This window comes from Schistocerca nitens, chromosome 11, assembly GCF_023898315.1.
Source record: "Schistocerca nitens isolate TAMUIC-IGC-003100 chromosome 11, iqSchNite1.1, whole genome shotgun sequence".
Classification (NCBI taxonomy): domain Eukaryota; kingdom Metazoa; phylum Arthropoda; class Insecta; order Orthoptera; family Acrididae; genus Schistocerca; species Schistocerca nitens.
The window spans coordinates 161,061,651-161,638,366 of NC_064624.1; the positions used below are offsets into that span (position 1 = coordinate 161,061,651).

The 576,716-nt window shown below is 44.7% G+C and overlaps 1 protein-coding gene and 2 pseudogenes across 1 annotated transcript; 1 reads left to right on the forward strand and 2 right to left on the reverse strand.

The window, feature by feature from the left end:
- Positions 1–30,001: 30,001 nt before the first annotated feature.
- On the reverse strand, positions 30,002–290,310 carry LOC126212741 (high affinity cGMP-specific 3',5'-cyclic phosphodiesterase 9A-like; the record flags this gene model as incomplete). Its single annotated transcript, XM_049940150.1, has 15 exons — positions 290,283–290,310; positions 289,510–289,659; positions 238,671–238,719; positions 203,071–203,198; positions 186,575–186,689; positions 168,140–168,377; positions 148,254–148,376; positions 144,112–144,375; positions 135,239–135,328; positions 130,378–130,539; positions 107,355–107,633; positions 67,073–67,291; positions 51,798–52,021; positions 43,994–44,167; positions 30,002–30,095 (listed from the first exon to the last, which is right to left on the reverse strand). Coding segments are annotated over exons 1-15 (2,337 nt in total), but the record flags the coding sequence as incomplete, so codon positions are not given.
- Positions 290,311–328,945: 38,635 nt separating this feature from the next.
- LOC126214047 (5S ribosomal RNA) lies at positions 328,946–329,063 on the reverse strand (annotated as a pseudogene).
- Positions 329,064–554,006: 224,943 nt separating this feature from the next.
- Positions 554,007–554,124, forward strand: LOC126214034 (5S ribosomal RNA; annotated as a pseudogene).
- The last annotated feature ends 22,592 nt before the right edge of the window (positions 554,125–576,716 follow it).

Consider the following 576,716-nt stretch of genomic DNA (forward strand, 5'->3'; position numbering starts at 1 on the left):
AAAGCAGGTGACTTCGCTTTGAGAGTGGTGGTACAGTCCAAAATAGAAGAGGTTTCTGATATTTCCAACAGAGTATCAGATGCATTTTCTGTGTAGAACCCTTAGGGCTCGATTGCTTCAATTCTGCTAGACCATCTCGTAGCTCTTAAGGCTTTTAGCTTTAGCTGTGGTAAATGTTTGCAAATGATTGACCACCTAATTGTTAACGATGAATAGAAGATATAAATTTCTTGAATAACGTCGAAGAAATTGATGGCCCGGGGAGAAATATTTGCTGCATCACTCACCACTAAGTTTAAGCTAAGAGCTGAGCATGGGACGTAAAATGTACGCTTATTGATATCCAAATGGTTCAAATGGCTCTGAGCACTATGGGACTTATCATCTGAGGTCATCAGTCCCCTAGAACTTAGAACTACTTAAACCTAACTAACCTAAGGACATCACACACATCCATGCCCGAAGCAGGATTCGAACCTGCGACCGTAGCAATCACGCGGTTCCGGACTGAAGTGCCTAGAACCGCACGGCCACCCCGGCCAGCTGATATCCAAAATTATTTTCTGCAGTCCATTGTGTTTTCCACGCATGTTAGAACCATTATCATAACCTTGTATGTGCAAATTTCGAATGTCCAGATGCAATTCAGAAAATAAATTCAAGACGAAATTTAACAAACAACTCGCCAGTTGAACTGATAATCGGACAGAAACTAATGAAATGATCACATACCTCTACTTTCTTGTCTGTGTGATTTAGATAAACGTCCCTAAATAGTACTGTTATATGTTCTGTATGGCTTGTATCTGGTGTGGAGTGTAATAGAACAATATTTAGATTCTTTTACTTTCTTCAAAATATGTTTTTTTATCATTTCTCCCAGTAAATCAATAATTTCATCTTGAATGTTATTTCCTAAATAGTGGGCCATATCCATGCGACTTGAGTGAGATTTTGATTCAGTTCTGCGAATACGTTCCTGCATAACTGAATCAGAAAATACCAGCATCTCTACTGCTTTTAAGAAATTTCCAGTATCGTGTTCATGTATCTTTTTGGAAGAACAGCAAAAAGCCAGACATTTTCGTGACAAAAACTTAATACCAGCAATAATCCTTTCTAGCACATAACACCTATCCTTTTTTTTCCTTCTCTGTTAGTCTCAGTTGCATCTGATTTACAGTATTCTTTGTTTGTAACATGTTATTTACTTGTACCCATGACGCCACATTTTCATTGTGGTAATCACTTGTTTCATGTCTTTTCATAGTCAATGATAAATGCTGTCGATTTGAAAATCCATTCATATCAGAAAGACTACTTACACTTTTGCCAAACATTTAATATCACAAACGATACAGTGAATCCTTTGATAAAGAGAAAAGAAGGCTGTCTCTTTTCACTTTTTAACTGTTACAAAGATTTCTGTAATAGCAAGTGTCTGCAAACTTTCTTCCCTCGTCATTAATGGGATAAGTATGATTACGTAGTTGAACAGGACCACATTTAACTAAAATATTAACAAGACCACTATTAATATTAAGAGGCCACAGCCCTGGCTCTTCGCTAATCGTCAGACTCCCACAAACTGCCGCTGTACTGCTTGAAGATTTTTTATCAGCAACATCACATGTGTCAATGCTTTCATTGAGACCACCAGTGGCAAGAGGAGAGCAACATGTCATCTCTTGCTTCCATAGTTTCAGATCCAGACGTCGAGCACATGGCAGAAGCAAGAGTTTCCTGGCCGTCGTTTAGAGATTTGGTCAAAAATTTCATAATAGAACCTGAGAGTTTCTCTTTTTGCCTTTCCATCTCTCGTTTCTGATTACGAAACTAAGCCCCAGAAGGTTTTTTTCCTTTCTGTGGTTCCTGAAACAATTTTTGAGAGAAACTAATGAAATGGTTTGTTGGTACTTGGTTGAACAAATTAATAAATAAATGAAATGCTCACTCTTACTATAATATTTTATTTTGTGTTACTATAGGCATTTAGAAGCGTCTATATATTTCCTTCGACTTCTGACACTCCAGTTGTTTTCCCGGCGTATATGTGAGTATGGAATTCAGAAGTGATCGATAACCTTCCGCAGTGTCTCTTAATGTTTACGAAGGATTTATTAATTTAGTTTACAATTGGAGTGAAATAAACTATCTGAATACAACCCTCGTACTTTCATTCCAATTGATCCGTAGTGAAGAGGTCCTCCAGGATGTAGAACATGACAAATATTTACAACTCAAACAAATAAGCTAATGTACCATTACACAAGTCCCAAGTGGAATGATTGTCATTTTTTAATGATTGCTATATGGAAGAATGATTTTACAAATACTAAGGTACTGAATTTAAAATAAAAAAGTCTTTTTATTTATTTATAAGGTAATAAACGTGTAATATATCTACTATAATACTTATTTAGAATGAACACATTACTGCACTGAAATGGTGCAGAAGTTAGATTGTACACACACAAACACACACACACACACACACACACACACACACACACACACACACACTTATTTACAATGAACACATTACTGCACTGAAATTGTTCAGAAGTTATATTGTACTTATGGTTCTACTGAGAAATTCATCAATGGACTAGAAGGAGTTGGCCACCAATAAATCCTTTAGGCTTCTCTTAAACTGAATTTCATTGGTTTTTAAGCTTTTTATGGCTGCTGGCAAGTTATTGAAAATGTGTGTTCCTGAATAATGCACACCATTTTGTACAAGACTAAGTGACTTTAAATCCTTGTGAAGATTATTCTCATTTCTAGTATTGATCGCATGAATTGCGCTGTTGGTTTGAAAAAAAAAAAAGATATATTTTTAATGACAGATTTCATTAATGAATAAATATATTGGGAAGCAGTAGTTAGTATCCCTAGTTCCCTAAACAGGCTTCTGCAGGATGTTCTTGAGTTTACACCATATATAACTCTTACTGCACGTTTTTGTGGAATGAAAGTAAGCATAGTATGCCAGCCTTTTCATTTTTATATCCCCTATGTCTGACACAATTCGCACTGCAAACAGAGATTTGTTAAGACGCTTCAGCAGTTCTGTCATTTGCTCCTCCCAGTTGAATTTATTATCAAGCTGTAATCCCTAGAATTTAACACTGTCCACTTCTTCTATCTGCTTGTCATCGTATGTTAGTCGTATACTCGTGGGACATCCCTTTCAAGTTCTGAACTGCATGTAGTGTGTTTTATCAAAGTTTAGTGACAAAGATTTGGCTAGGAGCCAGTGATTAATGTCCACCAATATTTTATTAGCTGAATTTTCTAAAACTACTCTTCATGTGCTATTTATTGTAATGTTTGTAACATCGGCAAACAAAACGAACTTGGCTTCTGGTAATGTTACTGATGAAAGGTCACTGATGTACACAAGAAAAAGTAAGGACCCTAAAATGGAACCTTGTGGGACCCCACATGTAATTAGTTCCCAGTAGGGTGATGCCTGATAGCTTGATACATGTCTCTTTCATAATAACGCCCTTTGTTTCCTGCCAGAGATATAAGATTTGAACCATTTTGCAGCATTTCCTGATATGATATAACATTCTAATTTACTTACAAGTGTACTGTGATTCACACAGTCAAATGCCTTTGACAGATCACAAAATATACCACTTGCCTGCAAGTTTTTGTCTAATGAATTAAGCACATTTTCACTGTAAGTGTAGGTAGCCTTCTCAATATCAGAACCCTTTAGAAATCCGAAGTGTGACTTTGACAGTATGTTATTTGGGATAAGATGGTTATAAAGCCGATTGTACATTACTCTTTCTAAAATTTTTGAGGATGCTTGCAAAAGGGAAATTGGATGGAAATTTGATGCCATTTCTTTAGCTCCCTTCTTAAACAGTGGCTTAACTTCAGCATATTTCAACCATTCAGGAAATATTCCACTGATAAACGACTGGTTACACAGATAGCTTAATATGTTACTTAACTCAGAATCACATTCTTTAATTAACTTTGTTGATATTCCATCAAACCCACTGGATGTTTTTAATTTTAAAGGTTTTATGATGGACGCTATTTCTGCTGGGGTAGTGAGGGTCAAATTCATATTATGGAAGTTACTTGAAATGTCTGGTCTGCGGTATTCCGTAGCAACATCTACAGAGCCTGACAACAAGAGTGTGAAACAACACTCATCCGACCGAATGACATTCTCCCGGGGCTCCACAGTGCAGATTTTATTGCTTTGGCACCAAGTTTTCCTGTCACAGGCATATGGTTCACTGATGAACGGTTTTGAAATTCCACCTCACCCTGCAATTCCCAGCTTATGGAGCACCATTAGTGTTGTTTTGGTGCTCAAGGGGTTCGCGAGTGTGATATTTACTTCTGCTAGAACTTTCGCAGCTGTCATCCTCTTATCTTTCATCAGACTCCTCTTCAATGACAATCTGTCACGATCATTCACCACACAATTCCGCCCGCGTTGTGACTCAGCAGATGACGTCTTTCCGCTTTCCCTCTATGCAGTATATGTCTTCCACGCGATTCCTCTTGAAACACCAAACACTTCGCTTACCTCGGTCACAGAAGGATCCAATATATGAGCCCTAACAATTTTCCCACTCCCGAATTGCTCTGACCTAGTTCACTCACAACCACACAGATCATCGGTCGGACCTTCACCCGGAAGTATCGGTGCCAATAGAGACTCTCTCTGTGTGTTGTAATCAAGTCATGAAAATCACAGCTTTTTCTAAACTAATTTTTAATGTTAGTCAAAAGCACTGGGAGGTAAGAGGAAACTCGGAATATTTTTAAAAGGGAGCTTGGAATATTTGCTGATACAATAAGCTCATTCCTCACTTTTCCAGAAGAAGTGCACAAGTGATTGAAGTTGCATGGCTTCAGACGTAAGTAGAGTTTTAAGTACAACAGCAGCATTGGAGCCGGTCTAATTATTAGTATTTATAAGCTATGCATTTCACAGTTCAGAGAAAGTAAAGAAATAGGATGAAAGAACAGGAGACACTCCCCACTCTCGATTGATGACGATTTATTTATATTTCGCCTGTACAAGTCTTCTTAGGAAAATACACATTTTCAGTTATGGACACTTATTTCTACTTATATTTGTTTCCAGTTTTGTACCTACACTTTTACACTTCCGTCATTCACGTCATGATATCCCTAGTTATTCAAAAAAGACTTGTATATTCAACTGAATTTTGTTTTTTAATACCTCTGTAGGCCTAATTTTACAGAATCAAGCAAAGGAATGTAACACAGACTACTTCATAGACATTTCAATACACTGCTGTTACTCTTTTGTAATTTTTTTCCTCTTGTGGAAGTGTACATTCTATATTGTTATACAAATAATATCACACTGACTCTATATATTATATTACAAAACTTAAAGCCAAGGTAACTGAATATTCCTTATCTATATTTACTTTCAATGTACACAATAAATGCATGTGATGTATTAACAATAAACTGATACATCATCTACCGGTACTAAACATTTAATTTCAGCACTGAACTTGACATTCGACAAAGTTAACTTAAACTCTTGATGATGTGACCGTCACTTGACCAAATTAAGAAGTACACTTCATATATTACACATATGTACAGTATTAAAATACCATATGACGATTTTGCAGGCGAAGTTTTGAGAAGTTGTCTGAAGAGTTTATGCAGAGAAGAGTTTAAGATCAAGGCACAGAGGTGGGATAGGATGAGATACATCATGAGCAGTTTCCTGACACAATGACTTGTCGAGCTTTTCTCAAACTTCAGTCACTTTACAGAAAATTTTCACCTGCAGATAAAGCTCGGTCTAGATCATTTGTTATTATTATTACTTCCAGATGTTATAACTGAAGAGAAGAACCATTAGAATGAGAATACGTGATCTACACTATCTTCATAAAATTATAATCAGTTTAATGAACGCAGTTCAGTGGTTTAAAGCACATGTGTGACTGTATAACAAGATAAACTGTAGTCAAAAAATGATAAAATTTCAGGTATTGTCTTTCTCTGTCTTTCCAGTTACAATAATACCAATTAATTATGAGGTACTGTAAAAATGTACATGTTGATAAGTGAACTTTCTTTTGCATGCTGTGTCAAGATACTGTTCATAATGAAACATATGAAATTTAGAAGTACTTATTCCTTTTACAAAGAATATAAAAACTTGTTCTCTTCTTCCACTTTTGATTCAGGTAGAAATATTTATGATAATTCAGAGAAAAATAACTGTAGTTTTGCCCTATTAAAAATACTAGTTTTCACAAAGGATAAACAATTTATAAGAGGTCAATAGATGTTGCATAAAAATCCAGGGAAAGTTAATGAAGTTTTACCCTGTCGAAATATAGTAGTTCTCACAAGTGATATACAGTTCATACACAAAAACAAGATGTCTGTAGTCACTCATTTCCGCTATCTCATAATCTTTCTGTAACTGCAAGTTTATCTCATTAGAACTGAGAATTTACAGAGATCAAAGGAGCCCACTCTATTGTATGTAAATAAACGCTGTCGGGTTTTCTGTGTCTTCCTATCTTCAGTGTTGAGAAATTAACGAACAGTACTGTCATTAATTTTCTAATTATTCATTTAAGCGATGATCTGGAAAGTGCTGTTTGACTTACATTTATTAGCAGATCCCACACTGTAGAGATGGAGAAAAGACCACAAGGAAAGAGTGTAAAGTATGCCAAGGACTTTCTTTGTGTGTCGATTCTTAATTAAGAACATATTTACTACAAAACCAAAAATACATGCTACTATTTCTCACTCCTCTGTGTATAAAATGTAAGTTTTGTAAATTTTACCAAATAAATTTATTTTTAATGCTTTTGTTAAAAAAGAATATTGTTATTTTGCTTAAACACTATCAGCACAAAAAAATTTCCTAGACAGTGAAGCTTTAACCAAGATCAATGGGTAGTGCTGAAAACTTCATAATGTATACGGCCAGCTGAGTCATCAGAAATGCACTGTGTTGAAAAATTCACAATTTTTAGAGGCTGTGTTCTTGTCAAGTTCACCTTGATAGAAGTTGATGTGACGGCCATCATTGGCAAATGTAATTTCTTCACTTACCTCAGGACCGTCCTGAATCTAACAGATGTACAGCTGTAGAAGGAATCACTGGAATTTCTTTTTATTTAACTTGTGAGTGATGTAAAGTAAAACAGAAATCCTTGTAGCCTTTTTCAACTATGTTGTTAACTGATACTGCTGTTGTTTTGATGGAATTTGATAGGTTCCGTCTGAAGGAGAACAGACACTGTGAGACCACATTTCTGATATGATAATTTCTTAATTACGGCTCAGTGGCAAATTGTAACCAAATTCTGTAACACATTACGATAATACAGGGTATTTAAAAGTCTTTGTGTCACTGAATTCATGAGCCATGGGATGATGAGACTTCACCATTCACAAAACTAGCAAGGTCTACTAACCAGGTGTGCTAAGTATGCATACTACTTACCCCAGTAAATTAATGAAGTAATTTTCAACAAGATTTTAACAAAAAAACTTTAAGAACGAATGTCTGTAAATGGAGATAGATATTTTAGAAGGTCTGCCTACACCCTTTCACACAGAGCAGCATGTGTGTGTGTGTGTGTGTGTGTGTGAGAGAGAGAGAGAGAGAGAGAGAGAAATGTACTAAAATTCAAAAGCTAGATGGCCAAAAATATTGAAAGGCTATGCTGCCAGACTCAGCTATTGCTGTGGCTAGAGCATTAAGTGGGAACCTCATAAGGTCTGTAAGTGCAAATATTTTTTTTGATAACCGAGGACACTGTACTGAACATTGCATCAGTATTTAGTTCATTTACCTATTAGGAGTGGGATGTTTTTTCAGTTTGTTAGTACCTCCAGGGACATGTAGCACAAGCAAGCTTGCCATTAATGCTTACCTATCCCTGGCCAGCACACCAGATTTTGAAGTGTGGATGCAAGGACGCGAAACGACAAGTCTATACTGACACTGACAGGTGTACTCCACCCAGCAGTGTAGCTTTGGTCATGCAGAAAATATCAAGTAGTTAAATTATTTGTTGTGTTTGTGGGAAGACTGTTAGGTGCATGGATAAAGCAGCTTACATACTCAAATCGGTACATATTAAGTTACCAATGACCACAATATCTGCATTTATACCGCAACACCCTACATATACAGGGTGTTAGGGATATAGGTACAAATATTGTGACAGATAATATCTTGACATGTACCCACTTTAGCGTGTTAGTTGTCTTTCACTGCATATATTGGAGCAATTAGGACCATGAGGAAACATTAGGTTGTAAAGTATTTGATGAGTTTGCCAGGAAGACCAATATATGCACTGAATGACAACTACACACACACGCACACACACACACACACACACACACACAGATATCTATATATATAGATAATAGAGGGAAACATTCCACGTGGGAAAAATATATCTAAAAACAAAGATGATGAAACTTACCAAACGAAAGCGTTGGTACGTTGATAGAAACAATAACAAACACAAGTTTCAAGCTTTCAAAACCCACGGTTGCTTCATCAGGAAAGAGGGAAGGAGAGGGAAAGATGAAAGGATGTGGGTTTTAAGGGAGAGGGTAAGGAGTCATTCCAATCCCGGGAGTGGAAAGACTTACCTTAGGGGGACAAAAGGACAGGTATACACTCGCACACACACACACACACATATCCATCCACACATACACATACACAGACACAGTCAGACATATGTAAAGACAAAGAGGTTGGGCAGAGATGTCAGTCGAGGCAGAAGTACAGACGCAAAGATGTTGTCGAATGACAGGTGAGGTATGAGCGGCGGCAACTTGAAATTAGCAGAGATTGAGGCCTGATGGGTAACGGGAAGAGAGGATATATTGAAGGGCAAGTTCCCATCTCCGGAGTTCTGATAGGTGGTGTTAGTGGGAAGCATCCAGATAACCCGGACAGTGTAACACTGTGCCGAGATGTGCTGGCTGTGCACCAAGGCATGTTTAGCCACAGGGTGATCCTCATTACCAACGAATACTGTCTGCCTGTGTCCATTCATGCGAATGGACAGTTTGTTGCTGGTCATTCCCACTTGGAAGGCTTCACAGTGTAGGCAGGTCTGTTGGTAAATCACGTGGGTGCTTTCACACGTGGATCTGCCTTTGATCGTGTACACCTTCCGGGCTACAGGACTGGAGTAGGTGGTGGTGGGAGGGTGCATGGGACAGGTTTTACACCAGGGGCAGTTACAAGGGTAGGAGCCAGAGGGTAGAGAAGGTGGTTTGGGGATTTCATGGGGATGAACCGAGAGGTTACGAACTTTAGGTGGACGGCGGAAAGACACTCTTGGTGGAGTGGGGAGGATATCATGAAGGATGGATCTCATTTCGGGGCAGGATTTGAGGAAGTCATATCCCTGCTGGAGAGCCACATTCAGAGTCTGATCCAGTCCTGGGAAGTATCCTGTCACAAGTGGGGCACTTTTGGGGTTCTTCTGTGAGAGGTTCTGGGTTTGAGGGGATGAGGAAGTGGCTCTGGTTATTTGCTTCTGTACCAGGTCGGGAGGGTAGTTGCGGGATGCGAAAGCTGTTTTCAGGTTGTTGGTGTAATGGTTCAGGGATTCCGGACTGGAGCAGATTCGTTTGCCACGAAGGCCTAGGCTGTAGGAAAGGGACCGTTTGATATGGAATGGGTGGCAGCTGTCATAATGGAGGTACTGTTGCTTGTTGGTGGGTTTGATGTGGATGGATGTGTGAAGCTGGACATTTGACAGATGGAGGTCAACATCAAGGAAAGTAGCATGGGATTTGGAGAAGGACCAGGTGAATCTGATGGAACCAAAGGAGTTGAGGTTGGAGAGGAAATTCTGTTCTTCTTCACTGTGAGTCCAGATCATGAAGATGTCATCAATAAATCTGTACCAAACTTTGGGTTGGGAGGCCTGGGTAACCAAGAAGGCTTCCTCTAAGCGACCCATGAATAGGTTGGTGTACGAGGGGGCCATCCTGGTACCCATGGCTGTTCCCTTTAATTGTTGGTATGTCTGGCCTTCAAAATTGAAGAAGTTGTGAGTCAGGATGAAGCTGGCCAAGGTAATGAGGAAAGAGGTTTTAGGTAGAGTGGCATGTGATCGGCGTGAAAGGAAGTGCTCCATCGCAGTGAGGCCCTGGACGTGCGGGATTCATCAAAGACACCAACCACTTTCTCGAACGCCTGTAATCCTTACCCAGTCTGTTACCCCCGGAAACCATCCTTGTAACCATTGATGCCACTTCCCTATACACAAATATCCCGCACGTCCAGGGCCTTGCTGCAGTGGAGCACTTCCTTTCACGCTGATCACCTGCCACCCTACCTAAAACCTCTTTCCTCATCACCTTAGCCAGCTTCATCCTGACTCACAATTTCTTCACTTTTGAAGGCCAGACATACCAACAATTAAAGGGAACAGCCATGGGTACCAGGATGGCCCCCTCGTACACCAACCTATTAATGGGTCGCTTAGAGGAAGCCTTCTTGGTTACCCAAGCCTGCCAACACAAAGTTTGGTACAGATTTATTGATGACATCTTCATGATCTGGACTCACAGTGAAGAAGAACTCCAGAATTTCCTCTCCAACCTCAACTCCTTTGGTTCCATCAGATTCACCTGGTCCTACTCCAAATCCCATGCCACTTTCCTTGACATTGACCTCCATCTGTCCAATGGCCAGCTTCACACATCCGTCCACATCAAACCCACCAACAAGCAACAGTACCTCCATTATGACAGCTGCCACCCATTCCATATCAAACGGTCCCTCCCCTACAGCCTAGGCCTTCGTGGCAAACGAATCTGCTCCAGTCCGGAATCCCTGAACCATTACACCAACAACCTGAAAACAGCTTTCGCATCCCGCAACTACCCTCCCGACCTAGTACAGAAGCAAATAACCAGAGCCACTTCCTCATCCCCTCAAACCCAGAACCTCTCACAGAAGAACCACAAAAGTGCCCCACTTGTGACCGGATACTTCCCGGGACTGGATCAGACTCTGAATGTGGCTCTCCAGCAGGGATACGACTTCCTCAAGTCCTGCCCCGAAATGAGATCCATCCTTCATGATATCCTCCCCACTCCACCGAGAGTGTCTTTCTGCCGTCCACCTAGCCTTCATAACTTCTTAGTTCATCCCTATGAAATCCCCAAACCACCTTCCCTACCCTCTGGTTCCTACCCTTGTAACCGCCCCTGGTGTAAAACCTGTCCCATGCACTCTCCCACCACCACCTACTCCAGTCCTGTAATCCGGAAGTTGTACACGATCAAAGGCAGAGCCACGTGTGAAAGCACCCACGTGAGTTACCAACTGACCTGCCTACACTGTGACGCTTTCTATGTGGGAATGACCAGCAACAAACTGTCCATTCGCATGAATGGACACAGGCAGACAGTGTTTGTTTGTAATGAGGATCACCCTGTGGCTAAACATGCCTTGGTGCACGGCCAGCACATCTTGGCACAGTGTTACACCATCAGGGTTATCTGGATACTTCCCACAAACACCAACCTATCCGAACTCCGGAGATGGGAACTTGCCCTTCAATATATCCTCTCTTCCCGTTACCCACCAGGCCTCAATCTCCACTAATTTCAAGTTGCCGCCACTCATACCTCACCTGCCATTCAACAACATCTTTGCCTCTGCACTTCCGCCTCGACTGACATCTCTGCCCAAACTCTTTGTCTTTAAATATGTCTGCTTGTGTCTGTGTATGTGTGGATGGATGGGTGTGTGTGTGCGAGTGTGTACCTGTCCTTTTTTCCCCCTAGGGTGGGTCTTTCCGCTCCCTGGATTGGGGTGGCTCCTTGCCCTCTCCCTTGGGGCCCACATCCTTTCGTCTTTCCCTCTCCCTCCCTCTTTCCTGGCGGGGCGGCCGGGGGTTGCGAGGGCTCGGAGTTTTGTGTGTGTGTTTGTGTGTTTCTTATTGTGCCTATCTGCCAGCGCTTTCCTGTTTGGTAGGTCGTGGAATCTCTGTTTTTAATATATATATATATATATATATATATATATATATATATATATATATATATATATATATATACACACATAAAGCACAGATGATGTGACTTGCCGAACGAAAGTGCTGGCAGGTCGATGGACACACAAACAAACACAGGCATAGCGCGGAGTTCGGGCTTTCGCGGCAAACTGTTGCCTCGTCGGGAGGGTGGGACGGGGGGATGTTGGTTTTGGGTTGGAGGGTGGGGGGTCGTTCCAGTCCCAGGAGCGGTGGGACTTGCCTTGGGGGGGGGGGGGGGGGAAAGGGACACATATCCATCCACACGTGCGCGGACGCAGGCAGACATTTGTAAAGGCCTTTACAAGTGTCTGCTTGTGTCTGTTTGTGTGCGGATGGATATGTGTGTGTGTGTGCGCGAGTGTGTGCCTGTTCTTTTTTCCCCCTAAGGTAAGTCTATCCGCTCCTGGGATTGGAATGACTCCTTACCCTCTCCCTTAAAACCCACATCCTTTCGTCTTTCCCTCTCCTTCCCTCTTTCCTGATGAGGCAACAGTTTGTTGCGAAAGCTTGAAATTTTGTGTGTGTGTTTGTGTGTTTCTTATTGTGCCTATCTACAAGCGCTTTCCCGTTTGGTAAGTCATGGAATCTCTGTTTTTAATATATTTTTCTCATGTGGAATGTTTCTTTCTATTTTATTTGTATATATATTTGGCGTGAGGACCCCACTTAGTGATGTTTACACTGCAGTAACTGGTTATGGCCGCCTAACATTTCAGTTTTTCTGGTCATCTAGCCTTTCAGTTTTAGACATTTCCTTGATATCTCTTGGAAAAGTTTTAAAACCAACATTAATAAGTGTTATATCCCTGTACCCATCTCATCAAGACCATTTGATGTGAAACCATATCTGCTTCAATATCTCTGATGCTTGCAAGAATTATAAGAATTAAACATGCACAAAACTCTGTATCCCAAAACGAGAAGAAAACACTATTCATCTGAACAAATAAAGCTATATATAAGAAATGTAAACAGAGTGGCATGTTTTTAAAGACCAAATGAAATGAAGCATCACACTGTCTTGACACTTTGGCAGTAGTCTATAAAACTGTCCTGTGTGCACACGTGCCCTACAATATTCCATTTGTTATTGACAGCACACAAGTGGCACTTTGTACATCTTGGAAACACAGAAAAGTGCTTTGATCCCTTGCAAACGTCTCAACATCTGATGAAGATAAACATAAAATTCTGCACTGCAATAACAGGGTGAACTAAGAGAGAAAAATAGATTTTCCACAAGTACAATGTACAGTAACTCTTATAATAGTAGATAGACTTCATAGCAAGTGTTCATGTTTCTGTTTAAATTCTCTGTCCATGGCCAAGGAAAGTCACAATATGTTCACACTGATTCACAGACACACATACTGTATATATTGTCAGTGTTTCTATTTCAACTTCCGCACACACATAATAAATACTGTAATCACAGATGTACTTAGTTCCACACTTACACAAATCATTTGTTTCTCAGGTTACACTGTTTATAATTAATAATAGTATGTAGTGCAGGAAGGCATCAGCATCATGCCCACATTTGCAACAGTCTCTTGCATGAACAATAAAACTGTAAAAGTAAGACTAGAATTGAATCTCTGCTCTGTATGTTACTATCTTTTGATGTCACTAGTATATATTCACAATGAACTGAAAATAAAAATTCAATATAGGTAACAATCTGTATAAGATTATGCTACATAGATTTATCCAATTTTTGTCTCTTGTCCTATGTGTTCTGTAATATTATGAGTCATACAAGGTATATAAAAATGCCACATCTTAAAGATATGCTTACAACTAATGTTTATAATTATGGAGAGATTTCTATGAGGTGAGCCATGTATGTACCAGATGTGATCTTACAGCTCGCGAGGTAGTTATATCTTTCACGGAGTAAATATTTATTTCTATAAAAAACGAATTTTTTTTCAACACACACCATTTAGAAGTAACCTTGTACCATGAAAGAATTAAATTCACAGTGAATCATCAAAAATCATTTGAAAAGATAATTGTGGTTTAAAATGCCGAAAATGTTCATTACTGAAAGACATGGCTCTATATTACAGTACATTGTTCTAAACTGGCTGAAGTAGGACGCATGCTCAGAGGCTAACAGGAGTAATTTCACATGTTTTATTGGTCCAATTTGTGTGATTGTTTCATTACTGTGTCGGTAGATGGGTCTGAAAAGTATATGTGTGGTGGTAGCTATATTGGACACTTATAGTCTGCTTTCGGCTGTGAAAAGGATTTGGTCGTTTGTTACTATTGGTAGTTATTTATTTTACATAAAAATGCATTGGAGACTTTATATTAGATTTGTGTATGAGAATGGAATAAAGTGTAGCAAAGTTTTAGAAATGTTAAAGAAATCATAGAATAATTTTTAGTATTGTAATGTGTTTTCATGGTGGATAGAAATTATTAACTCACATTATATAGATCTGTATATTAAAGAAAAGAATGACTTATAATATTCAGCTTGTAGTAATATTTACAAATTAATTTCTGAGGTGAACATAAAATGACTCATTCCACATTGTTATGACTTATCATGCAAATTATCAAAGGAACATAAAATTAGCAATATTAAAGGAGCATTGAATGACATTTACGGATACGTGATTGGAGGTATGACCGCAGGGAAACTGTGTTTACATCAGTCCATCACTGCATTTGTCTCCAAGCTTATGTGAAAAACAGACATAAAGGGTCCATGTCCTAGAGCAGTAATGAAATTGAGAATGAGAAGTATAAACATAAAGTTCTTTTTACAGACTGCTATGTCAAATTTGTGCAACATCGCAAAGAAGGCAAGTTCAAGGGAAGAATTCAGCTCTGAACTCGTGTTACTTACAGACCCACGTATGTTGTCAGTAAACAGGATGGTGTGTGAGATCCCACACCTTCTTGCCAAATCATATTTCTGTTTAGCCAACACTTCTCACGACTTTTTGCTTTTTCTCTGCCTTGTTAGTTCAGTGAACACAGTAGTAAAATGTTTACAGATGTTGCCCAATGTTTTGTCCACCATTGTATTGTTCTTTCTGGCACTGAATAAGGCAGGTTTTAAATGAATTTTAAAATACTGGTCTCTTTTTTAAAAACATTTTTCAAAGTTTACTGTTTATATAATCTAGAGATAGCCAAAGAACAATTAACCTAGGCAGCTGAGGCACAGTCTAATGAATACCTGCCAATAGTAAGGTTTATTGCAGTCAGGTATTTCATTGTCTGAGATGGTTTCCAATTTTCAGTCATTTTCAAAGATGTGCATAATTATTCTTAGCCTAATGCTGTGTCAGATTTTGCCGATGGTCACCATGCGTGTATGACTGTTTATATGTGTGTAGTGCAGAAACACTTACTTTCTAGTCTAATAACATGGTGTTCTATCCCATTTCATATCTATTCCTTTATTATTAACACAATGAATGCAATCTTATGTCAATGTTTCTTGTTGACCTGATATGTAAAACAATACTACCAGGAGATATACACATAAATATCCTCAAGCCAAAAATAATTACTCGGCTTACTGAAAATGGCTGATGAGAGTAACTGATTCAGCTGCTCAGATGTTTTATGTGAGTATTTCAGTGTAATAAATTTTACTGTTAAATGAAATACACTACCGCCCCCCCCCCCTCCCTGCTCACGGGAGTGATGTTGCAAGTGTGAACAGAAAATACATTTCAAGGCGAAATAGTGACAGACCACAAATAACGTGTTCATAAATTCCTTAGATGAGGGACAAAGTGCAAGTAAACAGATTTTGATGCTTGCACAGCGTTTCTTTTCTTGGAAAACATTCATACTTTTCCTGTACATCTGCCATGCACCTCACAGTGGTTTGCAGTTTGTCGATGTAGTTGTAGCTGTAGATGTAATGGAGACTCATCTTTTAGTGATGAAAATCCATTTTAAAACTGTTCATCCATTACAACAGTATGGTGTCTGTGAGTAATGCTATGACATAATAAAAACTTACAGTATTAATGGGAAACATTGCACAGAAATCAAACACACTAGTGGGGGAAGCATAATCAGTTATGGATCTGAGCACCAAAATGTCAAACATGGTATGCTTCCATACTTGGTCAACTACTATTTATTCTCTCCATACATAGTTTCCCAGATGATATAAATCAGATAAGAATGCTGATGACGAAAAAACTTTCTACAAGCTCAAACAAAGGTAGAGCTTAAAAAGGAAGCAGTCCTGAATATTGGAAATGCAAGGAGGTATCTACAACAAAACAATCTTTCTATCAATCCATCTAAAACAATATATGTACTGTATCAAACCAAAGAGTCAAATTTGTGACATAAAAATTAAAATAAACAAAGAGGAAACTAAAGAAGTAAGAAGCACAATAATTTCAGGAACTATATTATATAAGCAGTCGGCCCTGAAAAATCTAAAAAATTATGGATGGTAGTTCTCAGAATAATGCAACACTGTCATAATCAGTTCATATACAGGGAAATGCACACTCTGGCTACTCAAACAGAATATTTTTAATACAGAAAAGATTTGTGAGGTTTTTAGCACAAATACCACCCAAACAGCCCAATAGACAAGCTTTTATACAGTCAACTGTATATCAGAATATTAAGGCAGCGAGAGAAAGTGATTATTACCTTCTCAATAAAGAGATACATGACCATACCAGAGGAGGAAAGGAAAATTATTATACAAGACAGTGAAACCTCAAACTGACAATGAGTGCTCTGATTGAAATGAGCAAAATGTCTCTTCATAAGGTGCCTGACCCAGTTAAGAAAAAAAAAAGGAATTTAAATGTTAAAAATGTGTCTCATAGACAATTGTGTATATAATATGACTGAGAATTTAAAAATACAACTATCTGTCACATGTTACACAGTAATATAAAATGTATTGTAACATTTTGTGTATCTGTAAAATATGATACTGTTCCTTTTTCGTACATTTATTGAATATACATTATAATTAAGCCTTGATGTGATGTAAAATAGTAAATGCTGCTAGAATGCATGTGTTACATTTGTCTGAATATAAAATTATGCAATGCACCCTATACTCTTAGCTGAAAATTATCAGTTAATCTCCCAGGCAAAGAACAAATAAATAAATTGGCAATAACAGAATTTGTGTGTAATTGTGCCTGTGAGGAAACGATTAAAAAAAAGCTGTATCAATTATTATTCTCCATGATCACAAACGCATCCTTCCTTCCATTCTGTGTGCTATGTGGTCTTAAAATTTTGTGTGGTTGTGGAAATGAACAAAGAATTTTTAAAAAAAATTCTATTTTGCTGTTAAAAATGTGTGAAAGACCTTTTTATGCTTCATAATAATGGACTTCTCTTTCGATGTAATTATAGATGAATAAATATCTGGGTTCAGAAAGTGAGGCTTATTATCATTCATTAGTTCTGGAGTGATCTGACCATCCTATGAATTGTGCCATGCACGTTTTGATTTATATAGTACTAATAATAGTATTGCAAAAAGAAAAAAAATGAACTGAATGTTGTAGAGTGCTAATAATCAAGCAGTCCACTGAATTGTATCATATGAGAAAGTATGTCAATAACACTATACACTGATTTCTATTAGAGAATCATTTACTATGAACACATCAAAATTAACATTTTTTATCCAGGTTGCCTTCCGCCCCCAGTAATTCATTTCAGTTACCAACCCTTCAAAGAATGGTTCATGTTGTTACCTGTGTGATCATTACACATTACACAAAAGTTACAATGGAACTCTGCTTTCAGTACTTGTTGTCACATTGTGCTATTTTATGAAAACTCTTGGTGCATTATATTATATGTTTGTACATGCTTGATAACTGCAATAGTACAGCAGAATCCACAGAAGACAAGTCACAAAGATAATTCAATCAACATTCCACAGCACATCAGTTCACTGAAGCAGAGGAAGATAACTTTCAGGGCCAATTAAAGATTGATAAAAGGGTAAGGGAAGAAGCCACAAAGCTGGGTTCAAGTGAACACACCTCAGGATTTCTGTGTACAGACGTTTCACATTTAGTGGAAGAATTTCGTGACTGTAAGGTCACTACATACCTCACCTCATGAAATTTTTTTTTTCACAGTTTCAAATAATTGACAGTCATTTCAACAGAAACTATGACACGAAGATATTCCAAAGCTACAGAAATATTTCATCACAAAAATAATTGGTACAAAGGTATTACAATGCCATCATCATACTATATGGCACATCAGCATATAGCATTCAAACATTGCTTCACATCCTTCTGCAAGAGTAATTGAGGGAATTTCATACAAACATTTGACATATATTTATTTATATGTATATATCTTTGTATATATTTTAAAGTTGTCCAGCAACTTTGTTACAGCAATTTTTCCACCTTAAAAGATTTGGTACTCCTGGAGGAGGTAATATATTTATAAATTACTGCTGTCATAACAATCATTTATAGCACTTATTACTAGTCATTTCTCTCTCTCTCTCTCTCTCTCTCTCTCTCTCTCTCTCACTCTCACAAACACAGTCAGCATTAACATTCTTCCAAGCTCACAAATATCCTTCTACACAATAAGATCATTTCATCTTCATATAATTTCTTTCATATATAGTACTTTACTTCTTTATTATATTCCACTTTAAAAGATTTCCAACACATACTGTCATATATACACTACATGTACTACTGCAATAATTAACAAAAACACTGTATGGGGTATGTTAAAAAAAGACTGCCTGCAGATGAAATCGCAATAGTCACAACCCGCAGAAATAAATGTCACTTGTGCAATGAACATGTGTTTGAGTTAATCAAAGCAAAAACCAGTGATAAAGCATGGTAATCTGCAAGGAGCTTCAGTGACTCAAAATGAAAAATATAATTTTATACTTTATTTTACTGTCTCCATTGCAAATTTATTTTTATTATATGGTTAATTTCAGTCAATATGTCAGTACTAACAGTATTCATATATGGATACAACAGGTCACTTACACAATTACATAGACCTGATAGTGACCAAATATTGATCAAAAGTAACCATATGATAAAAAAATTTGCAGCTGAGATAGTACCACAGAGGATGTCTTTTAAGTTCCAACACAGTTGCAGAATCTGTCGTGATAAATATGTCAGCAATGGTTCTAAATGGAATAGCTGATTTTGATTAATAACTTCCGAAAATTTTTCATTACTGAAGAGCATACAGTTCCACCTGCAGCATTTTCAAAATAACATTCGTATATGTAATCTAGGAATAAATAATATTACATTCTCACAGAGTGACAGCTGAAAGATGACTACATGTGAGGGGGATCAATATCACTGCTACATGATGTGACACAGCTGAATTGAACTGAATAGGGTGTGAGACTACAAGTAATTCAATCTGTTAGTGCTTGATAGAAAGATGTATCGACTTGAAGGAAAAGCTTGTGTGTGTAGAACTGACACACTATTTTGCCAGAATCTCCCCACAGAACAAGCTAATAAAACTATTCTGTGCTGTCTTTCACTGCCTCCTTCTAAATTAGATGCATTTAAAACTAGTGGGTGTGACACTGAAGAAATCCACTCTTGAGAAATTGGTAACAGCTCTTTCTTTAATTTTGTTTACTAATTCTCCTTTCTAGCCCAACATTAAGTGGTCAGCTAATAAAGCAGGTGAATTTTTTTCCTCAAATCTATTTTGATGTGTAAAAGGACACAGTTAACCTCTTCAGAATGAGTGGGCTAAACTGTCAGTGGGTGCTACTCTTTCACACTTCACCTTACTTCTAACTGGCCAATCAAACTAGCTCTCATCAGTGCATGCTATGGCACAGAAACTGCTTAGCAGATGTCAAGTACTATTAGATTAGATTTCTGTCAGTGTCACAGACAATCTTTAAACGCAACAGTAAAATGCAAAAGATGATTCCTCTACAGGAAGCACATACACTGCTGAACACATATGAACAAATTTGGCTTGTAGTTATATCTATTTCAGACATACAACAATAAAAGTTTTCAAACTCATATTTTCTACTTTGTACACAATTAATAAACTAGAGTTTTATCAGTAATTCACAATGATTTCTAAAGATAACACTTTACTTACATTGGCATTTTGTGACCTTAATATATACATACATACTGTATATTCATACACATTCTTTGTATTTACCTCATGGCAGCCACTGTGACTAGAAGGGGAAAAAAGAACATATGCTTCATACAATAAGTTGCTTATTTTCTAAGTGTGAATGGTAAAACAATTGATGAAAAAAACAACAAAAATATGTTCTCTTTAGGTAACAAGATTTTATACTTTAAAAATAAGTAGTATGCAATAGCACAGTTCATATTCACTGCAATCATGGAGAATTATCAGTTCGAAAGATAATTTTTATACTATCCATAGTGAAGGTATGTTCCTTGTCACAAAATTTGCAGAAAATTTACTTCACATTTTCTAAGAAACAGAAGTCAAGATGTCTGTGTCTTGCCTAATTGTAACTTTAACTTAACGACTTTGGAAGTCACAATGTTTTTTATCCTGTCGTCATTTACAATCTCAAAAGCTGACACTGTCAGGGGAATCCAACTCACCACACACAAAATTTCCTCACGATATCTGAATGCCTTAAATATTATCTGGAAGAATATTTTATTTTGACCAAAATAGTTTTCTTTAGCACTCCCGATACACGCTTGCATATCTAAATTGCATCAGCAATAGTAGTTTATCAACAGATTCTACTATGTTGAAAGTATTCACAGAGCAAAATCCAGTAACATGCTACCATTATTGTTGGAATTAAATCACATTTCTTTCTTTTTCTTTTGGGACCTGTACACATCTGTTTCATGAGAGTGTCATTTTCAAATGGGTGTCACTTCTGTTAAGCAAATGTGGAAAATGTGTATTCCTCACCTACAATTTCATTTCCTTTACCTAATGAGATTATGTGATAATTGCCTTACTCAGTGACACAAAAAGTGCCATCCTTCTCTTCTGTACACAAGAAATGCTAATGATATGCTGTGAAAATTAATCATATATGGTGTCCAAAAAGGCAAATTATTAAAGATTAAATTGTTGCAGTATACTGCTCATTGTACTTTATTATAATCCAAGTTATTTAACTGGAAAAACTGAGTTCAATTGTTTTTCACTTGCCCACATGGAAACAAAAGCAGATAAAAGCAAATTTGCATGATTTGACTAATAAAGTTGTTGGTGCCAGGAAACTGGTATTCTATGTTTGCATTAATAGATCCCAAAATATTTAGATTTATCTCATTTTCAAATGTGCTGCAATAGAGCCATCCAACACAGATTCTGTGCTCTGTGTGAAAATAAGTCATACATTGTTGGGAAAAACAGACAAGGGCAATGCTATCAAAGGACCAATGACCACTGTCAAGCAATGCCCAGAAACCGTGTACTCTCAAAGAAATTTCCCTTCAGTTCTGGTCAAGGCTGTAATTTACCAACAATTATTTGCTGTCTCTACTTTGATGGATTGCCTAAACAGTTTGAGTCTCAATGAGTCTGAATGAGATCACAACACACAGAACCAACAGAAGTATTGCGAGAATGGTTATAGATACCAGCTAATTGTACAACCAAAGAATATGTAATGATGCTATGTACTTCTGAGTCATTTAATTTGTTCATTGTCAGTTAAAACTGATTGTTCCCTCAAGGCACAACTGCATACGCCACTCTCCTGTGGGTCTTATAAATCTAACCAGGTCCTGGATATCTCACTAATAGATGGATGCACATTTGAAAGGAGTCTCATGCTTCACCAGGGGCTGAGCATATCAAAGCACACAAGCAGAGACACAAATGCTATCTTCTAGGTCAAGGAATGGCACTGATGATCACATAGTTTACCTCCATAAAAGATTAAAAACTTAGAAAGAGGACTAGAAACTCCCTCATGAAGAAAAGACAGTAAGTAGGACTATTCAAGAGTTTGAAAAAAAATCAAACAAGAGAAAAAGATTAGAGCAGGATAAGAGAGGAATCAATTTCTTTTCCATTCTTCTTCTTGAGTATTGGGCTGAATGTCCCACTTAATCCCCAAGTAGCCCATTTCTTGCATCCTTTCTTTCCTTTTCCTGAATGGAGGAGCTTGCCAAAGCTACTTTTTGTGTCACTTATTCAACCACATATGTACTCTTGCCTTGTGAATTTCCTCTACATTTTCATATGGAAATATTGTTTCTAATATCCTCCTTTATAATACAAGAGAGACAATAAATTATGTAAAATTATACATAAATATGTATCAACATCAACAGGTTGTAAGGGCCAGGTAAGCTGCCTTGTGACCACTGGAATGTTGTAGTACTGAAATTCAGCTGACACACTTCTCTGTGTTTAGCAGCATTTCCTGATTATAGACATGCACACAGAAGGAAAGTTAACTAACATCAGACACAGATAAACCAATGGTGAGGAAAATATTAAGAAAAATTATGAAAGACAATTGTGCCAGCACCCTTCTGCACAGTTGACAAATAAATAACAAACAATTCAGTATAGTTACCAAAACAGACAACACTTCTCAAAATAGCTGCAGTATAATTTCACCATTGAGAAAGACTAACTGAAAAATTATTCATTACTCTAAACAATACTCAGTCTCTCATTAGCAATGTACCTTGTTTGAAAATTCTTTATTCAAGTAACACAAATTTGGCAGCAGAAATCTTTGAAGTAAATTAAATGAAAGAAAAAGATTATAACAGTAGTTATTCATGAACACTAAAAATAAGAAGGAGAAGTACATTTACATTTTCAGTGGTCTATGGAGAGGTGTTTAGCAATGGGGAACAAGTTTGGGTTGGGGAAGAATGGCTAAAGGAATTGACAGCATCTTTTGGAAAGGGCACAGTGCAGAATTTGTTGTAATTGAATTTTAGAAAACAATAACCCCTGAGGGATGGCCAATTCGTATGGTAACTGATGTGGTGAGGCAAATGAAAGAGCAACCACCAACCAGAAAGATACATTTATTTGTCTGGGATCCATTAAGTGCAGTAACATAGTTTTCATTCTCACATTGTGGTTGAGGGAGAGGTGGGGACAACCAGTTGAAATTCATTTTGGTAGAACAGTTATTTTCTATTGTGTGTGCAATACCTGACCTTCAGTCATATGTAAAAAAAATTACTGAATCTTTCATTAACTTTTCTCAAAATTTGGAATCCAATGGAATTTGGCTCCTCAGGTCCATGTAATGTGCCCATAAATGAGGGCTCATCCAAATTACTCAAGAATAAATATTTATAAGTCCTTACATTTATGGCTAATTCAGCCAGAGATGTAATCCACTAAACTGTGACGAGTTGATTCCATCTCTTGCTTTGACACTATTTCCATTGTCTCTTGTGGCAAGGAAACCAAATACATTTTCTCTTTCCTGGACAATATTTATAATTTATAATTTATGTATGTTCTCTGAGTATAATTGGCATCAATGAAACGAATATTTATTTCAGTGAACTATCTGCACGCGTCAAAAATAGGGACTCACCCTACTTGCTGATGAACAAATATTTGTAAGTCATTATGTTTCCAGCAAATTCAGCCAGACATGCAATCCATGGAACTATAAAGCATTGTATGAGTAGTCTGCAGCAACTTTCGGTATACAGCTGTTTCATCTCTCTTCTGCAATGAGAAGAAACAAAGTTATTTTCTTCCCGAAAAATGCAATCAATTTACAGATCTTATTTTTGAGCACGGAACAACTTGTGATGTAATTGACTTAGTGAAAGCAATACTTCTTTCATGCAATTTGTGATAGCCATGTCCATCCAATTAGCAAAAGAGCAATATTTAAAAGCCATTATGTTTCCAGCTAATGCAGCCAGGAGTACAGTCCAGTAAACTGTTAACTGTGCTATGAACAGTTGCTTGCATCTCTTGATTTGACCCTGTTTTCACTGTTTCATGTAGTGGGAAGAATATATTTAATTTAGAGATCTTGCATTTGTTTTAATTTTTGAATACTGTGTGAAAGTAATATGACCTTTCTGGGAATTTGAGGTAGACATGTCCGTTAGAGAACTGTCTTTGATGTACATGCCCACGGGGGAGATTTGGGAAACTGTCTGACTGGAGAGATGAAACGCCAGACACACTTTCTGGAGTAGAACGGAACAAAATCTCACAAGTATTCTGTCAACGGCACTGACACGAGTGCGGGTTTCCTGCTCCGGTTCGGCTGAGGAGGCCAGGCATTCGCACGGGGTCGCGTACACTACAGGGCACCGAGATTCGCAGAGCATCCTACGTAGCTCGCTACTTGGCCTGTGGGTAGCAGCAGCAGCAGAGGGACGTCAGTTCGCCTCCGGAGCCGCCACCCCCGGGGGCAGAGCACTCCGGTGAAGGTGAGAGGGGCAGCGGCGGGTCCCCCAGTCAGTCCGACCCCGCTGCCCCCGGCCCACCCCCAGCCACAGTGTTGGCACGCTGTGGGGGCTGGTGGTGTCTCACGGGCCGACTGCCCAGTGTGGAGGTGACCGCAGAGATCCACCCGCCACCCGGCGACGTCGCCTCCTTCTGCTGGCGCACCGGCGACGCCGTGGATGACGCCGACACGGGCGGTGACCTCTTCCCTGCCCCAGGCGGTGCGCTGCCCACGGATGCGTGAAGGCGGTGGTGGTGGACACTGTTGCTGCTGACACTGCCGATCAGTGCCTTCCACCTACAACAACACGTAACATACGCCTGTGACCAAAACTGGGCACTCACATCTATGTGAAATGCAGGTCTGTGTAGAGAGAGAGAGAGTGAGACAGAGAGAATGTGAGGGAGGAGAGAGGAAGAGAGAGAGAGAGAGAGAGGGAGGGAGAGAGGGAGGGAGAGAGAGGGAGAGAGGGGGGGGGAGAGAGAGAGAGAGAGAGAGAATGTGAGGGAGGAGAGAGGAAGAGAGAGAGAGAGAGAGAGAGAGAGAGAGAGAGAGACAGAGAGAATGTGAGGGAGGAGAGAGGAAGAGAGAGAGAGAGAGAGAGAGAGAGAGCGAGAGAGGGAGAGAGAGGGAGAGAGAGGGAGAGAGAGAGAGAGAGAGAGAGAGAGAGGGAGAGAGAGAGAGGGAGAGAAAGGGAGAGAGAGAGGGAGAGAAAGGGAGGGGGGGATAGAGAGAGAGAGAGAGAGAGAGAGAGAGAGAGAGAGAGAGAGAGAGAGAGAGAGTGAGGGAGGAGAGAGGAAGAGAGAGAGAGAGAGAGAGAGAGAGAGAGAGAGAGAGAGAGAGAGAGACAGGGAGGGAGAGAAAGGGAGAGAGAGAGAGGGGTGGGGGAGGGGGAGAGAACAAACATATTCAGTGAACTACTGATATTCCTTGTATTGGTGTTTCAATTAATTGAGCATGGAATGAAGGCTTTCACAGCAGGTGTTGTCATCACTTGACACTTCTGGGCTGAGATGCCATGGTCCATACATAAAACTCTCCCCTGACATTTCGCCTTCGACTACGGAAGGCATCCTCCGAGGACAATCGACAGCCTTCACAAGGCGAAACGTCAGGGGAGAGTCTTATGTATGGGTCATGGCATCTCAGCCTGGAAGTGTTAAGTGATGTCAATTAATTGATATTAATTAAAATATCACTTTCAGATGAGATCACACCTGCAACATGGTATTTCGACACTACACGTCGATGGTGAATTTCAACTGCTTCAGAAAGCTTTTCAAAGAAAGAGTTAAAAATAGGTTGAGTAGCACTCTCATATCAGTCTCTGATGGGTTAGTTCATCAAAGGTACGAGTAACCACTGTGAAACCTGTTGATGATGAAATCCCATACTCCGTAACAGAGCATAGGAGACGACGCGGGAGACCCCCACCACCGTACTAGGCGAGGTCCTAGTGGAGGTGGTTAGCCATTGCCTTCCTCTGACCGTAATGGGGATGAATGATGATGATGAAGACGACACAACAACATCCAGTCATCTCGAGGCAGGTGAAAAGCCCCAACCCCACCGGGAATCGAATCCGGGACCCCGCGCTCGGGAAGCGAAAGCGGTACCGCGAGACCGCAAGCTGCAGACTGTGAAACCTATTATGTCACTGCAATTAAGAGACTGTTATGAGTGTCAATAATTTTTCAAAAGGACAGGAAATACGAAAACTTGAATCGCACAAAGTAAGCTGATAAACGAAAGACAGGTAAAATATTTGTCTAAAAAGAGATTGATAAATCCAAGAAAATTAATGTTGTAGCCAAAAGGACCAACTATGTTACATGCAAACCAACTTTTAAACTAAACTCCGCCATGAAGGCCCAATGGTACCGACCGGCCGCCATGTCATCCACCGTTCACAGGCGTCATTGGATGCAGATATGGAGGGGCACGAGGTCAGCACACTGCTCTCCTGGCTGTATATCAGTTTACAAGTCCAAAAACCAACTTTTACTACGCGAAAGTTTAGACTACGATGGTTCCTTCTGAAGCAGTCACATAGTAGCATGTCAAATGCTTCGTTAGCTGCAGAATGTTGGCTTGCACTCAACGAGTACTTGCCAGAGATAAGCTGATTGTGAGAAGTGGTTGGGAAGGAAGTGGTGGGGAGTCTGTGGCCGAGGAGTAAGTGGTTGGTTGGTTGGTTTTGGAGGAGGAGACCAGACAGCGAGGTCATCGGTCTCATACGGATTTGGGAAGGACGGGGATGGAAGTCGGCCGTGCCCTTCCAAAGGAACCATCCCGGCATTTGCCTGGAGCGATTTAGGGAAATCACGGAAAACCTAAATCAGGATGGCCGGACGCGGGATTGAACCGTCGTCCTTCCGAATGCGAGTCCAGTGTGCTAGCCACTCCGCCACCTCGCTCGGGAGTAAGTGGTGAGAAGTGGTTGCCATGGACTGGGCTAGGCTACAGCATAATCAGAGAGATATGATCGTGGGCAGCTGGCTGCAATAGTGCCAACTTTCTACTGCAACTACAACAATAGGCATTCACAGAGTTGTGACAACACTGATGTGCCATCGTGGAGAGGTATATGAAGTCGCATTACATGATCCACTGAGGTGGATGCACGAAGCTGCTGGGTGGGGGCCAACAACATCTGCCAGCGAACTTCTCTCGCTGACTGTGCTGTGGGCTTTATACAGGGTGAAAAGTATTTAAACCGACAAACTCTGGGAGGTTGTAGGGGACATAAAAACAAATATTTTTCCCTCATGTCATCTTTTTCTATGAGGAGTATTTAAACCGGTAGAGGAAGATTTCTCTGGCGGCAAATTAATTAAACCAACAAATACTTTTCCATTTTTTTATGACCAAGAGACAACACGTTAACACAACCCAATTTCAATTACTGTTGATTTTCAAAACTGACACGTAAACAACGGTTACACTGTCGGATCACGTTCTGTCTGACTCGGGCAAAAACCCCAGGAGTATCCTGAATTGTTTCTACTGCTGCTGCTGTCCGGGCAAGCAGATCCTCTTCTGATGCAACAGGAGTTGCGTAAACAAGGTTGCGCATCTCACCCCACACAAAAAAGTCCAAAGGGACATATCTGGGGATCGAGCACGCCGTGGTACAGGACCACCTCTGCCAATCCACGTTTCTGGGAGCCGTCGGTCCAGGAATCGACGCACACGACGACTGAAATGTGCCAGCGCCCCGTCAAGCTGGAACCACATGCGTTGTCTTGTAGGGACTGGTACGTTTTCCAGCAATTTTGGCAATGCTCTGCCGAGAAAATTCCAATAGTGCCTGCCATTTAATGGCCTAGGTAGCAGATACGACCCAATTAAACAGTCCCCAACAACACCGGCCCACACATTAACGAAGAACCTCACTTGATGAGCGCTAGTAACTGTGACATGTGGGTTACCCTCACTCCAAACATGCGAATTGTGCGTGTTGGAGACTCCATCACACCGGAACGTTGCTTCCTCGGTAAACAACACAGAGGATGGAAATGTAGGATGAATTTCACACTGTTCCAGGTACCACTGCGAAAACTGTGCTCTGGGTGGATAATCAACTGGTTCCAGGTTGTGGACACGGTGTAAGTGAAATGCGTGTTAAAATTGCTCTCAAAGGACTGTTCTTACATTCGTCTGATTCGTCCCCACGTTACGTGCAATTGCACAAGTGCTGATTGAAGGATCCCGTTTCACATGCTGCAAGACAGCTTCCTCAAATTTCAGCATTGTTTAAGTGTGGCGGCGTCCCTGTCCAGGTAATCTGCTAAATGACCCGGTCTCACAGAGATGTTGGAACACAGCAGCAAAGGTCGTACGATGTGGGATATGGCGATTAGGATATTGTAGTTGATAAACCCACTGTGCAGCTCATCCTTTGTGGTGCGCTATGTAGTACATGTACATCTACATGATTACTCTGCAATTCACATTTAAGTGCTTGGCAGAGGGTTCATCGAATAACAATCGTACTATCTCTCTACCATTCCACTGTCGAACAGCGCGTGGGAAAAACGAACACCTAAACCTTTCTGTTCGAGCTCTGATTTCTCTTATTTTATTTTGATGATCATTCCTACCTATGTAGGTTGGGCTCAACAAAATATTTTTGCATTAGGAAGAGATAGTTGGTGACTGAAATTTCGTAAATAGATCTCTCCGCGACGAAAAACGTCTTTGCTTTAATGACTTCCATCCCAACTCGCGTATCATATCTGCCACACTCTCTCCCTTATTACGTGATAATACAAAATGAGCTGCCCTTTTTTGCACCCTTTCGATGTCCTCCGTCAATCCCACCTGGTAAGGATCCCACACCGCGCAGCAATATTCTAACAGAGGATGAACGAGTGCAGTGTAAGCTGTCTCTTTAGTGGACTTGTTGCATCTTCTAAGTGTCCTGCCAATGAAACGCAACCTTTGGCTCGCCTTCCCCACAATATTATCTATGTGGTCTTTCCAAGTGAAGTTGTTCGTAATTTTAACAAAAAATGGTTCAAATGGCTCTGAGCACTATGGGACTCAACTGCTGAGGTCATTAGTCCCCTAGAACTTAGAACTAGTTAAACCTAACTAACCTAAGGACATCACACACATCCATGCCTGAGGCAGGATTCGAACCTGCGACCGTATCGGTCCCGCGGTTCCAGACTGCAGCGCCAGAACCGCGCGGCCACTTCGGCCGGCTAATTTTAACACCCAGGTACTTAGTTGAATTGACAGCTTTGAGAATTGTACTATTTAATGTGTAATCGAATTCCAACGGATTTCTTTTCGAACTCGTGTGGATCACCTCACACTTTTCGTTATTTAGCGTCAACTGCCACCTGCCACACCATACAGCAATCTTTTCTAAATCGCTTTGCAACTGATACTAGTCTTCGGATGACCTTACCAGACGGTAAATTACAGCATCATCTGCGAACAACCTAAGAGAACTGCTCAGATTGTCACCCAGGTCATTTATATAGATGAGGAACAGCAGAGGTCCAAGGACGCTTCCCTGGGGAACACCTGATATCACTTCAGTTTTACTCGATGATTTGCCGTCTATTACTACCAACCCTATCAGTGTACTCACTCCAGGTGTACAATGCACTACTACACTGGTGGACAGCAGTTGCCTACAACTGGAAGAGCGTAATACGCCCTCTAACAACTAAAGAACGTAATACGGCCTCTAACAACTGAAGAGCGTAATACGGCCTCCACTGGTTTAAATAATCCCCGTAGGAAAAAAATAACATTAGGGGAAAATATTTGTTTTGATGTCCCCTACAACCTCTCAGAGTTTGTCGGTTTAAATACTTTTCACCCCGTATATGTGCTGTAACCTAAAGCCGATGACTCACCCACGGGGGCGGCGTGCCTTGGGCAGTGTGGTGGCCTTGCCGTCGGGGGCAGAGGACGGCTCCGGGGTGGTGGCGCCACCCCCACTGACGCTGACGGGGCTCCCACTGACGGTGCTGCGGCGGCGGGCACCCGGCTGCCTGGTGGGCGTAGCCTCGCGGCTGCTGGGGCTGCTGCGGTCGCTGCCACTGCTGCCAAATGCGAAGCTCCGCAGCCTGCAAGACGCGCGAGAGGGGGTGTGAAATATGTACTATGTCTACTGGGTGAACATTAGTAAAACCGACAAACTGCAGGGAGGATTCCTGACTGTAAATGGAAGAAAACAGTCATATGAACCTGTGTCCGGAAATGCATTGTTGCCACGGTAGATGGTGCTGTTGATGAATAAAAGTTCCATGCCTGTAGCACACAGATGTCTGTTATGCAGATTGATGATGCTAGTTCTGGTAAAGGTTGTTTTGTTGGTAAAGAGGACTGATGACAGAAACCCCATAACTGTGATGGTCTGATGCAAATACAACCGACAAAATCCTTCCCATAGAGGGAAATCAGCTACTGATAATCCTTGCACTTGTATGTGATACGCACAGCAGCGGTCGTCAGTTAGGGTACACACAATCGTACTTTGGCTAATATGATGCCTGTTGCTTGTTCACACAGTCTGCCATTTTTCTGCACGTTCATCTGCGTGAGAGGGTCCATGATTACACATATCCCCAAAAAGGGTGGAAATGTTATGTGATGTGGCCAGTGGCTGTGAGGGGACTTGTTTTCTAATAGCTGTGCTGCATCTCACAGTTTCCATCTGCCTGTTGTTTACAAACACGATCTCGGCTTGTTCCCCAATTGACTACCGAACTATTCTGTTGTTTACAGTATGCTGTGTGAGTCACACAGTCTGCAACACACAAGGAACACATGGCACATGATAAGACGAAGTTTCATTCCTAAGCCCCATCTATTGTGGCAATCGTGCATTTCTAGACACATGTTCATAGTACATTTCTTTCTCGATTTCCAGTCAGGACTCTGTCCATATATATGTACCAACAATTAAAGGGAACAGCCATGAGTACCAGGATGGCCCCCCCCGTACGCCAATCTATTTATGGGTCGCTTAGAGGAAGCCTTCTTGGTTACCCAGGCCTCCCAACCCAAAGTTTGGTACAGATTTATTGATGACATCTTCATGATCTGGACACATAGTGAAGAAGAACTCCAGAATTTCCTCTCCAACCTCAACTCCTTTGGTTCCATCAGATTCACCTGGTCCTACACCAAATCCCATGCCACTTTCCTTGACGTTGACCTCCATCTGTCCAATGGCCAGCTTCACACATCCGTCCACATCAAACCCACCAACAAGCAACAGTACCTCCATTATGACAGCTGCCACCCATTCCTTAAAAACGGTCCCTTCCCTACACCCTTTTGTGGCAAACGAATCTGCTCCAGTCCGGAATCCCTGAACCATTACACCAACAACCTGAAGACAGCTTTCGCATCCCGCAACTACCCTCCCAACCTAGTACAGAAGCAAATAACTAGAGCCACTTCCTCATCCCCTCAAACCTAGAACCTCCCACAGAAGAACCCCAAAAGTGCCCCACTTGTGACAGGATACTTTCCGGGACTGGATCAGACTCTGAATGTGACTCTCCAGCAGGGATACGACTTCCTCAAATCCTGCCCTGAAATGAGATCCATCCTTCATGAAATCCTCCCCACTCCACCAAGAGTGTCTTTCCGCCGTCCACCTAACCTTCGTAACCTCTTAGTTCATCCCTATGAAATCCCCAAACCACCTTCCCTACCCTTGTAACCGCCCCCGGTGTAAAACCTGTCCCGTGCACCCTCCCACCACCACCTACTCCAGTTCTGTAACCCGGAAGGTGTACACGATCAAAGGCAGATCCACGTGTGAAAGCACCCACGTGATTTACCAACAGACCTGCCTACACTGTGAAGCCTTCCAAGTGGGAATGACCAGCAACAAACTGTCCATTCGCATGAATGGACACAGGCAGACAGTGTTCGTTGGTAATGAGGATCACCCTGTGGCTAAACATGCCTTGGTGCACCGCCAGCACATCTCGGCACAGTGTTACACTGTCCGGGTTATCTGGATACTTCCCACTAACACTGACCTATCCGAACTCCGGAGATGGGAACTTGCCCTTCAATATATCCTCTCTTCCCTTTACCCACCAGTCCTCAATCTCCGCTAATTTCAAGTTGCCGCCGCTCATACCTCACCTGTCATTCGACAACATCTTTGCGTCTGTACTTCTGCCTCGACTGACATCTCTGCCCAACCTCTTTGTCTTTACATATGTCTGCCTGTGTCTGTATATGTGTGGATGGATATGTATGTGTGTGCGAGTGTATACCTGTCCTTTTTTCCCCCTAAGGTAAGTCTTTCCGCTCCCGGGACTGGAATGACTCCTTACCCTCTCCCTAAAAACCCACATCCTTTCGTCTTTCCCTCTCCTACCCTCTTTCCTGATGAAGCAACCGTGGGTTGCGAAAGCTTGTAATTTGTGTGTATATATATATACAGGGTGAATATAATAGAGGAAACATTCCACGTGGGAAAAATATATCTAAAAACAAAGATGATGTGACTTACCAAACGAAAGCGCTGGCACGTCGATAGACACACAAACAAACACAAACATACACACTAAATTCTAGCTTTCGCAACCAACGGTTGCTTCGTCAGGAAAGAGGGAAGGAGAGGAAAAGACGAAAGGATGTGGGTTTTAAGGGAGAGGGTAAGGAGTCACTCTAATCCCGGGAGCGGAAAGACTTACCTTAGGGGGAAAAAAGGACGGGTATACACTCGCGCACACACACACACACATATACATCCACACATACAGACACAAGCAGACATATTGAAAGGCAAAGAGTTTGGGGAGAGATGTCAGTCGCGGTGGAAGTGCAGAGGCAAAGATGTTGTTGAAAGACAGGTGAGGTATGAGCGGCGGCAAATTGAAATTAGCGGAGATTGAGGACTGGTGGATAACGGGAAGAGAGGATATATTGAAGAGCAAGTTCCCATCTCCGGAGTTCGGATAGGTCAGTGTTAGTGGGAAGTATGCAGATAACCCGGACGGTGTAACACTGTGCCAAGATGTGCTGGCCGTGCACCAAGGCATGTTTAGCCACAGAGTGATCCTCATTACCAACAAACACTGTCTGCCTGTGTCCATTCATGCGAATGGACAGTTTGTTGCTGGTCATTCCCACTTGGAAGGCTTCACAGTGTAGGCAGGTCTGTTGGTAAATCACGTGCGTGCTTTCACACGTGGATCTGCCTTTGATCGTGTACACCTTCCGGGTTACAGAACTGGAGTAGGTGGTGGTGGGAGGGTGCACGGGACAGGTTTTACACCGGGGGCGGTTACAAGGGTAGGGAAGGTGGTTTGGTGATTTCATAGGGATGAACTAAGGGGTTACGAAGGTTAGGTGGACGGCGGAAAGACACTCTTGGTGGAGTGGGGAGGATTTCGTGAAGGATGGATCTCATTTCAGGGCAGGATTTGAGGAAGTCGTATCCCTGCTGGAGAGCCACATTCAGAGTCTGATCCAGTCCCGGAAAGTATCCTGTCACAAGTGGGGCACTTTTGTGGTTCTTCTGTGGGAGGTTCTGTGTTTGAGAGAATGAGAAAGTGGCTCTGGTTATTTGCTTCTGTAGCAGGTCGGGAGGGTAGTTGCGGGATGCGAAAGCTGTTGTCAGGTTGTTGGTGTAATGGTTCAGGGATTCCGGACTGGAGCAGATTCGTTTGCCACGAAGACCTAGGCTGTAGGGAAGGGACCGTTTGATGTGGAATGGGTGGCAGCTGTCATAATGGAGGTACTGTTGCTTGTTGGTGGGTTTGATGTGGACGGACGTGTGAAGCTGGCCATTGGACAGGTGGAGGTTAACGTCAAGGAAAGTGGCATGGGATTTGGAGTAGGACCAGGTGAATCTGATGGAACCAAAGGAGTTGAGGTTGGAGAGGAAATTCTGGAGTTCTTCTTCACTGTGAGTCCAGATCATGAAGATGTCATCAATAAATCTGTACCAAACTCTGTGTTGGGAGGCCTGGGTAACCAAGAAGGCTTCCTCTAAGCGACCCATGAATAGGTTGGCGTACGAGGGGGCCATCCTGGTAGCCATGGCTGTTCCCTTTAATTGTTGGTATGTCTGGCCTTCAAAAGTGAAGAAGTTGTGGGTCAGGATGAAGCTGGCTAAGGTAATGAGGAAAGACGTTTTAGGTAGGGTGGCAGGTGATCGGCGTGAAAGGAAGTGCTCCAGGCCCTGGACGTGCGGGATATTTGTGTATAAGGAAGTGGCATCAATGGTTACAAGGATGGTTTCCGGGGGTAACAGATTGGGTAAGGATTCCAGGCGTTCGAGAAAGTGGTTAGTGTCTTTGATGAAGGATGGGTTGAAGGTGTTGATCTACGTAGGCAGAGATACGTTCTGTGGGGGCTTGGTAACCAGCTACAATGGGGCGGCCGGGATGATTGGGTTTGTGAATTTTAGGAAGAAGGTAGAAGGTGGGGGTGCGGGGTGTCGGTGGTGTCAGGAGGTTGATGGAGTCAGGTGAAAGGTTTTGTAAGGGGGCCTAAGGTTCTGAGGATTCCTTGAAGCTCCACCTGGACATCAGGAATGGGATTACCTTGGCAAACTTTGTATGTGATGTTGTCTGAAAGCTGACGCAGTCCCTCAGCCACATACTCCAGACGATCAAGTACCACGGTCGTGGAACCCTTGTCCACCGGAAGAATGACAATGGATCGGTCAGCGTTCAGACCACGGATAGCCTGGGCTTCAGCAGTGGTGATGTTGGGAGTAGGATTAAGGTTTTTTAAGAAGGACTGAGAGTAAGGTTTGGAGAGGGTGATTTTGAGGAAGAGGAGGTGGGTCCCGCTGTGACGGTGGATGGAACTGTTCCAGGCAGGGTTCAATTTGGATAGTGTCTTGGGGAGTTGAATCATTAGGAGTAGGATTAGGATCATTTTTCTTCATGGCAAAGTGATATTTCCAGCAGAGAGTACGAGTATAGGACAGTAAATCTTTGATGAGGGCTGTTTGGTTGAATCTGGGAGTGGGGCTGAAGGTGAGGCCTTTGGATAGGACAGAGGTTTCGGATTGGTAGAGAGGTTTGGAGGAAAGGTTAACTACTGAATTAGGGTGTTGTGGTTCCAGATTGTGTTGAAAGGAATTTTGAGGTTTTGGAGGGAGTGGAGCTGGAAGTGGGAGATTGAGTAGATGGGAGAGACTGGGTTTGTGTGCAATGAGAGGAGGTTGAGGTTTGCTGGAAAGGTTGTGAAGGGTGAGTGAGTTGCCTTTCCGGAGGTGGGAAACCAGGAGATTGGATAGTTTTTTGAGGTGAAGGGTGGCATGCTGTTCTAATTTGCGGTTGGCCTGTAAGAGGATGCTCTGAACAGCCGGTGTGGATGTGGGAGAGGAAAGATTGAGGACTTTTATAAAGGATAGGAGGTGACGGGTGTGTTCATTGGCTGAGTTGATGTGTAGGTGAAGGATCAGGTGGGTGAGGGCAATGGATTGTTCAGTTTGGAACTGGTATAGGGACCGATGGAAAGAAGGGTTGCAGCCAGAGATGGGAACTTTAAGTGTGAGGCCTTTGGGGGTAGTGCCAAATGTCAGACAAGCCTGAGAAAATAAAATATGGGAGTGTAATCTGGCTAGGGCGAAGGCATGTTTGCGGAGGGAATGTAAATAAAACTTAATGGGGTCGTTGTGGGGGTGTTGTGAGGGTGACATGGTATTAGAAGGTGGAAAGTGTAACATGAGGCTGAAATTAAAATGAAAATAAAAATATATGAGGAGAGATAAAGGTGAACTAGAAAGTAAATGGAGATCTGTTGTTAAAAAGGCGAAAAACTGTTGGTTAAAGCTGGGCTATGTTGATCCTGTGGTGAACTTGGGTTGGTAGACAACGATGTGCACAAAGGTTAGGTGGTAGTGTTGCCGCCAAAACACGTTAAAGGATGGAGAAATTCGGGAAATTTCGAAAAAACTGCGTGTAAATGTATTAATAGGAGTGGTTTTGTGGTGGCAGATTATGAAACTGAGGCTAACAATTGTCTGGCGAAGAAATAATGACGTTAAAACCTGTGGGAAGCGGCTAAAAATTATCAGTGATGTGGGAAAAACGGAAATGGTCATGGGTCGCTTAGTGGAAGCCTTCTTGGTTACCCAGGCCTGCCAACCCAAAGTTTGGTACAGATTTATTGATGACATCTTCATGATCTGGACTCACAGAGAAGAAGAATTCCAGAATTTCAACCTCAACTCCTTTGGTTCCATCAGATTCACCTGGTCCTACTCCAAATCCCATGCCACTTTCCTTGACGTTAACCTCCACCTGTCCAATGGCCAGCTTCACACGTCCGTCCACATCAAACCCACCAACAAGCAACAGTACCTAGGCCTTCGTGGCAAACGAATCTGCTCCAGTCCGGAATCCCTGAACCATTACACCAACAACCTGAAAACAGCTTTCGCATCCCACAACTACCCTCCCCACCTAGTACAGAAGCAAATAACCAGAGCCACTTCCTCATCCTCTCAAACCTAGAACCTCTCACAGAAGAACCCCAAAAGTGCCCCACTTGTGACAGGATACTTTCCGGGACTGGATCAGACTCTGAATGTGGCTCTCCAGCAGGAATACGGCTTCCTCGAATCCTGCCCTGAAATGAGATCCATCCTTCATGAAATCCTCCCCACTCCACCAAGAGTGTCTTTCCGCCGTCCACCTAACCTTCATAACCTCTCGGTTCATCCCCATGATATCCCCAAACCACCTTCCCTACCCTCTGGCTCCTACCCTTGTAACTGCCCCTGGTGTAAAACCTGTCCCATGCACCCTCCCACCACAACCTACTCCAATTCTGTAGCCCGGAAGGTGTACACGATCAAAGGCAGAGCCACGTGTGAAAGCACCCACGTGATTTACCAACTGTCCTGCCTACACTGTGACGCATTCTATTTGGGAATGACCAGCAACAAACTGTCCATTCGCATGAACGAACACAGGCAGACAGTGTTTGTTGGTAATGAGGATCACCCTGTGGCTAAACATGCCTTGGTGCACGGCCAGCACATCTTGGCACAGTGTTACACCGTCCGGGTTATCTGGATACTTCCCACTAACACCAACATATCCGAACTCCGGAGATGGGAACTTGCCCTTCAATATATCCTCTCTTCCCGTTACCCGCCAGGCCTCAACCTCCGCTAATTTCAAGTTGCCGCCACTCATACCTCACCTGCCATTCAACCACATCTTTGCCTCTGCACTTCCGCCTCGACTGACATCTCTGCCCAACCTCTATGTCTTTACATATGTCTGCCTGTGTCTGTATATGTGTGGATGGATATGTGTGTGTGTGCGAGTGTATATCTGTCCTTTTTTTCCCCTAAGGTAAGTCTTTCCGCTCCCAGGATTGGAATGACTCCTTACCCTCTCCCTTAAAACCCACATCCTTTCGTCTTTCCCTCTCTTTCCCTCTTTCCTGACGAAGTAACCGGTGGTTGCGAAAGCTAGAATTTAGTGTGTATATTTGTGTTTGTTTGTGTGTCTATCGACGTGCCAGCGCTTTCATTTGGTAAGTCACATCATCTTTCTTTTTAGATATACACTCCTGGAAGTTGAAATAAGAACACCGTGAATTCATTGTCCCAGGAAGGGACACATTCCTGGGGTCAGATACATCACATGATCACATTGACAGAACCACAGGCACATAGACACAGGCAACAGAGCATGCACAATGTCGGCACTAGTACAGTGTATATCCACATTTCGCAGCAATGCAGGCTGCTATTCTCCCATGGAGACGATCGTATGCCGGCCGCGGTGGTCTCGCGGTTCTAGGCGCGCAGTCCGGAACCGTGGGACTGCTATGGTCGCAGGTTCGAATCCTGCCTCGGGCATGGATGTGTGTGATGTCCTTAGGTTAGTTAGGTTTAAGTAGTTCTAAGTTCTAGGGGACTGATAACCACAGCAGTTGAGTCCCATAGTGCTCAGAGCCATTTGATCATTTGAGCCATTTTTGACGATCGTAGAGATGCTGGATGTAGTCCTGTGGAACGGCTTGCCATGCCATTTCCACCTGGCGCCTCAGTTGGACCAGCGTTCGTGCTGGACGTGCAGACCGCGTGAGACGACGCTTCATCCAGTCCCAAACATGCTCAATGGGGGACAGATCCGGAGATCTTGCTGGCCAGGGTAGTTGACTTACACCTTCTAGAGCACGTTGGGTGGCACGGGATACATGCGGACGTGCATTGTCCTGTTGGAACAGCAAGTTCCCTTGCCGGTCTAGGAATGGTAGAACGATGGGTTCGATGACGGTTTGGATGTACCGTGCACTATTCAGTGTCCCCTCGACGAGCACCAGTGGTGTACGGCCAGTGTAGGAGATCGCTCCCCACACCATGATGCCGGGTGTTGGCCCTGTGTGCCTCGGTCGTATGCAGTCCTGATTGTGGCGCTCACCTGCTCGGCGCCAAACACGCATACGACCATCATTGGCACGAAGGCAGAAGCGACTCTCATCGCTGAAGACGACACATCTCCATTCGTCCCTCCATTCACGCCTGTCGCGACACCACTGGAGGCGGGCTGCACGATGTTGGGGCGTGAGCGGAAGACGGCCTAACGGTGTGCGGGACTGTAGCCCAGCTTCATGGAGACGGTTGCGAATGGTCCTCGCCGATACCCCAGGAGCAACAGTGTCCCTAATTTGCTGGGAAGTGGCGGTGCGGTCCCCTACGGCACTGCGTAGGATCCTACGGTCTTGGCGTGCATCCGTGCGTCGCTGCGGTCCGGTCCCAGGTCGACGGGCACGTGCACCTTCCGCCGACCACTGGCGACAACATCGATGTACTGTGGAGACCTCACGCCCCACGTGTTGAGCAATTCGGCGGTACGTCCACCCGGCCTCCCGCATGCCCACTATACGCCCTCGCTCAAAGTCCGTCAACTGCACATACGGTTCACGTCCACGCTGTCGCGGCATGCTACCAGTGTTAAAGACTGCGATGGAGCTCCGTATGCCACGGCAAACTGGCTGACACTGACGGCGGCGGTGCACAAATGCTGCGCAGCTAGCGCCATTCGACGGCCAACACCGCGGTTCCTGGTGTGTCCGCTGTGCCATGCGTGTGATCATTGCTTGTACAGCCCTCTCGCAGTGTCCGGAGCAAGTATGGTGGGTCTGACACACCGGTGTCAATGTGTTCTTTTTTCCATTTCCAGGAGTGTATATACAGGGTGAGTCGCATAAGACATAACACACCATTTATTTCAGGGGCGATTCCATGTATGAGCATGCGGTTTTCGGTGAACCATAGTGGACTATGGGGCACATACGTTGGTACATGCACAATAACGTTTATATTCTCCAAGATAATGAGGCAAGTACATGTTTTTTAAATGGGGCACTATACATTTTTTACCATCATTCGAACGCTCTGGAAAAGACGCGTATTGTGATTCAAACTTTGCTTAAAAGAGGGCTGATGAGGATTTACCTAGGTAACGTAGGTCGTGCATGCTGCATAGAGCACTGCAACTCGGCCTGCGGGTCGCGCGAGGCGTGTTTACAGTCTGCAGCCGCTGCCGACCGCCTCGACCTTTAACCGTACAATATTTCCCAGCGTCTTTTAAGTGAAGTTGAATCACAATAGCAACATGCGTTACATCACTATACACATTCGAATGATGGTAAAAAAAGTAAAGCGTCCCATTTAAAAAAACATGTACTTGCCTCATTATCTCGGTCAATATAGACGTTGTGATTATTGTGCATGTACCAAAGTATGTGCCCCATATTCGGCTATGTTGTATTGTTTTTATATCTAAGAAGGTTTGTTTCACAAGATATTAGTATGTTTGTTTGTCCCTGTAAAGCGATGTTGATCAGTCCATTTTGTCATATCTGTATGGTGAGTTTGGTTAAATCATTATACACACATCACTATAAAATAAGTTGCACTCAGAAATAAATGGTATACTGCAATCATTGTTGGTAGGCAGGTAGATGGTACCACACATGTGCCATGATTACACTTACAATTATGAAGGATCAACACATATTGTGCAAAACAGCCACAAAATGTACATGTTAGTATGCTGCCAGACCACCTCGGTTGTGAACACAAGCATCGACATATCACGGCATGGTATTGTACAGGACTCGGATATAGTTCTGTGATGCTTCATCCCATGCTGCTCACAACTGAGTACATAGATACCGCAGATTGGTGGGTGGAATGCTGACAGTCTGCTCCATGGCACCCCACACATTCTCAATTGTGAAGAGATAAGGCGATGGTGCTGGCCATGGCAGAGTATCGACAGCTGCCGGGTAGTAGGTGACAGCAGTATGCGGGCTGCCTTGTTGAAATAGGGGATGGGTGTGGGCGTTGATTAATAGCAGTACCGTACAGCTGTCACAGAACCTGTTTGAAACACCAAAGGTGAATGAGCACCAAGACTGTTGACCCCACAAAATCACACAAGGTTGTGGGACGTGTGGGGGAGACCAGGAATCATTCTTCGTGGTGCTCTCCACAACCCCTCCTGACATGGACCCAGTGGTTGTTGCCTTCAAGGCAGAAGTGCGACTCATCTGAAAGATGACCCACCGCAATCTGTGGGCCTCCACGTTTATTGTTGCTGACACGGGTGGGTCCAGTTTCAGAGTGAAAATCTCCTTCTGGAAACATCCCCCAGGCTGTGGCTAAGCCATGTCTCTGCAATATCCTATCTTTCAGGAGTGCTAGTTCTGCAAGTTTCGCAGGAGAGCTTCTGTAAAGTTTGGAAGGTAGGAGACGAGGTACTGGCAGAAGTAAAGCTGTGAGGACGAGGCGTGAGTCGTGCTTGTGTAGCTCAGTTGGTAGAGCACTTGCCCGCGAAAGGCAAAGGTCCCGAGTTTGAGTCTCGGTCCGGCACACAGTTTTAATCTGCCAGGAAGTTTCATATCAGCGCACACTCCGCTGCAGAGTGAAAATCTCATTCTGGAAACATCCCCCAGGCTGCGGCTAAGCCATGTCTCCGCAATATCCTTTCTTTCAGGAGTGCTAGTTCTGCAAGGTTCGCAGGAGAGCTTCTGTAAAGTTTGGAAGGTAGGAGATGAGGTACTGGCAGAAGTAAAGCTGTGAGGACGAGGCGTGAGTCGTGCTTGGGTAGCTCAGTTGGTAGAGCACTTGCCCGCGAAAGGCAAAGGTCCCGAGTTCGAGTCTCGGTCCGGCACACAGTTTTACTCTGCCAGGAAGTTTCATATCAGCGCACACTCCGCTGCAGAGTGAAAATCTCATTCTGGAATGCTACTGGTTTGCATATCAAAGTGAATTCGGTGCTTCTTTCATGTCGCCTTAATGGTGTCACAATTTCACTTTCTAGAAGTGCACCTTTTTTGTCACATATTGTAGAATACAATATGTAGATAAATTTACAATGTAATTCAACAGTCTAGAAATTGTAATTATGCATTAGTGTAAGCTTTGCAGTGTAACTAAAATAGTCTTGTATGTTTATATACAGGAAACATGAATTCTACAAAAAACTTATTACTCCTAAAAAAAATTACTTTTATATTTTCTACATATTTGCAAACTGTATTGTATTTGAAGTTACTGATTGTATTTCATGTCTGTGAAATTGTTTCGAAAAGTAATTTAAAAAATGGCTTTTTTACATGAATAATTCATACATCAGTTTGTATGTAAAAGAATCGACATGTCATTGCAGCATCTTTGAGTTACCATGTAAGTTGTTGTATTGCTGGTCACTTGGCTCTGACATGTCGAGTTGAAAAAGTTGTCAAGTCGTGGCGCAAAGAACCGGTCAGTTTGTATATGTTCAAGGACTGTAAATTATGATGGCTTGAGGAAATGAAATTTATAATGTTTATTAAAAATTAATGTGAAGACAAAGTTATCAGCAATATCTACACTATTTTGTCATGCATATTCCAAAATTAAAACCTGAATTCCTCTCACAAGAACAAGAAGTGTACCACCTGACAGAGTGCCAACAAATAATTCATCAATCTGCAGATGAGTTCTAAAAGTTGCATACAAACAATTAACTTAGTTTTTCTACCTAAAATTTTCCCATTCTGATATACATCTTTTATGGAAACATAAAAATAGCAAAATTTTACAAAGTGTGTTAGGTTTTAACACTATAGATATTGCAGTCAGTGGATCAAGGAGACAGACAGAGATCTATACTTCTACAATTCTTGTTGTTTGAATGCAGTTATGTTACCTCAATTGCTTGCATCATTTTAGTGATATGACTACCTTGCCATTCTGCAATTATGTTACCTCAACCGCTTCCATCATTTTAGTTTAGATTAGAGAGATTAGATTAGATTAGTACTTGTTCCATAGATCATGAATATGACACTTCGTAATGATGTGGATCATGTCAGGTTAATAAAAGGTGTCTATACAAGATATTACATTAGACAATTTTTTTTGAGGTTGAGAAATTACCCACTTACTATATGCCATTAAGAAATTCTTTTAATTTCCTTTTAAATGCTATATGGCCATCTGTCAGACTTTTGATGCTATTAGGTAAGTGACCAAAGACTTTTGTGGCAGCATAATTTACCCCCTTCTGAGCCAAAGTTAGATTTAACCTTGAGTAGTGAAGATCATCCTTTCCCCTAGTGTTGTAGCCATGTACACTGCTATTACTTTTGAATTCATTCGGATTGTTACTAACAAATTTCATAAGTGAATATACATATATATTGTGAGGCTGCAGTAAAGATTTCTAGCTCTTTAAATAAGTGTCTGCAGGATGATCTTGGATGAGCTCCAGCAATTATTCTCATTACACGCTTTTGTGCAATGAACACTCTTTTACTGAATGATGAGTTACCCCAGAATATGATGCCATACAAAAGCAGGGAATGAAAATAGTCTTGGTAAGCTAATTTACTCAGATGTATATTGCCAAAATTTGCAATGACCCTAATAGCATAAGTAGCTGAACTCAGACGTTTCAGCAGATCCTCAGTGTGTTTCTTCCAGTTCAACCCCTCATCAACGCATACACGTAGAAATTTTGAATATTCTACCTTAGCTACCAATTTCTGATCGAAGTCTATATTTATTAATGGGGTCATTCCATTTACTGTGTGAAACTGTATATACTGTGTTTTGTCAAAGTTTAATGAGAGCCCATTTGCAGAGAACCACTTAATGATTTTCTGAAAAACATCATTAACAATTTCACCAGTTAATTCTTGTCTGTCGGGTGTGATAGCTATACCTGTATCATCGGCAAAAAGTACCAGCTTTGCATCTTCGTGAATATAGAATGGCAAGTCATTAATATATATTAAGAACAGCAGAGGACCCAAGACCGAACCTTGCAGCACCCCATTCTGGATTATTCCCCAGTTTGAGAAATCACCAGTTTTTTGCATATTAGGTGAACTGTTTATTTCAACTTTCTGCACTCTTCCAGTTAGGTATGATTTAAACCATTTGAGCACTGTCCCATTCATACCACAGTACTTGAGCTTATCTAGAACTATTCCATGATTTACACAATCAAAAGCCTTTGATAGATCACAAAAAATCCCAACGGGTGGCTTCCAGTTACTCAGAGCATTTAATATTTCATTAGTGAAAGTATATATAGCATTTTCCGTTGAAAAACCCTTCTGGAAACCAAACTGACATTTTGTTAAAACTTTATTTTTACAAAGGTGAGAAGCTACTCTACAATACATTACGTTTTCAAGAATTTTGGATAAGGCAGTCAGAAGAGAGATTGGGCTACCAACCATGCCATTCTTTTACAGTCACTGCCGATTGGATGAGGAAGGTGTTGCTCCGTGGCGATCTCCGAATGGAAGGATGCTAGGTGGCGTCAGAAAACGTGGGCAAGCAATATGGATGCACACGGGTGATGACTGCATTGGACGGAGGTCGATGTCGGATGGATGAAGAGTCATTCCTGGGGTGGAGGTACTGTTTGCTCTTACCTTTCCCCAGAAGTCAGGTAACTGGAGGTGACTCAGTGCTGAGCGTAGAGCAGGTCAGAGACGAATCACTCACCTGGCCAGTATGGAGGGCTTGGCGTGCCCTTGCGCCCTGTCAGAGGGTGTGCCTTGAGTGCTAGCAGCAGCCGAGTAGTCGGTGACAGTCTGGGTTGCGGGTGCCGGAGGGTTCTCCTCGGCCTCGTCCGGTGGCAGCGGGCCCTGGCGGCGGCTGTCTAGCGAGGACCGGCCACTGGAAAATGAGACGGAAGGCTACCTCACCCACTTATGGACCACCTGGACGAGGATGTTTGCCAAGTCACAGTAGTGGAGACTCTCTGCATTGGTATCATCTTTACTTCTCACAGTTTCCTTTCTAGCAGATTACTGTTTCATGCAGACACTAGTAATTTGTTACATGGGGTGGATAATAATCTGAAAATCAGGTAACATAGACCAAACAGAACTGGAACAAAACGTAGTTTCTTACCTTTTCACCCTCAAATACGAAACTTTTATAGAAAGAAGTAGCAGAACAATTCATTAACAACAATCTTGTCAATTTCATACAAGTAGGAGATAAATATTTCAAAACAATTTTATAGAAACATGAAATTGTTATTCTAACATCACACAAACTACATTGTTTCCTTTGATAAAAAATGATGGAATCCCCAATAGGCTGTGTGGGTGAACATCTCGGGGAGGCAGTGGTGTAATATTAATAGCGATTTGCTCCTCTGGGAGCCCTCAAAACTGCAGTATGTAGTGTGAATGCCACTGTCAAATAGTATTTTACAACAGGTTACACGGAAGTACTGTACAACCTGATACATACATTTACAATTTATCTTTTCAATTTTTGCTTTGTCTTTCGTTTTGCATAGATAATTCTCAATTTTTATTATTTTAAAGAGTATTTCCCTTCATTCAAACCTAGAAACTGGCTAAACTAATAATGTCTGATAAAATGCATGGGGCAGACAAGCCTTTCCATCAAATAAATTTCAATTTCAGTATAAATTGTAACAATAATTTACAAGGCAAAATTAAATGGATATTGCAGTCAGTGTTAAATAATTGAAATATGTGGGTGACTGTTAAAGTGCAATATTAATGAAATAATTTATAAAATTTGGGGAAATAAAAAATATCAGTTGTTAAAAAAAGTAGAAGCTAAATGTCCTAAAATACTGTAAATAATTTATATTTGTTGTGAAATAGCACAGGCAATTGTATTTAATCTAAACAACAATATACAGGGTGATTCAAAAAGAATACCACAACTTTAGGAATTTAAAACTATGCAACGACAAAAGGCAGAGCTAAGCACTATCTGTCGGCGAATTAAGGGAGCTATAAAGTTTCATTTAGTTGTACATTTGTTCGCTTGAGGCGCTGTTGACTAGCGTCAGCGTCAGTTGATGCTAAGATGGCGGCCGCTCAACAGAAAGCTTTTTGTGTTATTGAGTACGGCAGAAGTGAATCGACGACAGTTGTTCGGCGTGCATTTCGAACGAAGTATGGTGTTAGACCTCCTGATAGGTGGTGTATTAAACGTTGGTATAAACAGTTTACAGAGAATGGGTGTTTGTGCAAAGGGAAAAGTTCTGGACGGCCGAGAACGAGTGATGAAAATGTAGCACGCATCCAGCAAGCATTTGTTCGCAGCCCAGAAAAATCGACTCGCAGAGCTAGCAGAGAGCTGCAAATTCCACAATCAACTGTATGGAGAGTCCTACGAAAAAGGTTAGGCAGTTATCTGTCCGTAACTACCTGAACGTCAACTACCCGAGGCGATGGATCGGCCGCCAGGCAGCCCGTGACAGAGCACTTCATCACTGGCCTCCAAGAAGCCCTGATCTTACCCCCTGCGATTTTTTCTTATGGGGGTATGTTAAGGATATGGTGTTTCGGCCACCTCTCCCAGCCACCATTGATGATTTGAAACGAGAAATAACAGCAGCTATCCAAACTGTTACGCCTGATATGCTACAGAGAGTGTGGAACGAGTTGGAGTATCGGGTTGATATTGCTCGTGTGTCTGGAGGGGGCCATATTGAACATCTCTGAACTTGTTTTTGAGTGAAAAAAAACCTTTTTAAATACTCTTTGTAATGATGTATAACAGAAGGTTATATTATGTTTCTTTCATTAAATACACATTTTTAAAGTTGTGGTATTCTTTTTGAATCACCCTGTATCATAATAGGCTGATCATTAGATATTTATAAATAGCTACATGTAGGCCACTGAGTAATTGTAGTTTTAATTGTCATCCATGTCTGAGTCTGTGTATTGACTGGCGCTGTTACTACCGTAGGGACAGTGTCCTAACGTTATCTTGTGTCTGAAAAAAATAAAAGAATAGTTGGAGGCAAAGTGTGTCACGTTATAATGAAATGAGAACCCAGATCCTATTAATGCTGCTGCAAAGGTAAGTGTAAATTATGAACATACAATCTGCCCCGATAGCTGAATGGCCAGCATCACGGACTGCCATCCTAAGAGGCTTGGGTTTGATTCCCGGCTGGGTGGAGGATTTTCTCCACTCAGGGACTGGGTGTTGTGTTGGTCTCATCATCATTTCATACCCATCCGGCGTGCAGGTCGCTCAATGTGGCGTCGAATGTAATAAGACCTGCACCAAGGCAACCCGACCTGCCCTGTAAGGGGCCTCTCGGGCAATGACGCCAAACACTCATTTCATTTCCATGAACATACACTACTGGCCATTAAAATTGCTACACCACAAAGATGACGTGCTACAGACGCGATATTTAACCGACAGGAAGAAGATGCTGTGATATGCAAACGATTAGCTTTTCAGAGCATTCACACAAGGTTGGCGCCGGTGGTGACACCTACAACGTGCTGACATGAGGAAAGTTTCTAACCGATTTCTCATACACAAACAGCAGTTGACCGGCGTTGCCTGGTGAAAAGTTGTTGTGATGCCTCGTGTAAGGAGGAGAAGTGTGTACCATCACGTTTTCGACTTTGATAAAGGTCGGATTGTAGCCTATCGCGATTGCGGTTTATCGTATCGGGACATTGCTGCTCGCGTTGGTCGAGACCCAATGAGTGTTAGCAGAATATGGAATCAGTGGGTTCAGAAGAGTAGTACGGAATGCTGTGCTGGATCCCAACGGCCTCGTATCACTAGCAGTCAAGATGACAGGCATCTTATCCGCACGGCTGTAACGGATCGTGCAGCCACGTCTCGATTCCTGAGTCAGCAGATGGGGACATTTACAAGACAACAACCATCTGCATGAACAGTTCGATGACGTTTGCAGCAGCATGGACTATCAGCTCGGAGACCACGGTTACCCTTGCCGCTGCATCACAGACAGGAGCACCTGCAATGGTGTACTCAACAACGAACCTGGGTGCACGAATGGCAAAACGTCATGTTTTTGGATGAATCCAGGTTCTGTTTACAGCATCATGATGGTCACATCCATGTTTGGTGACATCGCAGTGAACGCACATTGGAAGCGTGTATTCGTCATCGCCATACTGGCGTATCACCCGGTGTGATGGTATGGGGTGCCATTGGTTACATGTCTCAGTCACCTCTTGTTCGCATTGACGGCACTTTGAACAGTGCACGTAACATTTGAGATGTGTTACGACCCATGACTCTACCCTTCATTCGATCCTTGCGAAACCCTACATTTCAGCAGGATAATGCACGAACGAGTGTTTCAGGTCCTGTACGGGCTTTTCTGGATACAAAAAAATGTTCAACTGCTGCCCTGGATAGTACATTCTCCAGATCTCTCACCAATTGAAAACGTCTGGTCAACGGTGGCCGAGCAACTGGCTCGTCACAATATGCCAGTCACTACTCTTGACGAACTGTGGTATCGTGTTGAAGGTGCATGGGCAGCTGTACCTGTACACGCCATCCGAGCTCTGTTTGTCTCAATGCCCAGGCGTATCAAGGCCGTTATTACGGCCAGAGGTGGTTGTTCTGGGTACTGATTTCTCAGGATCTATGCACCCAAATTGCGTGAAAATGGAATCACATGTCAGTTCTAGTATAATATATTTGTCCAATGAATACCCATTTATGATCTGCATTTCTTTTTGGTGTAGCAATTTTAATGGCCAGTAGTGTATAAATTTTCATTATTCATTTAACAATGTCGACTTCATCGCTGGTATATGGTGATGCTGCCAATTAAATCATCAGCTGAAAATACCGAAGTTTTCTAAAGTCTGGATTAAGTGGCTAAATTACAAGTAAAACGTTAAGGAATAGACTCTACAGAGTGTTGTAATCATTCTGGAGTGATTACGATCCACACATCTCGCAGTACTACCCACAATTCTTCTTGCGTAACCAGTGCTTGGTTACTGGTTGGACATGGGTATTGACAGCATTCCACGAATGCTCGACTGTGGTAAGACTAAAGGAACTGGAGGGGCCAAGCTGAGGCTGTGAAATCACTGGGGTGTCTATCAAGCCGGCTGTGCAGCTGAACAGCAGTGATGTGGGACATTGTCATATCGAAACACAGCATACCCATCAGGCTAATCCAGTGCCAGTATTCCATAGTGCTCAGAGCCTCAATGCAGTGCCAGAAAGGGGTGAAGATGGACACAAGAGGGTCCACACAATGCACACCTGTCATTGGTCCCATCTGTCATTATTCCCTGCAACTGGACAATAGGGCCAAATCTGCATCATGGGAACACAGCCCAATTGTAACAGAGCAATTGTAACAGATCCACCTCCTGTCTAGACAGAACCTCGTCAACACGTGCGATCCACAGTTTTGTGGGACAGATGCTTCTTTCGCATCTGTCCATCATCCTCAAACAACTGAAGCGACGCTTCATTGGACCCTGCTACACAGTGCCACTGTTCCATGGTCCAATGATGATGTTTTCAGGCCTGTAGCAGTATGATGATCTCTGTGTTGAGGCGTCAACAGAGAGACACAAGTCGGTCACTGGCTACCGAAGTGCATGTGATGCTCTTGTCTCCATAGACTCCTGGCAGAATCAGGTTCCTGACACTACGTATCCAAATGAGTGTCCGTCTGAATCGCAGCAGACCATGAATCGCACCGTATGACTCTGAGTAGGCGACAAGACGTCCATTCACCAAAGTACCCAGATAGGAGAGTACCAGCAAAGAGAGCAGTACAGAGTCTGCATAAAAATTGGCGTACCTACAGGTCTGTGCAAAATGAAAAAGTCAATAAATTCATTTAGAAGCTATTCCAGACATTCACTGTAGAATTATTCGGAGCGCAAAGAAGTCTACACAGAAATTGGCCCACCAGAACAGGAACATGAGAGTAGGATGATTTGCCAGTAGATATTAAAAAGTCTTAATTTGAAGGCATATCATGTGACGGTTTTGCAGCACTTACAGGAGGATGAATGTCAGAAACGTGAAGATTACTGCACATGGCTTTTGAATAACATCAACGATGTTTTGTTAGACCCTTTCCATTACATCATGACTGATGACGTTTCGTCTTTCTAGTCATGTAAATTCATAGATCACGAGATACTGGGCAACGGAGAACCATAACACTGTGTGTCAGCAACACCTCCATCATGACAAAATTGCGTTTGGCTAGGCATAACAGGAAAATGCACCATTCGGCCGATATTTTTTGACACTGCCCTCAACGCGTTTGCTTATATGGTAATTTTGGATACATTTTGTGCTCAGCTCACTGAATATGAAAGACAATACTGCTTCTTCCAGCAAGATGGGGCAACATACCTCCTGTCTAAAGTATCCCTGGAACGAGTCTATGGTGTCTTCACTCAGGAACGAACTATCAGCTAACATTTATGGCCACCGTATTTGCTGAATCTAACAACATATGATGTTTTCCTGTAGAGACTCTTGAAAAGCAAGGTCTGTGAAACAAATCCACACACAATACAGAAACCGAAAGACAACATTAGCCACGAGGTTGCCTCCACTGATATCCAAACTTCATTCGATGTGTATCTGCGTATGCCTCGACGTGTACAGCTGTGTACTCATGTTGCAGGGGATCACATTCAATGTCTTCTAGAAATGAGTTTTTCGGTGCATTTTTCATTGCAAATGACGGGTAAATCCACTTCAGGCCTTTCTTTTGTAATTTCACTGCATTTTCTTTGTACACTACTGGCCATTAAAATTCCTACACCAAGAAGAAATGCAGATGATAAACGGGTATCCCTTGGACAAATATATTATACTAGAACTCACATATGATTACATTTTCACGCAATTTGGGTGCATAGATCCTGAGAAATCAGTACCCAAACAACCACCTCTGGCCCTAATAACGGCCTTGATACGCCATGGGCATTGAGTCAAACAGAGCTTGGATGGCGTGTACAGGTACAGCTGCCCATGCAGCTTCAACACGATACCACAGTTCATGAAGAGTAGTGACTGGCGTATTGTGACGAGCCAGTTGCTCGGCCACTATTGACCAGACGTTTTCAATTGGTGAGAGGTCTGAAGAATGTGCTGGCCACGGCAGCAGTCGAACATTTACTGTATCCAGAAAGGTCTGTACAGGACCTGCAACATGCGGTCGTGCATTATCCTGCTGCAATGTAGGGTTTCGCAGGCATCGAATGAAGGGTAGAGCCACGGGTCGTAACACATTTGAAATGTAACGTCCACTGTTCAAAGTGCCGTCAATGCGAACAAGAGGTGACCGAGACGTGTAGCCAATGGCACCCCGTACCATCACGCCGGATGATACGCCAGTATGCCAATGACGAATACACGCTTGCAATGTGCATTCTCCCCGATGTCGCCAAACATGGATGCGACCATCATGTTGCTGTGAACAGAACCTGGATTCATCCGAAAAAATGACGTTTTGCCATTTGTTCACCCAGGTTCGACGTCGAGTACACCATTGCAGGCGCTCCTGTCTGTGATGCAGCGTCATGGGTAACTGCAGCCACGGTCTCCGAGCTGATAGTCCGTGCTGCTGCAAACGTCATTGAACTGTTCGTGCAGATGGTTGTTATCTTGCAAATGTCCCCATCTGTTGACTCAGGGATCGAGACGTGGCTGCACGATCCGTTACAGCCATGCGGATAAGATGCCTGTCATATCGACAGCTAGTGATACGAGGCCGTTGGGATCCAGCACAGCGTTCCATATTACCCTCCTGAACCCACCGATTCCATTTTCTGCTAACAGTCATAGGATCTCGACCAATGCGAGGAACAATGCTGCGATACAATGAACCGCAATCGCGACAGGCTACAATCCGACCTTTATCAAAGTCGGAAACGTGATGGTACGCATTTCTCCTCCTTACACGAGGCATCACAACAACGTTTCACCAGGCAATGCTGGTCAACTGCGGTTTGTGTATGAGAAATCGGTTGGAAACTTTCCTCATGTCAGCATGTTGTAGGTGTCGCCACCGGCGCCATCCTTGTGTGAATGCTCTGAAAAGCTAATCATTTGCATATCACAGCATCTTCTTCCTGCAGGTTAAGTTTCGTGTCCGTAGCGCGTCATCTTCGTGGTGCTGCAATTTTAATGGCCAGTAATGTACTTCCACAGGCTAGTTTTATGTATGCCACCCAGTACTAACAGCTACGAAAGCGTACCCCGACTAGCTTTCCGCAACACCCTTCCTGCGGTGTGATGGACATGAGCAGTGGAGTGTCAGCAGGGCCCTGGTACACCTGAGTCTTCCTACCTGTGACTCCTTGGAGTGCCACCTGCAGTGCAGTGAACCTCGCCATCACTGGAGTTGTCGATGCTACATACTGCTGTCTGTCTGTAGAGCCCCATCCCGACACTGCAGAACTCACCCTCAGGCCTGGTGGACGCGGGCAGTGGGTTGTCAACAGTGGCCCCTGGTCCTTCTGAGTCTTCGTACCTGTGACTCCCTGGTGCGCCGCCCCCATTGCAGAGCTCTCCGCCCCCACTGGAGGCAGGCGACGCCACGCTGCGCTTGCGGCCCCCGTAGTACCCCACACTGCCAAACTCGCCCTCGCGGCTGCCTTTGCGACTGCCGGGGATGCTCTTCCTGCCGGTTGTTGACGTCACTGGGCCCTCAGAAGTTGCGATTTTGAATTTCAGTGTCTTCTCGCTGACCTCCACCTGCAACGGATACAAGTACACTGACTAAAATTCCTCATAAGTGGTGACTAAATACATTTATTTATTTATATAATAGAGGGAAACATTCCACGTGGGAAAAATATATCTAAAAACAAAGATGATGTGACTTACCATACGAAAGTGCTGGCAGGTCGATAGACACACAAACATACACACAAAATTCAAGCTTTCGCAACAAACGGTTGCTTCGTCAGGAAAGAGGGAAGGAGAGGGAAAGATGAAAGGATGTGGGTTTTAAGGGAGAGGGTAAGGAGTCATTCCAATCCCTGGAGCGGAAAGACTTACCTTAGGGGGAAAAAAAGGACAGGTATACATTCGCACACACACCCATATCCAACCGCACATACACAGACACAAGCAGACATTTCTAAAGGATTTAGAAAAGGAACATTCAGATATACCGCTGAGCATATGTGCAAATCGGATGACATGTGTCCAAAACTGAACCACACACAGGGCAAAGCCATTTGCAAGCATGAGGTCCCACGCTGAACAAGCAAGCAGACGAAGAGGGGCCTTTACAAATGTCTGCTTGTGTCTGTGTATGTGCGGTTGGATATGTGTGTGTGTGCGAGTGTATACCCGTCCTTTTTTCCCCCTAAGGTAAGTCTTTCCGCTCCAGGGATTGGAATGACTCGTTACCCTCTCCCTTAAAACCCACATCCTTTCGTCTTTCCCTCTCCTTCCCTCTTTCCTGACGAAGCAACCGTGGGTTGCGAAAGCTTGAATTTTGTGTGTATGTTTGTGTTTGTTTGTGTGTGTATCGACCTGCCAGCGCTTTCGTTTGGTAAGTCACATCATCTTTGTTTTTAGATACATTTATTTATTTACTTGTTTCTTTACTTGTGTCAGAAGACTACCTTTACACTACACAGTTATAAACAGCATAGAGATAAAAAAACTTCCTGGCAGATTAAAACTGTGTTCCGGACCGAGACTCGAACTCGGGACCTTTGCCTTTCGCGGGCATGTGCTCTACCAACTGAGCTACCCAAGTACGACTCACGCCGCGTCCTCACAGCTTTACTCCTACCTTCCAAACTTTACAGAAGCTCCCATTCTGGAAACACCCCCTGGCTGTGGCTACGCTATGCAATATCCTTTCTTTCAGGAGTGCTGGTTCTGCTAGGTTCGCAGGAGAGCTTCTGTAAAGTTTGGAAGGTAGGGGACGAGGTACTGGCAGAAGCTGTGAGGACGGGGCGTGAGTCGTACTTGGGTAGCTCAGTTGGTGGAGCACTTGCCCGCGAAAGGCAAAGGTCCCGAGTTCGAGTCTCGGCCTGGCGCACAGTTTTAATCTGCCAGGAAGTTTCATATCAGCGCACACTCCGCTGCAGAGTGAAAATCTCATTCAGCATAGAGATATTTAGAAAAGAAACATTCAGATATATCACTGGCAAGATGCGCAAATCGGATGACATGTGTGCAAAACTGAACCACACACAGGGCAAAGCCATTTGCAAGCGTGAGGTCCCACGCAGAACAAGAGAGCAGATGAAGAGGGGACTGCCAAAGATATTGCATAGTTCACAGTAAATGATAACAGCCAAACAGTTGCAGGATAAAGATTTATTAAAATCCTTGACCACGGTTTCGGTATATCTAAATATACCTTCATCAGAAGTAAAATACACCGAAATCACATCCTGCAGTGGAGATAGATAAAACACTTGTGCCAAAGGGGTCGTCAGTAGTTAAAACATCATCTCCATTTGTACAACATAATTATGGACAGAGGTCTATCTCATTTAAAATCCTGAAAACAGTTCGCAGGGGAGGTACTGATGCTATGCTGTGTTCGCATCGACCGTCTGTCCATAATTATGTTGTACAAATGGAGATGATGTTTTAACTACTGACGACCCCTTTGGCACAAGTGTTTTATCTATCTCCACTGCAGGATATGATTTTAGTGTATATTACTTCTCATGAAGTTATATTTAGATATACCGAAACAGTGGTCAAGGATTATAATAAATCTTTATCCTGCAACTGTTTGGCTGTTATCATTTACCGTGAAGAATTTCAACACTTGCTCTTTCAGCCATGTTTAAAATCTTGTTCCATAGTTTCTTATTCTCCATACACACTCACATTTGCTATCCTGTGATGCCAAATTTTCAGTCCGGAACCACAGGGCTGCTACGATCGCAGGTTCAAATCCTGCCTCGGGCACGGATGTGTGTGATGTCCTTAGGTTAGTTAGGTTTAAGTAGTTCTAAGTCTTTGCGACTGATGACCTCAAATGTTAAGCCCCATAGTGCTTACAAGGGAACCTCCCCATCGCACCCCCCCTCAGATTTAGTTATAAGTTGGCACAGTGGATAGACCTTGAAAAACTGAATACAGATCAATCGAGAAAACAGGAAGAAGTTTTGTGGAATTATAAAAAAAATAAGCAAAATATACAAACTGAGTAGTCCATGCGCAAGGTAGGCAATATCAAGGATAATGAGATGTCAGGAGCGCCGTGGTCCCGTGGTTGGCGTGAGCAGCTGCGGAACGAGAGGTCCTTGGTTCGAGTCTTCCATCGAGTGAAAATTTTTATTTTCAGACAATTATCAAAGTTCAGGCACTCACACATAATCAACTTCGCTCTCCAAAATTCCAGGACATGTTCAGATTTCCTTGGACATATACAGGATTTGACGGTCTACACACGGAAAAATTTGAAAACATTAAAAACATACACTCGTGGAAATGGAAAAAAGAACACATTGACACCGGTGTGTCAGACCCACCATACTTGCTCCGGACACTGCGAGAGGGCTGTACAAGCAATGATCACACGCACGGCACAGCGGACACACCAGGAACCGCGGTGTTGGCCGTCGAATGGCGCTAGCTGCGCAGCATTTGTGCACCGCCGCCGTCAGTGTCAGCCAGTTTGCCGTGGCATACGGAGCTCCATCGCAGTCTTTAACACTGGTAGCATGCCGCGACAGCGTGGACGTGAACCGTATGTGCAGTTGACGGACTCTGTGCGAGGGCGTATAGTGGGCATGCGGGAGGCCGGGTGGACGTACCGCCGAATTGCTCAACACGTGGGGCGTGAGGTCTCCACAGTACATCGATGTTGTCGCCAGTGGTCGGCGGAAGGTGCACGTGTCCGCCGACCTGGGACCGGACCGCAGCGACGCACGGATGCACGCCAAGACCGTAGGATCCTACGCAGTGCCGTAGGGGACCGCACCGCCACTTCCCAGCAAATTAGGGACACTGTTGCTCCTGGGGTATCGGCGAGGACCATTCGCAACCGTCTCCATGAAGCTGGGCTACGGTCCCGCACACCGTTAGGCCGTCTTCCGCTCACGCCCCAACATCGTGCAGCCCGCCTCCAGTGGTGTCGCGACAGGCGTGAATGGAGGGACGAATGGAGACGTGTCGTCTTCAGCGATGAGAGTCGCTTCTGCCTTGGTGCCAATGATGGTCGTATGCGTGTTTGGCGCCGTGCAGGTGAGCGCCACAATCAGGACTGCATACGACCGAGGCACACAGGGCCAACACCCGCCATCATGGTGTGGGGAGCGATCTCCTACACTGGCCGTACACCACTGGTGATCGTCGAGGGGACACTGAATAGTGCACGGTACATCCAAACCGTCATCGAACCCATCGTTCTACCATTCCTAGACCGGCAAGGGAACTTGCTGTTCCAACAGGACAATGCACGTCCGCATGTATCCTGTGCCACCCAACGTGCTCTAGAAGGTGTAAGTCAACTACCCTGGCCAGCAAGATCTCCGGATCTGTCCCCCATTGAGCATGTTTGGGACTGGATGAAGCGTCGTCTCACGCGGTCTGCACGTCCAGCACGAACGCTGGTCCAACTGAGGCGCCAGGTGGAAATGGCATGGCAAGCCGTTCCACAGGACTACATCCAGCATCTCTACGATCGTCTCCATGGGAGAATAGCAGCCTGCATTGCTGCGAAAGGTGGATATACACTGTACTAGTGCCGACATTGTGCATGCTCTGTTGCTTGTGTCTATGTGCCTGTGGTTCTGTCAGTGTGATCATGTGATGTATCTGACCCCAGGAATGTGTCAATGAAGTTTCCCCTTCCTGGGACAATGAATTCACGGTGTTCTTATTTCAATTTCCAGGAGTGTATGTTTTCAGAGAGCACAGAGGAAACTGTGCGACTGTGAAACTGTTGCATTCATTTGTTGCAGTTTATGTGACACACTCTTATGTTTTCATAACTTTTTTGGGAGTGATTATCACATCCACAAGAAAACCTAAATCGGGCAAGGTAGAAGAATCTTTTTACCCATTCGCCAAGTGTGCAAGTTAGGTGGGTCGAGAACATATTTCTGTCATGTGACGCACATGCCGTCACCAGTGTCGTATGGAATATACACTCCTGGAAATTGAAATAAGAACACCGTGAATTCATTGTCCCAGGAAGGGGAAACTTTATTGACACATTCCTGGGGTCAGATACATCACATGATCACACTGACAGAACCACAGGCACATAGACACAGGCAACAGAGCATGCACAATGTCGGCACTAGTACAGTGTATATCCACCTTACGCAGCAATGCAGGCTGCTATTCTCCCATGGAGACGATCGTAGAGATGCTGGATGTAGTCCTGTGGAACGGCTTGCCGTGCCATTTCCACCTGGCGCCTCAGTTGGACCAGCGTTCGTGCTGGACGTGCAGACCGCGTGAGACGACGCTTCATCCAGTCCCGAACATGCTCAATGGGGGACAGATCCGGAGATCTTGCTGGCCAGGGTAGTTGACTTACACCTTCTAGAGCACGTTGGGTGGCACGGGATACATGCGGACGTGCATTGTCCTGTTGGAACAGCAAGTTCCCTTGCCGGTCTAGGAATGGTAGAACGATGGGTTCGATGACGGTTTGGATGTACCGTGCACTATTCAGTGTCCCCTCGACGATCACCAGTGGTGTACGGCCAGTGTAGGAGATCGCTCCCCACACCATGATGCCGGGTGTTGGCCCTGTGTGCCTCGGTCGTATGCAGTCCTGATTGTGGCGCTCACCTGCACGGCGCCAAACATGCATACGACCATCATTGGCACCAAGGCAGAAGCGACTCTTATCGCTGAAGACGACACGTCTCCATTCGTCCCTCCATTCACGCCTGTCGCGACACCACTGGAGGCGGGCTGCACGATGTCGGGCGTGAGCGGAAGACGGCCTAACGGTGTGCGGGACCGTAGCCCAGCTTCATCGAGACGGTTGCGAATGGTCCTCGCCGATACCCCAGGAGCAACAGTGTCCCTAATTTGCTGGGAAGTGGCGGTGCGATCCCCTACAGCACTGCGTAGGATCCTACGGTCTTGGCGTGCATCCGTGCGTCGCTGCGGTCCGGTCCCAGGTCGACGGGCACGTGCACCTTCCGCCGACCACTGGCGACAACATCGATGTACTGTGGAGACCTCACGCCCCACGTGTTGAGCAATTCGGCGGTACGTCCACCCGGCCTCCCGCATGCCCACTATACGCCCTCGCTCAAAGTCCGTCAACTGCACATACGGTTCACGTCCACGCAGTCGCGGCATGCTACCAGTGTTAAAGACTGCGATGGAGCTCCGTATGCCACGGCAAACTGGCTGACACTGACGGCGGCGGTGTACAAATGCTGTGCAGCTAGCGCCATTCGACGGCCAACACCGCGGTTCCTGGTGTGTCCGCTGTGCCGTGCGTGTGATCATTGCTTGTACAGCCCTCTCGCAGTGTCCGGAGCAAGTATGGTGGGTCTGACACACCGGTGTCAATGTGTTCTTTTTTCCATTTCCAGGAGTGTATAAGACGTGTTTTACTGGATCAAATGTTTTCGGTTCCCATTGGAGAGGCACGTCCATTCGTCTACTAATCGCACGGTTTTGCGGTGCGGTCGCAAAACACAGACACTAAACTTGTTACAGTGAACAAAGACGTCAATGAACGAACGGACAGATCATAACTTTGCGAAAATAAAGAAAGTAAACTTTTCGCTCGAGGGAAGACTTGAACCAAGGACCTCTCGCTCCGTAGCTGCTCACGCTGACCACGGGACCACGGCGCTCGTGTGCTTACAGCCTACTATATATTGCTTATGTTGCCGATGGACTACTCAGTTTGTATATTTTGCTTATTTTTTTCATTGTTCCACAAAACTTCTTCCTGTTTTCTCGATTGATCTGTGTTCAGTTTTTCAAGGCCTATCCACTGTGCCAAATTATAACTAAATCTGAGGGGGGTGCGACGGGGAGGTTCCCTTGTTAGAGGCATTTGAACCGTTTGATGCCAAACCCCAGCGTTTAAGGGAGGACTTCAGCCAGCCAACACCAGTCTTTCACCAGTCTTTGTGACCAGCTGGAAGATGTTTTAGCACTTCCATTCAACCTTGTGTGGATTTCCATCGAAAAATTCTTGCATTGCCTATAAGGAACTTCAAAGATTCTGCTTTTCAAAGGAAACTTTTTCTTCATTTGAGCCTAGGCTGAGCATGGTCACAGAGTAGGTGATCTTCAACTTCCTCAGCCTTCTCTCGTTCATGATTGGCGGAAATTTCTCAATGAATATCTGGATGCATGATACTGGCAAGACAATAAATCTTCTGAACAGTGGTAGGTTTTAAGTGTCCTGTAAGCAGCGAAGAAGCTACATACACAGTAGGGTCCAAAATTTTGGCATGAGATGAGTTATATCAAACATGGAAGACATAGTGTGATGCAGAACAGGGCAGTGACAAAGCAGCAATTCTAAGAACTTGGGGCTTAGTTCCTCAGTTTATGCCCGTTGACTTTCTCAATATGTTGTTTGAAGTATTGGCCTTCTGCATGACACTGGAACATGTCACAATATATGAAGAGATGGGTAAAATGAAGTTTCTTTAATCGTTTAGATATGCAATGATTTATTTATTTACAGGTTTGTGTAAACTTCTCCATATTCTTATGTTAGACCTGGAATAATGCATTTCACACTTCTACAAAGTATAAAAATTGCTGAGAAATTCTGCCTCAATCAAGACATCACCACAACGTGTTTCAGCACGTTCTGTGCTATGTTCAGTGTGTTTTTTTTATTATTCTTTATTAAGCTTATTATGTAACTTTAATATCTTATGGACGCTATGTGAATTTTGACGTAACACTAATTACATGTCCAAGGAGTGATTATTAGGCATTGAAAATCACATTATTTTACATACACCTGGAGACACTTGTCGCAGACTGGAGGTATTATTTAGGACTGCGCTAACTGGAAATTGTTCAGAATATGATTACATTAATAAATACAGGTTGTCCAAGCAGGAATGGTCAATACTCAGGGATATGACAGGAATTATCATTCGAAGCACAATAGTCTAGTAAAAATGGGCTGTAAAATGCATACCTTGTTGTTGTTGTTGTTGTTGTTGTTGTTGTGGTCTTCAGTCCTGGGACTGGTTTGATGCAGCTCCCCATGCTACTCTATCCTGTGCAAGCTTCTTCATCTCCCAGTACCTACTGCAGCCTACATCCTTCTGAATCTGCTTGGTGTATTCATCTCTTGGTCTCCCTCTACGGTTTTTACCCTCCACGCTGCCCTCCAATACTAAATTGGTGATACCTCGATGCCTCAGAACATGTCCTACCAACCGATCCCTTCTTCTAGTCAAGTTGTGCCACAAACTCCTCCCCAATTCTATTCAATACCTTCTCATTAGTTGTGTGATCTACCCATCTAATCTTCAGCATTCTTCTGTAGCACCACATTTCGAAAGCTTCTTTTCTCTTATTGTCCAAACTATTTATTGTCCATGTTTCACTTCCATACATGGCTACACTCCATACAAATACTTTCAGAAACGACTTCCTGACACTTAAAACTATACTCCATGTTAACAAATTTCTCTTCTTCAGAAACGCTTTCCTTGCCATTGCCAGTCTACATTTTATATCCTCTCTACTTCCACCATCATCAGTTATTTTACTCCCTACATAGCAAAACTCCTTTACTACTTTAAGTGTCTCATTTCCAAATCTAATTCCCTCAGCATCACCTGATTTAATTCGGCTACATTCCATTATCCTCGTTTTGCTTTTGTTGATGTTCATCTTATATCCTCCTTTCAAGACACTGTCCATTCCGTTCAACTGCTCTTCCAAGTCCTTTGCTGTCTCTGACAGAATTACAATGTCATCGGCGAATCTTAAAGTTTTTATTTCTTCTCCATGGATTTTAATACCTACTCCGAATTTTTCTGTTGTTTCCTTTACTGCTTGCTCAATATACAGATTGAATAACATCGGGGAGAGGCTACAACCCTGTCTCACTCCTTTCCCAACCACTGCTTCCCTTTCGTGACCCTCGACTCTTATAACTGCCATATGGTTTCTGTGCAAATTGCAAATAGCCTTTAGCTCCCTGTATTTTACCCCTGCCACCTACAGATCTTGAAAGATAGTATTCCAGTCAACATGGTCAAAAGCTTTCTCTAAGTCTACAAATGCTAGAAATGTAGGTTTGCCTTTCCTTAATCTTTCTTCTAAGATAAGTCGTAGGGTCAGTATTGCCTCACGTGTTCCAACATTTCTACGGAATCCAAACTGATCTTCCCTGAGGTCAGCTTCGACCAGTTTTTCGATTCGTCTGTAAAGAAATCGCGTTAGTATTTTGTGGCCCTGACTTATTAAACTGATAGTTCAGTAATTTTCACATCTGTCAACGCCTGCTTTCTTTGGGATTGGAATTATTATATTCTTCTTGAAGTCTGAGGATATTTCGCCTGTCTCATACATCTTGTTCACCAGATGGTAGAGTTTTGTCAGGACTGGCTCTCCCAAGGCTGTCAATAGTTCTAATGGAATGTTGTCTACTCCCTGGGCCTTGTTTCGACTCAGATCTTTCAGTGCTCTGTCAAACTCTTCACGCAGTATCTTATCTCCCATTTCATATTCATCTACATCCTCTTCCCTTTCTATAACACTGCCCTCAAGTATATTGCCCTTGTATAGTCCCTCTATATACTCCTTCCATCTTTCTGCTTTCCCTTCTTTGCTTACCTTACATACCTTAAGAGTTATGAATGCTTCTCCACTTTTGATACAGTGAGACAGATTTCTTCTACTGCCAGCTATTTGCTTTCCATATCTTTAAGAGGAGGTAGTATGGACTGTAACAAGATAAAAAGTCCAGTGAACGTGGTCTCAAGAGGAGATATGAGCACTTCATCATCTTTGCTGCTGTGAATCATACTTTCTACTGGACAAGTGCTCACAGCTGTTAGGTATGCCTTTTAGAGACCACATTTACTAGACATTTTGGTTGCAAATCGTCATACCTGTCACAACCCTGAATACTGACCATTTCTACTGGGACACTCTGTGTGGTAAAAGGAGATCTTGGACATCTATACACACTTTTTATGCAATTATGTAGGTGTGAATTGATTCTTACTGATTTTTGGTACAACTTTAATGTATTTATAAATAAAAAGCACAAAATTGTGGATGTTCTATAGTATTAAATTATTTAGTTTACCAGGTTTTGGTTTACAACACTGTCATCAGACTGCAAGCCAAAAGCGGTTTACTAAATAAATTAGTTATTATTACTGTTATTAATTTGTCCATAGTACATGATTAAACGTCTCCTCAAAAACAAATATGACTGTAAAATAACATTTTCTACGAATAGTAACTTGCAAAGAAATCTTATTAATGATTTGAAACTAATGCACTCTTCTTTACAAAACTCATGTGTCTACAGTATTAGCTGTGACACATGCCAAGTCTATTATATATTATGAAGAGGATGAACAATTGCAGTTAGAGATAAAAAAACATTACTTAGCAAAAGTGTACAGCTATATAAACTCATCCTTTGCTGATCACCTATTATTTAAACGCCACAAGCATAAAGAAATTCATGGCATCAGCATTCTACATACAGAGAAGAAAGACTTCAGACTTGATATCCTTAAAAAAATTAGAAACTGTCAAACACCTTCTTTTAATGGCGGTTCCATTCTGAATGAACAGTTGCAGTTATGTGATAAAAATATCATCAGTGGTATAAAGCCCCTACTTAAAAATTCCAAAATTAAATCTTCTTTTTCCTCAGAATAGACTCTAAAATATCATCTTCTTCTCTCTCTTTTCATTTATTACATTATAATTGTTTTCATACAAAATGTATCGAATCATTGCTGTTGCATTATTCTATGTAAATATCTATTTGCATAGTACTGACTATTAACTTGTGAGATGAACAGTTATATGCTATTTAAAATATTTTTGTTAATGTAAGCAGCTGATTTTTTTGATTGTCAGTAGATGTAGGGACTTGTTTCGACTACATAATTTCCTCCTGTGAGGCTCAGAGTCTAATGCCAACTCCAATGCTTGTTTGCTGTTACAGCCGTTACGGTGTATAGTGTGCTATGCCATGTAGCTGTAATTTTAGTGACAATTACCAATTTTATGTTAGTTGTAATGTCTCTAGTTTTTATATGTTTTATATATTATCTTCTCATGAAGTACTTTATGCGATGAAAGCATTTTTCTGGTAAATCTGTTCATCTATTACTAAATGCGAGTATAGTGTTTCATAAATTTATTCGGTAAAATAATCATCCATTCTTGCTTTTCCTCTGTGTCAATGGTTTTGTAATCTTTTTAGGTGATTGTTTGGATTTTCTAATGAAGTCACTCATAATCAGTGTCAAAAGCAGGTTAAAGTAAAATCATATTGCGAGCGGTTGGTTGTATTACAAAATTCGCATAATTATTCCTACTACTGCTACTACTACTACTAGTACTACTACTACTACTACTGTTAAGTCGTTGGAGATACAGTCCATCTATGCAACCAAATAAAAATATGTTTGTTTTTATGATGTATGCATTTTGCTTTCTTTTATTTATGAATAATGCTTAGTGGTATGTGATAAATATTTATTGTATGAATATAATAATCATGTTGTATAATGTTTACAGATATACAGGGTGATTCAAAAAGAATACCACAACTTTAAAAATGTGTATTTAATGAAAGAAACATAATATAACCTTCTGTTATACATCATTACAAAGAGTATTTAAAAAGGTTTTTTTTCACTCAAAAACAAGTTCAGAGATGTTCAATATGGCCCCCTCCAGACACTCGAGCAATATCAACCCGATACTCCAACTTGTTCCACACTCTCTGTAGCATATCAGGCGTAACAGTTTGGATAGCTGCTGTTATTTCTCGTTTCAAATCGTCAATGGTGGCTGGGAGAGGTGGCCGAAACACCATATCCTTAACATACCCCCATAAGAAAAAATCGCAGGGGGTAAGATCAGGGCTTCTTGGAGGCCAGTGATGAAGTGCTCTGTCACGGGCTGCCTGGCGGCCGATCCATCGCCTCGGGTAGTTGACGTTCAGGTTTAATAACTAACGTTTTTCGTAGGACTCTCCATACAGTTGATTGTGGAATTTGCAGCTCTCTGCTAGCTCTGCGAGTCGATTTTCCTGGGCTGCGAACAAATCCTTGCTGGATGCGTGCTACATTTTCATCAGTCGTTCTCGGCCGTCCAGAACTTTTCCCTTTGCACAAACACCCATTCTCTGTAAACTGTTTATACCAACGTTTAATACACCACCTATCAGAAGGTTTAACACCATACTTCGTTCGAAATGCACGCTGAACAACTGTCGTCGATTCACTTCTGCCGTACTCAATAACACAAAAATCTTTCTGTTGAGCGGTCGCCATCTTAGCATCAACTGACGCTGACGCCTAGTCAACAGCGCCTCGAGCGAACAAATGTACAACTAAATGAAACTTTATAGCTCCCTTAATTCGCCGACAGATAGTGCTTAGCTCTGCCTTTTGTCGTTGCAGAGTTTTAAATTCCTAAAGTTGTGGTATTCTTTTTGAATCACCCTGTATTATAACAGGGAGCGTCACTAACTATTGCCACCAAGAACAGCTCCAAAAGTATGATGGTAACTGAAAAGTTTGTTGGGCAAATGTTGCTTGGGACAATCGGGGCCATAAATATGACGTTGCTTTTTGTCGCTAGGTGGGGTCACGTCAGAGGTATGATGGTCAACTTTCTTTTTTAAATGGTACTTATTAGCTGATAGCGGCTATCGAGGCAAATCCAATGATGTGTAACAGTAAGGTCTTTGAATGTGACAAAGGTGGCATGAACGTCCGTTTACAGAAGGTGTTGGAAGTGACGACCATTGGTATCATGGATTGAGTGGTATTCTTTATCATTGCAGCAGTTATTGAAGCATATGCTCTGACAGTTCTACCTCGTGTATCGTGCAAATAGTAAATATTCGCCGAATATGGTGTATCCATGTGACGTGCGATTGACATGTAAACACCACTCGACGGTTTGGTTCAAATGGCTCTGAGCACTATGGGACTCAACTGCTGTGGTCATAAGTCCCCTAGAACTTAGAACTACTTAAACCTAACTAACCTAAGGACAGCACACAACACCCAGCCATCACGAGGCAGAGAAAATCCCTGACCCCGCCGGGAATCGAACCCGGGAACCCGGGCGTGGGAAGCGAGAACGCTACCGCACGACCACGAGATGCGGGCTCGACGGTTTCGCAATACAACACTAATAGGGACAGTAAGGGTAGTATCGTTGAATCAAGTGAATGTGAATGATGTATTCCTTCAACAAGAAGTTGATATGCGTCTCATTTACAGAAAATGCCAACGACATTCTGTAAGAGCTAGAGACTTATACGCTGAAAGATATCCTCAACGCACTCATCCTATATGTCATACATTCAAATATGTGTATTATAAAGTGAGAACAACTGGACCTTTAACGCATAGGAAACATACCCGACAAAGGAAAGTTACTAACGAGGAAACGGAAATTGGTACTGTTGCCACTGTGGTTCGAGATCCTTGTGTTAGTTCGTGCCAGATCGCAAGGAAATCTGGCATGGGCCAGAGTAGTGTTGTTCGTGTTCTGCTTCTCCATAAATATCATGCTTACCACAACAGTGTCCACGAAGAATTAACTGGTACGGATTGCATGCGTCGCATTGAATTCTGCCGATGGGCTCAACTTCAGATTCAGAGGGATAACACGTTTATTAATTTGATTTTATCTACTGATAAGGCTACATTCACTGCGCTGCGACAACTCGAATACCGTGCTCGGTGAATGTATGGTGTGGCACTGGAGCACAGAATTACAAGCTCCTATTTCATCGAATGAAATATTAATAGTAGGAAGTACACCTCATTCCTGCAAGAAAGATTAGGTCTGTTACTGCAAGAAAGATTAGGTCTGATATTGGAAGAAATACATTTAGGAACAACGAAGAGAATGTGGTATCAACACGATGGGTGTCTGGCACATTTTTCGCTGACGGCTAGAAATATGTTACAGAGACAATTCCTAAATCGTTGGATTGGATGCGGAGGAGATGTGTTGCGGCCGGCTCGTTCTCCAGACTTGACGCCTCTGGATTTTTTCTTGTGGGGATTCATAAAAGACATTGTTTATAAAGACGTCCGAACTACACCTGAAGATATGTGAGAGATAATTGTCAGTTTTCTGTCATTCTCCCATCGTCACATAAGACAGAACTTTTCGGGGTAAGATTGAACTACTGTTTGGTTCTATTTACAATTTTTTGCGATCTTGTTATGAAATACGTGTTACACTGGCACTGTATCCCATTGGCAAATGTGAACCATGATGGCATATTTTTAGCCTCTGTGAGCATACTGCACCTTTAAACTTCATTTCCACTGTGTATTTCGTTAGAAAGGTGTGGCGATCATCTGTATTTACTGTTTATTTAGGTTTTACATGTCAGTAACATCAAAGACGTTGCGTACAGCAACTTAAGGGGCTCCAGAACGCCCTATACTTGCAATGTTAAAATAACGCTTATAAATTACATCTTTCCTCACAAAGTATTTGAGGCAGGAAGTTGAACTTATTACAGATTATTTATTGGAATATGGGCTACAACTTAACACAGGGATTTTACAAAATTTTAGTTCAGTTATTAAAGATGATTTTTTTTTCAATTGTAATGAAAATTCACAACATTTTTTTGCAATTTTTTATTTGTATATTCAAAAATATACAGTTTTTTGGAAAAAGGCTGTGTTAAATTATGCTGAAGGTACTGTGTAACATTTACTGAAAGTTTGAAACAAATATGTTTGGAAGATCCTTAGAAAATAGGTAATTAGTAAGAGAAAATAAAAGTTTTTGGAATCGAGCGACAAAGATTGGATTAACTTTTTAGTGCATTCCAGGTGCATAGGATGGATTATCTTCATCCTCTGCAAACTCCTCCTCCTGTTTACTCTTGCTTGTATTTCTAGACTCTTTACAGCCCTGTCTGCAGCCCGAAGGCGTTCCTTGTCTAAAGCAAGCATCGCTCGTACCATGTTAGAACCTATCTTCATTCCCATATTTCTAAATACCTTGCACCTTTGGCTTTCCAACATTTCTCCTTTTCTTAAAAGCCTTCAGAGGATTTCTAATAACTTTACTTTTACTCATTATTATACTTCAACAAAACAGAGACTCAAGAAACAGAATTAATTACGAATATTTTCGAGATAACGACAGAGTAAATAAACATGAAACAATCGACAATCACACCAGCGATATATATATTGAACCATCACAGGTTAGCCACAACACATACTTTGTCTCACATCACTAAAATGTACCTGATGAACACGGACGTTAATAATAACACCATTTGACAGCAGTTTAACAGCGCCACAGTGGGTCACGCCCATGTAGAACACATTTCAAAAAAAATTTAAAAATAGTTGTAGTCTTCGGAATTGAATAAATTATATATCTATTAAAAGGTAATAGTCTGCAGATTCAGAAAACGCAAAAAAGTAAAAATTGAACTTTTCATGATTTTGAGCCTTTCCGGAGCCCCTTAAACACTGCTCAAAGCACCACAGCACTCCCTGACTGGACTGCTGGTGCAGAGGAAGGCATGAGAGGGAAATGGATGACAGACTGATAAACTTGGCAGTCACTCACCGCGCGCCTGCGCCACGCTGACTGACTGACCTCTGTGATGGCCTCCTCCTCTTCGTCCTCGTCGTCCTCCACCTCCTCCTCCTCGTCGGAGCGCGCGACGTCGTTCTCGACCGCCGGCTCCTCCTCCGCGACATCCGGCATGGCGTCAGCTGCGGCCTGGCTGTCCGGCCCTGCCGGAGCTGAGCCGTCCACGGCCGCCTCTGCTGCTGGTGGGGCCTCCTCATCTGTCGATCGCGACCGCGACTTGGACTGCAACACCAGGCAGACGAGTTACCATCTCTCTGCGACGTGCAGCCCGGTAATGAGCTGACACTGTAAACTGGAGCACGACATTCTAAATTCTCAGGAAAACAGGTAGCAAATGCGTTACATATATCTTGTTGTGGTCTTCAGTTCTGAGACTGGTTTGATGCAGCTCTGCATGCTACTCTATCCTGTGCAAGCTTCTTCATCTCCCAGTACCTACTGCAACCCACATCCTTCAGTATCTACCTAGTGTATTCATCTCATGGTCTCCGTCTACGATCTTTACCCTCCACGCTGCAATCCAATACTAAATTGGTGATCCCTTGCTGCCTCAAAATATGTCCTACCAACCGATCCCTTCTTCTAGTCAAGTTGTGCCACAAACTTCTCTTCTCCCCAATCCTATTCAATACCTCCTCATTAGTTACGTGATCTACCCACCTTATCTTCAGCATTCTTCTGTAGCACCACATCTCGAAAGCTTCTATTCTCTTCTTGTCCAAACTACTTATCGTCCATGTTTCACTTCCATACATGGCTACACTCCATACAAATACTTTCACAAACGACTTCCTGACACTTAAATCTATACTCGATGTTAACAAATTTCTCCAGAAACGCTTTCCTTGCCATTGTCAGTCTACATTTTATACCTTCTCTAATTCGACCATCAACACTTATTTTGCTCCCCAAATAGCAAAACTCCTTTACTACTTTAACTGTCTCATTTCCTAATCTAATTCCCTCAGCATCACCCGAGTTAAATCCACTACATTCCACTATCCTCGTTTTGCTTTTGTTAATGTTCATCATATATCCTCCTTTCATGACACTGTCCATTCCGTTCAACTGGTCTTCCAAGTCCTTTGCTGTCTCTGACAGAATTACAATGCCACCGGCAAACCTTAAAGTTTTTATTTCTTCTCCATGGATTTTAATACCTACTCCGAGTTTTTCTTTTGTTTACTTTACTGCTTGCTCAATATACAGATTGAATAACGTCGGGGAGAGGCTACAACCCTGTCTCACTCCATTCCCAACCACTGCTTCCCTTTCATGTCCCTCGACTCTTGTAACTGCCATCTGGTTTCTGTACAAATTGTAATTAGCCTTTCGCTCCTTGTATTTTACCCCTGCCACCTTCAGAAAGCTTTTGACAACGTTGACTGGAATACTCTCTTTCAAAATAGTTCAAATGGCTCTGAGCACTGTGGCACTTAACATCTGAGGTCATCAGTCCCCTAGAACTTAGAACTACTTAAAACTAACTAACCTAAGGACATCACACATATCCACGCTCGAGGGAGGATTCGAAGCTACGACCATAGCGATCGCGCGGTTCCAGACTGAAGCGCCTAGAACCGCTCGGCCACCCCGGCCGGCATACTCTCTTTCAAATTCTGAAGTATATATATATACATATATAGGTTGAACATTAGTAAAAGCGACGAAGTGCAGGGACTGATTGCTCCTGGAAATGGGGGAAAAACATGTATATACACTATCGGATCAAAAGTATCTGGACACCCCCCAAAACATACGTTTTTCATATTAGGTGCGTTGTGCTTCCACCTACTGCCAGGTACTCCATATCAGCGACCTCAATAGTCATTATACATCGTGACTCAGCAGAATGGGGCGCTCTGCAGAATGGAGATGGGCAAAACTGTTCTTTTCAGAGATCGGATCCGAACTGTTCACTCCCTGAAATGAACTAGGTCTTTTTCATGAATCACCACTCATTCACAATAGAAAATAAATGGAAGGCACATTGCCCTTTAAACTTGGTTTATTCCAGTACTATACCCGTATTTTGATCTTATTTGATCCTATTTTGAAGTAACACAGATAATGAGTAAGAATTTTGTATTGTTTATTGAAATTTCCACGATATGACAAAGTTTTTGATTATCGATTTATTTTGCACTATCGTGGTTTTTTGGATGATCGGGAAATGTTGTAACTTGAGATTTACATTAACAATGTATTTGGCTATAATGTATTAAAATTTCATTAACCTCGTACAAATACATCCCAAGCCATATATTTTTAAAGTGAACATTTCCTTCCGAAGACGCCCAAAATCGCAAAATCCGTACTACAATTAGAAAAAAAATATAAATTTGACTGTAAGACCAAAGTGCTGCATATAGCCTTATGCAGAATAAAACAAGGAAAATATTGGTGTATCACATTTTGCGATACGTTTATTGGTTCGCTCGTAATTAAAGTGTAAATTCGAGTGTCCATAATAAAAAATCCTATAGTAAGAGGAGTCGTCAGGAACGTCATCTGATCAGTTTAAACAAATAAAATAAAAACAAATGATGTATACATAACATAATTATGTAATATACATATTGGTATTACTACGAAGAACAATGTCCAGTAGAGACGAACTCCGATGCAGAGGCGCCGAGTCGAGCAGGTCGAGCCGCGAGCTGTATTACTGCGTGAGCGAAGACCGCAGAGACCAGAGTGACACCTGAGTTGCTTTGCTCAACGCTCTGGCTAGAGTCGAGAACGGTGGGGTGAGCGTTGAGCGGGCGAGTTCCGAGGGTGGGGGGAGCGGTGAACGGCCACCAGCCACCCGCTCCGAGACAAATCGTCCGTTCTCTTGCGAGCAGGTTGTTGCAAGTAGTTCTTATGTTCTCCGCTAGGAGGCTCTCTGTCCTGTTGCTCGCATCAACAGCCCAGAGGGCAGGACGTGCGACTGAAACGATCGCCGACGGAGTGCGATGCTAAGTTAAGCTGCGCCAGAGACTGCACGCGGCAGAGGAAGCACAGAGACGGCACGGCATATGTGAAACACAAAATCCAATGGGGCACTGCACAATGCAGGCAGCCAAGGCAGAAGCAGGGCAGAGGCCGGCGCCGGCTGTGTTGTGTGGCGTGCAGTGTGCTCTGACCAGCAGAGGCCCCGCTGATCTGCTCCGACTCTCTCTCTCTCTCTCTCTATCTCTCTCTGCTGTGGGAGACGTTTGGAGCTACCGTTCTTTTTTTCTGAATCACTGATTGTTCACTCCTTTGAAAGATTCAACTCTGTAAAACAGTTCAGGAGCGGATCCCCCACCTCTACTGCAGAACTCACGGACTTCAAACGTGGTCTGGTGATTGTCACTTGTGTCATACATCTGTACGTGAGATTTCCACACTCCTAACATTCCTAGGTCCACTGTTACCAATGTGACAGTGAAGTGGAAACGTGAAGGGACACGTACAGCACAAAAGCGCACAGACTGACCTCGTCTGTTGACTGACAGAGACCGCCGACAGTTGAAGAGGGTCGTAATGTGTAACAGGTAGACATCTATTCAGATCATCACACAGGAATTCCAAACTGCATCAGGATCCACTGCAAGTACTAAGACAGTTAGGTGGGAGGTGAGAAAACTTGGATTTCATGGTCGAGCGGCTGCTGATAAGCCACACACCACGCCGGTAAATGCCAAAGAAGCCTCGCTTGGTGTAAGAAGCGTAAACAATGGACGATTGAGCATTGAAAAAATGTTGTGTGGAGTGACGAATCACGGTACACAATGTGGCGATCCGTTGGCAGGGTGTGGCTATGACGAATACCTGGTGAACGTCATCTGCCAGCGTGTGTAGTGAAGCAGTAAAATTCGAAGGCAGTGGTGTTATGGTGTGGTCGTGCTTTTCATGGAGGGGGCTTGCATTTTGCTGTGGCACTATCACAGCATAGGCTGACATAGATGTTTTAAGCACCTTCTTCCTCCCCACTGTTGAAGAGCAATCCGGAGATAGCGATTGCACCTTTCAACACGACCGAGCACCTGTTCATAATGCACGGCCTGTGGCGGAGTGAATACACTACAATAACATCCCTGTAATGGACTGGCCTGCACAGAGAACTGACCTGAATCCTATAGAACACTTTTGGGGTGTTTCGGAACGCCGACTTCGTGCCAGGCCTCACCGACCGACACCGATACCTCTCCTCAGTGCAGCACTCCGTGAAGAATGGGCTGCCATTCCTCAAGAAACCTTCCAGCACCTGACTGAACGTATGCCTGCGAGACTGGAAACTGTCATCAAGGCTAAGGGTGGGCCAATACCACACTGAAATCCAGCATTACCGATGGAGGGCGCCACGAACTTTCAAGTCATTTCCGGCGCCACGAACTTGCAAGTCATTTCCAGCCAGGTGTCCGCATACTTTTGATCAGATAGTGTATGTATAAGGAAAACAACGGCGGTCCTGCCACACTTCCGTGGGCCACTCCCGGCGATATCCTTGTGTCTGGCGAACTCTCACCACAGAGGACAATATACTGGGTTCTGTTATTTATGAAGTCTTCCACCCACTCACATATCTGTCAACCTATTTCATATGCTCGTACCTTCGTTAAGAGCCTGCAGTTGGGGCGTGTCACATGCTTTCTGGAAATCTAGAACTATGAATGCCTTCATCCGTATTTCACAGTATATCACGTAAGAAAACGGCAAGCTTAGTTTCCCACGAGCGATGCTTTCTAAAACCATGCTGATTCGTGGACGTAAGCTTCTCAGTCTCAATAAAATTTATTATGTTCGAACTGAGAATATGTCCGAGCATTCTGTGATATTGGTCTCTAACTTGGCGGATCCGTTCTGTTACCCTTCTTACATACTAGTGTCACCTGCGCTTTTCTCCTAAACAATCGTGGAAACTATTTCAAACTGAATGCCTGATTTTTATTGGAAGAAGCCGCGACGGGAAAATTGCTAGTTTATTGTGAACCATATTTTAGGGAAAAATGAAGGAAAAGTAATATATACAGAACATAATAGCCCAAATGATATATTTGAATCAGTTTAAAAAACTATCAGCGCACACTCCGCTGCAGAGTGAAAATCTCATTCTGGAGTTTAAAAACAGCAAATTCCTATGACCTAGGTATTCTAGTACATTAAAATCGCAAAACTGAGTAAATTTGAATATATTTTGTAATAAATATTTACTTATCATCATTCCTTTGCCTTTTTTAAAAAAAACTACAATATTAGTGAATTAGTGAACTCTCTTCATAGAAATATGCCTCTTGATGCCTGCACTGACTAAATTTATTATTATACCAACACCAGACTGTAAGTGATTGTCACACGACCTTCGATTGTTACGCGTCAGCTTCCTGCTTTCAAACTTCCAACAGCAAAACCAAGCAAATTCGTATCTACTGCGCTCCTTCAACACTCACAGTCGTACGAACACAACACCTTAAAACTTTGAATAATGTCGTTTAGTGAATAGTAGAAATGGATTTGGTTTACTGGGACGTTAGTAAATGCTGCAAACCATTAATTCTTACAGCGCAACAGCTTTTAGTATGTGTAATTGGTGAAGCTTGCATATACAGGGTGTTACAAAAAGGTACGGCCAAACTTTCAGGAAACATTCCTCACACTCAAAGAAAGAAAATACACTCCTGGAAATTGAAATAAGAACACCGTGAATTCATTGTCCCAGGAAGGGGAAACTTTATTGACACATTCCTGGGGTCAGATACATCACATGATCACACTGACAGAACCACAGGCACATAGACACAGGCAACAGAGCATGCACAATGTCTGCACTAGTACAGTGTATATCCACCTTTCGCAGCAATGCAGGCTGCTATTCTCCCATGGAGACGATCCTAGAGATGCTGGATGTAGTCCTGTGGAACGGCTTGCCATGCTATTTCCACCTGGCGCCTCAGTTGGACCAGCGTTCGTGCTGGACGTGCAGACCGCGTGAGACGACGCTTCATCCAGTCCCAAACATGCTCAATGGGGGACAGATCCGGAGATCTTGCTGGCCAGGGTAGTTGACTTACACCTTCTACAGCACGTTGGGTGGCACGGGATACATGCGGACGTGCATTGTCCTGTTGGAACAGCAAGTTCCCTTGCCGGTCTAGGAATGGTAGAACGATGGGTTCGATGACGGTTTGGATGTACCGTGCACTATTCTGTGTCCCCTCGACGATCACCAGTGGTGTATGGCCAGTGTAGGAGATCGCTCCCCACACCATGATGCCGGGTGTTGGCCCTGTGTGCCTCGGTCGTATGCAGTCCTGATTGTGGCGCTCACCTGCACGGCGCCAAACACGCATACGACCATCATTGGCACCAAGGCAGAAGCGACTCTCATCGCTGAAGACGACACGTCTCCATTCGTCCCTCCATTCACGCCTGTCGCGACACCACTGGAGGCGGGCTGCACGATGTTGGGGCGTGAGCGGAAGACGGCCTAACGGTGTGCGGGACCGTAGCCCAGCTTCATGGAGACGGTTGCGAATGGTCCTCGCCGATACCCCAGGAGCAACAGTGTCCCTAATTTGCTGGGAAGTGGCGGTGCGGTCCCCTACGTCACTGTGTAGGATCCTACGGTCTTGGCGTGCATCCGTGCGTCGCTGCGGTCCGGTCCCAGGTCGACGGGCACGTGCACCTTCCGCCGACCACTGGCGACAACATCGATGTACTGTTGAGACCTCACGCCCCACGTGTTGAGCAATTCGGCGGTACGTCCACCCGGCCTCCCGCATGCCCACTATACGCCCTCGCTCAAAGTCCGTCAACTGCACATACGGTTCACGTCCACGCTGTCGCGGCATGCTACCAGTGTTAAAGACTGCGATGGAGCTCCGTATGCCACGGCAAACTGGCTGACACTGACGGCGGCGGTGCACAAATGCTGCGCAGCTAGCGCCATTCGACGGCCAACACCGCGGTTCCTGGTGTGTCCGCTGTGCCGTGCGTGTGATCATTGCTTGTACAGCCCTCTCGCAGTGTCCGGAGCAAGTATGGTGGGTCTGACACACCGGTGTCAATGTGTTCTTTTTTCCATTTCCAGGAGTGTATGTTATGTGGACATGTGTCCGGAAACGCTTACTTTCCATGTTAGAGCTCATTTTATCACTTCTCTTCAAATCACATTAATCATGGAATGGAAACAGTAACAGAACATACCAGCGTGACTTCAAACACCTTGTTACAAGAAATGTTCAAAATGTCCTCCGTTAGCGAGGATACCGCATCCACCCCCCGTCGTACGGAATCCCTGATGCGCTGATGCAGCCCTGGAGGCGTATTGTATCACAGCCGTCCACAATACGAGCACGAAGAGTCTCTACATTTGGTACCGGGGTTGCGTAGACAAGAGCTTTCAAATGCCCCCATAAATGAAAGTCAAGAGGGTTGGGATCAGGAGAGCGTGGAGGCCACGGAATTGGTCCGCCTCTACCAATCCATCGGTCACCGAATCTGTTGTTGAGAAGCGTACGAACACTTCGACTGAAACGTGCAGGAGCTCCATCGTACTTGTAAAGGGACATGTTCTAGCAGCACAGGTAGAGTATCCCGTATGAAACCATGATAACGTGCTCCATTGAGTGTAGGTGGAAGAACATGGGGCCCAATCAAGACATCACCAACAATGCCTGCCCAAACGTTCACAGAAAATCTGTGTTGATGACGTGATTGCACAATTGCGTGCGGATTTTCGTCAGCCCACACATGTTGATTGTGAAAATTTACAATTTGATCACGTTGGAAGGAAGCCTCGTACGTAAAGAGAACATTTGCACTGAAATGAGGATTGACACATTGTCGGATGAACCATTCGCAGAAGTGTACCCGTGGAGGCCAATCAGCTGCTGATAGTGCCTGCACACGCTGTACACGGTACGGAAACAACTGGTTCTCCCGTAGCACTCTCCATACAGTGACGTGGTCAACGTTACCTTGTACAGCAGCAACTGCTCTGACGCTGACATTAGGGTTATCGTCAACTGCACGAAGAATTGCCTCGTCCATTGCAGGTGTCTTCGTCATTCTAGGTCTTTCCCAGTCGCGAGTCATAGGCTGGAATGTTCCGTGCTCCATAAGACGCCGATCAATTGCTTCGAACGTCTTCCTTCGTTCTGGAAATCTGTCTCGATACAAAGGTATCGCGCCACGGCTATTGCCCCGTGCTAATCCATACATCAAATGGTCATCTGCCAACTCCGCATTTGTAAACATTGCACTGACTGCAAAACCACGTTCGTGATGAACACTAACCTGTTGATGCTACGTACTGATGTGCTTGATGCCAGTACTGTAGAGCAATGAGTCGCATGTCAACACAAGCACCGAAGTCAACATTACCTTCCTTCAATTGGACCAACTGGTGGTGAATCGAGGAAGTACAGTACATACTGACGAAACTAAAATGAGCTCTAACATGGAAATTAAGCGTTTCCGGACACATGTCCACATAACATATTTTCTTTATTTGTGTGTGAGGAATGTTTCCTGGAAGTTTGGACGTACCTTCTTGTAACACCCTGTATTTACGCAATTGTATCATTACTTGTCAACTAAGACGCAAAACATTGAAATCGCTTTAAAAAATAAACTTGGGGGAGGGGTGTGGGGGGGGGGGGGGGGAGAGACATCCCCTTGTCCTCTCCCGGCAGTGATGCCTTGGCTGAACATTAAAGAACAAGAAGAATCTTAATAATACAGCGAGTCGCGACTCAGGGACAGGATCCTTACACCAGAAGAGTAAAAACAAAGTCCAGTAAACATGGGTTTAGAGCTTAAGAGCTACTAGCACTTACTCATCTTCGATACTATGAAATACTGTAGATATCACTACTGCAAGGACTTCGCTTTCCATATTCTGTGAGAATGTAGTACAGACCAAAACAAGAAAAACAATGACTAGTTAAAAAGGATTAAAAAATGCATATTTTACGATCTACGATCATTTGTTCAGCAGAAGAAATGTGTTTTACACTAGCGAAGATAAACAAGTGCCCATACCTCTTACGATATGCATTTTAGACCCCACGTTTACTGGTCTTTTTTTCGTGTTTTGGTGTAAGGTAAAGCTTGTAGGTTCTTTTTCTTTTCGGAGGTGCGGGGGAAGGGGGAGGGGGGGGGGGACACGCCCTGTAGATTTGACAATACCAGCATTCGAAACGATATTGTAAATAAAGATGTACAGGGTGATCAAAAAGTCAGTATAAATTTGAAAACTTAATAAACCACGGAATAATGTAGATAGAGAGGTACAAATTGACACACATGCTTGGAATGACATGGGGTTTTATTAGAACCAAAGAAAAACAAAGTTCACAAAATGTCCGACAGATGGCGCGTGAAAGATCTCTTGCGCGCGTCGTTTGGTGATGATCGTGTGCTCAGCCGCCACTTTCGTCATGCTTGGCCTCCCAGGTCCCCAGACCTCAGTCCGTGCGATTATTGCCTTTGAGGTTACCTGAAGTCGCAAATGCATCGTGATCGGCCGACATCTCTAGGGATGCTCAAAGACAATATCCGACGCCAATGCCTCACCATAACTCCGGACATGCTTTACAGTGCTGTTCACAACATTATTCCTCGACTACACCTATTGTTGAGGAATGATGGTGAACATATTGAGCATTTCCTGTAAAGAACATCATCATTGCTTTGTCTTACTTTTTATGCTAATTATTGCTATTCTGATCAGATGAAGCGCCGTCTCTCGGACATTTTTGGAAATTTTGTATTTTCTTGGTTCTAATAAAACCCCATGTCATTCCAAGCATGTGTGTCAATTTGTACCTCTCTATCTACATTATTCCGTGATTTATTCAGTTTTCAAATTTATACTGACTTTGGATACCGTAGAAATGTTGGAACACATGAGACAATACTAACCTTACGACTTATCTTAGAAGAAAGATTAAGAAAAGGCAAACCTACGTTTCTAGCATTTGTAGACTTAGAGAAAGCTTTTGACAATGTTAACTGGAATACTCTCTTTCAAATTCTGAAGGTGGCAGGGGTCAAATACAAGGAGCGAAAGGCTATTTACAATTTGTACAGAAACCAGATGGCAGTTATAAGAGTCGAGGGGCAAGAAAGGGAAGCAGTGGTTGGGAAAGGAGTGAGACAGGGTTGTAGCCTCTCCCCGATGTTATTCAATCTGTATATTGAGCAAGCAGTAAAGGAAACAAAAGAAAAATTCGGAGTAGGTATTAAAATCCATGGAGAAGAAGTAAAAACTTTGAGGTTCGCCGATGACATTGTAATTCTGTCAGAGACAGCAAAGGACTTGGAAAAGCAGTTGAACGGAATGGACAGTGTCTTGAAAGGAGGATATAAGATGAACATCAACAAAAGCAAAACGAGGATAATGGAATGTAGTCAAATTAAATCGGGTGATGCTGAGGGGATTAGATTAGGAAATGAGACACTTAAAGTAGTAAAGGAGTTTTGCTATTTAGGGAGCAAAATAACTGATGATGGTCGAAGTAGAGAGGATATAAAATGTAGACTGGCAATGGCGAGGAAATCGTTTCTGAAGAAGAGAAATCTGTTAACATCGAGTATAGATTTAAGTGTCAGGAAGTCGTTTCTGAAAGTATTTGTATGGAGTGTAGCCATGTATGGAAGTGAAACATGGACGATAAATAGTTTGGACAATAAGAGAATAGAAGCTTTCGAGATGTGGTGCTACAGAAGAATGCTGAAGATAAGGTGGGTAGATCACGTAACTAATGAGGAGGTGTTGAATAGAATTGGGGAGAAGAGAAGTTTGTGGCACAACTTGACTAGAAGAAGGGATCGGTTGGTAGGACATGTTTTGAGGCATCAAGGGATGACAAATTTAGCATTGGAGGGCAGCGTGGAGGGTAAAAATCGTAGAGGGAGACCAAGAGATCAATACACTAAGCAGATTCAAAAGGATGTAGGTTGCAGTAGGTACTGGGAGACGAAGAAGCTTGCACAGGATAGAGTAGCATGGAGAGCTGCATCAAACCAGTCTCAGGACTGAAGACCACAACAACAACAACAACAACAACAACAACGGACTTTTCGATCACCCGGTATATTAAGTGATGGCAACGGTCATGTCGACAGCAGACGGTGTTATTTATTTATTTACTTTTTTACACGTCTACTTCTGTTGGACAATATTGAGGAGCGAATCTCCAAGGTCATGGAACGTGTCCGTAAATGAAATTACGACAGAAAAGTAATAATATATAAAATAAAATGTTTATGAATACTAAAAAAATATATAAGTTTATATAAACGCAGTCAACAATGTAACTCAGGAATTAGCTTAATTTTCAAGGAACTCCTCGGCAGAATAGAAAGAATGACCCACGAGGAAACTCTTCGGTTTAGATTTGATAGCGCGTGGATTAAATGGTTCAAATGGCTCTGAGCACTATGGGACTTAACATCTGAGGTCATCAGTCCCCTAGAACTTAGAACTACTTAAACCTAACTAACCTACGGACAGCACACACATCCATGCCCGAGGCAGGATTCGAACCTGCGACCGTAGCGGTCGCGTGGTACCGGACTGAAGCGCCTAGAACCGCTCGGCCACACAGGCCGGCAGCGCGTGGATTACTGTAGAGGCCAGCTGCATCGTAGTTGTTAACTTTGCCACACACCGTGATTCAGCAGTCGGCTGGGCGTTGGAAACTCGCTGACTTGACAGGACACAGCTTTTCTCGACCACCAGGTGTCACAAATCTACAAGATCTTAACACAAAAATATAAGAAAACTATATAAACAACTTAGTGTTTGTCCTTAGGATACTTTAGGTTAAGTAGTGTGTAAGCTTAGGGACTAATGACCTTAGCAGTTAAGTCCCATAAGATTTCACACACATTTGAACAGTTTTTTGATTTTTATGTGCTAGAAAAATGAAGAGACTAAGTTGTTTATATAGTTTTCTTATATTTTTGTGTTAAGATCTTGTAGATATGTGACACCTGGTGGTCGAGAAAAGCTGTGTCCTGTCAAGTCAGCGAGTTTCCAACGCACAGCCGACTGCTGAAAAGCGGTGTGTGGCAGAGTTAACAACTACGACGCAGCTGGCCACTACAAACGTTTGCCGGTGACTGCTGAGAAGAACTTATTGTTAAATAGAGAATTAGCGGGATCATCGTTCGCAGGGAACTGTTCTTGGCTTGTTGTTGTAGAATTTCAGTATTAAAGGGGGTATTACACGAAGATCCGCCGCGAATGGTAGTGATCTAGCGTGACGACCATCTACCGGTAGAACGGGCGAAACTACAAAATAGAGGCGGCAAAAAATAACGTAACTGATAGAAATAACCGGTTACTGAGAAGTAACGGTTATTGCGATAACCGTTCCTCTGATACTGGCAGTTATTTCAATAACTGTCTAGTGTCAACAGTGCCATCTTTTGACCGAAGACCGTACTACGCTTTCGCGTCAACTCATCGGAGATTTGGCTACGAAGGGAGAGGGACAGACCATTTGGAAGGCGTTCTATAGGCCATGTGAATAACTGTGAGTCTCCGCGCCATCTGTTGATAAGAAGTGTGTACTATTTCGTGGGCCTTTGTTACTTTTAGCACAAACACTTAAATAAAGTTAATGTCCGAGCGGTGGCTGATAGGAGTTGCAGTACAGGCATTGACAAGTACGGTCGTTCCCTTGAGCCAGCGCCTTATATGTCAATTTCGCTTGGACGGGTGGTATAAAGAGAGGTACCATGAGGAATTCGAGAGACTATGGAAATAACTGTCAGACTTTCTGTTGCAGCTGCGACGATAATATTTCTAATAGCGACCGATAACCTACATACATATAATATGAAACACTAATAATCGTTCTAACATCAACTAAAATGTACCCGAAGTCAATTAGCTAAGGTTATGACACGATTCATACGACATTCAGCCATTTCACACTACTCGCAGTTATACTGATAACTAAACTGATGGATACCAACTATGTCGTTATTTAACTGTAACCCCGTCGTAGTATTCGGTATTCGGTGGCGAAAAATAACTTGACAGTTATTGATAACAGTTGAAAATAACGGTTATCAAAGAATAACTGGAACTGTGATAACGGTTAATCCAGAATAACCGTTTGGCCCACCTCTACTACAAAAATTAGCAGACACATTATCCGTGCGCCACGATAGAGAACGGTCCGCGCATGCGCATTAGGCAGCGATAATTCGTGCATGCTCAGAAAGAGGTGCCGCAGTGCTTTCTGTTAGGTGGCTAGTCGCTAATTTCAGATATTCGTATTGCGGATCATCTGCATTTTTCAGTAAACAGGTTTTCATAAATGCAGAAAAAACAGGTTTTTTTTGCCAGTAGACTTCCTTTTGTACTAGCTGTTTGTGAAAGCATTTTTTTCTGTTGATTGTGTCGTATTCGAGAAATGGAATGGAGCAAAGAAGCGTTAAGCGTCTTAATTCAGGCATAAAACGAGGAAAGGTGGGTGTATGACCCGCAAGACCCGCTTTCTCATAATAAGGAACGTCGGCAACCTTTTATTTGTGAATAATATGCATATAATGTTACGCGGTGACATTCGATTTGTATCGTATTGCCTTAGCTTACGAAAAATCATGCTTATTTGATTGCATCTCTTGCTTTATTTCAGCATGCCAGGAAAGAGAAATGGGCAGCGAAAGGCGAGAAAGTCCGTGCAGTTTTGCTCAGTGCGACGGACAAGGACTGCAAGATTCTGTTCCAAACTAGAAAAAAATGACCTTAAAGTGAATATATTCCTCTGCCTTCCTTCCTTCTTTTCAGGCAGGGTCGAACCCAACAACGTCTGGCTTTTCGTTTTCGTGGTCGTTCTGCCCTAATACGTAGATTTACTGTCACTGCCAGCGCAGTAGCTCCAAAAATAAGTGGGTCCTCCATGTGCAAAATGCAGTACAAATGTAAATTTAGACATAAATACATCTGTGTAACCAAGTGTCATAATATAAAACTAACTGTTGAGTCTAATATTCACAACAGCGGTGACCTAAATAACAACAATTACTTAACAAAAAATGATAAGAAAACAATTAATTATTAATAAGGAACCTTGAGCTCGCAAAATAATTCGAACGAATGACGTTCCAATATATCATACGACCCCCCTGGTGTTTCCCCCGACAGAATGAACGACTCTACAAGAGACCAGACAATTCTAGTTGCATTCCGTGCATTATTACGGTCTACTACGCTTGCCCGTGTAGATGTAATATGCCGACGTGAACCAGTCTGTAGTTACAGATATACACGCCTGGGGCGGTGGTGCATAGATAGGTCCACGGTTTAGGCGCATCGTATAATAGGGACTTTAGTATCCGAGTATTGTTCGAGTAGTGAGCCCCGAGGGAGATAATATCAAGAGTGTGATAAGATCGGCTCACTATATGTGCCGAGTAAAACTGTGAGGGACGGGAAAAACCCACCGTGGTTCAACAACAAAGTTAGGAAACCACTGCGAAAGCAAAGAGAGCTTCACTCCAAGTTTAAACGCAGCCAAAACCTCTCAGACAAACAGAAGCTAAACGATGTCAAAGTTAGCGTAAGGAGGCCTATGCGTGAAGGGTTCAGTGAATTCGAAAGTAAAATTCTATGTACCGATTTGACAGAAAATCCTAGGAAGTTCTGGTCTTACGTTAAATCAGTAAGTGGCTCGAAACAGCATATCCAGACACTCCGGGATGATGATGGCATTGAAACAGAGGATGACACGCGAAAATCTGAAATACTAAACACCTTTTTCCAAAGCTGTTTCACAGAGGAAGACCGCACTGCAGTTCCTTCTCTAAATGCTCGCACAAACGAAAAAATGGCTGACATCGAAATAAGTGTCCAAGGAATAGAAAAGCAACTGGAATCACTCAACAGAGGAAAGTCCACTGGACCTGACGGGATACCAATTCGATTCTACAGAGAGTACGCGAAAGAACTTGCCCCCCTTCTAACAGCCGTGTACCGCAAGTCTCTAGAGGAACGGAAGGTTCCAAATGATTGGAAAAGAGCACAGGTAGTTCCAGTCTTCAAGAAGGGTCGTCGAGCAGATGCGCAAAACTATAAACCTATATCTCTGACGTCGATCTGTTGTAGAATTTTAGAACATGTTTTTTGCTCGCGTATCATGTCGTTTTTTGGAAACCCAGAGTCCGCCACTCGTGGTCGTGCGGTAGCGTCCTTGCTTCCCGCACCCGGGTTCCCGGGTTCGATTCCTGGCGGGGTCAGGGATTTTCTCTGCCTCGTGATGACTGGGTGTTGTGTGATGTCCTTAGGTTAGTTAGGTTTAAGTAGTTCTAAGTTCTACGGGACTGATGACCATAGATGATAAGTCCCATAGCGCTCAGAGCCATTTTTGGAAACCCAGAATCTACTCTGTAGGAATCAACATGGATTCCGGAAACAGCGATCGTGTGAGACCCAACTCGCTTTATTTGTTCATGAGACCCAGAAAATATTAGATACAGGCTCCCAGGTAGATGCTATTTTTCTTGACTTCCGGAAGGCGTTCGATACAGTTCCGCACTGTCGCCTGATAAACAAAGTAAGAGCCTACGGAATATCAGACCAGCTGTGTGGCTGGATTGAAGAGTTTTTACCAAACAGAGCACAGCATGTTGTTATCAATGGAGAGGCGTCTACAGACTTTAAAGTAACCTCTGGCGTGCCACAGGGGAGTGTTATGGAACCATTGCTTTTCACAATATATATAAATGACCTAGTAGATAGTGTCGGAAGTTCAATGCGGCTTTTCGCGGACGATGCTGTAGTATACAGAGAAGTTGCAGCATTAGAGAATTGTAGCGAAATGCAGGAAGAGTTGCAGCGGATAGGCACTTGGTGCAGGGAGTGGCAACTGACCCTTAACACAGACAAATGTAATGTATTGCGAATACATAGAAAGAAGGATCGTTTATTGTATGATTATATGATAGCGGAACAAACACTGGTAGCAGTTACTTCTGTAAAATATCTGGGAGTATGCGTGCGGAACGATTTGAAGTGGAATGATCACATAAAATTAATTGTTGGTACGGCGGGTACCACGTTGAGATTCATTGGGAGAGTCCTTAGAAAATGTAGTACATCAACAAAGGAGGTGGCTTACAAAACACTCGTTCGACCTATACTTGAGTATTGCTCGTCAGTGTCGGATCCGTACGAGGTCGGGTTGACAGAGGAGATAGAGAACATCCAAAGAAGAGCGGCGCGTTACGTCACAGGGTTATTTGGTAAGCGTGATAGCGTTACGGAGATGTTTAGCAAACTCGAGTGGCAGACTCTGCAAGAGAGGCGCTCTGCATCGCGGTGTAGCTTGCTGTCCAGGTTTCGAGAGGGTGCGTTTCTGGACGAGGTATCGAATATATTGCTTCCCCCTACTTATACCTCCCGAGGAGATCACGAATGTAAAATTAGAGAGATTAGAGCGCGCACGGAGGCTTTCAGACAGTCGTTCTTCCCGTAAACCATACGCGACTGGAACAGAAAAGGGAGGTAATGACAGTGGCACGTAAAGTGCCCTCCGCCACACACCGTTGGGTGGCTTGCGGAGTATAAATGTAGATGTAGATGAAGATGTGAATTAGTCTGCAATGGGGATAGATCCCAAGTGTGTTCACAGCGGTTCTAAGTCGTTCACAAAGATATTTTGAGAAGGTTATCGACTTGTGTGAAAAATGATTATTTCACCGATTTTGGTAGTGTGTAGACTCGTCCGGAACAGGAAAAGCTACGTTTTCTTGAAGTGTGAGTTTGGTTTCTCCTATTTGTGATTAACAGTGCGTTATGCTGTTTAACAGCCACGCGATGGTAGGCGAAGCGTATTTCAATATTTTTGTGAGATTTTTCGTTGGATGGTGTACGTGAAGTGTTTACGCGAAGTCGTTTAGTTATTTTGTGATTGAGGATTAAAGCACACACTAAAGCCGGCGGCACACGGACCGTGCATCCGAACGTTGAGCGTTGAGCGTGCCGAGTTTCTGGCGTCATAGCTTGGAATAGCACGGTCGGGAGTCTTTCCGTACGCGGAGAGCAATATCGGGCATGTCAGATATTCTGAGCGATCTGGGCGTTGACCAATAAGATGGCCAAACGCCACCTACGTCACACGCACGCCGTTTCCCTTCAGTACAGAGTTGTGAGGCGCCATATTGGCATTCATTTCAAGTCTATATGTGTATATACGAGGTGTGGCTAGAAAAAAACCGGACTAGTACTGGTGAAACAATAAAACGAATGCAATAAGGCTGAAAGTCGCGTGGCCTGTCACGTGACTCTCGCTCCGCCTACTGCTCGAGTTTCATCTGCCTCCTGCACTCAGTCTGCCCGTGGCGTCTGTTTTAAGTAGTTGACGTTTTGTCTGTGCGTCGGAAAATGTTGAGTGTACAGAAAGAACAGCGTGTTAACATCAAATTTTGTTTCAAACTAGGAAAATCTGCAAGTGAAACGTTTGTAATGTTACAACAAGTGTACGGCGATGATTGTTTATCGCGAGCACAAGTGTTTGAGTGGTTAAAACGATTTAAAGATGGCCGCGAAGACACCAGTGATGACACTCGCACTGGCAGACCATTGTCAGCAAAAACTGATGCAAACATTGAAAAAATCGGTAAACTTGTTCGACAAGATCGCCGTTTAACAATCAGAGCAGTGTCTGAGTTAACAGGAGTTGACAAGGAAAGTGTTAGGCAGATTCTTCATGAAAGTTTCAACATGAACAAAGTGTGTTCAAAAATGGTTCCAAAGTGTCTCACAATTGAACAGAAGGAACGCCGAAGAATGATTTGTTCTGACATCCTGGAAAACATTGAAAGTGATCCCACCTTCTTACAAAATGTTATTACTTGCGATGAATCGTGGTTTTTTACTTATGATCCCGAAACGAAACGCCAATCGATGCATTGGAAAACTCCTGGTTCTCCACGACAAAAAAAAGCACGAATGTCAAAATCGAAATTCAAGGCAATGATGATTGTTTTTTTGACATCAAAGGGATTGTGCACATTGATTGGGTACCAGAGGGACAAACAGTGAATCAGCATTACTACATTAGCGTCCTGGCTACCCTACGTGAGCGAGTACGGAGAAAACGGAACGATTTGTGGAGAAAAAAGTCAGGGATCCTTCACCAAGACAATGCCCCAGCTCACAGTGCGTTGTCAGAGAAGACGTTTTTGGCAAAACACAACATTCCCATCTTAGATCATCCACCCTACTCACCTGATTTGGCCCCCTGTGACTTTTTTCTTTTCCCTAAAGTCAAGTCAGCTTTGAAAGGAACTAGATTTGAGACTGTTGAAGCAGTAAAAGAAAAAGCGACGGAAGTAATGTATGGACTTACCGAAAATGATCTGCAGCATTGCTATGAACAGTGGAAAATTCGTATGGAGCGGTGTAGAGACCGAGGAGGAGAGTACATTGAAGGAGATAACATGAAATTGTAAATAATTGTAAATAAATGTTTTTTCCAGCATCAGTCCGGTTTTTTTCTAGCCGCACCTCGTATATGTTGTTTCTGAGCACCAGCAAATTGAGAATCACTGGAAAACTCGTTGTTAACTGTGTGATTCGTTCCAATAAAATAATGAGAAACATCATATTCGTCGCAAAAGAATTATTCGAAATTGCGAATTATGAGAGTAGGCTATTTGAAGGCAGCGACACACGGAAGATCCACGCAAAACGCATTGTTCTTGGTACAATTTGTTATAATTAAATTTCAATTAGTAACATAATTATATGCAATTAACGTTTTTAGCAAAGTGTAACAGAATATGTTTACGGCCGAGGAGGCTAGTGTTGGTTCAGTGTAATGAGCAGCGTCCCTGTCTGATGAGGTATTCTCATTAGGGCGGTGGTTCGCGTCTAAACAGTTCCAACACTTTTTTTTTCCCAACATTTGCGTATCTATTAGGTTCTGATACTTTATTATTAGTTTAATATAAGTATATGCTATAGTATTTGATGTTATGGAAATATAAGTTCACCTTTTTTTGACTATGTTCGATTGGCTTAATCTACAGGACAGCTTGCGCTACTGGTATAAAGATATTTTGCTCCTTTTTCTTTTACGCTTCCTAATTCACATGTTACAATGAATCTGCTACTGGGTAGGAACAGTGATCAAGTAAGACTGACCTTGGGGTTTTACTAAAATGTGGGAATGATGAAATAATGTTTATCTTATGCGGAGAAGTATTCCAAATTAGTACCGCACTGTTTGTAATGGAACTTTTATAAGCCTGTGTCCTTATTGATTGGACATGGTACTTTGCTTTTCGTGGAAGATGGAGGAAATGTGCGTTTTAATAGAGCTAACGTGGGAATTTTACGCGCGCCCGTTGAGTAAACAGTGTGATTTACGATCTAGAAACATCGCTCAACTGCCGCTGGAGTGCGTTGCGATCGCGTGTACCACGCCGGGGCCCACGTACCGTGTGCACAAGTCGCATCGTTCCTGAGAGTTCAGCAGCACGTCGAACTTGGCACGCTCAACGTTAACGTTCGACAGCACGGCCCGTGTGCCGACGGCCTAAGGGACAGTACCGTTGCGTTGCATTACTGTTGTATAGTTGAACGCAAGCACGGAGGAATAGTCAACGACTAAGCGATATTTGGTTACGATTTATTGTGCGAGTTCGGCGTGAGCGTCGTAATACAGTAAATTCCGGGAATCTCGTTGGATGCACTGAGTGTGCAGTCTACATTACAGACAATGGTCGTCCTACGTCATAGTTAGTTATTGAGAAACAATCGGAAGTTTATTGAGAATATGGTAGTTTTTCCCTTTAACCCTAAACGACAAATCGAGAACATGCTAATCATCGAGTGCTGTGTTTTGAGTTTTAAATGTTAGTGGGTCGCGCAAGTCAACGCCTGAAGTGGTTGAGCTTTGTCTGATTATTTGAAGTTCATACAGCTGAACAGTGGCGGTGACACTCATGTTCTTTGATTATAGTTTCGCTTAGTGGGGTTCTAAATAGTGAAACAGCACTCATAAAATAAAACTCTGATTTGTAACTGTAAATGGTTTAGTTGCAGGAAATAAAGAAAATAGTTTTAAACTGAAAAAGTGAATCCCGACTTGTCCTTCATCCCCAAACTGTTACGAGAAAAAAATAAACAAAGGCTTATTTGAAAGCAGACTATTTTCTTGAATATATCTTTTCTGAATAAAGTAAATCCAAAGGCCAATAAAGCAAAAGACTGGAATACTGGTGAAGGAAACTTTAAAAAAATTAAAGAGAAGGAATAGTATTTTTCTGGTAATAGCTTGCAATGGAAAGAAAAATAATTAATTTTTATTTACATAGGAATAGCAAGTTTAAGTTTTATTGAAAACTGATTAATTATAAAACTTATTCCATTTAATTCTGAATTAACGAAATAGGTTATTACGATAAAATTTCAATAGAGTCAAGGATATTGTTGTAGCAAGGCGCTACTTATAAAGATTGTCGTTGATTGACAACGAGTGATAAACAATATAAAGTTATACATTTGCCTTGTGAGCGTGTTCTCCGATTTTCGTAAAAGTTTATAGCGTTCACACTGATTGAATGTATACACGATTATTCGTAGAAGCTTTGAAAGAGGAGGGACTACAAGAGGCAACGGATCTATATGGACATATCCATCAGTCTGGTACCTATGATGTTGAGAAAGTGTTTAGTTGCGTCGTCAGAGTACACAGAGTAACTTCTTGTTGCTGTTATTGGGGAAGTACGAGGGCTATTCCGAAAGTAAGGTCCGATCGGTCACGAAATGGAAACGACTATGAAATTCCGATAAAGCTTTGCACAGATGTGTTGGGTAGTGTCTCTAGTATAACCCCAGTTAGCATCACGTCGCTCTTCTCATTTCTGAGCTCGCAGTGAGTGCGTAAAGATGTCTAGAAAATAGTGTCTGCCGCCAAGTACGAGGGCCTGGTGAGAAATTTCGCCTGAAGCTATGCAGCTAACATTACATAACTGTCGTGCTGTTTCGTCTTCAAGACAATTCTCAGCCGCATTCTGCAGGGGCAATGAAGATGCTCCTGCATCGTTTTCAAATGGAAATGTGAGATTACCCACAATACAGCCCGTAATTGTCTCCCTCTGAGTTTCAGCTCAGGTCACATGAACCGCTGGTTATGAAGACAACATTTCGGCACAAGACAACGAGCCGTAGGCCAGCGTAGAGAATTGGCGGAGAGCACTGGCGGCTGCCTTCTATAGCGAGGGTATGGGAAAGTTGGTACAACGCTACGATACACGTCTAAGTCGGGTCGGCGACTATGGAGATAAGTAGCTGCAAGGTGTATCTAACTGTTGCAAATAAAACATTTTTGATTTTTACCGTGGTTTCCATTTCGCGACCTATCGGACCTTACTTTCGGAATAGCCCTCGTAAATACATCATTCCTACTCCCCGTAGACTCTCACATTTAGTATTTTCCTGGTGGTTGATACTAGCTTTGGTGGTAGTTCATCTTCCGAACCTAGTGAACCCTCGATAGGCAGATGCGATGTTGTAATTAATATAGAGATTGCTTCCTCTGACTCTATTATACCACAATAAATGTTATTGTGTCCACCCTTTCGTACGTAGTGATGTAGCAGCGTGCTGCAATGTGATTTACAGCGTGAGAAGATCAATATCAAATCTTACATGACGTCGGTGTGCGGGTACAGACGATTATTTCAAGTCACACAGATTACGTCGTTGAGTGTAGGCAAGGTCTTGTCAGGACAACTTATTGTAGTATTACGAGAATCAGCTACGTTGTCTGACGTTGTTTTCCACCTACGTGTTGCAGTGCTGTTAGAGCCCGTTCATACAATATCTCTCTTACGCGTTACCGGTACGGTACCTAAAGGGTGGTGCAGTGCAACGGCTTTCTGCACAAGAGTCAAGGAGGTGCGATCCAGATGCAGACTGGATTACTGCCTACTATTAACTGGGTGAACGCTGCTAATCCTTGGGAATAAGCGGACACTGTTAACAAGGAACGACGTTAACGAATATATATTTTTTGAGAGGAGTTCGACAAGGTGACGGACTGTCCCCAATTCTCTTTAACTTGGTTTTAGATAAAGTAGTAAAAACATGGGAAAACACATTAAAAAACAGAGGCACAAAGCGTATAAGCATGGGCCAAGGAAAGAACAAATTTGAAGTAAAATGTTTAGCCTTTGCGGATGATATGGCATTGATAACTGAAAACCGAACAGACGCAACAGTTATGCTTGATATGTTACACGAGATTGCTGAAAAGACTGGGCTAAAAATATCCTACGAAAAAACCGAGTATATAGAACACAATCATAATACAGAAAAGTTTATGAAAACAAAGTATGGAAAAATTAAAAGAGTTGATAGATTCAAATACCTGGGGGAGTGGATCCAAGCCAATGGACTGGATAACACGACAAATAAAGAAAGAATAAAAAAGTTGGAATTTGCATATAAATTAACACAAAACTACTACAATAAGAAATCAGTATCCATACAGGCAAAGATTAAACATTATAATTCAGTTATTAGGACACAAGCAACATATGGATCAGAGTGCCTAACATTGAATAAGAAAGGCGAATTAAGAGAACTAGAAAAAAGAGAGAGAAAAATATTAAGAAAAATTCTAGGTCCTGAGAAAAACAAGGAAAACAGGTGGATTAAAAGGAGAAATGAAGACCTACACAAAAATACAGAAAAGATCACAGATACAATGAGGAAGAGACGGCTAAAATTTTATGGACATTTAAAAAGAATGGAAGAAACACGGATTACAAAGAAAATTTTTAATTACGCTAGTAAGCTGAAAAACACTGTAGGATGGATAGAAGCAGTAAAGAAAGACGCCAACAAAATAGGTGTTACAGAAGAAATAATACGTGACAGGAATAACTTTAGGCTACTTATAGAAAACGCAAACTATGAAGAAGATGCGCCAAAACCTCGACCCAAGAGAGTGTGGACAGATGAGCAGAGACGAGCAGTTGGCGAGAATATGAAGAAGTACTGGGAAGAACGGAAGAAAAAGAAACACCATAAGTCTTAAGTTGTATGCGGTCCATAGCTGGCCAAATTCATAATAAAAAAAAAAATTATTGAGAGGCCCGTATTGGAATACCCAGACTAAAGAACAGGAGTCGACAAGAGACTGGCGAAGTTAAAACACTTATTGCCCGGACCGCCCGTTTCTGAGCCAAAAGAGCTACCCCAAAATATAATACCGTACGTCATAAACAAATGGAAATAAGCAAACCAGATTCGTGTCGAACTATCTCTTACTTCGTATACTGCTCCTATAGTAAAAATGGCAGCATTAAGCCCTTCAACAACATCCTGAACATTGACTTTCCACGATAACTGACTGTCTATCTGAATACTTAAAAATCTGAAATGTTCAGTCTTACTAATCATATGCTCTTTCTATGTAAGTAGAACGTTAGGTTTTGTTGAATTGTGTGTCGGGAACTTCTAAAACTGAACCTTACTGTGATTTAGCATTAGTTTATTGTCTACCCACCACTAACTTACTGTTTGAAACAGTGCCAACGTTGCACACAACATCCGATGCTTCATCAGCAAACAGTAGTATTTTAGAATCACCTGTAATACTGCAGGGTGGCACAGTTAACAGTAGCCCACCTCCCATTTAAAGACGAATGCAATATTTCGACGTCTGAAATAAGGAGATACAACAATGGACAGTTTTTTGCAACGCTTGATTGTTAGCATTCTTCTGTGTGCAGTTCAGTTAACTGACGCACCTACAGATCTGTACAAAATGTAAAACGACAAAGAATTCCTTCAATTCACACACCGAAAGTTATTGCCGACATTCATCGATATATTGTCCGCCCCCGGTAGCTGAGTGGACGGCGCGACAGAATGTCAATCCTGGGCCCGGGTTCGATTCCCGGTTGGGTCGGAGATTTTCTCCGCTCAGGGTGTTGTGTTGTCCTAATCATCATCATTTCATCCCCATCGACACGCAAGTCGCCGAAGTGGCGTCAAATCCAAAGACTTGCACCTGGCGAACGGTCTACCCGACGGGAAGCCTTAGTGACACGACATTTACATTTTTTTACCGAAGAATAACAGGGAGCGAAAGGCTATTTACAATTTGTACAGAAAGCAGATGGCAGTTATAAGAGTCGAGGGACATGAAAGGGAAGCAGTGGTTGGGAAGGGAGTAAGACAGGGTTGTAGCCTCTCCCCGATGTTATTCAATCTGTATATTGAGCAAGCAGTAAAGGAAACAAAAGAAAAGTTCCGAGTAGGTATTAAAATCCATGGAGAAGAAATAAAAACTTTGAGGTTCGCCGATGACATTGTAATTCTGTCAGAGACAGCAAAGGACTTGGAAGAGCAGCTGAATGGAATGGAGAGTGTCTTGAAAGGAAGATGAATATCAACAAAAGCAAAACGAGGATAATGGAATGTAGTCGAATTAAGTCGGGTGATGTTGAGTGTATTAGATTAGGAAATGAGACACTTAAAGTACACTCCTGGAAATTGAAATAAGAACACCGTGAATTCATTGTCCCAGGAAGGGGAAACTTTATTGACACATTCCTGGGGTCAGATACATCACATGATCACACTGACAGAACCACAGGCACATACACACAGGCAACAGAGCATGCACAATGTCGGCATTAGTACAGTGTATATCCACCTTTCGCAGCAATGCACGCTGCTATTCTCCCATGGAGACGATCGTAGAGATGCTGGATGTAGTCCTGTGGAACGGCTTGCCATGCCATTTCCACCTGGCGCCTCAGTTGGACCAGCGTTCGTGCTGGACGTGCAGACCGCGTGAGACGACGCTTCATCCAGTCCCAAACATGCTCAATGGGGGACAGATCCGGAGATCTTACTGGCCAGGGTAGTTGACTTACACCTTCTAGAGCACGTTGGGTGGCACGGGATACATGCGGACGTGCATTGTCCTGTTGGAACAGCAAGTTCCCTTGCCGGTCTAGGAATGGTAGAACGATGGGTTCGCTGACGGTTTGGATGTACCGTGCACTATTCAGTGTCCCCTCGACGATCACCAGTGGTGTACGGCCAGTGTAGGAGATCGCTCCCCACACCATGATGCCGGATGTTGGCCCTGTGTGCCTCGGTCGTATGCAGTCCTGATTGTGGCGCTCACCTGCACGGCGCCAAACACGCATACGACCATCATTGGCACCAAGGCAGAAGCGACTCTCATCGCTGAAGACGACACGTCTCCATTCGTCCCTTCATTCACGCCTGTCGCGACACCACTGGAGGCGGGCTGCACGATGTTGGGGCGTGAGCGGAAGACGGCCTAACGGTGTGCGGGACCGAAGCCCAGCTTCATGGAGACGGTTGCGAATGGTCCTCGCCGATACCCCAGGAGCAACAGTGTCCCTAATTTGCTGGGAAGTGGCGGTGCGGTCCCCTACGGCACTGCGTAGGATCCTACGGTCTTGGCGTGCATCCGTGCGTCGCTGCGGTCCGGTCCCAGGTCGACGGGCACGTGCACCTTCCGCCGACCACTGGCGACAACATCGATGTACTGTGGAGACCTCACGCCCCACGTGTTGAGCAATTCGGCGGTACGTCCACCCGGCCTCCCGCATGCCCACTATACGCCCTCGCTCAAAGTCCGTCAACTGCACATACGGTTCACGTCCACGCTGTCGCGGCATGCTACCAGTGTTAAAGACTGCGATGGAGCTCCGTATGCCACGGCAAACTGGCTGACACTGACGGCGGCGGTGCACAAATGCTGCGCAGCTAGCGCCATTCGACGGCCAACACCGCGGTTCCTGGTGTGTCCGCTGTGACGTGCGTGTGATCATTGCTTGTACAGCCCTCTCGCAGTGTCCGGAGCAAGTATGGTGGGTCTGACACACCGGTGTCAATGTGTTCTTTTTTCCATTTCCAGGAGTGTAGTAAAGGAGTTTTCCTATTTGGGGAGCAAAATAACTGATGATGGTCGAAGTAGAGAGGATATAAAATGTAGACTGGCAATGGCAAGGAAAGCGTTTCTGTAGAAGAGAAATTTGTTAACATCAAGTATAGATTTAAGTGTCAGGAAGTCGTTTCTGAAAGTATTTTAATGGAGTGTAGCCATGTATGGAAGTGAAATATGGACGGTAAATAGTTTGGACAAGAAGAGAATGGAAGCTTTCGAAATGTGGTGCTACAGAAGAACGCTGAAGATTAGATGGGTAGATCACATAACTAATCAGGAAGTATTGAATAGGATTGGGGAGAAGAGAAGTTTGTGGCACAACTTGACCAGAAGAATGGATCGGTTGGTATGACATGTTCTGAGGCATCAAGGGATCACCACTTTAGTATTGGAGGGCAGCGTGGAGGGTAAAAATCGTAGGGGGAGACCAAGAGATGAATACACTAAGCAGATTCAGAAGGATGTAGGCTGCAGTAGGTACTGGGAGATGAAGAAGCTTGCACAGGATAGAGTAGCATGGAGAGCTGCATCAAACCAGTCTCAGGACTGAAGACCACAACAACAACAACAACAATTCAGAGCTCAAAGAAGTCTACACGTAAATTGAACCATCAGCTGCATGTAAGGAGGAGGAGCTGCCAACGTATATTGAAATGCCTTAATCTGAAGCCATAGCGTGAGACGGTAATGCAGCAATTACTGGAGGATGACAGTCAAAGGTAAGTTACTGCACGTCGCTTTTGAGTAACATCAACGATGGTTTGTTGGACTCTTTCCATTAGATCATCAGTGATGAAGTACGGTTTCGTTTTTCCAGTCATGTGAATTCACAGAAAACGAAGTACTGGGCAGCGGAGAGTCCCAACGATGTGTGTCAGCAACCACTCCTTGAAGAAAGTTTCAGCGTTTGGTGCGGTGTGACAGGCACGGGCATCATTCGACCGATATTTTTTGACACTACCCTCAACACGGTTGTAATATGGAAATGTTTGGTACATTTTGTGCCTAACTCACTGAATATGAATGACAATACTGCCTCATCCAGCATGATGGGGCAACATGCTACACGTCTAAGGTATCCCTGGAACGAGTCCCTGATGTCTTCACAGAGGATCGAAATATCAGCTAACGTCTATGGCCAACACGTTCACCGGCTCTAACAACATATTTTTTCCTGTGAGGCCAATTCAAGAGCAAGGTCTGTGAAACAAATCCACACACAATACAGGAACTGACAGACAACATCAGCCGTGAAGTTGCTGCCATCGATATCCGAATTCAAGCCGGATGTATCTGTATATTAGTGAACTCTCTTCATAGAAATATCCCTCTTGATGCATGCACTGACTAAATTTACTATCAGCAATTCCACACTTGGGAACAGATTTAGTTCAAAGAGTGTGAGGAGGATTTGCTGTTGATAACGCAACATTAAATCGATTCTCTACATTAGATTTTGTATTACCATCTATTATTGCAGCTATGACAGCAGTTCATTTATTCTTTCTCCATCAAACTTAGACGTGCACAACCATGTATTGATGTCACAGGGAGATCACTTTCCGCATCCTCTATAAATGATACAGTCATTTCTGTAAGGGCCTTACCTCCAAATTTCAAGTTTTCTGGATTTCTGTGGTTCAATATATGGAATGTAGCAGGACGAGCTTACCAATGTTTAAAGAACAGAATGAAATGGATATTTTTGCATTGCTACAGTTGTAAGTAGGCTGTTTAGGTTTTTTTATTGGTAACGCCACCTCTGTATAGAAAATCACTGGCTGTGCGGTGTGCAGTCTGTGGCTGCTTTGCATTGTTGTAATACTCGCCATTGTAGTGTTAGGCAGCTGGCTGTGAACAGCGCATAGCGTTGGGCAGTTGGAGGTGAGCCGCCAGCAGTGGTGGATGTGGGGAGAGAGATGCACAGACTGCACACCGCACAGCCAGTGATTTTCTATACAGAGGTGGCGTTACCAATAAAAAAACCTAAACAGCCTACTTACACAGTTCCTAATTTTTGTAAAGTCTGTGAAAAAATAAGTTCAAATTTTGGATTAAGGTCCTTTTCTTGAGGAAGTAACTTATTCATACGGTCTAGTTATGTTATTTGTAGTATTTTACATTGTTCCTTTTTTTACTCATACATTTTCACAGCATTGTAACTCTAATCAAAGTGAATACAAAATGGTTTCAATGATTATTGTCATCTGCAGTTCTGTTACGTACAGGCTGTTTCATCAAATGGCTCTAAGCACTGTGGGACTTAACATCTGAGGTCATCAGTACCCTAGAAGTTAGAACTACTTAAACCTAACTAGCCTAAGGACATCACACACATCCACGCCCGAGGCAGGATTCGAACCTGCGACCGTAGCAGCAGCGCAGTTGCAGTCTGAAGAGCCTAGAACCACTCGGTCACAGTGGCCGGCGCTTTTTCATCAAATCATGATATATGAAGACAGTAACTGTTCTCGAAAGCACAGATTACTGCTGTTGGCCGTGCAGCTTTTCCCTGGAATAAATGATGACTAACTGAAACCCTCAGCTGCCGACAGGTGTTGTTGATATACCTCGATGTGGACAGCTGAAAATGTGTGCCCCGACCGGGACTCGAACCCGGGATCTCCTGCTTACATGGCAGACGCTCTATCCATGTGAGCCATCTGAGCCATCCTCGGTGGCTCAGATGGATAGAGCGTCTGCCATGTAAGCAGGAGATCCCGGGTTCGAGTCCCGGTCGGGGCACACATTTTCAGCTGTCCACAACGAGGTATATCAACAACACCTGTCGGCAGCTGAGAAATACCTGTATTCGTACGGATTATAATAATGTTGTTTCTTTGCATTTTGTTCCTGTTAGTAGCCACTGGTCCAGTGTAATCCTTCACAAAATCGAAAACAACAGACACAGCCGGAAATAAGAGTGTCTTGGTACTTTCAATTGTTCCCACTCAGTAGTAGGCGCAACTTTACATTTCGCAACAGCAATCCATCGATAACGACAGCTTAAGTACGGAAAAGCGAAACTAGCGCATAGAGCATTAGCTATTCGATAGCCGCCATGTGACGATAACTGCCATTGAAAGGGCATTATTCCAGAAGTAAAGCTCTTTCATACATTACGTCACTGTAACTAAGTCGCAAAAATACATTTATAGTGTTTGAAATAAAACACCTTGAATGCAGAAAGATGAACAATGATAAACCAGAACATTATGACCACGAGCTAGTATGGATATAAACCTGTCCTGCCGACAACAGTGTCATTTGTCGAGGAATCACTGCTAGTCAGACACACGTAGTATCAGTGAGATTGCTGTTCCAGTGTAGCATGGGGAAGGCACACGATCAGTCTTTGACCGAGGGCAGATTGTGACGGGCTGGAGGCTCGGAACAAGCTTTTCTGGAATGCACGACTTGTCGCGTGTTCGAGGAGCGCGGTGGTGGGTGTCTTCAACACGTGGCGAAACTAAAGGTGAAACCACGTCCAGACGTCGTGGGGTTGGGCGGCCATCCCCTCATTATGCCGGCCGCGGTGGTCGAGCGGCTCTAGGCGCTACAGTCTGGAACCGCGCGACCCCTACGGTCGCAGGTTCGAATCCTGCCTCGGGCATGGATGTGTGTGATGTCCTTAGGTTAGTTAGGTTTAAGTAGTTCTAAGTGTAGGGGACTGATGACCTCAGAAGTTGTCCCATAGTGCTCAGAGCCATTTGAACCATTTGAACCCTCATTATGGATGTCGGACATCGTAGGCTGGGCAGACTGCAAGAATAGGATTGGCGGAGAACTGTGGCGGAACTACCATCAGACTTTAATTCCGGGCAGAGTAAAAGTGTGTCAGGACACGCAGTGCACCCAACACTCCTAACGATGGGCCTCCACAGCTGGCAACCTGTACATGTACCAATGTTAACACCATGACAGTGCCAACTACGACTAAAATGGGCACGTGACAATCGGCACTGAACGATGGTGCAGTGACAGACAGTTTCACGTCTGATGACTCCTGATACCTTCTTGATAGTCCTGATGGGACAGTGCGAATCCGTCGTCTTCCAGCGGAACATCACCCTGACACCTGTACTGCAGTACAAAAACAAGCTGGCGGCGCCTCTGTTATGCGCTGGAGAACATTCACGTGGGCATACGTGTGTCCAGTGGAGCTCATGCAAGCACCATCATGGGCAAGGAGTACTGTACAACGGTTGCAGACCAAGATAATGCGCCATGTCACAATGCCAAGAGTGTAATGGATGGACTGTGCGGCTGGTCCCAGCGGAGGTTCGAGTCCTCCCTCGGGCATGGGTGTGTGTGTTTGTCCTTAGGATAATTTAGGTTAAGTAGTGTGTAAGCTTAGGGACTGATGACCTTAGCAGTTAAGTCCCATAAGATTCACACACATTTGAACATTTTTGAGTGTAATGGAATGGTTCGAGGAACACAGTGGCGAGTTGCAACTGATGTGCTGGGCCCCCAACCCGCCAGATATAATCCTGGCAGCGCGGAGTGGCCCACGGTTTAAGGCGCCATGTCATGGATTTCGCGGCCCCTCCCGCTGGAGGTTCAACTCTTCTCTCGGGCATGGGTGTGTGTTTGTTGTTCTTAGCACAAGTTACTTTAGGTTCGTTTAAGTAGTGTATAAGTCTAGGGTCCCTTAGGAATTCACACACATTTCAACATTTTATAAACCTGATCGAACACATCTTCAATGTGGCGTCAGAGCTCATCGCCCCCCTTCCCTGAATTTATGGTAATCAAGTGACTTATGTGTGCAGATGTCATGCCAACTTCCTCCAGGGACTACAAAGGCCTCATTGTTTCCATGCCATGATGCATCGTCACTGTTATCAATGCCAAAGTTGGACATATAGGCCAGGTAGGGAGGTGGTCATAATATTCTTGATGATCAGCGTTACGTATATATATGGAATATGGTACCATTGCAAACACATGATGTCAAAAATTGGAGTAAGACCCTGTGAAAAACGAATGTATTAAATATATTTTTCGCTGTACTTCATTGTAAATAAATGATATGTCCATTTCAGCTCTTTGTTTCTGTAATTTCACTGTATTTCTTACGTGGGCTACTTTTATATTCACCACCCTGTAAAAGGCGTATCATTTGTGTAAATAAGGAACAGGTGTGGCCCCAGCACTGATTCCTGGGGCACCCCCCCCCCCCCCCATTTAACAGTACCACACATAATAGCCATTCTCAGTGCTGTAGACAATGACCTTTTGCTGCATCGTTTTATTTTGTGGCTCAGGGTCATACGCGCCCATGTCAGAACCGGAGAACGCGAAAAAGAAAAGGAGTTAAAAGCGACAACATGTTAAGTCCAATCGATGGAAGGAAAAACCGCTGAAAACAGGTACTTGGAGGAAGGTCCATATAATGCACCATAGAGAAACAGAGGTCCTGATCTAAAGATTAAACGTTCTTCGCCATATTGCTACGACGGCTGAAAAGTAAAACGTGGTCGACAGCTCGACCGTCGCTCGCTAAAGCGGCTGATAACTCAGAAGGTAAACATGAATTGCAACGAAAGTGTTTGAAAAGGGGCATTGCATCAGGAAATGGCGAACCGTTAAAGGTCGAGGATGATGAGCACAAAGTCATGGGGGTGCACCACTCAACAAACGGCGATGGCTAAAACGACAGTGACCAATAAGCAACCTAGCTAAAATGATCTCACGGCAAGAGCGCCGGGAGGAGGTCGTCCAAACAACTGGGAAAGGTTTAATTTCCCGGAGCTTGCTTCCATGAAGGGACGGCCAATGGTGATGTCAAAGTGACAACACCTGACAATAGACAACAACACAGAGATCATCAGAGGGAATGAAAGAACTGGTGGGCCGAGGTACGCTACGTGATCAAAAGTATCCCACTCCCCCCCCCCCCCCCACAAAACATACTGTTTCATATTAGGTGCATTGTGCTGCCACCTACTGCCAGGTGCTCCATATCAGCGAAGTCATTAGACATCGTGAGAGAGCAGAATGGGGTGCTCCGCGGAACTGACGGACTTCGAACGTGGTCAGGTGATTGGATGACACTTCGCTAATACGTCTGTACACAAGTTTTCCACACTCCTAAACATCCCTAGCTCCACTGTTTCAGATGTGATAGTGAAGTAGAAACGTGAAGGGACACGTACAGCATAAAATCGTACAGGGCGGCCTCGTCTCTTGATTGACAGAGACCGCCGACTGTTGAAGAGTGTCGTAATGTGTAACAGGCAGACATCTATTGAGAACATCACGGATGAATTAGAAACTGCATCAGGATGCACTGCAAGTATTATGGCAGTTATGTGGGAGGTGAGAAAACGTGGATTTCATTGCCGAGCGGCTGCTCATAAGCCACACATCACGCCGATAAATGCCAAACGACACCTCGGTTGGTGTAAGGAGCGTAAACATTGGACGATTGAAAAGTGGAGAAACTTTGTGTGGAGTGACGAGTCACGGTACACAATGTGGCGATCCGATGGGAGGATATGGGTATGGCGAATGGCCAGTGAACATCATCTGTTAGCGTGTGTAGTACCAGCAGTAATATTCGGAGGTGGTGGTGTAATGGTGTAGTCATGTTTTTCATGGAGGGGGCTAGCATCCCTTGTTGTTTTACATGGAACTATCACAGCACAGGCCTACATTGGTGTTTTAAGCACTTTCTTGCTTCTCACTGTTAAAGAGAAGTTCGGGGATGGTGATTGCATGTTTCAGCACGATAGAACACCTGTTCATAATGCACGGCCTGTGGTGGAGTGGCTACGCAACAATAATATCCTTGCAATAGACTGGCCTGCACAGAGTCCTGACGTGAATCCTATAGACACGTTTGTGATTTTTTGGAACGCCTACTTCGTGCCAGGCGTCACCGACCGACGTCGATACCTCTCCTCAGTGCAGCACTCCGTGAAGAGTGGGCTGCCGATCCCCAAGAAACCTTACAGCACCTGACTGAACGTATGCCTGCGAGACTGGAAGCTGTCATCAAGGCTAAGGGTGGGCCAACACCATATTGAATTAACGATGGAGGGCGCCACGAACAAATAAGTCATTTTCAGCCAGGTGTCCCGATGCTTCTGATCACATAGTGTACCAGGACTGCAGCCTTGGCAGCAGCATCAGCAGCCTCATTTCCCATTACACGTATGTAACCAGGAACCCACGTTAACATGACAGTGGCTGCATCACGGGTGAGCAAGTGACAGATTTCTTGGACCCATTCCACTGAGAGAGTCAAAGCGGTTGATGCAATTGAAAAGCCTTTGTCGCCGGATGTACAGGGTGATTCAAAAAGAATACCACAACTTTAGGAATTTAAAACTCTGCAACGACAAAAGGCAGAGCTAAGCACTATCTGTCGGCGAATTAAGGGAGCTGTAAAGTTTCATTAAGTTGTACATTTGTTCGCTTGAGGCGCTGTTGACTAGGCGTCAGCGTCAGTTGATGCTAAGATGGCGACCGCTCAACAGAAAGCTTTTTGTGTTATTGAGTACGGCAGAAGTGAATCAACGACAGTTGTTCGGCGTGCATTTCGAACGAAGTATGGTGTTAAACCTCCTGATAGGTGGTGTATTAAACGTTGGTATAAACAGTCAACTACCCGAGGCGATGGATCGGCCGCCAGGCAGCCCGTGACAGAGCACTTCATCACTGGCCTCCAAGAAGCCCTGATCTTACCCCATGCGATTTTTTCTTACGGGGGTATGTTAAGGATATGGTGTTTCGGCCACCTCTCACAGCCACCATTGATGATTTGAAACGAGAAATAACAGCAGCTATCCAAACTGTTACGCCTGATATGCTACAGAGAGTGTGGAACGAGTTGGAGTATCGGGTTGATATTGCTCGAGTGTCTGGAGGGGGCCATATTGAACATCTCTGAACTTGTTTTTGAGTGAAAAAAAAACCTTTTTAAATACTCTTTGTAATGATGTATAACAGAAGGTTATATTATGTTTCTTTCATTAAATACACATTTTTAAAGTTGTGGTATTCTTTTTGAATCACCCTGTACTACGTGGCCTGATACAGCACTGCTCTGCTGTAGATACTGAGCCGTGTTCCAGAAGCCGATACCGAACAACGTCGGTGCCAGTGATGAAGGCACATCCGACACCATTGTCAGTCCGAGAAACATCAGTGTACATAAAGGTACTATCGCGAAATTCTGTGCAAAGGTCGTGAAACTTACGGCAATAGAGCGAGGCTGGAGTAGTGTGTGAGCCGTGTGTCGGCTCAACATATATCGAGCTGTTAAGATCGTTCTGAGTCCTTCCATTCCATCGTTAATTGATTCTTTCATATTTATCGTTATACTGCGTACGATTCTGTTGAGATTCCTCTCTGGCGGCGTGTCTGGTCTTATCGATCTTCGTTGCTCCCTGTCAGCCTTTGTGTAAGGGAATAAGATGTTTGGGGGGATGGCCGGTTGGTTGCCTAGCGGTGACGAGTCGGTCGGTCGGTTTTTAAAATCAGGAATGAGAGCATGTCGTACGAGGAGACCGCGGCGTGGCGTGGCGGTGGAGAGTTGGCTGTTGTTCCGGGAAGCCGCGTGGTCTATCCTGGCGGTGCGAGACGAGTGGGACGAGTTGACGGGAGAAGGCTGTAAGCTCTTGCTGTGAGCACCCGGGGGCCACGGCTGTGGTTCCGAGTCACTAGTTGGTGGGAGCGGCAACGGATGTCTTTAAATTTTCCGTCTGCAGGCGGGAGTGATGGACTAGAAACTCTCGCCTAACCTGAGGAGTGGTATTTCGTCGCAGTGGGTGCAGAGAAGACGAGGGCTGCGTGACTGTGCCCAGTTGGTATGCTGGCGACGTGGACGCGGTCGGATGTGAGGAACCTTTGCATCGGAGTTCACCTGCTGTTTCTCTGATAAAATGCAAGTTAAATTGCTTAAAGGTTTACACGTCAACTGAAGAATTTTGGTTTGTGCAACCAGCGCCTTTTCTGCCTTGTGGCCTCCTGCGTTCGAATTTCCTGTTCCTGTCACCGAATTCTTTACAGACAAATGGAAAAACTGGAAGAAGACGACATCGGGGAAGATCACTTTGGATTCCGTAGAAATGCTGGAACACGTGAGGCAATACAGACCCTACGACTTATCTTAGAAGAAAGATTAAGGACAGGCAAACCTACGTTTCCAGCATTTGTAGACTTAGAGAAAGCTTTTGACAATGTTCACTGGCATACTCTCTTTCAAATTCTAAAGGTGGCAGGGGTAAAATACAGAGAGCGAAAGGCTATTTACAATCTGTACAGAAAGCAGATGGCAGTTATAAGAGTCGAGGGACACGAAAGGGAAGCAGTGGTTGGGAAGGGAGTCAGACAGGGTTGTAGCCTCTCCCCGATGTTATTCAATCTGTATATTGTGCAAGCAGTAAAGGAAACAAAAGAAAAATTCGGAGTAGATATTAAAATTCATGGAGAAGAAGTAAAAACTTTGAGGTTCGCCGATGACATTGTAATTCTGTCAGAGAAAGCAAAGGACTTGGAAGAGCAGTTGAATGGAATGGACAGTGTCTTGAAAGGAGGGTATAAGATGAACATCAACAAAAGCAAAACGAGGACAATGGATTGTAGTCGAATTAAGTCGGGTGATGCTGAGGGAATTAGATTAGGAAATGAGACACTTAAAGTAGTAAAGGAGTTTTGCTATTTGGGGAGCAAAATAACTGATGATGGTCGAAGTAGATAGGATATAAAATGTAGACTGGCAATGGCAAGGAAAGCGTTTCTGAAGAAGAAAAATTTGTTAACATCGAGTATAGATTTAAGTGTCAGGAAGTCGTTTCTGAAAGTATTTGTATGGAGTGTAGCTGTGTATGGAAGTGAAACATGGACGATAAATAGTTTAGACAAGAAGAGGATAGAAGCTTTCGAAATGTGGTACTACAGAAGAATGCTGAAGATTAGATGGGTAGATCGCATAACTAATGAGGAGGTATAGAATTGGGGAGAAGAGGAGTTTGTGGCACAACTTGACTAGACGAAGGGACCGGTTGGTAGGACATGTTCTCAGGCATCAAGGGATCACAAATTTAGCATTGGAGGGCAGCGTGGAGGGTAAAAATCGTAGAGGGAGACCAAGAGATGAATACACTAAGCAGATTCAGAAGGATATAGGCTGCAGTAGGTACTGGGAGATGAAGAAGTTTGCATGGAGAGCTGCATCAAACCAGTCTCAGGACTGAAGACCACAACAACAACAACAACGTCACCGGTGTAATTATAGACAGTGATATTTTGGCTTCTTATTAGTACTGCCTGGGACGAAGTGTATTTTTGGACAGGGATTATGGTTCCTGATTCGATTCCTCCTCCTCCCCTGGCCTCGCGTGAGGTCGATGTGATTGCTGAATGTGAGGCGTTGTGGGTCTGTTAGTCTGCTTCTAGCCTGAGCATCCTTCGGGAGACAATTGTGGCCGCCCTTACACGCGGCCGGTTAATTATTTCTATTCCAGGACACTTTGGTGCCAGGACATGGTATTAAAGCTGTTAGTTATTGTAAAATGTTAAATGGTTGTATTTTACTCTGATTGTTTTTGGCCACTGTTTAAAAATGTTAAGTTTGCCTTTCATTAGTGTTTTATTTTAAATTACGTGCCTTGAAAATTGTTAGTTATCGTAAAAGGTGAATGACTGTATCTTTACTCTGATTGTTTTAATCTACTTGGCACTCTTTCAAAATGCTAGTTCTCAATAAAATGGTTCATATGGCTCTGAGCACTACGGGACTTAACATCTAAGGTCATCAGTCCCCTAGAACTTAGAACTACTTAAACCTAACTAACCTAAGGACAACACACACATCCGTGTCCGAGGCAGGATTCGAACCTGCGACCGTAGCGGTCGCGCGGCTCCACACTGTAGCGCCTAGAACCGCTCGGCCACTCCGGCCGGCATGCTAGTTCTGCCTCCCTGTTAGCGAGCCCTTGTAATTTAGTATCTTGTTGTGGCAAAATTTAAAAGAAGTGGCTCCCTACATGTTCGGTAGCGAAATTGTATACAATTGGTGTTTTTGTTTCATTACTTGGAAAGTTTTAATTTTGTTATTAAATACTTTATCGAAGTCTGTTTTAAGTAAAATGGCTTGACTATTAACGGTAAAGTAATGTTTTTAATTTCCTTACTTGGAAAATTTTGATTTGTTACCAAATGTTTTATCAAAGCCGTTTTTAAGTAAAATGGCATGGCCGTTAACTGTAAAGTAAATTGTTTTGAAAGGCACTCATGCCTGCTAGCTTTTTTGGATCTGTTCCTGGTCAAGTGGTAAAGAAATGACTTTTAATAGTTGAAGTAATCAATAAAGGAGTTGTAAATTGGAACTCGACAGTAACCAACTAATTTTGGCTCCGTTACCCAACTGGGGGTTTTCCTTGATTAATCGTAATACCCGTTTCAGTGTCCTTCGAAGCGAATGAACGCCAAGGTGAACATGGGCCGCCGCACGAAGCCAAGGTGGTGAAGGGTTCACACCTACTGGGAGAGTGGCAGGTAGTGTGAAGTTAAGCTGCTGGAGCAAGAGCTGTCTGTCATCGCCGTTTTCAAGAAGCGACGTCGAACAGATGTGCAGAACTATAGACCTATATCTCTAACGTCGATCAGTTGTAGAATTTTGGAAGACGTATTATGTTCGAGTATAATGACTTTTCTGGAGACTAGAAATCTACTCTGTAGGAATCAGCATGGGTTTCGAAAAAGACGGTCGTGTGAAACCGAGCTCGCGCTATTCGCCCACGAGACTCAGAGGGCCATAGACACGGGTTCCCAGGTAGATGCCGTGTTTCTTGACTTCCGCAAGGCGTTCGATACAGTTCCCCACAGTCGTTTAAAGAACAAAGTGAGAGCATATGGACTATCAGACCAATTGTGTGATTGGATTGAAGAGTTCCTAGATAACAGAACGCACCATGTCATTCTCAATGAAGTCTTCCGAAGTAGGAGTGATTTCAGGTGTGCCGCAGGGGAGTGTCGTAGGACCGTTGCTATTCACAATATACACTCCTGGAAATGGAAAAAAGAACACATTGACACCGGTGTGTCAGACCCACCATACTTGCTCCGGACACTGCGAGAGGGCTGTACAAGCAATGATCACACGCACGGCACAGCGGACACACCAGGAACCGCGGTGTTGGCCGTCGAATGGCGCTAGCTGCGCAGCATTTGTGCACCGCCGCCGTCAGTGTCAGCCAGTTTGCCGTGGCATACGGAGCTCCATCGCAGTCTTTAACACTGGTAGCATGCCGCGACAGCGTGGACGTGAACCGTATGTGCAGTTGACGGACTTTGAGCGAGGGCGTATAGTGGGCATGCGGGAGGCCGGGTGGACGTACCGCCGAATTGCTCAACATGTGGGGCGTGAGGTCTCCACAGTACATCGATGTTGTCGCCAGTGGTCGGCGGAAGGTGCACGTGCCCGTCGACCCGGGACCGGACCGCAGCGACGCACGGATGCACGCCAAGACCGTAGGATCCTACGCAGTGCCGTAGGGGACCGCACCGCCACTTCCCAGCAAATTAGGGACACTGTTGCTCCTGGGGTATCGGCGAGGACCATTCGCAACCGTCTCCATGAAGATGGGCTACGGTCCCGCACACCGTTAGGCCGTCTTCCGCTCACGCCCCAACATCGTGCAGCCCGCCTCCAGTGGTGTCGCGACAGGCGTGTATGGAGGGACGAATGGAGACGTGCCAATGATGGTCGTATGCGTGTTTGGCGCCGTGCAGGTGAGCGCCACAATCAAGACTGCATACGACCGAGGCACACAGGGCCAACACCCGGCATCATGGTGTGGGGAGCGATCTCCTACACTGGCCGTACACCACTGGTGATCGTCGAGGGGACACTGAATAGTGCACGGTACATCCAAACCGTCATCGAACCCATCGTTCTACCATTCCTAGACCGGCAAGGGAACTTGCTGTTCCAACAGGACAATGCACGTCCGCATGTATCCCGTGCCACCCAACGTGCTCTAGAAGGTGTAAGTCAACTACCCTGGCCAGCAAGATCTCCGGATCTGTCCCCCATTGAGCATGTTTGGGACTGGATGAAGCGTCGTCTCACGCGGTCTGCACGTCCAGCACGAACGCTGGTCCAGCTGAGGCGCCAGGTGGAAATGGCATGGCAAGCCGTTCCACAGGACTACATCCAGCATCTCTACGATCGTCTCCATGGGAGATAGCAGCCCGCATTGCTGCGAAAGGTGGATATACACTGTACTAGTGCCGACATTGTGCATGCTCTGTTGCCTGTGTCTATGTGCCTGTGGTTCTGTCAGTGTGATCATGTGATGTATCTGACCCCAGGAATGTGTCAATAAAGTTTCCCCTTCCTGGGACAATGAATTCACGGTGTTCTTATTTCAATTTCCAGGAGTGTACATAAATCACCTTGTGGATGACATCTGAAGTTCACTGAGGCTTTTGGCGGATGATGCTGTGGTATATCGAGAGGTTGTAACAATTGAAAATTGTACTGAAATGCAGGAGGATCTGCAGCGAATTGACGCATGGTGCAGGGAATGGCAACTGAATCTCAATGTAGACAAGTGTAATGTGCTGCGAATACATAGAAAGAAAGGTCCTGTACCATTTAGCTACAATATAGCAGGTCAGCAACTGGAAGCAGTTAATTCCATAAATTATCTGGGAGTACGCATTAGGAGTGATTTAAAATGGAATGATCATATAAAGTTGATCGTCGGTAAAGCAGATGCCAGACTGAGATTCATTGGAAGAATCCTAAGGAAATGCAATCCGAAAACAAAGGAAGTAGGTTACAGTACGCTTGTTCGCCCACTGCACGAATACTGCTCAGCAGTGTGGGATCCGTACCAGATAGGGTTATAGAGGAGATAGAGAAGATCCAACGGAGAGCAGCGCGCTTCGTTACAGGATCATTTAGTAATCGCGAAAGCGTTACGGAGATGATAGATAAACTCCAGTGGAAGACTCTGCAGGAGAGACGCTCAGTTGCTCGGTATGGGCTTTTGTTGAAGTTTCGAGAACATACCTTCGCCGAGGAATCAAGCAGTATATTGCTCCCTCCTACGTATATCTCGCGAAGAGACCGTGAGGATAAAATCAGAGAGATTAGAGTCCACACAGAGGCACACCGACAGTCTTTCATTCCACAAACAATACGAGTCTGAAATAGAAGGGAGAACCGATAGAGGTACTCGAGGTACCCTCCGCCACACACCGGCAGGTGGCTTGCGGAGTATGGATGTAGATGTTGTTGAGGTAGGAGATGAAGCAGTTGTGAGTTACTCCCGACAGTGCTGCACTGTGCTCTGTGTGGACAGAATGGCGCTGGTACTCACGTGGATGAGGCCGCCCATGGAGCCGAACGCCCTCCTGGAGCGCACCGACTGCCCGGAGGTGGACTTGGGGAGGCCGCCAGCCGGCGCCTCGGGGGCGGCGTCGCCCGGGTGCTGCGCGCCGCCCCCGGCGTCCACGGCGACGCTGACGCTCTTGCGGTGCGCGCGCTGCTCGTCCTTGGCCGCCTCGTTCAGCCGCCGGTAGTGGTCGAGCGCGTCGCGCACCGGCTGCACCAGCAGCGGCTGCAACACCGACGACACCTCAGACTCCTCTGAACCTACCTAAATGTGTCGCACACTTTGTGTTCAGCTTCCTACTTTCCACTTTGTGTTCCATACTTTGCCTTCCATGTATCTGTACTTTGTGCTCCATGTTCTACACTACTGGCCATTAAAATTGCTACGCCGAGAAGAAATGCAGATGATAAATGGGTATTCATTGGACAACTATATTGTACTAGAACTGACATGTGATTACATTTTCACGCAATTTGGGTGCATAGATCCTGAGAAATCAGTACCCAGAACAACCACCTTTGGCCGTAATAACGGCCTTCATACGCCTGGGCATTGAGTCAAACAGAGCTTGGATAGCGTGTACAGGTACAGCTGACCGTGCAGCTTCAACACGATACTTCATCAAGAGTAGTGACTGGCGTATTGTGACGAGCCAGTTGCTCGGCCACCATTGACCAGACGTTTTCAGTTGGTGAGAGATCTGGAGAATGTGCTGGCCAGGGCAGCAGTCGAACAGTTTCTGTATCCAGAGAGGCCCGTACAGGACCTGCAACATGCGGTCGTGCATTATCCTGCTGAAATGTAGGGTTTCGCAGGAATGGAATGGAGGGTAGAGCCACGGGTCGTAACACATCTGAAATGTAACGTCCACTGTTCAAAGTGCCGTCAATGCGAACAAGGGGTGACGTGTAACCAATGGCACCACATACCATCACGCCGGGTGATACGCCACTATGGCGATGACGAATACACGCTTCCAATGTGCGTTCACCGCGATGTCGCCAAACACGGATGCGACCATCATGATGCTGTAAACAGAACCTGGATTCATCCGAAAAAATGACGTTTTGCCTTTCGTGCAAACGGGTTCGTCGTCGAGTACACCATCCGAGGCGTAGCGCCGTATAACGATCCTGCCTTGGAGGCGGTTAAGTGGGAGATGTGTCTCAGAGCTGGATAATGACAGTTGGTGACGCGAGACTGGACGCGCACGTAGTTTATGAATCAGCCGATAGAGGACAGTATTGTATAGGGGAACTGTGATTTTAGTTTAGATTGTGCCCACTAGAGTGCACTAAAGTAATAGAATGTTATTCATAAACTGTTCTAGTATTTTCATAAAGTCTTATTATGACTTGTTATGTATATAAAATGTTATAAATGTGTTTTAGCAGTATCAATGATGCGTGAGTGTGGTTTAAGTTTAATATGAAGATAATTGTTTAACGAGTTGTGTAGTAGGATTTAGTGTGGGAATATTTCAAAGAAGTATGGATATTAACAAAGGAGATTTTTGTAGAATAGATTTGTAAAGTAAGTTTATGGTAAAGCGAAAGTTATTTTTACCTGAATTAACTTTCGCTTTACCATAAACTTACTTTACAAATCTATTCTACAAAAATCTCCTTTGTTAATATCCATACTTCTTTGAAATATTCCCACACTAAATCCTACTACACAACTCGTTAAACAATTATCTTCATATTAAACTTAAACCACACTCACGCATCATTGATACTGCTAAAACACATTTATAACATTTTATAACAATTTATAACATTATTTATAACAATAGTAAACAACTTTATGCATAAGCAAAACTTCAGCATATTAGATAATTACGTCGGTAAAAAGTGCAGTCGTTAGGTTTACTATTTTGAGATTGGTTATTGATGAAAAGCGCGGACTGACGCGGGAGAGTGTTGTTTTGCTATTGGATGTTGAGTAAACAGCGCCCTTCTCTGATGGTAGAGAAGACTTAAAAAGTATTCTAGAGAGGAGTAGGAGCCTAGCCATGAAACAGTTCCAACATGTGTAGTAGTAGTTCCGATGGAAACGATTAGCTGCCGGATGTAGCAGTGTTTCATACATCAAAAGTGTGGTAAAGTGACGGCATAATTGTTCCGATGGGCGTGTAGAAATTTCGGAATTTTTAAGTGAATTTTGTGACGAGAAAAGACATATATTCCGCGTGGCGTATTGAGCAGATCGGTGGCTAAAAACTGACTGCATTTGGTACCGACAGACTTAATATTTGGCGAGCATTCTCAATCAAAAACAATCAGTAGTTTTGTAGCTATTACGTTTTCGGGAAATGCAACACCATAAACTTGCTAACATGAGTGAAAGGGATTTTGAGTGACTGTGTTAAGACTAGCACGGGCTTGGCAGTGATACCTGTTCACTTAAGTTTCGGAATATATTAATTGAGGACAAAATTTCCAACCTTTCATTTCGTAAAAAAAACTTTATCCCGAAACGTCGATTAGTGACTTTAATTGCAGTCTGGTTCACGTCGAAGTACAGCAGGTTTCGCTCTGCTTCCCTACTGATGATCTGCTGAGACAATGTTCACAGGTAGGTGCAGGTGCGTCATAAAGGGACGGAAAGCACCGCGCCGCCGCACATCGCAGGCGCTCCTGTCTGTGATGCAGTGTCAAGGGTAACCGCAGACACGGTCTCCGAGCTGATAGTCCGTGCTGCTGCAAACGTCGTCGAACTGTTCGTGCAGATGGTTGTTGTCTTGCAAACGTCCCCATCCCTCCGCCACACATCGTTGGGTTGCTTGCGGAGTATAAATGTAGATGTAGATGTAGACTCAGGAATCGAGACGTGGCTGCACGATCCGTTACAGCCGTGCGGATAAGATGCCTGTCATCTCGACTGCTAGTGATACGAGGCCGTTGGGATCCAGCACGGCGTTCCGTATTACCCTCCTGAACCCACCGATTCCATATTCTGCTAGCAGTCATTGGATCTCGACCAACGCGAGCAGCAATGTCGCGATACGATAAACCACAGTCGCGATAGGCTACAATCCGACCTTTATCAAAGTCGGAAACGTGATGGTACGCATTTCTCCTTCTTAAACGAGGCATCCCAACAACGTTTCACTAGACAACGACGGTCAACTGCTGTTTGTGTATGAGAAATCGGTTGGAAACTTTCCTCGCCGGCTGAAGTGGCCGTGCGGTTCTAGGCGCTACAGTCTGGAGCCGCGTGACCGCTACGGTCGCAGGTTCGAATCCTGCCTTGGGTATGGATGTGTGTGATGTCTGTAGGTTAGTTAGGCTTAATTAGTTCTAAGTTCTAGGGGACTGATGACCTCAGAAGTTAAGTCCCATAGTGCTCAGAGCCATTTGAACCATTTGAATTTGAAACTTTCCTCATGTCAGCACGTTGTAGGTGTCGCAATCGGCGCCAACCTCTGACAAGCATATCATTTGGATATCACAGCATCTTCTTCCTGTCGGTTAAATTTCGCGTCTGTAGCACGTCATCTTCCTGGTGTAGCAATTTTAATGGCCAGTAGTGTATGTTCTGTGTTCTGTGTTCAGCATACCAAATTGTGTGTTTTCATTGCCTTCCATGTTCTCATTCCACATTCCGTGTTAGATGTTGTTAGTTCCATGTTGTGTTCTCCTGTTTCAACTTCCATATTCTGCATTTATGTTCTTGGTTTCACACTGTGCATCTTACATTTTGTGTTCCATGTCCTATGTTAAATGTTCTTAGTTCCATTTTCTGTGTTTCATGTTCTGTAGTCGATGTACTGCATTCCATGTTTTATGTTAAATATCCTTAGGTTCATGTCCTTAGTTCCGTGTTCTATGTTTCATTTTCTGCGTTCATTTTCTTAGTTTTTTATTCTGTGTTTCATGTCCCATGTTGGGTGTTGTACATTCTATTTAAATGACCTTGGATCCATGTTCTATGTTCAGTGCTGTGTGTTCCATGTTCTGGGTGGCACTATTTTTTGTGTTCAATGTTCGTAGATCCCTGTTATGTGTTCCTCCTCACACATGGTGTCTTCTGTATTTCATATTATGTGGTCCATGTCCTTGTTCAGCTTTCCTCTTTGCATGTTCTGTGCTCCATATTTTGTGTTACATGTCAGTGATTTGTGTCCCACTTTCCATGTTTTGCATTCCCTGTTCTGTGTTCCATGTTTGACATCTGCATATTACTTCTAAAGTCTACATCCTTTTATTTTCCTTGTACTGTGTTCTGTGACCCCTGTTACATTTCGTATGTTCCGTTTCCCACATTGCATATTTTATATTTCAAATCTGAATCCTATGTTTCATTTTCCATGTTCCATGTTCTGTATCCCATATTCTATTTCTTATGTTTCACATTTGTGTTCCATTTTCCATATTTAAATTCCCTGTTCTGTGTTTAATTCACTTTCCACGTCCCGTTTTCTGTGTTCTGGGTTCTATATTTTGTTTTTTATGAGTTATTTCTGTATATAATTTTCTATGTTCCTTTTTCTGTGTTAAACATTTGTGTTTCATGTCTCTGTTTCAAATATTTGTGTTCCCTGTTCTGTGTTGCATGCCTGCATTCTATGTTTCGCCTTCCATATTCCGTTTTTTGTGTTCTGTCTTCCATATTTTGTGTTTCATGTCTAGGTTCCATTTTCCATAGTTTGTGTTCTCTGTTTCCAGTTTCACATCTGCATTCTCTTTTTCACTTTCCATGTTCTACGTTCCATGTTCCACTTTTGCGTTTCACGTCTGCGTTCCGTGTTCTGTGTTTCATTTTCCACGTTTGTAGTCCCTGTTCTGAGTTTTGTATGTGTATCCTGTGTTAGACTTTTTGTGTTCCATGTTTTGGTTGAGTGTTCCATATTTTGTGTTTATCATCTGAGTTCTGCCTTTCATTTTCGATGTTTCTGTATGCATTCTGTATTTAGAATCCGTGCTGTGTCTTCCATATTCAATTTTTCTTGTTGCACATATGTTTTCTATGTTCCATTAATAATGATATGCGTTCTCTGTTCTGTATTTCATGACTGCATTCTGGATATCTGACTTCTGTATTTCACTTTCCATGTTCCATGTTCCGAGTTATTCTGTTGTTACTAAACAGGCAAATATAAAACTTATTACAATAGACACAATGATTATAAAATAACTTGTGTACAAAATTTCAAATCAGAAATTAACTACATTATTAATACAAACTGGTTAATGTCAAATAAAAAATGTGTTAAGAAAGCATCTTTAACTACAGCCACTCATTGGCCCATTATTATTGTCCTTGGATTTCAGGCAATTAAGTGTGGTTTGCAGAGTAGCATGCAGACGTGGATCTGCGTATCTGAACAGAGCAGAACAACTATGGAACTGATCTCGCAGAGAAGAATTAGCACGTAGTCTGCTGCTGTTTCCAGTGAACTACAAACTAAACTCAGGCACTGTAGCGTACTATCAGGAAATATTAAGTTCATCCCTTCTGTCAAATTTTCCTATTTCACAGTTTTCCCACACGTGTCATGGTGACCGTGACATCATGTATCAAGCCTTGCCTCCGCGGAATAGTTTGTTTGTTCAGTACGCGATTTGAATTCTTTGCTGTTGCTATCAACCGGGATCAATCAAAATGTTATTAATGGGGTTTGCATGCATTCATAAACAGCACTCCCGGATTTTTTCATAATGCTCTGAACCGTATGGAAAATTGGCTTTCAGCCTAAATTAACTGATAAATGAGTTCGCTGTGTATTATGCGTGCTGCCTTCAGAATTTCAAAGAGCTTACTCCAGTCAACATCGTCAAAAGGTTTCTCTGAATCTGCAAAAGCTACAAATGTATGTTATACTTCGTTAACTTCTCCTATAGGATAAGCTGTAGAGCCAGTATGGCCTAACATATTCCTACATTTCTCCGGAACCAAAATTGAATTTAAGGCTTGGTTCAAATGGCTCTGAGCACTATGGGACTTAACATCTATGGTCATCAGTCCCCTAGAACTTAGAACTACTTAAACCTAACTAACCTAAGGACATCACACACATCCATGCCCGAGGCAGGATTCGAACCTGCGACCGTAGCGGTCACGCGGTTCCAGACTGAAGCGCCTAGAACCGCCCGTTTTTCCATTCTTCAGTAAATAACTAGGAAGCATGTCTTATTAATCTGATACTTTTTTTGATGACACTGCCGTCATCTGACTGTAGTAATGGTTTTTGTTGTTGTACGATCCGTATTTCGGCCTTAGGCCATTTTCAAGTGCAAAAACATCACACGTCAAAGGACATCAGGATGGTATGGAATGGAATGCGATCCTTGGCAGAAAAGTATATATTGTCACATAAGATGCACAGTATGGAACTAAGAACATAAATGCAGAACATAAAAGTCGAAACAGGAGAAGACAACATGGAACTAACAACATCTAACACAGAATGTGGAACCAGAACATGGAAGACAACGAAAACACACAATTTGGTATGCTGAACACAGAACACAGAACACAAGGCACAGTATACAGAACATACACTACTGGCCATTAAAATTGCTACACCACGAAGATGTCATGCTACAGACGCGAAATTTAACCGACAGGCAGAAGAAGCTGTGATATGCAAATGATTAGCTTTTCAGAGCATTCACACAGCATTCGCGCCGGTGGCGACACCTGCAACGTGCTGACATCAGGAAAGTTTCCAACCTATTTCTCATACACAAACAGCAGTTGACCGGCGTTGCCTGGTCAATCGTTATTGTGATGCCTCGTATAAGAAGGAAAAATGCGGACTGTTTCCGACTTTGATAAAGGTCGGATTGTAGCCTATCGCGATTGCGGTTTATCGTATCGCGACATTTCTGCTCGCGTTGGTCGAGATCCAAAGACTGTTAGCAGAATATGGAATCGGTGGGTTCAGGAGGGTAATACGGAACGCCGTGCTGGATCCCAACGGCCTCGTATCACTAGCAGTCGAGATGACAGGCATCTTATCCGCATGGCTGTAACGGGTCGTGCAGCCACGTCTCGATCCCTGAGCCAAGGCAAGACAACAACCATCTGCACGAACAGTTCGACGACGTTTGCAGCAGCATGGACTAACAGCGCGGAAACCACGCTCTGCGGTTATCCTTGACGCTGCATCACAGACAGGAGCGCCTGCGATTGTGTACTCAACGACGAACCTGGGTGCACGAATGGCAAAACGTCATTTTTTCGGATGAATCCAGGTTCTGTTTACAGCATCATGATGGTCGCATCCTTGTTTGGCGACAACGCGGTGAACGCACATTGGAAGCGTGTATTCGTCACGGCCATACTGGCGTATCACCCGGTGTGATGGTATGGGGTGCCAATGGTTACACGTCTCGGTCACCTCTTGTTCGCATTGACGGCACTTTGAACAGTGGACGATACATTTCAGATGTGTTACGACCCGTGGCTCTACCCTTCATTCGATCCCTGCGAAACCCTACATTTCAGCAGGATAATGCACGACCACATGTTGTAGGTCCTGTACGGGCCTTTCTGGATACAGAAAATGTTCGACTGCTGCCTTGCGCCAGCACATTCTCCAGATCTCTCACCAATTGAAAACGTCTGGCCAATGGTGGCCGAGCAATTGGCTCGTCACAATACGCCAGTCACTACTCTTGATGAAGTGTGGTATCGTGTTGAAGCTGCATGGGCAGCTGCTGTACCTGTACACGCCATCCAAGCTCTGTTTGACTCGATGCCCTGCCCGCATCTCGTGGTCGTGCGGTAGCGTTCTCGCTTCCCACGCCCGGTTTCCTGGGTTCGATTCCCGGCGGGGTCAGGGATTTTCTCTGCCTCGTGATGGCTGGGTGTTGTGTGATGTCCTTAGGTTAGTTAGGTTTAAGTAGTTCTAAGTTCTAGGGGACTGATGACCATAGATGTTAAGTCCCATAGTGGTTCAAATGGCTCTGAGCACTATGCGACTTAACTTCTGAGGTCATGAGTCGCCTAGAACTTAGAACTAATTAAACCTAACTAACCTAAGGACATCACACACATCCATGCCCGAGGCAGGATTCGAACCTGCGACCGTAGCGGTCACGCGGTTCCAGACTGAAGCGCCTTTAACCGCACGGCCAGACTGGCCGGCTAAGTCCCATAGTGCTCAGAGCCATTTGAACCAATTTTTTGACTCGATGCCCAGGCGTATCAAGGCCGTTATTACGGCCAGACGTGGTTGTTCTGGGTACTGATTTCTCAGGATGTATGCACCCAAATTGCGTGAAAATGTAATCACATGTCAGTTCTAGTATAATATATTTCTCCAATGAATACCCGTTTATCATCTGCATTTCTTCTTGGTGTAGCAATTTTAATGGCCAGGTGTGTACATATATATATGGAGAACCAGAATTTTACCAACAAGCTTTCAGAGGTTGCTGGATCTGTCGTACGAGCGCAGCCACGCAACGAGCACAGAACCTCTTCATTGGTTCACTGGCGGCGCGTCAAATAACGCAGTGATATTTCAACGAGACAACCGCCCGTCGGCTTCAGGTGCTAACTGAAGTGTTACTGCAGTGATTCGTCAGTACATGCGCTGGCCTGCTAGGAAAGCGCAGGCGCCAAGGGGTGGGGCTATAACGTCACTGTAGACGACGGCGAAATCCAGTGCCCCTGCTGGAGAAACAGCCACGGTCTTAGCATGCATGACACGGGCAGAGTGTTGGCGTCCAGTTTAAGTGTTCGAACTCAGTTTAAGTGTCTGAACTCAGTTTAGGTGTCCAGACGATGCGTTAGTGCCGCCAGTGCTGGTTCTCATGTATTGCAGAGTTGAAATCCAGTGTCTGTATTAATCAGCTCGTTGCTCAAACGTATTTCGACTGTTTCTTAAATGTTAGAGTCCCAGTACGTGGAGGTAGACGAAGGGGTCTTTGTCCCCCCATATTTCGTGCTACGTCCCGTGTACAGCATCAGAAGACTTTTCTGACTTCTGACTTCTCACCCAGTCTGTTGTGTCGTCTGTGTTCAGCGCATTTATCCTTTGAAACTGCACACACTAAAACCTCGAGAACAGTCACAAGAAATGGAGAACTCCTCGAGGATGGTTTTTCCACAATATGTTGATGGCATGTCCTTCAAAATCGGCAAGCTGTTCAAGAAACATTAAAATGAAATGCATCTTCTGGCCTCCAACGCGAGTACAAACGATGTTGGGGTCTGTTAAAGACAACCCAGGGCTACACTGGGTGAACGTTAATAAAACTGGCAAAGTGCAGGAGAAAAATCCTACATGTGTCCAAAAACGCATCGCTGCCCCGTTAGATGGCGCTGACGAATGACAGTTCCTCTGACCACGTGCCATGTGTACCTTGTGTGTTGGAGGCTGTGTGGTTGACCCAGCGTACTGTAAGAACCGTCTAGTACTCATGTCAGCAACAACCCGAGATGATATCCGTGTATGGCCTAGCTGATGGAAACGGTCAGAAGGCAGCATGGCTATAGCAAAACAAGCACCCTCACAGTGACCGACCACATCACGCAATATTTCAAGCCCTTTTTGGGCGTTTGTGTGAGCTTGGGTCCTTCCAGACATATGTACGTGCAGGGAGGCGGTAGACTGTGTGTACATCAGATTTGAGGACCTGCTTCTACCCTAATACAGGCAAAAGGCTCGAGAACATGATGTAAGCCAAAGTGCGATTATATGTATCCCGCATGACAACCGGTGCTATCCGTGTCACATGCAAAAAAAGGGTCAAATCGCTCTGAGCACTATGGGACTTAACATCTATGGTTCAAAATGGTTCAAATGGCTCTGAGCACTATGGGACTCAACTGCTGAGGTCATTAGTCCCCTAGAACTTAGAAGTAGTTAAACCTAACTAACCTAAGGACATCACACAACACCCAGTCATCACGAGGCAGAGAAAATCCCTGACCCCGCCGGGAATCGAACCCGGAAACCCGGGCGTGGGAAGCGAGAACGCTACCGCACGACCACGAGCTGTCACATGCAACAAGTGCATGCATTATCACCAGCGGACTTCCCGCTACAAGAAGGATTTTGCCGATGCTTTTAGCGCCAGACCGTCACAATTACGAGATTTATCAGCCTTCTTTACCGACGAACCACTGTACTGCTTACATTACACTGCCTCAATCGCACATTCTGAAACACACAATATACACATGGCACATTGTCGGTTCGTGAGGGCCATATGACGTGGCAACGATGCATTTCCAGACACATGTTCATAGGACATTTTTTCCTCCACTTCTAGTCCCTGTATTTTTTGTTTTTTTATTAACATTCTCGCTCCGGCTGCTGGGACCGTGCGGTTCTAGGCGCTTAAGTGCGGAACCACGCGGCTGTTACGATCGCAGGCTCGAATCCTACCTCGGGCATGGATGTGCGTTAGGTTTAAGTAGTTCTAAGTCCAGGGGACTGATGACCTCAGATGCTAAGTCCCATAGTGCTTAAGCTGTCGGCACACGGACCGTGCTGTCCAACGTTAATGTGCAGCGTGCCAAGTTCAACGTGCTGCTGAACGCTCAGGAACGGTGCGACTCGAGCATACGGTATGTGCGCCCCAACGAGGTATACGCGATCGCAACGCACTCCAGCGGCAGTTTGAGGAATGTTTCTAGTTCGTAAATCGCACTGTTTGCTAAACGGGCGAGCGTGAAATTCCCACGTTAGCTCTATTAAAACGCACATTTCGTCCATCGTCCACGAAAAGGAGAGTACCATGTCCAATCAATAAGGACAGAGACATATAAAAGTTCCGTTACAAACAGTGGGGTACAAATTTGGAATACTTCTCCGCATAAGATAAACGTTATTTCATCATTCCTACATTTCAGTAAAACCCCAAGGTCAGTCTTACTTAATCACTGTTCCTACCCAGTAGCAGAATCTTCGCAACATGTGAATTACGAAGCGTAAAAGGAAAAGGAGCAAAATATCTCCATACAAGTAGCGCAAGCTGTCCTGTAGATTAAGCCAATCGAACAAAGTCACCCCTCAAAAAATGGTGAACTTATATTTACATAACATCAAAAGTATAGTTTATACTTATATTAAACTAATAATACAGTATCAGAACCTAATGGAAACGCGAATGTTAGGAAATAAAATTTAGCAGTGTCAAGATGCGAACCTCCGCCCCAACTAGCAAATCAATACAAGACAGTGAAGCTATTCATTACGCTTTTTTTTCCCTTTTAATCTCAGTTTGTTCGTTGTATCTACTCGGGGCGGACGTCGTAAGACATCCAATTAAGTTCATTGCTGGTCGATTAACTCAGTTTTTTTATTACAGAGGGTACGTAACCCTCTGACCGAACACGCTGAGCTACCGTGCCGGCATCTAAACCAACAACACATGCAATATAAGTAATCAAAACCTTATGGTAGATATGTTACTAATTGAAATTTAATTATAACAAACTGTACCAAGAACAATGCGTTTTAGTGGATCATCCGTGTGTCGCTGCCTTCAAATAGCCTAGTCTCATAATACGCAAGTTCAAATGGCTCTGAGCACTATGGGACTCAACATCTTAGGTCATAAGTCCCCTAGAACTTAGAACTACGTAAACCTAACTAACCTAAGGACATCACACACACCCATGCCCGAGGCAGGATTCGAACCTGCGACCGTAGCAGTCCCGCGGTTCCGGACTGCAGCGCCAGAACCGCACGGCCACCGCGGCCGGCAATACGCAAGTTGCAATAAGTCTTTTGCCACGAATATGATGTTTCTCGTTATTTCATTGGAACGAATCACACAGTTAACAACGGGTTTTCCAGTGATTCTGAATTTGCTGGTGCTCAGAAATAGCATATATACATATAAGCTTAAAATGAATGCCAATATGGCGCCTCACAACTCTGTACTGAAGGGAGACGGCGTGCGTGTGACGTAGGTGGCGTTGCGCCATCTCATTGGTCAACGCTGAGACGCACGCTCAGAATATCTGACATGCCAGATATTGCTCTGCACGTTCGGAAAGACTCCCGAGCAGCTACGGTCGCAGGTTCGAATCCTGCCTCGGGCATGGATGTTTGTGATGTCCTTAGGTTAGTTAGGTTTAACTAGTTCTAAGTTCTAGGGGACTAATGACCTCAGCAGTTGAGTCCCATAGTGCTCAGAGCCAGAGCCACTCCCGAGCGTGCTATTTCACGCTATGACGTCAGAAACTCGGCACGCTCAACGCTCAACGTTCGGATGCACGGTCCGTGTGCCGACGGCTTTAGAGCCATTTGAACCATTTGAACATTCTCGCTGTATACCCTTGGTCTCCTTACAGCTAGATTATCTTTAACAGAAGCCAACATCGTTTGTATTCGCGCTGGAAAGCGGAAGACACATTTCATTTGATGTTTCTTGAACAGCCTGCCGCTCTTAAACGACACAGTACCAACCTAGGGTAGGAATACCATCCTCGCGGAGTTGTTCGTTTGTTGTGGCTTTCCTCGAGATTTAGCGCATGAAGGTCGAAATGCACACATCGGCCAGACATGTCACTTTATGAAAGATAGATGTGCTGAACATAGACGACACACTGGGGCGGGTCAGTCTTCTCTTGCTCAACACTTTCTTGACTTGGGACGTAGCATTAACTATGGAGAGACGAAGATCCTTTCGTCCGCCTCCATATACTGGGACTCCATTATTTAAGAAGCAGTCGAAGTATATTCGACGACCTGATTAATGGAGACACGAGATATCAACTCAACGTAGCATGGGGACCAACTTTGGCATGTATCCGAGTCAACACACGCGGGGAATCAGACACTTAAACTGGGCGCTAACACCATGCCAACGTCGTGCATGTGGAGACCGTGGCCCGTTCCTCAGGCAGGGGGCAATGGATGTCGCTATGGTCTACGATTCGTCGATCATGACTTTATAGCACCAGCACCTCGGTCCCTGCGCTTTTCTCGCGAGCCAGCGGATATACTGGCGAGCCGTTGCAGCAAAACCTGAAGATGACGAGCAGGTGTCTCGTTGAGATATTGTGTAGCTTTCACAATGTTATTCGACGCGACGCCCGTGAACCAATGAAGCAGTTATTATCATGGGAAAGTCACAAACAGCATAACACAGAAGCCTTACAGGCGTTGCTCAAAATGTCGACGAGCGCATCACGCACCACCGGCTGTCTTACACAGTCAAGAACTCCACGAGTTTCAGCCGGCCGCAGTGGCTCAGCGGTTCTAGGAGCTTCAGTCCGGAACCGCGCTACTATTTCTGTCGCAGGTTCGAATCCTGCCTCGGGCATGGACTTGTGTGATGCCCTTAGGTTAGTTAGGTTTAAGTAGTTCTAAGTCTAGGGGACTGATGACCTCAGATGTTAAGTGCCATAGTGCTCAAAGCCATTTAAACCATTCCAGGAGTTTCGTGTACTACTTCCACTATAATCCTGGAGTCTCGTAACTTAGGCGCTTCACATGCTTGTAGTAGAAGAAGAAGAAGAAGAAGAAGAAGAGAGAAAGAAGAAGTCCATTCGTGTCGTGTCTGGTGACCGACCTGCTACAGGAACAGGATGTCTGCGAAGACAGCACTGTTGTCTGCACAAAGCGTAAAAACGCTGTAACCAGAGACTGTGGGTTTGATTTGTAAGACACTTTGTAATCCTGATATAGAAGGACTCGTTTGACGCCAAAGGTTCAACTTCACAAGGCACCACAATACGAGGAGCCGAGTCAGCTGCAGGTCGGCAGTTAGGGTAATCGCGCATAGAATATTCAGGGAATTACGACATTTACTATACTGTAGAGCTGTTCACGTGATCAGATACTGTAGTCTGATTCAAATTACTTGACAGTTGACACTTCACGCCCTGTGGCTGGTTTCCTCCAATCACAACACTCAACGTCACGCCCAATCCGTTCACTGTTGTCAAACTGCCAGAATGGTTGGTCATATTAGTGATGGGCTAAACTGCGATTTTCCGATATCAGTGATTTCTGTGAATGCTACTTTTCAGTATCTGTTATTCTTAACTGCGATTTGTCGCAGTTAAGAGTCGCAGTTAAGGAACATAGGTCGTGTATCCCTCCGCCACTGCTATTTCTGCTACTTCCGCGATTTCTGCTACTTCTGCGATTTCTGCTACTTCTGTGACTTCTGCGATTTCTGCTACTTCTGCGATTTCTGTGACTTCTGCTACTTCTGCGATTTCTGTGACTCCTGCGATTTCTGCGACTTACTACTGTATGAAAAAGTTACATCTGTCAACACGGAAAATTGCATCGCAACAAACCTGTCATTGGCAAGTATGTTTTACGTTTTTTCTTCCGTTGGCTTTAATTTTGTATTAAAGAAACAACTGTGAAAATATTAATAGTGTAATTAATATGTAAGTAGCCGTACAGTACCGTAATAGTTCGTCTTTAGAAAATGAATTCTAACATATTGTTATGTTCACAGGTACCTGAACTACATTTCAGTCACTCAGTAAAGTGATAACTCAAAATATCATTGTCAACAGATCTGAAGAAATTGCCACTGCGTCTTTAGACCGTTTTCGTCAGACGAGAGGTTAGTTTCTAAGCGTTTCGATGGACTTAATTACTTCAGTGAGATCGTTCTTGCAAATGTGATATTCATTATAGCAAATATTAGCAATCTACTCTGTCAATTATATTTCTAGTAATTAATGGCAGCAAAAATTGTTTAATAATCCTTGTGTTTTTGCAGACACAGTTCTGACTCTGATTACTGGTTGCTGTACGTATCTATCCACATCAAGGCTGTTGGGAGAGACTCGTGAAGATTCAAGACAGCTCTTAGAGGATTTGCAGTTTAAAAGTGAAACAATTGTGAAATAAGTGTGTGAATGATTAAGCTGTGTTTTATTGAAGTTGTTGTGCGATTTTAAAGGAATAATAAATGTCAAATACAGTGAGTGAATAATAAAAATCTCATTTTCCACATGTTTAAGCCGTCCTATACCCATAATTTTCCGCCACTTACTTATTGGTAAACACTTGTTGGAGAGCGACATGCCCCCCCCCCCCCCCCGCCCCCTTTCTCCACAATCTTGGTGTGACACTGACCTGTAACATATCCCGAAGTCTACAATATGCATTTTGAGGCTGTTGATATGAAAGTGAGAAGTACAGATCTTCCAGTTAAATCAGGAATAGCTTAAGTGCATTACTTGAAAGTAACACAGGAAAAGCTTACTTATGTAGGTGGTAGTAGTGTCGGCAAAAAGTTCTTGTGTGTGAAGTTGCCATGTAGAACACCAGGTGTAAAACTTTTCTCCCGAGTCTTGAACTGTATCGGAACAAAAGTGAGGCATTCATATGACTGTTTTCATTTCTCTACACTTATATAGATGTCTGAGTTCTGCTGTGTTAACATTGCAAAGTCCTGTAGGCATGTGGAGTATTAACCAAAACTGTCATATTGGAAGCAGAATCAAACACATTTGTTACGTTACTTGATATTTTCAGGAGAAAATGGCAATGTTGCTTCTTATTAATATAATACATTCAGAGTCACAGCAGTATTTGACCAACCATAACTGGTGCTGAATGTGCATGTCGTCATATAATATGAAAGGCTTATTTCAATAGTGGTACAAGTCCATTACCTCCACTTTTCTGTCTATAATGCTTCTAAAATTAGTGATCCAAACAAACATAAATAAAGGTTCATCTCTAGCAAGAAGCCATATGCTTGAATATTTCTGGTATCTCATCTGCAGATTTTTCAGCGCTCATTTAACTTTACGACTCTATATCTCAAAATTAACAAAAATGGACTTGTACCACTATTGAAATAAGCCCTTCATATGCACACACAGCACATCGATCTCGTGAGGCACAAGGCTCTCATAACGAAGTACGTACGTCGGTCAACAGATGACACTAGGAAAAGTATGTTAACTGCGCTTTTTAGTTGCTACTTGCGACTCTTAGTTGCGATTTGTCACAGAAATCGCAGATTGACTCGGTAGCGAATAGCGTAGTATGAACTTTGCTCAACAGATGGTAGTGCTAACTGCGCTTTTTAGTTGCTACTTGCGACTCTTAGTTGCGACTTGTCACGGAAATCGCAGTTAGACTCCACAGCGTACCGCAGAGATGGGCGTAGTACGAACTTTGACCCACAGATGGCACTGTTAACCGCGCTTTCTAGTTGCTACTTGCGACTCTTAGTTGCGACTTGTCACGGAAATCGCAGTTAGACTCCATAGCGTACCGCAGAGATGGACGTAGTACGAACTTTGGCCTACAGATGGCACTGTTAACCGCGCTTTTTAGTTGCTACTTGCGACTCTTAGTTGCGACTTGTCACGGAAATCGCAGTTAGACTCCATAGCGTACCGCAGAGATGGACGTAGTACGAACTTTGGCCTACAGATGGCACTGTTAACCGCGCTTTTTAGTTGCTACTTGCGACTCTTAGTTGCGACTTGTCACGGAAATCGCAGTTAGACTCCATAGCGTACCGCAGAGATGGACGTAGTACGAACTTCGGCCAACAGATGCCACTGTTAACCGCGCTTTTTAGATGCTACTTGCGACTCTTAGTTGCGACTTGTCACTGAAATCGCAGAAAGCAGTGCTAAATTCGACCAATAGATGGCTCACGTCTTTGAATGTGAAATACTACTTGCGACTGCTAACTGTGACTGAAATCGCAGTTAGATTCTGTAAAGTTGCTACTGTGATATCTGTGACTTCTCAGTCACTGCGATTTCTAACAGATACGCGATTTCCTGCCCACCACTAGGTCATATCACTTCCAGTTCCTCGACAACAAACCCCCCCCCCCACACACACACACATATATATATATATATATATATATATATATATATATATATATATATATATATATCGTGACTGGGCCAAGTATCTCACGAAACAAGCATGAAACGAAAAAACTACAAAGAACCAAACTTGTCTGACTTGAAGGGGGAAACCATATGGTGCTATGGCTGGCCCGCTAGATGGCGCTGCCAAACGGATATCAGCTGCGTTTTTTTAAACAGGAACCTCCATTTTTATTACATATTCGTGTAGTACATAAAGAAATATGAATGTTTTAGTTGGACCACTTTTTTCGCTTTGTGATAGATGGCTCTGTAATAGTCACAAACATATGGCTCACAATTTTAGACGAACAGTTGGTAACAGGTAGGTTTTTTAAATTAAAATACAGAACGTAGGTACCTTTGAACATTTTATTTCGGTTGTTCCTATGTGATACATGTACCTTTGTGAACTTATCATTTCTGAGAACGCATGCTGTTACAGCGTGATTACCTGTAAATACCACATTAATGCAATAAATGCTCAAAATGCTGTCCGTCAACCTCAATGCATTTGGCAATACGTGTAACGGCATTCCTCTCAACAGCGAGTAGTTCGCCTTCCGTAATTTTCGCACATGCATTGACAATTCGCTGACGCGTGTTGTCAGGCGTTGTCGATGGATCACGATAGCAAATATCCTTCAACTTTCCCCACAGAAAGAAATCCGGGGACATCAGATCCGGTGAACGTGCGGGCCATGGCATGGTGCTTCGACGACCAATCCACCTGTCATGAAATATGCTATTCAATACCGCTTCAACCGCACGCGAGCTATGTGCCGGACATCCATCATGTTGGAAGTACATCGCCATTCTGTCATCCAGTGAAACATATTGTAGTAACATCGGTGGAACATTACGTAGGAAATCAGCATACATTGCAGCATTTAGATTGCCATCGATAAAATGGGGGCAAATTATCCTTCCTCCCATAATGCCGCACCGTACATTAACCCGCCAGGGTCGCTGATGTTCCACTTGTCGCAACCATCGTGGATTTTCCGTTGCCCAATAGTGCATATTATGCCGGTTTACGTTACCGCTGTTGGTTGTGATCGTCGCTAAATAGAACGCGTGCAAAAAATCTGTCATCGCCCCGTAATTTCTCTTGTGCCCAGTGGCAGAAGTGTACACGACGTTCAAAGTCGTCGCCATGCAATTCCTGGTGCATAGAAATATGGTACGGGTGCAGTCGATGTTGATGTAGCATTCTCAACACCGACGTTTTTGAGATTCCCGATTCTCGCGGAATTTGTCTGCCACTGATGCGCGGATTAGCCGCTACAGCAGCTAAAACACCTACTTGGGCATCATCATTGGTTGCAAGTCGTGGTTGACGTTTCACATGTGGCTGAACACTTCCTGTTTCCTTAAATAACGTAACTATCTGGCGAACGTTTCGGACACTTGGATGATGTCGTGCAGGATACCGAGCAGCATACAGAGCACACAACAGCCGTACATCAACGCGATATCGACCTTTTCCGCAATTGGTAAACGGTCAATTTTAACACGGGTAATGTATCACGAAGCAAATACCGTCCGCACTGGCGGAATGTTACGTGATACCACGTACTTATACGTTTGTGACTATTACAGCGCCATCTATCACAAAGAGAAAAAGTTATCCAACTAAAACATTCCTATGTGTTTACATACTGCACGAATATGTAATAAAAATGGAGGTTCCTGTTTAAAAAAACGCATTTGATATCCGTTTGACCTATGGCAGCGCCATCTAGCGGGTCAACCATAGCACCATCTGATTTCCCCATTCAAGCCAGACGAGTCTCGTTCTTTGTAGTTTTTTCGTTTGATGCTTATTTCGTGAGATATTTGGCCCCGTCACTATGAATGGATCAGCTTGTATATGCTAATGAAATGCACACATTTCCTACACAGCCCTAACTAAACACTACTGGATATTTCCGCCCATGACGCGATTCAGCGTCATATAAAGATGATCATAATCACACAGATTGTCTCTCATTAGATAAGCTTTGCAGAACATTGTGTGAAACTGAGTTTTTGATGGCTGCAGTTGATCACTGCGACTGGGAGATGGCAATCAAGCATATAACAGCGCAATGGTTAGTGTAATAGCCTCCCATATTGAAGATTGTAGTTTCAAATGTTTTGAATTTTTTTTAACTTCAAAATCCAATCAAAAGAGTTTGATTGTCATTTTTATTCAGTTGACTGGTTCAAATGTAATTTGTTTTACTTCTAATTCTGTGCCATCTCTTTTTCATCATCGTATTAACTTTCTTGGTGTGGAATCTGCCTGTGTCGTCTATAATCCGCAACCAGGCGTCAGCCAGGACTGCTCATCGGTTGGTAACGCGGCAGCTCGTGTAACCAATTTGAGGACAGTTTCAGGTAACCAGTTACAGCGAGAAATTACGGTTTGCTTTTAGCACTGAAACTGAACTGTCTTGAGTTTACTCGTAGAGGTTAGCTTTAATAGCCCAAAACAAAGCTATCGTGATTTTAATTCTGCCACAGACTGCTGACCAGCGGTTTCTCAGAGTCATTACACTTCACTTAGGAGACGATTTCAAATATGGGGCTACAATACGCGTTGTCTGCCGCAGTTCAATCACTGGTCAAATTCGTTGAAGTTTGACATTTTCTGTTTTCTACTCCATAATGTACTTTGGACTTTCCTGAACATTTTGGTATGTAATACATTAAAATCAGACGATTGTGAGACCTTCAAATAATATTTTGAATGTTGGGGCGTGACTGTCAAATTTCGCACCTACACATATACCGCCACAGTTGAGCAATCTTGGGAACTACACAGTCTAGAAGGCTGTGAATTGCTTTGTTTTGTGCCCACTGCTACGTCTCAGAAGTTGGCATTACGAATAAACAAATCAGTCCTTTGTTCAAATGGTTCAAATGGCTCTGAGCACTATGGGACTCAACTGCTGAGGTCATAAGTCCCCTAGAACTTAGAACTACTTAAACCTAACTAACCTAAGGACAACACACACATCCATGCCCGAGGCAGGATTCGAACCTGCGACCGTAGCGGTCGCGCGGTTCCAGACTGTAGCGCCAGAACCGCTCGGCCACCAGCGGCCGGCTCAGTCCTTTGTTTCTGATACTAGTAGGCATTGAAAGTAGTGTGATTATCTGCTATTTTTGTAGTAAGCTAAATCCGGTTGCTTTTTATAGGTAAATAAAATGACTAAGTGTAAAAGTAACTTGAAGATACGCAAATTTGCTGCTAAGAGATATGTGAGACCTGCATTTTCTAACGAAGAACTTGAAAACACGTGTGCTAACAGTGAAGGAAACCACAATAATATTTCTGAAGTGACTACGCCCCATAGTGCATTGAAAAGGAAAGTAACTTTACAAACGGGTGACAGTGGTAAAAGTAACGATATTTGCCAGGAACGGAGGCAATCTAACCTATTTACAGAGATGTGGCAAATCCTGAGCTACTAAAGAAGTGTTTACATGGGAAGACCCACAATGTGAATGAGTCCTTCAATAATGTTTTGCGGTGCCCTGTGCCTAAAAATGTATTTCTTGGCCTTATGACTCTGAAGTTTGCAGTGTCTAACACTGTAATAATTTTTAATGGTGGGCACTATGAAATACGTAAGGTTCTGGAGAAGTTAGGGGTAAGATTTGGACAGAACGCAGCTAAAGGACTGCGGGAACTGGATGAGCTTCGTGTACGTGAAGCAGAGTTAGCTAATCAGGAAATGACAAAAGAAGCAAGAAAGAAAAGGAGGAGGCAAGCAGTGGGCTGTTGTGACACTGAAGGAGACACAGGCTATGGGCCAGGGCAGTTCTAGTGCATAAAAGACGCAGAAATGTAAGTCTGTACAAGATTTTGTAATAAAAAAGTTTTAAACCTCAATATCTCTGAACTACACTGTTTGCAATAAATGACCCATTTTCTAAAAAAGTACTGATGGTGTGAAATTATCACAGCATTCCGAGTGTGAGATTCAACGCATATGGAACTAGAATAATTAAAATATCCTGAGTTGTTCTGTTTTTATGTTCACTTATTTACAAAATTCTGTCAAAAAATTGAGTGTTTGAAAGAAAATGATAACGTGCCCAACAATACAATTTTGCAAACAATTCTAGTTCAGTGTATCTAGAAAGGTGCACTCAATAATTATGGAAAATTGTAAGAGGGTCTCTTAAATAGTTTCCAAGATAATGGGTCACAAAATTCGATAAATTAACATTGGTGGCATAGGTCATACAGTGTTCCCTTAATTGCACTTGTGAGGTGACACGTTTGTGTGACCCCTACAACCGAGCGGCAGCCGGCACCTGATGTGCCAACACCAGTGGCAAGTGATGGACATCAACTGTCAAGTAATTTTAAATGGTCTATAGTTTATAGTGTGGTGGCAACACTGAGTACACCAGGTAGAAGAGGAGAAGGACAAGGAAGAGGGACGAGGAGGTGATTAGTGATTAACATCCTGTTGACATCTCTACATCGAGGTCATTACAGACAGAGCACAAGCTCGGATTTGGGAAAGATGGAGAGCGGCCGCGCCCTTTCAACGGAACCATGTCTGCATTTGGCTTAAACTACGAGGTGCATTCAAGTTCTAAGGCCTCCGATTTTTTTTCTCCGGACTGGAAAGAGATAGAAACATGCGCATTGTTTTAAAATGAGGCCGCGTTCATTGTCAATACGTCCCAGAGATGGCAGCACCTTACGGCAGATGGAATTTTACCGCCAGCGGCGAGAATGAGAACTGTTTTAAATACTTAAAATAGCAACGTTTTCCTTACTTGAACAGCGTTTTCTGAATTTGCGTGGTGTGAAACCAATTGAAATTCATTGACAGTTGAAGGAGACATGTGGTGACGGAGTTACGGATGTGTCGAAAGTGCGTTCGTGGGTGCGACAGTTTAATGAAGGCAGAACATCGTGTGACAACAAACCGAAACAACCTCGGGCTCGCACAAGCCGGTCTGATGACACGATCGAGAAAGTGGACAGAATTGTTTTGGGGGATCGCCAAATGACTGTCGAACAGATCGCCTCCAGAGTTGGCATTTCTGTGGGTTCTGTGCACACAATCCTGCACGACGACCTGAAAATGCGAAAAGTGTCATCCTGGTGGGTGCCACGAATGCTGACGGACGGCCACACGGCTGCCCGTATGGCACGTTGCCGAGCAATGTTGACGCGCAATGACAGCACGAATGGGACTTTGTTTTCGTCGGATGTGACAATGGATGAGACGTGGATGCCATTTTTCAATCCAGAAACGAAGCGCCAGTCAGCTTAATGGAAGCACACAGATTCACCGCCACCAAAAAAATTTCGGGTAACCGCCAGTGCTGAAAAAATGATGGTGTGCATGTTCTGGGACAGCGAGGGTGTAATCCTTACCCATTGCGTTCCAAAGGGCACTACGGTAACAGGTGCATCCTACGAGGATGTTTTGAAGAACAAATTCCTTCCTGCACTGCAACAAAAACGTCCGGGAAGGGCTGCGCGTGTGCTGTTTCACCGAGACAACGCGCCCGCACATCGAGCTAACATTACGCAACAGTTTCTTCGTGATAACAACTTTGAAGTGATTCCTCGTGCTCCCTACTCACCTGACCTGGCTCCTAGTGACTTTTGAATTTTTCCAACAATGAAAGACACTCTCTGTGGCCGCACATTCACCAGCCGTGCTGCTATTGCCTCGGCGATTTTCCAGTGGTCAAAACAGACTCCTAAAGAAGCCTTCGCCGCTGCCATGGAATCGTGGCGTCAGCGTTGTGAAAAATGTTTACGTCTGCAGGGCGATTACGTCGAGAAGTAACGCCAGTTTCATCGATTTCGGGTGAGTAGATAATTAGAAAAAAAATCGGAGGCCTTAGAACTCGAATGCACCTCGTATTTAAGGAAACCACGTAAAACGTAAATGAGGACAATCAGACATGGGTTAGAACCACTGTCCTCCTGAATGTCAGTCCAGGGTGCTGACCACTGTGCCACTTTGCTCGGTCAGGATGAAGTAGAGTAGTATGGGTCTGTTCTGCACTGAATCATAAGAAATAAACACTATGGACGTATTTTGTTTGTCTGTTTAAAATCATCTCAAACTAAGCGATGACCTGCAAAGTGGGACAAACCCCGGAGCACAAGAGAAGTGTACATGAATCCATGAGGCATGTTGATTTGAGAACCTATTTGGACTTTTTTGAGATGGTGATGTGTGGTACTCACGTTGAGGGCTGGGAAGAGATCGCCCAGGGCCTCGAACAGCGGCAGCAACACGAAGCCGATGAAGCTGCACTGCGAGGACGGCTTGGTGATCTTGTCTCGGTCCATGAAGGGCGTCACTGGCAGGCCCTCCAGCTTCTCCGCATCGCTCTGCTTGAAGAACTCCTGGCGGAAGAGGAAGGAAATTAGTGTTTAACGTCCTGTCGAGTGCCCTTTTGAAGCAACCATCGCTGCATTCGCCTTAAGCAATTTGGTGTAATCAGAAGAAAGCTAAATCTTGTTGGTCAGAGGTGGGGTTTGAACCACTGTCCTACTGAATATGAGTCCAGGGTGCTAACGACTATGCTACCCTAGTTGGTAAGAACTCGTGTGATCAGGTGCCCAACGTCTATCACCATTGCAAGTGAGCACATTGTCATGTGGAATGATCAACGCAGTCATCTGGTGTACTTCATGCCGATAGGCAACCTGCCTGGTATGAAACTTCCTGGCAGATTAAAACTGTGTGCCAGACTGAGACTCGAACTCGGGACCTTTGCCTTTTGCGGGCAAGTGCTCTACCAACCGAGCTACCCAAGCACGACTCACGCCCCGTCCTCACAGCTTTACTTCCGCCAGTACCTCGTCTCCTACCTTCCAAACTTTACAGAAGCTCTCCTGCGAACCGAGATCGAGTCTCGGTCCGGCACACAGTTTTAATCTGCCAGGAAGTTTCATATCAGCGCACACTCCACTGAAGAGTGAAAATTTCATTCTAGAAACCTGCCTGGTGTTGGTACTGAGTGCAGTGTCAAAGATCTTGAACTCCACCTCCTGGTAGTTATACCTCCATTGGAATCTATTTCCAGCCATGTGTCCAATGCCCCTTTTTCCTTTCTTGTCCCCTTAGCATCCATTTCCTGCAATTTGTCCACATTTGTCAAAATTACCCTGTGTAGTGTCTACTTTAATGTTTCCTGACATAGGCAACGTGGAGATAAGCGATCTACCAATGTTAAAGGCTATGTTCTCTTATGACAAATCCTTTATTAGTCAAGATGAAAAAAATTATTTATAATTATTGGAACTAATTTTGGCTAAAACAGCTAGAAGACAACTATCGCTACATCTAATCAAGAGGCTTGTAAGAGACACATGGCTACTGACAAATTTCAGACTTGTGCTAACATCATTCATAGCTCAACATTTTTGAACTCAATGCCGTTAAGCACAAATATGTAAGTTATCGATGACAATGTGACTCCAACTGGCCTGTTGATTAGACACAGTAATGTTTATAGTATTTTTTTCCCCAGAACGTAAGATATGACAGGTGATTCGGAAGCATTTCAATGGATTGCATACCAGCATTCATAACAACAACGTTCACGTTGTTAATACTATATAGTTGAAAGCCATTTGTAGAAGTTGTACATCATTTTATTTGTAAAAGTTTTACATCATTTTATTTGTAAAAGTTGTACATCATTTTCAGTATGACCCATAGTGCATAGCCTGGTGTGAGGAAGGTCATTAGATACGTACAACAGTGTTTGTAAAATTTGATGTGAAAATGGCTAGCTGTTTCAGCAGAACTGTAAATTTATCAAGGACCATAAATAATTTTTGCAATCTTCACTAATAAAGGATTATTTATAAGGATTTGTAACTCTACTATGAAACTAGCTGCCACATTAAAAGTCTCCACCAGGATGCTAGGGTCTTTGCCATTTGTGGAGAAACATTCCACTGACTGATAAATTCTGGCAAGAGTCACAGCCCAGCCTCACTCCAGGTCCTGAGCAGAGGCTGGATAGCTCAGTCGGAAGAACATCTGCCCACGAAAGGCAACTTCCTAGGATCGAGACCACTTTGGGACATAGTTTTAACTTGCCAGTAAGTTTCATAGTTGTTTCAGCCTAGTAACTCCTATATCTTACAGGACTTATTGACTACAATTAAGCAATCAGCTACAAATCTAGTCACAAAAAAGAAGTAAAAACAATAATGTACTGTTGTTGAACTGCTACTTTCAGAAATATACTTTATGAGCATCACACCCAGGCTGAAAATCCTTCTTCTAAAACAATGGAGAAGACAAGTTCTTTTCACAGTTGGTTCTCCCAAGGATATTAATAATTCTGTGTGAATATCATCTAGTCCAGGTGTATTAGTTGGTATCGCTGTTCGATAAAAAGCAGTAATGATACAATAATATATCTGTTCTTACTGGTGACAAACATGCAGTACATACACTTGTGCACTCACGTGACGAAAGTCATGAGACAGACATGTGCACATAAACACATCGTTGTAATATCCTGTACACAAGGGCAGTGCATTGGCAAAGTTTTCATTTGTACTCGAGTGAGTCATGTGAAATGGTTTCCGATGTGATTATGGCCGCACGACGCGAATTAACACCTTTTGAACATCGAATGTTAGTTCCAGCTATATGCGTAGGACGTTCCAGTTTGTAAATTGTTAGGGAATTCAATATTCCAAGACCCACAGTGTCAAGAGTGTATCAAGAATAGCAAATTACAGGCACTGCCTCTCACCACAGACAACACCATGGCCGACGGTCTTCTCTTAACGACCGAGAGCAGCAGCGTTGTCGGTGCTAACAGACAAGCAACATTTCTGAAATAACCATGGAAACCAATGTGGTAGTACGACACACATATATGTTACGAGACTGCGAAGAAATTAGGCGTTAATGGGCTATGGCAGCAGACGACCGATGCATGTGCCTTTGCTTACAGCACGACATCGCCTGGAATGCCTCTCCTGGACTCATGAGCAAATCGATTGGGCCTTAAACGACTGGAAAACCGTTACCTAGTCAGATGTGCCCCGATTTCAGTTGGTAACAGCTGATGGCAGGGCTCGATCGTGGCACAACCCTATGAAGCAATGGACCCAAGTTGTCAAGAAAGCGCTGTGCAAGCTGGTGCTGGCTCCATAACGGTGTGGGCTGTGTTTGCATGGAATGGACTGAGTCCAACTGAAATCATTACGTTCGCCAACTTGGAGACCATTTGCAGCCATTCATGGACTTCACGTTGCCAAAAGCGATGGAATGTTTATGGGCGGATGTGCACCATGTAATCGCACCACAATTGTTGGCAACGGGTTTGAAGAACATTTTAGACAAGTTAGGGGTGTGATTCGGCTACCCATCGAACATTTATGGGACGTAATCGAGAGGTCAGTTCATGCACGACATCCTGCATCGACAACACTTCGGCAGTTATGGTGGGCTATAGAGGGAGCGTGGCTCAATATTCCTTCAGGAGACTTCCAACGAATTGTTGAGACCATGCGACGTCGAGATACTGCACTACTCCAGGCAAAAGGAGGTCCGACACGATATTAGGAGGTATCCAATGACTTTCATCACCTCAGTGTAATTCTAAGCGAATATCATCTACTCCAGGTGTCTTATTTGGACTTGCTGCTCACAAGGGAACCTCCCCATCGCACCCCCCTTAGATTTAGTTATAAGTTGGCACAGTGGATAGGCCTTGAAAAACTGAACACAGATCAATCGAGAAAACAGGAAGAAGTTTTGTGGAACTATGAAAAAAATAAGCAAAATATACAAATTGAGTAGTCGATGTATAACATAAGCGCTAACGAGCGCTGTGGTCTTGTGGTTAGCGTAAGCGACTGCGGTGCGAGAGGACGTCGGTTCAAGTCTTCCCTCGACTAAAAATTTCAACTTTTTTATGTTCTAGCAATTAACGTGTGTCAATTATCAAAGTTCAGGCACTCACACAATCAACTTCGCTCTCGAAAATTCCAGCACATGTTCAGATTTGCTTGGACATATGCAGGATTTGACGGTCTACACACGGAAAAAATTGGAAAACGTTAAAAACATATGTTTTGACAGAGCACAGGGAAAACTGGGTGACTGTGAAACTGTTGCATTCATTTGTTGCAGTTTATGTGACAAACTCTTATGTTTTCATCACTTTTTTGGGAGTGATTACCACATCCACAAGAAAAGCTAAATCGGGCAAGGTAGAAGAATCTTTTTACCCATTCGCTAAGTGTACAAGTTAGGTGGGTCGACAACATATTCCTGTCATGTGACGCACATGCCGTCACCAGTGTCGTATGGAATATATCAGACATGTTTTCCTGTGGAGGAATCGGTTGACCTATGACCTTGCGATCAAATGTTTTCGGTTCCCATTGGAGAGGAACGTACTTTCGTCCACTAAACGCACGGTTTTGCGGTGCGGTCGCAAAACACAGACACTAAACTTGTTACGGTGAACAGAGACGTCAATGAACGAACTGACAGATCATAACTTTGCGAAAATAAATGAAGTAAAATTTTCACCTGAGGGAAGACTTGAACCAAGGACCTCTAGTTTCGCAGTTGTTCACGCTAACCACTGAACCACGGCGCTCCTGAACTGACAGTATGCTTGATGTTGCTTATCTTGCACATGGACTACTCAGTTTGTATATTTTGCTTATTTTTTCCATAGTTCCACACAACTTCTTCTTGTTTTCTCGATTGATCTGTGTTCAGTTTTTCAAGGCCTATCCACTGTGCCAACTTATAACTAAATCTGAGGGGGGTGCGATGGGGAGGTTCCCTTGTCAGTAGGAAGTATAAATGCTATAGTAATACATTTGTTCACATTACTTACAAACATGCAGTATGTACACTTGTGAATCCCTAGTATCAATAATCGTCTGAAACAGTGTACAGCTGGAATTCCCCTCTCTCCAACAGTGAGCGATTGGGAAGTTTCTGTATCAACGAACAACACCACTTCTTCTGCCCACAGGTGAAGTTATGTCAAATGGGTGCAACAGAGCACCCAACACTGGCACTGCACAGAGTTGTACATCTCATCCATACCTGGAGCAGTCGGTCCAGCCACGGCTCGGCGACCTCCATGGGCCGTGCCTCGTTGGAGATGTCCGCCACCTTGATCAGCACCATGCACAGCTGCAACACCGCATGACACACACAGTTCACTCCCAGCAAAGTGACGAGTGTACAGAAAACACAATTTCACACATTATTTTCAAACTCTACGCCACTGTCCTACAAACAGTGGACACTAGGTTTCACAGGTACTATGGTACACAACAATGAGAAGTACAGTCAGTAGTGTATATCTCTCAAGAAGTAGTCAACACATTTCATCCCATTACACAACAGTTGATGTAACTGTTTCAACTGAGCACGGGAAAGATAATCAGATACATTTTTTTAAAAATAATGCACTATATTCAAGTCTGTTCAACAAAGAAATTAACTGTGAATTAAAAGACATTAATTAATAATGTAATGACCAAGATTATTGTTTATAAATCTGAGTTCTTGATGAAATTACTTTTAAAAAGACACAGCATAATTTTGTGAACTGGTTACAGAAATTTGGTGATTAATTCATTGAACATTTTGTGTTTCATATTTCGCGAAGGAAAATCGTATCAACTATTCTAACATGTTTTTTGAAGCTGTGAACAAAAAGCTTTGTGTTGTGGGGTTCATCAGCATGATCAAACTATTTACATTATGAAAATTAAGTTTTCTAAGGGATAGGCAGCATTTTTATAGAAACTTACTCTTTGGTAAATTATATAAAGGAGCAATTTGGGGAAAGTATCTTTTATCTGGACAGTTTAGGTTTAACTGCAAAACTTTGGTGTACTTTGGAAAATCAATCTGTCGGTTTTAGCAATTCATCAATTTTGGAAAGAAAGTGTAACAGCTGTATGAATATTTGCACCTGTTGAAAGAAAGGAAGAGACAGTATGAAACTCGACATTGACTGCTCCAATTACACAAAAATAACACTAGTAAATCTCTGTCTAGCATATCTATTATACATGGTTATACTCCCTAGTTTATTCAAAACCTGTTATATGTGCTATAAATCACAAACAAAGAAAAGTAATGCATTGAGCAAAATTTTAATTTCGAACCAAATTATTTTCAAATGATACTGCAGTTGAGAAGTGTTTAGGTAGTGTGAGTAGAGAACTAATGAGTGAGCAGCCTTCACACTTGACCACAATTTACTGGATACCTCTTAAGGCAGAGAACTATTCTCTAGAGTTGGAGACGGAAGGTTACACTTAAAGAGGGCCAAAAACTACCATCATACATCACTCAACTCACTCAGTTCAGTGACCTCCCTAGAATAAAGCAACCATCTACAGCACACAAGCCAAAGTCACACATTGTGCAAAGTGCAAGTCAAGCTCCTGCCATACACTATCTTCAGAGCCACTGATAGCACTGATCAGAGAGATTGTTACTGTGTGCACATAAAACTGTTTAATCACTCTTTTTCATTAAATTTGGTTTATTTATTTATTAACTTCATGCAACCATGCAAATGCCACCTATACTCCATACATAAGGGAAGATTAAACAGTGGGTGTCTCAGTTGGAAATAAAATTAGAATCTCAGTTGTTTGTGAGGCGATTGTGTTACGGCTCATATGAGAAAGAGGTGCGTATGGCAACATGTGTCAACATTTGACAGTGATAGCGATGTGGCCTATGACGTTGAGATCATACAATAGTATCGGAAATATGGAATCAATGGCACCAAGAGGGCCATGCACAATGCCACGCAGGATCTCCATGGACCCAAGTGCTAGCGCCTATTGGACAGAGATACTGTTCGTTTTGCTGTGCAAGATCATACCGCAACGTCACATATCTCGAGTCTGGATGTGGACTTCTTTGCAGAATTGACATTGTAATAATGCAGGGCTTCACAACATACGTGCTCGCGGAGCAAGCTGTGAGCAGCAAGGAGCGAGCACGGAGCAGCGCGAGCACGCTACCCCCACTACCGCACTAGAGCGGAGAGTGGGGAGAGTCACGTGGGCACACAACAGCGGCCACCTGCAGGGATATCACTCACGAATTATTACTGTGACAAATGAAACAAATAAAGGAGAATGTACACGTGCCACATAATTTTATTAGCTTAGTGCATACCTCTGCATTCGTATTAATTTGTGAACTGTTACACAATAAAAGGTGTCACTGAAGTGTGGGATTCTCGGTTATCTTGTACTTTTTGCTCTTTACAATTGTGTCTGCGTTCGGAGTAATTGTACTTGTGCATTTTAGGCGCAGTGTGCAGTTTAAATTTCGATCAGGCAATGCGTTTCTCAGGCGCGTCTTGTTACATTTCATTGCAAAGAACAGTTGTTCACAAACATACGTGGAACCGATCATTGATATTATTGTAGCCGCCAGTTTGTGCAAACGAGGAAATCTATCCTGAGGGAAGTGTCTGTAGAATTCCAAAATGTTGTTCATGTTCTGAAATTTCTCTCTGTATTCTCTGTCACACTTCAGGTCAATAATTTCTAGTTCCAGCTCAGGACGAATCTCTTCAATATTCGCTGAATATGGAGAGGAGAACAGATCAAAATCACTGTCTAGTGCTGTTGGATCTTGAAAGCGTTGATCAAATTCTTCCTTAAGGGTAACTAAACTATTTTAATAACGTTCACAGTCTTTGTGAACATCTTGCATGGATGATAATTTAGGAAAATGAGCTACATTTCCTGTTTCCAGCTGACTCACCCAAAATGTCAATTTCATTTTAAAAGCTTGTATTCGATCTATGAAATGAGTAATTAGCAGATCTTTACCTTGTAGTAAAATGTTCAAAGCATTCAGATGGCTAGTTAAATCTGCTAAGAATGCGAGATCACATTCAAACGTGCGCGCGCATTTCCCCTCCCTCCCCTCCCTCCCTACTCCGCGACCTTGCACCTGCTCGCGAGCACGTGCCTGAGCAGACGCGAGTACTCGCGCTCAAAACCGGCCAGTTGTTAAGCCCTGTAATAATGTTTGGAACACAGCAGCCTATCAGCACAACGACCTTGGTTGCATTGTTTCTAGATGCAGCAGCATAGAGGTACATGTCAACAGTGATGCAACCAATGATAATGCTTGACATATGAGTGGTACTACATCGCCTTTTCAGAAGCATTCTGATTCTGTGTATCGCTTATCGATGTGCACAGGCTCTGAGGGGAACGCATGTCGGCATTATTGCTTCCTGATTGCCAAATGCGCCCCGATCCCAGTTTCATGGATTACCATTGGCTGCACGACACAATCACCTCTGGTTTGCATAGGCGTCACATTTCTAACGAGTTCAAAGCGATGGCTGTGACCTGTCATCTGGGTGAAGTTATGTTTCAAGGAGATAATGGAAGACCTTATTTTGCCCACGCTGTCCTGAGCTATCTACACAGAGAGAGTGTTGGACCGTCGCCCTTGGCTGCACATTCTCCAGATGTCTCACCCACTGAAAGCATCTGGTCAGTGATGGCGAGAGGCTGGCTCGCCGTCAACTGTCAGCCACTATGATCAATCAACTGTGTCATAAGAGATAATGCAGCAATGAATGACATATCTGACTCTGTCAGCGAAGCTGAGTTCAACTCGAGGCATCTCTGCGTATCACTATTTATATCCCCTAATCTTCTACACACTTGTTCATTTTTTACTTCTACTATACCATACAAGCATAATAAGTAGACTCTCGTTATTTCCTATTTGCACTTTTCTTGCAGTTGTAATGGTCAGTAGTGCAGTTTGCGAGCTTCTTTCTTTCTTTTGGGCTTTGTCACATTGATCAGTGGCGCACTGAGATATTAAAAGCGACTCTTGTATATTGGTAAAACTGTCTTTGCCCCGCGTTTCTGGTACGTCGTGGCAGAACATTCTGACTGTAAGAGACTAACGTATCCTGAGCCGTTATTCTCTTCTTATGGAATTTGTAATTTCCCAAGTTTTCGGTCGAATGATTATTTTCACTGGCAAACTTAGTAATTAACTGTTCCATTGGGAAAAGGCTTACTTATACGAGGCGTGTTTGAAAAGTCCGTGCAAAGTCCGAGAGATGGCACCACTGGCGCATATCGAGGTCATGTTTAGTGAGTAGCATCTTTGGAAAGAACGCACACCAAGTTTCAGCCATATTGGTCTATTTCTTTGCGTTTGGCATTCGTGTGAATCAAGGAAGTCACGTAATTGTCAAAAAATAGACGAAAAAGGATTTCGTGTGGTGATTAAACATTACTCTATGAAAGGCAAAACGCCTCAGGAGACTAGAGAGAAGCTTTAGAAACATTACGGTGACTCTGCACCTTCGATTAGAACAGTTTATAAGTGGTTTCAAAAATTTCGGAGTGGCCATATGGGCACAAGTGATGTTGAACGTTCTGGACGCCCCGTGGAGATTATGACTCCAGAAATTATTGATAAATTCCATGATATGGTGAGATTGCTAGTGCTGTGGATATCTCGAATGAACGGGTACATAATATTTTGTATAAACATTTGGACATGAGAAAGCTATCCGCCAGATGGGTTCTGCGATTGCTCACGCTTGACCACAAACAGAATCGTGTGAATTGCAAGGATGGTTTGCAGCTGTTCAGGAAGAATACGTAGGACTTTAAGCGTCGTTTCGTCACTGTGGATGAAACATGGATACGTTACTATACTCCTGAGACCAAAGAACAATCTAAACAATGGGTTGCCAAGGGAGAATCTACACCAAAAAAGGCGAAGACCATTCCTTCGGCCGGAAAGGTTATGGTGACTGTCTTTTGGGATTCGCAAGGGATAATCCTCATCGACTATCTGGAAAAGGGTAAAACTATTACAGGTGCATATTATTGATTATTATTGGACCGTTTGAAAACCGAACTGCAAGAAAAACGCCAACGATTGGACTGCAAAAAAGTATTTTTACATCGCGACAATGCAACAGCACAAACCCCAGCAGTTGTGGTCGAAACATTAATGGAAATAGGATTCCAACTCGTTTCACATACCCCGTATTCTCCAGACTTGGCTCCCTCGGACTACTATTTGTTCCCCCATGTGTGTGATGTTCGTACCTTAGTTAGGTTTGAGTAGTTCTAAGTTCTAGGGGACTGATGACCTCAGATGTTAAGTCCCATAGTGCTCAGAGCCATTTGAACCATTTGTTCGCCAGTATGGAGAAATGGCTGGCGGGATAAAGATTTTATTCAAACGAGGAGGTGATTGCAGCAACGAATAGCTATTTTGCAAACTTGGACAATTCCTATTATTCGGAAGGGATCAACAAATTAGAACAGCGTTGGTAGAAGTGTATAAGTCTAAAAGGAGACTATGTCGAAAAATAAAAAAGGTTTACCCCAAACACGTAAATAGTTTTTTATTTTTGCACAGACTTTTCAAACGCCCCTTGTACATGCAGGTTTGTTGTATAAATTCGCTACTCGTGAGGGGTGTGTGACAAGCCACACGTGAGGCAATCGATGTTTTGTCTCATGTTGAGTTCTAAAATTTTGATCGCAGACAGCACATTTGCAGAATCGAGACACAACTATGCAGTCTGTGCACATGGAAATTTTGTAACTTATAGTAGCCAGGTTCACTCATGTTATAATAATGAATTTTCGCGCTTTTTCTGTATCCTTCATCCTTATTCTATTGGTTTTGAAGTCGAAGTATAGCTTGGGTTTTCGCAACTGCAACAAGATACCTGTTGTCAAAACCCTCAGTAGAACTCCAGTCGTGGTTCGAACGACCCAGATAAATTCTCATAAACTACTTATAGTATGTTGTGGCGTAACAAGCTAGTCACGCCACACTGAGGAGGAAGCCGAAAGGCACGCGTACACACACGCCGACTGGCGTCAAGTCTGGAACAGGATAAGTTATGACTGCTATAAAGAAAATACGTAGCTTTGGAATATACTTAACTTTTAATGCTTCCTTTGGTACATCTCTCTTGACTATACAAATGAGACTCGTAAGATACATGCACTGATACAATTGGCGCCTTGCTAGGTCGTAGCCATTAGCTGAAGGCTATTCTAACTGTCTCTCGGCAAATGAGAGCAAAGGCTTCGTCAGTATAGTCGCTAGCAACGTCGTCGTACAACTGGGGCGAGTTCTCGTACGTCTCTCGAGACCTGCCGTGTGGTGGCGCTCGGTCTGCGATCACACAGTAGCGACACGCGGGTCCGACATGTACTAATGGACCGCGGCCGAGTTAAGCTACCACCTAGCAAGTGTGGTGTCTGGCAGTGACACCACATAGTACCCCCTATCACTCGGTTTATCACTGATTTGCAGGTTTCACATGTGTGCGGTGACCACTTAATGACAGGTATCACCTATGTGGTCATCAAAATCCACCAGGGTCTGCGGGTTCCTCTCTAGACGTGTCTCCCCATTTGGAACCCACCAGATTGATGTTGGTGCAGTGCTTAAAATCAAAGCACTGTTTGAATTTCCTGAAATTCAGAAGGAAACCTGTCGTCAAATCGCCCTGCAGATATCCCTACTCATTGAGATCCAAGTAGTCCAAACCAGTTGCCATACATTGCACATAGCACCCTCTACTACTCCTTTATCAATCACTTGCATACATGTGGGTATGAGCAACGTTGTGATGGGGATCACTATTATCATCATAATCTACCAGGTCTTTGGTATCAACTTTGGGCATAGCTCGGCATTTGGTATGCACCAAAATGACATAGGCACTCTTCTCGAAGTCAAACCATACCATCATCAGGCAGAAGTTCCCAAGGAAACTAGTAGTCAAACGCCTCTGCAGATGGCACCATAAAATAAGATCCAAGTTAGCCAGAGCAGTTCTTGTATACTGTAAATAGTGTCCTCTGTCGCTCATTTTGCAACTGACTTTCAAAGTGTACATGTGTATACAGGGTGGTCCACTGATAGTGACTGGGCCAAATATCTCACGAAATAAGCGTCAAACGAAAAAACAACAAAAAACGAAACTTGTCTATCTTGAAGGGGGAAACCAGACGGATTATGGTTGGCCCTCTAAATGGCGCTGCCATAGGTCAAATGGGTATGAACTCCTTTTCTTAAAATAGGAACCCCCTATTTTTTATTGCATATTCGAGTAGTACGTAAAGAAGTATGAATGTTTTAGTTGGACCACTTTTTTCTCTTTGTGATAGATGGCGCTGTAATAGTCACAAACGTATAAGTACGTGGTATCACGCAACATTCCGCTAGTGCGGACGGTATTTGCTTCGCGATACATTACCCGTGTTAAAATGGACCGTTTACCAATTGCGGAAAAGGTCGATATCGTGTTGATGTATAGCTATTGTGATCAAAATGCCCAACGGGCGTGTGCTATGTATGCTGCTCGGTATCCTGGACGACATCATCCAAGTGTCCGGACCGTTCGTCGGATAGTTACGTTATTTCAGGAAACAGGAAGTCTTCAGCCACGTGTGAAACGTCAACCACGACCCGCAACAAATGATGATGCCCGAGTAGGTGTTTTAGCTGCTGTCGCGGCTAATCCGCACATCAGTAGCAGACAAACGGCGCGAGAATCGGGAATCTCAAAAGCGTCGGTGTTGAGAATGCTACATCAACATCGATTGCACCCGTACCATATTTCTATGCACCAAGAACTGCATGGCGACGACTTTGAACGTCGTTTACAGTTGTGCCACGGGCCACAAGAGAAATTACGGGACGAAGACAGATTTTTTGCACGGGTCCTATTTAGCGACGAAGCGTCATTCACCAACAGCGGTAACGTAAACCGGCATAATATGCACTATTGGACAACGGAAAATCCACGATGGCTGCGACAAGTGGAACATCAGCGACCTTGGCGGGTTAATGTATCGTGCGACATTATGGGAGGAAGGATAATTGGCCCCCATTTTATCGATGGCAATCTAAACGGTGCAATGTATGCTGATTTCCTACGTAATGTTCTACCGATGTTACTACAAGACGTTTCAATGCATGACAGAATGGCGATGTACTCCAACATGATGGATGACCTGGACATAGCTCGCGTGCGGTTGAAGCGGTATTGAATAGCATATTTCATGACATGTGGATTGGTCGTCGAAGCACCATACCATGGCCCGCACGTTCACCGGATCTGACGTCCCCGGATTTCTTTCTTTGGGAAAGTTGAGGGATATTTGCTATTGTCATCCACCGACAAAGCCTGACAAAATGCGTCAGCGCATTGTCAATGCATGTGCGAACATTACGGAAGGCGAACTACTCGCTGCTGAGAGGAATGTCGTTACACGTATTGCCAAATGCATTGAGGTTGACGGACATTATTTTGAACATTTATTGCATTGATGTGTTATTTACAGGTAATTACGCTGTAAGAGCATGCGTTCTCAGAAATGATAAGTTCACAAAGGTACATGTATCACATTGGAACAAGCGAAATAAATTGTTCAAACGTACCTACGTTCTGTATTTTAATTTAAAAAACCTACCTGTTACCAACTGTTCGTCTAAAATTGTGAACCATATGTTTGTGACTATTACAGCGCCATCTATAACAAAGCGAAAAAAGTGGTCCAACTAAAACATTCATATTTCTTTACGTACTACACGAATATGTAATAAAAAATGGGGGTTCCTATTTTAAAAAACGCAGTTGATATCCGTTTGACCTATGGCAGCGCCATGTAGCGGGCCATCTGGTTTCCCCCTTCATGTTAGACAAGTTTCGTGCTTTGTTGTTTTTTCGTTTGACGCTTATTTCGTGAGATATTTGGCCCGGTCACGATCAGTGGAGCACCCTGTATAGACCACGTTATGCTGAGTGTATGAAGCCCAAGTTTTTCTGACGTGGAGCACCTACACTATCTCTGTAATTTAGCAGAGCCTTGTTCCCACAGTGGTAGAGATTATTATCACTTGCCACCCACCAGGTTGACGTGAGCGCGGTCCTTGAAGTCGAAGCGCGGGGTGATCTCGCGGAACTGGTCGAGGATCTCATTGTGGCGCGCCATGTCGGTGGCGAGGATGCAGCGGATGATGCCCTCGCGGGCCCTCCGGTAGGCCTCCGCGTCCAGCGACCTGAGGATGTTGCAGTCGGGCCGCTCCAGGATCCGGAACGCCACCGAGCAGTGGTGGTTCTCCAGCGGCGAGATGTCGTTGTAGCGCAGCGCCAGCTCCGTCTTGGCGTTGATCTGCCGCCAGACACACACACATATGTACACACACAAACTCACACACACTACACCACTCTGTGTGGGCTTTCCTACATATGCTTATACAGGGTGTTTCAAAAATGACCGGTATATTTGAAACGGCAATAAAAACTAAACGAGCAGCGATAGAAATACACCGTTTGTTGCAATATGCTTGGGACAACAGTACATCTTCAGGCGGACAAACTTTCGAAATTACAGTAGTTACAATTTTCAACAACAGATGGCGCTGCAACTGATGTGAAAGATATAGAAGACAACGCAGTCTGTGGGTGCGCCATTCTGTGCGTCGTCTTTCTGCTGTAAGCGTGTGCTGTTCACAACGTGCAAGTGTGCTGTAGACAACATGGTTTATTCCTTAGAACAGAGGATTTTTCTGGTGTTGGAATTCCACCGCCTAGAACACAGTGTTGTTGCAACAAGACGAAGTTTTCAACGGAGGTTTAATGTAACCAAAGGACCGAAAAGCGATACAATAAAGGATCTGTTTGAAAAATTTCAACGGACTGCGAACGTGACGGATGAACGTGCCGGAAAGGTAGGGCGACCGCGTACGGCAACCACAGAGGGCAACGCGCAGCTAGTGCAGCAGGTGATCCGACAGCGGCCTCGGGTTTCCGTTCGCCGTGTTGCAGCTGCGGTCCAAATGACGCCAACGTCCACGTATCGTCTCGTGCGCCAGAGTTTACACCTCTATCCGTACAAAATTCAAACGCGGCAACCCCTCAGCGCCGCTACCATTGCTGCACGAGAGACATTCGCTAACGATATAGTGCACAGGATTGATGACGGCGATATGCATGTGGGCAGCATTTGGTTTACTGACGAAGCTTATTTTTACCTGGACGGCTTCGTCAATAAACAGAACTGGCGCATATGGGGAACCGAAAAGCCCCATGTTGCAGTCCCATCGTACCTGCATCCTCAAAAAGTACTGGTCTGGGCCGCCACGTCTTCCAAAGGAATCATTGGCCCATTTTTCAGATCCGAAACGATTACTGCATCACGCTATCTGGACATTCTTCGTGAATTTGTGGCGGTACAAACTGCCTTAGACGACACTGCGAACACCTCGTGGTTTATGCAAGATGGTGCCCGGCCACATCGCACGGCCGACGTCTTTAATTTCCTGAATGAGTATTTCGATGATCGTGTGATTGCTTTGGGCTATCCGAAACATACAGGAGGCGGCGTGGATTGGCCTCCCTATTCGCCAGACATGAACCCCTGTGACTTCTTTCTGTGGGGACACTTGAAAGACCAGGTGTACCGCCAGAATCCAGAAACAATTGAACAGCTGAAGCAGTACATCTCATCTGCATGTGAAGCCATTCCGCCAGACACGTTGTCAAAGGTTTCGGGTAATTTCATTCAGAGACTACGCCATATTATTGCTACGCATGGTGGATATGTGGAAAATATCGTACTATAGAGTTTCCCAGACCGCAGCGCCATCTGTTGTTGAAAATTGTAACTACTGTAATTTCGAAAGTTTGTCTGCCTGAAAATGTACTGTTGTCCCAAGCATATTGCAACAAACGGTGTATTTCTATCACTGCTCGTTTAGTTTTTATTGCCGTTTCAAATATACCGGTCATTTTTGAAACACCCTGTATATACTACACTCTAATAAGGTAAGAAATGGAAACATATCAAGTTTGGGCTGCCTGTGATTGGTATGAATATCAGTTGAAAATAATAAACACTGTCTATCCATTTCAGTGAATCTTATCTCCATTATCATGGAATTTCTATAACTTAAGGAGACACACGGGTTATAAGTGACAAAAACGTACAACACTTGTGTAATATTCCGTAACATTTATTATTTTTACAAACCGGTTTTCGGCCGTTAAGCTATAGTCACATACAAAGATAAATAACTGTGGCTGCGAAAGTTTTGTGCGATGAAAGCTTTCAAACAAGGTGCATCTAGAGACTATCTCAGTTCGTTTCCAAAAATGGCAATTGTTAATGCTTGTAATCAATTATTCAAAATGACAGTCACAATCGCATTATGTATTTTGCCACCAACCGGTTTCAACCCGCGATGGGGTCATCTTCAGGGCAATTTACACCATTTGGTCGCTCGCTGGAGTCGCCACTCTGCCTGTGCACGATTGGTAACTATACCAACCGTGCGCAGGCAGTGTGACGACTCCAGCGAGCGACCAAATGGTGTAAATTGCCCTGAAGATGACCCCATCGCAGGTTGAAACCGATTGGTGGCAAAATAAATAATGCGATTGTGACTGTCGTTTTGAATAATTGACTATAAGTAAATTAATCGCTGTTTATCTCGATACAACTATGTTGTCTAAAAAAATTGTTAATGCTTGATTTGCGGATAAAATGAGAGGGATTATTTCACTAAAAGATGATGTAAAACTTCGGTAAAATATGTGCCTCGAACTACTGAACTACACATGAAACGTTTCAACTATCGTTCCGAGAATAAAATTAAGTTGAGCAATATGTCGTAATCTTTTCTGACATGTTCCAGGGGAATTTCTGAACAAGATCGTTAGCCTTCAAAAATTTCCTGTAATTGTTCAATTTAATTTTCTTCTCAGAACAATTGTTATAACTTGTCATGTTGTTTAGTATTCAGTGTGTCACATATTTAATCCAAGCTAATAGTTTTACATCACATTTTACTGGAATAATCTCTCTTGCTTTAGTCCCAAATGAAACAACAAGTATCATGTTTGAAAACCAACTCATGTTCTCTCTAGATGCACCTAGCTTAAAACTTTGAATCCCATAAAAATTTCGCAGCAACACAGATTTATCTTTCTATGCCTCGATGGCATGCTAGCCGAAAGCCAGTTTGTAAATTATTCTTGTGGAACATTACATTAGTGATACGTGCTTCCTTTTATTCGAACTGTATCAAATATTCTACCAAGAACCGACGGAACTGTCAATTAATGCAAGACATATTCGATGTTTTCTGTGAGAAACATGAACCATTGCATGACACATGAAGACAGTTCTGAAGAGTGTTAGACCATGAACACTGTGCCACAACGCTGTCACAGTGACATTAGGTTTGTTGATGATGGACATGTTGTGTTGCTATCGCCACCTCAAAAGTTCAGTAACATGATACACATCCAATATCCAAACGCACTCACCCCATTCTTCATGTGAAGGAAAGACGTTTTTCTGTACTGAAAAATAAAGTTGCATAAGAATCAGCGCATCCTGCAAGTATGTAACTACTGACATAGCAGTATGGTATCGTTTGGTCAAAGTGTTCATAGTGTAAAACTTTTCGTTTCCGTCACTCTATTTTCATAAGCTATACGCTGAACTCAACCTTGCTGAAGTCAACCAGTGTTACAATGGTCACGTTGGCCTGGCAAAGGAATGTTTAATGTCTTCAGTCGATTTGATTAAAGCAGTTGGTGCGCTATTGTGTTACTGGAAGCCTGATTCATGTTTATCATGGTGACTAGAAGAGAGCCTGAAATGGAAAAAGAAGTGGTGGAAAATGTAGGATAATGGAAATGAGAGAGAAGCAGGTGGGGTTTGAATCTTGGTGCCGCCAAATAGCCTACTCCTCTGGAATAGCACCAAGATGGCCCCTGTGTTTAACGACCCTGTCTAATGACCGAAGCTCCATCAACGCTGTTACGTGACCTGACTTTGTGAGGCACTGGAGACAGGTCTGGCACATGGTATGGTGATCAGTAAACCCATGTCACCAACCCATCGCTCATTGGTCCTAAAATGACACCAATTTACATTCATTATCTCGACCAACAAGTTTGGTTGAGTTGTTTACTATTCACTGGCTCTAGTCGCATGCTGAGGTGAAGAGCAGAGTTTGTATGCTGCCGCTCCTACATTACCTGGTAGATGTTGTTGTAGCCCGGGTGGTCAAGGTCGTGGCAGATGCATGACGTCAGCAGCACCAACGTCTCCAGGTCGCCAAGCTTGGCAGGGAGGTCCACTGCCCACATCATGGCGTACATCTGCCAACAGCGGGAAAAGCTAATCAGTAATAGCTTATTGCTTAAAACTGTTGGATACATGAAATCAGGCTGTCACACGACACGAACCGAAATCGTATATATATGGGAAGTATTATACAATGAAACACCACTCTTGATATTTACCAAATTTTGAGAATGTTCATCACATAATTGACATTACATGATTAAACTTTCGACACATTCAGAACTAGAGGTAAGCATCAAAATCAGTTTGAGGGGTCACCCCAAACTCAACCTCCTTCCCTCTGGTATGAATACAATATTGCATTGGTTGTAGCATGGAAGCTAACAGCCCCAAATTTCCTGCTTTGCCTGAAACATACAATGTGTCACTTTGTTTGCTGGTGGATGGTATGGAAGTAGATGTCTTCTCATTGCATTGCACATTATGTCTGTGGCAGAGAAATCAGGGGGACCACGTACGTCAGTCAAGGATTCATACAGTCCTCAAGGCAGCTGCGATGTGAAATGTAGTGTTGGGTCTTGCATTATCCTGCTGAAATGTGGAATTTTGTACCATGGTCATGAAGGGTGCAATAACAGGATGTCATATACTGAGAGTATTCAGCGTCCCTTGAACAACTATTAAATGAGTCCTGTTGTGATGTCAAGTTGCTCACCATATCATGATCCAAGGAGTTGGAGCAATATGGATCTAAAGATATGGTGTTGATATGATCACCAGAGATAGAAGCGAGACTCATTGTTGAAAAACACACAATGCCACTCAATCACCCAGTTTACTCTGTAACTACACATTGCAAGTCTTTGTTACTTGTGGTGTACACAACACAAGACAACCCAAGATGTCAACTCAGCTTCCAGTAATGTGTTCCTGATGGCTTGTAATGAGACTCTGCCTGTGAGCTATGTCCAATTTTGAGCTGCTGTCATCCCTCTATTTTTCAGAGTCAGCCTAACAACCTTATGATCTACCCAAGGTGTAGTCATTCTCAGAGAATCCTTCCTTTCTCTTCTTGCCACACTGTTTTCATGGGTCCATCGGGTACATCCTGTCGCCACATGTTGTCCAGTCATTTCACTACAACCAGCTGTCTATGTGGTCCAGCGATGGAATTAAATAAATTAGCTGCCAGTGGACACTGATTTATGTCAATTTGTGCCCAGGTATCCTGGTTACTAAACAGGTGTGCTGACCACAACACTATCCAGACACTCTGGTCTCCACAACCACATGGACTACCCTAGCACACCTCCCATCAGACCAAGATACTCAATTTAAACCACACACCACTGATGCAGTCCTCCTGCTCACTAGCGTCATTGCTCCCATCATTTCGCTGATTCCCATCGTCACCAATAGGGCAGTCCATGTGGTTTTGGTAACCACCATGTCCAGATGCTGTAATGGTCGGCGCATCTGACTGTTAAGCAGGTGACTCAGGGTCGAATCCCGGTCCAACACAAATTTTCAACTTGCCCCATTGATATAAATCAAGGTCCACTGTCAACTACTTTCTTTAGTTTCTTTGTGTCTTGGTTCATAGTGGCTGCAGCATCAAAGTGGGGTCTGTTCTTTCGGAAATGTCCGAGAAAATAGACACCACATGTATGACAGAGATAAACTGAATGTGCACATCCCTCGAGCATGCTGTGTTGCCATCTACACCTGATAAGTTCCTGCAATGTTAGACAGGCCCAACAACGATCATGCACGCCAATCATTCTTCAACAAATTCACTGAATTTTTTGTGCACTGAAAATAAGCTTGCATAAGAATGAAATTTTAATGAACACATCCCACAAGCATGGCGATACTGGAGTAACAGTTTGATAGTACTCCGTCAAGGTATTAATGGTGTGAAACTTCCCACTACGGCCACTATACAAGGTTCTAATTTACCTTACCTTGGTGAATTGGTTATTTAGTCGGTGCTCTACTGGAAAACATCAACTGTAGTAGATTGTGGGGGGAGACGGCGCGAGCCATGCATAGTTTGATGGAGTGATATAGGGGGCTGAGAAGGGAATTGTCCAACATGACATGCCGAAAGCTAAACTTAAGATTTTCGTACAGGAAGAATGCACCACAAGAAATGCACTGTCAAAATTTTAGCTCGTACAGCGCAGTGCAAATATGTAATTGAATTTTCTCATTTTGAGAACAAAAAAAGAGTGGTCTGCTTTACTTGCTAAAAACATTCAAAAGTCAACATTGAATAAATATTTCTTTATTCAAAACAATCGGTTTCGACAGACTTTGCTGTTATCTTCACGTCTGTAACAAAGTGCATGTACATGGAAATATGTTTCTTAACCTGAGTTAAGACGTAATATTTGAGGTTAAAAGTAGTAGTTACAAGAAATGGAAGTGGAACTGTGCATTTACATACCTTAAAAATCTTTTTGTTATGAAATATGTTTATTTTAAGTTGGGCCTCATCCCAGGAGGTTCAACTTAAACACGTTCCACAATGAAAAGACTCTTTAAGGTATGTAAATGTACAGTTCCGTTTTCGTTTCTGTAATGATAAACTAAAACTTTTATCTCAAATATTACGTCTTAACTCAGGTTATGAGACTATTTTCATGTACATGCTCTATGTTACAGACCTGAAGATGACACAAAAGTCCGTCGAACCGGTTTATGCGATCTTGGCTTTCGAACGTTTTAAGCACGTAAATATCTTTAAAATGTTAAAATTACTAATTTTTCCCTCACTAGGAAGCTCAGTATTTTAAACATAGCTGCACAACAGCAACGGTTTCACGCAATAAAATTATAAACAGCCGACCAGTTGCAATGGATAAAGAAATTCTTTACCTAGGTTTCGACAAATATAAATTCGTCTTCTTCAGAAGGTGGCCTAAGGACAATGAACATCATAGATTACATTAGAAAAGTATGAAACTTAAGTCAAGAATAAATTTTAACACAAATTAGAGAACTCTTGCATTACAGAAATATGAGAATGACGACCGGTACTTAAAATTTTACATTAGTAAGGACTAATGTACCATCGCCGTTTTTACAAATGTCGGCGTAGATCCATTTGTCAAAATGAAATATAGCCCTAGAATTAGGGTTTGTCACGTAAATATAAATTAGTACATGGATCTTGCAGAGCTCACAACCGACTGAGTGTAATCGGCGAGCGTAGTTACTCTGAGACCAGGACAGGTGGCGCTCGTGGCGCGAACCATGTGCCAATTGGCGTACAAAGGCAATGTGTAAATTATCAGTATTAATAACGTTCTTAGATAAAGTAACAATAAAAAGAAGGAAGGCGTTTAACACTCCCGTTATAACAGTATGGGAGCCTTGGTACAATTAATGTAGTTATACATCAAAAAGGCAGGTGGCGCTTACGCCGAGAGAGTTACGCCCAGTGGCATATACAGCCAAAATATAAAAATTACATTACTATATTAGTGAAGCCCACAAACGGTATATATGTCAGAACTTTAAAATTGACAATAATGGCTCTTGTCAAGACAGAGAATTACGAACACTGGTACACAACCCAGTTAATACACATTCACAGGGAACTAAAGTTTTATAGCCAGACAAAATTACATAAGGGCCGATGTAGTGGCAAACATACATCGTGAGAAAACCACATTACATAAAGGGTAGTGAGCTTAAAGCATTGAAGGTGCATCATAGCTTCCTGGGTGGTCCATTTCCTCAGGAAGCTATCATGCACCTTACTCCATTGTTGGTAGACTGCTGTGATTAGCAGAGGATAATATATTATTGGCAATGGTCCTGGTGCAGTGGTAGTACTGGTTCGCATCAGATCACCGAAGTTAACTGCTGTCGGGCTTGGCTAGCATTTGGATGGGTGACCATCGAGGCTGCCGATTACTGTTGACGATTGGGCTGCACTGAGTCCTTCTGAGGCTAATTGAGGAGCTATTTGGCTCCAGTCATGAAGAGTAGCGCCACTGGTCATGAAAACTGACAACAGTCAGGAGAGCGGTTGCTGACCACATGCCTCTCCATACCTGCATTCAGTGATGCCTATCAACTGAGGATGACACGGCAGTCTGACAGTACCATTGGGTCTTCTCAGGCCTCTTCAGACAGAGCAGAATATACCGATGACTTAAGTCTCTGTTATCTGTATCCGTTGTGTTTATGTTATGGGAAAAAGCTACGAACTTATGCACCAATCTAAAACCCGTAGTGTTTCTCAGTAGCTAATATTTTGACACTGTTATCCTTTTTTGCTATTCTTTCTGTATAACAAATTTCAGAACAGGTTTTGACATAACCGACTCTGTGACCAAGGCCGCTAATGCACACTTGTGCAGTGGTTTTTGACTCAGGGGTAAGCTGGTTCTAATTCTAGTATTGGAAAAAATTTTCACTGCCAATATTTGGCTGGCATGGGCAGGAGAGGTGGCGATGCAAAATTGCTGATTGTAGACTTTGCGTCAATGTCCTAGTTTAAATACCAAATCTCTCCACAGTGTCTCATGAACTGAGGGTATGTGACACTGTTAATGGTGATCTGCCCTTTGATGGTGACATTAGGTTAAGCATAGCAGCTCCCTTGGTGATATTACCGAGGAATAGGCTGTGTGCTGGCATCAGGTTTCACCCTCTCCCTTCCCTCAACATCCTCATCATCATCATCATCATCATCATAACAGTTCCAGTTTCTCAGGTACTGGTAATGAGCCTCTTCCACTTCGTCCTGTCCAAGTACACCTGTTCATGCAGAACCTCATCCACTGTCCATCCTCTGGTCACTAGACCAGCCTTAATGATCAGGTTTGAGGTCTTCCTTGAGGTCTTTTCCCATGCATCTGTCTTTCCAAATTTATTTTGGCTGTTGGCTCCATTCCCATCGCATGCCCATACCATCAAAGTCTAGATGCGCCAATTCGGTCTAATAGGGATGTCTTGATTCTGACTTCTTTCCTCACCTCCTCATTCCTTAACCTGTCCATCTAGGTCTTCTGGTTGGTGGACCTAAGAAATTTCTTCTCTGATGCTTGCAGCCTTGATGATTCTCTTTTTGTGAGGGTATTCTTTTCAATGCCATAGGTCAATATCGGTATGAAAACTATTAAACACCATGTGCGGCCTGTTTTGGAATCATGTCATCCCATAAAAGTGATCTTACTTGTTGGTAGAATTCAGATCCTTTTTGCACTCTGTTGGTGATTTCATTTCCAATCAAATTATCAGTGGAGATTAGACTTCCAAGGTGAGGAATACTGTCCACACACTCCTAGTTTTACACTTGCTGGTTGCCCATCTCTGTTGACTGCCATCACCACTGTCTTGCTGATGTTGAGGTTATATTTCTGGAACTGAGATTTCCATTCATCGAGTCTGATCTGTAGTACCTCTTCAGTTTCACCCCATATTGACGTCATCAGCAAGGGCAAATGCATTCAGTTCACCTGACTTCTCCTAGACGTTATTCATTATAGTATTCATAACAGTGGTGAATAGTAGTGGGGACAGTGCACTTCCTTGCTGAACTCCACTCTTGGTCTCAAACCATGATGATCGTCCTTCCCCAATATGTACACAGCTAGTACAGTCTTTGTACAACATCTGAATTTTTGTTATTACTCCTTCAGACACATTCTTTCACCTCAGGCATTCCCAGAGCTTATCTGTTATAACACTATCATAGGCTTTTCCTATATCCAGGAATACATCAACATCATACAGCACAAACATTACACTCCACTCCACACACGCGCGCGCGCGCGCGCACATCTCACACACACACACACACACACACATATATATATATATATATATATATATATATATATATATATATATATATATACGAGGTGTGGCTAGAAAAAAACCGGACTAGTACTGGTGAAACAATAAAACGAATGCAATAAGGCTGAAAGTCGCGTGGCCTGTCACGTGACTCTCGCTCCGCCTACTGCTCGAGTTTCATCTGCCTCCTGCACTCAGTCTGCCCGTGGCGTCTGTTTTAAGTCGTTGACGTTTTGTCTGTGCGTCGGAAAATGTTGAGTGTACAGAAAGAACAGCGTGTTAACATCAAATTTTGTTTCAAACTAGGAAAATCTGCAACTGAAACGTTTGTAATGTTACAACAAGTGTACGGCGATGATTGTTTATCGCGAACACAAGTGTTTGAGTGGTTTAAACGATTTAAAGATGGCCGCGAAGACACCAGTGATGACACTCGCACTGGCAGACCATTGTCAGCAAAAACTGATGCAAACATTGAAAAAATCGGTAAACTTGTTCGACAAGATCGCTGTTTAACAATCAGAGCAGTGTCTGAGTTAACAGGAGTTGACAAGGAAAGTGTCGAACAATTTTACCGATTTTTTTCAATGTTTGCATCAGTTTTTGCTGACAATGGTCTGCCAGTGCGAGTGTCGTCACTGGTGTCTTCGCGGCCATCTTTAAATCGTTTAAACCACTCAAACACTTGTGTTCGCGATAAACAATCATCGCCGTACACTTGTTGTAACATTACAAACGTTTCACTTGCAGATTTTCCTAGTTTGAAACAAAATTTGATGTTAACACGCTGTTCTCTCTGTACACTCAACATTTTCCGACGCACAGACAAAACGTCAACTACTTAAAACAGACGCCACGGGCAGACTGAGTGCAGCAGGCAGATGAAACTCGAGCAGTAGGCGGAGCGAGAGTCACGTGACAGGCCACGCGACTTTCAGCCTTATTGCATTCGTTTTATTGTTTCACCAGTACTAGTCCGGTTTTTTTCTAGCCACACCTCGTATATATATATCAAGAAATGAGCGTCAAACGAGAAAACTACAAAGAATGAAACTCGCCTAGCTAGAAGGGGGAAACCAGATGGCGCTACAGTTGTCCCGCTACATGGCGCTGCCATAGGTCCAACGGATAACTGCGTTTTTTAAAATAGGAACCCCCGTTTTTATTACATATTCGTGTGGTACGTAAAGAAATATGAATGTTTTACTTGGACCACTTTTTTCTCTTTGTGATAGATGGCGCTGTAATAGTCACTAACATATGGCTCACAATTTTAGACGAACGGTTGGTAACAGGTAGGTTTTTTTTAAATTAAAATATAGAACGTAGGTATGTTTGAAGATTTTTATTTCGGTTGTTCCAATGTGATACATGTAGCTTTGTGAACTTATCATTTCTGAGAACGTTTGCTGTTACAGCGTGGTTACTTGTAAGTAGCACATTAATGCAATAAATGCTGCCGGCCGAAGTGGCCGTGCGGTTAAAGGCGCTGCAGTCTGGAACCGCAAGACCGCTACGGTCGCAGGTTCGAATCCTGCCTCGGGCATGGATGTTTGTGATGTCCATAGGTTAGTTAGGTTTAACTACTTCTAAGTTCTAGGGGACTAACGACCTCAGCAGTTGAGTCCCATAGTGCTCAGAGCCATTTGAACCATTTGAACCAATAAATGCTCAAAATTATGTCCGTCAACCTCAATGCATTTGGCAATACGTGTAACGACATTCCTCTCAACAGCGAGTAGTTCGCCTTCCCTAATGTTCGCACATGCATTGAAAATGCCCTGAAGCATGTTGTCGGGCGATTTCGGTGGGAAAAAAATGGTTAAAATGGCTCTGAGCACTATGGGACTTAACATCTGTGGTCATCAGTCCGCTAGAACTTAGAACTAGTTAAACCTAACTAACCTAAGGACATCACACACAGCCATGCCCGAGGCAGGATTCGAACCTGCGACCGTAGCGGTCACGCGGTTCCAGATTGAGGCGCCTAGAACCGCACGTCCACACCGGCCGGCTATGTCGGTGGATCACGACAGCAAATATGCTTCAACTTTCCCCACAGAAATAAATCCGGGGACATCAGATCCGGTGAACGTGCGGGCCACGGTATGGTGCTTCGACGACCAATCCACCTGTCATGAAATATGCTATTCAATACCGCTTCAACAGCACGCGAGCTATGTGCCGGACATCCATCATGTTGGAAGTACACTCTTTGACATAAAACTTGACCGGCGGCCGGCCGCTTCAGGGGCTAAGTCCGCGCCGATCGCGACATGGGACAAAAAAACTGGCCAACTCGCTAATTCTCTAAGTCCGGTTATCTGCACAATCTGGCAACACTGTAGACTGCGGCACTTCCTGGAGGAAAACTTGTCCCATGATAGAGAAACTCTAGGCTGATTACGCCTGTGGTCTAGCGGTAGCGTGCGTTGTTTCTGTTCATAATGTCAGTGGATCGAGAGCAGCTGGCGTAAAATATTTTTATAGCCTCTTCTGTCTGAATGCTGAAGACGTGAATGTAATGGTAGCGCAGATTCAATCTATTTCGCTTTGTGACACACCGATATCAAAATTTTATCCAGTAACGATTTTGCGGCAGATTTCCTGCAGACTGTCCTCCTCTGGACGCCGTATGCGGCAAGCTCCGGGATCCATTTGCTGGCTACTGGCAGCGGCCGTGGCGACAGCAGCGGCGCTGCACTCCCCCGTTCTTTATCGAAAGCGCCTGCTACCGCTCATCGCTTTTGATGATTTAAAACGCTTTATTATTAAATGTTGCTCCACAGAAAATTTCTACAATTTCCATTCACGCTCAAAAGCAACGGAGACTGACGCCCTGATTAGTAGGCGGGTATTATATTACATTAATCGGCAAGAGCTGAGTATGGCCCGAAATTAATTTTATAGACTGGGACGAAATTAAACCACCTCACTACATTCGATGAATTTATAAATGCTTCATACCTCGTTTCTTTTCCTTTCAAACTCAATTATTTGTGCAACTTTTGGTCAATGTTTGGATGTTTTCGTCAAGCCAGAGTGAGCGTCTGTGGTGTAAAGTGTATTACAGTTCTTGTTTCATTCCTTATGGTAAGTCTATGCGATAAACTGTGTGAATACCTTGCAATGCATGCTCTGTAGCAGTGCAGGAACACTGCACATTTGGAGTTCCATGTATGGGTTCATGAAGTATTTATTGTTGATCGGAAGTGATAGTTAAGGTCATCAGATTTAAACCAGAAAAATTTGTCGTTTTGAAGGTTTCAGAGAACGGAAAGGAATTGCTAACGCCGGTGTTAGAAAACGTCTACAGTTAAATGCTATTGCAAAAATTTAGAAGAAGGGAACTATATTAATGAACATGTGCACTTCATAAACAACCTTCTGACATGTTAGACCTATATGACGAACAAAGCTCAAATTTATATCGTTGACAGTCGGTTTGAATCTTTTCAGGGTCTATTTTACAGTGAAGCACCTTGGAATTTGCAAAGCAGAAATCCATGATATTAATTTACTAAGTCGAAATCGGACGAAGATTGATGTTTAAAGGCATTCTTCAGATTTCGCATAAGAAATTTTTACTAGCAGTTTGCAACTCCATTAATTAAAATGGAAAATAAAAGGTTGTAGTCAGCGGCTTCTACCGTGATTCGAACTGCTATGTCTTATAGTACAAGCACTGCAACGCACAAGGGAACCTCTGAGCTAACGACACACTGGCGGCCAGAGGCGGAATATAGTCATTGCCATGTTGCCTGAGCCTCAAAACGCAACCTTAAACACACGAACAGAGGAGGTGGAGATTACTGTTTTAACGTCCCGTCGACAACGATGTCATTAGAGACGGAGCACAAGCTCGGATTAGGGAAGGATGGGGAAGGAAATCGGCCGTGCCCTTCCTAGGGAACCATCCCGGCATTTGCCTGATGCGATTTAGGGAAATCATTGAAAACCTAAATCAGGATAGCCGGGCGCGGGATTGCACCGTCGTCCTCCCGAATGCACACACAAACAGGTGTTACTTATGTGAAGAACGCCGTTCTTGGAGTCCAGAAATTAAATATACTTTCTAATTGTGTCATCTTGCAGTGGATTATATCGTACGAGTCTTCGATGTGGAAACCGAATGTCAAGTGAATTTAGCGAGGTAACGCCGACCTACACCCGGAAGTAAATGCACTATCAGAGTGTTGACAAATACTTGCTACGACGCTGCCATTTCTAGGCTCTCTGACGAGGCAGCTCTTCAGCGAAATGCTTGCCGTGATTCTCCGATACGGTTCTTCAGAGTGGAGACTCGCGCGCACGTTTGGTTTTTATGCGGCGTTCTCCCCTGATGGTTTCTGACGTCGCCTTGTGGGCTAAGTATACATATGAGACATTCAATTATCATTAATCCAGAATGATACAAGTTTCAGCTTCCGGCGTGGAAGAAGGCTGTTGACGCCGACATTATATCATTTCAACGTAGGGAAAGCAAAACGGATCATTCAATGTTTCTCATTCAACATAAAGCATGTGAGATAATTTTCCGTAACGTTCATAATCATCTAAAAATACAAACGAAGTAAAAATACACCGTAAGCTTATTCGAATTGAATATAACGCTTTGCACCTCGATGTCGAATTTGTCCACTTGCAATCTTTTGCAGCATACACATAGAATGTCATGATTACCACGAGAATGAAGAAATATGTTGGTAAGGATGGAAGCAAGAAGAGACGCAGTCAACAAATATTCTATTCCTCATGGCATTCATTTCATTTGACACGTAAGAAGAGGTAAAGCGGGAATTTACTTTCGTTAACACGAAAGATATGCCGCACATATTGATAACGAGGAAGTCTGCGTCTTCATACGTTTCCTCCTTGAAATCTGTATGCTCTATTATATACTAAGTAGCCCGATCATTGTTTCAGTAATGTTACCCTCTTGTTTGACCCCGTAACGATGAACAGATTCCAAATGCATGTCTCCTTTCCTGGGTTGTTTTTTGTGTTTTATTGCTTGGAATTCCTGAAGCAGACCACTGTGCCTTCCCCCCTCGTGGGTTCGGTCTCAAAACTAAACCGCTTTGTATCCAATGGCATAATTTATTCAGACAGCATCAGCATAAGACTATCAAACAAAGCCTTCCATTTACAGTTGCAGCACTCTAACCAGCACTGACCAAAGTGTAATCCACGGTCATGGTCCTAAATTACCAGCTGTCTGCTACTGTGGCAAAGTCCGTACTACACTTTCGATTCCGCAGCACCATTTTATCTGGTAACACTGTGTAGTTGCACAGTTGTGCTACCAGGTCTGTCCTCACACTGTCAACTTTATGTATCTCACTTCTCCTGTAGCGTAGATCACGAGGAGCCGAAGTAAATGAGTGTATTCTCCATGACGTAACATTCAGTATTCCCTTCTTTCATAGCCACTCTTCATGTGCATCGATACCAAATAGGAATGCGAAAACTCTTGCGAGTGAGAGAATGACAATAACAATCGTAACAAGAACAAGCAAATAATGAATGATGTTTATTCCAACGCAGAACGAGAATGGCATTAAATATAAAAATCTGTACCTATATCTATATCCATATCTATTGATCTTTGAGTTGGCACAATGCAAATATATTCTTAGCATTTAGTTACTGAATTTAGTTCTGGATGTTTGCAGAGAAAAGGAAAAGTCGGTACTTCTCGCTAGTGTAATATAATGTGAACCAGCAACTACCCTTTCCTTAGTACACGACTCAAGCAGGTCCTCAAGTAGGTAGCAAGGCACTGCTGCATTCTGTTCCCTGACATTGCTCTGATGACGGTTAATGCAGATAGTTCCGATTATGAAATACAAAACGTATTGCAGGTTAGTTCCTAGGATAGTAACATTAAATTTGCGTTGTAGACGGCACATGAACGTGACGACTATCCATATTACTCATCAATATAAAAAGACAATATTTTGGGAATTTAGCAGGATTACTCGAATTCTGAAATTGGGTGACTGACTGCACAGGTGCTAAACGTCGTCAAGAGTATACGATGTCCTAATCGCATTAGGAATATGAAGATCGTCTTCGACAGCTCGCAACTTTCACATTGCTATCTCCACCCTACTCCAGACAGCCCTCGGTGGAGTTGCACTACGTTGCCGATGTTATGGAAGGCCTTCAAACCGACAACAGACCACATATTGAAAAATGCAAGCGAATTCTCTTGCAGCGTAAGCTTATTGTAACTAATCTAAAAATTATTGGAGAGGAACATTGTCCTATTCAAAAAAAGTAAAATGTTACACACTGTTGACGTCAAACGGACATTATCTATGTCCTGTCTTGTGTCCTACTCATCTATAATATCAAGTGTACTATGAAAATGATTATATATAATGGATGATAGGGTAATGCATTGATACCAGATGGTGGGGGCCGGCCGGTGTGGCCGTGCGGTTCTAGGCGCTTCAGTCTGGAACCGCGTGACCGCTACGGTCGCAGGTTCGAATCCTGCCTCGGGCATGGATGTGAGTGATGTCCTTAGGTTAGTTAGGTTTAAGTAGTTCTAAGTTCTAGGGGACTGATGACCTTAGAAGTTAAGTCCCATAGTGCTCAGAGCCATTTGAACCATTTGAACTATTTAACACAAAATGACATTAATAATTAAAGTTATTCACGAGCAGCTAGTTGAGAATATGTATGAACATTAAATGACACGACGAACTGAAGTAATATGACGAAGAGTTCAGCGCTCACTGGGAATAGAGCCCCACACATATCGTTGTTGACTACACACAAAGAGACGTCAGCTACCGAATTTTTCTCCACCAGCTTATAACTAGTATAAGAAAGGTTACTGGTGATAGAGTTTCTACATGTCGCCACTCCAGACTTTATTGTGGTTCAACCTACCGTCTACTTGGTAAAGAAGGAATATCATCTTTAATGTGAATTTTCAGACCACGCAGCCATTATATCTCCTTCACTTGGTGTAGCCAGGAGAGAATGGAATCTGTCTCTCCCTATCTAAAATCATTGACGGAAGTGGGAATCGAACCCAGACCATAGGTATAACAACCTACCATCCGTCCAACAGACCACGAAATTCTCTTCTCTGCGAGTCATTTTTCTATCGTAACGCAGTTGCGCCACACTGGATGAGAATTCTGACACACAGGCTCCCTGTAGTAATTTGCAGCATGTTCAGTAAATTCATTTACTTGGTTGACCGAATCACCACGAACTAGCTGCCTCGGCTACCCAGTGCATACATTCGACTATTTTGTAATCACAGAAATAAAATCACGTAACTGCCACCTACACACAACTGCCAACAGTGTAGGATGCAGAAGTTTAAATAGGAAGTGTTCCTTTCCACTTGAGCTATTCTATTGCGCTATCTGTTACTAGAAAACGTCGTTCAGTCCAAAAGAAAAGCTGTAACTGTTTGTCTCTCAGAAGTCAAGACCTGGCCATATGCATAATCTCACAGTGCTGTGGAATCCAAAAGTTCTGGAGGAATAGTTGCCGAGCTCTGGAGCTGCTGTAGCTACGTGTCAGCTTGTAGCATAGATAAGATGTCGCGAGTTCGAATACATTCAGTGCTACATTTTTTAAAACGCAATTCTGCTCTCTGCTGAAGGTATCAATCTAATGGAACTTTGAACATAATTCCCTTCACTTTTCAACCCAAAGTAGTCGCATGTGGAAAAAGGGCTAACTACTGTGACATTTTGTACTATTCAGGTTTAATAGACAGCAGGCAGCAGATGCATCTCGAAGATGTGCAGGGAGAGCGCATCGTGCCATAATATGTCAGAAAAGTATTTTCTACATTAGCCGTCGTGTGGTAGCGATATTTTATTCTTCTTCAAACTTTGTTTGACAGCTTTAACTCAGAACAAGTTTTCTACATGCATGTAATCAATAAACTGCATGTGCATTGTCAGACTGTCATAGGTAACATCAGAGAGTTCGCATATATCGTTGATGATTAATTTCTCTCTCATGTTTACTATTGTTTTAACAACACTAAAGGAAACCTTACGAAGCTTGTGCACTGTATTATAAGAAATGAAATAAAACTACCCATGATAACCTTACGACGAAAGTATCTGTACACAAGCATGCCTCTATCGACACGAATTAGTAAAATACTACTCACTTAGATTTTGATTGGGTCTGTGTTTAATTGGTATGCTGTGTCATACTCAAGAGGTATGCAAATGTGGCATTTCATAAATATAGTTACGTATTCCTAGAAACCCAGAATTCGCTTGTCAGCAGCGGAAAGAGGCCTTACCTGTTGTGCAGCATTGTAAGTTTTTCAACATTGCACTATGAGCTGAAAGCATTTTCTTGCGATTTCCTTATTGATGTTTGATCTGACTGCTTGTAGCTCTTTCACAGAAGGGATAAAAACGTTACAGTCAGTGAGACTGGAACTGCGAACCGTAACAGACGCTTTTTCACAGGTCAGCACGTTACCACAGAGCTGGCGAGGAGGTATGGGTTTTAGTTTCCTATTACGACGGCAATAGTAACTAGAACTCGTAAACCGCTATTTGAAGGTCGAGATTAGTTGCGGTTTCCACCTGCAACGACTTTCCTGGGCTGAAAACCGTAAATTTTCAATCTTTTGTTACCCTTCAAGCGATAATAACTCAGATTATGCAATGGAAATGACAGGTAAAATCAAGTGAACTTTGAGGCTTAATTCCGTGCACACCAGGAAGTAACTCGTCGATCACAGAGTTGCCAAACATACGTTGCCTTGTTGCCAAATCTCAGTTACAGTACCAGCAGGAAGAAGACGAACCGATGTGATCCTACAGCGGTCTGGGAAGTGACCATAGCTGGTGTCTCCAAGTCGCGGCTGCTACGGCCTGGAATACGTAATGCGTCTGATTCGCTTTCTGTAACTAGGTTTAGGGACTGGAGCGTAGTTACTAATAATACTCAGAACTGACTGCAAACTGAGCATCATAAATCAGTAACTCTCATTGTTGTTTTTAGATTTCTTTCGTAAGTGTACTCAAAACTAAGAAAGTCATTCACAGGCGTTTTCGTGCCTCGCCGATAGTCGAGCACAACACACAAATAAAAATAAAAAAGAATGTGTGTGTGTGTGTGTTTGTGTGTGTGTGAGAGATAGAGAGAGAGAGAGAGAGAGAGAGGTAAATAAAAAGCAATGAGAGAGAGGGTAAAAAATTGTTGTAAAGAAATTGAATCATGGTATTTAAAGAAATCTTTCATTAAAATGACACGTTCCACATCATTACGAAATGTCGTATTCATGATCTATGGAACAAGAGTTAATCTAATGTAATCTAATCTAATCTAATCACATCATATTTATGATTAGCCATGAAGAGTCATGAATTACCGAAATTTTGGCCAATACCAGTAACCAAATCTAAACTTGAAAATAAAAGACGACAATTTTTGTAATAAACCGTGACTCCTATCAAGACCCTTTCGTCCCTGTTATCTAACCACGAAAGATGTCTGATATACCTCCATTCTGAAGTAACAAAGTGTGCATGCATTTAAAGAGGAAGTGCATGATGTGAAGTTCTGTGACGGAGATACGAACCCAACACGTAATCCGATTGTTAACTAAGAAAAATCAAATGTTACGTATCGGTTTCTCTTACGAGCCGCTAGGTGTCTGAATCTAAAATAAGGATACAAACTTTTGTGCCTAAGCGACAATCGAACTGCACACCTACCGTGCATCCACGAATATAGCTTAAGTATCAGTTGCTTACTCATGAACAGTAAGATGTGTGCGTGTTTGACCAGAAATAACGACACCTGTTGCGATTGTTGGAAACACATGAACAGACATTGAAATTGCGCGTTAATTTTCACTAGCAGGTGGGTGTGCACTTGATAAAGCTAGAAATGAAATTATGAATATTTTTGTACTGGATCAGGTTTCAGACCCACATACTTACCTTTGGAGGAGACCTAGAGAAGATTGCAGTCTTGGGAAAAGGAACGAAATGACTGAACTATACTGTTCCGAGAGATTCAGATCCTCGAAAGAGGAGATACGAATTCGAATCACAGTCCAGAACCAAATTTTTAAACGTCTCTAGTTCAATCAAGTACAAGTAAAATAAGAGCCCTGTCCCTTTAAATGGCTATCGGTTCATGAAATAAAATAAAATTTTCTAATGTAAGTAAGCTTACTGGCGACTGTATTTCTGTTTACCATGACTTCCGCTGTGTCATTTCCCAACGTAAACCGACTCTGCCCAGTTGGTAATGAAGGAACGTGATGTTTAATGCGGATTCTGGATTATAACGTCTTTCTCTTGAGGTTACCAGAGGTAAAATAAATCTGTTTGTGCCTCTTAAAAGTAAATGCCTGAACCCACGCATTGCACCTGTGAGAGCTCGTTCCACCATACCATTGTGGCCACATTACCCAGCCCCAAGAGTGTGCTGTAGCGGATGATGTGCTTAGCTTACAAAATTAGTCACGGTGGAAAAAATGCGAGTCTATTAAATGGTCAAGTAGAAGCAAGCTTCTGACGCAGAGATTATGCTATTCTCATGTCAGCAGGATGTAAAGACTCTTCTAGGCATCATAGGCTGGATGTGAAGCCATTTTGATTTTTCACAAATTCAGCAAATTTCTTAGTTCGAGAAAATCCACTGTGAAGTGTGAAGTTGCCGGATATTTTCGATTATTACTGTTATTATTACCATCATTTTTTCATACCGCTGCTGTAACACAAGTGCTTGAACATCATTTAATGCCTTTTGGTCACTATAGATGTAGTTTCCCAAGAACAGGTTCTTTCCCTGTCTACGGAATCCTTTTCATGTTAATATCGAACACCAGCAATTACCCGTAGATTACTTTAAAACTAAAGTAATTGACGAAGACGTTACTTGGTAACAAAAACGCACTGCGTAGGCTTCCGGAACACGCTGTGACCCAAGGAGCCGGCTCCTTTTCTACGAACCAAAACATCCAGAAACGGGAGCTCACCATCTTTTTCTACCTCCATGTTGAAACAGATGCTTGGATGGAGGGAGTTCAGATGTTCCAGGAAAGAAGGAAGCGTTGCTGTCCCATGCGGCCATGCCACAGACGTATCATCTACATCTCTCCAAAAACATTTGGGTTTCAAAACTGCCGTCTGAAGCGCTTTGTCCTCGAAATCTTCCATAAAAAGATTTGCTACTATGGGAGACAGAGGGCTACCTATAGCAACACCGTCAGTCTGCTCAAAATACTGGTCGATAAATCAAAAGTAAGTCGAGGTAAGCACATGTTTGAAAAGGTGTAAGGCGTCCTCTTCCAGCTTAGCTCCTATGAGTTGTAATGAGTCCATCACAGGCACCCGTGTGAACAAGGAAACCACATCGAAACTCACTAGTAAGTCGGTAGATTCAAGACTCAGAAGATTTTATACGGCGACTGGGCAGCATTTTCAAGAAATACCGGATTCAATGTGTTTTCCGGCCTCCAGCACGAGTCCAATCAATGCTGGGCTCTGTTAAAGACAACCTCGGCCTGAGGAGACCAGGAATATACAAAATCCCGTGCCAATGTGGGAAATCTTATATTGGCCAGACGTGCCGTACGGTCGAAGACAGATGCAACGAACACAAACGTCACACGACGTTGGGTCAGCCAGAGAAATCTGCGGTTGCTGAACACTGCCTTGACACGGGACACGGCATCAATTATGAAGAAACCAAGATCCTCTCGCATGCTTCCACATACTGGGACTCCATCATCAAAGAGGCGCTCGAAATACGTATAAGCAGTGACCTAATAAACAGAGACACGGGGTTTCACCTGAGCAAAGCCTGCAAGCCAGCCTTGGCGGCAGTAAGGAATCGTCAGCCACAGATTAGCAACCGCACCGAGTCAACGCAGGTGGGAAGCCTTAGCGCAGATGCTTAAATCGCGCGCCAACACCTCACGCGCGCGAACTCGGTCCGTCTCTACCGCCCGCATTTTCCCGGACCGCGGCGCCTTTCCGCATACTGCGACCCGTTTCTCCAGCAGAGGGCTCTGGTATCCGACGCTGTCTACGACTGGTCTTCGATGACGTTATGCCCCGCTGGCGCCTGCGCTGTAGAGTCACCATATAAACTGGCGAGCTTCTCAGCGACGCGACCCCCTCCAGTACACCTCTTGCAATATGCTGATGACACAGCATTCCTCACCCTCGCTCCTACCCTCCAACGGTCCCAACGCCTTCTCCAGAATCACCTTGACCTTTTTGCTGTATGGTGTAACCAGTGGCTCCTGAAAATCAATCCTTCCAAGACCCAGGCAATCATCGTAGGTTGTACCACTCGCTCCTTCCGGCTCCTGGATTTCTCCTTTACTGTCTGCGCCCGTCCTGTCCGCCTCTCCCCCACTGTCACCTACCTTGGCCTCACCATTGACCGTCACCTTACCTGGGTCCCTCATCTCCGCTCCATCCAATCCAAAGCCCACAACCGCCTCCGACTCCTCAAACTCCTCTCTGGCCGGACATGGGGGTTACACCCCTCAATCCTTAATCCGTCCCATCCTCTGTTCTGCCAGTCCAGCCTGGATTTCTGCCCCCCCCCCCCAAATTCTATAAGTCCCTCCAGATCCTAGAGCGTCATGCACTCCGCCTCGCCTTCCATATACGCCTCCCGTCCCCCATGCGGATCCTCTATGATCTCATTCCTTTCCCCCATCTGTTCCTATTCCTCGAACATATCCGCATCCTCTACACCTCCCGCCATCTTGAACCCCCTCACCCCCTGGTTGCTCCTCTCCTCTCCGATCCCCGCCCCCTGCCACGTCTTCACCGTTGTGTCCCCCCTACCCTCCATCTCTACACCCTACATCTCCTTTCCCAAGGTGGCTTCCATCAACTCCCCGTCCCGGATGATGCCCTCTCTCCCTCCATTTATCCCTCCTATCAACTCTGATCCTCACTCCCCCTCCTTTCCTCTGTCCTTTTCCCGGGCTCCCTCTCCCCCCCTTCCATTCTCTTTCTTCCCTTTCTTCTCTGTGCCCCCTTCTCTCCCCCGAGTCCTTTTACATTTCCCTCTTCTGCCTCCTCTCATTCCCTCTCACGTCTGCCCTTCTCCCCCTTTATTTCGTCCTCTCCCTCCTTGGTTTCCCCCCCCATTTTCGTTTTTTTTCCCTTCCTCCGTCCTTGTTCTTCCCCCTCCTCCAGGTCCCCCCCCCCCCCCCCATCTGCCTTCGGCTCGGGAGTGTCATCCTTGTGCCGCCACTTTCGTGCAGTGTTCTACTACAGTGAGTGTTCTGCAGTGCGTGTTTTACAGTGAGCGTTCCGTGTTGTGTTTTTTGGGAAGTGTTCCGAATGGCCATCATACTGTCGCTGCGTGTGCCTTTTATCTCTTGCGAACAGAAACCAGACTGTCGCCGTGTTTTTTCATTGTGTGTGTACTATGTTATTTGTCTGATTCCTGTGTCTTTTATTAACGTCGCCAACCCCTTTTGCTTTCTGTTTTAACTTTCCGCATTTTTCCGCCATTTTACACTTGACGTCGCCATTTTATCACCTGTTTTTCTTGTTTTCTTCCGTTTTTAAAATGAAAGTCTGTAGGCTGTAGAGCAGCGTACTAAGCTGCTGCCAGCCCACCCCCTTCGGGGGGAATTGAAAATCAATAAAGGAAAAAAAAAAGCGACGCGACAGAAGCACCTGAACATGGCGGGCAGTTGTCTCGCTGAAATATTGTGCGGTTTCTACAATATTACTCGGCGTAATTCCTGGGAACCTATCAGGCAGATGCAGCGCCGGGAAAGCGTGAAATAGACGAGTTTTGTTCTTTGTAGGTTTTTCGTTTGATGCTTATTTCGTGAGATATTTGGTCCGGTCACTATGAATGGACCACCCTATGTATAATCGTAATGGAGCATGTTAGTAATAAATAAAAAAAGATATAGGTTTCGACATGTCAGATTGGTCAGTTCGCTTTTACGACACACTACATGTGGAAGGGTATGTCGTGGATCCAGTGTATGTCAGAGACTAGAGAGTGGAGCAGGACTCACCATCTGCGCGACGCAGAAGGAGTGCCGGAAGTTGTGGAAGGGCACCTCGTTGTAGTTGTTGTAGACCTCGTAGAGGAAGCGGCGCAGCACGGGCAGCTCAATGGCGAAGCGGGTGTGCAGCTCGAGGTCTGTGTACATGAGCTGCAGCAGCAGCAGCACCTCCTCGTCCTCCCACTGGCAGCCGTCGAACGTGGGCTGCCGCAGCCGCGCCCGCACCTCCGCCGACACCGACGCGTCGCTGAAGACGGCGCCGCGCCCGCGGGCAGAAACGTCAGCACAGCAACACAAAGACAGTGCGGGGCAGGTGCATTGCAGGACACGACAAAGGCAATACCAGGAAGCGTGACAAATAGTGCGTGTGCATAACAATATGAATAACACGTGGTTAAGACTTTGGACACCGACCACTTAGGAGAATATCGGGCCTAGGAAACCAGCCATTCATGCCGCGTTCGTCCCCGGTAGCCGAGCGGTCAGCGCGAAAGAATGTCAGTCGTCAGGGCCTGGGTTCCATTCCCGCCTGGATCGGAGATTTTCTCCGCCCAAGGACTGGATGTTGCCCTAATCATCATCATTTAATCCCCATCGACGCGCAAGTCGCCGAAGTGGCGTCGAATCGAAAAACTTGTACCCAGCGAATGGTCTACCCGACGGGAGGCACTAGTCACACGACATTTTATTTATGCCGCTATTTCAAGCGTTACTGGCACCTATGTAATTGATATATCTTCAAGAGTAATACATGCCGAAATGAAATGATTCCTTGGTATTGTTGGCCAGGAGGCAGTATCCAGGAATGTTCAGCTGCCGAGTGCAAGTCTTGTTTCAGTCCACACCACACTGGGCGACTCCCGTGCCGGTGATAAGGATGAAATCATAATCAGGACAGGACAACACCCAGTTCATGAGCCGAGAAAATATCCAACGCGGCCGGGAATCGAACCCTGCCCCACTGCATGGGTGGTAAGCACGTTACTACTCAGCTAAGCAGCAGGGCGGTAATACATACTAATAAAGGACGAAGCTTCCGCCGGCAGGGGTGGCCGAGCGGTTCTAGGCGCAACAGTGTGGATAGGGGTTGGGTTGTTTGGAGGAAGAGACCAAAATACGAGAACCACGGTCTCATCGGATTAGGGAAGGATGGGGAAGGGAGTCGGCCGGGCCCTTTCAAAGAAACCATCCCAGCATTTGCCTGGAGCGATTTAAGGAAATCACGGAAAACCTAAATCAGGATGGCCGGACGCGGGACTACAGTTTGGAACCGAGCGGCTGTTACGGTGGCAGGTTCGAATCCTGCCTCGGGCATGGATGTGGGTGACCTCAGAAGTGGGTGACCTCAGAAGTTAAGTCCCATAGTCCTCAGAGCCATTTAAACCATTTGACGAAGTTTCAAGATTTATTTTTCGTATCTGATTTAGGTCTTCCATAGATTACGAATTTTAAAATAATGATGGCAGGAAGTATACACCCAACTAAAAGCCTGAGGCGAGTTACTGAGCCGTTTCTTTCTCTTGATCTTCCACAATTTCTTACTCACTTAACAGGGAGAAACTATCTGTAGCACAATTACAGAACATTGAGAAACCTCACGAGAACACCCACGAAAATGAGTCAATGCCATCATTTTGGCTCAGCCATTCTGTCGAAGTAACTCCAGAAATTAGCAACAGAAGGCAGAGCCGCTCAAGGGACAGGTACCGAGACAGCAGTACTTCGCTTTCATACTAAATGAGTTCCGGTCCCCGGCACGAATCCGCCCGGCGGATTTGTGTCGAGGTCCGGTGAACCAGCCAGTCTGTGGATGGTTTATAGGCGGTTTTCCATCTGCCTCGGCGAATGCGGGCTGGTTCCCCTTATTCCGCCTCAGCTACACTATGTCGGCGATTGCTGTGCAAACAAGTTCTCCACGTACTCGTACACCACCATTACACTCGTCTGGTGTGAGACGTTCCCTAGGGGGGGTCCACCTGGTGCCGAACCCCACAATAACCCTGGGTTCGGTGTGGGGCGGCGGAGGGTTGAAGTGGACTGGGGTAGTCGTCGTGGGGTTGTGGACCACTGCGGCTGCGGTGGGTGACGGAGCCTCTCCGTCGTTTCTAGGTCTCCGGTTAGCATAACATACTAAATGAGTCTAGTTTTCAAGCTACAGGTGGCTCGTGGATCGACAAAATTGCAGCCCGACTTATACTTGGGAGAGGTCTCTTTAATACAGATTTGTGGCCTGAGCTATGCTCGGCTTTAGTCTCCAAAATGTTAGGGATGTACAAATGGTGAATGTAGTGCATGGACCTACCAGCTCTGGCTGCAACAATGGCTCTAACACAGTTTGGTACTGAGTTGAACTGAACTCAGACGACACAGTCTGGAAGGTCATTCCATGCTGCTTCAACCGTTATACTAGAGTTGCAGCAGTTGATGAGTGTTGGCATGCCATTCTCTTGGCAACTTTTGACCAGATGGGCAACATGCAGTCTTGCATGTTCAAAGATAATATCAAGGAATCCTCAAAGGTAGGGAACAGCTATCAGTATGAGCACATCAACGAGAGCTGACCGTTTCGTGTACCAATGGCTGCCCATACCAAAATACCAAATGCTGGGCCCGTGTGTTGAAGATGAATCCTACGTCTCTACTGCCACGTCGAGGGAAGCCGCTACAAATGGCCATCGTGTTAACATTCCCTGTCGATCCAGACATCATCACGTTGCTCAAGTGAATAATTGTCTTACTGCAGATGAGCCCATTTCCCAACTCAAGCTAAGTGATGTTGCTATCCGATCTAGCGCAGGCAAACGAGAAATATTTCTGCGCTCTCAGGTGCTAGTCCTGTGGGGTAGATGAGAGCCTGAAGGGCGTTGAGAATGGGCAACTTGAAAAAATTGATATCTTATTCGCATTACAGTCACAGGACCCCAACTGATGACATGGCAAAACGATCAAATGCTATCTCAGTATGCTGCACACTGTACAATTTGCGCAGATGCTGTCACACATTTCTCCTCCATAGAAGAGGCCAATTACGATCTTCTCACAAGGAAGCAACATACAAATGCGACTCCTGGATGAAAAACACTTCATTATCTTTGATTGTTTACAGAATATCTACGCCTGTCTGCTCAGCGGGGTTAAACTGTAATGCTTTTGGCTTCTTAGGCCATCGTCAGATAACTGAATACTAAACAGATAGTCCACACAAGTGAGAATTCTTTATCAAAGATATGTCATATTTTATGACTGTGTCGATACAAGACACAAGAATAACGTAATATCTAAAGAGAGACTGAACAAATAAATCTTATATTATGGTATATTTAAATATTACAGGGTGTTTCAAAAATGACCGGTATATTTGAAACGGCAATAAAAACTAAATGAGCAGCGATAGAAATACACCGTTTGTTGCAATATGCTTGGGACAACAGTACATTTTCAGGCAGACAAACTTTCGAAATTACAGTAGTTACAATTTTCAACAACAGATGGCGCTGCGGTCTGGCAAACTCTATAGTACGATATTTTCCACATATCCACCATGCGTAGCAATAATATGGCGTAGTCTCTGAATGAAATTACCCGAAACCTTTGACAACGTGTCTGGCGGAATGGCTTCACATGCAGATGAGATGTACTGCTTCAGCTGTTCAATTGTTTCTGGACTCTGGCGGTACACCTGGTCTTTCAAGTGTCCCCACAGAAAGAAGTCACAGGGGTTCATGTCTGGCGAATAGGGAGGCCAATCCACGCCGCCTCCTGTATGTTTCGGATAGCCCAAAGCAATCACACGATCATCGAAATATTCATTCAGGAAATTAAAGACGTCGGCCGTGCGATGTGGCCGGGCACCATCTTGCATAAACCACGAGGTGTTCGCAGTGTCGTTATAAGGCAGTTTGTACCCCCACAAATTCACGAAGAATGTCCAGATAGCGTGATGCAGTAATCGTTTCGGATCTGAAAAATGGGCCAATGATTCCTTTGGAAGAAATGGCGGCCCAGACCAGTACTTTTTGAGGATGCAGGGACGATGGGACTGCAACATGGGGCTTTTCGGTTCCCCATGTGCGCCAGTTCTGTTTATTGACGAAGCCGTCCAGGTAAAAATAAGCTTCGTCAGTAAACCAAATGCTGCCCACATGCATATCGCCGTCATCAATCCTGTGCACTATATCGTTAGCGAATGTCTCTCGTGCAGCAATGGTAGCGGCGCTGAGGGGTTGCCGCGTTTGAATTTTGTACAGATAGAGGTGTAAACTCTGGCGCACGACACGATACGTGGACGTTGGCGTCATTTCGACCGCAGCTGCAACACGGCGAACGGAAACCCGAGGCCGCTGTCGGATCACCTGCTGCACTAGCTGCGCGTTGCCCTCTGTGGTTGCCGTACGCGGTCGCCCTACCTTTCCAGCACGTTCATCCGTCACGTTCCCAGTCCGTTGAAATTTTTCAAACAGATCCTTTATTGTATCGCTTTTCGGTCCTTTGGTTACATTAAACCTCCGTTGAAAACTTCGTCTTGTTGCAATAACACTGTGTTCTAGGCGGTGGAATTCCAACACCAGAAAAATCCTCTGTTCTAAGGAATAAACCATGTTGTCTACAGCACACTTGCACGTTGTGAACAGCACACGCTTACAGCAGAAAGACGACGTACAGAATGGCGCACCCACAGACTGCGTTGTCTTCTATATCTTTCACATCACTTGCAGCGCCATCTGTTGTTGAAAATTGTAACTACTGTAATTTCGAAAGTTTGTCCGCCTGAAAATGTACTGTTGTCGCAAGCATATTGCAACAAACGGTGTATTTCTATCGCTGCTCGTTTAGTTTTTATTGCCGTTTCAAATATACCGGTCATTTTTGAAACACCCTGTAAAAGCATATGAATGTGTAGGCCAAAAATGTTGGAGAACTGAGAAATGACACAGGGTACTACAGTGAAAAGCCAAAGAAACTGGCATAGGCATGCGTAGGCCTATTCAAATACAGAGTTACGTAAACAGGCAGAATACTGCCGTCTGGCAACGCTTATAAAGGACAACAAGTGTCTGGCGCTGTTAGATCGGTTACTGCTGCTACAATGACAGGTTACGACGGTTTAAATGAGTTTCAGCGTGGTGTTACACTCGGCGCACGAGCGATGGGACACAGCATCTCTGAGATAGCGACGAAGTGAGGATTTTCCCTTAAGACCACTTCAGGAGTGTACCTTGAATATCAGGAATCCGATAAAACATCAAATCTCTGACATTGCTACGGCCGGAAAAAAGATCCTGCAAGAACGGGACCAACGACGACTGTAGTGAATCATTCAACGTGACAGAACCCTTCCGCCAATTGCTGCAGATTTCTATTCCGGGCCACCAACAAGTGTCAGCGTTCGAACCATTCAATGTAAACATTCTGTCTGATCACCTGCATCCATTCTTGTCCCTTGTGCATTCCGACGGCCATGGGCAATTCCAGAATGACAATGCGACACCCCACACATCCATAATTGCCACACAGTGGCTCCAGGAACACTCTTCTGATTTTAAACATTTTCGTTGGCCACCAAATTCCCCAGACATGAACATTATTGAGCATATTTGGGATGCCTTGCGACGTGCTGTTCAGGAGAGATCTCCAACCCCTCGTACTGATTTATGGACAGCCCTGCAGGATTCATGGTGTGAATTCCCTCCAGCACTACCTGAGACATTAGTCGAGTTCATGCCAGATCGTGTTGTGGCACTTCTGCGTGCTTGAGGGGCCCTACACGATATTAGGCAGCTGTACCAGTTTCCTTGGCTCTTCAGTGTATATGGACAAACTGGTGAATGTGATGAACAGACAGAAAAAAAGATGGGGAGGGAAAAAGAAGTCTATGGAATGTGAGTATGGAACGATTACAACTATTACATTATCTAATGGTGAGAGAAATATCAATTGTCAAAAACAGAAATAATGTCTGATAGGATAGCCGCAATCAGTGATTTCACGATGTTACTTATAATCCGTCTTGATTGCAAAATGTTTATTCTTATGACCGGTTTCGGTTCCTCTAGAACCATTTTCAGATCTGATATTTCGGTTACAGGAGTAAACCGTCCAAATACGACAACTTTCACATGCTGCGTCACATTTGAAAGTTGCTGTATTTGGACGTTTACCTCCTGTAACCGAAACATCAGATCTGAAGATGGTTGTAAAGGAACCGAAACCGGTCATATAAATAAACATTTTGCAATCAAGACGGATTATAAGTAACATCGTAAATATTAACTGGTTGCTGCTACTGTAGTACGGGTGAATAATGGAACTGTGTTTGGTCATTAAGGACCAGATTATTATTTTTGGATTGGTGTTTATTATTGTTGTAATCGTTCCACACACACATTTCATAGACTTCTTTCTACGTCCCCATCTCTTTTCTCTGTCTGTTCGTCACATTCACCAGTTTGTTCATATGACATAGTAGCCTGTGCTATTTTTCATTTGTGCAACATGTTTGTTCAGGGCCTATTTAGGTATTATATTAATCTTGTGTTTTGTATCGATATACACTACTGGTCATTAAAATTCCTACACCAAGAAGAAATGCAGATGATAAACGGGTATTCATTGGACAAATATATTATACTAGAACTGACATGTGATTACATTTTCACGCAATTTCGGTGCATAGATCCTGAGAAATCAGTACCCAGAACAACCAGCTCTGGCCGTAAAATGGCCATGATACGCCTGGGCATTGAGTCAAACAGAGCTGGGATGGCGTGTACAGGTACAGCTGCCCGTGCAACTTCAACACGATTCCACAGTTCATCAAGAGTAGTGACTGGCATATTGTGACGAGCCAGTTGCTCGTCCACCATTGACCAGACGTTTTCAATTGGTGAGAGATCTGGAGAATGTACAGGCCAGGGCAGCAGTCGAACATTTTCTGTATCCAGAAAGGCCCATACAGGACCTGCAACATGCGGTCGTACTTTATCCTGCTGAAATGTAGGGTTTCGCAGGGATCGAATGAAGGGTAGAGCCACGGGTCGTAAAACATCTGAAATGTAACGTCCACTGTTCAAAGCGCCGTCAATGCGAACAAGAGGTGACCGAGACGTGTAACCGATGGGACCCCATACCATCACGCCGGGTGATACGCCAGTATGGCGATGACGAATACACGGTTCCAATGTGCGTTCACCGCGATGTCGCCAAATACGGATGCGACCATCATGATGCTGTAAACAGAACCTGGATCCATTCGAAAAAATGACGTTTTGCCAATCGTGCACCCAGATTCGTCGTCGAGTACACCATCGCAGGCGCTCCTGTCTGTGATGCAGCGTCAAGGGTAACCGTAGCCACGTTCTCCGAGCTGATAGTCCGTGCTGCTGCAAACGTCGTCGAACTGTTCGTGCAGATGGTTGTTGTCTTGCAAACGTCCCCATCTGTTGACTCAGGGATCGAGACGTGGCTGCACGATCCGTTACAGCCATGCGGATAAGATGCCTGTCATCCCGACTGCTAGTGATAGGAGCCCGTTGGGATCCAGCACGGCGTTTCGTATTACCCTCCTGAACCCACCGATTCCATATTCTGCTAACATTCATTGCATCTCGACCAACGCGAGCAGCAATGTCGCGAAAAGATAATCCGCAATCGTGATAGGCTACAATCCGATCTTTATCAAAGTCGGAAACGTGATGGTAGGCATTTCTCCTCCTTACACGAGGCATCACAACAACGTTTCACCAGGCAACGCCGGTCAACTGCTGTTTGTGTATGAGAAATCGGTTGGAAACTTTCCTCCTGTGAGCACGTTGTAGGTGTCGCCACCGGCGCCAACCTTGTGTGAATGCTCTGGAAAGCTAATCATTTGCATATCACAGCATCTTCTTTCTGTCGGTTAAATTTCGCGCCTGTAGCACGTCGTGGTGTAGCAATTTTAAGTGCCAGTAGTGTAGAAATGATATGTCACATATCTTTGTACAATAAACCTTGTACAGCTATGAATTCTCGCTTAAGTTGTGTGGACTTTCTGTTTAGTATTAAATTGTCTGACGATGGTCTAAGAAGGCAGAAGCCAGTTCATAACGAACTATTGAAGAAACATTATTGTAGAACATGAAAACTGAGTATCCAAGTTATTAATATGTCTATGTTTCTCCAAGAACCAGGGGAATATTGCATAAATATTATTATAGTTTATGTGAAAACTTTGAAGCCTGCCTTTGCATAGCGACGTCGGTGCGTCGCTATACCAGCTGCCAGAATTCACTGGAGGCAGAGTTCCGCCCCCTCCCGTCCCCCGCCGCCCCACGACTTCAACCCCCCACCCCCGCAACGTCCACCAGCCCCTCTGCCCCCTCCCACTACTTCCTCAACCGCCACCCACACTCTCTCACTCGCCGCGCCGCATCACAGCACTCCAGTCTAACCCCTTTAGCGGGGTCTGGTACTTTTCCACGAAGTCGACGGCCGTGTGATTATCGACAGCCCGGCCGGTCTGCGCGCCTCCTCCTCCTCCCCCCCCCCCCCCCAGAGTTGCAGACCGAATGTGAATGAAACCCGTCCGACCCTCTCCACAGTCCAATCCCAGATCACGTAAGAAACAGATTGACCGTCCTTACGGCGGAACAGGCAACCGTAACAATAGTTTTCCCGTCGGTCAACAGATGTCGCAGGCGACGCTACAATGCTAAAATAACTGACCTGTCCATGTCGCGGAATTGGCAACGCTGTATCTTCGGTGATGTGAATGACGCTGATTTGTGTTCAGCTAGAGCATTGCGCGCGAAATGCATTCGTCACACAGCTGACTGTAGACCATGATCGGCTATGGTTTTTCCCGAGTTTTCAATGGAAGAATGTAGATTAGCTCCTGTAATTCTACAAACCAAGTTTATTTCTGCTATAGGGATACTTCTCACAATCATATGCGAAATTAAATAAATGAAAAGTAACACACAAATATTTCTCGTGAGTTACTGTTTAAATGCAGACTGTATTGCAGTCGCAAGGGTTTTACACTCGCCTTCCATGCCGTCTATTTCCTCTTTGCTATACAGCTCTTCTGACACGGATTATGGTGGTAAAAAAGATCTCCACGTGCAGGTTAACACTAGAAAGTTTTCAAAACCTCAACGTCTTTGAAATATAATCCGTTAATTTACTGACAAATTTTGCACTGAGCAGTGGGTTTCGCGTCCTGACATTACCGACATAATTATTTATTTTGCATAAAGTATGTATAGGGATTAGGTGAGTTATTACTACAAGATATTTTTCACGTTGAGACTGTAAATAAGTTTAAGAAACAGATTTTGCTTCTTTTCTAAGTATTTCTGTAAGCAATCTTAAGTATAACCACATTTTGCATTTGCTTACTATTAGATGTAAACGAATATAATTTCGTGTACGCACTTAACAACGATATCTTCGAAAAAAATATATATACACTCATGGAAATGGAAAAAAGAACACATTGACACCGGTGTGTCAGACCCACCATACTTGCTCCGGACACTGCGAGAGGGCTGTACAAGCAATGATCACACGCACGGCACAGCGGACACACCAGGAACCGCGGTGTTGGCCGTCGAATGGCGCTAGCTGCGCAGCATTTGTGCACCGCCGCCGTCAGTGTCAGCCAGTTTGCCGTGGCATACGGAGCTCCATCGCAGTCTTTAACACTGGTAGCATGCCGCGACAGCGTGGACGTGAACCGTATGTGCAGTTGACGGACTTTGAGCGAGGGCGTATAGTGGGCATGCGGGAGGCCGGGTGGACGTACCGCCGAATTGCTCAACACGTGGGGCGTGAGGTCTCTACAGTACATCGATGTTGTCGCCAGTGGTCGGCGGAAGGTGCACGTGCCCGTCGACCTGGGACCGGACCGCAGCGACGCACGGATGCACGCCAAGACCGTAGGATCCTACGCAGTGCCGTAGGGGACCGCACCGCCACTTCCCAGCAAATTAGGGACACTGTTGCTCCTGGGGTATCGGCGAGGACCATTCGCAACCGTCTCCATGAAGCTGGGCTACGGTCCCGCACACCGTTAGGCCGTCTTCCGCTCACGCCCCAACATCGTGCAGCCCGCCTCCAGTGGTGTCGCGACAGGCGTGAATGGAGGGACGAATGGAGACGTATCGTCTTCAGCGATGAGAGTCGCTTCTGCCTTGGTGCCAATGATGGTCGTATGCGTGTTTGGCGCCGTGCAGGTGAGCGCCACAATCAGGACTGCATACGACCGAGGCACACAGGGCCAACACCCGGCATCATGGTGTGGGGAGCGATCTCCTGCACTGGCCGTACACCACTGGTGATCGTCGAGGGGACACTGAATAGTGCACAGTACATCCAAACCGTCATCGAACCCATCGTTCTACCATTCCTAGACCGGCAAGGGAACTTGCTGTTCCAACAGGACAATGCACGTCCGCATGTATCCCGTGCCACCCAACGTGCTCTAGAAGGTGTAAGTCAACTACCCTGGCCAGCAAGATCTCCGGATCTGTCCCCCATTGAGCATGTTTGGGACTGGATGAAGCGTCGTCTCACGCGGTCTGCACGTCCAGCACGAACGCTGGTCCAACTGAGGCGCCAGGTGGAAATGGCATGGCAAGCCGTTCCACAGGACTACATCCAGCATCTCTACGATCGTCTCCATGGGAGAAAAGCAGCCTGCATTGCTGCGAATGGTGAATATACACTGTACTAGTGCCGACATTGTGCATGCTCTGTTGCCTGTGTCTATGTGCCTGTGGTTCTGTCAGTGTGATCATGTGATGTATCTGACCCCAGGAATGTGTCAATAAAGTTTCCCCTTCCTGGGACAATGAATTCACGGTGTTCTTATTTCAATTGCCAGGAGTGTATATTATGAAACTTTAATCGTGAGTAAAAAAAATTCTGTGATGGTAAAACATCTTTGCGGTCAGCACATCTACTATTGTCACATGCAGTACTTTTTTGCTCAGATTTAACACATTACTTCTTTCTAGTTAAACGTGGTAGAGTGATCAAGGACAGGCAGCGAAACTTATTTGTGCAGCCTAACGGAGAACCTTTATTTGGTACTTAAATACAATATGAATGAATTACATATTTTTTATAACTTCCAGTTTGGAGACACTTCTACTACACTGGTGTTTGAACATTTAAAAAAGTCCAAATTGCAGCAAAGATTTCATTAAAAAAGTATATGATATGATTCTTGTACAGGAAGGGCTGCCACGTTATATCAGAATATAAGATCGACAAAATGTAGGTAGGATCGAATGCTTAGGGCTCTTCACTAATTCTTACTCGTAACTAATTTATTGATTTACCTGAATTTAAAATCCACTCGCGTAACCTTTCTTTATCTTTGACGGGAAATCTGAACATTTTTAGTTCAGGATTTGTTCGTCTACTCCTTCCACAGTTGATATACTCGTAGGTCCTCGGTATGACGATTCGATCCACTAACACCGGTATGTCAGAAACAGCTGTACTTCACAGACGCCAAATAGTGGAAAGCTGCACGCGTTCGGCCGATGTTGCCACATATTTCACAGAACGGAGTGCCATCTAGTGGTTGATTCCAGAAGTCAGGGTCCGACGCTGTTGCCCCCTGGTGGCCGTTCCCTGACAAGGGTTGCCTGCTAGGCCAAGCGATCGGGCAATCTGTTTCTTACGTGATCTGGGGTCCAACACTCCTTACGCCCAGCGGATCCTATCCGTACCAATCGGTGCACTCACATGTTTTTCTGGCGGAACGCTCGGGGATGCGTTCCCCTATACTTTTTTGTCGACAAAGTAATTTTTTTTACAAACTTGAGAACTTGGAAGAGTTCCAAAGATTTATTTCACGGAAGTAAATTTTTTATTTCATTTTTCCGTGTTGGTAATTGCAATAAGAACGATACCAGAAATCATTTTGGTGGGAAAATCGATGTCATTGACTGTTTCAAGCATTTAGAAGCTGCGACAACCGTTCTCGACAACTGAATCGCTGGCAGCCAGTTCGACAAGCATGTAGTGCCCTCGCCCGCTAATAGTGGGCGATAGTAGGGCTAAACGGATATGCGTACGCTCAAAAGCCGCGCTGCCGATAGGTATCTCTACGGTCCTGCTACCATGATCCTTCGCGATTCATTGCCATCTTTGTTTTGTTGTTCTTTATTCATTTGCGTTTGCCGTTCCGTTCTTCTCAGTTGTGCAAGGTTTTACAGTGTGTCCTGTCTTTTGTTGCAACTTGTAAGTTAAGTTGGAGGTGAGAGATGACAACAAAACTAACAAACTATTTTACTTGTTCTCCTGCATCTAAAAAACCAAAAACTGTCAATAATTCGTGTGCGAGGGAAAAGCCAGGAAGTTCAACATCAGTGGATGACGAAAGTGGAACTGCAAACCTTTATTGTTCAGGGGTTGATGGGAATCGCATGCTTCATTTGAGGTGATGTAAACTGAAGTGTTCGATACCACATTCTCTTGTATGTTTAGGTGTTTCTCAGTATCGCCTGATTCATTTGAGCTGTTAAAGTCAACTGAAGAGTCAGATACCTTTTTTTTTTTATTTCGACATGCTGATGACATCATGGCTAAAAGTAGACGGGTGGTATCCCATGATTCAGTTACAAGTAATTTTCGCTGCATTATATCCAATGTCGGAGTACCCTCAAACTTTTTTTTAGAAAAAAAGCACTGCCTATAACCATCATCCCCCTTACCCACACAGTCATCAACATTAATTGCCGGCCGCGGTGGCCGTGCGGTTCTGGCGTTGCAGTCCGGAACCGCGGGACTGCTACGGTCGCAGGTTCGAATCCTGCCTCGGGCATGGGTGTGTGTGATGTCCTTAGGTTAGTTAGGTTTAAGTAGTTCTAAGTTCTAGGGGACTTATGACCTAAGATGTTGAGTCCCATAGTGCTCAGAGCCATTTGACCCAGCCAACATTAATTGCGTGGACTTTCTCTTTAGTATTAAGGTGTCTGACGATCGCCTAAGAAGCCGAAAGTTTATGTTTAAAAGTAACACTGTTTCTACGAGGATAGTTTGAAAAGTTATCGGAATGAAATAGAAACAAACGACTTATCTCACAAGGGGCGGCAACGACATTGGGATTACGGATTTACGTCAAACTTTGCAAACCTTAACGAGGCCATTAAAACTGCAAGTAATAATCTTCGTATATCCATAATTGTAATGGACGACTAGGGACGTCATCTAGTATAATATACCAGGTGATCATAAAGTCAGTATAAATTTGAAAACTTAATAAACCACGGAATGATATAGATAGAGAGGTAAAAATTGACACACATGCTTGGAATGACATGGGGTTTTATTAGAACCACCCCATATTGCTAGACGCGTGAGAGATCTCTTGCGCGCGTCGTTTGGTGATGATCGTGTGCTCAGCCGCCACTTTCGTCACGCTTGGCCTCCCAGGTCCCCAGACCTCAGTCCGTGCGATTATTGGCTTTGGGGTTACCTGAAGTCGCAAGTGTATCGTGATCGACCGACATCTCTGGGGATGCTGAAAGACAACATCCGACGCCAATGCACCATAACTCCGGACATGCTTTACAGTGCTGTTCACAACATTATTCCTCGACTACAGCTATTGTTGAGGAATGATGGTGGACATATTGAGCATTTCCTGTAAAGAACATCATCTTTGCTTTGTCTTACTTTGTTATGCTAATTATTGCTACTCTGATCAGATGAAGCGCCATCTGTCGGACATGTTTTGAACTTTTGTATTTTTTTGCTTCTAATAAAACCCCATGCCATTCTAAGCATGTGTATCAATTTGTACCTCTGTATCTACATTATTCCGTGATTTGTTCAGTTTTCAAATTTATACGACTTTTTGATCACCCGGTATGTTAAAAAATGTCGAAATTCCTCCAGCTGTATTAAGGCGTTTGTTTTATTGGCAACTAGTTTCGATGTTGTTCCAACATCATCTTCATGTCCATACTTGTTGACAGCAACCGTATGTGTCTTAACACTAGTAGTCAGTGGTGAGATAGGCGTGTTCCAGGTAGTATGCCTTCCGCATGGAACACTCCTATCTCACCACTGACTACTAGTGTTAGACACATACGGTTGCTGTCAACAAGCAAGGGCATGAAGATGATGTTGGAACAACATCGAAACTAGTTGCCAATAAAACCAACATCTTAATACAGCTGGAGGAATTTCGACTTTTTTTTTAACTTATGCAAGTAATAAGGTGCACTATTGTGGTAACTCTGGGAAAATCCAAAAGAAATTTTATGCGTCTGTTATGTAACTGATGTATCTGTGCAAAGGTGTTTACTGCAAGCAGCAAGAGGTAAGCGTTGGGGCACTTCAAAAAAGGTCTTTGTCGACGCGATGGTAAGAATCACGCAAACACTTACTTTTTAATCTCTTTTTTTCCATCACTGGTTACATAATTCAATTTATATGGCCTCTGAGAGTTAATACAGGGTGATTCAAAAAGAATACCACAACTTTAAAAATGTGTATTTAATGAAAGAAACATAATATAATCTTCTGTTATACATCATTACAAAAGGTATTTAAAAAGGTTTTTTTTTCACTCAAAAATAAGTTCAGAGATGTTCAATATGGCCCCCTCCAGACACTCGAGCAATATCAACCCGATACTCCAACTCGTTCCACACTCTCTGTAGCATATCAGGCGTAACAGTTTGGATAGCTGCTGTTATTTCTCGTTTCAAATCATCAATGGTAGCTGGGAGAGGTGGCCGAAACACCATATCCTTAACATACCCCATAGTGGAACCATATCGGCAGCATATTGGCGAGGCATTCGTCTTCATGGACTTCCTTCAGGATAACGACATCGCTCCATCAGAGTGGCCGGCATGTTGTCCAGATATGAACCCTATCGAACATGCCTGGGATAGATTGAAAAGGGCTGTTTAAGGACGATGTGACGCACCAACCACTCTGAGGAATCTGCGCCAAATCGCCGTTGAGGAATGGAGTAATCTGGACCGAAACTGCCTTTATGGACTTGCGGATAGTATGCCACGACGAATACAGGTATGTATCAATGGGTATTAGAGGTATCGGTGTGTACAGCAATCTGGGCCACCACCTCTGAAGGTATCGCTGTATAGTGCTACCACATGTAATGTTTTGGTTTTCATGGGCAATAAAAAGAGCGGAAACGATGTTTCTGTTGATCTCTGTTCCAGGTTCCGGAACTCACGGAACCGAGTTGATGCAAAATTTTTTGTGATGTGTGTAATTACACTGCTGGCCACCGTAAATGCAACACCAAGAAAGACAAGAGGTAGCACAACAAAATTTATTTTGTAGGTAACATGTTGACCAAGTATCAAATGATTACGTTTACAGACGTCTGTGACATGTGGTTCCTGCCAGAATCAGTAGCCAGAGTAGCCGCCATTGTTGGAGATCACCGCTGCCACACGTCTCGGCATTGAGTCAAAGAGACGTTGGATGTGTTCCTGGGGTACAGCAGCCCAAGCAGCTTCCACACGTTGCCAAAGATCATCTGGTGTGGCAGCTGGGGATGTAATCTGGGTCACTCGTTGAGCAACCGTGGACCACATGTTTTCTATCGGCGAAAGATCCGGAGAGCGAGCCGGGCAGGGAAGCAATTCAATCTGGTTATTGACGAAGAACCTTTGGACAATGCGTGCCACGTCTGGTCGCGCATTATCCTGTTGAAATATGGCTGTGGCCGAGCCCTGAAGGTAAGGAAGGACAACTGGCTCCAGCACCTCGGATATGTAGCGCCGGCTATTTAAAGTACCGGCAATGCGTACTAGAGGCGTGCGAGAGTAATATCCAATACCGCCCCATACCATAATACCCGGTGCAAGACCAGTGTGGCGGTGCATAATGCAGCTGTCCAGCATCCTCTCTCCACGGTGTCTCCACACTCGAATCCGACCATCGTGGTGCTGCAGACAGAAGCGTGCCTCGTCAGTAAAGACAACGTCATTCCATTCTGCCGTCCACATCCGTCTGTCATCACACCATTGGCGATGGAGACGTCTGTGGTTCTGCTTCAATGGTAGACGAAGCCATGGACGTCTTGCGGACAGACCACTCTGCTGTAAACGGCGTCGAATGGTACGCGCAGACACTGGATGATGCGTTACAGACGCAATGTGCTGTGCTACGGTTCGGGATGTCACTGAGCGATCCGTCACTGCCATGCGCACAATTTGCCTATCAGCACGTGCAGTGGTGCACCGAGGTGAATGCGATCGACCACGTCGGTCCATCGTACCCTCCTGCATCCAACGGTCACATATCCGCATTACAGTTGTTTGGTTTCGTCCAACACGACTAGCGATTTCTCTGTATGATAATCCACAATCTCGGTAAGCCACTATCCTTCGTCTGTCGAACTCGGATACTTGATCGAACGATGTTCGCTGTTGTCTACGAGGCATAACTGATCGTCTTGTGAAACAACCACAAGGTAAACACACGTGGCGAACGTACACTCGTCGAAATCGCCAAGTCTTAAATGGCGCTATGAGGTGGCGCCAAAGGCGCGCGTGATGTGCGTCTGCGCTGAAATTCTAATCAGTTGCATATCTCATCGCTGCAAACTCATGGTGTAAATTTCACTTGATTCGGATGCTTCCTTCAGGGTGTTGCATTTACGGTGGCCAGCAGTGTAAATAACTCTGGAAATTTCGTTCGTTCGAGATTTATGTTGTTGAGAAATGTGTAATATAAAACACTCGTATTCAGTGCGATTGCACCGCCATTTAAGTGCAGTGCATATGCAGTTTCTCTGATCCCCGCTCCCACTCAGAGAGCATGGCATGGCGGTTGGGGAAACATCCAGAAAACTGAGCACTCTGGAACTTGTCACAGGGCATAGCCCACGAGTCGAAATCTTGGGCGCCCCTATTCTATCGTTTACTATGGTTTGGTAGAATTTAAATTTCCTTTAGAGTGGCCAGTTTCCCCTACTTTCCCCTGCGTATTGCAAGACGCCCAGTGAGTGCAACACAACACTGAGCAATTGATGAAGCGGTGAGTCGTCCGGAAGGTTGAGTGGCATGCTAAATCTTGCTATGCGTCCTGAAAAGCAGATGGGAACAACACCGAACAACTCATGTACGAGACAGAGGTTCGAAAAACTTGTGTGTCACCTTGCACTGCACTGTTATGGTGAAACAATTCACTCAGGAAGCCACCTGTTGCCTAGTGGTTAGACTGGCTGGCACCTGATGAAGTGGATCCGACCCGAAAGCTCGAGTGTCATCTTTCAGCACATTACTAGTACTAGGGAGTCATATGGCGAAGCAGATCAGACATGAAGGTAGCTGCAGGGCACCTAGGGGTTAAGGGGCTCCGGAAAGGCTCAAAATCATGAAAAGTTCAATTTTTACTTTTTTGCGTTTTCTGAATCTGCAGACTATTACCTTTTAATAGATATATAATTTATTCAATTCCGAAGACTACAACTATTTTTAAATTTTTTTTCAAATGTGTTCTACATGGGCGTGACCCACTGTGGCGCTGTTAAACTGCTGTCAAATGGTGTTATTATTAACGTCCGTGTTCATCAGGTACATTTTAGTGATGTGAGATAAAGTATGTGTTGTGGCTAACCTGTGATGGTTCAATATATATCGCTGGTGTGATTGTCGATTGTTTCATGTTTATTTACTCTGTCGTTATCTCGAAAATATTCGTAATTAATTCTGTTTCTTGAGTCTCTGTTTTGTTGAAGTATAATAATGAGTAAAAGTAAGTTATTAGAAATCCTCTGAAGGCTTTTAAGAAAAGGAGAAATGTTGGAAAGCCAAAGGTATTTAGAAATATGGGAATGAAGATAGGTTCTAACATGGTACGAGCGATGCTTGCTTTAGACAAGGAACGCCTTCGGGCTGCAGACAGGGCTGTAAAGAGTCTAGAAATACAAGCAAGAGTAAACAGGAGGAGGAACAAGAGGAAGCTGGAGGAGGAGTTTGCAGAGGATGAAGATAATCCATCCTATGGACCTGGAATGCACTAAAAAGTTAATCCAATCTTTGTCGCTCGATTCCCAAAACTTTTATTTTCTCATACTAATTACATGTTTTCTAAGGATCTTGCAAACATATTTGTTTCAAACTTTCAGTAAATGTTACACAGTACCTTCTGCATAATTTAACACAGCCTTTTTCCAAAAAAACTGTATATTTTTGAATATATAAATATAAAATTGCAAAAAAATGTTGTGAATTTTCATTACAATTGAAAAAAAAATCATCTTTAATAACTGAACTAAAATTTTGGAAAATCCCTGTGTTAAGTTGTAGCCCATATTCCAATAAATAATCTTTAAAAAGTTCAACTTCCTACATCAAATACTTTGTGAGGAAAGATGTAATTTATCAGCGTTATTTTAACATTGCAAGTATAGGGCGTTCCGGAGCCTCTTAAATGATTGGCTGGCGGAGCGGCACTCACCAGATCTTGTAGAACTTCTCCCGGACTCGCCGCCTGACGGAGTCGCTCTTCCTGCGGTACTGAAGCCGGCGGCAGGCCTCGGTGGAGAGCGGCGGAGGCAGCTCCTTGTAGAAGCCTAGCAACAGACAGAAAGGCATGTGCAGCGTCAACACAGGCTGGCTACAGGGGGTGTGCAGTGGAGTTAGAGGCACGGAGCACTGGGTGTGAGACGTTGACATGGGATGGAAAGAAGGCCACATTTACTAAAACGTACAGAGACTCATGTCAAACATACTTATATACAGGGTGTTTCAAAAATGACCGGTATATTTGAAACGGCAATAAAAACTAAACGAGCAGCGATAGAAATACACCGTTTGTTGCAATATGCTTGGGACAACAGTACATTTTCAGGCGGACAAACTTTCGAAATTACAGTAGTTACAATTTTCAACAACAGATGGCGCTGCAAGTGATGTGATAGAAGACAACGCAGTCTGTGGGTGCGCCATTCTGTACGTCGTCTTTCTGCTGTAAGCGTGTGCTGTTCACAACGTGCAAGTGTGCTGTGGACAACATGGATTATTCCTTAGAACAGAGGACTTTTCTGGTGTTGGAATTCCACCGCCTAGAACACAGTGTTGTTGCAACAAGACGAAGTTTTCAACGGAGGTTTAATGTAACCAAAGGACCGAAAAGCGATACAATAAAGGATCTGTTTGAAAAATTTCAACGGACTGGGAAAGTGACGGATGAACGTGCTGGAATGGTAGGGCGACCGCGTACGGCAACCACAGAGGGCAACGCGCAGCTAGTGCAGCAGGTGATCCCACAGCGGCCTCGGGTTTCCGTTCGCCGTGTTGCAGCTGCGGTCCAAATGACGCCAACGTCCACGTATCGTGTCGTGCGCCAGAGTTTACACCTCTATCCGTACAAAATTCAAACGCGGCAACCCCTCAGCGCCGCTACCATTGCTGCACGAGAGACATTCGCTAACGATATAGTGCACAGGATTGATGACGGCGATATGCACGTGGGCAGCATTTGGTTTACTGACGAAGCTTATTTTTACCTGGACGGCTTCGTCAATAAACAGAACTGGCGCATATGGGGAACCGAAAAGCTCCATGTTGCAGTCCCATCGTCCCTGCATCCTCAAAAAGTACTGGTTTGGGCCGCCATTTCTTCCAAAGGAATCATTGGCCCATTTTTCAGATCCGAAACGATTACTGCATCACGCTATCTGGACATTCTTCGTGAATTTGTGGCGGTACAAACTGCCTTAGACGACACTGCGAACACCTCGTGGTTTATGCAAGATGGTGCCCGGCCACATCGCACGGCCGACGTCTTTAATTTCCTGAATGAATATTTCGACGATCGTGTGATTGCTTTGGGCTATCCGAAACATACAGGAGGCGGCGTGGATTGGCCTCCCTATTCGCCAGACATGAACCCCTGTGACTTCTTTCTGTGGGGACACTTGAAAGACCAGGTGTACCGCCAGAATCCAGAAACAATTGAACAGCTGAAGCAGTACATCTCATCTGCATGTGAAGCCATTCCGCCAGACACGTTGTCAAAGGTTTCGGGTAATTTCATTCAGAGACTACGCCATATTATTGCTACGCATGGTGGATATGTGGAAAATATTGTAGTATAGAGTTTCCCAGACCGCAGCGCCATCTGTTGTTGAAAATTGTAACTACTGTAATTTCGAAAGTTTGTCTGCCTGAAAATGTACTGTTGTCCCAACCATATTGCAACAAACGGTGTATTTCTATCGCTGCTCGTTTGGTTTTTATTGCCGTTTCAAATATACCGGTCATTTTTGAAACACCCTGTATATAACACAAACACATGAAACATCCTAGCTCATGATCATGGGAATCTTAATGAGTGTGCCTGAGTTTGATGTCATATGAGAAATATGATATGAGAAACACCCCAAAACATGACAGAACCACCTCTGCCCTGAATTACAGCCTCCACAGAGAGCCAGATGAACGCCGCACTGGGCTGCCGCTGCACTTGACAAACAATGGTTCAAATGGGTCTGAGCACTATGGGACTTAAGATCTTAGGTCATCAGTCCCCTAGAACTTAGAACTACTTAAACCTAACTAATCTAAGGACATCACACACATCCATGCCCGAGGCAGGATTCGAACCTGCGACCCTAGCGGTCGCGCGGTTGCAGACTGAAGCGCCTAGAATCGCTCGGCCACAGCGGCCGGCAGAATTGGAACAAATCTGTTTATTCAACTACCTGGCCTGTGATATGTGTTATGCATGTGATAATCATCTTGAATAGAAACTACTAGGTTGGTGCATAAGTTCGTAGCGTTTTTCCATATTTTTAATAAGCACAACAGATACATGTGACAGAGACTTTAATCGTGAATAACATTTTCTCCTTCCGGGGGTAACTTTTCTATTCCGCGACGTGGCATTGAGGCGAAGAATTGCCGAGCCATGTTCGGATCGCAGTTCCATCGGGTAAGCAAATTCGTCGAAGGTTGTTCCATGTTGTTGTTGTTGTTGTTGTGGTCTTCAGTGCTGAGACTGGTTTGATGCAGCTCTCCATGCTACTCTATCCTGTGCAAGCTTCTTCATCTCCCAGTACCTGCTGCAACCTACATCCTTCTGAATCTGCTTAGTGTATGCAGCTCTTGGTCTCCCCCTACGATTTTTACCCTCCACGCTGCCCTCCAATACTACATTGGTGATCCCTTGATGCCTCAGAACATGTCCTACCAACCGATCCCTTCTTCTGGTCAAGTTGTGCCACAAACTCCTCTTCTCCCCAATCCTATTCAGTACCTCCTCATTAGTTATGTGATCTACCCATCTAATCTTCAGCATTCTTCTGTAGCACCACATTTCGAAAGCTTCTATTCTCTTCTTGTCCAAACTATTTCACTTCCATACATGGCTACACTCCATACAAATACTTTCAGAAATGACTTCCTGACACTTAAATCTATACTCGATGTTAACAAATTTCTCTTCTTCAGAAACGCTTTCCTTGCCATTGCCAGTCTACATTTTATATCCTCTCTACTTCGACCATCATCACTTATTTTGCTCCCCAAATAGCAAAACTCCTTTACTACTTTAAGTGTCTCATTTCCTAATCTAATACCCTCAACATCACCCGACTTAATTCGACTACATTCCATTATCCTCGTTTTGCTTTTGTTGATGTTCATCTTATATCCTCCCTTCAAGACACCATCCATTCCGTTCAACTGCTCTTCCAAGTCCTTTGCTGTCTGACAGAATTACAATGTCATCGGCGAACCTCAAAGTTTTAATTTCTTCTCCATGGATTTTAATACCTACTCCGAATTTTTCTTTTGTTTCCTTTACTGCTTGCTCAATATACAGATTGGTTGTTCCCTCAGATATTCACCTTTTACGCTCTCTATGGTTGTTCCATAGAGAGCGTAAAAGGTGAATATCTGAGGGCACTAGTTGAGGTGAATAAAGTGAGCATGGAACGCGGGCAGGCGTCGTCTTGTCATAGCATCACTCCACGCAGTCTTCCTGATCTTTGATCTCGGACAGCGTCTGCAAGATGTCTCAGTTGTTGCCAATAAATGTCAGCAGTCACGGTTGCACCTCGGGGAAGCAATTCTTACTACAACACCCTCCCGATCCCACCAGAGGCACAAGGATCGGCGCAGGTCTTTGTATGAAGAGTTGGTGCTTTGTTTGGGCTTAACCATTCCATTCTTTTCCCTGTGTTAGCATAAAGACACTCTTCTGGCTTAGAGCATACATCCGATCTTTGAACCTTCCCCACTCCATACAGATGTCACGAGATTGTGGACTGATCACACTTCATCATATTTGCCAGTTCTCGAGAACACTGACGTGGATCATTGTGGATTAATGCGTTTAAACGAGCTTCATCGAACCCCAAAGTTCTTCCTGATGACGAAGTGTCACTAATGTCAAGACGATACTCCTTAAAACGAGAAAACCATTTTGTTGCCGTGCTCTGTCTAGTGGCATTGTCCCCTTACATGGAGCAAATGTTTCTGGCTACATCCGCTGCTGATTGTCACCCCCCTACTGATGCCAAATAGAAGAATCGGTCGGAAATGTTCCGGTTTCCCCTCGTGGCATTCCATTTTCTGGCGTCCACAGCTGCATTCACTACCTACACTACTACTAACTCCGTCTACAGGCCGCAAGCGACCCATCGGGACCATCCGACCGCCGTATCATCCTCAGGTGAGGATGCGGATAGGAGGGGCATGGGGTCAGCACACCGCTCTCCCGGTCGTTATGACGGTTTTCTTTGACCGGAGCCGCTACTATTCGGTCGAGTAGCTCCTCAATTGGCATCACGAGGCTGAGTGCACCCCGAAAAATGGCAACAGCACGTGGCGGCGGGATGGTGACCCATCCAAGCGCCGGCCACGCCCGACAGCGCTTAACTTCGGTGATCTCACGGGAACCGGTGTATCCACTGTGGCAAGGCCGTTGCCCTACCTACACTACTGGTCATTAAAATTGCCACACCACGAAGATGACGTGCTACAGACGCGAAATTTAACGGACAGGAAGAAGATGCTGCGATACGTAAATTATTAGCTTTTCAGAGCATTCACACAAGGCTGGCGCCGGTGGCGACACCTACAACGTACTGATATGAGGAAAGTTTCCAACCGATTTCTCATACAAAAACAGCAGTTGACCGGCGTTGCCTGGTGAAACGTTGTTGTGATGCCTCGTGTAAGGAGGAGAAAAGCGTAAGATCACGTTTCCGACTTTGCTAAAGGTCGGATTGTAGCCTATCGCGATTGCGGTTTATCGTATCGCGACATTGCTGCGCGCGTTGGTCGAGATCCAATGACAGTTAGCGGAATATGGAATCGGTAATATGGAACGCCGTGCTGGATCCCAACGGCCTCGTATCACTAGCAGTCGAGATGACAGGTAGCTTATCCGCACGCCTGTAACGGATCGTGCAGCCACGTCTCGATCCCTGAGTCAACAGATGGGGACGTTTGCAAGACAACAACCATCTGCACGAACAGTTAGACGACGTTTGCAGCAGCATGGACTATCAGCTCGGAGACCTTGATGCTGCATCACAGACAGGAGCGCCTGCGATGGCTGTACTCGACGATGAACCTGGGTCACGAATGGCAAAACGTCATTTTTTCGGATGAATCCAAGTTCTGTTTACAGCATCATTATGGTCGCATCCGTGTTTGGCGACATCGCGGTGAATGCACGGTGGAAGCGTGTATTCGTCATCGCCATACTGGCGTATCAACCTGCGTGATGGTATGGGGTGCCATTGGTTACACGTCTCGATCACCTCTTGTTCGCATTGACGGCGCTTTGAACATTGGACGTTACATTTCAGATATGTTACGACCCGTGGCTCTACCCTCCATTCGATCCCTGCGAAACCCTACATTTCAGCAGGATAATGCACGACCGCATGTTGTTGGTCCTGTACGGGCCTTTCTCGATACAGAAAATGTTCGACTGCTGCCCTGGCCAGCACATTCTCCAGATCTCTCACCAATTGAAAACGTCTGGTAAATGGTGGCCGAGCAACTGGCTCGTCACAATACGCCAGTCACTACTCTTGATGAACTGTGGTTTCGTGTTAAAGCTGCATGGGCAGCTGTACCTGTACACGCCATCCGAGCTCTGTTTGACTCAATGCCCAGGCGTATCAAGGCCGTTATTAGGGCCAGAGGTGGTTGTTCTGGGTACAGATTTCTCAGGATCTATGCACCGAAATTGGGTGAAAATTTAATCGCAAGTCAGTTATAGTTTAATATATTTTTCCAATGAATACTCGTTTACCATCTGCATTTCTTCTTCGTGTATCAATTTTAATGGCCAGTAGCGTACAAATGACAAAATGACAGTGTGTAAACTCAAATAGCAACAGTGAAATGCAAATAAAAACTGAATATCGATAAATAAACCCATAGCAACTGGAATATCTACATGTAAAACAAAAACGGTACGAGCTTATGCACCAAGCTAATAGAAAGGTACTCGCACGTCTTAGGTACGATTATGTCAACGCTTCTGAACAAAACCTGGAAAGAGATCGAATGCTCAAGTTCTATATAATGCTATGACTCTGTTTCCTGCTCTGTGGATCTGAAGTATGAACTATAACGACCAAACAATTGAACTGATGCTGCAGAAATGAAACTTCTAACGTCTTTAGCGGGATACAAATCAGAAGGTCATAACAGGAACGGAGAGAGAACAAAGCAGGTCCATGTTCTAGGAACCGTAGGATAGATCCAACAGTATAGAAACGAAAGACATGAATACCTACACTGCAGTCCTAAAAAAATATCCCCGCCGTCGTTCTGCTCAGTAATGTCGAGACTTGGCACTATTAAAACAGCACTGGTTGTGGTAATGACAGTTTTGTCGAATGTAGCTTAATATGTGCCACATTCAGGTTAGGTTAATTTAACTAAAAAATTAACGTTTCGCTATTTAGTGCACTTGGTCTTTCTTGAGAGACAGGATGTTCCTCAGCATTGAATCGTTCTGAGTAATGCAGGGTTCTAAACATTCACGCCAAATACCAAGTGAATTGAAAAAAGAAAAAATTAAAATTTTTGTTCCTATGTAATCCAGCAGCCTCTAAATATTTCACAAACGAAAATGTGATCGTTGTAGACTGTACGTTAAAGTCCTTTATTTAATCTGTGCGAGGCTAGCTAATTTCGACATCGCGTCATTTTCAAGCACATACGTTACATCAAATTATATACGTCATGCTTTACATTGTGTAAATACCGGATTTATCTTCCATAAACAAGTGTAAAATGACGCAGTGTCGAAATTAGCTAATCGCACAAATTAAATAAAGAATATTAATATACAACCGACAACGGATCACGTTTCCATTTATACAACAACAACATATTGAAGTTCAACTAACAGTTGTTTTTAGACCACAGTCTGCCACATATGGACCAATGCCGGACACGAAAGAAAATATGCGGCTACAGATCCAAGGGTACAAGAACGGTCGAACGATTGCGAAGAAGATGGTGCTCTCAACTTTATTTTCGTTTCTGAATGTATGTCTGCATCTACATCTACATCCATACTCCGCAATCCACCATACGGTGCGTGGCGGAGGGTACCTCGTACCACAACTAGCATCTTCTCTCCCTGTTCAAACAGAACGAGTGAAAAATGACTGCCTCTGTACGAGCCCCAATCTCTCTTATCTTATCTTTGTGGTCTCTCCGCGAAATATAAGTTGGCGGTAGTAGAATTGTACTGCAGTCAGCCTCAAATGTTGGTTCTGTAAATTTCCTCAGTAGCGATTCACGAAAAGAACGCCTCCTTTCCTCCAGGGACTCCCACCCGAGTTCCTGAAGCATTTCCGTAGCACTCGCGTGATGATCAAACCTACCAGTAACAAATCTAGCAGCCCGCCTCTGAACTGCTTCTATGTCCTCCCTAAATCCGACCTGATAGGGATCCCAAACACTCGAGCAGTACTCAAGATTATGTCGTATTAGTGTTTTATAAGCGGTCTCCTTTACAGATGAACCACATCTTCCCAAAATTCTACCAATGAACCGAAGACGGCTATCCGCCTTCCCCACAACTGCCATTACACGCTTGTCCCACTTCATATCGCTCTGCAGTGTTAGGCCCAAATATTTAATCGACGTGACTGCGTCAAGCCCTACACTACCGATAGAGTGTTCAAACATTACGGGATTCTTTTTCCTATTCATCTGCATTAATTTACATTTATCTACATTTAGAGTTAGCTGCCATTCTTTAGACCAATCACAAATCCTGTCCAAGTCATCTTGTATCCTCCTACAGTCACTCAATGACGACACCTTCCCGTACACCACAGCATCATCAGCAAAGAGCCGCACATTGCTATCCACCCTATCCAAAAGATCATTTATGTAGACAGAAAACTGGGGCACTCCAGATGATACCCTCACCTCCGATGAACACTCACCATCGAGGACAACGTACTGGGTTCTATTACTTAAGAAGTTGCAGTTTTTTCCTTCGCTGTTATTTCAAATCAGTTGATAAATGGTTCTGAGTAACGCAGGATTCTAAACGTTATCGCCAAATACTAAGTGAATTGACAAAAGAAAATTAAAATTTTGTTCCTGTCTATGCCAGCAGCCTCTACATATTTCACAAATGAAAATATAATCGTTCTAGACTGCACGTTATTGTCCTTTCTTTAATCTGTGTGAGGTTAGCTAATTTCGACATTGCGTCATTTTCAAGCACATAGCTTACATCAACTTATATACGTCATCCTTTACATCCATGTGGCTTTTAGCCGGTGATACTGTAGTATACGGAGAAGTTGCAGCATTAGAAAATTGCAGCGAAATGCAGGAAGATCTCCAGCGGGTAGGCACTTGGTGCAGGGAATGGCAACTGACCCTTAACATAGACAAATGTAATGTATTGCGAATACATAGAAAGAAGGATCCTTTATTGTATCATTATATCATAGCGGAACAAACACTGGTAGCAGTTACTTCTGTAAAATATCTGGGAGTATGCGTACGGAACGATTTGAAGTGGAATGATCATATAAAATTAATTGTTGGTAAGGCGGGTACCAGGTTGAGATTCATTGGTAGAGTCCTTAGAAAATGTAGTCCATCAACAAAGGAGGTGGCTTACAAAACAGTGGTTCGAGCTATACTTGAGTATCGCTCATCAGTGTGGGATCCGTACCAGATCGGGTTCACAGAGGAGATAGAGAAGATCCAAAGGAGAGCGGCGCGTTTCGTCACAGGGTTATTTGGTAAGCGTGATAGCGTTACGGAGATGTTTAGCAAACTCGAGTGGCAGACTCTGCAAGAGAAGCGCTCTGCATCGCGGTGTAGCTTGCTGTCCAGGTTTCGAGAGGGTGCGTTTCTGGATGAGGTATGGAATATATTGCTACCCCCTACTTATACCTCCCGAGGAGATCACGAATGTAAAATCAGAGAGATTCGAGCGCGCACGGAGGCTTTCAGACAGTCGTTCTTCCCGCGAACCGTACGCGACTGGAACAGGAAAGGGAGGTAATGACAGTGGCACGTAAAGTGTCCTCCACCACACACCGTTGGGTGACTTGCGGGGTATAGATGTAGATGTAGTACATTCTGTAAATATCGGATTCACCTTCCACAAACATGTGTAAAATGACGCAGTGTCGAAATTAGCTAACCGCACAAATTAAATAAAGAATATTAATATACAACCGACAACGGATCTCGTTTCCATTTATAAAACAACAAAATATTGAGGTTCAACTGACAGTTGTTTTTAGACCACAGTCTGCCACATATGGACCAAAGCCGGACACGAAAGAAAGTGTGGGACAACAGATCCGAGGGTACAAGAACGATCGAACGGCTGCGAAGAAGATGGTGCGCTCAACTTTAAATTGATTTCTGAATGTATGTGATGATGATGGTGATGATGATGACGATGAGAGGCAGACGTCACTGTGTTCACAGCAGTCAGAAGACCCCAGGAGGAGCCGTCCCGCCATCTGCTAGTAGTCCAGCGCGAACCGCCTCGTCCCCTGATTGTCTCCACTCTAGTTGAGTTAATAGGTGGGTCCCTGGGCTTCAGATTACGGCTGTGGGGACGCTGCGCCTGCTGATGTAGCTACACTACAGCCCGGGGTAATAGTCGTTTGGTTTCTGACAGCCTCGCCACGCCATAGGAACGTGCTCTCAGCGATAGTGAGATGTGGACCTACTGAGGAATGTAGGAGGTTAATTGGAGAGATACGGAACTAAATGTAGGTGAGGAAAGGAGTCTATGGTAGGCCGTTAGCAGAATGTGGGAAAGGCTAGTGGCACAACTAGAATCGCATTCGGAAATAACTGACCTGGAGATGGAAAGGGACTCTAGAAAGAAAAATAGTGAGGCTAAAAAAAGATGTGAAACTTTAAAAGGATGCAGGATGCTGCGGGTTAAAAAGGGTGTAAGATAGGGATGTAGTCTTTTGCTCCTACTGTACAAACGATAGCCTACGCCGAGGTAGCAAGGACAGAAGTAGAAAAAAGGTTCAAGAGTGGGATTAAAGTTGAGGGTGAAAGGATATGTGATAAGATTCGCTGATGACATTGCTGCTCTCAGTGAAAATGAAAAAGAATTACAGTACGTTTGAGTGGTATCAAGAGTCTAATGAGTACGCAACATGGATTTAGAATAAACTGGAAGAAGACAAAGGTAGTTAGATGTAGCAGAAATGAGAATAGCGAGAAAGTTAACAGAAAATGGTGATCACGAAGGAGGAAAAAAAACACGTTAGCTCAAGCAAAGAGGGTATTTCTGGCGGAGAGAAGTCCACTGGTATCAAACATAAGCCTTAATTTCCGAGAGTGTACGTTTGGGGCACAGCACTGTATGTTAGTGAATCATGGCCATTGAGAAAACCAGAAAAAAAAGAGAGTCGTAGCGTTTCAGGTGTGATGCTACAAAAGATTGTTGAAACTTGGGATGTCTGGTAACGTAAGGAACGAGGAAGTTCTCCGCAGAATTGGCGAAGAGAGGAACATATGCAGAACCCGACAAAAAGAAGGACTATAGGCAATGTGTTAAATTACGAGGGAATAACTTCAATAGTACTAGAGGCAGCTTTAGAGAGTAAATACTGTAGAGGAAGACAGAGACTGGGACATCCAGCAGGTAATTGGGAAAGTAGGTTGCAAGTGTGTGTATACATAGACTGGGTATGCCAGCGATAAAAAAATGTCTCACAAAATTTCGTCCGGCAAGGGCATCCGGCAGAAAAAGGACGTTAAAGAGTGGCAATCTGGCAACACTGTAACCACACATATGATAACTGTCTTTGTCATAAGCTGTTGATCGTGCTGTACAGTTAGTGCAGAGGATTGAGTTTGGGTTACCACACAAGAGGTTGTGGTTTCGATCCTGGGTTACTGCGAATTGTTTTTTTTTTTTTTTTTTTGTAATCTCATTCTGATATTTCATACGCCGTTTCTTAGGTCACATGTATCCTAAATTTACATTTTGTAACTATAAACGTAACAAATACGTGGTTAGACAAATACGAAATAGGCAAACTGGAAATTTGTGATAAGGTTCTATGGGGCCAAACTCCTGAGGTCATCGGTCCCTAGGAAAGAATAATAATTGCTACTAATCTCTGGACCATTGGAGGAGGGTACAAAGAAAACAGGTTTCGCCTCTAGAAGATGTGGTAATTGTGAAATTCCATGACATGAAAAGGGCTTCTTCCAAAGCTGACCAATCTTCCATTTCTACGATTATGTAAGTGCAAGTGTTTTCTAGAGGATCCGCTGCAATCGCTGTTGATGGTTAAGATGCCAGATACCGTACCACCTGGACTACATTTACCAAACAAAAAACATATACCTCAACCAGGATCAAACCATCGACCCTTTTCATGCTAACCCAAAACTCTATCCACTGCAGCAACTGTGCAGCACAAACATTATGTGCTCACAAAGGTGGTTACCACACATGTGGTTACAGTGTTGACAGCTTGCCATTCTTTAACGTTCTTTCTCTGCCGGATGGACTCGCCGGACGAAATTTTGTGACAGACATTTTTTTTATCGCTGGCATGTGAGGAGCGAATTTCGCTTCACCCTATATATATAGATAGATAGATACTGTGAAAAAAATCTCTTCTACTGCAAGTTCTTTGCTTTGCATATGTTTGGGGGAAGAGTTGTGTTCCAAGGCACCAGAGATGAACACGTGCTCATAGCCCTTAAGGTATGCATTTTAGAGCATATGTTTACTGGACTCTTTTTTTCTTGTTTTGGACCACACTATCAGTTCGCAAAATATGGAAAGAAAACAACTTGCAGCAGAAGAGATTTGCCTCACAGTATCGAAGATGAAAAATTGCTCGTAGCTCTTACGGTATGCATTTTCTACCCTATGTTTACTGAGACTTTTTTGCTTCTAGTATCGTGTACTTTCAACTTTATACGTTTACGCCATTAGTTATGATACACCACGTATACGTATATTAGTCAGCAGTCTTCTGACAGAGCAATTGAAGTCATCTAAGGTGTCATGAGCACAAAAAACAAATTGTAGGAAAAGGAGATGACAGTTTCAGATTGTATATATATAAAGATGGTATCTGTTCTTTCGGGCAGATACCATCGGTGACCATGCAGCTCGTTAGAATGAAATTACAATGAAATGAATACCGTTAGCTGCATACAGACGTTGATATAAGGCAACAGGGACAATTGAAAATGTGTGCCCCGACCGGGACTCGAAACTGGGATCTCCTGCTTACATGGCACTCTCCATCTGAGCCACCGAGGACACAGAGGGCAGTGCAACTGCAGGGAATTATCTCTTGCACGCCTCCCGTGAGACCCACATTCCCAACTTACTGTCCCACTCTATATTCATAGTGCCCCTGCCCATCATACTCATTACTCGCGGCTTTACCGCCGATTCCCGTAAGAGTTCGGGCGCTGTTTGTGCATCCGCACAGAAGAAGAAGACGGTCAAGTGGCCAGAAGATGGTATCTGTTCTTTCAGACATATACACACACACACACACACACACACACACACACACACACACACACACACACATATATATATATATATATATATATATATATATATATATGTGTGTGTGTGTGTGTGAGCCATATAGGGTGAGCCATAACTAATATATATATATATATATATATATATATATATATATATATATTAGTTATGGCTCACCGGTCATGTGACCATCTTCTTCTGTGCGAATGCACAAACAGTGCCCGAAATCTTACGGGAATCGGCGGTAAAGCCGCGAGTAATGAGTATGATGGGCAGGGGCACTATGAATGTAGTGCGGGACAGTAAGTTGGGAATGTGGGTCTCACGGGAGGCGTGCAAGAGATAATTCCCTGCAGTTGCACTGCCCTCTGTGTCCTCGGTGGCTCAGATGGAGAGAGCGCCTGCCATGTAAGCAGGAGATACCGGGTTCGAGTCCCGGTCGGGGCACACATTTTCAGTTGTCCCCGTTGACTCATATCTACGCCTGTGTGCAGCTAAGTGTATTCATTTCATTGTAATTTCAGTTTCAGTTTGACTGGGAGAACCTTTAGGAAATGTAATTCAGCCGCAAAGGAAGTGTCTTACAAAACGACTGTTCGACCGATTGCTGGATGTTTCTCGTCAGTCTGGGACTTTTAACAGGTTGGATTAATAAGAGGGACGGAGAAGATGCAGCGAAGAGCGGCGCGTTTCGTGGCGGGATCGTTTAGTCGGCGCGAGAGAGTTACAGAGAAGCTCAACAAACTCCGGTGGCAGAAGCTGCAAGAGAGGCGTTGTGCATCACGAAGGGGTTTACTGTTGACTTTTCAAGTGCGCGTATTCCAGGAAGGGTCCGAGAGTTCCTCCAACACAGGTCTCTCAAGATGACCACGACGTGGAAATTGGAGAAATCAGAGGTCTGCCGACAAATATTCCTCCCATGTGCCATTCGTGTATGGGAGATGGTGGAAAGTAACAGTGGCGTCGCATACGAAAGGTGCCTTGCGGAGCGTACATGTAGATGTAGGGTGGAAGAGATAACGCGGCTTACTTGATTAGAACTAATCCCCAAATTTCGACTAATTTCAGCGCTTATCAGAATGAGATTTTCACTCTGCAGCGGAGTGTGCGCTGATATGAAACTTCCTGGCAGATTAAAACTGTGTGCCCGACCGAGACTCGAACTCGGGACCTTTGCCTTTCGCGGGCAAGTGCTCCACCATCTGAGCTACCGAAGCACGACTCACGCCCGGTCCTCACAGCTTTACTTCTGCCAGTATCTCGTCTCCTACCTTCAAACTTTACAGAAGCACTCCTGCGAACCCTGCAGAACTAGCACTCCTGAAAGAAAGGATACTGCGGAGACATGGCTTAGCCACAGCCTGGGGGATGTTTCCAGGATGAGATTTTCACTCTGCAGCGGAGTGGGCGCTGATATGAAACTTCCTGGCAGATTAAAACTGTGTGCTCGACCGAGACTCGATCTCGGGACCTTTGCCTTTCTGCAAGGTTCACAGGAGCGCTTCTGTAAAGTTTGGAAGGTAGGAGACGAGATACTGGCAGAAGTAAAGCTGTGAGGACCGGGCGTGAGTCGTGCTTCGGTAGCTCAGATGGTAGAGCACTTGCCCTGAAAGGCAAAGGTCTCGAGTTCGAGTCTCGGTCGGGCACACAGTTTTAATCTGCCAGGAAGTTTCATTTCAGCGCTTATGCTTTTTTGTGTTAATGTCTGTGGCCTCTGTGTACAACAGTAATGATTGGGCCTTAATAAAACTGGTTCCAATGTGACACGGATAAATCGGCAATAACAGATGATGCACTAAAACCAGAATACCATCACATTCGTTTCTGTAGCACTATGGTTATAGCAAAGTCCAACCATCGCTATTGTGGAATGCGCAGTGACCGTACAGACGCAAGTATAGAGAAAAGATTCCCAACAGGATTCGTCTGAACTGAACGCAATTTATCGCTGTGGACAGAAATTCTACAAAAATCTGAGGCGCTGGAGTATAGGGGAGCTGCTCCAGATTACGGGCACAGTAGAATCTGAAAAGATGGTGTTGGACAGAATGACAAGCGATTGGTTGGGGGAGGAGACCAGACAGCGAGGTCATCGGTCTCAGCAGATTAGGGAAGGATGGAGAAGGAAGTCGGCTGTGCCCTTTCAAAGGAGCGATTTAGGTAAATCACGGAAAACCTAATTCAGGATGGCCAGACGCGGATCTGAACCACTGTCCTCACGAATGCGGGTCCAGTGTGCTGATCATTCCCGTAGGCAACTTGGTTGGTAAACGTCTTGGAAGACCCATCGAATGCAGTCGATAATGTTTGGAAAACAGAGTGTAAGACGAAGTTCAACAAAAGTAATACAAGGCTAATGGAATGCAGTCGAATTAAAAGAGGCGATGCTGTGAGAATTACATTAGTAATTGAGGCACTAGAAGAAGTAGAGGAGTTTTCTTATATCGGGAACGAAATACGAGTACATCACTGAAATGGGGAGGATCGTAAAATGCAGACTGTGAAGAGAAATAAAATGATAACGTCGAATATAAATTTAAGTTTAACATGGTGTTTTCTGAAGGTATTTGTCTACAGAGTAGCCTTGTATTGGAGTGACACATGAACGATACAAGATAAGAAGCGAATAGAAGCCTTTGAAATGCTGAAGATGAGTTTTGGTAGATAGAGCAATTGATGAGGAAATACTGAATAGAATTCTAGAGTAAAGGCATTTTTGGTACAACTTGATTAAAAGAAGGGATCTGTTGACGGGACACATTCTGAGGCATCAAGGGTAGTACTGCAGGGAAGTTTGGGGCTTAGGGTGGGGTGGGAGTAAAAATTGTAGGGGGAGACCAAGCCCCGACTGCAGTAAGCAGGTTCAAGAGGGTGCAGGCTACAGTAGTCCGCAGCTCGTGGTCTTGCGGTAGCGTTCTCGCTTCCCGAGCACGGGGTCCCGGGTTCGATTCCCGGCGGGGTCAGGGATTTTCTCTGCCTCGTGATGACTGGGTGTTGTGTGTTGTCCTTAGGTTAGTTAGGTTTAAGTAGTTCTAAGTTCTAGGGGACTGATGACCATAGCTGTTAAGTCCCATAGTGCTCAGAGCCATTTGAACCATTTTTTTGGTACAGTAGGTGTGCAGAGGTGAAGACGCTTGCACAGGACAGACTGGTGTATGGGGCTGCATCAGGCTAGTCGTCGGACTGAAGGCCACAACAACAACACATATAACTTGGCTCGAACACTGTAATACTTTGTATTGGGACCTCTACATCTGGAAACTGATACCATGCCATTTCATTGTCCACTACACAGGCTGGAATGAAAATTCGTAACTCGTCAAATCGTTCCGTTATATCTTCTTTTTGTCATATGAACTGGACATCTAATAACCTAGCGACAGTCATATTATGTTGTGATCTCTATTTTTTCGAGTTGTGCCGTTGCACACAGGTGAAGAAAGGTCTGAGTACAAGAGGGCGAAGTGACAAAGTACCCTCCAGCAGACATTGTTAGGTCGCTTGCTGTGTGTAGATCTGGAACGCTACCTGAGGCTTTCCAAATGAAATTCTTAACTGGTATCACTTCAGTTTCTGGATCTCGGTACATTTTCTTTACATTTCCACTCATCAGAATGCAGAGCCATTATTAAGAAATTTTTTTGTGAATGAGCTGAGTAAATGGCTAAGACTGTAAGACTGTAAGACTGTAATATCATTTTGCATGTACATTTGTCCCTTAGAGCTTATCAGATACCTCCTTTTTCAGCTATACAGGCCCAAGAATATGACAGATGCTAATGCCACATATTTAATAATTGTCATCACTACCACATTATGCAGATGGTTTAATAAAAAATACGCCAAGAAACGGTATCTGATACAATCAGATCCACAGTCTTTGCACTTCATCTGGCGCCTTGATGGTTGATCCACGCTCGTTGACCACGGCTACTCACCCATCCAGCTGAGGTGCTCCGTCGTCTCCAGCTTGATCCTGAAGGCGTCCACCTGCTCCTTGAGGTCCCTCACGGATGGCGGCAGCTCCTCAAAGTCCATCCGGATCTGCCGCTCCAGTCGGGCCACCCTGCAGACATCGAAACAGCAGACCGTCACTACATCACTACACCTTGCACCTCCAATACTACTCTCCAGTGTCATCATAACCTGTTCTTCGTTTTAAAGACTTGACATACTGGTCAAACTACTTAAAGGAATGTAGCTGGGTGACGTCTTCGACAACCGCTGATATTTTGACAGGTGAAGATACTATCACCCTCAAGCCACAAATGGCTCTAAGAACTATGGGACTTAACCTCTGAGGTCATCAGTCCCCTAGACTTGGCACTACTTAAACCTAACTAACCTAAGGACATCACACACATCCATGCCCGAGGCAGGATTCGAACCTGCGACCCTAGCAGCCGCATGGATCTGGACTGAAGCGTCTAGAATGGTTCAAATGGCTCTGAGCACTATGGGACTTAACATCTGTGGTCATCAGTCCCCTAGAACTTAGAACTACTTAAACCTAACCTAAGGACATCACACAACACCCAGTCATCACGAGGCAGAGAAAATCCCTGACCCCGCCGGGAATCGAACCCGAGAACCCGGGCGTGGGAAGCGAGAACGCTACCGCACGACCACGAGCTGAGGACGAAGCGTCTAGAGCCGCTCGGCCACAGTGGCCGGCACCAAGCCACAAAAGTTCGTTGTCTATACTACGTCATTAAAGGAATTTGGATTTCTACTACCGAGCATTAATATGGGTTGTGGCTTAAGGGGACCACATCGTGGTTCAGGTCGAAAAAAATCGATTTTCGGTTTTCATCATATTTCGATAGATTAAAGTTTTATTTATGTACCTCTGAAAAGGATTTTGCTGAAAAAAAATATTTCTAGCATTTAAAGAGCATTTTCCTATCACGTGTGTTTATGTGCCACGCCCACTTTTCTGTCACCCACTTTTCTGCATATACACTCCTGGAAATGTAAAAAAGAACACATTGACACCGGTGTGTCAGACCCACCATACTTGCTCCGGACACTGCGAGAGGGCTGTACAAGCAATGATCACACGCACGGCACAGCGGACACACCAGGAACCGCGGTGTTGGCCGTCGAATGGCGCTAGCTGCGCAGCATTTGTGCACCGCCGCCGTCAGTGTCAGCCAGTTTGCCGTGGCATACGGAGCTCCATCGCAGTCTTTAACACTGGTAGCATGCCGCGACAGCGTGGACGTGAACCGTATGTGCAGTTGACGGACTTTGAGCGAGGGCGTATAGTGGGCATGCGGGAGGCCGGGTGGACGTACCGCCGAATTGCTCAACACGTGGGGCGTGAGGTCTCCACAGTACATCGATGTTGTCGCCAGTGGTCGGCGGAAGGTGCACGTGCCCGTCGACCTGGGACCGGACCGCAGCGACGCACGGATGCACGCCAAGACCGTAGGATCCTACGCAGTGCCGTAGGGGACCGCACCGCCACTTCCCAGCAAATTAGGGACACTGTTGCTCCTGGGGTATCGGCGAGGACCATTCGCAACCGTCTCCATGAAGCTGGGCTACGGTCCCGCACACCGTTAGGCCGTCTTCCGCTCACGCCCCAACATCGTGCAGCCCGCCTCCAGTGGTGTCGCGACAGGCGTGAATGGAGGGACGAATGGAGACGTGTCGTCTTCAGCGATGAGAGTCGCTTCTGCCTTGGTGCCAATGATGGTCGTATGCGTGTTTGGCGCCGTGCAGGTGAGCGCCACAATCAGGACTGCATACGACCGAGGCACACAGGGCCAACACCCGGCATCATGGTGTGGGGAGCGATCTCCTACACTGGCCGTACACCACTGGTGATCGTCGAGGGGACACTGAATAGTGCACGGTACATCCAAACCGTCATCGAACCCATCGTTCTACCATTCCTAGACCGGCAAGGGAACTTGCTGTTCCAACAGGACAATGCATGTCCGCATGTATCCCGTGCCACCCAACGTGCTCTAGAATGTGTAAGTCAACTACCCTGGCCAGCAAGATCTCCGGATCTGTCCCCCATTGAGCATGTTTGGGACTGGATGAAGCGTCGTCTCACGCGGTCTGCACGTCCAGCACGAACGCTGGTCCAACTGAGGCGCCAGGTGGAAATGGCATGGCAAGCCGTTCCACAGGACTACATCCAGCATCTCTACGATCGTCTCCATGGGAGAATAGCAGCCTGCATTGCTGCGAAAGGTGGATATACACTGTACTAGTGCCGACGTTGTGCATGTTCTGTTGCCTGTGTCTATGTGCCTGTGGTTCTGTCAGTGTGATCATGTGATGTATCTGACCCCAGGAATGTGTCAATAAAGTTTCCCCTTCCTGGGACAATGAATTCACGGTGTTCTTATTTCAATTTCCAGGAGTGTATTTTAGATCTTTATATCCCATGCATTGCACGTTAGCAGTGGAAGAAAATGATGGATGTTCGGATATTGCTGTTGTATTTAATGGAAGTTGGCAGAAAAGAGGACATACTTCTCTGAATGGAATAGTGACTGCCATGTGTTTAGACACCGGTAAAGTGTTAGATGTGGAGATAATGTCTAAATATCGCAAATGTTGTAAAGTCAGTGAACATAAAGAACACAACTGTGTGGCTAATTTTAGAGAAACAAGTGGTGGTATGGGAGTTCATGGAGTACAACAAATATTTCATAGCTCTGTAGAAACAAGAGGTGTATGGTACACCAAATATTTGGGCGATGGTGGCAGTAAGGCACACAACAATGTGGTGAACTCGCCATATGGAGATGCCATTATTAGCAAAATAAAATGTGTAGGCCATAATCAAAAATGTTTGGGAACAAGGCTGAGAATACTATCTGTTGATATGAGAGGAAAGAAATTAGAAGGTGGAAAATTGTTGACCGGACAGGGTCTGTTAACTAAAACTGAAATAGTAACTTGCAGGTATACTATGGGCAGGCAATCCGGAGAAATAAAGAAAATGTGGAGGCAATGAAGAGAGATGTCTGGGCCATATTCTTCCACAAGTCCTCTACTGATGACAAGCCATGTCATGGATTGTGTCCATCAAGAGACAATTCATGGTGCAAATACAATAGGGCTCAGGCAACTGGAGAATCTTATGAAAGGTGGCTACACTGAGCCACAGCGCCAGAGATCGCTAGAGAGCATTGTTCCGCCGCCTCCACGGGCAGTCATTATTGAGATGTGCTAGAGGTCAGTGCTTGGGGAGAGCTCGTAGTAGTCAGTTCGTGTTCAGATGTGCTAGTAGGGAGTGCTTGCTGAGATGTGGTACTGAAAAGTTCTTGTTGAGATGTGGTAATAGCGAGTCGGTGTGGAGATATATTGTAATTATGAGAGTGATTTTGGTCAATATATGAAGGTAACGAAACTTGATTTATTTTTCATTATTTCCATGTTTTAAATAATGCGTCATGACAGGTTCAGTCAACAAAGCATCTGGCTTGTGTTCTTGGATTAGAGTGTAATTCTGGTTTTCTTGAGTAATTATGGTATTTTTATTTCCTTTAATTAATTCAGTAGAAATGATATCTAAAGTTTCTTGTGTTGTTGAAGAAGAACCGTGCCAGATGCGTACGTTGAGTCATACTCCCACACACAGAACAGTTACACTTGTGCTTTGGTTTCGTAGGTTTTATAGTTGCTGGGGACTTAATTAATTAATTGTGTTAATGAAAATTTCCATTTCATTCTTTGTTATTGTTGTATGCAGTCAGATAGCGTAATAATAATAGTCAGGGCCAACCGTTACGAGACTTCGTAAACGGACAGACAGCTACTAAAGCAAAAATTTAAAATTATTTTCATTTCATTTTATTAAGCCCCCATGCACGTGGCGACCCTGCCAGGATCGTCCCTTGGAATCTTCTGATTGTAAAAATAGTAGACAGTAGCATTGTTGTAGTAACTTGTAGTTTAGTAATTATAGTCTGTTTTGCATGTGTAGATTTGGTAATTGTCATTCTTATAATGGTATTTTTTCTCTGAATTTGATTTGTTGTCTTGTATACGCGTTTGACGATTTAGTGCAATTATTTCAATTGTTCGTTAATCGTGTTTGAGGGAAACATTTCGAGTGAATGGTATTGTTGATGATAAAGAGTCATTGTGTGTAATTTTCGTACAGTGACGAGTTTTGTTTGTTTTGTAAATGATTACGCGATCAATGAAAAAGGCAAAAATGATGAATAGTGAGAATGATGAAATTGTTGACATGGCGAACTCGCCAACACAAGAGAACAGTATGTTGAATAATGAAGTGGAAAACAATGTAATAAGTCGGGAAAATAGTCCGGAACCAATTCAAAACTTTTCACAATTAGAAAATTTTCAGAATTCGAGACTAACGACAGAAGATTCTGGAATAGTATCGAACACAGATGGCTATACAGCTATGACGAAGGAAACTGGTTTTGCGAGAAATGATAGGGGCGAAAAGAATTTCGAACCAGATCAAATGGAGCAGTTGATGGGTATAATATTAAATTTGGGATCTGAATTAAAAACACAGATGGGAACAATGGAAACACGAATGGAAACACGGATGGGAACTTTGGGATCTGAATTAAAAAATGATATGGGAACAATGGAAACAAAGTTTAGATCTGAATTAAAAACACAGATGGAAACAATGGAAACACGGTTAGATTCACGAATAGGGACTTGTTTCAAAAATATGAAAGATGAATTAAAGAAAGAAATCAGAGAAGAAGTACAACCAATTTTGAATACTCACAATAGTAGATTAGTTGCAGTAGAGATTAGACAAAGGGAACAGGATAGAGAACAGGAAGAAAGAGATCGCGTGATAGTACAAAAATTTTCAGAGTTAAATTTACAACGTGCACACGATAAGGAAGAGATATTTGAGAGAATCGAGGAATCCGTACCAAATGACAGAATAAATAACCTAACACAACAATATGAACAGTTAACTACCAAATGTGTCAACACTGAAACCCGAGTCGCGACACTTACGGAAGACGTAGGTAAACAGAGAGAAAAAATAGGTGACTTATCGGAAAGAGTTGAGGAAATTTCAGATAAATTGACAAATCTTAGTTTACATGGGGACAGAGATTCGGATGATACAGCTCCATTACCATTTGCAGAAACCGAAGAGTACCAGAACATAAATAAGCATGTTGAAAATCAGGGAAAATTTAATGAACGCGTGAAAAGGGAATTTGAGGCATTACAAAAGCAAGACAAATATATTAAAAGCGAAATCGTAGGAAAAGACAGCAGACGAATTTTAGTATCACAGATAGCAGAAGGGTTTGAAGAAAATAATTTGTTTCATTTACGTGATGCAACAAGAGAGCGCCAGGCGCGCGAACTTGACAATAATCAACATTGGGACTGGGACACACGCGGTAGATCTTTGTCGCCGCGAGGCGGAAGCTTTGACTGTGAACACTTCTTGACTGTTCGGAAATTTAAGATCTTTTGCAATTCTAGGAATGACAGACGTCCATGTTCATGGTTGGATCGATTTACGTGCGCACTTCCGCCAGATTTGCCACTGAGTCACAAACTGAAATTTATGTGCAGTTATTAAAGTCCTCAGGGGATTCACTACTCTAAGTGAATATGTGCCGTAGCGAGCATAGGGCCCCGAGCTGTAGTGGTGCTATTTCCCTTTTAGTTTTCTGCACCGCTGCCTACTCTTTCACTATTCTTTGCATCTATAAAAACAACTCTTCTACTATCCATCTATCTAGACAGTAGGTAAAGAATACCCGGATTTGACTGTTTTACCCAAAAGTGACTTTGGAAATTACCGTTTGAACTTACTATATTTTCTGCAGCATTCATTCGTAATTTAAACGAAATTTTACCTGATTATTTTCGTGACAATATTACTTCATATGTTGACGATATTCTTATTGCTAAACGTTCTTGGAGTGAGCATAACATTTCGGAAATCACTGTTTGGACTTACTGTATCTTCTGCAGCATTCATTCGTAGTTTAAATGAAATTTTACCTGCTTATCTTCGTGACAATATTACTTCATATGTTGACGATATTCTTATTGCTAAACGTTCTTGGAGTGAGCATAACAAAATTTTGGATTCATTATTACGTATTTTTGCACGAGTTGGCATGACAGTGAACTTGGAAAAATCAGAATTTGGTCGTTCTCAGGTGAAATTTCTCGGTCACATTATTTCTACAGAAGGTATTCTTCCCGATCCAGAGAAACTAGATGCTATTCGTAATTATGCTGTTCCTACCACAAAACGTGATATTCGTAGCTTCCTTGGTGTCTGTAATTTTCTTAGACGCTTTGTTAGATTGGACAATTTGGCCACACCTCGTTTATGTGAACTATCTGGAAAAAATTCTAATTGGTGTTGGGATGAGGAAGCTCAGTCAGAATTTGAACAACTTCGTGATGCTTTAGTTGCTGCTCCACTTCTTTCACATCCGGATTTATCTAAAGATTTTTGTTTGGCGACGGACTCATCATACAAAGGCCTAGGTGCACATTTATTTCAAGAGATAGAAGAAAACGGCGTTGTAGTACATAAGACTATTGCATTTGGAAGTCGTGTTCTCTCTAAATCCGAAAAGAATTATTCGATTACGGAACTTGAAGCTTTGGCTGTTGTTTGGGCTTTCACAAAATTTCGCACATTTTTGTTTGGCAGACATACTAAGGTTTACACCGATCATCGAGCTCTGGAATTTCTTATGTCGACAAAATTAACTCATGGAAGATTGTCACGATGGGCGCTGTACCTACAGGAATTTGATTTTAGTATTGTTTACATACAGGGATCTTCAAATATTGTTGCTGATGCTTTATCACGTGCACGTATGGGTTTGAAACAAAGTGCTGAAGAGGACTGCAAAGAAAACCATTATTGTTTGATGTACATTCAAGGTGTTGCGTTTGAGAACTTTATTTCGTCTTCGCTCCAGGACATCGCTAAGGAGCAAAATAAGGATCCAATCTGGAAGGACATTAAGGAGAAGTGGAGGAGAAAGGAAAGCGTAGCGATCAGACAGTATTATTTAGTTCGCAATGATATTCTTTTCAAACGAAAATCGGTCGACAACTCTGTTTGGTTAGTTTGTATTCCTGATGAGTGGGTCAATAAATTGATTTGGTACACACATTTCAGTTATGCGCATTTTGGTCCCAGAAAATGCTTTCATAAATTACGAGAAAATTGTTACTTCAGTAATATGGAAAAACGTATTCGATCCGTTCTGGCCAAATGCAAATTATGTCAAAAGGCTAAACCGCCAACGATATCTCACAGAGCACCGTTGTTTCCTATCATTCCAGCGAAATTAAAGGAGATGGCTGCAGTCGATTTGTTCGGTCCAGTGGTTCGTTCTACTAATGGTTTTGCGTACATTTTCGTAGCAGTGGAACTGACATCAAAATATGTGTGTTTTACACCGTTACGCAAAGCAACAGCTCGTTCAGTATCTAACGCTTTCATCAAACATTTTCTTAAAGAAGTTGGTCATGTTGATAAGGTTATATCAGATAATGGATCACAGTTTCGCTCTAAAATTTGGCTTCGTACTCTACGGCGTCGGAAGATTAAACCAATTTTCATTTCACTTTTTCACCCTCAATCTAATGCTTCAGAGAGATGGATGAAGGAAATCAATAAATTGTGCCGTCTTTATTGTCATCAGAATCACAGAACTTGGGATCAGTATCTTCATATTTTTCAAAACATTCTGAATGAACTTCCTAATGACTCAACTTCTTTACCGCCTCTATTGATATTAAAAAATAAAGTACCAACAAATCGCATTTCTGAAATCGTTCCTTTTCCGCCTTCACGGAAACTGCGGCATTCTGAAGTTGTCAACCTGGCTCTACAAAATATTGCATCTGCAGCTGCTAGAAGAGAGAAATCAGCTAAGCGTCCTGGTCGTTTAAAAACTTTGTCAGTTGGCCAGAAGGTGTTAATTAAGTCCCACCGTTTGTCTCATAAAGGAAAAGGCTTATGTCGCAAATTTTTTCTGCTTTATAACGGACCGTATAGAGTTCGCAAAATTATTCATGATAGCACTGTTGAAGTAGAAACTCTTAAATCTCGGCGCTCTAAGGGAATACATCATATATCGAACGTAAAAATTTTTGTGGAATGACATACTTTTGAGAAACCAACAGCTACATGTAAACACGAGGAGAGTACAAGGATACCGCGCTGTGTTTTGGCGGCGGCACATACTCAAAGCAACAGTCAAGTCGGCGCGCCGCACAAGGCAGTCGTTGACCGCAAACAATCGCTTCCTACGTCACGCGCCTACAGCTGATCGAGCGATCAGTGCGAATGCACTGACAGACGTAAATAAATACACAGTTTAATTTCTCCGAATAAATTCTGTATAAAGCTATAAGGACTTATAAATTATGTTATTAACATTCAGTATTTTTCAGGATACGGTTGTATAAAGTATTTAAGAGCTTCAGGTAAATTCTGTGCGTGTCCGACGTTAAGACGACTTGCTTTGGAGAAAATTTTCAGGAAGAAGGTCATTTCGAAGAAGAAAGTAATAAACAAAAAAAGGTAACGGTTAATTGAGTTTATTTTTCAGGTAACATAATTTCACTTAGGTACGTACTTTAGACGTAATTTGCTGCTCGCGATTACGTGACTCATACTTTGTGCTAAATTTTATGTTCTATGAATTTACTTGTGAAGCGACGTGCTTGTGTACATTTACTGATTTTGACAATTATTGATTAATGAACAGTGTTATTACTTGCGTATATTATGCATCGCTTGGCTGCTATGCTTTTTCACTGACGTCATATTTTTTTTTTATTATGTGCCTGCTGTGCTTATTTATTTAAATTATAATTGTCACCTGATTAATTGTGCTGATGTGGTTAGATATGTAAGTTATACTTTGTGATTTATCTGCTTGCGCCTTCATGGGTACTTATTAAGATTACATATGAACATTTATTTGCTTATGTCGATGTGATGCTAATGACCTGTTTATTGTGTAAGGCATGTTTGCTGCTGTGCGTATGGATTGCATATTTACACGTTTCTGTTTTGTTGTCATAACTACTCTTCAATTTAGAATATAGAAATGCTGATATACTGTGTACGTACATAGAGTTTAGGTCACACTATTGTATTAATTATAGATTGTTCGCTTGGCCGAGCCTCGTTGTAAGAATTGTGCTGCATCCACTTGTTGACATTCTGTTCTCTACTGGTATATTTACTCGCTATTGCATGTTTTGCTTACGCTCAGTGCCTTATATTTTTAAGATAAGAAAATGAACTGCTAGAATTCGACGAACGACATTAGTACAAGAAACTTCATAGAAGTCACATGAGCTGAGGTTTTAGGGAAGCTGTATAAATTTATGTTACTAGGAAGGAAGCTAACGACATAACATACCGAAACTAGGTATAGACTATTGACAGTCATTACACTGCATTTTTCGTGAGCAATTGAAATAAGAAGTGACACTTGACACAAAAATACTCCACATGTTTGCTTCTGCTATGATTCTTGAAGTGGTGTACACACTGTGAAATATGATGATCATTCACACTCCGTAATCGTACTTAATTACTGAGAGTTAATCGAACTGAAGTCTGTTAGAGGTCATGTATGCATTTCTTTTATTTAATGATGGACAAGGAACCAAAATGTATCTTATAATTTATAATGAGTAGAAAATTTGGGTCAGATTGATTACATAGAGGTTGTGTGTGGACACTGTGTCTTCGGATTGTATGGGATGATGAATTGAAGTTGCACTAGGATTTTGTCTGTACTTGTTCGAGGAGACTGACTAGAGGAAAGAGTTGTTATGGAAGTGAAATGATATTGGTGCTGAGGTTTATATGTATCGACGTATTATTGAGGTATTGAGATTAGGTGAAGTTGATGATTATTGGAGTTTTGGTGGATAAGAGGTAAAGTAAATGAGGAGCATATTGTTTTGTTGGTTTATATGGAACAAGGAGGATGAAGATGGCAGACTAGAACACTAAAGTGGAAGGAAGATTGTCTACACACACACTTTGTCAAATCACTAAGCAGTGTACACTTTTTTTTGAAGAGAGGAAGTATTTGCATATCTTGGCTCACTGACAGTTGTTCAGCAACAGTACAATTTGATCTGGCTTGGCAAACATTGGTCTAGACATGATGATTATGACGTTGACTAACTATTATTGACTGTTATACATTGCTGCCACTACTACTTGATACACATAATGAACATAAAATTTCGACAGAATTGCATTTACACAGTTAACACTATTCAATTACACAGTAGCACTAATGTGGATGAAAGATGAGTGAGTGTGTTTTGTGTGTTTTCCTTTTATAATCCCAGAGAAGTGATCCCAACCTATCTCCTAAATATTATTTCACTTGTTTGTTGTGGCTTGCACTGACACCCATAAATATTATAGGTTAACTGTTATTGTGTACTGTAATAGTTAATGTGACAATTACCTGATATCATTTGTGTGTTTATTATGATTTGTATGTTTAGTGTAAGAGCATTGATAATAATTTGTTAAAGAAATTGTATGTGCATTCAAACTACTGTTCATGACTGAACTGTCTCAGTAGTTATGGTGAATAGTATGGACTGTTACTTGCACTTTTTCTACATGATTGGTGCCACAAGGACATGTTTAATTTCTGCTGATGAACTGTGTGATCAGTGATTGTAAAAAATTATGGACTGTTACTTGTACCTTCTCTACATGATTGGTGCCACAAGGACATGTTTAATTTCTGCTGATGAACAGTGTGATTCGTGATAGTGATAGTCCATAAAGACTGCGGTCAGCACCTGATCAACATTGCTGGTGCCACTAATGCACTGCTTCTACTGAAATGGTGTTACTTGTTGGTGTCTGCACCTGCTCAACATTGCTGGGTGCCACTGATGGATTGCTTCTACTGAAATGAAGTCACCTGTTGCTGTGTGCACCTGATCAACATTGCTGGTGCTACTAATGGACTGCTTCTACTGAAAAGATGTCACCTGTGCTGTGTGCATCTGCTCAACATTGCTGGTACCACTGATGGACTGCTTCTACTGAAAAGATGTCACCTGTTGATGTCTGCACCTGCTCAACATTGCTGGGTGCCACTGATGGATTGCTTCTACTGAAATGAAGTCACCTGTTGCTGTGTGCACCTGATCAACATTGCTGGTGCCACTAATGGACTGCTTCTACTGAAATGGTGTTACTTGTTGGTGTCTGCACCTGCTCAACATTGCTGGGTGCCACTGATGGATCGCTTCTACTGAAATGAAGTCACCTGTTACTGTGTGCACCTGATCAACATTGCTGGTGCCACTAATGGACTGCTTCTACTGAAATGGTGTTACTTGTTGGTGTCTGCACCTATTCAACATTACTGGGTGCCACTGATGGACTGTTTCTACTAAAAAAAATGTCACTTGTTGGTTTTGCACCTGTTGACCATTGCTGGGTGCTACTGCTGGAACTGTCAACTGCTTATTCTTGAGCTATGGAAAGCGTTTATGTGAATATTTGTATAAACTGATTTTTTGTGTATTACTGTTAGTGAAAAATTATGAGACTCTTACCTGCACATATTCGTCATTGCTGACGCTATTGATTGAACTGTTTAACCACATAATACTTGTGTAAACTGTTATGTAAAGTCACATGTATGAAAAAATTTGTATTGCTTACTGTATTCTATATAATAGGTTATTGAAAGGTCAGTGCAAAGCCAAAATTTTATCTAGTTATATGATATTTACGTATTAATATTATCTTTTATTTTTGTCTGTATTTTTTTGACGAATTTGGTGGTATTTTCACCACCAATGCTGGCAAAAATACCATCAAATTCTAGCCGTGGAGGAAGGGCATATGAAAGGTGGCTACACTGAGCCACAGCGCCAGAGATCGCTAGAGAGCATTGTTCCGCCGCCTCCACGGGCAGTCATTATTGAGATGTGCTAGAGGTCAGTGCTTGGGGAGAGCTCGTAGTAGTCAGTTCGTGTTCAGATGTGCTAGTAGGGAGTGCTTGCTGAGATGTGGTACTGAAAAGTTCTTGTTGAGATGTGGTAATAGCGAGTCGGTGTGGAGATATATTGTAATTATGAGAGTGATTTTGGTCAATATATGAAGGTAACGAAACTTGATTTATTTTTCATTATTTCCATGTTTTAAATAATGCGTCATGACAGGTTCAGTCAACAAAGCATCTGGCTTGTGTTCTTGGATTAGAGTGTAATTCTGGTTTTCTTGAGTAATTATGGTATTTTTATTTCCTTTAATTAATTCAGTAGAAATGATATCTAAAGTTTTTTGTGTTGTTGAAGAAGAACCGTGCCAGATGCGTACGTTGAGTCATACTCCCACACACAGAACAGTTACACTTGTGCTTTGGTTTCGTAGGTTTTATAGTTGCTGGGGACTTAATTAATTAATTGTGTTAATGAAAATTTCCATTTCATTCTTTGTTATTGTTGTATGCAGTCAGATAGCGTAATAATAATAGTCAGGGCCAACCGTTACGAGACTTCGTAAACGGACAGACAGCTACTAAAGCAAAAATTTAAAATTATTTTCATTTCATTTTATTAAGCCCCCATGCACTTATTCTCACCAGCATTCTCTTCCTGCTGCTGTTATTACAGCAATTAAACCTATTCTCAGAGACTTGGCTCAACCTGGCCTTCTAAGGAAATGTTTGTATGGGCGGACACAGAACCCAAATGAATGTTTCAACAGCATAATATGGAACCGCCTTCATAAAACTGTATTTGCAGGCATGCATACAATGAAACTAGGAGTTCATGATGCCGTTATTACATTAAATTGTGGTAATACTGAAAAGTGTTGGGTACTGAAAAATCTGGTAATTAATCCTGGTGAAAATGTGATCACTGGTTTGCAACATTGCGATAAAATGAGGACAGCCGATGCAGACGGGTCTGCATCTAGCGTGGCCAAGAAAGGAAGACAATCTTCCAGGAAGGTGAAAAAGAAGCTGGAAGACCTGCTAGAGGCCAAAGAAGGGCCATCATATGCAGCAGGACAGTTTTAAGTAACAAATTTCAAAAGTTTTTTCAGTCAATTTCCCACAAACTAAAATGTTCAGTACATATGCCCCAATATATCAGAAACTAGCATATACAAATGAATGAAATTTTCAGAGAATCTGCATAACATAAAAAGCCACCTCTGGAATTACATTCATTAATCTTCCCCCATTAGGAAGTTCACAAAAAATATTTTCTGCAGAAAAAACTTAATATTTTTTGTTAATAAATTAAAAAAAGTATTTTTTTAAAACTATAAAATGGATAAAGTAGATTTTTCTACAGTTGACTCTATTATCATCATGTAACATACGGTAAAAATATTAAGGTCCTGCATCAAATAGTTTTTTTCAGAAATTGGTCAAATACTTGCCTAAATTAACATGGGTTTTGTTGTGTACATAGTTCTGCGTAGTCAACGCGTACACAACTTTCCCACTAGAGCGCGCCCCGCTAAGCACAACAGCGCAGGCGCAGCGCTCGTCCGTCTCCGCACTACGAGATGGCGCTGCCTTAGAGACGGACCAAATTCTTCTTCCGCCGATCTGCGTATTAATATGTATCGCAGCCAATGAGATTGCTGCTAATGTAGAACCTTTCCTCCTCGCGGATCACACTCGCGCAGTGATACCTGAACGCTCGAGGTATTATAACGAGTATACAGACTCCAATTACTGAGTCTGCCTTAGTCTGCATTAGTCTGTAGTCAAGTTTCAGTCTGCACCTAATAAGATTATCATATTCCTGTACATAGCCATGTAGATAAATGAATAGACACTTTGTCAAGTATCAGAGATATGTGAGAATAAGATTAACGTACCAAGACCAAAGGTACTACAGATTGCCAATTGTAAATAGCATCCAGAACCAAGTTATTTTTATGCGTGTTATTATTTTAATAAATGTGTGTGAAAATTAATCAACTTCTGTTTAAAGTTGGTCACCGTGATTCTGCTACTCTAAGCGTGCAAGTGGCATTTCTATCGTCTGACCTAACGGCAGAAGACAAACACGCCACGATAGGACCACGAGACATATTGCTGACACTCGCCTACTTTGTTAGAGCGACAAGTCAAATAAACTGATGGTGTGTGTACCGAAGGTCTTACACTACACACACCACAGGTTTGATAGTCAGGGTGTGATCCACTTAAACCCTGCTGGAGACACTTGCAAGCAGATGTCTAAGGAGCAATGGCAGCCCACTATCCCTCAAGAAGCGAAAACAGAGCAGATAGTGATGCTGGACACTAGGGTCTCGAGTGACTTCTACATTCTAACTGATCCGTTGGCTTCGGGTTGGGCAGGCCAGTCCATTTCAAGAATGTCATTGCCCATAAACACAATTGTATCACAGATGCTCCTTTATGACAGGTTGCATCATCATGCTGATACGAACAATCGTCTATGAACTGTTCCTACTGTATGCAGGAGATAATGCTGTGCAGTCTGTTCATATCCTTCCACTTTTAGGGCTTTGTATACTGCAGTATGGGTACACACGCTAACCAGCTAACCACAGAAAACACCCGCTGTGCCAGGGCACCAGCTCTTCCATACTTCACTGTTCGCACTACACATGACGGCAGCGATGGTTCCCCAGGTAATCATCAAACAATCTTCCATCGGATTGCCACAGGGTGCAGCGTGATTGATCACTCCAAATAGCCCATTTCCCAGTCACCCGCTGTCCAGTGGCGTCCCTCTCTACACTACCACAAGCGTCACTTAGCGTTCACTACAGAAACGTATGGCTTTTAAGAAGCTGTCAACCATTGTAATCCGTTCTTTTTAACTCCCTGTGCACAGCCATGTGCTGCAAGCACATGGAAACGCATGGCTGCCTTCCCTTCCTTGACGCATTGGTCAGGAGGAAGTTCAAAAATGTTCAAATGTGTGTGAAATCTTATGAGACTTAACTGCTAAGGTCATCAGTCCCTAAGCTTACACACTATGTAACCTAAATTATCCTAAGGACAAACACACACACACATGCCCGAGGGAGGACTCGATCCTCCGCCGGGATCAGCCGTGCTGTCCATGACTGCAGCGCCCCAGACCGCTCGGATAATCCCGCGCGGCTGGAGGAAGTTCGTTTTATGGAAATAAAACATCGTTAGTGGTCCGTAATGAAATAATTGTGTTGTTTTCTAGATCGAAAAACAGTTCGTTATAAAAGATGTTAACTTTTCTTACGGCATTTCTGAGCGATTTTCGCCCACATCAGGAAACCCGCCTGCTTGCACGTTTTTGAGGTATTATCTCGTTTGGCAATGTTGTTTCGCCCCTAACCTCACACTGCTTTGGAGATCTATGCATGTCTTGATGTGGATGTGGCACGACTACTGTTTGTTTGCATGTTTCTGAAAATGTTCAAATGCGTGTGAATTCCTAAGGGACCAAACTGTTTAGGTCATCGGTCCCTAACTTAAACTAACTTATGCTAAGAACAACACACACACTTATGCCCGAGGGAGAATCTCCGGCGGGAGGGGCGCGCAGTCCGTGACATGGCGCCTCAAACCGCACGGCTACTCCGCGCGGCTGCATGTTTCTGATTAAACAGGCCGGTGCGCTTTTGTGTGAGTAGGGTTACTAACCTAAACGTTGGTTTCCCTTTGATCTGAAACCGTTCTCTTCCTCTGTGACACGTCGAATGTGTGTTACATCGCTGAGTTATATTAGTATGCATTTATGTAATGTGTAAGAGAAATGAAGTAGTAGTGCCAGAGTTGAAGATCTCGCAATGACAGAGGTGGGTTGGGGAGAAAGGTGAGTGAACAGTAAATGATAAGTAGGGGAACGGAGAGTAAGTTGGTAATGAAATGGAGGAAAAGGGGTGAGGAGGAAGAAGAGAAATGAAAGAGGGGAGGGAAGTAGGGAGGGAGGGCAGAGTCAGAGCGAAAGAGGGATGGGAAACAAAACGCTTTCCTTTTTTTCTTCGGTATGTAATTTTTAAAAATGATTTTATATAGTGTATGACTTGCAATATTTATTTGGTTATCGGGTGACTGCTTATCGTGTGTTAACCCACGGTGTAGGTCGGAGTTTTCTTGAAGAGGGACGAGGTGTCTGCTGACTTTTATGATGTTCCTACCTTTTTCTATTGTGTACGGTTTATGATATTCCTGTTGAAGGTTCTCCTCAAACCTTGAGCGTCTTATATTGTATTTCCACGCTCTGATGTGCTCTTTACCTCTTGTGTCAAATGTCCTCCCAGTCATCTCAATGAAATTGTTTCCGCAATCCCTATATCTTAGGTAGCAGGTATCACATTGCAGGTATCTGTGTTGTTTTGGCTTCAGTTCTAGGATTTGTTACTGTACTGAATTATTCGCCTTTCAGGCGATGCTTATGCCCTGTTTGTCGAATATGTTATCTCTTTTGCACATCAGTTTATTATGGTAGGTCATTGAGGTTTTTGCTTAAAGTACGGTAGGGATCGTTTTCTTTCCTTGGTCAAATAACGGAGGGAATGAGTTACTGAAACTTGCACACCCGCTGGTTGCTATTATCTCCTGACGCTGGTTTTTTGGTTGATGGATTTGGGGGAGGGGACCAAACAGCGAGGTCATCCGTCCCATCGGAATAGGGAAGGATGGGGAAGGAAGTCGCCCGCGCCCTTTCAAAGGAACCGTCCCGGCATCTACCTGAAGTGATTTAGGCAAATGACAGAAAACCTAAATCAGGATGGGCGGACACGGATTTGAACTGTTGTCTTCCCGAATGCGAGTCCAGTGTGCTAACATAAGATTTCTGAAAACGTAGTCAGCGAAATTAAAAGTAGTTGGTGCAGATTTGTAGTTCTGAGTTTAGAGTGCAGCATACTCTAAGCCCTATTTCATACCAATGAACCATTTTAATATTATAATGTATACACTGCTGGCCACCGTAAATGCAACACCCTGAAGGAAGCATCCGAATCAAGTGAAATTTACACCATGAGTTTGCAGCGATGAGATATGCAATTTCAGCGCAGACGCACATCACGCGCGCCTGTGGCGCCACCTCATAGCGCCATTTAAGGCTTGGCGATTTCGACGAGTGTACGTTCGGCACGTGTGTTTACCTTGTGGTTGTTTCACAAGACGATCAGTTATGCCTCGTAGACAACAGCGAACATCTTTTGATCAAGTATCCGAGTTCGACAGAGGAAGGATAGTGGCTTACCGAGATTGTGGATTATCATACAGAGAAATCGCTAGTCGTGTTGGACGAAACCAAACAACTGTAATGCGGATATGTGACCGTTGGATGCAGGAGGGTACGACGGACCGACGTGGTCGATCGCATTCACCTCGGTGAACCACTGCACGTGCTGATAGGCATATTGTGCGCATGGCAGTGACGGATCGCTCAGTGACATCCCGAACCATAGCACAGCACATTGCGTCTGTAACGCATCATCCAGTGTCTGCGCGTACCATTCGACGCCGTTTACAGCAGAGTGGTCTGTCCGCAAGACGTCCATTGCTTCGTCTACCATTGACGCAGAACCACAGACGTCTCCGTCGCCAATGGTGTGATGACAGACGGATGTGGACGGCAGAATGGAATGACGTTGTCTTTACTGACGAAGCACGCTTCTGTCTGCAGCAGCACGATGGTCGGATTCGAGTGTGGAGACACCGTGGAGAGAGGATGCCGGACAGCTGCATTATGCACCGCCACACTGGTCTTGCACCGGGTATTATGGTATGGGGCGGTATTGGATATTACTCTCGCACGCCTCTAGTACGCATTGCCGGTACTTTAAATAGCCGGCGCTACATACCCGAGGTGCTGGAGCCAGTTGTCCTTCCTTAACTTCAGGGCTCGGCCACAGCCATATTTCAACAGGATAATGCGCGACCACACGTGGCACGCATTGTCCAAAGGTTCTTCGTCAATAACCAGATTGAATTGCTTCCCTGGCCGGCTCGCTCTCCGATAGAAGACATGTGGTCCATGGTTGCTGAACGAGTGACCCAGATTACATCCCCAGCTGCCACACCAGATGATCTTTGGCAACGTTTGGAAGCTGCTTGGGCTGCTGTACCCCAGGAACACATCCAACGTCCCTTTGACTCAATGCCGAGACGTGTGGCAGCGGTGATCTCCAACAATGGCGGCTACTCTGGCTACTGATTCTGGCAGGAACCACATGTCACAGACGTCTGTAAACGTAATCATTTGATACTTGGTCAACATGTTATCTACAAAATAAATTTTGTTGTGCTACCTCTTGTCTTTGTTGGTGTTGCATTTACGGTGGCCAGCAGTGTATTCACTGACGAATAATGATCAATAATTGACATTACGATGTATTCCAACTGTAACTGTTCCTTCGTAGTTCTGTATTAAGTTATCTAAGCATGAACGTGTTTTCTGATTGGCTACTTACGTCACACTCAGAACGGTGGGTGTGACCAGCCCTATTAACACCCGTTCCCTCCAAGCACAGTCAGCAGTTACACGAGCGTCGGGGGTCGACGCAACTCATCTAGCAGTGCCCATCCACCGCTCTGGGTATAATTTATTACTATTTATCTCATTTATATATATATTTTTATATGATTGTTATAACGTCTATATTACTTTGGCAATATATCTTTACAGAGTCTGAAGATGACTCTTTCATAGAGTCCAAACCGGTCACTCACTCCAATAAAATTTTTTTTTAACAAGATTGCGATCAAGACTGTTTTAAATTTTAATTTAAATCAATGTGCTAACCACTGCGTCCACCGCCCCCCCCCCCCCCCCGCTCGATCCTGACGCTGGTTTTCTATGATTGAGTGATGGCAGTTGTTCACGACGCGTTTTTTTTCTGCATAGGCCATATTATGGCTTGTGGCCCTGCATAGCTAAGTTTCAAATTTCCTTGCACAGAGCCACCTCAGTGCATTTGTTGCAATAACGGCGGTTGTCGAATACGTCTGTTAGATGAATCAGCTTAAGCTGTTGGAAGGTTTTATACGCCAGTAGATACTCAAGTTTCAAGCCGCGTTTGGTCAGAAGGAAGTAAGTGACCATTTGCTGTTCAGACAACAACAGGTCAATATTTTAACTAATTACTGCAAACCCTTACGTTACCTGTTTCCGTATATTAACAGCGATTTTCAGATAGTCTCATGACAGTCTATAAACACTAGTAACATGGCTACTAAACATAATGGAAAAATAAAATAAAATACGTCAATAAATTACACTTTTACCATGTGACTGCGAGGTGTATGCATATTTTATTGCCCGCATCTCGTGGTCGTGCGGTAGCGTTCTCGCTTCCCACGCCCGGGTTCCCGGGTTCGATTCCCGGCGGGGTCAGGGATTTTCTCTGCCTCGTGATGGCTGGGTGTTGTGTGCTGTCCTTAGGTTAGTTAGATTTAAGTAGTTCTAAGTTCTAGGGGACTGATGACCATAGATGTTACGTCCCATAGTGCTCAGAGCCATTTGAACCATAGTTTATTCACATATTTTGTACCATTTTTCCTGATTTATAGTGTGATTGTAATTAGTGTACACAGATTATGACGGAAGCATTTGGGCAGTATTGTCACATGTGAAAAAGGCTGTCAATCCGCCGCAACCAGAAATATGGATATTAATAGTAAGTAGTGGCGATATTGACGTAATTAATTCTTGTCTGGTTCCAAAGCCCCTTAAAAATAAATTTCTAAGTTGTCATTACGAGCCGGCCGAAGTGGCCGAGCGGTTCTAGGCGCTACAGTCTGGAACCGCGTGACCGCTCCGGTCGCAGGTTCGAATCCTGCTACGGGCATGGATGTGTGTGATGTCCTTAGGTTAGTTAGGTTTAAGTAGTTCTAAGTTATAGCGGACTGATGACCTCAGCAGTTAAGTCCCATAGTGCTCAGAGCCATTCGAACCATGTTTTGTCATTACGAAAGAAGGAGGAAGATAAAGAAAAAAATGGTTCAAATGGCTCTGAGCACTATGGGACTTAACATCAGTCCCCTAGAACTTAGAAGTACTTAAACCTAACTAACCTAAGGACATCACACACATCCATGCCCGAGGCAGGATTCGAACCTGCAACCGTAGCGGTCGCGCGGTTCCACACTGAAGCGCCTAGAACCGCTCGGCCACACCGGCCGGCGAAGATAAAGAACCTTATGTTGTTCAACTGGACTTTGTGATATAGCAAGTTACATCTATATCTACATGGATACTCTGCAAATCACATTTAAGTGCCTGGTAGAAGAAAAGGTTACAGGAGAATATGGACTTGGGACAAGGAATGAAAGAGGAGAAAGACTGATTGAGTTCTGTAACAAGTTTCAGCTAGTAATAGCGAATACCCTGTTCAAGAATCACAAGAGGAGGAGGTATACTTGGAAAAGGCCGGGAGATACGGGAAGATTTCAATTAGATTACATCATGGTCAGACAGAGATTCCGAAATCAGATACTGGATTGTAAGGCGTACCCAGGAGCAGATATAGACTCAGATCACAATATAGTAGTGATGAAGAGTTGGCTGAAGTTCAAGACATTAGTCAGGAAGAATCAATACGCAAAGTAGTGGGATACGGAAGTACTAAGGAATGACGAGATACGTTTGAAGTTCTCTTACGCTATAGATACAGCAATAAGGAATAACGCAGTAGGCAGTACAGTTGAAGAGGAATGGACATCTCTAAAAGGGGCCATCACAGAAGTTGGGAAGGAAAACATAGGTACAAAGAAGGTAGCTGCGAAGAAACCATGGGTAACAGAAGAAATACTTCAGTTGATTGATGAAAGGAGGAAGTACAAACATTTTCCGGGAAAATCAGGAATACAGAAATACAAGTCGCTGAGGAATGAAATAAATAGGAAGTGCAGGGAAGCTAAGACGAAATGGCTGCAGGAAAAATGTGAAGACATCGAAAAAGATATGATTGTCGGAAGGACAGACTCAGCATACAGGAAAGTCAAAACAACCTTTGGTGACATTAAAAGCAACGGTGGTAACATTAAGAGTGCAACGGGAATTCCACTGTTAAATGCAGAGGAGAGAGCAGATAGGTGCAAAGAATACATTGAAAGCCTCTACGAGGGTGAAGATTTGTCTGATGTGATAGAAGAAGAAACAGGAGTCGATTTAGAAGAGATAGGGGATCCATTATTAGAATTGGAATTTAAATGAGCTTTGGAGGACTTACGGCCAAATAAGGCAGAAGTGATAGATAACATTCCATCAGAATTTCTAAAATCATTGGGGGAAGTGGCAACAAAACGACTATTCACGTTGGTGTGTAGAATATATGAGTCTGGCGACATACCATCTGACTTTCGGAAAAGCATCATCCACACAATTCCGAAGACGGCAAGAGCTGACAAGTGCGAGAATTATCGCACAATCAGCTTAACAGCTCATGCATCGAAGCTGCTTACAAGAATAATATACAGAAGAATGGAAAAGAAAATTGAGGATGCGCTAGGTGACGATCAGTTTGGCTTTAGGAAAAGTAAAGGGACGAGAGAGGCAATTCTGACGTTACGGCTAATAACGGAAGCAAGGCTAAAGAAAAATGAAGACACTTTCATAGGATTTGTCGACCTGGAAAAAGCGTTCGACAATATAAAATGGTGCAAGCTGTTCGAGATTCTGAAAAAAGTAGGGGTAAGCTACAGGGAGAGACGGGTCATATACAATGTGTACAACAACCAAGAGGGAATAATAAGAGTGGACGATCAAGAACGAAGTGCTCGTATTAGGAAGGGTGTAAGACAAGGCTGTAGCCTTTCGCCCCTACTCTTCAATCTGTACATCGAGGAAGCAATGATAGAAATAAAAGAAAGGTTCAGAAGTGGAATTAAAATACAAGGTGTAAGGATATCAATGATACATTGCTATCCTGAGTGAAAGTGAAGAAGAATTAAACGATCTGCTGAACGGAATGAACAGTCTAATGAGTACACAGTATGGTTTGAGAGTAAATCGGAGAAAGATGAAGGTAATGAGAAGTAGTAGAAATGAGAACAGCGAGAAACTTAACGTCAGGATTGATGGTCACGAAGTCAATGAAGTTAAGGAATTCTGCTACCTAGGCAGTAAAATAACCGATGACGGACGGAGCAAAGAGGACATCAAAAGCAGACTCGCTATGGCAAAAAAGTCATTTCTGGCCAAGAGAAGTCTACTAATATCAAATACCGGCCTTAATTTGAGGAAGAAATTTCTGAGGATGTACGTCTGGAGTACAGCATTGTATGGTAGTGAAACGTGGACTGTGGGAAAACCGGAACAGAAGAGAATCGAAGCATTTGAGATGTGGTGCTATAGACGAATGTTGAAAATTAGGCGGACTGATAAGGTAAGGAGTGAGGAGGTTCTACGCAGAATCGGAGAGGAAAGGAATATGTGGAAAACAGTGATAAGGAGAAGGGACAGGATGATAGGACATCTGCTAAGACATGAGGGAATGACTTACATGGTACTAGAGGGAGCTGTAGAGGGCAAAAACTGTAGAGGAAGACAGAGATTGGAATACGTCAAGCAAATAATTGAGGACGAAGGTTGCAAGTGATACTCTGAGATGAAGAGGTTAGCACAGGGAAGGAATTCGTGGCGGGCCGCATCAAACCAGTCAGTAGACTGATGACCAAAAGAAAAAAAAGAGGCTACGTGATGAATTAGATTATATTTGATACAATAATTTAAGAAAAATCGATAGAATATTCCCACAATTTGTTGAGTCAGAAAAAACATTTCACAATGTAAAATTGGGGCGAAGTCTTTAAATCCTGAAATAAATGTACGCTACTGGGAGGACGGATAATGTACCATATATAGAGAAACCAGCAGGGTGACGAGAACAATGAGAAGTACAGAGCTGGAGTGTTTTGATCCCTTTCTATTTCTGTTGTACGAGAATCGTTTAGCGAGTAATGCTACACTTTTTTTTGACAAGAGGCTGGTTTTATTCAGGATACCAATACACAATATTATTCCCCACTCTTTGGGCTACAAAAACTTATTTTTCTGCATCATCTTCGTTTAATGCTATGGACTTAAGCATATTCACTGGCAAGTTCGGTATGCCTGCATGGTGCCACTTTACAGGTCGACATCAGAGCCAACGTCTTTCTGCATCGCATCAATAAACTCCCCATTGCCGATGCATGGCTTCTTGCGGAGTTCATCCTTCATTGGGCCAAACAGATAGAAGTCGGAGGGCGCGAGATACGGACTTTAAGGTGGATGACGGAGAACAGTCCAATGAAGTTTTGTGAGCTCCTCTTGGATGCGCAGACTTACGTGAGTCCTTGAGCTGGAGAAGGTTAAGATCGTTTGCATTTTTTGTGGCGACGAACATGCTGAAGTCGTTTGTTTCATAGCACTGTACACTTCAGAGCTGATCGTTGCACCATGAGAGAGGACACAAAATGAAATAATGCCTTCAGAGTCCCGTAAGACCGTTGCGATGACTTTACCGGCTGAGAGTGCGGCTTAAAACTTTTTTTTTTCCGGAGAAGAGGTAGTGTAGCGCCAGTCCATGGTATGCCATTTCTGAGCTGTGCGTGGCTCATGATCGTGCCATCTCTTATTTAACATCCTGTTTTTGCAGAACTGCTACCTCGTTATGTTAGTTTCAATTACTGGTGTCACTGAGTTGCTGCTTTGCCTGACCGTGAACGGCAGCAGCAGCGCATATCGATACAAGCCCTGCCGTATTATCTTTGCTAGACTGCTATTACTTCCCGATCGTCGTGTGCCGACCAGTCAGTTGGAATGCGCCAGCAGTTAGTTCGGACCTGGCAGTGTTTATCACGCGGCACAAGTTCAGTCGGGGCGCGGCAGCAGTGAGGTCCGGACCGCCATAACTCGCCCGACGGTTGCCGACACACATGATTGGAGTGGGGACGACTTCGGTTGGTCGTCTGTCGGTCGTCTTGCCAGACGACGTGTATTTGGGGCGCGATCGCTTATGGGTTGGCTGTGTGTGGCGACTCGTAATTCGTCCCTGTTATTGTACAGTCACTGCCATTAGCATTGTCTCGTTCTTGTGCGTAGCTTGTGTGATTTTGATTGACAAGTTATTTTAAATGTTGTCGGCTCTGAGGAGTCGGTCGGTTCGCAGTGAGGAATTCTCGGCGGGGTGTAGTTTGGCTGGGCCGGCTGGCGGTCTCTACGTGGTGTCGGAGAGAGTAGCGCTGTTCCCATTGCTACGAGGTCCGTGGCCCACCGACCCTGGACACGAAAGTTGACTTTTGATTTAACCTACCGGCAAGTCAAGACTGTTCACATTTTGTCGTTTGGAGTACGTTGTCGGCTGTTGGGATATGCCCGCGAGCAACAACGTGGTTTTCAAGTTGGAAAATCCTAGCCAACCTCTGGTGGAGTTTTACTGTATTTGGTTATTTGAATTGAAGTGCACCAGGGGAATCTTCTGCCCTGTGGCCGTTAACGTTCCGGTTACGTAAATTTCAGGAAGTGTAGTTTCCTCATCGTGTTGTTGCTCTCCAGTATGGTGTGTAGTTTGACAGCTCTGTGTAAGATTTGTTGTGGGCGCCAATATCTTCTATGTTGTTCCATTCAACCACCTGCTGTGCCCTGGTCGGGTGGAGCGGCAGTTATCTTGTCGGTGTGTCCATTGTCTGTCGGTTGGGTGGTCGTCGGATCGTGAATGGTTGGCCCGACTGCCTGTCTCCCCTAAGCGATCGTTAGTGTTTGAATTCCAGGCCGGCCCTCGAACATCTGGGCGCCCTTGTGTGTACTGCCTAATTTTTTTTAAATTTATTCTTGTTGTTGGTACTTGTATGGCTTCTTCCCGGTTTTGTGTTTTAAATTAGAGTTGTTTCACTCTTAAGGCCTTCAGCCTAGTTTAAAGTACTCTTTCACGTAAGCTCTTTGGCATTTAAAAAAAAAGTTGAATTTTTAACTCTTTGGCCTTCAGCTGATTTGAATTTAACTTGTTTACTTTAATCCATTGAATTCTCAAGTCTTCGGCCTTCAGCCAGTTTGAGTTTCAGTTGTTTGTTCTTAAGGTTCAAAAATGGCTCTGAGCACTATTGGACTTAACATCTGTGGTCTTCAGTCCCCTATAACGTAGAACTAGTTAAACCTGACTAACCTAAGGACATCACACACATCCATACCCCGAGGCAGGATTCGAACCTGGGACCGTAGCGGTCACGCGGTTCCATACTGAAGCGCCTAGAACTGCACGGCCACATCGGCCTGCTGTTCTTAAAGCCTTCAGCCTACATTAAAGAACTGTTTCACGTAAGGACTTTGGTATTTTTTAAAAAAATTAATGTTTCGGAGTTTTAAGTGTTCGACCTTCAGCCGATCTGAATTTAACTGGTTTACTTCAGCCTAACTAAAGAACTGTTTTAAGATAAGGCTTGCCTTAAAATTTCTGATTATGGTTGCATTTTAAGTTATTCGCCTTCAGCCGTTTTTAAATTAAAGTGGCTTTCAACCAGTAATTAAGTCACAAAGATTGAAGCTGTGTTAAAAAAAAAATTTTGGGCTCTCGTAATGTTTGATCAAATAATAAAGTTGTATGTTCCAGTGCAACTGACAGTCCCTTATTTTGGCCCGCTTCCACAACTTATTCTATATGTCCTGTCCTGCGGGTTAAGCAGGGAATTTCACTTTCGTTTCCTGTTATACGTGATAAACACACATTTCATCGCTCGTCACTATGTTCGACAAAAAATTCTCACCATCAGCCTCGTAACACGCAAGCAGTTCCTCACAGATGGTCCTCCGTTGCTCTTTATGGTCTTCTGTTAGGCTGCGAAGAAACCAACGACACACTTTTAGTACCCCAACTGGTGGACTAGTATGCCAGCACTACCAACAGAGCCGTCCAGTTGAGCAGTGAGGTAGCTGTGATCCGTAGATCATCTCGAATGAGAGTGTCCGCACGTTGCAAAGTTGCAGGAGTTAGAGGTGCATACGGCTGGCCGGTACGCGGGAGATTGTACAGGTTTGTGCGACCTCGCTGGGATGAGAGCCGCCTCGCCCAAGGACTCACCGTGCTTCTGTTCACTGTGAGGTCTCCGTAGACATACTGAAAGCGCCTTTGAATGACTCTGAGCCGTGCGTGGCTCACGTCCCCGCCATCATGTATTTTACACCGTGTTTTTAACGTACTTCCACCTCACTACGTTAATTCAAATTACTGCTGTCACTGAGTCGCTGCTTTGCCTGACCGTGAGAGGCGCTGGCAACGCGTATCAATACAGGGTGAGTCACCTAACGTTACCGCTGGATATATTCCGTAAACCACATCAAATACTGACGAACCGATTCCACAGACCGAACGTGAGGAGAGGGGCTAGTGTAATTGGTTCATACAAACCATACAAAAATGCACGGAAGTATGTTTTTTAACACAAACCTAGGTTTTTTTAAATGGAACCCCGTTAGTTTTGTTAGCACATCTGAACATATAAAGAAATACGTAATCAGTGCCGTTTGTTGCATTGTAAAATGTTAATTACATCCGGAGATATTGTAACGTAAAGTTGACGCTTGAGTACCACTCCTCCGCTGTTCGATCGTGTGTATCGGAGAGCACCGAATTACGTAGGGATCCAAAGGGAACGGTGATGGACCTTAGGTACAGAAGACACTGGAACAGCACATTACGTCCACATGCTAACACCTTTCTATTGGTCTTCTTCACTGACGCACATGTACATTACCATGAGGGGTGAGGTAAACGTACACACGTGGTTTCCGTTTTCAATTACGAAGTGGAATAGAGTGTGTCCCACTGGAAACGCGTCGACGTATGTGGTATCAGCATGATGGTGCACCTGCACATTCCGCAATTAACACTAGCCTGACCCTTGACAGGATGTTCGACGGGCGTTCCACAGGACGTGGAGGACGCATAAATTGGCCAGCCCGTTCTCCTGATCTTACACCTCTGGACTTCTTTCTGTGGGGTACGTTAAAGGAGAATGTGTACCGTGATGTGCCTACAACCCCAGAGGATATGAAACAACGTATTGTGGCAGCCTGCGGCGACATTACACCAGATGTACTGCGGCGTGTACGACGTTCATAACGCCAGAGATTGCAATTGTGTGCAGCAAATGATGGCCACCACATTGAACATCTATTGGCCTGACATGTCGGGACACACTCTATTCCACTCCGTAATTGAAAACGGAAACCACGTGTGTACGTTTACCTCACCCCTCATGGTAATGAACATGTTCGTCAGCGAAAAAGACCAATAAAAAGGTGTTAGCATGTGGACGTAATGTGCTGTTCCAGTCTCTTCTGTACCTAAGGTCCATCACCGTTCCATTTGGATCCCTACGTAATTCGGTGCTCTCCGATACACACGATCGAACAGCGGAGGAGTGGTACTCAAGCGTCAACTTTAGGTTACAATATCTCCGGATGTAATTAACATTTTACAATGCAACAAACGGCACTGATTACGTATTTGTTTATATGTTCAGATGTGCTAACAGAACTAACGGGGTTCCATTTAAAAAACGTAGGTTTGTGTTACAAAACATACTTCCGTGCATTTTTTTATGGTTTGTATTAACCAATTACACTAGCCCCTCTCCTCGCGTTCGGTCTGTGGAATCGATTCGTCAGTATTTGATGTGGTTTACGAAATATATCCAGCGGTAATGTTAGGTGACTCACCCTGTATATGACCGCTCTTAGTATCTTTGCTGGACTGCTATTACTTCCCGGTCGTTGTCTGTCGTAAGTCAGTTTCGGGTCGCGAGTTCGGGTCGCCAGTCATTGGGAACCCATCTGAAGTGCAGTCCGGACTTGTCAGTCGGGGAGTTGCACTGCGACACTGGTGCAGTCGGGTTGGAGCAGTCAGGTCTGCGTCGACATGGCTCGCCCGACCATTGCCGCCACGCATCACTTGATCCGGGCCACGGTCTTGGTGGACCGTCGGTCGGTCGTCCTACCGGACGACGCGTTTTGGCTCGCTGATCGTTCATGAATCGGATGTGTGTGTGTGTGTGTGTGTGTGTGTGTGTAGACTCCCGATATGTCTTCGTGCGTGCTTAGTTTCTGTTGGGTATTGTTCAGGTCTTCGTGCAAGTGTTTGTCAGATGGTGCGTGTAGTTGGAGTTATTTCCACTGACGACTATGTGAGATGTTGTCAGCATTCTGCGGAGAGTCGGTCGGTTGCTGCGAACCAGAGAAGTTGTCTCCGCGCGATGCAGTCGGCTGCGTCCGCTGGCGGTCCCTGCGCAGCTTCGGAGCGCGTGCGGAGCTGTCCGATTGCTCCAAGCTTCGTGGTTCACCGACGCAGAACATCAAAGTTGAGTGGTTCGTTTCGGTAGTTCGCTGTTGGGGAGGTTTTCCTGTGAGTGTTTGCATTGCTAAAATTTAGCCGCCATGCTGTGGAATTAACTACATTGGTTGACTATAATTCATGTGCCCTAGCGGAATTTTCAGCCTAGTGGCTGTTAGCGTTCCGGTTACCTGCCCCGGCCACTAACGTAATTTAAGGCAGTGTCCTGTCCTCACCTGTTGTCGCTGTCCAACACCGTGTGCAGTTTTGACAGCTTATTTCATATACGTATTTCATTGTCGATAATTACGTCCGTAAGAGTTTGGTCTTTGAGTTTTTATGTACCAACTGGTGACGAGCAAGTCGTTTGGTGGGTCGGTCTACGACTGTCTCTTGGTTGGGTTCCCAACGGATCAAGAGTAGTTGGGCCCAGTACCACTCTCACCTAAATGAACATTAATGTTTCGAGGGCAGCCCCCCTCCCCCCCCCCCCTCACCCCTGTAGGCATCTGAATGCCGTTACCTATATTGTCCGATTCATGGGTGTTTAATGGTCTGTTGGTAATCTATTATAGCCAATGCTTTAAAAGAATTTTTTTAATTGTGTTTTACGTAAATGCATTTATGTAAATCAATTGTGGGCCTTCAGCCGCTTAAAACCTCATTCTTAAATTTAGTTATTGTCATTGCGTTGCTTTTTTTACTTAGTGTGTGTTTCCCCATTGAAAACTTAAAGGTTAAGGTATTTTTGAAATTTTGGAAAATCAACTGTGGGCCTTCAGAAGCTTAAGCCTTTATTCTCATAACTGACCCTTAAGCGAAACTACTGTGGCCTTCTGTCTTAAAACATTATGGTAATATATTTTTAAAATTTTGAAATTTAATTGTGGCCTTTAGCGGTTTCTTTGCACCTTGTATATGTTTGTTCTATCCACTTTTGCCTTGAGGCTTCCCGCCGAGCTGTGATATATACGAGGGGCGTTCAGAAAGTAAGCTCCGATCGGTCGCGAAATGGAAACGACTATGAAAATCCGATAAAGCTTTGCACAGATGTGTTGGGTAGTGTCTCTAGTATAACCCCAGTTAGCATCACGTCGCTCTTCTCATTTCTGAGCTCGCAGTGAGTGCGTAAAGATGTCTAGAAAATAGTGTCTGCCGCCAAGTACGAGGGCCTGGTGAGAAATTTCGCCTGAAGCTATGCAGCTAACATTACATAACTGTCGTGCTGTTTCTTCTTCAAGACAATTCTCAGCCGCATTCTGCGGGGGCAATGCAGATGCTCCTGCATCGTTTTCAAATGGAAATGTTAGATTACCCACAATACAGTCCGCAATTGTCTCCCCCTGAGATTCATCTCTGGTCACATGAACCGCTGTCTTTGAAGACATTTTGACACAGACAACGAGGTGTAGGCCAGCGTGGAGAATTGGCGGAAAGCACTGGCGGCTGCCTTCTATGATGAGGCTATTAAAAAGTTGGTACAACGCTATGACAAAAGTCTAAGTCAGAACGGCGACTACGTAGAGAAGTAGCTGAAAGGTGTAGCTAATTGTTACAAGTAAAACATTTCTGATGTTCACTGTGGTTTCAATTTGGCAATCAATCGGAGCTTACTTTCTGAACAGGCCTCGTATATACAGGGTGTTACAAAAAGGTACGGCCAAACTTTCAGGAAACATTCCTCACACACAAAGAAAGAAAATATATTATGTGGACATGTGTCCGGAAACGCTTACTTTCCATGTTACAGCTCATTTTATTACTTCTCTTCAAATCACATTAATCATGGAATGGAAACACACAGCAACAGAACGTACCAGCGTGACTTCAAACACTTTGTTACAGGAAATGTTCAAAATGTCCTCCGTTAGCGTGGATACATGCATCTACCCTCCGTCGCATGGAATCCCTGATGCGCTGATGCAGCCCTGGAGAATGGCGTATTGTATCACAGCCGTCCACAATACGAACACGAAGAGTCTCTACATTTGGTACCGGACCGAGCGAGGTGGCGCAGTGGTTAGCACACTGGACTCCATTCGGGAGGACGACGGTTCAATCCCGTCTCCAGCCATCCTGATTTAGGTTTTCCGTGATTTCCCTAAATCGTTTCAGGCAAATGCCGGGATGGTTCCTTTGAAAGAGCACGGCCGATTTCCTTCCCAATCCTTCCCTAACCCGAGCTTGCGCTCCGTCTCTAATGACCTCGTTGTCGACGGGACGTCAAACACTAACCACCACCACCACCATTTGGTACCGGGGTTGCGTAGACAAGAGCTTTCAAATGCCCCCATATACGAAAGTCAAGAGGGTTGAGGTCAGGAGAGCGTGGAGGCCATGGAATTGGTCCGCCTCTACCAATCCATCGGTCACCGAATCTGTTGTTGAGAAGCGTATGAAAACTTCGACTGAAATGTGCAGGAGCTCCATCGTGCATGAACCATATGTTGTGTCGTACTTGTAAAGGCACATGTTCTAGCAGCACAGGTAGAGTATCCCGTATGAAATCATGCTAACGTGCTCCATTGAGCGTAGGTGGCAGAACATACTGACGAAACTAAAATGAGCTCTAACATGGAAATGAAGCGTTTCCGGACACATGTCCACATAACATCTTTTCTTTATTTGTGTGTGAGGAATGTTTCCTGAAACTTTGGCCGTACCTTTTTGTAACACCCTGTATATACGTATACGAGGTGTGGCTAGAAAAAAACCGGACTAGTACTGGTGAAACAATAAAACGAATGCAATAAGGCTGAAAGTCGCGTGGCCTGTCACGTGACTCTCGCTCCGCCTACTGCTCGAGTTTCATCCGCCTCCTGCACTCAGTCTGCCCGTGGCGTCTGTTTGAAGTAGTTGACGTTTTGTCTGTGCGTCGGAAAATGTTGAGTGTACAGAAAGAACAGCGTGTTAACATCAAATTTTGTTTCAAACTAGGAAAATCTGCAAGTGAAACGTTTGTAATGTTACAACAAGTGTACGGCGATGATTGTTTATCGCGAACACAAGTGTTTGAGTGGTTTAAACGATTTAAAGATGGCCGCGGAGACACCAGTGATGACACTCGCACTGGCAGACCATTGTCAGCAAAAACTGATGCAAACATTGAAAAAATCGGTAAACTTGTTCGACAAGATCGCCGTTTAACAATCAGAGCAGTGTCTGAGTTAACAGGAGTTGACAAGGAAAGTGTTAGGCAGATTCTTCACGAAAGTTTCAACATGAACAAAGTGTGTTCAAAAATGGTTCCAAAGTGTCTCACAATTGAACAGAAGGAACGCCGAAGAATGATGTGTTCTGACATCCTGGAAAACATTAAAAGTGATCCCACCTTCTTACAAAATGTTATTACTTGCGATGAATCGTGGTTTTTTACTTACGATCCCGAAACTAAACGCCAATCGATGCATTGGTAAACTCCTGGTTCTCCACGACAAAAAAAAGCACGAATGTCAAAATCGAAATTCAAGGCAATGATGATTGTTTTTTTTTTTTGACATCAAAGGGATTGTGCACATTGATTGGGTACCAGAGGGACAGACAGTGAATCAGCATCACTACATTAGCGTCCTGGCTACCCTACATGAGCGAGTACGGAGAAAACGGAACGATTTGTGGAGAAAAAAGTCATGGATCCTTCACCAAGACAATGCCCCAGCTCACAGTGCGTTGTCAGTGAAGACGTTTTTGGCAAAACACATCATTCCCATCTTAGATCATCCACCCTACTCACCTGATTTGGCCCCCTGTGACTTTTTTCTTTTCCCTAAAGTCAAGTCAGCTTTGAAAGGAACTAGATTTGAGACTGTTGAAGCAGTAAAAGAAAAAGCGACGGAAGTAATGTATGGACTTACCGAAAATGATCTGCAGCATTGCTATGAACAGTGGAAAATTCGTATGGAGCGGTGTAGAGACCGAGGAGGAGAGTACATTGAAGGAGATAACATGAAATTGTAAATAATTGTAAATAAATGTTTTTTCCAGCATCAGTCCGGTTTTTTTCTAGCCGCACCTCGTATATATATTATTTGGAATTTTAGCTGCATATTATCTTGTTGCCTTTTAAGATTTCTTGTTTGGAGGCCTTCATCCATGAAAGAATTGCATCTTTTGAAACTCGTAGTTGTAAATGTTCGGCTATGTGCCGTTTTGGTTTAACGGTGTTATTAAATTACAATAAATTACAATTTTGAAGTGAAACAGACCGAAACCTTATTTGGTCCTTTCCACAATCCTAATCACCTGTTGTACCCAGCGGGTTCAGCGGGCGTCTCAAGAAACTGACTGACCGGAGCGCACCTTCCGTTACAGACCCCACTTCGAAAGCTAGCATGCCGCCGCCACTCGTCGGAACTTCATGCAACTATAGGGACGAAGCGGGAATATTCTATGATCACCACAACAAATTAAGTATTTTTCAACCGAAAGTAGCCGAGGAGAGATACGTTTCATTACTTATTGAGCTCTCCTCTTATAGAGGGTGAGTCACCTAACGTTACCGCTGGATATATTTCGTAAACCACATCAAATACTGACGAACCGATTCCACAGACCGAACGTGAGGAGAGGGGCTAGTGTAACTGTTTAATACTAACCATACAAAAATGCACGGAAGTATGTTTTTTAACACAAACCTACGTGTTTTTAATTGGAACCACGTTAGTTTTGTTAGCACATCTGAACATATAAACAAATACGTAATCAGTGCCGTTTGTTGCATTGTAAAATGTTAATTATATCCGGAGATATTGTAACCTACAGTTGACGCTTGAGTACCACTCCTCCGCTGTTCGATCGTGTGTATCGGAGAGCACTGCAACATACATCGCGTTTCTACAGAATGATCTGCCAACGTTGCTCGAAAATGTCCCACTGGAAACGCGTCGACGTATGTGGTATCAGCATGATGGTGCACCTGCACATTCCGCAATTAACACTAGGCTGACCCTTGACAGGATGTTCGACGGGCGTTTCATAGGATGCATAAATTGGCCAGCCTGTTCTTCTGATCTTACACCTCTGGACTTCTTTCTGTGGGGTACGTTAAAGGAGAATGTGTACCGTGATGTGCCTACAAGCCCAGAGGATATGAAACAACGTATTGTGGCAGCCTGCGGCGACATTACACCAGATGTACTGCGGCATGTACGACATTCATTACTCCAGAGATTGCAATAGTGTGCAGCAAATGATGGCCACCACACTGAACGTATATTGGCCTGACATGTCGGGACACACTCTATTCCATTCCGTAATTGAAAACGGAAACCACGTGTGTACGTGTACCTCACCCCTCATGGTAATGTACATGTGCGTCAGTGAAAAAGACCAATAAAAAGGTGTTAGCATGTGGACGTAATGTGCTGTTCCAGTCTCTTCTGTACCTAAGGTCCATCACCGTTCCCTCTGGATCCCTACGTAATTCGGTGCTCTCCGATACACACGATCGAACAGCGGAGGAGTGGTACTCAAGCGTCAACTTTAGGTTACAATATCTCCGGATGTAATTAACATTTTACATTGCAACAAACGGCACTGATTACGTATTTCTTTATATGTTCAGATGTGCTAACAAAACTAACGGGGTTCCATTTAAAAAAAAACGTAGGTTTGTGTTACAAAACATACTTCCGTGCATTTTTGTATGGTTAGTATTAAACAATTACACTAGCCCCTCTCCTCACGTTCGGTCTGTGGAATCGATTCGTCAGTATTTGACGTGGTTTACGAAATATATGCAGCGCTAACGTTAGGTCACTCACCCTGTATAATGAGAAGTCAAATTCCCTCAGTGCTAAACGTGAACACTGCTGTACGGCAGTTCGCCCAGAAGCATTTTACGCAGCAGCATGTTTTATTAAAAAAAAGTAGGGCGATTATGGAAGCAGTGGAAATCACAGAAAGGAACATCTGGGACCAGTTAAAAAGCAAACTCAATATAGAAGACATCGTAATAGTGGACTCTATACACATACTGAAAAAATTTACAGACATGATTAGGAAAAGAAAAATAGCTTTCTGTCGCCGCGTGCAATGGATGAATCTCAACAGACTGACAAATGTCTGTTCACTTATTTCAGTCAATTAAAAATGGATAACACACGGTGCAAAGGAATTGGAAGAAACATGGCAGAATTCGGAATTCCTCCGCAACATATTGAAGAAGAACTGGCACTCAGAAAGAAATTGCAAGATTCCAAAGATTTCATCGGGAAACGCAAGAAGAATACTGGAGCCACTAGAACGGAAGAGAGAAGAGAGAAACATACAGAAATGATGAGAGAAATGTCGAAGAAGAAGGTGAGTGCACGATTGAATTAAACACAGTCCATAGACGCTCATACGTAAAATAAGACAGAATAAACCATAACAATAATATTATTGTTGTTGTTGTTGTTGTGGTCTTCAGTCCTGAGACTGGTTTGATGCAGCTCTCCATGCTACTCTATCCTGTGCAAGCTTCTTCATCTCCCAGTACCTACTGCAACCTACATCCTTCTGAATCTGCTTAGTGTATTGATCTCTTGGTCTCCCTCTACGATTTTTACCCTCCACGCTGCCCTCCAATGCTAAATTTGTGATCCCTTGATGCCTCAAAACATGTCCTAGCAACCGATCCCTTCTTCTAGTCAAGTTGTGCCACAAACTTCTCTTCTCCCCAATCCTATTCAATACCTCCTCATTAGTTACGTGATCTACCCACCTTATCTTCAGCATTCTTCTGTAGCACCACATTTCGAAAGCTTCTATTCTCTTCTTGTCCAAACTGGTTATCGTCCATGTTTCACTTCCATACAAATACTTTCAGAAACGACTTCCTGACACTTAAATCTATACTCGATGTTAACAAATTTCTCTTCTTCAGAAACGATCTCCTTGCCATTGCCAGTCTACATTTTATATCCTCTCTACTTCGACCATCATCAGTTATTTTACTCCCTAAATAGCAAAACTCCTTTACTACTTTTAGTGTCTCATTTCCTAATCTAATTCCCTCAGCATCACCCGATTTAATTTGACTGCATTCCATTATCCTTCTTTTGCTTTTGTTGATGTTCATCTTATATCCTCCTTTCAAGACACTGTTCATTTCGTTCAACCATAACAATAATAATAAATAAATAAAAATGAATCAGTAAAGATGTGAAGACAGTCGATGAGGGTGTTAGCCATCGAAAAGAAGCGGCTGAGAAAACACAAGTCGCTGACACAGATGAGTGTTGTGATAGTTGGTCTGTTAGTACACTCTTCCAGGCGTCTCACCTTTCCTCCAGACCCCGGATGTCGATCCCCACCTCGTCCAGCAGCATACCTGGAACATACGAAAATCAAGTCCGTCAGGCACGAGCAGATACACTAAAATATACAGAAAACATCGCAAGTAAAAGCAAATCACAGTGCTGAACCAGTACTCGTGGGAAGTAAATCGAAGGAATAAGAAAAAGGTACAAGCGCTTTGCAGACGATTTAGCAATGATTGGAAGAGCTCTTTCGAAACCAACACCAGAGGTTAGATCTGGCAATGCTTCTTGACGCAAAGAATGTCTCAAAATGCAGGAAACGTAGCTGCAATTCCGATACGAGAGTCACGTACATCAAATGTGAAATTTATTTATCTGCTGTGGTAAATACTTGTTTGAAACTTGTACTCAAAAATAAAGATTCTTTTACTGGCAGCACAAATTATTACGTACCAGAAACGATTGCGTGATTCTTCACAGTAAATGATGACAGCCAAAACAGTTGCTGTCATCATTTATTGTGAAGAATTTCAACACTTGCTGTTTCAGCCATGTTTAAAATCTTGATTGCGTGATTCTTATTTATTTGCATTAATCAGATCATCAACAAAAGCCTGTATTGGAAATCATATATTCCACAAACGTTAACATTTAAAAAAACCTATTTTCTGTGTACATTAGCACAAGCAGTTCATGGTTTTAAATAAAATAAATATTTTATTGTAGCAGGAAGAGAAAATACAAGGCAAAGACTATAAGCGTGACTGGAGGTCCACCAGACATGGACTTCCGTTTATACCTTAGTGAATCATTAATTAAAAAAAAAAAAAAATCCGCTGCATTTGTGTCTTGCTTGTGAACTGTTTGTTGAATTATATGAAAAGAAAAATTTCCTATGAATGTTTTTAATGTCTTGAGTAAACAGGTTAAATATATTGGAGAAACAACACTTACAAGGGGAGGCCGCCAATTGTGAAATTCAGATTCGATTCATACTGCGCATAATAAAAGCTCATGGCCAGAGGTGTAATGTGGCAAAGCACCAAGATGCACTTCTCAGCCGTTGTCGAGAAAATCGACAGTTAAAACAAACCGTTACAGTGAAATACTCTCTACGATTAACTGTTTCCCACAGCGTCGTGGCGCAGCGGTAAGCGCTCGGATTCGTAATCCGAAGGTCGCCGGATCGAATTCCGCGCCATGCAACCTTTTTTTTTATTATTAGTTTTTTGTAATTCAAATATATATATATATATATATATATATATATATATATATATATATATATATTAATGAATTGGTTATGCATGTTCGTGAAGGCGGGTCGCTCTCCAATTGTACCGCCTACATTTTTCCGTTTGTTTAACAGGGTGTACCAAAGCTCTCCCGTCCGCACTGATTTTCGACGATGTTATAAGTTGCGCTAGGGAACGCATCTACCTTCTTTCGAAGTTAGCAGGCAACTACGCTGTTATGCGGCGGCTCGTTTCGGCCCATTCAACATCTGTCCTTCAAGTGTAACGAGCGATTAACGGAGTTTATATTTCATACCTGCCACAGCAAATTTGTGTTCGTGGGGTTTCTATTCTAATTCGAACGTTTGACTTACGCTATACGTATTCGTTTCGGAATATCGTTTCTACGTCTTCCGTTAACTATACGTGGTTAACATTATGAAGACAATTATTAACATTTGTGAAATACAACTTTGTTTGCGGAAAACATAATGATGTTCGAAGTCGCTAGTTTTTCCACGACAAACGACTTTCAACAACTTATTATATGCATAATTGTTGCAACTGATTGCCGGGAATTATATATATATATATATATATATATATATATATATATATATGAATTACAAAAAAAATACTAAAAAAAAGGTTGCATGGCGCGAGATTCGATCCGGCGACCTTGAGATTACGAAATTACGAACCCGAGCGCTTACCGCTGCACCACGACGCTGCATAAAATTATTAATCGTAGAGAGTATTTCACCGCAACGGTTTCTTTTAACTGTCGACTTTCTCGACAACGGCTGAGAAGTGCATCTTGGTGCTTTGCCGCATTACACCTCTGGCCATGAGCTTTTATTATGCGCAGTATGAATGGAATCTGAATTTCACAATTGGCGGCCTCCCCTTGTTAGACTGGAATACAAAAATTTACGATAAGTACAAGGGTTAGTAAGAAAGAGCATATGATTAAAAATATCTGCAGCAAGAAATGTATTTCCAGAAATATAAGCTAAAACACTGCCATAGTTTCAAGAACAGAATGTGTACATGTCTGTGAATGCTCAACGATGAAGTATATGCTGGACACAATAGAGATAGGAAAGTAATGGGTGCATTACAGACTGGGGAGGGGGGGGGGGGGTGTCGGAAAATGAGAAGTAGTGAGAAGATGCAGCAAAATTCACAGAAAATATGAGAAGTAATGGCCAAGCGAAGGTTAATCTTCTTTGGACACCTTTACCGAATGATTGAGAACAAGCTAATGAAACAAATATTCCTGTATTTTTGGAAAAAGAAATCAACAGCAGTATGGATTACAGAAATAAGAAAAGATCGACAAATAAACAACGTCACAAAATCGGAAATAGTATAAAAATTTTTAAGAATAAAACACTAAATTTAGAAGACAGAGCAGGGAAAAGAAATGAGAAGTCGGGCACAATAGGGACAGAAGAAAGGAGAAGACAACATTTGGGGAAAGATGATGGAGAACTGGAGAAAAAGGTAACAACGAAAAAGAAAGAAAAGAAACGGAAGCTGTTGCGTCACAGCAGTTTCTTAATATGTGAGATTCAAAATCTGGCCAGGTGTGGGTAGGTTCAAATGGCTCTGAGCACTATGGGACTTAACATCTGAGGTCATAAGTCCCCTAGAACTTAGAACTACTGAAACCTAACTAACCTAGGGACAGCACACACATCCATGCCCGAGGCAGGATTCGAACCTGCGACCGTAGCGGTGGCTCGTTTCCAGACTGTAGCCCCTAGAACCGCTCGGCCACTCAGGCCGGCGGTGCGGGTAGGACCCGCGATATGAGGGACATGTACGAACTTCATTACGTCTACAGAAAGTTCATCCACTGCGAGAATCGAGGATAACGACTATTTTTGCCTGTTCTCGACAATGATACTGGCGAGATGTCCGTGCTGGGGATTCCAGGAATTTCGAGAATGTTTTACTTTCAAGTTCTGTCCTGGGAATTCCAAGAATATCGAGAATGTTTTAATTTCAAGTTCTGTCTGATAACAAATAACCAAAGAAATATTTTGTTTAGTGTGATATAATTAAAAATCCAAAATTTCTTTTTTTTTTCCTTTACTTGTGCTGTGAAACCTTTCTTATTGCCAGAAATTTATATTTATTACACCGTCAAAGGACTAAAGACTTTAGAAGGTATACATTTCAACTTGACACGTCAACCAGTTCCTGAGAATAAGGACTTATAACAGTCGGACGGACAGACAGACAGACGGACAAGAAAGTTATCGTATAAGAGTTCCGTTTTTACCGAATGAGGTACGGAACGCTAAAAATCAACCGGCTTGACGAGTGGCTTATGAGCAGCCGCTCGACCATGAAATCCAAGTTTTCTCACCTCCCGCCTAACTGCCACAGTACTTGCAGTGGATCCTGATGCAGTTTGGAATTCCTGTGTGACGGTCTGGATAGATATCTGCGTTTAACACATTACGACCCTCTTCAATTGTCGATGGTCTCTGTCAGTCAACAGACGAGGTCGGCCTGTACGCCTTTGAGCTGTATCTGTCCCTTGACGTTTCCACTTTACTATCAAATTGGAAACAGTGGACCTAGGAATGTTTAGGAGTGTGGAAATCTCGCGTACAGACGTATGACACAAGTGACACCCAATCACCTGACCACGTTCAAAGTCCGTGAGTTCCGCAGAGCGGCCCATTCTGCTCTCTCACGATGTCTAATGAATGACTACTGAGGTCGCTGATATGGAGGACCTGGCAGTAGGTGGCAGCACAATGCACCTCATATGAAAAGCGTATGTTTTGGGGGATGTCCGGATACTTTTGATCACATAGTGCATCTCTGTATTTTAATACGCATACCTACAGCAGTTTCTTGGCGCTTCAGTGTAGTTTGCCCAAAGACATTTTACAAAATCTTTGACACAGTATGCGCTTGTGTCGGCCTGTACAGGGTTATTACAAATGATTGAAGCGATTTCACAGCTCTACAATAACTTTATTATTTGAGATATTTTCACAATGCTTTGCACACACATACAAAAACTCAAAAAGTTTCTTTAGGCATTCACAAATGTTCGATACGTGCCCCTTTAGTGATTCGGCAGACATCAAGCCGATAATCGAGTTCCTCCCACACTCGGCGCAGCATGTCCCCATCAATGAGTTCGAAAGCATCGTTGATGCGAGCTCGCAGTTCTGGCACGTTTCTCGGTAGAGGAGGTTTAAACACTGAATCTTTCACATAACCCCACAGAAAGAAATCGCACGGGGTTAAGTCGGGAGAGCGTGGAGGCCACGACACGAATTGCTGATCGTGATCTCCAGCACGACCGATCCATCGGTTTTCCAATCTCCTGTTTAAGAAATGCCGAACATCAGGATGGAAGTGCGGTGGAGCACCATCCTGTTGAAAGATGAAGTCGGCGCCATCGGTCTCCAGTTGTGGCATGAGCCAATTTTCCAGCATGTCCAGATACACGTGTCCTGTAACGTTTTTTTCGCAGAAGAAAAAGGGTCCGTAAACTTTAAACCGTGAGATTGCACAAAACACGTTAACTTTTGGTGAATTGCGAATTTGCTGCACGAATGCGTGAGGATTCTCTACCGCCCAGATTCGCACATTGTGTCTGATCACTTCACCATTAAGAAAAAATGTTGCTTCATCACTGAAAACAAGTTTCGCACTGAACGCATCCTCTTCCGTGAGCTGTTGCAACCGCGCCGAAAATTCAAAGCGTTTGACTTTGTCATCGGCTGTCAGGGCCCGTAGCAATTGTAAACGGTAAGGCTTCTGCTTTAGCCTTTTCCGTAAGATTTTCCAAACCGTCGGCTGTGGTACGTTTAGCTCCCTGCTTGCTTTATTCGTCGACTTCCGCGGGCTACGTGTGAAACTTGCCCGCACGCGTTCAACCGTTTCTTCGCTCACTGCAGGCCGACCCGTTGATTTCCCCTTACAGAGACATCCAGAAGCTTTAAACTGCACATACCGTCGCCGAATGGAGTTAGAAGTTGGTGTATCTTTGTTGAACTTCGTCCTGAAGTGTCGTTGCACTGTTATGACTGTCTGATGTGAGTGCATTTCAAGCACGACATACGCTTTCTCGGCTCCTGTCGCCATTTTGTCTCACTGCGCTCTCGAGCGCTCTGGCAGCAGAAACCTGAAGTGCGGCATCAGCCGAACAAAACTTTATGAGTTTTTCTACGTATCTGTAGTGTGTCGTGACCATATGTCAATGAATGGAGCTACAGTGAATTTATGAAATCGCTTCAATCATTTGTAATAGCCCTGTACTTCACACCACATTGCTGACGTCACACGGTCGTGTGCTCGGGCAACACCTTCTGATACACAGGCCTCACGGCGGAACTATGACGTCATCAGCGCTAGGCTAACATCTGCCGCTCCAAGACAGCCTGTGCGCTAGAGCCGATGAACGTGTACTTCTTTCGTGAAACCATAGCAAATTCACTGATCGTTAAATTTGCCCTTTACAGAGACATTGTGCCGCCCTTGTCTGACATCGCGCGCAATGCGGCACACTGATCACAACACAGTGTGATCTCCTTCTGTTGTGTTTAAAATCGTATGCAAAATCTGACTTACTTGTTAAGAAAAACGTCGCTACAGAAACCTAGATCCATTAGTCAGTAAATGACACTAACGGAGATACTTCGTAACAGTTAACAGACAGGATGACGAAATTATTGTAGTGATCATAAGTTTATTACTGGGGCAAAAATGTAATTCACTGCGGCATGAATAGCTCATCAATGATCGCATAGATATTGGAGATATTGTCACAGTGAGAAGTTTAATTACAAACGCTCATTTAACCAATGCAAAAGCGTGAAGTAACTCACTTGTGGTGTACATTCAAGAACATAATGTATAAACCTACTCAAAGAACTGGTTATTTTAACCACTGCTTCCCAGTATATTTATTCCTTAATGCAATTTGTTGCAAACAATATGTCTCTACTTCCAACCAATAGCTCAATACATAGTACCAATACTAGGAATAAGAACAATCTACATAAAGACCTAAAATCACTTACCTTGGTCCAATATTCAGGAATACACATTTTCAATAAATTACCAGCAACCATTAAAAACTTGATTTAAGATAAAGCACAAGTTGAAAAGCTTCTTGGTAGGTAACTCCTTTTGTACTCTATAGATGAATTTTTTAACAGGGACTGTTAGAACAGCTGAAGTAAAAATGTCTGTTAGATTTAAGCTCTGACAGCACTTGGCCACAACAGTCAAAATTGGGTAGTTTGTGTATGAGATATTTAGTAAAAGTGTATAATTATGTTTCGTTCTGTCTGTGTACATTCTGTAGAAAATGATTCAAATGGCTCTGAGCACTATGGGACTTAACTTCTGAGGTCATCAGTCCCCTAGAACTTAGAACTACTTAAACCTAACTAACCTAAGGACATCACACACATCCGTGCCCGAGGCAGTATTCGAACCTGCGGCCGTAGCATTCTGTAGATATTAGCAGTTTCAGTTTACTGTAAAGTATCTGGATATCTTGACAATCTACTGGCAACATGATCAGGGAAGTGAGTATTATATTAAAGTGTCCTATGTTTTTATGTTATATCTTCTGACATGTCCCACACCCATGAGACTCATATCATCTTTGAGTCTACAGTACAAAAACTGAATCTACTCTAACCTTTAACCCACAAAGCAAAATCAGGGATTTTGTAAGTTTGACACCTTTGTCTGTCTCTCTCATCAAAACTCTCAAATATTTAACAGAATATTCTTGACAATGATATGACATCATTGTACATAGAATATAGGCCTAATTTTGTGCACATTCATTTTAAGCAATGCAGCTACACACATCAAGTAGAGAAAAGTAGGAATTAGGAGAGAATGACAAATGTAAATGTTTGTTAACCTGTCACAAAATTTATTCTCAACTACTTTACAGTTGACAGTTTTCTCTTTTTTATTTTACTGCCAATATGGCTGTCATTAATTTTTTTAACATAATTATTGAGAAATATATTACATGCTACTTTTACTACAGACTGAAGAATTTTGTCATCACTGTGATCTACCCGACTACAAGAAAACTCCCTTAGGAAAAAGTCTTCCCTTTTAATTACATCAACAGCTAATCTTATCACTAGATTTCTCTGGGATGTACATCTCATGAAGGAGAGCTCATGCTCTCCAGACACCAAGTTTTTAACAATCAAATAAGTGAAAATAACAGCATTAATGACCTCATTATTAGGGCAATACAATCCACCTCTATCTACGTTTCTTAGAAGTCCGTAGCTTTCATCACTTTCTATTACTGATAATGTTTTATCAAGCACTAAGTATGTTTTACATGTTTCACACCTCAGCTTCTTAAGAACAGCTCTGGCACAGTATCCTAACAAGTATGTGAAAACAGGCAAGTATTCCTGAACAGACTGAACTTGTTCTTCACTGAAATCCATTATGCTCTGAAAGTTTGATGGTGGTGGTAAGGTAATATCATATACACAATCACTTTCAAAAGAATCTAAATCTATGCCAACTTCACCGAGAGCAGAGGATGAAATTTTCAAGGAAAGCAGAGTCTGAATTCTTAGCTTGGATTCAATTTCAAATACCTGTCTCAAAGATACCAAATACTCAGATCCTGCCATTGTTCGATATTTTCCAAATCTTGCTTCCAGAGCATCTGTCTGAACCTTACCTGGCAAAAGATATTTAAAATTCAGCTCCTCAGTGCAATACTTGGTCAGTTCTAGAAGGGCATGAGTGGTATGTGATATGGCCAAATGTGTATCACTGGATAATCCAAATGCACTATCAGAAATATGTTTCCATTTATCCAGCCATGATAGAAATCTTTCTAAATATCTGATATTTTCATTACTTGTGCTCGAGAGTGGTTTCAGCATTGCATCCTTGAAACGGATATCTTTACCAGGTGAGCTAACATTAACAATGTTCCACCATGTACAAATTAATTTAATGAATTTAGCAGTGCTCTCAAAACTTTCAATATGATGATGTTCCCCCAAGGCTAGCAAACCTTGGACAGTCATCTCATTGAAAACGTTAAGTACAAGTTTGACATTTTGTCGCTCCAGGTTACTTGGAAAAAGAGACTTTAAATTAAGCTTATTGGCAAATTTTACTATCTGTGTACACTCTATGTCATGAAGTTTTTTAACTGAAGAGAATCTGGCCATATACAGCTGTGCATTTTCTGAATCTGTTTCAAACTGGGGGTACATAATTGTCTGATCAGGATCTTTTTTATTAATCCAATTGTTTCTGACACATTTTAAAATGTGAACAGAATCTAAAACATAAAAAAGAGGATCAGTGTCTTCACAGGGGTGTTTGTACACAACTGACAGTTGAGGAGGGGAAGCAAAGAATGGCATTGCCCTTCTGTTAACTGAATTGTTGTTACTAGCAACACAGACTACCTTAAAACCTATTGCATGCAGTCCGGAAATTGTTTTCTTTATTACAGTGAAAAGTCCTTCACCATTTATATTTTTTACTGGAAGAATGTGGACTACATCTTTATATGAAGACAACAAACTCTGTATCATAAAAACCTGAGCACTAGTTGCCACATTTTTAGAATTGAATGCAGCACCCAAAATGTTACCTCCTTTTAAGTCTAAATAAGGTTTCAAGTGTATTTCATCTAACATTAGTGAAACAACATGATCTGATTCACAAAGCAACTGGAATTTCTGTTTTATATACATCAGAAAATTGCCACCTAGCTGCTCAGCTGCTGGGTTTGTTTGAAAATGTGAACAGATTTTATGCAGGGTATTAGGATGAGGTAGCACAAGATACTGTGTACTTCTTATAAACTTATAAGCATGTGGTGATATTGAAAATAGAATACTACAAAATATAATACAGTCTGTTGAGTATCTGTAATGGCTCTTGTGGACTCCCATCAGATTCAATTGCTCACATAAAAAATTTATTTTGTTACTTTCACTCTCATCAAAATGTTTTGCCATATCTTTCAAATAATCAGTAATGAATAGCAAGTGGTCTTTTCCAGTGCTACCATTGTTTTTCCTAGTAAAGTTCTCCAAGTTATCAATAGTGTTAATTAAGTCATTTAAATGGTTTATAGTTAAAGGGAACTTTCTTGTACCAAGTTTTGAGATTACACTTTTACCCTCATATAAATACATGCTCAGGTCAGTAGTCACCACAACGGAACACAAAAGTGTAGGAATACCTTTGACGTCTATTAGAACAAAAGTTATGGAACTTTCTGACTTTACCAGATGCCAGTCATTAGGCAGCTTGATACCCTCTAAACACTTAACAAAACCATTAAAGTCCACAAAATGTCTTTCCTGTTCATACTCAGCATGAGTTGCTACACTCGCTGCAATAGCTATTTCTAAGTCTCTATTTTCTAGACGCTTTCGTCTCTCATCTCCACTTTCCCTCGAACAAGAAGCTGACGAAAGATACTTGGGACAGTTAGGCAGAATGGATGGTATGGCTCCTGTTTTAAGGCGAGGTTTTGGAAGTGGCACAGAATATTTCTTCCCTGTGGAACTGTCGAAATATTCACTGTGTTTCAGAATGAGGTCTTCAGTGAAGTGGAGCTCGCAGACCTTGAAATAATGAGAAAATCTTTTATCAGCTACATGTAATAATCCCGAGGGGTACTAATGCTAACACATGCGATTAGTGTCAGTTATCTTCAGATCAAATCGATTATTGTTCACTCGGTATTTCAGGTTAAAAGGCTAAAGCTATTCTTGCATAAGTAAATCACAGTTTTCCAGTGACTCAGTAATGTATGTAATGCAGTTGATCTTCTAGAGAAGGGCATCAAGTCAATCGAATTCAGCTGTTAATGAACATCTAAAGAGCGTGCTACTTAAATATGTGATTAGTTGCTCCCGCTCTCTAAATTAAAGAACACACACCCTGAGACAATCTAACTGAATTGTAAAGAACCTGAGCTTACCTTCGAATTCTGTGTAACCTGGAAATTTTCACGATGTATTGCAGATATCCATTTCTGCTGTAGTTCAGTGCTTTTAGGAAAAGAAAACACCGCTACTCGTGGCCCATTTTCGTAATTTCCTCTGCAACGTGGAACACAACACTTGTACAACATTTCGAACGATTAAATCAAATCTCAGAGTTAAACGGAGATGTAATTTCGACGAATCAACCACTATACTTTGAAAGTAAACAGAACACAAGTTTTGTTTCCTGGGTAGGTTAGCCAACATAAACACAGAATTTCGAATTGCTTATAAAGGTAAATCCATTCAAATTAAACACAGCATCTCACGGTGCAGATTTCTTATCGCATATTGCTTTGTAAACGGTGCTACTTTTTCTTGCAGTGCTTCATATACTCATTTTCAATTAAACGAACAATGTATTCTACCGGTGCCTTTTGTTGCATGGTTGGTATGGCTATTAGATCCAGTTTTGGCCACCAGCAGCGCTAGTTGTAGCTCACTGGCCTAGTGAAAGTGACGTCACATGGCCTACTCGTCTTGGCTGGGAGGCCTGTATGTTAGAAGGTGTTTTTTTTTTTTTCTTTATTGTAATTTTAATCACCTCATACAAGGCGGGCTGGCAGCAGCTCAATACGCTGCTCTTCAGCCTTATGGGGTACAATAATATTATATAGGTGACACAGACAATACAAAAAATGGCGGGCAAAGAAAGTAGTTACAAAAAACAAAAAACAAGAAGCCGTTCACGTTGGACGATAAAAACACTAACACTTGTTGACACGGCGCACAAAACACGGAGAACAGCGACGGCACATGTGAACAGTTGAGTTGTAACTGCACGAAACACAAAACGAAGCACACACACACTAGACACTGATGGCGATGATCTCCGACGCGCGAATGTTCACTATGCGTGTGCGAGTCCGGGGACCTGCCAAGAGAGGAGGAGGAGGAAGAGGAGTGGGAGAGGGAGAGGGGAGAGCAGAGATGCCACGGGCAGGGGAGAAAGGGGGGAGGGAGGAAGGGGGAAGCCTGGGGGGAAGAGGGGTGGAGGGAGGGGACGGGGGAAAAGGAAAGAGAAGGGAAGGGAAGGGAAGGGAAGAGATGGGAGGGAGGGAGGGTGCCTAAAGGAAAGGACACCGGAAGTGGGGGGTGGGGCAGGGTCAAAGTTGATAGGAGGGGTAGATGGAGGGGAGGAGGACATCATCAGGGAGGGGGAGCTGGCGGAAGCCACCTCGGGAGAGGGTAAGGAGGGTGGAGAGATGGAGACCGGGTGGGACGTGGGCATACAGGCGCGGCAGCAGGCGGGGGTGGGAGAGGATTGGGGAGACGAGCGGGTGAGGAGGATCGAGTTTGTGGGAGGTGTACAGGATCCGTATCCTTTCAAGGAAAAGGAGGAGGTGGGGGACGGGGATGAGATCGTACAGGATCCGCGTAGGGGAGGGGAGACGGATGCGATAGGCGAGGCGGAGAGCATGGCGTTCAAGGATTTGGAGGGATTTATAAAAGGAAGGGGGGGCGGAGATCCAAGCCGGATGGGCATAACAAAGGATAGGGCGGATGAGGGATTTATAAGTGTGGAGGATGGTGGAGGGGTCCAGACCCCACGTGCGGCCGGAGAGGAGCTTGAGGAGACTGAGGCGGGAGCGTGCCTTGGCTTGGATTGTCCGGAGGTGGGGAGTCCAGGAGAGGCGACGGTCGAGGGTGACGCCAAGGTACTTAAGGGTGGGAGTGAGGGCGATAGGACGGCCATAGATGGTGATGTAGAAATCAAGGAGGCGGAAGGAAGGGGTGGTGTTGCCTACAATGATCGCCTGGGTTTTGGAGGGATTGACCTTGAGCAACCACTGGTTGCACCAAGCGGTGAACCGGTCAAGATGGGATTGGAGAAGGTGTTGGGAGCGCTGTAGGGTGGGGCCAAGGGCAAGGAAGGCGGTGTCATCGGCAAACTGGAGAAGGTGGACGGGGGCTGACGGCGGCGGCATGTCCGCCGTGTACAAGAGGTACAGAAGGGGGGAGAGGACGGAGCCTTGGGGCACACCGGCAGAGGGGAAAAAGGTGTAGGAATCTGTGTTATGGACGGTGACATAGGAAGGACGGCGGGAGAGAAAGGAGCCAATCAGACGGACGTAGTTAACGGGAAGGGCGAAGGTTTGGAGCTTGAAGAGGAGACTGGAATGCCATTAGAAGGTGTTGGCTCGGGCCTGGATTTACCGTAGGCCACGGGTGCACAGCAGTGACGTCACAGCCGTGCCGCGCGCTGTGTTTTCCTGTGGGCGGCCCACGGCGCTCCATCTGACCGGCTTGAGCAGGGACAGGAAAGCTGAAGGCCCGTAGCGACGGCGGGCGGTTTTATCTCGCAGGCCGCGCTGCTCCAGCTTGTCAGCTTAGCGGTTATTTGTTCGCGGAAAAGGCGGCCTTGCCGCCTAAACCGCACCTGAGAGCTGCTTTCCGCTTCTCCGACGTAATACGCCCGATACAAGCTAACCTCTTTACTCGTGACCCGTTCTGTGACCTGAACCATGAAACACCACTTCTTATTTTAGGCAACAGAAGTTCGCTGATGTTGTTCTTCGAAAAACTCTACTACTATATTGTCTCTCACTGCATAACCATAGCCATTCAGTATAGCCTGATTCAATTCTACTGCACTCACTGTCCTTTCCCCAGAAATACGAGGCGTGTTTTTTTTAAGTAGGTACCGTTCTGAAATTAAAAAAAAAGACATGTTAAGATATCTCAATAATTTTATTTTTACATAAAGGCCTGTACCATAATCTACTTTTCTACATAATTTCCGTCAATATCGAGGCACTTGTCATAACGTTGTACCAGTTTTTGAATACCCTCCTCATAGAAGTCTGCCGCCTGACTTGTTAACCACTGCATCACCACTGTTTTGACTTCGTCATCATCTCGAAGACGCTGACCGCCCAGGTGTTTCTTCAAGTGCAGGAACAGATGGTAGTCACTGGGCGCAAGATCGGGGCTGTACGGAGGATGATCTAGAGTTTCCCGTCGAAAAGATGTGATGAGATCTTTGGTCTGATTCGCCACATGCGGACCGGCATTGTCTTGCAGCAAAACGATGCCCTTGCTCAACTTCCATGAATTGTTGCCTTGATTCTGGTGTGACGTCGGCCACCCACGTTCCATCGCCCGTAACAATTTGGCTTAAGAAATCATCACCGTCGTTGTGGTGCCGCTCAAGGAAAGTCAGTGCACTGTCTAAACGTTTGGTTTTGTGCACATCCGTCAACATTTTCGGTACCCAACGTGCGCACAATTTTCGGTAATTCAAGTGCTCGGTCACAATGCCATACAAAACACCACGAGAAACATTACGGTCCGCAGCTCGTGGTCGTGCGGTAGCGTTCTCGCTTCCCACGCCCGGGTTCCCGGGTTCGATTCCCGGCGGGGTCAGGGATTTTCTCTGCCTCGTGATGACTGCGTGTTGTGTGATGTCCTTAGGTTAGTTAGGTTTAAGTAGTTCTAGGGGACTGATGACCATAGATGTTAAGTCCCATAGTGCTCAGAGCCATTTCAACGATTTTTTGAAGAAACGTTGGGAAAGTCATCCCGCAGGGAGGAAATCGTAAAGCGTCCGTTTTTTCTCACCTTACTGTCCACTTCCTGCACCAAACTTTCATTAACGACCGAAGGACGTCCACTCCGTTGTTCATCGTGTACATTTGTGCGACCATCTTTAAATGCTCTCACCCACTTTCTTACCATTCCATCACTCATAATGTTTCCTCCGTAAACTGCACATATCTCACGACGAATATCGATCGCTTTTAGGCCTTCAGCACTGAGAAATCTTATAACAGCAGCCTGTACTTCACAGTCGGCGGGACTCACGATTATCGGAGGCATCTTAAACACTCACAAGGCAACCTCCCCATCGCACCCCCCTCAGATTTAGTTATAAGTTGGCACAGTGGATAGGCCTTGATAAACTGAACACAGATCAATTGAGAAAACAGGAAGAAGTTGTGAAAAAATAAACAAAATATACAAACTGAGTTGCCCATGGGCCACATAGGCAACATCATGGACAATATAATCTCAAGAGCGCCGTGGTCCCGTGGTAGCGTGAGCAGCTGCTGAACTAGAGGTGCTTGGTTCAAATCTACCCTCGATTGAAAATTTTACTATCTTTATTTTTGCGTAGTTATTATCTGTCCGTTCGATCAATGACTTCTCTGTTCACTGTAATAAGTTTAATGTGTGTGTTTTGCGACCGCATCGCAAAACCGTGCGATTAGTAGACGAAAGGACGTGCCTCTCCAATGGGAACAGAAAACATTTGATCGCAAGGTCATAGGTCAACCGATTCCTCCACAGGAAAACACATCTGATATATTCTATACGACACTGGTGACGGCATGTGCGTCACATGACAGGAATATGTTGTCGACCCACCTAACTTGTACACTTGGAGAATGGGTAAAAAGATTCTTCTACCTTACCCGATTTAGGTTTTCTTGTGGATGTGATAATCACTCCCAAAAACGTGATGAAAACATAAGAGTTTGTCACATAAACTGAAAATAAAAAAAAATTAAACTTTTCACTCGATGAAAGATTTGAACCAAGGACCTTGAGTTCCGCAGCTGCTCACGTTACCACGAGACCACGGCGCTCTTGAGCTCATATTGTCCATGATGTTGCCTATGTGGCCAATGAACTACTCAGTTTGTATATTTTGCTTATTTTTTCACAGTTCCACACAACTTCTTCCTGTTTTCTCAATTGATCTGTGTTCAGTTTTTCAAGGCCTATCCACTGTGCCAACTTATAACTAAATCTGAGGGGGGTGCGATGGGGAGGTTCCCTTGTCAGTACACAACGTAAACAAGGAAGAATCAGTCTGTAATGGCGTCAGTGCGTAGATTAAGGTACAGGGTTTCATGTAAAAATAAAATTATTGAGATATCTTAGCACATCTTTTTTTTTAATTTCAAAGCGGTACTTACTTAAAAAAACACGCCTCGTACCTTGAGGACTTGTTGTGGTCTTCAGTTCGAAGACCGGTTTGACACATATCTCCACGTTAGTAAGTGCCAGCCTTTTCATCTCCGAATAACTACTGCAACCTACACACTTTGGAATCTGCTTACTGTATCCGTCTCATGGCTATCTCTTGGTATCAGATAATTGACAAGGCTCGGACGAGTATTTTGATGCATATTGTACAGGCAGACAATTATTGAACAATATGAAAAAAAAACGTAAATTAGTTACAAACTACGACGTGCACACACTTTATTCAACTTTTAAATGTGACTACAGATATTCGGATTTAGGTTATGACATGTTCGATACGCCCGCCGCCATTGACGATGATGTGGCGCAGACGAATAGCGAAGTTCTGCGTGACCCGCTGAAGCGTCTGAACATCGATGCTGTCTATGACCTCCTGAATAGAGATGGGGGATCCGCTCCTGAACTGATTCATAGAGTTGAATCTTTCAAAGGAGTGAACAATCAGTTATTCAGAAAAAAAGCACGGTAGCTCCAAACGTTTCCCACAGCAGAGAGAGAGAGAGAGAGAGAGAGAGAGAGAGAGAGAGAGAGAGAGAGAGACGGAGCAGATCAGCGGGGCCTCTGCTGGTCAGAGCACAGTGCACGCCACACAACACAGCCGGCGCCGGCCTCTGCCCTGCTTCTGCCTTGGCTGCCTGCACTGTGCAGTGCCCCATTGGATTTTGTGTTTCACATATGCCGTGCCGTCTCTGTGCTTCCTCTGCCGCATGCAGTGTCTGGAGCAGCTTAACTTAGCATCGCAATCCGTCGGCGATCATTTCAGTCGCACGTCCTGCCCTCTGGGCGGTTGATGCGAGCAACAAGACAGAGAGCCTCCTAGCGGAGAACATAAGAACTACTTGCAACAACCTGCTCGCAAGAGAACGGACGATTTGTCTGGGAGCAGGTGACTGGTGGCCGTTCACCGCTCCCCCCACCCTCGGAACTCGCTCGCTCAACGCTCACCCCACCGTCTCGACTCTAGCCAGAGCGTTGAGCAAAGCAACTCTGGTGTCACTCTGGTCTCTGCGGTCTTAGCTCACGCAGCAATACAGCTCGCGGCTCGACCTGCTTGACTCAGCGCCTCTGCATCGGAGTTCGTCTCTGCTGGATATTGTTCTTCATAGTAATACCGTTATGTATATTACATAATTATGTTATGTATACATCATTTGTTTTTATTTTATTTTTATTTGTTTAAACTGATCAGATTAGGTTCCTGACGACTCCTCGTACTATAGGATTTTTATTACGGACACTCGAATTTACGCTTTAATTACGTGCGAACCGATAAACGTATCGCAAAATGTGATACACCAATATTTTCCTTGTTTTATTCTGCATAAGGCTATATGCAGCATTTTAGGCTTACAGTCAAATTATATATATTTTTTTCTTATTCTGGTACGGATTTTACGATTTTAGGCGTCTTCAGAAGGAAACGTTCACTTTAAAAATATATGGCTTGCGATGTATTTGTACGAGATTAATGAAATTTTAATACATTATAGCCAAATATATTGTTAATTTAAATCTCAAGTTACAACATTTTCCGATCACCCAAAAAACCACGCTAGTGCAAAATAAATCAATAATCAAAAACTTTGTCATATCGTGGAAATTTCAATAAACAATACAAAATTCTTACTCATTATCTGTGTTACTTCAAAATAGGATCAAATAAGATCAAAATACAGGTATAGTACTGGAATAAACGAAGTTTAAAGGGCAATGTGCCTTCCATTTATTTTCTATTGTGAATGAGTGGTGAGTTATGAAAAAGAGCTACAAAATTCTTACTCATTATCTGTGTTACTTCAAAATAGGATCAAATAAGATCAAAATACAGGTATAGTACTGGAATAAACGAAGTTTAAAGGGCAATGTGCCTTCCATTTATTTTCTATTGTGAATGAGTGGTGAGTTATGAAAAAGAGCTAGTTCATTTCAGGGAGTGAACAGTTCTGATCCAATCTCTGAAAAGAACAGTTTTGCCCATCTCTACTCCTGAATGGCTGTTTTCAGCTCGGCAATGCGTCTGGCGTTATTACTGTACACCTTGTCTTTAATATAGCCCCGCAAAAATGAGTCGCATGTATTCAGATCGAGGGAATATGGCAGCCAATCGAGGCCTAAGCCAGTGGCCTCTGGGTACCCCAGAACCCGAATGCGGTCCCCAAAGTGCACCTCCAGGACATCAGACACTCTCCTGCTTCGATGGGGTCGAGCTCCGTCTTGCACGAACCACATCTTTCGAAATCAGGGTAAATTTGGATAATGGGAATGAAATCATCTTGTAAAACCTCCACGTACCATTCGGTAGCCACCGTGCCATCGGGGAATATCGCACGGATTATTCCATGACTGGACGCCGCACACCGCACAGTCAGCGTTGAGGGTGAAGACACTTCTCGATCGCGAAATGCGGAAATGCGAACTCTCAGTCCCCAAAGGCGCCAGTTTTGCTTATTGAGGAACCCATCCAAATAGAAGTGGGCTTCGTCGCAAAATCAAAACATGCATGCGCTTATTAATCTCCACCATGCCCCGCAGCCAACCATGCTGTTTGAACCTCCTAGCCGGCTGAGGTAGCCGAGCGGTTCTAGCCGATACAGTCTGGAACCGCGCGACCGCTACAGTCGCAGGTTCGAATCTTGCCTTGGGCATGGATGTGTGTGATGTCCTTAGGTTAGTTAGGTTTAAGTAGTTCTAAGTTCTAGGGGACTAATGACCACAGCAGTTGAGTCCCATAGTGCTCAGAGCCATTTGATTTGAACCTCCTAATGAAAACCGTTCAGAAGTTATGACGGTTTTATTTCACCGTGGATCTACAAGGGACAGCAGAGGGCGTATAACACTACCTTGGGGAAAGCCAGAAAGCACTTTTGTTTTACTCGATGACTTTCCGTCAATTACTATGAACTGTGACCTCTCTAAACCGAGCCATATTCACATCAGAGACCTGTTCGCCAGTTCTGTGGACAAAAGTGTTGGAGAATCACAACCGCTGTTACCATGGCCCTGACGCTTAACGGCTGATGGTTTGGAATTTTGTATGGGAAGAGATGCAGGTCTTCAACAACAATTTGTCGCAGTCTCTCCTGGTTGATTCGGATCTGTTGTGCAGCTCGTCTGGTCGATTTCTTGGGGCTGCTTTGAAACACGGCCCGTGTCTGCTCGATGTTTTCAGGCGTTTTCACCCTTTTTGGACGACCGACATTGCCAACAGTTATCACGAATACTACCTGTTCTCTCAAAACTTGCGGATGAAATTTTTGATTCTTACAAGGGAACCTCCCCATCGCACCACCCTCAGATTTAGTTATAAGTTGGCACAGTGGTTAGGCCTTGAGAAACTGAACACAGATCAATCGAGAAAACAGGAAGAAGTTGTGTGGAACTAGTAAAAAAAATAAGCAAAATATACAAACTGAGTAGTCTACATCTACACCTACATTTATACTCCGCAAGCCACCCAACGGTGTGTGGCGGAGGGCACTTTACGTGCCACTGTCATTACCTCCCTTTCCTATTCCAGTCGCGTATGGTTCGCGGGAAGAACGACTGTCTGAAAGCCTCCGTGCGCGCTCTAATCTCTCTAATTTTACATTCGTGATCTCCTCGGGAGGTATAAGTAGGGGGAAGCAATATATTCGATACCTCATCCAGAAACGCACCCTCTCGAAACCTGGCGAGCAAGCTACACCGCGATGCAGAGCGCCTCTCTTGCAGAGTCTGACACTTGAGTTTATTAAACATCTCCGTAATGCTATCACGGTTACCAAATAACCCTGTGACGAAACGCGCCGCTCTTCTTTGGATCTTCTCTACCTCCTCCGTCAACCCGATCTGGTACGGATCCCACACTGATGAGTAATACTCAAGTATAGGTCGAACGAGTGTTTTGTAAGCCACCTCCTTTGTTGATGGACTACATTTTCTAAGCACTCTCCCAATGAATCTCAACCTGGTACCCGCCTTACCAACAATTAATTTTATATGATCATTCCACTTCAAATCGTTCCGCACGCAAACTCCCAGGTATTTTACAGAAGTAACTGCTACCAGTGTTTGTTCCGCTATCATATAATCATACAAAAAAGGATCCTTCTTTCTATGTATTCGCAATACATTACATTTGTCTATGTTAAGGGACAGTTGCCACTCCCTGCACCAAGGGCCCATCCGCTGCAGATCTTCCTGCATTTCGCTACAATTTTCTAATGCTGAAACTTCTCTGTATACTACAGCATCATCCGCGAAAAGCCGAATGGAACTTCCGACACTATCTACTCGGTCATGCGCAAAATAGGCAACGTAAAGGATAGGGGATGTCAGGAGCGCCGTGGTCCCGTGGTTAGCGTCAGCAGCTGCGGAACGAGACGTCCTTGGCTCAAGTCTTCCCTCGAGTGAAAAGTTTACTCTCTTTATTTTCGCAAAGTTATGATCTGTCCGTTCGTTCATTGACGTCTCTGTTCACTGTAATAAGTTTAGTGTCTGTGTTTTGCGACCGCACCGCAAAACCCTGCGTTTAGTAGACGAAAGGACGTGCCTCTCCAATGGGAACCGAAAACATTTGATCGCAAGGTCATAGGTCAACCGATTCCTCCACAGGAAAACACGTCTGATATATTCTATACGATACTGGTGACGGCATGTGCGTCACGTGACAGGAATATGTTGTCGAGCCACCTAACTTGTACACTTGGTGAATGGGTAAATAGATTCTTCTACTTTGCCTGATTTAGGTTTTCTTGTGGATGTGACAATCACTTCCAGAAAAGTGATGAAAACATAAGGGTTTGTAACATAAACTGCAACAAATAAATGCAACAGTTACACAGTCGCACAGTTTTCCCTGTGCTCTGTTAAAACATGTGTCTTTAACGTTTTCAAATTTTCCGTGTGTAGACCGTCAAATACTGCATATGTCTAAGCAAATCTGAACATGTCCTGGAATTTTGGATAGCGAAGTTGATTATGTGTGAGTGCCTGAACTTTGATAATTGTATGAAAATAAAAAAAATTAAACATTTCACTCGAGGGGAGACTTGAACCAAGGATCTCTCGTTCCGCAGCTGCTCACGCTAACCACGGGACCACGGCGCTCATGAGCTCACATTTTCCTGTGATGTTGCCTATGTTGCGCATGGACTACTCAGTTTGTATATATTGCTTATTTCTTATCATAGTTCCACACAACTTCTTCCTGTTTTCTCGATTGATATGTGTTCAGTTTCTCAAGGCCTAACCACTGTGCCAACTTATAACTAAATCTGAGGGTGGTGCGATGGGGAGGTTCCCTTGTTAGCACAGATAGACCGGATGTCTTCAGCTTGAACTCGGTCGCAAACTTCCTTTGGGCTGTTACTGCTCGCATAGTAGGCCTTCACAAGCGCTATACGCTCAGGCACGCTGTATCGTGACAGTTTCACGTGGAAGTGGTCGACTATAACAAGGCGCGGGCGCACGCGCGTACAAATTCCCATCGGGCCCCGTGGTCAACCGTGCAGTTTGAACGTCGCACCGCAAACCATTCATAAGTTAAGACGATTTTATTTCATATATAAGTAGTTCAATAACTGTCACCCTGCACACATGTATTGTACATAAACTACGAAAAATGCATGGGGTGGTGGGTTCCACTACATAATGTAATGTTGTTACTTTAATTTGTTCTGATTACGGTGTTGATATTCAATAAAAACGGGTTAAAAGCTATGAGCTGTCTGGGGAAGTTAACCTTGCATTACTGCGCAACTGTTTCACCAGGTATCCATTCTAGCTTACCAAATTCCCAACCAGACTAACATTAATTATAATCTTTTAATAGTCATACGACAACCGGTGATATATACACTCCTGGAAATGGAAAAAAGAACACATTGACACCGGTGTGTCAGACCCACCATACTTGCTCCGGACACTGCGAGAGGGCTGTACAAGCAATGATCACACGCACGGCACAGCGGACACACCAGGAACCGCGGTGTTGGCCGTCGAATGGCGCTAGCTGCGCAGCATTTGTGCACCGCCGCCGTCAGTGTCAGCCAGTTTCCCGTGGCGTACGGAGCTCCATCGCAGTCTTTAACACTGGTAGCATGCCGCGACAGCGTGGACGTGAACCGTATGTGCAGTTGACGGACTTTGAGCGAGGGCGTATAGTGGGCATGCGGGAGGCCGGGTGGACGTACCGCCGAATTGCTCAACACGTGGGGCGTGAGGTCTCCACAGTACATCGATGTTGTCGCCAGTGGTCGGCGGAAGGTGCACGTGCCCGTCGACCTGGGACCGGACCGCAGCGACGCACGGATGCACGCCAAGACCGTAGGATCCTACGCAGTGCCGTAGGGGACCGCACCGCCACTTCCCAGCAAATTAGGGACACTGTTGCTCCTGGGGTATCGGCGAGGACCATTCGCAACCGTCTCCATGAAGCTGGGCTACGGTCCCGCACACCGTTAGGCCGTCTTCCGCTCACGCCCCAACATCGTGCAGCCTCCAGTGGTGTCGCGACAGGCGTGAATGGAGGGACGAATGGAACCGTGTCGTCTTCAGCGATGAGAGTCGCTTCTGCCTTGGTGCCAATGATGGTCGTATGCGTGTTTGGCGCCGTGCAGGTGAGCGCTACAATCAGGACTGCATACGACCGAGGCACACAGGGCCAACACCCGGCATCATGGTGTGGGGAGCGATCTCCTACACTGGCCGTACACCACTGGTGATCGTCGAGGGGACACTGAATAGTGCACGGTACATCCAAACCGTCATCGAACCCATCGTTCTACCATTCCTAGACCGGCAAGGGAACTTGCTGTTCCAACAGGACAATGCACGTCCGCATGTATCCCGTGCCACCCAACGTGCTCTAGAAGGTGTAAGTCAACTACCCTGGCCAGCAACATCTCCGGATCTGTCCCCCATTGAGCATGTTTGGGACTGGATGAAGCGTCATCTCACGCGGTCTGCACGTCCAGCACGAACGCTGGTCCAACTGAGGCGCCAGGTGGAAATGGCATGGCAAGCCGTTCCACAGGACTACATCCAGCATCTCTACGATCGTCTCCATGGGAGAATAGCAGCCTGCATTGCTGCGAAAGGTGGATATACACTGTACTAGTGCCGACATCGTGCATGCTCTGTTGCCTGTGTCTATGTGCCTGTGGTTCTGTCAGTGTGATCATGTGATGTATCTGACCCCAGGAATGTGTCAATAAAGTTTCCCCTTCCTGGGACAATGAATTCACGGTGTTCTTATTTCAATTTCCAGGAGTATATATATAAGACAATTTAAATAAAAAGAAATAAATCAGTTTATATTTGGAAATTTATTTTAACATTGATCACTGAAATTTCAGCATATTAAACTTGACTCATAACTAAACTGGTGCCTTATTTAGGATTGTGAAAATGTGAGTTTGTAATCTTACAGAACACATCAAATATGGAGCCAAGATTGGGAGACTGCATACAACACTGCATTCATAAAATAACACACAAAGAACGTTGAAACATATGCAAGAGGAAATTAACCACAACCAACCGATTCAATTTTCACCCAAAGAAGTTTGATGATTACACCACATGCTTCACGTGGTCAACTTGGTTTACACAAAGAGTGTAACTCCACAATAATTTTGATAATTAAAATAAATTACATCGAAACGCAATTTACTAAAGAACTCGAACTGGTTACTATCGTCTTACTATTAACCTGATGGGTCAAACAGTTGTATAAGCACGTGGTACTGGTCTCACAAAGTACACCCCACATGAGTTGAACACAAAGAAAAGTTGCTATATTGAAAAATATTGTCAAGACGAGACGTTATAATCACACGAGCATCCGCATTTAAGATTGATGATCTTAGTTAGAGTTACTGATCAACACGTGGTTCCACTTTACTCACAAAGTAGTGACAGAGCAACTACCGGAAGATATTCTGAACTTCAAACGCGAATTACACTGCGTTGCAATTTTAAGATAACATTACATATTTGAGAGCTAAACCTGAAATGAAGGTGATTAAATTTTCAGTTAGGCTGAACTTAGGCGGACTTAGCAGACACGCGCTTAGCCGGAGATCTTACCACTTCAGACGCTCGCCACGGACGGACTGCCCTGGTCCCTTTCTGAGGGGTGGCTCACAAATACAAACGGAAGTGGCCAGAGGGGCAGCTCCCTATACCAACATGACAAGGGATGGACAGGACCATACTAAGAATAGAAACCTCTTTGCTTTTAGAAAGCGTAGCTACCTGTTCCGACGTTGGTCCTACTGTTCTCTAGCAGACAGGCTTGTCTACTACCCTCAAGCATGCAACTAGAAATACATTTGCTCATTCATCACACAGAAGAGAAGGGGGATGACAGTATCTTATCATATACAGTATATAAAAGAAAGCGGATGTAGGTTCCGTATGACACTGTGTGACATGAATTACATATAAACTGTGTTTTAAAGTGTAGTAGTGTGACAGATCGTTCTTGTTTACGTGTAAAAGTAACACGTTCCACTGCTCAGTCTCCTCCCAGATAGTCAGAAACGCCACAGTAAATTTAGAAGAGGAATTTATGCCGTAAATGACAACAGATTTAAGAAATCAACATGAAAGGAATCCAACAGAGACCTTTCAATAACTTTTACCAATTTTTTAAAAAAATTTTGTAATTTACTGACTTTAGAGACGTGCCAATAGTGGAGTATCATTTATGATATTACGAACGCGAGGACAACACCGCATCCAGCCCCCGAGTGGAGAAAATCTCCGACCCGGTCGAGAGTCGAACCCGGGCCCCTTCGGTAGCAATCTGCAGCGCTCAAATATGTAACAGCAGTGTGTCGACACGATACACATTTTTTCAACACTACAAAATATAGACAAACTTTCATGCGTGTCTTGAAGTATTACACTTAAACTTTTCCCGATGCGAACTCTTTCCTGGAGGATCCGTTCTTCCCAATATTTTCACATGCATATCATCAACCTTTAAACACGTGCCATACCTCTACGATTTTTAGCCTCCCACACTTCACACCACTAACAAACTGATCATTCCTCGATGTATCAAGATTTCCCCTGACAAATGATCCCTTCTTTTAGTCAAATTGCGCCACAAATTTATTTTCTCAGCAATTTTCTTCAGTAGTACATCATTAATTACTCGATCTACCCCTTATAATTCAGTTTTCTTTTGTAGCAACACAATTCAGAGGTTTCTGTTCTCGTCTTGGAAAATTTGGAAATTTGTCGTAAGATCTTTGGGACCAAAGTACTGAGATCATCGGTCCCTAAGCTTACGCACTACTTAAACTAACTTACGCTAAGGACAACATACTCACACCCATGCCCGAGGGAGGACTCGAACCTCCGACGGAGGCAGCCGCGCGGACCGTGACAAGGCACCTGAGACCGCGCGGCTACCCCGCGCGGCATCTCTTCTTGTCTCAACCGCTTACCGTGTACATTTCACTTCCATACAAGGCTACACTCAATACAGATACCTTCATAAATGACTCAAATTACTCTTTCTCTGAAATTCTTTCCTTGCCATTGCCAGCCTGTATTTTAGATCCTCTCTTCTTCAGCCACCATTGGTTAATTTGATGCCCAGATAGCAAAACTAATGTACGACTTCCAGTGTCTCATTTCCTAATCCAATTCCCTCAGCATCGCTTGATTTAATTCGACTACTTTTCATTAACCATGTTTTGCTTTTGTTAATGTTCATCATATATCCACCTTTCACGACACTGTCCATTCATTTCAACTGCCCCTTCAAGTCCTTTCCTGTCTCTGATAGAATTACAATGTCATCGACACGCCTCAAATTTTTTATTTCTTCCCGCTGAACTTCTTCTCCAAATCTTTCTTTGGTTTCCTTTACCGCTTGCTCAATGTGCAGATTGAATAACACCTGGCACAGGTTTACAACCCTGTCTCACGTCCGACTCGGCCACTGATCCCCTTTTCTGCCCCCCCCCCCCCCCCCCGGGACTCCTGGAATTGCGCACTTGTTTCATTACAAGTTGTATACAATCTTTCGCTTTCTGTACAGGATGTATGAAAAAGAAATAACGGTTTTCACTCGATTATTATAGGCAAACTATGAAAGATAAAATCATATTGTGCATGTCACTGGATGCAGGAAGGTTCAAAGATTTATGCTTCTACAGACACTATATCATAAATTCAACATAATCACTAGGGCCCGCGGCTCCCAGCAGCCTCGCTCAGCGGCTAAGTCCCGTTCAAGGACACCCGCCTCTAAGGCGGCGCACACAGCCACAGAAAACACCCACCCACCTCCCCAGGGGTCGGAACCCCTGCAACCCACAGAAGAGAAAGATGCTTCAGTAGCTGATTTGTTTATAGATAAGGAATTTGAAAGGAGATAAGGAAAAACAAGGGAGATAAGGAATTAAAAACTTTATTAAGAATGATAATATACAGTTACATCTCCTTGTACAACAATATATCTAGTCAAAACACCGCTTATTTTACACCACAAATTAACTCTTTCACTGGTGTTAACCTTCCTTCTATTCCTTGTATACAAAGAGAATGGCTTGTCCGTTGTAACAACAAGATTACGTTTGTCGAGAAACATGAAACGGTGACCCGCATCTCGTGGTCGTGCGGTAGCGTTCTCGCTTCCCACGCCCGGGTTCCCGGGTTCGATTCCCGGCGGGGTCAGGGATTTTCTCTGCCTCGTGATGACTGGGTGTTGTGTGATGTCCTTAGGTTAGTTAGGTTTAAGTAGTTCTAAGTTCTGGGGGACTGATGACCATAACTGTTAAGTCCCATAGTGCTCAGAGCCAACTTCTGCGTGTTCTCGGGAGCGTACCATCACGTTTGACTTTGATAAAGGTCAGATTGTAGCCTATCACGATTGCAGTTTATCGTATGATATGTTACGACCCGTGGCTCTTCCCTTCATTCGATACCTGCGAAACCCTACATTTCAGCAGGATAATGCACGACCGCATGTTGCAGGTCCTGTACGCGCCTTTCTGGATACAGAAAATGTTCGACTACTGCCCTGGCCAGCGCATTCTCCGGATCTCTCACCAACTGAAAACGTCTGGCCAATGGTGACCGAGCAACTGGCTCGTCACAATACGCCAGTCACTACTCTTGATGAACTGTGGTATCGTGTTGAAGCTGCATGGGCAGCTGCACCGGTACACGCCATCCGAGCTCTGTTTGACTCAATGCCCAGGCGTATCAAGGCCGTTATTACGGCCATAGGTGGTTGTTCTGGGTACTGATTTCTCTGGATGTATGCACCCAAATTGCGTGAAAATGTTATCACATGTCTCTCTTGTATAATACAGGGTGATTCAAAAAGAATACCACAACTTTAAAAATGTGAATTTAATGAAAGAAACATAGTATAACCTTCTGTTATACATCATTACAAAGAGTATTTAAAAAGGTTTTTTTTCACTCAAAAACAAGTTCAGAGATGTTCAATATGGCCCCCTCCAGACACTCGAGCAATATCAACCCGATACTCCAACTCGTTCCACACTCTCTGTAGCATATCAGGTGTAACAGTTTGGATAGCTGCTGTTATTTCTCGTTTCAAATCATCAATGGTGGCTGGGAGAGGTGGCCGAAACACCATATCCTTAACATACCCCCATAAGAAAAAATCGCAGGGGGTAAGATCAGGGCTTCTTGGAGGCCAGTGATGAAGTGCTCTGTCACGGGCTGCCTGGCGGCCGATCCATCGCCTCGGGTAATTGACGTTCAGGTTTATACCAATGTTTAATACACCACCTATCAGGTTTAACACCATACTTCGTTCGAAATGCACGCTGAACAACTGTCGTCGATTCACTTCTGCCGTACTCAATAACACAAAAAGCTTTCTGTTGAGCGGTCGCCATCTTAACATCAACTGACGCTGACGCCTAGTCAACAGCGCCTCAAGCGAACAAATGTACAACTAAATGAAACTTTATAGCTCCCTTAATTCGCCGACAGATAGTGCTTAGCTCTGCCTTTTGTCGTTGCAGAGTTTTAAATTCCTAAAGTTGTGGTATTCTTTTTGAATCACCCTGTATATTTGTCCAATGAATACCCGCTTAGCATCTGCATTTCTTCTTGGTGTAGCAATTTTAATGACCAGTAGTGTAATTTTTCCAGAATGAGATTTTCACTCTGCAGCGGAGTGTGCGCTGATATGAAACTTCCTGGCAGATTAAAACTGTGTGCCCGACCGAGACTCGAACTCGGGACCTTTGCCTCTCGCGGGCAAGTGCTCTACCATCTGAGCTACCGAAGCACGACTCACACCCGGTCCTCACAGCTTTACTTCTGCCAGTATCTCGTCTCCTACCTTCCAAACTTTACAGAAGCTCTCCTGCGAGGAGACAGCCGGCACGGTAGCTCAACGTGTTCGGTCAGAGGGTTAGCAGCCCTCTGTAATAAAAGAAAACTGAGTAAATCGATCAACAACGAACTTAAACGGATGTCTTCCGACGTCCGCCCCGAGCAGATAGAACGAACAAAACCGAACGAAATGAGATTAAAAAAAAAAAAAAAAAAAAAGTGGTAGAGCACTTGCCCGCGAAAGGCAAAGGTCCCGAGTTCGAGTCTCGGTCGGGCACACAGTTTTAATCTGCCAGGAAGTTTCAGTGTAATTTTTCTTGTGCCGTAGTCACCATTTTGATACGAACAAAGAACAGCGTAGCTGGGTCAAAACTTTAAATCTTCCTCTGTCCAGAGACATGCACAATGTGTTTCTATCTTTTAGGGTTTGTCTGTAAGAAACAACTGAAAACCGAGCGAGGTGGCGCAGTGGTTAGCACGTGAGGACGCAGGTGCAAAACCGCGTCCTGCCATCCTGATTTTGGTTTTCCGTGATTTCCCTAAAATCGCTTCAGGCGAATACCAGGATGCTTCGAAAGGGCGCGGCCGACTTCCTTCCCCATCCTTCCCTAATCTAATGGGGCCGAGTACCTCGCTGTTTGTTCCCGTCCCCCAAATCGACCAACCAACCAAAGAACTGAAATCTGTTCCTTCTTTTTCATTTACCCGGTATTTTATCCCAACTGCCTCCCTAATTTCAAAGAGCATAGTGCAGTCAAAGTCTGCCTCTAAATCCGCAAATGCTATAAACGTAGGTTTCCCATTCCTTAACCTATCGTCTATGATAAGTCGTAGGGCCAGTACTGCCTTTGCGTATTTTTACGTGTCTGCGGGGTCCAAAGTGATCTTCCCCGAAGTTTGGCACGTGCATTTTTCCGTTCTCCTCTAAATCATTCTTGTCAGTACTTTGCAACCATGACTTATTATTCTGATATTTCCGGAATATTCACGTCTTTCAGCAGCTACTTTCTTTGCAATTGGAATTATTTCATTCTTCTTTAAGTCTTTATTTTGCTCTTGACATACGTCTTTCACACCAGGTATTTCACTGAAATAAGGTTAGGTATATGTCTGATAGTACACCGAAACGCCAAAGAAACTGGCATAGGCATACGGATTCAAATACAGTGATATGTAAACAGGCGGAATACGGCGCTGCGGTCGGCAACGCCTATATAAGACAACAAGTGTCTGGCACAGTTATTAGATCGGTTACTGGTGCTACAAAGGCAGGTTATCAAGATTTGAGTGAGTTTGAACGTGGTGCTATAGTCGACGCACTAGCGATGGGACACAGCATCTCCGAGGTAGCGATGAAGTGGGGATTTTCCCGGACGGCCATTTCACGACTGTACCGTGAATATCAGGAATCCGGTAAAACATCAAATCTCCCAGCAGCCAGAAAAACGCCCCTGATACGTCTAGATACGACTATGACAGTTCACACGTATCCTTCGTGATCATCTGCATCCATTCGTGTTCATTGTGCATTCTGACGGACTTGGGCAATTCCAGCAGGACAATGCAACACGCTACACGTCCAGAATTGCTACAGAGTGGCTCCAGGAACACTCTTGTTAGTTTAAACACTTCCGCTGGCCACCAAACTCCCAGACATGAACATTATTGAGCATATCTGGGATGCCTTGCAATGTGCTGTTCAGAAGAGATCTTCACCCTCTCGTATGAACAGCCCTGCAGGTTTCATGGTATCAGTTCCCTGCAGCCCTACTTCAGACATTTGTCGAGTCCATGCCACGTCGTGTTGTGACACTTCTGCGTGTTCGCGGGAGCCCTAGACGTGTAACAGGTAGGTGTACGAGTTTCTTTGGCTCTTCAGTGTAACATGCCCACGTACACCTACAATAGCTTTTTTTTTTTTGTTTCAGTCATCGAGTTTCGAAGATATATCTCCAATTTCAAGAACTATATTGCAGGTATTTTAATTTTATCTCCCGTTTGTAGCTACGGACATGACAGTGCTGAGTACAAAGAAAGTAAATTAAACGTCGTCTACAGTCCCTAGTATTTATTACTTTACACAATGCATTTAAGACTCTGTGCCGTCAGTCTTCAGCTGTGTCTAGGTAATTACGCTATTTGATGTAAAGCATCCAGACACATATTGGTGGACATCAGTACACTGTGTGTCAAATAAGAGCGCCCCAGAGAACAGAGTTCCAGGTCACAAGGAAACACAGAAAACGAAATACAATACTAACATGACTACAGCAGATGTTGAAAATGACCACCGTTCACCTGTTGGCACCTTTGGGCGTGGCCAGCAAGTTTCTGAAGATGGGTCGAAGCTGGAATGCTGAAAGTGCTGCAGTCTTATCTGAAATGTTCTTCTGCTGTGCTTGAAGACTATGAGGGTTGTTGCGATACACCTTATACTTGACGGCTCCCCACGCAAAGTAATCGCAAATTGACAGATCTGGTGACCTGGATGGTCATCTAGGGCTGTGACTGGACTGACCTCTGCTAACAACTTTGTCAGGTGTGAAGACTGTGTAAATGTGCTCCCTTGTCCGGCTGGCTGCATGGGCAGTTGCTATCTTCTGTTGGAAATAACTATAGGTGTTTCCCTCCTCCCTTAATGCTGCCAGAAGTTCACGTCCAATTGTATCTACTCCTCCGGGCCACTTTTATTTATCCCACCCTCTAAGTGGTGGTGGCTGTCCATCTTTTGCCTTTACGACAGCTTCATCTCTGCTGGGGACACTTTCAGTGAGGTGTCTGACTGTGTCTTGAGGATCGGAGGATCGACAGCGCATTGTTCCTTAATAGCTGAAACCAGGGTAGATAGTGATGGTAGCTGGAGTGTGGAAAAATCTCGACGTTCTACTGTATTCAAGTTGGGACTCTGGACAGGTCTGTCCGTTACAGGAATGTTATTGTCTACATACCGCTGCCTCACAGATGCTGGCTCATGACACGGTGCATTGTCATGCTGATACAAGCAGTCATAGTCTCTGAACTGTCCCACTACTGTACACAGTGCACAGTGCTGTAAGGTATGTCCCATATACACTACTGGCCATTAAAACTGCTACACCAAGAAGAAATGCAGACGTTAAACGGGTATTCATTGGACAGTTATATTATACTAGAACTGACATGTGATTATATTTTCACGCAATTTGGGTGAATAGATCCTGAGAAATCAGTACCCAGAACAACCACCTCTGGCCGTAATAACGGCCTTGATACGCCTGGGCATTGAGTCAAACAGAGCTCGGATGGCGTGTACAGGTACAGCTGCCCATGCAGCTTCAACACGATACCACAGTTCAACAAGAGTAGTGACTGGCGTATTGTGACGAGCCAGTTGCTCGGCCACCATTGACCAGGCGTTTTCAATTGGTCAGAGATCTGGAGAAAGTGCTGGCCAGGGCAGCAGTCGAACATTTTCTGTATCCAGAATGGCCCGTACAGGACCTGCAACATGCGGTCGTACATTATCCTGCTGAACTGTAGGGTTTTGCTGGGATCGATATGAAGGGTAGAGCCACGGGTCGTAACACATCTGAAATGTAACGTCCACTGTTCAAAGTGCCGTCAATGCGAACAAGAGGTGACCGAGACGTGTAACCAATGGCACCCCATACCATCACGCCGGGTGATACGCCAGTATGGCGACGACGAATACACGCTTCCAATGTGCGTTCACCGCGATGTCGCCAAACACGTCCGAGAGCATCATGATGCTGTAAACAGAACCTGGATTAATCCGAAAAATGACGTTTTGCCATTCGTGCAGCCAGGTTCGTCCTCGAGTACACCATCGCAGGGGCTCCTGTCTGTGATGCAGCGTCAAGGGTAACCGCAGCCACGGTCTCCGAGCTGATAGTCCGTGCTGCTGCAAACGTCGCCGAACTGTTCGTGCAGATGGTTGTTGTCTTGCAAACGTCCCCATCTGTTGATTCAGGGATCGAGACGTGGCTGCACGATCCGTTACAGCCGTGAGGATAAGATGCCTGTCATCTCGACTGCTAGTGATACGAGGCCGTTGGGACCCAGCACGGCGTTCCGTATTAGCCTCCTGAACCCACCGAATCCATATTGTCATAATAGTCATTGGATCTCGATCAACGCGAGCAGGAATGTCGCGATACGATAAACCACAATCGCGATAGGCTACAATCGGACCTTTATCAAGGTCGGAAACGTGATGGTACGCATTTTTCCACCTTACATGAGGCATCACAAAAACGTTTCACCAGGCAACGCCGGTGGACTGGTGTTTGTGTATGAGAAATGGGTTGGAAACTTTCCTCATGTCAGCACGTTATAGGTGTCGTCCCCGGCGCCAGCCTTGTGTGAATGCTCAGAAAAGCACAGCATCTTCTTCCTGTCAGTTTAATTTCGCGTCTTTGGAACTCAAGAGTGATTCCCTTTCACCGAGTTCATGCAGTATTTTACGATCATCCTCCGCAATGTTCGACCAGTCTGTCAGTACATGAGGACTGCCTGGCCTCGGATTGGCTGTGGTTCCTCCTTCGCGTTTCCATTTCACAGTCACGTCACCAGCAGTCGGTTTGGGCAGCTCTAGAAGGGTCGAAGTGCCGCCGATTGGTCTGTTACTCAGGTAATGGAAATGAGCGTTTGGCGTCATTGGCCAGGAGGACCCTTGCGGTGGGCGACCTGCGCGCCGGATGGGGATGAAATGGTGAGGAAGACAACACAACACTCCCTGAGCACAGAAAATCCCCGACCCAGCTGGGAATCGAACCCGGGCCCGTAGGACGGCAATCCGTCACACTGACCACTCAGCTATCAGGGCGGTCTGTTACTCAGGTGACATCCAGTGTCTTGCCGACGTTGGAACTCATTCAGCTCTCCATGGTTCTGAGCACTATGGGGCTTAACTTCGGAGGTCATCAGTCCCCTAGGACTTACAACTACTTAAACCTAACTAACCTAAGGACAGCACACACACCCATGCCCGAGGCAGGATTCGAATCTGCGACTGTAGCGGTCGCGCAGTTCCAGGCTGCAACGCCTACAACCACTCGGCCATCCCAGCTGGCAGGCTTTCCATGCCAACCCATTGTGCTGTTACTGCTTATCTACTGGCAACGCCTACCTTTATACTGACAGGTCCAACTCTCATGACGCTAGTGGTCAATTCGCCATTAGATGATTCATGGATACTTTAGATAAGATAGTGTATTACTGTCAGCATTGGCAAAAATGTGTGTGAAATCTTATGGGACTTAACTGCTAAGGTCTTCAGTCCCTAAGCTTATACACTACTTACCCTAAATTATCCTAAGGACAAACACACACACCCATGCCCGAGGGAGGACTCGAAGCTCCGCCGGGACCAGTCGCACACTACTGTCAGCATTGGCAACGGCCTTGCCGCAGGCGATACACCAGTTCCCGTCAGATCACCGAAGTTAAGCGCTGTCGGGCGTGGTCGGCACTTCGGTGGGTGACCATCTGGGCCGCCATGTGTTGTTTCCATTTTTAGGGGTGCAGTTAGCCTCGTGATGCCAATTGAGGAGCTACTCGACCGAATAGTAGAGGCAAAGGTGGAAAAATGGGCCCCTGCTGGTATTATGGGACCCCTACGTATTTGGAAGTACAGGCCACGACTTCTAGCGGAGAGCACATGAACTACTACAACTAGTTGCCAAACTTCACTGTAGAGTGCGCAGACGTAGTAGCTGTCATGGTTGGTGAGTAGTTGTGCTGTGAATTTTTTCGCTGTCATCAAAAGTTTGAAAGGTTAGTGTTTACTTGAATAAAACTCAAATTTCTAACATGTTATTAGTAGAACTAAGGTAAGGTACGTATTTGGCTTGCTGTTGGGATACCGTTTTACGTTAATTAACGTCTGTTGCGAACCAAACTAACCGTAGGCAAGATCGTTTTTCCCAAGATGGCGAGGGTGGATATATGGGCACCTTTTGCTGCTGGTATTATGGGCCCCGTAAAATCAATCAGATATTGCTACTCTTTATGTTTCAGATGCCTCGAACACATCTTGTACCCCCAAAAAAATCGAAACGGCAATCGTGGGACATAGCAAATACGGCAAATGCTATTGTAGCTATTAAAGAGAAAAAAGTGGGGTTGAAAAAAGCGGTTAAAGTGTACTCTGTCCCTCGTTCTACGCCCCAAAGGCTTTCCACCGGTTTTACCACAGGGACTTGAGGACGAACTGGTTAAATATCTTCTCATTATGGAATCCAAATTCTACGGCCTTACCAGAAATGACGTCAGGCGCATGGCCTACCAGCTTTGCACAAGAAATAAAAAGTTGGTGTTTCTGTTCCTGATGTTGACGACGCTGTATGTCTATTTTGTGAAGGGATTTTTTCAAAGGACACAAAAGGTGAACTTTGGGTCCAGTGTATAGCCTGTGAGATGTGGGCTCAAAACGAATGCGCTGGATGCGAAAAAGATGCTTATGTGTGTGACTATTGTAAATAGGCTAGGCGAGGCTGTGAAAATCATCCCACCAGTAGACTAATTAACAATGTTCAGAGTGAATCTTTCTTTCATTATACAGAAAAATTAAATAAAATTATATTTTTCAAATTTTTGTTTCTTTTTATTTCAAACTACCTTGGAGCCCATATTACCAGCACAAATTCTTGACGCAACAAAATGCAGAGTATCAGGAAAAAAATAAAATTTTGTTTTAAATATTAAAAAGTTGGACCAAAACATGTCATAACTATTGCAGGACATACTAGAGAAATGTTTTATGTTAATTTCAGGTGATTATACTAAAAATAAAAGGTGTTATATAAAAAAAACAGAGTGGGGGCCTATTTATCCACCTTTACCTCTAGTGGCTCCGGTCAAAGAAAACCATCGTAACGACCGGGAGAGCGGTGTGCTGACCACACGACCCTCCTATCCGCATCCTCACCTGAGGATGACACGGCGGTCGGATGGTCCCGACGGGCCACTTGTGGTTTGATGACGGAGTGCTTTTTATTACTGTCAACAATCCAAATCACATGGATCTTATATGGAAAGCTTATGTGGTAATTCAGTTTATGTCGTAAGTCCCAGTGTTTTCTCACCTATTATAATTTCCATTCGTTCCCTTTAACGTGATTTTCAAATCCAACACTTAATCTTGACATAGCAAGCGGGGTGTCCTGCGTTGTCAGTTGACAAGTAGTAGCAGCACAATGGCTCAGACATGAGAGTTCAGTGACTCCTAACACGGGCTGGTCATTGGATGTCACATGCACAGCAGGACCAGGCAGACCGCATGTACTGACGGACAGCGACTGTCGTGCAGTGCGCCGGGTGGTGGTGAAAAAATCGCACGACATCAACGGAAGGAATCAGTCGTCAGTTCCAGATTGCTACCTGCAGTCCAGACAGCGCTATGACTGTGCTTTAGACATAAAAATGATGGCGTACACTGGTCGAGCAATTCCCCCATAAGCCACATATGTATTTCTGCAGGCAATGCTAAGCGACGCTTGAGGTGGTGTAAAAACGAACGCCACTGGACAATGGACGACTGGACAGATTTGGAGTGATGAATCGCGGCATACCCTGTGGCAATCTACATGTACATCTACATACACTATGTGATCAAAAGTATCCGGACACCACCAAAAGCATACGTTTTTCATATTAGTTGCATTGTGCTGCCACCTACTGCCAGGTGCTCCATATCAGCGACCTCAGTAGTCATTAGACATCGTGAGAAAGCAGAATGGGGTGCTCCGTGGAACTCGCAGACTTCGAATGTGGTCAGGTGATTGGGTGTCATTTGTGTCATATATCTGTATGCGACATTTCCACACTCCTTAACATCCCTAGGTCCACTGTTTCTGATATGATAGTGAAGTGGAAACGTGAATGGACACATACAGCACCAAAGCATACAGGCAGAGCTCGTCTGTTGTCTGACAGACTGCCGAGAGTTGAAGAGGGTTGGAATGTGCAAAAGGCAAATGGTTCAAATGGCTCTGAGCACTATGGGACTTAACTTCTGAGGTCATCAGTCTCCTAGAACTTAGAACTACTTAAACCTAACTAACCTAAGGACATCACACACATCCATGCCCGAGGCAGGATTCGAACCTACGACCGTAGCGGTCGCGCGTTTCCAGACTGTAGCGCCTAGAACCGCTCGGCCAGTCAGGCCGGCGTGCAAAAGGCAGATATCTATCCAGACCATCACACAGGAATTCCAAACTGAATCAGGATCCACTGCCAGTACTGTGACAGTTAGGTGGGAGGTGAGAAAACTTGGATTTCATGGTCGAGCGGCTGCTCATAAGCCACACAACACGCCGGTAAATGCCAAACGACGCCTCGCTTGGACGATTGAACAGTGAAAAAAACGTGGTGTGGAGTGACGAATGCGCGGTGAACGTCATCTGCCAGCGTGTGTAGTGCCAACAGTAAAATTCGGAGGCAGTGGTGTTATGGTGTGGTCGTGTTTTTCATGGATGGGGCTTGCACTCCTTCTTGTTAAGTGTGGCACTATCACAGCACAGGTCTACACTGATGTTTTAAGCACCTCCTTGCTTCCCACTGCCGAAGAGTAATTGGGGGTTGGCGATTGCATCTTTCAACACGATCGAGCACCTGGTTACGACGCACGGCGTGTGGCGGAGTGGTTAGACGACCATAACGTCCCAGTAATGGAGTGGCCTGCACAAAGTCGTGACCTGAATCCTATATAATACCTTTGGGATGTTTTTCAACGCCGAATTCGTGCCAGGCCTCTCTGACCGACATCGATACCTCTCCTCAGTGCAGCACTCCGTGAACAATGGGCTGCCATTCGCCAAGAAACCTTCCAGCACCCGATTAACGTATGCCTGCGAGAATGGAAGCTTTCATCAAGGCTACGGGTGGGCCAACACGATATTGAATTCCAGCATTGCCGATGGAGGGCGCGACGAACGTGCAAGTCATTTTCAGCCAGGTGTCCGGATACTTTTGATCACATAATGTAGATACTCCCCAAGCTACCATATGGTCCTTGGCGGAAGGCGGCCTGAAAACAATTAAACTTCAACCCCAAATAAGAATTAACCTTTATTACTCGAAAAATCCCATTACTACTACTCATTTCCTTTCCTGATGCAATCACAAACTGCGAGAGGGAAAAACGGCTGTTTATAGGCCTCCGTATGAGCCCCAGTTTCTCGTATCTTCGTGGTCCTTAGGCGCAGTGTATGTTGGCCGCAGTAGACTCGTTCTGCCGTCAGCTTCAAATGCCAGTTCTCTAAATTTTCTCAATAGTGTTTATTGAAAAGGAATTCGCCTTCCCTCCAGACGAATGGTAAAACTGGTAGAAGCCGACCTCGGGGAAGATCAGTTTGGATTCCGTAGAAATGTTGGAACACGTGAGGCAATACTGACCCCACGACTTATCTTAGAAGCTAGATTAAGGAAAGGCAAACCTACGTTTCTAGCATTTGTAGGCTTAGAGAAAGCTTTTGACAATGTTGACTGGAATACTCTCTTTCAAATTCTGAAGGTGGCAGGGGTAAAGTACAGGGAGCGAAAGGCTATTTACAATTTTTACATAAACCAGATGGCAGTTATAAGAGTCGAGGGGCACGAAAGGGAAACAGTGGTTGGGAAGGGAGTGAGACAGGGCTGTAGCCTCTCCCCGATGTTATCCAATCTGTATATTCAGCAAGCAGTAAACGAAACAAAAGAAAATTAGGAGTAGGTATTAAAGTCCATGCAGAAGAAATAAAAACTTTGAGATTCGCCGATGACATCGTAATTCTGTCAGAGACAGCAAAGGACCTGGAAGAGCAGTTTCATAGAATGGACAGTGTTTGGAAAGGAGGATATAAGACGAACATCAACGAAAGCAAAACGAGGATAATGGAATGTAGTCGAATTAAATCGGGTGATGCTGAGGGAATTAGATTAGGAAATGAGACACCTGAAGTAGTAATGGAGTTTTGCTATTTGGGGAGCAAAATAACTGATGATGGTCGAAGTAGAGAGGATATAAAATGTAGACTGGCAATGGCAAGGAAAGCGTTTCTGAAGAAGAAAAATTTGTTAACATCGAGTGTTGATTTAAATGTCAGGAAGTCGTTTCTGAAAGTATTTGTATGGAGTGTAGCCATGTATGGAAGTGAAATATTGACGATAAACAGTTTAGACAAGAAGAGACTAGAAGCTTTCGATATGTGGTGCTACTGAAGAATGCTGAAGATTAGATGGGTAGATCACATAACTAATGAGGAGGTATTGAATAGAATTGGGGAGAAGAGGAGCTTGTGGCACAACTTGACTAGAAGAAGGGAGCGGTTGATAGGACATGTTCTGAGACATCGAGGGATCACCAATTTAGTATTGGAGGGCAGCGTGGAGGGTAAAAATCGTAGAGGGAGACCAAGAGATGAATACACTAAACAGATTCAGAAGGATGTAGGTTGCAGTAAGTACTGGGAGATGAAGCAGCTTGCACAGGATAGAGTAGCTTGGAGCGCTGCATCAAACCAGTCTCAGGACTGAAGACCACAACAACGACACCCAGCGACTCCCACTAGAGTTCCCGAAGCATCTTCGTGACACTTACATGTAGTTCGAACCTAGCAGCAGCAAATCTACCCACCTCTGAAATGCTTCGATGTCTTCCTTCAATCGGTACGGATCCCAAGCACTCTAGCAGTACTCAAGAAGAGGTCGAACCAGCGTGCTATATACGGCCTCCTTTACAGGTGAACCACTCTTAGCAAAAATTCTCCTAATAAACCTGACCATATGGCTTCGCTACCACAGTTTTCATATTCTCGTTCTACTCATATCACTTTGCATCGTTATGGCTACATATTTAAAAGAGTTGTTTGCGTCACGCAGGACACTAGTAATGCTGAAACTTCCTGGCAGATTAAAACTGTGTGCCCGACCGAGACTCGAACTCGGGACCTTTGCCTTTCGCGGGCAAGTGCTCTACCATCTGAGCTACCGAGGCACGACTCACGCCCCGTCCTCACAGCTTTACTTCTGCCAGTACCTGGTCTCCTACCTTCCAAACTTTACAGAAGCTCTCCTGCGAAACTTGCAGAACTAGCACTCCTGAAAGAAAGGATATAGCGGAGACATGGCTTAGCCACAGCCTGGGGGATGTGCCCAGAATGAGCCATGTCTCCGCTATATCCTTTCTTTCAGGAGTGCTAGTTCTGCAAGGTTCGCAGGAGAGCTTCCGTAAAGTTTGGAAGGTAGGAGACGAGATACTGGCAGAAGTAAAGCTGTGAGTACCGGGCGTGAGTCGTGCTTCGGTAGCTCAGATGGTAGAGCACTTGCCCGCGAAAGGCAAAGGTCACGAGTTCGAGTCTCGGTCGGGCACACAGTTTTAATCCGCCAGGAAGTTTCATATCAGCGCACACTCCGCTGCAGAGTGAAAATCTCATTCTGGAAACATCCCCCAGGCTGTGGCTAAGCCATGTCTCCGCTATATCCTTTCTTTCAGGAGTGCTAGTTCTGCAAGGTTCGCAGGAGAGCTTCCGTAAAGTTTGGAAGGTAGGAGACGAGATACTGGCAGAAGTAAAGCTGTGAGTACCGGGCGTGAGTCGTGCTTCGGTAGCTCAGATGGTAGAGCACTTGCCCGCGAAAGGCAAAGGTCCCGAGTTCGAGTCTCGGTCGGGCACACAGTTTTAATTCGCCAGGAAGTTTCATATCAGCGCACACTCCGCTGCAGAGTGAAAATCTCATTCTGGAAACATCCCCCAGGCTGTGGCTAAGCCATGTCTCCGCTATATCCTTTCTTTCAGGAGTGCTAGTTCTGCAAGGTTCGCAGGAGAGCTTCTGTAAAGTTTGGAAGGTAGGAGACGAGATACTGGCAGAAGTAAAGCTGTGAGGACCGGGCGTGAGTCGTGCTTCGGTAGCTCAGATGGTAGACGGCTCCCCACGCAAAGTAATCGCAAATTGACAGATCTGGTGACCTGGATGGTCATCTAGGGCTGTGACTGGACTGACCTCTGCTAACAACTTTGTCAGGTGTGAAGACTGTGTAAATGTGCTCCCTTGTCCGGCTGGCTGCATGGGCAGTTGCTATCTTCTGTTGGAAATAACTATAGGTGTTTCCCTCCTCCCTTAATGCTGCCAGAAGTTCACGTCCAATTGTATCTACTCCTCCGGGCCACTTTTATTTATCCCACCCTCTAAGTGGTGGTGGCTGTCCATCTTTTGCCTTTACGACAGCTTCATCTCTGCTGGGGACACTTTCAGTGAGGTGTCTGACTGTGTCTTGAGGATCGGAGGATCGACAGCGCATTGTTCCTTAATAGCTGAAACCAGGGTAGATAGTGATGGTAGCTGGAGTGTGGAAAAATCTCGACGTTCTACTGTATTCAAGTTGGGACTCTGGACAGGTCTGTCCGTTACAGGAATGTTATTGTCTACATACCGCTGCCTCACAGATGCTGGCTCATGACACGGTGCATTGTCATGCTGATACAAGCAGTCATAGTCTCTGAACTGTCCCACTACTGTACACAGTGCACAGTGCTGTAAGGTATGTCCCATATACACTACTGGCCATTAAAACTGCTACACCAAGAAGAAATGCAGACGTTAAACGGGTATTCATTGGACAGTTATATTATACTAGAACTGACATGTGATTATATTTTCACGCAATTTGGGTGAATAGATCCTGAGAAATCAGTACCCAGAACAACCACCTCTGGCCGTAATAACGGCCTTGATACGCCTGGGCGTTGAGTCAAACAGAGCTCGGATGGCGTGTACAGGTACAGCTGCCCATGCAGCCGTAATAACGGCCTTGATACGCCTGGGCGTTGAGTCAAACAGAGCTCGGATGGCGTGTACAGGTACAGCTGCCCATGCAGCTTCAACACGATACCACAGTTCAACAAGAGTAGTGACTGGCGTATTGTGACGAGCCAGTTGCTCGGCCACCATTGACCAGGCGTTTTCAATTGGTCAGAGATCTGGAGAAAGTGCTGGCCAGGGCAGCAGTCGAACATTTTCTGTATCCAGAATGGCCCGTACAGGACCTGCAACATGCGGTCGTACATTATCCTGCTGAACTGTAGGGTTTTGCTGGGATCGATATGAAGGGTAGAGCCACGGGTCGTAACACATCTGAAATGTAACGTCCACTGTTCAAAGTGCCGTCAATGCGAACAAGAGGTGACCGAGACGTGTAACCAATGGCACCCCATACCATCACGCCGGGTGATACGCCAGTATGGCGATGACGAATACACGCTTCCAAGGTGCGTTCACCGCGATTTCCCCAAACCCGGATGCGACCATCACGATGCTGTAAACAGAACCTGTATTCATCCGAAAAAATGACGTTTTGCCATTCGTGCACTCAGGTTCGTTATTGAGTACACCATCGCTGGCACTCCTGTCTGTGATGCAGCGTCGAGGGTAACCGCAGCCATGGTCTCCGAGCTGATAGTCCATGTTGCTGCAAAGGTCGTCGAACTGTTCGTGCAGACGGTTGTTGTCTTGCAAACGTCCCCATCTGTTGACTCAGGGATCGAGACGTGGCTGGGCTGCGCGGTCCGTTACAGCCTTGCGGATGAGATGCCTGTCATCTCGACTGCTAGTGATACGAGGCCATTGGCATCCAGCACGGCGTTCCGTATTACCCTCCTGAACCCACCGATTCCATATTCTGCTAAGAGTCACTGTATCTCGACCAACGCGAGCAGCAATTTCGCGATATGATAAACCGCAATCGCGATAGGCTACAATCCCTTTATCAAAGTCGGAAACGTGATGCTACGCATTTCTCCTCCTTACAAGAGGCATCACAACAACGTTTCACCAGGCAACGCCGGTCACCTGTTGTTTGTGTGTGAGAAATCGGTTGGTAACTTTCCTCATGTCAGCACGTTGTAGGTGTCGCCACCGGCACCAACCTTGTGTGAATGCTCTGTAAAGCTAATCATTTGCATATCACAGCATCTTCTTCCTATCGGTTAAATTTCGCGTCTGTGGCACGTCATCTTCGTGGTGTAGCAATTTTAATTGCCAGTAGTGTAGGTAAGGTAGTGGAGAATGTCGTACCTTGAAGTTAGTGCACCTACGAACGTGTGACACTCCTGGGCGATGCTTCAGCCTTCTGGCCGATTTGAGAATCACTTTGGGGAGAGTGCGCTAGAGAACGCCATAAGCAGTTTTCGGTGTTTTCCACTATTTTTGTTGCTCGGAAACCCTATGTTTTGGCAGCGTTTTTGAATATCAGGAGTTTAACATATTTCAGTGTTGTTTACTAAACCTACTTTGAGGATATCGCTCATTCTCGACTTGCAGAGCTTTATGGTGAGTAAAGTTCCGTATATTTTTAAAACTGCACTATGTCATCAAAAGCATCCGGACATCTGGCTGAAAATGACTTACAAGTATGTCGCACCCTCCATCGGTAATGCTGGAATTCAATATGGTGTTGGCCCACCCTTCGTCTTGATGACGGCTTCCACTCTCGTAGGCATACGTCCAATCAGGTGGTGGAATGTTTTTTGGGGAATGGCAACCCATTCTTCACGGACTGCTGCGCTGAGGAGAGGTATCGATGTGGGTCGGTGAGGCCTGGCACGAAGCCGGCGTTCCGAAACATCCCAAACATATTCTATAGGATTCAGATCAGGATTCTGTGCAGGCCAGTCCATTACAGGGATGTCATTGTCGTGTAACCGCCACAGGGCGTGCATTAGGAACAGGTGCTCGATCGTGTTGAAAGATGCAATTGCCTGCGTTGCTCTTCAACAGTGGGAAGCAAGAAGGTGCTTAAAACAGTGTAGGCCTGTGCTGTGATAGAGCCACGCAAAACAACAAGGGGTGTAAGCCTCCTCCATGAAAAACACGACCACACCATAACACGACCGCTTCCGAATTTTACTCTTAGCACTGCACATGCTGGCAGATGACGTTCAGCGGGCATTCGCCATACCCACACCGTGCCATCGGACCGCCACATTGTGTACCGTGATTCGTCATTCCTCACAATGTTTTCCCACTTTTCAATCGTCCACTGTTTACCCTCCTTACACCAGGGGTGGCGTCTTTTGGCATTTACCCGCGTGATGTGTCTCTCGACCACGAAATCCAAGTTTCGTCAACTCCCGACTAACTGTCATAGTACTTGCAGTGGATCCTCATGCTGCTTGGAATTCCTGTGTGATGGTCTGTGTAAAATCCACGTGATAAATTTTTGGCTACAGTGCGACGAGAGGAAATTATGCCTGTAACAGTTATAAACATTATCTATTCGGCATATGAAAAAATAGTGAATTAATTATTTATATAATATTCTATGATGTAATTAGACATATCGATGTGTATCATACACAGACAATGATAATTGTAAATTCCTTTTGTGATCTGCGTTTGTCTTCCTTTGTTTTTTCGCCTTTTGTTGGTTGGCTTTTGTAGGTTCAGCACGCAAGACGCATATCAAACTGAGGTCTGTTAAGAAATTGTAATTATTTGTTAATTATTACTTGAAAATAGAGTTCATTATTATTATAAACATGAGTCAATAATTATTTGTAACTGTAATTCCTCTCTCATTAAGCATTATCTGTGTTAATTATTTCTTTCCGCTGCAACGAGCTTAGCCATTGATGATAGCGATTTGTATGGCGTTTCTGTCTGTGTTTTCGTTAGAAACAAATCAAATGTTTGCTTGAAGAGGTCTAAATAGTGCACAATACGAAAGTAGAGTTTCTGTAAAGTTTAATAAGCATTTAAAATACTTATTTGCTCTAACAATAGAAAGTCTCTATCAATTGTCTGCCGCCATCTTAACAATTGTCTGAGCGGCAAATTCAAATTACGCAACTCTGGAGACATAAATGCCGAACGTAATACAAATGTGTAAAAATAAATGTGCACCGGTGGTTCCGAACTCATTTTAATGAAAATGATTCGAATCAGATTGGTTCTTTAAAAACAGTGCTCATAGCACGATCGTTATAACAAACTGTTCTAGCTGATGTATGGAACCGAAATTAATTACGCACGAGTTGCGAAGAATATTGTTTCAGGTAACGTACACTCCTGGAAATGGAAAAAAGAACACATTGACACCGGTGTGTCAGACCCACCATACTTGCTCCGGACACTGCGAGAGGGCTGTACAAGCAATGATCACACACACGGCTCAGCGGACACACCAGGAACCACGGTGTTGGCCGTCGAATGGCGCTAGCTGCGCAGCATTTGTGCACCGCCGCCGTCAGTGTCAGCCAGTTTGCCGTGGCATACGGAGCTCCATCGCAGTCTTTAACACTGGTAGCATGCCGCGACAGCGTGGACGTGAACCGTATGTGCAGTTGACGGACTTTGAGCGAGGGCGTATAGTGGGCAGGCGGGAGGCCGGGTGGACGTACCGCCGAATTGCTCAACACGTGGGGCGTGAGGTCTCCACAGTACATCGATGTTGTCGCCAGTGGTCGGCGGAAGGTGCACGTGCCCGTCGACCTGGGACCGGACCGCAGCGACGCACGGATGCACGCCCAGACCGTAGGATCCTACGCAGTGCCGTAGGGGACCGCACCGCCACTTCCCAGCAAATTAGGGACACTGTTGCTCCTGGGGTATCGGCGAGGACCATTCGCAACCGTCTCCATGAAGCTGGGCTACGGTCCCGCACACCGTTAGGCCGTCTTCCGCTCACGCCCCAAAATCGTGCAGCCCGCCTCCAGTGGTGTCGCGACAGGCGTGAATGGAGGGACGAATGGAGACGTGTCGTCTTCAGCGATGATAGTCGCTTCTGCCTGGGTGCCAATGATGGTCGTATGCGTGTTTGGCGCCGTGCAGGTGAGCGTCACAATCAGGACTCCATACGACCGAGGCACACAGGGCCAACACCCGGCATCACGGTGTGGGGAGCGATCTCCTACACTGGCCGTACACCACTGGTGATCGTCGAGGGGACACTGAATAGTGCACGGTACATCCAAACCGTCATCGAACCCATCGTTCTACCATTCCTAGACCGGCAAGGGAACTTGCTGTTCCAACAGGACAATGCACGTCCGCATGTATCCCGTGCCACCCAACGTGCTCTAGAAGGTGTAAGTCAACTACCCTGGCCAGCAAGATATCCGGATCTGTCCCCCATTGAGCATGTTTGGGACTGGATGAAGCGTCGTCTCACGCGGTCTGCACGTCCAGCACGAACGCTGGCCCAACTGAGGCGCCAGGTGGAAATGGCATGGCAAGCCGTTCCACAGGACTACATCCAGCATCTCTACGATTGTCTCCATGGGAGAATAGCAGCCTGCATTGCTGCGAAAGGTGGATATACACCGTACTAGTGCCGACATTGTGCATGCTCTGTTGCCTGTGTCTATGTGCCTGTGGTTCTGTCAGTGTGATAATGTGATGTATCTGACCCCAGGAATGTGTCAATAAAGTTTCCCCTTCCTGGGACAATGAATTCACGGTGTTCTTATTTCAATTTCCAGGAGTGTATGTCAGTGTTGCGCGCGGCTGATATTCGGTGGTTTTAATGATCATTTTGCTGAGGATAACTGTTTCCATCATAATCCATAGTTGTACAGAATCTGTTGTATGAACTGTGATTTAGTGACACATAACTTACAGACAACACTTTAACACGACGTTATCTTGGAGTTCTTTAGCAACTTGATCAAATATTTAGCCGGGAGAAAAATTATTTAGTAGTTACTCAATGTAATAAAATAAGATTATCATTTTCATTTACAAGTTAGTTAAATACCAAACCACTGAGTAACACACCGAACGCCACATCTGGATAGATGTCTGCCTGTTACACATTACGACCCTCTTCAACAGTCAGCGGTCTCTATCAGTCAACAGACGAGGTCGGTCTGTACTCCTTTGTGCTGTTTCCACTTCACTGTCGCATCGGAAGCAGTGAACCTAGGGATCTTTAGGAGCATGGAAATCTCGCGTACAGACGTATCACACAAGCGACACTCAATCACCTGACCACGTTCAAAGTCCGTGAGTTCCGCGGAGCGCCCCATTCTGGTCTCTCACGGTGTCTAATGACTACTGAGGGCGCTGATATGGAGTACCTGGCAGTAGGTGGCAGCACTATGCAGCTAATATGGAAAACATACACTCCTGGAAATTGAAATAAGAACACCATGAATTCATTGTCCCAGGAAGGGGAAACTTTATTGACACATTCCTGGGGTCAGATATATCACATGATCACACTGACAGAACCACAGGCACATAGACACAGGCAACAGAGCATGCACAATGTCGCCACTAGTACAGTGTATATCCACCTTTCGCAGCAATGCAGGCTGCTATTCTCCCATGGAGACGATCGTAGAGATGCTGGATGTAGTCCTGTGGAACGGCTTGCCATGCCATTTCCACCTGGCGCCTCAGTTGGACCAGCGTTCGTGCTGGACGTGCAGACCGCGTGAGACGACGCTTCATCCAGTCCCAAACATGCTCAATGGGGGACAGATCCGGAGATCTTGCTGGCCAGGGTAGCTGACTTACACCTTCTAGAGCACGTTGGGTGGTACGGGATACATGCGGACGTGCATTGTCCTGTTGGAACAGCAAGTTCCCTTGCCGGTCTAGGAATGGTAGAACGATGGGTTCGATGACGGTTTGGATGTACCGTGCACTATTCAGTGTCCCCTCGACGATCACCAGTGGTGTACGGCCAGTGTAGGAGATCGCTCCCCACACCATGATGCCGGGTGTTGGCCCTGTGTGCCTCGGTCGTATGCAGTCCTGATTGTGGCGCTCACCTGCACGGCGCCAAACACGCATACGACCATCATTGGCACCAAGGCAGAAGCGACTCTCATCGCTGAAGACGACACGTCTCCATTCGTCCCTCCATTCACGCCTGTCGCGACACCACTGGAGGCGGGCTGCACGATGTTGGGGCGTGAGCGGAAGACGGCCTAACGGTGTGCGGGACCGTAGCCCAGCTTCGTGGAGACGGTTGCGAATGGTCCTCGCCGATACCCCAGGAGCAACAGTGTCCCTAATTTGCTGGGAAGTGGCGGTGCGGTCCCCTACGGCACTGCGTAGGATCCTACGGTCTTGGCGTGCATCCGTGCGTCGCTGCGGTCCGGTCCCAGGTCGACGGGCACGTGCACCTTCCGCCGACCACTGGCGACAACATCGATGTACTGTGGAGACCTCACGCCCCACATGTTGAGCAATTCGGCGGTACGTCCACCCGGCCTCCCGCATGCCCACTATACGCCCTCGCTCAAAGTCCGTCAACTGCACATACGGTTCACGTCCACGCTGTCGCGGCATGCTACCAGTGTTAAAGACTGCGATGGAGCTCGGTATGCCACGGCAAACTGGCTGACACTGACGGCGGCGGTGCACAAATGCTGCGCAGCTAGCGCCATTCGACGGCCAACACCGCGGTTCCTGGTGTGTCCGCTGTGCCGTGCGTGTGATCATTGCTTGTACAGCCCTCTCGCAGTGTCCGGAGCAAGTATGGTGGGTCTGACACACCGGTGTCAATGTGTTCTTTTTTCCATTTCCAGGAGTGTATGTTTTGGGGGTGTCCGGATACTTTTGATCACATAGGGTAGTTACATACAGTGTCGACGGTTCAGTCATACTTCGCCAGTCACATGCCATCTTTTACCTCCAAAAAGAAGAAGGTCTGCTGACATTTGGAATTTTGCTAGAGGGAAACTCAAGTGGACCTAAGACTGTCTTTAAATGGCATGGAAGTGGTCATCAAATGTACTGCGGGACTCACACCACGAGAATCTTATATTTGCAAATTAACTCAGTTTCTTTAATAGCTTTCACTATTTTTCCTGTCTTGAAAACAGAAATTCGTGTTGCTTGCCAACAGGTTTCCTTTCAAAACGTTTTTAAACTTGTTTTTGCTAAAACTTCTTCTTACTTTCTTTTCACTTACTGATTATTATGTGTAGTAGAGTAATAATGTAACACAGAGACTATAAAATACAGATTAGGTAAGATTCTATCGACTGCAACAACCGTGTTGCAGCGTTTTGCACGTTTTGGAAGACGTTACTTTTCCAGATTATTTTTTATAATTTCACAAAAATACTGCAGTACACGTAATCGGAATGTTATCATTTCACAATTGAAAAAATAGAAAATCAAATAACTATTTTGGGGCTGTATTCCAAGATACAACGTTCTCCATTTCATCTTCAAGTGGTCAGTGGTAGCAGCAGTCGTTACGAAATTAAAATCTATTTGCAAAACTTCGGCTTCATATGCGTACACCATCAGCAGCGATCTCATCATTGTAGTTGTCCCTTGGTAGTGGTTAAATATGCAGGACCTAACTAAATTCCCTTTGCCGAATTTGAAGACAGGTTCTTTACAACAAAACAAGTAAAAAATTGTAGTAAACATGGGCTCTAAGATGCATACCTTCGACACTGTGAAACACATCTCTTCTGTTGCAAGCCCTTTGCTTTCCATATTCTCGGACGAGGTAGTATGCAATACGAGGTGCGGCTAGAAAAAAACCGGACTGATGCTGGAAAAAACATTTATTTACAATTATTTACAATTTCATGTTATCTCCTTCAATGTACTCTCCTCCTCGGTCTCTACACCGCTCCCTACGAATTTTCCACTGTTCATAGCTATGCTGCAGATCATTTTCGGTAAGTCCATACATTACTTCCGTCGCTTTTTCTTTTACTGTTTCAACAGTCTCAAATCTAGTTCCTTTAAAAGCTGACTTGACTTTAGGGAAAAGAAAAAAGTCACAGGGGGCCAAATCAGGTGAGTAGGGTGGATGATCTAAGATGGGAATGTTGTATTTTGCCAAAAACGTCTTCACTGACAACGCACTGTGAGCTGGGGCATTGTCTTGGTGAAGGATCCGTGACTTTTTTCTCCACAAATCGTTCCGTTTTCTCCGTACTCGCTCACGTAGGGTAGCCAGGACGCTAATGTAGTAATGCTGATTCACTGTTTGTCCCTCTGGTACCCAATCAATGTGCACAATCCCTTTGATGTCAAAAAAAAACAATCATCATTGCCTTGAATTTCGATTTTGACATTCGTGCTTTTTTTGTCGTGGAGAACCAGGAGTTTTCCAATGCATCGATTGGCGTTTAGTTTCGGGATCGTAAGTAAAAAACCACGATTCATCGCAAGTAATAACATTTTGTAATAAGGTGGGATCACTTTCAATGTTTTCCAGGATGTCAGAACAAATCATTCTTCGGCGTTCCTTCTGTTCAATTGTGAGACACTTTGGAACCATTTTTGAACACACTTTGTTCATGTTGAAACTTTCGTGAAGAATCTGCCTAACACTTTCCTTGTCAACTCCTGTTAACTCAGACACTGCTCTGATTGTTAAACGGCGATCTTGTCGAACAAGTTTACCGATTTTTTCAATGTTTGCATCAGTTTTTGCTGACAATGGTCTGCCAGTGCGAGTGTCATCACTGGTGTCTTCGCGGCCATCTTTAAATCGTTTAAACCACTCAAACACTTGTGTTCGCGATAAACAATCATCGCCGTACACTTGTTGTAACATTACAAACGTTTCACTTGCAGATTTTCCTAGTTTGAAACAAAATTTGATGTTAACACGCTGTTCTTTCTGTACACTCAACATTTTCCGACGCACAGACAAAACGTCAACTACTTAAAACAGACGCCACGGGCAGACTGAGTGCAGGAGGCAGATGAAACTCGAGCAGTAGGCGGAGCGAGAGTCACGTGACAGGCCACGCGACTTTCAGCCTTATTGCATTCGTTTTATTGTTTCACCAGTACTAGTCCGGTTTTTTTCTAGCCACACCTCGTAAAATAAGAACACATGTCCAGTAAACAAACGATCCGAAATGCACATCTTCAGAGGTATGGGCAGCTGTACATCTTCGATACTATGAAACATCTCTGTACTGACCAAGCGCACACAACTCTAAAGGTAGACATCTTCCGGAAAAATTTAGTGCAAAAATACACGTGAACTATGTCAAAAAGACGAAAAAAACGACACACGACATAGGAATTTTATCGTTTGCATATGGACATACAAGTTCGACGCTGCGTGCATTGTAATATCATGATGCTCTTATTTTTCTCTGTTGATTAAAGTTCTGTACTGCTGGAAATTATGTATTTGTTATCTATAAAATATGACTTACTTTTGTTAAAGTGATATGTGATTTTCTTTATGCAAAAATTAACATCCTCTTTCTGGGAACTTGCAGAATTAATTTCAGATGGAAATTTTCGTTGTTGGCAGCCATTACTACCTGGATTCGAATACGACCGCAGTGGCTAGCTTACTCAGAGAAAAAATACGTCATTAGCGACGACGAGTTGATAGGCATGTACTAGTATTGAGATTTTCCAGAATTTCAGCAAATTTTAGGTGCACCAGGTTGCACAGTGCCGAAAGTGTTCCAGCACTGATGCAGCTAACACTTCTACCTTCTGTCAAAAGTATTAAATGGTATCTTTAGTCTTCAGAAAAAGCAACATTACATCGGCAACACATATAAAGAGGACCTTATTTTCCCTGTAAATAAGATAATATCGCATTCTTGACTGAAAAAACTGCTGTTATGTTAAGAGGGCAACGCCCCCCGTTTAGATCATTGCTAGGCATTCCTTAGGAAATTTTCCTTAGTGTAAGACGGACAATATTACACTAGGAATTTATATAACAGTGTTGTAAATTTATCTCTCTTATAAGTATGGGCAGATATCTGTTGGTAATTTGTGTATAAAAGCTGGTAACTGTAAATAGTGTTAAACTATACGACGAATATCATTTCATACCAATGCATTAGTACAATCCTTTTTAGAATTACAGTATGCATTTTAGTCGCCGTGTTTACTAGATCTTTCTTTGTTTTGGTGTCAAACTCTGTAAGGGATTTTAGTTACACCCTGAAAAAAAGTGCACCTTCTCGTGATTGGTTGTAATAACAATCTTTAGAAAACTAAAATTTACTGCGACCTTTAAAAGACAGACTGGTGCAGCATCATCACGTTTCGCTTTGCTGCATTTGTACATCGCCGACACATGAACACACAGCTGTTTGTCGTCAGTAGTAGCAGTAACAGCGTGGATATTTATTTCTATCGCGACGTTTCGGCGTCATATGTGCACGCCGTCGTCAGGTTAACCATAGCAGTTGTCCATTGGCGACACATGGACGCAGCACAACGCAGCTCTGTGTAGTCAGTAGTAGAACTAACAGTGTGGAGATTTATTCCTGTCGCGACGTTTCGACGTCAGACGTGCGCGCCGTCATCAGGTACTCACCGTTGCAGTGCGCGGCGACGACCTCGAGGCGGTAGGGGCGGTCGGGCGCGTTGTCCTTCAGCGCGGGCGAGATGTTAAGCAGGCGGCCGTCGCAGCCGTACAGCTTCACGATGTCCAGCGGGCCCGCCTCCGCCGCGGACCGGAACAGCTCTGCCAACACCACGAAAAACGGTCGCGCCGATCAGGTTGGCAGCCCTGCGCTCTGCGCCCGAGGCCTCGCGCCGCGTCGCGCTGCGCACGTAGCTATTATCTTTGGCGCGCTCCGCCGCCGCGCGCACAGCTATTACCTCTGAAGCGCTCTGCGCTCGATCACCGCGTAGCAGCTATTATCTCTGAAGCGCTCTGCGCTCGCTCACCGCGTAGCAGCTATTATCTCTGATGACGCGCGGCGCCGTGGCGGACAGCTGTATTACCTCTGGCTAGGCGCGTCGCCTCTTGAGCTCGCGCGCGGGCAGCTATTATCTCTGGCGAGGCGGAGCAACGCGATGCGCCGAGAAGTTAATAGCTGCGCGGCGTAATCCGCTCTGCGCAGATTGTGTTACGCCCGGCGCTCGGGCAAATAGCGAAGCGCTCGGGTTACATAATGTCACTACAGTTATAAATCAGGCAGAAACACCCGTATTTAAATTCATACATAATGCAGCACCAAATTAATCTGTTTTTCTCTCCTTCCAGAGTCTATATTTCAACAGTGGATCGGAAATGTCAGACTCACATGTATATCTCAGGCTCACATTTGTCAGGAGAACTGAATATATAAAGAGGTCCCATACTACGGGAGCATAGGGGACGATGCGCCATAGGGTGGTGGGGTTTCGGGTTCCGCTGGATTGGTCAGGAGCCCACTACACGCAGCAAGCGGCTACACGGGTATCATGGGTTTGTGGCGTGGACTGGGCGGTTTTTTAGGTTAGGTGGCGTCGGGCAAGTACAGAAAGGGCAACAGCATCAAAGGGTGCGGGGCAAAGTCAGGACATGCGGGGACCGAGCAGCAATCGGTATTGTACTTGTAAACTGTCGAAGCTGCATTGGTAAAGTACCGGAACTTCAAGCGCTGATAGAAAGCACCGAAGCTGAAATCGTTATAGGTACAGACAGCTGGCTGAAGCCAGAGATAAATTCTGCCGAAATTTTTACAAAGGCACAGACGGTGTTTAGAAAGGATAGATTGCATGCAACTGGTGGTGGAGTGTTCGTCGCTGTTAGTAGTAGTTTATCCTGTAGTGAAGTAGAAGTGGATAGTTCCTGTGAATTATTATGGGTGGAGGTTACACTCAACAACCGAGCTGGGTTAATAATTGGCTCCTTTTACCGACCTCCCGACTCAGCAGCATTAGTGGCAGAACAACTGAGAGAAAATTTGGAATACATTTCACATAAATTTTCTCAGCATGTTAGAGTCTTAGGTGGAGATTTCAATTTACCAGATATAGACTGGGACACTCAGATGTTTAGGACGGGTGGTAGGGACAGAGCATCGAGTGACATTATACTGAGCGCACTATCCGAAAATTACCTCGAGCAATTAAACAGAGAACCGACTCAGGGAGATAACATCTTGGACCTACTGATAACAAATAGACCCAAACTTTTCGACTCTGTAAGTGTAGAACAGGGAATCAGTGAACATAAGGCCGTTGCAGCAGCCCTGAATATGGAAGTTAATAGGAATATAGAAAAAGGCAGGAAGGTTTATCCGTTTAGCAAGAGTAATAGAAGGCATATTTCAGACTACCTAACAAATCAAAACGAAAATTTCTGTTCCGACACTGACAATGTTGAGTGTTTATGGAAAAAGTTCAAAGCAATCGTAAAATGCGTTTTAGACAGGTACGTGCCGAGTAAAACTGTGAGGGACGGATAAAACCCACCGTGGTTCAACAACAAAGTTAGGAAACTACTGCGAAAGCAAAGAGAGCTTCACTCCAAGTTTAAACGCAGCCAAAACCTCTCAGACAAACAGAAGCTAAACGATGTCAAAGTTAGCGTAACGAGGGCTATCCGGGATGATGATGGCATTGAAACAGAGGATGACACGAGTAAAGCTGAAATACTAAACACCTTTTTCCAAAGCTGTTTCACAGAAGAAGACCGCATTGCAGTTCCTTCTCTAAATCCTCGCACAAACGAAAAAATGGCTGACATCGAAATAAGTGTCCAAGGAATAGAAAAGCAACTGGAATCACTCAACAGAGGAAAGTCCACTGGACCTGACGAGATACCAATTCGATTCTACACGGAGTACGCAAAAGAACTTGCCCCCCTTCTAACAGCCATGTACCGCAAGTCTCTAGAGGAACGGAAGGTTCCAAATGATTGGAAAAGAGCACAGGTAGTCCCAGTTGTCAAGAAGGGTCGTCGAGCAGATGCGCAAAACTATAGACCTATATCTCTGACGTCGATATGTTGTAGAATTTTAGAACATGTTTTTTGCTCGCGTATCATGTCGTTTTTGGGAACCCAGAATCTACTCTGTAGGAATCAACGTGGATTCCGGAAACAGCGATCGTGTGAGACCCAACTCGCTTTATTTGTTCATGAGACCCAGGAAATATTAGATACAGGCTCCCAGGTAGATGCCATTTTCCTTGACTTCTGGAAGGCATTCGATATAGTTCCGCACTGTCGCCTGATAAACAAAGTAAGAGCCTACGGAATATCAGACCAGCTGTGTGGCTGGATTGAAGAGTTTTTACCAAACAGAACACAGCATGTTGTTATCAATGGAGAGGCGTCTACAGACGTTAAGGTGACCTCTGGCGTGCCACAGGGGAGTGTTATGGGAGCATTGCTTTTCACAATATATATAAATGACCTAGTAGATAGTGTCGGAAGTTCCATGCGGCTTTTCGCGGATGATGCTGTAGTATACAGATAAGTTGCAGCATTATAAAATTGTAGCGAAATGCAGGAAGATCTGCAGCGGATAGGCACTTGGAGCTGGGAGTGGCAACTGACCCTTAACATAGATAAATGTAATGTATTGCGAATACATAGAAAGAAGGATCCTTTATTGTATGATTATATGATAGCGGAACAAACACTGGTAGCAGTCACTTCTGTAAAATATCTGGGAGTATGCGTGCGGAACGATTTGAAGTGGAATGATCACATAAAATTGATTGTTGGTTAGGCGGGTGCCAGGTTGAGATTAGGAAATGTAGTCCATCAACAAAGGAGGTGGCTTACAAAACACTCGTTCGACCTATACTTGAGTATTGCTCATCAGTGTGGGATCCGTACCAGATCGGGTTTACGGAGGAGATAGAGAAGATCCAAAGAAGAGTGGCGCGTTTCGTCACATGGTTATTTGGTAACCGTGATAGCGTTACGGAGATGTTTAGCAAACTCGAGTGGCAGACTCTGCAAGAGAGGCGCTCTGCATCGCGGTGTAGCTTGCTCGCCAGGTTTCGAGAGGGTGCGTTTCTGGATGAGGTATCGAATATATTGCTTCCCCCTACTTATACCTCCCGAGGAGATCACGAATGTAATATTACAGAGATTAGAGCGCGCAAGGAGGCTTTCAGACAGTCGTTCTTCCCGCGAACCATACGCGACTGGAACAGGAAAGGGAGGTAATGACAGTGGCACGTAAAGTGCCCTCCACCACACACCGTTGGGTGGCTTGCGGAGTATAAATGTAGATGTAGATGTAGATGCGGGAAACCCGCACCGCCGTACTAGGCAAGGAGCTAGTGGTGGTGCTTTTCCATTGCCTTCCTCCGATATGGGAAGAGCAGAAAGTAACGCACAATATTATTTTTATTCCCTGGTATTGCAGCTGGAATATTGAAATTTCGCGACAGTATAGTCTGAAGTAAGTTTGCATTACAGGGGGGTATTTTGTTTTCACGTGCAGCTCTAGCGGGAAAAGCCTGAACTACGAAACAAAAATGACGTGCGTGACACTGTCGCCAACTGGGGAAAAGCAGCGAAGTGCAGCTCGCTATTTGTGGGCCAAGGGGCGCAGACCGATTGATATTCAAAGGGACTTGTGTGGCGGACCGCCTTTTGCCCGTCTTAGTGCAGTAACCTGTGGCATGGACTCAACAATTTGTAGGAAGCTTTCTGCAGAAACATTGAGCCATGCTGTCTCTATAGCCGTCCATATTTGCGAAAGAGTACAGCATTTTGTCCACGAACTGACCTCGATTGTGTCCGATGAATGTTCGATGGGATTCATGTCGGGTCATCTGGGTGGTCAAAACACTCCCTCGAATTAACCAGAATGTCTTTCAGACTAGCTGTGAACAATCGTGGGCTAGTGATATGGCGCATCGTTGTTTGGGAACTGAATTCCTTGAATGGCTGCAGATGGATGATCTGCAAGTAGCCGAACATAACCATTTACATCAAAAATTTAGTTACCCACCTTCCACACAGAGCACGTCCACATCTCACCACTGACTTCTAGTATCAGCCGAACGCAGTTGACGTCAACAAGTGTATGCGCCTGAAGATGACATTGTTACAAAGTTGAAAGTAGTTGCCAAAATAAAATCGACACCTTAAATACAGCTGGAGGAATTTCTTCATTTTTGATATAAATTTATACCAGCTGACGTCCCACTGTCCTCCATTTCAACTATGGATGTACGGAGATAACCATTTACAGTGAATGATCGGCTAAACTGGGTCAGAGGACCAAGTCGATTCCCTGTAAACACAGCCCACATCATTATGGAGCCATCACGAGCTTGCACAGTGCCTTGTTGACAACTTGGATCAATGGCTTGGTGGGGTCCGCTCAACGCTCGAACCCTAACGTCAGCTTTTACCAACTGACTCGAGAGGCCAAGGTCTCCCAGTCGACTAGGGTCCACCAGATATGGTCACGAGCCCAGGATAGGCGCTGCAAGCGATGTCGTGCTGTTAGCAAAGGCACCCGCGTCGGTTGTCTACTGCCATGGTCCATTAACGCCAAATTTCGCCGCACTGTCCTAGGGGATACGTTCGTCGTACGTCCTACATTGATTTCTGCGGTTAGTTCAGGCAGAGTTGCTCGTCCGTTAGCACTGACAATCTACGCAAACGACGCCGTTGCTCTCGGTCGTTAAGTGAAGGCCGCCGGCCACTCCGTCGATCGAGATGACAGCTGTTGTTGTTGTGGTCTTCAGTCCTGAGACTGGTTTGATGCAGCTCTCCATGCTACTCTATCCTGTGCAAGCTCCTTCATCTCCCAGTACCTACTGCAGCCTACATCCTTCTGAATCTGCTTAGTGTATTCATCTCTTGGTTTCCCTCTACGATTTTTACCCTCCACGCTGCCCTCCAATACCAAATTGGTGATCCCTTGATGTCTCAGAACATGTCCTACCAACCGGTCCCTTCTTCTCGTCAAATTGTGCCACAAACTCCTCTTCTCCCCAATTCTATTCAATACCTCCTCATTAGTTATGTGATCTACCCATCTAATCTTCAGCATTCTTCTGTAGCACCACATTTCGAAAGCTTCTATTCTCTTCTTGTCCAAACTATTTATCGTCCATGTTTCACTTCCATACATGGCTACGCTCCATACAAATACTTTCAGAAATGACTTCCTGACACTTAAATCTATACTCGATTTTAACAAATTTCTCTTCTTCAGAAACGATTTCCTTGCCATTGCCAGTCTACATTTTATATCCTCTCTACTTCGACCATCATCAGTTATTTTGCTCCCCAAATAGCAAAACACCTTTACTACTTTAAGTGTCTCATTTCCTAATCTAATTCCTTCAGCATCACCCTATTTAATTCGACTACATTCCATTATCCTCGTTTTGTTTTCGTTGATGTTCATCTTATATCCTCCTTTCAAGACACTGGCCATTCCGTTCAACTGCTCTTCCAAGTCCTTGCTGTCTCTGACAGAATTACAATGTCATTGGCGAACCTCGAAGTTTTTATTTCTTCTCCGTGGATTTTAATACCTACTCGGAATTTTTCTTTTGTTTCCTTCACTGCTTGCTCAATATACAGATTGAATAACACCGGGGAGAGGCTACAACCCTGTCTCACTCCCTTCCCAACCACTGCTTCCCTTTCGTGCCCCTCGACTCTTATAACTGCCATCTGGTTTCTGTACAAATTGTAAATAGCCTTTCGCTCCCTGTAATTTACCCCCGCCACCTACAGAATTTGAAAGAGAGTATGCCAGTCAACTTTGTCAAAAGCTTTCTCTAAGTTTACAAATGCTAGAAACGTAGGTTTGCCTTTCCTTAATCTAGCTTCTATGATAAGTCGTAGGGTCAGTATTGCCTCACGTGTTCCAACATATCTACGGAATCCAAACTGATCTTCCCCGAGGTCGGCTTCTACCAGTTTTTCCATTCGTCTGTAGAGAATACGCGTTAGTATTTTACATCCGTGACTTATTAAACTGATAGTTCGGTAATTTTCACATCTGTCAGCACCTGCTTTCTTTGGGATCGGAATTGTTATATTCTTCTTGAAGTCTGAGGGTATTTCGCCTGTCTCATACATCTTGCTCACCAGACGGTAGAGTTTTGTCAGAACTGGCTATCCCAAGGCCGTCAGTAGTTCTAATGGAATGTTGTCTACTCCCGGGGCCTTGTTTCGACTCAGGTCGATGACAGCTAAAGCCTGAAATTTGGTATTCTTGGAGCCAATCCATCTGCCAGGATACCTTCGCTTCAGAATACGCAAGGCATTATGTGCTGGACATTCATCGTGTTGATACCACACAGCATTTTGGTTCTTGCGACACGATGTGGCCGACCGGTTGTAGGCGCTTCAGTCTGTAACCGCGAGACCGCTAGGGTCACAGGTTCGAATCCTGCCTGGGGCATGGGTGTGTGTGACGTCCTTAGGTTAGTTAGGTTTAAGTAGTTCTAAGTTCTAGGGGACTGATGACCTCAGAAGTTGTCGCATAGTGCTCAGAGCCATTTGAACCAGAGCACTGCGCTTTTATACCTCGTGTATGCGATACCACTGCCATCTATGTAACTCCACATCGAATCCCATGGCTTTTGCCACCCGAGTGTAGAGTTGCAGTTTACTTATAGCGCAATAGTCTACACGCCCTCTTCGTTCCATCTTCTCCTTAGCTGCATGTTCTACATGTTTTGCCAATGAAACGCAGTCTTTGGTTCGCCTTACCCACCAATTTGACTTGTCCGTAATTATTGTTCCTAAGTATTTAATTGAATTGACAGCCTTTAGATTTCTGTGATTTATCGTGCAACCGAAATTTAGACGGATTCCGTTCAGCACTCCTATGCATGGCCTTCCGCGTTTCATTATTTAGAGCAATTACCACTTTTCGGGATACGCAAATATCTTGTCTAAATCATGTTGCAATTGGCTTTCATCTGCTGATAACTTCACTAGACGGTAAATGACACCATTATCTGCAGTCAAAGAGGTCTGCGCACATTGTATTTTAAATCGGTTATATACACTACTGGTCATTAAAATTGCTACACGATGAAGATGACGTGCTACAGACGCGAAATTTAACCGACAAGAAGGAGATACTGTGATATACAAATGATTAGCTTTTCAGAGCATTCACACACCTACAAACTGCTGACATGAGGAAAGTTTCCAACCGATTTCTCATACACAGTTGACCGGCGTTGCCGGTTGAAACGTTGTTGTGATGGCTCGTGTAAGGAGGAGAAATGCGTACCATCACGTTTCCGACTTTGATAAAGGTCGGACTCTAGCCTATCGCGATTGCGGTTAATCGTATCGCGACATTGCTGCTCGCGTTGGTCGAGATCCAATCACTGTTAACAGAATATGGAATCGCTAGGTTCAGGAGGGTAATATGGAACGTCGTGATGCATCCCAACGGCCTCGCATCACTAGCAGTCGAGATGACAGGCATCTTATCCGCATGGCTGTAACGGATCGTGCAGCCACGTCTCGATCCCTGAGTCAACAGATGGGGACGTTAGCAATTCAACAACCATCTGCACGAACAGTTCGGCGACGTTTGCAGCAGCATGGACTATCAGCTCGGAGACCGTGGCTGCGGTTACCCTTGACGCTGCATCACAGACAGGAGCCCCTGCGATGGTGTACTCGACGACGAACCTGGGTGCACGAATGGCAAAACATCATCTTTTCGGAAGAATCCAGGTTCTGTTTACAGCATCACGATGGTCGCATCCGTGTTTGGCGACATCGCGGTGAACGCACATTGGAAGCTTGTATTCCTCAAGGCCATACTGGCGTATCACCCGGTGTGATGGTATGGGGTGCCATTGGTTACACGTCTCGGTCACCTCTTGTTCGCATTGACTGTGAACAGTGGACGTTACATTTCAGATGTGCTACGACCCGTGGCTCTACCCTTTACTCGACCAATGCGAAACCCTACATTTTAGCAGGATAATGCACGACCGCATGTTGCAGGTCCTGTACGGGCCTTTCTGGATACAGAAAATGTTCGACTGCTGCCCTGGCCAGCACATTCTCCAGATGTCTCAGCAACTGAAAACGTGTGGTCAATGGTGGCCGAGCAACTGGCTCGTCACAATACGCCAGTCACTACTCTTGATGAACTGTGGTATCGTGTTGAAGCTGCATGGGCAGCTGTACCTGCACACGCCATGCAAGCTCTGTTTGACTCAATGCCCAGGCGTATCAAGGCCGTTATTACGGCCAGAGGTGGTCGTTCTGGGTACTGATTTCTCAGGATCTATGCACCCAAATTGCGTGAAAATGTAATCACATGTCAGTTCTAGTATATTTGTCGAATGAATACCCGTTTATCATCTGCATTTCTTCCTGGTGTAGCAATTTTAGTGGCCAGTAGTGTAGATTAGGAACAGTAGAGGGCATAGCACTACACTGAAGAGTGCCACATACCTCTTCTGCTTTACTCAATGACCTTCCGTCAGTTACTACATACTGTGACTCTTGTGACATGTAATCACGAATCCAGTCACAAAACAAAGTCGATACTCCATAGGCACGCAATTTTGTTAGACGCTTTTTGTGAGGTTCGGAAGTCCAGAAATATGGAGTCAAATTGACGTCCCGTGTCGCTGCCACTCATTACCCCCTACGAATAAAGACCTTGTGTTTCACAAGAACAGTATAGTCTGAAGCCTTGCCAAGTAACATTAGACCGTTTGCTTCGAGGTAAGTCATAATGTTCGAACGTAAGTAAGTGTTCCAAAATGCTGCAGCAAATCGTCGTCAGCGTTAACTGACGGCGCGCAGGTGCACATAATTCAGTCATCTAGTAATTGATAGTGAAGCCACTTCGCAACTTCCACCAAATTTTACACATAATTTCAAATCTCTAGGGAACTTTTTTTCGGTCACGCCCACCACAAAACAATAAAAGAAAAACAGTTCACCACTTACTAAATTTTCTCTGTTCATGCAGTCAAACTTCAGCAGTAGGAATGAAGGCTTATCTTATTACTCCTGTACTGCTGTCTCTATTTGCAATACAGTTTGCACGTAATATCAATGTACACCACTGAATGTAGCTGCAAAATTATCTCATTGAACGATACACAGTTCAGGAGATCAGACGCCTCAAACCTAGACGTGGGCGAAAAACTTTTGCTTAAAATGGAGCGCAGTAAAACTTCTACATCAGCCATCCCATATTAATTTAGTACTCCTTTACTCTAGTCGCAACACACTTTCCAGACAGTATGTACGCTGAAAAGCCAAAGAAACTGGTACCCCTACCTAACCTCGTCTAGGGCTCCAGCGAGCACGCGGAAGTTCCGCAATACGACGTGGCTTGGACTCGACTAATGTTTGAAGTAGTGTTGGAGGTAACTGACACCATGAATCCTACAGGGCTGTCCATAAATCCTCAAGAGTATCAGGGGGTGGAAATCTCCTTTGAACAGCACGTTGCAAGGTATCCGAGATACGCTTAATACTGTTCATATCTGGGAAGTTTGGTGGACAGCGGAAGTGTTTAAACTCAGAATAGTGTCCCTGGAGCAACTCTGTAGCAATTCTGGACGTGTAGGGTGCCGCATTATCCTGCTGGAAATGCCCAAGTCTGTCGGAATGCGCAGTAGACATGAATGGATGCAGGTAATGAGACAGGATGCTTACGTACGTGTCACCTGTCGGAGTCGTATCTATACGTATCAGGAGTCCCATAGCCGGCCGCTGTGGCCGAGCAGTTCTAGCCGCTTCAGTTCGGAATCGCGCTACTGCTACGGTCGCAGGTTCGAATCGTGCCTCGGGCATGGATGTGTGTGATGTTAGGTTTAAGTAATTCTAAGTCTAGGGGAGTGGTGACCTCAGATGTTCAGTCCCATAGTGCTTAGAGCCATTTGAACCATTTTTGAGGGGTCCCATATCACTGCAACTGCACACGGCCCAAACCATTAAAGAGTCTCCACCATTATGCTGACATTCAGGGTTCACAGATTCATGAGGTTGTCTCCATACCCGTACACATCCATCCGTTCGATACAATTTGAAAAGAGACTCTTCAGACCTGGCAACATCTTTGCAGTGCAATGCCGGTGGTGTCGGTCCCTAGGCGAGGCGTAAAGCTTTGTATCGTGCTGTCATCAAGAGTACAAGAGAGGGTCTTCGGCTCCGAAAGCCCATATCGATGATGCTTCGTTGTATGGTTCTCACGCCGACACTTGTTGATGCACCAGCACTGAATTCTGCAGCAGTCTGCGGAAGGGCTGCACTTCTGTCATCTTGAACGATTCTCTTCAGTCGTCGTATGTCCCGGTTTTGCAGGATCTTTCTCCGGCCTCAGCGATGTCGGAGATTTGATGTTTTACCAGGTTCCTGATATTCAAGGTGCACTTGTGAAATGGTCGTACGCGAAAATCCCCACTTCATCGCTACCTCGTTCGTGCACCGTCTATAACACCACGTTCAAATTCCACATAAATCTTGGTAACCTGCCACTGTAGGAGCAGTAACCAATCTAACAACTGCGCCAGATACTTGTTGTCTTACATAGGCGTAGCTGAGCGCAGTGTCGTATTCTACTTCTTTACATCTCTCTGTATTTGAATATGTATGTCTATACCAGTTTCTTTCGCACTACAATGAAAAAATGTTCAAATGTGTGTGAAATCTTATGGGACTTAACTGCTAAGGTCACCAGTCCCTAAGCTTACACACTACTTAACCTAAATTTTCCTTAGGACAAACACACACACACCCATGCCCGGGGGAGGACTCGAACCTATGCTGGGACCAGCCGCACAGTCAATGACTGCAGCGCCTAAGACCGCTCGGCTAATCCCGCGCGGTGCGCTACAACGTACATATGCGAGGGACTTTCAATAAGTAATGTAGCACACTTTCTTTTGGCTAGTTTCGGTCAGAAGAAATGTGGAATTTATTGTTGCTGGAATATTCGCACTTCAGACCCTGTAGTTTCATGAAGTACCGATAGGTGGAATACATAGCCTTCAGAATGGCCTGCGTAATGGGGGTTCGTTCCATGCCGAGAGCTGGCATTGAGTTTCGTTTGTCTGGAAACCAGATATTTATAGGTGCTTGCAGAATGTCTACGGAGAGGCTTCCATCTATTTGTCACAAAGAATGATGCAGTGGTTCCTGGTTGATGGGGAGGTCATCGATGGAGCAGGACGTTTGCTCCAACGTCGACTAGTGCAGAGGTACACATGGGACAGGCCCTCCTAGGTCGCGTAAGGACCTTGTACTGAACGGAGATTAAGCTGACAAATAGGTTGTTACAGCCAAAAGAGTGGCGAATAATACGGTTTATTCGAATCCTGAATACAACAAACCTGCTTTCGGAAAAAAAACAATGTGTAGCATTACGTATTGTAGGCCTCTCGTATCACTGATCTTACTTGCAAAATACGAGGGCAGTTCAATAAGTAATGCAACACATTTTTTTTCTGAAACAGGGGTTGTTTTATTCAGCATTGAAATACACCAGGTTATTCCCCAATCTTTTAGCTACACAACACTATTTTTCAACGTAATCTCCATTCAATGCTACGGCCTTACGCCACCTTGAAATGAGGGCCTGTATGCCTGCACGGTACCATTCCACTGGTCGATGTCGGAGCCAACGTCGTACTGCATCAATAACTTCTTCATCATCCGCGTAGTGCGTCCCACGGATTGCGTCCCTCATTGGGCCAAACCTATGGAAATCCGACGGTGCGAGATCGGGGCTGTAGGGTGCATGAGGAAGAACAGTCCACTGAAGTTTTGTGAGCTCCTCTCGGGTGCGAAGACTTGTGTGAGGTCTTGCGTTGTCACGAAGAAGGAGAAGTTCGTTCTGATTTTTGTGCCTACGAACACGCTGAAGTCGTTTCTTCAATTTCTGAAGAGTAGCACAATACACTTCAGAGTTGATCGTTTGACCGTGGGGAAGGACATCGAACAGAATAACCCCTTCAGCGTCCCAGAAGACTGTAACCGTGACTTTACCGGCTGAGGGTATGGCTTTAAACTTTTTCTTGGTAGGGGAGTGGGTGTGGCGCCACTCCATTGATTGCCGTTTTGTTTCAGGTTCGAAGTGATGAACCCACGTTTCATCGCCTGTAACAATCTTTGACAAGAAATTGTCACCCTCAGCCACATGACGAGCAAGCAATTCCGCACAGATGGTTCTCCTTTGCTCTTTATGGTGTTCGGTTAGACAGCGAGGGACCCAGCGGGAACAAACCTTTGAATATCCCAACTGGTGAACAATTGTGACAGCACTACCAACAGAGATGTCAAGTTGAGCACTGAGTTGTTTGACGGTGATCCGTCGATCATCTCGAACGAGTGTGTTCGCACGCTCCGCCATTGCAGGAGTCACAGCTGTGCACGGCCGGCCCGCACGCGGGAGATCAGACAGTCTCGCTTGACCTTGCGGCGATGATGACACACGCTTTGCCCAACGACTCACCGTGCTTTTGTCCACTGCCAGATCACCGTAGACATTCTGCAAGCGCCTACGAATATCTGAGATGCCCTGGTTTTCCGCCAAAAGAAACTCGATCACTGCCCGTTCTTTGCAACGCACATCCGTTACAGACGCCATTTTAACAGCTCCGTACAGCGCTGCCACCTGTCGGAAGTCAATGAAACTATACGAGACGAAGCGGGAATGTTTGAAAATATTCCACAAGAAATTTCCGGTTTTTTCAACCAAAATTGGCCGAGAAAAAAAATGTGTTGCATTACTTATTGAACTGCCCTCGTATATCATTGTAAGACACATAGGTCATGAGAGCACGCCTCCTGTCCCCCATCCGGATCTTCTATGACATGATTCCTTTCCGCCATCTTCTCCTTTTCCTCGAAGATATCTACATCGTCTACACCTCCCACCACCTTGATCCCCTCACCCCCTGGTTGCTCCTCTCCTCTCCCATCCCCGCCCCCTGCCACGTCTTCACTGTTGTGTCCCCCCTACCCTTCATCTCCTTTCCCAAGGTGGCTTCCATCAACTCCCCCTCCCAGATGATGCCCTCTCTCCCTCCATTTATCCCTCATATCAACTCTGATCCTCACCTCCGCCTCCATTCCTCTGTCCTTTTCCAGGGCTCCCTCTCCCGCCCTTCCAACCTGTTTTTCCCCACCTACCCTCTGACTCCCTCCTCTCCCCTGAGTCCTTTTTCTCTCCCCTACACTGCCTTTCCTACTCTTTCTCGCATCCCCCCCCTTTTCTATGTCTCCTCCCTCCATTTGGCTCCCCCCTTTTTTCTTTTCGTCTGCTCCCCACTTTTCCCCCTCATCGGTCCGGATCATCCCCCCACCCCCCCTCATCTTCCACCGTGTCGCCTCTATAGTGCTGTTTTAAGTGAGTGTTGTGCGTTCCCTGTCAGTGTTACGAACAGCCACCTGTCGATAGTTGTGTTTTTTATCTTGTGTCAACAGAAACCAGACTGTCGCTGTGCTTTTTTAATCGTGCCTGTCTTTGTACTATATGTTTTTATCAGCATCACTGACTGTTTTGTTTTTATATTTTCTTCGTATCTTTTTCTCCATGCTTCAGTTTTTAACAGCCACCATTTTATCGCCTGCTTTTATTGTTCTCATGTCTCCTGATTCTGTTTTTTAACTTTTCTATAGGCTGCAGAGCGGCGTATTGTGCTGCTACCAGCCTGCCCCCCTTCTGTGGGGGAATCGAAATCCAATAAAGGAAAAAAAATAGGTCATGAGATATGACGTCGTAAGGATTAAGATGCACGAAAGACTGGGTTTTGCTTAAACTCTAGAGCAAATTACCAAGTTTAATTGGTTCAGTGTTTCACAGTCAGAGAACTTAGCGACTTTATGCATAATTTCAAACCTTTCCTAAATTTTTGGTCGCTTACACGATTTACGGCGAAAGTTTAACGCATTAACTCATTCGTAAAGTAATCACATATTTGAAGCTCTTTTATACACGGCAGTTCGACTCCTTGCATATTTCGGTACTGCATGGGCAAATTTAAAAAAAAAAGTGTCCAAATGTGTGTGAAATCCTATGGGACTTAACTGCTAGGGTCATCAGTCCCTAAGCTTGCACACTACTTAACCTAAAGTATCCTAAGGACAAACACACACACCCATGGTTCTAGGCGCTTCAGTCTGGAACCGCGTGACCGCTACGGTCGCAGGTTCGAATCCTGCCTCGGGCATGGATGTGTGTGATGTCCTTAGGTTAGTTAGGTTGAACTAGGTCTAAGTTCTAGGGGACTGATGACCACAGCTGTTAAGTCCCATAGTGCTCAGAGCCGTTTGAACCACACACCCATGCCCGAGGGAGGACTCGAACCTCCGCCGGGACCAGCCGCACAGTCCGTGACAGCAGCGCCCAGACCGCTCGGCTAATCGCACGCGGTGCAAATTTTTATATACTTCTATATATACCGTATCGGTCTTTATAAGAACACCAGCGATATCGAGACAAAAATATCTACAATTCGATATACCGGTCGCTGTTTCCAGTATTTACAACAATTTTTAAAAAATGATCGAAATGACAGAAACAGTCAAGTAATCTTTGGAAATCGACAAATAATATATACTGCACACCATTAAACAATAAAAGACATAGAATGTATTAGAAAATCACTTGATTGCAAAAACAAAAGCCGCTAGACCATAACAGAACTCCTCGCTTAATATGTTCCCCTGCCAGTCTGCTTCTGCTGTCTGTCACCACCAAGGTTTGCTAAGGAAGCCACTCTTACGCACGAAATTATTATATTAAGAATTTCTGAGCAGTTTCTGGCAAAACAAGTATCAAATGACGACCATCAATCCTGAACTTCACATGATTGCTTTGTTTGGGGTAGGAGACCAGACAGCGAGGTCATCGGTCTCATCGGATTGGGGAAGGATGGGGAAGAAAGTCGGCCGTGTCCTTTCAGAGGAACCATCCCAGCATTTTCCTGGAGCGATTTAGGGAAATCACGGAAAACCTAAATCAGGATGGCCGGACACGGGATTGAACCGTCGTCCTCCGGAATGCGAGTCCAGTGTGCTAACCACTGCGCCGCCTCGCTCGGTAGAACTTTACAGGATCACAGGTCCGTCGTAAATGTGGTTCATCGGGGTATTGCTTTAGCTCTTTTGGCAGGGAATCAGAGCTTGGAATTTCTTTTCATGACGTTGCAGCCTTCTTGTGCTCGCAGAAGGGAATGATAATTTCCACCATTCTCACGTACTGCTGTCACCAAATGCCATTTGCACTTCGTACCTATCACCTGCAGTGGTAGCTCCCATGAATATGCAGTACACACACATTCATGTTCAAATCCGGTGCGTCCGCAGCTCGTGGTCGTGCGGTAGCGTTCTCGCTTCCCACGCCCGGGTTCCCGGGTTCGATTCCCGGCGGGGTCACGGATTTTCTCTGCCTCGTGATGACTGGGTGTTGTGTGCTGTCCTTAGGTTAGTTAGGTTTAAGTAGTTCTAAGTTCTAGGGGACTGATGGCCATAGATGTTAAGTCCCATAGTGCTCAGAGCCATTTGAACCATTCAAATCCGGTGCTCATTTCTAGTACTGATATGAAATTAAATCAAGCTCGTTGTAAGACAATTACTGTCAGATTGCAAAGATTGGTAGTAGGCGAAATGGGGAAGAAATATGCTGATGAGAACAATAGTGTCTATGAGTCAAGAGAAGAGAGAAAATAGAAATATCACTTTCCATATTCAGTACTAAATAACTATCAATATTGTTTCGATTATGAAGAAGTCGATGGTGTACATCAGTGGTCTCTCCATATATCGAAATTTTGATATATCGATACTCTTTGTACTTCCCTTCTTCTTGAGTCACCAGTCTTGTGCCTGGTTTGATGCGGCCCGCCACGAATTCTTCTGCTGTGCTAACTTCTTGATCTCAGAGTAGCACTTGCAACCTACGTCCTCAATTATTTTCTGGATGTATTCCAGTCTCTGTGTTCCTCTGCAGTTTTTGCCCTCTACAGCTCCCTCTACTTCCACGGAAGCCATTCTCGGATGTCTTAACAGATGTCCTATCATCCTGTCCCTTCTCCTTACCAGTGTTTTCCACATATTCCTTTCCGATTCTGCACAAAACCACCTCATTGCTTACCTTATGAGTCCACGTAATTTTCAACATTCGTCTGTAGCACCACATCTCAAATGCTTCGATTCTCTTCTGTTTTCCACAGTCCATGTTTCACTACCATACAATGCTGTGCTCCAAACGTCCATATTCAGAAATTTATTCCTCAAATTAGCGCTTTCTCAGAAATTTATTCCTCAAATTAAGGCCCATGTTTGATACTGGTAGACTTCCCTTGGCCAGGAATGCCCTTTTTGCCATTACTAGTCTGATGTCCTCCTTACTCTGTTCGTCACTGGTAATTTTGCTGCCTAGGTAGGAAAATTGCTTAACTTTATCCACTTCGTAGCCATCAATCCTGATGTTAAGTTTCCTACCGTTCTCGTTTCTGCTGTTCTCATTACTTTTGACTTTCTTAGATTTATCCTCAATCCTGTACTCATTATACTGTTCACTCCATTCAGCAGACGGTTCTAGGCGCTTCAATCCGGAGCCGCGCTGCTGCCACGGTCGCAGGCTCGAATCCTGCCTCGGGCATGGATGTGTGTGATGTCCTTAGGCTAGTTACGTTTAAGTAGTTCTAAGTCTAGGGGACTGATGAGCTCAGATGTTAAGCCCCATAGTGCTTGGAGCCATTTGAACCATTTGTCCTTCCCCTTCAAGTTACTGACTGGTCGTATTTAACCGCGCAGTGGATCCCGTGTTATACTGCTGAGCTGGACTGGACGTGTCCCTTCTTTCCTTTTTGTAAGTCGAGGGTGAGAAACTCCATATTAACATTCACAGTTTTCCTGTAAAGTACCTTGGTAGTTTCTTATCTCCTCCACTGCAAGCACTGAATTTGTAGCCAAATTACTGGACAGTTTAATTCATTACTTTTGCGGTTAACTACGCCTTTCTCCAAAGATACCGTCGATACAAATTCTTGTTGCTCCGTGTGTACTGTTGTATACGGCTTGTTTCTTCTTTATTAGGCAACGATTTTATACAAGTCTTACAGTATGTAGGTAGTTCTTCCTCTTGCCTGGAGTTCCACAGAGCCAAAATCAGCGTCGTTTGGCATATACAATTGTCCGCTTGTCACGAAAATATGATAAAGGACGCCTACTTGAAGTAGTGGATATGGCTCAAGTTTCAAACAGGAAAGTGGCATTTCAAAGTTTCTGTTTTGTCCAGTGCAAGCGTCACTGTACATTGCTATGAGTTGCCTTAGACTAGCCACTAATTTTATGTGTATCGCTAAGCGTGATGAAATTTCCTGCGATTCTCTCGAAACTATAGTTTCATCCCATACGTACATGACAGCAGAGTCAGCTCTGAGGTCGTGACACGGAATATAAATTGTGTTTGTAGTATGCTAATTAACATGTTAACTTTGGAAATGACAGGGATTTTTCGTAGCAGATGTAAAAGCATAAATAACTTGGAAGCTGTAATTTGATCATTACTTATGCACTTTCATCAAATTTCGTGCGGATTCGGCTCTCCTTCATTGTAATTCATGTTGCACTTCCTATTTTTTTTTCATGGCATTGTGGTGCAAGTCAGACTTACTTCACTTTGCCACAACATGCATTATACAAACCATTTCACCGTACAACGTGAGGTGCTATCTCTGATGCTGTTTGCATATAGAGACAAACATCCGTATGCCATCCGAAACAGCGCAGTTTCTACTAAATAACATAGAAAGTAACTCACTTTCCTCAGAATCTGACTTAAACCATTATGCCTTAAACGCCTTCATACAATGACGCAGCAAAACAAACGAAACAGTTTTCAAAAAATGATTCAAATGGCTCTGAGCACTATGGGACTTAACATCTGAGGTCATCAGTCCCCTAGAACTTAGAACTACTTAAACCTAACTAACCTAAGGACATCACACACATCCATGCCCGAGGCAGGATTCGAACCTGCGACCGTAGCGGCCGCGCGGTTCCAGACTGTAGCGCCTAGAACAGCTCGGCCAGCGAGCTTTAGTCCCTCACCTCAAAACATTCATGTTGTGATGTATCTCTCTCTCTCTCTCTCTCTCTCTCTCTCTCTCTCTCTCTCCCCCCCCCCCCCCCCCCCCCCCCCCCCCCCCCCCCCCCCCCCCCCCCCCCCTCTTTCTCTTTGAGGCATCAGTCTTCTAACTCGTTGATGCGGCCCGCCACAAATTCCTCTCCTGTGCCAACCTCCTCATCTCAGAGTAGCACCTGCAACCTAAGTTATTTGCTGAGTGTGTTCCAATTTCTACAGTATTTACCCTCTACAGCTCCCTCTAGTACCATGGAAGTTATTCCCTGATGTCTTAACAAATGTCGTACCATCCGGTCGCTTCTTCTTGTCGGTGTTTCCCATATATTCCTTTCCTCTCCGATTCTACGCAGAACCTCCTCATTCCCTAATTAATCAGTCCACCTAATTTTCAACATTCGTCTGTAGCACCACATCTCAAATGCTTCGATTCTCTTCTGTTCCGGTTTTCCCACTGTCCATGTTTCACTACCATACAGTGCTGTACTCCACACGTACCTTCTCAGAAATTTCTTCCTCAAATAAAAGCCTATGTTTGATGCTAGTAGACTTCTCTTGGCCACGAATGGCCTTTTTGCCAGTGCTAGACTGATTCTGATGTCCTCCTTCCTCGGTCCGTCATTCGTTATTTTACTCTCTACGCAGGAGAATTCCTTAACTTCATCTACTTCATGACCATCAATCCTCATGTTGTCTCGCTGTTCTCATTGCTGCTACTTCTCATTACTTTCGTCTTCCTTCCATTTACTCTATGTCCATATTCTGTACTCATTAAGCTGTTCATTCCATTCGTCACATCCTGTAATTTTTCTTGACTTTTGCTGAGGATAGCAAGATCAGTTTGGATTCCGTAGAAATGTTGGAACACGTGAGGCAATACTGACCCTACGACATCTTAGAAAATAGATTAGGGAAAGGCAAACCTACGTTTCTAACATTTGTAGACTTAGAGAAAGCTTTTGACAATGTTGACTGGAATACTCTCTTTCAAATTCTAAACGTGGCAGGGGTAAAATACAGGGGGCAAAAGGCTATTTACAATTTGCACAGAAACGAGATTGCAGTTACGAGAGTCGAGGGGCATGAAAGGGAAGCAGCGGTTGGGAAGGGAGTGAGACGGGGTTGTAGCCTCTCCCCGATGTTATTCAATCTGTATATTGAGCAAGCAGTAAAGGAAATACAACAAAAATTCGGAGTAGGTATTAAAATCCATGGAGAAGAAATTAAAACTTTGAGGTTCGCCGATGACATTGTAATTCTGTCAGAGACAGCAAAGGACTTGGAAGAGCAGTTGAACGGAATGGACAGTGTCTTGAAAGGATGGTATAAGATGAACATCAACAAAAGCAAAACGAGGATAATGGAATGTAGTCGAATTAAGTCGGGTGATGCCGAGGGAATTAGATTAGGAAATGAGACACTTAAAGTAGTAAAGGAGTTTTGCTATTTGGGGAGCAAAATAACTGATGATGGTCGAAGTAGAGAGGATGTAAAATGTAAACTGGCAATGGCAAGGAAAGCGTTTCTGAAGAAGAGAAATTTGTGAACATCGAGTATAGATTTAAGTGTCAGGAAGTCGTTTCTGAAAGTATTTGTATGGAATGTAGCCATGTATGGAAGTGAAACGTGGACGATAAATAGTTTGGACAATAAGAGAATAGAAGCTTTCGAAATGTGGTGCTACAGAATAATGCTGAAGATTAGATGGGTAGATCACGTAACTAATGAGGAGGTATTGAATAGAATTGGGGAGAAGAGGAGTTTGTGGCACAGCGTGACAAGAAGAAGGGACCGGTTGGTAGGACATGTTCTGAGGCATCAAGGGATCACCAATTTAGCATTGGAGGGCAGCGTGGAGGGTAAAAGTCGTAAAGGGAGACCAAGAGATGAGTACACTAAACAGATTCAGAAGGATGTAGGTTGCAGTAGGTACTGGGAGATGAAGAAGCTTGCACAGGATAGAGTAGCATGGAGAGCTGCATCAAACCAGTCTCAGGACTGAAGACCGCAACTACAACAGCAATATCACAACGAATCTTATCATTCATATCCTTTAACCTTGAATTTTAATTCCGCTCTTCAAGCTTTCTTTTATTTCCATCATCGCTTCTTCGATGTGCAGATTGAATAGTAGGGGCGAAAGACTACATCCGTTCTTACACCCTTTTCAATCCCAGCACTTCGTTCTTGCTCCTCTAACCTCATTGTTGCCTTTACGGACTATATAGTGTTGCCCTTTGAGGTCAACGTTACGGCGGTCACCTCTAAAAGCTCCCCACAGTTCATGTCGCTGCATGGCCGGAGATACCGGATGGCCAGCCTCGGTGAACGCGGCGCAACGTATCGTGAAATTGGATTCCCGATGACGGTGTTAAAAGCGTGGGCCGGCGAGAAGTGAACGGGTCATAAACCCAGGACTCCGCTTCACAGGCCTGCCATCAGGAACTGCTGCGACCTTGTCCGTCTAATGGCGGCGATGAAATTTCCCGCGCCACCGGGATTCGAACTGGCTATCTCCAGCACGCACGAGAGACATCCAGGACACACTCGTTTTCTCCTTCAGACGTCCGCCGTATCCTTTGCGGCGTGGCTGTAGCAACAGATTGCCATGAAACTCGACGATGCGTCGCACTTACTTTTAGGGCCTCTGCGGATGATCACACTCAAATCGCAAGTAGCAGAAATAACGGGGAGGATACTGGAATGAAGACTGAACGGAAAAGTGAGAAGGAGCAGTATGGCTTTTGACGTGATGGATCAACACTGGACACAAACTTTAGTACGAGACAGTTGATAGAATTGTAGTGGCATTGGGAGTAGGGGAAAGATCTGTTAATGATACTTCTTGACTTACAGAAGGCATATTACAATGATCCCAGGCAAAAGGGATGAGGAACCTTGGAGAGAAAGGGCGCTGGAAAAGGAGGATTTGAAATACTTCAAGCAACGTAGCGGGTGATCAAAAAGTCAGTATAAATTTGAAAACTGATTAAATCACGGAATAATGTAGATAGAGGGGCACAAATTAACACATATGCTTGGAATGACATGGGGTTTTATTAGAACCAAAAAAAAAATACAAACGTTCAAAAAATGTCCGACAGATGGCGCTTCACCTGATCAGAATAGCAATAACTAGCATAGCAAAGTAAGACAAAGCAAAGATGATGTTCTTTAGAGCAAATGCTCAATATGTCCACCATCATTCCTCAACAATACCTGTAGTCGAGGAATAATGTTGTGAACAGCACCGTAAAGCATGTCCGGAGTTATGGTGAGGCATTGGCGTCGGATGTTGTCTTTCAGCATCCCTAGAGATGTCGGTCGATCACGATACACTTGCGACTTCAGGTAACCCCAAAGCCAATAATCGCACGGACTGAGGTCTGGGGACCTGGGAGGCCAAGCGTGACGAAAGTGGCGGCTGAGCACACAATCATCACCAAACGACGCGCGCAAGAGGTCTTTCACGCGTCTAGCAATATGGGGTGGAGCGCCATTCTGCATAAACATCGTACGTTCCAGCAGGTGTTTATCAGCCAGGCTGGGGATGATCCGATTCTGTAACAAATCGGCGTACCTCATACCCGTCACGGTAGCAGTTTTGCTGTCCAGCGCCATCTGTCGGACATTTTGTGAACTTTGTATCTTTTTGGTTCTAATCCCATGCCATTGCAAGCATGTGTGTCAATTTTTACCTCTATATCTACATTATTCCGTAATTCATTCAGTTTTCAAATTTATACTGTTTTTTGATCACCCTTTATGACAAAAGTTTCAGCTGCGTCCCGACCCGAACTCATAGGTTTACGAGCGTTACGAGGGTGAGACAAGGAAGTGTATCGTCACCGTTACTATTTGTAACGTTGATGGATGAAATCATGAAAGAGAGAAAAGGAGCCCATAGAGGAAATAGACGAAGTTATCGCTATTTGCCGATGATATTGTCTTGTGGGGAACCAACAGTGAGGATGTACAATTAGATGCATTATAAACAAAAAGTCGAGATGTATGGCACGAAATGCAGAGTGGAGAAAAGCAAGACTATGACGGTAACCATGGATACAGAGAAGGGACAGGACAAATTAATGTTCAACTACAGAATACTGAGTTTTTGGACAACTTTAAACGTTTAAGATGAGCGATATTGAAGACTGGAAGGGTGGAGCAGAAATTAAAATGTTATTAGAAGGCAATGCATTTTACGTGTGTGAAGAACTTAGTCTGGGTAAAGACAGTGCCAGTGAAGTGTAAGGAAGTGTTTTACAAGGCGTACTTTACTCCTATATTGACAAATGCATCAGAGACCTGGGCAATGACAAGGATAGAGGAGAGTCCAGGCCGGTGAAATGAAATGCTTAAGAAGTATGTTAGGCAAAACGACTAAAAAGAGAAAGAGAGAGGGAGAGAAAGAGAGAGAGAGGAGGAGGAGGAGGAGAGAGAGTAGGAAATGAAGACGATAGGAACGAAACTGGTATCGGTAAGTTGAATCACAGAATTCAAAAAAGTTAAAATGATTGGACACCTAAAAAGATAAGATGTGGAAGAATACCAAACGAAATGATGGAAGCTAAGCCTGGGAGCAAAAGGGAGATCCAGAGGAAAACGGTTTGACTCGATCAGGAACTGTTTAAGAAGATGGAATCCGTACTGGAACAGACAGTTATAGAACAAGAATGGTGGGAGACAGGGGAAAAATGTCGCAACTAGACCTGATTCTGCACAAATGGGAAATACGACAGCTCGCTCGACGAAAACACCGTACGCAAAGACTGGAAAGTTGCACAGGTCTTAGCAATATTCAAGAAAGGCAATAGGCGTAACCCACTAAACTACAGGCTCACTTCATTAACGTCGATATGCAGCAGGATTTTGGAACATATACTGTGCTCGTACCTTATGAATTACCTCCAAGAGAAGGATCAATTGGCGCATAGCCAACACGGACTTAGAGAACATCATTCTTGTGAAACACAACTAGCTCTTTACTCACACAAAGTGTTGAGTGCTATCGTTAGGGAATTTCAAATTGCGTACTTCTAGATTTCCAGAAGGATTTTGATACCGTACCTCATAAGGTGCTTGTAATGAAATTGCTTGCTTATGGAATATCGTCTCCGTTATGCGACTGGTTTCATGATTTCGTGTCAGAGAGGTCACAGTTCGTAGTCATTGGTGGAAAGTCGTCGAGTAAAACGGAAGTGAATTCTGGCGTTCCCAAAGCTATTGTTACAGGGCATCTGCTGTTCCTTATCTACGAGGGTTGGAACTTTAATAGTGGCAACCATTTATTTACAGCTCGTACAAAATAGATACATGTTTCAAAGTTTTCCTGGCCTTCAGAGTAGTCATCAGCATTGTGTATAACCCGTTGCCGGCGACGTGGAAGTCGTAGGACACTCTTAGCAGTGCCAGTTGTGTTGACAGTTCGAGCGGCGCGGTCTGTTGCCCGACGAATTTGTACCAGATCTGAAGCGAAAGCCGTGGAGTGTTTCCATCATCTTAAAAATCGAGTTGAACTCACGAGGGCTTAAGACAAGGGAGTGCGGTAGGTGGTATAACACTTACAAGGGAACCTCCCCATCGCACCCCCCCTCAGATTTAGTTATACGTTGGCACAGTGGATAGGCCTTGAAAAACTGAACACAGATCAATCGAGAAAACAGGAAGAAGTTGTGTGGAACAATGAAAACATAAGCAAAATATACAAACTGAGTAGTCCATGTGCAAGATAGGCAACATCAAGGAGAATGTGAGCTGAGGAGCGCAGTGGTCCAGTGGTTAGCGTGAGCAGCTGTGGAACGAGAGGTGCTTGGTTCAAGTCTTCCCTCAAGTGAAAACTTTAATTTTTTATTTTCAGTTTATGTGACAAAACTCTTATGTTTTCATCACTTTTTTGGGAGTGATTATCACATCCACAAGAAAACCTAAATCGGGCAAGGTAGAAGAATCTTTTTACCCATTCGCCAAGTGTACAAGTTAGGTGGGTCGACAACATATTCCTGTCATGTGACGCACATGCCGTCAACAGTGTCGTATAGAAAATATCAGACGTGTTTTCCCGTGGAGGAATCGGTTGACCTATGACCTTGCGATCAAATGTTTTCGGTTCCCATTGGAAAGGCACGTCCTTTCGTCTACTAATCTCACGGTTTTGCGGTGCGGTCGCAAAACACAGACACTAAACTTATTGCAGTGAACAGAGACGTCAATGAACGAACGGACAGATCATAACTTTGCGAAAATAAAGAAAGTAAAATTTTCAGTTGAGGGAAGACTTGAACCAAGGACCTCTCGTTCTGTCGCTACTCACGCTAACCACGGGACCACGGCGCTCCTGAGTTCACATTGTCCTTGATGTTGCCTATCTTGCGCATGGACTACTCAGTTTGCATATTTTCCTTATTTTTTCACGGTTCCCCACAACTTCTTCCTGTTTTCTCGATTGATCTGTGTTCAGTTTTTCAAGGCCTATCCACTGTGCCAACTTATAACTACATCTGAGGGGGGTGCGATGGGGAGGTTCCCTTGTTAGCTGTCCCATCAGTCAAACAAGTCCGTAACAGCTTGCACTGTACGTGCTTGAGCATTGTCCTGCAGAAAGTGTCATCACTTCTGTCTCTATGCTGTTCATTTTTGGAACAAAAACTGTGACACGCTTAGGCGCGAACTAGTGGTAAAGATGTGGTACAGATGTAAGAGTAATATTGAAAAGTACTCACGTTTCTTCGCTTGATCTTGATCCAAGGTGGGAGGAGGTGGAGGAGGAAGAGAGAGAGAGGGAGACAGAGAGGGGGGGGGGTGCATGGAGGGAGGGAGGGGCGGAGACACCATGTGGCTTACGTCAGTGTGACGCACGTGACGATGCGTGCGCAGAATCTAGACTGCGGGGCGTCGCAGCTAGCTATTCCTAGTAGCGTTCTGCGTAACGCCCGTCGCATTGCATGCCTAGAGATCTAAGGCGGCAGGCCCACATGTTTCCACCCATCATCGTGTCTAGCGCAACCATCGTAACCACGACCCACCATGTGCTGTGTGGCGGAGGGTACTTTGTGTACCTCAGTCGCTTCCTCCCTTTGCGAGTTAAAAAAAAAAAAAATGGCTCTGAGCACTATGGGACTTAACATCTAAGGTCATCAGTCCCCTAAAACTTAAAACCATTTAAACCTAACTAACCTAAGGACATCACACACATCCATGCCCGAGGCAGGATTCGAACCTCCAACTGTAGCGCCTAGAACACGGGCCGGCTTTGCGAGTTACATTCATGAATGGTCAGCGGGAAGAACGGTTGCCAGTAAGCCTGCGTATGGGCTCGAAAGGCTCCAAGTTTATCTTGATATTCTTTCCGGGAGATGTATACCGTGTGTTCCAGAAATAAGTACAAACGTTTTGTGGGATGATAGGATGGATATACAGGGTGAGTCACCTAACATTAACTTGCATTCGGGAGGACGACGGTTCAATCCCGCGTCCGGCCATCCTGATTTAGGTTTTCCGTGATTTCCCTAAATCGCTCCAGGCAAATGCCGGGATGGTTCCTTTGAAAGGGCACGGCCGACTTCCTTCCCCATCCTTCCCTAATCCGATGAGACCGATGACCTCGCTGTCTGGTCTCCTTTCCCTAAACCAACCAACCACCTAACGTTACCGCTGGATATATTTCGTAAACCACATCAAATACTGACGAATCGATTCCACAGACCGAACGTGAGGAGAGGGGCTAGTGTAATTGGTTAATACAAACCATAAAAAAACGCACGGAAGTATGTTTTTTAACACAAACCTACGTTTTTTTGAATGGAACCGTTAGTTTTGTTAGCACATCTGAACATATAAACAAATATGTAATCAGTGCCGTTTGTTGCATTGTAAAATGTTAATTACATCGGGAGATATTGTAACCTAAAGTTGACGCTTGAGTACCACTCCTCCGCTGTTCGATCGTGTGTATCGGAGAGCACCGAATTACGTAGGGATCCACAGGGAACGGTGATGGACCTTAGGTACAGAAGAGACTGGAACAGCACATTACGTCCACATGCTAACACCTTTTTATTGGTCTTTTTCACTGACGCACATGTAGATTACCATGAGGGGTGAGGTACACGTACACAATGTTAGGAATATAATTCTCAGCAACGCGTTATGGCGGCCAAGATACCATCGTCTGTCTCGTTTAACTCTACATGAACACACGCTTAAGAAGCACACAGAGTCAAAAACTAACAAAGGTATTCGAAAATGAAGTCCTCGATCTAGTTTGAAAACGGCAATACGAGATCGTCTTCCTTTCCTCTAGCGATCAACACCTGCCGCATCTGCTCCTAGTCCCACCTGCTGGCTCCCCAACACTCGCTGGTCCTATAAACAAGTATACGGCCCCAGCTAACTGCAGTAGGCCGTCAGCTGTTCTGTAGTAATCCAGAGGTGTCACAAGGGAGGTTATCTATGCTAAACTGGTCGCATTTACCTAAAGTGCGCGTCATTTATGTTGGCGGCCGAGTTTAGGTTCGTTCTGCGCATCTGACGTCACAAAACACAGTCAGCCAATGGACAGAGAACGACGTTGCCAGAGCTCGACTGCAGTACAGAGCACGGACGAGTGCGTTCAAGTTTTAGAAACGTTCAGTCATAGATAAAGGAATAGAGCAAAAGCAATGTCTTGATAGCAGACTTTCTTTTATAGAAAGTTTGGAAAAGCATTCTTTATACCAATTGCTTCATATTCTATTAATTAATTAAACCAAACAAGCAATAAGACTCTTAATTCAGGCGATAGCAAGGAATCTCACGAAACGCTTTTTCGCAAGACAGAACAGCGGTAATTGTATTGTACTTCGACGAAGTATGAGCAATTCATAGGCATAGCAACAGTGTTTGTCAGAATTTTGCGTCACCTGTTTGAGTCCTTATGTAGCGACATTGTAGGACGAGCTGCGGTAGTGTAATGGTTAAGGCGTTGGGTTTGTTAGTTAGTTAGTGAGTGAAAGGTAAAGAGTTCAAACCTTGTGCGATGCTAAATATTTTCTTTATTTAAAAACAATATCGAAGTGTGTTACTTCACGAATTTATTCGTTTGAACGCAATTTTTTGAAATTTCTAGTGCTTTGTCTCTTCAACAACCCTTTCGCTGCTGCAGACACGTGCTCCCCGCATTCCGCGCTGTGCGCAATTTTGTCATCACTGCACTGCTCGCCTGTGCACACACGTGGTGTTCCCACTGCTTCGACAAACTTATCATTCGATTTCACAAAAACTATTTGGCCCAAAAATTAGATTTTTACACATCTTCTTGACTGATACCTTCCCCCCCATAAATGACTTAATTTTGTTTCGATGTTCAACGCAGTTATTGTGCAGCATTAGATATAGTAAACCATTGCACGAAATTTTGAAGAGTTTGCGGAGGTAAAAGCCATAGAGTATACTTTCCTTAGCGTAAGTTAGGTTACGTTACATTAATTAGTGTGTAAGCCTAGGGTCCCATAGTCCTTACCACAAATTTCCAAAATTTTAAGACGATGAATATGTCAGTATCAGCACCTCACTCACAAGGTGAGTCCACGATGTTTGGAACGCGGATTTACTGCAAACTTCGTACACTCGTAGTACTCCACGAGGACAACAGTGTGTAAGCAGTAGAGCGTACTTCTCAAGCGTTATTGAGAAAATCGCAAGATAATTTCGGTCGTCAAATATATACCTGTGCGTGACCATTTTCACCATGAAGCGGCGGCAGCCGAGTGGTTGTCGGCACGGTAGGTCAGCGTGTTCGGTCAGAGGGTTAGATGCCCTTTGTAATTGTAAAACTTAGTTCACCCATCAATAACGAACTAAAACGGATGTCTTAGGACGTCCGCCCCGAGCAGATGTAACGAACGAAGCCGAACAAAATCAGAGCAAAAAAGTGGTTAGCGTTCAAGTTCCGTAATCGCTGGATCGGTGGATCGAGTCCCGTTCGCCAGTTTTTTATTTTTTATTTCTAATACTGTCATTTTCGTTACTATTTATATTACAATTGATATAATAGGAAAAACACGTGTAATCGGATGAACTTTGATTAAATTTACAATGTTATTTGGCAGTCTACAAATTTTTGCTATCACAAATAATATAATATTCATAACTATCGACTAGTAAACGACCAAACGCATAAAGTGATACTGACAATGTATGCTTGTCCATGATTTGAGAAATCCCTCATACCTGAAAGGAGCCAGTAGCGACTTGTTACCTGCAAGTCTATGAGCGGCAAACACGGCTTTCGAAAGATGTACAATCAATCGTCGCTTTCGACTTTACGAGTACAAGTTGCAGGATGGTATTTTTCGTAAAAACTTGTAAAACATAAAGTTAAACGGCACCAGCTGCATTGAATAAATGCTATGTTTCCGCATACGTTAGGTCTTTTGAGGTTTTCCGTGGGGAAACAAACCTCTTTAACATTTTCAAAAACCTCTCTTTCAGACGATAATTTGGAAGCAAACCATGCACAACGCAGTATTTCCTTGAATATCGGCGCTGCTAATGGGTCATGCAGTATCGAGTGTATTTTAATAGCGTCTTCACGAGAAGCAATTTCTCGTTTTCTTTCGATTAACTAGGAACAATTTTGAAGACATGGAAAAGTATACGTTTTCAGTATCACTTTATGCGTTTGGTCGTTTACTAGTCGATAGTAAACTATATTGGCCGGTCGGTGTGGCCGTGCGGTTCTAGGCACTTCAGTCTGGAACCGCGTGACCGCTACGGTCGCAGGTTCGAATCCTGCCTCGGGCATGGATGTGTGTGATCTCTCTAGAATGAAATTTTCACTCTACAGCGGAGTGTGCGCTGATATGAAACTTACTGGCAGATTAAAACTGTGTGCCCGACCGAGACTCGAACTCGGGACCTTTGCCTTTCGCGGGCAAGTGCTCTACCACTGAGCTACCCAAGCACGACTCACACCCCGTCCTCACAGCTTTACTTCTGCCAGTACCTCGTCTCCTACCTTCCAAACTTTACAGAAGCTCTCCTGCGAACCCTGCAGAACTAGCACTCCTGAAAGAAAGGATACTGCGGAGACATGGCTTAGCCACAGCCTGGGGGATGTTTCTAGAATGAAATTTTCACTCTACAGCAGAGTGTGCGCTGATATGAAACTTAGGTTAGTTAGGTTGAAGTATTTCTTTGGGACTGATGACCATTGATGTTAAGTCCCATAGTGCTCAGAGCCATTTGAACCATTTAGTAAACTATATTATTTGTGATAATAAAAATTTGTAGACTGCCAAATAACAATGTAAATTTAATAAAAGTTCATCCGATTACACGTGTCTTGCCCGTTATATCAACTGTAATATAAATAGTAAAGAAAATGAGTGCGTTAGAAATAAAAAAAAAAACTGACGAACGGGACTCGGTCCAACGATCACGGAGCTTGAACGCTAACCACTTTTTTTTCTCTGATTTTGTTCGCTTTTGTTCGTTGCATCTGCTCGGGGCGGACGTCGTAAGACATCCGTTTTAATTCGTTATTGATCGGTGAACTCAGTTTTATAATTACAAAGGGCATCTAACCCTCTGACCGAACACTCAGAGCTACCGTGCCGACAACCACTCGGCTGCCGCCGCTTCATGGTAAAAATGGCCACGCACAGGTATATATTTGACGACCGAAATTATCTTGCGATTTTCTCAATAACGCTTGAGAAGTACGCGCTACTGCTTACACACTTTGTTGTCCTCACGGAGTAGTACGAGTGTGCGAAGTTTGCAGTAAATCCGCGTTCCAAACGTCGTGGCCTCCGCTTGTGAGTTTGAAAGAGGTCGTGTAATGGGCCTAGAAGAAGCTGGGTGTACCTTCTGCGATACTACAAAGACTGGGCGGGAATGCAGCCACTGTACCTGGTTGTTGACAGCGGCGGTCGACCAGAATGTACGGTCGCGGAAAGATCGAGCTTCCGACAGCCACGCGGCGCTACCGAGAGGGTAAACACACACATTCGGTATATGGCTCTACCGCGTCATACTGCATCTGCAGCAGCAATTTTAGCTGCAGTTGGCACCACTATTGTTACAAATCGGTTGCTTCGAAGGCAGTTCCGAGCCCATTGAGGTAAGAATAGAGGGAGACGCCGTGACGTCACAGCTGCGAAGCTACGTGAAGCCGAGGGTAGCCATCTCAATCCGACCAAAACATTGCTGCTGTAAGTTTGTGTGCATAGGCTTGTCGCTCGCTTTTGGAAGGATTTTGCGCTATTATGGTGACTTGTGTGGTGTTCGGATGTACGAATCGTTCTGATTGTGATGCGAAATCGAAGGGAATAACATTTCATGTGTAAGTTGTCTCGTTAGGTGTGATTTTACAACTTCATTGTGAACGAGCGTGTGCTACATCGGTACTTGTACTATAGCGTGTTTTTCTCCTGTACGATTTTAGATTTCCTAAAAATGAAAGTCGGAAAGCTCTGTGGGAGAATGCCGTGAGGAGGAAGAATTGTCGTGCGTCTAAATGGAGCGCTATATGTTCTCAGCATTTCCGAGAAGAGGACATAGACCGAACTTCCCTTTCGACAGTAAGGCTCCGAGAAAATGCTGTACCATCAGTTTTCCCTACACACCCAAAACATTTGCAAAAGGTATGTTAATTCAAAGAAATAAATTCTTAGTTTTCAAGTTCACGTTTCAGTATAATACGTACGTATCGTCGATAATCGAAGTGTTGAGTAACTCACTTTGTCTTCATCATGTACCAAATTAAAAGCTAACACTACATTAACTGGCGCAAAGTACAGGCCTAAACAGGACACTGTGTAGATTTGCCATTCTATGTACCGTATTTCAGTAAATATTGATGGTAATGAACAGTGTTTCCCAGTAGTGTAACGTAACTGAAATGTCCCAGTACGTATTACAAACAAGATGTATTTATGGGGCTTTGGAGGGAGGGTATAGCTAACTTAGTTTTCAGTTTTTATTATTTAGTTTGTGATACACGTTTATTACTCAATTAACAAAATTGTATCGTTTACATTGAAGGCTAGCTATTCGTAATATTACATTAAAAACTATTTTTAATCAGAAGAAACGCGGAATTTCGCCTTTACGGGATTTTATTTTAAACAGAAACTTTGAAACAACCAATCTGATGACGTTACATGCGTATATGGTGCAATTAGCGACTGTAATACACGCAGCGCTATAGCACACTGGCAATGTTTTGGTCAGAGTGTCATGGCAGCGAGCCACGCCCCCGTGGCTTCAAAACGTAGTACGGCTGGGATACGTAGCGCCATCTCCCCTTATTCTTACCTCCATGTCCGAGCCAGACGCCCTGTAGCTTACATCCCACTGACCCCAAAGCACCGACACTTGCGACTTCTGTGGAGTCAAGCGAGAGCTCGCTGGAGGGCAGGGTGGAGGTCTGTTGTGTTTTCTGGTGGAGGCTGGTTCTGCCTCGGTGCCAGCGACGGCCGTGTGTCGGTTACAAGCCGGCTAGACAAGGGCCTGCAAATAACCTGTCTGAGCGCTACAAACATTGGACCTCCACATGGAGTTATGACCCGGGGTGGTACTTCGTATGGCAGCAGGAGCACTCCCGTGGTTATCCACGCACCCCGACTGCAAAACTGTTTGAAAGGTTGTCAGGTGATTCGACCTGTTGTGCTGCCATTCATGGGCAGCATTTCAGAGGGTGTTTTCCAACAGGATAACGCTCGTCCACGTACCGCTGCTGTAAACCAATGTGCTCTCCGGCGTGTCGACATGTTGCCTCGGCCTGCTCGATCACCAGAGCTGTTTCCAATCGAGCACTTCATGGGACACGCCGGCCGCTGTGGCCGAGCGGTTCTAGGCGCTTCAGTTTGGAACCGCGTGACCGCTACGGTCGCAGGTTCGAATCCTGCCTCGGGCATGGATGTGTGTGGTGTCCTTAGGTTAGTTAGGTTTAAGTAGTTCTAAGTTCTAGGGGACTGATGACCAGAGATGTTAAGTCCCATAGTGCTCAGAGCCATTTGAACCATTTGAACTTAATGGGACATCAGACGATAACTCCAACGTCATCTGTACACAGCATTAATCGTCCCTGTATTAATCGACCAAGTGGGATTGGCATGGAACTCCATCTCAAAAACCTGCATACGACACATATACAACACAACGCACGCACGTTTACATACTTGTATTCAACATTCCAGTAGTTACACTGGTTAGTAATGTACTATCATTTCACATTTCGAATGGCGTACGTCGCGCTTACATTACCTGCGACCTTGCAATGTTAATCACCTAAATTCACTACTGGCCATTAAAATTGCTACACCAAGAAGAAATGCAGATGATAAACGCGTATTCATAGGACAAATACATTATGCTAGAACTGACATGCCATTACATTTTCACGCAAATTTGGGTGAATAGATCCTGAGAAATCAGTACCCAGAACAACCACCTCTGGCCGCAATAACGGCCTTGATACGCCTGGGCATTGAGTGAAACAGAGCTCGGATGGTGTGTGTACAGGTACAGCTGCCCATGCAGCTTCAACACGATACCACAGTTCATCGAGAGTAGTGACTGGCGTATTGTGACGAGCCATTTGCTCGGCCACCATTGACCACACGTTTTCAATTGGTGAGAGATACGAAGAATGTGCTGGCCAGGGCAGCAGTCGAACATTTTCTGTATCCAGAAAGGCCCGTACGGACCTGCAACATGCGGTCGTGCATTATCCTGCTGAAATGTAGGGTTTCGCAGGGATAGAATGAAGGGTAGAGACATGGGTCGTAACACATTTGAAATGTAACGTCCACTGTTCAAAGTGCCGTCAATGCGAACAAAAGCTGACCGAGACGTGTAACCAATGGCACCCCATACCATCACTCTGGCTATGCGCCAGTATGGCGATGACGAATACTCGCTTCTAATATGCTTTCATCGCGATGTCGCCAAACACGGATGCGATCATTGTGATGCTGTAAACAGAACCTGGATTCATCCGAAAAAATGTCGTTTTGCCATTCGTGCGCCCACGTTCGTCGTCGAGTACACCATCGCTGGCGCTCCTGTCTGTGATGCAGCGTCAAGGGTAACCGCAGCCACGGTCTCCGAGCTGATAGTCCGTGGTACTGCAAACGTCGACGAACTGTTCGTGCAGAGGGTTGTCGTCTCGCAAACGTCCCCATTTCTCGACTCAGGGATCGAGACGTGGCTGCACGATCCCTTACAACCGTGCGGATAAGATGCCTGTCATCTCGACTGCCGTCGGGATCCAGCACGGCGTTCCGTATTACCCTCCTGAACCCACCGATTCCATGTTCTGCTAACAGTCATTGGATCTCGACGAACGCGGGCAGCAATGTCGCGTTACGATAAACCGCAATCGCGATAGGCTACAATCCGACCTTTATCAAAGTCGGAAACGTGATGGTACGCATTTCTGCTCCTTACACCAGGCATCACAACAACGTTTCACCAGGCAACGCCGGTCAACTGCTGTTTGTGTATGAGAAGTCGGTTGGAAACTTTCCTCATGTCAGCACGTTGTAGGTGTCACCACCGGCGCCAACCTTGTGTGAATGCTCTGAAAAGCTAATCATTTGCATATCACAGCATCTTCTTCCTGTCGGTTAAATTTCGCGTCTGTCGTATAGAAAGACGGGGCAGGAATGCAGCCACTGTACCTGGTTGTTGACAGCGGTGGTCAGGAGACTGTACGGTCGCGAAAAGATCAGCCTTCGGACAGCCACGCGGCACTACGGAGAGTCTAGTGCGGCACATTCGGCATCTGCAGCAGCAATTTGAGCTGCATTTGGCACCACAACTCTTACAAACCGGTTGCTTCAAGGGCAGTTCCGAGCCAGACGCCCTGTAGCGTGCACCGCACTGACCCCAAAGCAACGTCATTTGCAACTTCTGTGGTCTCGAGCGAAAGGTCAGTGGAGGGCAGGGTGGAGGTCCGTTGCGTTTTCTGGTGGAGGCTGGTTCTTCAAATTGTTCAAATGCCTCTAAGCACCATGGGACTTATCATTTGAGGCCAACAGTCCCTTAGAACTAATTAAACCTAACTAACCTAAGGACATCACACACATCCATGCCCGATGCAGGATTCGAATCTGCGACCGTAGCGGTCGCGCGGTTCCAGACTGTAGCGCCTAGAACCGCTCGGCCACCCCGGCCGGCTGAGGCTGGTTCTGCCTCGGTGCTACTGATGGCAGTGTGTTGGTTAGAAGGTGGACAGTTGAGGGACTGCAAATAACCAGACACACTGAACCTAAACGTAGAGTTATGTGCCGCGGGGGGAAGGGGGGGAGGGGGGGGGAGCTTCGTATCACAGCAGGAACACTCTCGTCATTGTCCAAAGCTCCCCGACTGCAAAAGTGTTCTTCAGCTGCCATTCATGGACAACATTTCAGGGGGGTGTTTTCCAACAGGATAACGATCGTCCACATTCCGCTGATGTAAACCAACATGCTCTACAGCGTGTCCACATGTTGCCTTGGGCTGCTCGATCACCACATCCGTCTACAATCGAACTTCTACATCTACATTTATACTCCGCAAGCCACCCAACGGTGTGTGGCGGAGGGCACTTTACGTGCCACTGTCATTACCTCCTTTTTCTGTTCCAGTCGCGTATGGTTCGCGGGAAGAACGACTGTCTGAAAGCCTCCGTGCGCGCTCGAATCTCTCTAATTTTACATTCGTGATCTCCATGGGAGGTATAAGTAGGGGGAAGCAATATATTCGATACCTCATCCAGAAACGCACCCTCTCGAAACCTGGCGAGCAAGCTACACCGCGATGCAGAGCGCCTCTCTTGCAGAGTCTGCCACTTGAGTTTGCTAAACATCTCCGTAACGCTATCACGGTTACCAAATAACCCTGTGACGAAACGCGCCACTCTTCTTTGGATCTTCTCTATCTCTTCCGTCAACCCGATCTGGTACTGATCCCACACTGATGAGCAATACTCAAGTATAGGTGGAACGAGTGTTTTATAAGCCACCTCCTTTGTTGGTGGACTACATACGGGACTTCATCAGACGACAATTTCAGCGTCATCCACAATCAACATTAATGGGGGACGTTGATGTAATTGACCAAAACTGTCAAGTTTCGATTTATTTTTTATTTGTTAGTACAACCCATGGACAATAAATTCCCAAAGTTTCAATGTTGAAATCGCATCGGAAGTGCCTGAAAATTAATTAAAAGTGTGACGCGGCCTCCCTCCCACGCCAAGCTCAGAGGGATAACAACCCCCACATCCACAAGGAGAGGCTCCCAAATTGTATTCTGGATCTTGTCAAGCCCACTTACAGGTTTCTGGCATATCCTTCACTCCTCAAAAAGTGTGTGTGGTGTCACCGCCAGACACCACACTTGCTAGGTGGTAGCCTTTAAATCGGCCGCGGTCCGTTAGTATACGTCGGACCCGCGTGTCGCCACTATCAGTGATTGCAGACCGAGCCACACGGCAGGTCTAGTCTAGACAGACTCCCTAGCACTCGCCCCAGTTGTATAGCCGACTTTGCTAGCGATGGTTCACTGTCTACATACGCTCTCATTTGCCGAGACGGCAGTTTAGCAAAGCCTTCAGCTACGTCATTTGCTACGATCTAGCAAGGCGCCATACTTATTTACTTCCAGTATGTATTCTGAACAGATAATATTGTGAATCATGTACCGTCAAGAGCGACTTTCATCATTAATGGATTAAAGTTAAGTATCAAACTAGCTACGTCCGCTTTCTGATTTCTAATTCCTTGTCATGTTCCAGACCTCACGTCAGTATAGTTCTTCCCTCCTCACGCCAGCCTGCATGAGCTAAACCGCGTGCATTTCGGCCTCCACTCGTAACACGGTGTTGGCTCTTCTGCCAACACAAAAGTGTGTTCCTGGCAAAACCCAAAATACAAATGAGTCTCTAAATTCACTCATATGCAAACTATGCAATTAAAATACATTTGCATCTGCTACAGTTGTCAGAATTGCAACTTATGATCCAGTTGTTGTATTTAATAATGGTAACGTCTGGAGGATGAAGGCCTTAGAAAGAATGGGCTTCAAGATAAAAAATATTATTCAAGACATCCTGATAAAAATAGATTTACAGTGCGTCTCTGCAGCTGAAAAGTCCTGGTAAAGGAAAGAAGAGAGACAACAACAAACCCGAAGGGAGAGATGACCCCGAGTACAAATGTGGTGCCTTCTGAAGAAGTGGCATAAGGAAAAATGTTAGGTACAACTTTAAATTGCGTTTCCTGAAAAGTTTGTTTTTTAATGTCTATGTACCTTTTCCTCAGATTCTATGAATGCTAGAATTATGAAATTTTGTATACATATTTCTGTAAACCTAATAAACGTTGTCTCTAGAGAAAATTTTGAAATTCTGATTGTTAGCTGAGATAAGGGGCAAAGTGCAGGGAATTTGGCATGAATTAAAAATTGTACTTGTGGAATCATAATTAAAAAATTATGAAAGTTCTCCTATTTGGCCTATTCCAAACAACTTATGAGAGAAGCTTACACTATATAAAGAGATTAAACAGAGAAAGTTTTGTAGAAATCTCTTGAATACTTTCTGAGAAAAAGGAGCATACATTATTTTATCAAAATAAACCTTCAAATGTCATTAAAAAAATTAAATATATACAGGGCTATTACAAATGATTGAAGCGATTTCATAAATTAACTGTACCTCCATTCATTGACATATGGTCACGACACACTACAGATACGTAGAAAAACTCATAAAGTTTTGTTCGGCTGAAGCCGCACTTCAGGTTTCTGCCGCCAGAGCGCTCGAGAGCGCAGTGAGACAAAATTGCGACAGGAGCCGAGAATGCGTATGTCGTCCTTGAAATGCACTCACTGTCAGTCATAACAGTGCAACGACACTTCAGGACGAAGTTCAACAAAGATCCACCAGCTGCTAACTCCATTCGGCGATGGTATGCGCAGTTTAAAGCTTCTGGATGCCTCTGTAAGGGGAAATCAACGGCAGTTTAAAGCTTCTGGATGCCTCTGTAAGGGGAAATCAACGGGTCGGCCTGCAGTGAGCGAAGAAACGGTTGAACGCGTGCGGGCAAGTTTCACGCGTAGCTCGCGGAAGTCGACGAATAAAGCAAGCAGGGAGCTAAACGTACCACAGCCGACGGTTTGGAAAATCTTACGGAAAAGGCTAAAGCAGAAGCCTTACCGTTTACAATTGCTACAAGACCTGACACCCGATGACAAAGTCAAACGCTTTGAATTTTCGGCGCGGTTGCAACAGCTCACGGAAGAGGATGCGTTCAGTGCGAAACTTGTTTTCAGTGATGAAGCAACATTTTTTCTTAATGGTGAAGTGAACAGACACAATGTGCGAATCTCGGCGGTAGAGAATCCTCACGCATTCGCGCAGCAAATTCGCAATTCACCAAAAGTTAACGTGTTTTGTGCAATCTCACGGTTTAAAGTTTACGGCCCCTTTTTCTTCTGCGAAAAAAACGTTACAGAACACGTGTATCTGGACATGCTGGAAAATTGGCTCATGCCACAACTGTAGACCGACAGCGCCGACTTCATCTTTCAACAGGATGGTGCTCCACCGCACTTCCATCATGATGTTCGGCATTTCTTAAACAGGAGATTGAAAAACCGATGGATCGGTCGTGGTGGAGATCATGATCAGCAATTCGTGTCATGGCCTCCACGCTCTCCCGACTTAACCGCATGCGATTTCTTTCTGTGGGGTTATGTGAAAGATCCAGTGTTTAAACCTCCTCTACCAAGAAACGTGCCAGAACTGCAAGCTCGCATCAACGATGCTTTCGAACTCATTGATGGGGACATGCTGCGCCGAGTGTGGGAGGAACTTGATTATCGGCTTGATGTCTGCCGAATCACTAAAGGGGCACATATCGAACATTTGTGAATGCCTAAAAAAACTTTTTGAGTTTTTGTATGTGTGTGCAAAGCATTGTGAAAATATCTCAAATAATAAAGTTATTGTAGAGCTGTGAAATCGCTTCAATCATTTGTAATAACCCTGTATAATCAAAGGATTTTATATGTAAATGTGTTACTTTCGTGTAAAGCGTCGTACATAATTTCTTTGCCATATCTCCAAAACTGTGGATTTGGTGCATTTTCGAAATAGTGTGTGTTTTTCATCAACGTCCCCTCTTAACCAACCCTGTACTGATCTACCAAATGGAACAGCCATGGAACTCCATCTCAAAAACTTACATCCGGCACCTGTACAACACAACGCACCCACGTTTACATACTTGTATTCAACATTCTGGTAGTTACACTGGTTATTAATGAACCACCATTTCACATATCGAATGGCGTACGTCGCGCTTACATTACCTGTGACCTTGCAATGATAATCACTTAAATATGTTACCTAAAAAAAGGTATTCCCGAAATTTCAATGCTCTAGATTAATTAATTTTTGGTGTTGCGACTTTTTTCCTTTAGTGGTCTTATTGCGCTAAACCCTTAAGAGAACATTACGCCCCTTAATGAGTAGGCCATGACAGCATTTTAAATTTTTAAATTGTCAGTAATAACGGGAAGTACAGATAATAAAACCTATATTGATCTTAGGAGTCGTTAGAAAGGCTACGTGCAACTGCAAGTATGAACCAAGAACAGGGATAGGCATTTAGTGATACGTGTGTCGACTCCATTTTATCTCGTTATACAGCTGTACACCACGGACTTTTACATACTGTGCTTCATTAAGTGTCTCTGCAACATGTATTGGTAAGAAAGCACTCCGTCTTCAGGCCACAAATGGCTCATCGGGACCATCCGACCGCCGTGTCATCCTCACTTAAGGATGCGGATAGGAGGGGCATGTGGTCAGCACACCGCGCTCTCGGTCGTTACGATGGGTTTCTTTGACCGGAGCGGCTACTATTCGGTCGAGTAGCTCCTCAATTGGCATCACGAGGCTGAGTGCACCCCGAAAAATGGCAACAGCGCATGGCGGCCCGGATGGTCACCCATCCAAGTGCCAGACACGCCCGACAGCGCTTAATGTCGGTGATCTGACGGGAACCGGTGTATCCACTGTGGCAAGGCCGTTGCCACATTGGTAAGAAAGATGAAAGGAAAAAGGTATGTTTGGCGGAAGGTTGAATTCATGTAAAAGCCAAAAAAAAAAAAAAAAGGTTCAAATGGCTCTGAGAACTTTGGGACTCAACATCTTAGGTCATAAGTCCCCTAGAACTTAGAACTACTTAAACCTAACTAACCTAAGGACATCACACACATCCATGCCCGAAGCAGGATTCGAACCTGCGACCGTAGCAGTCCCGCGGTTCCGGACTGCAGCGCCAGAACCGCACGGCCACCGCGGCCGGCTAAAAGCCAAAACATTAACCTCTCACCCAAGCAAGAGTATTATCGTTGATAACGTGCCAGACTTTAAGGGGCTCCGGACGCCCTATACTTGCAATGTTAAAATAACGCTTATAAATTACATCTTTCCTCACAAAGTATTTGAGGTAGGAAGTTGAACTTTTTACAGATTATTTATTGGAATATGGGCTACAACTTAACACAGGGATTTTACAAAATTTTAGTTAAGTTATTAAAGATGATTTTTTTTCAATTGCAATGAAAATTCACAACATTTTTTTGCAATTTTTTATATATATATTCAAAAATATACAGTTTTTTGGAAAAAGGCAGTGTTAAATTATGCAGAAGGTACTGTGTAACATTTACTGAAAGTTTGAAACAAATATGTTTGGAAGATCCTTAGAAAACATGTAATTAGTATGAGAAAATAAAAGTTTTGGGAATCGAGCGACAAAGATTGGATTAACTTTTTAGTGCATTCCAGGTCCATAGGATGGATTATCTTCATCCTCTGCAAACTCTTCCTCCAGCTTCCTCTTGTTCCTCCTCCTGTTTACTCTTGTTTGTATTTCTAGACTCTTTACAGCCCTGTCTGCAGCCCGAAGGCGTTCCTTGTCTAAAGCAAGCATCGATCGTACCATGTTAGAACCTATCTTCATTCCCATATTTCTAAATACCTTTGGCTTTCCAACATTTCTCCTTTTCTTAAAAGCCTTCAGAGGATTTCTAATAACTTTACTTTTACTCATTATTATACTTCAACAAAACAGAGACTCAAGAAACAGAATTAATTACGAATATTTTCGAGATAACGACAGAGTAAATAAACATGAAACAATCGACACTCGCACCAGCGATATATATTGAACCATCACAGGTTAGCCACAACACATACTTTATCTCACATCACTAAAATGTACCTGATGAACACGGACGTTAATAATAACACCATTTGACAGCAGTTTAACAGCGCCACAGTGGGTCACGCCCATGTAGAACACATTTCAAAAAAAATTTAAAAATAGTTGTAGTCTTCGGAATTGAATAAATTATATATCTATTAAAAGGTAATAGTCTGCAGATTCAGAAAACTCAAAAAAGTAAAAATTGAACTTTTCATGATTTTGAGCCTTTCCCGAGCCCGTTAAGCACTGGAGGGAATGCCTGACGAAATCAGATCAACTGCTACCGTTCGCGAATGTCGCCGTTTATAGGAGGTTGTTACGTAACCGTCGTGAAGATCGCTGGGAAAGTCGTATCGCTAGTGGCAACACGTGTAATCTGTCGCTTGCATCGGCACGAAACACTGGCCAGCGAAACGTTCGTAACAGAGCTTGCATGTCTAGTGGGCAGTAAGCTCCAGAGAAATTTTACGGCTGCTGAAAGTGTGGAAAGTCGTTCCTGTGTTAATTTATTTATTTTATTTACACGTATAGTTCCGTAGAGAAAATTGAGGAGCAAATCTCCAAGGTCATGGAATGTGTCAGTAAATAAAATTACAACATAAAAGTAATAACAGATAAAAATAAAATGTTTATGAATCCAAAAAAAGTCAGGCCAGTTTAAGTAAACGCAACCAACAATACAAAATAAGAATCAGCTTAATTTTTTTCAAGCAACTCCTCAACAGAATAGAAGCTAGTCACCCATGAGAAAACTCTTCAGTTTCGATTTGAAAGCGCGTGGTTGCTGCTAAGATTTTTGAATTCTTGTGGTATTAGTGCAAACCGATGGAGCAACAGTTCAAACTGAGTGAAAGCTGTTTATTCTTGGGAACAAGCTGATATTGTTAGCAAGAAACGAGACTGAAGAATATATATTTTGAGAGTCCAATGTCATTAATACCCAGACTAGTTGATATTCCGCCATTTCTTTCGCTACCTGTTACACACAAGAACTGCCAAGAACAAATTGGCGGCAAATTTTTGCCAGGCTTCGTACGGAGTTTCGTTTAAGTGTGTCTGTTTAACGATGGAATTACAGTGCAGAAATCTGCTGTACCCCTGAGGGTGTAACAAAATTGCAGGACACATTCCTCATCAATTATTTTTGGGTGTTGCGACCTTTTCTTTTTGCTTCAGTGTATGTATGAGACTGATCATGCTCTAAAAGGCATGGAAGAAGACTTTTCTGGTCATACATGTTGATAAGAAGGGAAAGAAACTTGACATAGTCTTATTTTACACAGAGTACGCGACGGAACTTGCCCCCCTTCTTGCAGCGGTGTACCGTAGGTCTCCAGAAGAGCGTAGCGTTCCAAAGGATTGGAAAAGGGCACAGGTCATCCCCGTTTTCAAGAAGGGACGTGCAGAACTATAGACCTATATCTCTAACGTCGATCAGTTGTAGAGTTTTGGAACACGTATTATGTTCGAGTATAATGACTTTCCTGGAGACTAGAAATCTACTCTGTAGGAATCAGCATGGGTTTCGAAAAAGACGGTCGTGTGAAAGCCAGCTCGCGCTATTCGTCCACGAGACTCAGAGGGCCATAGACACGGGTTCACAGGAACATGCCGTGTTTCTTGACTTCCGCAAGGCGTTCGATACAGTTCCCCACAGTCGTTTAATGAACAAAGTAAGAGCATATCTGAGTGACCACCATCAAACGTTCATTTCTGAGGAAGAGGATGTGGAACAAAAATGGAAAAAATTCAGAAACATCGTCCAGTACGCCTTAGATAAGTTCGTACCGACTAAGGTCCAAAGCGAGGGGAAAGATCCACCGTGGTATAACAATCATGTACGAAAGGTACTACGGAAACAAAGAAAGCTTCACCATAGGTTTAAGAGTAGTCGAATCATAGCTGATAAGGAAAAGCTGAACGAAGCGAAAAAGAGCGTAAAGAGAGCAATGAGAGAAGCATTCAACGAATTCGAACATAAAACATTGGCAAACAATCTAAACAAGAACCCTAAAAAGTTTTGGTCATATGTAAAATCGGTAAGCGGATCTAAATCCCCTATTCAGTCACTCGTTGACCACGATGGCACCGAAACAGAGGACGACCGAAGAAAGGCAGAAATACTGAATTCAGTGTTCCGAAACTGTTTCACTGCGGAAAATCGTAACACGGTCCCTGACTTCAGCGGTCGCACGGACGCCAAAATGGAAAATATTGAAATAAACGATATCGGAATTGAAAAACAACTGCTATCACTTAGTAGCGGAAAAGCATCCGGACCAGACGAGATACCCTTAAGATTCTACAGTGATTATGCTAAAGAACTTGCCCCCTTTCTATCAGCAATTTATCGTAGATCTCTGGAAGAACGTAAAGTACCTAGCGACTGGAAGAAAGCACAGGTCGTTCCCATTTTCAAGAAGGGTCATAAATCAGATGCGAATAATTATAGGCCTATTTCACTTACGTCAATCTGTTGTAGAATAATGGAACATGTTTTGTGTTCTCGTATTATGACGTTCTTAGATAATACAAATCTCCTTCATCATAACCAACATGGATTCCGCAAACAGAGATCATGTGAAACCCAGCTCGCCCTATTTGCCCAAGAAATTCACAGTGCCGTAGACACTGGCGAGCAGATTGATGCCGTATTCCTGGACTTCAGGAAGGCATTTGATACGGTTCCGCACTTACGTTTAGTGAAAAAAATACGTGCTTACGGAATATCGGACCAGGTTTGTGATTGGATTCAGGATTTCCTAGAAGAAAGAACACAACATGTCATTCTTAACGGTTCAAAATCTGCAGATGTAGAGGTAATTTCGGGAGTACCGCAAGGAAGCGTGATAGGACCTTTATTGTTTACAATATACATAAATGACTTAGTTGACAACATCGGTAGCTCCGTGAGGCTATTTGCAGATGACACGGTTGTCTACAAGAAAGTAGCAACATCAGAAGACTCGTACGTACTCCAGGAAGACCTGCAGAGGATTAATGAATGGTGCGACAGCTGGCAGCTTTCCCTAAACGTAGATAAATGTAATATAATGCGCATACATAGGGGCAGAAATCCATTCCAGTACGATTATGCCATAGGTGGTAAATCATTGGAAGCGGTAACGACCGTAAAATACTTAGGAGTTACTATCCGGAGCGATCTGAAGTGGAATGATCACATAAAACAAATAGTGGGAAAAGCAGGCGCCAGGTTGAGATTCATAGGAAGAATTCTAAGAAAATGTGACTCATCGACGAAAGAAGTAGCTTACAAAACGCTTGTTCGTCCGATTCTTGAGTATTGCTCATCAGTATGGGACCCTTACCAGGTTGGATTAATAGAAGAGATAGACATGATCCAGCGAAAAGCAGCGCGATTCGTCACGGGGACATTTAGTCAGCGCGAGAGCGTTACGGAGATGCTGAACAAGCTCCAGTGGCGGACACTTCAAGAAAGGCGTTACGCAATACGGAGAGGTTTATTATCGAAATTACGAGAGAGCACATTCCGGGAAGAGATGGGCAACATATTACTACCGCCCACATATATCTCGCGTAATGATCACAACGAAAAGATCCGAGAAATTAGAGCAAATACGGAGACTTACAAGCAGTCGTTCTTCCCACGCACAATTCGTGAATGGAACAGGGAAGGGGGGATCAGATAGTGGTACAATAAGTACCCTCCGCCACACACCGTAAGGTGGCTCGCGGAGTATAGATGTAGATGTAGATGTAGATATGGACTATCAGACCAATTGTGTGATTGGATAGAAGAGTTCGTAGATTACAGAACGCAGCATGTCATTCCGAAGTAAGAGTGATTTTAGGTGTGCCGCAGGGAAGTGTCGTAGGACCGTTGCTATTCACATCATATATAAATGACCTTGTGCATAACATCGGAAGTTCACTGAGGCTTTTTGCGGATGATGCTGTAGTATATCGAGAGGCTGTAACAATGCAAAAATTGTACTGAAATACAAGACGATCTGCACCGAATTGAGGCATTGTGCAGGGAATGGCAATTGAATCTCAATGTAGACAAGTGTAATGTGCTGCGAATACACAGAAAGATAGATCCTTTATCATTTAGCTACAATATAGCAGGTCAGCAACTGGAAGCAGTTAATTCCATAAATTATCTGGGAGTACGCATTAGGAGTGATTTAAAATGGAATGATCATATAAAGTTGATCGTCGGTAAAGCTGACGCCAGACTGAGATTCATTGGAAGAATCCTAAGGAAATGCAGTCCGAAAACAAAGGAACTAGGTTACAGTACGCTTGTTCGCCCACTGCTCACCAGTGTGGGACCCGTACCAGATAGGGTTGATAGAAGAGATGGAGAAGATCCAACGGAGAGCAGCGCGCTTCGTTACAGGATCGTTTAGTAATCGCGAAAACGTTACGGAGATGATAGATAAACTCCAGTGGAAGACTCTGCAGGAGAGACGCTCAGTAGCTCGGTACGGGCTTTCGTTGAAGTTTCGAGAACATACCTTCACCGAGGAGTCAAGCAGTACATTGCTCCCTCCTACGTATATCTTGCGATTAGACCATGAGGATAAAATCAGAGAGATTAGAGCCCACACGGAGGCTTACCGACAATCTTTCTTTCCACGAACAATACGAGAGTGGAATAGAAGGGAAAACCGTTAGAGGTACTTAAGGTACCCTCCGCCACACACCGTCAGGTGGCTTGCGGAGTATGGATGCAGATGTAGATGATCAACTTGAAGTAGCAACTGACCGAGTTAGAGTTGCAAAGCGCGTAATATACAAACGGACAAGTGTTGTAAAGCTGTCTTCAGTGGGTTGTTCGCTCTTTTCTATGGTTAGCGTTAGTAAGGTGAGTGAAAGCAGTTGTGTGTGGGTGCCATTGGTGTGTTGTTTCTTCATGCCCCTGCAACATCTCTGGAATGTTACGGAACGCCTGACGGTTCAGTGCAGTTCGCTGGAGCGGTACACGTGTTTACTGGACTAGTCAGCGCACGGAGACGCAGCTGCGGTGACCGGTGTCTACGTAAGGAACGTTTTGGTGGAAGGCAGGTAACAATGATAAGCGGGGCATAGGATTTGTTGCCCTCGTTTTACAAAGTAAGACAATAACTTCACGTCCCAGTAACTCTAGTTGTTTTTATTTTTTGAATTACAAGGGGAGGCCGCCAATTGTGAAATTCAGATTCGATTCATACTGCGCATAAGAAAAGCTCATGGCCAGAGGTGTAATGTGGCAAAGCACCAAGATGCATCTCTCAGCCGTTGTCGAAAAATCGACGGTTAAAAGAAACCGTTGCGATGAAATACTCTCTACGATTAATAATTTTCTACAGCGTCGTGGCGCAGCGGTAAGTGCTCGGGTTCGTAATCCGAAGGTCGCCGGATCGAATCTCGCGCCGTGCAACTTTTTTTTATTATTAGTTTTTTGTAATATATATATATATATATATATATATATATATATATATATATATATATATATATATTACTACTCCCAGATAATTTATGGAATGAAGTGCTTCCAGTTGCTGACCTGCTATATTGTAGCTAAATGATAAGGGATCTTTCTTTCTATGTATTCGCAGCACATTACACTTGTCTACATTGAGATTCAATTGCCATTCCCTGCACCATGCCTCAGTTCGGTGCAGATCGTCTTGTATTTCAGTATAATTTTTGCATTGTTACACCCTCTCGATATACTACAGCATCATCCGCAAAAAGCCTCAGTGAACTTCCGATTTTATGCACAAGGTCATTTATATATGTTGTGAATAGCAACGACTATATATATATATATATATATATATATATATATATATATATATATAAACTATTAATGAATTGCTTACGCATGTTGGTGAAGACGGATCGCTCTCCAATTGTACCGGCTCCATTTTTCCGTTTTTTCAACAGGGTGTACCAAAGCTCTCACGTCCACACTGATTTTCGACGATGTTATAAGTTGCGCTAGGGACCGCATCTACATTCTTTCGAAGTTAGCAGGCAACTACGCTGTTATGCGGCGGCTCGTTTCGGCCCATTCAACATCTGTCCTTCAAGTGTAACGAGCGAGTAACGGAGTTTATATTTCATACCTCCCACAGCGAATTTGTGTTCGTGGGGTCTCTATTCTAATTCGAACGTTTCACTTAGGCTATACGTATTCATTTCGGAATATCGTTTCTACGTCTTCCGTTAACTATATGTGGTTAACATTATGAAGACAATTAACAACATTTGTGAAATACAACTTCGTTCGCGGAATACATAATGATGTTCGAAGTCGCCAGTTTTTCCACGCACAAACGACTTTCAACAACTTATTATATGCATAATTGTTGCAACTGATTGCCGGGAATTATATATATATATATTTGAATTACAAAATACAAATACTAAAAAAAAAAAAAAGTTGCATGGCGCGAGATTCGATCCGGCGACCTTTGGATTACGAACCCGAGCGCTTACCGCTGCACCACGCCGCTGTAGAAAATTATTAATCGTAGAGAGTATTTCACCGCAACGGTTTCTTTTAACTGTCCATTTTCTCGACACTGGCTGAGAAGTGCATCTTGTTGCTTTGCCACATTACACCTCTGGCCATGAGCTTTAATTATGCGCAGTATGAATCGAATCTGAATTTCACAATTGGCGGCCTCCCCTTGTTAGTGTGTTTTTAAACTACATGTGAGCGAGCGAGGTGGCGCAGTGGTTAACACATTGGACTCGCATTTGGAAAGACAGCGGTTCAAACCCGCGACCGGCCATCCTGATTTAGGTTTTCCATGATTTCCCTAAATCGCTTCAGCCAAACGCAAGGACTGTTCCTTCGAAGGGCACGGCCGACTTCCTTCCTCATTCTTCGTTAATTCGATGGGACCGATGACCTCGCTGGTCCCCTACGCCGAATCAACTAACGAACCACACTACATATTTATGTTGCCTTAACACAGACAGCCAGATGATGGGTGACTGACTCCCGAAACGCCTTGATGGTGATTATGTACCTAAAATTAGCGGTTGTATGCTAAAACAATTATAACGACCCGTTAGTATTATTTTTCTGTATTTACTGGACACGGACTAGTTTAAAGGCATAAAATCCAAATTGTTGAAATAAATTTTGCTTCCAAAATTCCTCAACTTTTTATTGAAACCAAGTAGTCTTGGAATAAACAGAATTTACCAGAATAAAAGCAGTATGAGTGAATGCGAAGAAATGAGACTTAATACGAAATTGTATTACAAATGTAGAAAGTGTTTGTGCCATTTTCACACCTAAAAATTTGAACGGTATACGACCTTTTGCGCACTTCTTTCTCAGCGAGAATTAGATGTTTGCTCAGGATTTATAAGAAAGAGCAGGGCGAAGTTCACTACACGTACAAATGAAATATGTCTAGAAATATGTGTGAAATACGAGGTGCGGCTAGAAAAAAACCGGACTGATGCTGGAAAAAACATTTATTTACAATTATTTACAATTTCATGTTATCTCCTTCAATGTACTCTCCTCCTCGGTCTCTACACCGCTCCATACGAATTTTCCACTGTTCATAGCAATGCTGCAGATCATTTTCGGTAAGTCCATACATTACTTCCGTCGCTTTTTCTTTTACTGCTTCAACAGTCTCAAATCTAGTTCCTTTCAAAACTGACTTGACTTTAGGGAAAAGAAAAAAGTCACAGGGGGCCAAATCAGGTGAGTAGGGTGGTTGATCTAAGCTGGGAATGTTGTGTTTTGCCAAAAACGTCTTCACTGACAATGCACTGTGAGCTGGGGCATTGTCTTGATGAAGGATCCATGACTTTTTTCTACACAAATCGTTCCGTTTTCTCCATTTTTTCATGAAGAATCTGCCTAACACTTTCCTTGTCAACTCCTGTTAACTCAGACACTGCTCTGATTGTTAAACGGCGATCTTGTCGAACAAGTTTACCGATTTTTTCAATGTTTGCATCAGTTTTTGCTGACAATGGTCTGCCAGTGCGAGTGTCATCACTGGTGTCTTCGCGGCCATCTTTAAATCGTTTAAACCACTCAAACACTTGTGTTCGCGATAAACAATCATCGCCGTACACTTGTTGTAACATTACAAACGTTTCACTTGCAGATTTTCCTAGTTTGAAACAAAATTTGATGTTAACACGCTGTTCTTTCTGTACACTCAACATTTTCCGACGCACGGACAAAACGTCAACTACTTAAAACAGACGCCACGGGCAGACTGAGTGCAGGAGGCAGATGAAACTCGAGCACAAGGCGGAGCGAGAGTCACGTGACAGGCCACGCGACTTTCAGCCTTATTGCATTCGTTTTATTGTTTCACCAGTACTAGTCCGGTTTTTTTCTAGCCACACCTCGTATGTTACAACACGTTGTCTGTATGGGGTTAGAAATACGTGACATGCTCACAGGGGAAAACCGAAGTAGAAAGGCTTGTACATATCACAGTTACCGCACATATTGACATTAACAGGAACTAGTTGCTGCTGTACACATTTCTATTTAATATACGAGGTGCGTTCAAGTTCTAAGGCCTCCGAGTTTTTTTCTAATTAACTACTCACCCGAAATCGATGAAACTGGCATTACTTCTCGACGTAATCGCCCTGCAGACGTACACATTTTTCACAACGCTGACGCCATGATTCCATGGCAGCGGCGAAGGCTTCTTTAGGAGTCTGTTTTGACCACTGGAAAATCGCTGAGGCAATAGCAGCACGGCTGGTGAATATGCGGCCACGGAGAGTGTCTTTCATTGTTGGAAAAAGCCAAAAGTCACTAGGAGCTAGGTCAGGTGAGTAGGGAGCATGAGGAATCACTTCAAAGTTGTTATCACGAAGAAACTGTTGCGTAACATTACCTCGATGTGCGGGTGCGTTGTCTCGGTGAAACAGCACACGCGCAGCCCTTCCCGGACGTTTTTGTTGCAGTGCAGGAAGGAATTTGTTCTTCAAAACATTTTCGTAGGATGCACCTGTTACCGTAGTGCCCTTTGGAACGCAATGGGTAAGGATTACGCCCTCGCTGTCCCAGAACATGGACACCATCATTTTTTCAGCACTGGCGGTTACCCGAAATTTTTTTGGTGGCGGTGAATCTGTGTGCTTCCATTGAGCTGACTGGCGCTTTGTTTCTGGATTGAAAAATGCATCCACGTCTCATCCATTGTCACAACCGACGAAAAGAAAGTCCCATTCGTGCTGTCGTTGCACGTCAACATTGCTCGGCAACGTGCCACACGGGCAGCCATGTGGTCGTCCGTCAGTATTCGTGGCACCCACCTGGATGACACTTTTCGCATTTTCAGGTCGTCATGCAGGATTGTGTGCACAGAACCCACAGAAATGCCAACTCTGGAGGCGATCTGTTCGACAGTCATTCGGCGATCCCCCCAAAACAATTCTCTCCACTTTCTCGATCGTGTCGTCAGACCGGCTTGTGCGAGCCCGAGGTTGTTTCGGTTTGTTGTCACACGATGTTCTGCCTCCATTAAACTGCCGCATCCACGAACGCACTTTCGACACATCCATAACTCCATCACCACATGTCTCCTTCAACTGTCGATGAATTTCAGTTGGTTTCACACCACGCAAATTCAGAAAACGAATGATTGCACGCTGTTCAAGTAAGGAAAACGTCGCCATTTTAGGTATTTAAAACAGTTCTCATTCTCGCCGCTGGCGGTAAACTTCCATCTGCCGTATGGTGCTGCCATCTCTGGGACGTACTGACAATGAACGCGGCCTCATTTTAAAACAATGCGCATGTTTCTATCTCTTTCCAGTCCATAGAAAAAAAATCGGAGGCCTTAGAACTTGAGTGCACCTCGTACATCATTAATGTTAATGGCAGTGTCATTATTTAATTTCAGGACCTGAAGGGATCGACAAATTCGTCAGCATATCCACAATATTTACTGTAATTGTGTTATGTATTGCACTGGTTTATTGTATGTGTATGGCGTCAACATTTCATGAAATTTTTGACATGCAGCTGCCCTTGTCTCTTTTACTATTACTACCTAATTCTGTTAATAAGCGTCACCACAACGCTAAAGTATTATGTCTGTACTACGTAATGTCATATGAATATGGCAGTGTTGTTAATACAGGCCCAGCAATAGCGCTGATCATCGAAAGGACGACAGGTAGCTGTATTCATATGGTGATGTGTGAGATGTAAAAAGATCAGTTCTGATGAGGCCATATAAATACCATTGCCACACTGGTGATGACGATTACTAACCAAGTCCTGTAGTCATACTATAGGACACAGACAGATTCCTGTGATCAATTTCAGGAAATAGTTGCGAAGAGACGACAGTAGTTGTACTACCTGAACATAGCAAACAGCGACACGAGACCGGTTTAACAGTATAAACGTCAGGCTTTGAGATCCGCGTCTGACTTGACAGTGTAGTGGAAAGAACATACCGGTGTATACGTATAAAACAGCATTTGCGGAAAGTTTTACGATTTGATCTCGAGAAATCTTCTGTGGAAACTCATCGTTTCCTGGTGGAAGCATATGGGGAGCATGCGTACAAAGAGTGTTTTCGACTATTCAAAAACAACGACTTTGAGGTGTATCGGTGTGATGCAGCATGGGCTGCTGAAACCGGATCAGACTGTTAACGATGAACGCTACGAAGCACAGTTACTCACAAGGGGAGGCCGCCAATTGTGAAATTCAGATTCGATTCATACTGCGCATAAGAAAAGCTCATGGCCAGAGGTGTAATGTGGCAAAGCACCAAGATGCACTTCTCAGCCGTTGTCGAGAAAATCGACAGTTAGAAGAAACCGCTGCGGTGAAATACTCTCTACGATTAATGATTTTCCACAGCGTCGTGGCGCAGCGGTAAGCGCTCGGGTTCGTAATCCGAAGGTCGCCGGATTGAATCTCGCGCCATGCAACTTTTTTTTTTAGTATTTGTTTTTTGTAATTCAAATATATATATATATATATATATAAACTATTAATGAATTGCTTATGCATGTTGGTGAAGGCGGATCGCTCTCCAATTGTACCGCCTCCATTTTTCCGTTTGTTTAACAGGGTGTACCAAAGCTATCCCATCCGCACTGATTTTCGACGATGTTATAAGTTGCGCTAGGGACCGCACCTACCTTCTTTCGAAGTTGGCAGCCAACTACGCTATTATGCGGCGGCTCGTTTCGGCCCATTCAACATCTGTCCTTCAAGTGTAACGAGTGAGTAACGGAGTTTATATTTCATACCTGCCACAGCGAATTTGTGTTCGTGGGGTCTCTATTCTAATTCGAACGTTTGACTTAGGCTATACGTATTCGTCTCGGAATATAGTTTCTACGTCTTCCGTTAACTATACGTGGTTAACATTATGAAGACAATTAATAACATTTTCGAAATACAACTTTGTTTGCGGAAAACATAATGATGTTCGAAGTCGCCAGTTTTTCCACGACAAACGAATTTCAACAACTTATTATATGCATAATTGTTGCAAATGATTACCGGGAATTATATATATATATATATATATATATATATATATATATATATATATATTTGAATTACAAAAAACAAATACTAAAAAAAAAGTTGCATGGCGCGAGATTCGATCCGGCGACCTTCGGATTACGAACCCGAGCGCTTACCGCTGCGCCACGACGCTGTGGAAAATCATTAATCGTAGAGAGTATTTCACCGCAGCGGTTTCTTTTAACTGTCGATTTTCTCGACAACGGCTGAGAAGTGCATCTTGGTGCTTTGCCACATTACACCTCTGGCCATGAGCTTTTATTATGCGCAGTATGAATCGAATGTGAATTTCACAATTGGCGGCCTCCCCTTGTCAGTGTGAATCACCTACTTAAAGACAAACGCACGAAACATGCTCAGGGACGTGTCAATGCCACACCACATGTTGCAAAACGAGTGAAGGAAACCTTGCAGCGACTTCGCTGGGGTGTCTTACCACACCCGCCCTGTTCACCAGACATCACCCCTTCCGATTACCATTTGTTTCGCTCCTGGCAGGAAGTCCTTTCTGAGCAACACTTCAAGTGTTTGAACGATCTCGAAAGCTGGCTCAATGAGTGGATCGCCCTAAAATAGAATGAATTTTTTATCATGAAATCTATTTGTTAGCAGAAAAGCGGAAAAAGGTTGTAGTTGCCGAAAGTCACCACTTTCAGAAAATTATCTTATACGACTCTATACAAATAAACACCCTGTCCAACAAGCAGCGCGACATTTAATACCAGTACCCAATATCTACCCTCTGTTGCCCCTGATATTTTCTCTGCCTGCTACTCATTTCACAGCCTTTCTTACCAATTCTGTATTCCATAGCACATACTCCAATGACTTGGCCCTTCGTCTGATAAGCACCTCCCTTATACCAACATCCTTGGCCATCTCGAAAATTCGTGTTTAAACTGACCACTTAATTTTTACCTCCTAATACTCCGTGTTTTATCTCCTCCGAAATTCACACGAGCCACATCCCCCTTTGTGACCCACCGACACAGCTCAAGTCATAACTATTTTATGTAGCTGCTATTTTTGTTGTTGTTAAATATTTCCTGTATATAAAGGCGTATACGAATAGTGTGAAACTGATTTTGAATGTTAGTTTGTGCCGCGTGCTCGATATCAATAATATGTTTAAATGTCTATACACTGTGACTTCACAAGACATAGAATTGCAAAGCAAAACTTGTTACGAGTATTTCCTTGGACACAATGGTTACATAACACCTGCTCCGATGTTCGTCCATTGTCGATCCCTCACCAGCCTCGATACCTGTGAGGTGCTACAGAGATTATAAGAAAGAACTTTTCTCCCTTCTAGCAGCAGTATGTTGTAGGTAGCTGGACCAACGGAGGGTACTTAGCGACAGGAAAGAAATCCGCACCTGATTCCCGCTTCCGAGACGGAGATACGCGCATAATTTTGACGTCAATCTGTTGTACAAAATTTTGCAACATGTTCAGTTGCACACGTTGTCATCTACTGACTGAAGTGAAGCAAAACAACATATGAAGCATGAGGCAAGAAGGACATAAAAAGCATATTAGCACAGGGCAAGAAGACATTCCGGACCAGGAGAAGTTTGCTACTACGAAACATCGGCTTTAATCTGCGGAACAAGTTTCTACATCTACATCTACATTTATACTCCGCAAGCCACCCAACGGTGTGTGGCGGAGGGCACATTACGTGCCACTGTCATTACCTCCCTTTCCTGTTCCAGTCGCGTATGGTTCGCGGGAAGAACGACTGTCTGAAAGCCTCCGTGCGCGCTCTAATCTCTCTAATTTTACATTCGTGATCTCCTCGGGAGGTATAAGTAGGGGGAAGCAATATATACGATACCTCATCCACAAACGCACCCTCTCGAAACCTGGCGAGCAAGCTACACCGCGATGCAGAGCGCCTCTCTTGCAGAGTCTGCCACTTGAGTTTATTAAACATCTCCGTAACGCTATCACGGTTACCAAATAACCCTGTGACGAAACGCACCGCTCTTCTTTGGATCTTCTCTATCTCCTCCGTCAACCCGATCTGGTACGGATCCCACACTGATGAACAATACTCAGGTATAGGTCGAACGAGTGTTTTGTAAGCCACCTCCTTTGTTGATGGACTACATTTTCTAAGGACTCTCCCAAAGAATCTCAACCCGATACCCGCCTTACCAACAATTAATTTTACATGATCATTCCACTTCAAATCGTTCCGCACGTATACTCCCAGATATTTTACAGAAGTAACTGCTACCAGTGTTTGTTCCGCTATCATATAATCATACAATAAAGGATCCTTCTTTCTATGTATTCGCAGTACATTACATTTGTCTATGTTAAGGGTCAGTTGCCACTCCCTGCACCAAGTGCCTATCCGCTGCAGATCTTCCTGCATTTCGCTACAATTTTCTAATGATGCAACTTCTCTGTATACTACAGCATCATCCGCGAAAAGCCGCATGGGACTTCCGACACTATCTGATAATGTACGAGGGGCGTTCAGAAAGTAAGCTCCGATCGGTCGCGAAATGGAAACGACTATGAAAATCCGATAAAGCTTCGCACAGATGTGTTGGGTAGTGTCTCTAGTATAACCCCAGTTAGCATCACGTCGCTCTTCTCATTTCTGAGCTCGCAGTGAGTGCGTAAAGATGTCTAGAAAATAGTGTCTGCCGCCAAGTACGAGGGCCTGGTGAGAAATTTCGCCTGAAGCTATGCAGCTAACATTACATAACTGTCGTGCTGTTTCTTCTTCAAGACAATTCTCAGCCGCATTCTGCAGAGGCAATGAAGATGCTCCTGCATCGTTTTCAAATGGAAATGTGAGATTACCCACAATACAGTCCGCAATTGTCTCCCCCTGAGTTTCATCTCTGGTCACATGAACCGCTGTCTTTGAAGACAACATTTTGACACAGACAACGAGGTGTAGGCCAGCGTGGAGAATTGGCGGAAAGCACTGGCGGCTGCCTTCTATGATGAGGCTATTGAAAAGTTGGTACAACGCTATGACAAAAGTCTAAGTCAGAACGGCGACTACGTAGAGAAGTAGCTGAAAGGTGTAGCTAATTGTTACAAGTAAAACATTTCTGATGTTCACTGTGGTTTCAAATTGGCAATCAATCGGAGCTTACTTTCTGAACAGGCCTCGTACGTTTGGAGCACAGCATTGTATGGTAGTGAAGCATGGACTGTGGGGCAACCAGAAAAAAAGAAAAGGCAAGTGTTTGAGACGTGCTGATATACAAGAAAGCTGAAAATTAGGTGGACAGGTAGGGTAAGAAATGAGGACGTTCTCCACAGAATCGGTGAGGATAGGAACATGTGGGAAATACTGACGAGAAGGACAGGTGAGATGACGGGACATGTGTTAGATATTGTGAAAAATAAATTTCTGTTAATTTATGTCTATGGTCACAAACTTTTTGTTAACAGATTACCGGTTTGGTCTTTAATGACCATCATCAGATATGCAGAAAAAATAGGAAAAACATACACTCGTAGACTGTCTACAGCTTAAAAACAATATATAGACCATAATGAAAAGTAGTACTGACAAAATTTACATTTATGCGCTTTAAGTATGAAGAGGCATACCTGTTTCACAAAAACAAAGTCATAATGTACTGCAGCCATAGTGGGTGGCATCGGCAAATGTTAAATGCGGAATCGGCACCAGCATCGTCAAATACATATAAATAACGTCACACGCACGAGTCATGTTGTCAGTAGTACTACTGTTTAGAACAAGTTGCCGTACAGTAGCCGCAAGATGTTTGTGTTGTAAGTTCACCAGATGTCGCTAATGTGGGCATACACCAGTTTTCAATAATTAATTTAAACAGCGAAATTGAAGGAGGATACAATAGTTGAAGTCTGTAATGGGCTTATAACGTATAAAATGAATTACAGTAATAAAAAGCAATAAAAAGAAGAACACGACAAAAGTAAGATTGGTAAAAATAGGAGCAGTTAAGAAACAGTTGTTGACATATGCTCTAGTGCCAATACTCTAGACAATGACATAAATAATAAACACCTTTGATAGTACACGGGATAATACTGAAGACCATAAAAAAGTCGCTAAAGAAGCCACAATGAAAGAAAACATAGCGCAGCACATAATCAGCCCCCTCTGTTAGCGCTAACCACAGAATTCCGCACAGGCGGGAGGGGGTTGGAGGACACCTCGTACCCAGCGGTGCTCCGTTGAAAGAAAATAATGACAAAATTCCGTAACAGTGGATGATCCACACTATCTTATTAGTTCAGTCTATGTAATGAATAAAGAAGGAACAAGAACATACTAGAGTCATGCGTAAAACGTATGAAATCGAAGTAAATATGTGATGCACTCAATACTACGTGAACTATATATAACTATATATAACAAAGGCGTGCCGTGATTAGAGTAAAACATTGTCAAATACAGCAAAGTAGGCATGGGGTATGAAGTCATTTTGCCAGTTAAGCAGTTCAGTTGGTTCTTTATTTTGTGATTTATAAATTTCAAGCTCCTCTAACAAATTCAGAGCACGGCCTTTTTCCACTCTGTGAAGAATACGAATACCATTGTCAATGTTCCCTATGGAATGACCACTAAGCAGATTCAGAAGGATGTAGGTTGCAGTAAATACTGGGAGATGAAGAAGCTTGCACAGGATAGAGTAGCATGGAGAGCTGCATCAAACCAGTCTCAGGACTGAAGACCACAACAACAACAACAACAACTACTACTACTACTACTGACAACATGACTCGTGCATGTGATGTTATTTATATATATTTGACGATGCTGGTGCTGATTCTACGTTTAACATTTGACGATGCCACCAACTATGGCTGTAGTACATTAGGACTTTGTTTTTATGAAACAGGTATGCCTCTTCATATTTAAAGCCCACAAATGTAAATTTTGTCAGTACTACTTTTCATTATGGTCTATGTATTGTTTTTAAGCTGTAGACAATCTGCAAGTGTATTTATGTTTTTCCCATTTTTGCTGCATATCTGATGGTGGTCATTAAAGACCGAAACCGGTAATCTGTTAACTAAAAGTTTGTGACCAAAAGCGTAAAATACTAACGCGCTGCAAAATACTAACGCGAATTCTTTACAGACGAATGGAACAAGTGATAGAAGCCGACCTCGGGGGAGATCAGTTTGGATTCCGTAGAAATGTTGGAACACGTGAGGCAATACTGACCCTACGACTTATCTTAGAAGCTAGATTAACGAAAGGCAGACCTACGTTTCTAGCATTTGTAGACTTACAGAAAGCTTTTGACAATGTTGACTGGCATACTCTCTTTCAAATTCTGAAGGTGGCAGGGGTAAAGTACAGGGAGCGAAAGGCTATTTAGAATTTGTACAGAAACCAGATGGCAGTTACAAGAGTCGAGGGACATGAAAGGGAAGCAGTGGTTGCGAAGCGAGTGAGACAGGGTTGTAGCCTATCCCCGTTGTTATTCAATCTGTATATTGAGCAAGCAGTAAAGGAAACAAAAGTTCGGAGTAGGTATTAAAATCCATGGAGAAGAAACAAAAACTTTGAGGTTCGCCGATGACATTGTAATTCTGTCAGAGACAGTAAAGAACTTGGAAGAGCAGTTGAACGGAATGGACAGTGTCTTAAAAGGAGGACATAAGATGAACAACAAAAAACGAGGATAATGGAATGTAGTCGAATTAAGTCGGGTGATGCTGAGGGAATTAGATTAGGAAATGAGACACTTAAAGTAGTAAAGGAGTTTTGTTATTTGGGGAGCAAACTAACTGATGATGGTCGAAGTAATGAGGATATAAAATGTAGACTGGCAATGGCAAGGAAAGCGTTTCTGAAGAAGAAAAATTTGTTAACATCGAGTATTGATTTAAATGTCAGGAAGTCGTTTCTGAAAGTATTTGTATGGAGTGTAGCCGTGTATGGAAGTAAAACAGTCTAGACAAGAAGAGAATAGAAGCTTTCGAAATGTGGTGCTACAGAAGAATGCTGAAGATTAGATGGGTAGATCACGTAACTAATGAGGAGGTATTGAATAGAATAGGGGAGAAGTTTGTGGCACAACTTGATAAGAAGAAGGGACCGGTTGGTAGGACATGTTCTGAGGCATCAAGGGATCACAAATTTAGCATTGGAGGGCAGCTAGGAGGGTAAAAATCGTAGAGGGAGACCAAGAGATGAATACACTAAGCAGATTCAGAAGGATGTAGGTTGCAGTAGGTACTGGGAGATGAAGAAGCTTGCACAGGATAGAGTAGCATGGAGAGCTGCATCAAACCTGTCTCAGGACTGAAGACGACAACAACAAACATATCTTTGGCTGCTTTTGTCTATTAATGTATGACTCAATCTGCCACCAGACAAATATTCTCCATGAACATTAGATCTGTGGAACACAAAGTACGTATGGATGAAGGAAATGGAATGCTTATACCAAATGAATACATCTGACAACTGGAGAACAGTCGCACTACCTCAACTTGAACTCACCACTCATACTGCGTTCCTTGAGATGCTGAGAGGCAGCTTCTTCGATCACCAGATCGGTACCAGAACGCTGACCACGCCCTCAGGGTATTCACAAGGCAGGGCTGCCAACACACACAGCGCACCCACACAGCAGAGGCAGCCAACTCTCGGACTTAAATTCCTTCACCCCCACCACTGCAGTGGCAAGTCCCCTCTCTTCCCCCCACCACACTGATGACCCTCCCTCCGTCCTCTTAAGCCTCTAGTGGCCCTGTTCATTAATTTAAAAGCAGTACCGCAACCAAGTGGCCTTCTTAGAATATAATCTCGCGTCTGCTCTGTGGCCACTCCGCATTTTATTGCTGCGGTCAGTGAACTACGTGACAGCAACGACACCGACTTCTCCTACTTTCTCTCTCTCTCCCTCTCTTTCTGTCTCTCTTCCCCTGCACCCTCCCTTTCCTCCCGCCCTTTGTCTCTTCCGTCTGTCCCCTGTTGTTGGGGCTAAGTGGATTGACCATCAGGAAAATTGAACCGCAATCCACTGGGGCATTCGTGGCCAGGAGAGACACAAAAACACAGCAGGGAGATTCGCCTCTTTGTTACGCCGTAATGGTGGCGGCACTGACGCCAGACACGGCAAGGCCGACACGGAGGGGGCAGGGGGATTCCCCCAGGGAAACGTGGCGCGTGCCGCCACGCGCTCCAGGCGAAATCTGGTAGCCCAGTGCGGAAGCTGCTTCATCGTCCTTTCACGTTACTAGGGCAAGCGTTTTGTCTTACGCCAGGACAACACCCAGTCTACCAACGTCTACAGCAGACTGATCCCTCCAATAATACCCTGACGAAAATGGACGGCCTTACACCGCCAGCACCTTCATGACACGCTACCAAACTGAATCCCCCGAATTTATAGGCCTGTAGGACATGTTCATTGTAATCCCATTGTTATGCAAGCTTCTTGTCACTACAGAGAAAAAGACATTCCTCCAGGTGAAGAATGGAGCGGCTTTTATCTCTTAGAAAGGATTTCCAGAATCCCTTACCAATATAATAAGTGTAGTAGACATGGGAATGATTGGGGGAAATGCCATCTGACTATACGATAACCTCCAGCTACTTGGCTAAATCTTTCTACACTACTGGCCATTAAAATTGCTACACCACGAAGATGACGTGCTACAGACGCGAAATTTAACCGACTGGAAGAAGATGCTATGATACGCAAAAGATTAGCTTTTCAGAGCATTCACACAAGGTTGGCGTCGGTGGCGACACCTACAACGTGCTGACATGAGGAAAGTTTCCAACCGATTTCTCATACACAAACAGCAGTTGACCTGCGTTGCCTGGTGAAACGTTGTTGTGATGCCTCGTGTGAAGAGGAGAAATGCGTACCATCACGTTTCCGACTTTGATAAAGGTCAGATTGTAGCCTATCGCGATTGCGGTTTACCGTATCGCGACATTGCTGCTCGCGTTGATCCAGATCCAATGACTGTTAGCAGAATATGGAATCGGTGGGTTCGGGAGGGTAATACGGAACGCCGTGCTGGATCCCAACGGCCTCGTATCACTAGCAGTCGAGATGACAGGCATCTTATCTGCATGGCTGCAACGTCTCGATCCCTGAGTCAACAGATGGGGACGTTTGGAAGACAACAAGCATCTGCACGAACAGTTCGATGACATTTGCAGCAGCATCGACTATCAGCTCGGAGACCGTGGCTGCGGTTACCCTTGACGCTGCATCACAGGAGCGCCTGCGATGGTGTTCTCGACAACGAACCTGGGTGCACGAATGGCAAAACGTCATTTTTTCGGATGAATCTAGGTTCTGTTTACAGCATCATGATGGTCTCATCCGTGTTTGGCGACATCGCGGTGAACGCACATTGGAAGCGTGTATTCGTCATCGCCATACTGGCGTATCACCAGGCGTGATGGTATGGGATGCGATTGGTTACACGTCTTGGTCACCCCTTGCACGCATTGACGCCACTTTGAACAGTGGACGTTACACTTCAGATGTGTTACGAGCCGTGACTGTACCCTTCATTCGATCCCTGCGAAACCCTACCTTTCAGCAGGATAATGCACGACCGCGTGTTGCAGGTCCTGTACGGGCCTTTCTGGATACAGAAAATGTTCGACTGCTGCTCTGGCCAGCACATTCTCGAGATCCCCCACCAATTGAAAACGTCTGGTCAATGGTGGCCGAGCAACTGGCTCGTCACAATACGCCAGTCATTACTCTTGATGACCTGCGGTATCGTGTCGAATCTGTATGGGCAGCTGTACCTGTGCACGCCATCCGAGCTCTGTTTGAGTCAATGCCCAGGCGTATCAAGGCCGTTATTACGGCCAGAGGTGGTTGTTCTGGGTACTGATTTCTCAGGATCTGTGCACCCAAATTGCGTGAAATGTAATCACATGTGAGTTCTAGTAGAATATATTTGTCCAATGAATACTCGTTTATCATCTGCATTTCTTCTTGGTGTAGCAATTTTAATGGGCAGTAGTGTATGTAACGAAAGAGGGAAGGGAGCACGGGAAGACAGAACCATGATACAGCTGAGGTGGCATAGTCTGGGTTACAGGTGGTCGAAAACAGACGAAAGTGTCGGGCCATAGTGTACGGGGCGCAGCTTCGACTGGGAAGTACTGTCTCTCTAAGAAAACTGGCTACAGCATTCCAGGTCGAGATAAGAATTAACTAACAACTTACACTGGAACAATCACACAGATAATGTCGTAAGTAAGGCAGACCAAAGACTGCATTTAACACGTAGAAGATAATCTGCTGTGCCCCACAAATCTATGGTGCCCCAATACAGACTGTTAACGAAGTTACGAGCATACGGAACATGTTCCCAGATGTCTGAGTGGCTCGAAGATTTCGTAAACTGTTGTTGTGGTCTTCAGTCCAGAGACTGGTTTGATGCAGCTCTCCATGCAACCCTATCCTGTGCAAGCTTCTTCATCTCCCAGTAGCTATTGCAACCTACATCCATCTGAATCTGCTTAGTGTATTCATCTCGGTCTCCGTCTACGATTTTTACCCTCCACGCTGCCCTCAAATACTATATTGGTGATTCCTTGATGCCTCAGAACACGCCCTACCAATCGATCCCTTCTCCTAGTCAAGGTGTGCCACAAACTTCTCTTCTCCCCAATTCTCTTCAGTACCTCCTCATTAGTTATGTGATTTACCCATCTAATCTTCAGCATTCTTCTGTAGCACCACATTTCGAAAGCTTCTATTCTCTTCTTGTCCACACTATTAATCGTCCATGTTTCACTTCCATACATGGCTACACTCCATACAAACACTTTCAGAAACAGCTTCCTGACACTTAAATCAATACTCGATGTTAACAAATTTCTCTTCTTCAGAAACGCTTTCCTTGGCTTTGCAAATCTACATTTTATATCGACCCTACTTCGAATATCATCAGTTTTTTGCTCCCCAAATAGCAACACTCATTTACTACTTTAAGCGTCTCATTTCCTAATCTAATACCCTCAGCATCACCAGACTTAATTCGACTACATTCCATTATCCTCGTTTTGCTTTTGTTGATGTTCATCTTATACCCTCCTTTCAAGACACTGTCCATTCCGTTCAGCTGCTCTTCCAGGTCCTTTGCTGTCTCTGACAGAATTACAATGTCATCGGCGAACCTCAAAGTTTTTATTTCTTCTCCAGTAACAGAAACCAAAAGTTTTCCTCGATGGCGAATGTTCATCAGAGACAAGGGTATCGTTAGGAGTTTTCCAGGGAAATGCGTTAGGACCGCTATTATTTTCTACAAACGCAAACGATTTGATGGACAGGGTGGGTAGGAACCAGCGGTTGTTTGCTGATGATGCTGTAGTGTATGGGAAGGTGTTGAAGTCGAGTGACAGTATGAGGATACAAGATGACTTAGACGAAATTTCTAGTTGATGTGATGAAAGATAGTACTAAATGTAGAGAAATGTAAGGCGATGCAGATTGGTAGGAAAAACAAACTCAGAATGTTCGAATACAGCATTAGTTCAAATGGCTCTGAGCGCTATGGGACTTAACATCTGAAGCAGGAGAGTGTTTGATGTCATGGAGGGGCACTTTGGGGCCGCATTGTGGCTCTGGGGTAGACACAGGCCACTGGCATGGACCTCATATTCTTAGGATCTGAACACATCTGACTCCTTTTTGTGGGCTATATTAGAGACAAGTTGTACAGCAATAACCGCAAAACCATTTCTGAGCTGAAAACAGCCATTCAGGAGGTCATCGACAGCATCGATGTTCCGACACTTCAGAGAGGGTCATCCAGAATTTCCCTATTCGTCTGCACCACATAATTGCCAATGATCAGCCATATCGAACATGTCATTACCTCAATCCGAATATCTGTAGTGACGCTTACATCTTGAATAAAGTGTTTGCACGCCGTAGTTTGTAAATAACTTACGTTTTTTTTTTTAAAAAGTTGAATAATTGTCGTCTGGTATAAACGGTTTAGGAGACAATCTGAGCGCCTGTTTGCTTGCAGATGATGCTGTCGTTTACCGCCTGTTAAAGCCATAAGAATATTTAAAAAAAACTACAAAACGATTTAGAAAAGAGATCTGTATGGTGCGAAATTTGGCAATTGACCTTAAATGATGAAAAGTGTGTCGTCATCGACATGAGTACTAAAACGAATGCCAGCCGGAGTGGCCGAGCTGTTCTAGGCGCTACAGTCTGGTACCGCGCGATCGCAGGTTCGAATCCTGCCTCGGGCATGGATGTGTGTGATGTCCTTAGGTTAGTTAGGTTTAAGTAGTTCTAAGTTCTAGGGGACTGATGACCTCAGAAGTTAAGTCTCATAGTGCTCAGAGCCATTTGAACCATTTTTGTAACTAAAACGAATAATCCGTTAAACTTTGGTTTCACGATAAATCAAATAAATCTAAAGGCCATAAATTGAACTAAATACCTAGGAATTACGATTACGAAAAAATTAAATTGGAAATAACAGATAGAAAATGTTGCGCGTAAAACGAACTGCGTTTTATTGGCAGAACGCTTAGAAGATGCAACAGATCTATTAAAGAGACTGCCTACATTACGCTTGTCCGTCCTCTTTTGGAGTACTGCAGCACGGTGTGGGAACGTTATCAGCTAGGATTAAGGAAGTACATCGGGAAAGTTGAAAGAAGGCCAGCACGTTTTGTATTATCCAGAAACATGGGAGAGCGTGTCACAGAAATGATATAGAATTGGACATAGCTGAAAGAAAGGCGTTTCTCGTTACGGCGAGATCTTGTCATGAAATTTCAATCACCAACTTTCTCCTCCGAATACGACAATACCGGATGATCAAAAAGTCAGTATAAATTTGAAAACTTAATAAACCACGGAATAATGTACATAGAGAGGTAAAAATTGACATACATCCTTGGAATGACATGGGGTTTCAATAGAACAAAAAAAAAAAAAAAAGAAATTCACAAAATGTCCGAGACGTCAGTGACTGCGCATGACAATCGTGTATGAAAGGAGCTGTAATGAGAGAGAGAATCAGATGCGCCAGCAGTCGCAGCATGTTGACGTTACCTGAAAAGGCGCTTTTAGTGAAGCTGTATTATCAGAATGGGGAATGTGCTAGTTCAGCGTTACGATCCTATCGCCATAGGAAGGGGATTCGAACAGGTAAAGGTCCGTTGACAAATGCAGCTGTGGCGAGAATGATTTCGAAGTTCGAAGCCGCGGGTTGTTTAGACGATAGACCCCGTAGTGGCCGACCGAGCACAAGGCGTAATGCTGCTGAGACAGTTCAGGAAGAAGTGGAGACTGTAGCGGGTTCGTCTATGCACGGGGAAGTCAGCGCTCGTGCAGTCGCACGTCGCACCGGCATTCCATACACTACTGTTTGGTTGGCACTTAGGCGTACCCTCCGATGCTATCTGTACAAAATGCATCGGCATCATGAACTGTTACCTGGCAATTTAGTGAAGCGGAGGGCATCTGCGGTGTGGGCGCTGCAAAAGATGACGGAAGATGACGATCGGTTGAGTAACGTGTTGTGGAGCGACGAAGCTAATTTCACGCTCCAAGGCTCTGTCAATGAACACAACTGCAGAATTTTGGCTACCGAAAATCGTAGAACTGTCGTGGAAACTCCATTGCACGACGAGAAAGTCACGGTTTTGGTTGGATTTACCACGTCTAGCGTTATCGGGTCTTTTTCTGCGAGGAAATGCGTGATTCTGGTTTCGTTACTGCTACCGTGACAGGTGGGAGGTACGCCGATATGTTACAGAATCGCATCATCCCCAGCCTGGCTGATAAACACCTGCTGGAACGTACGATGTTTATGCAGGATGGCGCTCCCCCCCCCCCCCCCCCCCCATATTGCTAGACGCGTGAAAGGTCTCATACGCGCGTCGTTTGGTGATGATCGTGTGCTCAGCCACCACTTTCGTCACGCTTGGCCTCCCAGGTCCCCAGACCTCAGTCCGTGCGATTATTGGCTTTGGGGTTACCTGAAGTCACAAGTGTATCGTGATCGACCGACATTCCTAGGGATGCTGAAAGACAACATCCGACGCCAATGCCTCACCATAACTCCGGACATGCTTTACAGTGCTGTTCACAACATTATTCCTCGACTACAGCTATTGTTGAGGAATGATGGTGGACATATTGAGCATTTCCTGTAAAGAACATCATCTTTGCTTTATCTGTTATGCTAATTACCTATTCTGATCAGATGTAGCGCCATCTGTCGGACATTTTTTGAACTTTTGTATTTTTTTGGTTCTAATAAAACCCCATGACATTCCAAGCACCTGTGTCAATTTGTACCTCTCTATCTACATTATTCCGTGATTTATTCATTTTTCCAATTTATACTGACTTTTTGATCGCTCAGTATTTTGCTGACGTCGACCTGCTTAGGGAGAAACGATCATCATAATAAACTATGGGAAATCAGAGCTCGCACGGAAAGATTTGCTGTTCTTTTTTTCCGCGCGCTGTTCGAGAATGGAATAACGGAGAATTATTGTGAAGGTGGTTCGATGAACCCTCTGCCACGCTCCTAAGTAGTCAAGCGGACGTAGATGTAGCTGTAGAGTGTACTCCTTTGACGAGGGTAACTCTTTCACTCGAAAGGTATTGAGATGAAAGGAACACAGAGATGTGCAGTTACAGAAATTAACAGCTCAATTAGATCCAGAGGAGACTTCAAATGCGATCGTCGAGTGGGAATAATCTCCTTCTACGAGCTTTACACACACACACACACACACACACACACACACACACACACACATACACACGCGGTTACAGAGAGAGAGAGAGTGGGTAGCTCAGACAATTCAGTGAAGTAATTAGTGTCGCAAACAATCCGACCTTGCGCGCGCCTTGGCAGCCATAACTCGCGCTAACAGAGCCGGTCGTGCGCAAAAGCCAAATCTGCGTTTCTGCGTTTAACCCCATCCTCAGCTAACGAGGCAATTAGAACAGCGCCTTCCTAATTAGCAGCGATGCCTCGTGTCTTCTCGGTATTGGTGCGCGCCCCCACACACTTACTATACTGCCGGGTACAGTCGTGGCAGAACAAACTGAGGCGCTCTGTAGGTACTGAGAGGCGAAGCATACTGAAGCACTTTCCTGCAAGCTTTTGCAAAAACAATGTAGTGAAACTTTTCATTTTCGCACACACCGTTTTCTTCTTTTTACTGAGGGAAAGAGCGCCTTTGAACTTGTTAGCACGGATGAGGGCTTTACTTTCTTCTTCCCTTCCCAAAACCTGTTCTTAGATTTATTGGCCGGCCGGTGTGGCCGAGAGTTTCTAGGCGCTTCAGTCTGGAACCGCGCTACCGCTACGGTCGCAGGTTCGAATCCTGCCTCGGGCATGGATGTGTGTGATGTCCTTAGGTTAGTTAGGTTTAAGTAGTTCTAGAAGGCGAAGCATACTCAAGCACTTTCGTGCAAGCTTTTGCAAAAACAATGTAGTGAAACTTTTCATTTTCGCACACACCGTTTTCTTCTTTTTACTGAGGGAAAGAGCGCCCTTGTTAGCATGGATGAGGGCTTTACTTTCTTCTTCCCTTCCCAAAACCTGTTCTTAGATTCATTGGCCGGCCGTTGTGGCCGAGAGTTTCTAGGCGCTTCAGTCTGGAACCGCGCTACCGCTACGGTCGCAGGTTCGAATCCTGCCTCAGGCATGGATGTGTGTGATGTCCTTAGGTTAGGTTTAAGTAGTTCTAAGTTGTAGGGGACTGATGACCTCAGATGTTAAGTCCCATAGTGCTCAGAGCCAAGATTGTGTTGTTTCTTGTGTTCACGTGTCTACTGTCTCCCAGCGTGATTTTCAGCTTTCTCTGCGAATTTGTGATTTTCAATTAGGATTGCAAAGGCTTTCGTTCTCTGATGGTACCTTGTGTGGCGTTCACTTCTTTTAAGTTCTGGTTAATTTCTTCTAATCAGAGTTTTAAAACTACCCTAGGCTCACATGTAAACTGCGGTAATTTCCCTAGTAGCTTTCGAGAGTCGACATAGTAACTGCGTTACATGTACGTTAGGTTTGCTGCATACCTATCGGGCATGACCTCGTTTCGATCGCTTTGTTTCCTTATGATGTCAGAGTCTTGTTAGATTCCCCTCGCACCCGAAAGCGGTCAACTGTCTAGGAACTGAGTGAGGGTATATCAAAGGCTACATACCCTATGCAAACATTTTTCTTTACATGCACTACTGGCCATTAAAATTGCTACACCAAGAAGAAATGCCGATGATAAATGGGTATTCATTGGACAAACATACACTCCTGGAAATTGAAATAAGAACACCGTGAATTCATTGTCCCAGGAAGGGGAAACTTTATTGACACATTCCTGGGGTCAGATACATCACATGATCACACTGGCAGAACCACAGGCACATAGACACAGGCAACAGAGCATGCACAATGTCGGCACTAGTACAGTGTATATCCATCTTTCGCAGCAATGCAGGCTGCTATTCTCCCATGGAGACGATCGTAGAGATGCTGGATGTAGTCCTGTGGAACGGCTTGCCATGCCATTTCCACCTGGCGCCTCAGTTGGACCAGCGTTCGTGCTGGACGTGCAGACCGCGTGAGACGACGCTCATCCAGTCCCAAACATGCTCAATGGGGGACAGATCCGGAGATCTTGCTGGCCAGGGTAGTTGACTTACACCTTCTAGAGCACGTTGGGTGGCACGGGATACATGCGGACGTGCATTGTCCTGTTGGAACAGCAAGTTCCCTTGCCGTTCTAGGAATGGTAGAACGATGGGTTCGATGACGGTTTGGATGTACCGTGCACTATTCAGTGTCCCCTCGACGATCACCAGTGATGTACGGCCAGTGTAGGAGATCGCTCCCCACACCATGATTCCGGGTGTTGGCCCTGTGTGCCTCGGTCGTATGCAGTCCTGATTGTGGCGCTCACCTGCACGGCGCCAAACACGCATACGACCATCATTGGCACCAAGGCAGAAGCGACTCTCATCGCTGAAGACGACACGTCTCCATTCGTCCCTCCATTCACACCTGTCGCGACACCACTGGAGGCGGGCTGCACGATGTTGGGGCGTGAGCGGAAGACGGCCTAACGGTGTGCGGGACCGTAGCCCAGCTTCATGGAGACGGTTGCGAATGGTCCTCGCCGATACCCCAGGAGCAACAGTGTCCCTAATTTGCTGGGAAGTGGCGGTGCGGTCCCCTACGGCACTGCGTAGGATCCTACGGTCTTGGCGTGCATCCGTGCGTCGCTGCGGTCCGGTCCCAGGTCGACGGGCACGTGCACCTTCCGCCGACCACTGGCGACAACATCGATGTACTGTGGAGACCTCACGCCCCACGTGTTGAGCAATTCGGCGGTACGTCCACCCGGCCTCCCGCATGCCCACTATACGCCCTCGCTCAAAGTCCGTCAACTGCACATACGGTTCACGTCCACGCTGTCGCGGCATGCTACCAGTGTTAAAGACTGCGATGGAGCTCCGTATGCCACGGCAAACTGGCTGACACTGACGGCGGCGGTGCACAAATGCTGCGCAGCTAGCGCCATTCGACGGCCAACACCGCGGTTCCTGGTGTGTCCGCTGTGCCGTGCGTGTGATCATTGCTTGTACAGCCCTCTCGCAGTGTCCGGAGCAAGTATGGTGGGTCGGACACACCGGTGTCAATGTGTTCTTTTTTCCATTTCCAGGAGTGTATTATACTAGAACTGACATGTGATTACTTTTCACACAATTTGTGTGTATAGATCCTGAGAAATCAGTACCCAGAACAACCAACTCTGGCCATAATAACGGCCTTCATACGCCTGGGCATTGAGTAAAACAGAGCTCGGATGGCGTGTACAGGTACAGCTGCCCACGCAACTTCAACACGATACCACAGTTCATCAAGAGTAGTGACTGGCGTATTGTGACGAGCCAGTTACTCGGCCACCATTGACCAGACGTTTTCAGTTGGTGAGAGATCTGGAGAATGTGCTGGCCAGGGCAGTAGTCGAACATTTTTTGTATCCAGAAAGGCCCGTACAGGACCTGCAACAAGCGGTCGTGCATTATCCTGCTGAAATGTAGGGTTTCGAAGCTATCGAATGTAGGGTAGAGCCACGGGTCGTAACACATCTGAAATGTAACGTCCACTGTTCAGAGTGCCGTCAATGCGAATAAGAGGTGACCGAGTCGTGTAACCAATGCCACCACATACCATCAGGCCGAGTGATACGCCAGTATGGCAATGACGAATACACGCTTCCAATGCGACCATCATGATGCTGTAAACAGAACCTGGATTCATCCGAAAAAATGACGTTTTGCCATTCGTGCACCCACGTTCGTCGTCGAGTATACCATCGCAGGCGCTCCTGTCTGTGATGCAGCGTCAAGGGTAACCGCAGCCACGGTCTCCGAGCTGATAATCCGTGCTGCTGCAAACGTCGTCGAACTGTTCGTGCAGATGGTTGTTGTATTGCAAACGTCCCCATCTGCTGACTCAGGGATCGAGACGTGGCTGCACGATCCGTTACAGCCATGCGGATAAGATGCCCGTCATCTCGACTGCTAGTGATACGAGGCCGTTGGGATCCAGCACGGCGTTCCGTATTACCCTCCTGAACCCACCGATTCCATATTCTGCTAACAGTCAATGGATCTCGACCAACGTTGGCAGCAGTGTCGCGATACGATAAACCGCAATCGCGATAGGCTACAATCCGACCTTTATGAAAGTCGAAAACGTGATGGTACGCTTTTCTCCTCCTTTCACGAAGCATCACAACAACGTTTCACCAGGCAACGCCGGTCAACTGCTGTTTGTGTATGAGAAATAGGTTGGAAACTTTCCTCATGTCAGCAGGTTGTAGGTGTCGCCACCGGCGCCAACCTTGTGTGAATGCTCTGAAAAGGTAATCATTTGCATATCACAGCATCTTCTTCCTGTCGGTTAAATTTCGTGTCTGTAGCACGTCATCTTCATGGTGTAGCAATTTTAATGGCCAGTAGTGTAGTTTTCCTCTTGTCTGCCACTTAAAAATACACAGTATTTATAGCAAAATTGAACCTTACAGGAATGAATTAAGGTTTTATTCGAAAAGCGTTGATTTGTAACGTAACATGAAGAGTGATGTTGTAGCAAAAACTGAAAAAGTGGGCAGATTTAACATGTGGCAATACAGAACTCTGTTTCATAAAAAAAGGTAAAATTAGAGAAAACTCAAAACAAAAACATATCAAACATCACTTCATCAAGATTATATAGAAAAAATAGCATTATATAGAACATGTTTCTGTTATTCATAAACAACGATCGCACTTATCAGTAAGCCGGCCGGTGTGGCCGAGCGGTTCTAGGCGCTACAGTCTGGAACCGCGCGACCGCTACGGTCGCAGTTCGAATCCTGCCTCGGGCATGGATGTTTGTGATGTCCTTAGGTTAGTGAGGTTTAAGTAGTTCTAAGTTCTAGGGGACTGATGACCTCAGCAGTTAAGTCCCATAGTGGTCAGAGCCTTTTGAACCATTTGAACTTATCAGTAACGATAACAAATTCTCGGTTTTGATCATGATGAAGAACATTCCATAGAGCACACAATAACAACAATAATCATACAGATTTTTGTTTGTTTGATGATGATGATCTTTGGTTTGTGGGGCGCTCAAATGTGTGGTTATCAGCGCCAGGAGAAAGTCCCAACGTTTCCTCAGTCCAAACTCGCCACTTGCATGAATGATGAAGACGACACAACAACACCCAGTCATCTCGAGGCAGGTGATAATCCCTAACCCCGCCGGCAATCGAACCCGGGACCCCGTGCTTGGGAAGTCAGAATGCCACCGTGGGACCACGAGGTGCTGACTTTTGTTTGTTTGTGCGTATAAACTGTATTTACAACAAAACCCGCCCGGCTAGCCGCGCGGTCTAACGCACTGCTTCTCGAGCAGGAAGGCACACCAGTCCCCACACGAATGCACCCGGCGAATATTTCAGCAAGAGACTTCACCTGACCCGTTTTGCGCGTGAATCTGTTTATTTTTTGAATCACCAATCTTCTGACTTTCTCTCCCGTGCCGACTCGTCTATGTCAGAGCAGCACATTCTTCCAACGCGCTCAGTTGTTTGTTGCACGTACTCCCCCAAAGTTTTTACCTTCTACAGCAGGGCTTCACAACATACGTGCTCGCGGAGCAAGCTGTGAGCAGCAAGGCGCGAGCACGAAGCAGCGCGAGCACGCTACCCCCACTACCGGACCAGAGCGGAGAGTGGGGAGAGTCACGTGAGGTACACAACAGCTGCCGCCAGTCAATGTAAATCCGCGGCCACCTCCAGGGATATCACTCGCGAATTATTACTGCGACAAATGAAACAAATAAAGGAGAATGTACACGTGCCACATAATTTTATTAGCTTAGTGTATGCCTCTACATTCGCATTAATTTGTGAACTGTTACACAATAAAAGGTGTCACTGAAGTGTGGGATTCTCGGTTATCTTGTACTTTTTGCCCTTTACAACTGCGTCTATGTTCGGAGTAATTGTTCTTGTGCATTTTAGGCGCAGCGTGCAGTTTAAATTTCGATCAGACAGTGCGTTTCTCAGGCGAGTCTTCTTACATTTCATTGCAGAATTTTAATGAAAGTGTGGAAGTTTTCTTTTATTTCTGTCATTTCTGTCAGTGTGTAAATTGAACAAAAGCAGCGAAAGACTACATTCCTGTGTTACATCGTTTTCAATCCGAGTACCTCGTTCCTCGTCTGCCACTCTTGGTTCTTGTACATATGGAGTACGTAATTTTGGCAATATGTAGACTCTTTGCAGAGTGGGGAGCAAAGCTGGGCTAGACATATAGTGACGAATTTACACAATGAAAACAAACGACACTGGACATCCGAACATACGGATGCGTACATCCGGTTACCGCACCACCAGGCGGACCGATGACTTTTTTAGATCGCCTGCCGTCGTAAATATGCGCTAGCGACACCACGTTCGCATACTTAAAATGATTACCTACATCCATCCTGAAACTTCCTGGCAGGTTAAAACTGTGTGCCCGACTGAGACTCGAACTCGGGACCTTTGCCTTTCGCGGGCAAGTGCTCTACCATATGAGCTACCGAAGCACGACTCACGCCCGGTCCTCACAGCTTTACTTCTGCCAGTACCTCGTCTCCTACCTTCCAAACTTTACAGAAGCTCTCCTGCGAACCTTGCAGAACTAGCACTCGTGAAAGAAAGGATATTGCGGAGAGATGGCTTAGCCACAGCCTGGGGGATGTTTCCAGAATGAGATTATCACTCTGCAGCGGAGTGTGCGCTGACATGAAACTTACTGGAAGATTAAAACTGTGTGCCCGACCGAGACTCGAACTCGGGATCTTTTTCGCGGGCAAGTGCTCTACCATCTGAGCTACCGAAGCACGACTCACGCCCCGTCCTCACAGCTTTACTTCTGCCAGTACCTCGTCTCCTACCTTCCAAACTTTACAGAAGCTCTCCTGCGAACGTTGCAGAACTAGCACTCCTGAAAGGGAGGATATTGCGGAGACATGGCTTAGCCACAGCCTGGGGGATGCTTCCAGAATGAGATTTTCACTCTGCAGCGGAGTGTGCGCTGACATTAAACTTCCTGGCAGATCCTATCACCCGACAAAAATTCTGTACTTATTTTTTAAACACCTGGTACAGGAGGAAGCAATACGTTGGCTGACGCATCTAGAATCGTACCAGTACACCCTCGCAATCTGAACAACAGGCCGCGCAGTGATGCTCGATACATCTCCTGTAGCGTCTGCCACTGGAATCGGCTGATCATCTCCTTGACGCTTACTAAATGAACCTGTAACGAATTGTGCCGCTCTTCTTTGGATCTTCTCGATTTCCTCTGTCACTCGTATCTGGTACTGATCCCACACTGACGAACAGTATTCAGGGATTGGTCTAACGAGAGCCTTGTAAGCTGCTTACTTTATGGCTGGCCTACACTTCCCGATGATTCTTCCGACGAATGCTAAATCTGGCGCCTGTCATTTTTTCTTCTTGGACTCATCTGCCTTCAGACTGGTTTCATGCAGTCCACCACGAATTCCTCTCCTGTGCCAACCTCTTCTACATCTACATTCTACATTTATACTCCGCAAGCCACCCAACGGAGTGTGGCGGAGGGCACTTTACGTGCCACTGTCATTACCTCCCTTTCCTGTTCCAGTCGCGTACGGTTCGCGGGAAGAACGACTGTCTGAAAGCCTCCGTGCGCGCTCTAATCTCTCTAATTTTACATTCGTGATCTCCTCGGGAGGTATAAGTAGGGGGAAGCAATATATTCGATACCTCATCCAGAAACGCACCCTCTCGAAACCTGGCGAGCAAGCTACACCGCGATGCAGAGCGCCTCTCTTGCAGAGTCTGCCACTTGAGTTTATTAAACATCTCCGTAACGCTATCACGCTTACCAAATAAACCTGTTACGAAACGCGCCGCTCTTCTTTGGATCTTCTCTATCTGTCAACCCGACCTGGTACGGATCCCACACTGATGAGCAATACTCAAGTATAGGTCGAACGAGTGTTTTGTAAGCCACCTCCTTTGTTGATGGACTACATTTCCTAAGGACTCTCCCAATGAACCTCAACCTGGCACCCGCCTTACCAACAATTAATTTTATATGATCGTTCCACTTCAAATCGTTCCGCACGCATACTCCCAGATATTTTACAGAAGTAACTGCTACCAGTGTTTGTTCCCTTATCATATAATCATACAATAAAGGATCCTTCTTTCTATGTATTCGCAATACATTACAGTTGTCTATGTTAAGGGACAGTTGCCATCCCTGCACCAAGTGCCTATCCGCTGCAGATCTTCCTGCATTTCGCTACAATTTTCTAATGCTGCAACTTCTCCGTATACTACAGCATCACCCGCGAAAAGCCGCATGGAACTTCCGACACTATCTACTAGGCCATATATATACATTGTGAAAAGCAATGGTCGCATAACACTCCCCTGTGGCACGCCAGAGGTTACTTTAACGTCTGTAGACGTCTCTCCACTTGCAACCCACGTTCTTAATTATTACGTCGATGTATTCCAATCTCTGTCTTCCTCTACAGTTTTCACGCTATAAGGCTCCCTCTAGTACCACGGAAGTCATTCCGTGATACCTTAACACATGTCCTTCCATTCTGCACCTTCTTCTTGTCAGTGTGTTACATGTATTCCAGTCCTCTCCGATTCTGCACGAAACCTCCTCATTCCTTACCAGTGCACCTAATTTTCACGTTCATCTGCAGCAACACGTCTCAAACGCTTCGATTCTCTTCTGTTCTGCTTTTCGCACAATCCACGACCCACTATCGAACAACTCTGTGCTCCAAACGTACGTCCTCAGATACTTCTTCGTCACATGAAGGACAAATTTTGATAATATCGGACTTATTTTGGCCAGAATATCAACCGTTGCCTTTGCTAGTCTGTTTTTTGTATCCTTCTTGCTCCATCCGCCATGGGTTATTTTGCTACCAAACTACCAGAATTCCTTCACTTCGTCTACTTCTTAGTCATCAATACTGCTATTAATTTTATCTGTAACTAGCAAACCTGGAAGTGCTTCGCAGTTGCTAAGTGTGTATTTTCCCTCCTCTATCTGTTCATCTCTTCCACACCCCTCTCTTCCTGATTTCCCTATCTCTCCCTATTTCCTCCTTTCTCTCGTCCACGTCCTGCTTCAACCTCTCTATGTTTATTTCATCTCCTCTCTCTCTGCCCATCTCCTCTTCCATCCTCTATCTGAACTTGATTCTGGTTTACTGTTACTGCAAACGAAAGCTTGACTGGGAGTTGAAGTCGCTTAAAATGAATAGGAAAATGGTTCGTATCATTGGTTTACGTCGTATGTGAGAGACCTCTCCTACTGCTGGCTCTGTGAGGACACAATTTTAACCCCAGAACAGGTAGGATTACAATGTTTCGTCTGATTCAGATGTCATAGTAGCGTTCTAATCATACACCAATAAACCATAGAAACTCTTTTCCTGTTTTTCGTTAAAACGAGCTGCGAGGAAGAACACAATACATCACATTGTTGTGTACACAATGTTTGTTTAAAATTATACATGAGGAGAAAGAATATGTTTAAGAGAAACCATTTGTTCAATGGTTTAAATGCGCTGGTACCGTAGTTAAAACCGATTGTGAAAGGTTAGCGAAACTGCCCATTCTCACAGCACAGTATTTTCTTTCCCGTGGGTTAGTTCTAACAGAAAACTTGAAATTTTTGTTTAAAAAAATATATATAGCCTATGTCAGTATGAATATTTATTAGAATGTTACTTAAAAATTCGAAGTAAATTGGTCAACCACTTTTCGCGATTTTTGCTAACAATGTTTCCACTTTATACATTCCATATATTTACACACACATACACTAGGGTTATTAAAACTGATTGAAGCGATTTCACAGCTCTACGATAACTTTATTATTTGAGATATTTTCACAATGCTTTGCACACACATACAAAAACTCAAAAAGTTTTTTTTAAGCATTCACAAATGTTCGATATGTGCCCCTTTAGTTATTCGGCAGACATCAAGCCGATAATCAAGTTCCTCCCACACACTGCGCAGCATGTCCCCATCAATGAGTTCGAAAGCATCGTTGATGCGAGCTCGCAGTTCTGGCACGTTTCTTGGTAGAGGAGGTTTAAACACTGAATCTTTCACATAACCCCACAGAAAGAAATCGCATGGGGTAAGTCGGGAGAGCGTGGAGGCCGTGACATGAATTACTGATCATGATCTCCAGCACGACCGATCCATCGGTTTTCCAATCTCCTGTTTAAGAAATGCCGAACATCATGATGGAAGTGCGGTGGAGCACCGTCCTGTTGAAAGATGAAGTCGGCGCTGTCGGTCTCCAGTTGTGGCACGAGCCAATTTTCCAGCATGTCCAGATACAGGTGTCCTGTAACGTTTTTTTCGCAGAAGAAAATTTTAAACCGTGAGATTGCACAAAACACGTTAACTTTTGGTGAATTGCGAATTTGCTGCACGAATGCGTGAGGATTCTCTACCGCCCAGATTCGCACATTGTGTCTGTTCACTTCACCATTAAGAAAAAATATTGCTTCATCACTGAAAACAAGTTTCGCACTGAACGCATCCTCTTCCATGAGCTGTTGCAACCGCGCCGAAAATTCAAAGCGTTTGACTTTGTCATCGGGTGAAAGGGCTTGTAGCAATTGTAAATGGTAAGGCTTCTGCTTTAGCCTTTTCCGTAAGATTTTCCAAACCGTCGGCTGTGGTACGTTTAGCTCCCTGCTTGCTTTATTCGTCGACTTCCGCGGGCTACGCGTGAAACTTGCCCGCACGCGTTCAACCGTTTCTTCGCTCACTGCAGGCCGGCCCGTTGATTTCTCCTTACAGAGGCATCCAGAAGCTTTAAACTGCGCATACCATCGCCGAATGGAGTTAGCAGTTGGTGGATCTTCATTGAGCTTCGTCCTGAAGTGTCGTTGCACTGTTATGACTGACTGATGTGAGTGCATTTCAAGCACGACATACGCATTCTCGGCTCCTGTTGCAATTTTGTCTCACTGCGCTCTCGAGCACTCTGGCGGCAGAAACCTGAAGTGCGGCTTCAGCCGAACAAAACTTTATGAGTTTTTCTACGTATCTGTAGTGTGTCGTGACCATATGTCAATGAATGGAGCTACAGTGAATTTATCAAATCGCTTGAATCATTTGTAGTAGCCCTACACACACACACACACATTATATATATATATATATATATATATATATATATATATATATATTCCTGGGTGAAATATCAGAGCCCTTCCTGATCAAAACCGGCGTCAGACAAGGTGACGGCTTGTCTCCACTCCTCTTCAACCTTGTCTTAGACAAAGTCATCCGAGAATGGGAAAAAGAACTGAAGAATCAAAATTACTGGAAGCCTATACAACTAGGAAGATCTAAAGATGGTATTAAAATTTCATGCTTGGCATTTGCAGATGACGTGGCCATTCTAGCAGAAAACGAGACCACAGCAATTAAACAGATAGACATTCTCAAAGAATGCGCCAAAAAGTTGGGCTACAAATTTCCTTCCAAAAAACCAAATTCATCTGCTCAAAATTTGAAACTCAAAAACTGACTACAAAATATGGACAAATTGAGAGAGTTCCATTCTTTAAATACTTAGGCGAGGTCCTAGAACCCACAGGGGGAGAGAAAACTGCACAAAAAGTTCGACTGCAAAAACTGAAAAGAGCATACTGGAAAACCCACAACATCTACAATAAAAAGTGTCTCCATTCACTCAAAAATACGACACTACAATACAGTAATCAAGCCCGAAGCACAATATGCCAGCGAAACACTCACACTCCATAGAAAAGGCGACCTGGAAGGCATCCTGAAGATGGATACAGGTTACAGTCTCGGAAAACTACAGAAAAATTATCTAACCTCGCCGCAGACATCCGGAAAAGAAGACTAAAATTTTAGGGTCATATCCACAGACTCCCAACACCCAGACTCTCCCACAAAATTTTAATATACATTGAAAAATTGAAAACCATACCCTGGATACAAGAAACCAAAACAGATCTAGCAAATGCACAAATAAATTCTTCAGAAGTTATAAACAGAAATGTATACAGGCAAAAAATCAATAGTTGGAAAGTACAACCCGAGAATGAAGTTTGCAAGAGACAGGGGACAAAATGGACAGAGGAAAGAAAGATAATTCATGGGGAAAGAATGAGAGAAGTTTGGAGAATTAAAAAATTGAATCGGAAAAGCTTTGCGTGATCCGTATGGGTCCAATCGCACATTATATATATATATATATATATATATATATATTAAAAAGTATATTGCTAATGAGCAACAAAACTTTCATTTGGGCGTAATGCGAAATTTGAAGTAAGTCAGTCAGGATCATTTCGGCATTTGTGCTGCGTTTGCCCTTTACATATGGGGTGATTCAAAAAGAATACCCCAACTTTAGGAATTTAAAACTCTGCAACGACAAAAGGCAGAGCTAAGCACTATCTGTCGGCGAATTAAGGGAGCTATAAAGTTTCATTTAGTTGTACATTTGTTCGCTTGAGGCGCTGTTGACTAGGCTCAAATGGAAAAAGATGAATCTTTCGTTTCAAAGATTGTGTTTAGTGATGAAGCAACTTTCCACACTAACGGGAAAGTCAACCGTCACAATGTCTGTATATGGGGCACTGAGAATCCGCGGGAAACAACTCAGTATGAACGTGACTCGCCTAAGGTGAACGTTTTCTGTGCCATTTCAGCCAATAAAGTTTTTGGTCCCTTTTTCTTCGAAGGTGCTACTGTAACTGGACTACAGTATCTGGAGATGTTAGAGCACAACAATTCATATTTCAGCAGGATGGAGCGCCACCACATTGGCACTTATCTGTCCGTAACTACCTGAACGTCAACTACCCGAGACGATGGATCGGCCGCCAGGCAGCCCGTGACAGAGCACTTCATCACTGGCCTCCAAGAAGCCCTGATCTTACCCCCAGCGATTTTTTCTTATGGGGGTATGTTAAGGATATGGTGTTTCGGCCACCTCTCCCAGCCACCATTGATGATTTGAAACGAGAAATAACAGCAGCTATCCAAACTGTTACGCCTGATATGCTACAGAGAGTGTGGAACGAGTTGGAGTATCGGGTTGATATTGGTCGAGTGTCTGGAGGGGGCCATATTGAACATCTCTGAACTTGTTTTTGAGTGAAAAAAACTTTTTAAATACTCTTTGTAATGATGTATAACAGAAGGTTATATTATGTTTGTTTCATTAAATACACATTTTTAAAGTTGTGGTATTCTTTTTGAATCAGCCTGTATATTCCTTAAACTCAATATTCGTCCGAACAGGTCTCGGAAGACCCAACGGTAGCCCCCGACCGCCGTATCATCCTGAGATTATAGGCGTCACCGGGTGCGCATATGGAGGGGAATGTGATCAGCATATTGCTCTCCCGGCCGTTGTCAGTTTTCGTTACTGGAGCCGCTTCTTCTCAGTTAAGGAGCTCCGGAAAGGCTGAAAATCATGAAAAGTTCAATTTTTACTTTTTTGCGTTTTCTGAATCTGCAGACTATTACCTTTTAATAGATGTATAATTTATTCAATTCCGAAGACTACAACTATTTTTAAATTTTTTTTTGAAATGTGTTCTACATGGGCGTGACCCACTGTGGCGGTGTTAAACTGCTGTCAAATGGTGTTATTATTAACGTCCGTGTTCATCAGGTACATTTTAGTGATGTGAGATAAAGTATAAAACCTATTTTCAGAGACTTAGCAGCACCTGAACTGTTGAATAAGTGTATTCACGGAAAAACTCAAAACCCCAATGAAAGTGTAAATAGTGTTATATGGTCGAGAATCCCCAAGACTGTATTTGTTGGAATAGAAACACTTCACTTTGGTGTGTATCGTGCTGTTGCGACTTTCAATGATGGCAACATTGTAAGGTGCAAGGTATTGAGAAATATGGGAATGAATATAGGTTCTAACATGGTACGAGCGATGCTTGCTTTAGACAAGGAACGCCTTCGGGCTGCAGACAGGGCTGTAAAGAGTCTAGAAATACAAGCAAGAGTAAACAGGAGGAGGAACAAGAGGAAGCTGGAGGAGTTTGCAGAGGATGAAGATAATCCATCCTATGGACCTGGAATGCACTAAAAAGTTAATCCAATCTTTGTCGCTCGATTCCCAAAACTTTTATTTTCTCATACTAATTACATGTTTTCTAAGGATCTTCCAAACATATTTGTTTCAAACTTTCAGTAAATGTTACACAGTACCTTCTGCATAATTTAACACAGCCTTTTTCCAAAAAACTGTATATTTTTGAATATATAAATAAAAAATTGCAAAAAAATGTTGTGAATTTTCATTACAATTGAAAAAAATCATCTTTAATAACTGAACTAAAATTTTGTAAAATCCCTGTGTTAAGTTGTAGCCCATATTCCAATAAATAATCTGTAAAAAGTTCAACTTCCTACCTCAAATACTTTGTGACGAAAGATGTAATTTATAAGCGTTATTTTAACATTGCAAGTATAGGGCGTTCCGGAGCCCCTTAAGTAACTCCTCACCTGAGCCCGCCCACTTAGCCGTGCGGTCTGGCGTACTACTTTCCAGGCGGGAAGGCGTGCCGATCGCCGGCACGAATCCATCTGCCCCGGCGAATGCGGGCTGGTTCCCCTTATTCCGCCGCAGTTACACTATGCTGGGGGGGGGGGGGGGCGGGTGGTGTAGGAGGTGGGGGGAGGGGTTCCACTGGCGGCCAAACCGCACAATAACCCTGCGTTCGGTGTGGGGTGGGTGGACTGCTGTGACCTGTTGTGGGGTTGTGAACCACTGTGGGCTACGGCGGGACGAAACCCCTCCGTCGTTTCTAGGTCCCCGGTTCTACACAATATAATACAACTCCTCAGTTTGCCTCACGAGGGCTGACAAGGGGAGGCCGCCAATTGTGAAATTCAGATTCGATTCATACTGCGCATAATGAAAGCTCATGGCCAGAGGTGTAATGTGGCAAAGCACCAAGATGCACTTCTCAGCCGATGTCGAGAAAATCGACAGTTAAAAGAAACCGTTGCGGTGAAATACTCTCTATGATTAATAGTTTTCTGCAGCGTCGTGGCGCAGCGGTAAGCGTTCTGGTTTGTAATCCGAAGGTCGCCCGATCGAATCTCGCGCCATGCAATATTTTTTATTATTAGTTTTTGGTAATTCAAATATATATATATAAACTATTAATGAATTGCTTATGCATGTTGGTGAAGGCGGATCGCTCTCCAATTGAACCGCCTCCATTTTTCCGTTTGTTTAACAGGGTGTACCAAAGCTCTCCCGTCCGCACTGATTTTCGACGATGTTGTAAGTTGCGCTATGGACCGCATGTACCTTCTTTCGAAGTTAGCAGGCAACTACGCTGTTATGCGGCGGCTCGTTTCGGCCCATTCAACATCTGTCCTTCAAGTGTAACGAGCGAGTAACGGAGTTTATATTTCATACCTGCCACAGCGAATTTGTGTTCGTGGGGTCTCTATTCTAATTCGAACGTTTGACTTACGCTATACGTATTCATTTCGTAATACGTCTTCCGTTAACTATACGTGGTTAACATCATGAAGACAATTAATAACATTTGTGAAATACAAGTTTGTTTGCGGAAAACATAATGATGTTCGAAGAAGTCGCCAGTTTTTCCACGACAAACGACTTTCAGCAACTTATTATATGCATAATTGTTGCAACTGATTGCCGGGAATTATATATATATATATATATATATATATATATATATATATATATATGTGTGTGTGTGTGTGTGTGTGTGTGAGTGTGTGTATATACACATTTGAATTACAAAAAACAAATAGTAAAAAAAAAAAAAAAGTAGCATGGTGCGAGATTCGATCCGGCGACCTTCAGATTACGAACCCGCGCGCTTACCGCTGTGCCACGACGCTGTGGAAAATTATGAACCGTAGAGAGTATTTCACCGCAACGGTTTCTTTTAACTGTCGATTTTCTCGACAACGGCTGAGAAGTGCATCTTGGTGCTTTGCCACATTACACCTCTGGCCATGAGCTTTTATTATGCGCAGTATGTATCGAATCTGAATTTCACAATTGGCGGCCTCCCCTTGTGAGTGCGCCCCGCTTGCCAACAGTGCTCGGCAGACCGGATGGTCACCCATCCAAGTGCTAGCCGAGCCTGACAGCGCTTAACTTCGGTGATCTGACGGGAAGCGGTGTTACCACTGCGGCAAGGCCGTTGGTATCCTTTATCTTTGCCTTGAGTACCATGTAAGTATTTGAAATACATGGGTCACGAACTTTCTGGGAAATTTGCTAACAAACTTTACCTTACATAAATATCATATTCATTAAAAGTGTGTAGTCTATTTCAGTACGAACATTTGCTAAACTATCGCATAAAAAATTGAAGTAAGTATATCACGAACTATGACCGTACAAGTGTTTATTAGAGGATCATGTAGAAATCTAAAGCTAATCAGTCATGAACTTTTCGAGATTTTTGGTAATTCCACGTTATATCTCTTTATATATTACGTACACATTTATACATGGTGAGTTTCTAACTGTTGCCACCAAGAATAACTCTGAAAGTATGATAGTAGCTGAAAAGTTTGTGGGACAAAAGTTGCGTGGGACAATGGGGGCCATAATATGACCTTGGTTTTTTGTTGCTAGGTGGGGTAGCGTCGGAGTTACGAAGGTCAGCTTTGTTTTTTTAAATGGGATGCTGTAGTTTGGTACTTATTTTCTGATAGCGGCTATTGAGACGAATCCAATGATGTGTAACAGTAAGGCCTTTGAAGGTGAACGAAGAACAAAAAAGGTGGCATGAACGTCCATTTACAGAAGGTGTTCGAAGTGATGACCATTGGTATCAATGCAATGCTGCAATCTTCTTATCATGGATTGAGTGGTATTCCTTATCAAATGGTTCAAATGGCTCTGAACACTATGGCACTTAACTTCTGAGGTCAACTGTCCTCTAGAACTTAGAACTATTTAAACCTAACTAACCTAAGGGCATCACACACATCCATGCCCGAGGCAGGATTCGAACCTGCGTACGTAGCGGTCGCGCGGCTCCAGACTGTAGCGTCTAGAACCGCTTGGCCACTACGGCCGGCTATTCCTTATCACTTCGGCACTTATTGAAGGACATTCTCTGACAATATTCTCTCGGCTATCTTCAGGTGTAGTTGGAACGTCTTTATAAACAATGTCTTTTACGAATCCGCACAAGAAAAAATCCAGACGCGTCAAGTCTGGCGAACAAAAAGAAGAAAGAAAAAAAAAACCTTATTTTGTAGAATGCTTCGAGTATAAGGAGCAGCGAAATGAAAACGAAACAGTTGGAAAGGAAGAAACAAAGAAAGAAAGAAAGAAAGAAATCTATTTATTGAAACTTCCTGGCAGATTAAAACTGTGTGCCCGACCGAGACTCGAACCCGGGACCTTTGCCTTCGCGGGCAAGTGCTCTACCATCTTTTTTTTTTTTTTTTTTTTTTTTTTTTTTTTTTTTTTTTTCCCATCCTTGCGCTCGCCAATTTCTGCCTTCTCGGCCTGGCTTCTATGCCATTAAAAGAACGTTGAACACAAAGGACGCTTCTTCTGCATCAAGAAAGGAAAACGTGTTGTCACTGCAGCGGTAAGTTCAAGGTGCGTTGCTTCTGTAGCAAAGGAAACGTTTCATTCCCCCATCTGAGCTACCGAAGCACGACTCACGCCCGGTCCTCACAGCTTCACTTCTGCCAGTACCTCGTCTCCTACCTTCCAAACTTTACAGAAGGTCTTCTGGTTCGCAGGAGAGCTTCTGTAAAGTTTGGAAGGTAGGAGACGAGATACTGGCAGAAGTACAGCTGTGAGGACGGGGCGTGAGCCGATGACCTCAGTAATTTGGTCCCACAAAAAAAAAAAAGAAAAAAATGAAATACTACTCAAACATACCATTGTTTCAACAATACCAAATCACAAATTTCATACCAACAGCATTTATATATATTGTCTGAAAAAGACTTTTACAAACTTTGGGGACAGGTACCTCGCACTAGAAGAAATATAAAAAAAAACATAGGCTCTACACTGCATACTTTAAGACGTATGAACACTTCTTCATCTTCAGTACTACGAAACACACATTTTTACTGCAAGCTCTTTGCTTTCCAGCTTTTGGGAAGAGGTAGAACGGATCAAAATATGAAAAAAACTTCTAGTAAACATGGGCTCTAAAATGGAAATATTAAAGCTATGAGAGCTTCTTCATCTTCGCTACTGTAAAACACGTCTCTTCTATCCTGAACAATAATCTCGATACAGTTGTTAATTACCTTTACAACTGCACACTTCGATGCTGCAAATAGTTTTACAGGCATCAGACGATAACTCATGTAGTATTCTTTTTTCCCCCTTGTATCGAAGATTTTTGAGAAAAATGTTGTTGCCACAGGAGACATTTCAGTGAATGACTAGCTTCGTAGAGAGGAAGTCATATAGCCGAGAGCAGCCAAAATTTCAGACTCAATCGCGACCAAGTTTTCGGACCCGGAATGCGTCGGTCATGGAAACAGGTGACATTCTCAATTGGAGCCGGGTTCTACCAACACTACGATTCCGTAGATTTTGCACACTACGCAAATGTCGTAGTAAAAGATAGGATTACCGGAAGTACTGGTACATTTGGTGGAGAAGCAAAACATAAGCGATCTGTGCTATATTTCTGTTTTGCGCTTTTTTTTACCTTTTTGTTGCAGAAACTGCGTTTTATAGCGCTGTATGACATACCAGTATTGTTTTCTTTATTTTTACTAGGACATCCCTCTGTTTCGCGTTACAGATCAACAATTTTTGGAATAAAACCTGAATTAAGAAAGTTTTGTTATAATTACTGTTCATTATTAAGTAACACACAAGAGTATAACTACAGTGTGTTAACTGTAGACGGCAGAGTTGTGAGGGGTGTGTGTGGGGAGAGGAGCAAGCAAGCATTGGATGGCGAGGGGGTGGAGCCTGTGAGGGGGGGGGGAGGGGACGCCTCCCAGATGCACTACAAATTGCGCGTCATGCTTACACGAAACCAGACGAAAGGCTTGGAAGTAAACCTCTCTTTGAATGTTGTTCGTAAACGAAACTGAAATCGTCATATACATTAAAATCTATACATATACAGGGTGAGTCACCTAACGTTACCGCTGGATATATTTCGTAAACCACATCAAATACTGACGAATCGATTCCACAGACCGAACGTGAGGAGAGGGGCTAGTGTAATTGGTTACTGCAAACCATAAAAAAATGCACGGAAGTATGTTTTTAACACAAACCTACGTTTTTTTTTAAATGGAACCACGTTAGTTTTGTTAGCACATCTGAACATATAAACAAATACGTAATCAGTGCCGTTTGTTGCATTGTAAAATGTTAATTACATCCGGAGATATTGTAACCTAAAGTTGACACTTGAGTACCACTCCTCCGCTGTTCGATCGTGTGTATCGGAGAGCACCGAATTACGTAGGTACACTTTCGACGGGCGTTTCATAGGACGTGGAGGACGCATAAATTTGCCAGCCCGTTCTCCTTATCTTATTCCTCTGGACTTATTTCTGTAGGGTACGTTAAAGGAGAATGTGTACCGTGATGTGCCTACAACCCTAGAGGATATGAAACAACGTATTGTGGCAGCCTGCGGCGACATTACACCAGATGTACTGCGGCGTGTACGACATTCATTACGCCAGAGATTGCAATTGTGTGCAGCAAATGATGGCCACCACATTGAACATCTATTGGCCTGACATGTCGGGACACACTCTATTCCACTCCGTAATTGAAAACGGAAACCACGTGTGTACGTGTACCTCACCCCTCATGGTAATGTACATGTGCGTCAGTGAAAAAGACCAATAAAAAGGTGTTAGCATGTGGACGTAATGTGCTGCTCCAGTCTCTTCTGTACCTAAGGTCCATCACCGTTCCCTTTGGATCCCTACGTAATTCGGTGCTCTCCGATACACACGATCGAACAGCGGAGGAGTGGTACTCAAGCGTCAACTTTAGGTTACAATATCTCCGGATGTAATTAACATTTTACAATGCAACAAACGGCGCTGATTACGTATTTGTTTATATGTTCAGATGTGTTAGCAAAACTAACGGGGTTCCATTTAAAAAAACGTTGGTTTGTGTTAAAAAACTTACTTCCGTGCATTTTTTTATGGTTTGCAGTAACCAATTACACTAGCCCCTCTCCTCACGTTCGGTCTGTGGAATTGATTCGTCAGTATTTGATGTGGTTCACGAAATATATCCAGCGGTGATGTTGGGTTAGGTTAGTGGCGTTTAACGTCCCGTCGACAACGAGGTCATTAGAGACGGAGCGCAAGCTCGGGTTAGGGAAGGATGGGGAAGGAAATCGGCCGTGCCCTTTCAAAGGAACCATCCCGGCATTTGCCTGAAACGATTTAGGGAAATCACAGAAAACCTAAATCAGGATGGCCGGAGACGGGATTGAACCGTCGTCCTCCCGAATGCGAGTCCAGTGTGCTAACCACTGCGCCACCTCGCTCGGTGGTGATGTTGGGTGACTCACCCTCTCTCTCTCTCTCTCTCTCTCTCTCTCTCTCTCTCTCTCTCTCTCTCTATATATATATATATATATATATATATATATATATATATATATATATATATGTCTACTATGAGGTCACAAACCATTCATCCGATTGCAATGAAACTTTGGTGAAACTAACCGTAGGCCTACCAGTAGGGCTTGTTGGCGACTCCCGAGATGGGCCAGCAAGTGCCTCTTTACTGATTTTGATAATGTTTAGCACAACTGCACAATAAAAACTCGCATAACAGTACAGCGCGGAGCCGAGCGAGCGCTACGGTCGCAGGTTCGAATCCTGCCTCGGGCATGGATGTGTGTGATCTCCTTAGGTTAGTTAGGTTTAATCTAAGTTCTAGGCGACTGATGACCTCAGAAGTTAAGTCGCATAGTGCTCAGAGCCATTTGAACCAGTACAGCGCAAAACAATAACGAAGCAGACAATGGCTACCTTGTACAACACAGTCAGCTACGTAATGTTGGCAGCAGTCGAAACTGCGTGCCTTCCGAAACCTCCCGGCGTTTACCGACTTCTACCGATTCAGGACTAGGGAGAGGTCTGTCATCTAAAAGTTTATACACTGTACGTAGACCAAAATCTTTCTTAGGTTACCTGGCACTTTGCACAAAAATCATCCGATTTAAAAAATTATAACTGTTATGTTATTTGAGATATGTGCAGCCCGCATCTCGTGGTCGTGCGGTAGCGTTCTCGCTTCCCACGCCCGGGTTCCCGGGTTCGATTCCCGGCGGGGTCAGGGATTTTCTCTGCCTCGTGATGGCTGGGTGTTGTGTGCTGTCCTAAGGTTAGTTAGGTTTAAGTAGTTCTAAGTTCTAGGGGACTGATGACCATAGATGTTAAGTCCCATAGTGCTCAGAGCCATTTGAACCATTTTTTTTTTTTAGATATGTGCGTGAACAACGTACTGCTGGAAAGAGCGAACTCTCGAGCTTTACATGGCTGCCGCTGGGTAGCAGCATTGTGCACCCACTTCAGGTCTAGTAAAAATGGTGTCGCGACAGTAGAAAGCGTTTCGTGTTCTACGGTTTCAATAATAACTGTTCAGCGTGAGTTTCGTACAAGGTACGGTGTGAATCCTCCTACAGTACAGACGCATTAGACGATGGCACGAACAGTTCCGAGAAACAGGTTGTCTGTGTACAGGCAAATAGCCGGGCTGTACCCGAGTGCCTGACACAGACGTCGAACGCATCCGCCGCAGTTTCACAAAGGAGAGTTCGCAGAAATCCGTTCGCCGTGCAGCTCGACAGCTCAACATGACCCCGATGTCGTCTGGCGTGTGTTGCGTCGACGTTTACACGTGAAAACATACAAAATTCACCTACTGCAGGCTCTTCGTGAAGATGACAAACAGCAGTGTGTGGAGGTTCAAAATGGTTCAAATGGCTCTGAGCACTATGGGACTGAACATCTTAGGTCATCAGTCCCCTAGAACTTAGAAGTACTTAAACCTAACTAACCTAAGGACATCACACACATCCATGCCCGAGGCAGGATTCGAACCTGCGACCGTAGCAGTCCCGAGGTTCGGGACTGCAGCTCGTAGAACCGCACGGCCACCGCGGACGGCGCAGTGTGTGGAGTTCTATAGTTTCATTGTTGGCAAGTTGGAGGATGACAGTTTTCTTCCACACTGAGTGTTTAGGGACGAGGCAACATTCCATTTAAATGGAAAGGTGAACCGTCACCATGTGAGAATATGGGGTACAGAGCAACCAAATGTAGAATGTGAGAGGGACTTTCCAAAATTTAATGTGTTTCGTGCAGTTTCACAGGAAAAGGTGTACGGTCCATTTTTATTTGCCATGAATATGTTACAAGAAGCACGTATCTCGACACGCTTGGGAACTTTCTTTTGTCACAGCTGGAGACTGATTCGAACGACTTCATTTACCAACAGGGTGGGGTGCCACCACGCTAGCATCTGGAAGTGCGGGAAATTTTAAATCAAAGGATGACTGAACGATGGATTGGTCGCACTGGACCAAATGATGCAGCCCTAAATTACTAGCCTCCAAGGTCACCGGACCTCACTGTATGTGATTCTTTCTTGTGGGGATTTGTAAAAGACTCTGTTTATTTCGCTCCGTTACCAACACCAATGAATGAACCGAGACATCGCATCACAGCAGCTGTGGCAGTTTTTACCTATCTGTTGTGGAAATTGCGTTTTCTAGTGCTGTACGTTAAACCAGTATTGTTTTCCTTGTTTTTACTAGGACATGCCTCTGTCTTATGTTACAGATCAACAATTTTGCAATGAAACCTGGATTAGATGATAATTATGTGGAACAAAAATTTTTTGTAGTTTAGCTGGCACTTTATACACTGCTGGCCACCGTAAATGCAACACCAATAAAGACAAGAGGTAGCACAACAAGATTTATTTTGTAGATAACATGTTGACCAAGTATCAAATGATTACGTTTACAGACGTCTGTGACATGTGGTTCCTGCCAGAATCAGTAGCCAGAGTAGCCGCCATTGTTGGAGATCACCGCTGCCACACGTCTCGGCATTGAGCCAAAGAGACGTTGGATGTGTTCCTGGGGTACAGCAGCCCAAGCAGCTTCCACACGTTGCCAAAGATCATCTGGTGTGGCAGCTGGGGATGTAATATGGGTCACTCGTTGAGCAACCGTGGACCACATGTTTTCTATCGGCGAAAGATCCGGAGAGCGAGCCGGTCAGGGAAGCAATTCAATCTGGTTATTGACGAAGAACCTTTGGACAATGCGTGCCACGTGTGGTCGCGCATTATCCTGTTGAAATATGGCTGTGGCCGAGCCCTGAAGGTAAGGAAGGACAACTGACTCCAGCACCTCGGATATGTAGCGCCGGCTATTTAAAGTACCGGCAATGCGTACTAGAGGCGTGCGAGAGTAATATCCAATACCGCCCCATACCATAATACCCGGTGCAAGACCAGTGTGGCGGTGCATAATGCAGCTGTCCAGCATCCTCTCTCCACGGTGTCTCCACACTCGAATCCGACCATCGTGGTGCTGCAGACAGAAGCGTGCCTCGTCAGTAAAGACAACGTCATTCCATTCTGCCGTCCACATCCGTCTGTCATCACACCATTGGCGACGGAGACGTGGTTCTGCGTCAATGGTAGACGAAGCAATGGACGTCTTGCGGACAGACCACTCTGCTGTAAACGGCGTCGAATGGTACGCGCAGACACTGGATGATGCGTTACAGACGCAATGTGCTGTGCTACGGTTCGGGATGTCACTGAGCGATCCGTCACTGCCATGCGCACAATTTGCCTATCAGCACGTGCAGTGGTGCACCGAGGTGAATGCGATCGACCACGTCGGTCCGTCGTACCCTCCTGCATCCGACGGTCACATATCCGCACTACAGTTGTTTGGTTTCGTCCAACACGACTAGCGATTTCTCTGTATGATAATCCACAATCTCGGTAAGCCACTATCCTTCCTCTGTCGAACTCGGATACTTGATCAAAAGATGTTCGCTGTTGTCTACGAGGCATAACTGATCGTCTTGTGAAACAACCACAAGGTAAACACACGTGCCGAACGTACACTCGTCGAAATCACCAAGCCTTAAATGGCGCTATGAGGTGGCGCCACAGGCGCGCGTGATGTGTGTCTGCGCTGAAATTGCATATCTCATCGCTGCAAACCCATGGTGTAAATTTCACTTGATTCGGATGCTTCCTTCAGGGTGTTGCATTTACGGTGGCCAGCAGTGTACATTCTCGCTCAGTTTTAGATGGTTCAGTACTTCCGGTTTTTAGAGGAATACAGTAATACACTGGTCGCATACATACATAAAGCGATAACTGATAGGTGTGCGACATACCCAATGTAAGGACCTTAAGTGACCAATGCTACTACAGGAGAGTACCCTGAATTACGGTAGACTACGGTAGTCTACGGTAGTCTTTACTACTCTGTTGTCAATACACGGGAATGGCAAATGTCGACACTTTTCTTGCGACACATAACACCTCGACCAGTTCCTTCCAACTCAGTGGTTTGCAAGACATATTCCCTAACAATATTCCTGCGTTTCGCACGCCGAGCACTCAGTCTGAATTTGCTTCGGCTTCGATGCAAATTCGCAACACCTTAGACGCAGTCATGCCGATCGGAGACAACTGAGAGGCACCAGATACAGGCCGAATTGTTTTGCGAGAGGTGGGGAGATTTCGCTGGAAAATGTAAAGAAAAAAAAGGAAGGTGGCATAGAATGAAATACAAAAGAAATCTCGTTGAGTTTTTTTTTTTTTTTTTTTTTTTTTTTTTTTTTTTTTTTTTTTTTTTTTTTGCCCCCGCAGGGTGCGATGGCGCAACAGGTTGCTTGGTGTGAGTGCAGACGGGAGACTCAGAGCCGAGAGCAGGAAAAGAAAACAGCCATAAGGAATCTTAGGCGGAGGTGGTGCTGGCGGGAGAAAAAAGTAAATACGAAACAGGTGTGTTGTCTCGCGGGAAATACACGGTTTGCAAAATGGGAAAGAAGGTGCGGGGGGGGGGGGAGGGATGCGTCCAGGGTGGGGGTGTAAGACGCCGTGGATTACGGAACCGCACAAAGGGCCTTCATTTCGCGCGCAGCAGAGGCCCGTCCGAAGGAGATCTCCGTTCGCCGCGAGGATTTTCGCGTCGCTGGCTACGACACGATCCCGAGTGTGAAATTTTTCTGTTTTTCCTGCCTTCAAGTAGGGTACACTTTCCGCCCCGCGAGGCGAGTCGATACAGTTTACGAGGTATGTCCGGAAAATACGTATAAAAGTTGAATACTGTCTTTATGTTACAGGTTGCAGTCACCGCCCAGGTGGGACTACTGCTGTAATCAATCCCAACCGAGCGAGGTGGCGCAGTGGTTAGCACACTGGACTCGCATTCGGGAGGACGACGGTTCAATCCCGTCTCCGGCCATCCTGATTTAGGTTTTCCGTGATTTCCCTAAATCGCTTCAGGCAAATGCCGGGATGGTTCCTTTGAAAGGGCACGGCCGATTTCCTTCCCAATCCTTCCCTAACCCGAGCTTGCGCTCCGTCTCTAATGACCTCGTTGTCGACGGGACGTTAAACACTAACCACCACCACCATCAATCCCATCAACGCTCAGTTCGAGTCAGAGCACTCTGCGTGGAGGTGGGAGTGTGCGGCAGCTTGTCGACAGTCACCCTTTTCCACCTGCCGTCGGCACGGGGCTCTCTCTGATTGAGGAACAGCGCGTCAACATCGAGTTTGTTGCAAAGCTAGGCAAGAATGGCCGTGAGAGTTTTGAGTGTTTGAAACAGGTTTACAGAGACAATTCTCTGAAGGAACCGACCGTGAACAAGTGGTTGAAAAGGTTCCGGGATGGCCGAGAAGAAGTGAACGGTGACCCTCGCCCAGGACGCCCGTCGACATCGCGTTCCGATGCAAATGTTGAACGAATTCGGGCTCGTGTTCTTAAAGACCGTAGATTGACAGAATGATTGCTGACGAACTGTCAATCCCCAAAACAATCGTTCACTATTCCTGACACAAAAACTTGAAATGAAGAAATTGTGTGCGAAAGAACAGAAAGCAAAGAGGGTCGAGTGCTGTGAGGATTGGTTGGAAGCAGAGGAACCAGGGGACTTTCTCAACCGAGTCGTCACTGGAGACGAGTCCTGCTTTTGCGAATTCGATGTGGAGCTCAAATCTCAAAGCAAGGAATGGAAACTAGCAGGAGAACAGAGAACAAAAAAGTCGCGAAAATCGAGGTCCAATGTGAAGACAATGTCGATTGTTTTCTTTGATTATAGGGGCATTATTCACAATGAATTTGTCCCTCCCGGCCAGAGAGAGAACGGAAATTTTTTACGTTGAAGTTCTGACACGTCTCAGAGCTCGTGTGGCCCGAGTTCGACCGGATACTTCATCACGACAATGCGTCCGCTCACGCGCCGCTCGTTGTGCGCGAGTTTTTGGTCCGAAGCTCAGTCACCGTGACAGACCACCCTCTTATTCACCCGATTTAGCCCCGCGTGACTTCTTCATGTTCCCGAAATGCAAAATGGTGCTTCGGGGGCGGCACTTGGGAGATGTGGAAGCCATCGAGGCGGAAACGACACGGCAACTGAACAACATCACAACTGAAGACTTTCAGCAATGTTATCAACAGTGGAAACGGCGTTGGCAGGAGTGTATCGCGTCTCAGGGCGAGTACTTTGAAGGAGACCATATTGTAATACCTGAATAATTGTAAAATAAAGTTATTATTCAACTTTTATACGTATTTTCCAGACAAACCTCGTAAATATTCGTAATATTATTTCCATACCTCTCGCATCTGCCCCCTGTGACAAAGGGTTCTTTCTTCATAAATACTCTGCCCGACGAGAAAACTGAAGCACCCTGCGGCGGCGCGGTTCCTTCCGTCCCTTTACGACGAACCTGCACCTACCTGTGAACATTGTCTCGGCAGATCATCAGTAAGGAAGCCGAGCGAAACCTGCTGTACTTCGACGTGAACCAGGCTGCAATTAAAGTCACTAATCTACGTTTCGGCAGGTAGTTTTCACACGAAATGGAAGGTTGAAAATTTTGTCCTTAATTAATAGTATATTCTGAAACTTAGGTGAACAAGTATCACAGCCAAGCCCGTGCTAGTCTTTAACACAGCCACTCACAATCCCCTTCACTCACGTTACCAAGTTTATGCTGTTGCATTTACCGAAAACGCAATAGCTACAAAAACACGTATTGGTTTTGGTTGAGAATGCTCGCCAAATAGTCTGTCGGTACCAAATGCAGTCACAGTTTTTACCCACCGACCTGCTCAATACGCCACGCGGAATTTATGTCTTTTCTCGTCACAAAATTTACTTAAAAATTCCGAAATTTCTACACACACATCGGAATAATTATGCCGTCACTTTACAACACTTTTGATGTATGAAACACTGCTAGATCCGGCAACTTATCATTTCCATCGGAACTACTACTGCACACGTCCGAACTTTTCATGGCTAGGCGCTACAGTCTGGAACCGCGCGACCGCTACGGACGCAGGTTCGGATCCTGCCTCGGGTATGGATGTGTGTGACGTCCTTAGGTTAGTTAGGTTTAAGTAGTTCTAAGTTCTAGGGGACTGATGACCTCAGATGTTAAGTTCCACAGTGCTAAGGGCATTTGAACCATTTTTTGTTTCATGGCTAGGCTCCGATTCCTCTCTACAATACTCTTAAGTTGGTTCAAATGGCTCTGAGCACTATGGGACTCAACTGCTGAGGTCATCAGTCCCCTAGAACTTAGAACTAGTTAAACCTAACTAACCTAAGGACATCCATGCCCGAGGCACGATTCGAACCTGCGACCGTAGCGGTCTTGCGGTTCCAGGCTGGAGCGCCTTTAACCGCACGGCCACTTCGGCCGGCTAATACTCTTAAGTCTTCTCTACCAGCAGAGAAAGGCGCGCGAAAAATATTGATTTACCATTGGTCAGTTGACTCAACAGCCAATAGCACAACAACATTCTCCCACGTCAGTCCGCGCTTTTCATCATTAACCAATCGCAAAATAGTAAACCTAACGATTGCACTTTTTACCGACGTAATTATCTAATATACTGAAGTTTTGTTTATGCATGAAGTTATTTACTATTGTTATTTATCCCTGAATTAACTTTCCCTCTACCATAAACTTACTTTACAAATCTATTCTACAAAAATCCCCTTTCGTCCACATCGATACTTCTTCGAAATGTTCCCACACTAAATCCCACAACATAACTCGTTAAACAATTATCTTCATATTATCCTTAAACCACACTCACGCATCATACATACTGCTAAAATACATTTATAACATTTTTACATACACAAAAGACATAATAACACTTTATGAAAATAGTAGAACATTTCACGAAAAACATTCTATTACTGTAGTGCACTCTAGTGGGCACAGTCGAAACTAAATCACAGTTCCCCTGTACAATACTGTCCTCTATCGGCTGATTCATAAACTACGTGCGCGTCCAGTCTCGCGTCACCATCTGTCACTATCCAGCTCTGAGACACATCTCCCACCAAACCGCCTCCAATGCAGCATCGGTATACGGCGCTACACCTCAACCCGGGCCACACTTTAAGGGGCTCCGGAACGTCCTATACTTGCAATGTTAAAATAACGCTTATAAATTACGTCTTTCCTCACAAAGTATTTGAGGTAGGAAGTTGAACTTTTTACAGATTACTTATTGGAATATGGGCTACAACTTAACACAGGGATTTTACAAAATTTTAGTTCAGTTATTAAAGATGATTTTTTTTTCAATTGCAATGAAAATTCACAACATTTTTTTGCAATTTTTTATTTATATATTCAAAAATATACAGTTTTTTGGAAAAAGGCTGTGTTAAATTATGCAGAAGGTACTGTGTAACATTTACTGAAAGTTTGAAACAAATATGTTTGGAAGATCCTTTGAAAACATGTAATTAGTATGAGAAAATAAAAGTTTTGGGAATCGAGCGACAAAGATTGGATTAACTTTTTAGTGCATTCCAGGTCCATAGGATGGATTATGTTCATCCTCTGCAAACTCCTCCTCCAGCTTCCTCTTGTTCCTCCTCCTGTTTATTCTTGCTTGTATTTCTAGACTCTTTACAGCCCTGTCTGCAGCCTGAAGGCGTTCCTTGTCTAAAGCAAGCATCGCTCGTACCATGTTAGAACCTATCTTCATTCCCATATTTCTAAATACCTTTGGCTTTCCAACATTTCTCCTTTTCTTAAAAGCCTTCAGAGGATTTCTAATAACTGTACTTTTACTCATTATTATACTTCAACAAAACAGAGCCTCAAGAAACAGAATTAATTACGAATATTTTCGAGATAACGACAGAGTAAATAAACATGAAACAATCGACAATCACACCAGCGATATATATTGAACCATCACAGGTTAGCCACAACACATACTTTATCTCACATCACTAAAATGTACCTGATGAACATGGACGTTAATAATAACACCATTTGACAGCAGTTTAACAGCGCCACAGTGGGTAACGCCCATGTAGAACACATTTCAAAAAAAATTTAAATATAGTTGTAGTCTTCGGAATTGAGTAAATTATATATCTATTAAAAGGTAATAGTCTGCAGATTCAGAAAACGCAAAAAAGTAAAAATTGAACTTTTCATGATTTTGAGCCTTTCCGGAGCCCCTTAACTTACTGTATGTTCTAACCATTTACGGAGTGTTAAGTGATGGGGATTTCAATCCTCTGAGTACTAGAACGGCCACCAGAGCGCGTTAGTGTTGTTTGTGTTTAGTGCTATTTGATGATGATGGTTAGTGGGTCGCTCATCTGCGCCCGTGCAAAGTCCCAATTTTTACACGGGTCAATTTTTTTCCACAGTCCAATCCAGCCCCTGTCACGATTGATGATGATGATGATACGATGAGGCCAACACAAACACCCAGTCCCCGGGCTGAGAAAATCCCCAACCCGACCGGGAATCACCGAGCGAGGTGGCGCAGTGGTTAGCACACTGGACTCGCATTCGGGAGGACGACGGTTCAATCCCGTCTCCGGCCATCCTGATTTAGGTTTTCCGTGATTTCCCTAACTCACTTCAGGCAAATGCCGGGGTGGATCCTTTGGAAGGGCACGGCCGATTTCCTTCCCTATCCCTAGCTTACACTCCGTCTCTAATGACCTCGTTGTCGACGGGACGTTAAACACTAATCTCCTCCTCCTCCTGCAACCGGGAATCGAACCCGGGACCCAGTGATCCAGAGACAGCAGCGCTAGCCACTACACCGCGAGCTGCGGAGTTATGCTGTTGCCAGGCCTGATTGCGTACATGAGGCTGACCAGAGGCAGCCTGAAAAGCTCGTAATGATGTTGCGGGATACGTTGCGCTGAGAAATAACTGGTAAGGAAAAAATTCGATGCGTTGCGCAGTTTCCGTGTTAACTGGCATTGAAATTAGACAGTCACGCAGTTACGCCAGCAAATTTAAGGGGCTCCGCAAAGGCTCAAAATCATGAAAAGTTCAATTTTAACTTTTTTGCGTTTTCTGAATCTGCAGACTATTACCTTTTAATAGATATATAATTTATTCAATTCCGAAGACTACAACTATTTTTAAATTTTTTTTGAAATGTGTTCTACATGGGCGTGACCCACTGTGGCGCTGTTAAACTGCTGTCAAATGGTGTTATTATTAACGTCCATGTTCATCAGGTACATTTTAGTGATGTGAGATAAAGTATGTGTTGTGGCTAACCTGTGATGGTTCAATATATATCGCTGGTGTGATTGTCGATTGTTTCATGTTTATTTACTCTGTCGTTATCTCGAAAATATTCGTAATTAATTCTGTTTTGTTGAAGTATAATAATGAGTAAAAGTAAAGTTATTAGAAATCCTCTGAAGGCTTTTAAGAAAAGGAGAAATGTTGGAAAGCCAAAGGTATGTGTTATTACTGTAAACAATAAAGACGATGAAAATCCCCAACGTAGCTTGTGTCCCAAAGAAGAAGACAGTTGGTGTAAATATAACAAAGGATTGCTAACTGGTGAAGTGTACACTCATAAGCATAGTCTGCCTCATGCAATAATGGAGGTGATAAAACCTATTTTCAGAGACTTAGCAGCACCTGAACTGTTGAAAAAGTGTATTCACGGAAAAACTCAAAACCCCAATGAAAGTGTAAATAGTGTTATATGGTCGAGAATCCCCAAGGCTGTATTTGTTGGAATAGAAACACTTCACTTTGGTGTGTATGATGCTGTTGCGACTTTCAATGATGGCAACATTGTAAGGTGCAAGGTATTTAGAAATATGGGAATGAAGATAGGTTCTAACATGGTACGAGCGATGCTTGCTTTAGACAAGGAACGCCTTCGGGCTGCAGACAGGGCTGTAAAGAGTCTAGAAATACAAGCAAGAGTAAACAGGAGGAGGAACAAGAGGAAGCTGGAGGAGTAGTTTGCAGAGGATGAAGATAATCCATCCTATGGACCTGGAATGCACTAAAAAGTTAATCCAATCTTTGTCGCTCGATTCCCAAAACTTTTATTTTCTCATACTAATTACATGTTTTCTAAGGATCTTCCAAACATATTTGTTTCAAACTTTCAGTAAATGTTGCACAGTACCTTCTGCATAATTTAACACAGCCTTTTTCCAAAAAACTGTATATTTTTGAATATGTAAATAAAAAATTGCAAAAAAATGTTGTGAATTTTCATTACAATTGAAAAAAAATCATCTTTAATAACTGAACTAAAATTTTGTAAAATCCCTGTGTTACGTTGTAGCCCATATTCCAATAAATAATCTGTAAAAAGTTCAACTTCCTACCTCAAATACTTTGTGAGGAAAGATGTAATTTATAAGCGTTATTTTAACATTGCAAGTATAGGGCGTTCCGGAGCCCCTTAAGTGACCAACCACACACGATATCGCCAAACGTGTTCGTCTTTCAGATTACTAAAACCGAGCAAGAGAGCTATGTAAAAGTTGGAGATGGGACAGTAGTAAGGAACGGTTCCAAGCGAAAGGCTGAGTAGTCTGGTGCGCTATTCATCGGAAAAATCTGAACGAAACGTAACTCATCCACGAAAGAAGTGGCTTATCGGGCGCTTGTTCGCCCGATTCTTGAGTATTGTTCATCCATCTGGGATCTCTGTCAGGTAGGACTGACTGACGAGATAGAGAAGATCCAACGAAGAACGGCGCGTTTCTTCACGGGACGTTTAGCTGACGAGAGAGCGTTACGGAGATGCTAAACAAACCTCACTGGTAGACGTTACAAGAGAGACGCTGTGCATCACGGACAGAGTTACTGTTGAAATTTCGGGACACTTCCCCCCCACATACATCTCGCGTATTGACTACGAGGAGAAAATTCGAGAAATTAGAGCCAGTCCAGAGGCTTACCCACAATCATTCTGCCCACGCACTATTTGCGAGTGGAACAGGGGTGGGGGGGATCAGATAGTGGTACCGAAAGTAACCTCCGCCACACACCGTTGCGGAGTATGCTGTAGATGTAGAAGTTATCGTCTACGCTTTAAGAACAAACATTAATTATACGAGGAGCGTTCAATAAATAATGTAATACTTTTTTTCCTCGGTCAACTTCGGTGGAAAAAATGTGAAATTTGTTGTGGGACGTTGTGGAACAATCCAGCTTTTGGCTCTACTGCTTCATGAAGTTCCATAAGTTGGTGGCGCTAGCCTCCAAAATGGCGTCTGTAGCGGAAGTGCGTTCCAGGCAGAGAGCTAAAACTGCCTGTCTTTTGGCAAAAAATGACAGTATCGGAGATATTCATAGGCACTTGCAGAAGGTCTACAGAGACCTGGCAGTGAACAAAAGCACGATGAGTCGTTGTGCGGGGCATCATCGCGCAAGATTGCGCAAACCTGTCAGATCTCCAGCGTGCCGTCCGGCCGCACACAGAGTAGGAACGTGCCGACACTCTCACTCGATCTTCGTTGATTCATTGTGGACCGTGGGACAACGGCTGGCATGAACTTCTTGAGGCAATAATTTACCAACATCCGTATGTATTGTAGAAATTTATTTTATTTTATGAACTTCTATGTGCTACCAGTTTCGGCCTTACATTGATGCCATCTTCAGGCCACACTCGTCATAGTCGTAAAATTGCTATACACGGTAGGAGCCATATAACTGGATCCGTGAATCAAATCGTCCTGCAACAGCTCTTGGTGGCCAGGCGACAAAGACTCACACGGTCGCTAACCTCCTCGGAGCCACAGTGGGTTGCTACTGTTCGCATAGTAAGACTTCACAAGCGCTATATGCTCAGGCACGCTGCAACAACAACTGGCCGACAATAACAAGCCGCGTGCGTATGCGCATGATAATTCCCATCATGCTCCGCGGCTAATAGTGCAGTTTGAACGCCTAACGCAAACCGTTCACAAGTTATGTCGATTTTATTTCGTACAGTCAATAATTGTCACCTTGCAGGTTCCTCTTACGTATAATAAGGGGACCACTCCATAACAACAAGAAACACCCCCATACACAGTAACACCACACCGTTTGTACTTCACTGTTGGCACTACACATGACGGCAGCTACCTTTCTCCAGGCATTCGGTAAACCCAAACCCTTCCATCTGATTGCTCCAGCGTGGCTCATCACTCCAAATCACTCAAGTTGTCCCATGTGCAGCGGCATCTCTCTCTGAACCACCCAAATAACCGCTTACCAATGCATTGCCTAGAGAATGGTCGACCAATGTGCTCCATTCTTTGTAACTCCCTGCGCACAGTCACTGCGCTAGCTAGACATCTGGTGGCACTTTGGAACTTACAAGTGACTCCTTCAGGCGATTTCATGTGGTTTTTTACAACCATCCTAGCACTGCTCGACTGTCCTCATCCGTCGGCACATGAGACCTGCCTGATCTCGGCTTAGCTCTGGTTCTACATCTACATCTACATCTACATCCATAATCCGCAAGCCACCCAACGGTGTGTGGCGGAGGGCACTTTACGTGTCACTGCCATTACCTCCCTTTGCTGTTCCAGTCGCGTATGGTTCGCGGGAAGAACGACTGCCGGAAAGCCCCCGTGCTCGCTCGAATATCTCCAATTTTACATTCGTGATCTCCTCGGGAGGTATAAGTAGGGGGAAGCAATATATTCGATACCTCATCCAGAAACGCACCCTCTCGAAACCTGGCGAGCAAGCTACACCGCGATGCAGAGCGCCTCTCCTGCAGAGCCTGCCACTTGAGTTTATTAAACATCTCCGTAACGCTATCACGGTTACCAAATAACCCTGTGACGAAACGCGCCGCTCTTCTTTGGATCTTCTCTATATCCTCTGTCAACCCGACATGGAACGGATCCCACACTGATGAGCAGTAGTCAAGTATAGGCCGAACAAGTGTTAAAAGCCACCTCCTTTGTTGACGGACTACATTTCCTGAGGACTCTCCCAATGAATCTCAACCTGGCACCCGCCTTACCAACAATTAATTTTATATGATCATTCCACTTCAAATCGTTCCGTACGCATACTCCCAGATATTTTACAGAAGTAACTGCTACCAGTGTTTGTTCCGCTATCATATAATCATACAATAAAGGATCCTTCTTTCTATGTATTCGCAATACATTACATTTGTCTATGTTAAGGGTCAGTTGCCACTCCCTGCACCAAGTGCCTATCCGCTGCATATCTTCCTGCATTTCGCTGCAATTTTCTAATGGTTCAACTTCTCTGTATACTACAGGATCACCCGCGAAAAGCTGCATGGAACGTCCGACACTATCTTCCTTTGCGTTTCCACTTGACACTCACATTATCAAAAGTTGACTTGGGCCGCTTTAGAAGGTTTGAAATGTTCCTGATAAGTTCGTTATCCAGCTGACGTCCAATGACTAGTACATGTATACTATAACTAAGCTCTCAGGAGCGACCCGAGCGACCCTTTCAACTGTCACCGCTTCTCCAGCGACAACACAACACTCCCTGCCTCCTTTTATACTGGCGGGACTGCTCTACGTGATATTTAGTGGTCAATTCCACATTACACAGTGATACAGTGCTAACATCGAGTATAGATTTAAGTGGTCAGGAATTCCTTTCTGAAAGTACACTACTGGCCATTAAAATTGCTACACCACGAAGATGAAGTGCTACAGACGCGAAATTTAACCGACAAGAAGAAGATGCTGCGATATCCAAATGATTAGCTTTTCAGAGCATTCACACAAGGTTGGCGCAGGTGGCGATACCTACAACGTGCTCACATGAGGAAAGTTTCCAACCGATTTCTCATACACAAACGGCAGTTGACCGGCGTTGCCTGGTGAAACGTTGTTGTGATGCCTCGTGTAAGGAGGAGAAATGCGTACCATCACGTTTCCGACTTTGATAAAGGTCGGATTGCAGCCTATCGCGATTGCGGTTTATCGTATCGCGACATTGTTGATCGAGCTGGTCGAGATCCAATGACTGGTTGCAGAATATGGAATCGGTGGGTTCAGGAGGGTAATACGGAACGCCGTGCTGGATCCCAACGGCCTCGTATCACTAGCAGTCGAGATGACAGGCATCTTATCCGCATGGCTGTCTCGATCCCTGAGTCAACAGATGGGGACGTTTGCAAGACAACAACCATCTGCACGAACAGTTCGACGTCGTTTGCAGCAGCACGGACTATCAGCTCGGAGACCGTGGCTGTGGTTACCCTTGACGCTGCATCACAGACAGGAGCCCCTGCGATGATATACTCGACGACGAACCTGGGTGCACGAATGACAAAACGTCATTTTTTCGGATGAATCCAGGTTCTGTGTACAGCATCATGATGGTCGCATCCGTGTTTGACGACATCGCGGTGAACGCACATGGGAAGCGTGTATTCGTCAAGGCCATACTGGCGTATCACCCGGCGTTATGGTATGGGGTGCCATTGGTTACACGTCTCGGTCACCTCTTGTTTGCATTGACGGCACTTTGAACAGTGGACGCTATATTTCAGATGTGTTACGACCCGTGTCTCTACCCTTCATTCGATCCCTGCGAAACCCTACATTTCAGCAGGATAATGCACGACCGCATGTTGCAGGTCCTGTACGGGCCTTTCTGGATACAGGAAATGTTCGACAGCTGCCCTGGCCACCACATTCTCCAGATCTTTCACCAATTGAAAACTTCTGGTCAAGGGTGGCCGAGCAACTGGCTCGTCACAATACGCCAGTCACTACTCTTGATGGACGGTGGTATCGTGTTGAAGCTGCATGGGCAGCTGTACCTGTACACGCCATCCGAGCTCTCTTTGACGCAATGCCCAGGCGTATCAAGGCCGTTATTACGGCCAGAGGTGGTTGTTCTGGGTACTGATTTCTCAGGATCTATGCACCCAAATTGCGTGAAAATGTAATCACATGTCTGTTCTACTATAATATATTTGTCCAATGAATACCCGTTTATCATCTGCTTCATGGTGTAGCAATTTTAATGGCCAGTAGTGTAGTTGTATGGAGTGTAGCCATGTATGGAAGTGGAACATGCACTACAAATAATGTAGAGAGGAAGAGAATAGATGTTTTCGAAATGTGGTTCTACAGAAGAGTGCTGAAGATTAGATGGGTTGACCACGTAACTAATGAGGATGTACTGAGTAGAACTGTGGGGAAAAGGAATTTGTGGTACAACTTGACTAGAAGAAGGAATCGGCTGATAGGACATGTTCTGAGGCATCAAGGGATCACCAATTTAGTAATGGATGGGAGCGTGGAGAGTAAAAATCGTAGATTCAGAAGAATGTAGGTTGCAATAGTTACTTGGAGATGAAGAAAAAAATGGTTCAAATGGCTCTGAGCACTATGCGACTTCTGAGATCATCAGTCGCCTAGAAAGTAGAACTACTTAAACCTAACTAACCTAAGGACATCACACACATCCATGCGCGAGGCAGGATTCGAACCTGCGACCGTAGCGGTCGCTTGGTTCCAGACTGTAGCGCCTAGAACCGCACGGCCACCCCGGCCGGCGAGATGAAGACGCTTGTACAGGATATAGCAGCATGGAGAGCTGCATCAGACCAGTCTCTCCACTGACGGCCGGCCGCAGTGGCCGAGCTGTTCCAGGCGCTACAGTCTGGAACCGAGCGACCGCTACAGTCGTAGGTTTGAAGGCTGCCACGGGCATGGATGTGTGTGATGTCCTTAGGTTGGTTAGGTTTAAGTAGTTCTAAGTTCTAGGGGACTGATGACCTCAGAAGTTAAGTCCCATAGTTCTCAGAGCCATTTGAACCATTTCAACATTAAAATGAAAAGCACTGTAATTAAACCACTGCTTATTGCTCATTATTTTTAGGAACAAGCCGGATTTTTCCAGTTTCTGAAACGTTTGATGAAATTTGTCATACAGCTTACTCACACGCGCTGTTCATTAACTGCGACAAATACGAGGGCTATCCACAAAATACATTACGTTTTGGAATTAAAAATAAATAAAGTATTGGAAATTTTTTTTATTATATACAGATGAAAGCCACACTTACGTACTACTTTTCTACGTAGTTGCCATTTAAATTAAGGCACTTATCGTAGCGATGGACGAGTTTGGAAATTCCCCCGTCGTAAAATTCGGCCGTCTGCGCCTTCAACCACATGGTTAATCAGTAACCCGGTAGAAATACGATTTTTGTGGATTTCCTGGAAAGAAGCACTACAATAAACTCTCAAAGGTATTGCCAAACTCTGCACAACCTCAGAAGAGCAATACAAAACAAGCGCAGGGGAAAGTTGGACTCAAAGATCTTGCTGATTCACGACAACGCCCGGGCCCACACGGCAAATGCCACTCGTGAAGTTCTCGAATCTTTTAGGTGGGAATTGTTTCCTCATCCACCGTACAGTCACGACCTGGCACCAAGCGACTTCCACTTATTCAAAAATGGTTCAAATGGCTCTGAGCACTATGGGACTTAACATCTGTGGTCATCAGTCCCCTAGAACTTAGAACAACTTAAACGTAACTAACCTAAGGACACCACACACATCCATGCCCGAGGCAGGATTCGAACCTGCGATCGTAGCGTCCACTTATTCCCAGGAATGAAGAAGTGGTTGGCTATGCAGCGTTTTGATGACGACGCACAGCTTCAAGAAGAGGTAACCACGTGGTTGAAGGCGCAGGCGGCCGAATTTTACGACGAAGGAATTTCCAAGTTCGTCCATCGCTACGATAAGTGCCTTAATTTAAATGGCAACTACGAGGTGCGGCTAGAAAAAAACCGGACTGATGCTGGAAAAAACATTTATTTACAATTATTTACAATTTCATGTTATCTCCTTCAATGTACTCTCCTCCTCGGTCTCTACACCGCTCCATACGAATTTTCCACTGTTCATAGCAATGCTGCAGATCATTTTCGGTAAGTCCATACATTACTTCCGTCGCTTTTTCTTTTACTGCTTCAACAGTCTCAAATCTAGTTCCTTTCAAAGCTGACTTGACTTTAGGGAAAAGAAAAAAGTCACAGGGGGCCAAATCAGGTGAGTAGGGTGGATGATCTAAGATGGGAATGTTGTGTTTTGCCAAAAACGTCTTCACTGACAACGCACTGTGAGCTGGGGCATTGTCTTGGTGAAGGATCCATGACTTTTTTCTCCACAAATCGTTCCGTTTTCTCCGTACTCGCTCACGTAGGGTAGCCAGGACGCTAATGTAGTAATGCTGATTCACTGTTTGTTCCTCTGGTACCCAATCAATGTGCACAATCCCTTTGATGTCAAAAAAAAAAAACAATCATCATTGCCTTGAATTTCGATTTTGACATTCGTGCTTTTTTTTGTCGTGGAGAACCAGGAGTTTTCCAATGCATCGATTGGCGTTTAGTTTCGGGATCGTAAGTAAAAAACCACGATTCATCGCAAGTAATAACATTTTGTAAGAAGGTGGGATCACTTTCAATGTTTTCCAGGATGTCAGAACAAATCATTCTTCGGCGATCATTCTGTTCAATTGTGAGACACTTTGGAACCATTTTTGAACACACTTTGTTCATGTTGAAACTTTCATGAAGAATCTGCCTAACACTTTCCTTGTCAACTCCTGTTAACTCAGACACTGCTCTGATTGTTAAACGGCGATCTTGTCGAACAAGTTTACCGATTTTTTCAATGTTTGCATCAGTTTTTGCTGACAATGGTCTGCCAGTGCGAGTGTCATCACTGGTGTCTTCGCGGCCATCTTTAAATCGTTTAAACCACTCAAACACTTGTGTTCGCGATAAACAATCATCGCCGTACACTTGTTGTAACATTACAAACGTTTCACTTGCAGATTTTCCTAGTTTGAAACAAAATTTGATGTTAACACGCTGTTCTTTCTGTACACTCAACATTTTCCGACGCACAGACAAAACGTCAACTACTTAAAACAGACGCCGCGGGCAGACTGAGTGCAGGAGGCAGATGAAACTCGAGCAGTAGGCGGAGCGAGAGTCACGTGACAGGCCACGTGACTTTCAGCCTTATTGCATTCGTTTTATTGTTTCACCAGTACGGTTTTTTTCTAGCCACACCTCGTATGTAGAAAAGTACTACTTAAGTGTGGCTTTCATCTGTATATAACAAAAAAATTTTCCAACACTTTATTTATTTTTAATTCCAAAACGTAATGTACTTTGTGGATAGCCCTCATATAAATTTCGTCTACGTCCTCTCAGCCCTCTCTGCATTTCTGTGGCAGTTCCGCAGTTCCGGAGAGGCCTCCCTGGTAGCGTCTTGCCCCCTGGCACGCTCCCCCGCTGTTCCGTGCACCCCCCGCCACCCTCCGGTGCCGCATTAATCGCTTTGCCTCCCACCGCTCTCGCCCCTTTTAGTACCATGCATAATTGCACAGCGCTCGAACAGACGCCTGCACTCCGTCGTGCGGCAACCCGCAGCTCACACGTCATCTGGGTTGCCTAGCTGCCGTAAGCTCCTTGTGGAAGCGCCGCTGCCGAAAGCCGGAACCTACGTTCAACTCGCTATCGCAATTAGGCGATAACTTTCCCTGCGCAAACGTTTTACCAGGCTTAAAGGAAGTTGGCCTCGCCTAGGGACTTAACGGTAGTCCACAACTACCTGTGAAATGCTCTTTTGATGTGACATGTCCGTGAAGGTGGCGCACGAAAAATATCCAGGTAGAAAATGAATATGAATCTTCTCCGACAGCAGAGACTCAATATAATTCAAAACGAGGCACTTTTTGAAACAATAATAATATCAGAAATCTGATGGCCTGAAAAGGCCACAGTAAGTTGAAAGTCCCAAAATCCAATGTCCATGCACTAAGGGTGCGACAAAGTCCAGAAGGATGTTGCATGGGGCTTAATTAAAAAAATGAGACGCAAAAATTTTAGTAGCTGTGTGACCAGTTACGAAGTCTCGTAACCGGTTGGCCCTGACTAGTATTAGCAAGCAATCTGACTGCATAAAATAAAAATAAAGAATTGCCATTAACACAATTGATTAATTAAATCCCCTGCAGCTATAAAAGCTACGAAACAACAAAGCACAAGTGTAACTGTTCTGTGTGTGGTAGTGTGACTCAACGTACATGTATCTGGCTCGGATTTTTCTCAAAACGACAAAATATTTTAAACACCATTCACAGTGAACTAATTGAAAAACCAGAAATACTACGAGGGCAGTTCAATAAGCAATGCAAAACATTTTTTTTCTCGGCCAATTTTGGTTGAAAAAACCGGAAATTTCTTGTGGAATATTTTCAAACATTCCCGCTTCGTCTCGTATAGTTTCATTGACTTCCGACAGGTGGCAGCGCTGTACGGAGCTGTTAAAATGGCGTCTGTAACGGATGTGCGTTGCAAACAATGGGCAGTGATCGAGTTTCTTTTGGCGGAAAACCAGGGCATCTCAGATATTCATAGGCGCTTGCAGAATGTCTACGGTGATCTGGCAGTGGACAAAAGCACGGTGAGTCGTTGGGCAAAGCGTGTGTCATCACCGCCGCAAGGTCAAGCAAGACTGTCTGATCTCCCGCGTGCGGGCCGGCCGTGCACAGCTGTGACTCCTGCAATGGCGGAGTGTGCGAACACACTCGTTCGAGATGATCGACGGATCACCATCAAACAACTCAGTGCTCAACTTGACATCTCTGTTGGTAGTGCTGTCACAATTGTTCACCAGTTGGGATATTCAAAGGTTTGTTCGCGCTGGGTCCCTCGTTGTTTAACCGAACACCATAAAGAGCAAAGGAGAACCATCTGTGCGGAATTGCTTGCTCGTCATGTGGCTGAGGGTGACAATTTCTTGTCAAAGATTGTTACAGGCGATGAAACATGGGTTCATCACTTCGAACCTGAAACAAAACGGCAATCAATGGAGTGGCGCCACACCCACTCCCCTACCAAGAAAAAGTTTAAAGCCACACCCTCAGCCGGTAAAGTCACGGTTACAGTCTTCTGGGACGCTGAAGGGGTTATTCTGTTCGATGTCCTTCCCCACGGTCAAACGATCAACTCTGAAGTGTATTGTGCTACTCTTCAGAAACTGAAGAAACGACTTCAGCGTGTCCGTAGGCACAAAAATCTGAACGAACTTCTCCTTCTTCATGACAACGCAAGACCTCACACAAGTCTTCGCACCCGATAGGAGCTCACAAAACTTCAGTAGACTGTTCTTCCTCATGCACCCTACAGCCCCGATCTCGCACCGTCGGATTTCCATATGTTTGGCCCAATGAAGGACGCAATCCGTGGGAGGCACTACGCGGGTGACGAAGAAGTTGTTGATGCAGTACGACGTTGGCTCCAACATCGACCAGTGGAATGGTACCGTGCAGGCATACAGACCCTCATTTCAAGGTGGCGTAAGGCCGTAGCATTGAATGGAGATTACGTTGAAAAATAGTGTTGTGTAGCTAAAAGATTGGGGAATAACCTGGTGTATTTCAATGCTGAATAAAACAACCCCTGTTTCAGAAAAAAAATGTGTTGCATTACTTATTGAACTGCCCTTGTATAATCGCACATAGAAACCGGAATTAAAAGTCTAATACATGAACACGAGCCAGATGCTTTGTTGACTGTACCTGTGACCAAGAGGCATTGTCATTAAAGAAATCTCAATACCTTTTTACCTCATTATATATTGATGAAAATTTTCCATTACACCAGCATCATAAATCAAAGCCCATCTCCTTTCTCAAATACACTGTGATAATTACAACATCTTCCATCTATACATTACACCAACCGAACAGCATCTACTCTCTCGCGCAACAGAACAACAACTGCACTCGACATCATCTGAACGACTACTGCACCATTGGAGGCGGCGGAATAGTAATCTTTGGCGCAATCTCTGGCGCTGTGACTCAGTTTAGCCACCTTTTGAATGTGTAAAATTTAAAGCCCCAAGAGGACGAGCAAAAGTTGAAGTCCCGAAGGGGCACACGGAAGTTTAAGTGCAGCGTATCGTCAATGAAAAACAAAAACAGATATTACAAAGTCGAATTGCTGGTCACGGTGTGAGAGGCCACGTCTATTTGGTGTACAGGCCACGACTGGTATCAGACTGTAGATGGAAGCTCCTGGAGGCAAAGGCCAACGTGGATGGCGGAATCGCTGCTCCAGAGTGAGGTCCTGATTGTGGGAATGCTATCACAGTCGGTGCCCCGCCCTGGAAACTCGTTTGGAGTGAACACGTTGAGTGTACCTCGAATTCTGGCCTACGAGGGCAGTTCAATAAGTAATGCAACACATTTTTTTCTGAAACAGGGGTTGTTTTATTCAGCATTGAAATACACCAGGTTATTCCCCAATCTTTTAGCTACACAACACTATTTTTCCACGTAATCTCCATTCAATGCTACGGCCTTACGCCACCTTGAAATGAGGGCCTGTATGCCTGCACGGTACCATTCCACTGGTCGATGTCGGAGCCAACGTCGTACTGCATCAATAACTTCTTCATCATCCGCGTAGTGCGTCCCACGGATTGCGTCCTTCATTGGGCCAAACATATGGAAATCCGACGGTGCGAGATCGGGGCTGTAGGGTGCATGAGGAAGAACAGTCCACTGAAGTTTTGTGAGCTCCTCTCGGGTGCGAAGACTTGTGTGAGGTCTTGCGTTGTCATGAAGAAGGAAAAGTTCGTTCTGATTTTTGTGCCTACGAACACGCTGAAGTCGTTTCTTGAATTTCTGAAGAGTAGCACAATACACTTCAGAGTTGATCGTTTGACCGTGGGGAAGGACATCGAACAGAATAACCCCTTCAGCGTCCCAGAAGACTGTAACCGTGACTTTACCGGCTGAGGGTATGGCTTTAAACTTTCTCTTGGTAGGGGAGTGAGTGTGGCGCCACTCCATTGATTGCCGTTTTGTTTCAGGTTCGAAGTGATGAACCCATGTTTCATCGCCTGTAACAATCTTTGACAAGAAATTGTCACCCTCAGCCACATGACGAGCAAGCAATTCTGCACACAAGGTTCTCCTTTGCTCTTTATGGTGTTCGGTTAGACAACGAGGGACCCATTGGGAACAAACCTTTGAATATCCCAACTGGTGAACAGTTGTGACAGCACTACCAACAGAGATGTCAAGTTGAGCACTGAGTTGTTTGATGGTGATCCGTCGATCATCTCGAACGAGTGTGTTCGCACGCTCCGCCATTGCAGGAGTCACAGCTGTGCACGGCCGGCCCGCCCGCGGGAGATCAGACAGTCTCGCTTGACCTTGCGGCGATGATGACACACACTTTGCCCAACGACTCACCGTGCTTTTGTCCACTGCCAGATCACCGTAGACATTCTGCAAGCGCCTATGAATATCTGAGATGCCCTGGTTTTCCACCAAAAGAAACTCGATCACTGCCCGTTGTTTGCAATGCACATCCGTTACAGACGCCATTTTAACAGCTCCGTACAGCGCTGCCACCTGTCGCAAGTCAATGAAACTGTACGAGACGAAGCGGGAATGTTTGAAAATATTCCACAAGAAATTTCCGGTTTTTTCAACCAAAATTGGCTGAGAAAAAAAATGTGTTGCATTACTTATTGAACTGCCCTCGTAAATACCACCCAGGTATGGGGATAATGCAGGTACTACTTCCCGTCACGTGACCTGGGGAGGAGAAAAACTTTGCAGGGCCATTGTTCTCTGGCAGTGTTTAGGTTGCCTGCTGGTGGCTAGCTGGGTGCACCCATCCACTGTCTGTAGAGCTGTCCCCCGCGAGATCCAGGCCTGCATAGCTCACCTGTGTTGCTGGTTGCTGCCTCAGTAGGCGCGACGTCTCAACACAGCATGATGGTTGCTACAAAAAATTAAAAAAAGTTAATGAATTTAACTACCTGGATTTTGGAGATGAATTTTGCTGTATCTTCGTGCAGTCTGACAGAAACAGTTACTCTAATAAATCTTCTGCAAAAATATACCGGCTAGGATTGGTCTCAAAATTTAAGCTGACCCTAAGACAGATTCAAGAACTGCAAATCCACTTTTATATCATTTTAAAGACTTGTAGGGATAGGTAGTGTATAACACGGAGAGCGAAAGGTTATCGACAACTTTTACAGGAACCATAATGCAGTGATATGATTTGAAGAACACGAAAAGAAGCAGTCTCGTGATGACTGGGTGTTGTGTGATGTCCTTAGGTTAGTTAGGTTTAAGTGGTTCTAAGTTCTAGGGGACTGATGACCATAGATGTCAAGTCCCATAGTGCTCAGAGCCATTTTTGAAAAGTAGTAATTGAGAGGGGACTGAGACAAGGTTGTAACCTATCCCTGATGATATTCACTCTGTACATTGAGCAAACAGAATAAGAAATCAGAGAGAAATTTGGAAAGGGAACTGAAGTTAGAGGGAAGAAATGAAAAGTTTTGAGATTCATTGATGGCTCGGTAATTCTGTCAGAGCAGGCAAACGATTTGCAAGAGAAGTTGAAAGGAATGGATACTGTCTAGAAAAAGAGCTTGTGAAATGTTCTTCAACAAAAATAAAACTTGTATAGTGGTATGTAGTCGAATTAAATCAGGCGGTGATGAGAAACTAAAGTACTACTGTAAAGGTAGTGTAAGGATTTTGCAATTTGGGCAGCAAAGTAATTCATGACGGTCGCAGTAGAGGGCATAGAGGATGAATAGTAGCAATGGCAAGGAAAGCATCTCTGAAAAAGAGGAATTTGTTAAAATGTAATGTGAACTGAAGTGTGAGGAATTTCTATCTGAAGATCTTTGCCTGCAGTGAAGCCTTGTACGAAATGGACAAATAAGCAGTTTAGACAAGAATGCAAATAGAAGATTTTACATTAGTGAGTTATAGAAGAGTGGCGAAATTGGATGGGTAGATTGGGTAACTACTGAACTGAAGACCACAACAACGCATGTCAAAAGAATGTAGTCAGTCATTAATCTGCGTGCAGGATATAGCATTTTCTCCACTTTAATACTACTTTTAACCGAGCGATGTGGCGCAATGGTTAACACACTGGATTCGCATTCGGGAGGACGACGGTTCAATTCCGCGTCCGGCCATCCTAATTTAGGTTTTCGTGATTTCCCTAAATCGCTCCAGGCAAATGCCGGGATGGTTCCTTCGAAAGGGCACGGCCGACTTCCTTCCCCGTCCTTCTCTAATGCGATGAGGCCGATGACCTCGCTGTTTGGTCTCCTCCCCCCCCCCCCCCCCCCAAACAACCCAACCCTAACCCAATATTACTTTTAGAAAGATTACTTTTCACGCGAAATAAGAAATCCATTTAGAAATGAAGTAATGACAAGCTCTCACACACGCGAAACATTCCGGCAGTTAACCACTAACATCATGAAGAATAAGAATCTGCTTGACAAAAAGATCAGCAATTACAAAAAGATCAGTAAACTCAGCTGGCAAATGTGCCTTACATATCACACATGGTGAAACGTAACTCTTCAATAGAAATTTCTGAAATTGTTCAGGGACTTATTTTCTGTGTATTTTGGTGCTCTCTGGTGGTTCATTGCAGAGTGGGGCGCGTACGAAAGCTTTTCTCGCTGACATCACCCACAGAATGATGACTTACTGCATTTTAGCTGCTCATGAAGTAAAATTTCAGCATCATTTCTTTTCTACCAACTCGATTTGCAAAACATTTTGCAGACAGTACTCACATACACCGCCGAATGTACCGGCAAAGCCGGCCGATGTGGCCGAGCGGTTCTAGCCGCTTCAGTCTGGAACCGCGCGCCCGCTACGGTCTCAGGTTCGAATCCTGCCTCGGGCATGGATGTGTGTGATGTCCTTAGGTTAGTTAGGTTTAAGTAGTTCTAAGTTCTAGGGGACTGATGACCACAGATGTTAAGTCCCATAGTGCTCAGATCCATTTGAACCATTTTTGACATCACCCACAGAATGATGACTTACTGCATTTTCGATGCTCATGAAGTAAAATTTCAGCATCATTTCTTTTCTACCAACTCGATTTGCAAAACATTTTGCAGACAGTACTCACATACACCGCCGAATGTACCGGCAAAGCCGGCCGCTGTGGCCGAGCGGTTCTAGGCGCTTCAGTCTGGAACCGCGCGCCCGCTACGGTCTCAGGTTCGAATCCTGCCTCGGGCATGGATGTGTGTGATGTCCTTAGGTTAGTTAGGTTTAAGTAGTTCTAATTTCTAGGGAACTGCTGACCACAGATGTTAAGTCACATAGTGCTCTGAGCCATTTTTGTACCTACAAATTATATAATGTTACTTAAAATCCGTCTTGATTGCACATTTTTTTATTCATGTGACCGGTTTCGGTTCAATCAGAACCATCTTCTGATCTGTAAAAATAATGATACTAATTTACTATTTCACGGAAGCAAATCTTTTTCATCCTATCTAATCAACATCAAATAGTTAATTAGTATAATTATTTTTACAGATCTGAAGATGGTTCTGAATGAACCGAAACCGGTCATATGAATAACAAAATTTGCAATCAAGACGGATTTTAAGTAACATTATAAAATCACTGATTGCTGTTATCCCATAAGACATTATGTCTGTTTTTGCAAATACAAATTATATCACTCCACCGTACATAATGCAGGAGAAATGACGTTTGGAACACGGAGATGCGTGAAAACCTAGCTGTTCCTTTAAAATGGAGCCAAAATAAGCAGACTATACTCACCGAGTATCTGATAATGATTGCGCTTACTTACTTCCAGCAATCTTTAACCATAGTTTCACAACCTTCCTAAACTTTTTTTTCTCGATTACGTGCTTCAAGGCAAATACTTGGCGTAATTGTAACTTTGAAGCTCTCTTGTGCATGGCAGTTTCATTCTTTAAGGAATCGGAGGTTTACTGATTTATTTCTGATTGAGATCCTCCAGTTAGATTTAATTTGCGATAGGTAGCACCGTTATAACCCACCGTTAACCGAGGGTATGTTCACCAGAGACAAGGCTATCATCAGGAATGCCCCAGGGCAGTGTGATGGGGCCGCTGCTATTTTTTATATACACAAATGATTTGGCGGATACGGTGGGCGGCTATCAGCGGTTATTTGCTGCTAATGCTGTGGTGGACGGTAAGGAGTCGAAGTTGAGTGACTGCAGGAGGATATAAGATGACTTAGACAAAATTTCTAGTCCATATGATGAATGGCAGCAAGCACTCGATGAAGAAAAATTTAAGTTAATACGGATGAGTAGGAAGATCAAAGATGTAATGTTCGGATACAGCATTATTAGTGTCCTGCTTGACACAGTCATGTTGTTTAAATATCCAGGCGTAACGTTGTTGTTGTTGCTGTGGTCTTCAGTCCAGAGACTGGTTTGATGCAGCTCTCCATGCTACCATATCCTGTGAAAGCCTCTTCATCCTACATCCTTCTGCTTGACACAGTCATGTTGTTTAAATATCCAGGCGTAACGTTGTTGTTGTTGCTGTGGTCTTCAGTCCAGAGACTGGTTTGATGCAGCTCTCCCTGCTACCATATCCTGTGAAAGCCTCTTCATCCTACATCCTTCTGAATCTGCTTAGTGTATTCATCTCTTGGTCTCCCTCTATGATTTTTACCCTCCACGCTGCACTCCAATGCTAAATTTGTGATCCCTTGATGCCTCAGAACATGTCCTACCAACCGATCCCTTCTGCTAGTCAAGTGATGTCCTTAGGTTAGTTAGGTTTTAGTAGTTCTAAGTTCTAGGGGACTGATGGCCATAGAAGTTAAGTGCCATTGTGCCATAGTGCTCAGAGCCATTTTTTTGCTAGTCAAGTTGTGCCACAAACCCCTCTTCTCCCCCCTTCTATTCAATACCTCCTCATTAGTTATGTGATCTACCCATCTAATCTTCAGCATTCTTCTGTAGCACCACATTTCGAAATCTTCTATTCTCTTCTTGTCTAAACTATTTATCGTCCATGTTTCACTTCCATACATGGCTACACTCCATACAAATACTTTCAGAAACGACTTCCTGACACTTAAATCTATACTCGATATTAACAAATATCTCTTCTTCAGAAACGCTTTCCTTGCCATTGCCAGTCTATATTTTATATCCTCTCTTCTTCGACCATCATCAGTTATTTTGCTCCCCAAATAGCAAAACCCCCTTTACTACTTTAAGTGTCTCATTTCCTAATCTAATTCCCTCAGCATCTCCCGACTTAATTCGACTACATTCCATTATCCTCGTTTTTCTTTTGTTGATGTTCATCTTATATCCTCCTTTCAAGACACTGTCCATTCCGTTCAGCTGCTCTTCCAGGTCCTTTGCTGTCTCTGACAGAATTACAATGTCATCGGCGAACCTCAAAGTTTTTATTTCTTCTCCATGGATTTTAATTCCTCCTCCGAATTTTTCTTTTGTTTCCTTTACTGCTTGCTGAATATACAGATTGAATAACATTGGGGAGCGGCTACAACCTTGTCTCACTCCCTTCCCAACCACTGCTTCCCTTTCATGTCCCTCGACTCTTATAACTACCGTCTGATTTCTGTACAAATTGTAAATATCCTTTCGCTCCCTGTATTTTACCCTTGGCACCTTTAGGATTTGAAAGAGAGTATTCCAGTCAACATTGTCAAAAGCTTTCTCTAAGTCTACAAATGCTAGAAACGTAGGTTTACAAAGTGATATTAAATGGAACGAGCATATTAGTACTGTGGTAGTTGAGGCGAATAGTCGACTTTGGCTTGTAGGGGGAAAGTTAGAAAAGTGTGGGTCATCTGTAAAGGAGAGCGGATATAGGACGCTGGTGCGACGTGTTCTTGCGAACTGCTCGAGTGCTTGGGATCTGTACCAGGTCAGGTAGACCGTTCGCCGGGTGCCAGTCTTTCGATTTGACGCAACTTGCGGCGACTTGCGCGACGATTATGAAATGATGATGATGATTAGGACGACACAACACCCAGTCCCTGAGCGGAGAAAATCTCCGACCCAGCCGGGAATCGAACCCGGGCTCTTAGGACTGACATTCTGTCGAGCTGACCACTATTTTTTCCCCTTAAGGTGATATCATTTTGTTCGTTACAGTTTGTTCTATTTTTCGACGCGGACGTCCTACGATGTCAGTTTAAGTTCTTTGTTGACCCATTAACTCAGTTTTTTTATTGCAGAGGGCAGCTAACCCTCTGACCGAGCACGCTGAGCTACCGCGGCGGCACCACTCAGCTACTGGGGGCGTACAACAGGTCAGGTTAAAGCAAGACACAGAAACAATACAGAGACGGACTGCGAGACTTGTTGATGGTAGGTTCGAACAACACACAAATGTTGCGGAGATGCTTCGGGAACTCAAATGGGAATCCCTGGAGGGAAGGTGACATTCTTTTCGAGGAACACTACTGAGAACATTTAGAGAACCGGCGTTTGACGCTGACTGCAGAACGATTCTTCTGCTGCCAACATACATTATGCGTAAGGACCGAGGAGGTAAGATGCGAGCAATTAGGGCTAATACCGACGCATACAGACAGTCGTTTTTCCGTCGCTCTGTTTGCGAGTGGAACAGGAAGGGAAATGACAGTTGTGGTACGGTGGATTTCGGAGTATACCGGGTGATCAAAAAGTCAGTATAAATTTGATAACTTAATAAACCACGGAATAATGTAGAATGGCTCTGAGCACTATGGGACTTAACATCTATGGTCATCAGTCCCCTAGAACTTAAAACTACTTAAACCTAACTAACCTAAGGACAGCACACAACACCCAGCCATCACGAGGCAGAGAAAATCCCTGACCCCGCCGGGAATCGAACCGGTGAACCCGGACGTGGGAAATAATGTAGATAGAGAGGTAAAAATTGACACACATGCTTGGAATGACATGGGGTTTTATTAGAACCAAAAAATAAAACGAAGTATTGCTTAGCGCGTGAAAGATCTCTTGCGCGCGTTGTTTGGTGATGATCGTGTGCTCAGCCGCCACTTTCGTCATGCTTGGCCTCCCAGGTCCCCAGACCTCAGTCCGTGCGATTATTGGCTTTGGGGTTACCTGAAAATGCTTTACAGTGCTGTTCACAACATTATTCCTCGACTACATCTATTGTTGAGGAATGATGGTTCAAATGGCTCTGAGCACTATGGGACTCAACTGCTGAGGTCATTAGTCCCCTAGAACTTAGAACTAGTTAAACCTAACTAACCTAAGGACATCACAAACATCCATGCCCGAGGCAGGATTCGAACCTGCGACCGTAGCGGTCTTGCGGTTCCAGACCGCAGCGCCTTTAACCGCACGGCCACTTCGGCCGGCTGAGGAATGATGGTGGACATATTGAGCATTTCCTGTAAAGAACATCATCTTTGCTTTGTCTTACTTTGTTATGCTAATTATTGTTATTCTGATCAGAAGAAGCGCCATATGTCGGACATTTTTTGAACGTTTGTATTTTTTTTGTTCTAATAAAACCCCATGTTATTCCAAGCTTGTGTGTCAATTTGTAACTCTCTATCTACATTATTCCGTGATTCCGTGATTTACTCAGCTTTCAAATTTATACTGACTTTTTGATCACCCAGTAGATGTCGATGTAGATTGTAGACAACAGCGATGGATAACATCTGTATATTGCATGTCCATATATGGATGAAAGTAAGAAATGATGGAGCAAAGTCAAACGGGAATTTTTTAACTGCGCATGTTGTATTCGTTCGATGCGTCCAGTATTTTCGTTGTTGTGTTGCTAAACAGGTCCGAAAAGTACCTCGATGGTGTTACGCATTTTAGATATCTAGTACGAGGTGCATTCAAGTTCTGAGGCCTCCGATTTCTTTTCTAATTAACTACTCACCCGAAATCGATGAAACTGGCGTTACTTCTCGACGTAATGGCTCTGCAGACGTACACATTTTTCACAACGCTGACGCCACGATTCCATGGCAGCGGCGAAGGCTTCTTTAGGAGTCTGTTTTGACCACTGGAAAATCGCTGAGGCAATAGCAGCACGGCTGGTGAATGTGCGGCCACGGAGAGTGTCTTTTATTGTTGGAAAAAGCCAAAAGTCACTAGGAGCCAGGTCAGGTGAGTAGGGAGCATGAGGAATCATTTCAAAGTTGTTATCACGAAGAAACTGTTGCGTAACGTTAGCTCGATGTGCGGGTGCGTTGTCTCGGTGAAACAGCACACGCGCAGCCCTTCCCGGACGTTTTTGTTGCAGTGCAGGAAGGAATTTGTTCTTCAAAACATTTTCGTAGGATGCAGCTGTTACCGTAGTGCCCTTTGGAACGCAATGGGTAAGGATTGCGCCCTCGCTGTCCCAGAACATGGACACCATCATTTTTTCAGCACTGGTGGTTACCCGAAATTTTTTTGGTGGCGGTGAATCTGTGTGCTTCCATTGAGCTGACTGGCGCTTTGTTTCTGGATTGAAAAATGGCATCCACGTCTCATCCATTGTCACAACCGACGAAAAGAAAGTCCCATTCGTGCTGTCGTTGCGTGTCAACATTTCTCGGCAACGTGCCACACGGGCAGCTGTGTGGTCGTCCGTCAGCATTCGTGGCACCCACCTGGATGACACTTTTCACATTTTCAGGTCGTCATGCAGGATTGTGTGCACAGAACCCACAGAAATGCCAACTCTGGAGGCGATCTGTTCAAGTCATTCGGTGATCCCCCAAAACAATTCTCTCCACTTTCTCGATCGTGTCGCCAGACCGGCTTGTGTGAGCCCAAGGTTGTTTCAGTTTGTTGTCACACGATGTTCTGCCTCGACACATCCATAACTCCATCACCACATGTCTCCTTCAACTGTCGATGAATTTCAATAGGTTTCACAACACGCAAATTCAGAAAACGAATGATTGCACACTGTTCAAGTAAGGAAAACGTCGCCATTTTAAGTATTTAAAACAGTTCTCATTCTCGCCACTAGCGGTAAAATTCCATCTGCCGTACGGTGCTGCCATCTCTGGGACGTATTGACAATGAACGCGGCCTCATTTTAAAACAATGCGCATGTTTCTATCTCTTTCCAGTCCGGAGAAAAAAAAATCAGAGGCGTTAGAACTTTAATGCATCTCGTATCGTGTCAGCTATCAAGAAGGTCCAAGGTGAAATCGGCGATTATTTATTTGGAATGATGTAGATGAGGAACTTGCATTAAGTTAAGCAGCTACATAATAAAGTACAGCAAAGCTTTATGAGTATTAAATACTACTTTGGGTTAGTATGCTATGACTGAAGCCAGCGTCTACGAGTGGTGTATACGTTTTGACGAGCGTCTTGGAAGAAGCAGTACATGGTAACCCGATGAAAAAAAAAATAGTAATCATGAAAGATCGCCAAATCACAATCTGTGAAGCCGCTGATGATGGTATAATCAACGGGTTCATGCCGTGATTTCGTATGTTTTGGCTATGGAACGTGAGACTGAATTTCGAACAAAAACAGCTGCGAATGAAAGTTGCTCAGAGTGGCTAGATGAAGTGAACTACGATGCAAAACTATTGAAACGTGCCTTAGAACAGGTGATGGAAAGTCTCTTCACGGATGCGACTTTGAAACTAAAGTGCGGGTCTGTGGAAGAATTTTGTATCGTCAGCGCGTAAAAAACATGAATACGCTCAGATGTGAAGTGCATGTATACTCAATGAGTTCTTACAATTTAGCGGCATGGGATCTTGCTACAACGTCGATCAGTCAGCAAGCGTATTACTTACAAGGTTAGCGACATTTGCGTGAAGCAGTCATCTGTGGCGAAACACTTCTTGGCTTTGCATTGCGATGGTGCAGCTGCTCACATATTTGCGAATTTTTGGTCAAAAACAACACTGCGACGATGCTATGGTCTATATATTGGGCAGCCATGGTCCCATGAGTCGTTACTGTCATCAAAAACAAAGAAAAAATGTACACGTCTAGACCGCTTTGAGAACGCGCTGCTAAGAGAGCTGAAGCTATTACACAGATCGAGTCTCAGAAGTCGTTCAGGTGCTGAAAAAAGCGCTGGCTTGGTATGTAATATGGCCTATTTTGAACCGAATAATAATGATGTTGGCGAATAAATAACATCCCGCCGGAGGTTGAAGTCCTCCATCGGGCATGGGTGTGAGTGTTGTCCTTTGCGTTAAGTTAGTTTGTTTGTGAGTCTGGGGACTAGGAATTCACGCACATTTGAACATTAAAATAAATAACATTCTTGACAAAAAAACAATTTTTTTTTTGAACAACTATGTAACGTTTGGAATGCTGGTAAACCATCAGTACCTCTGCTGGGAATACATAGAAATAAAGATCCCTTATCATTTAACCCCCCCATGAACCATGGACCTTGCCGTTGGTGGGGAGGCTTGCGTGCCTCAGCGATACAGATGGCCGTACCGTAGGTGCAACCACAACGGAGGGGTATCTGTTGTGAGACCAGACAAACATGTGGATCCTGAAGAGGAGCAGCAGCCTTTTCAGTAGTTGCAGGGGCAACAGTCTGGATGATTGACTGATCTGGCCTTGTAACATTAACCAAAACGGCCTTGCTGTGCTGGTACTGCAAACGGCTGAAAGCAAGGGGAAACTACAGCCGTAAATTTTCCCGAGGACATGCAGCTTTACTGTATGATTAAATGATGATGGCGTCCTCTTGGGTAAAATATTCCGGAGGTAAAATAGTCCCCCATTCGGATCTCCGGGCGGGGACTACTCAAGAGGACGTCGTTATCAGGAGAAAGAAAACTGGCGTTCTACGGATCGGAGTGTGGAATGTCAGATCCCTTAATCGGGCAGGTAGGTTAGAAAATTTAAAAAGGGAAATGGATAGGTTAAAGTTAGATATAGTGGGAATTAGTGAAGTTCTGTGGCAGGAGGAACAAGACTTTTGGTCAGGTGATTACAGGGTTATAAATACAAAATCAAATAGGGGTAATGCAGGCGTAGGTTTAATAATGAATAACAAAATAGGAGTGCGGGTTAGCTACTACAAACAGCATAGTGAACGCATTATTGTGGCCAAGATAGACACAAAGCCCATGCCTACTACAGTAGTACAAGTTTATATGCCAACTAGCTCTGCAGATGATGAAGAAATTGATGAAATGTATGATGAGATAAAAGAAATTATTCAGGTAGTGAAGGGAGAGAGAAATTTGTTAACATCGAGTATAGATTTAAGTGTCAGGAAGTTGTTTCTGAAAGTATTTGTATGGAGTGTAGCCATGTATGGAAGTGAAACATGGACGATAACCAGTTTGGACAAGAAGAGAATAGAAGTTTTCGAAATGTGGTGCTACAGAAGAATGCTGAAGATAAGGTGGGTAGATCACATAACTAATGAGGAGGTATTGGGGAGAAGAGAAGTTTGTGGCACAACTTGATTAGAAGAAGGGATCGGTCGGTAGGACATGTTTTGAGGCATCAAGGGATCACAAATTTAGCATTGGAGGGCAGCGTGGAGGGTAAAAATCGTAGAGGGAGACCAAGAGATGAATACATTAAGCAGATTCAGAAGGATGTAGGTTGCAGTAGGTACTGGGAGATGAAGAAGCTTGCACAGGATAGAGTAGCATGGAGAGCTGCATCAAACCAGTCTCAGGACTGAAGACCACAACAACAACATCATTTAACCACAATATAGCAGGATAACAGGTCAGCAGCTGGAAGCAGTTAATTCCATAAATTATCTGGGAGTAGGCACTAGGAGTGATTTAAAATGGAATGACCATATAAAATTAATCGTCGGTAAAGCAGATGCCAGACTGAGATTCATTGGAAGAATCCTAAGGAAACGCAGTCCGAAAACAAAGCAAATAGGTTACAAAGAAATGGTTCAAATGGCTCTGAGCACTATGGGACTTAACATCTGAGGTCATCAGTCCCCTAGAACTTAGAACTACTTACACCTAACCTAAGGACATCACACACATCGATGCCCGAGGCAGGATTCGAACCTGCGACCGTAGCGGTCGCGCGGTTCCAGACTGTTGCGCCTACAACCGCTCGGCCACCCCGGCCGGCTGAAGTAGGTTACAGTACACTTGTTCGCTCACTGCCTGAATATTGCTCACCAGTGTGGGATCCGTACCAGATAGGGTTCATAGAAGAGATAGAGAAGATCCAACGGAGAGCAGCGCGCTTCGTTACAGGATCATTTAGTAATCGCGAAAGTGTTACGGAGATGATAGATAAACTCCTGTGGAAGACTCTGCAGGAGAGATGCTCAGTAGCTCGGTACGGGCTTTTGTTGAAGTTTCGAGAACACACCTTCACGGAGGAGTCAAGCAGTATATTGCTCCCTCCTACGTATATCTCGCGAAGAGACCATGAGGATAAAATCAGAGAGATTAGAGCCCACACAGAGGCATACCGACAACCCCTTCCACAAACAATACGAGAGTGGAATAGAAGGGAGAACCGATAGAGGTACTGAAGGTACCCTCCGCCACACACCGTCAGGTAGCTTGCGGAGTATGGATGTAGATGTAGATACGTCTACTGCAAGACAGTGTCTTTTTTTAATAAATAGGTCTTTCTCGTGATTGTCATGATATGATACAGTGGCAAAAAATACAATATTGAGTGACGCACTATTCAAACGCTTTCAGAAAATTTAGGGAAAAAAAAGAAATATCATGTATAAGCCTTTTTAAGATACAGTTAACAGTGTGAACGCTAAAGAATGAAAAGATAAAAATATACCTGGCGCGTTCCATTCGCAGGCGAGGGAACCATTTTGCGCGACCGTCCGATTCAGCCGTAATTAGTACGAATAGGAACGCTAGATGGTACGCACATCGCGGGCGAGAGAAAAGTCGAGTCGATACGAGCTCGGAGAAGTGTGTACATCTGTGTCCAGGGGAAGGGAATTAGCCGCTGTAAACGGCGCGTATTGAAACAGAGTGCATGCGAGAGGGACGGACATAGAGAAACGAGTGGGTGAATCGACGTAGTGAAATGGAATGGAATATAGCGGATGACGGTGGAAAATGAAGTAAAGGGTATGCCGAAAGCAACAGTTGGCTCGCCGGGAGCTGGTAGTGAACGTAACGGCCGGTAGATGGTGTTCGCCTGTAGTGAGCAGAACAGTCGCTAGATAGCGCGCGTTGTACTAAACAACACGCGGATGGACGGGACGGTGAAATGAAAGAAATATGTCTTGTTTCAAGCAACAGACGGGCGTAAAAAGGACGGAGATAAGCAAAATGTACAGGGGACAGAAAAAACTGGGAAAATATAACAGAGGGAAGTGAAAAAGGTTTCCTTAATCAGATATCGCCGAAGCTGTTGGTCGGGTGCGAAAGAAATGAAGTTCCGTCCGATTCCGAAGTTGCTGGGAGAGAGATACTTTGTCGAGGCGGTGTTGGTGGGGGGTTAGAAAGGGGGGAGGGAGAAATTTATATACATAAACAGGAGAGAGAGAGGAGACGTGGCGCGTCTCTTTAAATAATAAAGTTCAAAGGTGAGACTTGCGTCTTTCTTTACCGCCTTCCGTCTTGGAAGTTCGAATTAAGGGAAATAATTCCTGGCGCAGTGCGATGGAGGCGGATTTATTATGCAAACACTCGTCCATTCCTTTTTGCTTCTCTTCCTTCTACTTCGTCCCCTTTTTCCCATTTTTTTCTTTCTTTTTGAGGAGACGACTCATTTTTATTCATTACTTAAAGACTGGAACGCCTCACCCCGTAACAGCTGCCCGTCAGAAGGAAGGAGGGACAGGTTTTAGTGGCAATTTTCTGCGTGGCTACCTTTTAATCTTCTTAGCGTCGCTTCGCAGAGGAGTGTGTGTGTGTGTTGTTGGAGGGGAGGAAGATGATAATGGGCGGGGAATGTTATATTGTATACGTGTGCTTCAATGTCCGCCAGGGGACATTGTGATGGTTCTGGTTATCATTGATAACTAGTGTCTCACTAGGAATAGTAAATAACAGAAAACACCTCAGCTCCAAATAGAATTCCGAAGTATGAAAATGCTTCAAAAAATGGTTCAAATGGCTCTGAGCACTATGGGACTCAACTGCTGTGGTCATAAGTCCCCTACAACTTAGAACTACTTAAACCTAACTAACCTAAGGACAGCACACAACACCCAGCCATCACGAGGCAGAGAAAATCCCTGACCCCGCCGGGAATCGAACCCGGGAACCCGGGCGTGGGAAGCGAGAACGCTACCGCACAACCACGAGATGCGGGCGAAAATGCTTCAAACGTCGGATAACTTTACGGATGAGTTAATGTGTTAAATATTTGCTGTTACGTATGTAAGCGAGAACAGTTTTCCATATGGTTTGAAATTGTGTTTAAAGTTTTGTCTCTGCAAGGTGTCCGCATTAATTATAACACAATTTTATCTTGTCTTCTACTATTAAGACATGTCTGACTACCCCTGAAGCAGATCTTAGGATCTCTTAATTCTATAAATAACAATCTAAACATAAATGAATGATGAAGGCAACTGCATTGTCGGCCATTAAAATTACTACACCACGAAGATGACGTGCTACAGACGCGAAATTTAACCGACAAGAAGAAGATGCTGTGATATCCAAATGATTAGCTTTTCAGAGCATTCACACAAGGTTGGCGCAGATGGCGATACCTACAACGTGCTCACATGACCAAAGTTTCCAACCGATTTCTCATACACAAGCAGCAGTTGACCGGCGTTGCCTGGTGAAACGTTGTTGTGATGCCTCGTGTAAGGAGGAGAAATGCGTACCATCACATTTCCGACTTTGATAAAGGTCGGATTGCAGCCTATCGCGATTGCGGTTTATCGTATCGCGACATTTTTGATCGAGCTGGTCGAGATCCAATGACTGTTAGCAGAGTATGGAATCGGTGGGTTCAGGAGGGTAATACTGAACGCCGTGCTGGATCCCAACGGCCTCGTATCACTAGCAGTCGAGATGACAGGCATCTTATCCGCATTGCTGTAACGGCTCGTGGAGCCACGTCTCGATCCCTGAGTCAACAGATGGAGACGTTTGCAAGACAACAACCATCTGCACGAACAGTTCGACGACGTTTGCAGCAGCATGGACTGTCAGCTCGGAGACCGTGGCTGTGGTTACCCTTGACGCTGCATCACAGACTACAGCGCCTGCGATGGTGTACTCAATGACGAACCTGGGTGCACGAATGGTAAAACGTCATTTGTTCGGATGAATCCAGGTTCTGTTTACAGCATCATGATGGTCACATCCGTGTTTGGCGACATCGCGGTGAACGCACATTGGAAGCGTGTATTCTTCATCGCCGTACCCGTCGTGATGGTATGGGGTGCCATTGGTTACACGTCTCGGACACCTCTTGTTCGCATTGACGGCACTTTGAACAGTGGACGTTACATTTCAGATGTGTTACGACCCGTGTCTCTACCGTTCATTCAATCGCTGCGAAACCCCACATTTCGGCAGGATAATGCACGACCGCATGTTGCAGGTCCTGTACGGGCCTTTCTGGATACAGAAACTGTTCGACTGCTGCCCTGGCCAGCACATTCTCCAGATCTCTCACCAACTGAAAACGTCTGGTCAATGGTGGCCGAGCAGCTGGCTCGTCACAATACGCCAGTCACTACTCTTGATGAACTGTGGTATCGTGTTGTAGCTGCATGGACAGCTGTACCTGTACACGCCATCCGAGCTCTGTTTGACTCAGTGCCCAGGGGTATCAAGGCAGTTATTACGGCCGGAGGTGGTTGTTCCGGGTACTGATTTCTCAGGATCTATGCACCCAAATTGCGTGAAAATGTAATCACATGTCAGTTGTAGTATAATATATTTGTCCAATGAATACCCATTTATCATCTGTATTTCTTCTTGCTCTAGAAATTTTAATGGCCAGTAGTGTAATTCTACTAAACGATAAACATTGTCCCAGGTTATATATATATATATATATATATATATATATATATATATATATATATATATATATATATACTCCTGGAAATTGAAATAAGAACACCGTGAATTCACTGTCCCAGGAAGGGGAAACTTTATTGACACATTCCTGGGGTCAGATACATCACATGATCACACTGACAGAACCACAGGCACATAGACACAGGCTACAGAGCATGCACAATGTCGGCACTAGTACAGTGTATATCCACCTTTCGCAGCAATGCAGGCTGCTATTCTCCCATGGAGACGATCGTAGAGATGCTGGATGTAGTCCTGTGGAACGGCTTGCCATGCCATTTCCACCTGGCGCCTCAGTTGGCCCAGCGTTCGTGCTCGAAGTGCAGACCGCGTGAGACGACGCTTCATCCAGTCCCAAACATGCTCAATGGGGGACAGATCCGGAGATCTTGCTGGCCAGGTTAGTTGACTTACACCTTCTAGAGCACGTTGGGTGGCACGGGATACATGCGGACGTGCATTGTCCTGTTGGAACAGCAAGTTCCCTTGCCGGTCTAGGAATGGTAGAACGATGGGTTCGATGACGGTTTGGATGTACCGTGCACTATTCAGTGTCCCCTCGACGATCACCAGTGGTGTACGGCCAGTGTAGGAGATCGCTCCGCACACCATGATGCCGGGTGTTGGCCTTGTGTGCCTCGGTCGTATGCAGTCCTGATTGTGGCGCTCACCTGCACGGCGCCAAACACGCATACGACCATCATTGGCACCGAGGCAGAAGCGACTCTCATCGCTGAAGACGACACGTCTCCATTCGTCCCTCCAGTCACGCCTGTCGCGACACCACTGCAGGCGGGCTGCACGATGTTGGGGCGTGAGCGGAAGACGGCCTAACGGTGTGCGGGACCGTAGCCCAGCTTCATGGAGACGGTTGCGAATGGTCCTCGCCGATACCCCAGGAGCAACAGTGTCCCTAATTTGCTGGGAAGTGGCGGTGCGGTCCCCTACGGCACTGCGTAGGATCCTACGGCCTTGGCGTGCATCCGTGCGTCGCTGCGGTCCGGTCCCAGGTCGACGGGCACGTGCACCTTCCGCCGACCACTGGCGACAACATCGATGTACTGTGGAGACCTCACGCCCCACTTGTTGAGCAATTCGGCGGTACGTCCACCCGGCCTCCCGCATGCCCACTATACGCCCTCGCTCAAAGTCCGTCAACTGCACATACGGTTCACGTCCACGCTGTCGCGGCATGCTACCAGTGTTAAAGACTGCGATGGAGCTCCGTATGCCACGGCAAACTGGCTGACACTGACGGCGGCGGTGCACAAATGCTGCGCAGCTAGCGCCATTCGACGGCCAACACCGCGGTTCCTGGTGTGTCCGCTGTGCCGTGCGTGTGATCATTGCTTGTACAGCCCTCTCGCAGTGTCCGGAGCAAGTATGGTGGGTCTGACACACCGGTGTCAATGTGTTCTTTTTTCCATTTCCAGGAATATATATATATATATATATATATATATATATATATATATATATATATATATTGTAGATTGAAAAAACCTTATATTACCAGGTTTACATTTACTAAGTAAAATTTCTAATCAACTGCCCAACTCTGCCCCTTATCATGACTGAGCGACCTAATATCAATAACGCCAAATGACCGACATCATCTGCACACCAAACACTAGAAGACACTATTTTCAAAGAACCTCAGTGGAAATAAATTAACGTCATCACAACTGTTTAGCTTTTATAGCCCTAAGAGGCCGAAGCAATTTACGATCCACCGTATGTACCGCATCCAGTGCGTCGAAGTGATGGTTCTCGTACTCGTCTGCGATGATGGAAGAACTCCAGCCGCAAATAAACTCTTTCAAACACTAGGACGGCAGAAGGCGGTCGTCTGCCTAATACACTCTAATACTGTCTTCTCCTCTCTGTGTTCTACAGACGAGAAACGCGAACTCCCAGACACAAGGACGGAGTTCAGATAACTTCTCAACGTAAGTATAGGCAGAGGAAGTGATCTCAATTACTGAACGCTGCGTACTCAACGACGACTTCCAACCCGGAGGCGAAGTCCAGGATCGTATAGGTTCGCAACAGTACAGTGCCTAACTGTACAAAGACAACAGTCCGCCTGTACCAACAAAGCTGATACCGGGCGACCGTCACACACGGGCGCTCACAACGGAAGACCTCGTCTCCCCACCGCTGGCCTCCCAGCAAGGCTCAGCTCCCCACCCTCGTAATTCCGAAAACCAATCATATTCCCGAAACCACGGAATATTCTCCCTCCCTAGAGATTCTTCCGAACGCCGACCAACCACATGTTAGTCTTTTGTCGTACAGCGCGGAAAGTTTGCGAGAAAAACCTATACTGCTACAATGGTACGCTTCTGAGTAAAAATACTTGGAAATAACCCAGCCAGTGTGGTTTCCGAGGTGACGCTTTCTCTTTCCCCTCAGCTGCGTCCAAAATTTCCTTAAATTACAATGAAATGAACACCCTTAGCTGCTTACAGGCGTTGACATACGTCAACGGGGAGAGATGAAAATGTGTACCCCGACCGGGACTCGAACCCGGGATCTCATGCTTACATGGCAGTCGCTCTATCCATCTGAGCCACCGAGGACACAGAGGATACGCCGACTACAGGGATATACGAGGGCGGTTCAGAAAGTAACCTCCGATTGGTCACAGTGCGGGTTGTGGGGGGAGTAGCGACGCCATCTGTGCGTTCACGCACTCAACAGGTCAGTCGGCATCAAGCCGTGGTCGAGTGAACGTCGTACCTGCGCTAGTTTAGTTTTTGTGGCAGTTTGAAATGTGTGCTGCAATAGAAAACCCCGCCAAATGTGAAGTGCGTGCTGTCACAAGGTTTTTTACAGCCAAAGGATATTCTGCAGCAGCTATTCATCGTGAGCTTTGTGGCGTGTACGGACCGAGAGTTACGAGTGAAGGAGTTGTCCGTGAATGGGTACGTTTATTTAAAAGTGGACGAGAAAACGTTCGTGATGAAGAGAGGAGTGGTAGACCATCATTGGTGACTGACGAACTCGTTCAGACAGTTGATGCAAAAGTTCGTGAAAATCGACGTTTCTCAATGTCGGAGTTGTCTACTGGTTTTCCACAGATTTCTAAGACTCTCTTGTACGAGATAGTGACAGCAAGATTGGGTTACCGTAAGTTCTGTGCACGATGGGTGCCCAAAATTCTTACCGACCACCACAAAACTCAAAGAATGGCCTCTGCATTAGACTTTCTGTCACGTTATGAGGACGAAGGAGAACCATTGTTAAACAGAATCGTGACCGGTGACGAAACCTGGATTAAGTACGTGAACCCTGAGACAAAAGAACAATCAAAGATGTGGGCACATTCAAATTCGCCTACCAAACCGAGAAAAGCCTCGCAAGATTTTTCTGCCAGAAAACTGATGGCAACGGTGTTTTGGGATGCCAAAGGGGTGTTGTTGGTTGAATTCGTGGAACGTGGTACGACCGTTAATCAAGACGTGTACTGTGAAACAATAAAAAAGTTACGACGGGCTATACAGAACAAACGCCGTGGTATGCTGACTTCCGGTATCGTTTTTTTGCACGATAACGCCCGTCCTCACTGTGCTCGCAGAACAACGGCCCTTCTCGAGTCCTTCAAGTGGGACGTTATCAACCGTCCACCTTACAGCCCAGACCTGGCGCCAAGTGATTATCACCTCTTCATGCATTTGAAGATATGGCTCGGGTCACAGCGGTTTGATGACGACGAAGAGCTCAAAGATGCGGTCACAGGCTGGCTCCTGGCACAAGCGGGTGATTTTTATGCAGAAGGAATTTCAAAGCTTGTGAAGAGATACGATAAGTGCCTCAATCGCTATGGAGACTATGTAGAAAAATAGTGCAAAGATGTAGTTGTAAGATGTATATATTAAAATATTTTTATTTAACTTGGTGTATTTTTTTAAATCAACCGGAGGTTACTTTCTGAACGGCCGTCGTATATCTGGCACGCCTCCGGCGAAGCCCACATTCTCAACGTATTGTTGGTCCCGGGTTCGAGTCCCGATCGGTGGACAAATTTTCATCTGTCCCCGTTGACGTATGTCAACGCCTGTAAGCAGCTAAGGGTGTTCATTTCGTTGTAATTTCATTCTAACGAGCTGCGTGGTCACCGATGGTATCTGTTTTTTTGGACACGTCCGAAAGAACAGATACCATCTTAGTATATAATCCTCCCTGTCTGTCAACAAACCGGCCGGTCGCGACTCTATTGTGCCCCAGAGCTCAGGTGTCACAATGTCCGTCTTGCTACTTCCTGTGTTTAAGCAGGACCAACACACCTGTGCCGACCTTCCACCCAGGTCTTAACTTCATTTCCACAGTCGTTCCAACCTCTACTAGTGTGACAATAAAGACACTCTGTCTCCTTTCATGCAATAAGCGTTAACAATTATTTACAAGGCGTACGTGACAACGTCAGTCTCTTTTAAATATTGATACATTCGATGTACTACCTATCAAATGATTTCTAATTGTGGTTGTAGTTAACCGCAAAGTACGTTAATGAGTGCTTGTAAGGTGCGAAATCATAGCCACCTTACAAATGTGAACTTCAGGTTAATGAAAGAAAAAAAATTTTGTAAACATTATGCTAGATGTAATTACCTTGACAATTCGATCCAAACTTAACTCGAACAAGGAAGGCCTGACAACTACAAGGATATAATTGTCTATTTGACGCTATTAATATTCACACAGTTATAGGAAAAATCTACACAAACGTAAACTTTAAAATTTTCAAGTGCTTATCTAACGCGGTGGGGTAATAAGGCCGGTCAATGAAGCCGCAAAGACATAGAATGTGGCAAACAGTTCGTGCAGTAGCAAATTTTTGTACAGTGGTAGGAGGGAGTGCCGTGAACGACACACTGCGAGTAGAAATCATTACAGGGGCGGGCCGAGTGGGTAAGCGGGGATGCGTGTGAAGCTTTCCTTGAATAACTTTACAACTACGTCATCTAGCGGAGACGTAGCCCAGTACCAAGTTTAACTATATTAAATTTCGTACAAAACAATCTTGTTCATTTTTGCTGTACGAGGTGCGTTCAAGTTCTAAGGCCTCCCATTTTTTTCTAATTAACTACTCACCCGAAATCGATGAAACTGGCGTTACTTCTTGACGTAATCGCCCTGCAGACGTACACATTTTTCACAACGCTGACGCCACGATTCCATGGCAGCAGCGAAGGCTTCTTTAGGAGTCTGTTTTGACCACTGGAAAATCGCTGACGCAATAGCAGCACGGCTGGTGAATGTGCGGCCACGGAGAGTGTCTTTCATTGTTGGAAAAAGCCAAAAGTCACTAAGAGCCATGTCAGGTGAGTAGGGAGCACGAGGAATCACTTCGAAGTTGTTATCACGAAGAAACTGTTGCGTAACGTTAGCTCGATGTGCGGGTGCGTTGTCTCGGTGAAACAGCACACGCGCAGCCCTTCCCGGACGTTTTTGTTGCAGTGCAGGAAGGAATTTGTTCTTCAAAACATTTTCGTAGGATGCACCTGTTACCGCAGTGCCCTTTGGAACGCAATGGGTAAGGATCACGCTCTCACTGTCCCATAACATGGACACCATCATTTTTTCAGCACTGGCGGTTACCTGAAATTTTTTTGGTGGCGGTGAATCTGTGTGCTTCCATTGAGCTGACTGGCGCTTTGTTTCTGGATTGAAAAATGGCATCCACGTCTCATCCATTGTCACAACCGACGAAAAGGAAGTCCCATTCGCGCTGTCGTTGCGCGTCAACATTGCTCGGCAACGTGCCACACGGGCAGCCGTGTGGTCGTCCGTCAGCATTCGTGGCACCCACCTGGATGACACTCTTCGCATTTTCAGGTCGTCGTGCAGGATTGTGTGCACAGAACCCACAGAAATGCCAACTCTGGAGGCGATCTGTTCGACAGTCATTCGGCGATCCCCCAAAACAATTCTCTCCACTTTCTCGATTTTGTCGTCAGACCGGCTTGTGCGAGCCTGAGGTTGTTTCGGTTTGTCGTCACACGATGTTCTGCCTTCATTAAACTGTCGCAACCACGAACGCACTTTCGACACATCCATAACTCCATCACGACGTGTCTCCTTCAACTGTTGATGAATTTCAATTGGTTTCACACCACGCAAATTCAGAAAACGAATGATTGCACGCTGTTCAAGTAAGGAAAACGTCGCCATTTTAAGTATTTAAAACAGTTCTCATTGTCACCGCAGGCGGTAAAATTCTATGTGTCGTACGGTGCTGCCGTCTCTGGGACGTATTGACAATGAATGCGGCCTCATTTGAAAACAACACGCATGTTTCTATCTCTTTCCAGTCCGGAGAAAAAAAATCGGAGGCCTTAGAACTTGAATGCACCTCGTAGTAGTAATAATTAGCGCGTAGCGAGCGCAAGAGTATGAAAACCTTGTGTGGGATTTGTGAAGGCAAGATATGACATTGCGGGTTGCATAAAACGACATCGGTAGGAACAGCTGATGTTCTCCATCACCATCCTGAAGGCTGCAGGACATTGTGAATACAAAACATTTGCGATAAGAAATGGTTATATTTCAGTTTTGAATATCCGTGTGGCTAAGAGCAAATTGTTATGGAATGTTATTCAACGATTAAATATCACCCTAAAGATCCTTGGGGACAGAAGTGACCAAGTAGACGTGGCCTCCGATGTCTACATTTACATCTACAGCTATAATGTGCAAGCGACAGTGAGGTGCATGGCAGAGGGTACGTCCCATTGTACCACTTATTACGGTTTCTTCCTGTTCCATTCACATATGGAGCGCGGTAAAAATGATTGTTTGAATGCATCTGTGCGTGCAATAATTATTCTTATCCTGTCCTCACGATTCCTACGTGAGCGATATGTAGGGGGCTCTGGTATATCCCTGGAGTAATGATTTAAATCCGGTTTACGGAACTTTGTTAACAGACTTTCTCAGGATAGCTTATGTCTGTCTTCCAGAGTCTGTATGTTCAGTTCCTTCCGTATCTCTGCGACACTCTGCCATGAATTAAACAAACCTGTGACCATTCGTGCTGCCCTTCTCTGTATACGATCAATATGCTATCTTGTATGGGTCCCATACACTTCAGCAATATTCTAAGACCGGTCGCACAAATAAGTTGCAAGTAATTTCTTTTATAGACTGATTGCACTTCCCCAGTATTCTTCCAATAAACCCAAGTCTACCATGTGCTTCACCCACGACTGATGCTATGTGATCATTCCATTTCATATCTACAATGTGTGACACCCAGGTATTTGTATGAGTTGGCCGAATCCAACAGTGACTCACTAATGTTATAGTCATAGGATACTATGTTTTTTAGTTTTGTGAAGTACATAATGTTATATTTCTGAACATTTAGAGCCAGTTGGCAATCTCTGCACCGTGTTCAAAACTTTCAAGATCTGGCTGAATATTCATGCAACTTCTCTCAGATAATACTTCATTATACCTACAAGAGCTTTGGAGGACTTACGGTCAAATAAGGCAGAAGGGATAGATAACATTCCATCAGAATTTCTAAAATCATTGGGGGAAGTGGCAACAAAACGACTATTCACGTTGGTGTGTAGCATATATGAGTCTGGCGACATAACATCTGACTTTCGGAAAAGCATCATCCACACAATTCCGAAGACGGCAAGAGCTGACAAGTGCGAGAATTATCGCACAATCAGCTTAACAGCTCATGCATCGAAGCTGCTTACAAGAATAATATACAGAAGAATGGAAAAGAAAATTGAGAATGCGCTAGGTGACGATCAGTTTGGCTTTAGGAAAAGTAAAGGGACGAGAGAGGCAATTCTGACGTTACGGCTAATAATGGAAGCAAGGCTAAAGAAAAATCAAGACACTTTCATAGGATTTGTCGACCTGGAAAAAGCGTTCGACAATATAAAATGGTGCAAGCTGTTCGAGATTCTGAAAAAAGTAGGGGTAAGCTATAGGGAGAGACGGGTCATACAATATGTACAACAACCAAGAGGGAATAATAAGAGTGGACGATCAAGAACGAAGCGCTCGTATTAACAAGGGTATAAGACAAGGCTGTAGCCTTTCGCCCCTACTCTTCAATCTGTACATCGAGGAAGCAATGATGGAAATAATAGAATGGTTCAGGAGTGGAATTAAAATACAAGGTGAAAGTATATCAATGATACGATTCGCTGATGACATTGCTATCCTGAGTGAAAGTGAAGAAGAATTAAATGATCTGCTGAACGGAATGAACAGTCTAATGAGTACACAGTACGGTTTGAGAGTAAATCGGAGAAAGACGGAGGTAATGAGAAGTAGTAGAAATGAGAACAGCGAGAAACTTAACATCAGGATTGATGGTCACGAAGTCAATGAAGTTAAGGAATTCTGCTACCTAGGCAGTAAAATAACCAATGACGGACGGACCAAGGAGGACATCAAAAGCAGACTCGCTATGGCAAAAAAGGCATTTCTGGCCAAGAGAAGTCTAGTAATATCAAATACCGGCCTTAATTTGAGGAAGAAATTTCTGAGGATGTACGTCTGGAGTACAGCATTGTATGGTAGTGAAACATGTACTGTGGGAAAACCGGAACAGAAGAGAATCGAAGCATTTGAGATGTGGTGCTATAGACGAATGTTGAAAATTAGGTGGACTGATAAGGTAACGAATGAGGAGGTTCTACGCAGAATCGGAGAGGAAAGGAATATGTGGTAAACACTGATAAGGAGAAGGGACAGGATGATAGGACATCTGCTAAGACATGAGGGAATGACTGCCATGGTACTAGAGGGAGCTGTAGAGGGCAAAAACTGTAGAGGAAGACAGAGATTGGAATACGTCAAGCAAATAACTGAGGACGTAGGTTGCAAGTGCTACTCTGAGATGAAGAGGTTAGCACAGGAAAGGAATTCGTGGCGGGCCGCATCAAACCAGTCAGTAGACTGATGACCAAAAAAAATACACACACCAAAAAAGTTTTGCATCACCCCGGTTCCCAGAACTGCTGAAGACAGACGTTGACTCTGGTATCACAGACACTGTCCCTTTGACTGTTCAGAGATGTCACTAAACCTGCCCGAAGATGTAAACAACCACGCATGAGCAGCGCCTATTGGACGGAGGGGGTCCGACAGCCGATGAGTTCCAGCCATTCAACCAGGAAGGAGGTACACGGCTCATTTTCTCTGCAGTTCAGCCATGCATAGACGATCAATACCGCGGTTCGGTCGCGTCGGCTCTGTTACTTTGTGCCACGAAGGGCTCTCGCAAAGGGAAGTGTCCAGGCATCTCGGAGTGAACCAAAGCGATGTTATTCAGACATGGAGGAGATACAGAGACTGTCGGAGACATGCCTCGCTCAGGCCGCCCGAGGGCTACTACTGCAGTGGGTGACCGCTACCTACGGATTATGGCTCAGAGGAAGCCTGACAACATCGCCACCATGTTGAATAATGCTTTTCGTGCAGCCACGGGACGTCGTGTTACGACTCAAACTGTGCGCAATACGATCCCACGTCCAGGACGAGTTCCATCTTTGCAACCACGGCACCATTTGGCGCGGTACAGATGGGTCCAACAAGATGCCGAATGGACCGCTCAGCATCGGCATCAGGTTCTCCTCACCGATGAGTGTCGCATATGACTTCAGCCAGACAATCGTTGCAGTCGCGTTTGGAGGCAACCCGGTTAGGCTGAACGCCTCACACACACTGTCCAGCGACTGCAGCAAGCTGGAGGTTCCCTGCTGTCTTGGGGTGGCTTTATGTGTGGCCGACGTACGACGCCGTAGGTCATGGAAGGCGCCGTAACTGCATGAATGCCGTCCTCCTACCGATAGTAGGGCCATTTGTTGTTGTTGTTGTTGTTGTGGTCTTCAGTCCTTAGACTGGTTTGATGCAGCTCTCCATGCTACTCTATCCTGTGCAAGCTTCTTCATCTCCCAGTACCTACTGCAACCTACACCCTTCTGAATCTGCTTAGTGTATTCATCTCTTGGTCTCCCTCTACGATTTTTACCCTCCACGCTGCCCTCCAATGCTAAATTTGTGATGCCTTGATGCCTCAAAACATGTCCTACCAACCGATCCCTTCTTCTAGTCAAGTTGTGCCACAAACTTCTCTTCTCCCCAATCCTATTCAATACCCCCTCATTAGTTACGTGATCTACCCACCTTACCTTCACCATTCTTCTGTAGCACCACATTTCGAAAGCTTCTATTCTCTTCTTGTCCAAACTGGTTATCGTCCATGTTTCACTTCCATACATGGCTACACTCCATACAAATACTTTCAGAAACGACTTCCTGACACTTAAATCTATACTCGATGTTAACAAATTTCTCTTCTTCAGAAACGCTTTCCTTGCCATTGCCAGTCTACATCTTATATCCTCTCTACTTCGACCATCATCAGTTATTTTACTCCCCAAATAGCAAAACTCCTTCACTACTTTAAGTGTCTCATTTCCTAACCCCTCAGCATCACCCGATTTAATTTGACTACATTCCATTATCCTCGTTTTGCTTTTGTTGAAGTTCATCTTATATCCTCCTTTCAAGACACTGTCCGTTCAACTTCTCTTCCAAGTCCTTTGCTGTCTCTGACAGAATTACAATGTCATCGGCGAACCTCAAAGTTTTTACTTCTTCTCCATGAATTTTAATACCTACTCCGAATAGGGCCATATCGGCAGCATATTGGCGAGGCATTCGTCTTCATGGAAGACAATTCTCGTCCCCATCGTGCACATGTCGTGAATGACTTCCTTCAGGATAACGACATCGCTCGACTAGAGTGGCCAGCATGTTGTCCAGACAAGAACCCTATCGAACATGCCAGGGATAATTTGAAAAGGGCTGTTTATGCACGACGTGACTCACCAACCACTCTGAGGGATATACGCCGAATCGTCGTTGAGGAGTGGGACAATCTGGACCACCAATGCCTTCATAAACTTGTGGATAGTATATACTGGGTATTACAGGTAGCGGTGTGTACAACAAAAAAATGGCTCTGAGCACTATGGGACTTAACATCTATGGTCATCAGTCCCCTAGAACTTAGAACTACTTAAACTTGACTAACCTAAGGACATCACACAACACCAAGCCATCACGAGGCAGAGAAAATCCCTGACCCCGCCGGGAATCGAACCCGGGAACCCGGGCGTGGGAAGCGAGAACGCTACCGCACGACCACGAGATGCGGGCGCGGTGTGTACAGCGATCTGGACCACCACCTCTGAGGGTCTCGCTGTATGGTGGTACAACATGCAATGTGTGGTTTCCATGAGCAATAAAAAGGCCGGAAATGATGTTTATGTTCATCCCTATTCCAATTTTGTGTACAGGTTCCGGAACTCCTGGAACCGAGGTGATGCAAAACTCTTTTTGATGTGTGTAGATAACTACATAATCCTCAAAATTTTACTATTAATATCGTTTGCAAGGCCATTAATATACAACATGAACAGCAAGGATTACAACACACTTCCCTGGGGCAGACCCGAAGTTACTTCTACATCTGACGATGACTCTCCATCCAAGACAACATGCCCCCCTACCAAAACGTCGTCAACCCAGTCACAAATTCCACTCGATACCCTACATGGTCGTACTTTTGACAATAAGCCTAGGTGCAGTACCGATTCAAATCCTGTCGCTGTGGTCGCAAAGTTACCGTTCACCTTCAGGGTCTTAGGCTCCCCACGTGATGTAAGCACAGAGGAGCAGAGAACTGCGCGTGGCGTAGTATTTCTCATTGTGTCTCCGCTTCTGTGCTCTCAGCTCAAAAAGACGCCACAAAAGCGGCGAAATGAATTTCTGCTACACGGGAACTCGGCAAGCGTGTGTGGTGCTTGTTTGCATACTCCTACGCTTTCATTATTTTCTTTTTTTCCTTTTTCAATTTTGCTTCGTCCCCTCGCCCCCTTCTCGTTGAGCAACATATGAGAGACAAGAGCCAGGGATGACGCTTTTCAGTTTGCCAACAGAAACAGGCACACGAATAGGAACAAAAGGTAGAGAGAACGAAAAAGTATAATAATCGCAATACCGTGAGTTCATGTAATTAAAACGTTGCATGAGAATGTGAGACGGTTTCTACCGTACTGGGTGGGTTCAAAAACAGGAAGGCGGAATTTTGCAATTTCGCTTGTTCTACTGGTCCGACCTGCGCGATTTTTTTCGTTGTTCCGTTGCTAAACAAACCTGAAAAGCATCTGGACATATTTAGTCTGTTGAAAACTGTCAAGAAGGTCGCTTGTGATGCAGTAGTATAGGCGGTTATTTACTGACTTAGATAAAAATCAGTTGTCACGTGTGTGAAAGACCATCATCTTACAATGACTTGGCCGATTTGGTTGATGTTTTTTTTGGTTGTGTTCGTTGTTGTCAGGACAATGTTTGTATGAAAGAAAATTTTTGGGAAATCCAACGAGGAAGTCGGAAATTAACATCAATTGCTGCATGTTTGAAACACAATCAGTTAAGAGCAGGGCGTCAGATTTGATTGATTTTTGTCTTTGTTGTGTTCGTAATTGCCGAGACAGTGTTTGTGTGAAAGAAAGTTTTTGGAAAATCCACCGGAAAAGTCGAAAATTGAAATCAGTTGTGAAAAGTAATCACTTGAGAACGGCTCGACCAATTTGTGTGTGTGTGTGTGTGTGTGTGTGTGTGTGTGTGTGTGTGTGTGTGTGTGTGCGCGCGCGCGTGTGTGATCCTAATTGTCGATGGTAATGAGATGTTGAGTTCAATTTGACAGTTCTGCTGTGACATGTTTTCATTTTTTTTTCTTTTTTTTTTTTTTTTTGGTCATCAGTATACTGACTGGTTTGATGCGGCCCGCCACGAATTCCTTTCCTGTGCTAACCTCTTCATCTCATCCTCATCCTCATCATCTACGTCCTCAATTATTTGCTTGACGTATTCCAATCTCTGTCTTCCTCTACAGTTTTTGCCCTCTACAGCTCCCTCTAGTACCATGGCAGTCATTCCCTCATGTCTTAGCAGATGTCCTATCATCCTGTCCCTTCTCCTTATCAGTGTTTTCCACATATTCCTTTCCTCTCCGATTCTGCGTAGAACCTCCTCATTCGTTACCTTATCAGTCCACCTAATTTTCAACATTCGTCTATAGCACCACATCTCAAATGCTTCGATTCTCTTGTTCCGGTTTTCCCACAGTACATGTTTCACTACCATACAATGCTGTACTCCAGACGTACATCCTCAGAAATTTCTTCCTCAAATTAAGGCCGGTATTTGATATTAGTAGACTTCTCTTGGCCAGAAACGCCTTTTTTGCCAGAGCGAGTCTGCTTTTGATGTCCTCCTTGCTCCGTCCGTCATTGGTTATTGTACTGCCTAGGTAGCAGAATTCCTTAACTTCATTGACTTCGTGACCATCAATCCTGATGTTAAGTTTCTCGCTGTTCTCATTTCTACTACTTCTCATTACCTTCGTCTTTCTCCGATTTACTCTCAAACCATACTGTGTACTCATTAGACTGTTCATTCCGTTCAGCAGATCATTTAATTCTTCTTCACTTTCACTCAGGATAGCAATGTCATCAGCGAATCGTATCATTGATATCCTTTCACCTTGTATTTTAATTCCGCTCCTGAACCTTTCTTTTATTTCCATCATTGCTTCCTCGATGTACATAGCATGTTCATAGCAAAATAAATCAGTAGCACAATTATACAGAGTGAGTCACTAACTATTGCCACCTAGAATAACTTTGAAAGTATGATAGCAGCTGGAAAGTTTGTGGGACAAATGTTCCATGGGACAACGGGGGCCATAATATGACGTTGGTTTTATGTTGCTAGGTGGGGTCGCTTGAGAAATACCAATGATGTGTAACAGTAAGGTCTTTGATGGTCAACGAAGGTCAAAAAGATGGCATGAACGTTCATTTACAGAAGGTGTTCGAAGTGATGACCACTGCTATAATTGCAGTGCTGCAATGTTCTTTTCATGGATTGAGTGGTATTCTTTACCTCGGCACTTATCGAAGGGCATGCTCGGACAATTCTCTCTTGTATACCGTGGAAATAGTAAATATTCGCCGAATACTGCGTATCCATCTAACGTGCCACTGCCATGTAAACGTCATTCTACCATTCGCAATACAACACTAATAGGAACGGTTATGACTAGCATGGTCGAATCAAGCGAATGTGAATGTATTCCTTCGAAGAGAAGTCGATGTTGCTCTCATTTACGGAGAATGCCAACTACATTCAGTGAGAGCTAGAGATTTATACGCTCAAATACACTCCTGGAAATGGAAAAAAGAACACATTGACACCGGTGTGTCAGACCGACCATACTTGCTCCGGACACTGCGAGAGGGCTGTACAAGCAATGATCACACGCACGGCACAGCGGACATACCAGGAACCGCGGTGTTGGCCGTCGAATGGCGCTAGCTGCGCACCATTTGTGCACCGCCGCCGTCAGTGTCAGCCAGTTTGCCGTGGCATACGGAGCTCCATCGCAGTCTTTAACACTGGTAGCATGCCGCGACAGCGTGGACGTGAACCGTATGTGCAGTTGACGGACTTTGAGCGAGGGCGTATAGTGGGCATGCGGGAGGCCGGGTGGACGTACCGCCGAATTGCTCAACACGTGGGGCGTCAGGTCTCCACAGTACATCGATGTTGTCGCCAGTGGTCGGCGGAAGGTGCACGTGCCCGTCGACCTGGGACCGGACCGCAGCGACGCACGGATGCACGCCAAGACCGTAGGATCCTACGCACTGCCGTAGGGGACCGCACCGCCACTTCCCAGCAAATTAGGGACACTGTTGCTCCTGGGGTATCGGCGAGGACCATTCGCAACCGTCTTCATGAAGCTGGGCTACGGTCCCGCACACCGTTAGGCCGTCTTCCGCTCACGCCCCAACATCGTGCAGCCCGCCTCCAGTGGTGTCGCGACAGGCGTGAATGGAGGGACGAATGGAGACGTGTCGTCTTCAGCGATGAGAGTCGCTTCTGCCTTGGTGCCAGCGATGGTCGTATGCGTGTTTGGCGCCGTGCAGGTGAGCGCCACAATCAGGACTGCATACGACCGAGGCACACAGGGCCAACACCCGGCATCATGGTGTGGGGAGCGATCTCCTACACTGGCCGTACACCACTGGTGATCGTCGAGGGGACACTGAATAGTGCACGGTACATCCAAACCGTCATCGAACCCATCGTTCTACCATTCCTAGACCGGCAAGGGAACTTGCTGTTCCAACAGGACAATGCACGTCCGCATGTATCCCGTGCCACCCAACGTGCTCTAGAAGGTGTAAGTCAACTACCCTGGCCAGCAAGATCTCCGGATCTGTCCCCCATTGAGCATGTTTGGGACTGGATGAAGCGTCGTCTCACGCGGTCTGCACGTCCAGCACGAACGCTGGTCCAACTGAGGCGCCAGGTGGAAATGGCATGGCAAGCCGTTCCACAGGACTACATCCAGCATCTCTACGATCGTCTCCATGGGAGAATAGCAGCCTGCATTGCTGCGAGAGGTGGATATACACTGTACTAGTGCCGACATTGTGCATGCCCTGTTGCCTGTGTCTATGTGCCTGTGGTTCTGTCAGTGTGATCATGTGATGTATCTGACCCCAGGAATGTGTCAATAAAGTTTCCCCTTCCTGGGACAGTGAATTCACGGTGTTCTTATTTCAATTTCCAGGAGTATATATCCTCAACGCACTCACCCTACACGTCGTACATTTAAGCATGTGTATGATAGATTGAGAACAACTGGATCTTTAACGTATCAGAAACATATCCGGAAAAGGAAAGTTACTAACGAGGAAACGGAAATTGGTACTCTTCCCACTGCGGTTCGAGATCCTTGTGTTAGTTCGCGTCAAATTGCAAGGGAATCTGGCATGAGCCAGAGTAGTGTAGATTGTGTTCTGCATCGCCTTAAATATCATCCTCACCACATCAGTCTCCACCAAGAATTAACAGGTACGGATTGTATGCGTCGCATTGAATTCTGCCGATGGGCTCAACTTCAGATTCAGGGGGATGACACATTTATTAATTTGATTTTATTTACTGACGAGGCTACATTCACTTACCATGGAAATGTTAATTTGCATAACACGTATTATTGTGCAACTGAAAATACATGTTGGGTGCGGTAAGTCGCACACCAAAATGTGCGAATGTATGGTGTAGGATTCTGGAGGACAGAATTGTACACCCCTATTTCATCGAAGAAAATCTTAATGGTAGGAAGTACACCACATTCCTGCAAGTAACATTAGCTCTGTTATTGGAAGAAATACCTTTAGCAACAAGGAACAGAATGTGGTATCAACACGATGGTTGTCAGGGACATTTTTCGCTGATGGCTAGAAATGAGTTGCAGAGACAATTCCCAAATTGTTGGACTGGACGCGGAGGAGGTGTGTCGTGGCCCGCTCGTTCGCCAGGGTTGCAGCCTCTGCATTTTTTCTTGTGGGGATTGGCAAAAGACGTTCCAACTACACCTGAAGATATGAGAGAGAGAGAGAGAGAATTGTCAGAGCATGTGATTCGGTAAGTTCCGATGTGATAAGGAATACCACTCAATCGATGATAAGAAGATTGCAGCACTGCATTGATACCAATGGTCATCACTTCGAACACCTGCTGTAAATGGACGTTCATGCCACCTCTGTGACCTTCGTTGACCTTCAAAGACCTTACTGTTACACATCATTGGATTCGTCTCGACAGCCACTATCAGAGAATAAGTACCAAACTATAGCATCCCGTCTAAAAAAACAAAGTTGACCTTCATATCTCTCAAGCGACCCCACCTAGCAACAAAAGACCGTCGCCATACTACGTCCCCCGTTGTCTCATGCAACTTTTGTCCCACAGACTTTTCGGCTCCTATCATGCTTTCAGAGTTATTCTAGGTGGCAATAGTTAGTGACTCCCCATGTGTAAAGGGAAATCTTTGTTACCGAAACTCTCGAGTAGTTCTTGACCTATTTATTTCCAATTTTTACAGACATAAACTGTATGCTTTTCTAATATATTATACACTCATGGAAATTGAAATAAGAACACCGTAAATTCATTGTCCCAGGAAGGGGAAACTTTATTGACACATTCCTGGGGTCAGATACATCACATGATCACACTGACAGAACCACAGGCACATAGACACAGGCAACAGAGCATGCACAATGTCGGCACTAGTACAGTGTATATCCACCTTTCGCAGCAATGCAGGCTGCTATTCTCCCATGGAGACGATCGTAGAGATGCTGGATGTAGTCCTGTGGAACGGCTTGCCATGCCATTTCCACCTGGCGCCTCAGTTGGACCAGCGTTCGTGCTGGACGTGCAGACCACGTGAGACGACGCTTCATCCAGTCCCAAACATGCTCAATGGGGGACAGATCCGGAGATCTTGCTGGCCAGGGTAGTTGACTTACACCTTCTAGAGCACGTTGGGTGGCACGGGATACATGCGGACGTGCATTGTCCTGTTGGAACAGCAAGTTCCCTTGCCGGTCTAGGAATGGTAGAACGATGGGTTCGATGACGGTTTGGATGTACCGTGCACTATTCAGTGTCCCCTCGACGATCACCAGTGGTGTACGGCCAGTGTAGGAGATCGCTCCCCACACCATGATGCCGGGTGTTGGCCCTGTGTGCCTTGGTCGTATGCAGTCCTGATTGTGGCGCTCACCTGCACGGCGCCAAACACGCATACGACCATCATTGGCACCAAGGCAGAAGCGACTCCCATCGCTGAAGACGACACGTCTCCATTCGTCCCTCCATTCACGCCTGTCGCGACACAACTGGAGGCGGGCTGCACGATGTTGGGGCGTGAGCGGAAGACGGCCTAACGGTGTGCGGGACCGTAGCCCAGCTTCATGGAGACGGTTGCGAATGGTCCTCGCCGATACCCCAGGAGCAACAGTGTCCCTAATTTGCTGGGAAGTGGCGGTGCGGTCCCCTACGGCAGTGCGTAGGATCCTACGGTCTTGGCGTGCATCCGTGCGTCGCTGCGGTCCGGTCCCAGGTCGACGGGCACGTGCACCTTCCGCCGACCACTGGCGACAACATCGATGAACTGTGGACACCTCACGCCCCACGTGTTGAGCAATTCGGCGGTACGTCCACCCGGCCTCCCGCATGCCCACTATACGCCCTCGCTCAAAGTCCGTCAACTGCACATACGGTTCACGTCCACGCTGTCGCGGCATGCTACCAGTGTTAAAGACTGCGATGGAGCTCCGTATGCAACGGCAAACTGGCTGACACTGACGGCGGCGGTGCACAAATGCTGCGCAGCTAGCGCCATTCGACGGCCAACACCGCGGTTCCTGGTGTGTCCGCTGTGCCGTGCGTGAGATCATTGCTTGTACAGCCCTCTCGCAGTGTCCGGAGCAAGTATGGTGGGTCTGACACACCGGTGTCAATGTGTTCTTTTCTCCATTTCCAGGAGTGTATAAATATATAAGCAATATATAAATGGGAAACGATGCTACTAAAAATCTTGAAATGATGTTGATACTCTACTGGACATTCAGACGGAAGTGGTATACGCAGTTTCCATACAGACTTAGCAACTGCGAAGAACTGCCGGGTTCGATAGTTTAGTGTTTACATACTGTACGCCCCAGCACGTCATCAGCAGCTGATTTCGCGAGAGAAAGTGAGAAAGAAATGATCATAGCAGATCGCAGAATCGCAGTCGGTCGCTGATAATGTTGACAGATTTTGTCGAATATTTTTGGTATGAAATGCGATGTAGTAGAATTAGTTTCTAAGTGGTTGAATTTCGAACAAAGACAACGGCCAATGCAAGATGCAGAGTAGTTGGTAGCCGAAGTCAACAACGATGCAGAAGTGTAAAATCATAGATGATGAGAGACGGGTTTACTGATATCAAGTGGCAGCTAAGGCTCAGTTGTCACCAAACCCGAAAAGATTTGAGAACGTCAAGATTTTAAAACATTATTTTTGTGCGGTCTTCAGCTTCAGCGTGTTTTGAGGGTGAAAATATTGTCCAAGTAGGCTTGATTTCATTTATTATCCGAGCAACTGCCCAGTTTGAACTGTGGGTCATTTTCAAGCACAGATCTTAAGCTTCCCACTTCTTAAGATCTGTGTTTGAAAATAACCCACGGCTGAAACTGGCCAGTTACACGGATAGTAAAAAGAATCGAGCCAACTTGGACCATGTTTCCACTCTCAAAATATCCTTATGATCCCCACGGGAGCGACACGTAGGGGGTGGTACGAGGTGCATTCAAGTTCTAAGGCCTCCGATTTTTTTTCTCCGGACTGGAAAGAGATAGAAACATGCACATTGTTTTAAAATGAGGCCGCCTTCATTGTCAATACGTCCCAGAGATGGCAGCACCGTACGGCAGATAGAATTTTACCGCCAGCAGCGAGAATAAGAACTGCTTTAAATACTTAAAACGGCGACGTTTTCCTTACTTGAACAGCGTGCAATCATTCGTTTTCTGAATTTGCGTGGTGTGAAACCAACTGAAATTCATCAACAGTTCAAGGAGACACGTCGTGATGGAGTTATGGATGTGTCAAAAGTGCGTTCATGGGTGCGACAGTTTAACGAAGGCAGAACATCGTGTGACAACAAACTGAAACAACCTCGGGCTCGCACAAGCCGGTCTGACGACACGATCGAGAAAGTGGAGAGAATTGTTTTGGGGGATCGCCGAATGACTGTTGAACAGATCGCCTCCAGAGGTGGCATTTCTGTGGGTTCTGTGTACACAATCCTGCACGACGACCTGAAAATGCGAAAAGTGTCATCCAGGTGGGTGCCACGAATGCTGACGGACGACCACACGGCTACGCGTGTGGCACGTTGCCGAGCAATGTTGACGCGCAACGACAGCACGAATGGGACTTTCTTTTCGTCGGTTGTGACAATGGATGAGACGTGGATGCCATTTTTCAATCCAGAAACAAAGCGCCAGTCAGCTCAATGGAAGCACACAGATTCACCGCCACCAAAAAAATTTCGGGTAACCGCCAGTGCTGAAAAAATGATGGTGTCTGTGTTCTGGGACAGCGAGGGCGTAATCCTTACCCATTGCGTTCCAAAGGGCACTACGGTAACAGGTGCATCCTACGAAAATGTTTTGAAGAACAAATTCTTTTCTGCACTGCAACAAAAACGTCCGGGAAGGGCTGCGCGTGTGCTGTTTCACCGAGACAACGCCCCCGCACATCGAGCTAACACGCAACAGTTTCTTCGTGATAACAACTTTGAAGTGATTCCTCGTGCTCCCTACTCACCTGACCTGGCTTCTAGTGACTTTTGGCTTTTTCCAGCAATGAAAGACTCCGTGGCCGCACATTCACCAGCCGTGCTGCTATTGCGTCAGCGATTTTCCAGTGGTCAAAACAGACTCCTAAAGAAGCCTTCGCCGCTGCCATGGAATCGTGGCGTCAGCGTTGTGAAAAATGTGTACGTCTGCAGGGCGATTACGTCGAGAAGTAACGCCAGTTTCATCGATTTCGGGTGAGTAGTTAATTAGAAAAAAACATCGGAGGACTTAGAACTTGAATGCACCTCATAGTATATTCCTAGAGTCATGTTTTAAAGCCGCTTCTTGAAACTTTGTAAGAATGCTTCCGCGAGATACTTTACGTCTATTTTCACGAGTGTCCCAGTTTGGTTTCTTCAGCATCTCTGTGACACCGTCCCACGGGGCAAAGAAGCTTGTGACTCGTACTGTTCTTCTCTGTATACGTTAAATACACTGAAGCGGCAAAGAAGGAGGTATACGCATGCGTATTCAAAATAAAGAGATACGTAAAAAGGCAGAAAACGGCATTGCGGTCGGAAATGCCTATATAAGACAACAATTGTCTGGCGCAGTTGTTACGAGGGTTGTTTTTTAAGTAAGGGCCGTTCGCGCGTATAGTCCCGTAGTTCGCGCGGACGCCGCAACAAGCCACCGCGCCACTTGTCGGCATCCTTCCCGCTCACACTGCCGCAAGTTGCAGCTCTGTAGCTGACGTGTACGCATCGCTGTGCTACTTTATAATGTTCGCGATTAGTGAATCGCCCGCCGCGTGTGAGATACGGTCAGTGATACGTTTGTTGACCGCGAGAAGCCTATCAGCTGCAGAAATTCATCGTCAGTTAACAGAAGTATATGGCTCGAATGCAGTGAGTGAAGGTAAAGTGCGTCAATGGGTTAGAGAGTTTAAAAATGGCCGTCAAAACGTCCGTGACGAAGAAGACTCAGGCCGGCCCTCTGTGATCACTGATGATTTGGTGGCTGCAGTCGAAACAAAGATTCGTGAAGACAGAAGATTCACAATTTCCACTCTTTCTTTGGAATTTCCACAAGTTTCCAGATCGGTTTTGTACAAAATTGTGTCTGAAAACCTAAACTTTAAGAAACTGTGTTCTCGGTGGGTACCCAGACTCCTCACAGAGGACCACAAAGGGAAGAGATTTGCCACTTCATTGGACTTTTTCATTCGTTACGAGGAAGAAGGGGATGACATGTTGAGTCAAATTGTCACTGGAGATGAAACGTGGGTATCCCATATCACTCCCGAAAGCGAGCGACAATCGATGGAATGGCGACACACAACCTCACCCGTCAAGGTCAAAGCCAAACAGACGCTGTCAAAGCGCAAGATTATGGCAACTGTGTTCTGGGACCGGCGCGGTGTTTTGCTAGTGGACTTTATGCCACGAGGAACGACAATCAACCCAGATGCCTACTGTGCAACTCTAAAGAAGCTTCGCAGAGCAATTCAAAACAAAAGGCGCAGCATGCTGACAATAGGAGTTTTGCTCCTGCACGATAACGCTAGGCCTCACACCTCTCAAAAGTCTCGGGATTTGATTGATTCTTTTGGCTGGGAAGTTTTGGACCGTGCACCATACAGCCCCGACCTTGCTCCTAGCGATTTTCACCTTTTCCGGTACCTGAAACACCATCTTGGCGGGCAGCGCTTCAATGACGACGGTGAAGTGAAAGCGGCCGTGAGCTCTCGGCTGTCGGAGCAGGCGGCCGAATTCTTTGATGAGGGAATTAAAAACTTAGTTGTACGGTATGACAAGTGCTTAAATAAACAAGGCAACTGTGTAAAAAAATAGGTAAAAGTGTGTAGAATCAGAAAATAAAAGTTTTTTTTCAAAAGTATTTGTATCTTTTTTAAAAATAAAAACGGCCTTTACTTAACCCTTTGTTTCCTGACATAAGAAAAAATTTACTTTTTAACATTTTCTTTGCAGAATTTATGCTATTGTGGCCTCAAATGAGGGTAGGATTTTTTGTAAAATTTTATTTTATTTTTTACAACTTTCTTCTCTCCTGATACTCAGAAGTACCGTCAGGCTACATGGACAGAATCACAACATGCGCAGAAAAATGCTCCAATTTTTATAAGTTGTACTTTATTCCACATAATTATTAAATATTTTTACATTAGAAAATTAATTAACAGAAATATGATATTTCTGAATTTTTTTTTTTAATTTCACATGAATTTATTCTAGAGCAACTACACAATACATAGTAACTTTGCTATACATTTTTGATAGTATATACATAACACATATTTAGTGATACCTCATGAAATTGTAGGAAACAGTTCTTTTTCTCATTGCAGCACAAATACACTTTACATGTACTACATTGTGAATGTGGTCTCGACTGAATTTTATTTTTCGCACACGTTTCGCATCGTGCTCTTTTACAAATGAACACTACAAAATGGTTCCCTCGGTTGCCAAGACGTACATCCTTCGGAACAGAAAAGTTATCCTTCCTTCTCTTTGGGAGAGTTATTTCATCTTTACCAGAGTTTCTCTTTTTGAGATTTGGCACTTGCTGTTCATTCATTAGCCCTAGTGCCACAGAACGCCTGAATTCCAGCAGTGGCGGTGCCCCATGTAGATCACTGAAAATGACGTAAGCATTGACAAAAGCAATTTCTATTGCTCCCCAGAAGATACGGTGCCACCATTTCTTTGATCACTTGTCAAGACCGTAAGTTGAACGTAATCTGCCTGCATGATCCACACCACCCATGTTTTTATTGTAATCACATACAATAACTGGACATGGTATAGTCATACTAGTTCCATCTTTCTGTTTTCTTGTCACTACGCTCTGTTCAGTGCCATGGAAGTTTGACGGAAAATACACTACTTTATTTTCCTTCCATTGAAATACTGTTAGGTCTAAAGATGATCTCTGTGATTTGATTTAGACATTTTTCTTTAGGTCATTTGCCTGGCAAACCTTTCCTGTGTGTTCTAATTGTTCCACAGGCAAATGTATTTACCGATTTCTATGTGAGAAAAAGTGGACAGAACAACTAGTGAGAGGTAACACATTGTTGCTACAATAAAGTGTTCGCACAACCTGACGGTACTAATAAGTCCGCCTTATATTTTCCACTTGCAACGTAATGCTTCAAACTATTATAAAAAAACAAAGAAGATAAGTACGTACAATGGAAAACTCAACGGAAGTTTCAATAAATTGCGCACAAATTCAGGCAACACCATGGAAACAAGCACATACAATCTTGTGTTTTCACAGCAGCGCGCGAAAAACAATTTCAAGCTCTGACCGCCAGAGAGGTCTATGTATTGCACAATAACATCTATGAAACAGTAGAGCAAAGTTACTGTTACGTACCGGCAGGCTCTCAGATCACGAAACTGCACCACGAGAAAATAATGAGAGTCAAAACTTACTGGTACTTTTAAGTACCGTCAGGCAACAAAGGGTTAAAAAACAACCCTCGTAGATCGGTTACTGCCGCTACAATGGAAAGTTATCAAGATTTAAGTGAGTTTGAACGACGTGTTATAGGCGCGCACGAATGATGGGATTCAGCAATTCCGTGGTAGCTATGGAATGGGGAATAACCCGTACGACCGCTTCACGATTGTACCGAGTATGTCAGGTATCTGGTAACGCATCAAATCACCGACATCGTTGCGGCCGGAGGAAGATCCTGCAAGAACAGAACCAACGACGACTGAAGAGAATCGTTCAACGTGACAGAAGTGCAGCCCTTCCGCAAATTGCTGCAGATTTCTGTGCTAGGCCATCAACAAGTGTCGGCGTTCGAATCATTCAACGAAACATCATCGATGTGGGCTTTTCCAGCTGAAGTCCCACTCGAGTACCCTTGATGACTGCACGACACACAGCTTTACACCTCACCTGGGCCCGTCAACACCGACATTGGACTGTTGATGAATGGAAACAGGTTGCCTGGTCGCACGAGTCTCGTTTCAAATTGTATCGAGCGGGTGGAAAGGTACTGGTATAGAGACAACCTCATGAATCCGTGGACCCTGCACGTCAGCTGGGGACTGTTCAAGCTGGTGGAGGCTCCGTAATGATGTGGGGCGTGTGCAGTTGGAGTGATATGGGACACCTGATACGTCTAGATACGACCTTGACGGCTGACACTTACGTAGGCATCTTGTCTGATCACCTGCAACCGTTCTTGTCCATTGTGCATTCCGACGGACCTGCGCAATTCCAGCAGGACAATGCGACACCCCACGCGTCCAGAGTGGCTCCAGGAGCACTCTTCAGAGTTTAAACACGTCCGCTGGCCACCAAACTCCTCAGACATGAACTTTACTGAGCATATCTGAGTCAGAAGACTTCACTCCAAATCCCATCTACCTGCTCTGGTTTCGGCTCTTGGGTTACCATTCCGCCACATCGTTGAGGGTGTCTCCAAGGTGAAGGGTGGATGTGGACGCATACACATGTTAATGTCCACTAATATATGTGCCGATAGTTTTGACCTCATGGTGCTTTTCGAACCATTAAAGCTATGCTACTGACACGTACTGTGTAGGTAGAGAGACAAGACATCAGTTTCCTGCAAGTGTTTTGAAAAAGTCGTCGTCGTCGTCGTCGTTGTTGTTGTTGTAGTTGTAGTTGTCTCTCCAGCTTGGAACACCCAAGCAGTTGAATGGTGCTTACTTTCCGGCTCGTCCCAGCATATCCCACTGTCGTCTACTCTTACGAATGTGTGTACAGATTCCCCATTTCCTCGCTCGAATTCTTCTGAACATTTCCTTACAATATCCAGCAAGAGCCTGTTCTTGAACTAGAGTCACATTGTGTGGAATCCAACGGGAGGAGATCTGTTTCACAGCTTCGAAAAGAATCCGTCGGAACACGCGTTGGCGGCTCACCGGTACCGACCGACCGCCGTGTCATCCTCGGCCTATAGGAGTCACTGGATAGGCATATGGAGGGGTGTGTGGTTGGCAGACCACTCCCCCAGCCGTTGTCAGCTTTCGCCACCAGAGCCGCTACTTCTCAATCAAGTAGCTCCTCAACTGGCCTCACAAGGGCTGAGTGCACCTCGCTAGCCAACAGCGCTCGGCAGACCGGGTGGTCACCCATCCAAGTGCTAGCCCAGCCCGACAGCGCTTAACTTCGGTGATCTGACTGGAATCGTTTACCTTTTTCGCAGCTACACGTTGACGGAAAATCGGATGTACTACCGTTTTCGACGAGCCTAAAGACATCTCTGCCTACCATTAAGTGACAACTCTGATCCTCAGTGAGCACACAGGACTGTTGTCCATAAACTTCGGCCTCACAGAAGCTGGTTGGGTTGTCATGTTGATAAAGACACAATCATCGTCTCACGAACGCTCCATTACTGAACACAGTAATCAATGCTGAAGTCAGTAGTCACCTCCTACATGTTTCACCATCGGCACCACACGTCACGGGAGACAACGCTCTCCACGCATTCGTCAAACCCAAAACTTCCCATCGGATATCCGCAGGGTATATCGTGATTGACCATTCCATATCAGTGTTTCCCAGTCACCTACTGAGCAATGGCGACGCTCTTTGCACTACATGAAGCGCCGCTTTTGGACTGCCTACAGCAATGTGTGGTTTATGAGACACAGATCGACCCCTGTACCCCACTGTTTCTTAATCCACGACGTACAGTCACTAACTGGACTACTTGTAACATGTTGGATTTTACGGCTCATTACCTGCGCTCATTTCACGTAACAATCATTCTCTGGAACGCTCGACGGCGGCATGTCCGTCTCGTCTTGGCTCACCCGTGTTTGTACCTTTACGAGGTGTGGCTAGAAAAAAACCGGACTAGTACTGGTGAAACAATAAAACGAATGCAATAAGGCTGAAAGTCGCGTGGCCTGTCACGTGACTCTCGCTCCGCCTACTGCTCGAGTTTCATCTGCTTCCTGCACTCAGTCTGCCCGTGGCGTCTGTTTTAAGTAGTTGACGTTTTGTCTGTGCGTCGGAAAATGTCGAGTGTACAGAAAGAACAGCGTGTTAACATCAAATTTTGTTACAAACTAGGAAAATCTGCAAGTGAAACGTTTGTAATGTTACAACAAGTGTACGGCGATGATTGTTTATCGCGAGACACAAGTGTTTGAGTGGTTTAAACGATTTAAAGATGGCCGCGAAGACACCAGTGATGACACTCGCACTGGCAGACCATTGTCAGCAAAAACTGATGCAAACATTGAAAAAATCGGTAAACTTGTTCGACAAGATCGCCGTTTAACAATCAGAGCAGTGTCTGAGTTAACAGGAGTTGACGAGGAAAGTGTTAGGCAGATTCTTCATGAAAGTTTCAACATGAACAAAGTGTGTTCAAAAATGGTTCCAAAGTGTCTCACAATTGAACAGAAGGAACGCCGAAGAATGATTTGTTCTGAAATCCTGGAAAACATTGAAAGTGATCCCACCTTCTTACAAAATGTTATTACTTGCGATGAATCGTGGTTTTTTACTTACGATCCCGAAACTAAACGCCAATCGATGCATTGGAAAACTCCTGGTTCTCCACGACAAAAAAAAGCACGAATGTCAAATCGAAATTCAAGGCAATGATGATTGTTTTTTTTGACATCAAAGGGATTGTGCACATTGATTGGGTACCAGAGGGACAAACAGTGAATCAGCATTACTACATTAGCGTCCTGGCTACCCTACGTGAGCGAGTACGGAGAAAACGGAACGATTTGTGGAGAAAAAAGTCATGGATCCTTCACCAAGACAATGCCCCAGCTCACAGTGCGTTGTCAGTGAAGAAGTTTTTGGCAAAACACAACATTCCCATCTTAGATCATCCACCCTACTCAGCTGATTTGGCCCCCTGTGACTTTTTTCTTTTCCCTAAAGCAAAGTCAGCTTTGAAAGGAGTAATGTATGGACTTACCGAAAATGATCTGCAGCATTGCTACGAACAGTGGAAAATTCGTATGGAGCGGTGTAGAGACCGAGGAGGAGAGTACATTGAAGGAGATAACATGAAATTGTAAATAATTGTAAATAAATGTTTTTTCCAGCATCAGTCCGGTTTTTTTCTAGCCGCACCTCGTATGTTTCCACTTCACCAACAGTTCACCTGGGCAGCTTTACAAAGGTTGAAAATTTCACTGATGTATTTATTATTCAGATGACATCCAACGGGTAGTCCACGTTGACCTGATGGACCGATTCTGCTGTTGCCGGTTCTCTGATGACTAGGCCACCTGCTTAGCTGGGTGGTAACGTGCTCGCCTCCCATGCAAGCGGGCCCGGGTTCGATTCCCGGTAGGGTTAGAGAATTTCTCCGCTCGGGGACTGCCTGTTGCGTTGTCTTCATCATCATTTCATCCTTGTCACCGGCGTGCTAGTTTCCCAATGTGGCGTCGAATAAAGTAACACCTGCACGAAGGCTGCCGAACTTCCCCGAATAGGGGCCTCCCGGCCAACGATACCATCCGCTCGTTTCATTTCTGCTGACTACACATTACCCACCAATACCTTTTTTACCGGCAGGTCCGCATGTCGCGACAAGTGGTGGTCAATGCCGTGTTACCTAGGGGTCTCCTGATACTTTTGATCGATTACTGAATACATTTACGGTTACTGAATCCATTTGGCACAAGTTCAAGTGTGTGTGTGTGTGTGTGTGTGTGTGTGTGTGTGTGTGTGTGTGTGTGTGTGTGTGTGTGCGAAATCTTATGGGACTTAACTGCTAAGGTCATCAGTCCCTAAGCTTACAAACTACTTAACCTAAATTATCCTAAGGACAAACACACACACCCATACCCGAGGGAGGACTCGAACCTCCGCCGGGATCAGCCGTGGCACAAGTCATGGATGAAATCAGCAAAAGTAACCGAAAACATCGCATCTTTCTTCATCATAAAAATGCCAGTAGTCACACACGATGTTAACTGGTTATTTGAGGGGGTAAAAAATACCGAACTGGTGTCTTGTTACTCATCTTCCAGTCGCTTGTCGCCGACTGACGTCTTCTTCTTCTCTTATACACTCCTGGAAATGGAAAAAAGAACACATTGACACCGGTGTGTCAGACCCACCATACTTGCTCCGGACACTGCGAGAGGGCTGTACAAGCAATGATCACACGCACGGCACAGCGGACACACCAGGAACCGCGGTGTTGGCCGTCGAATGGCGCTAGCTGCGCAGCATTTGTGCACCGCCGCCGTCAGTGTCAGCCAGTTTGCCGTGGCATACGGAGCCCCATCGCAGTCTTTTAACACTGGTAGCATGCCGCGACAGCGTGGACGTGAAACGTATGTGCAGTTGACGGACTTTGAGCGAGGGCGTATAGTGGGCATGCGGGAGGCCGGGTGGACGTACCGCCGAATTGCTCAACACGTGGGGCGTGAGGTCTCCACAGTACATCGATGTTGTCGCCAGTGGTCGGCGGAAGGTGCACGTGCCCGTCGACCTGGGACCGGACCGCAGCGACGCACGGATGCACGCCAAGACCGTAGGATCCTACGCAGTGCCGTAGGGGACCGCACCGCCACTTCCCAGCAAATTAGGGACACTGTTGCTCCTGGGGTATCGGCGAGGACCATTCGCAACCGTCTCCATGAAGCTGGGCTACGGTCCCGCACACCGTTAGGCCGTCTTCCGCTCACGCCCCAACATCGTGCAGCCCGCCTCCAGTGGTGTCGCGACAGGCGTGAATGGAGGGACGAATGGAGACGTGTCGTCTTCAGCGATGAGAGTCGCTTCTGCCTCGGTGCCAATGATGGTCGTATGCGTGTTTGGCGCCGTGCAGGTGAGCGCCACAATCAGGACTGCATACGACCGAGGCACACGGGGCCAACACCCGGCATCATGGTGTGGGGAGCGATCTCCTACACTGGCCGTACACCACTGGTGATCGTCGAGGGGACACTGAATAGTGCACGGTACATCCAAACCGTCATCGAACCCATCGCTCTACCATTCCTAGACCGGCAAGGGAACTTGCTGTTCCAACAGGACAATGCACGTCCGCATGTATCCCGTGCCACCCAACGTGCTCTAGAAGGTGTAAGTCAACTACCCTGGCCAGCAAGATCTCCGGATCCGTCCCCCATAGAGCATGTTTGGGACTGGATGAAGCGTCGTCTCACGCGGTCTGCACGTGCAGCACGAACGCTGGTCCAACTGAGGCGCCAGGTGGAAATGGCATGGCAAGCCGTTCCACAGGACTACATCCAGCATCTCTACGATCGTCTCCATGGGAGAATAGCAGCCTGCATTGCTGCGAAAGGTGGATATACACTGTACTAGTGCCGACATTGTGCATGCTCTGTTGCCTGTGTCTATGTGCCTGTGGTTCTGTCAGTGTGATCATGTGATGTATCTGACCCCAGGAATGTGTCAATAAAGTTTCCCCTTTCCTGGGACAATGAATTCACGGTGTTCTTATTTCAATTTCCAGGAGTGTATGAAACAAACCAAACAAACAAAAATTCATCGACAGCGATTTTCATTACCTGAAGCTGCAGTTGCGTCACTGCAAATCCGTGTACTGGAGGTACATTAGACTGTAGACGATATTTCTGGAATTGCTGAAGCGTATGAATGTTTAAAGGCAAATATTTTTTTTAAAAACACACAAAAGGAAACGCCTTATAAGAAAAGAAAACTGATTTCTCTCCGTCGATTGTTTCTGTAAAGAAAGCGGAACTCGTATTCGACGTCGTCACAAAAGTAGAAAAATCTTCACAGCTCTGAACAGAAAATCAGGACGCTGTGAATACGCTAATCAGATTCTGCGATACCACTCCGTCGGATTGCCCGTGTAATCAGATCTGAACCCTTAATCTTGAATATTATTACCTTCCCCCCTCTCTTCGCCATCTCCCACGAAACTCCGAGATGTAAATTTCCAGCAACATTCTTCTGCAGGCCGATGGGTGGAGACCGGTATTTCAATGCAGGTTAATTAAGGAGGTCTCTCCCCTTATCCACGAGCTGGAAGACGAGCTACGTCTCTCGTGACCAATGCTACGGTGCTGATCCGAAGCGTAAGGCTTCATTTAGGGGAGGGGAGGGGAGGGAAGGAGTTGTTATACAGGGAAATTGCCGCAGCTGGAGAAAGAACGGGGGAAATGGAATTCTGCGAGACTGGGGGAGGGTGGATCAGCGCCTAATTAAATAAAACTCGCCGGTAATCCAGATAGGGCCGGCGTGCGATGCGGTAAAATTTCTCCGTCTTCGGTGAGACTCTGAGCGGCGGCGTACCTCGCAGCGGAATTTAGATTAATGGAGGCAGCAACCCGAGAGGATAGGATAATCTCAGGCGGAACTATTTGTTCCACGGTTACGTTTCGTAGAACTGGCTGGCAGACAATGGACTCGTTTCTGAAATACCAAAAACTTCTCAGTTTCAATATGTCTTGTTCTTCTTCGCGGATGGATCACTTACAAGGGAACCTCCCCATCACACCCCCCTCAGATTTAGTTATAAGTTGGCACAGTGGATAGGCCTTGAAAAACTGAACACAGGTCAATCGAGAAAACAGGAAGAAGTTGTGTGAAACTATGAAAAAAATAAGCAAAATATACAAACTGAGTAGTCCATGCTCAAGATAGGCAACATCAAGGACAATATCAGCGTACGAGCGCCGTGGTCCCGTTGTTAGCGTGAGCAACTACGGAACGAGAGGTCCTTGGTTCAAGTCTTCTCTCGAGAGAAAGGTTTAATTTTTTATTTTCAGACAATTATCAAAGTTCAGGCACTCACACACAATCAACTTCGCTCTCCAAAATTCCAGGGCATGTTGAGATTTGCTTGGACGTATGCAGGATTTGACGGTCTACACACGGAAACATTTGAAAACGTAAAAAACATATGTTTTGACAGAGCACAGGGAAAACTGTGCGACTGTGAAACTGTTACATTCATTTGTTGCAGTTTATGTGACAAACTCTTGCGTTTTCATCTCTTTTTTGGGAGTGATTATCACATCCACAAGAAAACCTAAATCGGGCAAGGTAGAAGAATCTTTTTACCCATTCGCCAAGTGTGCAAGTTAGGTGGGTCGACAACATATTCCGTCACCAGTATCGTATAGAATATATCAGACGTGTTTTCCTGTGGAGGAATCGGTTGACCTAGCGATCAAATGTTTTCGGTTCCCATTGGAGAGGCACGTCCTTTCGTCTACTAATCGCACGGTTTTGCGGTGCGGTCGCAAAACACAGACACTAAACTTATTACAGTGAACAGAGACGTCAATGAGCGAACGGACAAATCATAACTTTGCTAAAATAAAGAAAGTAAAATTATAACTCGAGGGAAGACTCGAACCAAGGACCTCTTGTTCCGCAGCTGCTCACTCTAACCACGGGACCACGGCGCGCCTCAGCTCAGATTGGCATTGATGTTGCCTACCTTGCCTACCACACAACTTCTTCCTGTTTTCTCGATTGATCTGTGTTCTCTTTTTTAAGGCCTATCCACTGTGCCAACTTATAACTAAATCTGAGGGGGGTGCGATGGGGAGGTTCCCTTGTTAGAACAACACGTAATCAACATTTGTTGGCCTTCCTTTTCGCCAAGTATTCCTTCGTAAGCAACAAATGGGCTAGCTTTCGTAGACCACGTATGCCGGTTAGTTTTTCTCTCTTCTTCCTCAAAACCCTGTGCGTTTGTGATTTTTCCGATTTCATTTATGTCATGTAGATTTGGAGATCCTAATTCTCTCACGTCTTTTTCCGGCTGTTTGTACCAGTTCGGTCTTGTAGTTTGTGCGTTAACTGCGTTCATTCTTTATAAATGCCCCATGAATTGGATTCTTCTCATGCGCATTGTGTCTGTTATTTTGGAGATATTTTTGTATATTTCTGCATTGGGTTTTGGATAATGCACACCGTCTTTAGTTCTTGGTCCTAGGATTTTCCTCATTATTTTACGTTCTTTCACTTCTAATTCCCGTTTTAGTGTTCTGTGTTCAAAGTTTAGTGTCTCAGATGCGTAGAGAGCTTCGGGTTTAATTACTGTTGTGTAGTGTCGTCGTATTTTGCAGTTCCACGACAGACTCTTTTTGTTGTAAACGTTTTTTGCTAACCGAAACGCCGTCTCCATTTTCTGGACTCTTGATCTGACAGATTCCTTTTCATTACAATTTTCTGCAGTCCACTCACCTAAATATTTAGATTCTTTTACTCGAGAGATGTAGTTATTACGAATTTAGATGTCAGTCATAAATTTTGTTTTTTTCAAATGAAATTTGTAATCCTATTTTTGCTGCCTGCTCTTGTGATAATTCTTTCACTGATGCATAACCAACAACTTTTTTTAATACGAGGGCCGTTCAGAAAGTAACCTCCGGTTGATTTAAAAAATACACCAAGTTAAATAAAAATATTTTAATATATACATCTTACAACTACATCTTTGCACTATTTTTCTACATAGTCTCCATAGCGATTGAGGCACTTATCGTATCTCTTCACAAGCTTTGAAATTCCTTCTGCATAAAAATCACCCGCTTGTGCCAGGAGCCAGCCTGTGACCGCATCTTTGAGCTCTTCGTCGTCATCAAACCGCTGTGACCCGAGCCATATCTTCAAATGCATGAAGAGGTGATAATCACTTGGCGCCAGGTCTGGGCTGTAAGGTGGACGGTTGATAACGTCCCACTTGAAGGACTCGAGAAGGGCCGTTGTTCTGCGAGCACAGTGAGGACGGGCGTTATCGTGCAAAAAAACGATACCGGAAGTCAGCATACCACGGCGTTTGTTCTGTATAGCCCGTCGTAACTTTTTTATTGTTTCACAGTACACGTCTTGATTAACGGTCGTACCACGTTCCACGAATTCAACCAACAACACCCCTTTGGCATCCCAAAACACCGTTGCCATCAGTTTTCTGGCAGAAAAATCTTGCGAGGCTTTTCTCGGTTTGGTAGGCGAATTTGAATGTGCCCACATCTTTGATTGTTCTTTTGTCTCAGGGTTCACGTACTTAATCCAGGTTTCGTCACCGGTCACGATTCTGTTTAACAATGGTTCTCCTTCGTCCTCATAACGTGACAGAAAGTCTAATGCAGAGGCCATTCTTTGAGTTTTGTGGTGGTCGGTAAGAATTTTGGGCACCCATCGTGCACAGAACTTACGGTAACCCAATCTTGCTGTCACTATCTCGTACAAGAGAGTCTTAGAAATCTGTGGAAAACCAGTAGACAACTCCGACATTGAGAAACGTCGATTTTCACGAACTTTTGCATCAACTGTCTGAACGAGTTCGTCAGTCACCAATGATGGTCTACCACTCCTCTCTTCATCACGAACGTTTTCTCGTCCACTTTTAAATAAACGTACCCATTCACGGACAACTCCTTCACTCGTAACTCTCGGTCCGTACACGCCACAAAGCTCACGATGAATAGCTGCTGCAGAATATCCTTTGGCTGTAAAAAACCTTGTGACAGCACGCACTTCACATTTGGCGGGGTTTTCTATTGCAGCACACATTTCAAACTGCCACAAAAACTAAACTAGCGCAGGTACGACGTTCACTCGACCACGGCTTGATGCCGACTGACCTGTTGAGTGCGTGAACGCACAGATGGCGTCGCTACTCCCCCCACAACCCGCACTGTGACCAATCGGAGGTTACTTTCTGAACCGCCCTCGTATTTCATGAAGCATTTGTTAACAAGTCTGTTATACACTGAAGCGCCAAGGGAACTCGTATAGGTACGCGTACTGAAATACGGACATATGTAAACTGGCAGAATGTGGCGCTGCGGTCGGCAACGCCAACGTAAGATAAAAAGTGTGTGGCGCAGTTGTTAGATCGGGTACTGCTGCTTCAGTGGAAAGTTATCAAGATTTAAGTGAATTTGAACGTGGTGTTATAGTCGGCGCACGACCGATCGGACACAGCATATCAGGCCGCGCGGGATTAGCCGCGCGGTCTGAGGCGCTGCAGTCATGGACTGTGCGCCAGATACCGGCGAAGGTTCGAGTCCTCCCTCGGGCATGGGTGTGTGTGTGTTTGTCCTTAGGATAATTTAGGTTAAGTAGTGAGTAAGCTTAGGGACTGATGACCTTAGCAGTTAAGTCCCATAAGATTTCACACACATTTGAACATTTGAACAACACAGCATATCTGCGATAGCGATAAAGGGGGATTTTACCGCACAGGCATTTCACGAGTGTACCGTGCATATCAGGGATCCGGTAAAACATCAAATCTTCGACATCGCTGCGACCGGAAAAATATCCTGCAAGAACGGGACCAACGACGACAGAAGAGAATCGTTAAACGTCAGAGAAGTGCAACCCTTCCTCAGATTGATGCAATTTCAATGCTGGGCCATCAACAAGTGTCAGCGTGCGAACCATTCAAAGCCGGCCGCGGTGGCCGAGCGGTTCTAGCCGCTTCAGTCCGGAACCACGCGGCTGCTACGGTCGCAGGTTCGATTCCTGCCTCGGGCATGGATGTGTGTCATGTCCTCAGGTTTAAGTAGTTCTAAGGCTAGGGGACTGATGACCTCAGATGTTAAGTCCCATAGTGCTCAGAGGCATTTGAGCCACTTTTTGAAACGTTCAGCGAAACATCATCGATATGGGCTTTGGGAACCAAAGGCCCACTCGTATACTCTGAATGACTGCACGACACAAAGCTTTACGCCTCGTCTGGGACCGTCAACACCGACATTGGACTGTTGCTGACTGGAAACATGTTGCCTGGTCGCATGAGTCCCGTTTAAAATTGTATTGAATGGGTGGGCGTGTACTGGTATAGAGACAACCTCATGAAACTATAGACCGTGCATGTCAGCAGGGGATTGTTCAAGCTAGTAGAGGATCGATGATGGTGTGGGGCGTGTGCAGATGGAGTGGTATGGGACGCCTGATGCGTCTGACAGGTGACACGTACCTAAGCATCCTGTCTGATCACCTGCATCCATTCATCTCCATTGTGCATTCCGACGGACGTGGGCAATTCCCAGCAGGAGAATGCGACACACCACACGTCCAGAATGGCTACTGAGTCGCTCCGTCCGGCCGCTGTGGCCGAGCGGTTCTAGGCGCTACAGTCTGGAATCGCGCGACTGCCAGGTTCGAAACCTGCCTCGGGCATGGATGTGTGTGATGTCCTTAGGTTAGTTAGGTTTAAGTTGTTCCAAGTTCTAGGGGACTGATGACCTCAGATGTTTAGTCCCACAGTGCTCAGACCCATTTGAACCACGAGTCGCTCCAGAAATTCTCTTCTGAGTTTAACTACACTCCTGGAAATTGAAATAAGAACACCGTGAATTCATTCTCCCAGGAAGGGCAAACTTTATTGACACATTCCTGGGGTCAGATACATCACATGATCACACAGAACCACAGGCATATAGACACAGGCAACAGAGCATGCACAATGTCGGCACTAGTACAGTGTATATCCACCTTTCGCAGCAATGCAGGCTGCTATTCTCCCATGGAGACGATCGTAGAGATGCTGGATGTAGTCCTGTGGAACGGCTTGCCATGCCATTTCCACCTGGCGCCTCAGTTGGACCAGCGTTCGTGCTGGACGTGCAGACCGCGTGAGACGACGCTTCATCCAGTCCCAAACATGCTCAATGGGGGACACATCCGGAGATCTTGCTGGCCAGGGTAGTTGACTTACACCTTCTAGAGCACGTTGGGTGGCACGGGATACATGCGGACGTGCATTGTCCTGTTGGAACAGCAAGTTCCCTTGCCGGTCTAGGAATGGTAGAACGATGGGTTCGATGACGGTTTGGATGTACCGTGCACTATTCAGTGTCCCCTCGACGATCACCAGTGGTGTACGGCCAGTGTAGGAGATCGCTCCCCACACCATGATGCCGGGTGTTGGCCCTGTGTGCATCGGTCGTATGCAGTCCTGATTGTGGCGCTCACCTGCACGGCGCCAAACACGCATACGACCAACATTGGCACCAAGGCAGAAGCGACTCTCATCGCTGAAGACGACACGTCTCCATTCGTCCCTCCATTCACGCCTGTCGCGACACCACTGGAGGCGGGCTGCACGATGTTGGGGCGTGAGCGGAAGACGGCCTAACGGTGTGCGGGACCGTAGCCCAGCTTCATGGAGACGGTTGCGAATGGTCCTCGCCGATACCCCAGGAGCAACAGTGTCCCTAATTTGCTGGGAAGTGGCGGTGCGGTCCCCTACGGCACTGCGTAGGATCCTACGGTCTTGGCGTGCATCCGTGCGTCGCTGCGGTCCGGTCCCAGGTCGACGGGCACGTGCACCTTCCGCCGACCACTGGCGACAACATCGATGTACTGTGGAGACCTCACGCCCCACGTGTTGAGCAATTCGGCGGTACGTCCACCCGGCCTCCGGCATGCCCACTATACGCCCTCGCTCAAAGTCCGTCAACTGCACATACGGTTCACGTCCACGCTGTCGCGGCATGCTACCAGTATTAAAGACTGCGATGGAGCTCCGTATGCCACGGCAAACTGGCTGACACTGACGGCGGCGGTGCACAAATGCTGCGCAGCTAGCGCCATTCGACGGCCAACACCGCGGTTCCTGGTGTGTCCGCTGTGCCGTGCGTGTGATCATTGCTTGTACAGCCCTCTCGCAGTGTCCGGAGCAAGTATGGTGGGACTGACACACCGGTGTCAATGTGTTCTTTTTTCCATTTCCAGGAGTGTACTTCCATTGGCCACCAAACACCACAGACATGAATATCTGGGATGCCTTGCAACGTGCTGTTCGGATCTCCACCCCGTCGTCCTCTTAGGATTTGCGAACAGCCCTGTAGAATTCATGGTGTCAGTTCCCTGCACCACTGCTTCAGACATTAGTCAAGTCCATGCCACATCGTGTTGCGGCACTTCTGCGTGCTCGCGGAAGCCCTAAGCGATATTAGGCAGGTGTACCAGTTTGTTTTGCTCTCCAGCGTAAATTCTCCTTGCTGTACCTGATAATGTTATAAATTCGTTAAACGCGTTACAGTTCTTTTCATTTACTTGTAAGTGATGTGCCGAAATTATCTTTGCTGCATTCGACGGGCTAAATTAAAACTTCGTTAAAAGCTGCCACCTCAATGTTATGGAGAATCGATTTACTGCGGATTCCCGCCCAGACGTAATATATCACTGAATGGCTAAAAAGTTCACCGTATTCCAGTCACAGTTGGCCTCTCTAGCGGCTGCTAGGGAAAATAGGTAATTTTATTTGCAGTATCAAACGGCTCTCAGCACTATGGGACTTAACATCTTAGGTCATCAGTCCCCTAGAACTTAGAACTACTTAAACCTAACTAACCTAAGGACATCACACACATCGATGCCCGAGGCAGGATTCGAACCTGCGACCGTAGCAGTCACGCGGTTCCGGACTGAAGCGCCTAGAACCGCACGGCCACCGCGGCCGGCTTTACGGTATCCCTACATATTATGAAACTGGATGTATTTACAAAAACAGACATAATGTCTTATGGGATAACAGCAATCAGTGATTTTATAATGTTACTTAAAATCCGTCTTGATTGCAAATTTTTTATTCATATGACACGTTTCGGTTCATTCAGAACCATCTTCAGATCTGATATTTCAGTTACAGGAGTAACCCGTCCAAATCCAGCATGCTACGTCACATGTGAAAGTTGCTGGATTTGGACGGGTTACTCCTGTAACTGAAATATCATATCTGAAGATGGTTCCGAATGAACCGAAACCGGAAATTTGCAATCAAGACGGATTTTGAGTAACATCATGGATGTATTTATATGGCAACAGCCTTGCCGCAGTGGATACACCGGTTCCTGTCAGATTGTAAGCGTATTGTCATATCGCTGACTTAGTTGCGGAGTATCTTTGCGGGCAGCCGCGTCTGCAGAGTCGAACGCGGGACACGGAACTGTTATGTAGTGTAGTGTGTAGCTCTGCATGTGAGAGGCATTGATAGTATGGAAGTTGAAGTGTTGCTATAAGTGGTATTACAGTAGAGTGATAAAATAAGCAAATGATTCAGAGGAAACTGCGTCAAGAAGTAATTTAAAAACAGTGACGCCGATAACGTACAGGGCTATTACAAATGATTGAAGCGATTTCATAAATTCACTGTAGCTCCATTCATTGACATATGGTCACGACACACTACAGATACATAGAAAAACTCATAAAGTTTTGTTCGGCTGAAGCCGCACTTCAGGTTTCGGCCGCCAGAGCGCTCGAGAGTGCAGTGAGATAAAATGGCGACAGGAGCCCAGAAAGTGTATGTCGTGCTTGAAATGCAGTCATAACAGTGCAACGACACTTCAGGACGAAGTTCAACAAAGATCCACCAACTGCTAACTCCATTCGGCGATGGTATGCGCAGTTTAAAGCTTCTGGATGCCTCTGTAAGGGGAAATCAACGGGTCGGCCTGCAGTGAGCGAAGAAACGGTTGAACGCGTGCGGGCAAGTTTCACGCGTAGCCCGCGGAAGTCGACGAATAAAGCAAGCAGGGAGCTAAACGTACCACAGCCGACGGTTTGGAAAATCTTACGGAAAAGGCTAAAGCAGAAGCATTACCGTTTACAATTGCTACAAGCCCTGTCACCCGATGACAAAGTCAAACGCTTTGAATTTTCGGCGCGGTTGCAACAGCTCGTGGAAGAGGATGCGTTCAGTGCGAAACTTGTTTTCAGTGATGAAGCAACATTTTTTCTAAATGGTGAAGTGAACAGAAACAATGTGCGAATCTGGGCGGTAGAGAATCCTCACGCATTCGTGCGGCAAATTCGCAATTCACCAAAAGTTAACGTGTTTTGTGCAATCTCACGGTTTAAAGTTTACGGCCCCTTTTTCTTCTGCGAAAAAGACGTTACAGGACACGTGTGTCTGGACATGTTGGAAAATTGGCTCACGCCACAACTGGAGACCGACAGCGCCGACTTCATCCTTCAACAGGATGGTGCTCCACCGCACTTCCATCACGATGTTCGGCATTTCTTAAACAGGAGATTGGAAAACCGATAGATCGGTCGTGGTGGAGATCATGATCAGCAATTCATGTCATGGCCTCCACGCTCTCCCGATTTAACCCCATGCGATTTATTTCTGTGGGTTTATGTGAAAGATTCAGTGTTTAAACCTCCTCTACCAAGAAACGTGCCAGAACTGCGAGCTCGCATCAACGATGCTTTCGAACTCATTGATGGGGACATGCTGCGCCGAGTGTGGGAGGAACTTGATTATCGGCTTGATGTCTGCCGAATCGCTAAAGGGGCACATATCGAACATTTGTGAATGCCTAAAGAAACTTTTTGAGTTTTTGTATGTGTGTGCAAAGCATTGTGAAAATATCTCAAATAATAAAGTTATTGTAGAGCTGTGAAATCGCTTCAATCATTTGTAATAACCTTGTATTTGTGTATCCTCTCGTTGTGTGCCGTACAGTACAGTATCAGTCATCCGCGCCGTGTTCGGTCTCCCAGAATGAACTAACGTAATAAAAAAAATAATTAGTTACCACAGAAGAGTGCAGTCAATTTCCAGTGCCTTGTAACGAGCGTGAGGACGTGCGTTCGGTCATCGCGTTTCCGCATTGTCAACAATCAGCCGCGCCGCGATGGTTACGCGCACGCTCGTACAAGTGAGAACTGAATAAATAACTCTATAATCAGTGTTATAGCATTATTAGTGTCAAGGAGGACTGGTACCGAAAGAAATCTGTGTAAGTGTGACGAGCGTAAGAACTCTGGTGCGATAATTCGGCTTCCGCATCATCAACAATCACCCGCGTCGTGTCGGTTACGCGTACGCTCGTCTGACAAGGGGAGGCCGCCAATTGTGAAATTCAGATTCGATTCATACTGCGCATAATAAAAGCTCATGGCCAGAGGTGTAATGTGGCAAAGCACCAAGATGCACTTCTCAGCCGTTGTCGAGAAAATCGACAGTTAAAAGAAACCGTTGCGGTGAAATCCTCTCGGCGATTGATAATTTCCTACAGCGTCGTGGCGCAGCGGTAAGCGCTCGGATTCGTAATCCGAAGGTAGCCGGGTCGAATCTCGCGCCATGCAATTTTTTTTTATTATTAGTTTTTTGTAATTCAAATGTATATATATATATATATATATATATATATATATATATATATATATATATATATATATAATTCCCGGCAATCAGTTGCAACAATTATGCATATAATAAGTTGTTGAAAGTCGTTTGTCGTGGAAAAACTGGTGACTTCGAACATCATTATGTTTTCCGCAAACAAAGTTGTATTTCACAAATGTTATTAATTGTCTTCATGATGTTAACCACGTACAGTTAACGGGAGACGTAGAAACGGTATTCCGAAACGAATACGTATAGCGTAAGTCAAACGTTCGAATTAGAATAGAAACTCCACGAACACAAATTTGCTGTGGCAGGTATGAAATATAAACTCCGTTACTCGCTCGTTACACTTGAAGGACAGATGTTGAATGGGCCGAAACGAGCCGCCGCATAACAGCGTAGTTGCGTGCTAACTTCGAAAGAAGGTAGATGCGGTCCCTAGCGCAACTTATAACATCGTCGAAAAACAGTACGGACGTGAGAGCTTTGGTACACGCTGTTAAACAAACGGAAAATGGAGGCGGTACAATTGAAGAGCGATCCGCCTTCACCAACACGCATAAGCAATTCATTAATACTAAAAAACTAATAATAAAAAAAATTGCATGGCGCGAGATTCGGTCCGGCGACCTTCGGATTACGAACCCGAGCGCTTACCGCTGCGCCACGACGCTGTAGAAAATTATTAATCGTCGAGAGTATTTCACCGCAACGGTTTCTTTTAACTGTCGATTTTCTCGACAACGGCTGAGAAGTGCATCTTGGTGCTTTGCCACATTACACCTCTGGCCATGAGCTTTTATTATGCGCAGTATGAATCGAATCTGAATTTCACAATTGGCGGCCTTCCCTTGTGAGTGATATTGTGGACTGGTAATCATGCACTTATGAATTAGAATGAAAACAGTGCAACCTTCGATTTTCTTTAATCGACTCAGAATATAGTTGTTCATACCAGACGTCTGACAGTGTTTTGCTTTAACGTTCAGTGGCTCCCCTAAACCTGCCTGTATACTTCGACACGCGACTGCTACGGTCGCAGGTTCGAATTCTGCCTCGGGCTTGGATGTGTGTGATGTCCTTAGGTTAGTTAGGTTTCAGTAGTTCTAGCGGACTGATGGCCTCAGATGTTAAGTCCCATGGAGCTCAGAGCCATTTGAAACATTTTTATATTTCGATAGATAATTTCAGGCAAGCCAGCAGCAGTGTGGAGAAGAACAATACGACCGCCGCTGGATTATTAGGTACGTGGTGTGGACAGGGCGCACGGTTAAGGATCGACAACCACTTTAATGTACCACCGAAACTAATTGTATCCCCGGGCGTGTTACAGGATCACCGAAGTTAAGCGCTGTTGGGTGTGGTTGGCACTTGGATGGGTGACCATCCAGGCCGCCATGCGCTGTTGCCGTTTTTCGGGGTGCACTCAGCCTCGTGATGCCAATTGAGAAGCTATTCGACCGAATAGTAGCGGCTACGGTCAAAGAAAACGATCATAACGACCGGGAGAGCGGTGTGCTGACCCCACGCCCCTCCTATCCGCATCCTCAGCTGAGGATGACACGGCGGTCGGATGGTCCCGAAGGGCTACTTGTGGCCTGATGAAGGAGTGCTTTTTATGTGTTTATATAGTTGTTGTTGTTGTGGTCTTCAGTCCTGAGACTGGTTTGATGCAGCTCTCCATGCTACTCTATCCTGTGCAGGCTTCTTCATCTCCCAGTACCTACTGCAGCCTACATCCTTCTGAATCTGTTTTGTGTATTCACTCTTGGTCTCCGTCTACGATTTTTACCCTCCACGCTGCCCTCCAATACTAAATTGGTCATCCCTTGACGCCTCAGAACATGTCTTACCAACCGATCCCTTCTTCTAGTCAAGTTGTGCCACAAACCCCTCTTCTCCCCAATTCTATTCAATACCTCCTCATTAGCTACGTGATCTACCCATCTAATCTTCAGCATTCTTCTGAAGCACCACATTTCGAAAGCTTCTATTCTCTTCTTGTCCAAACTATTTATCGTCCATGCTTCACTTCCATTCATGGCTACACTCCATACAAATACTTTCAGAAACGACTTCCTGACGATTAATTCTATACTGGATGTTAACAGATTTCTCTTCTTCAGATACACTTTCCTTGCCATTGCCAGTCTGCATTTTATATCCTCTCTACTTCGACCATCGTTATTTTGCTCCCCAAATAGCAAAACTCCTTTACTACTTTAAGTGTCTCATTTCCTAATCTAATTGCCGCAGCATCACCCGATTTAATTCGACCACATTCCATTACCGTCGTTTCGCTTTTGTTGATGTTCATCTTATATCCTCCTTTCAAGACACTGTCCATTCCGTTCAGCTGCTTTTCGAGGTCCTTTGCTGCCTCTGACAGAGTTACAATGTCATCAACGAACCTCAAAGTTTTTATTTCTTCTCCGTGGATTTATATAATTATGTATTGTAACAGCTCTGTCACTAAATTATATAATGTTCCACTTCTCCTAAACCACTGGACCGATTTCAGCCAAACTTGGTACACATAATCTTACTCTCAGGCAATAATCGCTGTGGAGGGTCAGAACCAGCTACTCATGAAAGGTGTGGGGATGAAAAAGTAGCGCAGCCCATGACGCACATATTCGGTTACTTAAGTCATCCAGTATTTGAGATTAAGCGCAGTTAGAGGCTTGCAACAAACTTTATACATAATATCAAGCCTCTGCGAAACCTTTTCTCGCTGATGACACTCATAATATCATGAAAGAAAAAAAGTTTATTGCTTACTCCTTTTTCGGCCGTTCATGCTGTCAAACTTCCGGATGAAACATGTCATTTCAGATCATCATTTTTTTTTTTTTTTTTTTTTTTACTACTGACTGCATTCGTCACACACTTTGCAGACAGTAATCACATATATCACCGAATGCAGCAGTAAGATTATATCATTGTAGGGCACGAAGCTCAGGTGGTATGACGTCAAACACAGACATGCGTCCAAATCTGCTGCACCGCGCACTATGTTTTAATGTATTACTGCGTTACTACTAAGTCTCAGCACGGTGCACGAATGGCGAAACGTCATTTTTTCGGATGAATCCAGGTTCTGTTTACAGCATCGTGATGGTCGCATCCGTGTTTGGTGACATCGCGCTGAACGCACATTGGAAGCGTGTATTCGTCATCACCATACTGGCGTATTACCCGGCGTGATGGTATGGGGTGCCACTGGTTACACGTCTCGGTCACCTCTTGTTCCCATTGACGGCACTTTGAACAGTGGACGTTACATTTCAGATGTGTTACGACCCGTGGCTCTACCCTTAATTTGATCCCTACGGAACCCTTCGTTTCAGCAGGATGTGTACATGTACATGTACATCCATGCTCCGCAAGCCACCTGACGGTGTGTGGCGGAGGGTACCCTGAGTACCTCTATCGGTTCTCCCTTCTATTCCAGTCTCGTATTGTTCGTGGAAAGAAGGATTGTCTGTATGCTTCTGTGTGGGCTCTAATCTCTATGATTTTATCCTCATGGTCTCTTCGCGAGATACGTAGGAGGGAGCAATATACTGCTGGACTCTTCGGTGAAGGTATGTTCTCGAAACTTTAACAAAAGCCCGTACCGAGCTACTGAGCGTCTCTCCTGCAGAGTTTTCCACTGGAGTTTATCTATCATCTCCGTAACGGTTTCGCGATTACTAAATGATCCTGTAACGAAGCGCGCTGCTCTCCGTTGGATCTTCTCTATCTCTTCTATCACCCCAATCTGGATAATGCAGGACCCCATGTTGCAGCTCCTGTACGGGCCTTTCTGGATTCAGAAAATGTTCGAGTGCTGCTCTGGCCAGCACATTCTCCAGATCTCTCACCAATTGAAAAGGTCTGGTCAATGGTGGCCAAGCAACTGGCTCGTCACAATACGCCAGTCACTACTCTTGATGAACTGTGGTATCGTGTTGAAGCTGCATGGGCAGCTGTACCTGTACACGCCATCCGAGCTCTGTTTGACTCAAAGCCCAGGCGCATCAAGGCCATTATTACGGCCAGAGATGGTTGTTCAGGGTACTGATTTCTCAGGATCTATGCACCCAAATTGCGTGAAAATGCAATCACATGTGAGTTCTAGTGTAATACAGGGTGATTCAAAAAGAATATCACAACTTTAAAAATGTGTATTTAATGAAAGAAACATAATATAACCTTCTGTTATACATCATTACAAAGAGTATTTAAAAAGGTTTTTTTTCACTCAAAAACAAGTTCAGAGATGTTCAATATGGCCCCCTCCAGACACACGAGCAATATCAACCCGATACTCCAACTCGTTCCACACTCTCTGTAGCATATCAGGCGTAACAGTTTGGATAGCTGCTGTTATTTCTCGTTTCAAATCATCAATGGTGGCTGGGAGACGTGGCCGAAACACCATATCCTTAACATACCCCCATGAGAAGAAATCGCAGGGGGTAGATCAGGGCTTCTTGGAGGCCAGTGATGAAGTGCTCTGTCACGGGCTGCCTGGCGGCCGATCCATCGCCTCGGGTAGTTGACGTTCAGGTTTCATAACCAACCTTTTTCGTAGGACTGTCCATACAGTCGATTGTGGAATTTGCAGCTCTCTGATAGCTCTGCGAGTCGATTTTCCTGGACTGCGAACAAATGCTTGCTGGATGCGTGCTACATTTTCATCACTCGTTCTCGGCCGTCCAGAACTTTTACCTTTGCACAAACACCCATTCTCTGTAAACTGTTTATACCAACGTTTAATACACCACCTATCAGGAGGTTTAACACCATACTTCGTTCGAAATGCACGCCGAACAACTGTCGTCGATTCACTTCTGCCGTACTCAATAACACAAAAAGCTTTCTGTTGAGCGGTCGCCATCTTAGCATCAACTGACGCTGACGCCTAGTCAACAGCACCTCCAGCGAACAAATGTACAACTAAATGAAACTTTATAGCTCCCTTAATTCGCCGACAGATAGTGCTTAGCTCTGCCTTTTGTCGTTGCAGAGTTTTAAATTCCTAAAGTTGTGGTATTCTTTTTGAATCACCCTGTATATTTGTCCAAAGAATACCCGTTTATCATCTGCATTTCTTCTTGGTGTAGCAATTTTAATGGCCAGTAGTGTAAGAATATCATTGTACAGCACAGAGTTCTGGAGATACGACGTCGCAATTGGTTATCCGTGTGTGCGCTTACGTCGTTCATCCAAATCTGACTCGTCAGCAGTGGGTTTACATTTCGCGACGTGCGGAGAGGGGAGGTGGCCATGAACGTTTTGAGTCCATAGACGTATCACAGCTCTGCATTGAGCAGATATTTGAAAGTTGTGCAGGGGCAGTTGAATTTAGTGAAACTAAACTTCTAACTGTTGTTGTTTATAGGTCCCATAACTCTGACTTCAGAGCATTTCTGCTCAAGCTAGAGAGGGTACTTGGTCACTTTATAGGAAGCGCCAAAACTTACAAGGGGAGGCCGCCAATTGTGAAATTCAGATTCGATTCATACTGCGCATAATAACAGCTCATGGCCAGAGGTGTAATGTGGCAAAGCACCAAGATGCACTTCTCAGCCGTTGTCGACAAAATCGACAGTTAAAAGAAACCGTTGCGGTGAAATACTCTCTACGATTAATAACCTTCTACAGCGTCATGGTGCAGCGGTAAGCGCTCGGGTTCGTAATCCGAAGGTCGCCGGATCGAATCTCGCGCCATGCAACTTTTTTTTATTAATTGTTTTTTTGTAATTCAAATATATATATATATATATTTGAATTACAAAAAAAAACACAATGTCACAAATAGTATTCAAGTGGACACAGTTTATTGATAAGTTCGGTATACACTCGCACATAATTAACAATTAGTGACCAGAAGTAGCTGGAGTATCGCACGAACCAGAGTGATAGTTATCATAGAAACATGGAAAGCAGAAAACAGCACGACATCGAGCACATCTGATAAACGATGCGTTTTTACAAGAACAATTGTTTTTTAAGTTATCTGTTGGGGAACACACATGATTGACATTCTGAAAAATTGTTCTATCGTTCGTCGGGTTTGATGCATACCACGTGTATCGTATCATACCGGCAAAAATCGGAGAAGACAATTGGTGGTGGACGATGGATTGGATTTACTTCAAGTATATATATATATATATATATATATATATATATATATATATATATATATATATTACAAAAAAAACAAATAATAAAAAAAGTTGCACGGTGCGAGATTCGATACGGCGCCCTCCGCATTACAAACCCGAGCGCTTACCGCTGCGCCACGACGCTATAGCAAGTTAATAAGCGTACAGAGTATTTCACCGGAACGGTTTCTTTTAACTGTCGATTTTCTCGACAACGGCTGAAAAGTGCATCTTGGTGCTTTCCCACATTACACCTCTGGCCATGAGCTTTTATGATGCACAGTATGAATCGAATCTGAATTTCACAATTGGCGGCCTCCCCTTGTTAGTTATATGTGGTGACTTCAATATAAATTTTGTATACCATGATGCAAGAAAAAGGATGTTGGTAGATCTCCTAAACACATATGATCTGATGCAGACTAAGTTTTTTCCAACCAGGATGCAGGGAAACAGTAGCAGACCCACAGACAATATTTTTATTCATTCTTCATTAATAGATGGGCATTCTGTTAGTAAAACGGTGATTGCTCTCTCAGACCATGATGCACAAATTTTAACACTAAAAGGATTTTGTCTTCAAACAAATGTCACATTTAAGTACAAACTACACTCCTGGAAATTGAAATAAGAACACCGTGAATTCATTGTCCCAGGAAGGGGAAACTTTATTGACACATTCCTGGGGTCAGATACATCACATGATCACACTGACAGAACCACAGGCACATAGACACAGGCAACAGAGCATGCACAATGTCGGCACTAGTACAGTGTATATCCACCTTTCGCAGCAATGCAGGCTGCTATTCTCCCATGGAGACGATCGTAGAGATGCTGGATGTAGTCCTGTGGAACGGCTTGCCATGCCATTTCCACCTGGCGCCTCAGTTGGACCAGCGTTCGTGCTGGACGTGCAGACCGCGTGAGACGACGCTTCATCCAGTCCCAAACATGCTCAATGGGGGACAGATCCGGAGATCTTGCTGGCCAGGGTAGTTGACTTAGACCTTCTAGAGCACGTTGGGTGGCACGGGATACATGCGGACGTGCATTGTCCTGTTGGAACAGCAAGTTCCCTTGCCGGTCTAGGAATGGTAGAACGATGGGTTCGATGACGGTTTGGATGTACCGTGCACTATTCAGTGTCCCCTCGACGATCACCAGTGGTGTACGGCCAGTGTAGGAGATCGCTCCCCACACCATGATGCCAGGTGTTGGCCCTGTGTGCCTCGGTCGTATGCAGTCCTGATTGTGGCGCTCACCTGCACGGCGCCAAACACGCATACGACCATCATTGGCACCAAGGCAGAAGCGACTCTCATCGCTGAAGACGACACGTCTCCATTCGTCCCTCCATTCACGCCTGTCGCGACACCACTGGAGGCGGGCTGCACGATGTTGGGGCGTGAGCGGAAGACGGCCTAGTGGTGTGCGGGACCGTAGCCCAGCTTCATGGAGGCGGTTGCGAATGGTCCTCGCCGATACCCCAGGAGCAACAGTGTCCCTAATTTGCTGGGAAGTGGCGGTGCGGTCCCCTACGGCACTGCGTAGGATCCTACGGTCTTGGCGTGCATCCGTGCATCGCTGCGGTCCGGTCCCAGGTCGACGGGCACGTGCACCTTCCGCCGACTACTGGCGACAACATCGATGTACTGTGGAGACCTCACGCCCCACGTGTTGAGCAATTCGGCGGTACGTCCACCCGGCCTCCCGCATGCCCACTATACGCCCTCGCTCAAAGTCCGTCAACTGCACATACGGTTCACGTCCACGCTGTCGCGGCATGCTACCAGTGTTAAAGACTGCGATGGAGCTCCGTATGCCACGGCAAACTGGCTGACACTGACGGCGGCGGTGCACAAATGCCGCGCAGCTAGCGCCATTCGACGGCCAACACCGCGGTTCCTGGTGTGTCCGCTGTGCCGTGCGTGTGATCATTGCTTGTACAGCCCTCTCGCAGTGTCCGGAGCAAGTATGGTGGGTCTGACACACCGGTGTCAATGTGTTCTTTTTTCCATTTCCAGGAGTGTATGTACGAAAGTTAATCCAACAGCGATAGAGAGTTTTTTAGAACTCGTAAAGGAACAAGAGTGGCAGAATGTTTATAGTGCAGATAACATAGATGACAAATGTAATGGTTTCCTTAACATATTTCTCATGCTCTTTGAGAGTTGCTTTCCATTAGAACGTTCTAAACGGAGTACTGGCAGTATCAGGCAGCCTGGGTGGCTTATTAGTGGGATAAGGATATCGTGTAGAACAAAGCGGGAATTATACCAAAATGTTAGAAGTAGTCACAATCAAGCTACAGTAGCCCATTACAAACAGTATTGTAAGGTGCTTAAAAATGTTATTAGGAAGGCAAAGCGTATGTGGTACGCAAATAGAATAGCTAATTCACAGGCTAAAATTAAAGCCATATGGTCAGTTGTGAAGGACGTGTCTGGTCAGCAGCACAAGGTCGACGATATAAAGTCAGTTTGCAGCAAAAATATTTCTGTTACTGATAAATCAGATATATGTGCAGTATTTAACAATTATTTTCTTAGCATTGCTGGTGACTTAAGTAAAGACTACGAACTCTAATGGATATGATGAAGTTGCTACGAGAATGTTAAAGTACTTTACTGCACATATTTGTGCTGTACTTAGTCATATTTGTAACTTTTCCTTTAAGAATGGTCAGTTTCCTGAACGATTAAAGCACTTATTAGAAAACCCGCTTTGTGAAAAGGGAGAAACGGATAATGTAGACAATTTTAGACCCATTTCCATCCCATCAGTCTTTGCTAAATTTGTTGAAAAGTCTGTGTATGTCAGGATAATTTATCATTTTGTGCTATAATTTGCTAACAAATGTACAGCTCACCTTTAGCAGTCGTTTAACAACGGAAAATGCTATATTCTCTTTTCTCTGTGAGGTACTGAGTGGGTTAAACAAAAGGTCTCGAACGCTAGGCTTCCTTTCCGGTTTAACTAAGGCGTTTGATTGTGTTAATCACAAAATATTGTTCCCGAATCTCGACCATTACGGAACACAGAGAGTAGCTCACAATTGGTTCACCTCTTACTTTAACAACAGACAGCTAGAAGTCATTATTCACAGTGTTGAGAATGGCTGTGATGTGGGATCTGAGTGGGGTACAGATAAATGGTGGGTGCCCCAGGGATCAGCGTTGGGGCTGCTTCTGCTCCTTATTTATATAAATGATATGCCCACTAGTATTGCTGGTAATTCTAAAATATTTCTGTTCGCTGATGACACTAGCTTGGTAGTATAGGACATTTTGTGCAATATTGGCTGGATTTCAAATAGTGCAGTTTATGACCTAAGTTCATGGCTTGTAGAAAATAAACTAATGCCAAATCACAGTAAGACTCCGTTTCTATTCTAACACACAGTTCAACAAAACCTGACGTTTTAATTTCACAGAAAGGGCATATGAATAGTGAAACTCAAAAGTCAATTTTCTATGTGTTCAGATAGCTGGTTAATTGTTGTGGAAAACGATATTCAGGATGTTGTTCGAAGACTTAATGCTGTCGTATTTACTATTAACGGTATCTGAAGTAAGTGATCGTTCTACGCGAAAATTATACTACTTTGCTTATTTTCATTCGTTTCTGTCGTACGTAATTATATTTTGGGGTAACGCTTCCCATTCTAAAAGGATATTTTTGGCTCAGATACGGGCAGTTAATGCAATAAGTGGTGTAAGTACACGAACCTCTTATCAACCTCTGTTCATGAGTCTCAGTATTTTGAAATTGGCCTCTCAATATATATATTCCTTACCGTCGTTTCTTGTTAACAGTATCATCTTATTCCCAAGAAAGGTGTGCGGTATACCGCTGCATCCATTTTCAATAACCTAACACAAGAATTCAAAAATCTTAGCAGTAATGCACGCGCTTTCATTTCGAAACTGAAGAGTTTTGTCATGGGTCACTTCTTCTATTCTGTTGAGGAGTTCCTTGAAAAACTAAGCTGGTTCTTACATTGTTGACTGCGTTTACTTAAACTTATGGCTTGACTTTTGTTTTGGGTACATACACATTTTTATTTTATCTGTTATTACTTTTATGTTGTAATGTCATGTTCTGATAGGTCCCAAGACCTTGGAGATGTGCTCCTCAATTTGGTGCAAAGGAACAAGACGTGTAAATAAAAAAATAAATAAATAAACACTCTGCTGGGAGAAAATTAAAAAGCAGGGCGAAATTCGCTAGAGCTACAGGTGTACAAATGTGTGAAATATATTTGATATGTGCATGCTTGGGGGAAGACATGGGTGAAAGCTCATCCGAAACCCCTAGATCGATTTAAACTAAATTAGTAATCTGAAAATAAGTAATTTGGTGTTAAGTGGCAGCCGGCCGGTGTGGCTGAGCGGTTCTAGGCGCTTCATTCTGGAACCGCACGACTGCTACGGTCGCAGGTTCGAATCCTGCCTCGGGCATGGATGTGTGTGATGTCCTTAGGTTAGTTAGGTTTAAGTAGTTCTAGGGTACTGATGACCTCAGATGTTGAGTCCCATAGTGCTCAGAGACATTTTTGATAAGTGCCACGAGTCTCCTATTGGTCTGAGATGGAAGGGTTCAAATGGCTCTGAGCACTATGGGACTCAACATCTTAGGTCATAAGTCCTCTAGAACTTAGAACTACTTAAACCTAACTAACCTAAGGACATTACACACACCCATGCCCGAAAAAGGGGAGAGGAGGAGAAGAACAGAGACAAGGGGCGGAAGAGACAGGCAGAGAGAGAGTGGAGAAGGAGTTAAGCTGACAGGTGGGGGAGACGAGATGGGCAGAGACAGGGGAGACAGAGAAAGAGGAGGAGATGAACAGGGAGAGAGAGAAAGAGGTTGTGGACAGAGAGAGGAGCAACGAGCAGATAGACAGAGTGGGAATAGGGGGGAGGGGGGGAGGTGGACTAATAGAAGATTGGAATGAACACATACCCGGGCAATGATGGATACACATGTAGTGCCGTATATTTATTGAGCAATATTCATCATTTGGATTTGCAGCTCCTTGTGTTTACCGTGGAAAAAACGGTGTTTTTCATAGCTGGTGGACCTCACATCCTACAATGTATTGGGCGAATTTAAAATTTTAAAACACTCTCATAATCTACTAATTAAGAGGGGGTAATCTTACCTATGTTAACGCGTTAACACATTGAGTCAAGTAGTAAAGACGGAAACGGTGTGTACACTGACAGAAGTCATGGAATACCTCTTTACCGTCGTGTTGGACACAATTTTGCCCGGCGTATAGCAGAAACAGGACCTGACATGGACTCGACAGAAGTTGGAAGTCCCCTGCAGAAATATTGACCCACGCTGCCTCTGTAGTCGAGTATAATTGCAAAAGTGCTGCCATTGCAGGATTTTGCGCACGGACCAATCCCTCGATTATGTCCCATAAATGTTGGCTGGGATTCATGTGGGCGGCGAAATCATTCAATCGAATTGTCCAGAAGTTTCTTCAAGAAAATCGCGAATAACTGTGGCCTTGTGACGTGATGCTTTGCACTCACTCACTCCGTCGTCAGGCCACAAGGGGCCCATCGGGACCATCCGACCGCCGTGTCATCCTCAGGTGAGGATGCGGATAGGAGGGGCGTGTGGTCAGCACACCGCTCTCCCGGTCGTTACGATGGTTTTCTTTGACCGGAGCCGCAACTATTCGGCCGAGTAGCTCCTCAATTGGCATCACGAGGCTGAGTGCACCCCGAAAAACGGCAACAGCGCATGGCGGCCTGGATGGTCACCCATCCAAGTGCCAGCCACAGCCGACAGCGCTTAAGGGGCTCCGGAAAGGCTCAAAATCATGAAAAGTTCAGTTTTTACTTTTTTGCGTTTTCTGAATCTGCAGACTATTACCTTTTAATAGATATATAATTTATTCAATTCCGAAGACTACAATTATTTTTAATTTTTTTTTGAAATGTGTTCTACATGGGCGTGACCCACTGTGGCGCTGTTAAACTGCTGTCAAATGGTGTTATTATTAACGTCCGTGTTCATCAGGTACATTTTAGTGATGTGAGATAAAGTATGTGTTGTGGCTAACCTGTGATGGTTCAATGTATATCGCTGGTGTGATTGTCGATTGTTTCATGTTTATTTACTCTGTCGTTATCTCGAAAATATTCGTAATTAATTCTGTTTCTTGAGTCTCTGTTTTGTTGAAGTATAATAATGAGTAAAAGTAAAGTTATTAGAAATCCTCTGAAGGCTTTTAAGAAAAGGAGAAATGTTGGAAAGCCAAAGGTATGTGTTATTACTGTAAACAATGAAGACGATAACCAAGTGAGTGAACCTAACCTCTCAAGTACACCTGCCCATAACAGTCAAAGTGGGAAAGAAAATACTTCACAGAAGAAGCTTGGTTCAATGAGTGAAAACTATGAATGTTTTATGGGCGAATCGGATGTGAATGAAATATTTGATATGTCGGTTCTCAAAGGAATTTTTTCAAACTGTGTAAGATGTATTCATTGTAGTGAAGTTGGTCTGGAACTCTCCATAATAAAGCACGTAGGACTTGCTAGTGAAATACAACTGAAATGTGATGAGTGTTCATACATGACCACCTTTTGGAACAGTGTTGCAGTAACTGCAACTGAAGAAAATGGTAGCAAAATCTACGAACACAACAACGAGCGATGCTTGCTTTAGACAAGGAACGCCTTCGGGCTGCAGACAGGGCTGTAAAGAGTCTAGAAATACAAGCAAGAGTAAACAGGAGGAGGAACAAGAGGAAGCTGGAGGAGGAGTTTGCAGAGGATGAAGATAATCCATCCTATGGACCTGGAATGCACTAAAAAGTTAATCCAATCTTTGTCGCTCGATTCCCAAAACTTTTATTTTCTCATACTAATTACATGTTTTCTAAGGATCTTCCAAACATATTTGTTTCAAACTTTCAGTAAATGTTAGGCAGTACCTTCTGCATAATTTAACACAGCCTTTTTCCAAAAAACTGTATATTTTTGAATATATAAATAAAAAATTGCAAAAAAATGTTGTGAATTTTCATTACAATTGAAAAAAAATCATCTTTAATAACTGAACTAAAATTTTGTAAAATCCCTGTGTTAAGTCGTAGGCCATATTCCAATACTTTGTGAGGAAAGATGTAATTTATAAGCGTTATTTTAACATTGCAAGTATAGGGCGTTCCGGAGCCCATTAACGCCCAACTTCGCCGCACTTTCGTAACGGATACGTTCTTCGTACGTCCCATATCGATTTTTTGCAGTTACTTCACGCGACGTTGCTTGTCTGTAGGCACTGACCTCTACTCAATCGCCGCTGCTCTCAGTCGTTAAGTGATCCACAGTGTTGTCCGTGGTGAGACGTAACACCAGAAATGTAGTATTCCCGGCGCACTCTGACACTGTTGATCGCGGAATGTTGAATTCCCTATCGATTTCCGAAATGGAATGTTCCCTGTATCTAGCTTGAACAAGCATTTCTAGTTCAAACTACACTATGTGATCAAAACATACGTTCTTCGTAGTATGTGCATTGTGCTGCCACCTAATGCCACGTACTCCATATCAGCGATCTCACAAGGGAACCTCCCCATCGCACCCCCCCTCGGATTTAGTTATAAGTTGGCACAGTGGATAGGCCTTGAGAAACTGAACACAGATCAACTGAGAAAAGAGGAAGAAGTTGTGTGGAACTGTGAAAAAATAAGCAAAATATACAAAACTGAGTAGTTCAAGGGAAGATAGGCAACATTAAGGACATTGGGCTCGCAGGAGCGCCGTGGTCTCGTGGTAACGTGAGCAGCTGAGGAAGGAAAGGTTCTTGGTTCAAATCTTCCATCGAGTGAAAAGTTTAATTTTTTATTTTCAGTTTATGTGACAACCTCTTATGTTTTCGTCACTTTTTTGGGTTGGTTGGTTGGTTTGGGGAAGGAGACCAGACAGTGAGGTCATCGGTCTCATCAGATTAGGGAAGAACGGGGAAGGAAGTCGGCCGTGCCCTTTGAAAGGAACCATCCCGGCATTTGCCTGGAGCGATTTAGGGAAATCACGGAAAACCTAAATCAGGATGGCCGGACGCGGGATTGAACCGTCGTCCTCCCGAATGCGAGTCCAGTGTCTAACCACTCACTTTTTTTGGGAGCAATTATCACATCCACAAACTAAATCTGGCAAGGCAGAAGAATCTTTTTACCCATTTGCCAAGTGTACAAGTTACTTGGGTTGACAACATATTCCTGTCACGTGACACACACATGCAGTCACCAGTGTCGTATAGAATATATCAGATGTGTTTTCCTGTGGAGGAATCGGTTGAGCTATGACCTTGCGATCAAATGTTTTCTGTTCCCATTGGAGAGGCACGTCCTTTCGTCTACTAATAGCACAGTTTTGCGGTGCGGTCGCAAAACACAGACACTAAACTTATTACAGTGAACAGAGACGTCAATGAACGGACAGATAATAACTATGCAAAAATAACAGCTGCTCACTATGCAAAAATAAAGAAAGTAAAATTTTCAGTCGAGGGAAGACTTGAACCAATGACATCTCGTTCCGCAGCTGCTCACTTTACCACGAGACCACGGCTCCCCTGCGTTCCTTGTCCTTAATGTTGCCTATCCTCCCTTGAACTCCTCAGTTTGTATATTTTGCTTATTTTTTCATAGTTCCACACAACTTCTTCCTGTTTTCTCGACTGATCTGTGTTCACTTTATCAAGGCCTATCCACTGTGCCAACATATAAATAAATCTGAGGGGGATGCGATGGGGAGGTTCCCTTGTCAGTAGTCATTAGACATCGTCAGAGAGCCGAATGGGGTGCTCTGGGGAACTCACGGACTTCGGACTTCGAACGTGTGTCATACATCTGTACGCGAGATTTCCACACTCCTAAACATCCCGAGGTCCACTGTTTCAGATGTGATAGTGAAGTGGAAACGTGAAGGGACACGTACAGCACAAAAGCGTACAGGCCGACCTCGTCTGTTGACTGACAGAGACCGCCGACAGTTGAAGAGGGTCGTAATGTCTAATACACAGACATCTATCCAGACCATTACACAGGAATTACAAACTGCATCAGGATCCACTGCAACTACTATGACAGGCGGGAGGTGAGAAAACGTGGATTTCATGGTCGAGCGGCTGCTCATAAGCCACACATCACACCAGTAATTGCCAAACGACGCCTCGCTTGGTGTAAGGAGCGTAAACATTGGACGACTGAACAGCGGAGAAACGTTGTGTGGAGTGACGAATCACGGTACACAACGTGACGGTCCGATGACAGGGTGTGGGTATGGCGAATGCCCGGTGACGTCATCTGAGAGCATGTCTAGTGCCGACAGTAAAATTCGGAGGCTGTGGTCTTATGGTGTGGTCGTGTTTCTCGTGGAGATGGCTTGCACATCTTGTTGTTTTGCGTGGCACTATCACATCACAGGCCTACTGAAACGTCCCCTTAGAAAAATTATAAATGACTGTGCTTATCCTGACACACAATATTTTTAGCGCAACGCAATCTGACTTTCAAAAATCCCTACAAAAAAATGGCCCTGACTAACATTAACCTATGCGTTTCACAAATCGCTTACCTCACAAAAATCTTGGTTACTCGAACTACTGCAATACAGCGAGCGCCATTACTGCCAGGTAAATAAAAGATTCGAACTACGGAAGGCACTAACTACTGATAGGCATAGTTAGCAAATGAAAGATTTTGATAGAGAACAAACAATGTATTTACCTTAATAGTCATCAAAAGTCATAATATATATAGGAGTTCATAACATCCATTCTTACAAATATCAAAACTCCGCCATTTCTCTCCCCACATCCACCACTGCTGGCGGCTCACCTCCAACTGCGCAACGCTACGCGCTGTTCACATCCAGCTACAATGGCAGGCAACAATGCAAACTAGCCACAGACTGCACACAGCACAGCCAGTGATTTTCATACAGAGCGCTACGTAACGTTGCCAACAAGAAAACATAAACAGCCTACTTACACTACATAGATGTTTTAAGCGTCTTCTTGCTTCCCACTGTTGAAGAGCAATTCGGGGATGGCGACTGCATCTTTCAACACGATGGAGCACCTGTTCATAATGCACAGCCTGTGGCGGCGTGGTTAACATCCACAGTATGACAATAACATCCCTGTAATGGACTGGCCTGCACAGAGTCCGGACCTGAACACCTCTGGAATTTTCTGGAACGCCGACTTCGTGCCAGGCCTCACCGACCGACATCGATACCTCCCCTCATTGCAGCACTCCGTGAAGTAAGGGCTGCCATTTCCCAAGAAACCTTCCAGCACCTGACTGAACCTATGCCTGCGAGAGTGGAAGCTGTCATCAATGCTAAGAGTGGGCCAACACCATACTGAATTTCAGCATTACCGATGGAGGGCGCCACGAAATTGTAAGTCATTTTCACCCAGGTGTCCTGATACTGTTGATCACATAGTGTATATTTTGACCACCGTAAATTACGGCGTGCAAATTACCCACACTATATTCTTCCAGTATTTGAAAATTAGGCACTTCCAACAAACTTTACACGTACTGTAGTTTCAAATCTTTACGAAACTTCTTCTCGCTGATTTCCTTCACAAAAGAATGAAAATAAAACAGTTTATCGCTTGCTACCTTTTCGCTGTTCATACAGTAAAATTCTGTATCAGACATGCCGTTTTAATTTATTACTTCTTTATGGCAGATGCTATTCGCAACACAGTTCGCAGGCAGTATGCACATATACCACTGGATGTACGAAGGTTGCTTCTTTATTGGTGTCAACTATTTGTTTACACCGTATCCAGAAGAGGTACGTGTTCCAAAGTTTTACTGTCCTTCAAAGCAGTCAAAGTGAATAACTCTTTACCAGCAATATGGAAGTCGTAGGACAACCTTAGCAGTGACATTTGCGTTGATAATTCGCATATGGAAAATTATTAAAGACTATCACAACTTCACGTACCTTGTGCAGGACTCCAGAAAGTTAACGGCCTGAGCAGGTGTTGATGGAGACTGGTAGGGCGCTAAAAGTATTAGGTATTTTTATGATTCTTAGCTCGTGGAAACGGCATGTTGGGAACTGTAAGCAATTGGCGGGGAGCCCATCCCTGAGTAAATCTGGCCGGACAGGTCTACAGCCGTACAGGGCAGACAGGGCAGCCCCTTATCGGAACAGGGCTCCAGCAGAACAATGCCACAATACCTGCTGTGGCGCCACCAGACGGACTGAAGGGACGCGTCTACACAGTGGAGTCGTGAACTGGGCATTGTGTGCAGAGCCTCGTCTAATAAAAATTCACATGTTTTCATGTTCGTCGATAGTGCAAGAAGGCCTGTGAGTCACTTCCCTCAGTTGCCCCCTTTTGTATAAGAAAACTCTGGCATCTGAGAAACATTTAGAGATGGAATTTTTATTACACCTCATAGCTAGGACTAACAAGCCTCAAGGCACAGACGATTTAAATAAAGATCTTTGAGATTGTATCTGTTTGCTTGTTGCCGTGGCAAGAGAGAGAACTTCGGATAAAATCATCTTTCCCCCTGCGCGAAAACTTAAAAAAGCCTGTAATTGGAGGTTTATTATTATTTTTTTTTTTAGGGACACAGGTTTCTTAATGCTCGCCCTGGTTTGACATGAGTTTGTGCTCTCGTGTGGGAGGGGAGATTTAGCGCCTCCAGAGCCTTGCAATTGGTTCAAGACAGTGTGAAAACGGTGTGGTTCATGCACTTTGTGGGAAAACGGAATTTTTTTCTGGATAGGTGGGAAGTTCTCGGGTGCACTACTTTGACCTGGTAAGCCTCTTATGGTCAAAGCTCTGGCGTGTGTGGTTGGTCCTGAGACTGACCTCACTTGCAAGTAGTTTAGACTAGGGAGCCTGTGGTGAAATTCTTACTCTACCGACAGCGTGACTTCGAACGTCTCAGACTGCCGTTTGTTGAGGGTACACTTATTTGGTTTTGGTTTACCAGTCTAGACGTTTGGTATCCTTGTGTGCTCTGTTGTATAAGTGAGCCAAACTGGTCGTTGGTGTGAACAGCAAACGGGTCTGTGACATACTGAAATCTACCGTGATTTCAGGGCTCTGGTAAGGAGTAAATTGCGATCTGTCTCACTGATCATTAGACCGTGAGAATTAGCACATCAGTTCAACTTACACAGTTGTCTTCAGTCCTAGAATAAATAAACCATAAATATTGCGCCTTGCATGATGGACAATAATGCTCGACCTCAGAGGGAACGGGTGGTTGATGTTTCTTTGAAAACGGAAAATATTGCACGCTTGGCGTCGCCTGCTCGCTGTCCATATTTGAATCCCATCCTGGGATGCACTAGGAACGCGGGTTGCACCACGTCAGCATCCACCGAGCAGCTCTGGTGGAAGAACGGGCGTTATTGGCTCAACACTAGACTGATGACGTCATTCACAGCATACCCGCCGTCGTCAGGCCCGCATTGCTACCAGAGGTGGTTACACCCCCTACTGAGAACATTAACCAGTTCACGGAATGTGTGTGCAAATCGATTAAGTTGGAAAAACATGAGAACATTTTTGTCTACCGTTATGCATATTCGAGGATAATCCCAAAAGTAAAAAAAAAATGTTTAGATGTGTGTGAAATTTTATGGCAATTAACTGCTAAGGTCATCAGTCCCTAAGCTTGCACACTACTTAAACTAAATCATCCGAAGGGCAAACACACACACCCATGCCCGAGGAAGGGCTCGAACCTCCGCCGGGACCAGCAGCACAGTCCATGACTGCAGCGCCTTAGACCGCTTGGCGCAAAAGTAAGGTCTCCTATTTTTTTTTATAAGTACAGAAGGTTGTATACATGGAAGAACCCTGGAGATACTAAAAGGTATCAGATAGATTATATAATGGTAAGACAGAGATTTAGGAACCAGGTTTTAAATTGTAAGACATTTCCGGGGGCAGATGTGGACTCTGACCACAATCTATTGGTTATGACCTGTAGATTAAAACTGAAGAAACTGCAAAAAGGTGGGAATTTAAGGAGATGGGACCTGGATAAACTGAAAGAACCAGAGGTTGTACAGAGTTTCAGGGAGAGCATAAGGGAACAATTGACAGGAATGGGGGAAAGAAATACAGTAGAAGAGGAATGGGTAGCTTTGAGGGATGAAGTAGTGAAGGCAGCAGAGGATCAAATAGGTAAAAAGACGAGGGCTAGTAGAAATCCTTGGGTAACAGAAGAAATATTGAATTTAATTGATGAAAGGAGAAAATATAAGAATGCAGTAAATGAAGCAGGCAAAAAGGAATACAAACATCTCAAAAATGAGATCGACAGGAAGTGCAAAATGGCTAAGCAGGGATGGCTAGAGGACAAATGTAAGGATCTAGAGGTTTTTCTCACTAGGGGTAAGATAGATACTGCCTACAGGAAAATTAAAGAGACCTTTGGAGAAATGAGAACCACTTGTATGAATATTAAGAGCTCAGATGGAAACCCAGTTCTAAGCAAAGAAGGGAAAGCAGAAAGGTGGAAGGAGTATATAGAGGGTCTATACAAGGGCGATGTACCTGAGGACAATATTATGGAAATGGAAGAGGATGTAGATGAAGATGAAATGGGAGATACGATACTGCGTGAAGAGTTTGACAGAGCACTGAAAGACCTGAGTCGAAACAGGGCCCCCAGAGTAGACAACATTCCATTGGAACTACTGACGGCCTTGGGAGAGCCAGTCCTGACAAAACTCTACCATCTGGTGAGCAAGATGTATGAAACAGGTGAAATACCCTCAGACTTCAAGAAGAATATAATAATTCCAATCCCAAAGAAAGCAGGTGTTGACAGATGTGAAAATTACCGGACAATCAGTTTAATAAGCCACAGCTGCAAAATACTAACACGAATTCTTTACAGACGAATGGAAAAATTAGTAGAAGCCGGCCTCGGGGAAGATCAGTTTGGATTCCGTAGAAATACTGGAACACGTGAGGCGATACTGACCTTACGACTTACCTTAGAAGAAAGATTAAGGAAAGGCAAACCTACGTTTCCAGCATTTGTAAAGCTTTTGACAATGTTGACTGGAATACTCTCTTTCAAATTCTAAAGGTGGCAGGGGTAAAATACAGGGAGCGAAAGGCTATTTACAATTTGTACAGAAACCAGATGGCAGTTATAAGAGTCGAGGGACATGAAAGGGAAGCAGCGGTTGGAAAGGGAGTAAGACAGGGTTGTAGCGTCTCCCCGATGTTATTCAATCTGTATATTGAGCAAGCAGTAAAGGAAACAAAAGAAAAATTCGGAGTAGGTATTAAAATCCATGGAGAAGAAATAAAAACTTTGAGGTTCGCCGATGACATTGTAATTCTGTCAGAGACAGCAAAGGACTTGGAAGAGCAGTTGAACGGAATGGATGGTGTCTTGAAGGGAAGATATAAGATGAACACCAACAAAAGCAAAACGAGGATAATGGAATGTAGTCGAATTAAATCGGGTGATGTTGAGGGTATTAGATTAGGAAATGAGACACTTAAAGTAGTAAAAGAGTTTTGCTATTTGGGGAGCAAAATAACCGATGATGGTCGAAGTAGAGAGGATATGAAATGTAGACTGGCAATGGCAAGGAAAGCGTTTCTGAAGAAGAGAAATTTGTTAACATCGAATAGATTTAAGTGTCGGGAAGCCGTTTCTGAAATCATTTGTATGGACTGTAACCATGTATGGAAGTGAAACATGGACGGTAAATAGTTTGGACAAGAAGAGAATAGAAGCTTTCGAAATGTGGTGCTACAGAAGAATGCTGAAGATTAGATGGGTAGATCACATAACTAATGAGGAGGTACTGAATAGAATTGGGGAGAAGAGGAGTTTGTGGCACAACTTGACCAGAAGAAGGGATCGGTTGGTAGGACATGTTCTGAGGCATCAAGGGATCACCAATTTAGTATTGGAGGGCATCGTGGAGGGTAAAAATCGTAGGAGGAGACCAAGAGATGAATACACTAAGCAGATTCAGAAGGATGTAGGTTGCAGTAGGTACTGGGAGATGAGGAAGCTTGCACAGGATAGAGTAGCATGGAGAGCTGCATCAAACCAGTCTCAGGACTGAAGACCACAACAACAACAACAAGAAGTACAGAACTCTGTTTGTGTGGCAGTTGGTCACACTGCTATGAAGAGTGCTTCACGAGCTTAGTGTAAACGTGCGCACGCCGCGCTGAGGCGCTCAGTCTTGGCTTGGCAGCCGTTGAGAATGTTACCGCCAAGTGCGAATTGGGCACATTTTTTCGCTTTTTGAACGCAAAGGGCACTGCGCCGCTTGCAATCCATCGCCAATTGGAGGAAGTGATGGTGAGTCGTGCATGGATGTCAAAAATGTTCGTAAGTGGTGTAGAGAGTTTGCAGCTGGTCGGACCGAAATTCAAGACGAGCAAAGGAGCGGGAGACCGTCAATTTCTCAGGAGATAGTGTTGAAGGTTGAGCAAAGCATGCGTGAAGATCGGTGGATGACCCTGGAGTATCTCCGCACGTTGGTTCCTCAGATTTCCCGAAGCACCATCCACAGAATTTTAACGGAAACATTGACTACCGGAAGGTGTGCGCAAGATGGGTGCCACGCATGCTGACTGAGGACCACACGCGGCAACGAGTTGATGCTTCCCGCGCATTTCTTCACCGCCGTGCAGCCGAACATGGCAACTTTCTGGACTCAACTGTCACGGGTGACGAAACCTGGGCATACCACATTACACCTGCGACGGAGCAGCAAATCACGCCAGTGGCGGCATCCTTCTTCGCCAAAGCCGCGGGAATTCAAACAAACACAGTCTGCCGGTACAGTAATGAAACCGTTTTTGGGATCGGAAAGGAGTATTGTAGGTCGACTTAATGCCCAATGGGACCCCAATTAACTCTCAAAAAAGCAGGTGGTGTACACATTCTCCACGACAACGCTCGCCCACACATCGCTCGGCAAAACCGTTGCTCTCCTGCAACAATTCCAGTGGAACATAATCACCCACCACCCTGCAGTCCTGACTGGCGCCCAGTGACTATCACCTGTTCTCTAGGTTAAAAAATCATTTGGCCGCAAAGCGATTCAGCTCCGACGACGAAGTGAGAGAAGAGGTTCATAAACTTTCTGAACAGCTAGTATGACATCGGCACAAAAAAAATTGCCACAGCGTCTACAAAAATGCATCGACAGAAATGGTGATTATGTCGAAAAATAGCTAAACGTTCAGCTGTAAACTGATTTAAACCATTGTAGAAAAAACAAGTATATGTACTTACACTCTGGGCCATTAAAATTGCTATACCAAGAAAAAATGCAGATGATAAACGGTATTCATTGGACAAATATATTATAGTAGAACTGACACGTGATTACATTTTCACGCAATTTGGGTGCATAGATCCTGAGAGTACCCAGAACAACCAAACTACCTCTGGCAGGAATAACGGCCTTTATACGCCTGGTCATTGAGTCAAACAGAGCTTGGATGGCGTGTACACGTAAAGATGCTCATGCAGCTTCAACACGATACCACAGTTCATCAAGAGTAGTACTGGCGTATTGTGACGAGCCAGTTGCTCGTCACCATTGACCAGACGTATTCAATTGGTGAGAGATCCGGAGAATGTGCTGGCCAGGGCAGCAGTCGAACATTTTCTGTATCCAGAAAGGCCCGTACAGGACCTGCAACATCCGGTCGTGCATTATCCTGCTGAAATGTAGGGTTTCGCAGGGATCGAATGAAGGGTAGAGCCACGGGTTGAAACACATCTGAAATGTAACGTCCACTGTTCAAAGTGCGTCAGTGTGAACTAGAGGTGACCGAGACGTGTAACCAATGGCACCCCATACCATCACGCCAGGTGATACGCCACTATGGCGATGACAAATACACGCTTCCAACCTGTGCGTTCACCGCGATGTCGCCAAATGGATGCGACCATCATGATGCTGTAAACAGAACCTGGATTCAACCGAAAAAACTGACATTTTGCCATTCTTGCACCAGGTTCTTCGTTGAGTACACCATCGTAGGCGCTCCTGTCTGTGATGCAGCGTCAAGGGTACCTGCAGCCATGGTCTCCGAGCTGATAGTCCGTGCCTGCTGCAAACGTCCCCATCTGTTGACTCAGGGATCGAGACGTGGCTGCACGATCTGTTCCAGCCATGCGCATAAGATGCCTGTCATCTCGACTGCTAGTGATACGAGGCCGTCGGGATCCAGCACGGCGTTCCGAGTTACCCTCCTGAACCGACCGATTCCATATTCTGCTAACAGTTCGACAAACGCGAGCAACAATGTCGCGATACGATAAACCGCAATCGCTATAGGCTACAATCCGACCTCTATCAGAGTACGCATTTCCCCCTCCTTACACGAGGCATCACAACTACGTTTCACCAGGCAAACGCCGGTCAACTGCAGTTTGTGTATGAGAAATCGATTGGAAACTTTCCTCATGTCAGCACGTTGTAGCAGTCGCCACCAGCGCCAACCTTGTGTGAATGCTCTGAAAAGCTAAACATTTGCATATCACAGCATCTTCTTGCTGTCGGTTAAATTTGGCGTCTGCAGCACGTCATCTTCGTGGTGTAGCAATTTTAAATGGCCAGTAGTGTATAAAAAAAATAGGAGACCTTACTTTTGGGATTATCCTCGTAGCAGTTATTCATGTTCACTATCGTCTACACTGTTTCTACTTAACTATCACCCGTTCATACTATTTCGCGGCAAAGTAAACGCAGTGTCGCAAAACTCCCGTTCGTTGCTTTAATAGCTATGAGGAGCGGTGCAGCAGACAGGTTAAACATCAAGGAGAATAATTTAAAGCATTTCCTGTGCAGTGCCAAGACCTCACGTTCCCCACGAAACGTTTGGCCACTCCCCCCCCCCCCCATGGCTTTTTGGAGTGACTTCTACCCTAATGGATTTCTCAGCCTGCACACGACCCTGAGTTACCCACTACTTTAACCCCTTGCCAAGACCTCACGGTCCCCAGGACATGTTTGTCCACACTCCACCCCCCCCCCCCCACGGCTTCTTCGAATGGCTGTCGCCTACTGGATTTCTCAGCCTGCACACGACCCCACTACTTTGACCTCTGCCATGACCTCACGGTCCCCAGGACACCTTTGGCCACTCCCCCCCCCCCCATTTCTTTTTGGAGTGACTTCTCCCCTAATGGATTTCTTATCCTGCACACGACCCTGAGTTACCCACTACTTTAACCTCTTGCCAAGACCTCACGGTCCCCAGGACACGTTGGCCACACTCCCCCCCCCCCCCCCCGGGCTTCTTGGATTGTCTGTAGCCTACTGGATTTCTCAGCGTGCACACGACCCCACTACTTTGACCTCTTGCCAAAACGTCATGGGCCCCAGGACAGGTTTGGCCACACTCCCACCCCCCCCCCCCATGGGTATTTGGAGTGGACTTCTCAACTAATGGATTTCTCAGCCTGCTCACGACCCTGAGTTACACACTACTTTAACCTCTTGTCAAGACCTCACCGACCCCAGGACACGTTTGGCCACACTCCCCTCCCACGGTTTCTTGGATTGGCTGTCGCCTACTGGATTTCTCAGCCTGCACACAACCCCACTACTTTGACCTCTTGCCAAGACGTCATGGGCCCCAGGACAGGTTTGGCCACACTCCCCCCCCCCCCCCCATGGGTATTTGGAGTGACTTCTCAACTAATGGATTTCTCAGCCTGCTCACGACCCTGAGTTACACACTACTTTAACCTCTTGTCAAGACCTCACCGACCCCAGGACACGTTTGGCCACACTCCCCTCCCACGGTTTCTTGGATTGGCTGTCGCCTACTGGATTTTTCAGCCTGCACACAACCCCACTACTTTGACCTCTTGCCAAGACGTCATGGGCCCCAGGACAGGTTTGGCCACACTCCACACCCCCCCCCCCCCATGGGTATTTGGAGTGACTTCTCAACTAATGGATTTCTCAGCCTGCTCACGACCCTGAGTTACACACTACTTTAACCTCTTGTCAAGACCTCACCGACCCCAGGACACGTTTGGCCACACTCCCCTCCCACGGGTTCTTGGATTGGCTGTCGCCTACTGGATTTCTCAGCCTGCACACAACCCCACTACTTTGACCTCTTGCCACGACCTCACGGTCCCCAGGACACGTTCGGCCACTCTCCCCCCCTCCCCCATGGCCCTTTTGAGTGACTTCTTCCCTACTGGATTTCTCAGCTTGCACACGACCCTGAGTTACCCACTACTATAACCTCTTGCCGACACCTCACTGGCCCCAGGACAAGTTCGGCCACACTCCCCCCCCCCCACCCCCACGGCTTCTTGGATTGGCTGTCGCCTACTGGATTTCTCAGCCTGCACACAACCCTACTACTTTGATTTCTTGCCAAGACTTCATGGTCCCCAGGACACGTTTGGCCACTCTCCCACCCCCCATCCCCCCATGGGTATTTGGAGTGACTTCTCCCCTAATGATTTCTCAGCCTGCACACGACCCTGAGTTACTCACTACACATTTGGCCACTCTCCGCCCCCCCCCCCCCCCCCAATGGCTTTTTGGAGTGACTTCTCCCCTAATGGATTTCTCAACCTGCACACGACCCTGAGTTACCCACTACTTTAACCTCTTGCCCACATGCTCCCCAGGACACGTTTGGCCACACTCCCCCCTGACGGCTTCTTGGATTGGCTGTCGCCTACTGGATTTCTCAGTGTGCACACGACCCCACTACTTTGACCTCTTGCCAAGACGTCATGGTCCCCAGGACACGTTTGGCCACACTCCCCCTCCCCCCCCCCCATGGGTATTTGGAGTGACTTCTCCCCTAATGGATTTCTCAGCCTGCACACGACCCTTAGTTACCCACTACACATTTGGCCACTCTCCCCCCCCCCCCCCCCCATGGCTATTTGGAGCGACTTCTCCCCTAATGGATTTCTCAGCATGCACACGACCCTGAGTTACCCACTACTTTAAACTCTTGCCAAGACCTCACCGGCCCAAAGACATGTTTGGCCACTCTCCCCCCCCCCCCCCCCGGCTTCTTGGATTGGCTGTCGCCTACTGGATTTCCCAGCCTGCACACAACCCCACTACTTTGACCTCTTGCCACGACCTCACGGTCCCCAGGACATGTTCGGCCACTCCCCCCCCCCCCCCCATGGCTCTTTGGAGTGACTTCTCCCCTACTGGATTTCTCAGCCTGCACACGACCCTGAGTTACCCACTACTTTACCCTCTTGCCAAGACCTCACTGGCCCCAGGACACGTTTGGCCACACTCCCCCCCCCCCACAGCTTCTTGGATTGGCTGTCGCCTACTGGATTTCTCAGCCTGCCCACAACCCCACTACTTTGACCTCTTGCCAAGACTTCATGGTCCCCAGGACACGTTTGACCACTCTCCTAACCCCCCCCCCCATGGGTATTTGGAGTGACTTCTCCCCTAATGGATTTCTCAGCCTGCACACAACCCTGAGTTACCCACTACTTTAACCTCTTGCCAAGACCTCACCGGCCCCAAGACACGTTTGGCCACACTCCACTCCCATGGCTTCTTGGATTGGTTGTCGCCTACTGGACTTCTCAGCCTGCACACGACCCCACTAGTTTGAGCCTTTGCTAAGACCTCACGGTCCCCAGGACACATTTGGCCACACTCCCCCCCCCCCCCCACCCCCACCCCAGGGCATCTTGGATTGGCTGTTGCCTACTGGATTTCTTAACCTGCACATGACCCCACTACTTTAACCTCTTGCCAAGACCTCACGGTCCCCAGGACACGTTTGGCCACACTCCCCCCCCCCTCCTAGGCTTCTTGGATTGGCTGTCGCCTTCTGGATTTCTCAGCCTGCACACGACCCCACTGCTTTGACCTCGTGCCAAGACCTCACGGTCCCCAGGACACGTTTGGCGACTCTCCCTCCCCCCACCATGGTTTTTTGGAGTGACTTCTCCGCTACTGGATTTTTCGGCCTGCACACCACTACTCTGACCGCGCATTCCGCCTGCCCCACTGTACCGCCACAGTACACAGTATGCTGTGAGCTCCTTCGCAGGGGTCGCTGCTGCCAGCGCTGCAGTTTTAATGTCCAGCGGCGGCAGAAGTCTCTCCGGCAAGCCTCGCCGCCGGCTCATCCATCAACCCGCGGAGCCGGCAGCCGCCTTAATTTCGTAATTAGTTAATTAACCCCGCGGCCGCTCGCGTTATCGCTCTCTCGCCGGCAGCTCGCGTTACTTACCCTGCGGGCGTTACCCAAAGCGCACCCTCCACCGTGGACGACGAATGCGATCTCGTGGCTGCCCACGTATTCTACTCTTTTGCTCCGGTCATCACCTCTACCTTCTTTAGACGTCCCCGCTGGTTCCGTATACAGACCTCAAAAAAATGCACCTGCATTATACAGTGTGTTTAAAAAAGAATCATCCGATTTAAAAAAAATTATAACTACGATGGTCACTCCAAAAGAAATGCTCACTATTTTTTTTTTAAATCCGTCTTTTATTCTACACGTCTGAAAGTTTTACAGTGTGTAGATACATCCTTTAGGGACAATATTTCCATTTCTCCACATAATTTCCATCCCCCTCAACTGCATTACGCCATCTTCGAACCAGCGCCTGTATACCCGCACGGTAAATTTCTGCACCAACCTGTTGGAGCCACTGTTTGGCAGCGTGCACAAGGGAGTCATCATCTTCAAACCTTGTTCTCCCCTGTCGGAGTGGCCGAGCGTTTCTAGGCGCTTCAGTCTGGAACCGCGCGACCGCTACGGTCGCAAGTTCGAATCCTGCCTCGAGCATGGATGTGTGTGATATCCTTAGGTCAGTTAGGTTTCTACATTTACATCCACATTTACACTCCGCAAACCACCCAAAGGTGTGTGGCAGAGGGCACTTTACATGCCACTGTCATTACCTCCCTTTCCTGTACCAGTCGCGTATGGTTCGCGGGAAGAACAACTGCCGGAAACCCTCCGTGCGCGCTGGAATCCCTCTAATTTTACATTCGTGATCTCCTAGGGAGGTATAAGTAGGGGGAAGCAATATATTCGATACCTCATCCAGAAACGCACCCTCTCGAAATCTGGACAGCAAGCTACACCGCGATGCAGAGCGCTTCTCTTGCTGAGTCTGCCACTCGAGTTTGCTAAACATCTCCGTAACGCTATCACGGTTACCAGATAACCCTGTGACGAAACTTGCCGCTCTTCTTTGGATCTTCTCTGTCTCCTCCGTCAACCCGATCTGGTACGGATCCCACACTGATGAGCAATACTCAAGCATAGGTCGAACGAGTGTTTTGTAAGCCACCTCCTTTGTTGATGGACTACATTTTCTCCCAATGAATCTCAACCTGGTACCCGCCTTACCAACAATTAATTTTATATGATCATTCCACTTCAAATCGTTCCGCACGCATACTCACAGGTATTTTACAGAAGATTCCTACAGAGTAGATTCTGAGTTTCCAGAAACGACATGATACGCGAGCAAAAAACATGTTCTAAAATTCTACAACAGATCGACTTCAGAGATATAGTAGTTTTGCGCATCTGCTCGACGACCCTTCTTGAAGACTGAGACTACCTGTGCTCTTTTCCAATCACTTGGAACCTTCCGTTCCTCTAGAGACTTGCGGTACACGGTTGTTAGAAGGGGGCCAAGTTGTTTCCCGTACTCTGTGTAGAATCGAATTGGTATCTCGTCAGGTCCAGTGGACTTTCCTCTGTTGAGTGATACCAGTTTAAGTAGTTCTAAGCTCTAGTGGACTGATGACCTCAGATGTTAAGTCCCATAGTGCTTACAAGGGAACCTCCCCATCGCACAACCCTCAGATTTAATTATAAGTTAGCACAGTGGATAGGCCTTGAAAAACTGAACACAGATCAATCGAGAAAACAGGAAGAAGTTGTGTGGAACTATGAAAAAAATAAGCAAAATATACAAACTAAGTAGTCCATGTGAAAGATAGGCAGCATCAAGGACAACCTGCGTTGAGGAGCGCCGTGGTCTCGTGGTTAGCGTGAGCAGCTGCAGAGCGAAAAGTCCTTGGTTCAAATCTTCCCTTGAATGAAAATTTTCATTTTTTATTTTCAGACAATTATGTGAACGCACATGCCGTCACCAGTGTCGCATAGAATATATCAGACGAGTTTTCCTGTGGAGGAATCGGTTGACTTATGACCTTGCTATCAAATGTTATCGGTTCCCATTGGAGAGGCACGTCCTTTCGTCTACTAATCGCACGGTTTTGCGGTACGGTCGCAAAACACAGACACTAAACATATTACAGTGAAAAGAGACGTCAAAGAACGAACGGACAGATCATAACTTTGCGAAAAAAAAGAAGTAAATTCTTCACCCGAGGGAAGACTTGAACCAAGGACGTCTCATTCCGTAGCTGCTCACGCTAACCACGGGACCACGGCGTTCCTGAGCCTACGCTGTCCATGAAGTTGCTTATCATGAGCATGGACTACTCAGTTTGTATATTTTGCTTATTTTTTTCATAGTTCCACACAACTTCTTCCTGTTTTCTCGATTGATCTGTGTTCAGTTTTTCAAGGCCTATCCACTGTGCTAACTTATAATTAAATCTGAGGGTTGTGCGATGGGGAGGTTCTCTATTTAGAGTCATTTAGCCTTGATCTATGAAGAGAATCTTTCAGTTTCCCAAAGAGATGATAGTCACATGGAGCCAGGTCAGGACTGTAAGGCGGGTGTTTCAGTGTTGTCCATCCGAGTTTTGTGATCGCTTCCACGGTTTTCTGACTGACATGTGGCCGTGCATTGTCGTGTAACAGCAAAACAGCCTGCTTTTGCCGATATGGTAAAACACGCCTCAGTCGAGCTCGAAATTTCTTCATTGTCGTCACATATGCATCAGAATTTATGGTGGTTCCACTTCGCACGATGTCCACAAGCGAGAGTCCTTCGGAATCGAAAAACACCGTAGCAACTTTTACAGCACAAGGTGTGGTTTTGAATTTTTTTTTTCTTGGGTGAATTTGCATGATGCCACTCCATTGATTACCTTTTCGTCTCTGATGAAAAATGATGGAGCCATGTTTCATTACCCATCACAGTTCTTCCAAGAAATTCATCTCCACCATTGTCGTACTGTTCCAAAAGTTCGCTGCATAGCGTTTTTCTTGTTTCTTTGTGAGCGACTGTCAACATCCTGGGAACCCACCTGGCACAAACCTTTTTTAACGCCAACACTTTCAATATTCTGCAAACACTTCCTTGCCCTATCCCAACGTAGCGTGACAATTCGTTCACTGTGATACGTCTGTCAGCAGTCACCATTTCGTTAACTCTCTGCACATTGTCAGGAGTGTGTGCAGTACGAGGCCTGCCGCTGCGAGGACAATCCTCAAAATTGCCGTGCCCGCTTTCACCACGTAACCTGCTCGCCCACCGACTAACTGTACTGCGATCGACAGCAGCATCTCCGTACACCTCTTTCAACCTCTTGTGGATGTTTCCCACTGTCGCGTTTTCACAGCACAGGAATTCTATGACAGCAAGTTGCTTCTGACGAACGTCAAGTGTGGCAGCCATCTTGAAGACATGCTGTGACGGCGCCACTCAACGGGAACAGGTTGAACTAAGTTTGAAAACAAGCGGGAAGGGTGTATCTACACACTGTGAAACTTTCACACATGCACAATGAAAACTCTATTTTTACAAAAATAGTGTGCACTTCTTTTGGAGTGACCCTCGTATTATGTTATTTGTCATATGTGCGTGAACAACGCATTTTTCGAAAAACCAAAATCTCGACCTTAAGATGGCTCCCGCTCGGTAGCAGCACTGGGGGGGGGGGGGGGTTAGTTTTTAACGTCCCGTCGACAACGAGGTCATTAGAGACGGAGCTCATGCTCGGGTTAGGGAAGGAGTGGGAAGGAAATCGGCCGTGCCCTTTCAAAGGAACCATCCCGGCATTTGCCTGAAGCGATTTAGGGAAATCACGGAAAACCTAAATCAGGATGGCTGGAGACGGGATTGAACCGTCGTCCTCCCGAATGCGAGTCCAGTGTGCTAACCACTGCGCCACCTCGCTCGGTGGTAGCAGCACTGTGCGCCCACTTCAGTTATAGTAAAAAATAGTGTCGGGACAACAGAAAGCGTTTTGTGTTCTGCGTTTTATTCAGTGCACGCCAGTAACAACTGTTCAGCGTGACTTTCGTGCTAGGTACGGTGTGGATCCTCCTACAGCACAGACCACTGGACGATGGCACGGACAGTTCCGAGAAACATGTTGTTAGTGTAAAGGCAAATCGCCGGGCCGTCCCCAAGCGTCTGACATAGACGTTGAACGCATCCGCCACAGATACACAAGGAGTCCGCAGAAATCCGTTCGCCGTGCAGCTCGACAGCTCAATATGAGCCCGATGTCCGTCTGGCGTGTGTTGCGTCGACGTTTACACTTGAAAACATACAAAATTCAGCTACTGCAAGCACCTGGTGAAGGTAACAAACAACAACGTGTGGACTCCGTGTTCTTGGCAAGATGGAGGTTGACAGTTCTCTTCCACGATTCTACATCTGCATCTACGTCACACTCCGCAAGTCACCTAATGGTGTGTGGCGGAGGGTACTCTCGGTGCCACTATCTGATCCCTCCAACCCTGTTCCACTCGCGAATACTGCGTGGGAAGAATGATTGTCGGTAAGCCCCTGTAATGGCTCTAATTTCCCGTATTTTCTCCTCGTGGTCATTACGCTAGATGTATGTGGGGGGAAGTAATATGTTGTCCGACTCCTCCTCAAAGGTGCTGTCCCGAAATTTCAATAGTAAATCTGTCCGTGATGTAACGTCTACCAGTGGAGTTTGTTTACCATCTCCGTAACACTCTCTCGCCAGCTAAACGATCTCGTGACGAAACGCGCCGCTCTTCGTTGGATCTCCTCTATCTCCTCTATCAGTCCCACCTGGCAGGGATTCCAGATAGATGAACAATACTCAAGAATCGGGCGAACAATCGTCTTATAAGCCACTTCTTACGTAGATGAGTTACATTTCCTTAAGATTCTTCCGATGAATCTGAGTCTGGTGTCTTTTCGCACTATCTGTTTTATGTGATCATTCCACTTAAGATTGCTGTGGATAGTTACGCCTAGATATTTTATGGCAGACGCTGTCTCTACAGTAGTGGATTCCTTTTCCTATGTATGCGCAATATGTTACACTTATTTACATTACTGGCCATAAATTGCTACACCAAGAAGAAATCCAGATGATAAACGGGTATTCATTGGACAAATATATTATACTAGAACTGACATGTGATTACATTTTCACGCAATTTGGGTGCATAGATCCTGAGAAATCAGTACCCAGAACAACCACCTCTGGCCGTAATAAAGGCCTTGATACGCGTGGACGTTCACTCAAACAGAGCTCAGATGACGTGTACAAGTACACATGCCCATGCAGCTTCAACACGATACCACAGTTCATCAAGAGTAGTGACTGGAGTATTGTGACGAGCCAGTTGCTCGGCCACCATTGACTAGACGTTTTCTATTGGTGAGAGGTCTGGAGAATGTGCTGGCCAGAGCAGCAGTCGAAAATTTTCTGTATCCAGAAAGGCCCGTACAGGACCTGCAACATGCGGTCGTGCATTCTCCTGCTGAAATGTAGGGTTTCGCAGGGATCGAATGGAGGGTAGAGCCACAGGTCGTAACACATCTGAAATGTAACGTCCACTGTTCAAAGTGCCGTCAATGCGAACAAGAGGTGACCGAGACGTGTAACCAATGGCACCCCATGCCATCACACCGGGTAATACGCCAGTATGGCGATGACGAATAAACACTTCCAATGTGCGTTCACCGCGATGTCGCCAAACACAGCATCATGATGCTGTAAACAGAACCTGGATTCATCCGAAAAAATGACGTTTTGCCATTGGTGCACTCAGGTTCGTCGTCGAGTACATCATCGCAGGCGCTCCTGTCTGTGATGCAGCGTCAAGGGTAACCGCAGCCATGGTCTCCGAGCTGATAGTCCATGCTGCTGCAAACGTGCAGATGGTTGTTGTCTCGCAAACGTCCCCATCTGTTGACTCAGGGATCGAGACGTGGCTACACGATCCGTTACAGCCATGCGGATAAGATGCCTGTCATCTCGACTGCTAGTGATACGAGGCCGTTGCGATTCAGCACTGCGTTCCGTATTACCCTCCTGAACCCACCGATTTCATATTCTGCTAACAGTCATCGGATCTCGACCAACGCGAGCAGCAATGTCGCGATACGATAAACCGCAATCGCGATAGGCTACAATCCGACCTTTATCAAAGTCGGAAATGTGATGGTACGCATTTCTCCTCCTTACACGAGGCATCACAACAACGTTTCACGAGGCAACGCCGGTCAACTGCTGTTTGTGTATGAGAAATCGGTTGGACACTTTCCTCATGTCAGCACGTTGTAGGTGTCGCCACCGACGCCAACCTTGTGTGGATGCTCTGAAAAGCTAATCATTTGCACATCACAGCATCTTCTTCCTGTCGGTTAAATTTCGCGTCTGTAGCACTTCGTCTCTGTGGTGTAGCAATTTTAATGACGAGTAGTGTACATTCAGGGTCAACACCCAGAGCCTGCACTAACCATCAATTCTCTGCAGGTCGTTCTGCAAATTCTTACTATCTTCTGGCGTTGCTACTTTGGTATAGACAACTGCATCGTCTGTGAATAGCCTTAAAGAGCATCCGACGCTGTCTACTATTTCGTTTATATATACTGTAAACAGCAACGCTCCTGTCACACATTCCAGTGGTGCTGCGGATATTAGCTTTACCTCTGTCTATCTTCAATGTGTACTTCGAGGAAGCAATGATGGAAATAAAAGAAAGGTTCAGGAGTGGAATTAAAATACAAGGTGAAAGGATATCAATGACACGATTCGCTGATGACATTGCTATCCTGAGTGAAAGTGAAGAAGAATTAAATGATCTGCTGAACGGAATCAACAGTCTAATGAGTACACAGTATGGTTTGAGAGTAAATCGGAGAAAGACGAAGGTAATGAGAAGTAGTAGAAATGAGAACAGCGAGAAACTTAACATCAGGATTGATGGTCACGAAGTCAATGAAGTTAATGATTTCTGCTACCTAGGCAGTAAAATAACCAATGACGGACGAAGCAAGGACATCAAAAGAAGACTCGCCATGCCAAAAAAGGCATTTCTGGCCAAGAGAAGTCTACTAATATCAAATACCGGCCTTAATTTGAGGAGGAAATTTCTGAGAATGTACGTCTGGAGTACAGCATTGTATGGTAGTGAAACATGGACTGTGGGAAAACCGGAACAGAATCGAAGCATTTGAGATGTGGTGCTATAGACGAATGTTGAAAATTAGGTGGACTGATAAGATAAGGAATGAGGAGGTTCTACGCAGAAGCGGAGAGGAAAGGAATATGTGGAAAACACTGATAAGGAGAAGGGACAGGATGGTAGGACATCTGATAAGACATGAGGGAATGACTTCCATGGTACTAGAGGGAGCTGTAGAGGGCAAAAACTGTAGAGGAAGACAGAGATTGGAATACGTCAAGCAAATAATTGAGGACGTAGGTTGCAAGTGCTACTCTGAGATGAAGAGGTTAGCACAGGAGAGGAATTCGTGGCGGGCCGCATCAAACCAGTCAGTAGACTGACGGCTCCGATTTTCCGTGAGCTCGCATTTTTTTTCATTATAGGGCAATGCGGGACGGTGTCAAATGCCTGACTGATGTCGAGGAACACGGCATCGGCCTGGGCGCCGTTGTCCACTGCGCTGTGGACCTCAGGGAGCAACAGAGCGAGCTGAGTTTCGCACGATCTCTGTTTGCGGAGTCCATGTTGAATTTTATAGAGGAGATGTTCAGGCAATACTAACCTTACGACTTATCTTAGAAGAAAGATTAAGAAAAGGCAAACCTACGTTTCTAGCATTTGTAGACTTGGAGAAAGCTTTTGACAACGTTAACTGGAATACTCTCTTTCAAATTCTGAAGGTGGCAGGGGTAAAATACAAGGAGCGAAAGGGTATTTACAATTTGTACAGAAAGCAGATGGCAGTTATAAGAGTCGAGGGACATGAAAGGGAAGCAGTGGTTGGGAAAGGAGTGAGACAGGGTTGTAGCCTCTCCCCGATGTTATTCAATCTGTATATTGAGCAAGCAGTAAAGGAAACAAAAGAAAAATTCGGAGTAGCTATTAAAATTCATGGAGAAGAAATAAAAACTTTGAGGTTCGCCGATGACATTGCAATTCTGTCAGAGACAGCAAAGGACTTGGAAGAGCAGTTGAACGGAATGGACAGTGTCTTGAAAGGAGGATATAAGATGAACATCAACAAAAGCAAAACGAGGATAATGGAATGTAGTCTAATTAAATCGGGTGACGCTGAGGGGATTAGATTAGGAAGTGACACACTTAAAGTAGTAAAGGAGTTTTGCTATTTAGAGAGTAAAATAACTGATGATGGTCGAAGTAGAGAGGATATAAAATGTAGACTGGCAATGGCAAGGAAATCGTTTCTGAAGAAGAGAAATTTGTTAACATCGAGTATAGATTTAAGTGTCAGGAAGTCGTTTCTGAAAGTATTTGTATGGAGTGTAGCCATGTATGGAAGTGAAACATGGACGATAAATACACTCCTGGAAATGGAAAAAAGAACACATTGACACCGGTGTGTCAGACCCACCATACTTGCTCCGGACACTGCGAGAGGGCTGTACAAGCAATGATCACACGCACGGCACAGCGGACACACCAGGAACCGCGGTGTTGGCCGTCGAATGGCGCTAGCTGCGCAGCATTTGTGCACCGCCGCCGTCAGTGTCAGCCAGTTTGCCGTGGCATACGGAGCTCCATTGCAGTCTTTAACACTGGTAGCATGCCGCGACAGCGTGGACGTGAACCGTATGTGCAGTTGACGGACTTTGAGCGAGGGCGTATAGTGGGCATGTGGGAGGCCGGGTGGACGTACCGCCGAATTGCTCAACACGTGGGGCGTGAGGTCTCCACAGTACATCGATGTTGTCGCCAGTGGTCGGCGGAAGGTGCACGTGCCCGTCGACCTGGGACCGGACCGCAGCGACGCACGGATGCACGCCAAGACCGTAGGATCCTACGCAGTGCCGTAGGGGACCGCACCGCCACTTCCCAGCAAATTAGGGACACTGTTGCTCCTGGGGTATCGGCGAGGACCATTCGCAACCGTCTCCATGAAGCTGGGCTACGGTCCCGCACACCGTTAGGCCGTCTTCCGCTCACGCCCCAACATCGTGCAGCCCGCCTCCAGTGTTGTCGCGACAGGCGTGAATGGAGGGACGAATGGAGACGTGTCGTCTTCAGCGATGAGAGTCGCTTCTGCCTTGGTGCCAATGATGGTCGTATGCGTGTTTGGCGCCGTGCAGGTGAGCGCCACAATCAGGACTGCATACGACCGAGGCACACAGGGCCAACACCCGGCATCATGGTGTGGGGAGCGATCTCCTACACTGGCCGTACACCACTGGTGATCGTCGAGGGACACTGAATAGTGCACGGTACATCCAAACCGTCATCGAACCCATTGTTCTACCATTCCTAGACCGGCAAGGGAACTTGCTGTTCCAACAGGACAATGCACGTCCGCACGTATCCCGTGCCACCCAACGTGCTCTAGAAGGTGTAAGTCAACTACCCTGGCCAGCAAGATCTCCGGATCTGTCCCCCATTGAGCATGTTTGGGACTGGATGAAGCATCGTCTCACGCGGTCTGCACGTCCGGTACGAACGCTGGTCCAACTGAGGCGCCAGGTGGAAATGGCATGGCAAGCCGTTCCACAGGACTACATCCAGCATCTCTACGATCGTCTCCATGGGAGAATAGCAGCCTGCATTGCTGCGAAAGGTGGATATACACTGTATTAGTGCCGACATTGTGCATGCTCTGTTGCCTGTGTCTATGTGCCTGTGGTTCTGTCAGTGTGATCATGTGATGTATCTGACCCCAGGAATGTGTCAATAAAGTTTCCCCTTCCTGGGACAATGAATTCACGGTGTTCTTATTTCAATTTCCAGGAGTGTAGTTTGGACAAGAAGAGAATAGAAGCTTTCGAAATGTGGTGCTACAGAAGAATGCTGAAGATAAGGTGGGTAGATCACGTAACTAATGAGGAGGTATTGAATAGGATTGGGGAGAAGAGAAGTTTAGTGGCACAACTTGACTAGAAGAAGGGATCGGTTGATAGGACATGTTCTGAGGCATCAAGGGATCACAAATTTAGCATTGGAGGGCAGCGTGGAGGGTAAAAATCGTAGAGGGAGACCAAGAGATCAATACACTAAGCAGATTCAGAAGGATGTAGGTTGCAGTAGGTACTGGGAGATGAAGAAGCTTGCACAGGATAGAGTAGCATGGAGAGCTGCATCAAACCAGTCTCAGGACTGAAGACCACAACAACAACAACATCTTCATTTTGCAAAAACTTCATAATTCTTGAGCACAAAACATCTTCCATAATTCTACAACAGATTGGCGTCAACGATAAAGGTCTGTAAATGTGTTGATCTGTCTTACGGCGTTTCTTAAAAACGGGAATAACCTGCGCTTTTTTCCATTCGTTAGGTGCCTTTTGTTGCTCAGACAACCTACGATAAATTACTGCTAGAAGGGGAGCAAATTCTTTCGCATAGTCTTTATACAGCGTGTTACAAAAAGGTACGGCCAAACTTTCAGCAAACATTCCTCACACACAAAGAAAGAAAATATGTGGACATGTGACCGGAAACGCTTACTTTCCATGTTAGAGCTCATTTTATTGCTTCTCTTCAAATCACATTAATCATGGAATGGGAACACACAGCAACAGAACGTACCAGAGTGACTTCAAACACTTTGCTACAGGAAATGATCAAAATGTCCTCCGTTAGCGAGGATACGTGCATCCACCCTCCGTCGCATGGAATCCCTGATGCGCTGATGCGGCCCTGGAGAATGGCGTATTGTATCACAGCCGTCCACAATACGAGCACGAAGAGTCTCTACATTTGGTACCGGGGTTGCGTAGACGAGAGCTTTCAAATGCCCCCATAAATGTAAGTCGAGAGGGTTGAGGTCAGGAGAGCGTGGAGGCCACGGAATTGGTCTGCCTCTACCAACCCATCGGTCACCGAATCTGTTGTTGAGAAGCGCACGAACTTCGACTGAAATGTGCAGGAGCTCCATCGTGCATGAACCACATGTTGTGTCGTAAAGGCACATGTTCTAGCAGCACAGGTAGAGTATCCCGTATGAAATCATGATAACGTGCTCCATTGAGCGTAGGTGGAAGAACATGGGGCCCAATCGAGACATCAGTAACAATGCCTGCCCAAACGTTCACAGAAAATCTGTGTTGATGACGTGATTGCACAATTGCGTGCCGATTCTCGTCAGCCCACACATGTTGATCGTGAAAATTTACAATTTGATCACGTTGGAATACATACTGACGAAACTAAAATGAGCTCTAACATGGAAATTAAGCGTTTCCGGACACATGTCCACATAACATCTTTCCTTTATTTGTGTGTGAGGAATGTTTCCTGAAAGTTTGGCCGTACCTTTTTGTAACACCCTGTAGACTCTTACACGTGTCTCATCAGGTCCTGACACCTTTTCAATACTAGGCGATTGTAGCTACTTTTCAATTCCGCGATCGGTTATCTGAATATCTGCCACTTCGACGTTCGCACGAGGACTGAAAGGTGGGACGGTGTTATGATCTTCGTCGGTGAAACAACTTCGGAAGATCGAATTCAGTATTTCGGCCTTCTCTCTGTTACCTTCCATTTCGGTGCTGGTGTGGTCGCTGAGAGAACGAATAGATAATTTTGACCCACTTACTGGTTTTATATACGACGAAAATCTCCCAGGGTTTTTACTCAGGTCGGTTGACAACGTCTTACTTTCAAAATCATTGAACGCTTCTCTCATTGCTCTCCTTACGCTCATTTTCGCTTCGTTAAGGTTTTGTTTGTCAGCTAGTTTTGAATCTGAGATGAAGTGCTCTTTGTTTACTTATCACTTTTCTAATATGGCTATCATACCATTACTTAGTGTTTAGTGACGAGGCAGCATTCCAGTTAAATGGAAAGGTGAACCGTCATAATGTGAGACTATGGGGTACGAAACAACCACATCAAGTTGTACAACAGGAGAGGGACTCTGCAAAATTTAATGTGTTTTGTGCAGATTCTACAACTACATCTACATAAATACTCCGTAATCCACCATACGGTGCGTGGCGGAGGGTACCTCGTACCACAACTAGCATCTTCTCCCCCTGTTCCACTCCCAAACAGAACGCGGGAAAAATGACTGCCTATATGCCTCTGTACGAGCCCTAATCTCTCTTATCTTATCTTTGTGGTCTTTCCGCGAAATGTAAGTTGGCGGCAGTAAAATTGTACTGCAGTCAGCCTCAAATGCTGGTTCTCTAAATTTCCTCAGTAGCGATTCACGAAAAGAACGCCTCCTTTCCCCCAGAGACTCCCACCCGAGTTCCTGAAGCATTTCCGTAACACTCGCGTGATGATCAAACCTACCAGTAACAAATCTAGCAGCCCGCCTCTGAATTTCTTCTATGTCCTCCCTCAATCCGACCTGATAGGGATCCAAAACGCTCGAGCAGTAATCAAGAATAGGTCGTATTACCGTTTTATAAGTGGTCTCCTTTACAGATGAACCACATCTTCCCAAAATTCTACCAATGAACGAAAGACGACTATCCGCCTTCCCCACAACTGCCATTACATGCTTGTCCCACTTCATATCGCTCTGCAATGTTACGCCCAAATATTGAACCTACGTGACTGTGTCAAGTGCAACACTACTAATGGAGTATTCAATCATTACGGGGTTCTTTTTCCTATTCATCTGCACTAATTTACGTTTATCTATATTTAGAGTTTAGCTGCCATTCTTTACACCAATCACAAATCCTGTCCAAGTCATCTTGTATCCTCCTACAGTCAATCAACGACGACACATTCGCATCATCAGCAAGCAGCCGCACATTGCTATCCACCCTATCCAAAGGATCATTTATGTAGATACAAAACAGCATCGGACCTACCACACTTCCCTGGGGCACTCCAGATGATACCCTCACCTCCGATGAACACTACCCATCGAGGACAACGTACTGGGTTCTATTACTTAAGAAGTATTTTAGCCTCACATATCAGGGAACCAATCCCATATGCTCGTACCTTAGTTAGGAGTCTGCAGTGGGGCACCGAGACAAACGCTTTCCGGAAGTCAAGGAATATGGCATCCGTCTGATACCCTTCATCCATGGTTCGCAAGATATCATGCGAAAAAAGGGCGAGTTGCGTTTCGCAGGAGCGATGCTTTCTAAAGCCGAGCTGATGCATGGACAGCAACGTCTCTGTCTCAAGGAAATTCATTATATTCGAACTGAGAATATGTTCGAGACTCCTGCAACAAACCGATGTTAAGGTTATTGGTCTGTAATTTTGAGGATCCGTCCTTCTGCCCTTGTTATATACAGGCAGATTCACGGGAAAAGGTGTACGGTCCAGTTTTCTTTGCCGAGAACACTGTTACAGGAAGCACATATCACGATATACTTGAGAACTTTCCTTTGCCACAGTTGGAGACTGATTCGGACGACTTCATTTACCAACAGGATGGGACACCGCCACACTGGCATCTGCAGGAGCGGTAATGTTTTAATCAAAGGTTTACTGAACGATGTATTGGTTGCACTGGACCAAATGATTCAGGCGTACTTTACTGGCCTCCAAGGACAGAGAGCAGCGACGTTTGCGTCGTGTTGTAAGTACTAACAGACAAGCAGCACTGCGTGAAATAACGGCAGAAACCAATGTGGGACGTGTGATGAACATATCTGCTAGGGCAGTGCGGCGAAATTTGGCAGGCTAACATCGCTTGCAGCGCCTCTCCCCGTCTCGTGAACACATAGTCTGGACCCTAGACGATTGGAAAGCCATGTTCCGCTCCCAATTTTAGTTGGCAAAAGCTGATGGTAGAGTATGGCGCAGACTTCAAGAATCAATGGAGCCAGGTTGTCAACAAGGCGCTGTGGAAGCTGGTTGTGGCTCCATAATGTGTTTACATGGAATCTACTGGGTCCCCTGATCAATCTGAACCGGTCTTTGACTGCAGATGATTATGTTTGGCTAAATCGAGACCATTTGTAGCCATTCATGAACTTCCCAAACAATGATGGAATTTTTATGGATGACAGTGCCCGCTGTCACTGGGCAATTGGTTTGAAGGACATTCTGGACAGTTCGGTCGAATGAGGTGGCCACACAGATCGCCCGACCTGCATCCCATGGAACATTTGTGGGACATAATCGGTAGGTCAGTTCCTGCACAAAATCTCGCACCAGCAACACTTTCACAACTATGGACATCTATAGAAGCAGCACGGCTCAGTATTTCTGCATTTCGCACGTCCAGTTGCTGCACTATGCCGAGCAGAAGGATGGTTCAAAATGGTTCAAATGGCTCTGAGCACTATGGGACTTAACATCTGAGGTCATCCGTCCCCTAGAACTTAGAACTACTTAAACCTAACTAACCTAAGGACATCACACACATCCATGCCCAAGGCAGGATTCGAACGTGCGACCGTAGCGGTCGCACGGTTCCAGACTGAAGCGTCTAGAACGCTCGACCGCACCGGCCGGCGAGAATATGTTCGAGAATCCTGCAACAAACCGATGTTAAGAACATTGGTCTGTAATTTTAAGGATCCGTCCTTCTACCTTTCTTGTATACAGGCAGATTCACGGGAAAAGGTGTACGGTCCATTTTTCTTTGCCGAGAACACTGTTACAGGAAGCACATATCACGGTATACTTGAGAACTTTACTTTCCCACAGTTGGAGACTGTTCATTTACCAACAGGATGGAACACCGCCATACTGGCATCTGCAAGAGCGGTAATGTTTTAATCAAAGGTTTACTGAACGATGTATTGGTTGCACTGGACCAAATGATTCAGGCGTGCTTTACTGACCTCCAAGGTCAGAGCAGCGACGTTTGCGTCGTGTCATCAGTACTAACAGACAAGCAACATTGCGTGAAATAACGGCAGAAACCAATGTGGGACGTATGATGAACATATCTGTTAGGGCAGTGCGGCGAAATTTGGCAGACGATCAACGCGAGTGCCTTTGCTGACAGCGTAACATCGCTTGCAGCGCCTCTCCCCGTCTCGTGAACACATAGTCTGGACCCTAGACGATTGGAAAGCCATGTTCCGCTCCCGATTTTAGTTGGCAAAAGCTGATGGTAGAGTATGGCGCATACTTCAAGAATCCATGGAGCCGAGTTATCAACAAGGCCCTGTGAAAGCTGGCTGTGGCTCCATAATCATGTGGTCTGTGTTCACATGGAATCTACTGTGTCCCTTGACAGTAAATCCTAGGAAGTTCTGGTCTTACGTTAAATCAGTAAGTGGCTCGAAACAGCATATCCAGACACTCCGGGATGATGATGGCATTGAAACAGAGGATGACACGCGTAAAGCTGAAATACTAAACACCTTTTTCCAAAGCTGTTTCACAGAGGAAGACCGCACTGCAGTTCCTTCTCTAAATCCTCGCACAAACGAAAAAATGGCTGACATCGAAATAAGTGTCCAAGGAATAGAAAAGCAACTGGAATCACTCAACAGAGGAAAGTCCACTGGACCTGACGGGATACCAATTCGATTCTACACAGAGTACGCGAAAGAACTTGCCCCCCTTCTAACAGCCGTGTACCGCAAGTCTCTAGAGGAACGGAGGGTTCCAAATGATTGGAAAAGAGCACAGGTAGTCCCAGTCTTCAAGAAGGGTCGTCGAGCAGATGCGCAAAACTATAGACCTATATCTCTGACGTCGATCTGTTGTAGAATTTTAGAACATGTTTTTTGCTCGAGTATCATGTCGTTTTTGGAAACCCAGAATCTACTCTGTAGGAATCAACATGGATTCCGTAAACAGCGATCGTGTGAGACCCAACTCGCTTTATTTGTTCACTAGACCCAGAAAATATTAGATACAGGCTCCCAGGTAGATGCTATTTTTCTTGACTTCCGGAAGGCGTTCGATACAGTTCCGCACTGTGGCCTGATAAACAAAGTAAGACCCTACGGAATATCAGACCAGCTGTGTGGCTGGATTGAAGAGTTTTTAGCAAACAGAACACAGCATGTTGTTATCAATGGAGAGACGTCTACAGACGTTAAAGTAACCTCTGGCGTGCCACAGGGGAGTGTTATGGGACCATTGCTTTTCACAATATATATAAATGACCTAGTAGATAGTGTCGGAAGTTCCATGCGGCTTTTCGCGGATGATGCTGTAGTATGCAGAGAAGTTGCAGGATTACAAAATTGTAGCGAAATGCAGGAAGATCTGCAGCGGATAGGCACTTGGTGCAGGGAGTAGCAACTGACCCTTAACATAAACAAATGTAATGTATTGCGAATACATAGAAAGAAGGATCCTTTATTGTATGATTATACGGTAGCGGAACAATCACAGGTAGCAGTTACTTCTGTAAAATATCTGGGAGTATGCGTGCGGAACGATTTGAAGTGGAATGATCATATAAAATTAATTGTTGGTAAGGCGGGTACCAGGTTGAGATTCATTGGGAGAGTGCTTAGAAAATGTAGTCCATCAACAAAGGAGGTGGCTTACAAACACTCGTTCGACCTATACTTGAGTATTGCTCATCAGTGTGGGATCCGTACCAGATCGGGTTGACGGAGGAGATAGAGAAGATCCAAAGAAGAGCGGCGCGTTTCGTCACAGGGTTATTTGGTAACCGTGATAGCGTTACGGAGATGTTTAATACACTCAAGTGGCAGACTCTGCAAGAGAGGCGCTCTGCATCGCGGTGTAGCTTGCTCGCCAGGTTTCGAGAGGGCGCGTTTCTGGATGAGGTATCGAATATATTGCTTCCCCCTACTTATACCTCCCGAGGAGATCACGAATGTAAAATTAGAGAGATTAGAGCGCGCACGGAGGCTTTCAGACAGTCGTTCTTCCCGCGAACCATACGCGACTGGAACAGGAAAGGGAGGTAATGACAGTGGCACGTAAAGTGCCCTCCGCCACACACCGTTGGGTGGCTTGCGGAGTATAAATGTAGATGTAGATGTAGATGTAGATCAATCTGAACCGATCTTTGACTGCAGATGATTATGTTTGGCTAAATCGAGACCATTTGTAGCCATTCATGAACTTCCCAAACAATGATGGAATTTTTATGGATGACAGTGCCCGCTGTCACTGGGCAATTGGTTTGAAGGACATTCTGGACAGTTCGGTCGAATGAGTTAGCCACACAGATAGCCCGACCTGCATCCCATGGAGCATTTATGGGACATAATCGGTAGGTCAGTTCCTGCACAAAATCTCGCACCAGCAACACTTTCACAACTATGGACATCTATAGAAGCAGCACGGCTCAGTATTTCTGCATGGACTTCCAACGACTTATTGAGTCCATCGCACGTCCAGTTGCTGCACTACGCCGAGCAGAAAGATGCCGACACGTTTCTTGGAGATGTCCCAACGACTTTTGTCATCCCAGTTTACAGTGCGTTTTAAGCCGCGGTTCACTGAACTATGGACTACAAATGAGCGAGAAACAAAGTGATGAAATGATATAGGTAAACTCTGAATTTTTTACAAAATTAGACTTTTCAACATAATCCCCCTCCACCGCAATATTAATACAGTGTCCAAAACACCTCCACACTTCCCCTTCCTTAAGCGAACCTCCTGGTTCTTGTCTATGCATGCCCCTGAACTGTAGTTGGACCAAGCCTTCATTCTATGGCGGCGTTCAATAACTAATGCAACACATTCTTCTGCTCCACCTACTTACAAGGGAACATCCGCATCGCACCCCCCTCAGATTTAGTTATAAATTGGCACAGTGGATAGGCCTTGAAAAACTGAACACAGATCAATCGAGAAAACAGGAAGAAGTTGTGTGGAACTGTGAAAAAATAAGGAAAATATACAAACTGGGTCGTCCATGCGTAAGATAGGCAATATTAAGGGCAGTATGAGACGAGGAGCGCCGTGGTCCCGTGGTTAGCGTGAACAGCTGCGGAACAAGAGGTCTTCAAATCTGCCCTCGACTGAAAATTTTGCTTTCTTTATTTTCGGAAAGTTATGATCTGTCCGTTCGTTCATTGACGTCTCTGTTCACTGTATTAAGTTTAGTGTCTGTGTTTTGCGACCGCACCGCAAAACCGTGCGATTAGTTGACGAAAGGACGTGCCTCTCCAATGGGAACCGAAAACATTTAATCGCAAGGTCATAGGTCAACCGATTCCTCCACAGGAAAACACGTCTGATATATTCTATACGACACTGGTGACAGCATGTGCGTCACATGACAGGAATATGTTGTCGACCCACCTAACTTGTACACTTGGCGAATGGGTAAAAAGATTCTTCTACCTTGCCCGATTTAGGTTTTCTTGTGGATGTAATAATCACTCCAAAAAAAAGTGATGAAAACATAAGAGTTTGTCACATAAACTGAAAATAAAAAGTTAAAATTTTCGGTCGAGGGCAGATTTGAACTAAAGACCTCTCGTTCCGCAGCTGTTCACGCTAACCACGGGACCACGGCGCTCCTCGCCGCACGTTGCCCTTAATGTTGCCTATCTTACGCATGGACGACCCAGTTTGTATATTTTGCTTATTTTTTCATAGTTCCACACAACTTCTTCCTGTTTTCTCGATTGATCTGTGTTCAGTTTTTCAAGGCCTATCCACTGTGCCAATTTACGAGGCCTGTTCAGAAAGTAAGCTCCGATTGATTGCCAAATTGAAACCACAGTGAACATCAGAAATGTTTTACTTGTAACAATTAGCTACACCTTTCAGCTACTTCTCTACGTAGTCGTCGTTCTGACTTAGACTTTTGTCATAGCGTTGTACCAACTTTTCAATAGCCTCATCATAGAAGGCAGCCGCCAGTGCTTTCCGCCAATTCTCCGCGCTGGCCTACACCTCGTTGTCTGTGTCAAAATGTTGTCTTCAAAGACAGCGGTTCATGTGACCAGAGATGAAACTCAGGGGGAGACAATTGCGGACTGTATTGTGGGTAATCTCACATTTCCATTTGAAAACGATGCAGGAGCATCTTCATTGCCCCTGCAGAATGCGGCTGAGAATTGTCTTGAAGATGAAACAGCACGACAGTTATGTAATGTTAGCTGCATAGCTTCAGGCGAAATTTCTCACCAGGCCCTCGTACTTGGCGGCAGACACTATTTTCTAGACATCTTTACGCACTCACTGCGAGCTCAGAAATGAGAAGAGCGACGTGATGCTAACTGGGGTTATACTAGAGACACTACCCAACACATCTGTGCAAAGCTTTATCGGATTTTCATAGTCGTTTCCATTTCGCGACCGATCGGAGCTTACTTTCTGAACGCCCCTCGTATAACTAAATCTGAGGGGGGTGCGATGGGGATGTTCCCTTGTTAGTTTGAAATACTGCGGAATCTGGTCAGCCCCTATAGATTCGTGAAGTTACGATAGGCGGTGGCACTACTAACGGAGCCTCGGGCATGCGATGTCCTTAGGTTAGTTAGGTTTAAGTAGTTCTAAGTTCTAGGGGACTGATGACCTTAGGAGTTAAGTCTCATAGTGCTCAGAGCCATTTGAACCATTTGAAATACTAACGGAGGTATGTCCCAAGCAGAAAGCTGTCAGCGAGTTTCAGTTGGAGGAAAACCAAAACATCGCATACATTGATGGGTGCTCGCAGAACGACTGCAGAGACCTGGCAGTGAACAAAAGCACGGTGAACCGTTGGGCGAGACGTCTGTCATCATCATTTCAAGACCTGTCCGACACCCCATTCAGGCCTACCACACACAGCCGTCTCTCCTGCAATGCTGGAACGTGCGGACACTCTCATTGGAACTACTCAACTGGACGTCCCTGCTGGTAGAGCTGACACACTCGTCCTCCAGCTGGAATCCTCAAAGGCGTGTGCCCCCCCCCCCCCCCCCACCGTGTTGCTCGCCGTTCAACAAAAGACCACAACGAGCAACGGAGGACCATCTGCGCAGAACTGCTTGCGCGTTACGAGTCTGATTGTGACAGGCAATGAAATATGGATTCATCACTTAGAACCGGACACAAAACGGCAACGCGTCGAGTGGCGCCAAAGCGCCACTCCACCGGAGAAAAGTTGAAAGGCGCATTCTCAGCCAGTAAATTCATGGCGAAGGTCTTCTGATGCAGGGAGACGTTGGCTCCGACGTAGAGTGAAACCTGTTTTTAGAAGAAAAATTACGTTACATTACTTACTGAACGGCCGCCGTACTTTAGGCTTGTACCAAACTTCAGTGGCGTGTACAAGCCGCCCATTTGTCGCTTACCGCTTCGCCATTTTTTCACAATAGAAAAATTTTTTACACTGTGCACGTTTTTCGCTATTTCTTCTAGATATTTTTTTTAAATTTATATATTTATTTATTTAACTTGGCAAGATTAGGGCCATCAGGCCCTCTCTTACATCTAACCAGGCATTCTACTTATTTTACATTCATATGTTTTAGTAGGCATGTTAAACTACATCTACGAGGGCAGTTCAATAAGTAATGCAACACATTTTTTTTTCTCGGCCAATTTTGGTTGAAAAAACCGGAAATTTCTTGTGGAATATTTTCAAACATTCCCGCTTCGTCTCGTATAGTTTCATTGACTTCCGACAGGTGGCAGCGCTGTACGGAGCTGTTAAAATGGCGTCTGTAGTGGATGTGCGTTGCAAACAACGGGCAGTGATCGAGTTTCTTTTGGCGGAAAACCAGGGCATCTCAGATATTCATAGGCGCTTGCAGAATGTCTACGGTGATCTGGCAGTGGACAAAAGCACGGTGAGTCGTTGGGCAAAGCGTGTGTCATCATCGCCGCAAGGTCAAGCGAGACTGTCTGATCTCCCGCGTGCGGGCCGGCCGTGCACAGCTGTGACTCCTGCAATGGCGGAGCGTGCGAACACACTCGTTCGAGATGATCGACGGATCACCGTCAAACAACTCAGTGTTCAACTTGACATCTCTGTTGGTAGTGCTGTCACAATTGTTCACCATTGGGATATTCAAAGGTTTGTTCCCGCTGGGTCCCTCGTTGTCTAACCAAACACCATAAAGAGCAAAGGAGAACCATCTGTGCGGAATTGCTTGCTCGTCATGTGGCTGAGGGTGACAATTTCTTGTCAAAGATTGTTACAGGCGATGAAACATGGGTTCATCATTTCGAACCTGAAACAAAACGGCAATCGATGGAGTGGCGCCACACCCACTCCCCTACCAAGAAAAAGTTTAAAGCCATACCCTCAGCCAGTAAAGTCACGGTTACAGTCTTCTGGGACGCTGAAGGGGTTATTCTGTTCGATGTCCTTCCCCATGGTCAAACGATCAACTCTGAAGTGTATTGTGCTACTCTTCAGAAATTGAAGAAACGACTTCAGCGTGTTCGTAGGCACAAAAATCTGAACGAACTTCTCCTTCTTCGTGACAACGCACGACCTCACACAAGTCTTCGCACCCGAGAGGAGCTCACAAAACTTTAGTGGACTGTTCTTCCTCATGCACCCTCCAGCCCCGATCTCGTACCGTCGGATTCCCATATGTTTGGCCCAATGAAGGACGCAATCCGTGGGAGGCACTACGCGGATGATGAAGAAGTTATTGATGCAGTACGACGTTGGCTCCGACATCGACCAGTGGAATGGTACCGTGCAGGCATACAGGCCCTCATTTCAAGGTGGCGTAAGGCCGTAGCATTGAATGGAGATTACGTTGAAAAATAGTGTTGTGTAGCTGAAAGATTGGGGAATAACGTAGTGTATTTCAATGCTGAATAAAACAACCCCTGTTTCAGAAAAAAAATGTGTTGCATTACTTATTGAACTGCCCTCGTAGTACAAAAAGTGAAAAAAAAAATTAGAAAGGTACACCTGGAAAAATACATACATATAGAGCTTATATTCGTAGATCATAAGTACTGTTATAATTAGACATTATTGAAGAGACAGATTTTAGATAGAAGTGCTGGCAGCAGGGAGTATCAGGGAGACTCATGGTGAAGGGAGGTGAAGAATAGAGAGACATGATGAAACATAATTAAGGAAATGTAAAGGAAAAGAAGATTGCGTGGCTAATAGAGATAGATGAAGAGGAAGGCATCTCAGGAGCAAGATAGGAGACGCTAGCTTTGCTATTTGACAGATGAGAGGATTGGCCTGGTACATTAATTTTGTGGAGAACTTCATGAGGATGATAGTAGGAAATGCTTCAACTTCTTCTTAAAAGCAGCAGGAGATTGAATTTTGCGCAAGGTAAGGGGCAGTTTGTTCCAGAGGCGGACAGCGGCAACTGAGAAGGAGTTTGCAAAAGTTTTTGTTTTGTGAGTGGGCACAGTTAGGATACCAAATAAGAGTGACCTCGTGTTTCGATTACGATGGCATGACAGTTTTTTAATCTCTGAAGCAAGGTACTGGGGTGCTTGCGCGACGAGGAGTCGGTGGAGTAGGCATAGAGTGTGGTAGTCACGCAATTTGTCCGGCCGCAGCCACCCTAGCTCGGAGTATGAAGCACTAACATGATCGTATCGGCGAATGTTGCAGGTGTGACGCACACAGGCATTCATGGTTAGTTCTAGCCGTCTGTTGTTTTCTCTAGTCATGCCTTGTTGAATCACATCACAATAGTGGAGGTTCGGCAGAACGAGTGCTTGCACGAGCTGGCGTTTCAAGTCCTGTGGAAATATGTTCCGAAACTTTTTGAGAGCATAGAGACAAGCACAGCTGCAAAATACTAACACGAATTCTTTACAGACGAATGGAAAAACTAATAGAAGCCAACCTCGGGGAAGATCAGTTTGGATTCCGTAGAAACACTGGAACACGTGAGGCAATACTGACCTTACGACTTATCTTAGAAGAAAGATTAAGGAAAGGCAAACCTACGTTTCTAGCATTTGTAGACTTAGAGAAAGCTTTTGACAATGTTGACTGGAATACTCTCTTTCAAATTCTGAAGGTGGCAGGGGTAAAATACAGGGAGCGAAAGGCTATTTACAATTTGTACAGAAACCAGATGGCAGTTATAAGAGTCGAGGGACATGAAAGGGAAGCAGTGGTTGGGAAGGGAGTAAGACAGGGTTGTAGCCTCTCCCCGATGTTATTCAATCTGTATATTGAGCAAGCAGTAAAGGAAACAAAAGAAAAATTCGGAGTAGCTATTAAAATCCATGGAGAAGAAATAAAAACTTTGAGGTTCGCAGATGATATTGTAATTCTGTCAGAGACAGCAAAGGACTTGGAAGAACAGTTGAACGGAATGGACAGTGTCTTGAAAGGAGGATATAATCTGAACATCAACAAAAGCAAAACGAGGATAATGGAATGTAGTCGAATTAAATCGGGTGATGCTGAGGGAATTAGATTAGGAAATGAGACACTTAAAGAAGTAAAGGAGTTTTGCTATTTGGGGAGCAAAATAACTGATGATGGTCGAAGTAGAGAGGATATAAAATGTAGACTGGCAATGGCAAGGAAAGCGTTTCTGAAGAAGAGAAATTTGTTAACATCGAGTATAGATTTAAGTGTCAGGAAGTTTGTGGCACAACTTGACCAGAAGACGGGATCGGTTGGTAGGACATGTTCTGAGACATCAAGGGATCACCAATTTAGTATTGGAGGGCAGCGTGGAGGGTAAAAATCGTAGAGGGAGACCAAGAGATGAATACACTAAGCAGATTCAGAAGGATGTAGGTTGCAGTAGGTACTGGGAGATGAAGAAGCTTGCACAGGATAGAGTAGCATGGAGAGCTGCATGAAACCAGTCTCAGGACTGAAGACCACAACAACAACAACAGAGACAAGCAGACGTCTTTCGGCACACTGCGACTGTATTCTCCGCCCAGTTGAGATTCTCATCCAATGTTACACATAGGTTGTTAACTGTTTTCTGATACGGTATTGGAGTACCGTCGAGCAGAATAGGAGGCAGCTGTTCGCGGAAATCTGAACTTATTAATTTCTGATGGGCTATTAAGATTACTTGTGTCTTTTTTGCATTTAGTTTAAGCCCCAGGTTTTTCGCCCATGTCACTACTGAAGACAGATCATCATTCATCTGAGCGATTGCAGTGTTTACATCTTCAGGTCTGACGCTTAGGTAGAGCTGGAGGTCGTCGGCATAGAAATGATATTTACAGGAGGACAGAACCGACGAAATATCGTTGACATATAAAGAAAACAAAAGTGGTCCTAAGACTGATCCTTGTGGCACTCCCGAGGAAACATATTTCCAGGAAGATTTTTCATTTACGCAGACAACACATTGCTGTCTGTCTTTTAAGTAGCTTTCAAACCGTCTCATTGCACTATCAGAGAAATTAAGCTGTTGCATTTTTCTGAGCAATATGTCAAAGTTAACAGTGTCAGAAGCTTTGCTGAAGTCCAGTAGCGTCAATATTGTTGCCTTTCGATTGTCGATGGCATATTTCAGGTCATCAGTTACTTTAATTAGAGCAGTGTTTGTGCTGTGATGTTTACGGAAACCGGATTGAAATTTGTCATATAGGCTGAATTCATGCAAGTGTTCAGTGATTTGGTCATGAAGAATATATTCAAGTGCTTTGGAAGCAGCAGGCAGTATGCTACTTGCTCGGTAATCACTGGGCAGTTGCGGGTTTTCGATCTTAGGGATGGGTCGAATTATGCTTCTTTTCCATGCAGTGGGGTATATTCCGTTCACGAGGGAAAAATTAAATATGTCAGTTAAGACAGGTACTAAGATATCGGCAACATTCTTAACCATGGTTATACCGATACTGTCGTTGCCTATTGCATCAGAAGAGATTCTCATTATTGCTTTTCTTGCCCTATTTGTTGTTACATGTTTTAGATGGAAGGTATCGTTGTTAGTTATCCTGTTTGGGGATTCTTGTGGTCGGTAATTATCAGCCGTGCGGGTATTCAGAGGTGCAGAGAAGAATTCATTTAATTCGTTAACTGACACATGAAAAGTAGTTTCCGATTTTGCCTTTCCGACCCCCAAGCTACGGAGATTCTTCCATAGAGTCGTGGGCGTCAGATCGCTGCATACAAGGGAGCGAGCGTGCCTGATTTTAGCATTGCGAATGCATTGTTTCACTCTGTTCCGTAGCTTTCTATACTCTTCGAAACGCTCGGGTTTCGGATCTGCCTTGAAACGCCTGTGGGCGGCATCCCTATTAGTCATCATTTGACGTAATTCAGCCGTCAGCCACGGAGCAGGAGATTTTCTTACACGGATTGTGCGCACAGGTGCATGTTTGTCATAGAGGGCAGTGAGTTTATCACCAAGTTCATTAATTTTGCCGTCGATTGTAGGTTCTCTGATTATTTGATGCCATGAGGTTTCTGAGCAATCGGCTGTTAGAGCGTCAAGGTCAATACGTTTCATGTTCCTACAAGTTATGTAACGCGATTTGATCCTTGGGGGCTGCACAGAGTAGGCCAGGAATATTACATCATGTGCTGAGAGGCCAGGGGCCGATGTTTGACCAACATCTCTTACTTTGTCAGTCTGTTTCGTTGCGATTACGTCTATAAGAGTATGACTGTGCGCCGTATGGTGTGTAGGTTGTACTGGAAGAATGTTCATGCTATTGCAACTAAACAGTCTTCTTAGGTTTATTGCGGAGGGAGTGTCTCGTAGCAGGTCTATGTTCAAGTCACCCATTACGATGACATGTTCGTATTGACATTGAAGTGAATGTAATTCCGACTGGAAGTAACTCATTGAGCTTATTTTTGGCGGCTTGTACACGACGCCAGTCAAGAACTTCCGACTTTGTATATTTATTTCAATGAACATGAATTCAGCCTCTTTTTCTTCAGCAGGATTTGACGTACATAAGACTTTCGCTTTGAGATCTGTTCGTATATACGCGCCGACCCCGCCACCTCGCTTTTTTGATCTGTCTGCCCTAAGAAATGTGTACCCTGGGAGATGAATAGATGCAGAGGATATGTGTGGTTTCAACCACGTTTCGGATAAGAGGATTACGTGGTAGTTTAGTTGGTTGAAGAGGAGGCTAAGTTCTTCGTAATGTGCAGGTAAAGACTGGATGTTGCAGTGAGCTGCTAAAAGCTCTGACGCGTTCCGCTGAGCAGCCTGGAACCTTTCAACATTACGTGTTCTTGAATAGTAAGATTTACCGTCAATGTTTTTGACGGAACGGTTTCATTTACGTGTTTGGTTAAAAATTAATTTGTTTACAAAATGTAGGCTGTAGTCGAGAAAACAGGACCATCGCCTGTTGGTTACACCGGACCCCTTACTTTTTCTTGTTTAAAGTCTGCCAGCATTAGTACACATTGTTATTATGTCGGAATTCAATTTCAAAGTCTAAGAGTATAATCAGGAAGGTTGCTCAAAGAAAGTGGAGCCGTTCTAAAATAACTAAAGCTACTGATGCACTTCGGAAAGAAATACGGTTGCGAAGGAGGCTAGTGAACAGTTAAATGTCACAAAAACGAGACTTACAACGTTCTGGAGCATGAATTACGGTACAGGTGAACAAGTAGCAAATACAAAGTAAGACAGACCTACAATTTTTCATAAAGATCTTGAAGGACTCGTTTAGTAGTGACTTCTTGGGGAAACCTCTTTCTGTGGGCTTACTCACAACGAACTGGCAGAGAGAAATAGCACTGAACATCCTTTCAAAGATGAAATTTCTTGCGAAAAGTGCGTTAGTCTTTGCCTTAAACGCCACAAAGGACATACTGTCAGAACGAAAGCCTACAGGAACATCCTAAAGCAGAGCTCTTAGATTCACCAAAGGAAACAGAGATATTGCGTAAGCCTCTGTAAGATATTCTTCTAGAGTCAATAAATAGCCAACAAATTGTAAAATGGAGGGTTCATTTAAACACCCTTTACCGTGGTTTCACCGTTTAAGAAAACGTCCTCTAGAGAAGGAAATAGTGAAAAAAATGGTTCAAAGGGCGCTGAGCACTATGCGACTTAACTTCTGAGGTCATCAGTCCCCTAGAACTTAGAACTACCTAAACCTAACTAACCTAAGGAAATCACACACGTCAATGCCCGAGGCAGGATTCGAACCTGCGACCGTAGCAGCAGCGGGGTTCCGCACTGAAGCACCTAGAACCGCTCGGCCTCAGCGGCCGGCGGAAATACTGACAACTAGGTTACATATTGTGGCGGAGGTACGTTACAATATACCTCCGCCACAAAATGTAACCCAGTTGTCACTATTACCTCCTGAAGAAGACGTTTTTATGAACGCTGAAACCATGGCAAAGGGTGTTTAAATAAACTTTCTACACTCCTGGAAATGGAAAAAAGAACACATTGACACCGGTGTGTCAGACCCACCATACTTGCTCCGGACACTGCGAGAGGGCTGTACAAGCAATGATCACACGCACGGCACAGCGGACACACCAGGAACCGCGGTGTTGGCCGTCGAATGGCGCTAGCTGCGCAGCATTTGTGCACCGCCGCCGTCAGTGTTAGCCAGTTTGCCGTGGCATACGGAGCTCCATCGCAGTCTTTAACACTGGTAGCATGCCGCGACAGCGTGGACGTGAACCGTATGTGCAGTTGACGGACTTTGAGCGAGGGCGTATAGTGGGCATGCGGGAGGCCGGGTGGACGTACCGCCGAATTGCTCAACACGTGGGGCGTGAGGTCTCCACAGTACATCGATGTTGTCGCCAGTGGTCGGCGGAAGGTGCACGTGCCCGTCGACCTGGGACCGGACCGCAGCGACGCACGGATGCACGCCGAGACCGTAGGATCCTACGCAGTGCCGTAGGGGACCGCACCGCCACTTCCCAGCAAATTAGGGACACTGTTGCTCCTGGGGTATCGGCGAGGACCATTCGCAACCGTCTCCATGAAGCTGGGCTACGGTTCCGCACACCGTTAGGCCGTCTTCCGCTCACGCCCCAACATCGTGCAGCCCGCCTCCAGTGGTGTCGCGACAGGCGTGAATGGAGGGACGAATGGAGACGTGTCGTCTTCAGCGATGAGAGTCGCTTCTGCCTTGGTGCCAATGATGGTCGTATGCGTGTTTGGCGCCGTGCAGGTGAGCGCCACAATCAGGACTGCATACGACCGAGGCACACAGGGCCAACACCCGGCATCATGGTGTGGGGAGCGATCTCCTACACTGGCCGTACACCACTGGTGATCGTCGAGGGGACACTGAATAGTGCACGGTACATCCAAACCGTCATCGAACCCATCGTTCTACCATTCCTAGACCGGCAAGGGAACTTGCTGTTCCAACAGGACAATGCACGTCCGCATGTATCCCGTGCCACCCAACGTGCTCTAGAAGGTGTAAGTCAACTACCCTGGCCAGCAAGATCTCCGGATCTGTCCCCCATTGAGCATGTTTGGGACTGGATGAAGCGTCGTCTCACGCGGTCTGCACGTCCAGCACGAACGCTGGTCCAACTGAGGCGCCAGGTGGAAATGGCATGGCAAGCCGTTCCACAGGACAACATCCAGCATCTCTACGATCGTCTCCATGGGAGAATAGCAGCCTGCATTGCTGCGAGAGGTGGATATACACTGTACTAGTGCCGACATTGTGCATGCTCTGTTGCCTGTGTCTATGTGCCTGTGGTTCTGTCAGTGTGATCATGTGATGTATCTGACCCCAGGAATGTGTCAATAAAGTTTCCCCTTCCTGGGACAATGAATTCACGGTGTTCTTATTTCAATTTCCAGGAGTGTATTTTGCGACTGACTGGCTGTTTACTATTTCCACAAGAAGATTTCATGCATGCCACTGTTCCTGCTCCAGCTATGTACAAAATTTTAAAACTTCTGTAATATGCTGAATAACATTTAATCCGAAACCAGATTGTTTTCTGTAATTTAATACCTTTCTCGTAGTTTTGTTTAGTCCTATTTTGCTTGTATTTAGAAGGAGTCCGATTTTGGCAACTACTTTTTGGCACCTTTTTTCCGAAACGGATTTTTTTTCGTAGTAACTTTTAATGCTATTTTCTAAGAGTAAAATGAAGATGGTTGGTGCATAACATTATAAAGGAAATAGTAGTCCAAATTCACTAATTTCTATTTCTTTCAAAAACGAAAAACGAAATTGAGGTCTTCGTCAAGGAGACAGCGTACAGAACGCTGGTGCGACCTACTCTTGAGTACTGCTCGGGTGTTTGGGATCCGCACCAGGTCGGATTAAAGTCTGGCATCGAACGAGTTCGGAGGCGGGCTGCTAGATTTGTTACCTGTAGGTTCCATCAAGCCGCACGTATTACGGAGGTGCTTTGGGAACTCAAACGGGAATCTCTTGAGGAAAGTCGGCGTTCTTTTGGAGGAGCACTAATGAGAAAATTTCGAGGACCGGTATTTGATGCGGACTGCCGAACGACGTCCACTGCTGCCAGCATACATGGCGCGTGACGACCTCAAAGGTAAGATTTTAAGGCTCATACGGAGGCATGTAGACTAATGGTTTTTCCCTCGCTCTATTTGCGAGTGCAACACGAAGAGGAAATGCCTAGTAGTGGTACGGGGTAAAACCGACTGCCTAAAAGTGATACCATTATTTTAGTTCGGAAAAACCGGCATCTTTCGGTATTTGTTTGGTTTCGGTTATAACAGGTTGAGTGCCTCACATATTTACTTCGTTTTCGTACGTTTTACGAATGGCTCTAGTATTTTATTATTCCTTCTCTGTTCATTTCGTAGACTGCATTAACTAGTTAACTAGTTCTGCAAGGTTCGCAGGAGAGCTTCTGTAAAGTTTGGAAGGTAGGAGACGAGGTACTGGCAGAAGTAAAGCTGTGAGGACGGGGCGTGAGTCGTGCTTGGGTAGCTCAGATGGTCTGCCGGCACGATAACTCAACGTGTTCGGTCAGAGGGTTTGCTGCCCTCTGTAATAAAAAAAACTGAGTTAATGGGTCAACGACGAACTGAAACGGGTGTCTTGCGACGTCCGCTCCGAGCAGATACAAAGAACGAAGGCGAACAAAACGAGAAAAAAAAGATGGTAGAGCACTTGCCCGCGAAAGGCAAAGGTCCCGAGTTCGAGTCTCGGTCCGGCACACAGTTTTAATCTGCCAGGAATTTTCACACCAGAGCACACTCCGCTGCAGAGTGAAAATCTCATTCTAGATACTGCGGGTTATGCTCTGTTACGGAAATTTATAATTCTTTTCTTGCAACCACTTCCTGCCTGTGTGGAATTCTGGCGTTAGCGATAACAGAGGGCGCCGATTATGTGCAGCACTATGTTTTCTTTCATTGTGGCTTCTTTAGCAATTTGTTTAACGGTTTTTAATATTATCCCGTGTACTATCAAAGTTGTTTATTATTTATGTCATTATCTAGAGTATTGGTACTAGAGCATATGTCAACTACTGTTTCTTAACTACTGCTATTCTTAACAATCTTACTTTCGTCGTGTTCTATTTCATTCCTTTTTATTGCTGTGATGCCTTTTATACGTTACACCAAACTCAATACCCCCATCACTACTCGGGATGTCATCACTATACTCCACACGAAACACAACACCGCTCCAGGTCACGATCGTGCCCTCGCCCCCACCCTGCAGCGCTCCCTTCTGCAATCTTGACCGGTTCACCACTTGGTGCAACCAGTGGTTGCTCAAGGTCAATCCTTCCAAAATCCAGGCGATCATTGTAGGCAAAACCACCCGTCCCTTACGCCTCCTCGACTTCTATATCACCGTCTATGGCCGTCCTGCCGCCCTCACTCCCACCTTTAAGTACCTTGGCGTCACAGTTGACCGTCGCCCCTCCTGGACCCCCCCCCCCCAACTCCAGATGATCCAGGACCAGGCACACCCCCGACTCCATCTCCTCAAGCTCCTTTCAGACTGTACATGGGGTCTGGACCCCTCCACCATCCTCCACACCCACAAATCCCTCATCTGCTCTATCCTCTGCTACGCCCTCCATGCCTGGATCTCTGACCCTCCTACCTTTTACAAATCCCTTAAAATCCTCATACACCATGCTCTTCGCCTCGCCTATCGCATCCCCTCCCCTACGCAGATCCTGCACGACTTTATCCCGTTCCCTCACCTCCTCCTTTTCCTCGAACTGATACAGATCCTCTACACCTCCCGTAAACTAGATCCCACTCACCCGCTTGTCTCGCCCATCCTCTCCCACCCCCGTCCGCTGCCGCGCCTGTATTTCCACATCCCACCTGCTCTCCATCTCTCCACCCTCCTTACCCTCTCCCAAGGTGGCTTCCGCCAGCTCCCCCTCCCTGATGATGCCCTCCTCCCCTCCATCTACCCCTCCTATCAACTTTGATCCTCCCCTCCCTGTGGTTTTTCCTCACAGCACCCTCTCTCCCTTCTCTCCCCCTTCCCTCCCTCCTCCCTTCCTCCCCCGTCCTCCCACGGGCTTCCCCTACCCCCCATACCTTCACTCCTCCCCCCGTCTCCTCTGACATTGGCATCTTTGCTCTCCCCTCTCCCTCCCCCTCCCCCTTCTTCCCCTCTTGGCAGATCCCAGACGCGCGCGCCGGAGATCATCGCCATCAGTTTTTCGTGTGTGTGCCGTCGTATTTGTGATTCAGTGTTTTTCGCCGCCCACGCTCCTTCGTTCACGTGTGTCGTCTAAATCGTCAGTGTTTGTGCACAGTGCCGACAGTTTTCTTGTTTTTCGTCGAGTGTGAACGGCTTCATGTTTTTTAATTATTGTATCTACTGTTTTTTAACCGCCATTGTGTTACTTTTCTGTCTTCAATGGTTTTCTCTTTTATTGTACTGCTTGTGGCTGGAGAGCAGAGTAAACGTTTCCGCTGTCAGCCCACCTTGTATGAGGTGCAGAATAACAATAAAGGGAAAAAAAACTTTTATACGTTATAAGCTCATTACAGACTTCAACTATTGTATCCCCCTTTATTTTCGCTGTTTCAATTAATTATTGAAAACTAGTGTATCCCGACGTTAGCGACATCTGGTGAACTTACAACACGAACATCTCTTGGCTACTGTACGGCACCTTGTTTTGAACACTAGTGCTACTGGCAACATGACTCGTGCATATGATGTTACTCAAATATATTTGACGATACTGATGCTTATTCTGCGTTTAACGTTTGACGATGCCACCCACTACGGCTGCAGCACATTAGGACTTTGTTTTTATGAAACAGGTATGCCTCTTCATACTTAAAGCGCACAAATGTAAAGTGTATCAGTACTACTTTTCATTATGGTCCATGTATTGTTTTTAAGCTGTAGACAATCTGCGAGTGTATTTATGTTTATTTCCCATTTTTTGCTGCAGATCTGATGATGGTCATTATAGACCGAAACCGGTAATGTGTTAACAAAAAGTTTGTGACCATTGACGTAAATTAAAGGCTCACAGTTTCATTCGCGACAGTGTCGGAGCTTGTGATAACAGATTATTTTTATTTTTTAAAAATATCTGGATAGAAAACAGTACCTCGTCTCCTGCCTTCCAAACTTCACAGTTTTAATCTATGAGGAACTTTCACATCAGCGCGCACTCCGCAGCACAGCGAAAATTTCATTCTGGAAACCGGGTACAAAATCGAAATATCAGCTACCAATAGCAGCAGTGGTGATTTTTTTCTTTCTAATAAACCTTATTTAAAAACACAAGTAATTTTTATTCGTAAAATTTCCATTGATTTGAAGTATTGTGCTGCTATAGAAAATCGGATAAGTAATCAGTGCTATTTTAGTAACGATGCCGACAGAAACGGGCGAGAGACACATGGCGTGAGAACTGCACCGCTGAGACAATAACGTATCCGTTACCATGTGGCATGGCTTGCTAGTCGGTATGCGTTTACCTGCAGTGTCTAAGACATGGCCCATCTGGTATGCATCGTAGCTCCTCGCGGTTCTCGTCGGGTAGCAGGTGCATGACAGAATGCTACCGTCGCTAGTCAGGAAGTATTTTATAAACAGTGCTATCAATGACGTACAGTGCTCCATTGCTTTAAAAGAATGAAAAGGAGAGGAGCCACAACAAAACCTGCGACATCATACAGGTAGAAAACTTAAAACTTATCAAATATTTCGTAGTTTACAATAAACATTGGAAATAGCTGTTCTGCTGTCTGGGTCTACGTAACATGCCTTTATGTGCTTATAGCCCTTGAAAACGGACAAATTGATACGAAATACAGAGTCCTTCAACCTCAGTTTTCACGCTTTATCACTCGCTAATCGTAATGCCCAAATAGTGGTCTGATACTCGATTACAACACGATTTTTGAGCAAAGTTTCAAAAAATTAGAATGAGTAAAGGAATAATGCTGATCCTTTGTAGTATTCAAACACTCACCACTTTTCGAGAAAAGAACAGGCTGTTTTCCTTTATTTCCCTATTTTATATAATATTTTAGTTTTAAGGGCCTTGAAACTGAGGGAGTCACAATTTTTCACTCTTTGTTGGATTCCTACGTCTATTAGAAGAAATTATACGAATAAAAAATCGAAACTCGGTAGTTTCAGGAACTGGTTATTTTGAGAGGTTTTGAAAGTCAGGTTAAAACGGGGTGAAAAACAAAACGATATAACCGAAAACCGGTTTTTTCAGCGATAACCGCCATCCCTAATATAGCTGTAGATGCAGGGATTTTTTTTTTTTTTTTTTTTTAGTCATCAGTCTTCTGATTCGTTGGATGCATCCAGCCACGTATTCCTCTCCATCTCTGAGTAGCACTTGCAACCTACGTCCTCAGTTATTTGCTGAATGTATTCCTATCTCTGTCTTCCTCTACAGTTTTTGCCCTCTACAGCTCCCTCTAGTACCATTGCAGTTATTCCCTGATGTCTTAAAAGATGTTTCATCATCCTGTCCCTTCTTTTTGTCAGTCTTCTCCGCAAATTCCTTTCCTCTCAGATTCTGCGCATAACCTTCTCATTCCTTACCTTATCAGTCCACCTACTTTTCAACATTCGTTTGTAGCCCCACATGTCAAACGCTTCGATTCCCCCCCTGTTCCGGTTTCCCCACAGCCCATGTTTCACTACCATACATATAGCGCTTTGCTCCAAACGTATATTCTCACCAATTTATTCCTCAATTATGGCCTATGTTTGATAGTAGTAGACTTCTCTTTGCCAGCAACGCCCTTTTTGCAAGTGCTAGTCTGCTTTAAAAGTCGTCCTTGCTGCGTCCGTCATTGGTTATTTTACTGCCTCGGTAGCAGAATTCCTTAACTTCATCTACTTCGTGACCATCAATCCTGATGTCAAGTTTCTCGCTCTTCTCATCTCTGACACCTCTCATTACTTTCGCCTTTCTTCGATTCACTCTCAATTAATACTCTGTACTCATTAGATTGTTCATTCCATTCAGTACCTCATGCGGGGTGTTCAAGAAGTCTCTCCGCAGTGCCGTATGATTGTTCGCCTGCCTGGGTTACTTCCCTTCAAGTGGACTCTCCCAACATTCCACTGTTTCGTTTATCTCAGCCAGCGTCAGTAGTATCGTTGGTGTGGTGCAAAGACCTTGTAAAAAATAACTAGACTCACTGATAGCGCTGCAGTCGCGGGATAATTTGAACCTTCAGCTGGACGACATTATAGTGGTTGTAGTCTGATGCCGGCACGGTGTTCGGTCGGAGGGCTAGCTGCCCTCTGTAATAAAAAAACTGAGTTAATGGATCAGCTACGAACTGAAACGGGTGTCTTTCGACGTCCGCCCCGAGCAAATACAAAGAAACGAAAACGAACAAAATGAGATTAAAAAAAAGATGTGTTGTGTAGTATTGTTGTTTATGAAGACCCTGATTCAACGTTGTGTATTTGTTGGGGCGTACATACATTATTTGTTACTCGTAATTCTACTGTCCGTACGTTCCAATCAAAAGAAGTACAATGGTGAAGAGTTGTGCAGCGATTAATTGTACAAATAGATTCGAGAAAGGAACGAATATTACATTTCACAGGTATGTGAATATTTTAAGTTGTTTTGTATGTCAGTGCACTTGCTTAATAAATGTTTTTGTAACACGGTATTAGTATAATGTCTGTGCATCTATTTGCAGGTTTGCTTTCTCAAAACCACAGCTGTTACAAAAATGGTTACACGCTGTCAGGAGCCAACATTTCCGACCGACAGAATACCATTTTATATGTTCTGATCATTTTGAAGAAAGTTGGCTGATCGGTAGTGTTTTCATGGTCTAGGTTAGGTCGAAACTCGATAATTTGGTCTTGAGTTGCCAAAGCACTATGCCATATATAACGCACTTCTCGTCATAAAATCTAAAGCAAGGTAGAGTCAGAAAATATCTATTAATAAAGTGGGCAAATCTTCGAGTATTTTGACGCATTTTGTGTACATCTATCGTAAATGAACTACGAAAAATGCTAGGGGTCCAGTACATAACTTTTATCTGCGGCAGATTCCATGTAGTACGTAAGATAAATTCATAAACAGTGACTAGTTACCGTTTGTTCATAAATTAAAAAGTATATTGTAGTAACGTATTTAAATGAGGCATTATGTTTGCGACCTAACTCAAGGGAAGGCATTTCATAACCAAAAGCGATGTATAAACATTCGAACTCCGCGCGTCGGTACCACTCTAATGGCTGCCGCCCAGCTATTCAATTTGTCTGCTCTTCAGAGTCGACCAGTCGTGCGGTTGTGGGGGCCTGGTGTGGTGTTACGTATTGACGTAAACGTTTAAGTTTAGTTCCTTTCTCCGTTTATTTCGTTTTCGTCACTGTTAAAATGCTAACCAATGAAGAACGTGTGTTTTTAGTCGAACAAGTGCTCAAAGCTGGCGGTAAATACACAGTTTCAGTTCGTGAAACATTTAATTCAGTTTCCCCGGAGACAACACTCCCACATCGCGATACTGTGCGAGATCTCAGTAACAAATTTCGAAGTGCTGGTTGAGTAAGAGATGCACCGAGAAGTCGTTGTCCTAGCGTTTTGTTTGAGGATAAACTACTCCATATTCCGATAATATGCCCACGAGTCCGAACGAGTCAGCAAGAAAACTCGGAATCGATGTTAGTGCTGGAACGGCCCACGCAGCTGTAAGGAAAACTTGAGAACTTTTCCCATACAAAGTGACAGTCTTGCAAGAACTGAAAAATACTGATCATGGCAAGAGACTGCATTATTGTCAATGGTTCAAAAATTTCGTTCAAGAAAATAGAAGGAATATTCTTAATGAAACGTTTTTCACTGATGAAGCGTGGTTTCATTTATCCGGGTACATAAACTCGCAAAATTCTCGTATGTGGAGTTCCGCAAATCCATTGTGTATTCATGAGGAACCACTTCATTCTGTGAAAATAGGGATTTAGATTGCAATTTCTTGACGTCGGATTGTGGGTCACATATTTTTCAACGGAACAGTAACCGCACAACGATACTGCAGTGATATTCCGTGCCCATTCATAGGAGAACTCGTGTTAAGTGAAATACTGAACGGTTATTTTCAACAAGATGGTGCAGCCGCGCATACAGCTCGCGTTTCAATGTCACTGCTTGCTGATGTTTTAGGTGATCGCATAATTTCACAGGGACTTTGGCCTCCACGATCGCCTGACCTAACACCACCTGACTTTTTCTTCTGGGGTGCAGCGAAAGCAACTGTCTATAAAAACCGTCCAAAATCCGTCGATGAATTGAAAACTCCAATATCCACTTTCAGTGCTTCTGTTACAGAAGAAATGTAACAGCTCGTGTTTGGAAACATGATTAGACGAATTGAATAGTGTACTGTGAAAATTTGTAAGTAAAAATGAATATTCAGTAAATTACTAACTTGTATTTCACTGAGTTTCATTTCGGTATATTCACTACGGCATACGGCACGCGCGGCTAACAATCATACGGCGCTGCGGAGAGACTTTTTGAACACCCCGTATAACTCTCAAAAATGGTTCAAATGGCTCTGAGCACTATGGGACATCTAAGGTCATCAGTCCCCTAGAACTTAGAACGACTTAAACCTAACTAACCTAAGGACATCACACACGTTCATGCCCGAGGCAGGATTCGAACCTGCGACCGTAGCGGTCGCGCGGTTCCATACTGTAGCGGCTAGAACGCTCGGCCACTCCGGCCGGCGTATAACTCTCCTTCACTTTCATCGAGGATAGCAACGTCATCAGTGAATTGTGTCATGATATCCTTTCACCTTGCACTTTCTTACAGCAAAATGAAAAGTGTGCTTCTGGGCGCCAAGCCTATTAGGCGGATTACCTCTATAGGCAATGTTAACTGGAATACTCTCTTTCAAATTCTGAAGGTGGCAGGGGTAAAATACGGGGAGCGAAAGGCTATTTACAATTTGTACAGGAACCAGATGGCAGTTATAAGAGTCGAGGGACATGAAAGGGAAGCAGTGGTTGGGAAAGGAGTGAGACAGGGTTGTAGCCTCTCCCCGATGTTATTCAATCTGTATATTGAGCAAGCAGTAAAGGAAACAAAAGAAAAATTCGGAGTAGGTACTAAAATTCATGGAAAAGAAGTAAAAACTTTGAGGTTCGCCGACGACATTGTAATTCTGTCAGAGACAGCAAAGGACTTGGAAGAGCAGTTGAACGCAATGGACAGCGTCTTGAAAGGAGAATATAAGATGAACATCAACAAAAGCAAAACGAGGATAATGGAATGCAGATAAATTAAATCAGGTGATGCTGAGGGAATTAGATTAGGAAATGAGACACTTAAAGTAGTAAAGGAGTTTTGCTATTTAGGGAGTAAAATAACTGATGATGGTCGAAGTAGAGAGGATATAAAATGTAGACTGGCAATGGCAAGGAAAGCGTTTCTGAAGAAGAGAAATTTGTTAACATCCAGTATAGATTTAAGTGTCAGGAAGTCGTTTCTGAAAGTATTTGTATGGAGTGTAGCCATGTATGGAAGTGAAACATGGACAATAAATAGTTTGGACAAGAAGAGAATAGAAGCTTTCGAAATGTGGTGCTACAGAAGAATGCTGAAAATAAGTTGGGTAGATCACGTAACTAATGAGGAGGTATTGAATAGGATTGGGGAGAAGAGAAGTTTGTGGCACAACTTGACTAGAAGAAGGGATCGGTTGGTAGGACATGTTTTGAGGCATCAAGGGATCACAAATTTAGCACTGGAGAGCAGCGTGGAGGGTAAAAATCGTAGAGGGAGACCAAGAGATGAATATACGAAGCAGATTCAGAAGGATGTAGGTTGCAGTAGGTACTGGGAGATGAAGAAGCTTGCACAGGATAGAGGAGCTTGGAGAGCTGCATCAAATCAGTCTCAGGACTGAAGACCACAACAACAACGTCTATGTACGCCACATAGCGACACGGCTTGGGCTTCCACGCTTGCTGGCTGTCTGTCTGTCACTTTGTAGCCTGCGGTCCGCTATCGCTCTCGCCTGCTGCCTCCTGTACAGCAGTGTGTCTTCACGTAGTGCATCACAGTGTGTGCACTGAAATGTGGTATACGCCACAAGTGGGAGATTTACCTGAAAATGAAAGCGGCGTGTTACAAAGGACACAGCCCCGGGTGGGCTGCTGCAGCACAGTAGGCAATCAGTGGAGAGAGCGGCTACAGGGCAATTTATCCTCGTAGCGTAGGCGGCACGTGGGGGTAAATGTAAAGCTGGCAGTGCCGCTGGCTCGCAGTTCCAATAGAAAGGCGGCACAGAAAAGATCTCCACGAGCCCTGCACAGATTAGCGATCGGGCTAGCTTTTGTGTGCAGCCGAGGTAGGGCCCGATCCAGTGATAATTAGCGGGGCTCAGAGCAACGGCGAAAGCGCTTGCCTGGACCTGGGGGAGGGGGGGGGGAGGTGTAGGGGTAGGGTGTACTGCCAGAGGAGGAAGGTCCTTCTCAGTCCCCCCTCCCCCGCCCCCTCCCCTTTCTGCTGGGCACCCCGCGGCACAAAGGGGCGAAAAATACGGCGGCGGCGCTACAAAGCCCGTTGCGTTTCGATTTCCTTTCGCCGTCCTCAGCGACACGTAATGGTCGCGCGGCGCGCCGGTAAGCGGCGCTGCAGTAATTGTTTTGCTGTTAATAACACCCACCCCCCTGTCCACCCCCGTCGCTGCAGCCGCCGTCTGTTGCTTGCTGAATGTAGGGGACAGAGAAGAAGCAGAAAGAGAGGAATTTGTGAGAAAGGACAAAAGTGCCATTTCAAACTGGAGGAGAAAACAAATCGCAACCACAAACAGTTTTAGCACTGAGTACCGGAGCCTTACTTTGTACATTTCAGAATGCGGAGTCGTACGGAGGCTGTGTGCGACACGAACAGACTCTGTCGACATGCAGGAAGACTGCAGCAAACTAACAATTCAGCATATTACTAAATTGCATAGGTTGCACAATGCTCTTTATTAATTCAAAAACAACGCAGTTCTTCCAGCTAGGGGATTTTCAGGTTATCAAGAAATATAGAAGGCATCCGCCATTAAAATTAACCTCTTTATGTCCATCTTCTTAGCGATGGTTGCGGGACTCGGCTGTCCCATAGAGGATGTCAAATTGAATGCCTTTCAGCCTTGAATTTCAGTCACAGAGGATGTCAAATTGAATGCCTTTCAGCCTTGAATTTCAGTCATAGAGGATGTCAAATTGAAGGCCTTTCAGCCTTGAATTTTCAGTCTTATTTTATTCGGCAACCAGTTTCAGTATTTCGATACGCCATCTTCAGGCCCTGACCGACGTGTAGGAATAATATACCTCGCTTGTGACTGAGTCGTGGAGCTGTTTAGTTAGTAGACTGATCTGAATGGCAGCCGGCCGCGGTGGCCGAGCGGTTCTAGGCGCTGCAGTCCAGAACTGCGGGACTGCTACGGTCGCAGGTTCGAATCCTGCCTCGGGCATGAATGTGTGTGATGTCCTTAGGTTAGTTAGGTTTAAGTAGTTCTAAGTTCTAGGGGACTGATGACCACAGCTGTTAAGTCTCATAGTGCTCAGAGCCATTTGAACCATTTGATCTGAATGGCCCACTCTCTCAGGTGTAATATTGACTGTCCGCCTTGCGGCCCTATTGTCAATATCTATGAGGTTCGCCGATGCCATTGTTATTATGTCAGAGACAGGAAAGGACTTGGACGAGCAGCTGAACGGAATGGACAGTGTCTTGAAAGGAGGGTATTAGATGAACATCAACAAAAGCAAAACGAGGATAATGGAATGTAGTCGAATTACGTCGGGTGATGCTGAGGGAATTAGATTAGGAAATGAGACACTTAAAGTAGTAAAAGAGTTTTGCTATTTGGGGAGCAAAATAACTGATGATGGTCGAAATAGAGAGGATATAAAATGTAGACTGGCAATGGCAAGGAAAGCGTTTCTAAAGAAGAGAAATTTGTTAACATCGAGTATAGATTTAAGTGTCAGGAAGTCGTTTCTGAAAGTATTTATATGGATTGTAGCCATGTATGGAAGTGAAACGTGGACGGTAAATAGTTTAGACAAACAGAGAATAGAAGCTTCTGAAATGTGGTGCTGCAGAAGAATGCTGAAGATTAGATGGGTAGATCACATAACTAATGAGGAGGTATTGGTGGTGGTGGTGGTGGTTAGTGTTTAATGTCCCGTCGACAACGAGGTCATTAGAGACGGAGCACAAGCTCGGGTTAGGGAAGGATTGGGAAGGAAATCGGCCGTGCCCTTTCAAAGGAACCATCCCGGCATTTGCCTGAAACGATTTAGGGAAATCACGGAAAACCTAAATCAGGATGGCTGGAGACGGGATTGAACCGTCATCCTCCCGAATGCGAGTCCAGTGTGTTAACCACTGCGGAGGAGGTATTGAACAGAATTGGGGAGAAGAGGAGCTTGTGGCACAAGTTGATTAGAAGAAGGGATCGGTTGGTAGGACATGTTCTGAGGCATCAAGGGATCACCAATTTAGTATTGGATGGCAGCGTGGAGGGTAAAAATCGTACAGGGAGACCAAGAGATGAATACACTAAGCAGATTCAGAAGGATGTAGGTTGCAGTAGGTACTGGGAGATGAAGAAGCTTGCACAGGATAGAGTAGCATGGAGAGCTGCATCAAACCAGTCTCAGGACTGAAGACCACAAAAACAACAACACATGAGGAGGAGTTTGTGGCTTGTGCCCTTAGAAGGTCTTTGCTTGTCGATATATACACTACTGGCCATTAAAATTGCTGCACCACGAAGATGTGCTACAGACGCGAAATTTAACCGACAGGAAGACGATGCTGTGATATGCAAATGATTAGCTTTTCAGAGCATTCACACAAGGTTGGCGCCGGTGGCGACACCTACAAGGTGCTGACATGAGGAAAGTTTCCAACCGATTTCTCACACACTAACAGCAGTTGACCGGCGTTGCCTGGTACAACGTTGTTGTGATGCCTCGTGTAAGGAGGAGAAATGCGTACCATCACGTTTCCGACTTTGATAAATGTCGGATTGTAGCCTATCGCGATTGCGGTTTATCGTATCACGACATTTCTGCTCGCGTTCGTCGAGATCCGATGATTGTTAGCAGAATATGGAATCGGTGGGTTCAGGAGGGTAATACGGAACGCCGTGCTGGATCCAACGGCCTCGTATCACTAGCACTCGAGGTGACAGGCAACTTATCCGCATGGCTGTAACGGATCGTGCAGCCACGTCTCGATCCCTGAGTCGACAGATTGGGACGTTTCCAAGACAACAAGCATCTGCACGAACAGTTCGACATCGCGGTGAACGTACATTGGAAGCGTCTATTCGTCGTCGCCATACTGGCGTATCACCCGGCGTGATGGTATGGGTGCAATTGGTTCGACGTCTCGGTCATCTCTTGTTCGCATTGACGGCACTTTGAATAGTGGACGTTACATTTCAGATGTGTTACGACTCGTGGCTCTACCCTTCATTCGATCCCTGCGAAACCCTACCTTTCAGCAGGATAATGCACGACCGCATGTTGCAGGTCCTGTACGGGCCTTTCTGGATGCAGAAAATGTTCGACTGCTGCCCTGCCCGGCACATTCTCCTGACCTCTCACCATTTGAAAACGTCTGGTCAGTGATGGCCAATCGAATGGCTCGTCACAATACGCCAGTCACTACTCTTGATGAACTGTGGTATCGTGTTGAAGCTGCATGGGCAGCTGTACCTGTACACGCCATCCGAGCTCTGTTTGACTCAATGCCCAGGCCTATCAAGGCCATTATTACGGCCAGAGGTGGTTGTTCTGGATAGTGATTGCTCAGGATCTATGCACCCACATTGCGTGAAAATGTAATCACATGTCAGTTCTAGTATAATATATTTGTCCCATGAATACCCGTGTATCATCTGCATTTCTTGTTGGTGTATCAATTTTAATGGCCAGTAGTGTATATACAGGGTGTTTCAAAAATGACCGGTATATTTGAAACGGCAATAAAAACTAAACGAGCAGCGATAGAAATACCCTGTTTGTTGCAATATGCTTGGGACAACAGTACATTTTCAGGCAGACAAACTTTCGAAATTACAGTAGTTACAATTTTCAACAACAGACGGCGCTGCGGTCTGGGAAACTCTATAGTACGATATTTTCCACATATCCACCATGCGTAGCAATAATATGGCGTAGTCTCTGAATGAAATTACCCGAAACCTTTGACAACGTGTCTGGCGGAATGGCTTCACATGCAGATGAGATGTACTGCTTCAGCTGTTCAATTGTTTCTGGATTCTGGCGGTACACCTGGTCTTTCAAGTGTCCCCACAGAAAGAAGTCACAGGGGTTCATGTCTGGCGAATAGGGAGGCCAATCCACGCCGCCTCCTGTATGTTTCGGATAGCCCAAAGCAATCACACGATCATCGAAATATTCATTCAGGAAATTAAAGACGTCGGCCGTGCGATGTGGCCGGGCACCATCTTGCATAAACCACGAGGTGTTCGCAGTGTCGTCTACGGCAGTTTGTACCGCCACAAATTCACGAAGAATGTCCAGATAGCGTGATGCAGTAATCGTTTCGGATCTGAAAAATGGGCCAATGATTCCTTTGGAAGAAATGGCGGCCCAGACCAGTACTTTTTGAGGATGCAGGGACGATGGGACTGCAACATTGGGCTTTTCGGTTCCCCATATGCGCCAGTTCTGTTTATTGACGAAGCCGTCCAGGTAAAAATAAGCTTCGTTAGTAAACCAAATGCTGCCCACATGCATATCGCCGTCATCAATCCTGTGCACTATATCGTTAGCGAATGTCTCTCGTGCAGCAATGGTAGCGGCGCTGAGGGGTTGCCGCGTTTGAATTTTGTACGGATAGAGGTGTAAACTCTGGCGCACGAGACGATAAGTGGACGTTGGCGTCATTTGGACCGCAGCTGCAACACGGCGAACGGAAACCCGAGGCCGCTGTCGGATCACCTGCTGCACTAGCTGTGCGTTGCCCTCTTTGGTTGCCGTACGCGGTCGCCCTACCTTTCCGGCACGTTCATCCGTCACGTTCCCAGTCCGTTGAAATTTTTCAAACAGATCCTTTATTGTATCGCTTTTCGGTCCTTTGGTTACATTAAACCTCCGTTGAAAACTTCGTCTTGTTGCAACAACACTGTGTTCTAGGCGGTGGAATTCCAACACCAGAAAACTCCTCTGTTCTAAGGAATAAACCACGTTGTCTACAGCACACTTGCACGTTGTGAACAGCACACGCTTACAGCAGAAAGACGACGTACAGAATGGCACACCCACAGACTGCGTTGTCTTGTATATCTTTCACATCACTTGCAGCGCCATCTGTTGTTGAAAATTGTAACTACTGTAATTTCGAAAGTTTGTCCGCCTGAAAATGTACTGTTGTCCCAAGCATATTGCAACAAACGGTGTATTTCTATCGCTGCTCGTTTAGTTTTTATTGCCGTTTCAAATATACCGGTCATTTTTGAAACACCCTTAGTGTATATACATGGATCGCTGGCCTGAGAATCATCACTGAAAACTGTCTCAGCTGGCATCCCACAGGGAGCGGTGATATCGCCATGCCTGCCACCATTCAACACGTCACCGCCTGCCTGTACGCCGATTACACGACCTTCCTAAGCTTTGGAAGGAACTTCGAACAACTTGTCAGCAGGATGCAGCGACAACTTGTCGTCACCAAATAATGGGAAAAGAGCAATAAAATAACCGTAAACCCTACAAAAACCGCAACAATACTATTTACGAAGAAACGGCCGGAACTGGGGACCCCACGTGTCATCAATGGATAGCCAATACCCTAGACTACGACGCCGAAATACCTGGTAGTAATACTGAATAAAGGGATTACTTTTACTCCACACATACGAGATTGAAAACTGAATAATCTGAAGGTGTCACGGGCACTCACGCCGATTTTCTTGAACAGGAATCTAAACTCGCCAACGAAATTAAGACTTTACAGAGCGACGGTAGAACCCTCACTACTGTAAGGCTCGACGTCTTGGTGAACAACACGTGACTCTGATATACGTAGCTTGCAACCACTACAGAACAAGTGTTTGAAGTGGAGTCTAGGATCCCCACGGAGGGCCAGGACAAGCTGGCTGCAGAAAAATACGTCGCTGTAGTTAGTGATATGCTTTTTTTTCCTTTTATCATTTTACCAGGGGAGTATCAGCAAGAAAAAGTTTCGTAAAAATTTGCAAGCTGCCGAGTGGTCTCATAAGCAAATACTGGGTGAATAATGTCCGGATATTTGAGTTCCATCAGTTACGCTTTTTTTTTTTTTTGTCATCAGTCTACTGACTGGTTTGATGCGGCCCGCCACGAATTCCTTTCCTGTGCTAACCTCTTCATCTCAGAGTAGCACTTGGAACCTACGTCCTCAATTATTTGCTTGACGTATTCCAATCTCTGTCTTCCTCTACAGTTTTTGCCCTCTACAGCTCCCTCTAGTACCATGGAAGTCATTCCCTCATGTCTTAGCAGATGTCCTATCATCCTGTCCCTTCCCCTTATCAGTGTTTTCCACATATTCCTTTCCTCTCCGATTCTGCGTAGAACCTCCTCATTCCTTACCTTATCAGTCCACCTAATTTTTAACATTCGTCTATAGCACCACATCTCAAATGCTTCGATTCTCTTCTTTTCCGGTTTTCCCACAGTCCATGTTTCACTACCATACAATGCTGTACTCCAGACGTACATCCTCAGAAATTTCTTCCTCAAATTAAGGCCGGTATTTGATATTAGTAGACTTCTCTTGGCCAGAAATGCCTTTTTTGCCATAGCGAGTCTGCTTTTGATGTCCTCCTTGCTCCGTCCGTCATTGGTTATTTTACTGCCTATGTAGCAGAATTCCTTAACTTCATTGACCTCGTGATCATCAATCCTGATGTTAAGTTTCTCGCTGTTCTCATTTCTACTACTTCTCATTACCTTCGTCTTTCTCCGAATTACTCTCAAACCGTACTGTGTACTCATTAGACTGTTCATTCCGTTCAGCAGATCATTTAATTCTTCTTCACTTTCACTCAGGATAGCAATGTCATAAGCGAATCGTATCATTGATATCCTTTCACCTTGTATTTTAATTCCACTCCTGAACCTTTCTTTTATTTTCATCATTGCTTCCTCGATGTACAGATTGAAGAGTAGGGGCGAAAGGCTACAGCCTTGTCTTACACCCTTCTTAATACGAGCACTTCGTTCTTGATCGTCCACTCTTATTATTCCCTCTTGGTTGTTGTATATATTGTATATGACCCGTCTCTCCCTATAGCTTACCCCTACTTTTTTCAGAATCTCGAACAGCTTGCACCATTTTATATTGTCGAACGCTTTCTCCAGGTCGACAAATCCTATGAAAGTGTCTTGATTTTTCTTTAGCGTTGCTTCCATTATTAGCCGTAACGTCAGAATTGCCTCTCTCGTCCCTTTACTTTTCCTAAAGCCAAACTGATCGTCACCTAGCACATTCTCAATTTTCTTTTCCATTCTTCTGTATATTATTCTTGTAAGCAGCTTCGATGCGTGAGCTGTTAAGCTGATTGTGCGATAATTCTCGCACTTGTCAGCTCTTGCCGTCTTCGGAATTGTGTGGATGATGCTTTTCCGAAAGTCAGATGGTAGGTCGCCAGACTCATATACACTCCTGGAAATTGAAATAAGAACACCGTCAATTCATTGTCCCAGGAAGGGGAAACTTTATTGACACATTCCTGGGGTCAGATACATCACATGATCACAATGACAGAACCACAGGCACATAGACACAGGCAACAGAGCATGCACAATGTCGGCACTAGTACAGTGTATATCCACCTTTCGCAGCAATGCAGGCTGCTATTCTCCCATGGAGACGATCGTAGAGATGCTGGATGTAGGTAGTCCTGTGGAACGGCTTGCCATGCCATTTCCACCTGGCGCCTCAGTTGGACCAGCGTTCGTGCTGGACGTGCAGACTGCGTGAGACGACGCTTCATCCAGTCCCAAACATGCTCAATGGGGGACAGATCCGGAGATCTTGCTGGCCAGGGTAGTTGACTTACACCTTCTAGAGCACGTTGGGTGGCACGGGATACATGCGGACGTGCATTGTCCTGTTGGAACAGCAAGTTCCCTTGCCGGTCTAGGAATGGTAGAACGATGGGTTCGATGACGGTTTGGATGTACCGTGCACTATTCAGTGTCCCCTCGACGATCACCAGTGGTGTACGGCCAGTGTAGGAGATCGCTCTCCACACCATGATGCCGGGTGTTGGCCCTGTGTGCCTCGGTCGTATGCAGTCCTGATTGTGGCGCTCACCTGCACGGCGCCAAACACGCATACGACCATCATTGGCACCAAGGCAGAAGCGACTCTCATCGCTGAAGACGACACGTCTCCATTCGTCCCTCCATTCACGCCTGGAGGCGGGCTGCACGATGTTGGGGCGTGAGCGGGAGACGACCTAACGGTGTGCGGGACCGTAGCCCAGCTTCATGGAGACGGTTGCGAATGGTCCTCGCCGATACCCCAGGAGCAACAGTGTCCCTAATTTGCTGGGAAGTGGCGGTGCGGTCCCCTACGCACTGCGTAGGATCCTACGGTCTTGGCGTGCATCCGTGCGTCGCTGCGGTCCGGTCCCAGGTCGATGGGCACGTGCACCTTCCGCCGACCACTGGCGACAACATCGATGTACTGTGGAGACCTCACGCCCCACGTGTTGAGCAATTCGGCGGTACGTCCACCCGGCCTCCCGCATGCCCACTATACGCCCTCGCTCAAAGTCCGTCAACTGCACATACGGTTCACGTCCACGCTGTCGCGGCATGCTACCAGTGTTAAAGACTGCGATGGAGCTCCGTATGCCACGGCAAACTGGCTGACACTGACGGCGGCGGTGCACAAATGCTGCGCAGCTAGCGCCATTCGACGGCCAACACCGCGGTTCCTGGTGTGTCCGCTGTGCCGTGCGTGTGATCATTGCTTGTACAGCCCTCTCGCAGTGTCCGGAGCAAGTATGGTGGGTCTGACACACCGGTGTCAATGTGTTCTTTTTTCCATTTCCAGGAGTGTATTATACACACCAACGTGAATAGTCGTTTTGTTGCCACTTCCCCCAATGATTTTAGAAATTCTGATGGAATGTGTCTATCCCTTCTGCCTTATTTGACCGTAAGTCCTGCAAAGCTCTTTTAAATTCCGATTCTAATACTGGATCCCCTATCTCTTCTAAATCGACTCCTGTTTCTTCTTCTATCACATCAGACAAATCTTCACTCTCATAGAGGCTTTCAATGTATTGAGCCGGCCGAAGTGGCCGTGCGGTTAAAGGCGCTGCAGTCTGGAACCGCAAGACCGCTACGGTCGCAGGTTCGAATCCTGCCTAGGGCATGGATGTTTGTGATGTCCTTAGGTTAGTTAGGTTTAACTAGTTGTAAGTTCTAGGGGACTAATGACCTCAGCAGTTGAGTCCCATAGTGCTCAGAGCCATTTGAACCATTTTTTCAATGTATTGTTTCCACCTATCTGCTCTCTCCTCTGCATTTAACCGTGGAATTTCCGTTGCACTCTTAATGTTACCACCGTTGCTTTGATTGTCACCAAAGGTTGTTTTGCCTTTCCTGTATGCTGAGTCTGTCCTTCCGACAATCATATCTTCTTCGATGTCTTCACATTTTTCCTGCAGCCATTTCTTCTTAGCTTCCCTGCACTTCCTATTTATTTCATTCCCCAGCGACTTGTACTTCTGTATTCCTGATTTTCCCGGAACATGTTTGTACTTCCTCCTTTCATCAATCAACTGAAGTATTTCTTCTGTTACCCATGGTTTCTTCGCAGCTACCTTCTTTGTACCTATGTTTTCCTTCCCAACTTCTGTGATGGCCGTTTTTAGAGATGTCCATTCCTCTTCAACTGCACTGCCTACTGCGCTATTCCTTATTGCTGTATCTATAGCGTTAGAGAACTTCAAACGTATCTCGTCATTCCTTAATACTTCCGTATCCCACTTCTTTGCGTATTGATTCTTCCTGACTAATGTCTTGAACTTCAGCCTACTCTTCATCACTACTATATTGTGATCTGAGTCTATATCTGCTCCTGGGTACGCCTTACAGTCCAGTATCTGATTTCAGAATCTCTGTCTGACCATGATGTAATCTAATTGAAATCTTCCCGTATCTCCCGGCCTTTTCCAAGTATACCTCCTCCTCTTGTGATTCTTGAACAGGGTATTCGCTATTACTAGCTGAAACTTGTTACAGAACTCAATTAGTCTTTCTCCTCTTTCATTCCTTGTCCCAAGCCCATATTCTCCTGTAACCTTTTCTTCTTCCCCTACAACTGCATTCCAGTCGCCCATGACTATTGGATTTTCGTCCCCCTTTACATACTGCATTACCCTTTCAATATCCTCATACACTTTCTCTATCTGTTCAGCTTGCGACGTCGGCATGTATACCTGAACTATCGTTGTCGGTGATTGTCTGCTGTCGATTCTGATTAGAACAACCCGGTCACTGAACTGTTCACAGTAACACACCCTCTGCCCTACCTTCCTATTCATAACGAATCCTACACCTGTCATACCATTTTCTGCTGCTGTTGATATTACCCGATACTCATCTGACCAGAAATCCTTGTCTTCCTTCCAGTTCACTTCACTGACCCCTACTATATCTAGATTGAGCCTTTGCATTTCCCTTTTCAGATTTTCTAGTTTTCCTACCACGTTCAAGCTTCTGACATTCCACTCCCCGACTCGTAGAACGTTATCCTTTCGCTGATTATTCAATCTTTTTCTCATGGTAACCTCCCCCTTGGCAGTCCCCTCCCGGAGATCCGAATGGGGGACTATTCCGGAATCTTTTGCCAATGGAGAGATCATCATGACACTTCTTCAATTACAGGCCACATGTCCTGTGGGTACACGTTACGTGTCTTTAATGCAGTGGTTTCCATTGCCTTCTGCATCCTCATGTCGTTGATCATTGCTGATTCTTCCGCCTTTAGGGGCAATTTCCCACCCCTAGGACAAGAGAGTGCCCTGAACCTCTATCCGTTCCTCCGCCCTCTTTGACAAGGCCGTTGGCAGAATGAGGCTGACTTCTTATGCCGGAAGTCTTCGGCCGTCAATGCTGATTATTTATCAAAATTTAGGCAGTGTCGGGGATCGAACCCGGGACCGAAGATTTTTTTAATTATGAATCAAAGACGCTACCCCTAGACCACGGGTAACCCTCGTACGACTACCTAAACAACACCCTCAAGGACCGACCAGAGAGCCCAATCCGCTTTGCAAGCCAATACTCAACAAAGCGAAACCATTTCTCACACCTTGCCACTCCAGAAGAAAAAATCGCCAGAGGCGATCACTCTTTGGACACAACATGCACAAAAGATAAAGAAAAATGTCCCGAGAGGGAAGCACGAAGCTTGGGTATTGGTGGTTGCGTCGCGACAAGTGGTGGTTACGAGGTCCGAGCGGCGGAAGTCACGAGCTGCGAAGATGCCGGAGTACTTCACCGGGCTCATCGTCGACTACAAGTAGCAGGCCGACATCCCATCGGCTGGTTGGCAACGTTCGTGTCGGACGACCGCTCGTGGCCTGGACGCCGGGGAAGGAGACCAGACAGCGAGGTCATCGGTCTCATCGGATTAGGGAAGGACGGGGAAGGAAGTCGGCCGTACCCTTTGAAAGGAACCATCCCGGCATTTGCCTGGAGCGATTTAGGGAAATCACCGAAATCCTAAATCACGATGGCCGGACGCGGGATTGAACCGTCGTCCTCCCGAATGCGAGTCCAGTGTCTAACCACTGCGCCACCTCGCTCGGTTCCATGCAACTGCTTGCTGATAAAGGGGAGTAGCATTCTGTAATCCTCGTGGTGATTTGTTTTATTGTCTACCTGCCCTCGTTATTATTTTCTGGTATGTACCTGACCCTAAGAATTTTAGACGGTCGGCTCTTTGATCGTAAATATAGGCTGTAGTATTGTACTGATGAGTGCAGAGTATAGATTGAGAGTAAATCGAAGAAAGAGGAAGGCAGTGAGTAGTAGTAGAAATGAGAACAGTGAGAAACTTAACATGAAGATTGATGGTCACGAAGTAGATGAAGTTAATTCTGCTACCTAGGCGGTAAAATAACCAATGACGGACGGAGCAAGGAGGACATCAAAAGCAGACTAGCAATGGAAAAAAGGGCATTCCTCATTCCCAAGAGAAGTCTACTAATATAAAATAATTGGCCTTAATTTTAGGAAGACATTTCTGAGAATGTACGGCTGGAGTACATCATTGCATGGCAGTGAAACATGGTCTGTGGGAAAACGGGAGCAGAAGAGAATCGAAGCATTTGAGATGTGGTGCTACAGACTAATGTTGAAAATTAGGTGGACTGATAAGGTAAGGAATGAGGAGGTTCTGCGCAGAATCGGAGAGGAAAGGAATATGTGGAAAACACTGATAAGGAGAAGGGACAGGATGATAGGACATCTGCTAAGACATGAGGGAGTAACTTCTATGGTACTAGGGGGAGCTGTAGAGGGCAAAAACTGTAGAGGAAGACAGAGATTGGAATACGTCAAGCAAATAATTGAGGACGTAGGTTGCAAGTGCTACTCTGAGATGAAGAGGTTAGCACAGGAAAGGAATTCATGCCAGGCCGCATCAAACCAGTCAGAAGACTGATGAACAGACAAAACTAGTATTGTACTAAGACACTAGCTGTCGTTTGAAAATTTGTCCCGCTATTATGTTGGCTTTCCTTTCTAGATTGCACCCGATCATAAATGTTCCAATGGATCAGCTCCTGGTCGTAAATAGAGCCGCAACAATTGTACTAACAAGAGAACATCCCCATCGCACCCCCCTCAGATTTAGTTATAAGTTGGCACAGGGATAGGCCATGAAAAACTGAACACAGATCAATCGAGAAAACAGGAAGAAGTTGTATGGAACTATGAAAAAAATAAGCGAAATATACAAATTGAGTAGTCCATGCGCAATGTAAGCAACATCAAGGAAGGTGGCGTGTTACGAGCGCCGTGGTCCCGTGGTTAGCGTGAGCAGCTGCGGATCGAGAGGTCCTTAGTTCAAATCTTCTCTGAAAAAATTTTAATTTTTTATTTTCAAACAATTATCAAAGTTCAGGCACTCACACATAATCAACTTCGCTCTCCAAAATTCCAGGACATATGCAGGATTTGACGGTCTACACACGGAAACATTTGAAAACGTAAAAAACATATGTTTTGACAGAGCATAGGGAAAACGGTGCGACTGTGAAACTGTTGCATTCATTTGTTGCGGTTTATGTGACAAACTCTTATGTTTTCGTCACTTTTTGTGAGCGATCATCACATCCACAAGAAAACCTAAATCGGGCAAGGTAAAAGAATCTTTTTACCCATTCACCAAGTGTACAAGTTAGGTGCGTCGACAACATATTCCTGTAATGTGACGCACATGCCGTCAACAGTATCGTATAGAATATTTCAGACGTGTTTTCCTGTGGAGGGATCGGTTGACCTATGAATTTGCGATCAAATGTTTTCGGTTCCTATTGGAGAGGCACGTCCTTTCGTCTACTAATGGCACGGTTTTGCGGTGCGGTCGCAAAACACAGACACTAAACTTATTACAGTGAACAGAGACGTCAATGAATGAATGGTCGGATCGTAACTTTGCGAAAATAAAGTAAGTAAAATTTTTACCCAAGGGAGGACCCGAACCAAGGACCTCTCGTTCCGCAGTTGCTCACTCTAACCACGGGACCACGGCGCTCCTCAGCTTACATACTCCTTGATGTTGCATATCTTACACTTGGACTACTCAGTTTGTATATTTTGCTTATTTTTTCATAGTTCCACACAACTTCTTCCTGTTTTCTCGATTGATCTGTGTTCAGTTTTTCAAGGCCTATCCACTGTGTCAATTTATAACTAAATCTGAGGGGGGGGGGGGGGGGCGATGGGGAGGTTCCCTTGTAAGGTACAGATTGCTGTTAAACAAAAGTGGGACCGTTTCGTTAGATTTAGATGTTAATCGGTTCAATTCTATGATTGTAATTGCGTTTCTCAGTCATTAGTTAAAATCTGAACAACCTGTTGTACCAAGCTGTTCGTTGCTGTGTTTGAAAGACCGGGTCATTATTGGTGTATTTTAGCTGGATCTCGTGGTTCCGCCGAGTGACTTCTCTTGTGCTAAGTGTTCACAAGTAATGTTTTAAGACGTTCCTTCAGAGCGGTCTTAATAACTGACCATCAGTTTAACTTTGAAAATATTAACAGCCATCTGTCACCAGGGCTTTACTCGAAATAAAATGGTCAGAAGGGACGGGTTGGTATCCAGTCGCACCTTCGTTGCCGATTGAAATTAAGAGGTTGGTTGCTTTGTAGCAAGCCTTATCATTGTCATATTCTTTGCTAATCTGTTTAACCTTTAAGCACAGGTACACATCTTAACCCCGAACTTCTCGACATACAGCTTCCAAATTAAAAGTCAAGTCATTTGTTTTGAATAACTGAATCACGCTTGTCATCAATGGTGCTTACATAGTTTTCATGTGTTGCAGAAGGGCGTTTAATAAGAGAAACTGTGTCCAGCCCGGTAGAAAACATCGCTGTTTCACCCGATAACGGTTGGGCTGCACGCCCGGCCGTCTTGTAAACAATGTATATTGTTTGCTGTTTTGCAATATATCACTTCAGATTTCTTTGGCAAACATTAAATGCTTATTCAACTTAAGGTTGAAGGTCAAGGGAATTTGCAAATTCGTTCATTTTGTTAAAGAAAATTATATTGTTAAGTGCTTCAATTATCTGAAAAATAAAGTTTATATATTGTTGAATAAACAGGTTGTTTGAGAAGAAAGTTATATTGGTGGGCCCTCCACTCCACATTTTCCTTAATTCCAGTACGTACCACATATCACATTTGAAAAGAATGTATGTTTGCACAAAAAATATACTAATCTGTTGATTGCCTAACAGTACCAGCCACTGACTACCAACCCGTTCTGTGGTAATCGTACATCAACAGCACTTCCCGTTTCCTCAATATTAGTGGTGAAAGTTTTAGGTGATTCACCCTGCATATGTATGGCAACTCACGTGAAAATTTTTTAAAGGTTACTGCCAAAAGGTATGTGTCTAGGCATGCGTCAGGTACACACTATGTGATCGAAAGTATCCGGAGACCCACAAAAACATACGTTTTTCATATTCAATGCATTGTGCTGCCACCTACTCCCAGATACTCCATATCAGACACCTCAGGGGTCATTAGACATCGTAAGAGAGCAGAATGGAGCACTCCGCGGAACTCGCGGACTTCTAATGTGGTCATATGATTGGGCGTCACTTGTGTCATACGTCTGTACGCGACATTTCCACACTCCTGAACATCCCTAAGTCCACTGTTTCAAAAGTGATAATGGAGTGGAAATGTGAAGGTACACGTACAGCACAAAAGCATAGAGGCCACATCGTCTGTAGACTGACAGACACAGCTGACAGTTGAAGAGTGTCGTGATTTATAATAGGTGGACATCTATCCAGACCGTCACACAGGAATACCAAACTGCATCAGGATCCACTGCAAGTACTATGACAGTTAGGCGGGAGGTAAAAAAACTTGGATTTCATGCCCGAGCGGCTGCTCATATGCCACACATCACGCCGGTAAATACCAAACGACGCCTCACTTGGTGTAAGAAGCGTAAACATTGGACGACTAAAGTGGTAAAACGTTGTGTGGAGTGACGAATCACGGTACACAGTGTGGCGATCCGATGGCAGAGTGTGGGTATGGCGAATGCCCAGTGAACGTCATCTGTCAGCGTGTGTAGTGCCAAAAGTAAAATTCGGAGGCGGTGGTGTTATGGTGTGGTCGCGTTTTTCATGGAGGGAACTTGTACCCCTTGCTGTTTTGCGTGGCACTATCACAGCACAGGCCTACACTGATGTTTTAAGCACCTTCTTGATTCCCACTGTCGACGATCAATTCGGGGATGCCGAATGCATCTTTCAACACGATCGACCACCTGTTCATAATGCACAGCCTGTGGCGGAGTGGTTACGCGACAATAGCACCCCTATAGTGGACTGGCCTGCACAGAGTCCTGACCTGAATCCTATAGAACACCTGTGGGATGTTTTGGAACGCCGACTTCGTGCCAGGTCTCACCCACCGACATCAATATCTCTCCTCAGTGCAACACTCCGTGGAGAATGGGCTACTATTCCCCGAGAAACCTTCCAGCATCTGATTGAACGTACGCCTGCGAGAGAGGAAGCTGTCATCAAGGCTAAGGCTGGACCAACACCATATTGATTTCCAGCAATACTGATGGAGGGCGCCACGAACTTTAAGTCATTTTCAGCCAAGTGTCCGGATACTTCTGATCACATAGTGTAGGTGCGACAGCAAATGCAATAAACAGAAGAACAGACCGCATGAAAACACCACGAACGAGCAGCGGCAGAGAAGAGAAGGAGAAAACGTGAGAGCCGCGTTACCCCAGTGTGTGACAACAGTCGTAGCAGCGCAGAACAAGACGACGCGCACAAGCCGTAAATATGGCAGCAGAAAGAAACGGCGCGGGAGGCGCTTCCACATACGCACAGGGCATACATATGAATGACGTGGGCACGAGAAAATACTGGTCAGAATGCTTGAACACATTTTCATTTCGAGTAAAATTAGATACAGGCTCCCAGGTAGATGCTATTTTCCTTGACTTCCGGAAGGCGTTCGATACAGCTCCGCACTGTCGCCTGATAAACAAAGTAAGAGCCTACGGAATATCAGACTAGCTGTCTGTCTGGACTGAAGAGTTTTTAGCAAACAAAACACAGCATGATGTTCTCAATGGACAGACGTCTACAGACGTTAAGGTAACCTCTGGCGTGCCACAGGGGAGTGTTATGGGACCATTGCTTTTCACAATATATATAAATGACCTAGTAGATAGTGTCGGAAGTTCCATGCGGCTTTTCGCGGATGATGCTGTAGTATACAGAGAAGTTGCAGCATTAGAAAATTGTAGCGAAATGCAGGAAGATCTGCAGCGGATAGGCACTTGGTGCAGGGAGTTGCAACTGTCCCTTAACATAGACAAATGTAATGTATTGCGAATACATAGAAAGAAGGATCCTTTATTGTATGATTATATAATAGCGGAACAAACACTGGTAGCAGTTACTTCTGTAAAATATCTGGGAGTATGCGTGCGGAACGATTTGAAGTGGAATGATCATATAAAATTAATTGTTGCTAAGGCGGGTACCAGGTTGAGATTCATTGGGAAAGTCCTTAGACAATGTAGTCCATCAACAAAGGAGGTGGCTTACAAAACACTCGTTCGACCTATACTTGAGTATTGCTCATCAGTGTGGGATCCGTACCACATCGGGTTGACGGAGGATATAGAAAAGATCCAAAGAAGAGCGGCGCGTTTCGTCACAGGGTTATTTGGTAAGCGCGATAGCGTTACGGAGATGTTTAGCAAACTCGAGTGGCAGACTCTGCAAGAGAGGCGCTCTGCATCGCGGTGTAGCTTGCTCGCCAGGTTTCGAGAGGGTGCGTTTCTGGATGAGGTATCGAATATATTGCTTCCCCCTACTTATACCTCCCGAGGAGATCACGAATGTAAAAGTAGAGAGATTCGAGCGCGCACGGAGGGTTTCCGGCAGTCGTTCTTCCCGCGAACCATACGCGACTGGAACAGGAAAGGGAGGTAATGACAGTGGCACGTAAAGTGCCCTCCGCCACACACTGTTGAGTGGCTTGCGGAGTATAAATGTAGATGTAGATCCAAAATACACTTTCTTGAGACTTGGAAGCTTATGTCTACGAATCAGCTTCGTCTTATAAAGCATCGCCCGTGCGAAACTCAGCTTGCCCTTTTCTCACATGACATATGAGAACTATGGTTGAAGGGAGATGCCGCGATAGCTCAGTGGTCAGCCTGACGGATTTGCCGTCCTACGGGCCCGGGTTCCATTCCCGGCTGGGTCGGGGATTTTCTCCGCTCAGGGACTGTGTGTTGTGTTGTCTTCATCATCATTTCATCCGGCGCGGAGGTCTCCCAGTGTGGCGTCGAGTGTAATAAGAGCTGCACCGAGGCGGCCGGACCTGCCCCGTAAGGGGCCTCCCGGCCAATGACGCCAAACCCACATTTCAATTCGTGGATGAAGGGCAATAGGCAGATTCCATATTTCTAAATTTCCGAAAAGCATTTGATACGGAGCCTCAATGCAGGCTGTTAACGAAGGTAAGAGCGTTTGGAATAAGTTCATAGATAAGTCACAGGTTCGAAGTGTTCTTAAGTTACAGAACCCGGTATGTTGTCCTCGACGGCGTGTGTTCATCGGAGACAAGGGCATCATCAGGGGTGGTTCGGGAAAGTGTGATAGGACCGCTGTTTCCAGAATGAGATTTTCACTCTGCAGTGGAGTGTGCGCTGATATGGTAGAGCACTTGCCCGCGGAAGGCAAAGGTCCCGAGTTCGGTCCGGCACACAGTTTTAATCTCAAGGAAGTTTCATATGACCGCTGTTGTTCTCTATATACATACACTACTGGCCATTAAAATTGCTACGCCATTAAGATGACGTGCTACAGACGCGAAATTTAACTGACAGGAAGAAGATGCTGTGATATGCAAAATGATTAGCTTTTCAGAGCATTAACACAAGGTTGGCGCCGGTGGCGACACCTACAACGTGCTGACATGAGGAAAGTTTCCAACCGATTTCTCACACGCAAACAGCAGTTGACCGGCGTTGCCTGGTGAAACATTGTTGTGATGCCTCGTGTAAGGAGGAGGAACGCGTACCATCACGTTTCCGACTTTGATAAAGGTCGGATTGGAGCCTATCGCGATTGCGGTTTATCGTATCGCGACATTGCTGCTCGCGTTGATCGAGATCCGATGACTGTTAGCAGAATATGGAATCGGTGGGTTCAGGAGGGTAATACGCAACGCCGTGCTGGATCCCGACGGCCTCGTATCACTAGCAGTCGAGGTGACAGGCATCTTATCCGCATGGCTGTAACGGATCGTGCAGCCATGTCTCGATCCCTGAGTCGACAGATGGGGACGTTTGCAAGACAACAACCATCTGCACGAACAGTTCGACGACGTTTGCAACAGTACGGACTATCAGATCGGAGACCACAGCTGCGGTTACCCTTGACGCTGCATCACAGACAGGAGCGCCTGCTACGGTGTACTCAACGACGAACCTGGGCGCACGAATGGCAAAAAGTCATGTTTTCGGATGAATCCAGGTTCTGTTTACAGCATCGTCATGGTAGCATCCATGTTTGGCGACATCGCGGTGAACGCACATTGGAAGCGAGTGTTCGTCATCGCCGTACTGGCGTATCACCCGGCGCGATGGTATGGGGTGCCATTGGTTACACGTCTCGGTCACCTCTTGCTCGCATTGACGGCACTTTGAACAGTGGACGTTTCATTTCGGATGCGTTACGACCCGTGGCTCTACCCTTCATTCGATCCCTGCGAAATCGTACATTTCAGCAGGATAATGCACGACCGCATGTTGCAACTCCTGTACGGGCGTTTCTGGATACAGAAAATGTTCGACTGCTGCCCTGGCCAGCACATTCTCCAGATCTCTCACCAATTGAAAATGTCTGGTCAATGGTGGCCGAGCAACTGGCTCGTCACAAACTGTGGTATCGTGTTGTAGCTGCATTAGGCAGCTGCACCTGTACACTCCATCCAAGCGCTGTTTGACTCAATGCCCAGGCGTATCATGGCCGTTATTACGGCCCCAGAGGTGGTTGTTCTGGGTACTGATTTCTCAGGATCTATTCACCCAAACTGCGTGAAAATGTAATCACATGTCAGTTCTATTATAATATATTTGTTCAATGAATACCCGTTTATCATTTGCATTTCTTCTTAGTGTAGCAATTTTAATGGCCAGTAGTGTAAATGCCTCCGAAATTTTTATATGATAATTCGTAAAGCTTTTAAATAAAACGAACTTTATTTACATCTTCATTCTCCACGTCTACATATTTATTTCGTCACATTGCCGACAAACACATTTCTCCCAACGAGAGACCAGATTTGTCCTATTCACGGACCCACCGCTTCATCGTTATCAAAATGAACTCCTCGAAGGTGTCCTTTAAGAGTCCATTCTCCTCTGCCAGGTTATAGAGTAACTGTTTTTTACGATTTCTGTACACTAATGACGTAATCAATGTTTGCACATTAATCACTGATTCTTGGTCAACAGTTTCCGATTTTGATCAGTAACCCAGTTGCCATTAAGCCCCTTACCATAGCAGTTAATGCTGGTCTGTCCCACATTACATGTGCTCATGACGAAAGTCCTATAGTCTGCAATCTTATTGGAAATCCAAAAAACCAACAATTGTCGTATTCTATAGGATATCGCACACTGAGTAGTAGTACAGTGTTTTGAAATTTGAAAATGAATAAAATGACGGACGTTTGAAACAAAGATGTCGTTCCGCCGATTTTTTTTAGGCTCGTTTTTGCAGTAACTAATGAATAAATTAAAATAAAGATACATTACCTGATTACTCCTTGTGGATATGCTGGATGAGCAATTCATCCAAATTTCAGAAAGATGTCCTTATTAGCAGTGTGTCTACAATCCAATTACATCAGCTTGTAATGCACCGTATCTCAAGCTGACGAAATGGATTGAAGGCACACTACTTATAAAGACACCTTTCTTGGTTTTTCCACAGATAAATAGTAACAAATGCCTGACTTTTTGGTGTGACTGAAGAGAATGGACCCTTAAGTTCTGGAATCATTCCGAGATCTGTCACACACGTGTTGAGAACAACCCAACACGGCACATTACCGATGTCGATACATTAATCAGCATACACAGATTTCACTCTCCTATAAATTTCAGCTGGGGACTCGTTTTCTGCGGTTAGAAACTTGATCACAGCACGCTGTTTCTCACGTAGCGAAATAGTTACCGTCGCACACAGCCACGCTGCACGCCACAGTCCGGGGCCCTCTAGCGGCAGAGAATTATAGCTTACATCAGCTTAGCGGAAAAGTCGACCGAGTAAGAACATAATATACACTCCTGGAAATGGAAAAAAGAACACATTGACACCGGTGTGTCAGACCCACCATACTTGCTCCGGACACTGCGAGAGGGCTGAACAAGCAATGATCACACGCACGGCACAGCGGACACACCAGGAACCGCGGTGTTGGCCGTCGAATGGCGCTAGCTGCGCAGCATTTGTGCACCACCGCCGTCAGTGTCAGCCAGTTTGCCGTGGCATACGGAGCTCCATCGCAGTCTTTAACACTGGTAGCATGCCGCGACAGCGTGGACGTGAACCGTATGTGCAGTTGACGGACTTTGAGCGAGGGCGTATAGTGGGCATGCGGGAGGCCGGGTGGACGTACCGCCGAATTGCTCAACACGTGGGGCGTCAGGTCTCCACAGTACATCGATGTTGTCGCCAGTGGTCGGCGGAAGGTGCACGTGCCCGTCGACCTGGTACCGGACCGCAGCGACGCACGGATGCACGCCAAGACCGTAGGATCCTACGCAGTGCCGTAGGGGACCGCACCGCCACTTCCCAGCAAATTAGGGACACTGTTGCTCCTGGGGTATCGGCGAGGACCATTCGCAACCGTCTCCATGAATCTGGGCTACGGTCCCGAACACCGTTAGGCCGTCTTCCGCTCACGCCCCAACATCGTGCAGCTCGCCTCCAGTGGTGTCGCGACAGGCGTGAATGGAGGGACGAATGGAGACGTGTCGTCTTCAGCGATGAGAGTCGCTTCTGCCTTGGTGCCAATGATGGTCGTATGCGTGTTTGGCGCCGTGCAGGTGAGCGCCACAATCAGGACTGCATACGACCGAGGCACACAGGGCCAACACCCGGCATCATGGTGTGGGGAGCGATCTCCTACACTGGCCGTACACCACTGGTGATCGTCGAGGGGACACTGAATAGTGCACGGTACATCCAAACCGTCATCGAACCCATCGTTCTACCATTCCTAGACCGGCAAGGGAACTTGCTGTTCCAACAGGACAATGCACGTCCGCATGTATCCCGTGCCACCCAACGTGCTCTAGAAGGTGTAAGTCAACTACCCTGGCCAGCAAGATCTCCGGATCTGTCCCCCATTGAGCATGTTTGGGACTGGATGAAGCGTCGTCTCACGCGGTCTGCACGTCCAGCACGAACGCTGGTCCAACTGAGGCGCCAGGTGGAATTGGCATGGCAAGCCGTTCAACAGGACTACATCCAGCATCTCTACGATCGTCTCCATGGGAGAATAGCAGCCTGCATTGCTGCGAAAGGTGGATATACACTGTACTAGTGCCGACATTGTGCATGCTCTGTTGCCTGTGTCTATGTGCCTGTGGTTCTGTCAGTGTGATCATGTGATGTATCTGACCCCAGGAATGTGTCAATAAAGTTTCCCCTTCCTGGGACAATGAATTCACGATTTCAATTTCCAGGAGTGTATAACAGCGCAGCATGTTGAGAACAGAGTAAAAACATCGGAGGCATTGCTTCCCAACACGCCCCTGTACATTTTCACTGTTCATGCAGCAAGACTTCAGACTCAGACATGACCTTTTAATTCATTACTTCTTTAGGCCGACGCTATTCGCAACACAGTTTGCAGGCAGTACCCACATATAGCACTGAACGTATCCGGCAAATCATCAGATACAGATCTTTTACCCCTCCCGCAAGCTCGATCCCCCACACCTGCTTGTCTCTTCCATCCTCGCCCATCCCAGCCTGTTGCCGAGCCTCTATTCTTGCATCCCACCTGCTCTCCATCTTCACACCCTCCGTACCCTTGGCCACGGTGGCTTCCGCCAGCTCCCCCTCCCTGATGATGTTCGCTCCATTTACCCCTCCTTCCAGATCTGACACTCCCATTTCCCCCTCTTCCCCCTGGGACTCCCTCTCTCCCTCCTCACCCTTCTCCCCCATCCTCTCTCCCACATCTCCTACTTCCTCCCCTCCCCAGGCTTCCGACGCCTTCCCCTCCTCTCCCCCCACTCTCCCTTCCTTCGCCCACTGGCTCCATCCCCCCCTCCATCTCTCCCTTCCACCCAGAGGCAGCCCCTCCCTTCATCAATGTGTTTCTGAGTGCTTCGCCAATGATTGTCAACAGTGTTTCCGTGCATCGGTGTTTCTCCATTTTGTGCTACAGTGCTTTCCTCAGTGTCCTCCTACGTTCGTGTCTTCAACTGGATGCCTTTGTCTGTCCTACTGGTGACCACCTTTATGTACCGTGCCTTCCATTGAACGCCTTGTAATCCATCATGTAATGTTCATAGTGTATTACCATGCTTTTTATGTTTTCTGTCATCTATCTCTATCTGTTGTATCTATTCGCCGCAGAGCGGTGTATGTAGGCCACTGCCGGCCTGACTCGTATGAGGCATGAAATTAAACGGAAAAAAACGGCAAATCATATCATTGTACCGACATATAGTTCTAGAGGGACGACATCATTAACAATGATGTCCGTGAAAAACTAGCGTTTGCTTGAAACGTAACGCAAATCACCGGCACTACATCCATCCAGCGTATCATAATGGGAGCACATAGCAACTTCCAACAAATTTTAGACATAATTTCATTCATTCATAATTCCTAAACTTTCCCTCATTTACATGCTCAAAGTCAAATACTCAATTCGTTTGTATAGTAATCAGATGTCCGAATATACGGGAGTTCCATTCTGTAAATAATGGGGGTTTCATACCTTATTCGTTTCTCTGGATGTAATTATATGATTACATAATTTCAGATGGTTGAATAAAAATGGTAGCATCCATATTCATATTACTAACCTGTGTGAAAAATGCTCCTACCATAACACAAAAAGAGGAGACTGAGTATTGGGCAGAGTTAGGAATGTAAAAGAAGGAAACTAGCTTCTCTCGACTTAGTCAGGCAGCTTCAAAGACATTTAAATGAAAACATCTTGACATGCATGCCACTTTTAGTTGTGTTAGGGTTAGTTCCCACGTCCTGTACCATAATGCACTATGTCATGTAAAGTTACATGATACATGATGTCATGTACAACATGACACATGCCATCAGGTCATCCAACATAGCATTTATCATGTCGTGTAAGATGACAATGTATGATTAAAGTTTGGGCTGCATCTATCCCCATTCTGGGATACTTTCTGTTACAGATGCACCACTATGTCGGATACTTTCTATTGTCTATGCATTCCACTTTCTAGAAGCAGATCAATTTGTGTCAATTCGTTCTTGCACTCCTCACCATGGGAAAAAATCAACCCCCCCCCCCTTCTACCTGTCCAGATACCAAAAAATTGTTTCAGCGTCCCACTACGAAAAAAATCCACTCCGAAAAATTTTGTGCACCCAGAAAAAAACTTTTTTAGTTCTAACATGTATGCTCTTCAGCCATATGATCCTGTATATTGCTTACAATAGCTCGCGAATCTTGTGGATTTTGGGCACAAAATACAGGTGTGCCAACACCTTGGAGCTAAAAGAGCTCACTGAGCTGGGAAAAAGGGCTAACTCGCAAAGAAGCATGAATATGTCAAGATGTTTTCGTTCAAATCTTTTTGAAGGTGCCAGACAAGCAGAAAAGCTAGTTCCCTTCTTTTAATCCCTAACTCTGACTAGGACAAATCAGCCTTTCCTGTGTTATGGTAGGAACATTTTTAATTCTGGTTCCCAGCGTTTACCCTACCATAATATCGACATTATACATCGCCACAGCTTAGCAAATGATGTAGGTTTTTGTTGACTCGGGTGACAAGTGATCCGTTAAAGTTTTTTTTCTTATATCGTGCCAACGGATAAAGCTTTCAAAAAACAACACGACAGCCGTTAATATGTATTTGTCTACCTTCTTACTAAATCTGAACAGATTTGCGCAAGTAGGAAACACAGAAGTCACGTGCGTAAAGAAACTTACAAAAAACGTGCTGTTCGCACGTAGAATCCAGCGGACGTAAAAAATATGATTTTCGGATTTAAATACGAATGAAGCTAGATTTTAAAAAGTGAGTTTTCCATTTTATCGGAAGAATGCATTTTTTATTTATTTCATTCACTTTAAACCGTTTAATTTCATTCATTTCACGTAAGAACGAATTTCATGAGCTGCATTTAGCTCGACGTTAAACTGTCGTATCTCGACAACGGATAAAGATTATTGGAAATAGAAATTCCGATTTGACTATGTCCATTGTCTACCTTCGTGCAAAGTTTGATGCGATTCCTGCAAGTTTAAATATAGAAATGCTGCGCCTCAGAAACATCCCAGAAAAACGTGTTTTTGCAATTAAAATCCGAAGAGTGCATATAAAAATGGCGCTATTAGCCGACCATTAATTTCAATCCAATTAAAATCTTTTGCAGAAGAAATTAATCGATTCGCACAGTTTGCCTGCCTGCTAGCTCCAGTCATTCGTTCAAATCTTGGTTAATGCAAATGTAAACGTAGGCTTCCGTGGCCGTTGTCACAGTAAAATTCCGACATTTCGGCGACTGTTGCAAGGCGCCTTCGTCAGGGTGTATTGCTAACTGCTGAATGAGCACCAGTTTGGATATTTATATACTATGGAAGAGTGCTATCATTGGATATGGAGGTGAGGAGGAAGGGTATTAGTTCATTTTATTGGTCTTTGCATTGCGTGTTGTCATTAGCGGAAATGGGCGTTTTCCACTGGAGTTTCCTTTACTGATTGCCATTGGTGGAAATCGGCGAATAGCAGACTGAGCGGCGACTATAGCGTAGCGCTGTTTACTATCTGCCTAGTATCGACCAGGCCGCGTCAGCGCTCTGAGTCATCACTCCCTAGGCTTACGCACTACTTAATCTAACTTAAACCAACTTATGCTAACAAGGGAACCTCCCCATCGCACCCCCCTCAGATTTAGTTATAAGCTGGCACAGTGGATAGGCCTTGAAAAACTGTACACAGATCAATCGAGAAAACAGGAAGAAGTTGTGTGGAAGTATGAAAAAAATAAGCAAAATATACAAACTGAATAGTCTACGCATATGATATGCAACATCAAGGACAGCCTGAGCTCACGAGTGCCGTGGTCCCGTGGTTAGCGTGAGCAGCTGCAAAACGAAAGGTCCTTGGTTCAAATATTCCCTCGAGTGAAAATTTTAATTTTTTTTTCAGACAATTATTATCTGTCCGTCCGTCCGTCCGATGCGATCACTTTTTTGGGAGTGATTATCACATCCACAAGAAAACCTAAATCGGGCAAGGTAGAAGAATCTTTCTACCCATTCGCCAAGTGTACAAGTTAGGCGGGTCGAGAACATATGCCGTCACCAGTGTCGTATAGAATATATCAGACGTGTTGTCCTGTGGAGGAATCGGTTGACCTATGACCTTGCGATCAAACTTTTTCGGTTCCCATTGGTTAGGCACATCCTTTCGTCTACTAATCGCACGGTTTAGCGGTGCGGTCGCAAAACACAGACACTAAACGTATTACAGTGAACAGAGACGTCAATGAACGAACGGACAGATAATAATTGTCTGAAAATAAAAAATTAAAATTTTCACTCGAGGGAAGACTTGATCCAAGGACCTCTCCTCCCGCAGTTTCTCACGCTAACCACTGACCACGGCGCTGATTAGCGCATTTTCTCCGAGATGTTACCTATCTTAGCATGGACTACCCAGTTTGTATATTTTGCTTATTTTTATCATAGTTCCACACAACTTCTTCCTGTTTTCTCGATTGATCTGTGTTCAGTTTTTCAAGGCCTATCCACTGTGCCAACTTATAACTAAATCTGAGGGGGGTGCGATGGGGAGGTTCCCTTGTAAGGACAACACACACACCCATGCCCGAAGGAGGACTCGAACCTCCGACGGAGGGATCTAAATAACAGATTCGGTAACGGATGGATAGCTAGAGATGGCCCAAATGCCTGGCCTCCACATTGTCTGGAATTTAATCCATCAGACTTTTATTTGTGGTGCATTTGAAAGCTCTGGCGTATGGAACCCCAGTACCAGATGTTCGGAGTCTCCATGCCCACATTATGGAAGGCTGCGAAATCACACGCAATACTCCAGGGGTACATCAGCGATTCCGATATTCACTACGACAGCGGGCTGATGCATGTACAGGGTGAAAATTATTGAACTATATGGGGAAAAAAACATGAATTAGTTACAAACTACGGCGTGCACACACTATATACAACATGTAAACGTCACTACAGATATTCGGATTTAGGTTACGACACGTCCTGTAGGGAAGCAGCCTACTCACACCGTAATAAATTCACATCAGTCTTTCCATTGTGTGCCAGCCAGTCTGCTGTAACTAGCTCTGACGTCATAAATGTTGCGCAATACTTTAAAAATCAAGCAAATAACCTAAAACTTTTCTGGCATGTCAGAAGTAATACTAAATTAATGTGTGTTAAATATCAGTTCGATAACTTTAGCCATTTTCGAGATTTGGAAGCTTTTCTGTAAAAATCATTGGCGCAACAGAAAAGAGCTAGAGACTTCAAAATTTATATTTAGATTCATCTTTCATAATGATTTAATAAAAACAGTACTTTGGATTTCACAAATTAAGATTTTAGTGGAAATTCATGATTTTCTGGTTTTCGTTTCAAATCTTAAGGAAGCAAGATAGATTAAGTAGGCTAATAAATAAGGCTAGGATGTTTAGATTTAAATAGGTTGGAGGTCCACTATGACTATGAAGATGTGAAAAGTTTCTTTTGAATACCTATAAAATTATAGCGATAGCGGATCTCAAAAGGGCCAGTTCAGAGCTCATCTACTGTGTGCAGTGTAATTAAATTAATTCTCTCGCCCAAAATATTTAACTTAGCCACGTCAAAATTTTATTATTAATACTTACCTGAGTGCTGAGTGCACATTTAAATTAAGAGCTTCATCGGCCATCAGCAAGAGAAGCTATAATTTATTATGTAACTTGAAGTGGTGCGTTACTAGCCCAGCGGCTAGTCGGGAGAGCCGATTTGATCAGGCGTTCCCTTAGCCATCCGCACCGCGGCTTTATATATAAGAACGCTGCGCGAGAAAAACAGGCCCCAGTTCTCTCCAGACGCTGAATAACACGCCATCTGTGTCGGGAGTCGCGTCACATCGGTATCACTGCTACAAACAGCCTCGGGTGCCGTATTAAGTTACTAGAGATACGCGGAACCATGAAATCATTTCAAGTGAAGTGTTAATTCTGGGATGATTTTCATTATCTACCTTCAGTTTGCGTATTGTCGTATTTTCACGTGCCGTCGCGGGACAGACATTCTACCAATTATTTAGCGTGGCGTTTGATGAAACTAATCATCAAATTATGGCGAGCATTCATTTCAACATTTAATTCGGACATTTATAGTTGCATCAGCGCATTAGACTCTGAACTGCTCTGATAGGTTGTAGGGATACTTGTGTTTTTTTTTTATCTGTGACTTTGAGAATATACTCAACTATTTTGGAAAATCGTTTTTGATTATAAATCCCGGACAATCTCCTAATTCCTCAGAGCTATAAGCTGCAGCTATAATTGTATTCTCAGATGAAGTGGGCACTAGGAACTCTAATTACAGGCTTCACGTTTTGTTAAATCACTTTCTGGGTGCTAAAAAGTAAATAGAGAGCCAATGTTGAGAACGGCGAAAGACAGCATTAACAACATTCTAAAAGCCAGAAACTGATTCAACATTCAAACATTTATACAGCAACAACAATATTTACAATTAACCGCCGCCCCACAGTCCGATATACCTGCCATCATTGGTGATGATGTGGCGCACGCGAACAGCGAAATTCTACTTGACCGCTGAAGTGTCGGAAACCGATGATGTCGATGACCTCCTGAATGGCTATTTTCAGCTCGGAAATAATTTTGGAGTTATTGCTGTACACCTTAATATGGCCCCACGAAAAAGAGTAGCATGCGTTCAGACCCGGAGAGTATGGCGGCCAATTGATGCCCATGCCAGTGGCCTCTGGGTATCCCAGAGCCAGAATGCGGTCCCCAAAGTGTTCCTCCATGACTTCACTCTCGTAATTCGACGAGGTCGAGTTCAGTCTTGTACGAGCCACATCTTGTCGAAATCAGGGTCACTTTGGATAATGGGGATGACACCATCTTCCAAAACATTCACGTATCCTTCGGTAGTCACCGTGCTATCAAGAAATATCGCACCGAGTACTCCGTGATTGGACACCTCACAGTCTCCCGTTGAGCGTGAAGAGACTTCTGGATCGCAAAGTGCGTATTCTCACAAGGGAACCTCCCCATCGTACCCCCCTAAGATTTAGTTATAAGTTCGCACAGTGGATAGGCCTTGAAAAACTAAACACAGATCAATCGAGAAAACAGGAAGAAGTTGTGTGGAACTATGAAAAAATAAGCAAAATATACAAATTGAGTAGTCTATGTGCAAGATAGGCAACATAAAGGAGAACATGAGCTCAGGAGCGCTGTGGTCCCGTCGTTAGCGTGAGCAGCTGCGGAATGAGAGGTCCTTGGTTCAAGTCTTCCCTCGGGTGAAAGGTTTATTTTCTTTATTTTTGCAGAGTTATGATCTGTCCCTTCGTTCATTGACGTCTCTGTCCACTGTAATAAGTTTAGTGTCTGTGTTTTGCGACCGCACCGCAAAACTGTGCTATTAAAGTGCGCGTCATATATCTTGGCGGCCGAGTTTAGGTTCGTTCTGCGCATCTGACGTCACAAAACACAGTCATCCAATGAACAGAGAACGACGTTGCCAGAGCTCGACTGCAGTGCAGAGCACGGACGAGTGTCTTCAGTTTTAGAAACGTTCAGTCATAAATAAAGTAACTGAACAAAAGCAATGTCTTGATAGCAGACTTTCTTTTATAGAAAGTTTGGAAAAAGCATTCTTTATACCAATTGCTTCATATTCTATTAATTAATTAAACCAAACAAGCAATAAGACTCCTAATTCAGGCGATAGCAAGGAAAGGTGTTTGTTTCAATCTCACGAACTGCTTTTTCGCAATAAAGAACAGCGGTAATTATTTATTTCCTATTGTACTTCGACGAAGCGTGAGTAATTCATAGTCATACCAACAGTGTTTATAAGTAGTTGCGTGAGGTGTTAGAGTCCTTATGGAGTTACACTGTGCGATGAGCAGAGGTAGCGGAACGGTTAAGGTGTTTGGCTGCTAAGTGAAAGGTTATGTGTTCAAACCTTGTGAGGTGCTTCATATTTTCTTTATTTAAAAACAATATTGGAGTGCCGTACTTCACGAATTTTATTTGTTTGAATGAAATTTCTAGTGCTTTGCCTCTTCATTAACTTTTTCGCTGCTGCAGACACGTGCTCCCCGCATTCTACGCTGTGCGCGATTTTGTCACTGCACTTCTCGCCTGTGCAGACACATGGTGTTCCCACTGCTTTGACACACTTATCATTCGATTTCACAAAAACTATTTGGCCCAAAAATTTGATTTTTACACGTCTTCTTGACTGATACCTTCCCCCCATAAATGACTTAATTTTGTTTTGATGTGCAGAATTAAATGTAGTAAACCATTGCACGAAATTTTGAAGAGTTTGCAGAGGTAAAAGTCCATAGCGTATACTTTCCGTATGGTCGATTTTAGTTGCCACAATGTTGAGAATGAAATGTGGACAAGATACCTAAATTTCATATAATATTTACTGTATAACAATATCTCATTTAATTTAAGTACCACATAGGTGTCGTATGTAATATTGAGAAATATTCCGTCTTTCGCGACTGTAATAAAAGTTTTATTTACACAGGGCGCGTTTGGCTTTATTTTAAAGCACTTCCATCGGTGAAAGGTATTGCACATACACAATGGTATTCATGTTCTATTTCTCGTTTTTGTTCCACAGTCGCAGTTTTACCAATGGTATTGAAATATATCCCTCTTCTGCAACTGTAATAAGCGACTTATTTAGACCAGATGCGTTTCTCTCTTTTGAAGCATCATAAGAGGACTGTATTTTGTGTCCTCCATTGCCAAGTCACCTTTCGTAGTTTTGTGCTGCGGTAGCACAATATTCAACGTTTGTGTTGGCTCATCAGTGTTTTAGCAAATAAATGCTGTTTGTGTGTGCCACACACAAAATTATATTTGACATAGCTCTGAGCACTTCACTGACAGACGGTATATTCAAGTCCTAATGGTTTTGTAAGTCCACAGTTTTGTTTAATGTATTTTGTCTACTTCCTTTTGATTGATTGAAGTGCTTTAAAATAAAGCCAAACGTGCCCAGTGTAAGTAAAACTTTTGTTACAGTTGCAAAAGGTGGAATATTTCTCAATATTACATACGACACTTATGTGGCACTTAAATTAAATGTAATATATAGGTATCTTGTCCACATTTCATTCTCAACATTGTGGCAACTAAAATCGACCATCCGGAAAGTATACTCTATGGACTTTACCTCTGCAAACTCTTCAAAATTTCGTGCAATGGTTTACTATATTTAATGCTGCATAATAACTGCGTTGAACATCGAAACAAAATTAAGTCACTTATTGGGGGGGGGGGGGGGGAAGGTATCAGTCAAGAAGATAGGTAAAAATCTAATTTTCGAGCCAAATAGTTTTTGTGGAATCGAATGATAAAGAGTGTCAAAGCAGTCGGAACACAATGTGTCTGCACAGGCGAGCAGTGCAGTGACAAAATCGCCCACAGCGCGGAATGCAGGGAGCACGTCTTTGTAGCAGCGAAAGGGTTAATGCGGCCGTGGTGGCTTCACTTCATGAACTGCGCGCTCCCCCCTAAACGTAAGCTTGCGAACTATGCTATACTATGGCGCTGCTTCTCTTGGCGCGTGCGTCGTGTGCAACTGGCAACGCAGCAATCTCCCGCGTCTAGGCGGGCATGCGCGAGCCGCCAAGGTAAAAGAATTGAACTATAGTAGACGAAAGGACGTGCCTCTCCAATGGGAACCGAAAACATTTGATCGCAGGGTCATAGGTCAACCAGTTCCTGCACAGGAAAACACGTCTGATATATTCTATACAACACTGGTGACGGCATGTGCGTTACATGACAGGAATATGTTGTCGACCCACCTAACTTGTACACTTGGCGAATGGGTAAAAAGATTCTTCTACCTTGCCCGATTTAGGTTTTCTTGTGGATGTGATAATCACTCCCAAAAAAGTGATGAAAACACAACCGTTTGTCACATAAACTGAAAAAAAAGTTAAAATTTCAGCCAAGGGTACGATTGAACCAAGGATCTCTCGCTCCGCAGCGGCTCACGCTAACCACAGGACCACCGCACTGCTGAACATGTTCATTCCTTGTTGCTACCTATGTTACGCATGGACTACTCTGTATATTATGCTTATTTTTTCATAGTTCCACACAACTTCTTCCTGTTTTCTCGATTGATCTGTGTTCAGTTTTACAAGACCTATCCATTGTGCCAACTTATAACTAAATCTGAGGGGGGTGCGATGGGGAGGTTCCCTTGTCAGTGCACCCAAATGCGCCAATTTTGCTTGCTGACGAACGCATCCAACTGAAAGTTGGCTTCATCGCTAAACCAAACCATATTCACATCAAAGTCCTGTTCGTCTATTCTGCGGACAAAGGTGCTAGCGGAACACAACCGCTGTTCCGTAGGCCTGGGGCTTAATGGCTGATGGGTTTCGATTTTGTATGGGAACAGATGCAGCTCTTCTCCAACAATTCATTGCAGAGTCTTCCGGTCCATTCCCACCTGTTGTGCGGCTTGTGTTTGGCTTCTTTGGGCTGGTTTGAAACACAGCGCGTCTCTTCTACACGTTTTCAGGCGTTTTCACCCCTTTTGGACGACCCATACTGGGAAAAGTCATCACGAACACCAGCCGTTCTTGATTGTTAGCACACTTGGACCGTTTGTCTACATCTTGAACTCGGTCTCAAACTTCTTCTGAGCCGCAGTTGGGCTGTTACTGCTCGCATAGTAGGCCTTCAGAAGCGCTATACGCTCAGGCACGCAGCACCGTGACAGTTTCATGTGCAACGTCCTAACGCAAAAAGTTCAGAAATTATGACGATTTTATTTCATCCTGTTCAATAGCTGTTACCCTCTATAAATGCACACAGAGGGCACTTTGGACGTCTCCTGTGAGAAACAGAGACAACGGCCTTGCCGCTGTGGTAACACCGGTTCCCGTCAGATCACCGAAGTTAAGCGCTGTCGGGCTAGGCTGGCACTTGGATGGGTGACCATCCGGTCTGCCGAGCGCTGTTGGCAAGCGTGGTGCACTCACAAGGGAACCTCCCCATCGCACCCCCCTCAGATTTAGTTATAAGTTGGCATAGGGATAGGCCTTGAAAAACTGAACACAGATCAATCGAGAAAACAGGAAGAAGTTGGGTGGAACTATGAAAAAAATAAACAAAATATACAAACTGAGTAGTCCATGCGCAAGGTAGGCAACATCGAGGAAACTGTTAGCTTACGAGCGCCGTGGTCCCGTGGTTAGCGTGAGCAGCTGTGGAACGACAGGTCCTTGGTTCAAATCTTCTCTCGGGTGAAAATTTTAATTTTTTATTTTCAGGTAATTATCAAAGTTCAGGCACTCCAAAATTCCAGGACATGTTCAGATTTGCTTGGACATATACAGAATTTGACGGTCTACGCACGGAAACATTTGAAAACGTAAAAAACATGTTTTGACAGAGCACAGGGAAAACTGTGCGACTCTGAAACTGTTGCATTCATTTGATGCAGTTTATGTGACAAACTCTTATGTTTTCATCACTTTTTTTGGAGTGATTATCACATCCACAAGAAAACCTAAACCGGGCAAGGTAGAAGAATCTTTTTACCCATTCGCCAAGTGTGCAAGTTAGGTGGGTCGACAACATATTCCTGTCATGTGACGCACATGCCGTCACCAGTGTCGTAAAGAATATATCAGACGTGTTTTCCTGTGGAGGAATCGGTTGACCTATGACCTTGCGATCAAATGTTTTCTGTTCCTATTGGAGAGGCACGTCCTTTCGTCTACTAATCGCACGGTTTTGCGGTGCGGTCGCAAAAGACAGACATTAAACTTATTACAGTGAACAGAGACGTCAATGAATGAACAGACAGATCGTAACTTTGCGAAAATAAAGAAACTATAATTTTCACTCGAGGGAGGAATCGAACCAAGTACCTTTCATTCATCAGTTGCTCACTCTAACCACGAGACCACGGCGCTCATCAGCTATCATTGTCCTTTATGTTGCCTATCTTGCACATGGACTACTCAGTTTGTGTATTTTGCTTATTTTTTCATAGTTCCACACAACTTCTTCCTGTTTTCTCGATTGATCGTTTTTTCAAGGCCTATTCACTGTGTCAATTTATAACTAAATATGAGGGGGGTGCGATTGGGAGGTTCCCTTGTAAGAGGCAAACTGAGGAGCTACTTGGCCGGGAGAGCGGTGTTCTGACCACATGCTCCTCCGTATCCGCATCCAGTGACGCCTGGGGGGCCGAGGATGACACGGCGACCGGTCGGTGCTGTTGGGCCACCTAAGGGCTGTTCGGACGGAGTTATGTGAGAAACCCATGTGGTTCGTTGGTGCGTTCTGTTCGTATGCATTTCCTGTGATTAATGGGTTGGAGGAAAAGAGTTGTAACATTAGCTTTTCCAGACCAATGTTCATAGAACTTAATTTCTTCGTCTACGCGTGAGGAATGTGTCCTGCAATTTGTGCCGTATATTTTCGTTACACCCTGCCGAAGTAGTGCATATTCCTGCGCTGTAATTCCAGCGTTAAACAGGAATTTAAACAAGGCTACGCACTAAGGAAAGCCAGACAAAAATTTGCCTGCCAGTTGTCCTTGACAGTTCTTACGCGCAACAGGTAGTGAAACAAGTGCCGGTATATCAACACAGCAACGACTTTCCACACTTTCAGCAGCTGTAAAATTTCGATCGAGCTTACTGCCCACTAGACATGCAAGCTCTGTTATGAACGTTTCGCTGGCCAGAGTTTCGTGCCGATGTAAGCGACAGATTGCATCCGACTACACGTGTTGCCACTAGCGATACGGCTTTGCCAGCGATCTTCGCGACGGCTACGTAACAACCTCCTATAAACGTCGACATTTCGTCAACAGTAAAAGTTGAACTATCAGTATTTTCATGAGGCATTCCCTCCAGAGATTAAATTTCGCCACGTCATTAACTGTAATAATCTTGTTAAGATCAGAAGCTAATGTTTTAGTTTTTACATGAATTCAGCTTCCACCAAATATGCCGTTTGCCTTCCTCCTTACTTTCCAATACATGTTACATAGACATTAATAGCCGTACGCGTAATGAAGCACACCGAGTAAAATTCGTTAGTGTACGGCTGTATATGAGGGGCGTCTGAAAAGTCCGTGCTAAAAGAAAAACCACTTACGTGTTTGGGGTAACCCTTTTTTATTTTTCGACATAGTTTCCTTTTAGACTTATACACTTCGTCCAACGCTGTTCTAATTTGTTGACCGCTTCCGAATAATAGGAATTGTCCAAGTCTGCAAAATAGCTATTAGTTGCTGCAATCACCTCCTCGTTTGAATAAAATCTTTGTCCCGCCAGCTATTTCTCCAAATTGGGGAACAAATAGTAGTCCGAGGGAGCCAAGTCTGGAGAATAGGAGGGATGTGAAACTAGTTGAAATCTATTCCCAATAATTTTGCGACCACAACTGCTGAAGCGTGTGCTGGTGCATTATCGTGATGGAAAAGGACTTTTTTGCGGTCCAGTCGCCGGCGTTTTTCTTGCAGCTCGGTTTTCCAACGGTCCAATAACGATGAATGACATGCACCTGTAATAGTTATACCCATTTTCCAAGTAGTTGATGAGGATTATCCCTTCGAATCCCAGAAGACAGTCGCCATAACCTTTCCGGCCGAAGTAATGGTCTTCGCCTTTTTTGGTGCGAATTCCCCCTTGGTAACCCATTGTTTAGCTTGTTGTTTGGTCTCAGGAGTATAGTAATGTACCCATGTTTCATCCACAGTGACAAAACGACGCTGAGAGTCCTGCGGATTTTTCCTGAACAGCTGCAAACCATCCTTGCGACACGATTCCGTTTTTGATCAAGCGTGAGCAACCGCGGAAACCATCTTGCGGATAACTTTCTCAAGTCCAAATGTTTGTGCAAAATACACTCCTGGAAATTGAAATAAGAACACGGTGAATTCATAGTCCCAGGAAGGGGAAACTTTATTGACACATTCCTGGGGTCAGATACATCACATGATCACACTGACAGAACCACAGGCACATAGACACAGGCAACAGAGCATGCACAATGTCGGCACTAGTACAGTGTATATCCACCTTTCGCAGCAATGCAGGCTGCTATTCTCCCATGGAGACGATCGTAGAGATGCTGGATGTAGTCCTGCGGAACGGCTTGCCATGCCATTTCCACCTGGCGCCTCAGTTGGACCAGCGTTTGTGCTGGACGTGCAGACCGCGTGAGACGACGCTTCATCCCGTCCCAAACATGCTCAATGGGGGACAGATCCGGAGATCTTGCTGGCCAGGGTAGTTGACTTACACCTTCTAGAGCACGTTGGGTGGCACGGGATACATGCGGACGTGCATTGTCCTGTTGGAACAGCAAGTTCCCTTGCCGGTCTAGGAATGGTAAAACGATGGGTTCGATGACGGTTTGGATGTACCGTGCACTATTCAGTGTCCCCTCGACGATCACCAGTGGTGTACGGCCAGTGTAGGAGATCGCTCCCCACACCATGATGCCGGGTGTTGGCCCTGTGTGCCTCGGTCGTATGCAGTCCTGATTGTGGCGCTCACCTGCACGGCGCCAAACACGCATACGACCATCATTGGCACCAAGGCAGAAGCGACTCTCATCGCTGAAGACGACACGTCTCCATTCGTCCCTCCATTCACGCCTGTCGCGACACCACTGGAGGCGGGCTGCACGATGTTGGGGCGTGAGCGGAAGACGGCCTAACGGTGTGCGGGACCGTAGCCCAGCTTCACGGAGACGGTTGCGAATGGTCCTCGCCGATACCCCAGGAGCAACAGTGTCCCTAATTTGCTGGGAAGTGGCGGTGCGGTCCCCTACGGCACTGCGTAGGATCCTACGGTCTTGGCGTGCATCCGTGCGTCGCTGCGGTCCGGTCCCAGGTCGACGGGCACGTGCACCTTCCGCCGATCACCGGCGACAACATCGATGTACTGTGGAGACCTCACGCCCCACGTGTTGAGCAATTCGGCGGTACGTCCACCCGGCCTCCCGCATGCCCACTATACGCCCTCGCTCAAAGTCCGTCAACTGCACATACGGTTCACGTCCACGCTGTCGCGGCATGCTACCAGTGTTAAAGACTGCGATGGAGCTCCGTATCCCACAGCAAACTGGCTGACACTGACGGCGGCGGTGCACAAATGCTGCGCAGCTAGCGCCATTCGACGGCCAACACCGCGGTTCCTGGTGTGTCCGCTGTGCCGTGCGTGTGATCATTGCTTGTACAGCCCTCTCGCAGTGTCCGGAGCAAGTATGGTGGGTCTGACACACCGGTGTCAATGTGTTCTTTTTTCCATTTCCAGGAGTGTATTATGTACCCGTTCATTCGAGATTCCCACAGTACTAGCAATCTCACGCACCTTATCTCTTCTGTCATCCATCACCATATCATGGATTTCATCAGTGATTTCTGCAGTCTTAACCTCCACAGGGCGCCCAGAACGTTCAGCATCACTTGTGCCCATACGGCCACTCCGAAAATTTTGAAACCACTAATCGAAGGTGCAGAGTCACCGTAATGTTTTTCAAGCTTCTCTTTAGTCTCCTGAGGTGTTTTGATTCATAAAATAATTTTTAATCACCACACGAAATTCTTTTTCGTCCATATTTTGACAATCACTCGACTTCCTTGATTCACACGAATGCCAAACACAAAGAAATAGACCAATATAGCTGAAACTTTGTGTGCGTTCTTTCCAGAGACGGTACTAACTAAACATGACCTCGGTGTGCGCCGGTGGTGCCATCTCTCGGACTTTGCCCAGACTTTTCAAACGCCCCTCGTTACACTATAAAATGGAGCCTATGCACGTATCACTAAATGCCTATCCCCGTTCATAGTTCATATTTACAGTTGCATGTAGCCTTTCTAACGGCTCCTAGAAGTAATAAAAATTCTATTTTCCGTACTTCCCGTTATTATTGACCGAATTTAAAAATTTAAAATGCTGTAATGACCTAGTCATCAACGGGTGTCACGTTCCCTGAAAGGTTTAACGCAATAAGACGAGTACACTAAAGGAAAAAAATCGCAACACCAAAGAATACTCAATGTAGAGGAATGAAATTTCGGGAATACATTTGTATAGGTAATCATTTAAGTGATTAATATTGCAAGATCCTAGGTTACTGTAAGTGCGAAATAAGCCACTGCAAATGTGAAATGCGGCCCGTGTGTCCGAGCGGTTCTAGGCGCTTCAGTCCGGAACTGCGCAGCTGCTACGGTCGCAGGTTCGAATCCTGCCTCGGGCATGGATGTCTCTGATGTCCTTACTTTAGTTAGGTTTAAGTAGTTCTAAGTCTAGGGGACTGATGACCTCAGATGCTAAGTCCCGAAGATACCTACAGACTCGAAAATTGCGCAGGTCGCACCAGTGTTTAAGAAGGGTAGTAGGAGTAATCCATCGAACTACAGACCTATATCATTGGCGTCGGTTTGCAGTACGGTTTTGGAGCATATACTGTATTCAAACATTATGAATCACCTCGAAGGGAACGATCTATTGATACGTAATCAGCATGGTTCCAGAAAACGTCGTTCTTGTGCAACGCAGCTAGCTCTTTATTCGCACGAAGTAATGGCCGCTATCGACAGGGGATCTCAGGTTTCCGTATTTCTAGATTTCCGGAAAGCTTTTGACACCGTTCCTCACAAGAAACTTCTAATCAAGTTGCGGGCCTATGGGGTATCGTCTCAGTTGTGCGACTGGATTCGTGATTTCCTGCCAGGAAGGTCGCAGTTCGTGGTAATAGACGGCAAATCATCGAGTAAAACTGAAGTGATATCAGGTGTTCCCCAGGGAAGCGTCCTGGGACCTCTGCTGTTCCTGATCTATATAAATGACCTGGGTGACAATCTGAGCAGTTCTCCTAGGTTGTTCGCAGATGATGCTGTAATTTACCGTCTAGTAAGGTCATCCGAAGACCAGTATCAGTTGCAAAGCGATTTAGAAAAGATTGCTGTATGGTGTGGCAGGTGGCAGTTGTCGCTAAATAACGAAAAGTGTGACGTGATCCACACGAGTTCCGAAAGAAATCCGTTGGAATTCGATTACTCGATAAATAGTACATTTCTCAAGGCTGTCAATTCAACTAAGTACCTGGGTGTTAAAATTACGAACAACTTCAGTTGGAAAGACCACATAGATAATGTTGTGGGGAAGGCGAGCCAAGGTTGCGTTTCATTGGCAGGACACTTAGAAGATGCAACAAGTCCACTAAAGAGACAGCTTACACTACACTCGTTCGTCCTCTGTTAGAATATTGCTGCGCGGTGTGGGATCCTTACCAGGTGGGATTGACGGAGGACATCGAAAGGGTGCAAAAAAAGGGCAGCTCGTTTTGTATTATCACGTAGTAGGGGAGAGAGTGTGGCAGATATGATACGCGAATTGGGATGGAAGTCATTACAGCAGCAAGATCTATTTACGAAATTTCAGTCACCAACTTTCTCTTCCGAATGCGAATATATTTTGTTGAGCCCAACCTACATAGGTAGGAATGATCATCAAAATAAAATAAGAGAAATCAGAGCTCGAACGGAAAGGTTTAGGTGTTCGTTTTTCCCGCGCGCTGTTCGGGAGTGGAATGGTACAGAGATAGTATGATTGTGGTTCGATGAACCCTCTGCCAAGCACTTGAATTGCAGAGTAGTCATGTAGATGTAGATGGTGCTTAGAAGCATATGAATCAAATGTGAAATGCTGGTACATTAATATAGAGCGTAACCGCGAGAATGTTGAATAGAAGATTGCTAACGTGCGTGCATTGTGTCGTACGGGTGCCGGGGGACGGAGTTCCATGTCTGCTGCACTCAGTCGATGGATACAGGAACTATTAGTGCTGTTTGTGGATTACGTCGGAGTTGTACGATGACGTCCCATATGTGCTCGAGTGGCGACATATCTGGCCACCGAACAGCCGAAAGGATATGTTGCGTTACAACAGCGGTATGTGGGCGAGCGTTATCATGTTGGAAGACACCCATTGGAGTGCTGTTCACAATGGCAGCGCAACGTCCCATATGTGCTCGAGTGGCGACAGATATGGCGTCCGAACAGCCGAAAGGATATGTTGCGTTACAACAGCGGTATGTGGGCGAGCGTTATCCTGTTGGAAGACACCCACTGGACTGCTGTTCATCAATGGCAGCGCAACGTCCCATATGTGCTCGAGTGGCGACAGATATGGCGTCCGAACAGCCGAAAGGATATGTTGCGTTACAACAGCGGTATGTGAGCGAGCGTTATCCTGTTGGAAGACACCCACTGGACTGCTGTTCATCAATGGCAGCGCAACGTCCCATATGTGCTCGAGTGGCGACAGATATGGCGTCCGAACAGCCGAAAGGATATGTTGCGTTACAACAGCGGTATGTGGGCGAGCGTTATCCTGTTGGAAGACACCCACTGGAGTGCTGTTCATCAATGGCAGCGCAACGTCCCATATGTGCTCGAGTGGCGACAGATATGGCGTCCGAACAGCCGAAAGGATATGTTGCGTTACAACAGCGGTATGTGGGCGAGCGTTATCCTGTTGGAAGACACCCATTGGAGTGCTGTTCATCAATGGCAGCGCAACAGGTCGAATCACCAGACTGACGTACAAACTTGCGGTCAAGGTGCGTGGATTGACCACGAGAGTGGTCCCGCTATCATACGAAATCGCACTCCAGACCATAACTCCAGGTGTAGGTCCAGTGTGTGTAGCACCCAGACAGGTTGCTTGCAGCCCTTCAACTAGTCTCCTTCTAACCAACACACAGCCATCTGTGGCAGCGGGGCAAGACCAGCTGTCATCAGCAACCAGAACAGACCTCCACCCTGCCCTCCAATCAGCTCTCGCTTGACACGATTGAAGATGCTAATGGCGGTGGTTTAGGGTCAGTGGAATGCACGCTACAGAGCGTCAGGCTCGGAGCGCTCCTTTAAGTAACCGATTTGCGACAGTTCGTTGTCTCACAGTGGTGCCAACTGCTGCTCAAATTGCTCCTCCAGACGCAGTACGATGCCCCAGAGCCATACGCCGAACACGATGGTCTTCCCTCTCACAAGGAAACCTCCCCATCGCACCCCCGTCAGATTTAGTTATAAATTGATACAGTGGATAGGCCTTGAAAAACTGAACACAGATCAATCGAGAAAACAGGAAGAAGTTGTGTGGAACTATGAGAAAATAAACAAAATATACAAACTGAGTAGTCCAAGTGTAACGTATCCAACATCTAGGACTATATAACACGAAGAGCGCCGTGGTCCCGTAGTTACAGTGAGCAACTGCGAAACGAGAGGTCCTTGGTTCGAGTCCTCTCTCGAGCAAAAATTTTACTTACTTTATTTTCGCAAAGTTACGATCTGACCGTTCATTCATTGACGTCTCTGTTCACTGTAATAAGTTTAGTGTCTGTGTTTTGCGACCGCACCACAAAACCGTGCGATTAGTAGACGAAAGGACGTGCCTCTCCAATAGGAACCGAAAACATTTGATCGCAAATTCATAGGTCAACCGATTCCTCCACAGGAAAACACGTCTGAAATATTCTATACGACACTGGTGAAGGCATGTGCGTCACATTACAGGAATATGTTGTCGACCCACCTAACTTGCACACTTGGCGAATGGGTAAAAAGATTCTTCTACCTTGCCCGATTTAGGTTTTCTTGTGGATGTGATAATCACTCCCAAAAAAGTGATGAAAACATACGAGTTTGTCACATAAACTGCAACAAATGAATGCAACAGTTTCACAGTCGCACAGTTTTCCCTGTGCTCTGTCAAAACAAACGTTTTTAACGTTTTCAAGTTTTTCCGTGTGTAGACCGTCAAATGCTGCATGTGTCCAAGCAAATCTGAACATGTCCTGGAATTTTGGAGAGCAATGTTGATCATGTCTGAGTGCATGAACTTTGATAATTGTCTGAAAATAAAAAATTAAAACTTTTCACTGGAGGGAGGGTTGAACCACGGACCTTCCGTTCCGCAGCTGCTCACGGTAACCACGGGACCACGGTGCTCCTCAGTAAACAGGTACCTTAATGTGACATATCTTGCACACGGACTACTCAGTTTGTATATTTTGCTTATTTTTTTCATAGTTCCATACAAATTCTTCCTGTTTTCTCAATTGATCTGTGTTCAGTTTTTCAAGGCCTATACACTGTGTCAACTTATAACTAAATCTGAGGGGGGTGCGATGGGGAGGTTCCCTTGCGAGGAGTGTGACTTGGCCGCCCGGAGCCCGGCCTTCTTGCGCCCGTACATCCCCATGACCACCGCTGCCAGCAATAATGCACAGAGGCTATATTCCTGCAAAGTCTTTCTGTTGCATCGCAGAAGGAACATATAGCTCCTCGTAGCTGGCGAAAGGGAAACAGTGTAGTAGAATTAAATCAGGTGGCGCTGAGGGAATAACACTACTGGCCATTAAAATTGCTACACCACAAACATGACGTGCTACAGACGCGAAATTTAACCGACAGGAAGAAGATGCTGTGATATGCAAACGATTAGCTTTTCAGAGCATTCACACAAGGTTGGCGCCGGTGGCGACACCTACAACGTGCTGACATGAGGAAAGTTTCCAACCGATTTCTCATACACAAACAGCAGTTGATCGGCGTTGCCTGGTGAAACGTTGTTGTGATGCCTCGTGTAACGCGGAGAAATGCGTACCGTCACGTTTCCGACTTTGATAAAGGTCGGATTGTAGCTTATGGCGATTGCGGTTTATCGTATCGTGACATTGCTGCTCGCGTTGGTCGAGATCCAATGACTGTTAGCAGAACATGCAATCGGCGGGTTCAGGAGGGTAATACGGATCGCCGTGCTGGATCCCAACGGCCTCGTATCACTAGCAGTCGAGATGACAGGCATCTTATCCGCATGCCTGTAACGGATCGTGCAGCCACGTCTCGATCCCTGAGTCAACAGATGGGGACGTTTGCAGCAGCACGGACGATCAGCTCGGAGACCGTGGCTACGGTTACCCTTGACGCTGCATCACAGAGAGGAGCGCCTGCGATGGTGTACTCGACGACGAACCTGGATGCACGAATGACGTAACATCATTTTTTCGGATGAATCCAGGTTCTGTTTACAGCATCACGATGCTCGATCCGTGTTTGGCGACATCGCGGTGCACGCACATTGGAAGCGTGTATTCGTCATCGGCTTACTGGCGTATTACCCGGCGTGACGGTATGGGGTGCCATTAGTCGGTCACCTCTTGTTCGCATTGACGGCACTTTGAACAGTGGACGTTACATTTCAGATGTGTTACGACCCGTGGCTCTACCCTGCGAAACCCTACATTTCAGCAGGATAATGCACGACCGCATGTTGCAGGTCCTGTACGGGCCTCTCTGGATACAGAAAATGTTCGGCTGCTGCCCTGGCCAGCACATTCTCCAGATCTCCAATTGAAAACGTCTGGTCAATGGTGGCCAAGCGATTGGCTCGTCACAATACGCCAGTCACTACTCTTGATGAACTGTTGTATCGTGTTGAAGCTGCATGGGCAGCTGTACCTGTACACGCCATCCGAGCTCTGTTTGACTCAATGCCCAGGCGTATCAAGGGCGTTATTACGGCCAGAGGTGGTTGTTCTGGGTACTGATTTCTCAGGATCTATGCACCCAAATTGCGTGAAAATGTAATCACATGTCAGTTCTAGTATAATATATTTGTCCAATGAATAGCCATTTATCATCTGCATTTCTTCTTGGTGTAGCAATTTTAATGGTCAGTAATGTACACTACCAAACCAGACATTAAATGTAATACATTAATTCACATTTCTCCATGTCATCCTAACTGTGTGTCGTTTGTCCGATTTAATTCGACTACACTCAATTTGACCTTTGTTGTTCGCAAAGTTTTGAACATGGCCGCTTGGTTCAGAGAGCGTTTGTAAATTAAAATTTAAACAAATGAGCCTACAGTCACAATTTTTTAATCTTATTAACCAGGTTTCAAAGCTTCTACTAGTACCTTCATCAGAATTTAGACATTTAAAGTGGTCTATAACATAATTACGAATTTATGGGAAGGAAACTTTTTTACATTAAAAAGTGTAAGTACTGACTAACGACACAAGACAGTGACAGTGCTCACATGTCACGTATAAAATAAATAACAGGCCAGACGGGCTTTAGTCACAAAATATTTAAAAGGAATGTGTGAAGGCCTCTAAAGCCTGCTCATACCTGTACAGCCACAGACATTCCTTTAAAATATTTCGTAACTAAAGCCCGTCTGGCCTGTTATTTATTTTATACGTGACACGTGAGCACTGCCACTGTCTTCTATTGTTTGCCAGTACTTACACTTTTTATATAAAGAAATTTTTTCTTCCCATAAATTTGTAATTTTGTTCAACACCACTTTAAACGTCTAAATTCTGATGAAGGCATTCTTAGAAGTGTTGAAACCTGGTTAATAAGACTAAAAAATTGTGACCGACGACCCATTTGTTTCAATTTTACCTTTGTAGATGTTTGTCTTACAACTTTTTCTCAAGACGCTATCGAAGTACGCTGACCAGATTACAAAGAGAAAAAGCTGGGACACTTGTCTTGATATTTTACACCCAACTCCATTACTAGACACGCTTACCGTTCTTGACAGTTATCCTGACACACTGAAATCCATATAGGTCTGCCACAAGCTGCGACATTGTCTCTGTCAGCGCAGCAGATGAAAACTCCACGGCAAGAGTGTGAATTGGGGGTTGGGTGGTTTGGGGAAGGAGACCAAAAAGCGAGGTCATCGGTCTCATCGGATTAGAGAAGGATGGGGAACGAAGTCGGCCGTGCCGTTTCAAAGGAAACATACCGGCATTTGCCTGGAGCTATTTAGGGAAATCACGGGAAACCTAAATCAGAATGGCCGGAAGCGGGATTGAACCGTCATCCTCCCGAATGCGAGTCCAGTGTGGTAACTACTGCGCCACCTCGCTCGGTGTGAATTGGAAAGGAACATGTAGGTACACAACCGGTAAGTACGAGGTGCATTCAAGTTCTAAGGCCGATTTTTTTTTCTCCAGACTGGAAAGAGATACAAACATGCGCATTGTTTTAAAATGAGGCCGCGTTCATTGTCAATACGTCCCAGAGATGGCAGCACCGTACGGCAGATGGAATTTTACCGCCAGCGGCGAGAATGAGAACTGTTTTAAATACTTAAAATGGCGACGTTTTCCTTACTTGAACAGCGTGCAATCATTCGTTTTCTGAATTTGCGTGGTGTGAAACCAATTGAAATTCATCGACAGTTCAAGTAGACGTGGTGATGGAGTTACGGATGTGTCGAAAGTGCATTCGTGGAGTTTAATAAAGGCAGAACATCGTGTGACAACAAACAGAAACAACCTCGGGCTCGCACGAGCCGGTCTGACGACACGATCGAGAAAGTGGAGAGAATCGTTTTGGGGGATCGCCGAATGACTGTCGAACAGATCGCCTCCGGAGTTGGCATTTCTGTGGGTTCTGTGCACACAATCCTGCATGACGACCTGAAAATGTGAAAAGTGTCATCCAGGTGGGTGCCACGAATGCTGACAGGCGACCACACGGCTGCCTGTGTGGCACATTGCCGAGCAATGTTGACGCGCAACGACAGCATGAAGCCGGCCGGTGTGGCCAAGCGGTTCAAGGCGCTACAGTCTGGAACCGCGTGATCGCTACGGTCGCAGGTTCGAATCCTGCCTCGGGCATGGATGTGTGTGATGTCCTTAGGTTAGTTAGGTTTAAGTAGTTCTAAGTTCTAGGGGACTGATGACCTTAGAAGTTAAGTCCCATAGTGCTCAGAGCCATTTGACAGCATGAATGGGACTTCGTTTTCGTCGGTTGTGACAATGGATGAGACGTGGATGCCATTTTTCAGTCCGGAAACAAAGCGCCAATCAGCTCAATGGAAGCACACAGATTCACCGCCACCAAAAAATTTTCGGGTAACCGCCAGTGCTGAAAAAATGATGGTGTCCATGTTCTGGGACAGCGAGAGCGTAATCCTTACCCATTGCGTTCCAAAGGGCACTACGGTAACAGGTGCATCCTACGAAAATGTTTTGAAGAACAAATTCCTTCCTGCACTGCAAGAAAAACGTCCGGGAAGGGCTGCGCGTGTGCTGTTTCACCGAGACAACGCACCCGCACATCGAGCTAACTGTTACGCAACAGTTTCTTCGCGATAACAACTTTGAAGTGATTCCTCATGTTTCCTACTCACCTGACCTGGCTCCTAGTGACTTTTGGCTTTTTCCAACAATGAAAGACACTCTCCGTGGCCGCACATTGACCAGCCGTGCTGCTATTGCCTCAGCGATTTTCCAGTGGTCAAAACAGCCTCCTAAAGAAGCCTTCGCCGCTGCCATGGAATCGTGGCGTCAGCGTTGTGAAAAATGTGTACGTCTGCAGGACGATTACGTCGACAAGTAACGCCAGTTTCATCGATTTCGGGTGAGTAGTTAATTAGAAAAAAAATCGGCGGCCTTAGAACTTAAATGCACCTCGTATAATTCCGTTCTTCAGAAATAAAAAAAAGACGGACATATTTTTATTGTAATGGACTGGATATACATTCTGCGCCGGCGGGTGTGGCCGAGCGGTTCTAGGCGCTTCAGTCTGGAACCGCGCGACAGCTACCATCGCAGGTTCGAATCCTGCCTCGAGCATGGATGTGTGTGATGTCCTTAGGTTAGTTAGGTTTAAGTAGTTCTAAGTTCTAGGGGACTGATGACCTCAGATGTTAAGTGCCATAGTGCTCTGACTCATATAGTCAGGTACTAGATAGTTTGGGAAATCTGTTAATCCTCAAAACTGTTGTGTAGTAATAGTAATCAGTTACAAATTATAGATTTCATACCAAATTTAAAGATTTCGTTTGATTCCAGACTGTTAGGGCCAGCGTGCGTACATCCCAAACAATACTGACTAAGCACTGCTACCAAACGCCGCATGGCTCACATTCTTCAAAAAATTGCAGTCTCGTTAGGAGAACAGGTTTAAGTGATGCTCCTTTATGTCTCCTTTGATTTTGATTTCACTTGCCTCGAGGTCCATGAAGTGGAAGGCCAGCAAGTTGGAGAGGGGGGTTGGTGATATCTGCTTTTCTTTAGAACATAGCCCCTACTCTTTTTTCAGGCGTAAGACGAGCTAAACCGAATGCGGGAGACCTATAGCAGGTATTGAGAAAATGTACACTACTGGCCATTAAAATTGCTACATCAAGAAGAAATGCAGATGATAGACTGGTATTCATTGGACAAATATATCATACTAGAACTGACATTTGATTACATTTTCACGCAATTTGGGAGGATAGATCATGAGAAATCAGTACCCAGAACAACCACCTCTGGCCGTAATAACGGCCTTGATACGCCTTGGCATTGAGTCAAACAGCGTGTACAGGTACAGCTGCCCATGCAGCTTCAACACGATGCCACAGTTCATCGAGAGTAGTGACTGGCGTATTGTGACGAGCCAGTTGCTCGGCCACCATAGAACAGACGTTTTCAGTTGGTGAGAGATTTCGAGAATGTGTCGGCCAGGGCAGCAGTCGAGCATTTTCTGTATCCAGAGAGGCCCGTACAGGACCTGCAACATGCGGTCGTGCATTATCCTGCTGAAATGTAGGGTTTCGCAGGGATCGAATGCAGGGTAGAGCCACGGGTCGTAACACTTCTGAAATGTAACGTCCACTGTCGAAAGTGCCGTTAATGCGAACAAGAAGTGACCGAGACGTCTACCAATGGCGCTCCATACCATCAAGCCGTGTGATACGCCAGTATGGCAATGACGAATACACGCTTCCAATGTGCGTTCACCGCGATGTCGCCTAACACGGAAGCGACCATCATGATGCTGTAAACACAACCTGGATTCATCCGAAAAAAATGACGTTTTGCCATTCGTGCACCCAGGTTCGTCATTGAATACACCATCGCAGGCGCTCCTGTCTGTGATGCAGCGTCAAGGGTAACCGCAGCCACGGTCTCCGAGCTGATAGCCCATGCTGCTGCAAACGTCGTCGAACTGTTCGTGCAGATGGTAGTTGTCTTGCAAACGTCCCTATCTGTTGACTGAGGGATCGAGACGTGGCTGCACGATCCGTTACAGCCGTGCGGAAAAGATGCCTGTCATCTCGACTGCTACGAGGTCGTTGGGATCCAGCAAGCCGTTCCGTATTACCCTCCTGAACCCACCGATTCCATATTCTGCTAACAGTCATTGGATCTCGACCAACGAGGGCAGCAATGTCACGATACGATATACCGAAATCGCGATAGTCTGCAATCGGACCTTTATCAAAGTCGGAAAGGTCATGGTACGCATTTCTCCTCCTCATACGAGGCATCGAAACAACGCTTCACCAGGCAACGCCGGTCAATTGCTGTTTGTGTATGAGAAATCGGTTGGCAACTTTCCTCATGTCAGCACGTTGTAGGTGTCGCCACCGGTGCCAACCTTGTGTGAATGCTCTGAAAACCTAATCATTTGCATGTCACAGCATCTTCTTCCTGTCGGTTAAATTTTGCGTCTGTAGCATGTCATCTTCGTGGTGTAGTAATTTTAATGGCCATTAGTGTATATTTGTATAAAGTTTTATTTCTAGGAAATTTGTTTTTGCCAAATATTTAAGTAACTGAGTAATATTATTTCGCGCATTTCGTTTCTAGATTAAAAACTGGGACAATTATATGACCCGAATGATATTCCCGGGACATTTATGTGAAATCCGGAACCGTGCTGGCAAAACCGGGCCGCATGGTCAACCTACACTGAAGCCAAAGAAACTGGTACACCTACCTACCTAATATCGAGTAAGGCAGCGACTCGACTACTGTCTGAAGTAGTTCTGGAGGCAACTGAAACCATGAATCCTTCAGGCCTGTCCATAAATCCGTAAGAGTATGAGGAGCTGGAGATCTCTTCCGAACAGCACCTTGGAAGGCATCCCAGATATGCTCAATAATGTTCGTGCCTGGGGAGTTCGGTGGCGAACGGAAATGTTTAAACACAGAAGAGTGTTCGTGTAGCCACTGTGTATTAATTCTGGACGTGGTGTCGCATTGTCCTACTGGAATTGGCCCAGTCCGTCGGAATGCAGAATGGATATGAATCAATGTAGCCTATGAGATCAGGATGCTTACGTACGTGTCACCTGTCACAGTCTTATCTACACGTACCAGGGGTCCCACATCACTCCAACTGTATACGCTCCACACCATTACAGGGCCTCCACCACCTTGAACAGTCCCCTGTTGACAAGCAGGGTTTCATACACAAACAGCAGTTGACCGGCATTGCCTGGTGAAACGTTGTTGTGATTCAAGAGGCAGTTTCCATACACTGTACGCTACCATCCACCTTATACAGTTTCAAGCGAGACTCGTCGGAGCAGGAAACATTTTTCCAGTCATCAACAGTCCTATTTCGGTGTTCACAGGCCCAGGTGAGGCGTAAAGCTTTGCGTCGTGCAGTCATCAACGGTACATGAGTGGGCATTCGGCTCCGAACGCCCATATCGACGATGTTTTGCTGAACGGTTCGCACGTTGACACTTGTTGATAGCCCCGTGTTGAAATCTGCAGCAATTTGCGAAAGGGTTGCACTTCTGCCATGTTGAAACTTTTCTGCAGTTGTTGTTGGTTCCCTTTTTGCAGGGTCTTTTTCCGCCCGCAGCGAAGTCGGAGATTTGATGTTTTACCGGATTCCTGATATTCAAGGTACTCTCGTGAGATGGTCGTACGGGAAAATCTCGACTTCATCGCTACCTCGCACATGCTGTGTCCCATGGCTCGTGCGCCGACTATAACACCACGTTCAAACTCGCTTAAATCTTGATAACTTGCCAGTTGGCAGCAGTAACCTATCTAACAACTTCGGCAGACACTTGTCTTATATAGTGGTTGCCGACCGCAGCGCCGAAATTCTGCCTGTTTACATATCTCTGTATTTGAATACGCGTGCCTACACCAGGTCCTTTGGCGCTTCAGTGTATATCGACGCCGTTCAACTGTCCTTTCAAGTCCTTTGCCGTCTCTGGCAGAGCTACAGTGCCATCAGCGAAACCAAGCAGTTCTCTTTTCCTATCTCAGAACTTGAAATTGCATTTCAAATCTTTTTCTATTCATTTCTTTCGAATTAACTCCAGTCTGGGTTAAGGGGCTCCGGAAAGGCTCAAAATCATGAAAAGTTCAATTTTTACTTTTTTGCGTTTTCTGAATCTGCAGACTATTACCTTTTAATAGATATATAATTTATTCAATTCCGAAGACTACAACTATTTTTAATTTTTTTTTTGAAATGTGTTCTACATGGGCGTGACCCACTGTGGCGCTGTTAAACTGCTGTCAAATGGTGTTATTATTAACGTCCGTGTTCATCAGGTACATTTTAGTGATGTGAGATAAAGTATGTGTTGTGGCTAACCTGTGATGGTTCAATATATATCGCTGGTGTGATTGTCGATTGTTTCATGTTTATTTACTCTGTCGTTATCTCGAAAATATTCGTAATTAATTCTGTTTCTTGAGTCTCTGTTTTGCTGAAGTATAATATTGAGTAAAAGTAAAGTTATTGGAAATCCTCTGAAGGCTTTTAAGAAAAGGAGAAATGTTGGAAAGCCAAAGGTATTTAGAAATATGGGAATGAAGATAGGTTCTAACATGGTACGAGCGATGCTTGCTTTAGACAAGGAACGCCTTCGGGTTGCAGACGGGGCTGTAAAGAGTCTAGAAATACAAGCAAGAGTAAACAGGAGGAGGAACAAGAGGAAGCTGGAGGAGGAGTTTGCAGAGGATGAAGATAATCCATCCTATAGACCTGGAATGCACTAAAAAGTTAATCCAATCTTTGTCGCTCGATTCCCAAAACTTTTATTTTCTCATACTAATTACATGTTTTCTAAGGATCTTCCAAACATATTTGTTTCAAACTTTCAGTAAATGTTACACAGTACCTTCTGCATAATTTAACACAGCCTTTTTCCAAAAAACTGTATATTTTTGAATATATAAATAAAAAATCGCAAAAAGATGTTGTGAATTTTCATTACAATTGAAAAACTGAACTAAAATTTTGTAAAATCCCTGTGTTAAGTTGTAGCCCATATTCCAATAAATAATCTGTAAAAAGTTCAACTTCCTACCTCAAATACGTTGTGAGGAAAGATGTAATTTATAAGCGTTATTTTAACATTGCAAGTATAGGGCATTCCGGAGCCCCTTAAGGACATCGAAGCGTTTTGCCCAACTATGCAGTATGCTTTCTGCAAGTTGCGTAGGGCTGCTTACGGAAGGAAAGAAAAAAGAAAAAAAAAACAGTGAGAGATGGTGTAAGACGTGGTCTCCTGACCTTCATTGCTTACATATTCCGCCCTCACAACCGTATTCCGCACATCAAGATGCTTCATTTGAACCCAAACTCGATAAGATAAAGTCAATGCTGTATGAATTCATGTAAACGATATGCAAATAACAAGTGCTCACCGGGGTCGAAATACTCGAGGCTGCCGTACACACATACATTCCAGACATGACAGTCACAGGAGCTTTTAGTTCGAGAGAGGCAGACCACACACCGTCCCTTCAGAGGATGAGTCAACCTCGGCCGCCCGTGGAGCAGGCGGCGTTTGCCCAAGTGAAAGGGGGACGGCCCCATGTTTGGCTTAAAAGCAAATTCAACTACATTGTGTGGGAGCGTCCAACCTGCGCATTCTTTACACATAAGACGCAGATTCAGAGATTTTCACAGGGAGACAGCAAACGCCAAACGCCGATACTACAGATTTCCGGATTGGTCGCCTTAAACGAAACGTCATTCTCCCATTTTAGAAGAGCAATGCTGATTGGCAGACAATGTTTTCGACGCCTTGAGCTGAAGGAGTAATGGAAGAACCGAAAAATATACCCGTTCATGTCTGGCATGGAGAGGCGCCGTTCCGTTGTCACTCTTGGAGCGAGGAACAAGTCTCTCCTCAGTACTTCACTGGGAGAGCACCTCTGTCGAGAGCGAATCGAAGTGCGACTCTCTATATTGAGTCTTGCAATTAAGCGTTGTTCATGGTGTTGGCTGACACACTTATTGTGTGGTGTGAACGGACAGAGTTATAGTTAAATGCCTGCGAGCGAATTTTTGAGTGGCATCGCGGTGGACTGGTTATCTGACCAGTGTACCACGCCAGTAGTTAGACTGGGGGCGAATAGGAATCCTTGACTTCATCAAGGTGTAGGGAGAGTTTGATTGGCGAAGGTCAATCCAGATAGAACGAGAGTTATCTTATTTGTCAGCAGCGATCGGCGCAGACAGCAGTCATTGCAGCTTACGGTACTGTGCGCTAAAGCTATTGCGAACCCCATATTTCCTCCACAACAGTACACTTCACTGCATTTCACACGCGACAGCCTCGACCGTACCTAGCAACATTCTAACGGATAATTATTCAAGTTGATTAGGCGCGCCTCTCAGCCATGCTGCCAAGTCAATAACAATATTAAACTTTGTATAGAAATTTCATTAGCGAATCCTATTCTTGAGAGGTAACTTCACATTCCGAAAAGAACCCGGAAATAACGTGTTCAGTTCATAACTAAAAGTGCCATTGTGATTTCTCAGAATTTTTGCAAAATAAATAATAATTTTCGTTAGTTTCATGTTTTTCTTACACCAACTAGCACTACTCCAGTATCCAAGTATCCCACTAGTTACATAAGAAATTTTGTGAATTTTTGTGTCATTTCCTTGCAGCGGACGACTCCAGAAGATATTTATTGCTGGAAGTTTTTGAGGCATTTCTCTTTAGAACGTTAGGAGCGTCTCTCTGACTTGTAGTGTGGGGGTGGAAATTCCATCTTGCAGGAGCCACAGGGTAAAGGGTACATCTCAGATTAATCTGTTGCGCAGAATAACAGAATAGCAGGTCAACCCCACACCACAGAATGGTAATGAAAACAGACTAAATACGAGGACTGAAACAATGGAAACGAAAAGGGAAGGTACTGCTGAGTTCGCCTGCAAGCGTGCTACCCCGCTGTGGTGCCACAGGTGCGGTAGATGTAAGCGACGTCAAAGGTCGGCTAGGAGCGTAGCTTCACGCCAGATGCGCGCGCAGTCGACCCACTCATGTGCGACTATCGATTACTCGCGGCCAGGTATAGGCACAGCCTGCTCACACACACACACACACACACCTCGCACAAGCTGTCTCGGTCCTACAGGTCGATTTCTGGACACAGAATTCGGGAAGGTTGTACCAGCCACCAAAGAAGCGTCATAGACACAGGAGTTCAGGTACATGACGTGTTCCTTTACTTCCGGAAGAAGGCGTTCGATAGTTCCTCGCAGATGCATCTTCCCAGCAGAACTCCACACGTCGCTTCTAAAAGGACGATGCTGACAGATGTAGAGGATTTTTTTAAGGCTAGGTGGTGCTTTGAGGTACTGTGATGAACACCACACTGGGTTCACAGTTTCTGATATGGGGAATGCTGTCGGACAACTGCGAGTGGGAAGCTTAAATGATACTAAAATGTAGACTCGGGAATCACCACAGAATTCATCAACCGACCACGGCATAACACCCGGATAATTATAATGGACAAGCTTAAATGAGCAGATTAAGCAAAACGTGAACAACTAAAAGCTCTATGTCGCAAGAATGGAAGACGACAAAATATAGTGAGTAGTGAGGAATTCTTACCCAAGGGCAGAAGACCTTTGGGACTTTAGGAAGACCGACCAAAAGGTGGAACCAGCAATAATTTTAACTCAGAGGGAGCCACAGATAAATGTCTCAGACAAGCAGAAAGCCGGCCGGTGTGGGCGAGCGGTTCTAGGCGCTTCATTCTGGACCTGCGCGACCGCAACGGTCGTAGGTTCGAATCCTGCCTCGGGCATGTATGTGAGTGATGTGCTTAGGTTTGTTAGGTGTAAGTAGTTCTAAGTTCTAGGGGACTGATGACCTCAGATGTTCAGTCCCATAGTGCTCTGAACCATTTGAACAAACAGAAAGAAGGGGAAGAACAAGAAGAAAATTAAGGCCCATGTTTGATACCAGAAGACTTCTCCCGGCCTAGAACGCCATTTTTTTCCTGCGTCAGTCTGCCTTTTATATCCTCCATCATGTGTTATTTTGCTTCCACGGTAGCAGAATGCGTTGGCGGGGGACTGGGAGATTGACGTATGCGAAGTTGCGATACTTTGGGGAAAAAAAAGGCGTTATAAAATCCAAAGTTTTCGAGGCAATGTAATTAAATTTGGCACAATTGTTAGGGATTGTTATCAGATTCACGCATACGTTTTCATACTCTTTGAAGTTACACTTTTTAACCAAAGACTGCGTTTTATTGGCAGGACACAGAAAATGTAACAGACCTATTAAGAAGACTGCCTACACTACGCTTGTCCGTCCTCTTTTAGAATACTGCTGCGCGGTGTGGGATCCTTACCAGATAGGACTGACGGAGTACATCGAAAAAGTTCAAAGAAAGGCAGTAAGTTTTGTATTATCGCGAAATATGGGAGAGAGTGTCACAGAAATGATACTGGATTTGGGCCGGAAATCATTAAAAGAAAGGCGTTTTTCGTTGCGACGGGATCTTCTCAGAAAATTCCAATAACCAACTTTCTCCTCCGAATGCGAAAATATGTTGTTGACACCGACCTACATAGGGAGGAACGATCACCACGATAAAATAAGGGAAATCAGAGTTCGTACGGAAAGATACAGGTGTTCATTCTTTCCGCGCGCTATACGAGACTGGAATAATAGAGAATTGGGACGATGGTTCGATGAACCCTCTGCCAGGCACTTAAATGTGATTTGCAGAGTATCCATGTAGATGTAGATGTAGAACTGAAATTTTTTCAACAATGTCGGTACAAATGTTGCCGTTTTGAAAAAAACTGTCATAACGACATTTGTAGTATTTTCGTACATAGTATGATACATTACTGCAAATATGTGTGGAAGAGGATATTGATATCTTCTTTTGCTCGATTTTTACAACTGTCCAAATTTCTGTGAAAAAATATACCATATCTTGGGGCTTTTCTCTTACATAAGTCCCCTACTATAATAGTAAAGAAAATTCCTTTCCGCCCATTGTAGTACTGACTAACTGAATGCCAAATTTAAGTAGAATAATGCCAGTGGTTTGCGACGAAGAGGCATACAAAATTAGGAGAATGACAGTTACAGAAAACCTGAATGAAAGATCTGACAGTCTTTGTACAGGGTGTTTCAAAAATGACCGGTATATTTGAAACGGCAATACAAACTAAACGAGCAGCGATAGAAATACACCGTTTGTTGCAATATGCTTGGGACAACAGTACATTTTCAGGCAGACAAACTTTCGAAATTACAGTAGTTACAATTGTCAACAACAGATGGCGCTGCGGTCTGGGAAACTCTATAGTACGATATTTTCCACATATCCACCATGCGTAGCAATAATATGGCGTAGTCTCTGAATGAAATTACCCGAAACCTTTGACAACGTGTCTGGCGGAATGGCTTCACGTGCAGATGAGATGTACTGCTTCAGCTGTTCAATTGTTTCTGGATTCTGGC